This window comes from Asterias amurensis, chromosome 18 (assembly GCF_032118995.1).
Source record: "Asterias amurensis chromosome 18, ASM3211899v1".
NCBI classification, from domain to species: domain Eukaryota; kingdom Metazoa; phylum Echinodermata; class Asteroidea; order Forcipulatida; family Asteriidae; genus Asterias; species Asterias amurensis.
Window position 1 is genome coordinate 5,286,405 of NC_092665.1, and position 564,525 is coordinate 5,850,929.

General features: G+C 39.3%; 23 protein-coding genes, 8 long non-coding RNA genes and 6 pseudogenes across 35 annotated transcripts; 21 read left to right on the plus strand and 16 right to left on the minus strand.

The window, feature by feature from the left end:
- Positions 1-624: 624 nt before the first annotated feature.
- On the minus strand, positions 625-2,236 carry LOC139950942 (intestinal-type alkaline phosphatase 1-like). The gene is made up of 3 exons (XM_071949777.1): positions 2,219-2,236; positions 1,343-1,517; positions 625-782 (listed from the first exon to the last, which is right to left on the minus strand). The coding sequence occupies exons 1-3, from the start codon at positions 2,234-2,236 to the stop codon at positions 625-627; spliced, it is 351 nt and encodes a 116-aa protein (XP_071805878.1).
- A 2,586-nt stretch (positions 2,237-4,822) lies between these two features.
- LOC139950943 (uncharacterized) lies at positions 4,823-11,240 on the plus strand. The gene is made up of 3 exons (XM_071949778.1): positions 4,823-4,876; positions 8,589-9,125; positions 9,216-11,240. The coding sequence occupies exons 2-3, from the start codon at positions 8,589-8,591 to the stop codon at positions 9,777-9,779; spliced, it is 1,101 nt and encodes a 366-aa protein (XP_071805879.1). The 5' UTR covers positions 4,823-4,876; the 3' UTR covers positions 9,780-11,240.
- Positions 11,241-14,802: 3,562 nt separating this feature from the next.
- On the minus strand, positions 14,803-460,871 carry LOC139950945 (alkaline phosphatase-like; annotated as a pseudogene).
- Positions 26,186-27,175, plus strand: LOC139950890 (uncharacterized). The gene has a single exon (XM_071949735.1). It carries the CDS (start codon positions 26,186-26,188, stop codon positions 27,173-27,175), a length of 990 nt encoding a protein of 329 aa, XP_071805836.1.
- LOC139950891 (uncharacterized) lies at positions 46,876-63,218 on the plus strand. Its single transcript, XM_071949736.1, has 4 exons — positions 46,876-46,902; positions 52,404-52,758; positions 53,149-53,649; positions 62,452-63,218. Exons 1-4 carry the CDS (start codon positions 46,876-46,878, stop codon positions 63,216-63,218), a joined length of 1,650 nt encoding a protein of 549 aa, XP_071805837.1.
- On the plus strand, positions 88,873-99,388 carry LOC139950894 (uncharacterized). Its single transcript, XM_071949739.1, has 2 exons — positions 88,873-89,673; positions 98,576-99,388. The coding sequence occupies exons 1-2, from the start codon at positions 88,873-88,875 to the stop codon at positions 99,386-99,388; spliced, it is 1,614 nt and encodes a 537-aa protein (XP_071805840.1).
- LOC139950310 (uncharacterized) lies at positions 106,681-107,616 on the plus strand. Its single transcript, XR_011787642.1, has 3 exons — positions 106,681-106,833; positions 107,209-107,322; positions 107,438-107,616. It is a non-coding gene; the product is annotated as an uncharacterized lncRNA (long non-coding RNA).
- LOC139950896 (monocarboxylate transporter 12-like) lies at positions 114,971-116,597 on the plus strand. Its single transcript, XM_071949740.1, has 3 exons — positions 114,971-115,256; positions 115,452-115,763; positions 116,476-116,597. The coding sequence occupies exons 1-3, from the start codon at positions 114,971-114,973 to the stop codon at positions 116,595-116,597; spliced, it is 720 nt and encodes a 239-aa protein (XP_071805841.1).
- LOC139950294 (uncharacterized) lies at positions 120,693-122,262 on the plus strand (annotated as a pseudogene).
- On the minus strand, positions 124,689-127,104 carry LOC139950308 (uncharacterized). The gene is made up of 3 exons (XR_011787640.1): positions 127,062-127,104; positions 126,536-126,678; positions 124,689-125,614 (listed from the first exon to the last, which is right to left on the minus strand). It is a non-coding gene; the product is annotated as an uncharacterized lncRNA (long non-coding RNA).
- Positions 138,651-140,345, plus strand: LOC139950307 (uncharacterized). Its single transcript, XR_011787639.1, has 3 exons — positions 138,651-138,667; positions 139,392-139,504; positions 139,953-140,345. It is a non-coding gene; the product is annotated as an uncharacterized lncRNA (long non-coding RNA).
- Positions 140,992-142,749, minus strand: LOC139950309 (uncharacterized). Its single transcript, XR_011787641.1, has 2 exons — positions 142,243-142,749; positions 140,992-141,720 (listed from the first exon to the last, which is right to left on the minus strand). It is a non-coding gene; the product is annotated as an uncharacterized lncRNA (long non-coding RNA).
- On the minus strand, positions 151,306-154,243 carry LOC139950306 (uncharacterized). The gene is made up of 3 exons (XR_011787638.1): positions 153,645-154,243; positions 152,811-152,923; positions 151,306-152,353 (listed from the first exon to the last, which is right to left on the minus strand). It is a non-coding gene; the product is annotated as an uncharacterized lncRNA (long non-coding RNA).
- Positions 167,676-170,839, plus strand: LOC139951061 (uncharacterized). Its single transcript, XM_071949881.1, has one exon. The coding sequence runs from the start codon at positions 167,868-167,870 to the stop codon at positions 169,428-169,430; it is 1,563 nt and encodes a 520-aa protein (XP_071805982.1). The 5' UTR covers positions 167,676-167,867; the 3' UTR covers positions 169,431-170,839.
- Positions 171,894-177,953, minus strand: LOC139950973 (uncharacterized). 3 transcript variants are annotated; one of them, XR_011787716.1, is made up of 6 exons: positions 177,246-177,953; positions 176,797-176,874; positions 175,600-176,372; positions 174,760-174,796; positions 173,945-174,087; positions 171,894-173,023 (listed from the first exon to the last, which is right to left on the minus strand). XR_011787716.1 is itself a non-coding variant. In XM_071949802.1 (3 exons), the coding sequence occupies exons 1-3, from the start codon at positions 177,811-177,813 to the stop codon at positions 176,125-176,127; spliced, it is 894 nt and encodes a 297-aa protein (XP_071805903.1). In that variant the 5' UTR covers positions 177,814-177,953; the 3' UTR covers positions 174,850-176,124. The 3 variants fall into 3 exon arrangements, 1 of the variants encoding a protein (XP_071805903.1); XR_011787717.1 differs by having other exon boundaries at positions 175,319-176,372; XM_071949802.1 differs by lacking the exons at positions 171,894-173,023; positions 173,945-174,087; positions 174,760-174,796 and having other exon boundaries at positions 174,850-176,372.
- LOC139950972 (uncharacterized) lies at positions 178,144-181,233 on the minus strand. Its single transcript, XM_071949801.1, has 4 exons — positions 181,056-181,233; positions 180,329-180,410; positions 179,941-180,011; positions 178,144-179,286 (listed from the first exon to the last, which is right to left on the minus strand). The coding sequence occupies exons 1-4, from the start codon at positions 181,083-181,085 to the stop codon at positions 178,537-178,539; spliced, it is 933 nt and encodes a 310-aa protein (XP_071805902.1). The 5' UTR covers positions 181,086-181,233; the 3' UTR covers positions 178,144-178,536.
- On the plus strand, positions 184,626-186,762 carry LOC139950669 (tripartite motif-containing protein 2-like; annotated as a pseudogene).
- LOC139950897 (uncharacterized) lies at positions 226,953-233,563 on the plus strand. The gene is made up of 2 exons (XM_071949741.1): positions 226,953-227,160; positions 227,371-233,563. The coding sequence occupies exon 2, from the start codon at positions 227,483-227,485 to the stop codon at positions 233,561-233,563; it is 6,081 nt and encodes a 2,026-aa protein (XP_071805842.1). The 5' UTR covers positions 226,953-227,160; positions 227,371-227,482.
- Positions 234,679-237,793, plus strand: LOC139951094 (tripartite motif-containing 13-like). The gene has a single exon (XM_071949921.1). It carries the CDS (start codon positions 234,969-234,971, stop codon positions 236,412-236,414), a length of 1,446 nt encoding a protein of 481 aa, XP_071806022.1. The 5' UTR covers positions 234,679-234,968; the 3' UTR covers positions 236,415-237,793.
- On the minus strand, positions 238,767-244,803 carry LOC139950878 (uncharacterized). 3 transcript variants are annotated; one of them, XM_071949719.1, is made up of 6 exons: positions 244,091-244,803; positions 243,642-243,716; positions 242,445-243,217; positions 241,605-241,641; positions 240,790-240,932; positions 238,767-239,868 (listed from the first exon to the last, which is right to left on the minus strand). In XM_071949719.1, exons 1-3 carry the CDS (start codon positions 244,656-244,658, stop codon positions 242,970-242,972), a joined length of 891 nt encoding a protein of 296 aa, XP_071805820.1. In that variant the 5' UTR covers positions 244,659-244,803; the 3' UTR covers positions 238,767-239,868; positions 240,790-240,932; positions 241,605-241,641; positions 242,445-242,969. The 3 variants fall into 3 exon arrangements, with proteins under 3 accessions (XP_071805820.1, XP_071805818.1, XP_071805819.1); XM_071949717.1 differs by having other exon boundaries at positions 243,642-243,719; positions 244,091-244,798; XM_071949718.1 differs by having other exon boundaries at positions 242,164-243,217; positions 243,642-243,719; positions 244,091-244,798.
- Positions 244,987-248,078, minus strand: LOC139950876 (uncharacterized). The gene is made up of 4 exons (XM_071949716.1): positions 247,901-248,078; positions 247,174-247,255; positions 246,786-246,856; positions 244,987-246,131 (listed from the first exon to the last, which is right to left on the minus strand). Exons 1-4 carry the CDS (start codon positions 247,928-247,930, stop codon positions 245,382-245,384), a joined length of 933 nt encoding a protein of 310 aa, XP_071805817.1. The 5' UTR covers positions 247,931-248,078; the 3' UTR covers positions 244,987-245,381.
- Positions 251,471-253,607, plus strand: LOC139950670 (tripartite motif-containing protein 2-like; annotated as a pseudogene).
- On the plus strand, positions 289,743-291,812 carry LOC139950296 (tripartite motif-containing protein 2-like). Its single transcript, XM_071948915.1, has one exon. The coding sequence runs from the start codon at positions 289,782-289,784 to the stop codon at positions 291,105-291,107; it is 1,326 nt and encodes a 441-aa protein (XP_071805016.1). The 5' UTR covers positions 289,743-289,781; the 3' UTR covers positions 291,108-291,812.
- LOC139950800 (uncharacterized) lies at positions 293,661-295,742 on the minus strand. The gene is made up of 2 exons (XR_011787703.1): positions 295,679-295,742; positions 293,661-294,758 (listed from the first exon to the last, which is right to left on the minus strand). It is a non-coding gene; the product is annotated as an uncharacterized lncRNA (long non-coding RNA).
- Positions 335,476-336,288, plus strand: LOC139950956 (uncharacterized). Its single transcript, XM_071949788.1, has one exon. The coding sequence runs from the start codon at positions 335,476-335,478 to the stop codon at positions 336,286-336,288; it is 813 nt and encodes a 270-aa protein (XP_071805889.1).
- On the minus strand, positions 361,675-363,423 carry LOC139950898 (adiponectin-like). The gene is made up of 4 exons (XM_071949742.1): positions 363,361-363,423; positions 362,364-362,487; positions 362,185-362,276; positions 361,675-361,965 (listed from the first exon to the last, which is right to left on the minus strand). Exons 1-4 carry the CDS (start codon positions 363,421-363,423, stop codon positions 361,675-361,677), a joined length of 570 nt encoding a protein of 189 aa, XP_071805843.1.
- On the plus strand, positions 363,936-365,588 carry LOC139950304 (uncharacterized). The gene is made up of 3 exons (XR_011787636.1): positions 363,936-364,244; positions 364,972-365,084; positions 365,532-365,588. It is a non-coding gene; the product is annotated as an uncharacterized lncRNA (long non-coding RNA).
- LOC139950899 (alkaline phosphatase-like) lies at positions 373,963-391,226 on the plus strand (annotated as a pseudogene).
- LOC139950300 (uncharacterized) lies at positions 400,481-401,293 on the minus strand. The gene has a single exon (XM_071948920.1). It carries the CDS (start codon positions 401,291-401,293, stop codon positions 400,481-400,483), a length of 813 nt encoding a protein of 270 aa, XP_071805021.1.
- LOC139950299 (uncharacterized) lies at positions 410,057-410,869 on the minus strand. Its single transcript, XM_071948919.1, has one exon. It carries the CDS (start codon positions 410,867-410,869, stop codon positions 410,057-410,059), a length of 813 nt encoding a protein of 270 aa, XP_071805020.1.
- LOC139950305 (uncharacterized) lies at positions 422,785-425,784 on the plus strand. Its single transcript, XR_011787637.1, has 3 exons — positions 422,785-423,426; positions 424,149-424,261; positions 424,717-425,784. It is a non-coding gene; the product is annotated as an uncharacterized lncRNA (long non-coding RNA).
- On the minus strand, positions 442,567-443,559 carry LOC139950900 (uncharacterized). Its single transcript, XM_071949744.1, has one exon. It carries the CDS (start codon positions 443,557-443,559, stop codon positions 442,567-442,569), a length of 993 nt encoding a protein of 330 aa, XP_071805845.1.
- A 2,504-nt stretch (positions 460,872-463,375) lies between the features above and the next one.
- LOC139950298 (uncharacterized) lies at positions 463,376-470,420 on the plus strand. Its single transcript, XM_071948917.1, has 2 exons — positions 463,376-463,412; positions 468,811-470,420. The coding sequence occupies exon 2, from the start codon at positions 468,811-468,813 to the stop codon at positions 469,621-469,623; it is 813 nt and encodes a 270-aa protein (XP_071805018.1). The 5' UTR covers positions 463,376-463,412; the 3' UTR covers positions 469,624-470,420.
- A 5,796-nt stretch (positions 470,421-476,216) lies between these two features.
- On the minus strand, positions 476,217-480,147 carry LOC139950946 (alkaline phosphatase, germ cell type-like). Its single transcript, XM_071949779.1, has 4 exons — positions 480,063-480,147; positions 478,020-478,139; positions 476,483-476,683; positions 476,217-476,272 (listed from the first exon to the last, which is right to left on the minus strand). The coding sequence occupies exons 1-4, from the start codon at positions 480,145-480,147 to the stop codon at positions 476,217-476,219; spliced, it is 462 nt and encodes a 153-aa protein (XP_071805880.1).
- A 7,060-nt stretch (positions 480,148-487,207) lies between these two features.
- On the plus strand, positions 487,208-488,020 carry LOC139950301 (uncharacterized; annotated as a pseudogene).
- A 58,221-nt stretch (positions 488,021-546,241) lies between these two features.
- Positions 546,242-548,895, minus strand: LOC139950947 (intestinal-type alkaline phosphatase 1-like). The gene is made up of 4 exons (XM_071949781.1): positions 548,860-548,895; positions 547,495-547,669; positions 546,756-546,931; positions 546,242-546,361 (listed from the first exon to the last, which is right to left on the minus strand). Exons 1-4 carry the CDS (start codon positions 548,893-548,895, stop codon positions 546,242-546,244), a joined length of 507 nt encoding a protein of 168 aa, XP_071805882.1.
- Positions 548,896-558,036: 9,141 nt separating this feature from the next.
- LOC139951050 (uncharacterized) lies at positions 558,037-559,646 on the plus strand. Its single transcript, XM_071949868.1, has one exon. It carries the CDS (start codon positions 558,037-558,039, stop codon positions 558,847-558,849), a length of 813 nt encoding a protein of 270 aa, XP_071805969.1. The 3' UTR covers positions 558,850-559,646.
- Positions 559,647-564,525: the final 4,879 nt, after the last annotated feature.

Below are 564,525 nucleotides of genomic sequence, written 5' to 3' on the forward strand. Positions count from 1 at the left end.
CAGCAAGAGTTTATAGGTCAACCAACAACCAATGAGAACGGGTTGTTAGTAATATTACCATAATGAGCTCCGCCCTAAATTTTGGCAGTTACAAAACCATCAAGGCGCTACTTAGAAAGTACTCATGATGTACCATACGTGTACCATACAGATGGTACATGTAATGTACAAACATACAGTAGGTATGTGTGTGTACATACGCTGTACACGTATTATATGCACTGTGTTATGTATGGGGTGCGCTGGCGGAACTCAGCGACGGGGACTGGGATTTTGCAGGTCGCGGCTGGCTGTAGCGCCTTGATCAAGGCTAACGGACACCATGCATAAGGTGATACTGACAAGTTTGAAATAATGGCTTTCGCCAACCTTTCATTATGTAGCACGCTTGAAAAATTCTATAAATTGATTAACTGTTCTATATCGTTCTAATTTAACATCTATTATGTTCTATATCGAGTGCTTCCAGCTACCTGTCGGTCAGTTTGTGAGATACTTTGATTCAAAAACCATAACACCCATGACAGAGGGTGGCGAATAATCAAACGGTACATTCAGAATAGTGAACGCAAACACTGGTTTGTGTCAATGTTGCAGATTGTACCTGTGTATCCTGTCCGAGTGTTATGAGTTGCTGTGAGCGATGTCAATGCAACCGATGTCAGTTTCCTTCTGCGGTATATCAGAGTCACACACCCAGTCTCGATGGGGCGAATGTGCGTAAAGTGCGGCAGGGGTAGCGTGTGTCACACGGGCAGTGCTGACGAATCCCGTTGCCTTGCCTTTAGAAAGCACACAAAGCAACGAAAACCTAATTTATTAGCTATATTATATTCGATCGATACAATTTCAAGAACACAAGATTAAAATTATTACAAAACACATGACAACAAATCAATGAAAGTAAATCATAATTATTACACACATATTGACTGGCAATGAGGTAATTGTACGTCTACCCCCGAGGGACTTTGAGTGACCAGAAGAGGGACCTATTTCCCGAGGCTGAAGGCCAAGGGAAATAGGCACCTCTTCTGGTCACTAACATGCCCGAGGGGGGAATAGACGTACACTAGTACCGAATTGTGTCGGTCTTAAATGTGAAATAACAACAACACGTGGAAAAGAAAGGATGTTTTGTAGTTGCTGTTCACGGTTCAAGTCAAGAGAGGGCGCTGTAACCGGGCACTATTTTCAAAGAGCTAGTTCCCGCAAAACACATGCGCCGATCACTAGACTAAGCTCATCCCACGAGACCGTGTTCAGCCAACCAGAATACAGAAAAGGCAAGAGGTGTGTTATAAAACATTATATGAATATGTTGACGTTCTTTTAAACTTACCAGACTTTTGAGCAGATATCATAACAGACTCCACATTAGCATTGAGACTAGATTTACAATCTCCTTTAATAGCAGAATCGTCTAGCCCTATCACTGCTGTCTTGGTTTTAACACCACTAAAATAAGCAGTAGCCGTACCAGCCGAGTCCGGTACTTGCCTATCGGTATTGTAGGTCTAGGGGACAGGAAATAGTCACAGACTGATTTTATGCGCCGTATTTTTGACCAGGTGGGCGCACTCAATTTAGTGGGTGCGTTCGTTTAGCTTCCCTGGGTCGACCCCGATCTGCCCGGTACGTTCGAATAGCTTTGACGGGGCTCATCCGGGTCAGCCCCCATCCCCCCCAATGCCCTGCTTGTGGAATGGGTCACTTGGGGTGACCTGAGGTACATGCCATCACCACGAGAGGGTGAGTGTGTTCGTTCGATTAGCTCTTGTCAGGGGTTCACCCGAGTGAGCACCACGGGGTCGACCCAGGGAAGCTTATCAGGCACACTAGCCTTGCTAAAGGCAGTCGCGTTATTCGCTCCGAAAAGACGCCGCTGTAAACCCACCCGTATACCCTGTGCGTGGTGCGTGCGACTAGACCGCATGACCCACCCGTATACACACTGTCACATCGTACGACTACTGTGCACATAAGTCATCCGCACTCATACCACTAACCGCATGCGGAGGCCGTCAGGCCGACAGCCTTGTATGTCGGTATACTTTGTTTTGCTGTTATGGTTTTTCAGCATAATTGTATGAGGAGTTGTAATAAGATTTGTTTAAAAAAAATCTCCTCGAAAACCTAATAGTTACGAAAGCCCTCCAGAAAAAAACAACGATGTTTAAATCTGTGATAACGGCTTGATTCGTCATAGTGGATTCACCAACGCCTCCCCTCCCATCCCTACCCCCACCCCTCCCCGCGTAAATAGCGGATGGCGTATCAGCGTTATAAATCCTTAACGATTGAATGTGCATACAATCTAATTACATACACGTTTTGATGATTCCGTAATGATGGACTGTAAATTGTGATAACCAAATCAAAATATCTTGGCGTTTTTTTTTTAGCACTATTCGAAATAGTTGATCCTCAATGTACACGTTCTTAATAAATTGTAGGCCTCTCATTGACATGCTTGGAGTATTTATCAAATTACTGGGCCCTCGACTTCTTCAATGCTATTTATTTATTCAACAATCTTCTCCTGCATTTACAGATATTTGTTTGTTCATAACAATAAGTAAAACAATGAAAAAGGGGAGTGGTACGAGGTCTTAAGCGTTTGTCTAAAATCAACAGTATCTTAGGCCCCGTTCCCACTGGACCCCGCGTTAATTTGGCCGTAAACAAAAGACTAAGCCGAAGGCAGGCCGGGTCCTTCATCTACGACCACGACCCCGCCAGTTTGAAACGAATGTTCAAGACTATGACTTAGCACAATTTATTCTTACTAATATAGCAAAGCCATTTTCGGTTTACATGAATAGGCCCAAAAAAATTGGAATGGACTTGTAAGTTCAAACTTGTGTTAAATAAATCCTGATCAAAGTTTGTATAAATCTCTAATAATATGCATTTGCAACTTGTCTGTACTCTGAATGTAGCTGGGGGCAAATGTGTGTAAACACCTTTTGTAAATTGTCAAAGACCAGTGTTCACTCTTGCTGTATCTCAACTAAACATAAAATAACAAACCTGTGAGCTCAACTGGTCGTCGAAGTTGCGAGATAATAATGAAAGAAAAAACACCCTTGTAACACGAAGTTGTGTGCTTTCAGATGCTTGATTTCGAGACCCTCAAAATCTAATTCTGAGGTCTCGAAACCAAATTCGTGGAAAATTACTTCAGAGAAAGTCGTTTCTCACAGTCTTTCATACTGCCAACAGCTCCCCATTACTCGTTACCAAGTAAGGTTTTATGCTAATTTGAGTAATTAACCAATAGTGTACACTGCCTTTAAGCACATTTTGAGATTTTCAATATATGAACGAGTCTTTTATGTCAAAGAAGTTGCCCAATATGGGGACAGCATCTCCGGGGACAGATTTCAATAGAACACCGGCCCAAGGCGGAATCCTGAATTACGTGTTTTTTAAAACAATCAAAATGACTTAAATCTCATCCAAAAGTTCATTTCATTGTTTTTGATTTGTGTGGTTTGTATTGATTGTTTTTGCTCCATTGAATTTTCTTGTTTCCCAAAAGCATTTGTGCGTTTCGGTGGTAGTAGACTCTGAGAAAACAAAGAATACAATTGAAACTAAGTTTAAAAATACCCTTTAAAGGGAAAGGCAGGACACATTAATAGGTAACTTTCAACCACTTGTGAGTCTTTCCACTTGGTGTATCTCAACATATTCTTAAATTAACAAACCCGTGAACATTAATTTGAGCTCAATTGGTCGTCGAAATTGCGAGAGAATAATGGGAAAATCACCCCCGTCGCACAAGTTGTATGCTTTCAGATGCCTTCAGTTTGAGACCTTAATAACTCGGGAAAATACTTCTTTCTCAAAAACTACGTTTCTCCAGAGAGAGCCGTTTCTAACAATGTTTTATGCTATAAACATCTCTCCATTGCTCATTACCAAGTAAGTCTTTATGCTAGCAATTCTGTTGAGTAAATACCTATGGTGTCCAGTGCCTTTAATGTTGCTCTGTTGGTGGCGCACTCTACTATAAATACATTGTCATTGCATTTCGATTTCGGAAAAAAAAAAAACACTGAGTTAGTGTAGTAAACATATACTTCAAAAGAGTGGAAGCACGAAAGAGATCCATCTGAACAGTATATATATTGCGTACACAGTTCTTTCTTTAATACTAAACTTGCACTTTAACTCACAATCATCGGGGAAATACATCAATTGAGCGGAAATAGAAGGAAAACGGCCAGGAACTTCAGGAAGCAATCACACAGTGCAACCCAGTAGGGCGGATATACATGTAAAAATACCATACCATTAAACCGTGTACAAATTGATCTCCATTGGTAACATACAGCCTCATCCAAACCAGTGATAGAGTAAGTCACTGCTTTCAATCAGTGACTTTACCACATACACAATGTAGTGTAGAGTTTTACACCACTGGTATCCATTCAACATACAGTATCATTCAAACCAATGATAGAGTAAGTCACTGCCATAAATCAGTGACTTTAACACGGTATTGACCCACAATTGTAACATACAGCCTCGTCCAAACCAATGGTAGAGTAAGTCACTGCTTTCAATAAGTGACTTTAAACACTAACATGTAGTGTAGAGTTTTACACCAATGGCATCCATTCAACATACAGTCTCATTCAAACCAATGGTAGAGTAAGTCACTGCATTCAATCAGTGACTTTAACACGTATCTATGATTGGCTGCTCATCGATTGTCAATCAAACATCGAAGTAGACTGATGGGCACTACAATGGAAATACAGCAGTATTTAAACGCGCTGCACCAGCAGCAGTGCTCATAACAACTTTGCATCTTATCGGAAGAAGGAAACTGAGAAAGTTTGTACTGCAATAACACAACATCAAGGTAAGTGTTTCTCAATATACTGTCGGACCCGGACTATGGCTTCTAGATGCATTCAGTGTATTTTAGGGTAGCCTATTATTTCAAGAATGTTGCACTTTTGGCCCAAGAAGGGGCACCACTCTACCCAATAAAGCAGTAAAATTAACGGTGCTTTACCTGGCAGCTGGTGCCAGGTAAAATGCAGTAAATTTCACAGTAGCAGTTTTGTAAAATTGTGCCTTGAAGGAGTATTTTGCTAAACTCCACTTTGAAATTTACTGCACTTTTAATACCTAGCACCCTGGCTGCCAGGTATACAAAGCACCGTAATTTTGACGGATTATTTTTAACAGCGTATTCAGCTGAAGTTCTCATGAAGTGTTTGGGTCACTTGATCTCTGCCAACATTAGTGTACTGTGGTACTGTTTGGTGGTACAGACTGTAATGCCGTTGCATTTCCCTTTGAAACCACGATACATAGCGTTGTGTCGTTGGGGCTTTTATCACCATACTTGCAAGTGGTTTCCGTTTTGGAGCAGCAAGTTCCGCTGGTATTCTGTACATTGTCTTGTTCGAAAAGTGGGCAATAAAAGTTTACCAAGACAGTTTCAGTTGAATGTGCTTGATATTCTGCTCGTTTTAATGTGTGTGTACTATTCATCCAAAAGCTGTCAACAAAATTAACAACAAGTACTGATGAAATGGCATTGTGTGACATGACCACTTTGTTATTTTCTTTTATGTTGTGGGTAAAACAAAACAAGATTGAACATAATGCAACACTTTCACAATTATTATGGTGAGCGGTGTTTTGTACAGCCGACGTGGGGAGGGGCAACCGAGGTGAATCCGAGTTTGCGTGTTTGCCCCAAAAGTTTACACAAAACCTGGACCCCGTCACGGCGGAGCATGCAACATTAATTGTTTAATTTTACCATGATAATCGATTCCTCTTGTTTGGGGACAAATTATTACCATCCTCCATTATTGTTACGACAATAATGACACAGTTTAAAACTATGACATCATATTTTGTAAGCCAAAACATGGTGGCACACTGTCTTATGGTGCTGTCACTTGACGTTTTAGCCAGCGTATGTCAACGTAAGAAAATTTTAGCGAGTACGCTGGCGTACGTCGAATAATTATGGGTAAAGGCCCCGTCACACCTTGACGTTTAAGCCAGCGTATGCCGACGTATGACAATTTTGGCGGCTACGCTGGTGTACGTCAAATAAGTTATGGATAACTTTGTATAAGTTAAGAGCACGATGACACACGCTGATATACACGACGATGTAAGGCGTGTGGCTCATAAAGGCACTGTCACACATTGACGTTTTAGTCAGCGTATGCCGACGTATGCAAATTTTAGCGACTACGCTGGCGTAAGTCGAACAAGTTATGGGTAAGTTTTGTATAAGTTAAGAGCACGATGAAACACGCTGATATACACGTCGATGTAAGTCGTGTGGCTCATAAAGGCACTGTCAAACATTGACGTTTTAGTCAGCGTATGCCGACGTTTGCAAATTTCTCTAAAACGTTGGCATACGCTGAACTACCGATGGATTTTTCAATTTTGAGCGTATACGAAGCGTTTTCATAACGAGGTGGACGGATGCATACTGTAGAAGTAACTTACACAGAGCGTTTCCATAACGAATGCTTAGCGTTTGACGGCGTTCACAACTTATGTTCTACGATGGTCCAACTACTGCATAGAGCGCGGGGGCAGCGTATTGCCGACGATGTAATCCTCATGCGAACCCAAATTGTATATACCGATTCACATAACTCTGCCAATACATCATTACATGGTAGCTGTAAGTTTAGAAACAAGTTTAGTAAGTTCTGTGGTCATCCGGAACACGTTAAATACGTTCGACGTAAGTTCAAAGCATATTACTCATATAGGTTATAAGAAATACGTTTTTGGTTCTCTAGACATTATATCGACGTATGTCGATTTCTGATAACCTTACAAGTAACGTGTGGGAACGGGCGTCATCGATTTTATAACGCACCTACAACTTATGCGGAACTTATGAACCACACGCTGGCACACTTAGATTTTGTTGTGCGTGCACACAATTTCTCGACGACCTCGCCTTACTACGACGTACACGGCGTGTTTCAGCGTGCTCTTAACTTATACAAAACTTACCCATAACTTATTCGACTTACGCCAGCGTATTCGCCCAAATTTTGAATACGTCGGCATACGCTTGCTAAAACGTCTAGGTGTGACAGGGCCTTAACATTCAACAGTAGTAACGTGCTTTGAACCTACCTCGAACGTATTTGACGCTCTCCGGACGACCACATAACTTGATGAATGTGATTCTAACTTACAGCTACCGTATAATGGCGTATTGGCAGCGTTTTTGTGAATCGGATACTACAATGTCAAGTGCAGTTATTATTTCAATCGTCGAGAGGCACCCTCTTTGAAGGCAACTGCATGTGATCGCCGGCAATACGCTGCCGCGCGTTATGCAGTAGTTAGATTACCGTAGAACGTAAGCTGTGAACGCTGTTAACAGGCTAAACATTCGTTATTGAAACGTTCTACGTAAGTACGCTGACTAAAACGTCAAGGTGTGACAGTGCCGTAAGTTAAGATCACGGCTAAATACGCCGATATACGTCTTTGTATTATGCTTTAAACCGAAATTATTTGACGTGTTCCGGACGACCACTTTTGATGAAATTAAGTAGTGGCAGCGTATTGGGAAATCGGTATACACTAATTGGGTTCGAAGGAGAATACAGTGATGCCAAGTGCAGTTATTATTTCAAACGTCGAGGTACCATGCAATACGCTGCTGCGCGCTATGCAGTAGTTAGACTATTCGTAGATAGCGTATCTTTTTACACGAGGAGAAATCCTCACAATGTAGACAAGTTGAGGAATCTTTCTTGGATTATAAAATGAGCGAAGTGATACGGACAGGAGCTCAATGTATAGGGTGTTGGTTTAATCTCAAACAATCACTGTGTTGCACCATCTCTTGTTGATATAGAGGCATACGCGCCCCAGCCTGTATCTTCCCTGTAATTTTGTAATCTCTGTCAAGTCGAATCCGAGATCCAAAGCCGTCTATATGGAGATCATCACTCTGGGTTGTATTTTCTAACAATGTCTCGGTGAAGGATACCAGAGTCTATGTGTTTACGCATGTGATTAAACGAGCTCATCCATTTTGGGGCATAGGGAACGGCAATGGGCAATACCATTGTTGGGAGAAAGATTTTACCGGTCTGATTAAATTTCTTTCTCCTCACCACCCATATTTCCTCTTTTTCTCCTTTTAAAGTTGTGTATTATTGTCTGGCAGTTGTTTGGGTGTCATTGGGGAGCATTTCAACACGATATTCAGTATGTTAAAGATCAAACGAGCCAACGGCACCCTGCCGTAAGCTAAGTAGGTACTCAAGTGTGTAGCGGTAGCCACTTTATTGTGTGGAGCGATTATTTAGCTCAACACAACATAACACTTACGATCAATACGGCCAGGTACATATTTTAACACACACATGCTCATTCTAGCGAAACACAAATTGACTAAAACGTGGTTAATGTGGAAAGTAGCGATAAAGAACTTCCACAAACACATGGATAACGTGAATAAATTGGAGCTGACAAAAAACTGGTGGTCACCGCTAGAGCAGCGCCACTATGGCTGCATGTTTTTTATCGTATGTTTTATGTATCCAATTAAATTACAGATGAAGATTACCATAGCAACAGTGCCCCTTCTTCTTGGTATTTTGCAAGTTCCGTTCATGGTGGCTAAAACAGCAGTTTCACCTGATCCGGAGACGACGTGTAACTCCTGCTGCCAGGGCCCAGCCGGTATACCTGGAATTCCCGGGTCAAATGGGAACCATGGTCAAGGGCTTGTAGGGTCCCCTGGTGAGGTAGGTCAACCCGGGGCTAAAGGAGACATGGGGTCAGATGGACTAGCTGGTGAGCGAGGCGCTAATAAAGGGGATACTGGACTTAAGGGAGATCAAGGAGTCGGTCAACCAGGGAAACAAGGACCTCCAGGTCTGCCTGGGATGAATGGTCTGAATGGGGAGAGAGGAAAACCTGGACCAGCTGGACAGACCGGCGAAGCAGGTGAGCCCGGGGGAAATGGAGACATCGGGTCAGATGGACTGGTTGGTGCGCCAGGCGCTAAAGGGGATCATGGACTGAAGGGAGAGCAAGGACTCGGTCAACAGGGCAGAAAGGGACTTCGAGGTCTGCCTGGGATGAATGGTCTGAAGGGGGAGAGAGGTGAACCTGGACCAGCTGGACAGACCGGCGAAGCAGGTGAGCCCGGGGGAAATGGAGACATCGGGTCAGATGGACTGGTTGGTGCGCCAGGCGCTAAAGGGGATCATGGACTGAAGGGAGAGCAAGGAGTCGGTCAACAGGGCAGAAAGGGACTTCGAGGTCTGTCTGGGATAAATGGTCTGAAAGGGGAGAGAGGTGAACCTGGACCAGCTGGACAGACTGGTGAAGCAGGTGAATGTAGTACGCGACGGTCCGCCTTCACTGCAGTGAGGAACACCGCCTTCAGCCCTACATCCATATGGGATCCTCTGCCCTTTGAAGAGTTATTGTTTTTAGAGGAAGGGACTGATTTCAACTTGAATAACGGCGCGTTTACGTGTACTCTGCCTGGGGTATACGTATTGATGTTCTCAGTCCGGAAATTATCACATGGGTCTTCCCTATGGGTCAAGCTGATGAAGAACGGTAACGCCATTGTTGCAGGGGGTGTATACGCTGCAGGTACTCATCATGTGAGCAGCAGTGCAGTGATTCCCCTGCACTATGGAGATCAAGTTCACTTAGCTGTACGCGGTCAAGTAAATAGTTTCCCTGTCCATTACACGTCTTTCACTGGATTCCTGCTGTACGAAATCTAAATCAAACATAAAAACACACGGAAACGATTAAATGTTTTAGACAACGATTTAAATAAACTAATATGCAACTATATAGTTTTTACAAATATAATAATAATGAGTTAATCGTGGAAAATCGAACGTGTGTTTAGATGAATCGAATAAAATTACTTTATTATTAATTGTTTTATTATTTGCAGGACAATAAGTATGGAAAAGACGTTTTATTTGAACACTTGATTTGCAAACGTGTATTGTGACAATAACTTTCAACGTGTTTTTGTCACGTAAACAGTGCTATAAATATAAGTTCATCCCTTTTTTGAGTTTATTACATTCACGTTTAAATGTTTTAGACAACGATTTAAATACACTAATATGCAACTATATAGTTTTTACAAATATAATAATAATGAGTTAATCGTGGAAAATCGAACGTGGATTTAGATGAATCGAATAAAATTACTTTATTATTAATTGTTTTATTATTTGCAGGACAATAAGTATGGAAAAGACGTTTTATTGAACACTTGATTTTGCAAACGTGTATTGTGACAACAACTTTCAACGTGTTTTTGTCACGTAAACAGTGCTATAAATATCAGTTCATCCCTTTTTTGAGTTTTTTTTTTGCATTTTCTGTAAAGTTTGAAATTTCTGCAGCCTGTAATTCCGTCCGAGGGTGCAATGATGAGTCCTTGAAACCATGACGAGTCCATAAAATGCAAAATGAAACTACGCAACAAAAACTGACAGTTTATTAAACAGTATATACAAAACTTCAGATTCCTGATTTCTGATACAGACTCAGACTTATAATTCATTGTGGCCTCCGATTGTGCCGGCAATTTTATTTCAAACATTTTAAATTGGTTGAAAAAGCTGTACCCTGTTAAGGCAACAAAATACAAGTAATTCACCTAACAACTGGTACCAGTTGTAGATTCGTTAATGTACAATACTTATGATATTAAACTAACGACAACCTGTAATGAAAAAGAACTTGCGTTGTAAAGTTACCAGAAAACATTTATTTTGTGTCGCTTTTTGAACACGTTTCGATATGGAGAAATATTTAATTTTTCGTCGTGGTTTGAGCGTTTCTTTGTTTTCACATGAGAAAGCACTTTTTTTTAATGCAGATGAAACATTGAGTATTCGTTTTGAATCACTTTCGTATAAAACGTTTGATGATGTCACGACTAACATGTCAAAGAGGGGAAAATATATTACACTTACAGTGATTCGTTAAACCGTCACATCGGCATGAAACCAATACACCATCTTAGTGTGAATTTGGAAAATAAAAATTTCCTCACTTCGACCGTGACTTAATTATTCGGAATATCAGCTGATTACACAATGTCGCATTTTACCTTACACAGAAAGGTTTCGTTGACAGTAATATTGTGACCCACTCTGTGATTTTTGTTAGAACTATATTTGCATGGTATAGCCTGTTGGGGGTAAAAAATATTCTTATAAAATAGCACTATATGTAAGCTTTAATATGATGCATAATGTTAACATGTTTCCAAGAAGTAAACCAGACATTTTAATAAATAACCTGAGCACATGCAAATTTATTAAAAATGGGGTCGAGTTTAAAGGGTTAAAGTCACCTGGAAATAGAATTTATTTTTCTTCAAACATTAGAGTATATTTATGTTAATGAACAATAACATAATTTGTTGAGTTATTGTTTGTAACGATTTTACATGTTTAAAAAATAGATAAAGTTGTTGGGGGTGACTCCGCCTACCTCTTTTGTGAAGTCAATCGAGGCAGACTTTGCCTAGATCGTACATTGAACACACGTACGTGCAATTACATGCAAGTTCTATTTTTTACGTTTCGAAAAAAGGTTTATTTCTCGCATTTTTTCGGCAATGTCGACCACGTGTATTGCTGCTGGAGGCAGCAAAATAACTAAAAATGGGGTCAGTTTGCAAAGTGGTTCGGTCCGACGTCTTTTCCAGCGCTGTGCAGCAAACACTTTGAGCCGTCCTGCTTCAAATATCGCGCCTCGATTGACGTCACGAACAGCGCCCTCTCGGGTCGGGCCTACTTTTAAATCTGTTAATTATGGAAACTAAATTTATAGAACCTTAGTTTATTCATTTTCTACTCATCAAAACACATGTTTTAGTGAGTGACAAAAGCTTTATTTTGACAAAACACCACTATTAGGTGACTTTAAACACACTGGTATATTAGCAATAACGCTCTGAAAACAACAGTTTTGTGATCAAATTTTAGTCTTATTTGTATCCTTTTGCGCGAAAACATCACTTTACTTGTAATTCGTTTTTAACAAAAATGTGTACACTGGCTTATTTCAAACGGGAGTAATTTAGCAACGCGATACACCCAAAGCTTGGACATTAAACCAAATAACTGCTGCTGGTGTGTTCTTTCCAGCCCCTGCATTTGAATCAAATCTTGAAATTGTCAACATCTGATTCATTTCACAATTAAACAAATATTACGTTAAAGGTCGTCAAAATCACAGTGTTAATGTTTGCATTAACGCTAGAATACAAAGCATTAGTATATTACTAGATACTTGTATTTCTACAAAGCATGTTTTTGTTAAATTTAACTATAATCCAATTAGTGGACTAGACGTTAAGATATATTGCATAGTTTTAGAAATAGTGGTGTCACTTGAATGTTTTAAATACATTGAAGGAATGAACATTAACACCGTATCAATTTATTGTTTTGGTTTTTGTGTTTTGCGTATTTAATTGATATTGAACTAAAATTATTGGTAAATACAATTTGCAAGCTGAACTAATTTTCCTAACACTGTTTTACTCATTTTTGTCAAAATCTACAACACCTCAGAAAATAAAATTTAAGGGAAACTGTTTACCTTCAAACAGTGCAAGTTTACCGTAAATCAGTGAACATTGATTTTGCGTTCTTCTACAAAAATTACACAAACCCTAAAAACTTGTCAGTGGGAACTGAACACGGAATAAGTTTAAATAACGTAGGATTGGGTGGCCCAAGCATTTTGGCCGGGATTGTAGCCCCCGTTGTCGGAGGAACAAAACTCGGCTTATTTGACTGGCGACAGAACATGTTGTTTTATTTTTGCTTCCGAAAAACTGCAAACAAACGAAGTGAGCTGGCCCCTCCTGTCTTCCCCAGACTGGTATGGGCAGCGGTTAACGAATAGCCGGAGTGCTATGGATTTTTCCTCGGAGTATCTGATATCAATACGGTCTAAAGCAGATGGAATCAAAAGAGGATGCTTTCAGAATTAAGAAACGACCATGGTCACCGCTCACTGTAAAAGGATGAAACTATCTCCAAGGGACAGAAATCTCATGCCACTACAAGGGCCACGCGCAATTCTCCAGGACTAGGCGCCCGGATGGGTTGCCGGTGTCTCAGTGAAATCAGTGCTGCCGGAGATTCTTTCTTCTGTTTGAGACACTAACATGGGCTGAGTGAGGGTGATTTAACAGAGGGCGCTATCACAAGTAGTTTGTAACAAGTTTGCCGTATAAGGGGGAGGAAATTTTGGGAGAACATAATCTCCTGACACACCTGCCTCTAATGGGGAAAGAATTTTTGGGGACAGATTTCCATTAAAAACACCGGCCCAAGGCGGAATCCTGCCTTACGTGTTAAACAATCAAAATGACTTCAATCTCATCCAACAGTTGTAAATAGTAAATACATTTTGTTCGCAATGTGTTCATTTAATTTGTTTTGCTCCATTGAATATTCTTGTTTCCCAAAAGCATTTGTGCGGAAGTAGACTCTGAGAAAACAAAGGATACAATTGAAAATCAGTTTAAAATTACCCTTTAAGGGCACGTCTTTCCACTTGGTGTATCTCAACATATTCTTAAATTAACAAACCCGTGAACATTAATTTGAGCTCAATTGGTCGTCGAAGTTGCGAGAGAATAATGGGAAGACACCCCTTGTCGCACAAGTTGTGTGCTTTCAGATGCCTTGAATTTGAGACCTCAACAATTCCAGAAAGTACTTCTTCTCAAAAACTAGTTTTCTTCAGAGAGAGCCGTTACTCACAATTTTTGTTTATACTATTAACATCTCTCCATTGCTCATTACCAAGTAAGGTTTTTATGCTTACAATTATTTGTTGAATTTTGAAAGGTATTAGAAAATGCTTCAAAACAACAGAATTTAGCCATTAACTTATGGTTTGGTGAAACGTACCCCAGAAAAGGTGTCTTCAAATTAAAATCCTCAGTTTGTTGAAAAAAAATTGTTAAAGCTTGACTTTAGTAGTATAGTAAAACGTTCGTGTAAAAAGCAATACACAACTGGCCTTATGTTGCTTTATGTGCTTGCAAATTAGTCTGTTCTGACAAAATACATTAAAATTGACAATGTATTTTTTTTTTTTTTGACCTTGTTTGAGGTACCAATTTAATTTAACATTTAATAAATGTCTGTTCAATGATAAAAAGCGAAACTACCGTTGGAGTTTCGAGCCAAGGGGGCAATGATGTATCATAGAAACAATTAGGTGAATATTTTTGCTCGAATAAGATGAACATTTTATGTTTATTAAAACAAAACTAACTTCGGTGTGCTAGTGTAGTCAACACATTCACTTTGCTTACCAATCGGGCACTTCGAGCCGGATGGTGGCGCATTACTTCTTCCTTTTAATTTGTTTAAGTTTACACATTTTAGTGATTGGTAAATGTAAATGTAATCATTCGATAAATATGTTTTTTGGATTGACAAAAAGTGATCAGACAGAAACAAAATCACACTACAATTGCACGCACGTTAATCTCCCCAGCTGATGGCTCTGTGGTGACCTTATCATCGTGAGACATACACGGTCTATTGGAGGGAAATGGTTGATCATCCTCGGGAGCCCCATGTGATCTTGACGTCACGTTTGAAATAATATTTACAAACTGGGGGGGGGGTCGAACACACACACTAAGCCCACAATAACATCCGAGTATTATAAATAACGCCCTCTGTTGGTCTAACAATTGTGCAGCCTTAGTTTTAACCATGGCTTTAATCTCCTCTAATATTAGGAAAGGCGAGGGTGAAAGGTTTCCGATGATACCATAATGTACGTAGGGGGTACCGAACGACAAAACAGCGAGGAATACAAATCAGCGATACTTCGCGCTCTGTAGAAATAAAAAGGGACACAAATGACGTTTAAAAGTACGTTTACTTAACAAAATCATGTTTTTGTATAGCTTCATGACTAAAATTAAGTTATCTGAATATTGACCATGAAAATATAGATCATGAAGAAGTAGAACAAAAACAAACTGTTACAAAAAATAATCTCTCCACAACGACCCCTTCCACATGTAACCGTCTATTGCACGATGATGCATTGCGCGAAATTTTACTAATTTTCACAGAGCGGGTCACTGGTCTCTGGCTACCACGGCGAACAAGTATATGGACAAGGCAAGGAAACACCAGGGCTACGTTAATATAAAGATCACAGGTTCAAATGTCAAAGTAATTTGATTTTTGGGATTTGTTTTCATCAAACATTAAACTAAAATGTATCCAGTCAGTTTCTCATTTAGGCCTGGCGTTCTTTTCTTTTTTTGTATCTGTATGATTCAAAAGTGATATTACTGGAAAAAGTCGGTCCGATTTAAGCGGCTGTAAACAAAGTTAACAGATGCCATGTTTGTGGTTGTTTGTTTTACTGTTTGCAAACACGATTAAACTATAATATTGGCTGTCTTTGCTATAAACTGGACAAAATACATTCATTGAATTTCTTTTTCAATCTAAAAACTTCCGTACGAAAGAAAACAACAGAAAAGCCAAAATGGAATTTGGTCCAGTAGAGGGCGCCCCATTGTGACAGTTTAACCCGGAAGCATATCTGACCACATGGGCAATGTAGTGTTGTTCATGGACCCCGTGAAAAAGATGTGACATTGGTCCATTGGCGTAAATAGTGACGTCCTCTCCACCATGAGTCTCTGAATCAATTGGGACAAGCGCTGGATGGTGAAAATCGGCAGCCTCTGCACAAACAAATAATAAAACAATGTTTATCACAATACAAGTAAAATAATTGTTTACACAAGTTAATGATTAACTCTATGAAATTGCAAAGGGGCACTTTCCCTTGGCAAAATCGTGTTTGCAAAAACTTCCCTGTAACTTTGCCAAGTTATATGTTTAAGATTTAAAATATTTCAAAAAGTCTGCATACACTCGGATTTAATTTTACTGAGTGGTGTACCTGAGTGGTATAAACCAATACTCAAAGTAATCAATTGGAGCTTTACCTGTGTTGGTATCCGTCAGATTCCGTCTCGAACCAGTACTTTTGAAGCTGTTTAACTCCTCAATTCCTCCAGGGCCGTTTGCATATGAGAGTGTTGTAAATGGCAAACCGTCATTCATCAGACCTTGACGTTTATGCAAAACCATTTTGTTGTAATTAGAATTTAAATATGAATGGTTTGACGATGAATCACCACTCACTTATAGAAAACTGAGAAGCTTGCACAACTTGTCAACATTACTTACTGGTCAGAATTCAGTCTGCAATCGGGTAACTTAACGGAGTTTACTTTTTGTTTCAGTAAATAAGTAATAATAGTTAGAAACAGTCTCTCTTTAAATTAATTGTATACTATTTTGCATACAAATGATATTTTGAAAGATATAGCTTTTAATTGTTCAAAGACACTGGCACTATTGGTAATTGTCAAAGACAAAAAAATATCAAACGTCGAAGTTGCGAGATAATAATGAAAGAAAAAACACCCTTGTCACACGAAGTTGTGTGCTTTTAGATGCTTAGTTTCTATACATCAAACTCTAAGTCTGAGGTCTAGAAATCAAATTCGTGAAAAATTACTTCTTTCTCTAAAAATTACGTTACTTCAGAGGGAGCCGTTTCTCACAATGTTTTACACTATCAACAGCTCTCCATTACTCGTTACCAAGTAAGGTTTTATGCTAATAATTATTTTGAGTAATTACCAATAACAATAACATAACAAAACAATTAATATTTATAAGGCGCTATTCCATCAAGATCATAGCACACTAGAAAGAAATTAACTTGGAAAAAGGTGAGTCTTAAGTACTTTACGAAAAGCAGACAGAGTATTAGATTCCCTAATGGCAGTTGGGAGATTGTTCCAAATCATGGGCCCAGCTACACTGAAAGCCTTCTGACCTAAAACTTTGTTTGCTCGGGGAACATTCAAGCGAGTGATGTCAAGTCCGGACCGAAGAAATCGTGGAGGAGTGTAATGTGACAGTTAAGTGGTAATAATGAGGTGTAGTTTTATTAAAGCATAAAAACGAGAAGAGCAATCTTAAAATGGATTCGTTCTCTAATTGGTAGCCAATGAAGTTCCCTAAGTGATGGGGTAATAATATGTTCTCTCAAGGGTGTGGAACATACTAAACGACCTGCACTATTTTGTAGTCTTTGAACTCTGTCCAATTCATATGACGTTGCACCAAATAAAAGGAGATTGCCATAGTCAATACGAGAGAGGACTAAAGCTCTGGCAACATGATGGAGAGTATCCTTATCCAGGTAGCGTTTGATTCTCCTTAAGTTACGTAATTGAAAATGTATTGATTGGCAGAGGCTGGAAACTTGCTTGCTCATTGTCATATGCGAATCAAATTTTATTCCTAAGTTGCTGACAGAATCAGTAGGGTCAATCGATGTATCACCCATATGCAAAGATATCTTCGGCAGTTTCTTAAGGTTTTTGGGGAGTACCAAGCACAATGAACTCAGTTTTATTTCCATTGAGCTTAAGCATGTTAGAAGTCATAGTGTCCACTGCCTTTAAAGTTATATTTGTGGATGAAACTTACCTCCTCGGCCGAGTATTGGACTACCACGAACAGCTGCTCCTCCTATAGAGAGTACATGGCTATGGTCGGCAGTTACAATAAATAAAGTCTCCATTTCATTGGTCATTGACATCGCCTTGGCTACAGCCTTATCCATTGCAATGGTATCATGCAGGGCGTGGTAGGCTAACCCGTCATGATGCGCATGATCAATTCGGCCACATTCGTGTTTCAAATCAAGATAGTATGATATAAATTATTTGTATTTGAATTATTGAAATTTGATGAAAAATCTGGTAATAATAATAATAATAATAATAATAATAATAATAATAATAATAATAATAATAATAATAATACAGAACATTTATAGGGCGCTATACAAAGAACAGAGCGCCTAACATTAACAAAGGGAGGGCAACATAAGGTAGTGTGTCTTGTTCGTGAAGAATGTCCACGCTGTCACCATCTTGGTCATGTTCCCTGTTTCCATAATAGTAATGAATGCTAACATTCATTGCGCAAACATGGCACCAGCCTCAGTTTGGTTACAATGGAGTATAAAGTCAAGGTGGCCACACCGTAAATAGGGCCTATAATCACGCTGTCACCATCTCGGTCATGTTCCCTGTTTCCATAACAGTATTGAATGCTTATATTCATTGCGCAAACATGGCACCAGACTGATATTTCGTCCAGCCTAAGTTTGGTTACAATGAGTTTGAATGGAGTAAAATCAAGATGGCCACACCGTGATAAAGCAACATCATAGACGGAGTTTTTGTCAACCAAGATTCGCAAACTAGGAATACAAAGATAACAAACGATGGCCCTATAGTTTAAAAAAAATGGTTGTTTACAACCAAATTACAAGTTTGCAGAAAAGTCTACTTTGGTGACAAAATAAAGTAGGTCGGTTGCATGTTTGCTATATTATTCGGCCGTCCATGCCAACCTGCGTTGTCTTGTTATCAACAATGAATATACATACAATCTGTGACTGGACAATGGCATCAAAGAGACAATGTAAATACTCCATATAACGAGGTTTCAGATTGTCAATGATTTTCCAAGCCTCAAAAATAAGAGGTAGGGCCTATAACGACAACCTCTTGTGAAACAGCAGCAATGACACAAAGGGCTCATGTAGTCTTGTCCAGGGTCTTTTACGCAAGCACCGGCTCGCTACTATGAATTCAAGAACTGCATAGTTACTATACTGCACGGTATATAACATTACTTAATACTGTGGGGTCGAAGCATGTTTTTTCGAGGTTGTCGTACCTCATACAAGGCTAGGGCTCATGAAAGCAATTAACCAACACTCTACAAAAACCAGAAACCTGTATGTTGTAATAATAACTTACCCTCAACCATAAGGAAGAACCCGTCTTTGTCCTTCTGAAGTATCTCAATGGCCTTTTCTACCATCTCAGACAATGAGGGCTCACCCCCTACGTCATTCATTCGGTTACCTTCAAATTGCATATGACTGGGCTCAAACAAACCTGAAAGGTAAGCAAAGTTAATACCACTGTCAAATAAAAGTTTCTATATTAAATCGTCCTGGTTAGTTATAAAGTTCAAACTTAAGACGGACACGTAATATTATTGTGATATAATAATAATAAAAACTGAGTGCAAACAAAGTAATGTAATGCTGTACAACCAATAATTTTGGTTTGCTTGAATATAAAACGTGTTAAAGACACTGGGGACCTTTGGTAACTGTCAAAGACCAGTCGTCACTTGGTATATCTCAACATATGCATAAAATATTACAAACCTGGAGCGCGTTTTGGCGACCCTAACCAGAAACATATTTGAGCTTTGGCTATTGGTCGAGCGTGTTCGGTTGAACCGCTGTTCCGACCAAACCGTAACCGACTTGTTGATTAGGCTTGGTTTTAAGATGGCGGACTCTAAAAACTAACGGAAAACGTACTGAAATTCTTTTAAAAATGAAATACTTTGAAGCATAACAATTAAATAATGTTGATAAAATTACAAAGACTAAGTTCCATTCCTCGATAATAAAATGACGGCAATATATTTTGAGAGCATAAATTTTCAAGAGATGTACCTACGTCATGAACTTTTTCTGGTTACCGACCCGTTTTCGCGTAGCTCTCTGCATTTTTTTCTTCGGTCAGTGAATTTGACGTCAGCAACTTGTTTCTGGTCATGGTCGCCAAAACACTCCGCCCCTGTTAAAATTTGAGCTCAATTGGTCGTCGAACTTGCGAGATAATAATGAAAGAAAAAATACCCTTGTCACACGAAGTTGTGTGCTTGAATTCGAGATCAACGGCACCTAGCCTAAAGCCCAAGCCAAATAAGTGACACAACCTTCGATACCAAAATGAAACCCTCTACCAAACCAACATCCTAGACCTATTAACATGAACATTTAGCCCAAGATTTATGCGGCGCATAAAGGTTGTAGGCACAATCATGTTCCGAACGACAGACGATTGTTCGTACTTGTTCAAATTGGTACATAAAACAACAACTCACCTAAAAGGTTGTCAGTTTCAAGTGGATTGACGTCTTTAAATTGTTCCAAATTCCACACGTACTTGCTGTTTGTCTTGTCTTTACCTGCTTGCCATTCGTCTTAAACAAAACATAATATTGTAAAACAACTAGTGAAACAAATCCTTGCTTGATTGTTACAATTCGCAGTATATAGCAAGAGCATCATGTGACCGAAAGAAAATTAAATGCAGTGGAACTATAACAAACATCTATAAATTCAAGGTTTGATCAAGTGAAACTGTTTTGATGAGAGATGCTTCTACAAGAACACAACATTTTAAAAGAACATAAACAGACAAGAATAATTATAAGATGAATAGATTCATTACCATTAAAGACACTGGACTATATTGGTAATTGTCAAAGACCAGTCTTCTCACTTGGTGTATATCAACATTATGCATAAAATAACAAACCTATGAAAATTTGAGCTCAATTGGTCGGCGAAGTTGCGAGATAATAATGACAGAAAAAAACTCCCTTGTCACACGAAATTGTGCGCTTTCAGATGCTTAATTTGGGGCCCTCAAAATATAATTATGAGGTCTCGAAATCAAATTCGTGGAAAACTACTTCTTTCTCGAAAACTACGTTACTTCAGAGGGAGTCGTTTCTCACAGTCTTTCATACTGCCAACAGCTCCCCATTACTCGTTACCAAGTAAGGTTTTATGCTAATTTGAGTATTTAACCAATAGTGTACATTGCCTTTAAGCACATTTTGACGATTTTGAGATTTTCAATATATGAACGAGTCCTTTATGTCAAAGAAGTTGCCCAAGATGGGGGCAGAATCTCCGGGGACAGATTTCCATGAGACACCGGCCCAAGGCGGAATCCTGCCATACGTGTTTTTTAAAACAATCAAAATTACTTCAATCTCATCCAAAAGTTCATTTGATTGTTTTTGATTTTTGTGGTTTATATTGATTGTTTCTGCTCCATTGAATATTCTTGTTTCCCAAAAGCATTTGTGCGTTTCGGTTGTAGTAGACTCTGAGAAAACAAAGAATACAATTGAAACTCAGTTTAAAAATACCCTTTAAGGGCAAAGGCAGGACACATTAATAGGTAACTTTCAACCACTAGTGAGTCTTTTCACTTGGTGTATCTCAACATATTCTTAAATTAACAAACCCGTGAACAATAATTTGAGCTCAATTGGTCGTCGAAATTGCGAGAGAATAATGGGAAAATCACCCCGTCGCACAAGTTGTGTGCTTTCAGATGCCTTCAGTTTGAGACCTTTAACAACTCGAGAAAATACTTCTTTCTCAAAAACTAGGTTTCTTCAGAGAGAGCCGTTTCTCACAATGTTTTATACTATTAACATCTCTCCATTGCGCATTACCAAGTAAGTCTTTATGCTAGCAATTCTGTTGAGTAATTACCTATGGTGTCCAGTGCCTTTAATGTTGCTCTGTTGGTGGCGCACTCTACTATAAATACATTGTCATTGCATTTCGATTTCGGAAAAAAACACACTGAGTTAGTGTTAGTAAACATATACTTCAAAAGAGTGGAAGAACGAAAGAGATCCATCTGAACAGTATATATATTACGTACGCAGTTCTTTCTTTGATAATAAACTTGCACTTTAACTCACAATCATCAGGAAAATACATCAATTGAGCGGAAATAGAAGGAAACTGGCCAGGAACTTCAGGAAGCAATCACACTGTGCAACCCAGTAGGGCGGATATACATGTAAAATTACCGTACCATTAAAGCGTGTACAAATTGATCTCCATTGGTAACATCAGCCTCATCCAAACCAATGGTAGAGTAAGTCACTGCTTTCAATCAGTGACTTTAACACATACACAATGTAGTGTAGAGTTTTACACCATTGGTATCCATTCAACATACAGTATCATTCAAACCAATGATAGAGTAAGTCACTGTCATAAATCAGTGACTTTAACACGGTATTGACGCACAATTGTAACATACAGCCTCATCCAAACCAATGATAGAGTAAGTCACTGCTTTCAATCAGTGACTTTACCACATACACAATGTAGTGTAGAGTTTTACACCATTGGTATCCATTCAACATACAGTATCATTCAAACCAATGGTAGAGTAAGTCACTGTCATAAATCAGTGACTTTAACACGGCATTGATCCACAATTGTAACATACAGCCTCGTCCTAGCCAATGGTAGAGTAAGTCACTGCATTCAATCAGTGACTTTAACACGTATCTATGATTGGCTGCTCATCGAATGTCAATCAAACATCAAAGTAGACTGATGAGCACTTCAATGAAAATACAGCAGTATTTAAACGCGCTGCACCACCAGCAGTGCTCATAACAACTTTGCATATTATCGGAAGAGAGAAACTGAGAAAGCTTGCACTACAAGAACACAACATCAAGGTAAGTGTTTCTCGTTATACTGTCGGACCCGGACTTTGGCTTCTATAATAGATGCATGCGGTGTATTTTAGGGTAGCCTATTATTTCAAGAAGATTGCAGTTTTGGTCCAAGAAGGGGCACCACTCTACCCAATAAAGCAGTAACATTTACGGTGCTTTACCTGGCAGCTGGTGCCAGGTAAAATGCAGTAAATTTCACAGTAGCAGTTTTGTAAATTGTGCCTTGAGTTTGCTAAACTCCACTTTGAAATTTACTGCACTTTTAATACCTTGCAGCCCGGCTGCCAGGTATACAAAGCACCGTAATTTGGACGGATTAATTTTAACAGCGTATGCAGCTGAAGTTCTCATGTAGTGTTTGGGTCACTTGCTCTCTGCCAACATTAGTGTACTGTGGTACTGTTTGGTGGTACAGACTGTAATGCCGTTGCATTTCCCTTTGAAACCACGATATATTGTGTTGTGTCGTTGGGGCTTTTATCACCATACTTGCAAGTGGTTTCCGTTTTGGAGAAGCAAGTTCCGCTGGTATTCTGTACATTGTCTTGTTCAAATAGTGGGCAATAAAAGTTTACCTAGACAGTTTCAGTTGAATGTGCTTGATATTCTGCTCGTTTTAATGTGTGTGTACAATTCATTCAAAAGCTGTCAACAAAATTAACAACAAGTACTGATGAAATGGCATTGTGTGACATGACCACTTTGTTATTTTCTTTTATGTTGTGGGTAAAACAAAACAAGATTGAACATTATGCAACACTTTCACAATTATTATGGTGATCGGTGTTTTGTACAGCCGACGTGGGGAGGGGCAACCGAGGTGAAGCCGAGTTTGCCTGTTTGCCCCAAAAGTTTACACAAAACCTGGACCCCGTCACGGAGCATGCAACATTAATTGTTTTTTGTTTACCATGATTATCGATTCCTCTTGTTTGGGGACAAATTGTTACCATCCTCCATTAATGTTACGACAATAATGACACAGTTTAAAACTATGACAGCATAATTTTGTAAGCCAAAACATGGTGGCACACTGTCTTAAGGTGCTGTCACTTGACGTTTTAGCCACCGTATGTCAACGTATGACAATTTTAGCGAGTACGCTGGCGTACGTCGAATAATTATGGGTAAAGGCCCCGTTACACCTTGACGTTTAAGCCAGCGTATGCCGACGTATGACAATGTTAGCGACTACGCTGGTGTACGTCAAATAAGTTATGGATAACTTTGTATAAGTTAAGAGCACGATGAAACACGCTGATATACACGTCGATGTAAGGCGTGTGGCTCACAAAGGCACTGTCACACATTGACGTTTTAGTCAGCGTATGCCGACGTATGCAAATTTTAGCGACCTCGCTGGCGTAAGTCGAACAAGTTATGGGTAAGTTTTGTATAAGTTAAGAGCACGATGAAACACGCTGATATACACGTCGATGTAAGTCGTGTGGCTCATGAAGGCCCTGTCACACATTGACGTTTTAGTCAGCGTATGCCGACGTATGCAAATTTCTCTAAAACGTTGGCATACGCTGAACTATCGATAGATTTTTCAATTCAATTTTGAGCGTATACGAAGCGTATTCATAACGAGGTGGACGGATGCATACCGTAGAAGTAACTTACACAGAGCGTTTCCATAACGAATGCTTAGCGTGTTGACGGCGTTCACAACTTATATTCTACGATGGTCCAACTACTGCATAGAGCGCGGGGGCAGCGTATTGCCGACGATCACATACAGTAGCCTATAAAGAGGGTGCCTCTCGACGATTGAAATAATAACTGCACTTGACATCGTATTAATCCTCATGCGAACCCAAATTGTATATACCAATTCACATAACTCTGCCAATACACCATTACATGGTAGCTGTAAGTTTAGAAACAAGTTTAGTAAGTTATGTGGTCATCCGGAACACGTCAAATACGTTCGACGTAAGTTCAAAGCACATTACTCATATAGGTTATAAGAAATACGTTTTTGGTACGCTAGACATTATATCGACGTATGTCGACTTCTGATAACCTTACAAGTAACGTGTGTGAACGTGCGTCATCAATCGTATCTTATGAACCACACGCCGGCACACTTAGATTTTGTTGTGCATGCACACAATTTATCGACGACCTCGCCTTACTACGACGTACACGGCGTGTTTCAGCGTGCTCATAACTTATACAAAACTTACCCATAACTTATTCGACGTACGCCAGCGTATTCGCCCCAATTTTGTATACGTCGGCATACGCTTGCTAAAACGTCTAGGTGTGACAGGGCCTTAACATTCAATAGTAGTAACGTGCTTTGAACCTACCTCGAACGTATTTGACGTGCTCCGGACGACCACAGAACTTAATGAACGTGATTCTAACTTACAGCTACCGCAACTGGATGTGATCGCCGGCAATACGCTGCCGCGCGTTATGCAGTAGTTAGATTACCGTAGGACATAAGCTGCGAACGCTGTTAACAGGCTAAGCATTCGTTATGAAAACGTCCTATGTAAGTTACTAATACGGTCTGGATACGTCCAACTCGTTATGAATAGGCTTTGTATACGCTCAAAATTGAAAAGTCCATCGAAAGTTCAGCGGATGCCAACGTTTAAGAGAAATTGTCATACGTCGGCATACGCTGACTAAAACGTAGAGGTGTGACAGTGCCGTAGTCAAGGTGTGGCAGTGCCGTAAGTTAAGATCACGGCTAAATACGCCCATATACGTCTTTGTATTATGCTTTGAACCTATGTCGAAATTATTTGACGTGTTTCGGACGACCACTTTTGATGAAATTAAGTAGTGGCAGCGTATTGGGAAATCGGTATACACTAATTGGGTTCGAAGGAGAATACAGTGACGCCAAGTGCAGTTATTATTTCAAACGTCGAGGTACCATGCAATACGCTGCTGCGCGCTATGCAGTAGTTGGACTATTCGTAGATATCGTATCTTTTTACACGAGGAGAAATCCTCACAATGTAGACAAGTTGAGGAATCTTTCTTGGATTATAAAATGAGCGAAGTGAAACGGACAGTAGCTCAATGTATAGGGTGTTGGTTTTATCTCAAACAATCACTGTGTTGCACAACCTCTTGTTGATATAGAGGCATACGCGCCCCACCCTGTATCTTCCCTGTAATTTTGTAATCTCTGTCAAGTCGAATCCGAGATCCAAAGCCGTCTATATGGAGATCATTACTCTGGGTTGTATTGTCTAACAATGTCTCGGTGAAGGATACCAGAGTCTCTGTGTTTACGCATGTGATTAAACGAGCTCATCCATTTTGGGGCGTAGGGAACGGCAATGGACAATACCATTGTTGGGAGAAAGATTCTACCGGTCTGATTAAACTTCTTTCTCCTCACCACCCATATTTCCCCTGTTTCTACTTTTAAAGTTGTTTATAATTGTCTGACAGTTGTTTGGGTGTCATTGGGGAGCATTTCAACACGATATTCAATATGTTGAAGATCAAACGAGCCAACGGCACCCTGCCGTAAGCCAAGTAGGTACTCAAGTGTGTAGCGGTAGCCACTTTGTTGTGTGGAGCGATTATTTAGCTCAACACAACATAACACTCACGATCAATACGGCCAGGTACATAATTTAACACACACATGCTAGAGAAGCGCCTTCTATGTTTTTATCGTTTGTTTTATTTATTCTATTAAATTACAGATGAAGATTACCATATCAACAGTGACCTTTCTTCTTTGTATTTTGCAAATTCCGTTCATGGTGGCTAAAACAGCAGTTTCACCTAATCCGGAGATGACGTGTAACTCCTGCTGCCAGGGCCCAGCCGGTATACCGGGAATTCCCGGGTCAAATGGGAACCATGGTCAAGGGCTTGTAGGGTCCCCTGGTGTGGTAGGTCAACCTGGGGCTAAAGGAGACAAGGGGTCAGATGGACTAGTTGGTGAGCCAGGCGCTAAAGGGGATATTGGACTTACGGGAGATCAAGGAGTCGGTCAACCAGGGAAACAAGGACCTCAAGGTCTGCCTGGGATGAATGGTCTGAATGGGGAGAGAGGTGAACCTGGACCAGCTGGACAGACTGGTGAAGCAGGTGAGCCCGGGGGAAATGGAGACATCGGGTCAGATGGACTGGTTGGTGAGCCAGGCGCTAAAGGGGATCATGGACTGAAGGGAGAGCAAGGAGTCGGCCAACAGGGCAGAAAAGGACCTCGAGGTCTGCCTGGGATGAATGGTCTGAAGGGTGAGAGAGGTGAACCTGGACCAGCTAGACAGACTGGTGAAGCAGGTGAACGTAGTTTGCGACGGTCCGCCTTCACTGCAGTGAGGAATACCGTCTTGCATCTAAACAACTGGGATCCTTTGCCCTTTGAAGAGTTATTGTTTTCAGAGGAAGGGACTGATTTCAACTTGAATAACGGCACGTTTACGTGTAATGTGCCTGGGGTATACGTATTGATGTTCTCAGTCTTAAAATTATCAAGTGGGTCTGGCCTATGGGTCCAGCTGAGGAAGAACGGTAACACCATTGTTTCAGGGGGTGTAAACGATGCAGAATATCGTCATGTGAGCAGCAGTGCAGTGATTCCCTTGCACTATGGAGATCAAGTTCACTTAGCTGGAGACGGTCAAGTATATAGTAACTCTAAGCATTTCACGTCTTTCACTGGATTCCTGCTGTACGAAATCTAAATCAAACATACAAACACACGGAAACGTTTAAATGTTTTAGACAACGATTTAAATAAACTTATATGCAACTATATAGTTTTTACAAATATAATAATATTGAGTTAATCGTGGAAAATCGAACGTGTGTTAGATGAATCGAATAAAATTACTTTATTATTAATTGTTTTATTATTTGCAGGACAATAAGTATGGAAAAGACGGTTTTTTTTTTGAACACTTGATTTTGCAAACGTGTATTGTGACAAGAACTTTCAACGTGTTTTTGTCACATAAACAGTGCTATAAATACCAGTTCATCCCTTTTTTGAGTTTATTACATTTTCTGTAAAGTTTGAAATTTCTGCAGCCTGTAATTCCGTCCGATGGTGCAATGATGAGTCCTTGAAACCATGACGAGTCCATAAAATGCAAAATGAAACTACGCAACAAAAACTGACAGTTTATTAAACAGTACATACAAAACTTCAGATTCCTTGATACAGACTCAGACTTATAATTCATTGTGGCCTCCGATTGTGCCGGCAATTTTATTTCAAACATTTTAAATTGGTTGAAAAAGCTGTAACCTTTTAAGGCAACAAAATACAAATAATTCACCTAACAACTGGTACCAGTTGTCTTCTGCTGATATATTCGTTAATGTACAATACTTATGATATTAAAATAACGACAACTTGTGATCAAAAATAACTTGCGTTGTAAAGTTACCAGAAAACATTTGATTTGTTTTGTTTTTTTATAACACGTTTCGATATGGAGAAATATTTAATTTTTCGTCGTGGTTTGAGCGTTTCTTTGTTTTCACATGAGAAAGCACTTTTGTTTAATGCAGATGAAACATTGGGTATTCGTTTTGAATCACTTTTGTATAAAACGATTCGTTAAACCGTCACATCGGCATGAAACCAATACACCATCCTAGTGTGAATTTGGAAAATTAAAATTTCCTCACTTCGACCGTGACTTAATTATTCGGAATATTAGCTGATTACACAATGTCGCATTTTACCTTACACAGAAAGGTTTCGTTGACAGTAATATTGTGACCCACTTTGTGATTTTTGTTAGAACTATATTTGCATGGTATAGCCTGTTGGGGTAAAACATATTCTTGTAAAATAGCACTATATGTAAGCTTTAATATGATGCATAATGTTAACATGTTTCCAAGAAGTAACCAGACATTTTAATAAATAACCTGAGCACATGCAAATTTATTAAAAATGGGGTCGAGTTTAAAGGGTTAAAGTAACCTGGAAATAGAATATATTTTTCTTCAAACATTAGAGTATATTTATGCTAATGAACAATAACATAATTTGTTGGGTTATTGTTTGTAACGATTTACATGTTTAAAAATTAGATAAAGTTGTTGGGGGTGACTCCGCCTACCCCTTTAGTGACGTCAATCGAGGCAGACTTTGCCTCGATCGTACATTGAACACACGTACGTGCAATTACATGCAAGTTCTAGTTTTTACGTTTCGAAAAAAGGTTTATTTCTTGCATTTTTTCGGCAATGTCGACCACGTGTGTTGCTGCTGGAGGCAGCAAAAAAACAAAAAATTGGGTCAGTTTGGAAAGTGGTTCGGTCCGACGTCTTTTCCAGCACTGTGCAGCAAACACTTTGAGCCGTCCTGCTTCAAATATCGCGCCTCGATTGACGTCACGAACAGCGCCCTCTCGGGTCGGGCCTACTTTTAAATGTGTTAATTATGGAAACTAAATTTATAGAACCTTAGTTAAATATTTATTCATATTCTACTCATCAAAACACATACTTTAGTGAGTGACAAAAGCTTTATTTTGTGATCGAATTTTAGTCTTATTTGTATCCTTTTGCGCGAAAACATCACTTTACTTGTAATTCGTTTTTAACAAAAATGTATACACTGACTTATTTCAAACGGGAGTAACTTAGCAACGCGATACACCCAAAGCTTGGACATTAAACCAAATAACTGCTGCTGGTGTGTTCTTTCTAGCCCCTGCATTTGATTCAAATCTTCAAATTGTCAACATCTGATTCATTTCACAATTAAACAATTATTACGTTAAAGGTCGTCAAAACACAGTGTTAATGTTTGCATTAACGCTAGAATACAAAGCATAAGTATATTACTAGATACTTGTATTTCTACAAAGCATGTTTTTGTTAAATTTAACTATAATCCAATTAGTGTACTAGACGATAAGATATATTGCATAGTTTTAGAAATAGTCAGGTGTCACTTGAATGTTTTAAATACATTGAAAGAATGAACATTAACGCCGTATCAATTGATTGTTTTGGTTTTTGTGTTTTGCGTATTTAGTTGATATTTAACTAAAATGATTGGTAAATACAATTTGCAAGCTGAACTAATTTTCCTCACACTATTTACTCATTTTTGCCAAAACCTACAACACCTCAGCAAATAAAATTTAAGGGAAACTTTTTACCGCTTTACCTTCAAACAGTGCAAGTTTACCGTAAATCAGTGAACATTGATTTTGCGTCCTTCTACAAAAAGTACACAAACCCTAAAAACTTGTCAGTGGGAAGGATGAACAGGGAATGGGTTAAATAACGTAGGAATGGGTGGCCCAAGCATTTTGGCCGGGATTGTAGCCCCCGTTGTCGGAGGAACAAAACTCGGCTTATTTGACTGGCGACAGAACATGTTGTTTTCTGTTTGCTTCCGAAAAACTGCAAACAAACGAAGTGACCTGGCCCCTCCTGTCTTCCCCAGACTGGTATGGGCCGCGGTTAACGAATAGCCGGAGTGCTATGAATTTTTCCTCGGAGTATCTGATATCAATACGGTCTAAAGCAGATGGAATCAAAAGAGGGTGCTTTCAGAATTAAGAAACGACCATGGTCACCGCTCACTGTAAAAGGATGAAACTATCTCCAAGGGACAGAAATCTCATGCCACTACAAGGGCCACGCGCAATTCTCCAGGACTAGGCGCCCGGATGGGTTGCCGGTGTCTCAGTGAAATCAGTGCTGCCGGAGATTCTTTCCCCTGTTTGAGACACAAACATGGGCTGAGTGAGGGTGATTTAACAGAGGGCGCTACCACAAGTAGTTTGTAACAAGTTTGCCGTATAAGGGGGAGGGAATTTTGGGAGAACGTAATCTCCTGACACACCTGCCTATAATGGGGAAAGAATCTCCGGGGACAGATTTCCATTAAAAACACGGGCCCAAGGCGGAATCCTGCCTTACGTGTTAAACAATCAAAATGACTCCAATCTCATCCAAAAGTTGTAAATAGTAAATACATTTTGTTCGCAATGTGTTCATTTAATTTGTTTTGCTCCATTGAATATGCTTGTTTCCCAAAAGCATTTGTGCGGAAGTAGACTCTGAGAAAACAAAAAATACAATTGAAAATCAGTTTAAAACTACCCTTTAAGGGCAAAGGCAGGACACATTGGGATACTTTCAAGCAACGTCTTTCCACTTGGTGTATCTCAACATAATCTTAAATTAACAAACCCGTGAACATTAATTTGAGCTCAATTGTCCGTCGAAGTTGCGAGAGAATAATGGGAAGACACCCCTTGTCGCACAAGTTGTGTGCTTTCAGATGCCTTGAATTTGAGACCTCAACAATTCCAGAAAGTACTTCTTCTCAAAAACTAGTTTTCTTCAGAGAGAGCCGTTACTCACAATGTTTTATACTATTAACATCTCTCCATTGCTCATTACCAAGTAAGGTGTTTATGCTTACAATTATTTGTTGAATTTTAAAAGGTATTAGACAATGCTTCAAAACGACAAAATTTAGCCATTAACTTAAGGTTTGGTGTAACGTACCCCAGAAAAGGTGTCTTCAAATTAAAATCATCAGTTTGTTGAAAAAAAATTGTTAAAGCTTGACTTGAGTAGTATAGTAAAACGTTCGTGTTAAAAGCAATACACAACTGGCCTTATGTTGCTTTATGTGCTTGCAAATTAGTCTGTTCTGACAAAATACATTAAAATTGACAATGTATTATTTTTTTCTGACCTTGTTTGAGGTAACAATTTAATTTAAAATTTAATAAATGCATGTTCAATGATAAAAAGCGAAACTACCATTGGAGTTTTGAGCCAAGGGGGCAATGATGTGTCATAGAAACAATTAGGTGATTTTTTTTGCTCGAATAAGATGAAAATGTTATGTTTATTTAAACAAAACTAACTTCGGTGTGCTAGTGTAGTCAACACATTCACTTTGCTTACCAATCGCGCACTTCGAGTCGGATGGTGGCGCATTACTTCTTCCTTTTAATTTGTTTTAGTTTACAGATTTTAGTGATTGGTAACTGTAAATGTAATCATTCGATAAATATGTTATGGGGATTGATAAAAAGTGATCAGACAGAAACAAAATCACACTACAATTGCACGCACGTTAATCTTTGGCAGTGTCTAGCGGCCGTGGCATGACGCGGCCAACAAAAACATTCGGACGCGGCTGTGACTTCGTGTGCGCGCCCTCAAGCGGTGAAATTAGTGTTTGCATACGTCGTACATGTGTTGTTTCGTCTGCTAATGCAAACAAACAACATGCACGATTGGACTGAGTGATGTGAACGGCGTGAATTTTGAAGTTGGGGGGGAGGGGCTCAATATTTCTATATTTCTACCTCTCAAGTAGAATTTTAGTTTAAATCTATTTGTTGAAGTATAGTGTCATGTTTTATTTAGGGATTTCAACATTGAGAAGTGAACAATTAACACATTTCTTTTATAAACACCAAAATAAAACAACCTTTTTAAAATAAAATTATTTTGGTTGACCCAACCATGCCCAACTGGTGTGTAATGATAATCAAGCACTGTTATACTAGATGCTTTCTGAGTCCTGCAGGAAAGAATTCACAGGCTTACTACTCGGGTGAGTTTAACCCAAGACCTCCCGCATAATTATTAGAGCAGATCTACACCAGATGTCAAGAGACCAGTTCGATAATGATGTTTATTGACAATGGGTACAGCAAACAATTAAAAATAAATGTAATCCTACCTCAGTAATTACTTAGCCTGTGGATTTCCCCCCCTGCAGAAATAAGAAACCCCTGACAGTGCTTTCATCAGTGTTCTAATATTCTTGCAAAACCTAGTATTACATCTATTTTAACTAAACAATATTGTAGGTCCAATGGGTGGGTGGGGCGATTGGGTGGGAATTGATGTGGATTACTGTGGAGCACACCCCTGTCCCAGACTACCAATAATCACACAATCAACAATTAATTAAGACACAGGAGATAAGTTTAACTTTTGAGACGTGAGGTATATTTTCACCAGCTCTGCCTTTTATAGGCCAACATAATACAAGTTTATAGAGCATTGCCCATAGTTTAACCAATTAGGAGATAACAGTGCGAGGACACGCTCTTCACTGCGCATAATGACCGGGTTGGTGGCTGGTGCTGTTAACGGTCTTCGCACTGTTATTTCCATTAGTAAATACCTTTTTAACGAAATAAACAGCTTAAGTGTCAATACGTCACGCTATGCATACGATCAGTCAGTTCAAAAATTACATTGAAAACTTCGCGTGTGCAAAACCAAAAGCAAAAACATTTCACCTAACCTTATTGACTTAAATTCGTTATCACAATCGCGAGAGTGCAATACAGAAAAATATAGTGCATCTGCGTCCCATCAGCCTGGTTGGATATGGAACGCATATAAGGAAGTGGTATATTTATCTGTATTCTACTCACGCTTTTTTGATAACTTGAAACTATCATCCGTTAATACATCCCCTTGTGATCAGATTTTGACCAATCAGTACCTGGAAACTGTCCAAGGTATTTATTAATCAAACTAAAAGGCCAACTTAAAGACACCATTGGTAATTGGTGTATTTCAACATTTGATAAAATAACAAATCTGTGAAAATTTGAGCTTAATTGGTCTTCGAAGTTGCGAGATAACTATGAAAGAAAAAACACCCTTGTCACACAAAATTGTGTGCTTTCAGATGCTTGTTTTTGAGACCTCAAAATCTAGTTCTAAGGTCTCGAAATCACATTCGTGAAAAAGTTACATCTTTCTCAAAAACTGAGAGAGCTGTTTCTCACAATGTTTTATACTATCACTAGCCTTGCTCAAGGCAGTCGCATCATTCACTCCGAAAAAGACGCCGTTGTAAACCCACCCGTATACACTGTGCGTGGTGCGTTTAATCACACCACACGACCCACCCGTATACAGTATCACCCTCTCCTCATTACTCGTTACCAAGTAAGGTTTTATGCTAATAATTATTTTGAGCAATAACCAATAGTGTCCACTGCCTTTAAAGCCGGTTTATAGTCGTTGGAAATGTTGACATCGGAAATGTTGACGCATGATTCTAAAAAACACGGTTTATAGACATCATCACTCTGGCATATAAACTGTGTTTTTACAATCGCTGCGTCAAGATATTCATTGGGCGACCATCGCAAAACCGACTTCAAGGCCCTCATAACAATTCCTTTGCATCATTTTAGAGAGATTAGTAAAACAATGTCACAAAATTTATTAGCATGTACAACTAGTTTTTTACTCTGTGTGAAACTGTGCCCTAGTCATAGCTGGTTTCTGAGTAGTCGAAAACCTGACTTACAGTAGAACTTAAGAATGAACTTTCCAAATTCTGTATCTGAAGACGTAAGGACGCATCTAACCCATCCTAGGACGAGTAAGAGATAGCATAATCGTACTGCTTTGTGAAATCGGCTACTGGAGTTGTTCTGCTCCATCCATCATCATGTCATATAATACAGATGCTTATTTTTTTTTTGGGTGGCTGTTTCTCCTGGTCTTACCATAAAGATCTTACCGGTCATCCTCGTACTCCTCCAAACACCAAAGATGACAGTACACCGGGCATGGAGAGGTCATGTCTTCATAAAAGGGCCATGATATAGGCCTACGGCTGCACGTTTCATCTTCCATCCTTCCCTAGTTGAGGGGTGTTTTAATTCCTGAAGTTAAAGTATGAAAGTAATTTTCAGTTACCACCATGACAATTGTGTTTTATTTTTACCAGAGCAAATATTACCAGTGAAAGCCCAACCAGCCCTTCAATCTCAGCTCACCCATGGGAGGTAAAAGTAGACCTACATAGCTCACCCATCATGACCCTGTTACTGGGTCTATTCTACCTCCATGGTCCTACAGTTAACTAAAATGTTCTAAGAGTAAGACCACTAACCCCCCCCCCCCCCCCCCCACCACCCAAAAATAAATAAAAATAAAAAATGAAAATTACATTTTACACAATTTTGCCTAAGTTTATCATGTTTATTATTAAAAACCCAATCGTTATGTCACAACTGTCTGTTCGTGATTGCAATAAACAGATGACAGGAATCCCAGGATGATGATAATTTCGTACAAAACGAAACGAGCAACGCTAGGGTAGGTTTGGGTTGTGAGTTATTGTCAAAAACAAAACAAAAATTAAAAAAATTAAATGCAGGATAAAAACACGACCCGAATTAGCAATACAACACGAAAAGTGTGACATAATTATCACAGGTCGTCTTCTTCTTTATCTAAACATCACTTACACTTGAAGGTTTCACCTGTAGCAGCTTTAGCAGAAGTATGTAGTACAGTTTCTAGACCCATCGTAAGTATATGTAGCACTAGCATGTAGCATGCAGCAGACGACAAACCACACACCACACACACACAATATCAACAAAATGGCGTTCCGGCCACAAGCAAGTCACCTCCGCTTGTGGCTTACATCTGTGACGTCGCGGCCGCAGCCACGGCCGCAGCCAAAAGAAAAAAACATTCGGACACGACTTCAAAATGGCGCGCACTGCCAGCGGCCGCAGCCGCCGCCGAAGTCGAAACATTCGGACACGGCCTCACTTGCAACATGCTAAATTTCAAACTTCCGAGCGTTATTTCACAACGAACAGCATTCACGCGCACAAAGTTTACAACGTAACTTTTGCACTGTCTGTATACGGAGCGTGACAAAATCACATTTCACAATGCGCACTGTGTAATAAAAAGAGAGGAAGTAGGATATAAAACAGAGGTCGTAGCATATGTTTTTATCCCCCTAGTAGTTCGAGCTTCTGATTGGTGGATTAGCGCGTACTGGAAGATAATATAAGTTATCACACAAGCGCGAGTGGAATACGAAAAAATACAGCGCTTCTGCGTCTCATATTTCGGCCTCCGAGTTGGATATGGGACGCAGACGCTCTATATTTTTTCGTATTCCACTCTGTACGCACACACTATGAGCATGACGCTTAATTTGTAGCACAAAGATTGAATAACATTGGCTGAGCTTCTACGACACAGGCCCTGTTCTTTATATACCCATCCCCCACCTACTCCCTAGCAAAAGCCACTGAACAAATAGAACTGTGCACATTAAAATTATAAAAATAAATACTGAACTGTCGCAAATGCTTTCAACAGGAGATGTTCTCGAGATCGACGATGATCACAACCCGGATGGTGATGGTGAATTTGTCAATGAGGACGCTGCACAAATTGATGATGCTGCTGAGGGTGTCGACATGCGAGCAAGAATAGCACAACTCATTTCTGCACCAGTTGAGCGCCCACAGCAGCATCATCAACACGACTGTTTTTTGTTACACGGTTCTAGGCCAACAGAAAATGAAAATTAAGGCTCGTGCAAAATATATAGCTCTTTGGTATGAAAAAAAAACCTGTAGGCTACATCCAATAATGAATTCTGTCCAAACCGTGTAAGCCAAATGTAACATTTTTTATCATGAGAATTGTCTGAGTTTGTTCGTTCGTTTAGGAAAATTTTGACTGAAGGTTCTTACTTTTGGTAAGGTTGACTGGTATAGGGTTTAATGCGTAACGCAGTAAACCGATTTAACACCAGGAAATATGCATAATTATAGTCAGGTTGCACAGTCGGGGCTATAAGCGATTGGGATTGTCAGGGCGCATTCAGACGTGGTTCCATTGTTCTTTTCAACCAACCAAAGCAATGCATTTGGGGAAAGGGTGCTTGTCTTTCTGGGAACCGTCATTGAATATTCTGCCACCGAGGAGTTAAGATAGAATGTATAGTTTCGCAAAGTTCGGTACCTTCTTGGCAACTCGCTGGAAGTGGGAACCGCATTGAAGAAATCCAAGTGATACCTGATGAGGAGGGCGAAGATGGGCGGCTACAGAGAGTGGTGAAGCCGATGGCTTACTAGCCGGGCCAATCGGGTGAGTCGCTACATTTTCAGACCTAATGCTGGGGCAAGTACAGCCCCAACAGTAACGCTAGTAGGTAACACGAGTACCGTGAATACGGAAAGGTTTCAAACATCTAGTATGTATAAAGGGCCAATAATTGCGAACATCCCACAGATTAATAGTAAGGATATTTCATGGCCTTTACACGTAACTCGGGGTATAACGGGCCAACATTCTCAAAGCACGAGTACAGGTACACAAGGATAAGAAAGGGCGGACAATCATAATTTTTCTGGCAGCTTGCCGTTTAATATGAAAGTTAGTCAGAGCTTGTGTCAGTCAGGCCAATCAGGAATAAGTAAGCCTAGTAGTTTAGTGTACAACTTGGCAAACTCTAGTCAATATTCAGGGTATTCCATACATAACAGGAATAGGGCATGTAGTAGATTAGGAGGGACATCATCTTCAATAGAACTGGGTGGTGCCCAACTTTCAAATGCAGGGTGCAAAATAAGTACAGTAGGGAGCAGTAGCATGTTCGGGTCCATTGATTGCACAGCGGGCTCTTGAAGCATACCGATGGCGAATAACATGCAGCATATGAATTAACCATCAACTCCCTTTAATCCATTGATATCGGTTTGTAGCGAATTGGGCGAGGGCCTACTGCTAACCTTAAATTTTTTAAGATTATTCATAGCGAGTTTGTGGATTTTGTTGTGATCTTATAAAGAAGAGTGACCCTATAGTAGTACAAATAGCCTACCGCTAACCTTAAAAGTTTTAAGATTATTCATAGCGAGTTTGTGGATTTCGCTGTGATCTTATAAAGCAGAGTGACCCTATAGTAGTACAAATAGCGGTAAAGACACAATAATTCTTGCTGGCTGTAAACGAGGGGGGTTTTATAATATGGAAAGATAATAAACACAGGCGTCCAATTACTTCTATACATACATGGACCTCTGCATTTGTTGACTTATGTAGCAGTGTATTTGCGAGCTCATCTCCATAGAACACATAGAATTATTGAAATATTGTCAGATCGTACGCACAGAGAGCAGCAGCTCGTCCAATAAGGGGGGATGGCGCACTTTTAGAATGAGGCAGCAATTAACACCAGTTAGATCATGGGCATAATTGACGATGAATTATGGGCATTGCACGTCACAGCACCATGTGTTAATCAAGCTCTAGAACAAAGTGTACATAAAGAATAGAAGGGCAATACCAAGTTTCATTATGACCTTTCGGAATGATTGATCATTATTAGGCACTAAATGGCCAGCTTCCATAAATCAAGGGGTAGCCTATTGCATAATATTAAAATTAAAGACCTTTGCATCTTCTTCCATTGGTACATACGTATCGGGTATTTCATATGTTTAATGAATAGGGTATAGATGGCCTTAGCTTTCGATCCAAACCGGACCTAGTTCAGAGGCATAAAACAAGTACAAACAAATACATATCCATTCATAGAAAAAGAGAGGGGTAATGGATTAAATGAAGAAAGAAGCGGGAAAGAAAGAAGCGGGAAAATAACAGCCAATCAAAGTTTTTATTTCAGAACCAATTGGTGGCTATGAACCAATACGAGTTAAGTGGCGAGGACAAAGGAGGTTTCATATGAAAGAATGGATTACTGGACCATAAAAGTGGTAAATGCATTGTTCGTTAACAATGCAGGGAAACATGAACGGGTAGAATTAGAGAACAAGTTGCATCATGATGCAATTAACAATGGTCAATTAATAGAGAAAAGCAAGATCAAAGGTACGATGGTATTAAAAATGGGTATGAGGGACCTATGGAAAAAAGAAGGGGGTTACTTACATGAGATAGTTATAGTAACAAATATATAGGACAACTTAAAAAAAATAATTTATACTTGAGTTACAGAATAGAAACAACATTATAGTTCTCACGCAGAAGTGAAGTGGGGGTAACGGGAAGTTATTTAACACCAGTGTTTATGTTAAGTCCAAAGGGTTTGACTGTCTTGAGTTGGTGAATCCAGTGTGATTCTCTATGCTTGCAGTTATATTTCATATGTTCATAAGTTGCACAATTGGGAGGATCCCACGGGTAGTTTCATTGTTTCTAAGATGAAAGAGGATTGTAGACGCTTGGACCCTCGGCAAGATTAAAAATGTTCCATTACATTTCCAGTGCTGAGCAGTCTGGTTAGTATTTTACCGCCAGTCTGCAAAATATTGAATTATTCGGTTGGGTCCTGGGGCGAATTAGAATAAATCTGCTTTATACTTGTTATGTATAAAGAGTTACACGGTTCAATGGTTTGGCGGGAACATTTAATAGGACTGGGTGCGGTACCCAGGGTAAGGCTTATCTGGCTATGCTATCAATATACACGTGAAAGCTTTAATTTAGTCTTTTCTTAGTCGTTATATAGTTTAAGTATCATCGGTAACAGTAGCAGCTACCATAGCTTAGCAGGGAGGTCAGTACTAGCTTGAACCTGAAAGCGTTGATTTGCATAGATCAGTTGTACGTTTCCAATATCGGTTGGTTTTTCGTATCTGGCGGTCAACACAGCACTGATGTTCCATGGCAATGACACGTTGTGTCGTAAAAATGTCGGTACAAAATGTAACGAACAATGGAGGCGGGCTAAACCGTAAAGCTTACGTATATGAAAAACAAAGGCGCATGATTAAAAATTATCAGTTGATCCGGTTATTCAAGTTACAGGGTGTAATTATTGTCAGTGAAGACGAAAATTCGGTCGTTACAAAAAGTAACAAACATTATAATGTGGGACTAAACGTACAGAGTATGTACATGAGATGAGTAGACGCATGATTAAAAATGATCGAGTGATCCGGTTATTCAAGTTACAGGGTGTAATTATTGGCAGTGAAGATAACAATTCGAAAAGTGGTTACAAAAAGTAACAAACATTATAATGTTGGATTAAAATGTAACAGAGCATACACATGAAATGACAAGATGCATGATAAAAAATAGGTTCAATTATAGGGTGTAATTTTTACAGTGAAGACAAAAATGTTCGATGCAAACGTAGAAGAGTGTGAAGATGAAAAGAGAAGATGAATGATTAAAAAGGAATCAGTTGCTCCGGTTGCAGCATAGCTTGCAGACATCTTCATCCGGTTGCAGCATAGCTTGCAGACATACCATAATTGACTTATATGACCTTTATTAAAGTAGCATAGTTAATGTTTAAAGTATAATCAGCATATGAAGCTTTGCTGTTAAAAGCAGCATTCTTGGTTGCCCTTTTCGGTTATTCTGAGGGTGAGTGAGTTTACAACTCACGATGGCAAATTCCCGGGCGTTGCGTATTGGTGATATTTTCTTTAATCAGGAAGGGAATTTGCAAGTAGTTCTAAGATATTCAAAAACGGATCAAGTGGGTAAAGTTCAATCATTTCTATTGACAGGAATGCCAATACTTCTCTGTTTGTACATTGAGGGGGGACCCTATGTCAGCCAGACAAGTTAATCACATCTTAAAGTAGGGATTAAGGCCATCAGGTAAACCCCACACCCTTTTCAGTTCATAGTTGCAGGATATGTTTGGGGTTCGGGAGGAACGAATCAAAAGTATGGGGAGATGGAAGTCTGGAGCACTTGAATCCTACATTAGGCCAGACTTAATGTTTTCAATTGTCTAAAAGGGGGTAGCTTGTAGCAAGGTCATAAATAAGCAGTGTAGACAACCGCTTCTTTAATTAGCATGTTGCTGTTTAAGATAAATAATCGTTTACAAGATTGGTGAATGTTGAGTTGGTTGTTAACAAATTGTGTACAACATTTTCAACTACATACAAGACTTTGACAAGATAAAATATTGGTCCGAACAGATTACCCAGGCTCTTTTTCTTTGAATTTGTTTTTATACAGATGTTTATCGGGGACAGTATCATTCGCCACAGCAGCGGCACGGTGGTACAGTGACATGGAAAGGCGTGTCTGGGGCACGCCTGGACGACTGGGACTAGGCTCAGGAGATACGGCAAAAGGCGAGGTCCCGACGACAATAGTGTTACATCTAAGGACCAAAGATATCTTGAAGGAAAATTCGGGATAGATAAGACATAGGGTAAAAGGGAGCCTAAAGATGTTCATCAATCCGATGCAAGAACGTGGGTACCGGGACAGTATCATTCGCCACAGCAGCGGCACGGTGGAGGTACAGTGACATTGAAAGGCGTGTCTGGGGCACGCCCGGACGGCTGGGACTAGGCTCAGGAGATTCCTGGCAAAAGGCGAGGTCCCGACGACAATAGTGTTACATATAAGGACCAAAGATATCGTGAGGAAAATTCGGGACAGATCAGACATAGGGTAACAGGGAGCCTAAAGATGTTCATCAATCCGAAGCAAGAACGTGGGTACCGGGACAGTATCATTCGCCACAGCAGCGACACAGTGGTGGGACAGTAACATCGAAAGACGTGTCTGGGGCACGCCTGGACGGCTGGTACTAGGCTCAGGAGATACCTGGCAAAAGGCGAGGTCCCGACGACAATAGTGTTATATCTAGGGACCAAAGATATCTTGAAGGAAAATTCGGGACAGAGTAGACATAGGGTAAAGAGAGCCTAAAGGTAATTAGGAACATCCTACCCAACACACGGTTAATTTGGTCAGACATTTTGTTAAGGGTGAAGTATCAAGGTAAAGTTAATGGAGGGCAGAAAAACGCTGCACTTGGGATTTAAATATGTATGCAAAGAAGATACTTCGGGAGATGCAAAACGCACCTGTTATAAAACACCCCCATCTCATTAACCCTTCCCGGAAGGTGCGTACTGCAAGACATGATTCATTTGGTTCCATCAAAATTTATCAGACGGGTTGAGGTTCTCCACTTCACACTCGGAGAAAGTTTTGTTAAACAAAAAAAAAAAAAATAAAAAAAAAAGGGGGAGGGGTGTTTGGGCAAATTTTTATATCAAAATTTGCTTTGGCGGTAAGTTTAGGTTGTTCCTATAAACAAGAAGCTAATAGGCATTGTAGCCTGTGAGGAAGTGGTAAATTAATTTATGTAAATTGATATGGATAAATATGGTGGTAATAAAATGATGTGATTGTATATAAAGAAGTAGATTAATTTGGTACCTTCTTGGCAACTCGCTGGAAGTGGGAACCTCATTGACCCGGAGTTTTCTCCAGTCAATGAGTGCATTTATAATTATAATAATTGTAATTAGTCTGGTACCTTCTTTGGCAAATCGCCGAGAAGTGGGAACCTTTGCGGATTGGAAATTTACCGTTCGCAAAGTGAGGAATTGGGACCCTTTGCGAATTGGTCGCAAAGTGTATTATAATGGGAACTGGTATACTTCTTTATGAGTGGATATCACTGGATGGAATTAAATAAAGGGAAATCCCTTATATTATTATGAATTGGCATTTTACCACCGAATTCAGAGTACGGAATAAATTAACTCTTGGCAGAGTTCACTACAACAACAAATCCTTGTGTCTGTGTATATTTATCAGGTGGTAATGGCCGCTTTAAGGGTTTTATTGTCCTTGGTTTATATGATTGTAATGTGGTGGCTATGTTTTCCAGTCTTTAATAACTGTTTGGGGCTGCGTATTGGCGGTCGTACCAATAGATGTTTCAGTCATTGTCCAGTGATTATCCAACGTCCAATTCAACCGCCAAAAACTCACCCATGGCTGGCTTAAAGTCAGCGCCAAAATAATCTGCAGTAATTATGCAAAATGACACTCCCACAATATACCTGCATTGGTGCAAAATAATTCTCTTAAAAACGCCACAACCGGCAACTTTCCGCACAATAGTTAAACAATATTATTGTAATCATAAATAACATTTGTTATTACTTTACCGTGACATGACTTGGCTTGTTTCGATGCGGCACCATTATGAGAGTGTGGGCTTCGACGAGTGCAATTTGTTTGCACGAACATTGCACGATTACTAGTGAGTTACTCCTGCATTGCAGTTTAAAAAGTAGCAGTAAGGGCGTTTCATGTATATAAACCAGTGGGTGGATTAGTCTAGGACTAGTCTTATCTCGACTTAGGACGAGTTACTCGTCCTAACTTTGGACTACCCATACGTTTTCAATATCTCCTAGGACTAGTCCTAACTCTTTGTGAAATTGACCCCAGACCTGCTTTAAGTGGGGAGGTTTTTTAAACGGTGAAGATCTCCTGCAGTAGTTGTTTCAGTGTGTAGGTTCGAGGCGTAATAATTATTGTTACCTTTGACAAAGCTACACTAGGGAACTTATCCCATTCGAGGTCTGTTTCTTCCCCGTGATCTCCTTTCAGTTGCCTCTTGAGAATCCTCGCACCCGTCACGGTTGTTATACCCATCCCATCTCCGACGAACGTTCTTAGCTTTATTCGTGCTGAGTGTTTGCTCTCTGGTAATAGCTTTCTGCAAACTGTCGTAAGCCAGGTCCAACCTTGGAAATAAATTATCGGTTCTTGAACTTTAATTTCATATTTCAAATGGCCATTATCTATATCGGTACTTGTACTATATCATCAACTTCACATCTGTATTTTTTAATACCAATTAATCTACTGTGAAGTTTTACAAAAAATGGGACTCCTTCAAAGTATTGTGCCGAGGTTAACTCTGCATTTTACTAAAGTGGTAAACCATGTCGGTCAATTTTATACTTATTTTATACTTTTTCAGCATACGGTTTTTCAGCATAATTGTATGAGGAGTTGTAATAAGATTTGTTTAAACAAAAATCACCTCGAAAAACTAATATTTACGAAAGCCCTCTAGAAAAAAAAACGATGTTTAAATCTGTGATAACGGCTTGATTCGTCATAATGGATTCACCAACGCCTCCCCTCCCATCCCTACCCCACCCCTCCCCGCGTAAATAGCGGATGGCGTATCAGCGTTACAAATCCTTAACGATTGAATGTGCATATAATCTAATTACATACACGTTGTGATGATTCCGTAATGATGGACTGTAAATTGTGATAACCGAATCAAAATATCTTGGCGTTTTTTTTAGCACTATTCGAAATAGTTGATCCTCAATGATACACGTTCTTAATAAATTGTAGGCCTCTCATTGACATGCATGGAGTATTTATTAAAATACTGGGCCTTCGACTTCTTCAATGCTATTTATTTATTCAACAATCTTCTCCTGCGTTTACAGATATTTGTTTGTTCATAACAATAAGTAAAACAATTGAAAAGGGGAGTGTTACGAGGTCTTAAGCGTCTGTCTAAAATCAACAGTATCTTAGGCCCCGTTCCCACTGGACCCCGCGTTAATTTGGCCGTAAACAAAAGACTAAGCCGAAGGCAGGCCGGGTCCTTCATCTACGACCACGACCCCGCCGGTTTGAAACGAATGTCCAAGACTATGACTTAGCACAATTTATTCTTACTAATATAGCAAAGCCATTTTCGGTTTACATGAATAGGCCCAAAACAATTGGAATAGACTTGTAAGTTCACTCTTGCCGTATCTCAACTATGCATAAAATAACAAACCTGTGAAAATTAGAGCTCAATTGGTCGTCGAAGTTGCGAGATAATAATGAAAGAAAAAACACCCTTGTCACACGAATTTGTGTGCTTTCAGATGCTTGATTTCGAGACCCTCAAAATCTAATTCTGAGGTCTCGAAACCAAATTCGTGGAAAATTACTTCTTTCTCGAAAACTACGTCTCTTCAGAGGGAGTCGTTTCTCACAGTCTTTCATACTGCCAACAGCTCCCCATTACTTGTTACCAAGTAAGGTTTTATGCTAATTTGAGTAATTAACCAATAGTGTACACTGCCTTTAAGCACATTTTGACAATTTTGAGATTTTCAATATATGAACGAGTCCTTTATGTCAAAGAAGTTGCCCAAGATGGGGACAGAATCTCCGGGGACAGATTTCCATGAGACACCGGCCCAAGACGGAATCCTGCCATACGTGTTTTTTAAAACAATCAAAATTACTTCAATCTCATCCAAAAGTTCATTTGATTGTTTTTGATTTTTGTGGTTTATATTGATTGTTTCTGCTCCATTGAATATTCTTGTTTCCCAAAAGCATTTGTGCGTTTCGGTGGTATTAGTTTCTGAGAAAACAAAGAATACAATTGAAACTCAATTTAAAAATACCCTTTAAGGGCAAAGGCAGGACACATTAATAGGTAACTTTCAACCACTAGTGAGTCTTTTCACTTGGTGTATCCCAACATATTCTTAAATTAACAAACCCGTGAACAATAACTTGAGCTCAATTGGTCGTCGAAATTGCGAGAGAATAATGGGAAAATCACCCCCGTCGCACAAGTTGTGTGTTTTCAGATGCCTTCAGTTTGAGACCTTAACAACTCGAGAAAATACTTCTTTCTCAAAAACTAGGTTTCTTCAGAGAGAGCCGTTTCTAACAATGTTTTATACTATTGACATCTCTCCATTGCTCATTACCAAGTAAGTCTTTATGCTAGCAATTCTGTTGAGTAATTACCTATGGTGTCCAGTGCCTTTAATGTTGCTCTGTTGGTGGCGCACTCTACTATGAATACATTGTCATTGCATTTCGATTTCGGAAAAAAAAAACATACTGAGTTAGTGTTAGTAAACATATACTTCAAAAGAGTGGAAGAACGAAAGAGATCCATCTGAACAATATATATATTGCGTACGCAGTTCTTTCTTTGATAATAAACTTGCACTTTAACTCACAATCATCAGGGAAATACATCAATTGAGCGGAAATAGAAGGAAAACGGCCAGGAACTTCAGGAAGCAATCACACAGTGCAACCCAGTAGGGCGGATATACATGTAAAAACACCATACCATTAAAGCGTGTACAAATTGATCTCCATTGGTAACATACAGCCTCATCCAAACCAGTGATAGAGTAAGTCACTGCTTTCAATCAGTGACTTTACCACATACACAATGTAGTGTAGAGTGACTTTAACACGTATCTATGATTGGCTGCTCATCGATTGTCAATCAAACCCGAAGTAGACTAATGGCCACTTCAATGGAAATACAGCAGTATTTAAACGCGCTGCACCAGCAGCAGTGTTCATAACAACTTTGCATCTTATCGGAAGAGAGAAACTGAGAAAGTTTGTACTACAATAACACATCATCAAGGTAAGTGTTTCTCGTTATACTGTCGGACCCGGACTTTGGCTTCTAGATGCATGCGGTGTATTTTAGGGTAGCCTATGATTTCAAGAAGGTTGCAGTTTTGGTCCAAGAAGGGGCACCACTCTACCCAATAAAGTAGTAACATTTACGGTGCTTTACCTGGCAGCTGGTGCCAGGTAAAATGCAGTAAATTTCACAGTAGCAGTTTTGTAAATTGTGCCTTGAGTTTGCTAAACTCCACTTTGAAATTTACTGCTCTTTTAATACCTAGCACCCTGGCTGCCAGGTATACAAAGCACCGTAATTTTGACGGATTATTTTTAACAGCGTATTCAGCTGAAGTTCTCATGTAATGCTTGTGTCACTTGCTCTCTGCCAACATTAGTGTACTGTGGTACTGTTTGGTGGTACAGACTGTAATGCCGTTGCATTTCCCTTTGAAACCACGATATATTGCGTTGTGTCGTAGGGGCTTTTATCACAATACTTGCAAGTGGTTTCCGTTTTGGAGCAGCAAGTTCCGCTGGTATTCTGTACATTGTCTTGTTCAAATAGTGGGCAATAAAAGTTTACCTAGACAGTTTCAGTTGAATGTGCTTGATATTCTGCTCGTTTTAATGTGTGTGTACTATTCATCCAAAAGCTGTCAACAAAATTAACAACAAGTACTGATGAAATGGCATTGTGTGACATGACCACTTTGTTATTTTATTTTATGTTGTGGGTAAAACAAAACAAGATTGAACATAATGCAAACACTTTCACAATTATTATGGTGATCGGTGTTTTGTACAGCCGACGTGGGGGAAGGGGCAACCGAGGTGAAGCCGAGTTTGCCTGTTTGCCCCAAAAGTTTACACAAAACCTGGACCCCGTCACGGCGGAGCATGCAACATTAATTGTTTTATTTTACCATGATAATCGATTCCTCTTGTTTGGGGACAAATTGTTACCATCCTCCATTATTGTTACGACAGTAACGACACAGTTTAAAACTATGACAGCATATTTTGTAAGCCAAAACATGGTGGCACACTGTCTTATGGTGCTGTCACTTGACGTTTTAGCCAGCGTATGTCAACGTAAGAAATTTTTAGCGAGTACGCTGGCGTACGTCGAATAATTATGGGTAAAGGCCCCGTCACACCTTGACGTTTAAGCCAGCGTATGCCGACGTATGACAATTTTGGCGACTACGCTGGTGTACGTCAAATAAGTTATGGACAACTTTGTATAAGTTAAGAGCACGATGACACACGCTGATATACACGACGATGTAAGGCGTGTGGCTCATAAAGGCACTGTCACACATTGACGTTTTAGTCAGCGTTTGCCGACGTATGCAAATTTTAGCGACTACGCTGGCGTAAGTCGAACAAGTTATGGGTAAGTTTTGTATAAGTTAAGAGCACGATGAAACACGCTGATATACACGTCAATGTAAGTCGTGTGGCTCATAAAGGCACTGTCACACATTGACGTTTTAGTCAGCGTATGCCGACGTTTGCAAATTTCTCTAAAACGTTGGCATACGCTGAACTACCGATGGATTTTTCAATTTTGAGCGTATACGAAGCGTATTCATAACGAGGTGGACGGATGCATACTGTAGAAGTAACTTACACAGAGCGTTTTCATAACGAATGCTTAGCGTGTTGACGGCGTTCACAACTTATGTTCTACGATGGTCCAACTACTGCATAGAGCGCGGGGGCAGCGTATTGCCGACGATCACATACAGTAGCCTATAAAGAGGGTGCCTCTCGACGATTGAAATAATAACTGCACTTGACATCGTATTAATCCTCATGCGAACCCAAATTGTATATACCGATTCACATAACTCTGCCAATACACCATTACATGGTAGCTGTAAGTTTAGAAACAAGTTTAGTAAGTTCTGTGGTCATCCGGAACACGTTAAATACGTTCGACGTAAGTTCAAAGCACATTACTCATATAGGTTATAAGAAATACGTTTTTGGTACGCTAGACATTATATCGACGTATGTCGACTTCTGAGAACCTTACAAGTAACGTGTGTGAACGTGCGTCATCGATTGTATAACGCACCTACAACTTATGCGGAACTTATGAACCACACGCTGGCACACTTAAGCCCTTTTCACACTACAGGTATTTCCCGGGAAACTCCCGGGAAATGTTAGTCGATCTGTTCACACTACAAAAATCCCGGGAAATAACATTTTCCCGGGAAATAATTTACCCAGTTAAGGGGTAGGGTTAAAGGAGTTAACCCCGGGAAAAACCGTTTGTTCCCGGGAAAAGCAGCTAGTGAGAACGAAAGCGGGTTTAACTTACCCCACCTTTTGCTTCTACTGTGTTGAGACGTCATTAATCTCGAAAGGTCACAGACGTAAAAAATAGCGCGCCAAATAATTCGCGTGGTAACAATAGCCCTTTTTTGTTTTTTCCTTCTGAAAGTGTTTACGTTTAGGTACGAAAATAAAAGTGAATAACATCTGTAATTTACAAATAAATATATGAATTAAAAAAATTGACCACGTGAATGGAATAGGAATAGAATAAATAGTTGGCGTGAACAAGCTTCCTTCTAGTACACACGCCATGTGTGTATGGTATTTCTTGTGTTGTCCAGAGTCAGATTTGAGTTCATCGATCGACATTGCTGTCTACAACCTGACAGTAAATATTTTAGCATAATTTGTTGCTCAATTTCTTACGATGGGTAGAAGTGACCGATGGAGTGATGATGAAATTTTGAAACTAGTTGCATTTTGGGCCGACGATGCAGTCCAAAAACAGCTAGATGGGCATAGGCCTACAAGACACGGGAAAGTTTTCTCAAAATTTGCTGACTGCCTGCGTGGTGCTGGGTACGAACGGACCCCTGCCCATTGCAAAAAAAAAAACTGAAAACCTTGGGTAAAAAAAGACTTTAGGTCGGTAGGATACTAGTTTTGTTTTTCAAGGCCTAAATATTTTCTATTGCATAAGTGTTCTATTGCAAACATTTCTTTTAGAAGAAATATACATTTAAAAGTCGTTATGAAGCCATGAAAAAAATGCTGGCCAATATAGGGATAAAGCCTATTCAGTGTTCTTTCTTTGCACGATGGGAAAACAGCACTGTTGATGTTGGAAGGGAAGAATGCTTCTTTTGCTTTCTACTTCTATTGTCAGATTGCGCAAAATCGACCATGCGGTATTTTTTTCTATAAAATCTTTAGTTATCTTGGCCCTTACATCATGGACATTATTATGCAATCCTTCGAAAATGCCATTCAAAGAATTGCTAGGCCTTACCTCAGGGTTGATTCCCTTAACCCTGCCCCTGAGCAGGGTGAATTATTTCCTGGGAAAACATCATTTCCTGGGAAATTCCCAGGAGTATTTTTGAAGTGTGAACAGATCAACCAAAAGTTCCCGGGAATTTTCCGGGAAATAACTATAGTGTGAACAGGCAAAAATTGAGATGAACGCCAACACAAAACCTCGGGGTAAAACACGGACACAAAAGTCCATTCAATTACAGTTCTCAAAAGAAAGAAAACAACTGTCGCAGAGTAGAAAGCTCCCTTTCGCTTTTTCTAATAGCAACTTGCTCCCACCACCAGTGGCCGCTCTTCATGGTAGACCAGATTGACCTTTGACCAATACTTCAGCAAGTGCCATGAAACTCGTCAATCGCACGACAAATTCCATACGATTGTTATACCGCATGTCTTTAAAACACTGTCACAGCAATCGTCTTCTCCTGACAAGACGCCAGCGACGTCTTCCCCGAACTGCAATACTTCTTCTCCGCCGTAATCACACAATATATTGGTATAACAACACGCAAATACACAATTTATGTGCAGCCATTTTGGGTCGCATGTGGTAAGGATTTTGCAGCCAGCCACGTGGCATTATGGGAACGGACTTCCGTCCACAAAACATTGTAACTTCCGCATGGGCTGACCTGTTTACCACATTTCCTGGGGTTTGATCGTAAGTGTGAAACGACCTTGCATATTCCCGGAAATAGTACTCCCGGGAGTTACCAAATTGGGATAGTGAGAACGGTTGCTGGGGTGGCGGTGGGGTTAAAAACTCCCGGAATTTTCCCGGGAGTTTATTTCCCGGGAAATGGCTCTGTAGTGTGAAAAGGGCTTTAGATTTTGTTGTGCATGCACCCAATTTCTCGACGACCTCGCCTTACTACGACGTACACGGCGTGTTTCAGCGTGCTCATAACTTATACAAAACTTACCCATAACTTATTCGACGTACGCCAGCGTATTCGCCCCAATTTTGTATACGTCGGCATACGCTTGCTAAAATTGCTAAAACGTCTAGGTGTGACAGGGCCTTAACATTCAATAGTAGTAACGTGCTTTGAACCTACCTCGAACGTATTTGACGTGCTCCGGACGACCACAGAACTTAATGAACGTGATTCTAACTTACATCTACCGTATAATGGCGTAATGGCAGCGTTTATGTGAATCGGATACAAATTGGGTTCGCGGGAGGATACTACATTGTCAAGTGCAGTTATTATTTCAATCGCCGAGAGGCACCCTCTTTGTAGGCAACTGGATGTGATCGCCGGCAATACGCTGCCGCGCGTTATGCAGTAGTTAGATTACCGTAGGACATAAGCTGTGAACGCTGTTAACAGGCTAAGCATTCGTTATTGAAACGTTCTAAGTAAGTTACTAATACGGTCTGCATACGTCCAACTCGTTATGAATAGGCTTTGTATACGCTCAAAATTGAAAATTCATCGAAAGTTCAGCGGATGCCAACGTTTAAGAGAAATTGTCATACGTCGGCATACGCTGACTAAAACGTCAAGGTGTGACAGTGCCGTAAGTTAAGATCACGGCTAAGTACGCCGATATACGTCTTTGGATTATGCTTTGAACCTATGTCGAAATTATTTGACGTGTTCCGGACGACCACTTTTGATGAAATTAAGTAGTGGCAGCGTATTGGGAAATCGGTATACACTAATTGGGTTCGAAGGAGAATACAGTGATGCCAAGTGCAGTTATTATTTCAAACGTCGAGGTACCATGCAATACGCTGCTGCGCGCTATGCAGTAGTTAGACTATTCGTAGATATCGTATCTTTTTACACGAGGAGAAATCCTCACAATGTAGACAAGTTGAGGAATCTTTCTTGGATTATAAAAAGAGCGAAGTGATACGGACTAGAGCTCAATGTATAGGGTGTTGGTTTTATCTCAAACAGTCACTGTGTTGCACCCTCTCTTGTTGATATAGAGGCATACGCGCCCCACCCTGTATCTTCCATGTAATTTTGTAATCTCTGTCAAGTCGAATCCGAGATCCAAAGCCGTCTATATGGAAATCGTTACTCTGGGTTGTATTGTCTAACCATGTCTCAGTGAAGGATACCAGAGTCTCTGTGTTTACGCATGTGATTAAACGAGCTCATCCATTTGGGGCATAGGGAACGGCAATGGACGATACCATTAATGGGAGAAAGATTCTATCGGTCTGATAAAATTTATTTCTCCTCACCACCTATATTTCCTCTTTTTCTACTTTTAAAGTTGTTTATTATTGTCTGACAGTTGTTTGGGTGTCATTCGGGAGCATTTCAACACGATATTCAATATGTTAAAGATCAAACGAGCCAACGGCACCCTGCCGTAAGCTAAGTAGGTACTCAAGTGTGTAGCGGTAGCCACTTTGTTGTGTGGAGCGATTATTTAGCTGAACACTTACGATCAATACGGCCAGGTACATAATTTAACACACACATGCTCATTCCAGCGAAACACAAATTGACTAAAACGTGGTTAATGTGGAAAGTAGCGATAACAGGTTCATAATTAACTATGATTTTTTATTTTTTGCCTTTTTCGGTAATATATAGCAAATTTTCTTGAAGATGTTTTCAAAGTGTTGAAATTATGCTGTTTTTCTCTATAAAATAGTTTTGGGAGAACAAACTCAGTATCGGGTGCCCAAACTTAGCAAGAAAAAGGAGGGTTAGATTTGTTTATCATTTGCTGCTCAAAACCAACCAAAAAGTAGGAGGGGTAGAATTGTTTATCCCTTGAAACTCAAACACGGCAAAATGTGCGATATATTGTAACAAATAAGTGGAATTTATCTATTTTTAAAACGTTAGCATAGCAAAATTAGATTGATTCGTAAAATCTACAGCATGTTTTTCACGATTTGGAGGATATAATGGTAATACAAAAACGTATTGCTTCAAAATCCTGTTTCGAGAGCAATTCTCAGACCATAATGAATATTTTAAGATACTTGACAAATAACCAAAAATAAACAGGTTCACAATTAACTAAACAATTTTTAGTTTTGTACTGTTTTTGGTAACATATAGCAACTTTTCTTGAAGATGTTTTCAAAATGTTAAAACTTTACTGTTTTTCTCCATAAAATACCTTTAGGAGAACAAAGTCAATATTGGGTACACAAACTTAGCCAAAAAGAGGAGGGGATAGTTTTGTTTATCCTTTGGTGCTTAAATCAAGCTGAAAAGTGGAAGGGATAGATTTGTTTGTCCTTTGCTGCTCAAAACCAACCGAAAAAGAGGAAGGGATAGATTGTATTATCCCTTGAAACTAAAACACGACAACGAGTGTGATATAATGCAACAAATACGTGTGATTTATCCATTTTGAAAAAAGTTACCATAGCAAAATTAGATTGAGTCGTAAAATCTACAGCATATTTTTCACGATTTGGAGTAAAAATTGTAAATTTTAAAGCAATTTACAGACCATAATGACAATTTTAAGCTGTAAATTGGTAAAATAACCAAATCTAAAAAAATACAGTTAAATATGAACCTGTTCGATAAAGAACTTCCACAAACACATGGATAACGTGAATAAATTGGAGCTGACAATAAACTGGTGGTCACCGCTAGAGCAGCGCCTATATATATATAATATCCTATTAAATTACAGATAAAGATTACCATAGCAACAGTGACCCTTCTTCTTGGTATTTTGCAAGTTCCGTTCATGGTGGCTAAAACAGCAGTTTCACCTGATCCGGAGACGACGTGTAACTCCTGCTGCCAGGGCCCAGCCGGTATACCTGGCATTCCCGGGTCAAATGGGAACCATGGTCAAGGGCTTGTAGGGTCCCCTGGTGAGGTAGGTCAACCTGGGGCTAAAGGAGACAAGGGGTCAGATGGACTAGTTGGTGAGCCAGGCGCTAAAGGGGATACTGGACTTAAGGGAGATCAAGGAGTCGGTCAACCAGGGAAACAAGGACCTCTAGGTCTGCCTGGGATGAATGGTCTGAATGGGGAGAGAGGTGAACCTGGACCAGCTGGACAGACCGGCGAAGCAGGTGAGCCCAGGGGAAATGGAGACATCGGGTCAGATGGACTGGTTGGTGCGCCAGGCGCTAAAGGGGATCATGGACTGAAGGGAGAGCAAGGAGTCGGTCAACAGGGCAGAAAGGGACTTCGAGGTCTGTCTGGGATGAATGGTCTGAAGGGGGAGAGAGGTGAACCTGGACCAGCTGGACAGACCGGCGAAACAGGTGAGCCCGGGGGAAATGGAGACATCGGGTCAGATGGACTGGTTGGTGCGCCAGGCGCTAAAGGGGATCAAGGACTGAAGGGAGAGCAAGGAGTCGGTCAACAGGGCAGAAAGGGACTTCGAGGTCTGTCTGGGATGAATGGTCTGAAGGGGGAGAGAGGTGAACCTGGACCAGCTGGACAGACCGGCGAAGCAGGTGAGCCCGGGGGAAATGGAGACATCGGGTCAGATGGACTGGTTGGTGCGCCAGGCGCTAAAGGGGATCATGGACTGAAGGGAGAGCAAGGAGTCGGTCAACAGGGCAGAAAGGGACTTCGAGGTCTGTCTGGGATGAATGGTCTGAAGGGGGAGAGAGGTGAACCTGGACCAGCTGGACAGACTGGTGAAGCAGGTGAATGTAGTTCGCGACGGTCCGCCTTCACTGCAGTGAGGAATACCGGCTTCAACCCCACATCCAACTGGGATCCTTTGCCTTTTGACGAGTTATTGTTTTCAGAGGAAGGGACTGATTTCAACTTGAATAACGGCATGTTTACGTGTAATCTTCCTGGGGTATACGTATTGAAGTTCTCAGTCTTAAAAATTGCAAGTGGGTCTTACCTATGGGTCAGGCTGAAGAAGAACGGTAACACCATTGTTGCAGGGCATGTACACGCTGCAGGTAATCATCCAGTGAGCAGCAGTGCAGTGATTCCCCTGCACTACGGAGATCAAGTTCACTTAGCTGTACGCGGTCAAGTAAGTAGTGACCCTGACCATAACACGTCTTTTACTGGATTCCTGCTGTACGAAATCTAAATCAACCATAAAAACACACGGAAACGATTACGATAAACTAATATGCAACTATATAGTTTTTAAAAATATAATAATAATGAGTTAATTGTGGAAAATCGAACGTGTGTTTAGATGAATCGAATAAAATTACTTTATTATTAATTGTTTTATTATTTGCAGGACAATAAGTATGAAAAAGACGTTTTATTTGAACACTTGATTTTGCAAACGTGTATTGTGACAAAAACTTTCAACGTGTTTTTGTCACGTAAACAGTGCTATAAATATCAGTTCATCCCTTTTTGAGTTTATTACATTTTCGGGAAAGTTATATATTTCTGCCGCCAGTAATTCCGTCCGAGGGTGCAATGATGAGTCCTTGAAACCATGATGAGTCCATAAAATGCAAAATGAAACTACGAAACAAAAAAATTACAGTTTATTAAACAGTACATAAAAACAACTGTCACTTCAGATTCCTTGATACGGACTTAGACTAATAATTCATTGTGGCTGCCGATTGTGCCGGCAATTTTAATTCAAACGTTTTAAATTGGTGGAAAAAGCTGTACCCTGTTGAAGCAACAAAGAACAAATAATTCACAAAACAACTGGTAACGGTTATCTTCTGTTGATATCTTTGTTAATAACCAATACTTATTCTAGTAAACTAATGATAACTTGTGATCGAAAAGACACAGCGTTGTAAAGTTACCGGAAGACGTTTCCTTTGTGTCTTCTTTTCCCGAACACGTCTCGATATGGTGAAATATATAACACTTCCTCGTAGTTTTGCGTTTGTTTGTTTTAACATGAGAGAGCACTTTTTTGTAAATGCAGATGAAACATTGGGTTTCATTTTGAACCACCTTTGTATAAAACATGTGATGATGTCACAATATTATGTTAAAGAGGGGATGTACATGTCGGTACAGTGGTTGCTTTAACCGTCAAAATGAAATTGAAACCAATCTTGCTATAAAAAGGTATACTAACAAAATACACCATCTTAGTGTGAACTTGGAAAATATAATTTTCCTCGGAATACGAGCTAGTTACACAATATTGCATTTTATCTTGATCTCCCTTACTACAGAAAAGTGTCGTTGGCAGTAAAAATTAAAGACAGTGGACACTCTCGGTAATTTTCAAAGACTAGTCTTCTCACTTGGTGAATCTCAACATATATGCATAAAATAATAAACCTGTGAAAATTTGAGCTCAATCGGTCGTCGAAGTTGCGAGATAATAATGAAAGAAAAAACACCCTTGTCACTCGAAGTTGTGTGCTTTCAGATGCTTGATTTCGAGACCTCAGATTTTGAACCTGAGGTCTCGATATCAAACTCGTGGAAAATTACTTCTTTCTCGACAACTACGTCACTTCAGAGGGAGCCGCTTCTCACAATGTTTTATATAGGTTTTCTCGGTCAATTTCGGAAAATGAACAGCCTATTCTGTTTCGCACGAAATCGAATGCTACTAAAAAAGGGTCATTAAATTTCATTTTAAGACTAGTTAAATCTACTTTTACGTAATTCGATTTAAAAAAATAACCATTCAATTTAACAATTCATCGAAGCTGCATTCAAATTCGCAGGAGTGTTTTTAAGGCGTGTGTTTAGTCATTCAATTTCATTTTGAGGCAGTCAATTCTGATATTTGTGCAGTCTTAAAAACGCTTGGTTAACCTGTTGTTTCCTACGTTAAAGGCATGCGGTTAATTTGTTGGCACTTTTGGACATAATATGCCAAGATGTCTGGCACGCCAACAGATGGTTGGTGAATATTTACAAAAAACAACAACTTGAAAAACATTTAAGAAAAAAGAAAAGAAAAAAACATTCAAACACATTCAAATGACAGGTCTTGGACAGTTAACCATTGAAGGTCACCCGAAAAAATAAAGAAGAAAACAACCCTTATGGGGCCCAAGGTAAAGTCTATACTGGAAACATAAAATAAAGAAAAGGTTCGCTCGATTTAAAAGTGAAGGTACGAAACGGTTTGCCTTATACAGTTTATCTGTTTATTTGTATTTCTTTAGTCGTACTTATTTTAATCCTCGGTGAGCGAAATTGATTGCCTTTTTACGAAATTGAAAATGATTAAATCAGCAAAATCTCTAGTCAAACCAGCTTTGCTAAGTTGAATGATGATTGTGTGTCATGAAAAAGAATGGGCGTGCTAGGAACTTGAATGCCCCACAACGAAATTGAATGACCGAATTCTGAATTTGAAACGCATTAAAAACCGGAGAGGCAAAATAGCTTTAATTCGAACGCATGAAAATTAAATTGGCTGCTCATTTGCTGAATATGACAGAGAAAACCTATACTATCGACCTTCCCCATTACTCGTTACGAATTGAGGTCTTATGCTAATAATTATTTGGAGTAATTACCAATAGTGTCCACTGCCTTTAAACATTAACGTAAACAAGTCGTCAATAAAACTCATTATTGATGTTTGAATTAACATTAGAATACATAACTTATTAATTGATACATATATTAAATACAAAAAGTGTTTTCCTAAATAAACTAGTATCCATTGTATAAGAAGTTAAGATCGATGTCATAGTTTTAGAAATAGTCAGGTACCACTTGAATGTTTTAATTACACTGAAAAAATGAAAATTTACGCCGTATCAGTCGATCGTTTTGGTTTTTGTGTTTGGAGTTTTTACTGGATATTCATAAAAACCTTTGACAGTTTCGCTACTCCTATTGGTGGAGATCGCGTCACGTGGGTGTGTATAAACCTTTGTTTATGACCGGTAAAAAGTGTTAATTTATGGGCGTGACACGCGACCTTGCACCTGTTCTTATAAGACAGTTTCTTCATTCCTATTGGTCGAGAGCAAAAGCTGAAAAGTTGTGCTACATCACGCGATACGCGCGATGCGCACAGCATTCCCTTGTAAGGAGTTGTTTACCCGAGGGCGGCGAAGGGCTTTACCATTTCATAGCTGGAGGGGTGTTGTGTTGAAAGAAATCATTTAACAATTATAATGTTGGCATTTATTTTATTTTTTTGGTCAAAAAATGATGATGTTTTTGACCGCAAAGGTATTTATGAATGGCAACCAAAGTGCGTTGAATCGGTTTCTTTATAATTTACCTCTTCACAACACATTGATTCCCTTATAAAACTACAGTTATTGGTAAATACAATTTACGATCTGAAATAATTTTCCTGACACTGTTTTAACGCATTTTGTCGAAAGCTACAGCACCTCAGCAAGTAATAATTTCAGGGAAACTTTCTACCATTATTTCTTCAGACAGTGCAAATTTAATGTAAATCAGTGAACAGTGTGTTTGTGTCCTACAAAAAAAGTATCCGAACCCTTAACATTGAAATCATCAGACTCAAGTTGTTATGTCAAATAGTTCAGAGCACGTTTTTTGAAATGACACAATGGTATAATAATAATTGCTATACAACAGCTTGCCCCGCACAATTAAGTAATGTTAAGCATTATTTTCTTATAGTCATGAATTATATAAGTTGTACAAGCTCATCAGCCCTTCCCAGTGATGCTAGATGAGACCGGTTGGGTCGAGCAAATCGGTCCAAGTGCCTCATTCAAAAGCACATGGATTGACTGACTTACGCACTTTCGAATTGGACATAAACCCTGAACAATTAAACCCTTGTCACCTCTCCATGTACACAACCAACAATCTATAGGTGCGTTCGTTTGGCTTCCCTGGGTCGACCACGGTCTACCCCCGGTACGTTCGAATAGCTTTGACGCCATTCCTTTGGATCACCCGGGTCAGCCCCCAGTGCCCTGCTTGTGGAGTGGGTCACTTGGGGGTGACCCGATTAGCATGACTTCACCACGAGAGGGCGAGTGTGCTCGTTCTATTAGCTCTCGTCAGGGGCTCACCCGAGTGAGCACCGCGGGTAGACCCAGGACAGCTAATCGAACGTACCCTATGTAGTCTGAATATCTGCATCACACTTCGAGGCACGTGACCATAGACCGGCCTCCAAACCGGCGTGTTTTTTTCACTTTTTACCTAAAGATACGCGGTCAAATTATACACCAACATTACATGCAAGTTCATGCACATTGTATGTATAGCATACATACACCACACATGTGGGCACACAACATGCGGGCGGCCGAAAGTAAGCTTTCCATATCTGTGTTTTGATTGGTCGACCGAGATTACCTCAGACAAATCAAAACAAGCCCGAAGATGGTTGCATCCAATTAAAGACGTCTCTCCTTGGTAGACACCGTGAAACGAGACACCGGCTTGGCCGGCGCCGAGGAACTACGCTAGTTCATGCTGGATCGGAACATCTGGAGAGAAACCACTGGGCATGCTCGGGCATGCTCGAGCTTCTACATGGCGCTCGACTTGATGCTGATGTATCCAATGGAATCACTGGATCTGAATAGCAGGTACCTGTCTTTAAAGACAGGGTCCCAGTCTTCAATCTAAGGCTGCGTTTGTTTAGCTTCCCTGGGTCGACCCCGATCTGCCCCTGGTACAATTTCAATTTGAACGGCGCGTTTACGTGTAATGTGCCTGCTTGGGGTATACGTATTGATGTTTTCAGTCTTAAAACACCAAGTGGGCCTTACCTATACCGTGTGTCTCAAAAAAATCTATACACTTTTGAAATGGCTGCCGAATGAAAAGTATATGATTCTGGGGGAAAAGGTTTAGGTGTATGGATAGCTTATGGACTCAACTTCCACATGACACCATAGAGTCTGAAAATAATTCATGATTGTGTGAGCAATGCTCACGTTTGAAAATAAGGCTGCGCAGGAATTAGCCTTCCCTTTGTGAGAGAAGGCCTTTGTAGCTTACACAATTCAATCTAAGATTTCAGCTACTTCAGGTCAATGGGTAACCTGAAGAAGTAGCCAACATCTTTGACATTCCTGTTTTCAAAAAAAACGTACCATTGAACAATCTTTGTACATAATCCCCATCTGATTATTAAGAAAACCAATGAAATGTTAAAATCATCTTCCAATAACTGAAATGCGGGATGAAGGTTTTTATTCAAAGTCACAGATGTTAAAAAACAAACACAGTTTGTATTAAACATGGAAATTGCTACATGTACTATCACACCATCGCGACTCACATGAAGACACCACTGAGTCTACCGGGGAAAGTTACAATGCCACAAGAACAAAAAAATGCATTTCCTGTTCACTTATGAATATAAAATAAATGGTTTAACAAACCATAAACTTCATTCAGCAAACTTAAACTGATCGTATTTGAGCATGAATTTATTACGTCACCCTCAATTTTGTAAGCTCTCAAATTGGAAGGCTAATTCCTGCACAGCCTTATTTTAAACACTTCACAAAAGTGAGCAGTGCTCACCCAGCCATGATCTATTTTAGGAACTTTTGGTGTCATATGAAAGTTGAGACCATAAGCTATCCATAAAAAAACATTTTTCCCCCAGAATCGTTTTTTTTTTTTCATTCGGCAGCCATTTCAAAAGTGTATATTTTTTTTGAGACACCCGGTATGTCCTGCTTAAGAAGAACGGTAACATCATTGTTTCAGGGGGTATACAGGCTGCAGGTAATCATCAAGTGAGCAACAGTGCAGTGATTCCCCTGCTCTATGGAGATCAAGTTCACTTAGCTGTAGACGGTCAAGTATATAGTAACTCTTACCATTACAGTCTTTTACAGGAGTCCTGTTGTACCAAATCTAAATCAGGCATAACACGCACAGAAACGTTTTAATGTCTTAGACAACGTTGAATGTGTTTCAAAATAGAATAAACAATAGTTAGTTGTGTTTAGATGGGGCAGTTTGTTCAGATGAATATAATAAATCAACAGTTATTTTAATGCGTGTATGACAATTAGTTTGATAGCAGACGTTATATTTTAAAGCGTGATTTTCTAAACGTGTTTATTGTGACGAAAACTTTTAAAAACTGTAATGTTACGTTAACATTGCTATAAGTATCAGTTTATCCTTCTTTTTGAGTTGATCACATTTTCGGGAAAATTTGATACGTCTTCTTTCCAAGGTTGATTTCCAAGGGTGCATTATGAAGTACTTGATGACGACTCTAAACCTTTTAATTTTTCCCCCAAAAAAGTAAAAAAAAATGGATTACAAGAAAAAATATCAGGACAGTTTAACAAATAGTAAAGAAAAACAAAAGCAGGTCACCTTCCTTGATACAGACTGAGACTGCAAAGACATAATTCATGATGGCCGCCTGTTTCGCCGGCCATTTTGAATTCCACAAGGTTAAATTGTTGAATAGAGCTGTACCCTGTTTAAGCAACAAAAACAAAGCAAAAACTGGTAACAGTATTCTTCTGTTGATATATTGGTGTATGAACAATACTTATTATGTTAAACTTTTGATAACTTGTGATCAAAAGGATACAGCGTTGTCAAGTAACCGGAAGACATTTCTTTTGTGCCGTATTTTTCCCGAACACGTCTCGATATGGTGAAGTGTACCTTCCTCATAGTTTTGCGTTTGTTTGTTTTTACAGGAGAGAGCTTTTTTTTAATGCAGATGAAACATTGGGTATTCGTTTTGAACTACCTCTGTATAAAACATTTGATGGTGTCGCAATAACTTGTCAAAGAGGGGAAGGTACATTTCTGTACAGCGACATGGTTTACCTGTCAAAACGGCATGAAACCAATCTTGCTGTAAGAAGGTTACCAACAAAAATACACCATTTTATTGTGAACTTGGACAATATAATGTTCCTCTTTGATTGTGACTTAATCTTTCGGAATACGAGCTGTTTAGTATACATACACCACACACGTGGACACATAGCATGCGGGTGGCCGAAAGTAAGCTTTCCATATCTGTGTTTTGATTGGTCGACTGAGGTTACCTCAGACAAATCAAACCAAGCCAAGATACGGTAGCATTCACTGCATTTATCAAATTTAAGACGTCTCTCCTTCGTAGACACCCTTATTCGAGACACCGGCTTGGCCAGCGCTGAGGAACTACGCTCCTGCATGCTGGATCGGAACATCTGGAGAGAAATCACTGGGCAGGCTCGAGCTCCCACATGGCGCTCGACTTGATGTTGATTTATCCATTGATAGCATTGTATCCAATTGTATCTGAATAGCAGGTACCTGTCTTTGTCTTTGCGGATAAAGACATGGTCCCAGTCTGCAATCTATGGGGAGTTCGTTTAGCTTCCCTGGGTCGACCCCGGTCTGCCCCCGTTACGTTCTAATAGCTTTAACGTCATTCCAGGGGTTCACCCGGGTCAGCCCCCAGTGCCCTGCTTGTGGAGTCGATTAGCTCTTGTCACGGGCTCACCCGAGTGAGCACCGCGGGGTCGACTAATGGAAGCTTATCGAACGCACCCTATGTATACTGCAAACTGTAAGAAAATACACATAGAGGGCCACAGCGCCCTGTGTTGTAATGAAAATATATTTACAAAGCGCCCTCTATGTATAATTTATCAAAAATGTGTAATGTGAGGTGTTTGCAGATCCGGACATTGGTTGTGTGTGTGCTCAATTACAAAGCGCCCTCTTTTGCTTCAATTTACTACAAACGTACAGTGTACGGTGTTGTAACTCAGACTACAATCTGGGCCATTGCCCCCCCCCCCCTGCCCCCTTTCAATGATGGTTCTTACTGCCAGTCTTCTGCGTCACACTCAACATTGAGAGGGGTGGGGGCGAAGGCAGGGGAGACATTGTTTATTGTCAGTAGGAAGTAGACAGGGAATGGTTTCATAAAACTGCAAACAAACGAAATGACCTGGCCCCTCCTGTCTTCCCCAGACTGTTAGGGGCCGCAGTTAACGAAGAGCCGGAGTGTCATTGATGTTTTTTCAGGCATTTCTTCTAGTATAATAAGTATTAATTAACCAGTTTCCAGGTCCCGAGATGGCCTGTGTCACAAACGGACCATTTCGCTGCTCGGCTCAAATTACAACAGACCTATTATCGTTTGCACACGTAGAGGGGCAATCCAACGAATAATAAAAATAATAATAACATCGAAGTATCTTCCAACAAGGTACCCAATTGAGTATATACAAACTTTCATTATTTTTTTTTTTATTGAAATGATAAATTCTGAGAACCAATTATTTAGCACCTTATAAGGGTTTACAAGGTGCTACGGCGCATCAGCAGCCACAGCCAGGAACACCAAGGCGAGCCCTTTTTTTTCTTTTCGATAAGTGCACTGGGATATTTTACATGCGTTACACAACACATGTGGCCAACGACTTTACGTTCCATGCGAAAGGCGATGTTATAAGTGTCACGACTCGGGATTCGAACCCACACTCTACTGATCAGAAACACCAGAGTTTGACATCGGTGGTCAAAACCGTTCGGCAACGACACTTCTGTTTATAATATCAATTATAAACAGTTTGAACACTCCAAAGGCGTTCTCATTTAATTGCTTAAAAAAAAAAATTAAATTTGTTCATTTACCGATTTAGTTCAGCAAACTTACACTATTATTCAGTTGATCAACTAATGTGCAGTTTGATCTAATCTGATACCTTACGGGCGAATACATAATAAAAGGAGAGGATCAACTTACAAATGATCAACCCTACCAGCTACGAAAACACAATTGCTATAAATGTTGTTATTCTTACAATTTTTACAGATGAAGATTACGTTAGCAGTGGCCATTGTTTTGGCTTTTATGCAAGTTCAGTTCCTGGTGGCTACAGCAGCAGTTTCACCTGATTCGGGAATGACGTGTAACTCTTGCTGCCAGGGCCCAGCCGGTATACCGGGAATCCCTGGATCTAATGGGAACCATGGTCAAGGACTTGTAGGCCCCAGAGGTGATGCTGGCTCTCCTGGTGAGGTAGGTCAACCCGGGGTTAAAGGAGACAAGGGGTCAGATGGACTGGTTGGTGAGCCAGGCGCTAAAGGGGAACATGGACTGAAGGGAGAGCAAGGAGTCGGTCTACCAGGGAAACAAGGACCTCAAGGTCTGCCTGGGATGAATGGTTTGAAGGGGGAGAGAGGTGAACCTGGACCAGCTGGACAGACTGGTGAAGCAGGTCAATGTAGTACGCGACGGTCCGCCTTCACTGCAGTGAGGAATACCGGCTTCAGCCCTACATCCTCCTATGATCTTCTGCCCTTTGAAGAGTTATTGTTTTCAGAGGAAGGGACTGTTTTCAACTTGAATAACGGCACGTTTACGTGTAATGTGCCTGGGGTATACGTATTGGTGTTCTCAGTCATGAAATCATCAAGTGATTCTCGCCTCTATGTCTACCTGAGCAAGAACGGTAACATCATTGTTTCAGGGGGTATACAGGCTGCAGGTAATCATCAAGTGAGCAACAGTGCAGTGATTCCCCTGCACTACGGAGATCAAGTTTACTTAGCTGTATACGGTCAAGTATATGGTGCCTCTGACCATTACACGTCTTTTACTGGATTCCTGCTGTACGAAATCTAAATCAAACATAAAAGCAAACGAAAACGTGTTAATGTTTAAGACAACGCTTTAAATAAACTAATATGCAACTATATAGTTTTTAAAAAAATAATAATAACGAGTTAATCGTGGAAAATCGAACGTGTATTTAGATGAATCGAATAAAATTACTTTATTATTAATTGTTTTATTATTTGCAAGACAATAAATATGGAAAAGACGTTTTATTTGAACACTTGATTCTGCAATACGTGTATTGTGACAAAAACTTCCAACGTGTTTTTGTCACATAAACAGTGCTATAAATATCAGTTCATCCCTTTTTTTGAGTTTATTACATTTTCGGTAAAGTTTGAAATTTCTGCAGCCTGTAATTCCGTCCGAGGGTGCAATGATGAGTCCTTGAAACCATGATGAGTCCATAAAATGCAAAAATGAAACTACGCAACAAAAACTGACAGTTTATTAAACAGTACATACAAAACTTCAGATTCCTTGATACAGACTCAGACTTATAATTCATTGTGGCCTCCGATTGTGCCGGCAATTTTATTTCAAACATTTTAAATTGGTTGAAAAAGCTGTACCCTGTTAAGGCAACAAAATACAAATAATTCACCTAACAACTGGTACCAGTTGTCTTCTGTTGATATATTCGTAAATGTACAATACTTATGATATTAAACTAACGACAACTTGTGATCAAAAAGAACTAACGTTGTAAAGTTACCAGAAAACATTTATTTTGTGTCGCTTTTTGAACACGTTTCGATATAGAGAAAAATTTAATTTTTCGTCGTGGTTTGAGCGTTTCTTTGTTTTCACATGAGAAAGCACTTTTGTTTAATGCAGATGAAACATTGGGTATTCGTTTTGAATCACTTTCGTATAAAACGTTTGATGATGTCACGACTAACATGTTAAAGAGGGGAAAATATATTACACTTACAGCGATTCGTTAAACCGTCACATCGGCATGAAACCAATACACCATCTTAGTGTGAATATGGAAAATAAAAATGTCCTCACTTCGACCGTGACTTAATTATTCGGAATATTAGCTGATTACACAATGTCGCATTTTACCTTACACAGAAAGGTTTCGTTGACAGTAATATTGTGACCCACTCTGTGATTTTTGTTAGAACTATATTTTCATGGTATAGCCTGTTGGGGGTAAAAAATATTCTTATAAAATAGCACTATATGTAAGCTTTAATATGATGCATAATGTTAACATGTTTCCAAGAAGTAAACCAGACATTTTAATAAATAACCTGAGCACATGCAAATTTATTAAAAATGGGGTCGAGTTTAAAGGGTTAAAGTCACCTTGAAATAGAATTTATTTTTCTTCAAACATTAGAGTATATGTTAATGAACAATAACATAATTTGTTGAGTTTTTGTTTGTAACGATTTACATGTTAAAACAAATAGATAAAGTTGTTTGGGGTGACTCCGCCTACCCCTTTTGTGACGTCAATCGAGGCAGACTTTGCCTCGATCGTACATTGAACACACGTACGTGCAATTACATGCAAGTTCTAGTTTTTACGTTTCGAAAAAGGGTTTATTTCTTGCATTTTTTCGGCATTGTCGACCACGTGTATTGCTGCTGGAGGCAGCAAAATACCTAAAAATGGGGTCAGTTTGCAAAGTGGTTCGGTCCGACGTCTTTTCCAGCGCTGTGCAGCAAACACTTTGAGCCGTCCTGCTTCAAATATCGCGACTCGATTGACGTCACGAACAGCGCCCTCTCGGGTCGGGCCTACTTTTAAATTTGTTAATCATGGAAACTAAATTTATAGAACCTTAGTTAAATTTTATTCATATTCTACTCATCAAAACACATATTTTAGTGAGTGACAAAAGCTTTATTTTGACAAAATACCACTTCCAGGTGACTTTAAACACACTGGTATTTAGCAATAACGCTCTGAAAACAAGAGTTTTGTGATTAAATTTTAGTCTTATTTGTATCCTTTTGCGCGAAAACATCAGGACATTAAACCAAATAACTGCTGCTGGTGTGTTCTTTTCAGCCCCTGCATATGAATCAAATCTTCAAATTGTCAACATCTGATTCATTTCACAATTAAACAATTATTACGTTAAAGGTCGTCAAAAACACAGTGTTAATGTTTGCATTAACGCTAGAATACAAAGCATTAGTATATTACTAGATACTTGTATTTCTACAAAGCATGTTTTTGTTAAATTTAACTATAATCCATTTAGTGTACTAGAAGTTAAGATATACTGCATAGTTTTATAAATAGTCAGGTGTCACTTGAATGTTTTAAATACATTGAAAGAATGAACATTAACGCCGTATCAATTGATTGTTTTGGTTTTTGTGTTTTGCGTATTTAATTGATATTAAACTAAAATTATTGGTAAATACAATTTGCAAGCTGAACTAATTTTCCTAACACTGTTTTACTCATTTTTGTCAAAACCTACAACACCTCAGAAAGTAAAATTTAAGGGAAACTTTTTACCCTTTTACCTTCAAACAGTGCAAGTTTACCGTAAATCAGTGAACATTGATTTTGCGTCCTTCTACAAAAAGTACACAAACCCTAAAAACTTGTCAGTGGGAAGTGAACAGGGAATGGGTTTAAATAACGTAGGATTGGGTGGCCCAAGCATTTTGGCCGGGATTGTAGCCCCCGTTGTCGGAGGAACAAAACTCGGCTTATTTGACTGGCGACAGAACATGTTGTTTTATTTTTGCTTCCGAAAAACTGCAAACAAACGAAGTGACCTGGCCCCTCCTGTCTTCCCCAGGCTGGTATGGGCCACGGTTAACGAATAGCCGGAGTGCTATGGATTTTTCCTCGGAGTATCTGATATCAATACGGTCTAAAGCAGATGGAATCAAAAGAGGGTGCTTTCAGAATTAAGAAACGACCATGGTCACCGCTCACTGTAAAAGGATGAAACTATCTCCAAGGGACAGAAATCTCATGCCACTACAAGGGCCACGCGCAATTCTCCAGGACTAGGCGCCCGGATGGGTTGCCGGTGTCTCAGTGAAATCAGTGCTGCCGGAGATTCTTTCCCCTGTTTGAGACACTAACATGGGCTGAGTGAGGGTGATTTAACAGAGGGCGCTATCACAAGTAGTTTGTAACAAGTTTGCCGTATAAGGGGGAGGGAATTTTGGGAGAACATAATCTCCTGACACACCTGCCTATAATGGGGAAAGAATCTCCGGGGACAGATTTCCATTAAAAACACCGGCCCAAGGCAAAATCCTGCCTTACGTGTTAAACAATCAAAATGACTTCAATCTCATCCAAAAGTTGTAAATAGTAAATACATTTTGTTCGCAATGTGTTCATTAAATTTGTTTTGCTCCATTGAATATTCTTGTTTCCCGAAAGCATTTGTGCGGAAGTAGACTCTGAGAAAACAAAGGATACAATTGAAAATAAGTTTAAAATTACCCTTTAAGGGCAAAGGCAGGACACATTAGGAAACTTTCAAGCACTAGTCTTGTCTTTCCACTTGGTGTATCTCAACATATTCTTAAATTAACAAACCCGTGAACATTAACTTGAGCTCAACTGATCGTCGAAGTTGCGAGAGAATAATGGGAAGACACCCCTTGTCGCACAAGTTGTGTGCTTTCAGATGCCTTGAATTTGAGACCTCAACAATTCGAGAAAGTACTTCTTCTCAAAAACTAGTTTTCTTCAGAGAAAGCCGTTACTCACAATTTTTTTATACTATTAACATCTCTCCAATGCTCATTACCAAGTAAGGTTTTAATGCTTACAATTATTTGTTGAATTTTGAAAGGTATTAGAAAATGCTTCAAAACAACAGAATTTAGCCATTAACTTATGGTTTGGTGTAACGTACCCCAGAAAAGGTGTCTTCAAATTAAAATCATCAGTTTGTTGAAAAAAAGTTGTAAAAGCTTGACTTGAGTAGTATAGTAAAACGTTCGTGTAAAAAGCAATACACAACTGGCCTTATGTTGCTTTATGTGCTTGCAAATTAGTCTGTTCTGACAAAATACATTAAAATTGACAATGTATTTTCTTTTTTTTTTGACCTCGTTTGAGGTAACAATTTAATTTAAAATTTAATAAATGTCTGTTCAATGATAAAAAGCGAAACTGCCGTGGGAGTTTGGGGCCAAGGGGGCAATGATGTGTCATAGAAACAATTAGGTGAATATTTTTGCTCGAATAAGATGAAAATGTTATGTTTATTTAAACAAAACTAACTTCGGTGTGCTAGTGTAGTCAACACATTCACTTTGCTTACCAATCGGGCACTTCGAGCCGGATGGTGGCGCATTACTTCTTCCTTTTAATTTGTTTAAGTTTACATATTTTAGTGATTGGTAACCGTAAATGTAATCATTCGATAAATATGTTTTGGGGATTGATAAAAAGTGATCAGACAGAAACAAAATCACACTACAATAGAGGAATCCCGAAACGACGAGTTTAGCGTCGATCTGCGCACTTCCGGGTTTGAAAACGAGGCTCACTGTGTCACAACAACTCCACTGTGACGTTACACTTATGGTGTCTGCTACCGCTACAGACCGAAGTACAACTTTCGTGTGAGATTACACCCAAATACAAGAACGAAATACGATTTGAGCGTGTTGAGGTAGAAGCCAAGCACGGGTGAGTTTATTGGAGGAAAAACCAGGCTGAAAAATTGTTACAATTGCAGGCTATTTTGAGTGAAAATATGCTAACGATTTATGAATGAACGTAGCCGTGCTACACACACGGCGTGCATGTTAAAACGTGGTGCTTCAACCCTGGCCCTGTCTACCCCAAGTTTTGCGGAGGCAGTTTTGCCAAAAGTCTTAGTTGAAATACTTGATTTTCATTTGTTTGAAACTGGTACTTCTACCAAGTTAATAACCTCTGTGTGAGTTTCTTTAGTGTCAGAATTTGGGCCGAAAAATAATAACATTCACGTCCGGAAATTGGGCACAAGTTCGTTACAGTCTGGTATGTGGCACACTTGTAATAGAATAGCCCCAAATTCCACATTCGCATTTCGGAATGTCCTCAAATATGTATCATATTCAGCTAGAAGTTTGACAAAATAATTTCCTTAATTTTTTGAAGCATTTTTTAAAAGGTTCACTCTGCTCTTTGTAACGTCAAACTAACTACATGTATTAAAAACATCTTTAAACCATGTCATGAAATAGTGTTGTGAATCCCAAGCTAATAATACAGATTACTCTTAATAGAACTGATTCGAGGGATGGCTCTGTTTATGAATAAGTTGTAAAAATCAATTATACTTTTGTTTTGCAGGTGCTTTATCGTAGCGCACAAGTTGTGAACGCTGGCAACACGCTAAGCATTCGTTAAGGAAACGTATACTAAAATCCATCGAAATACCAGCGAAAGCTCAGTGTATGCAAACGTTTTAGAGAAATATCATACGTCGGCATACGCTGACTAAAACGTCAAGGTGTGAAAGGGCTGTAAGCAAAGAACAGGCTTCAACACGCTGATTTACGTCTTGTCAATGCTTTGAACCTATGTTCGAACGTATTTGACGTGTTCCGGACGACCATATAACTTACTGAAATGACATAATGGCAGTATTTATGGAAATCGGTATACACAAATTGGGTTCACATGAGAATACTGCGTGTCAAGTGCAGTTATTATTTCAATCGTCGAGAGGTACCCTCTATATATAGGCTACTACAAGTGGTCGTGTGCAATACGCTGCCGCGAGCTATGCAGTAGTTAGACTATTCGTAGATGTCGTATCTTTTCACACGAGGAGAAAAAACAACATGAGTTTAAACTTTTAAAACCAACTTCAAGAAAAGTCTTAAACCCCCCAAAACGAAAATATAGGTTTTCTCCGTCGAATTCGGCAACTAAGCAGTCAATTTCATTTTCATGCGTTCGAATTAAAGCTGTTTTGCCTCTCCAGTTGTTACTGCGTTTCAAATTCAGAATTCGGTCATTCAATTTCGTTTTCAGTCAAGTCAAATTCCTTTAGCACTCTGTTAAATTTAGCGTATCGTCATTCTATTTCGTGACACCCACGCCTCAAGAAGCGTCTGTGAGTTTGAATGCTGCTTTGATGAATTGTTAAATTGAATGATTATTTTGTTAAATCGATTGACGCAACATTACATTTGACTAATGTTAAAACGAAATCGAATGACCCGTTTTTTTAGCATTCGATTTCGCGCGAAATAGATTAGCTTGGTGGTTAAGTTGGCTGCTCATTTGCCGAAGTTGACCAAGAAAACCTATAGTAAGTTAAAAAAGAACCTAATCGTAAACTGTCTAATACCCAGTGGACTTCTTTGCAATGTGATAGTATATGATTTTTGATTTAGATGACTCTAAGTGGATGCTGGAAAGGATGACATACACTGAAAACTGAAAAGAAGATGCATGAAAAGCCGAAAAGAGAGGGGTGGATTGTTTTATCAATGGAGGGGATACAAATTTTGTTGTCCTTTGTTTCTGAATCTAACTATTGTCTTCTTGTGTGAAATTTGTCCGTGTTTGTACAAACACGACTAACAATGCGTTATACTGGCGCCAACCAACAACAGTTAGATTGGTTCGTAAACTGTGGAGAATACTTTTTAAGAATGGTAATCGAATAATCAGTTACTTTAAAATCCTTAAAAATCTATTTTGTTTGACTGGTAAAATAATTTCAAGCCATGAAGTATCATTGTTAAATCTATACTACACCTAGTAGGCCTATATACCTGGTTAAGTAGTGTCGGCCTACATTATTAGATAAAATAATGAACGGTTTGTGCTTTTAACAACAGAGAAATTATGTTCAAATAATCAATAACTCTTTATTACAAAAAAAAAAAAAAAAAAAAAACACTGACTCAAATACTTTCAAAATGACTTTGAAAGCTTATGTTGGTCCCTCTGAAAGTGCAATTTGATTGCAGATATATCCAGTACACTCAAAAGTTTGTTACGGATGCCTGACCTGTACCCGGGTACCTGCCCTGTATGGTATCCTTACAAAATCTACATGGAACCACAGCAGAACCTGACTATTTTTCACGTGAGAAGTTCGTCGTCTGCTAGGTTTTCTGTATTGTTTTAAATTTGATTTTTCAGGGACAAGGACTAAAAATTTGCCTGGTCTAGACTATTGGCAACACTCGACCATTACTTCGAACTTTATCACAAAAGCATGAAAGTCACCTCTACCATAGTCTTGGCCCAAGACTAGGCCCAAGACTATGGTGCTTGATTCTGGATAGTGCACTACGCGCGGTTGAATCGCCAAAGCGCGCCCGCCACGGTATGATTTAGTTACGTGCACGGCTTGAAATCTAGACCACACTCTGCAAGCTACCATAGACCTTATTTAAGATAGCAATTTTGAACAACTGCGCATGTGCGAGCAAAGGACTGTGGGAAAAATTTGGCACCTCGCTCAAAAAAGTAAACAACGTTCAACGTTCGTACACGATCGATCGGTTTGCAAAATGAATGTGGCAGGAGTGACCGAGAAAGAGCTGCTTGATAGAATAAATAGTTCTGGCATAGACGAATTAATGTAATAATTAGCTAAAGTGAATGTGCCAAGACACAGTAGTTAAAGACAAACTCCAAAGGCGACATTTTTTCGCGATAAAATTACTGTTTTTTTTTTAGGTTTGCCCGTCTACGTCTGTAGGGCCGGCGTCGGAAGACTGATATTGACAAGGTCAATGTCGAGAAGTTGCAACACGGATCAGTGACCTTCCCGCATCCATCAGTCACCCTCGAGGGATCGGAAATAACAAGCAAAACTTCCCACCAGTGACTCCGATTTGTGCTGAGAAATACTTCGACAAAAGCATGGAGGACCTCCATGACAAAAGTAAGACATTTTTGTATGTTACAAAACAGAGAAACATTGCCAAGGTCATGATGATCGAGGACTGTCCGCATGACTGTTTTACAAAAAATACAATCATTTCTTATTCCTGGTCTAGACTAGAGTCTAGATATAGCTCTATGGATAAAGCCCATCAATGGTTACATTGTCTTGATTCGATTGTGTCTGTAATTGTATGCCACTAATCAGCAATGACGTGGACGTAAATAGAATAGCTTTCAATCATACATGGTAGTTGTACATTTTTAAAACTTTATGTGGCAGATGTTGATATTATATTCAACATTAATATCAATATTCTGATAATGATACTGCCCATTAATTAGCTTATAGTCATATTTTTTCTTATTTCTCACACCATCAACTTTTTAGGTCTACTACTGGTATGGTTCAAAATTAAAGTGACCAAAAGTGACTAAGTAAGTGTGGTTTGTACTTTATTCACTACCTCCATGGTTATACCGTAGATCAACGACAAGGTTCTGGTGTAGGTCATAGAATACTTCTAGTTTCTAGAACTAAGAAGTAGTCCTAGCATAAACATTTTTTTATCAAGGGTTCAGTTTATACAAGTTTGATGTACACGTATTGTACGAACATGATTCTGTGCATAACATAATTACATACTTTGTGCTTTGTTTTGTGCATGTGTTACAAAAATGATACTTTCGTACACTGTACCATAAAGCATCAAGTTGTAAGCTTTATTGTTAGACCCTACTGGCACTGTAATAATGGTATGTTTGTTATGTCTATAATTTTATCATATGATATGAGACTATGAGTTTTTGTAGGTTTGTAATTCGAAAAGCAAGGACTAGGTCACATCAGCGAAACCCTTCTTAAGGTAGAAACTTGAAAAAAAATTTTGTTTTCAAATAAGTTTGATTTTGTATTCAATTAAAAAATAGATTCTGCATTGGGCATCCTCAAAAAATAAATCCTTTTGGTTTTACTTGGAAATTTTTACCATTTAACTTTATTATTTTTGGCAACTATCCCAATTAATAAATTTTGGTTATGATAGACAAATAAAAAAGCCATGTCGAGAGGACTATTTATACAGTAACTCGCTTTTATATTCTTTATAAATAACAGGCTATATTTTGTACATCTGTTTAAGTGGGTGAAAAGTCATATCAAACCTTGCCATCAAAGAAGAAATATTGTGAGCACTTAAATGTAATTCTCTGCAAACTCTGCATCTACAAAATCTGGATTTAAATTAAATGTCTCATGACTTCACAAAGCCACCATTAAAACAATTGATATTTATTAAGCTGCAACCAGCTTTGGCAAACATGTCATGCATGTCAGAGTCCTTGTTCACAAAAAGACTCTAGAAGAGGGGTCAGACTATTTGCTACACCCACAGGTTGGAATTGAATCTAAAGATGATAAAACTGCAGCTATGTATAAAACCGCAGCTATGTATAAAACCTGTGACAAATTCTAGTTTGTGAATGCTATATCATGCATGTTGTGAATTTAACTCCCGGGGTTGTAGTGAAAACAATTGTTCACAATCTAACCAACATCTGTAATTAGTTGACCCATTTTATGGTGAGAGTTTAAAGTCTATTTATTTTTTTTAAATAAAGCTTTTGTCACTAAAATATGTGTTTTTATGAGAGGAATGTGAATAAAAAATTAACTAAGGTTTAAAAATCTTAGTTTTGATTGTATTTACAAATTTACGAGTAGGCCCCGACCCGAGAGGGCGCTGTTCGTTACGTATTTCAAGGCGCGATATTTGGAGAGAAAATTTGTAGTCGGGCCCCCGTACATTACGTCTGGGAACATGGCACATCAAAACAAATTTAGACACGATTTTACACACATACGCAATTTGAAACTTGAACATGTTGAACGCCTAGTGGTTTTTACAAAAGCTATTGCTGCTATTTTTATTTAACTATGCGATTTTTTAGTGACCAAATGGGTTGTAAGATGTGGGTCTGCCTACGTATTATTATAGAAATACGGCCACGGAGCAGACTGCACGCACGCACTATGGCTGCTGTATAATGGTCCGACGGTCACATAGGACCTGCACGCACGGTGAATCGCATGCGGTACCAACAAAAAATCGTGTCACTTGGCAAAAGCTAAAAACATACCCTCAAAGTTCAAACTTACCCGAATTTTTTCACGTTTAGCAAATGCTCCTCTGAGTTCGTCACGTCTTTCAGATACCTTTTTCGACTTCCCACTAGCTAGAAAAATTGTTGGGACGGCGTCGTGTTTAAGAATGGCTCTTCTCGAAATGTCAAATGAGTTGTGTATCCAGGATTCGAAGCACGACGGCTCTAAGTGTTCGCTGCAGCGCTGAAAAAGACGTCGGACCGGACCATTTTGCCCTAGTTAATCTGACTTTCGCAGCCCACAACCGCCTATACTTGGGATCTGCAGGAAACAGATGAAGACTGACCCCATCTTTAGTTGTTTTGCTGCATGCAGCAGCAATACACCTGGTCGGCATAGCCGGAAAATGCCAGAAAAAAAACCTTTTTCGCAGCGTACAAACTCACGTCTTAGAATTACATGTACTTTTGCACGTGTGTTTATCTACGCATCGAGGGGGGTCTATGTTTGATCGAGGCAAACTCTTCCTTTTCCTACGTCACAAAAGGGGTAGGCGGAGTCAACCCCCCCCCAGTCACTTAATTAATTTTTTTAACACATAAATCGTGACAAACAATTACTCAAAAAATTGTTTTATTGTTAATAAACATATACTCTTATGTTTAAAAGAAAAAAAAATCCTATTTCCAGGTGCCTTTAAAGGTTTCATTGATAACTGTGGGTACACATAATTTAACTCTTGCTAAAAACAAATCCAAACCTGTCACACTTTTTGTCCCATATATTTGCATACAAACAATTTTTTATTTACAATTTCCATCCTATAATTTGTTTTTCCTCAAATATTTAAATTGGTAATAATTATCAACTTTATAACACACTTGGTATTTTCATGGCCCCTTAAAAACACTTACATTGCAGTTTACTTCACTCAATTATTATCTACCCTTGTTTGCCTCAGGTATTGTTCATGTTGACTGTACTGAGGCGGTTAACTACAACCCTCTAGATCTTTGCAATGCAACCCTTGGTATTATTTAAATCTTTGCATTATGAAGTATTATTGTATGATTTAAGTAACCAGAATAAATGAAGCTTTAAACTCTTCAAAACAGTGGAAATGGACGTTTGGACAGTGTTATTGTTTGTATTGTACACTTCTACTTTCTCTGAGAATTCTAGCCTACAACCGCAGGACGCCACGCACAGGCATATTTAGAAGCACTTGCGATACCTTTAGGTGTTTTCAAAGCCCAACAGCCGACAGAACGCTTGCGTCACAGTTCACTCTGCAATTAACATTTATCTCTTTGTCGCCAATTTACGTGTCATCAGTCAAAATTGGCCTCAAGAGCATGAAGACACACACACACAGTCACACACAGCCTTTAGTCAATTCAGAAGATGGTCAATGAGCTCTCCTGCAGCAAAAGAAGTAGGAGGTGGTTGGTCGAGTCCACATAACAACAGTACAGATCACATCTTTGAAGTGAACACAGAACTGGGAGTTTAACTGCTTCCAATATGAGTGCGGTCACGAAGCATGTTGATGCACAAGTAATTATCTGAAAGATAAAGCAGACAAAAACTAAGGGAATAAATGAGTGGTTACAAGTTCTTAAAAAGGCGTTTTAAAACAGGCAGGGTCGTGGTCGTTCAGCCCTTTGTTTCCTCTTTTCTGTAGCTTATTTGATGACCTGACATGTGTTGCATTTTAATGACTGAGACAGTTTTCGGATGCATTGTGTGGTGTATGCGTAGTTAGTCTTGGTGAAGATGTTTGTTGTTTTGCTTTAACACCCAGCGCGGCCAACTCACCAACATCGCCCGTAACGGTGAAACATAGCACCAAGACCAGCGCATATTATGCATCTAAACATATCCGAAAACAACCGGTTATAAACAGCTTCAGCTGGTCTTTATCACTCGTTAACTTTAAACACCCCCACCCAACGTGAAGCGCTCTCCACCACAACAGGAATGCAGTAGCGAAACTGACTGAGGTATTTATGAATGATCTTTTGCCTTGGAAATCATTACCAAACATTCTGCCCTGAAAGTCAGTCATGACTAATATGACTATGAGCTAATTAATGAGCAGTATCATTATCAGAATATTGATATTATATTCTGAATATTATAATATCAATATCTGTCATCTCTAAAAAATGTTAACAATATAGAATTGAATAGGCCTATGTTCCTTTCTAGGTTAGTTTCTACCACCAATCACACATAAATCTAGCCTAGAACCAGTAACTGGGGCGCTGTACTCCTTCTAAAACAATTAAGTCAAAAATTGTTTTAAAAGGAGTACAGCGCCCCAGTTACTGGGTCTAAATCTAGCCTATACAATGACCATACTCAAATTGCAGCCTACAGCTTGTTGGGCTTGACATGCTTGATGATTAAATCATGACCCGGTCATGATTAAATCATCAACAAGCTTTATTGATATTTTATTAAACTATATTGTGTTCATTCAAAGTCAAAAGAACATGCATGGACCTACCTAAGTATGTACGTACATGTTTTTGTACAGTCCGTGGTTCTTCCGTTAGGTCGCAAAGCACACACTGGTCCGATGGCATTATTGTAGTTTTTTATATTAATAATACACATTTGACATGGCTAAATAAAGCATGGAGGTACACCCATTCGTGGGTGAAACTGTCTTCCGCCACAGAAGCATGACCGTCCACCACAAACAGTGTCAATGTTTACAAACTTATTGTTTACAAAAAAACTTTGTGGAACACGTTATACGTGACGACCGTATAACTGGAGGTGCAAAATATTTCCCACAATCCTTTGCGGGACGTCGGATTTTTGCTATCTTCAATAAGGTCTATAGTCTTGGTAATCTCGCAGCGCTGCGTGCACTGTGGGCGTTGCCGTATTATGTAAATAAGGCCGTTGTCAAGGTTGTGTAATGCATATTCAATATGTGAACAACATGGCAGCGCCCAGCAGCATGAAATGAAGTCGGGCCACGGTGGGACGTACGGTACGAACGAGTGATAGTATGGTTTGCCAAGCCATACTAAACGAACGAAATGCAGGGATTTAAATTCTGAAGAATAGCTGACTACAGAATGTCTGAGAGAAAACTGACTAAGGAGGAATTAAGAAACAAAATGCTTGCATCTTCGTTACGTGTCGTGTTTTTTTTCATGGTTTTATACTTCCCCGAATGATTTGTCGTGGGCAGATCACATGAACCACAGACAGACGAACTACCCGCAGTGCATATTATTATACTCACATGGAGGTAGAAACCTCCATGATACTACCGTATAATTTTATAGTAGTTTTACTACAGCAAACACTATTCACTGTACATGTGCAATTTAATTGTCGTTCATGCATCGACTTTGCACATGTATTAAACTTTAGGGCTACTAATTGTGTCAGTATGTTATAATTAACAATGATGTATTGTGTCTAAAAACAATTGATACAGTTTAATTAAAATTATTTCTAAATAAAGGCCAACACAAATTACTTGTTCATAAAATTGATTTCTTTATTGCCAAACACAAATTCTTCACAGAACAGTGGCTATTAAAATGATCAGGTTTGAGAACAGGCTTTAACAAGAATACCCCACAATTAAAGCCTGAGCGACTATAGTGAAATTTGCTTCTCAACTATTCGTGCCTCAAATAGTCGCAACTTCAACACACTAGTCATTTTTCATGCCCCAAAATGCATTGCGGCGTATTATTTGCTGCAGGTGCAATAGAGTAAAACTCACGCTGAAAGGATTTAAGAATTGTGTCACTTTATGTCTAGGGCTGGGCGACTAGTGCGACACAGTGTCAAACTTGTCGCACAGTCGAGATTATTAAAATCACTAGTCGTGTTGCGACTACTTTTTTTATTCCTCATTGAATAATCGTGTACTACAAGAATAGTAACAACTTCCTGTTTGGTGAACTGTCTATTGTATCGCTCACGACTATTCATGGCAACATAATTTACTTACGAAACACAGTCAGTGACACCAGTGACAATCCTTCAATCCTCTAAGCACGAAATTTACCATATTGCCCCTGCGGCAAACAAGTCGTGACTAGTGTCGTAGTCATGACTTTTTGAGGTGTGACTAGTCGAGTAGTAACTTACACTAGTGGGCCAGGCTTACTGATGTCTGGTTGTGTTTCATAGGTAAATTATGTTGTCGTGAAAAGTCGTGACTGTGAGCGACACATTTTTTTCAGCAAGCCGGAATAGTCGCAACTATTTTAGTTGTTGTGGTGGCTCGATTTACGGAGTAGGTGAATAATTGCAGTCGCAACTCGACTAAGCAAAAACTAGTTGCGATTTCGACATCAATCGTAGTGCGTACCACTAGTCGCCAATCACAGGCTTTCCCACAGCAGCATTTAAAGTGCACAGGTATCGCAGCAGTTATACACAATACTGTTTGTACTATGTACTTGTGTGAGCGGCTGAGCCTACGACCACTCTTCTACATTGTAGGGTGCAATGCAGTTTTTATCTGATTCTCTGTGTCTTATAGATAGGCAGTTGAAAGACCATGTTGCTCATCTCGCCCAACTCTTCCACTTAGTTGTACATTTTCATCTTGGTGTTCAAAATAATGACAAACATCAACCCCAGTCCGAAAGCATCGGTTTCTAAGAGTATGCACACAGTTCCCTCAGGGTTGAAAAAGCTATGTAAACTCATCTTGAAAGTCAATATCTGTATTGGTATGGTATGATACATGTCGACAATAAATTGTGATACAGTGGTGGAACTTTGCAGCAAAATGTAGAGTACAGTTCTTCACATACGTCTTTCTTGATTGACAGTTAATATGATGTTCCATCTTTTCCTTTTCTCTTGAGACTTCCTCTGCAGCAAAATATCTCTTCCACAATTATATACGCTTGAATCTTGATTCTGTCACAGATTTGTCTCTCTTGAATCAAGAACTCCATTCCTTAATTGCAGAGCAGTCGACTACCCATTCATCTGACAAGACGAGGCCTAAAAAGTATCAGTACTCCAAGGTGGGCATGCAGCAGTTCTCTAAAAGCAGACATAGATTTACAATCTCCTTTAATAGCAGAATCGTCTAGCCCTATCACTGCTGTCTTGGTTTTAACACCACTAAAATAAGCAGTGGCCGTACCAGCCGAGTCCGGTACTTGCCTATCGGTGTTGTAGGTGTAGAGGATGAAAGAGTGCAGGAAATATTCTCAGACTAAAATGCTCTGTATGTTTGACCACGTGGGGCGCACTCAATATCAGCCACCCCCCCCCCCTCCCAGTGCCCTGCTTGTGGAGTGGGTCACTTGGGGTGATCTGAGGTGCATGCCAACACCACGAGAGGGTGAGTGTGTTCGATCGATTAGCTCTTGTCAGGGGTTCACCCGAGTGAGCACCACGGGGTCGACCCAGGGAAGCTTATCGGGCACACCCACTATTTGTATCACTTCTGGGCACTGTTTCCCCGGTCAGGTTCTTGCTTTTCAGAACCAGTGATTTCATTGGATAAACGTGCAGTGACGTAATCATTCTGTTTCCGTGTTTTGATTGGTCCGAGGTGATGTTTGGCATTTGTACTAGCGGTCATCTGCATATGAATCTAGGTGAAAGGTGAAGATGGACAAGGATTGACCTACGCTAGAGGCCACTCTCTGGCGTTATCATTCACGAGCCTCGAAGTGTGACGTCAGATGTTCAGGCTATAGGGATATACTAGCCTGAACATCTGACGTCACACTTCGAGGCTCGTGAATAATAACGCCAGAGAGTAACCTCTCGCCTCTAGGTCAATCCCCGTCACCAATCCCCGTCTATCCCCGTCTCCGATCCCCGTCAATCCCGTCCCACGATTCGTCCTGTACAGTTTTGATCAATGTTCTGCCACTTGTTGCGCCGTTAATGTTGCTTGAGAGACGGGTTGTAATGGCTCCTTTATTGTCCTTGGTTTATATGATTGTAATGTGGTGGCTATGTTTTCCAGTCTTTAATATAAACCCCGTGATACAAATATGTTTGATAGCGCCCTCATTCGGTCAAAAGTACGGCGCATTTCTGTTTGAATGTCAAAATCAAAGTACAGGGCTGCGTATTGGCGGTCGTGACCAATAGATGTTTCAGTCATTGTCCAGTGATTATCCAATGTCCAATTCAACCGCCAAAAACTCACCCATGGCTGGCTTAAAGTCAGCGCGAAAATAATCTGCAGTAATTATGCAAAATGACACTCCCACAATATACTTGCATTGGTGCAAAATAATTCTCTTAAAAACGCCACAACCGGCAACTTTCCGCACAATAGTTAAACAATATTATTGTAATCATAAATAACATTTGTTTTTACTTTACCGTGACATGACTTGGCTTGTTTCGATGCGGTACCATTATGAGAGTGTGGGCTTCGACGAGCGCAATTTGTTAGCATGAACATTGCACGATTACTAGTGAGTTACTCCTGCATTGCAGTTTAAAAAGTAGTTAGTAAGGGCGTTTCATGTATATAAACCAGTGGGTGGATTTCACAAGAGCTAGGACTAGTCTTATCTCGACTTAGGACGAGTGACTCGTCCTAACTTTGGACTACCCATACGTTTTTAATATCTCCTAGGACTAGTCCTAACTCTTTGTGAAATCGACCCCAGGCCTGCTTTAAGTGGGAGGTTTTTTAAACGGTGAAGATCTCCTGCAGTAGTTGTTTCAGTGTGTAGGTACGAGACGTAATAATTATTGTTACCTTTGACAAAGCTACACTAGGGAACTTATCCCATTCGAGGTCTGTTTCTTCCCCGTTATCTCCTTCCAGTTGCCCCTTGAGAATCCTCGCAGCCGTCACGGTTGTTATACCCATCCCATCTCCGACGAAAAACACCACATTCTTAGCTTTATTCGTGCTGAGTGTTTGCTCTCTGGTAATGACTTTCTGCAAACTGTCGTAAGCCAGGTCATTCCAGTACTTCGCACCTACAACGATTTTATACAAACACTTTAAACACTACTCGAAGACAATCAGAATAGTTTCGTCTTCTGAGAACTCGAAGATCATTAGTGCAATTTGTTTGGGTTTCGTGATTTAGCTTTTGCATATTTTGAAACTCCTTGTAAATAGGATAAATTGGTCAAGAGTACTCTTAAAAAATTATGATTGGCAAAGAAAAACTTTCATTTATTAAATAAAATATCCATTTATTGATTATGGGGTATTCATTTTCATTAATGACCTTTTGATCACTATACGGATATCTGTATTGGCCTATTAGTTATAAACCTTATTGTTATATTAAGACAGCGATACATGCATAGACATATACCGGGTATTTTGTTATGAGATTAAGGTGTGTTCTTTCTCGACCCTCATCTTCTGTGTTTTTCGATAAAAAATAATCGTCTGTAATATTTGTTGTGTTCGTACGTCGTTAAATTATCAATAAAAGACAATGGAACAGGGCACATTGCGTCAAAAACTCGGGTTCTATTCACGTGGTAACAACACGCAAAACAACAGAGCTCTCGTACAACCAGATCTCGCGTGAAACAATGTGATCACTAAGTCTGCATACATTATCATATTCAACTTTGATCCGTTGAAAAGTCAAATGGGGCTCTACTCTATTCAAGCGAGAACCACCATATGCCTACTTACTTTGTGGTAGCACCACATTGCATCCTGCAGTCAGCATTTAGATCCAAATCAACCATCTTAAATCCAACATGCTGAAATCAAAGTAACAAAATCAGAAGTAATGAAACAGTGTATACCGATCGTCACTGTTGTTATCCGACTGAGGTCATAGTCAGTTTGAATAACAGACTTCATTTCATTTCATTTCATTTATTAATTTCACAGGCAAAAATTCAAGCACAGACAATAAGAACAGTAAGAAAACAAAAACAAGAACATACAATACAATAACAAAAAAAGCAGCACCCATGAAGGATATTAAATCAGCTTGACACACCTGTCAGAATATTAAATTTCATTTACAGAATCAATTAAAACCCTTCTCGGCAGACTCAAACAAAAACGGGTGAATCACCTTTGTACCTTCTCTAGGGCACCAGACTGGACCTGCGTATTCAAGTATGGGTCTGCTAATTGAGCGATAAAGTAAAGTCAGAATGTAAGGGTTTCTAGTTTTAACTACTCTACCAATAAATCCGTTGAGTCTAGTGGCTTTGGAACTGACTTTATTAACATGTGTTTTCCAGCTTCAGTAAACTATAGAACAGCAATAACTTATCTTGTCATTCATTCTTTGGCTTTTGAACCTTGAAAATAAATTATCGGTTCTTGAACTTTAATTTCATATTTCAAATGGCCATTATCTATATCGGTACTTGTACTATATCATCAACTTCACATCAGTATTTTTTAATACCAATTAATCTACTCTGAAGTTTTACAAAAAATGGGACTCCTGTAAAGTATTGTGCCGAGGTTAACTCTGCATTTTACTAAAGTGGTATACTAGGTCGGTCAATTATATACTTTGTTTTGCTGTTACGGTTTTTCAGCATAATTGTATGAGGAGTTGTAATAAGATTTGTTAAAAAAAAAATCACCTCGAAAAACTAAGAGTTACGAAAGCCCTCCAGAAAAAACAACGATGTTTAAATCTGTGATAACGGCTTGATTCGTCATAATGGATTCACCAACGCCTCCCCACCCATCCCTACCCCACCCCTCCCCGCGTAAATAGCGGATGGCGTATCAGCGCTATACATCCTTAGCGATTGAATGTGCATACAATCTAATAACATACACACGTTTTGATGATTCCGTACTGATGGACTGTAAACTGTGATAACCGAATCAAAATATCTTGGCGTTTTTTGTTTTAGCACTATTCGAAATAGTTGATCCTCAATGTACACGTTCTTAATAAATTGTAGGCCTCTCATTGACATGCATGGAGTATTTATTAAAATACTGGGCCCTCGACTTCTTCAATGCTATTTATTTATTCAACAATCTTCTCCTGCGTTTACAGATATCTGTTTGTTCATAACAATAAGTAAAACAATGGAAAAGGGGAGTGGTACGAGGTCTTAAGCGTTTGTCTAAAATCAACAGTATCTTAGGCCTCGTTCTCACTGGACCCCGCGTTAGTTTGGCCGTAAACAAAAGACTAAGCCGAAGGCAGGCCGGGTCCTTCATCTACGACCACAACCCCGTCGGTTTGAAACGAATGTTCAAGACTATGACTTAGCACAATTTATTCTTACTAACCCATAGCAAAGCCATTTTCGGTTTACATGAATTGGCCCAAAACAATTGGAATTGACTTGTAAGTTCAAACTTGTGTTAAATAAATCCTGATCAAAGTTTGTATAAATCTCTCATAATATGCATTTGCAACTTGTCTGTACTCTGAATGTAGCTGGGGGCAAATGTGTGTAAACACCTTTTGTAATATTGTCAAAGACCAGTGTTCACTCTTGCTGTATCTCAACTATGCATAAAATAACAAACCTGTGAAAATTAGAGCTCAATTGGTCGTCGAAGTTGCGAGATAATAATGAGAGAAAAAAACACCGTTGTCACACTAAGTTGTGTGCTTTCAGATGCTTGATTTCGAGACCTCAAAATCTAATTCTGAGGTCTCCAAATCAAATTCGTGGAAAATTACTTCTTTCTCGAAAACTACGTCTCTTCAGAGGGAGTCGTTTCTCACAGTCTTTCATACTGCCAACAGCTCCCCATTACTCGTTACCAAGTAAGGTTTTATGCTAATTTGAGTAATTAACCAATAGTGTACACTGCCTTTAAGCACATTTTGACGATTTTGAGATTTTCAATATATGAACGAGTCCTTTATGTGAAAGAAGTTGCCCAAGATGGGGACAGAATCTCCGGGGACAGATTTCCATGAAACACCGGTCCAAGGCGGAATCCTGCCATAAGTGTTTTTTAAAACAATCAAAATGACTTCAATCTCATCCAAAAGTTCGTTTGATTGTTTTTGATTTTTTGTGGTTTGTATTGATTGTTTTGCTCCATTGAATATTCTTGTTTCCCAAAAGCTTTTGTGCGTTTCGGTGGTAGTAGACTCTGAGAAAACAAAGAATACAATTGAAAATCAGTTTAAAAATACTCATTAAGGGCAAAGGCAGGACACATTAATAGGTAACTTTCAACCACTAGTGAGTCTTTTCCACATGGTGTATCTCAACATATTCTTAAATTAACAAACCCGTGAACATTAATTTGAGCTCAATTGGTCGTCAAAATTTCGAGAGAATAATGGGAAAATCACCCCCGTCGCACAAGTTGTGTGCTTTCAGATGCCTTCAGTTTGAGACCTTAACAGCTCGAGAAAATACTTCTTTCTCAAAAACTGGGTTTCTTCAGAGAGAGCCGTTTCTAACAATGTTTTATACTATTAACATCTCTCCATTGCTCATTACCAAGTAAGTCTTTATGCTAGCAATTCTGTTGAGTAATTACCTATGGTGTCCAGTGCCTTTAATGTTGCTCTGTTGGTGGCGCACTCTACTATAAATACATTGTCATTGAATTTCGATTTCGGAAAAAAAAAAAAAAATGAGTTAGTGTTAGTAAACATATACTTCAAAAGAGTGGAAGCACGAAAGAGATCCATCTGAACAGTATATATTGCGTACACAGTTCTTTCTTTGATAATAAACTTGCACTTTAACTCACAATCATCAGGGAAATACATCAATTGAGCGGAAATAGAAGGAAAACGGCCAGGAACTTCAGGAAGCAATCACACAGTGCAACCCAGTAGGGCGGATATACATGTAAAAACACCATACCATTAAAGCGTGTACAAATTGATCTCCATTGGTAACATACAGCCTCATTCGAACCAATGGTAGAGTAAGTCACTGCTTTCAATCAGTGACTTTAAACACATACATGTAATGTAGAGTTTTACACCATTGGTATCCATTCAACATACAGTCTCATTCAAACTAATGATAGAGTAAGTCACTGTCATAAATCAGTGACTTTAACACGGTATTGATCCACAATTGCAGCGTACAGCCTCGTCCAAGCCAATGGTAGAGTAAGTCACTGCAATCAATCACTGACTTTAACACGTATCTACGATTGGCTGCTCATCGATTGTCAATCAAACCCGAAGTAGACTGATGAGCACTTCAATGGAAATGCAGCAGTACTTAAACGCGCTGCACCAGCAGCAGCAGTGTTCATCACAACTTTGCATCAGAAGAGAGGAACTGAGAAGGTTTGGACTACAAGAACACATCATCAAGGTAAGTGTTCCTCATTCTACTGCCGGACTCAAGCTTTCGTTTCCAGATACAAGTAGTGGGTTTAAGGTTAGCCTATTGCAATGCGGTTGCAGTTTTTGCTCCAAAAGGGACACCACTCGATACAGCTGATATTCTCATGCAGTGGTTAGGTCTCTTCTCTCCTAAAGCTCTGCCATCTTAGTGAACTGTGGTGGTACTATGATTGTACACAAACATTGCACCCAGTTGAATCTCCTTTGCCTGAAGTTTTTTTTTTCTCGCACTACTTGCAGGTGGTTTTAGACAAGGCATTAATACACTGGTTATCAGTGCAATGCATTGTTTAACAGTTTGAATAAGTTCGTTTCCACTGGATTGATTAACCGCGCTTGACTTTCTGCTCGTTTAAAACATATTGTTTAAAGATAACTTTGGTCAAAAAGGTATGGCAGTGCATTGTTTGACGTGACCATTGCATTATTTTATATACCTTTAAGGTAAACTATTTCAGATTGAACATTATACAAGATATGTACCTAGGATAAGATGTCGATGGTCTTTTGGGAACCCGAGGGGGCAACAACCGAGGCAAGACGAGTGTATCGCCTGCTCCAAAGGTTTTAAGATAATCTTTACACTTTATCCTTTAACCGTGGCGGGCCACGGTTAAAGGGACAGTTGTTCTGTTTAACCAGGGCAATTGAGTACTTTTTTTGAAGGCATTACATTGCCATGTTGCGAGATTACAACAAAACTGGCAAAATTCGACCCAATTTAAACGTAATAATGGCAAACATATAAACTAAAATGATGGTAAGCCTCAGCAAGACACACCGTAAAAACAAGTGTTTGGGTTCTGTAACAAATTTCGAACGCATCTAAGGGTTTAGGTTAAACACGTAACACTGTTTAGACCCATGAGTTGTGTTGTAAAACAGTGGGTTTCGCCCATTTTCTACATCAAACTTAAACACTGGTGCGATCAGCAATCGTTGATGTGCTGAACACCTTTTAAACGCTTCTTAAACACATTCTTAACATAAAGTAAACGGCTGTTGCGTCAAACTAAACGCACCATAGTAAAAACGAAACGCTTGACGCGTTTAGTTTGACGCATCAGCCGTTTATAAATGGGCAAAAACCATTGCTTTCAACACAACTCATTGGCTCCATACATTGTTACGTGTTAACCCTATACACCCTTTGACGCGTTCGAAAACTGTTACAGAACCTAAAAACTTGTTTTTGTTTACAGTGCAGTTGTTGTGCGTTTTACAAATGTCTTCACCCTTTAGGAAATGTGATTGTTTGTCTTTGTACCATTTTAATTGTTATGAACAGTTTTGTGATTGAGTCGGTCAGCTAATTAATCGCCTGCAGTTTGTTAGAAGCACCGTTATTGCCATGATGTATAGCTTTTTAGGCAAAACATCTCTGTTCATACCTCATGCAATGCAAATGCGAATATTTACAAATTTTGACGTCACAACATCGCAACGTTTAATTCCCATCAGTTGAAATGTGTTCAATCCCTGCAAAAACAGGGATGTGGCTTAAACATTCGTATCCCATTCGCGTTCGCAGGAAGTATGAACAGGTCTATATAATGCCGATAATTTATTGCATGCATAGCTGCGCTGAAATCATCACTTTCGAAAACAAGGTCATCTCAAAACTAAAGTCTTGTCAAGGAATTATTCAAAAGTATTATATCGACAACAGTGTCCCAGTTTTTGGGGGTCGAACAAGTCATCGGCCTGGTGCTAACTGGCTCACACTATGACAAATAAGGGTTACGGCAAGCAACGTCGAGCTGCGTATTGCAATTTTGAGTTTGCCGCCAATCAACGTGTTTTGCCGTCAATTGTCGCTGACGAACCCGCTAGCGACCGAAGACGGTCGAAATTATCAGTCGTGTCCGTTAAGATTTCGTTGGAGAACGCAAACTCTCATTTCCTTGACGCAGACGGCCGCAATTATCAGTCGCATGACATTTCCATGCCGTGCGATTCCGCCTATTGACCCAATTCACCTGACGTCATCATAAAAATAATCTTGGAGGCGCCCTTTTGGTGGTCAATGTCAACGTGTGTTGTTCGGAGAAGTGCGCTATTTGGGCGACTCTGCGTTTACACGTAAATCTATTGACCACCAACATGGTGAGCGTGGTGTATCAGTCGCCGCGTGTGACGCGCGTGCAAGGGGTCAATTGTCGTTTTGAGGTCGTCACAATTTCGTTGGTAGTCGTTGTCTGATGATTGGATGACCAGAATATTGTGAAGAGTGGGAACGCCAAACTCGACTGTTATACAACCCACACACAGACGGTTTGATGTCGGCAAACGAGTCACGTCGTCGTCGCCACAACTCACCTTCATCAGCCGCCGTTCCTTGCCGCCACCCAATCCGCTGCCAGCCGTGTGACCCTTTTCCTGTTGTCGCTGAAGGTCGTTCCCTTCCCCGTCAGCTAATTATGATTTTTCCATTTGGGCTTTTTGCCTTTACTTTGCCGCCAACGTCTTGGGATTTTCACGGTCGCCACTTTCCGTTTGGCTTTTGCCCCGCTACTATGTAAGCCAGCCTTATTAAAGGTTGGCTTACATAGTAGGGACGGACGCGACTAATTTTTGCAGCCGTCTGCGGTCTCTAGCGGATTCGTCAGCGACAATTGACGACAACACACGATGAATGGCGGCAAACTCGCAATTGCGATTCGCAGCTAAACGTAGCATGCCCCCCCCTAATCGTCAGAGTGTGAGCCAGCCTTAACAATGGAGCAAATATAAAAACAATTGTGGTTTGTTTTGAACTAAGTTAGCTTTACTCTCGGTTCTACCCTTACTCTGTACTCTCAGTAAAATGTTTTCTAGTTCTTTTTTGTGCGAAACATTTGTAAAAAAAAACCACTATTTTAAACATTGCTGGCAAAAAGGTAAATCGTGAACATTATGGATTGATAACTCAGTTGGAGAGCACCGAAACAATATGGGTCCAAGGTTCACATTCCACTTTTGACAAAATGTCTTTGCTCAAGTCAAAAACACTATAATTAACAATGAGATTCGGAATATATTTAGTAGAAACTACGTCAAGTCGATCAACTCAATAAGTGACCACGTACAGCTTTGAGTTGATCCGTGCTGAGAGTATGTGCAAAATCGGCTGGAAACTCAAGGGTGCTGTTTTAGCTACAGCCGCACATTTTTGTTCAAGTCAATATGTTGTCTGGGTGGTTCCAAGTGACACCACATGATCGCCGGCAACGTATTGTGTATCATTATGTATGGGTCGAAACTGTGATGTCTCAAATTAACCTTTCAATAGTAACAAATTTGTTTATAAAGCCAACCTCCATGTTTTTTCAGGCATTTATTATAGTATAATAAATATTAATTAACCAGTTTCCAGGTTCCGAGATGGCCTGTGTCACAAACGGACCATTTCGCTGCTCGGCTCAAATTACAACAGACCTATTATCGTTTGCACACGTAGAGGGGCAATCCAACGGCTGGAAACTCAAGGGTGCTGTTTTAGCTACAGCCGCACATTTTTGTTCAAGTCAATATGTTGTCTGGGTGGTTCCAAGTGACACCACATGATCGCCGGCAACTTATTGTGTATCATTATGTATGGGTCGAAACTGTGATGTCTCAAATTAACCTTTCAATAGTAACAAATTTGTTTATAAAGCCAACCTCCATGTTTTTTCAGGCATTTATTCTAGTATAATAAATATTAATTAACCAGTTTCCAGGTCCCGAGATGGCCTGTGTCACAAACGGACCATTTCGCTGCTCGGCTCAAATTACAACAGACCTATTATCGTTTGCACACGTAGAGGGGCAATCCAACGAATAATAAAAATAATAATAACATCGAAGTATCTTCCAACAAGGTACCAAATTGGCGCTGAGTAGATACAAACTTTCAGAGTTATTGAAATGATAAATTCTGAGAACCAATTATTTAGCACCTTATAACGGTTTACAAGGTGCTACGGCGCATCAGCAGCCACAGCCAGGAACACCGAGGCGAGCCTTTTTTTTTCTTTTCGATAAGTGTACTGGGATATTTTACATGCGTTACACAACACATGTGACCAACGGTGTTACGTTCCATGCGAAAGGCGAGGTTATAAGTGTCATGACTCGGGATTCGAACCCACACTCTGCTGATCAGAAACACCAGAGTTTGACATCGGTGGTCAAAACCGATCGGCAACGACACTTCTGTAAATAACATCAATTATAAACAGTTTTAACACTCCAAAGGTGTTCTCATTTAATTGCTTTAAAAAAACATATTACATTTTTTCATTTACCGATTTAGTTCAGCAAACTAACACTATTATTCAGTTAATCAACTAATGTACAGTTTTACCTTACGGGCGAATGCATAATAAAACGAGATGATCAACTGACAAATGATCAACCCTCCCAGCTTCGAAAACACAATTGGTATAAATGTTGTTATTTTTACAATTTTTACAGATGAAGATTACTATAGCAGTGGCCATTGTTTTGGCTTTTATGCAAGTTCAGCTCCTGGTGGCTACAGCAGCAGTTTCACCTGATCCGGGACTGGCGTGTAACTCCTGCTGCCAGGGCCCAGCCGGTATACCGGGAATCCCTGGATCTAATGGGAACCATGGTCAAGGACTTGTAGGCCCCAGAGGTGATGCTGGCTCTCCTGGTGAGGTAGGTCAACCCGGGGTTAAAGGAGACAAGGGGTCAGATGGACTGGTAGGTGAGCCAGGCGGTGAAGGGGATCGTGGCCAGAAGGGAGAGCAAGGAGTCGGTCAACCAGGGAAACAAGGACCTAAAGGTCTGCCTGGGATGATTGGTTTGAAGGGGGAGAGAGGTGAACCTGGACCAGCTGGACAGACTGGTGAAGCAGGTGAATGTTGTACGCGACGGTCTGCCTTCACTGCAGTGAGGAATGCCGCGTTTAGCCCTCCATCCGACTGGGATCCTCTGCCCTTTGAAGAGTTATTGTTTTCAGAGGAAGGGACTGATTTCAACTTGAAAAACGGCACGTTTACGTGTAATGTGCCTGGGGTATACGTATTGATGTTCTCAGTCTTAAAACCATCACATGGGTCTTACCTATGGGTCCAGCTAAGGAAGAACGGTAACACCATTGTTTCAGGGGGTTTACGCGATGCAGATTATCATCAGTTGAGCAGCAGTGCAGTGATTCCCCTGATCTATGGGGATCAAGTTCACTTAGCTGTGCGCGGTCCAGTATATACTGACTCTGACCATTACACGTCTTTCACTGGATTCCTGTTGTACGAAATCTAAATCAAACATGAAAACATACGAAAACTTTAAGTGTTTTACACAACGCTTTATAAAAAAACAGACAATTATTTAGTTTTTAGAAATAGAATAATTAATAACTAATCGTAGAAACGGGGCAGTTTGTTTAGATGAATAAAACAAGGATATGTTGGTTTTAATATAGGTTTTCTCGGTCAATTACGGCAAATGAGCAGCCAATTTAACCACCAAGCTTTTCTATTCCGCGCGAAATCGAATGCTACTGAAAAGGGTCATTCAATTTCGTGTCATGATTGTCAAATGTGATGTTGCGTCATTCGATTTAACAAAATGATCATTCCATTTACGATTCATCATAGCAGCATTCAAATTCGCAGACGCTTCTTGAGGCGTGTCACGAAAAAGAATGACGATACGCTAAATTGAACAGAGTGCTAAAGGAATTTGACTCTACTACGCTAAATTGAACAGAGTGCTAAAGGAATTTGACTCTACTCAAAACGAAAATAAATGGCCAAATCCTGAATATGGATACAAATAATTTCATTTTTATTTGAACACGTGATTTTGCAAACGTGTTGATTGTCACGAAAACGTTAGTGTACAATGTATTGCTGTTTTATGTCATGTTTACAGTGCTATAAATATCAGTTCAACTCAATTTTTCCCATCACATTTTGGGGAAGTTTGACATGTCTACTGTTCAATGTAATTACGAGTCCTTAGATACGACTCTACAACATTCATTTTCCAAAATATGTTAAATGAATCTAGGGAACAAAAACAAACAAAAGTTTAGTTAATAGCGAATGGGAACAACTGTAATTTCATATTCCTATAACAGACTGAGACTGATAGTTCATTATGGCCGCCGGCTAGGCCGGCAATTTTTATTCAACCATTTTAAGTTGGTGGAAAAGGCTGTACCCTATTGAAGCAACAAAATACAAATAATTAATCTAACAACTGGTAATATAGGTTTTTCTCGGTCAATTTCGGCAAATGAGCAGCAAATTTAACCACCAGAATATTACATTTCGCGCGAATCGAATGCTACTGAAAAGGGTCATTTGATTTTGTTTTATGATTAGTCAAATGTAATGTTGCGTCATTCAATTTAACAAAATAATCATCCAATTTAGCAATTCATCAAAGCAGCATTCAAATTCGCAGACGCTTCTTGAGGCGCGTGTGTCACGAAAAAGAGTGTTGATACGCTAAATTGAACAGAGTGCGTAAGAAATTTGGCTCGACTCAAAACGAAATTGAATGGCCGAATTCTGAATTTGAAACGCAGTAACAACTGGAGAGGTAAACATAATTAGTTCGAACGCATGAAAATGAAATTTACTGCTAATTGCCGAATTTGACTGAGAAAACCTACATTTGTCTTCTTTTGATATCTTTGGTTAATGTACAATACGTATGATATAAAACTAATAACAGCTTCGGATGAAAAGGATACAGCATTGTAAAGTTACCGGAAACATTTCTTTTGTAACGTATTTTCCAGAACACGTCTCGATATGGTGAAATATATAACTCTTCCTCGTAGTTCGCGTTTGTTTGTTAAAGTACGATTATTGGTTAATACAATTTACAATCTGAAATAATTTTCCTGACACTGTTTTACTCATTTTTGTCAAAAGCTACAGCACCTCTGCAAGTAATCATTTAAGGGAAACTTTCTCTCATTATATCTTCGAACAGTGCAAGTTTACTGTAAATCAGTGAAGGTTGTGTTCGTGTTCTTCTACAAAAATTACCCAAACCCTAAAATTTGACATCAGCGGACTTGAGTTGCTATGTCAAATTCTTCAGAGCATCCTTTTGGGAGTAGCACAATAGTATATTCATTAGGAAATTGCTATCAACAGCTTGACCCGCACAGTTAAAGTAACGTTAGGCACTATTTTCTTATAGTCTGGGTAAATCAAATCCAACATGCTCTTTTTTTTTTTTCTTTTTTGATGTTGGTTTATCCACTGATATCATTGTATCCAATGGAATCACTGGATCTGAATAGCAGGTTCCTGTCTTTATCCTTGCGGATAAAGACAGGGTCCAAGTCTGCAATATATCGGTGCGTTCGTTTTGCCTCCCTGGGTCGACCCCGGTTAGCCCCGGTACGTTCGCATAGCTTTAACGTAATTCCAGGGGTTCACCCGGGTCAGCCCCCAGTGCCCTGGGGCCAATTTCAAAGAGCTGCTTAAGCAAAAAATGTGCTTAAGCACGAAAATAGCTCGCTTATTTTACACATGTTACTGGCCAAAATTTCATGCCATATACATTGCTTATGACTAGTATTTAGCTGTTGTTTACTTAGCATAACAATTGCGTTGAGTCTTGGCCGGTAATCTGATTTTACTAAGCAATGAATTTTTTGCTTAAGCAAAATTTTGTGCTTAAGCAGCTCTATGAAATTGGGCCCTGCTTGTGAAATGGGTCAGTGGGTGGTGACCAGAGGTGCATGCCTTTATCACGAGAGGGCGAATGTGATCGTTCGACTAGCTCTTGGCAGGGGCTCACCCGAGTGAGCACCGCGGGGTAGACCCAGGTAAGCTAATCGGACGCACCAAATGTAGACAGCAAACTGTAGGAAAATATACGTAGAGGGCGCTGTGGCTCAGTGGTGTTATTAATTTGTATTAATTTACAAAGCGCCCTTTATGTATACATTTATCAAAAATGTACAATGTGAGGTGTGTACAGATCCGGACATTGGTTGTGTGTGTGTGCTCAATTACAAAGCGCCCTCTTTTGCTTCAATTTACTACAAACGTATAGTGTACGGTGTTGTAACTCAGACTACAATCCCGGCCATTGCCCCCCCCCCCCCCGCCCCCTTTCAATGATGGTTCCGACTGCCGGTCTTCTGCGTCACACTCAACATTGAGAGGGGTGGGGGACGAAGGCATCGGAGACAATGTTTATTGTCAGTGGGAAGTGGACAGGGAATGGTTTTATAAAACTGCAAACAAACGAAATGAACTGGCCCCTCCTGTCTTCTTCAGACTTGTAACGAAGAGCCGGAGTGTCATTGGTTTTTTTCTCGGAGACTCTGATAGTAATACGGTCTGAAGCAGATTGAACCAAAAGAGGGTGCTTTCAGAAGACACGACCATGGTCACCGCTCACTGTAAAAGGAGGAAACTATCTACAATGGACAAAAATCTCCTGCCACTACAAGGGCCACGCGTAATTCTCCAGGACTAGGCGCCCAGATGGGTTGCCGGGGTCTCAGTGAAATCAGTGCTGCCGGAGATTATTTCCCCTGTTTGAGACACTAACATGGGCTGAGTGAGGGTGATTTAACAGCAGGCGCTATCACAAGTAGTTTGTAACAAGTTTGCCGTATAAGGGGGAGGGAATTTTGGGAGAACATAATCTCCTGACACACCTGCCCAAAATGGGGACAGAATCTCAGGGAACAGATTTCCATGAAACACCGGCCCAAGGCGGAATCCTGAATTACGTGTTAATAAAGAGTACTTCATCAAAATGACTTCAATCTCATCAACAAATTGTAAGTAGTAAATAAATTCAAATCGCAATATGTTCATATGATTGTTTCTGCTCCATTGAACATTCTTGTTTCCTAAAAAGCATTGTGTGAGTGAGTTGTAGTAGACTCTGAAAAAAGGGATACAATTGGAAATCAGTTTAAAAAACCCTTGAGCTCTTGAGCTCAGTTACGGTCGTCGAAGTTGCAAGAGAATAATTGGAAAAACACCCCTTGTCGCACAAGTTGTGTGCTTTTAGATGCCTTGAGATTGAGACCTTAACAATTAGAAAAACTACTTCTTCTCAAAAACTAGGTTTATTCAGAGAAAGCCGTTTAACTAACATTGTTTATCTTATTAATATCTCTCCAATGCTCATACCCAAGTTAGTTTTTATGTTAACAATTAGTTTGAGTAATTACCAATGGTGTCCAGTGCCTTTAACGTTGCTCTGTTGGTGGCGCATTCAACTAAATACATTGTCATTGCATTTCGATTTCGGAAAAAAAAACACTGAGTTAGTGTTCGTAACCATACGTGAAAAGAGTGGTTAACGAAGCACGAAAGAGAACCATCTGAACAGTTTCTATATTGCGTACACAGTTATTTCTTTGATAATAAACTTGCACTTTAACTCACAATCATCAGGGAAATACATCAATTGAGCGGAAATAGAAGGAAACTGGCCAGGAACTTCAGGAAGCAATCACACAGTGCAACCCAGTAGGGCGGATATGCATGTAAAAACACCATACCATGAAAGCGTGTACAAATTGATCTCCATTGGTAACATACAGCCTCATCCAAACCAATGATAGAGTAAGTCACTGCCATAAATCAGTGACTTTACCACATACCCAATGTAGTGTAGAGTGTTACACCATTGGTATCCATTCAACATACAGTATCATTCAAACCAATGGTAGAGTAAGTCACTGTCATAAATCAGTGACTTTTACACGGTGTTCACCCACAATTGTAACATACAGCCTCGTCCAAACCAATGGTAGAGTAAGTCACTGCATTCAATCAGTGACTTTAACACGTATCTTTGATTGGCTGCTCATCGCTAGTCAATCAAACCCCGAAGTAGACTGATGAGCACTTAAATGGAAATACAGCAGTATTTAAACGCGCTGCACCAGCAGCAGTGTTCATAACAACTTTGCATCAGAAGAGAGGAACTGAGAAGGTTTGGACTACAAGAACACATCATCAAGGTAAGTGTTCCTCATTCTAAAGCCGGACTCAAGCTTTGGCTTCTAGATGCAAGTAGTGTGTTTTAGGTTAGTTTATTGCAATGTGGTTGCAGTTTTTGCTCCAAAAGGGACACCACTCGATACAGCTGATATTCTCATCTTAGTGAACTATGGTGATACTGTGATTGTACACAAACATGTGCACCCAGTTGCATCTCCCTTTGAAACCATGCCGTAATTGCCTCAAAGGTTTTGTTTCGCGCGTTTATACTTGCAGGTGGTTTTGGACGAGGCAATTTTGACGCTGGTTTTCAGTGCAATGCCTTGTTCAAAAATTTGACTTCAAGTTCTTTTCCACTGGATTGACATAAACGGCGCTTGACTTTCTGCTCGTTTAAAACATATTGTTTAAAGATAATTATGATCAAAAAGGTATGGCATTGCATTGTTTGACGTGACCATTGCATTATTTTATATACAGTAATTAGGTAAACTATTTCAGATTGAACATTATACAAGATATGTACCTAGAATAAGATGTCGATGGTCTTTTGGGAAACCGAGGGGGCAATAACCGAGGCAAGACGAGTGTATCGCCTGCTCCAAAAGTTTTAAGATAATCTTTACCCTTTATCCTCTAACCGTGGCAGGCCACGGTTAAACGGACAGTTGTTCTGTTTAACCAGGGCAATTGAGTACCTTTTTTTGAAGGCATTACATTGCTATGTTGCGAGATTACAACAAAACTGGCAAAATTCGACCCATTTTAAACGTAATAATGGCAAACATACAAACTTAAATGATGGTAAGCCTCAGCAAGACACACCGTAAAAACAACTGTTTGGGTTTTGTAACAAATTTATAACGCATCTAAGGGTTTAGGTTAAACACGTAACACTGTATAGGGCCCATGAGTTGTGTTGTAAAACATTGGGTTTCGCCCATTGTCTACATCAAACTTAAACACTGGTGTGATCAGCAATCGTTGATGTGCTGAACACCTTTTAAACGCTTCTTAAATACACATTCTTAACATAAAGTAAACGGCTGATGCGTCAAACTAAACGCATCATAGTAAAAACGAAACGCTTGACGAGTTTAGTTTGACGCATCAGCCGTTTATAAATGGGCAGACACCATAGCTTTCAACACAACTCATTGGCTCCATACACTGTTACGTGTGTACCCTATACACCCTTTGACGCGTTCGAAAACTGTTACAGAACCTAAAAACTTGTTTTTGTTTACAGCGCAGTTGTTGTGCGTTTTACAAAAATGTCTTCACCCTTTAGGAAATGTGATTGTTTGTCTTTGTACCATTTTAGTTGTTATGAACAGTTTTGTGATTGAGTCGGTCAGCTAATTAATCGCCTGCAATTTGTTAGAAGCACCGTTATTGCCATGATGTATAGCTTTTCAAGCAAAACATCTCTGCTCATACCTCCTGCAATGCGAATGCGAATATTTACAAATTTTGACGTCACAAAATCGCAACGTTTACTTCGCATCAGTTGAAATGTGTTAAATCCCTGCGAAAACAGGGATGTGGCTTAAACGGTCGTATCCCGTTCGCGTTCGCAGGAAGTACGAACAGGTCTATATAATGCCGATAATTGATTGCATGCATAGCTGCGCTGAAATCATCACTTTTGAAAACAAGGTCATCTTAAAACTAAAGTCTTGTCAACGAATCCTTCAAAAGTATTATATCGACAACAGTGTCCCAGTTTTTAAGGGTTACGGCAAGCAAAGTCGAGCTGCGTATTACAATTTTGAGTTTGCCGCCAATCAACGTGTTTTGCCGTCAATTGTCGCTGACGAACCCGCTAGCGACCGAAGACTGTCTAAATTATCAGACGTGTCCTTCGGCAAAGTTGTGACAGCCAAAACAATTATTGTGATTGCGTTCAGATTTCGTTCGAGAACGTATTCTCATTTCCTTGACGCAGACGGCCGCAATTATCAGTCGCGGGACATTTCCATGCCGTGCGATTCCGCCTATTGACCCAATTCATCTGACGTCATCATCAAAATAATCTTGGAGGCGCCATTTTGGTGGTCAATGTCAACGTGTGTTGTTCAGAGAAGTGCGCTATTTCGGCGACTCTGCGTTTACACGTAAATCTATTGGCCACCAAGATGGTGAGCGTGGCATCAGTCGCCGCGTGTGACGCACGTGCAAGTGGTCAATTGTCGTTTTGAGGTCGTCACAATTTCGTTGGTAGTCGTTGTCTGATGATTGGATGACCAGAATTTTGTGAAGAGTGGGAACGCCAAACTCGACTGTTTACAACCCACACAGACGTTTGATGTCGGCAAACGAGTCACGTCATCGTCGCCACAACCCACCTTCATTAGCTGCCGTTCCTTGCCGCCACCCAATCCGCTGCCAGCCGTGTGACCCTTTTCCTGTTGTCGCTGAAGGTCGTTCCCTCCCCGTCAGCTAATTATGATTTTTCCTTTTGGGCTTTTTGCCTTTACTTTGCCGCCAACGTCTTGGGATTTTCACGGTCGCCACTTTCCGTTTGGCTTAAACCCCGCTACTATGTAAGCCAGCCTTATTAAAGGTTGGCTTACACAGTAGGGACGGACGCGACTAATTTTTGCAGCCGTCTGCGGTCTCTAGCGGATTCGTCAGCGACAGTTGACGACAACACACAATGAATGGCGGCAAACTCGCAATTGCGATTCGCAGCTTAACGTAGCATGCCCCCTAATCGCCATAGTGTGAGCCAGCCTTTAACAAAGGAGCAAATATAAAAACAATTGTGGTTTGTTTTGAATTAAGTTAGCTTTACTCTCGGTTCTACCCTTACTCTGTACTCTCAGTTAAATGTTTTCTAGTTATATTTTGTGCGAAACATTTGTAAAAAAACCCTATTTTAAACATTGCTGGCAAAAAGGTAAATCGTGAACATTATGGATTGATAACTCAGTTGGAGAGCGCCGAAACAATATGGGTCCAAGGTTCACATTCCACTTTTGACAAAATGTCTTTGCTCAAATCAAAAACACTATAATTAAGAATGAGATTCGGAATATATTTAGTAGAAACTACGTTAAGTCGATCAACTCAATAAGTGACCACGTACAACTTTGAGTTGATCCGTGCTGAAGGAGACGCCATACTTGAACTTTGCCAAGTCACCAGTCTAATCATTCACCAAACGTCTTGAAAGGAAACGTTGATGTAGTCATGAGAGTATGTGCAAAATCGGCTGGAAACTCAAGAGTGCTGTTTTAGCTATAGTCGCACATTTTTGTTCAAGTCAATATGTTGTCTGGATGGTTCCAAGTGACACCACATGATCGCCGGCAACGTATTGTGTATCATTATGTATGGGTCGAAACTGTGATGTCTCAAATTAACCTTTCAATAGTAACAAATTTGTTTATAAAGCCAACCTCCATGTTTTTTCAGGCATTTCTTCTAGTATAATAAGTATTAATTAACCAGTTTCCAGGTCCCGAGATGGCCTGTGTCACAAACGGACCATTTCGCTGCTCGGCTCAAATTACAACAGACCTATTATCGTTTGCACACGTAGAGGGGCAATCCAACGAATAATAAAAATAATAATAACATCGAAGTATCTACCAACCAGGTACCCAATTGGCGCTGAGTATATACAAACTTTCAGAGTTATTGAAATGATAAATTCTGAGAACCAATTATTTAGCACCTTATAATGGTTTACAAGGTGCTACGGCGCATCAGCAGCCACAGCCAGGAACACCGAGGCGAACCCCTTCTCTTTTCGATAAGTGCACTGGGTTCTTTTACATGCGTTACACAACACATGTGACCAACGGCTTTACGTTCCATGCGAAAGGCGAGGTTATAGGTGTCATGACTCGGGATTCGAACCCACACTCTGCTGATCAGAAACACCAGAGTTTGACATCGGTGGTCAAAACCGATCGGCAACGACACTTCTGTTTGTAATAACAATTATAAACAGTTTTAACACTCCAAAGGCGTTCTCATTTAATTGCTTTAAAAAAACACATTATTTTTTTTCATTTACCGATTTAGTTCAGCAAACTTACACTATTATTCAGTTGATCAACTAATGTGCAGTTTGATCTAATCTGATACCTTACGGGCGAATACATAATAAAAGGAGAGGATCAACTGACAAATGATCAACCCTAACACCTACGAAAACACAATTGCTATAAATGTTGTTATTCTTACAATTTTCACAGATGAAGATTACGTTAGCAGTGGCCATTGTTTTGGCTTTTATGCAAGTTCAGTTCCTGGTGGCTACAGCAGCAGTTTCACCTGATTCGGGAATGACGTGTAACTCTTGCTGCCAGGGCCCAGCCGGTATACCGGGGATCCCTGGATCTAATGGGAACCATGGTCAAGGACTTGTAGGCCCCAGAGGTGATGATGGCTCTCCTGGTGAGGTAGGTCAACCCGGGGTTAAAGGAGACAAGGGGTCAGATGGACTGGTTGGTGAGCCAGGCGCTAAAGGGGAACATGGACTGAAGGGAGAGCAAGGAGTCGGTCAACCAGGGAAACAAGGACTTCAAGGTCTGCCTGGGATGAATGGTTTGAAGGGGGAGAGAGGTGAACCTGGACCAGCTGGACAGACCGGTGAAGCAGGTGAATGTAGTACGCGACGGTCCGCCTTCAATGCAGTGAGGAATACCGCCTTCAACGCTCCATCCGACTATGATCCTCTGCCCTTTGAAGAGTTATTGTTTTCAGAGGAAGGGACTGATTTCAACTTGAATAACGGCACGTTTACGTGTAATGTGCCTGGGGTATACGTATTGATGTTCTCAGTCCTGAAATCATCAAGTGAGTCCTACCTATTTGTCAAGCTGATGAAGAACGGTAACACCATTGTAAAAGGTCGTGTAAACGATGCAGGTTATCATCAAGTGAGCAGCAGTGCAGTGATTCCCCTGCACTATGAAGATCAAGTTCACTTAGCTGTACACGGTTACGTATATAGTAGCTCTAACCATTACACGTCTTTCACTGGATTCCTGCTGTACGAAATCTAAATCGAACATACAAACACACGGAAACGTTTAAATGTTTTAGACAACGATTTAAATAAACTAATATGCAACTTTGTAGTTTTTACAGATATAATAATAAGAGTTAATCGTGGAAAATCGAACGTGTGGTTAGATGAATCGAATAAAATTACTTTATTATTAATTGTTTTATTATTTGCAGGACAATAAGTATGGAAAATACGTTTTATTTGAACACTTGATTTTGCAAACGTGTATTGTGACAAAAACTTTCAACGTGTTTTTGTCACGTAAACAGTGCTATAAATATCAGTTCATCCCTTTTTTGAGTTTATTACATTTACGTTTAAATGTTTTAGACAACGATTTAAATAAACTAATACGCAACTATATAGTTTTAACAAATATAATAATAATGAGTTAATCGTGGAAAATCGAACGTGTGTTTAGATGAATCGAATAAAATTACTTTATTATTAATTGTTTTATTATTTGCAAGACAATAAGTATGGAAAATACGTTTTATTTGAACACTTGATTTTGCAAACGTGTATTGTGACAACAAAATTCAACGTGTTTTTGTCACGTAAAAAGTGCTATAAATATCAGTTCATCCCTTTTTTGAGTTTATTACATTTTCGGTAAAGTTTGAAATTTCTGCAGCCTGTAATTCCGTCCGAGGGTGCAATGATGAGTCCTTGAAACCATGATGAGTCCATAAAATGCAAAATGAAACTACGCAACAAAAACTGACAGTTTAATAAACAGTACATACAAAACTTCAGATTCCTTGATACAGACTCAGACTTATAATTCATTGTGGCCTCCGAATGTGCCGGCAATTTTATTTCAAACATTTTAAATTGGTTGAAAAAGCTGTACCCTGTTAAGGCAACAAAATACAAATAATTCACCAAACAACTGGTACCAGTTGTCTTCTGTTGATATATTCGTTAATGTACAATACTTATGATATTAAACTAACGACAACTTGTGATCAAAAAGAACTTGCGTTGTAAAGTTACCAGAAAACATTTATTTTGTGTCGCTTTTTGAACACGTTTCGATATGGAGAAATATTTATTTTTTCGTCGTGGTTTGAGCGTTTCTTTGTTTTCACATGAGAAAGCACTTTTGTTTAATGCAGATGAAACATTGGGTATTCAACAGAGGGGAAAATATATTTCACTTACAGCGATTCGTTAAACCGTCACATCGGCATAAAAAACCAATACACCATCTTAGTGTGAATTTGGAAATTAACAATTCCCTCACTTCGACCGTGACTTAATTATTCGGAATTATTATTAGCTAATTACACAATGTCGCATTTTATCTTATCTACCTTACACAGAAAAGTTTCGTTGACAGTAAAATTGTGACCCACTCTTTGATTTTTTTTAGAACTATATTTGCATGGTATACCTTAAAGTCACCTGGAATAAGAATTTATTTTTCTTTAAACATATAGAGTATAATATGTTAATGAACAATAACGTACTTTGTTGAGTTATTGTTTGTAACAATTTATAATTATGTTTACAAAATAGATAAAGTTGTTTGGGGTGACTCCGCCTACCCCTTTTGTGACGTCAATCGAGGCAGACTTTGCCTCAAACGTACATTGAACACAAGTACGTGCAATTACATGCAAGTCCTAGTTTGTACGTTTCGAAAAAAGGTTTAATTCTTGCATTTTTCCGGCAATGTCGACCACGTGTATTGCTGCTGGAGGCAGCAAAACAACTAAAAATGGGGTCAGTTTGCAAAGTGGTTCGGTCCGACGTCTTTTCCAGCGCTGTGCAGCAAACACTTTGAGCCGTCGTGCTTCAAATTACGCGCCTCGATTGACGTTACGAACAGCGCCCTCTCGGGTCGGGCCTACTATTAAATTTGTTAATGAAATGGAAACTAAATTTCTAGAACCTTAGTTAAATGTTTATTCATATTATACTCATCAAAGCACATACTTTAGTGACAAAAGCTTTATTTTGAAAAAACACCACTTCCAGGTGACTTTAAACACACTGGTATTTAGCAATAACGCTCTGAAAACAACAGTATTGTGATCAAATTTTAGTCTTATTTGTATCCTTTTGCGCGAAAACATCACTTTACTTGTAATTCGTTTTTAACAAAAATGTATACACTGGCTCATTTCAAACGGGAGTAACTTAGCAACGCGATACACCCAAAGCTTGGACATTAAACCAAATAACTGCTGCTGGTGTGTTCTTTCCAGCCCCTGCATATGAATCAAATCTTCAAATTGTCAACATCTGATTCATTTCACAATTAAACAAATATTACGTTAAAGGTCGTCAAAATCACAGTGTTAATGTTTGCATTAACGCTATAATACAAAGCATTAGTATATTACTAGATACTTGTATTTCTACAAAGCATGTTTTTGTTAAATTTAACTATAATCCAATTAGTGTACTAGACGTTAAGATATATTGCATAGTTTTAGAAATAGTCAGGTGTCACTTGAATGTTTTAAATACATTGAAGGAACATTAACACCGTATCAATTGATTGTTTTGGTTTTTGTGTTTTGCGTATTTAATTTATATTGAACTAAAATTATTGGTAATTACAATTTGCAAGCTGAACTAATTTTTCCTAACACTGTTTTACTCATTTTTGTCAAAACCTACAACACCTCAAAAAAATAAAATTTAAGGGAAACTTTTTACCGTTTTACCTTCAAACAGTGCAAGTTTACCGTAAATCAGTGAACATTGATTTTGCGTCCTTCTACAAAAAGTACACAAACCCTAAAAACTTGTCAGTGGGAAGTGAACAGGGAATAAGTTTAAATAACGTAGGAATGGGTGGCCCAAGCATTTTGGCCGGGATTGTAGCCCCCGTTGTCGGAGAAACAAAACTCGGCTTATTTGACTGGCGACAGAACATGTTGTTTTCTTTTTGCTTCCGAAAAACTGCAAACAAACGAAGTGACTTGGCCCCTCCTGTCTTCCCCAGACTGGTATGGGCCGCGGTTAACGAATAGCCGGAGTGCTATGGATTTTTCCTCGGAGTATCTGATATCAATACGGTCTAAAGCAGATGGTATCAAAAGAGGGTGCTTTCAGAATTAAGAAACGACCATGGTCACCGCTCACTGTAAAAGGATGAAACTATCTCCAAGGGACAGAAATATCATGCCACTACAAGGGCTACGCGCAATTCTCCAGGACTGGGCGCCCGGATGGGTTGCCGGTGTCTCAGTGAAATCAGTTCTGCTGGAGATTCTTTCCCCTGTTTGAGACAATAACACGGGCTGAGTGAAGGTGATTTATCAGAGGGCGCTATCACAAGTAGTTTGTAACAAGTTTGCCGTATAAGGGGAAGGGAATTTTGGGAGAACATAATCTCCTGACACACCTGCCTATAATGGGGAAAGAATCTTTCAGAAACAGATTTCCATTAAAAACACCGGCCCAAGGCGTAATCCTGCCTTACGCGTTAAACAGTCAAAATTACTTCAATCTCATCCAAAAGTTGTAAATAGTAAATACATTTTGTTCGCTGGCCTTATGTTGCTTTATGTGCTTGCAAATTAGTCTGTTTTGACAAAATACATTAATATTGACAATGTATTTTCTTTTCATTTGACCTCGTTTGAGGTAACAATTTAGTTTAAAATTTAATCAATGTCTGTTCAATGATAAAAAGCGAAACTGCCGTTGGAGTTTCGAGCCAAGGGGGCAATGATGTGTCATAGAAACAATAAGGTGAATTTTTTGGCTCGAATAAAATGAAAATTTTATGTTTATTTAAACAAAACTAACTTCAGTGTGCGAGTGTAGTCAACACATTCACTTTACGCATTACTTATTCCATTTAATTTGTTTCAGTTTACAGATTTTAGTGATTGGTAAATGTAAATGTAATCATTCGATAAATATGTTTTTTGGATTGACAAAAAATGATCAGACAGAAACAAAATCACACTACAATTGGACGCACGTTAATCTCCCCAGCTGATGGCTCTGTGGTGCCCGGAAGCTCAGTGGTGACCTTATCATTGTGAGACTTACACGGTCTATTGGAGGGAAATGGTTGATCACCCTCGGGAGCCCCATGTGATCTTGACGTCACATTTGAAATAATATTTACAAACTGGGGGGGGGGGGGGGGTCGAACACACACACTAAGCCCACAATAACATACAAATATTATAAATAACGCCCTCTGTTGGTCTAACAATTGTGCAGCCTTTGTGTTAACCATGGCTTTAATCTCCTCTAATATTAGGAAAGGCGAGGAATACAAATCAGCGATACTTCGCGCTATGTAAAAAATAAAAAGGGACACAAATGACGTTTAAAAGTACGTTTACTTAACAAAATCATGTTTTTGTACAGCTTCATGACTAAAACTAAGTTATCTGAATATTGACCATGAAAATATAGATCCTGAAGAAGTAGAACAAAAAAATTGTTACAAAAAAGAATCTCTCCACAACGACCCCTTCCACATGTAACCGCCCGTTGCACGCTAAAGCATTGCGCGAAATTTTACTCATTTTCACAGAGCGGGTCACTGGTCTCTGGCTACCACGGCGAACAAGTATATGGACAAGTCAAGGAAACACCAGGGCTACGTTAATATAAAGATCACAGGTTCAAATGTCAAAGTAATTTGATTTTTGGGATTTGTTTTCATCAAACATTAAACTAAAATGTATCCAGTCAGTTTCTCATTTAGGCCTGGCGTTCTTTTCTTGTTTTGTATCTGTATGATTCAAAAGTGATATTACTGGAAAAAAGTCGGTCTGATTTAAAGGGGGGGTACAGAATTGGTAAGAAAAAACCTCGTTAAAAATTCCTAAGATCACAGATTTACATAACACTTACACGGTTTAATGATGATGATAGTAGGAAACATCCCTTGAAATATTTCCGTCCAAAATTCCATATTTGATGAGAAAGAAAGAAAAGTAATTTAACGATCGGACTTTATCGCTCCGGTAGCGTTTTATTCATTTTTTTGACTCAATTTCGTACATACTGCCCTCACACGACAAATAAAAGCTATTTTTTCACTCAATTGGGCACACGTAAATAATTCGCGAACGGTCGGTTTCTATGGTTCGCAGCAATCGTCGTTCTGAATGATGATCGATCTCGCCGCTCCCATAACACTTTAAAAACTTTTTCGAGCGCGCCAAGTTAACCCACCGTTGCATACGAGGTTGTGTTGCGTACATACACGTAGTCTGGCTCCCACACCCCAAATCTCTGACCTATGTTTACATTAAAAGAGGTCAAGGAATATGTGGTCAGCAACTAGACTAACTTAAACTCGTGCACCCCATCCAGTACACACACGCACGGCCCATTGAATACTTTTGGTGCACACTCCATCCACACTCGGCGCGCCGCCGCCGGGGGACTACCGATGCAATCAACCAAAATTTGTCAGCAACAATGGATGATCGTACCAAAAACGGGCCGTCCGACACTCGCAGAGACGGCAAAAAAAAAAAAAAGGTCTAAAGCAAAATATAACAAGGACCATAAAAAGACGCTGTCTCTATTAAACACATCGACGAAGCTTCCAGTTTCCGTTATGCAGAGATGGCGTTGAACATCAGTAGAAATGAAAATGTCGTGTGCTAGTACTTAGTAGGTTGGCCACGTTTTTACTGGATAAATACGTCGTCGGCCAACAACATGCACCATCGAGGAGAAGAAGCAGCACCTCCAGTTCCAGCCCTATGAAGTGAGTATTTTGTATTTTAGAATCCAACAAACCCTTCACATCATCCACATCATATCGAGAAAAAAAGAAAAGATTCATTAAGAAAATCTTCACCGTCAAAACTCACTAGCACTCTGAAATCCCTGTGAATTCATGATTTTATTTTTATTTCACCTTTTGGATCCCACCTTTTTATTTATTATAATGTTATAAAAGTCAAGGAAACACCAGGGCTACGTTAATATAAAGATCACAGGTTCAAATGTCAAAGTAATTTGATTTTTGGGATTTGTTTTCATCAAACATTAAACTAAAATGTATCCAGTCAGTTTCTCATTTAGGCCTGGCGTTCTTTTCTTGTTTTGTATCTGTATGATTCAAAAGTGATATTACTGGAAAAAAGTCGGTCTGATTTAAAGGGGGGGTACAGAATTGGTAAGAAAAAACCTCGTAAAAAATTCCTAAGATCACAGATTTACATAACACTTACACGGTTTAATGATGATGATAGTAGGAAACATCCCTTGAAATATTTCCGTCCAAAATTCCATATTTGATGAGAAAGAAAGAAAAGTAATTTAACGATCGGACTTTATCGCTCCGGTAGCGTTTTATTCATTTTTTTGAATCAATTTCGTACAAACTGCCCTCACACGACAAATAAAAGCTATTTTTTCACTCAATTGGGCACACGTAAATAATTCGCGAACGGTCGGTTTCTATGGTTCGCAGCAATCGTCGTTCTGAATGATGATCGATCTCGCCGCTCCCATAACACTTTAAAAACTTTTTCGAGCGCGCCAAGTTAACCCACCGTTGCATACGAGGTTGTGTTGCGTACATACACGTAGTCTGGCTCCCACACCCCAAATCTCTGACCTATGTTTACATTAAAAGAGGTCAAGGAATATGTGGTCAGCAACTAGACTAACTTAAACTCGTGCACCCCATCCAGTACACACACGCACGGCCCATTGAATACTTTTGGTGCACACTCCATCCACACTCGGCGCGCCGCCGCCGGGGGACTACCGATGCAATCAACCAATATTTGTCAGCAACAATGGATGATCGTACCAAAAACGGGCCGTCCGACACTCGCAGAGAGTGCAAAAAAAAAAAAAGATCTAAAGCAAAATATAACAAGGACCATAAAAAGACGCTGTCTCTGCTAAACACATCGACGAAGCTTCCAGTTTCCGTTATGCAGAGATGGCGTTGAACATCAGTAGAAATGAAAATGTCGTGTGCTAGTACTTAGTAGGTTGGCCACGTTTTTACTGGATAAATACGTCGTCGGCCAACAACATGCACCATCGAGAAGAAGAAGCAGCACCTCCAGTTCCAGCCCTATGAAGTGAGTATTATTTTGTATTTTAGAATCCAACAAACCCTTCACATCATCCACATCATATCGAGAAAAAAAGAAAAGATTCATTAAGAAAATCTTCACCGTCAAAACTCACTAGCACTCTGAAATCCCTGTGAATTCATGATTTTATTTTTATTTCACCTTTTGGATCCCACCTTTTTATTTATTATAATGTTATAATTTAAGGGAACCTTGAAAAACAAAATCTAGACAATTAGACTGGCCTCTGTATCGAATGTGTTCAGTCACTCACTGACAATATTAATTAAAGCTTTCTTATTTATTTCCACATCTAGAGGCCTACCAATGGCTGTTTCAAGTTCAACACCTGTGGAGACAAAATCACTAGAGACTATCATGACAGTGACTCCATTTCCTCTGGATTGTAAGTTAATTTTACTTCTATGTTTTTGCATTGCTAATAATAAAATTAATCTTTTCAAACCTCCTTGCAAGACACTGGACACTGGTAATTGTCAAATACCAGTCTTCTCATTTGGTGTTTCTCAACATACAACAAACCTGTAAAAAGTTAAGCTCAATTTGTCGTCGAAATTGCAAGATAATAATGATGAAAAAAAAAACCCTTGTCAGACAAAGTTGTGTGCATTCGGATGTCGGATGCTTGATTTCGAGACCTCTAAATCAAATTCTTAGGTTTCTAAATCAAATTCGTGGAAAATTACCACTTTCTGGAAAACTACGTCACTTTAGAGTACGTTTCATGACATTTTTGTGTTCTTATTTTTTTCAAATTTAGCATCAGTGTCAACTACAAGGTTGATGGCCAGTTTATTTACCCCCAGGAATTTGAGGGTGATATAACCCTACAAGATGACGATTTGTGGAAGCCAGTGATGTCATGTAAAATAGGGTAAGTTTTTTGTCTTGTTTTTTAAACTAAAGTACCGGTATGCAATTACTTTTATTGTACATACGCAACTGGCATTATTCTATACACAGCTGACATTATTCCATGTATTTTTTAGAAAAAGCTGTGAAGGACTTCAAGTGGTTGCACATGCTGAACAAGTCCACGGAATAGCCGACGAGGATGAGGAAGAAGCTGCACAACTTGAAGATGAGGTTGCCTTCACATGGTCGGGTCTACACTGGATCTTTTTAGATCTCACAATGTTTTATACTATGCACCTCTCCCCATTACTCGTTACCAAGTAAGGTGTTATGCTAATAAATATTTTGAGTAACTACCAATAGTGTCCACTGCCTTTAAAGTGCAGTATTGATTGAAAGTTGCTAAATGTACATACTGGATGTAAAGAAAGGCAATGCCCATGTGTATTTCTGCAACAAATACATTCCTCATCTGTTGGCATTGGTCAGCAATGTGTACAAGTACGTACACCACTCTAGATCTTGAGCAGGCCGAGGTTGGGCTGGCTGCTGTGGTTGCTCGTGCAAAATGTCGAAGATGAGACCTGGGCTTCTCTCTGCAGCTTGCAGCAGCAACTGCCGAACTTCTTCGATTGACATATTTGCAATGCCCTCCTGCGTAATTAGAAATTGGCAATGTTTAATTATTTTGATTCCCTATCTATATTATCAGACTAACCTTACATTGATGACAGTATACTACAAAAAAATATGTTCTGGGTTTGTAGCTACTGAAATTGTGCAGGTTTATGAGCTGTATACATGCAGTTCGTGCTGTAGGGTTGTCACTACCTACAGCATCCATCTATGTACACCTGTGTACATGAATCCCAGTATGTTGAACAAACACTTGGATGTGGGTGGTTTGCAAGTAAAAGGGGTCCAAGTAGTCTGCAAGTCTACAAAATCATAAGTTTCAATAGAAATATACAATGTACATGTGGGTTTGTTTTACCTTCAAAATAAACTTGTGCATTCCAACTATCTGCGCTAGTTGTGTACCCACATTTCTTGCTAGCAGTCATGGCTGATGTGTTTTAACATTGGTATTTAATTATTTATTTGACAGATTTGACAATTGAATTGATTGTAATCAAGTCCAACAAGAGCTTTGGATTTTGTTGTTCTTAGGTGTGAACATTATTTAATGTAACTCTACAGTTTGATTGTCGAGGGATTTATCAACCATGGTAGAGCCAGAACGAAAGTTATGATGGGGGGGGGGGTGAATCCCAGAATTCTAGTGGTAAATTTGTTCTGTTTACATGTTTTTTTTTTATCATAGGCCTTTCTGTGTAGTAAATAATTGATGAGGAATTTAAAATGTCAATAAAAAGTTAGAATATTTTTGGCCAACTTATGTACCACTACTAGTGAATTAATTTTAAATTGATGTTTACCCTTAATCTTTGCTGCCTCTGTTCACGAAGAACAGTCACAGCCTGGGCTTGTGGCAGAGGTTGCAGTGCCACAACCCTTCTGCCTCTAGTGCCCCTGGCTGCCCTTCCTCTCCCCCCTCTTGATGATGCCTCTCACCTTGTGCTGCCTTGTCCCCTTACTGTGCCTAAGCTTGTCCCCTTGCTCGTCTGCCTTGCCCACTTCTGCCCTCCCTTCCTCTGGTTGTAGTATGTAGGTTAAAGACATGATCTTTTTAATTTAATGATTAAAAAGAAAATAATTCAGTTCAGTCTGAAAGCTTACTGTCTGTTTATAAATAATTTCATAAAAGTATGTATCATCTACAGTATCATCAGAGAAATAGTTTTGCGTATAAATAGCTTGAGATGATGTGAAGGCTTACCAAGATGCGACTGCAACAATTACAATATGTTTACAAAGCTGGACCTCGAACATAAATTTTTCGATTTCTTTTTGGTTGAGAGGTTTATTGGATCAGTGTAGAAAAGCAGAAGATTAAAATGAATAATGGTCACTTCAAACATGCACACACGCACGCACTTCACAAATAACGCGCACACATGAGCCCATCATGACTAGTGATAGTATAACTTATTTTTGGCAAATTATTTTGTCTTCTGAAATCTGAGTTTTTTTCTAGCCAAACTACACTCTATAGGGCCATTGTATCCTTGGATTTTTCATATTCATGGTGCTTGAGTAAGCATGGATAGATGTGAACGAATTGCATCTCGTTCTTCCTAAAGTCGGAAACTTAGATTTCACATAAACACAACACTGGGTTGGGGGAGAGGGCTATTTATGTCATCGATTCCTTACCTGACTTTGTCCTTCCAATTCAGGTGAGCACACTTCTTCATCGGCACGAACCACTTGTGAAGAATTCGAACTCATTTTAGTTTTGTACAATAATATACAATGTAAATACTACAACATTCATTCACAGGCGCGTGTACTGTGATGTGTAGCTGCGTTTGTTGCTAACTAAAAAAAAATCTTCTGTAAACTCATGCTATATAATTACTATCCTCCATTCTTTATTCGAGGAAATTTATATTACAATGGAACTAACCCCCTGTTATGCACTTACTACTAGAAACACACATTCTACCTCTACTCAAGACTCATGGTTGAGAAAGCCGATATGGATTTATAAAAATAAGTGTGTAAATACAAAAAATTACAAAAAAATAAATGAATCACGTGAGCCTACACGATAAGGATAAAACTGCCATTGCCACTGTCAAAAGACATTGTTGAGGCAATCTATAGGCTATGTACAGTATACCGAGTTAAAGAACCACTTGTCGTAACCCCCCTTTCAACCTTGATTTTGTCCCAAAGTTTTTTCCCTGTTTTTGTTGCTCGAAACAGAACAATTAGTCAAGAAAAAGAGACAGATTTTTTAGAATCGCAATAGTTTCCGTGTGGAGGGATGCGTCCGGGCTCGCCGGCTGCCGCATGGCCGCTAGCCTTGATCAAGGCTGTTGACGTACTGTTCCCCGGCCCGGTTCGCGGCACACGCATGCAGTACATTCACAAATGTACATTACCATACATTGTACAGCGAGAACAGTATAGCGTAGTCGTGAGAACGGTCGTGTCTTTGTATTTTCAACCTCATACACGTGGCTCAAACAACTACTTGGGAAGACCCATGTACCGTAAGTGTACCGTATACTGATGGTACATGTACATAGTACGTATGTGTACATACGCTGTACACACGTATATGCACTGGGTTATGTATGGGGGTGCGCTGGCGGAATTCAGTGATGGGGACTGGGATTTTGCAGATCGCGGCTGGCTGTAGCGCCTTGATCAAGGCTACATGGCCGCCCGACGGCTGTGTGTAGTCGCGGGTCGCCCGGGTTGCTTTGCGCCCGTCATGTGTGATGATCCCAGTATATTTTGTTGTCGTTGTTTACGTTTTCACATAATCCATGTACTTTACCTTATAAAATACAATCTAAGTGAGGAGCTCATACATAGAGCTCATGAGTGATGGCATTGGAGGTGCATAACTCCCTCCGACGAGAGGGTAGTTTTAGGCCAGTTACAGAAAATAAAGCAGCTATTAGGTCTATTATATCATGGATCGGTACCTCTATGATTATTTGGTCAATCGTGGAGGAAGATTCTAAAAATTTTAGAATCTTCCTCCACGATTGACCACGATTACCACGATTGAATGGTAAGGTTTACTCCTTGCTCATATTGAGCTATAGGCCTGACTGACTGGTTGCTCCTTTTTTTTTTTTTTTTTTTTTTTTTATTATTATCTAACTGTGAATGATTCCTCTTGTTTTATCTTATTAGACACGACACAAATGTATGAAAATAAACTTCATAATTATCATGTTGTTATAAATTATCTAACAGGTAGCGCTCCATGTTCATCGACAGTACTTTTTCATTTACGTTACAAGGATAATATTAATACAATTGTTTATGAGCCTGGCGTATTTTCCACGGTTGATGGAGTGTCGGCGCCATCAACTTGGCAGGTGAGTTGATACACTGTATATTGTTAAAGGCACTGACACTGTGGTAACTACTCAGAATAATTATTAGCATATAAATATAAAACTCTGCTTTGTAAGAGGCTGTCAATAAGTATAACAAGTGAGAAGTACCCTCAGTCTGAAAAACGTAGCTTGTGAAAAAGAGGTAATATTACTCACTAAAATAATAAAAGACTTCTGCCCAGACATGACAGAAGCCTTTTTAATTGTTCCTATCTGAAAGCACTTTTTTGTACAACAAAGGGTTTTTTTCTCCATCATTTTCTTTCAACTTCAATGACCAATTGAGTAAAAAAATCCACAGGTTTATTCATGTAGGGATACACCAAGTGAGAATACTGGTCTTTGACAATACCAATGTTCCAGTGCCTACACAAGCTAGTTTCCATTCTATATTTCTCTGTTCAGATCTATAACTCAAAACAGGTTTAAATTTCCTTTGCGAAGATTTCTAGTGCTATTTTCGGTACTCATGCTACTCCCGTGGGTCGCAACCACCTAAAACTACCACATGATTTTGAAAAAAAAAAAAAAAAAAATGGTATGACTATCATAGGCCTATCATGATTTTCGGAGATTCTTTCATCCAAGGAAAATCGTAGTTTTGTTGTACACTGATAAGGCAGGAAATAAACGTGTTTACCCGTTTGTAATTCAAGCATCCCAGATATACACGCTTTTTGTTGTTGTAGGAATACCTATCCAAACTTTAAAAAGTGCTCTAGAAAAAAAAAACCACGGCATAGTTTGTTAATGGCTGGCATCCATGCTACATGTATGGATCATGGGCTCGGGAAGACGATTAGGGTGGATGCCCAGCTTGATTTTGAATTTTAAGGTAATTTGGGGGTAAAAAGGTCAAAAAAGGTCAAAAATCAATATTTTCAAAATTTGTGTCCAATTTATTCACATTTGATAGATCTATCCATAAAATGTATTTTTAACTTTATGTTGATACTACAAACCTATGTAATTAACGTATAAACTTTGACCTTGTGCACAAATGTATAGCAAAACGAAGTGTAAAAGTGTGATTATCTTGAAAAGGGTACATTTTGAGTACACCAATTGGTTTTGCACTCCCCATCCTCATTGGTGCATATGTTGGTTTCAAACAACTTTTTTTGAAAGGTAAATATACCCAGGCAGTTTTTGAGAAGAAAAAAAATAATTCAAATACCACTTTCAATACTGGCTCCATTGTACGATTGAGAAACATAATGGAGAAATTGAGTGGCCCACCTTATCTGGTTTTACCTGCTACATCAGACAGTCCAAGGTCGGTCTATGGAATGTTCATCCACAGAGTCATAGTGTGGTATTAAGGGGCGGGGGCGGGCGGTGTGGGATATAGTGTCAAAGGTCCACCGGGATTTCATCCAATGGTGTACCCAATGGAACCGCTGGATCTGAATAGCTGGCCGGGCATTTGGGGCTGAGCCGGTGTACCGGGTGAGCTCCTGGAATGACGTTAAAGCTATTTGAACCTACCGGGGGTAGACCGGGGTCGACCCATGGCAGGGAAACGAATCGAGTGCATCCATTTACTTGTGTGGTGGGGTGGAGGGGAGGGGGGCGCTTTTGTTGGAGTTTTTTTCTTAACTGAATGCGTTCCCACTGGATCCACTTCGGAGTTCCGATTGCGCATGCCTGACCTCTGACCTTCGCGACTGTAGATGGAAGATAAACAAAGGCAGACCTCGCTCGCCATTTTTCCCCAGCATGCGTTGCTCGATCATAACCCCAGGGGTTATAGACCAGAGCATTTTGGTTAAAGGAACGAGGTACCAATATTTGAGTATAGGAACATTTAGTGGATAACCTGCTGCTGCCGGGAACCCCCCGCTGTGTGTGGCGCATGGACCCCTCAAAGAGGCAAAATAATGGGCTGAATCAAACATTGTAGGTACCACATGAAACCATGGAGCTATGAAACCAAGTGGAAATCATCATTAACATGATACTAAGTAAAACATATCAACCGCCTGCCAGACACACCCTCCACCAATGTGTAGTGTATAAACCTATGGGTTGAAATTGACCAGTGTCAAATCAGCTCAGATTTACGTGAAACTTTGTCTGACTATTCCACTATGGCTAAAATGAACACACACCAAAAATTAAGTCCATACTCCATATCGTTTCAGAGATACAGCCTCTTAAAATATGCTATCCCCCTTTTTTTGTTGGAGCTCGGCCCCCCCCCCCGGCCCGCCCCGCGCGTCGTCGTTGTATTTTTGTCAATCTTTAAAGTCACCTGGAAATATAGAGTATAAAATAACAAACCTGTGAACATTTGAGCTCAGTTGGTCGTCGAAGTTGCGAGATAATAATGGAAGAAAAAAACACCATTGTCACACGAAGCTGTGTACTTTCAGATGCTTGATTTCGAGACCTCAAAATATAATTCTGAGATCTCAAAATCAAATTCGTAGAAATTACTTCTTTCTCAAAAACTACGTTACTTCAGAGGGAGCCGTTTCTCACAAGGTGTTTATCTAATATCAACAGCTCCCAATTACTCGTTACCAAGTAAGGTTTTATGCTAACAACTATTTTGAGTTATTACCAATAGTGTCCACTGCCTTTAAATGCAAGTAAAGTCTTCATCTAACTGTTTTTAATACTTATAGGAATATTTGCTGCACCGTTGAGTTCCAGAATTGGCATGAGGGCTACTGTTATGATGAGCGGTGTTATGGTTGGCGGTTCCATGATTGCATCGTCCTTTGTCCCGTGTAGCCTTTAATCAAGACGCATGCGGCAGCGGCACCCCAAGATGTCACGCACGAAATAAAGACTAGCGCCTCGATCGCCGCTCGAGCCGGTCTTTTTTGAGTGCGTGATATCTGGCGTTGGTTACAGGCTATGTACCGTGCCGAAAAAAAGGTTATTACTATTTAATGACGGGTAATTAGTGTTGAAAGCGAGTCAATGCATATAACATTATTAATTATTGTTCCTCACATGTAAACGGGATTGATTTTCGCCAATAAACCCTGCAGCGAAACGCCCTTATTGAAGTTTGTTTAAATTCTTAGTTAGACCTATTGGCCCGAAGAATTTTCGTCGTTGTTTAGTCGTTATTGTCATTCGGCAGGGAAACATATCAAACTCGACTTATTGATGTAAGGCTCATTATTGAAATGTGTAATTGTCGACTAAAAAATCGGGCCGGAATCGCAAGGTATTGAAAAACTAAAAACACTTCTGCATGCCGTTGACGGCACGCATCAAAATGACAATGCTTTGACGTCATGTCTATAGGAGTTTGCTTTGACGAAATACCTCCAATACAAATTGGAGCTCCCAACTCATGACGTATTAAAAACATGAGTGATTACGTAACGGAGCTTTTCGCGAATCTTTCAGAAAAACGCTGGACAAGGGTATTTTTATACACAATTAAAACATGGTATAGTCATGAGACTCGATTTCCTTATTGATTGAAAACATTTTAAATTAAATTCAGCAAAGTTCACGACTTTACATTTTCGTTCAAGCAGGTCTTTAACTTACAATTGCCAAGTAAAGCTTGCAATTGATCAAGGTCCCCAAGCCATTTGTCTGCAGTATAAACCTGTTTGGTCGTGTCTTAAAAAAATTAAAAATAATCTTATTATTACATTTGTTTTATTTAAAGGGGTAGGTGTAAGTATTTCCAGCATTCTCACACGGGTTCAGATGGCAGAGAGTTTTCAGAGCAACTATGCAACAGCGAATGGTATTGCACAAGCCGGCTCCCCTCTTGGACTAATCGTAGTTGCTCCTCTGATGCAGTTGTTTCTTGATACATATGGATGGCGAGCAGTGTTCCTGTTGATGGGAGGAATTAGCTTACATCTTGTCGTACTCGGCGCCCTCTTACGACAACCATCACTTAAAAACAAGGAACATGCAGATTCGTATCACTCTGTCTCGTCACGCGAGCAAGGAATTGATGACGAACTTGATGAAAAGTCACAACAGAGTACAACTGTGAACAAAACATCAACGTCTGCAAACGGCTGGATAGGTTTTTCTGTTTGTTTCCAGTTGTCGTTTTGGCTACCAACAACGATCTATGTTTGTTTAAACTTGACCGACACTTTTTGGTGTATATACTTCGTAGATCACGTTGCGATGAAAGGTTTCACATTAACTGACGCTGTTGTATTTTCAACAGTTGCAGGTGTAGCGAAACTTGTGTCTAAGATCACCTTAGGGTTTCTCGTGGATAGAGATTTTGTGAAGTTGCGACCTGCATTGCTCATACTTTCGATAGGTTGTGCTATTTGCTTAGTCACTGATATGTGGTTGAAATCGTACTGGTTGGTTCTTGTAATTACCGCTATCTATGTGAGCTTCAATGGTTCCATTAGTTCATTGGTTGACGTCTACACCAGAGAGTTAATTGGAACCGAGTGTCTTGCATCTGCATTCAGCTGGATGGAATTGATGAATGGGATTCTAACCTTCTCCGGCGGATTCGTTCCAGGTATTTAGAAATAAATAACTGTTTTGATTTGACTTGATTTTGATTTGATTTATTGTTAATGACACTGGACACTATTGGTAGTTGTCAAAGACCAGTCTTCTCGCTTGGTGTATACCAACATATGCATAAAATAGCAAACCAGCTGTGTGAAAATTTGAGCTCAATTTGTCGTCGAAGTTGCGAGATAATAACGAAAGAAAAAACACCCTTGTCACACGATGTTTGCTTTCAGACTCTTGATTTCGAGACCTCAAATTCTAAACCTGAGGTCTCGAAAACAAATTCGCGGAAAATTACTTCTTTCTCGAAAACTACGTCACTTCAGAGGGAGCCGTTTCTCACAATGTTTTATGCTATCAACCTCTCCCCATTACTCGTTAGCATGTAAAGTTTTATGCTTATAATTATTTTTAGTTATTACCTGCCTTTACACGGTTTATTCTGTACTTCGGTTCGACCATTTTGACACAATTTACCAACAAACAGAAGAAATACCGAGAGCAGAAACACCACACTGAATAGTATAGACTATACTGGCAGTGCAGTGTAGTCTAGATTTCAAGCCGTCCAGTAAACTAAATTACACTGTGGCGGACGCGCTTTGGCGATTTACAACTGCGGGTAGTTACACTATCCAATATCAAGCACCATAGTCTTGGGCCAAGACTACATCATATCTGAAAACCAATCTCTTTGTCATTTCTTTCACTAGGTCTGATTTACGATATGACTGGAAACTATGACATGGCGTTTATCATCATGGGATGTCTTTATGTGCCACCGTTGGCGGCGCTCTTAGTAGAGCGCATTCGACGTACTAAAAGAGATGCATGAGATGCATGTTGTTGGGTCAAGTTTTTAGTAATGAATATTGATCTCAATGTTGGCCTTATATAAACTGCGCACAAAAAGTTAGGAAACTTTTTTCAATCATATATTTATCATTTATTACTCTGTTTGTATTATGTAATGAATAGGGTAGATGGCCTTAGCTTTCGATCCAATCCGGACCTTCTTCAGAGGCATAAAACAAGTACAAACAAATACGTATACATCCATTTATAGAAAAAGAGAGGGGGAAAGGGATTACGGAAATGATCCAGAATGAAGCGGGAAAATAACAGCCAATGAAAGTTTCTATTTCAGAGACAAATAAGTGGCTATGGACCAATAGTAGTGAAGTGGCTATGGACCAATAGTAGTGAAGTGGCGAGGACAAAGGATTTTTAGAATAAAAGGATGGGTTACTGGACCATAAAAGTGTGAAAGTATGTGTTCGACAACAATGCAGGGAGACATGAAAGGGTAGGATTAGAGAGCAAATTTATTACTCTGTTTGTATTACGTTATATATCAACATAAAGCTGATGTGTTCTTCTTTAAATGACACCACATTTGCAATGATGACATAATTATTGCTTACATTGGCTACATAATGATAATGATAAAGTCACAAATCAAATGTGCCAAAATTACCGTTATCTGTACTATAAACAGTCGATAGGTAGATCAATAATCAAACCGGTCACGCTTCAGAACCATGAATGGTTTACACAAAGATGTGCACCAGTGAGAACACCCCACACCTTTACCCCCATCTCTTGAAACAACTTGTTTTGGTATTCGCAAGACTCATTACTGAACTTCTTGTCTCAATATAAAGTGGATTAAGATCAGTAAGTTGCCTCGCTTGCTTGAACTACAAAAAAGTGTAAATCTTTGGATAATTTTGGCACATTTGATTGTGACTCTGTTTCTTTCTCACTCATGTGGCCATGTCCAGCAGCATGCCATCACTGCAAATGTGATATAATTTTAAAGAGGAACACTTCAGCTTTGCATTGATATATAATTTAATACAAATAGAGAAATAATGTATAAAAATACACTTGATTGAAAAAAGTTTCCTAACTTCTTGTGAGGGTTGTCCCCATAATGTGTACAAGAGCTTCCCCTCCCCCGAGGGCAAGCCCCATGTGAGTAGAATCTGCAATAGCCAGTGTGTATCTCATATACCTATAGCTACTTCGTGTTTATAACCCAGTAGAGATGTTTTTGCAATTACAATGCAGACCTTTTGTAGGACTCAAAACACAATGTTCACTGATTTGTTCTTCTTCTTCTCGTGTCTATATGCTGCTTATATGGCTATCCCTCCAGTTATAGTTGGCACACTGAAGGGCAGTGTCGGTGGCCTCAGCCAGGTCTTGTTATTAAACTTACATGGTTTGAAGATAATGATAGTAGAAAGCTTCCCTTAAAGTTGTACCTACTGTGATGATGTATAGTTTTTGAGAAACGAGTAAAACAATGTCACGAAAATGTTTATTTTATCTTGTACGACGTAATTACCAGTCATGGTACCGGAACTGTTACGTTGTACAGACTAACATTATTTTCGTGCATTGTTTTATTAATGTCTCACAAAAACAACAGCACCATAAGCAAATCATTTTTCTAGTGAAGCTTTGTACTGTCATTGTTCTCAAACCGTGTATAAAAATGAATAAAAATCTATATAGACATTGTGTTTCGAGTCCTACATAAAGTACCCAAACCTTTAAACTTTTCTACTATGACTTCAGAATCTCATGGCGGAATTACTTTCTTTCTATTTATCACACGATATGATCTGCAATGTTAGCATCTTTAAATCATGGTTTGAATTGAGCTATATACACATTAAATGCACTCGTCACACTGGTAATATTACTCAAAATAATTGTACGCATGAAACTTACAAACAATGGAGAGCTGTTGATAGTATAAAACAAAAAACCATCTCTGCCCTCACAGGTCCCCACTTGCCCGTTGGTGGAGAGAAGCAATAATAGTTAAGTGTCTTGCTCAGGGACACAAGTGTCACGACTGGGAATCGAATACACACTCTGCTGAACACAAAATCAGCAGAGCTTGAGTTCGGTGCTCTTAACCGCTCGGCCACGACACCCCCACAAACCAGCAAACAAACACTAGTGAAATGACATGCTGGGCGACAAAGTGCACATTATCAATGTAGCTCAGGCTCAAATGTGATAACAGTTTATTTAATAATTGTAACATTATTTTCAAGGTGAATTTGTTTTATGTAACTTTGATTGTGATGTCAGATTGTAGGTTTGGATTTTTAGCAGTTGTAGGCCTATATGGGCCAAATAACTGTAATTGCTTTGTTCTTCACATGAAATACATTGACGGGTTCCATCAGTTTGGCATCATGGTGTTTTTTGTATGGTTTAATTAACATGTACTGATTAACCCTAGCTATCACTTGGTCCAAGCAGCCAGGCTATCCAGGAACATGGTCAGATTCTTGTCAAGGAAGTACGTCATGCGTGCAGTGTATTTCTATGTTGCAGTGTGAGTGTGATGCATGGTGGGACTAAGCATTTTCGGGATAGACCAATGAGCGTGCTTGATACGTTTGGCCACCCCAGCCCCTTTGGTTAAAGACAGTGGACACTATTGGTAATTACTCAAAATAATTATTAGCATAAAACATACTTGGTAACGAGTAATGCGGAGCTGTTGGTAGTATAAAACATTGAGAGAAACGGCTCCCTCTCTGAAGTAACGTAGTTTTCGAGAAAGAAGTATTTTTCCACGAGACCTCAGATTTAGAATTTGAGGTATCGAAATCAAGCATCCGAAAGCACACAGCTAATTCGTGCGACAAGGGTTTATTTTTCTTTCATTATTGTCTCGCAACCGCTACGACCAATTTAGCTCAAATTTCCACAGGTTTGTTATTTTATGCATAATATGTTGAGATACACCAAAATGCGAAGACTGGTCTTTTACAATTACCACCAGTGACTTCAGGGTCTTTAAAGGCAAGCGCTGGGGACGAGTGAATGCCCTAATAGGTTGATAACGATCAGGACCAATGGACTCTCCCTGGTAGGACAAACTTCGTCAGCCCTATTACAAAACAATGTTTTGCCCGAGGTAACAACCCGCATACAACCGACCACGAGATCAATGTAAACGTACATATCGTTTGCCACTGGGAACGATGTTGTATTTATGCTGACGTGACCAAGGTCACGGATTGCTGATGTGCACAACATGATAGGGATTTTCCATTACATGTACTGTTGAGCGCAAAAACGGTAAAGGCGCTCATTTTCATCACGTTGCTCGGTGTGTTAATTTTGATAGCACAGTCTACGTAGTTGCTCGCGTAATGTGCAAACTGCAGCCTGGGGTTGCGCATTGCTGTCGGAATAGGTCACGAAGGGCTAACAAAAAAATGGTTCAAAGTGGATGCTTGTACCGCCATTGTATGAAATAGGGTTCGGCTGGATCTTAACAAAACAAAACTATTTCTGAAGTGATATTGCTAAAAACCTGTAATTGAAAGTTGTTTAGTCAGGAATCATCCGTGATAAACTGAAGACTGGGATGTCAATAACAACTCACTTGGCAGGTGTTACTTATATGTATATATACTTATGCACAACATAATAAACCTGTGAACACTTGGTCGTCGAAGTTGCGAGATAAAAATGGAAAACAAAACATTTGTCACACTGAGTTGTGTGCTTTCAGATGCTTGATTTCGGTACCTTAAAATCTAATTATGAGGTCTAGATATCAAATTCGAATGTTTGTGGAAATGTATTTAGTTTCTCGAAAACTACGTCACTTCAGAGGGAGCCGTTTCTCACAATGTTTTATACTATCAACAGCTCTCCATTGCTTGTTACCAAGTACATTTGTATGCTTACGATTATTTTAAGTAATTACCAATAATACGGTGCTCAATGCCTTAACCCGTGCTTTGAGTGGTCTGTGGCAATACACTGCGCAAATTAAATTCTAAAGCGCAAACTTGAACTTGTAAGAAATCAACTTTGCGCGCCAATTTTATAAGCGCGTTTTTAACAAATTCGAACACTGTAATACTATCTTACAATATTCGTGCAATTGCAAGTTGTACAACATGTCGTCCGTAGAATTTGCTCTTTCTTCCCACGTTGCCAGTCAACTGGAATGTGTAATTTGTATGGGAAAGTTGGTTGTGCCTAAACTTCTCATATGTGGGCATACATTTTGTCTGGGATGTCTGGACGAAATTCTGGACGACAACGAACCTAGAATCGTCTGTCCCTTGTGTCGTGATGTGACCATTGTTCCATCAGAAGGAGTAGATGGGCTGACTACGAATTTTGCTCTGCAGAGCCTTCTGGAGTCACTCAACCTGAATGCCGATGAAGTGGATGAACCAGAAGACGAGGAGAATGAGAGCACTCCGAAATCGGGCGAAGTAGAGGATGGTGAGTTGACAATGTGTGAGTTGCACAAAGAAAAAATGAAGTTTTACTGCTCCACTTGTGAGCTTCTGATATGCCGTGACTGCACTGTGGTCGACCACCCAAGACCAGACCACAAGTGTACCAATCTTGATGAGGCATACACTTGGAGGCAGCAGATCAATCAGAAGGAGTTACAGCTCGCCAAGGGGCTGATCAAGCTCACCAAGAAGTCGAGAGGGGTCCTTCTTGCCACAGTGGAGAATCTAAATCAACGCTGCGACCAGGTGATTAACGAGATAGAGGTGTGTCGCCAGGAGGGAATGAAGATGCTCAACAACAAAGATGCCCTTATCAAGGAGTATCAGTGCAGTCTTGAAGAGCACACTCAAGACCTACTTGACCTGACCCAACATGCTAAAGGTACCACCAAGATCGACGTTCTGGATCAATCCAAAAGTCTCGCGGAAACATTGTCATCTTATAGAGACAAACGACATGTGATGCTCGACACCCCGAGCAAGGTGCAGTACCCTATGTTTGTCGGGGCTGAGGAGGAAGTTCAAGGCTGGCCAAGACCGAGTGGTCCCAGAAAAGAAAAGGTAATGCTAAGCCAAAAAATAAGAAAAAATGTAGTCAAGAAAAAACAAGTGAAGCAGAAACTGACAGTACAAAAGGCCCAAATCTCGCTTCGATAGGTGGTATGAAAGGCGGGAACGTACCCCAAGCCACATACCCCCTCTACCGCTGATGTATATGCAACAAACATCGGTGCCTGGTGGAGTATCTGGTGAGCCACATAGAGGAGGAGGAGGAGGAGGAGGAGGAGGAAGAGGAGGAAGAGGAGGAAAGAGTCACAGAGGAGGTCAAGGTCACAGAGGTGGGAATCAAGGTCAGGGAGGTCAAGGACAAAAGAGAGGAGGAGGTAGAGGTGGTCGTGGGGGTCAAGGTTGTGAAAATCAAAGAGGGCGGGGAGGTCAAGCTGGGAATAAAGGTCGTGGCATTGGACACCAAAAGAATAAAATATTTTGAAAGTGAAAATGCCAAATGTACATAATGCATCGCAGATAGTTTATTGATTAAAGTCACCTGGAAGTGGTATTTTTTCAAAATAAAGCTTTTGTCACTAATATGTGTTTTGATGAGTGGAATGTGAATAAACAGTTAAATAAGGTTTAAAAAAATCAGTTCTTATGTTATTTACAAATTTAAGAGTAGACCCCGACCCGAGAGGGTGCTGTTCGTGACGTCAATCGAGGCAGATTTTGCCTGTAATGCGTAGAGTAAACACAATTGCAAAGTACATGTACGGACCAAGTCGTGAGTTTGTACGTTTCAATGCCGACCAGGTGTATTGCTGCTTAATGCAGAAAAACACTTTTTTAAATGTACCAACTCGCGACTTGGACGTACATGTATTTTGCACGTGTGTTTACTATACGCATTGCAGGCAAAGTCTGCCTCGATTGAGGTCACAAAAGGGGTAGGCGGAGTCAGCCCCCCGAACAACTTTATATATTTTTTAAACATATAAATTGTGAGAAACAATTACTAAAAAAATTGTTTTATTGTTTGTAAGCATATACTCTTGTGTTTGAAAGGAAAAAAAAAAAAAAATTCCAGGTGAGTTAAAAAAAAAATTTCATGTCGAGAATTAACGTTTAAGAAATTAGTTTTGTTGCGCATTTAATTTAAATTGCCAATTCCAATTAGTTTCGGAATTAAGGTGCTCAAAAGTGGCGTGAATATTTTTATGTTTTGTTAAAAGTTTTAATTTACAGCATGTACATTGTGTTTGCGAAGAATGCACATGTCATGAACATATCTTTTAAATATCTTCTTAGAAATAATTAACATTATTCATTATTGGACGTTTCATGCCGAGCTGTCAATCACCCTAGACTCAAGCTTCAGATTGTCTGGGGTATTTATAAATTGATATTTGTTTCTTTGGTTAATATTATTAAACAAGCAAAGTTGTCTTTGATTTTAAAAACATTTTTGGCACATATTTGCTGAAATTGTTTGATGCAGCTTTATTTTGTTCAGTATAAATAAGAATTTTAAGTTTGATATATAGTATAACTCTTTCCTTGCTATCTCTGTCCAACATGTAAAATAAGTTTAAGTTTGAAAAATAGTATAATAGATATTAAATTTGCATCGGTGATAAAGAATATTAATTTTGTGTTTTTACCCATATACACTGATGTGGGTTACCCGAGTTCTGTGAAAAAATCACAGGCATATGATAAAAGCAGTGTCATGGCAACTAGTTGGTATGACACTGCTTTAGAATTGCAATGGTCGTTGGTTCGAATCCCACCTGAGTAATATTTTTTTCACAGAACTCGGGTAAATACTGGGTATGCAGTGCTAAAACACACATCGGGGTATATGGGTTCCCCACCCCCCCCCCAAAAAAAAAAAAAAAAATAAATAAATAAATACCCCCCCCCAAAAAAAAAAAAAAGTATATATATATAAAAAAAACAATATATATGTACAAATAATATTAATAGTAATAATAATAATAATAATATTAATAATAATAATACTCCCCAGGGAGCTGAGAAACATTAAAAAGGGACTGTTATTGGTCCTATGACCAGGGCACTCAGTAAGCGCATTGATACGGTTATTGTGAAATGCGCTATATAAGAATTTGTTATTATTATAAAAGAGTAAAAATAAAATAAAATAAAATAACAAGATAAACTATTATATTCGTCCCATAAGTTTGAGTTACGAGTGTTACTGTATATACCAGCCAAATCAGTAAAATATTGCGTTAGTTAATGCATGTATTAAAGAAGCCTTCTAAAAAGTGTTATTGTATTAAAGAAGCCTTCAAAAAAAGTGTTATTAAATGAGTGTTGCAAGAAGAGTTCTTTTTAAAGCAAAATATATCGTCGCTCTTTACGAACCAACAAAACAGCCACTTCAGATGAAATATGGGTTACGAGAAAATCGGGTTTTACGAAATGGGAGTATTGAAACGCTAAATTTTAGAGGTTTATACTCACAATTTCTTGCAAAAATTTCCAGGATGGTTGCAAAGGGTTTACTTTTAACAGAACACGTGAATATTTTATCGGTACTTTAGTTTGAATTGAGATAATTAAAAGTAATTAACTCTTTCGGTTCGTAAAAGCATTTTTTACTGTGCACGCAATCTATTAGATTGAATTGTCAATCTTTCACAGATTGCCGTTGGGGTACAATCTGTCCGGATTGAAAATCAATCTTTATTTAGAGTGAAAATTTTCAATCTAAAACGATTGGAATTTCTAACTATTAGATTGAATATTTCAATAAATTTTCAATCGAATTTGGATTGAAAAAAATTCAATCTTGACTGAGATTGAACTATTTCAATCTAATAGTTTGAAATGTTCAATCATTAAATGATTGAAAATTCTCAGTCCAAATCAGTATTGGAAGTCAACATACACAAGTTGTACAATTTAACAAAAATTCCATGTCCACAGAACAGTACTCTTAATTCAATGCATTGTTGCTTTAATTCAATTCAATTCGATTCAGTACATTAAACTCAATAAATACATTTAATTCAAGTAACACAGTAAATTACAATTAAGTTTAGGCAGTCCCCAGCTATTAATTGCTTGAAATGGGTTAATGATCTTGATTAATTACTTATGCCCAATTTCATAAAGCTGCTTAGACAACGAATTGCTTAACAGTTTTCTGCGTAGCAAAATTGTACAGGGTACCAGTAAAAAATGGTACATGTGAGATGGTTTCTTTGCTGGAAACCACGATTTTGCTGTGCTAAGCTACTTTTCACTGACTTCACTTAATTCAATTTCAGTAAAAAAAACTCCCCTCAGTTTTGAACTGTTCTAAGTCCAATACTTTTATATTACCAAATAAATATTTCTCATGTTAAGCTCCAAAAAGATCATTTCGACAAACTCTTTTTGAGGAATAGTTTAAACAGGGAGTAGGGGATGAACAAAACAATTAAAAGCTCCCATGTTGATGCTCGCTCTGTACACAAATTGTAGTGAGCATTTTGTTGCAATAATTTAAACAAATAATAGATTAAAACAAAATGTTCATCGTTTACCTTTTTGAACCAACCTATGCCCCAAACCATTTTACTTTTATTCTCAATCCCATTGGCCACAACACAATAGTAAAATAATATTATTAAAAAGTTCAAAATTCTAAAAATTGAAGATTATTTTTCCAAAAAAAATCATGTTTTAATTATACACTCTCAGCAGTTCCAACAAACGTTAATAAGTCAATAATGCAGGGTTTTAACTTGTTTTATTGAGGTCTTGAGTACTTTAAGGAGGCTTATCACTACACCAAACATCATGGTAACACAGATGGAGATAACCTGGCCATATCTATGTCAATAGTTTTTTTCCTAACTGAATTAAAGACTGTCTGACAAAGTTCATATGCAGACAAACTGCAAGTACCTACTGGTTTGTTAAGAATGAGGTGCCACAAGGCACTCGATCTGCTGCTACTGCTGCACGATCCATATTTGGACTGGTTCTTGTTTACTGATCTATGCAGCAAGTATACCAGGGAACCGAGTCCACACAGATAGATCCTCTGGGAAATAAAAGAAACAAAGTGTACACACTATTAAAGGTTGCACAGAATGGTGACAAAAAATTAGCAGGTTTTGTGTGAAATCAATCTTTTTTGTTACTCAAAAAAGCGTTCTTATAAGCTGTAGGCAAATTGTACAGCTTAGTTATCACACAAGCCGGAGCGGAATACGGAAAATATAGCGCTTCTGCGTGAGTTGATATGGGACGCAGAAGCGCTAAATTTTCCGTATTTTCACGAGCGCGCGTGTGGTAATGTATTTATCTTCAAGCAAACTTGGCGCATGACATCGAACACACAATACGCAGGTAGTGATGGTAGCCGTGCAATATAGGTTTTTATCACCACTCCATTCTGCAAATCTGATTGGAGGATTAGCGCATACTTGAAGATAAAAGAACTTAATGTACATTCAAAAGTGGTGCTTTTGCATCAAATGCTGATCATCGTATTCATTGCTTGAAGTTTGCTTGAAAATAAATTTGATATCACAAGCGCGCTCATGGAATACAGAAAAAATATAGCGCTTCTGCGTCCTATCCAACTCGGCCTTCAGCCTCGTTGGATAAGGGACGCAGAAGCGCAATATTTTTCCATTTTCCACGAGTGCACGAGTGATAACTTAAAATGCATCAACTATACCTAAATCTAAATTTGATTAAGCCCCATTTCATATTTCCTGCGAATTCGACACAAATGTTGACGTCACAAATGCACAACAAATAATTTGCACCAGTTGAAATGTGTTCAACTCTTGCAAAACATTTCCAGCGAAAACAGGGATGTGCCGTCAAAATTCACTCCACATTCCCAATCGCAGGTTACGTCTTGTGTTGAAGTCGTAACTATTTGAGGCGCGACTAGTCAAATAGTAAAATTCACTAGTTGCCCGCAGGCTAATTACGCCGATACGTTACTTACTGTTTCCATCCTCGAAAGATGCTCTTGCACTAGTTGATATTCATTCTTCCCAATTTCAATTAGTGCATCTCAAACACCACTCCACTTAATAGTAATGAAATTGTCTTGCTCTTCTTTAACAGGAGTCCAGGTTCTAAGTTGATCTGTAGGACAAAATGTAACGCACTTGCAACTTTAAATTAAGATGAAAAGAGAGTATAAAGATTATGTTATTTATACTTCCAGAATAGTGTAATTAAGAAACGGATGCAACCTACCTACAACTAACACAGAAATGCATTGCATTTTAAAATAAATATGAAGGTACAAATAAGATTAACAGAAAATTCACTACAGAAACTTGATCAAAACCGAAACAACACTTTATATGAAACCTTATTTGGTGATTTAAATAACTGCTGGGTGTGGTAATAACATCCGGTGAGGGGCTTGGTCTTTCAACATCCTAGCCTGAGCCATTACTGATGACCACCCCCTCCCCATTCTATCATCTTGAAAACTATGTCAACACAAATGATTATCTTACCAACTCAGCTCTGGATAGTCTTGGAAACCTGTAATCTCTGAAAAATAAATTCATATAAAAACTTTTTAATAAGTAATAATTATGCTTAGCCTGAGTACTGTTTGAGATTCATCATGGATGAATCACATTGACTCTTTAGTCTTATATTATTATATATAGAGGTAAGGAGATAACAAGGTGGAAGGAAGTTTTTGAACAACATGTTAAGAGTTGACAAAGTATGCCCTACATGGTAACCATGGGCGCCGCCATCTTGAACTATTGTTTACTTTTTTTCCGCTTTCGGCATCTGATATGTCATGTTTGTACATTTTTGTTGTTTTAAAATAAATTCATTATTATTATTATGTGACTGACCTTGAACGAAATAAAACCATGCTAAATAAAACCAGGTAAGAAAAGGACAGCACATATTAAATAATGCCTACGATTTTTGAAAGGAAAACTAGGATAGGAGAAGCTCAACTTGACTAGCCCCATAAATCGGTCCAATCCACTCCGTATCCTTGATAGTGGATTGGACCGATTTATGGGGCTAAACTTGACATGACTTGACTTACGTGTGTACACTGCATCAACAACAAGGAACACACAGCTGTCGTAACGTACGTACTCAACACTAAACATTTTATAATACTACCACAGGGAAAGTCGTGTACTGTCGACAGCGGTGTTTATTACTGAGCTACTCTGTAGTGGTTTTTCTGCCAATAGCGTTATTTCTACCTCCATGGTTAAACTTAGAACAAAAAGTAACATTCGTAGGCCTGTACATGGTGGCAATATTTACAAAATCAAAATGTATAGGTTTACCTACAGGAGACCAGACAACTCGTCCGTCGGACAACTCGTCCGTTCGGACAACTCGACGGTTCAGACAACTCGACGGTTCGGACAACTCGACGGATGATTTATTCAACCGTCAGACAACTCGACTTGGGGTCAAGACAAGTCGACGGATGGCCGTGACGGGGCTCAGCACGGGGCGGGAGGGGTAAAAAGCGGCCTGGGGTGGGGATGTACTGACGACCGACTTGGCAATAATGCAAGGGCGTTCCCCAGGGGGAGGGGGTATATTATGGTGGGTGGGTTTATATCCGGGCAAAAGGATAATTGATTTTTTTTTTTTTTTTTTTACCATGACCCGCTGCATTTTCATTGCTTGTACCATAGAGCAATGATCGAGTTGTTATTGTTGTTGGTAATAAAGTAAATAAAAGTAAATCTTCTAATAATAGAGCTGTATAATGTTTTCAGTGGCGTAACTAGACATTTTCATTTGGTGGGGCAAGTGGGGGCAAAGATTAAATTTGGGGGGGGGGGCCAAAGAAGTGCAAGATTATTATTAAATATGTTAACTGATATATAGTTGATACACACCAATGCAGTTCTAAAACAGTCTATAGTCAGCATGTAACAAAAGATTGCGAAAACAACAAAATCTTAGAGAATATTTCATTTTGTATAAGATAAAACTTTTTGACTGTATAAAAGGATTAAATTACCAACTGTGGTCAACAAGTACCAATTTAGAGTTGTACACGGTATTCTCAACTAGGCTTTGTGGGTGTGTAAATACCCAAAACATAATAATATTAGGCCAAGTAAAAATAGAAAAATAGAAATGTTTAGCGTCCCCGCCCGCTTCCTTTTTACAGGACACCTCTTTTTTTTCTTAAGTTTTTTCATGCACATTTTTTTTTCTTTTGTTTTGAAAAAGGGATATTTTAAATGATCTCAGCCAAAAAACAAAAAATCTGAATGTCTTGTCTGAATGCCTTGACCAAACTGTTTCATTAATGTTTTGTGTATTTCAGCAGCAGAAACAAACCAGTTGATATTTGACATTCATGGCGACCACCTTGAAATAAAAAATAAAAAGCCCCTCCTCCTTCCTTATTTTTGAGAAACCCAGACACTAAACATGTTTCTTTTTTTACTCGGCCTTATTGTAACAAGTGTAAGCCAAAAATACGGGATCGAAATTGTGGGTGTTTAATAATCACATTTTAGTTACGAAACGGATATTTAAAAATAATAGGCCTACCTCTCAATTGCACCGCTTGCTTCAAAGGAGAAGAAATGGTCTAAGCAACTAATTCGCTGGCCATTTTTGTGCTGTAGTAAATTTCTCTGTAGTGCATCTGACCATGGAGGTAGAAATTTCTACCTCCATGATCTGACTTTGTGTTTACGGAGCTATTAGTATTGGTCTGCGTTCAGACCACCACGTATTTAACAGAACTTTGTCACATCCTGCACTCTCTGTAACCGCAAAACCACAACAAACATTTACCGCCAATACGATCGCGCGCGCGTTTCCACGCATTTTTCATGTTAAGTTTTCCGTTTTACGGCAGCATTTTATGCAGCCTTAAACTATATATATATAAGGCCTATAAGAATATACTTATCTCTGATTTCATATGGGGGGGGGGCAAGAGGGGGGGGCAAAGGTTCCGAGCGGGGGGGGGGGGGCGCCGGCCCCCCTGCCCCCCCCCCCCCCCCCCCCCCCCTCTGGTTACGCCACTGAATGTTTTACTTATTTAATGTTTTAATTGTGTTTTTTAAAATCTTTTATTTTGAATAAATTGAAGACAACTACTAGCTGACTACACATAGAGTCATACCATGGTCATCTCATAGTCTGTTTTTTACACAAAGTCTCGAGATAGTCACAAACAGATGTTTCACCAAGTATGGCTTCACGGGAACACCACACTTCTTGTGATAAATAATAATTGGTAAATAATAATGATCAACATTAACCGTCGACTTGTCTTGGCCATCCGTCGGGTTGTCTCAAAGTCGAGTTGTCCGAACCGTCGAGTTGTCCGAACGGTCGAGTTGTCTGAACCGTCGAGTTGTCCGAACGGACGAGTTGTCCGACGGACGAGTTGTCTGACATTCTACCTACACAAACAGTACTCACATTCCAAAACACGGTTTTGCCTCGTCGTCGAATCATGGTCGAACTCCAAACGTGACTGTATCTTGCTCACGGCGTACATCAACGGGTCTTTTACTTCAGTTAGTTACGCGGTAACGAAGCAGAAGCACTGCCATCTTTCTCCGTCCCCGGCCCTAGAATTCCGCGGAGATCGAGCCATTTTTACTGGTATTTGCTGCTCATAAAATGTGCGAATTCACTCACACACACACACACACACACACACACACAAAAATGGCGGCAGTTAAAAAAGAAATTGAGACCGAAATTCTTCGTCACGTGATTAGTGGTTTTGTTTTTTATTGGTCCGATTTCTCAATTGATTTGTTAATGCAGCCTTTTGATTGGTTCAAGTTTTCAATCGCATTATAGATTGAGACAAAATTGAGACGGCTTTCAATCTTTTTCACGATAGACTGTGCAAGTCTCGCGAGAAATTGAACTTCCGGGACCATTGTGGTCCCAACCTAATGGAGTTTTACGTTGGGGAGATTTTGTTCTGTCAATAATTTTAGTTTAACATAAGTTATGACTCTAAAAAGTGAATATGTTCTTGGGAATGTAAAAATAAGTGACTAAAAACAGAAAAGTAGAATCAATTCAACAAATTAACGAAGAAAACTAAAGAAAAAAACTTGACCTCCAGTTTCCGGTTTACTCTAAACAATTAAGAATGTTACCAAATTGACGTTCCCATTATCGCTGAACCCATGTGATGATCGCACCAATTGGACGTGATTCACAAACGGGGTTTGTTAGAAAAACCATCCAGGTCGATGTCGAACAGCGATCCTCGTCCCGATAAATGTATAATATTTACGTTAATTTAAACAACACAATTATTATGTACACGAATTAAAATAATAATTATACAAAACGTACGTTAAAAATAATAATCTTTAAGAATTTTTTAACAAATAACAATTTCAATACAATTTGGTTTTGTACAAAAATATACTTTTTTTTCGAATTAAGTTCTCGTTTTCGCTACGTGCGAGACTTGCACAGTCTATTGGGACTTGGATTTTGCGCAAGACGGGAATTTCAATCGTTTTCAATTGTTTTCAGTCTAAATTCAATCTATAAAACTCAATCGCTTCAAAGATTGGAATTTTCAATCGTTAGAACTAAGAGAGTGTACTGCGTGAAGGTTTTACGAACTGTGGTGCGCGTACTATTTTGTCACTTCGTAAAACTAGTGTAAAGAAAAGTATCATTCACATGGTAATGTTTCACGAACTGACGAAGCGGTAGTTTCGCCCCAATCTTTTATGAATCAGTTGAACTTTATTTGCAGCTCTGCTTTGTTGACGTCCCCAAATATCACAACGATGATTTAAAAAATCTATTAACCTAAACAACAAAATGAAAGTTGTTTGAAATGCGTACCGAATAATATGGACTTAGTAAAATTATTGGAGAAAATGTTGTTTCAAAATCAATGTTTGGTTTTCAAAACTGCCCCATACTAGATGGATCCTGTGGTGTATTTACGTGGAGAAATACTTAAGTGTCAGAGTAGCCTAGCACACAATAGCTGCCATTTTGAGAAGTGGTTTATTCACATAACCTTTGACCTGTATACAAACATGCATGCATACATGGACATGTATACATACATGGACTGTGCACTTTATTCATGAGCCGTTCATAAAGTAGTGCCACAGTGATACATTACACGTCCTCCTCACTAATTATGAAGTGATGTAAATGTTCAGCAGTTTACTTTTAATTATTCATAAAGTTCTGGAAAATACACATGTAGTTTGTTGCACTCCTTATATCAGGATAGTAAGAATTCTTGTTTTGTTTTGCATGGCATTTTTTTTTTTTTTTTTTAACATAACACTGAACTAGAACTATCAACTCTAATTTGGGGTAAATATTTTTAAAACAAACATGAGTAATAAATCAACTGTTTCACTCCACTTTGCTTTGTTTCTGTTCTTAAGACTAAAGGTTCAGTTTATCTGGAGGTTTGCGTTGACGTGATGGGTAGCGATGTTCACGCACTGGGGACCTAACTGGCACTAGAGTTTTAGGGTTTTGTGTCTCTTCATCATAAGAGGGTTGCGCGCCTGTTGATGGAGTTGTCGCTATCTCTGGTGCTAGTTCTTGTGGTTGATCAATGTCAGGGGTAACACCTGTATCAGAATCCAAAATCTGGTCGATATGTCTGCGCCAAATCATATCTGGCCCTACGCGCACTTCATACGACAGGGGACCGTTTCGAGAGTGCACAACACCAAGAATCCACTTTTCTCTGCCTCAATAATCGCGAACTGAGACTGTCTGTCCAACCTGATGCTCTCGTGTTGTACTAGCGGATCTATGTGCAGCTGTCTGGTCCGTTTGTTTGTCACTAACACGGCGGCGAATATCCGGTTTCAAAATATCCAAGCGAGATCTAAGCTGTCGCTTCATGAATAGCATAGCAGGCGAATGTCCTGTGGTACTGTGAGGTGCACTTCTGTAAGCAAGAAGAAAGTTAGCGAGTTTTGCTAATGTTGATCCTTTCTCCCCCGCCATAGATTTTAGAGCTTGCTTAAAAGTCTGTACAAATCGTTCAGCCAGCCCATTGGTTGCTGGATGGTACGGAGCAGATCGGATGTGTTTGATACCATTGCTCTTGAGGAAAATTTGGAATTCCTCAGACGTGAACTGGGGCCCATTATCGCTAACAAGCTGTTCGGGAACTCCATTGCGTGAGAAAATGTCACGAAGAAAATCAATGGTCTGAGTTGTGTTCGATGATTTGGTACACACAACCTCTGGCCATTTTGAGTGTGCATCCACGACCACTAGGTACATTTGTCCAAGGAACGGTCATGCATAATCAATATGGATGCGTTGCCATGGGGTCGTTGGCCATTCCCATGTATGGAGTGGTGCTGAAGTTGGATTACGCTGAACTCTTTGGCATCCAGAGCATCCTTTGGCAATTTGTTCAATATCATGATCAATCCCAGGCCACCAAGCATAGCCTCGTGCGAGTGTTTTCATTTTCACAACACCGAGGTGCCCTGAATGTAACTCATCAATGACATTCTTGCGAAGCTTGGACGGAATTACGACGCGTAGTCCCCACATAAGGCATCCCTCATGTACAGAGAGTTCATTTCTGCGTGTATGAAATGGTGCAAGGACGGAGTCGTGAGTGTGAGGCCACCCTTTCATGGTATACTCACGAGCCTGGGCGACTGTCAAATCATATGCTGTCTCCCGAGCTACTTGTGAAGATGTCACTGGCAAAATTTCGAGTTGTGAGACATAGAGAAGATTATCTGGGTCACTGTACTCATGAGTGACCGACCTCTGGCAATGGCCATCTCGACAGTCCATCGGCATTACAATGCTTCGCTGTATTTTTGTATTCAATGTCATAGTCATGACTCCCAAGAAATATCGCGTATCTCACCAATCGTGACGCGGAAGTCGCAGGAATGCTCTTTGCAGGGTTGAATATGGATGTGAGCGGTTGATGGTCTGTAACCAGCGTGAATTTCCTTCCATAGAAATAGTTATGGAATTGTTTAACACCCCATATCAGTGCTAAGGCTTCCTTATCAATCTGTGAATAGTTACGTTCTACCGAAGATAGTGTGCGTGATGCGTATGCGATTGGCCGCTCAGATCCATCTTGCATAACGTGAGACATCACAGCACCCAACCCATATGGTGAGGCATCACAAGCTAACTTCACCTGTAGATCTGGGTTGTAATGTGTCAAAACTTCCTTAGAAGTGATCAGAGTTTTGGCCTTGTTGAATGCATTTTCACAGTCTGTTGAGTGGGTGCAGTATAGTGGCCAAATTCGGTAGAAAGCGGTGGTAGTAATTGATGAGCCCAAGGAATGAGCGCATTTGGCTGACATTGGTTGGTTGTGGGGCATTGTTCACTGCGTTGACTTTGTCCTGAGTCTTATGTAGTCCCTCAGCATCAATCTCATGCCCACAGAAGACAACGCGTTTCTTGAAGAACTCACACTTTGACTTGTTGAGTTTTAATCCGCGGTCATCAAGAACATTGAGGACTCGCTCGAGGTTGTGAAGATGCTCTCTATCATCACGACCTGTCACAATCATGTCGTCAAGTATGCACTGCACACCTGGAATTCCTTGGAGGATTTGCTCCATAGTACGCTGCCATATGGCTGGGGCGGATGCTACTCCAAATGCAAGGCGATGCATCTGAAAAAGTCCCTTGTGTGTGTTGAGTGTCAACAATTTACTTGACTCATCCTCCATAACCATGTGTAGATATGCTTGAGCCAAATCAAGCTTGCTAAATCTTTGTCCACCTGCGAGTGTTGCAAATACATCTTCAATTTTAGGCAAGGGGTAATGGTCAATCTTTAAGTTCGCATTGACTGTAACCTTGAAATCACCGCAAATTCGAACTCCGCCGTTTTTCTTTGGAACTGGTACGATAGGCGTTGCCCATTGACTTGTGGCAACTGGAGTTATTATATGTTCACGTTCCAGTCTTTCTAGTTCCATCTCAACTTTAGGTCGCAGTGCATATGGCACTTGTCTTGCTTTGAGAAATACGGGGGACGAATTGTCTTTGAGCGTTAGTTTCCCTTTAATGCCTTGTAACTCACCAACTTTATCACTGAATAGCTTCTCATGTTTCTTGAGCAGCGAGTTGAGGTGAGTGTCTCTCATATCCATGGAGGAGGTTCTCATGGCTAAAATACTTGGCCAGTCCAATTTTACTGTAGCGAGCCAATCACGACCGAAGAGGGGAGGACCACCTCCTTCGACAACGTACAGTTTCTGTGTACAACTCTGTTCTTTGTACTGGACATGTACTGTCAGCAATCCTGCAGGGGAAACTCTTTCTCCTGTATATGTTTGCAACTTTACTTTTGATGGTTGCAGAGTTACTGTCGGTAAGAGTTTTCGATAGTCAGCCATTGAAATGATCGAAATGGCAGATCCTGTATCAACTTCCATGGTGATCGGGATATTGTTGACTTTCGGTGTGACCCATATCGCTGTGCTCATGTCACACCGAGAATTTACATTGTTGATATTGACTCTTCCGATAAAAATTTCATCATCCTCCTGTTCATCATTTGGAATGTTCTCCATGACTTTTGTTGACTGCGCCTTCCCCTGGTAAGTATGCTTACGTCTGTTTGGATTAGGTTTGAACGTTTTGTCGAAGGGGTCTGTGGTGGCTTTGAACGACATGCAGGCGCAATGTGGCCTGGTTTCCCACAGGAATGGCAAGTTGCGTCTTTAAATCGACACTGATCTGGGCTGTGATTTGACCTTCCACAGCGGTAGCATGAAGTTGAAGATTGGGAGCGTGATTTCACATTAAATTTGTGAACAGTAGAATCAGGTTTTAACTGCTGACGAAGCTCAACTGCATCCTTAGCAGCTGTTTCCATTGCAGTGGCCATTTCCAAGGCTTTGTTTAGTGTTAGTTTTGCCTCAGCGAGCAGTCGCTTCTGGATACTTCCTGCCCGTAACCCACACACAAATCGGTCACGGAGGGCATCATTCAAATAGTCACCAAAATTGCAATGTTCAGCAAACCGTCGGAGTTAAGCGAGGTAAGTACTGACACTCTCACCCTCAAGTTGTTCTCGCTTGTGGAAACGAAAACGTTCAGCGATGACAAGTGGCTTGGGTGACAAGTGTTGTGATAAAATTTCAACTAACTCCTTGTATGTCTTTGTGGATGGCTTGTTTGGCGTAGTTAAATTTTTCAAGAGCCCATACGTCTTTGGTCCAATAAGGCTGATAAGTGCAGGCACTTTCTTGGCTGCTGGGATTGAGTTCACATCAAAATATTGTTCAAGCCTTTCAATATATGTAGGCCAGTCTTCCTCTGTCCCATCAAAGGGATCAATTCTGCCAATCATTGATGAAGCCATGATCTAGAATGGTAGCTCAAGTTCACAGAATTACATGTAACAGCAATCGGCAATGCGTACGCCACACGAGTAGAGATGAACTGTCAGATTGAGTCTATGTGTACATGTACATACCCTCACTGGTGTTGTAAAACGGATCAATATTCACTCCAAATTTCCACATTTTATGCAGCTACCCTGGCGAATTTGTACATTAAATTTGTACTCTTAATATCACAATACTTAGATCTTTAACAAAGCAGGCTAATAATCCCATCCTCGTCGCCAGTTGTGGTGTATTTACGTGGAGAAATACTTAAGTGTCAGAGTAGCCTAGCACAGAATAGCTGCCATTTTGAGAAGTGGTTTATTCACATAACCTTTGACCTGGTATACATACATGGACTGTGCACTATATATATATTCATGAGCCGATCATAAAGTAGTGCCACAGTGATACATTACAGCTGTAACACGGCGGAAATACCCCGAATAAAATATGTACCTTTTCGGGGTTATACCCTTAGCCACTTTACTACATGAATAATTGTATACATCACCCGAAATCCCTTCAGAATATTGCGCTCAATAAGGCCTCTATGGTTTCTGATCCTCCAACCGGAGACGAGCCAGTTCACGTCCAGCTGCGGGCACGCCAGAAACGCGAATGATTTGAATCATGCGCCCTCTTTGTTCACAGTGGTGCAAATAGCCTGTGGAATTTTTATGTACTGTACATTTGGTTAATAGCGCCCTCTTGAGCCTCAAGTTGAGGGTATTCGTTAGAATTTTGCAAAACAAAACTACACAGCTCACTTGACGCGAACGCGTACGGTTCGATATCTGTATGCGTATTCGTATCCGCGACTCTGCGAAACCTCTCTAATAAGACGGACACAGATTGTACGTGATATTGTCATATAAAAAATATAAAAAAAAAAAAAAAAGTGAAAAAAAAGTAATGTAATGGGGTAAAACCGAATTAGGTTTGCTGGAATATAAAACTTAAAGTCACCTGGAAATAGAATTGTTTTTTCTTTCAAACATAAGAGTATATGCTTACGAACAATAAAACATTGTTTTTAGTAATTGTTTGTCACGATTTATATGTTTAAAAAATATATAAAGTTGTTTGGGGGGCTGACTCCGCCTACCCCTTTTATGACGTCATTCAAGGCAGACTTTGCCTGCAAAGCGTATAGTAAACACACGTGCAAAGTACATGTACGTCCAAGTCGTGAGTTGGTACATTTCAAAAAGTTTTTTTCTGCATTCAGCAGCAATACACCTGGTCGGCATTGCCGGAAAAAAACATTTTTTTTTTTTTAACGTAAAAACTCACGACTTGGTCCGTACATGTACTTTGCAATTGTGTTTACTCTACGCATTACAGGCAAAGTCTGCCTCGAGTGACGTCACGAACAGCGCCCTCTCGGGTCGGGGTCTACTCTTAAATTTGTAAATAACATAAGAACTGATTTTTTAAAACCTTAGTTAACTGTTTATTCACATTCAACTCATCAAAACACATATATTAGTGACAAAAGCTTTATTTTGAAAAAAATACCACTTCCAGGTGACTTTAACTCTCATTATACGGCAACTATGGTAGCCTACGTCTAATGTCACCACAGTTTGTAAATGACGACGTGCGGCATCTAGCCTAAAGCCCGTGCCAATAAGTGACACAACCCCACATCATGTACGTACATGTACATTTAGCTCAGTATAGATGAGGCGCAAGGGTTGTAGGCAAAATCATGTTCCAAACGACATACCTTGGTTGGCTGTGCCATACAGACGATTGATTGTACTTGTTCAAATTGGTACATGAAACAACAACTCACCTAAAAGGTTGTCAGTTTCAAGTGGATTGACGTCTTTAAATTGTTCCAAATTCCACACGTACTTGCTGTTTGTCTTGTCTTTACCTGCTTGCCATTCGTCTTAAACAAAACATTATTGTAAAACATTGAGTGAAATAAATCCTTTACTTGATTGTTAAGAGCTTCATGTGACCGAAAGAAAACTAAATGCTGTGGAACTATAACTATCTTGAAAACATCTATAAAGTAAAGGTTTGATCAAGTGCAACTATTTCGATGAGAGATACTTCTACAAGAAAACAAACTTTAAAGATGGACTATAACAGTACTCCTACATTAAAATCACTATCAGAACTTGTTTATGTTGTGTTCAGCTATCAATTCATTGTTGTGGTCATGTTTTTCTCCAAATAATTTTGCTACAATTTCACCGAAAAAATTTGACCTCGATTCTTCGATTTTGAAATTTCCCGCCCTGTACTGGTTCCCGGCTATTAAACCAACACTGAAATCCCAGCGGATTTGTAAACCAGCGGACGTCATGAACGCGGTCAAAAAATGGTGATGTCATACCCATGAAGCAACGAGAGTAAACAAAGATTACGCCATGTTACTCCGTGTGTTGTGTATGCGTTTTCATCATCCACACTATAGGCGTGCGTGTGTGCTACGAAGCTTTTTGTTTATAATGTATCAGCTATAAATACTGCCGACTATTTGGTTGTTTGTGGATGCACTAGAAGTTTCAAAGTTTGTGTAAGAAGCCTGGATCGATTCCGAAATTTAAACCTCTAAGCATCGATAGAATTCAGGGGGATCTTCTACCACCAGGCCCCAGCCAGTGCTGCTTGTGCATGCTACGACGTCGGTGGGGTCCCTCTGCTGTGGCCCTGGTCGCAAGTGGCCGTGGAACAGCAAAAGAATCAAGTGGCATTACAGAAAAGAGAGGGAGAAAAGCCTGGTAAGTACTTGTTAATAATTTTTAAAAATCTACTACTGAGAAACTATCTCCATTATTAATTCAGGCCCCAATACATGTACATGTAATTGTAATAAGAAAAATAGTAAACAATCTCTACCCTTTTCATGCAAGGAACGATCATCTTGTTGTCAAATGACACGATGTGCACGCTCTGAATCTGACCCGACTACCATAAAATAGCTACATAGTGTAGTGACTCTGTTGAGTGATGAATCCATGTAGCCACCCAAGTGCTTTAGGCATGTTTATGCCCTGGTTTACACTTTCTGGCATGTTCATGCTCAACCATGTGTGAACACTATATTAATCCATTTAAAAAGTTGATTGTTACAGTTAACAGTTTATTGGCCTCGCTGACATGTATTTATATTGTTCTATACTGGATTGCTGGACATTGTTTTTGCCAAAGCTGCCTAAGAATTGTTCGCTTTTTTTTTTTAAGGCACAGCTCAAAAATATGTTCAAACTCCCATCCATATAATTGCCCATCCATGGTCATTCAGAATTTTTCTCTCCTAATTTAGGAATTACCAATTCCAGAGAAGTTTAGTCTGAAGTTTTCCTATAGCTGTGTTTATTGGCTTGGCACGGTTAATTATGGAGTGTTTACTATATTTGCATTTGTAAAATAAGGCCAGTTCTTTTTCAGCACTAGTTTTTTTATTTATTTATTTATTTTTTGTTTTTATATTTTTTTGTACAGAAATAACTCGCAGCTCTACACTACTATGAGAATGCAGGACAAAGACAATGCAGTACGAAGACATGCTAGCCAGAACTAGAAATGGAGACCTAAGATTCTCAATAGCACTTTAGGTAAGTAGTAGGCCTATGCATGCAAATTTTCAGAGGATCAGATGATTTCTTCATTTTTAGTTTTTCAGCGGCCCCTTTGAAAACTGTTCACGGTGGAGGGGGGGGGGGGAGGGGATGGGGTGTTGAATCGCAAACCCCCCCACCCCGATCTGTACCTGAACAGTTTTGTACTAGGTGTAGATCTGGGGGAGGGGGGTGGTTGGAGGTCATGTTTTCTATCAGACATAAAGAAAACCTGCCCCCTTGGTTTTGTTGCATGTGGACTCCTTTTGTACTGGTTTTGCGTTAACTCCTGTAAGGTTCTTTTCAAAACTACGCAAACTCAAAGAGAGATTGTCAGTACATGGTGTTACGTCAAACCTTCCGAGATTGTATTTCTGCCTTGTAAATTTTCAAGAAATCCCACATAACGATTATTTGGTTTTGTTTTTTATTTTTCATTAAACAGATACGCATAGAATGCATGCACAATGCACTTGTTCATTGTCAGCAGGGTGACAAGACACAAAAACAACTCCATCCGCAGCTGATGTGTAACCCCCGTGTCATTGACATCAACCTTCACCAGCCGGAAAAGGATGCAACAGCTTTTTTTTTTGGGGGGGGGGGGGTGGGGGTTCAAAGGTAGTGGGTTCAACTTTGTTTGAAGAAAGAATGACCTGTGTCCAGTTTCATGGATCTGTTCATCACCAAATTCTGCGCTTATGATCACCGTTCTCTGCTTACGTCCAAACGCTAAATTTCTGAGCTTACTTTGTAAGCGTAGAATGCCTGGTATAAACCAACTATGCACCCATGACCGGCAAAAGCCAAAATTCGCTGTTAACCTGTGAAACGCGCTTGATGTAAGCACAGAATTCCCTGCCTTTGCAAGTGCCGATTCTTTGTTTACAGTATGCAGATCCATGAAACTGGGCCCTAGCCTGTACACATTGATTTTTTGGTGCTTTTTTTTTGGTAGGGGGGGGGGGGGTCCATGGTAGTAAAATCAACTTTGTTTAAAGAAAGAATGACCTATGCCCAATTTCATGGATCTGTTCACCACCAAAATGTGCGCTATGGTCACGGTTCTCTGCTTACGTCCAAAGGCTAAATTTCTGCGCTTAATACTTTGTAAGCGTAGAATGCCTGGTATAAACCAAGTATGCACCCATGACCTGCAAAAGCCAAAATTTGCTGGTAACCTGTGAAACACGCTTGACGTAAGTACAGAATTTCTTGCTTCCGCAAGTGTCGGTTCTTTGTTTACAGTAAGCAGATCCATGAAATTGGGCCCTAGCTTGTACACATTGATGTGGGTTTTTATTTTATTTTTTATATATATATTTTTTTTTGGGGGGGGGGTAACCAGGGTAGTACAATCAACTTTGTTTAAAAACAGAATGATGGTCTGTACACAATGATTTTATTATATTCTTTTAATGTACAACTTAATTTACAATTTACAAAGAGAACCACAGCTAACTAGGTACATAACATGGCTTAGGTTTTCTTTTTTGGGGGGTAGGGGCGTTGACAGGGTTGTATAGTTAACTTTTTTTGATGACGGAATGTTCAGATGATTTCGCTATCACTAGGCAACCTTTTTTCAATTTTGATATTTTAAACTCAAAAATAAACTATTGTCGTTTGCAAATACATACAGTTTTAGTGTTGTCGTTATTATGGAGGTGTACATGGCTTCTATTTTTTGTTTTGTTTTTATATTTCTGCTAACCAAGTTGAATTTTGTTACCATGTTAATCATAGTGTATTGTTGACAACAGGGGACAAGTTTATTGCACATAAGTGCTAAATTAATCAATTTGAACCACACACCTAATTTTATAAGCCATAGTAATTTACATTTTGTGTCTTTCAGAGGGGTGGGTGGTTCAAATTAAATTAATCAATTTGAACCACCCACCCATCTGAAAGAAACAAAATGAAATAATATACATGTACATTTATACGTAAACTATTATGGCTTATCAAATTATTTCTCACTCCCTCCGGATCATTATAACTTGGAAAATTGTTACGACTGAAGACAAATAAACCAAAGCAAAGCTGCCTAATCCGTTGGTGGATACGAAAATCCTTCCACTGTACTGTACACGAGGGTTTGGAAACGTCCTTCGTGTTGCTGCCATCAAACATGATGTCAGTGGCAGCGGTTGAACGGACAAGATAGTCCTAAGCTCACCACTTGCTGATAATCATCATTGCAGTGTTTTCTGTAAAACAAAACAAAAGAATTCATACAAAATTATTAACAACAGATTTGTGGTTTGCATGGTGAAGTGTTAATATTGCATGTGTGTACCTGAATTGCTTTAAAACTATACCCATGCCAGAAGGCAATCATAATCCAAAGTAGCAGTTACATACATGTACATGAGATATTTGTGTAGATGCACATGTGTCAACCACCATGCAGTTACTGGGTGGAGAAAAACAACATAGGTTATCTACAATATCAGTTTAAATTGATAATGTATGAATTTTTCCAACAAAGTATAAAACGCAAGACAAAAATTACCCCTCCCCTCACATTTCTATACTGCCTAAGTCAGTGCATGTGTTGTTCACATACATGTATTATAACGTGAATGGAGGTAAACAATAAACCTTGTCCATCATGTTCGTTCATGTTTTAATTTAGTCAAGGATAGCCTTCAACTATTTTTGGGAGCAGAAATAAACTGATCAAACGAAGCATCATTCAGTATAATTCATGAAACGTTTTGTGGCCTTACCAGTCTGTCTTTAGCCGTCGATCATCAGGGTTTGGCTCATCGTCTTCGGCCTGACGATCATCGTCCCCGGGCTGGTTAACTACATGTACTCATAACACGTCTTCGGCTTCTCTCTCGTCCGGTGAGCTCCCCTTATCGCTAGAGCCCTCCCTTTCCTCTGAAGTGCCTCCCTAAAATGCCTTTTCCTCATCTATACTGTGGTTTTCCCGAGACCCGCTGCCATCGGACAGTTTCACTGTTTTTTGTGTCAAAAAAATGCAGCCTATAGTGTCCGATGTTATTCCACATTCAATGTACATGTAAAATGCACGCACACGATCGACCTGACACACTGTGTACAGAGCTTCGGTACGTGGTGTGACGTCACACACTGTGTATGAATGGTTCGTGGGTCACCGGCTTTTGCCGAAACTGAGTTTTCTGGGTCGGAGTACGCCGCGCGAATTCGTGTTTTTTTTGCATGAAGGTAAAGGTTTTATTGAATACTACTAAAATATCAGTCCTTATTTTACATTTCTTGTACAAAAATAGTAATATTGGTTATATCAATAATCTGTTATAGTCCACCTTTAAATTGGAAACTTGACAAAAGAAAAAAGTATTATGTGCCGTGCGGTGTAGTATTTATGCAGTTCGTGAATTCATAGCGGGCCGGTGCTAGCGTATAGAGCCTTGGACAAGGCTAGGGCTCATGAAACCAATTAACCAACACTCTACAAAAACCAGAAACCTGTATGTTGTAATAATAACTTACCCTCAACCATAAGGAAGAACCCGTCTTTGTCCTTCTGAAGTATCTCAATGGCCTTTTCTACCATCTCAGACAATGAGGGCTCACCCCCTACGTCATTCATTAGGTTACCTTCAAATTGCATATGACTGGGCTCAAACAAACCTGAAAGGTAAGCAAACTTATTATAACTGTCAAACAAAAGTTTCAATATTAAATCGTCCTGGCTATAGTTATAAAGTTCAAACCTACGCCTTTTCACTTTTCCTTGAATAAATCAGATAGTCAAAGGTTTCCTCCGCCCCTATGACAGCTCCCTATTAAGACGGACACGTAATATTATTGTGATATAATTTAATAAAAACTGAGTGCAAACAAAGTAATGTAATGATGTACAACCAATAATTTTAGGTTTTTCTTGAATATAAAACGTGTTACCACCTGATAAATATACACAGACACAAGGATTTGTTGTTGTAGTTAACTCTGCCAAGAGTTAATTTATTCCGTACCCTGAATTCCGTGGTAAAACGCCAATTCATAATAGTATAAGGGATTTCCCTTTATTTAATTCCATCCAGTGATATCCACTCATAAAGAAGTATACCAGTTCCCATTATAAATACACTTTGCGGCCAATTCGCAAAGGGTCCCAATTCCTCACTTTGCGAACGGTAAATTTCCAATCCGCAAAGGTTCCCACTTCTCGGCGATTTGCCAAAGAAGGTACTAGACCAATTACAATTATTATAATTATAAATGCACTCATTGACTGGAGAAAACTCCGGGTCAATGAGGTTCCCACTTCCAGCGAGTTGCCAAGAAAGTACCTAGACCTTTGAAGCATAACAATTAAATAATGTTGATCAAATTACAAAGACTAAGTTCCATTCCTCGATAATAAAATGACGGCAATATATTTTGAGAACATACATTTCCAAGAGATGTACCTACGTAATGAACTGTTTCTGGTTACCGACCCGTTTTTCGGGTAGCTCTCTGAAATTTTGTCGGTCAGTGAATTTGACGTCAGCGACTTGTTTCTGGTCATGGTCGCCAAAACACGCTCCTGTTAAAATTTGAGCTCAATTGGTCGTCGAACTTGCGAGATAATAATGAAAAAAAAAAACACCCTTGTCACACGAAGTTGTGTGCTTTCAGATGCTTGAATTCGAGATCACCGGCACCTAGCCTAAAGCCCAAGCCAAATAAGTGACACAACCTTCGATACCAAAATGAAACCCTCTACTAAGCCAACATCCTAGACCTATTTAAATAAATGAACATTTAGCCCAAGATTTATGCGGCGCATAAAGGTTGTAGGCACAATCATGTTCCGAACGACAGACGATTGTTCGTACTTGTTCAAATTGGTACATAAAACAACAACTCACCTAAAAGGTTGTCAGTTTCAAGTGGATTGACGTCTTTAAATTGTTCCAAACTCCACACGTACTTGCTGTTTGTCTTGTCTTTACCTGGTTGCCATTCGTCTTAAACAAAACATAATATTGTAAAACAACTAGTGAAAGAAATCCTTGCTTGATTGTTTCAATTCGTAGTATATAGCAAGAGCTTCATGTGACCGAAATTAAATTAAATGCTGTGGAACTATAACAAACATCTTTAAAGTCAAGGTTTGATCAAGTGAAACTATTTTGATGAGAGATACTTCCACAAGAACACAACATTTTAAAAGAACATAAACAGACAAGAAAAATTATAAGATGAATAGATTCATTACCATTAAAGACACTGGACTATATTGGTAATTGTCAAAGACCAGTCTTCTCACTTGGTGTATATCAACATTATGCATAAAATAACAAACCTATGAAAATTTGAGCTCAATTGGTCGGCGAAGTTGCGAGATAATAATGACAGAAAAAAACTCCCTTGTCACACGAAATTGTGCGCTTTCAGATGCTTAATTTGGGGCCTTCAAAATCTAATTCTGAGGTCTCGAAATCAAATTCGTGGAAAACTACTTCTTTCTCGAAAACTACGTTACTTCAGAGGGAGCCGTTTCTCACAATGTTGTATACTATCAACCTCTCCCCATTACTCGTTACCAAGTAAGGTATGCTTATAATTATTTTGAGTAATAACCAATAGTGTCCACTGCATATAAATAAGTTCGTCTGGATTGTTGATGATCATGAAAAAAAAGATTCGTTTTTACAAATCCAAAATTATGTACGATGTTACTAAACATATAATTGACAAAGCTCCTAGCTTAGGAGTAAAACGTAACTACTAGTACTAAATTATATGTAAAGTATACATCATACATAATTTTGGATTTGTAAAAACGAATCTTTTATTTCAGATTCATTACCACTTTATATTCAAGTACATTCCTCCTATCTTCTATAACTACGCACCATGCTGTCTCTATGGTAATGTCAGCGCCTTGCGGCTCATGGACAGTTATCGATTCACCATTATCGACTTACCAATATTGATTTACCATTGTCGTTTCAATATTATCTTTTCCCATTATCGATTCTCCATTACTGATTCACAGTTATCTTTTTACGACTATCGGTTCACCAATTATTGATCCACAAATATTATCGAATCACCATTATCGATTCACCAACATCGAATAGTGGTTATTGATTTACAAATATCGACTCACCAATATCGACTAATAATTATCGATCAACCAATTTTGATTCACCATTATCAATTCAGCATTATTGATTTCAGTAGCTCGGTTTCTATGGAATCTGGATGGGATCAGAAGCTGTTAAAGCAAAAAGGTGCAATAGTCATCAATAATTGGGTTTAAGTTTGGTCAGGTTTACATACCGATGAGATTTCGTCCATCATTTCTAGATCCAGCTTTAGAAGAGTCTTCAGGATACTCTGGGTCGGCAGCTTCTCTCGGTAACATTTTCATCCTTCCCCCACCCATTATAACCTGGCATAGATTAATGAAGAATTAGTATAAAAATTACCGTACCATGAAGTTGGTGGTCGGCATGCAGCAATGACTAGCAGGTAGGGTATTCTAGGAAGCTGCTTCGGAAGTGCTGCTAGGAAGTTTGAAATAATGACATTTGCCAGCCTTTCATTATGTGAGCACGCTTTAAAAAAATGCTAAAAAATGATTAATTGTTTAAATTGATTAACTGTTTAAATTGATTAACTATCGAATGCTTCCAGCTACCTGTTTCATTGCCGGTCAGTTTGTGAGATACTCTGATTCAAAAACCAAAATAACCCATGATATTGGTGAGGGTATCGAATAATCAAACGGTACATTCAGAATAGTGAACGCAAACACTGGTTTGTGTCAATGTTGCAGATTGTACCTGTGTATCCTGTCCGAGTGTTATGAGTTGCTGAGCGATGTCAATGCAACCGATGTCAGTTTCCTTCTGCGGTATATCAGAGTCACACTCCCAGTCTCGATGGGGCGAATGTGCGTAAAGTGCGGCAGGGGTAGCGTGTGTCACACGGGCAGTGCTGAGGAATCCCGTTGCCTTGCCTTTAGAAAGCACACAAAGCAACGAAAACCTAATTTATTAGCTATATTATATTCGATCGATACAATTTCAAGAACACAAGATTAAAATTAATACAAAACACTTGACAACAAATCAATGAAAGTAAATCATACTTATTATACACACATTGACTGGCAATGAGGTAATTGTACGTCTACCCACGAGGGACTTTGAGTGACCAGAAGAGGGACCTATTTCCCGAGGCTGAAGGCCAAGGGAAATAGGCACCTCTTCTGGTCACTAAAAAGCCCGAGGGGGGAATAGACGTACACTAGTTACCGAATCAAGAGAGGGCGCTGTAACCGGGCACTATTTTCAAAGAGCTAGTTCCCGCAAAACACATGCGCCCGATCACTAGACTAAGCTTATCCCACGAGACCGTGTTTCAGCCAACTAGAATACAGAAAAGGCAAGAGGTGTGTTATAAAACATTATATGAATATGTTGACGTTCTTTTAAACTTACCAGACTTTTGAGCAGATATCATAACAGACTCCACATTAGCATTGAGACTAGATTTACAATCTCCTTTAATAGCAGAATCGTCTAGCCCTATCACTGCTGTCTTGGTTTTAACACCACTAAAATAAGCAGTAGCCGTACCAGCCGAGTCCGGTACTTGCCTATCGGTATTGTAGGTCTAGAGGATGAAAGAGTGCAGGAAATATTCTCAGACTAAATGCTCCGTATGTTTGACCACGTGGGGCGCACTCAAAAAAGTGGGTGCGTTCGTTTAGCTTCCCTGGGTCGACCCCGATCTGCCCCGGTACGTTCGAATAGCTTTGACGGGGCTCACCCGGGTCAGCCCCCCCCCCCCCCCCCCCCCCCAGTGCCCTGCTTGTGGAGTGGGTCACTTGGGGTGACCTGAGGTGCATGCCATCACCACGAGAGGGCGAGTGTGTTCGTTCGACTAGCTCTTGTCAGGGGTTCACCCGAGTGAGCACCACGGGGTCGACCCAGGGAAGCTTATCGGGCACACCCACTATTTGTATCATATCTGGACACTGATTTCATTGGATAAACGTGCAGTGACGTAAGCATTCTGTTTCCGTGTTTTGATTGGTCCGAGGTGATTTTTGGCATTTGTACTAGCGGTCACCTGCATATGAATCTAGGTGAAAGGTGAAGATGGACAAGGATTGACCTACGCTAGAGGACACTCTCTGGCGTTATCATTCACGAGCCTCGAAGTGTGACGTCAGATGTTCAGGCTATAGGGATATACTAGCCTGAACATCTGACGTCACACTTCGAGGCTCGTGAATAACGTCAAAGAGTAACCTCTCGCCTTTAAAGATGGACTATAACAGATTATTGATATAGCCAATATTACTATTTCTGTACAAGAAATGTAAAATAAGGACTGATATTTTAGTAGTATTCAATAAAACCTTTACCTTCATGCAAAAAAAACACAAATTCGCGCGGCGTACTCCGACCCAGAAAACTCAGTTTCGGCAAAAGCCGGTGACCCACGAACCATTCATACATGTGTGACGTCACACCACGTACCGAAGCTCTGTACACAGTGTGTCAGGTCGATCGTGTGCGTGCATTTTACATGTACACTGAATGTGGAATAACATCGGACACTATAGGCTGCATTTTTTTGACACAAAAAAACAGCGAAACTGTCCGATGGCAGCGGGTCTTGGGAAAACCACAGTATAGATGAGGAAAAGGCATTTCAGGGAGGCACTTCAGAGGAAAGTGAGGGCTCTAGCGATAAGGGGAGCTCACCGGACGAGAGAGAAGCCGAAGACGTGTTATGAGTACATGTAGTTAACCAGCCCGGGGACGATGATCGTCAGGCCGAAGACGATGAGCCAAACTCTGATGATCGACGGCTAAAGACAGACTGGTAAGGCCACAAAACGTTTCATGAATTATACTGAATGATGCTTCGTTTGATCAGTTTATTTCTGCTCCCAAAAATAGTTGAAGGCAAGGTTGTAGCTACCACGGTCGGAGCCGGTCGGCTATCACCGGCCCCAGCTTTTGCCGACCGGGATCCAACAAAAAATATCAAACTCCGACCGGCATAAATTTATGTAAAACTGTTTTAAATGCCATTGAAATAAGTGAAAAATAAAGAAAACAATCATGTACAACTCCTAATTAGATGTGTATTTTATTTCTGTAAAAACAATCAAAACAATTTTCTCTCCAAAACCGCGATCTTCTCCGTGATTGTTGCTTAAAAATAAGCCGCTTGAATGCTGCGAGTTCATTCTAAAAAAAGCACGCACAATCTCCGGCGTGTGTGTAGTATCCATGATGCACAAAACCACATGGTAATACTCACACGGTCACCCACTGGTTCATGCAGCATGCACAGCACATAACACACAGTCTTAACCAATATTCCGCACGCTGTGATTGGCCATTGATGGCTGTTAATAAATCCATATTCATGATCTTCTTGGCTAGCCTTCTTCACAAACACACGCTCACGAACGGAGAATTGGCGAAGAATTGGCGAACGTTGTGCATCACGCCTGCAGACTGTATGCACAATGCACAGCCTTGAAGGAATTCTAGTAACATGGACAACTTCTGCCAACAGAGGGCGTTGCGGGCCAAAGTTCATTGAATTATTTCTCAATGTGTGTTGTTGACCGATCGTTGATTCACGAAGATTTTGTTGCAAACGGAGATCAGAACATGTTCGAAACAAACAATTCTCAAACAACAAGTTCATTCAAATGGTTGTTGATAATTTAGGGCATAAATTAAGAGATAAAGTCGTCCAATTTTAGGGACTTCACAACCGTGTTTTTTTTTATATTTTTTTTTAGTTTCAATTTTTTTGTGGTACCATGCAGCAGGCTAGTGAAAAAACCTGCGGGCGATCAAGAATTTTGGTTGACTCGCCCGGCGGGCGGTTGAAAACAAAGTTATTCTGATGGGCAAACAGTGTTGGTGGAGTCGTCGAAGTTGCATTAAATTTTTATTTAGAATTTTATTTAGATGATTTTCCTGTCTATTAATACTGGTTGAAAAAAAAAATGAAATGACAAGAATCAATTTTTGAGTTTGTTGAATGCACTTCGTTGAGAAATTGTCAATGAATACAACTCAGTGAAACATGGCTTGTCTATTTTACTAATGTGCTCCTTTTTGAAATGGAAAAGTCTAGATTTTGCGGCAGTGATCGGACATGTGTCCCGTCATCCTGTGTTTCTGAACTTGTCTAGCTCCACTCTGCATTGCCTTCTGATGAGATGCGACTGCAAGCTTTTCAATTGATAAATTCAACACTCAAAAATTCTGCCTAGTAGTCTACCTACCCTATTTTGAGATGGGATTTAAATCGTAAACAGAATATTAATTTTATTTATTTTACCCTAACATTTTACTTTAAAATTTAATAAGTATTTATTTTCTATGGCTCCCTGGACATGTTTTTACCTTTGACAATGGCTATGTCACGGCACAAATAGGCAAGAGAGAGCCTGGGGAACCCATCAAAGCTTAAACAAAACCTAAAAATCTTCAGCTTCCAAAGACGCTGCCCCTGTTGATCCCACCGGGTTGTGAGGCGCTACGCTGCCCCTACATGTACACCCACCCTCTCGACCATGCTCTCGACAAAATTAGCCGGCATCCAATTTGCCCTAGCTACAACCTTGGTTGAAGGCTATCCTTGACTAAATTAAAACATGAACGAACATGATGGACAAGGTTTATTGTTTACCTCCATTCACGTTATAATACATGTATGTGAACAACACATGCACTGACTTAGCGGGCAGTAGAAATGTGAGAGGAGGGGTAATTTTTGTCTTGCGTTTTATACTTTGTTGGCAAAATTCATACATTATCAATTTAAACTGATATTGTAGATAACCTATGTTGTTGTTTTTCTCCACCAAGTAACTGCGTGGTGGTTGACACATGTGCATCTACACAAATATCTCATGTACATGTATGTAACTGCTACTTTGGATTATGATTGCCTTCTGGCATGGGTATAGTTTTAAAGCAATTCAGGTACACACATGCAATATTAACACTTCACCATGCAAACCACAAATCTGTTGTTAATAATTTTGTATGAATTCTTTTGTTAATAATTTTGTATGAATTCTTTTGTTTTGTTTTAAAGAAAACACTGCAATGATGATTATCAGCAAGTGGTGAGCTTAGGACTATCTTGTCCGTTCAACCGCTGCCACCGACATCATGTTTGATGGCAGCAACACGAAGGACGTTTCCAAACCCTTGTGTACAGTACAGTGGAAGGATTTTCGTATCCACCAACGGATTAGGCAGCTTTGCTTTGGTTTAGTCGTAACAATTTTCCAAGTTATAATGATCCGGAGGGAGTGAGAAATAATTTGATAAGCCATAATAATTTACGTATAAATGTACATGTATATTATTTCATTTTGTTTCTTTCAGATGGGTGGGTGGTTCAAATTGATTAATTTAATTTGAACCACCCACCCCTCTGAAAGACACAAAATGTAAATTACTATGGCTTATAAAATTAGGTGTGTGGTTCAAATTGATTAATTTAGCACTTATGTGCAATATACTTGTCCCCTGTTGTCAACAATACACTATGATTAACATGGTAACAACATTCAACTTGGTTAGCAGAAATATAAAAACAAAACAAAAAACAGAAGCCATGTACACCTCCATAATAACGACAACACTAAAACTGTATGTATTTGCAAACGACAATAGTTTATTTTTGAGTTTAAAATATCAAAATTGAAAAAAAGGTTGCCTAGTGATAGCGAAATCATCTGAACATTCCGTCATCAAAAAAAATTTAACTATACAACCCTGTCAACGCCCCTCCCCCCCAAAAAAAAGAAAACCTAAGCCATGTTATGTACCTAGTTAGCTGTGGTTCTCTTTGTAAATTGTAAATTAAGTTGTACATTAAAAGAATATAATAAAATCATTGTGTACAGACCATGTCATTCTGTTTTTAAACAAAGTTGATTGTACTACCCTGGTTACCCCCCCCCAAAAAAAAATATATATATATAAAAAATAAAATAAAAACCCACATCAATGTGTACAAGCTAGGGCCCAATTTCATGGATCTGCTTACTGTAAACAAAGAATCAACTCTTGCGGAAGCAGGAAATTCTGTGCTTACGTCAAGCGTGTTACACAGGTTACCAGCAAATTTTGGCTTTTGCGGGTCATGGGTGCATACTTGGTTTATACCAGGCATTCTACGCTTACAAAGTATTAAGCGCAGAAATTTAGCCTTTGGACGTAAGCAGAGAACCGTGACCATAGCGCACATTTTGGTGGTGAACAGATCCATGAAATTGGGCACAGGTCATTCTTTCTTTAAACAAGAACTACCATGGACCCCCCCCCCCACCAAAAAAAAGCACCACTTGAAAAAATCAATGTGTACAGGCTAGCTAGGGCCCAGTTTCATGGATCTGCATACTGTAAACAAAGAATCGGCACTTGCGAAAGCAGGGAATTCTGTGCTTACATCAAGCCCGTTTCACAGGTTACCAGCGAATTTTTGCTTTTGCCCGTCATGGGTGCATAGTTGGTTTATACCAGGCATTCTACGCTTACAAAGTAAGCTCAGAAATTTAGCGTTTGGACGTAAGCAGAGAACAGTGATCATAAGCGCAAAATTTGGTGATGAACAGATCCATGAAACTGGACACAGGTCATTCTTTCTTCAAACAAAGTTGAACCCACTACCTTTGAACCCCCACCCCCCCAAAAAAAAAGAAGCTGTTGCATCCTTTTCCAGCTGGTGAAGGTTGATATCAATGACACGGGGGTTACACATCAGCTGCGGATGGAGTTGTTTTCATGTCTTGTCACCCTGCTGACAATGAACAAGTGCATTGTGCATGCATTCTATGCGTATCTGTTTAATGAAAAATAAAAAACAAAACCAAATAATCGTTATGTGGGATTTCTTGAAAATTTACAAGGCAGAAATACAATCTCGGAAGGTTTGACGTAACACCATGTACTGACAATCTCTCTTTGAGTTGGCGTAATTTTGAAAAGAACCTTACAGGAGTTAACGCAAAACCAGTACAAAAGGAGTCCACATGCAACAAAACCAAGGGGCAGGTTTTCTTTATGTCTGATAGAAAACATGACCTCCAACCACCCCCCTCCCCCAGATCTACACCTAGTACAAAACTGTTCAGGTACAGATCGGGGTGGGGGGGGGTTCTTGCGATTCAACACCCCATCCCCTCCCCCCCCCCCCCCCCCCCTCCACTGGAACAGTTTTCAAAGGGGCAGCTGAAAAACTAAAAATGAAGAAATCATCTGATCCTCTGAAAATTTGCATGCATAGGCCTACTACTTACCTAAAGTGCTATTGAGAATCTTAGGTCTCCATTTCTAGTTCTGGCTAGCATGTCTCCGTACTGCATTGTCTTCGTCCTGCATTCTCATTGTAGTGTAGAGCTGCGAGTTATTTCTGTACAAAAAAATATAAAAACAAAAAATAAATAAATAAATAAAAAAACTAGTGCTGAAAAAGAACTGGCCTTATTTTACAAATGCAAATATAGTAAACACTCCATAATTAACCGTGCCAAGCCAATAAACACAGCTATAGAAAAACTTCAGACTAAACTTCTCTGGAATTGGTAATTCCTGAATTAGGAGAGAAAAATTCTGAATGACCATGGATGGGCAAGTATATGGATGGGAGTTTGAACATATTTTTGAGCTGTGCCTTAAAAAAAAAGCGAACACTTCTTAGGCAGCTTTGGCAAAAACAATGTCCAGCAATCCAGTATAGACCAATATAAATACATGTCAGCGAGGCCAATAAACTGTTAACTGTAACAATCAACTTTTTAAATGGATTAATATAGTGTTCACACATGGTTGAGCATGAACATGCCAGAAAGTGTAAACCAGGGCATAAACATGCCTAAAGCACTTGGGTGGCTACATGAATTCATCACTCAACAGAGTCAATACACTATGTAGCTATTTAATGGTAGTCGGGTCAGATTCAGAGCATGCACATCGTGTCATTTGACAACAAGATGATTGTTCCTTGCATGAAAAGGGTAGAGATTGTTTACTATTTTTCTTATTACAATTACATGTACATGTATTGGGCCTGAATTAATAATGGAGATAGTTTCTCAGTAGTAGATTTTTAAAAATTATTAACAAGTACTTACCAGGCTTTTCTCCCTCTCTTTTCTGTAATGCCACTTGAATCTTTTGCTGTTCCACGGCCACTTGCGACCAGGGCCACGGCAGAGGGACCCCGCCGACGTCGTAGCATGCACAAGCAGCACTGGCTGGGGCCTGGTGGTAGAAGATCCCCCTGAATTCTCTCGATGCTTAGAGGTTTAAATTTCGGAATCGATCCAGGCTTCTTACACAAACTTTGAAACTTCTAGTGCATCCACAAACAACCAATTAATAGTCGGCAGTATTTATAGCTGATACATTAGAAACAAAAAGCTTCGTAGCACACACGCACGCCTATAGTGTGGATGAAAACGCATACACAACACACGGAGTAACATGGCGTAATCTTTGTTTACTCTCGTTGCTTCATGGGTATGACATCACCATTTTTTGACCGCGTTCATGACGTCCGCTGGTTTACAAATCCGCTTGGATTTCAGTGTTGGTTTAATAGCCGGGAACCAGTACAGGGCGGGAAATTTCAAAATCGAAGAATCGAGGTCAAATTTTTTCGGTCAAATTGTAGCAAAATTATTTGGAGAAAAACATGACCACAACAATGAATTGATAGCTGAACACAACATAAACAAGTTATGATAGTGATTTTAATGTAGGAGTACCGTTATATTCCATCTTTAAACGCCTTGAACGAAGACTATTCTTCATGAAGCTTTTTCGCGCTCTATTGATAATATTTTAAAAAAGAAGTAAAAAAAAAAAACGTGGAGCAAAAATAATGATTTTTTGAAATAATAATTTGAATTTTTATTACTCAAGAATGGATGACGTCATCATGACCTAACTAACACATTATTCCACTCCTAATGCATATCTAACTATGTGCGAAGTTTCAAGTTCATACGAGTTTGGGAAGTGTGCTTTTGATCGAGGACAAGGGACGAAGAGAAGAAGAAGATGAAAATCTGGATTGTTTTATTGATTTGTTTGTACTAAAGTTTTGTTTAATCCGGCAGTTTTTTTTAGCAAGACCACTCCTAATTGCTTGGGCCTTATGCTTTAACCATTCTGTTTTCTTTGAATGTTTTGTATTGTAACATCCATGTCTGTGCATGGAGGTAGAAATAGATTAGTTTACGTAACGTCCTTTCCTACTAGAGAAAGTTTGAAAGGGCTTATGTTATTCCAGAGATTCTTTTTCTTCAAAATATTTAACTCAAAATAACTTGGATAGTTGTTTTAACAAATAATCAAAACAATTGATGATTATGCTAAGTTCAAGAAGTAATAGATATCGTAATACTGACGTGAATTCCGTGGGCCCAAAACGCCCTTCACCCGGGTGGAGTGGTCGATCGATGTAACGTCTCTATTCTTCTCGGTGTTTAACCAAAACATGACCAATGTTCGTCATTTTGTACTGTTGTTTTCTCACATAATTAAAAGTCCCATGAATCACTGAAGTAGGTGGCCATCTCAGCGAAACTTCGTCTTCAATTCCACATTGACCACTAAGCCATCAGAAGGGTAACATTTGAACAATTTGATGCTGAAGATTGAAATGAAATCGTTTTCGCAGCGTTCTGCATAGCTATATAGCTCTATGCATATCACGCTATGGCACAGAGTACAACAAACTTGGCAGCATGCCACCAAATAAATTATGCCTAATACACTACACGTGCACGCCACAAGTGTTACGCACAACCAGTGGGGAAATTTCGTAGTTCTTTATACAAGAAATTGTGAATTTTCGAACTCGATTTTGAACCAGAAGACGAGCTCAAAATGGGATCACGTCTGCAAGGCATTTACGGAGTTTTTAACGAACTTTCCGATGATGTGTCGATTGTAACAACCCATCATTTTGATCGAAAGTTATGATTTTTTGAAATAATAAATTTTGAAAATTCATAACTCAAGAATTGATGACGTCATCGTGACGTAACTCAAACTGTTTCTTCTCCTTATACATATCTAACTATGTGTGAAGTTTCAACTTTATATGTGCTTGGAAAGTGTGATTTTTTTAGCGGACAATCGCCGCTAATAAGCAGAATGGATGATCACTGGAGCGTGCTCTGCTGCACCGCTAATACACTACACGTTGTGTGTATGCCTACGTGCAATGTTTATGCACATACCAATGGGGATTTACGTTGTTCTTTAGACGTGAATTTTGAAATTTCCAACCTCTCTTTTGAGCCGGAAGACAACATCAAAATGGGGTCATGTCTGTGGGGCGTTTACGGAGTTTTCAATGACGATTCCGATGATGTTTCGATTGTAAGAATCCCTCATGTAGATCAAAAGTTATGATTTTTTGAATTAATAAACTTTGAATATTCATAACTCAAGAATTGATGACGTCATCATGACGTAAGTCACACGGTTTCTTCTCCTAATAAATCGCTAACTATGTGTGAAGTTTCAAGTTCATACGAGTTTGGAAAAGGCGCTTTTGTTAGCGGACAAGGGACGCTGAGAAGAAGAAGAAGAATTAAAACTAGACATAAAATTTTTGTTAATTACAAAAATACGGTGTTCGGTTGGGCGTTACGTGATGACGTAGTTCAAAAACATTGAACCAAAAACATAAAGATGACTTTTTCTACAACGTGTCGTTAATTTTTATAGTTAAACTTGTGTCACAGTTTTTAACGACTCCTTTTTTTCTTCACAAATGCAATATTTTTGTGTGAGATTGGCTTTAGGTTTTAATTTGCAATTTCCAATGGGGAAATTTCGTAGTTCTTTATACATGAAATTATGAATTTTCAAACTCGTTTTTGAACCAGAAGACGAGATCAAAATGGGATCATGTCTGCGAGGCATTTACGGAGTTTTTAACGGACTTTCCGATGATGTGTCGATTGTAACAACCCATCATGTAGATCAAAAGTTATGACTTTTTAAAATAATAAACTTTGAAAATTCATAACTCAAGAATTGATGACGTCATCGTGACGTAACTCAAACGGATTCTTCTCCTGATAAATATATAACTATGTGTGAAGTTAGAAGTTCATACAGGTTTGGGAAGTGTGCTTTTGTTAGAGGGCAAGGGACGGAGATGTATTTTTGAAGAAAAATATACAATTGCAAACTTTGACCTTCCGGTACGAACGGAAGGAGGGGTCATACGATTTTGACGTTAACTTGTTAAATGTAGTCCCAGTCTTGATCTATCAGATGCGTAATTATGAATATCATAACTGTAAAATTCGAAGACATATAGCGAAAAGCAAATGGTCACTTTTTGAACCTAAAAACCTTGTAATTCGACACCTGATGACGTCATCATGACGAAACTAAAACGGTTTCATCTACTAATGAATATCTAACTATGTGTGAAGTTTCAAGTTTATGTGAGCTTAGCAAGTATGTCTTTGTTAGCGGACAAAAACCACGGAGAAGAAGACGAAGTAAAAAAAAAAAAAAAAAAAAAAAAAAAAACGAACAAAAACAAGAGGTCTTCGGACTCGAGTCCGAACACCTAAGAAGAAGAAGTATGAAGAAAAAGAAAAAAAAAAAAGAACAAAAATAAGAGGTGTTCCGGGCTGTTGGCCCGAACACCTAAAAAACCGAGCAAAAATAAGAGGTGTTCGGGTTCAATACCCGAACACCTAAAAGAAACCATCTCTGCCCTCACAGGTCCCCATTTGCCCCTTGGTGGAGAGAAGCAATAATAGTTCAGTGTCTTGCTCAGGGACACCAGTGTCACGACTGGGAATCGAACACACACTCTGCTGAACACAAAATCAGCAGAGCTTAAATTCGGTGCTCTTAACCGCTCGGCCACCACACCCCCACAAACCAGCAAACAAACACTAGTGAAATGACATGCTGGGCGACAAAGTGCACATTATCAATGTAGCTCAGGCTCAAATGTGATAACAGTTTATTTAATAATTGTAACATTATTTTCAAGGTGAATTTGTTTTATGTAACTTTGATTGTGATGTCAGATTGTAGGTTTGGATTTTAGCAGTAGTAGGCCTGTATGGGTCAAATAACTGTAATTGCTTTGTTCTTCACATGAAATACATTGACGGGTTCCATCAGTTTGGCATCATGGTGTTTTTTGTATGGTATAATTAACATGTACTGATTAACCCTAGCTATCACTTGGTCCCAGCAGCCAGGCTATCCAGGAACATGGTCAGATTCTTGTCAAGGAAGTACGTCATGTGTGCAGTGTATTTCTATGTTGCAGTGTGAGTGTGATGCATGGTGGGACTAAGCATTTTCGGGATAGACCAATGAGCGTGCTTGATACGTTTGGCCACCCCAGCCCCTTTGGTTAAAGACAGTGGACACTATTGGTAATCACTCAAAATAATTATTAGCATAAAACATACTTGGTAACGAGTAATGCGGAGCTGTTGGTAGTATAAAACATTGAGAGAAACGGCTCCCTCTCTGAAGTAACGTAGTTTTCGAGAAAGAAGTATTTTTCCACGAGACCTCAGACTTAGAATTTGAGGTATCGAAATCAAGCATCCGAAAGCACACAGCTAATTCGTGCGACAAGGGTTTATTTTTCTTTCATTATTGTCTCGCAACCGCTACGACCAATTTAGCTCAAATTTCCAAAGGTTTGTTATTTTATGCATAATATGTTGAGATACACCAAAAATGCGAAGACTGGTCTTTTACAATTACCACCAGTGACTTCAGGGTATTTAAAGGCAAGCGCTGGGGACGAGTGAATGCCCTATTATGATGATAACGATCAGGACCAATGGACTCTGCCTGGTTCGCTCGTCCCCAGCGCCTTGCTTTAACCAAAGGCGCTGTGGGATGGGCAAACGTATCATCACTGTCATTGGTTTAATAATGCGCAGTCCCATCATGCATCACACTCACGCTGCACCATATTTCTATGCACTGTACGCATGACGTACTTCCTGAACAAGAATCTGTGCAAGCGATTAGCCCATCCCAGCAGTCCTGGATAGACTGGCCGCTGGGGCCGAGTGAATCTACCTGGTAGGGCAAACTTCGTCAGCCCTATTACAAAACAATGTTTTGCCCGGAGGTAACAACCCGCATACAACCGACCACGAGATCAATGTAAACGTACATATCATTTGCCACTGGGAACGATGTTGTATTTAAGCTGACGTGTTCGAGGTCACGGATTGCTGATGTGCACAACATGATAGGGATTTTCCATTACATGTACTGTTGAACGCAAAAACGGTGAAGGCGCTCATTTTCGTTACATTGCTCGGTGTGTTAATTTTGATAGCACAATCTACGTAATTGCTCGCGTAATGTGCAAATTGCAGCCTGGGGTTGCGCATTGCTGTCGGAATAGATCACGAAGGGCTAACACAAAATTGGGTATGTAAGTTCAATGGTTCAAAGTGGATGTTTGTACCTCCATGTATGAAATAGGGTTCGGCTGGATCTTAACAAAACAAAACTATTTCTGACGTGATATTGCTAAAAACCTGTAGTTGAAAGTTTTTTAGTCATGAATCATCCCTGATAAATTGAAGACTGGGTTGTCAATAACAACTCACTTGGCAGGTGTTATACTTATATGTATCTTTTTTATACTTATGCGCAAAATAATAAACCTGTGAACACTTGAACTCAATTGGTCGTCGAAGTTGCGAGATAAAAATGGAAAAAAAACACTTGTCACACTGAGTTGTGTGCTTTCAGATGCTTGATTTCGGGACCTCAAAATCTAATTATGAGGTCTAGATATCAAATTCGAATGTTTGTGGAAATGTGCTTAGTTTCTCGAAAACTACTGTAGAGATGGCAAAACTGATACACCTTCCAAGTGTAGAGAGGTGTGTGGATTATCAGTGTTAATTGCCCCCCCCCCCCCTTTTCATTTTGTAATAGAACTTTGACCCTACCTTTAGAATTAATGGATCAGTCCAAGATTGCCACATCAGCAGAGATACTCTAGACAGGATGTTGGTCTGGGCATTCTGATACCAGTGATGACCAGTAACAGACATTAAAGGAGTTTCTTCAAGATATATATCGTGACAGTGGTTTTTCATTATTTTTTACAGGTATGTTGATTTTATTTTCTTTATTAATTCCATTGTGCTTTTTAATAGAACTATCTAGATTATTGAACTTCATTATTTGATTTGTGTCATGAACATGAGACAATGTCACTTGAAGACAGTTGGGAGTTTTCACTCCAAGGTTACAAGATCAAGAAAGGATTTGTTTCAGACTTGGAAGACAGTTGAAATGTATTTTAGAGTTTCCGTTGTTAAGTCATAATGGACAGTGATAATGAATTGATTTAGATGAAGTGAAATTGCTTTCTTTAAATACTGCTTGGACTTTATTTAGTAGTTAAAGGTTACTTTTATTTGCTAAGGTATCACTTTTCTAAGTTTGCTTTCAAGTGTTAAAGTGTACTTTATTTGTAATATAGACATTCATTACTAGTTTCTGTTTGAAGTATTTGTTGGAAAGAACTGTAATGTTCTTTCAGATATATTTTAGTTTGGAAGTATTGTTAACCAGTACTTTGACCGAACTCCATGTATAGAGAATATTGGTAGCCAAAGACCATTGTTTATTGGAGGTTCAAGATCTTCCTATACTAGACCACACAGTGTGAGCCCAGTGGCTCTGAAGTTGTTTATTGGGTGGTGTTGCAGTAGGGCAGGAAGTGATATCAGTAGGCAAGAACACCTACTTTTCTTGTGCATACTTAAGTAGCTGTAGGCAAGAACACCTATTTTTCTTGTGCATACTTAAGTAGCTGTAGGCAAGAACACCTATTTTTCTTGTGAATATTTAATTAGCTATGCCTTGATCATTTACTGCAGGGACAAGATTGTAATGATTATAGGTTGAACACCTGTTGAAAGGAGTTATTGTGTATGCATTTAAAGGTGTTTGTTTTATGAAGTTTATTCTTTGAACCATTTTGAACCAGATTTAGAGATCAGTATATTTAATTTAGTTATTTGTTAGAAGTAAGTTTGAGTTTATTGCATTACATCTTCAGTAAAGTAAGTAAGTACATAGTTTAAAAATTGACAAGTACTTAATGTTTTGATAATGGTTTATGTAACGTGATTCTGATACCAGTGATGACCAGTAACAGACATTAAAGGAGTTTCTTCAAGATATATATATCGTGACAGTGGTTTATTGTTCTTTACAGTGGTCATCAACCCGATTTTAATGTGCTCCGTTTAGATTGCCAGTTTGGGTAATTTGGCGGGTGCAACACTACGTCACTTCAGAGGGAGCCGTTTCTCACAATGTTTTATACTATCAACAGCTCTCCATTGCTAGCTTGTTACCAATACCAAGTACATTTGTATGCTTACAATTATTTTGAGTAATTACCAATGGTGCCCAATGCCTTAACCCGTGCTTTGAGTGGTCTGTATACCCTGCAAGATATGTTAACAAAAATTTTACCACACAGGCGAAGTAGGATTCTACTCTACTGATTGACCTCTGTGCTTTCTGCTCTACTCCATATAGTACTGTACAAAAACCATGGTTGTACAAAACCAATGATTGCTAAAACCAACGATTGCTAAAACCAACGGAGGGCTAGATAGGGCGCCCTCTGCCTTGTTAATCATGGATCATTGCAGAATAGCATGAGTTTTTATGACGAAAGTGTCAGAGAATGCTACTCAATGCTAAAGCATAGGGACAGAATCCTACACAATGTTAAAGCAATAGGGCCAGAATCTACACAGTGCTAAAGCATAGGGGAAGAATCCTAGTTCCTACACAATGCTGAAACATAGGGGAAGAATCCTACACAGTGCTGAAGCATAGGGCCAGAATCCTACTCAATGCTAAAGCATAGGGCCAGAATCCTACTCAATAAGCATAGGAACAGAATCCTACACAGTGCTAAAGCATAGGGCCAGAATCCTACACAGAGCTAAAGCATAGGGCCAGAATCCCACTCAATTTGCTAAAGCATAGGGCCATAATCCTACTCAATGCTAATGCATAGCGCCAGAATCCTACTCAATGCTAAAGCATTGGGCCAGAATCCTACTCAATGCTTAAAGGAACACGTTGCCTTGAATCAGTCGAGTTGGTCTTTGAAAAGCGTTTGTAACCGTTTTTTATAAAATGCATATGGGTATAAAGATGTTGTAAAAGTAGAATACAATGATCCACACAAACATGCCTCGAAATAGCGTGGTTTTCCTTTTACCTCGTCGACTAACACGTCGGCCATTTATGGGGGTCAAAATTTTGACTCCCATAAATGGCCGACCGTGTTAGTTCTCACAGTAGAAGGAAAACCACGCAATTTCAAGGCAAACTTGTGTGGATCATTGTATTCTACTTTTAAAACATCTTTCCAACTATATGCATTATATACAAAACGGTTACAAACGCTTTTGTTTTGACCAACTCGTCCGATCCAAGGCAACGTGTTCCTTTAAGCATAGGGACAGAATCCTACACAGTGCTAAAGCATAGGGACAGAATCCTACACAGTGCTAAAAAGCATAGGGACGGAATCCTACACAGTGCGAAAACATAGGGCCAGAATCCTACTCAATGCTTAAGCATAGGGCCAGAATCCTACTCAATGCTAAAGCATAGGGCCAGAATCCTACATAGTGCTTAAGCATAGGGCCAGAATCCTACACAATGCTTAAGCATAGGGCCAGAATCCTACTCAATGCTAAAGCATAGGGCCAGAATCCTACACAGTGCTAAAGCATAGGGACAGAATCCTACACAGTGCTGAAGCATAGGGCCAGAATAAAGCATTAAAGAGGAAGAACCTTAATCAATGCAATGCAAATTAAAGTTGACAAAATTAATTCAATTTAATATAAAACAGGTTTATTGAAAAAATCCATCGCAATTACAAAACTGAGTTCCACATATTAATGTCAAATAATCACATAAAAAACAAATTTAAAGGTTGCGTTTAACCATAGAGCTATACATATTGAATAATAATATTAATAATAATAATAATCTAAATTTATATAGCGCTAACTTGCTCTGTGTTTTGAAGCCACCCTGGGCACAGACATGTTTGATGTGTTGCATGACTTTGACACGATTCTAATTCACATTGACGCTTTTTTTTTTTTATTTGGCGTATGCGCTTTCGTACGCAACTGCCCATTAGCGTCCGTCTGCGCTACGAAAACTTAAAATAGTATACATGCCTTTTAAACATGACGCAAATGACGCTCGCAGTTTGGACGCTCATCAGCAGATTGTGCGTTTACTTTTGCTGCATCTTATGGTTCGATGACACATAGAAAATAACAAATGCACTATCATGCAAATAGCCGTACAATTGCCGTACAAAATATCAAGCTTTTTTGTATTCGTTTGTACATGAACATTTGATGCGCCCACATGGCTTCAAAACTTAACTGCATGTATAATGGGGTGTTAGCGCTCTAGTCACATCAATATATATAGCTCTATGCATTTAACAGAAATCTGTCATAATAATAGAAAGTGCTTCCAACTTTGAAATTGAACTTGAACCTTTTTCTTGTGAGAAAATTGTCTGACCAAGGTCCTATTATGGGTGAGCATTCATTGCTCACTCAAAGTTATGTATCCCAAAAACCGTTTTTGTGTGAAAATGTATTGAACATTTTAAACAACAGTTTGTGAGAAGTAATTTGTTTGCCAAGCAAGTGTGTTTACCAACATTTTGTTGCAATTCCATGGTAGCTAAAGATTGACAGCCACTGTTGAACAATGGCAAAAGACCATCACTTGCTACAAACTTAAATCTCCTGCCATGTTTAATTCACATGTTCACCGCAGGGTTACAGGGCACATCTCTTGAATGTCACATAATGCAGGTTTCTGTCACTAATTACTTTCTACTAGAGAGGCATAACAAGATTTTGAGATGTTAATAACACAATGATACTATGAAAAGCATTGTATGGAAAAGAGATTTAAAAAGCATTCATAAATACCTCAGACAGTTTCTCTACTCCTATTGGTGGAGAGCGCGTCACATGGGGGTGTTTAAATGGTTGATAATGACCAGTGTTTATAACTGGCTGGCCTCTGCACAAGATTATCACGCAAAATGCAATTCATAGCTATTAGAAACAGCGCGTAATCTAATTCTAAGTGCGCGCACGTAATCTATTTCTAAGCTTGCGCGCGTACACAAAGGTTTTGAAAAAAATATTTAAAAACTCAAATTTTAAACGGTCAAAGTGTCTGTAATTGTATTTTTGTAATGTTTTCTAACAAAAGGGCATTTATGATTCGGAATAAAAAAGTAGTGACTCTTTCTTAAATGTCCGTTTAAACCTTGCAGGGTCATTGCCATGCGCTCAAGACCCTCGCCCGAGCCGATCACACGTAACAACCTGTCGCTACCCTTTTATTCCCTTATTAAAGGCACTGAACACTATTGGTAATTAACTTGGTAACAGGTAACGCTGAGCTGTTGATAGTATAAAACATTGTGAGAAATGGCTCCCTCTGAAATAACGTACTTTGTGAGACGAACAAAAATTTCTCACTCAAATATTTATTGAATTCAAGCAACTTCAACAACCGATTGAGTTCAAATTTTCACAGGTTTGTTTTTGTGTGCATTATGTTGACATACACCAAGTGAGAAGACTGGTTACCAAAGGTGTCCAGTGCCTTTAAAAGTTACATTGAATGTTTTTGCATGCTTTATTATTATTATTTTCAACCATGACATTTGATCATTGATATCAACATCCAAATAATATAAAAATGGTCTAGTAAGTAGCTACATGTAGGAAACTGTTTCATGTAACATACATTATAGTATAATGGACTATCATTATTTAAAGGCAGTGGAGACTATTGGTAATTGTCAAAGACTAGCCTTCACAGTTGGTGTATCTCAACATATGCATAAAATAACAAACCTTTTTTTCTCAAAAACTAAGGCACATCAGAGGAAGCCATTTCTCACAATGTTTTATACTATCAACCTCTCCCCATTACTCGCCACCAAGAAAGGTTTTATGCTAATAATTGTTTTGAGTAATTATCCAATAGTGTCCACTGCCTTTAAATAATAATAATAATAGTAATAATAAGACTTAAAATGCGCACATATCCACCCTGCTGGGTGTTCAAGGCGCATAAAATGATTGAGTTTTTTAAACGCGTTTTACATAAGTACAAAATAAACATTTTTTAACATTAACTGCAACTTGAACATACTGTATTTTGTAGTATTCATGTCAAAAGTAACATTTTGACATGGGTATGTGATTTTTGTTTATACTTTTGCTGTTTTCCCCAAATATGAAATGAGGTTTCTGTCCCACAATATTTAAAAGCTGTAGAGACTATGCAGTATGCATGAGAACTTTTACTGACAACTGGTCTGATACTCTTGTGTACCACCAGGGGGACTGTAGCCTTCATTGCTTCATAGATCCGCATTCAAAATGACTGGATTTTTGACCAGCCTGCAAATATCCCCTTCCAGGCGCTTCGAATCACGGCTATACCAAACTAGTGTCTAAGCCACGAAGGCCTTGACAAAAGGCTAGTGGGGCGGAGGAGTAGTTGCATTATTTCATGGTAGTCCAGTACTGCTTGAAGGTTGATTTCTACATTTATACCTGCAGTTGGATATAATAAAGGAAAAATATGGGTGAATGAATGAATGAGTGGATAGATAGACGGATGAGTGCATGTAACTCAGAAATAAAATATCAATATTTTTGTTATTTATTAATTTAACTATTTATTTGCTTATCTAATTTCTGGTTTATTGATTATTTGTTTATCAATTGATTGGTTGTTTTGATTGCTTTATTCATATTTAATCATCCTTTTATTGATGTAAAGGTATTTATGTTAGAAAAGGAGTTAGTTTGATTAACTTTTCGTTGCTTGCGTTGTTATTTTATCAATTTGTTGACCTATTTTTTGTTTATCCATCCATATTTTGATTTATTTGTTGCTATATTTCTTGTTACATGTACCTTTCCAACTATTTATTCATTTACTTATTGTTACTTTTTGTTTACATTTTTTAATTAACAATTTGGTTATTTATTTATTTATTTGCTTGTCTAATTTCTGGTGTTTTTTTTGGTTTTGTTGTTTCAAGTTGTGCTTTTGTGTATACAGATTATTTATATTTACTTTTAATTGTTTTTATTTTTCCAAAGAGAGTATATAATATAGTGAGTTTGCCTCCCTATGTGAGTGGATTAACAGGAGTTCGAGCTACAGAGTGTTTAATTATACTTTTGTTGATCCTGCCCCCAATTTCCTGAAGCGTTTATAAACCATGATTTCTGAGTACACACTTTTATGGTTTGTAAACCATGATTTCTGAGTGCACATTTTTTATGGTTTGTAAACCAAGATTTGTGAGTACACGTTTTTATGGTTTATAAACCATGATTTGTGAGTGCCAAATTTATGGTTTTTAACCATGATTTGTAAGTGCGCATTTTTTAAGGTTTATAAACCATGGTTTGTGAGTGCACACTTTCATGGTTTGTAAACCATGATTTCTGAGTGCACATTTTTTATGGTTTGTAAACCATGATTTGTGAGTGCACGTTTTTATGGTTTATAAACCATGATTTGTGAGTGCACACTTTTATGGTTTGTAAACCATGATTTGTGAGTGCAAATTTTTTATGGTTTGTAAACCATGATTTGTAAGTGCAAATTTTTTTTATGGTTTACAAACAACGTTTTTGAGATGTTTTTTAAGAAATCTCGATTTTCATGGTTTATAAACCATGTTTTTTAAGAAGTCTCGATTTTAATGGTTTACAAACCATGATCACAAACCATGATTTTATGGTTCATTTGTTATGGTTTATAAACCATGATTTGTAAACCAAGATTTTTATTCTTAAATTTTCATGGTTTATAAACCATATTTTTTAGATGTCTCAATTTTCATGGTTTATAAACCATGATCACAAACCATGATTTTATGGTTCATTTGTTATGGTTTATAAACCATGATTTGTAAACCAAGATTTTTATTCTTCAATTTTCATGGTTTATAAACCATATTTTTTAGATGTCTCAATTTTCATGGTTTATAAACCATGATTTGTAAACCATGAATTTGATGCTTCATTTTTTATGGTTTATAAACCATGTTTTTAAGATGCGTAAATTTTCTTGGTTTATGAACCACGATTTGTAAATGTTTTTTGTATGTTCATGGTTTGTAAATCACAAACTTATACAAACAAACAATGTAAACCATAACAGGATTTGGCAACAGTTTCTATGGTTTACATCTAATTGCTGTAAACCATGGTAAAAACATGCCTTAAAAGTGTCAAACAATTAATGGACAAACGGCGCCCCATAACTAACACGGTCGGCCATTTTTGGGAGTCAAATTTTTAGTGTTAGTTCGCACAGTAAAAGGAAAATCACGCAAATTCGAAGCAAACTTGTGTGGATCATTGTATTCTACTTTTAAAACATCTTTCCAACCATATGCATTTTATAAAAAACGGTTACAAACGCTTTTAATAGACCAACTCGTCCGATCCAAGGCAACGTGTTCCTTTAAGTAAGTTAAGTATCTGATATAAAATAATTGACGTTGATCATTTAACAATTTGAGAGTGACCAGTTAAGACCACCGTGCACAAAATCAACTTCTTACCGAGAAAAGATGTCCATCAATGTTTCGGATCGGCATCATAAATCACCAAATCCGCGTCAAAACTAGCTGTAGACGACGCTTGCTTGCGACGACGGCGGACGAGAGCATGCAGTGTACATCAGTCATCATGTTCATGTACACTGCATGCGTGTATGTGTATAGACCTTATCGCAAATACCAATGCGCAAGCGCAGACTGTTGAATGAGGTGCATTGTGGGATATATATGAATCAAATTTTGCTACCAGCTAGACCACAATGCATCTAATTCCAAGCTTTACGCGCGCGCCCCAGTATTTGCGAAAAGGTCTATGGTAAGGTGTATGTTGGTACTCAGTTATTTTTGCATTGGCTTAACACAGCAACGTGAAGAGTACCAGTTATATAGTGAGTAGAGTAGAGTAGAATCCTACTCGTACATGTACCATCGGAAATCTGTTCACATATCTTGCACCAATTGGTGGTCTGTGGCAATACACTGCGCAAATTAAATTCGATAGCGCAAACTTGAACTTGTAAGAAATCAACATTGCGCGCCAATTTTATAAGCGCGTTTTTAACAAAATTCAAACACTGTAATACAATCTTACAATATTCGTGCAACAGCAAGTGGTACAACATCGAACATGTCGTCCGTAGAATTTGCTCTTTCTTCCCACTTTGCCAGTCAACTGGAATGTGTAATTTGTATGGGAAAGTTGGTTGTGCTTAAACTTCTCACATGTGGGCATACATTTTGTCTGGGATGTCTGGACGAAATCCTGGACGACAACGAACCTAGAATCGTCTGTCCCTTGTGTCGTGATGTGACCATTGTTCCATCAGAAGGAGTAGATGGGCTGACTACGAATTTTGCTCTGCAGAGCCTTCTGGAGTCACTCAACCTGAATGCCGATGAAGTGGATGAACCAGAAGACGAGGAGAATGAGAGCACTCCGAAATCGGGCGAAGTAGAGGATGGTGAGTTGACAATGTGTGAGTTGCACAAGGAAAAAATGAAGTTTTACTGCTCCACTTGTGAGCTTCTGATATGCCGTGACTGCACTGTGGTCGACCACCCAAGACCAGACCACAAGTGTACCAATCTTGACGAGGCATACACTTGGAGGCAGCAGATCAATCAGAAGGAGTTACAGCTCGCCAAGGGGCTGATCAAGCTCACCAAGAAGTCGAGAGGGGTCCTTCTTGCCACAGTGGAGAATCTAAATCAACGCTGCGACCAGGTGATTAACGAGATAGAGGTGTGTCGCCAGGAGGGAATGAAGATGCTCAACAACAAAGATGCCCTTATCAAGGAGTATCAGTGCAGTCTTGAAGAGCACACTCAAGACCTACTTGACCTGACCCAACATGCTAAAGGTACCACCAAGATCGACGTTCTGGATCAATCCAAAAGTCTCGTGGAAACATTGTCATCTTATAGAGACAAACGACATGTGATGCTCGACACCCCGAGCAAGGTGCAGTACCCTATGTTTGTCGGGGCTGAGGAGGAAGTTCAAGGCTGGCCAAGACCGAGTGGTCCCAGAAAAGGTAATGCTAAGCCAAATAATAAGAAAAAATGTAGTCAAGAAAAAACAAGTGAATCAGAAACTGACAGTACAAAAGGCCCAAATCTCGCTTTGGGAGGTGGTATGAAAGGCGGGAACGTACCCCAAGCCACATACCCCCCTCTACCGCTGATGTATATGCAACAAACATCGGTGCCTAGTGGAGTATCTGGTGAGCCACATAGAGGAGGAGGAGGAGGAAGAGGAGGAAAGAGTCACAGAGGAGGTCAAGGTCACAGAGGTGGGAATCAAGGTCAGGGAGGTCAAGGACAAAAGAGAGGAGGAGGTAGAGGTGGTCGTGGGGGTCAAGGTTGTGAAAATCAAAGAGGGGGAAAGAGTCACAGAGGAGGTCAAGGTCACGGAGGTGGGAATCAAGGTCAGGGAGGTCAAGGACAAAAGAGAGGAGGAGGTAGAGGTGGTCGTGGGGGTCAAGGTTGTGAAAATCAAAGAGGGGGAAAGAGTCACAGAGGAGGTCAAGGTCACAGAGGTGGGAATCAAGGTCAGGGAGGTCAAGGACAAAAGAGAGGAGGAGGTAGAGGTGGTCGTGGGGGTCAAGGTTGTGAAAATCAAAGAGGGCGGGGAGGTCAAGCTGGGAATAAAGGTCGTGGCATTGGACACCAAAAGAATAAAATATTTTGAAAGTGAAAATGCCAAATGTACATAATGCATCGCAGATAGTTTATTGATTAAAGTCACCTGGAAGTGGTATTTTTTCAAAATAAAGCTTTTGTCACTAATATGTGTTTTGATGAGTGGAATGTGAATAAACAGTTAACTAAGGTTTAAAAAAATCAGTTCTTATGTTATTTACAAATTTAAGAGTAGACCCCGACCCGAGAGGGTGCTGTTCGTGACGTCAATCGAGGCAGACTTTGCCTGTAATGCGTAGAGTAAACACAATTGCAAAGTACATGTACGGACCAAGTCGTGAGTTTGTACGTTTCAATGCCGACCAGGTGTATTGCTGCTTAATGCAGAAAAACACTTTTTTAAATGTACCAACTCGCGACTTGGACGTACATGTATTTTGCACGTGTGTTTACTATACGCATTGCAGGCAAAGTCTGCCTCGATTGAGGTCACAAAAGGGGTAGGCGGAGTCAGCCCCCCGAACAACTTTATATATTTTTTAAACATATAAATTGTGAGAAACAACTACTAAAAAAATTGTTTTATTGTTTGTAAGCATATACTCTTGTGTTTGAAAGGAAAAAAAAAAAAAATTTCCAGGTGAGTTAAAAAAAAAATTTCATGTCGAGAATTAACGTTTAAGAAATTAGTTTTGTTGCGCATTTAATTTAAATTGCCAATTCCAATTAGTTTCGGAATTAAGGTGCTCAAAAGTGGCGTGAATATTTTTATGTTTTGTTAAAAGTTTTAATTTACAGCATGTACATTGTGTTTGCGAAGAATGCACATGTCATGAAAATATCTTTTAAATATCTTCTTAGAAATAATTAACATTATTCATTATTGGACGTTTCATGCCAAGCTGTCAATCACCCTAGACTCAAGCTTCAGATTGTCTGGGGTATTTATAAATTGATATTTGTTTCTTTGGTTAATATTATTAAACAAGCAAAGTTGTCTTTGATTTTAAAAACATTTTTGGCACATATTTGCTGAAATTGTTTGATGCAGCTTTATTTTTTTCAGTATAAATAAGAATTTTAAGTTTGATATATAGTATAACTCTTTCCTTGCTATCTCTGTCCAACATGTAAAATAAGTTTAAGTTTGAAAAATAGTATAATAGATATTAAATTTGCATCGGTGATAAAGAATATTAATTTTGTGTTTTTACCCATATACACTGATGTGGGTTACCCGAGTTCTGTGAAAAAATCACAGGCATATGACAAAAGCAGTGTCATGGCAACTAGTTGGTATGACACTGCTTTAGAATTGCAATGGTCGTTGGTTCGAATCCCACCTGAGTAATATTTTTTTCACAGAACTCGGGTAAATACTGGGTATGCAGTGCTAAAACACACATCGGGGTATATGGGTTCCCCACCCCCCCCAAAAAAAAAATAAATAAATACCCCCCCCCCCCAAAAAAAAAAAAAAGTATATATATAAATAAAAACAACAATATATATGTACAAATAATATTAATAGTAATAATAATAATAATAATATTAATAATAATAATACTCCCCAGGGAGCTGAGAAACATTAAAAAGGGACTGTTATTGGTCCTATGACCAGGGCACTCAGTAAGCGCATTGATACGGTTATTGTGAAATGCGCTATATAACAATTTGTTATTATTATTATTATTATAAAAGAGTAAAAATAAAATAAAATAAAATAACAAGATAAACTATTATATTCGTCCCATAAGTTTGAGTTACAAGTGTTACTGTATATACCAGCCAAATCAGTAAAATGTTGCGTTAGTTAATGCATGTATTAAAGAAACCTTCAAAAAAGTGTTATTGTATTAAAGAAGCCTTCAAAAAAAGTGTTATTAAATGAGTGTTGCAAGAAGAGTTCTTTTTAAAGCAAAATATATCGTCGCTCTTTACGAACCAACAAAACAGCCACTTCAGATGAAATATGGGTTACGAGAAAATCGGGTTTTACGAAATGGGAGTATTGAAACGCTAAATTTTAGAGGTTTATACTCACAATTTCTTGCAAAAATTTCCAGGATGGTTGCAAAGGGTTTACTTTTAACAGAACATGTGAATATTTTATCGGTACTTTAGTTTGAATTGAGATAATTAAAAGTAATTAACTCTTTCGGTTCGTAAAAGCATTTTTTACTGTGCACGCAATCTATTAGATTGAATTGTCAATCTTTCACAGATTGCCGTTGGGGTACAATCTGTCCGGATTGAAAATCAATCTTTATTTAGAGTGAAAATTTTCAATCTAAAACGATTGGAATTTCAAACTATTAGATTGAATATTTCAATAAATTTTCAATCGAATTTGGATTGAAAAAAATTCAATCTTGACTGAGATTGAACTATTTCAATCTAATAGTTTGAAATGTTCAATCATTAAAAGATTGAAAATTCTCAGTCCAAATCAGTATTGGAAGTCAACATACACAAGTTGTACAATTTAACAAAAATTCCATGTCCACAGAACAGTATTCTTAATTCAATGCATTGTTGCTTTAATTCAATTCAATTCGATTCAGTACATTAAACTCAATAAATACATTCAATTCAAGTAACACAGTAAATTACAATTAAGTTTAGGCAGTCCCCAGCTATTAATTGCTTGAAATGGGTTAATGATCTTGATTAATTACTTAGGCCCAATTTCATAAAGCTGCTTAGACAACGAATTGCTTAACAGTTTTCTGCGTAGCAAAATTGTACAGGGTACCAGTAAAAAATGGTACATGTGAGATGGTTTCTTTGCTGGAAACCACGATTTTGCTGTGCTAAGCTACTTTTCACTGACTTCACTTAATTCAATTTCAGTAAAAAAAACTCCCCTCAGTTTTGAACTGTTCTAAGTCCAATACTTTTATATTACCAAATAAATATTTCTCATGTTAAGCTCCAAAAAGATCATTTCGACAAACTCTTTTTGAGGAATAGTTTAAACAGGGAGCAGGGGATGAGCAAAACAATTAAAAGCTCCCATGTTGATGCTCGCTCTGTACACAAATTGTAGTGAGCATTTTGTTGCAATAATTTAAACAAATAATAGATTAAAACAAAATGTTCATCGTTTACCTTTTTGAACCAACCTATGCCCCAAACCATTTTACTTTTATTCTCAATCCCATTGGCCACAACACAATAGTAAAATAATATTATTAAAAAGTTCAAAATTCTAAAAATTTAAGATTATTTTTCCAAAAAAAATCATGTTTTAATTATACACTCTCAGCAGTTCCAACAAACGTTAATGAGTCAATAATGCAGGGTTTTAACTTGTTTTATTGAGGTCTTGAGTACTTTAAGGAGGCTTATCACTACACCAAACATCATGGTAACACAGAAGGAGATAACCTGGCCATATCTATGTCAATAGTTTTTTTCCTAACTGAATTAAAGACTGTCTGACAAAGTTCATACGCAGACAAACTGCAAGTACCTACTGGTTTGTTAAGAATGAGGTGCCACAAGGCACTCGATCTGCTGCTACTGCTGCACGATCCATATTTGGACTGGTTCTTGTTTACTGATCTATGCAGCAAGTTTCTTGTTTACTGATCTATGCAGCAAGTATACCAGGGAACCGAGTCCACACAGATAGATCCTCTGGGAAATAAAAGAAACAAAGTGTACACGCTATTAAAGGTTGCACAGAATGGTGACAAAAAATTAGCAGGTTTTGTGTGAAATCAATCTTTTTTGTTACTCAAAAAAGCGTTCTCATAAGCTGTAGGCAAATTGTACAGCTTAGTTATCACACAAGCCGGAGCGGAATACGGAAAATATAGCGCTTCTGCGTGAGTTGATATGGGACGCAGAAGCGCTAAATTTTCCGTATTTTCACGAGCGCGCGTGTGATAATGTATTTATCTTCAAGCAAACTTGGCGCATGACATCGAACACACAATACGCAGGTAGTGATGGTAGCCGTGCAATATAGGTTTTTATCACCACTCCATTCTGCAAATCTGATTGGAGGATTAGCGCGTACTTGAAGATAAAAGAACTTAATGTACATTCAAAAGTGGTGCTTTTGCATCAAATGCTGATCATCGTATGCATTGCTTGAAGTTTGCTTGAAAATAAATTTGATATCACAAGCGCGCTCATGGAATACAGAAAAAATATAGCGCTTCTGCGTCCTATCCAACTCGGCCTTCAGCCTCGTTGGATAAGGGACGCAGAAGCGCTATATTTTTCCATTTTCCACGAGTGCACGAGTGATAACTTAAAATGCATCAACTATACCTAAATCTAAATTTGATTAAGCCCCATTTCATACTTCCTGCGAATTCGACACAAATGTTGACGTCACAAATGCACAACAAATAATTTGCACCAGTTGAAATGTGTTCAACTCTTGCAAAACATTTCCAGCGAAAACAGGGATGTGCCGTCAAAATTCACTCCACATTCCCAATCGCAGGTTACGTCTTGTGTTGAAGTCGTAACTATTTGAGGCGCGACTAGTCAAATAGTAAAATTCACTAGTTGCCCGCAGGCTAATTACGCCGCTACGTTACTTACTGTTTCCATCCTCGAAAGATGCTCTTGCACTAGTTGATATTCATTCTTCCCAATTTCAATTAGTGCATCTCAAACACCACTCCACTTAATAGTAATGAAATTGTCTTGCTCTTCTTTAACAGGAGTCCAGGTTCTAAGTTGATCTGTAGGACAAAATGTAACGCACTTGCAACTTTAAATTAAGATGAAAAGAGAGTATAAAGATTATGTTATTTATACTTCCAGAATAGTGTAATTAAGAAACGGATGCAACCTACCTACAACTAACACAGAAATGCATTGCATTTTAAAATAAATATGAAGGTACAAATAAGATTAACAGAAAATTCACTACAGAAACTTGATCAAAACCGAAACAACACTTTATATGAAACCTTATTTGGTGATTTAAATAACTGCTGGGTGTGGTAAAAACATCCGGTGAGGGGCTTGGTCTTTCAACATCCCAGCCTGAGCCATTACTGATGACCACCCCCCCCCCCCATTCTATCATCTTGAAAACTATGTCAACACAAATGATTACAGGGGTCGAAATTAAGTGTATTTCCATGGTAGTCAGCAGGGCTAGTAACCAATAATTTTTAGTAGCCCCGATGAGATTTTGGTAGCCCGAAAGACACGTTATGTCTCGCGTCATGGCTCAAACTTTGCAATACACCATAGCACAGTTCTTTGTTGTTTGTCATGATGATTTTTGCATTGTTTTTCCACTAACCCGTCGGGCTATCAAACTGGAAAAATCAGTAGCCCGGCTGTAAATCTGGTAGTCCCGGGCTAGCGGGCTAGTGGCAATTTCGACCCCTGGATTATCTTACCAACTAAGCTCTGGATAGTCTTGGAAACCTGTAATCTCTGAAAAATAAATTCAAATAATAACTTTTTATCAAGTAATAATTATGCTCAGCCTGAGTACTGTTTGAGATTCATCATGGATGGATCACATTGACTCTTTAGTCTTATATTATTATATATAGAGGTAAGGAGATAACAGGGTGGAAGGAAGTTTTTGAATAACATGTTGAGAGTTGACAAAGTATGCCCTACATGGTAACCATGGGCGCCGCCATCTTGAACTATTGTTTACTTTTTCCGCTTTCGGCATCTGTCATGTTAGTACATTTTTGTTGTTTTAAAATAAATTCATTATTATTATTTTGTGACTGACCTTGAACGAAATAAAACCATGCTAAATAAAACCAAGTAAGAAAAGGACAGCACATATTAAATAATGCCTACGATTTTTGAAAGGAAAACTAGGATAGGACTTGGAGAAGCTCAACTTGACTAGCCCCATAAATCGGTCCAATCCACTCCGTATCCTTTATAGTGGATTGGACCGATTTATGGGGCTAAATTTGACATGACTTGACTTACGTGTGTTATTTGTGTACACTGCATCAACAACAAGGAACACACAGCTGTCGTAACGTACGTACTCAACACTAAACATTTTATAATAATACCACAGGGAAAGTCGTGTATTGTCGACAGCGGTGTTTATTACTGAGCTACTCTGTAGTGGTTTTTCTGCCAATAGCGTTATTTTTACCTCCATGGTTAAACTTAGAACAAAAAGTAACATTCGTAGGCCTGTACATGGTGGCAATATTTACAGAATCAAAATGTATAGGTTTACCTACACAAACAGTACTCACATTCCAAAACACGGTTTTGCCTCGTCGTCGAATCATGGTCGAACTCCAAAAGTGACTGTATCTTGCTCACGGCGTACATCAACGGGTCTTTTACTTCAGTTAGTTACGCGGTAACGAAGCAGAAGCACTGCCATCTTTCTCCGTCCCCGGCCCTAGAATTCCGCGGAGATCAAGCCATTTTTACTGGTATTTGCTGCTCATAAAATGTGCGAATTCACTCACACACACACACCAATACATGTGTACACTGCAGATTGAGGACATACTTTTCATACTATCCAATGGAGGACATTGCCAAAAGTCGAATGGTACCTATCGATGTGAGGACATAACACATGAATCCTTGTTCTTGCGGTTCACTAATGTCAATGTGTATACTGGCCTTCTAGGAAATGTTGTTGGGGGTGGTACATGTATTTTCTTGTTCTTGGGGGGGGGGGGCAGGCCAAAGGTCTAGACTAATAATTTGGCTGTGCCTACAGAGTCACTCTAGGTTATGACTGTACTTTGGTGGTGCATGAGACCTTAAATTTGTTGAAGTGTCATCGTGTTTCTACAAAAGTCCTTAATGTTTCTCCAAGTTCTGGTCTGCAATGCCACAGGACAGGACGATTCAATGTCACGTTTCCCTGGAATCTTCTTCAGCAAAAAGAATCTCTGCAAGCCCTCGGTGACGTCTTTCTTTTCCTGGGCAGTCCAGGGGCGTCGCTTGAATTGTCGACGCTTGACTTGTCGATCTTTTGGAGCTGGATCCGTTTGGGTTGGTGGCCTTCCTACAACACACAGGAAAGAAGAGGTAAATTAGTCAACATAATCAAATGGGGCGTATACATAACCTAAATATGTTCATGTTACCGATGTGACATTTACTCCTCGAGTAAATCAATACGCAACTGAGCACAAAAGAATGCGATAAAGGTACCTGCAGAAAATGCCTGACAAGAAGCAGCCATCTTGTTTCATGCTACCGTACAAAATGAGTTGCCGAGATGGGCTAATCACTCGGCTGTGCCTACAGAGTGACTTTAGGTTATGACTGTACTTTGATGGTGCATGACACCTTAAATTTGTTGACAGCAAACGGAGTCTGGCATCTTATCGCATTTGGGTCTAGGGGGGTCGGTCAACAGGGAATAGGACCAGCATATGCAAGAGACCTACAAGAGATATAGGCAGTCACAAATATTGCAAACTTACTGTCATCAACACTGTCCTCCAAAGCTGGGTCACACGAGTCACCTGAATCACTGCTGTCGTCATCGCTGCTGAAGCCTTCTGCAATAAAAAGAAATAAAACTTCTACAGTTAGCTTTGATTGCTTTCTGGCACACAAATAAAAATGTGGGCCAATCCGTTGGGTTGGGTGTGTGGGGTTTGGGGTGTACAGTGAATGATGTTCAAAATGGGGGGGGGGGGGCAGTTAGGTGATGACAGCCACAGGCCGAGTTATCATGCCCCAAAAACAAAGAGCAATTGTAACATTTAGGTATGCTTGCTTTTTGGCGCACACACCTAAACATGTTGGCCAATCCATTGGGGGGGGGGGATGGGGGGGAGGTTGTACAGTGAATGAATGTTATGGGGGGGGGGGAGTTACCACAGTTTGAATTAATTTGGAAAGACAAGTTAAAAACGGGTTTGTTTACCTCCAGTAACATGCAACTCCTCCAAAGATTTGCCATGTTGCGAAACCAAGTTGCCTCTCTCCAAGCTGAGGAAAAGTCTAGACAGTTTGGTAACCCTCTGGACAGTGTCTGGCAACCGGTAGTACTCACGATGGACCCGCAAATCATGACCCATGAAGTCTGCAAGTGTTTCAAGCTGATGTTCATTCAAGGCCAGAATTTGTGAAACAGTCGCTACATGTTTACGAAGCTTTGTAGACCGCATGCTATCAGCATTCTCAAGGCCCGCCTGATTTGCATATGCTCGTAGACAGTCGCTTCCTCGTATATGACCTGAGCCTCCGTAACAACTTCGTGCGAATAAGAATATATTGTCTTGTGCCACTCCAGCTGCATTTATATTTGCGACCAGAGCCTTCAACCACGCCATCACATCAGTACCAAGAAGCACAGGAACAGTTCTGCCCCTCTTACCAACTATTTCAATGACTTTGAACATTTTACAGAGGTGCCGTTCAAGATCAGTCATCACGCAATCACCATTCACAATGGCTGCACTACTTCGCTTCTGAAAATCTTTAAGTTTCATTTTGGATATTTCCCCCTGTCGTCTGCGGTTGAAGATAATGAGATGGCACAGTGTGACTTCATTCAATTTCTTCCAAGCTGGTGTAATTTCATGGCCCTTAGCAGAGTGTAGGAGCTGCACTTCCCGGTTGCCAGTTTTTCATGAAGGAACGATGAGATTTTCACCACATCTGTATTTGTGGGGAGATCAGCAGGTTTGTTGCGCTTTCCTTGATACAGTGTTCTGTGGGCGTGCGTTGACACAAGTTCTGGCCACTATATTTCACATAACTGCCTAAACTGTTCGGCCTGTCCCGCTTTTTGCCTAAGATTAAACTCTAAAGCACTTGCTTGAAGTATGAGTGCACATCTCTTGATGGAATGTCCAATCTTGAGTGCTAGAGATGGAACGTGATACATCTGTTTTCCTTCACTGAAGCCGGCGACATCATGAACAGCCTTGAAGATATCATTCAGATGGCGGGGATGCACGAATACTTCCAGTGATGCATTTGGTTGGTGGGTGTTTTGTCTCAGTTGTATAACAAGACGACCAAGTTCTCGTAGTTTGTTCCGAATGTAGCCATGTTGGGTAACATCGTGGCCAAGTCTAAGGTATTCATGTTTGGCAACTTCCAGAATCAAAGAATCATTCTTGACAATCAGACCAACATTGTCTCTCCTCATAGAACTAAGAACCTTGTTCAACTGGAAAGATACACCAGCAGGGGGTGGTTTTAACAAATCACCCGTTAGCTACTCGCCCCCTAACACGACCTCTCCTACTGCTACCATCAGTCTGTGCAGGGAGCGCAGGCTTAAGTGGGCACTGATGACGCCAAAGATCAAGACGCACGTAATAGCCATAACAATGTATGCATGGTCCATATGCGTGTGGAGATGCCTCATGATTTGGTCTGTATACTATAATAAGGACACCCTTTCCCTCTCTAAGGACTTGGCAATTGTGTCTGTGATTACCAATATTGCGGATGTATAACAGAAGTTTCTTGCGGGCACTAACGTCGGTCTCCGATGCTATCTCTACAACTTCCCTCTCCTCTTTGTGACGCGACTGAAGATGATGGGGTAACTTGGCCTGAGGCTCATCACAGTACAAGCAATAGTGTTTTTTGTCCCATTTCCTTTGTCTACCGACATTATCGGTCTGCATGACTGTTACGGCACACTTCTCACTCGAATCATTTGTTTCACATCCTACAGCTTCATTGCTTTGGTGAAGCTCGCCAGTTTCTAACATAGCTTGTGGGTCATCGTCATCGCAGGCACTGGTGTTGGGGTTGACACAACTTGAAGGATCAGACTGAAAAATAGCTTGTGGGTCATCGTCATCCCAGGAACTGGTGTTGGGGTTGACAGACCTTGAAGGATCAGACTGAAAAATAGCTTGTGGGTCATCGTCATCCCTGCAATTGGTGTTGGGGTTGACACACCTTGAAGTATCAGACTGAAAACCTGATGTTTGATGGGCCAGCTAGCAAGGAAAAGATAAATGACATAATTAACACCACTGAGATATGATTAGGATTATGACACGAATTAAATATATACGGTTGAGTGGATCAGCGTGCCCTTAAATTGATAGGCAAATAATACATAAGCACTAAGCTAGTCAGAACTTAAAGGAACACGTTGCCTTGGATCGGTCGAGTTGGTCTATGAACAGCGTTTGAAACCGTTTCTTATGAAATGCATATGGTTAGAAAGATGTTTTACAAGTAGAATATAATGATCCACACAAGTATCACTCCAAATTGCACGGTTTTCATATTACGTCGCGAACGAACACGGTCGGCCATTTATGGGAGTCCAAGTTTTAACTCCCATAAATGGCCGACCGTGTTTGTCGACGAGGTAAAACGAATACCACGCAATTTTGAGCCATATTTGTGTTGATCATTGTACTCAATGTGGCACGGATTGGTTATTATCTAGCTTTTACTATAAAGCGAGCCGCTTGCCGTAAACAGCAAGTGTTTTTGCACTCAGAGAGGACATTTGTTTGCCTCAACACGTCAACCTTGGAAAAACGTCTCAATTGTACAGAACATAAAATATTATGAAGACACATAGCATGTTATTAAATTAATATCGATGGAATTCATACATGATATCATCATTTACTCACCTGGTGCTCAAATAAGGAGCGTGTGATGCCATCATCAGTGTAACGCACACAGTACTTGATTAGTGACTTCCCTGAAAAATGAAAGGCAAACGGTTGATTAATTTTCATTTCATTTGGGGGGTGGGGGGGTGGGGGAAACATACAACTTTGTGCCATCTTTAAAACGTGCTCTCGCCGTGTCATGACATGTGTTTATAACAAATCCGTAATTCTCGTTAACGAGAATTTATATAGTTTTACCGTTGTCTCAAAAAGTTAAGCATTTCATGGACTCATATTTCAAGAGAAGTCTTTCACCATTACCTTCTGTAAACCCTGTAAATTATTTGTAAATCTGTGAACTGTTCCTTTTTTTTATGTACCGAAAGGGTGCAATGGCTTTAAATACCTTTGGTTATGGAGGTGATTACAGCTGGATACCATGACGAGTTTGGAGGCCACAGTGCCATGACGCTGTCCCCTTCTTCATACTAGAAAGAAGACATAAAAATGATGTCACATATACGTTATTCATCGAACAAAAGTCGATCGGTTTAGTGGAACATGTCATAAGGGTCGCACTAAATACCGACAACTCACGACCCCTCACGACAACAATGTTTCAGTGCACTTTCACAGAACATTTTAACATAAGTCAAACATTCAATATATGCACAAGAGTCATATGCACCCAAATCACTTTAAAACTGTGGAAACAATTGTATTTGTAACTGTAGAAAAGGTGTTTGTGACCCCGAATTTAGTAACGAACGGCAATATCCGCCATGTTGTCTTTCAACGCACTTGGACGATTCTATGATACCGCAGGGGTGATACAATATGCAACATGAGTATTTACTCATGTGAAAAATATCTTTCATGGAGTTTAAAACTATATTATGTTTTAGTTTCCCCTTTTAACTCCGAATTCCAGAGTGGCGGCTTAGTTACTAACAAGAAAGAAACAATCATAAACATAAATTGGTCATGTCCTCAATCATTTAACTATGTGTTTGTTGACAAGTGTAAGGAATTGTTAACTGGTCAAACGACTGTATATAGTATAGTGATGTAGTCAGTACAGTAAGGATTTATTTAGGCCTACATGGAAATTTATTTACACTCAGATCACTCACCATTTCTTGTCTTCTCTCGAGAGCTGCCATGGGTCGAATGGTTGACTCTAGGGTCCTGGTGGATGCAATGCACTCAATGTTTATGATGCGTCCCCATGACAGCTGCAACCGGCCACGCTACCCGACTCAAATCGAATAAGCTAACCGTCATGCATAAATGAGTTCAGATTTAGAAATGGCCGCCTCTACTACCTACAAGAAGGAAACTTCATATCAACAGAGGGCGATGTAACCATCCAAGAGTGCTAACCCCACCGCTCCGGCAACAGAATTGTGTTAACTCACACATACTCCTCTCGTAAATGACGTAAACCGAGGATTAGACCCAAAAGCTTAGATATTGTTGGCATGTGGCCTAAATAAGGATTGAGGAACGAGGAGACTTCTGAGCTGTTACAACTGTTTAATCAGCCATGTTGAATAACACCGCCCTCTGTTGGCGGGTGGATATGTGACAGATATTATCTCAGTGGCGTCCAAACTGGCTGTAATGCTGCATTTATCACAATTTTTCAAAGCGAGGACGTCCTCGCTGTGCTAAAAGTCCTCGATTTGCGAGTGTGTATTCACACCGAAGAGCTCGGTTTGCAGCGATGACAAGTACACACAAATCGGCTATTATTTTGTAAAGAGATACACCGCACACGTGGACATTTGTGCCGACTACCTGTTTGGTGAACCAGTTGTGTTTCTTAAATTAATATTGCCCTTGCGGCATAGCTGCACAAATCTTGAGAACCCGTACTTTATCTCGACAAGTGTCATAGTTAGGTTTGAAGTGCGGCTAGTCGAGTAGTAAATTTCACTAGTCACACCCATTCGCAACATAATTAAAAATTTGTCCCGACTACCTGTTTGGTGAACCAGTTGTGTTGCTTACTACTATTCGCAACATAATTTATATCGCCCTTGCGGCATAGCGGCACAAATCTTGAGAATCCATACTTAATCACGACAAGTGTCGTAGTTAGGTTTGAAGTGCGACTAGTCGAGTAGTAAATTTCACTAGTCACACCCATTCGCAACATAATTAATATTGCCCTCGCGGCACATAGCGGTACAAATCTTGAGAATCCGTATTTTATCTCGACAAGTGTCGTAGTTAGGTTTGAGGTGCGACTAGTCGAGTCATGATGCGAACTTGCTTAATGAAAAAGATTCAGTGCTCTGCAGAAGAATTGAATTTTGCGCTTACGTCAAGCGAAATAGACTGCTTATAGCAGGGATTTCTTTTGTTTGTGTGCTTTCCAAGCTTGCATATTTCACAGCTTAGCAGGGATATTTTTGCTTGTGCGCGGGGAAGCTTTTCATATGTAATCTTTGCTTTGAACTAATTGCACGGATATTTCAGCGCCTGAACAGTAAGAATGGTGGTTGTATAATAAATGGGCAGAGTTTGGTTGAAGCAGACAGAGCCATAAAACTGGGCCGTGTTCTATAGGGGAAATTGTAGCTTGACATTTTATGACAGTTTTGTGCTTTGCGACGTACACATACAAATACAGAGTCAGATACAGACATTACCGTGCACAAATCGTGCAATTGAAACGTCTCATAAGAGCGCCCCCTATCGGCAGGAGTAGGAAAATAAAGGAGTATCCTACAATAATATGTGTTTTTAAACACGTAAAATAATATCAAATGGAAGCTTTAGGATGTTTAGCTTAATTCCTATCATAAAACATATTAAAATTCTTTATTAATTAACCACCAGTGACCCTCATTTGCATATTAATTAGGAAATCTTTGCAGCATCATATCTCAAGAACTTCACGGCCGACATTTCAACTGTTTGTTCTTAAACACTGCTTGGGGGTTGGAGATTAATTTGAAAAAACTGTGACCTCAAGTTGACCTCTACTTCCGCTTCAACCGGAAGTGTCACCATATCTCAAGAACTATACAGCAGATTTTCAAAATATTTTCAGTTATAAACGTCTTCGGCATAAAATATTAACTTTAAAAAACCGTGACCTCAAGTTGACCCCTACTTCCATGTCAACCGGAAGTGGGACCATATCTCAAGAACTATATACAACAGATTATCAATTTTTGTTCAGTTATAGACTCCTTGGGCATTCACGATTAGTTTGAAACAACTTTGACCCCATGTTGACCTTTACTTCCGGGTCAACCGGAAGTGAGCCCATATCTAAAAAAGTAAAAAGCTAATGTTCAAACTTCAGTTATAGACTCTAAGGCAATAGATATTAGCTTTGGAAAACTGTGACCCCAAGTTGACCTCTACTTCTGGGTCAACCGGAAGTGGGACTATATATCAAAATCTACACAACCGATTTTATAGTCTCCTTGGCATTGCAGATTAATCTTTGGTAGCTGTGGGCCCATGTTGACCTTTACTTACGTGTCAACCGGGAAGTAAGACTTTATAACAAGAGCTACACAACTTTTTTGAAACCTTTTTTCAGTTATATATTCCTTGGGCAATGAAGCACATAATCCAAGCAAAACAGCACGGAACAGCTTCGTGTTTGTTCACAAACACTTAATGTCTAGTTTACGTTTGATTCTTGTCACTTTTTGGTAATCTGACGTCATGACTCAAAATCAACCATAATATGACGTCAGAAAGACGTTGTGTGCCTGCTGGGATTGTTGTTATCTTTCTTGTCCTTTTCCCTAAATATATGCTTGTATGTAGTACTCTAGTCTTAGTTTGCATAGGCCTAACCCCTCGAATTTTAAATTATAGGAGCGACTCTTGTTTTGTCTTTAAGTTTATATGGTTTATTGTCAGTTTCTCAATGAACTGAAAGAATTAAAAAAACATGTACCTGAATCCCAATACAGTTTCTCGTCCGAGTTTTTGTTTAGAAATGTGTCATTGTCATAATATTAATAGGGCATTTGATTGACAAAAATGTACAGTATCATTAATTTGCTTTGTTTGCATTTCAATCAGAAACTTTTTCATACTTATCAATGGGCGTGGTCCATTTGATTGGGAAACTTCAGCAAAAATACGATAGCAATATATCAATTAATAATCTCCTTATTATTATTTCTAATCTCAATTTACAAAAATTAGCAAATTAGACGACGCTCTCCTGACCTCTTTGTTAAGTTCCCCAGCAGAAGCTTTAGGAGGAAAATCTACCACAAGTACAACTTTAACTGATAGACTCAAACTCGACCAAGTGCACATTAATTTACCCGTTCGAAGGAATTGCGCCGCCATTGTTCGGCCGCGTGTTTATGCACGCAGCATAGCGCAATGTCCTATCCAGTCAGTATAATAGAGAACAATGGCTGGTACTCAGTTATTTTTGCATTGGCTTAACACAGCGACGTGAAGAGTACCAGTTATATAGTGAGTAGAGTAGAGTAGAATCCTACTCGTACATGTACCATAGGAAATCTGTTCACATATCTTGCACCAATTGGTGGTCTGTGGCAATACACTGCGCAAATTAAATTCGATAGCGCAAACTTGAACTTGTAAGAAATCAACATTGCGCGCCAATTTTATAAGCGCGTTTTTAACAAAATTCAAACACTGTAATACTATCTTACAATATTCGTGCAATTGCAAGTTGTACAACATCGAACATGTCGTCCGTAGAATTTGCTCTTTCTTCCCACTTTGCCAGTCAACTGGAATGTGTAATTTGTATGGGAAAGTTGGTTGTGCCTAACTTCTCACATGTGGGCATACATTTTGTCTGGGATGTCTGGACGAAATCCTGGACGACAACGAACCTAGAATCGTCTGTCCCTTGTGTCGTGATGTGACCATTGTTCCATCAGAAGGAGTAGATGGGCTGACTACGAATTTTGCTCTGCAGAGCCTTCTGGAGTCACTCAACCTGAATGCCGATGAAGTGGATGAACCAGAAGACGAGGAGAATGAGAGCACTCCGAAATCGGGCGAAGTAGAGGATGGTGAGTTGACAATGTGTGAGTTGCACAAGGAAAAAATGAAGTTTTACTGCTCCACTTGTGAGCTTCTGATATGCCGTGACTGCACTGTGGTCGACCACCCAAGACCAGACCACAAGTGTACCAATCTTGACGAGGCATACACTTGGAGGCAGCAGATCAATCAGAAGGAGTTACAGCTCGCCAAGGGGCTGATCAAGCTCACCAAGAAGTCGAGAGGGGTCCTTCTTGCCACAGTGGAGAATCTAAATCAACGCTGCGACCAGGTGATTAACGAGATAGAGGTGTGTCGCCAGGAGGGAATGAAGATGCTCAACAACAAAGATGCCCTTATCAAGGAGTATCAGTGCAGTCTTGAAGAGCACACTCAAGACCTACTTGACCTGACCCAACATGCTAAAGGTACCACCAAGATCGACGTTCTGGATCAATCCAAAAGTCTCGTGGAAACATTGTCATCTTATAGAGACAAACGACATGTGATGCTCGACACCCCGAGCAAGGTGCAGTACCCTATGTTTGTCGGGGCTGAGGAGGAAGTTCAAGGCTGGCCAAGACCGAGTGGTCCCAGAAAAGGTAATGCTAAGCCAAAAAATAAGAAAAAATGTAGTCAAGAAAAAACAAGTGAAGCAGAAACTGGCAGTACAAAAGGCCCAAATCTCGTATCGGGAGGTGGTATGAAAGGCGGGAACGTACCCCAAGCCACATACCCCCCTCTACCGCTGATGTATATGCAACAAACATCGGTGCCTGGTGGAGTATCTGGTGAGCCACATAGAGGAGGAGGAGGAGGAGGAGGAGGAGGAGGAGGAGGAGGAAGAGGAGGAAGAGGAGGAAAGAGTCACAGAGGAGGTCAAGGTCACAGAGGTGGGAATCAAGGTCAGGGAGGTCAAGGACAAAAGAGAGGAGGAGGTAGAGGTGGTCGTGGGGGTCAAGCAACGTGTTAGCTAGCGAGCCGTGCACGCCGTGTTGGCACGGTCAGTTGGGCTGAAAACACGGGCAAAAATTTGATGCACGGCTTGGGTGAAGCCGTGCTGTTAAATGATTTTAGTGAAAATTACTGAACTTCTTTTATTATTTTGTTGTTGTTGAACAGTTTAAAAACAGCAGTGAGTAAGATTAGATTTGGCTTTACCAGATTTCCTACTTTTTGAATCAAAATTTCAACGACGCAACCATAAAACAATCACTCGAAGTTGCCTCGAAAACCCTGACCACATTGCGACTATACAAAACACAACGCACAAAACACACATTACACAACGCACGTGCAAATTACACGTCATCGACCGTCATCAGCAGGCAGCATGAACTCAATGCACGCGTGGTATGATAGAGGCGAATTCACACGCGTTTTCGTTTCAATTATTTTAGGTACCAATCTCATCTCCACGATCCTACAAACCATCGCGCTCTGGATTTTTCTACTATGACGTCAGAATCAGTAACTGTGTGACACGCGGTGCAGTGCACCTTTTACCGCATACATTCTGCAGTTGCTTTGTAGATTGGTTCCGCAGTTTTTCCCAACTCGACGGCGGCAAACATGACGATCTTTTTTCCTTCTAGAAATTCAAGGGCACATCGTTTGTTCGTTGTAGAGTTTGTTTGAAACATCGAGACTTTTTTGGATTTCAATGTTTACATCTCATGGGTGTTAATGCAGTTGACAAAACAATGTTTATTTTCCGCTCAAAAGGATCAAAAACTGGTTCATATTTCTTTTCAAATCTCAAGTCAGTTTTGCTGTAGACCTCCTAAATTTATTTTTCAATGCATGGTACGTTTTTTTGCCCAGTGGAACTACTTAAATGGCACTGTCTTTCGTAACTATTTGTTCTTTATTCTCCACAGACTGGAAGACTTAAACGTTATGAAACCTTAACACATACTAAGGAAAATATTAGTTACCATGATCAGTCAGTTTAAATTAAGCAAACAATTATGGTACATGTAAATCACTCTTGGCATATTGATGGTTGCAAATACTTGTGTGAATCGTTATTTTACATTAACTAATTGATTTGTTTAAAATAAATACAAAAACTATTATCAGCTTCTTGACCTTAGGCCTATAGTTCTGAAATCGAATGGACAAGAATGGAAACAAAACTAACATTAGTAAATGATAACTCTTAATTTCTTCTTCAATACCTCTTCATTTTTTTTTTAGTCTTTAAGCAAAACTTTGTATCAAGAGTAACACATGGCAAAAAATATGTTGTTGACAGCAAACTTGTACTGCATTATTTGATCTCTTTTGAATCATTTCATGCTAAATGGGTCCAAACACAGCTCCATGGTCCAAGTAACTGCTTTGAACTGGCCTAATATTGACCCAGAAACATTTCATAAGCCCTTTTCACACTACAGGTATTTCCCGGGAAATTCCCGGGAAATGTTAGTCGATCTGTTCACACTACAAAAAAATTCCCGGGAAATAACATTTTCCCGGGAAATAATTAACCCAGTTAAGGGGTAGGGTTAAAGGCGTTAACCCCGGGGAAAAACGTTTTTCCCGGGAAAAGTAGCTAGTGAGAACGAAAGCGGGTCTAACTTACCCCACCTTTTGCTTCCACTGTGTTGAAACGTCATTAATCTCGAAAGGTCACAGACGTCAAAAATAGCGCGCCAAATAATTCGCGTGGTAACAATAGCCCTTTTTTGTTTTCTCCTTCTGAAAGTGTTTACGTTTAGGTACGAAAATAAAAGTGAAACACATCTGTAATTTACAAATAAATATATGAATTAAAAAAATTGACCACGTGAATGGAATAGGAATAGAATAACTAGAGATTGAGAGTTTGTGAACAAACTCAAGGTGTTCGGTTTCCGGGAGTAAAAGCCTGGATTAAATAACAAATATTACACCTTGCTTTGTTCTCAAGATTTGTAATAAATGATTCAAATTACAAAAACTGTCAAAACTACATGATTACGTCATCTAGTAAAAGTGTATGTTTGGTGACGTCATCGGTAATATTTGTTTTAAACCAGACCTTTGCCAGACTTGTATGGTGTGATGGTAAAGCATCAAAGGATGTTTATTTCGACCTAAAAGACAATAAACCACGCCCTTTCAAATCATTTCACAGTCACTTCCCGTTTAAACAGGTCAATAGGTCAACGAAAGTTCACCAACATATCAATTTCTGTCAAGTACGTAAAGCCCTTTCATATGATGTACAGATTGTCAAAATAGCTTATGTAGTTTAGGAAATATGAACTTAGGAAATATTGACTGACGACTGAAGAAAAGACTGTAAGGGGCATGTATGTTTAACCGCCTTGAACGAAGACTATTCTTCATGAAGCTTTTTCGCGCTCTATTGATAATGTTTTAAAAAAGAAGTAAAAAAAAAAAACGTGGATCAAAAATAATGATTTTTTTTAAATAATAATTTGAATTTTTATTACTCAAGAATGGATGACGTCATCATGACCTAACTAACACATTATTCCACTCCTAATGCATATCTAACTATGTGCGAAGTTTCAAGTTCATACGAGTTTGGGAAGTGTGCTTTTGTTCGAGGACAAGGGACGAAGAGAAGAAGAAGATGAAAATCTGGATTGTTTTATTGATTTGTTTGTACTAAAGTTTTGTTTAATCCGGCAGTTTATTTTAGCAAGACCACTCCTAATTGCTTGGGCCTTATGCTTTAACCATTCTGTTTTCTTTGAATGTTTTGTATGGTAACATCCATTTCTGTGCATGGAGGTAGAAATAGATTAGTTTACGTAACGTCCTTTCCTACTAGAGAAAGTTTGAAAGGGCTTATGTTATTTCAGAGATTTTTTTTCTTCAAAATATTTAACTCAAAATAACTTGGATAGTTGTTTTAACAAATAATCAAAACCATTGATGATTATGCTAAGTTCAAGAAGTAATAGATATCGTAATACTGACGTGAATTCCGTGGGCCCAAAACGCCCTTCACCCGGGGGGAGTGGTCGATCGATGTAACGTCTCTATTCTTCTAGGTGTTTAACCAAAACATGACCAATGTTCGTCATTTTGTACTGTTGTTTTCTCACATAATTAAAAGTCCCATGAATCACTGAAGTAGGTGGCCATCTCAGCGAAACTCCGTCTTTAATTCCACATTGACCACTAAGCCATCAGAAGGGTAACATTTGAACAATTTGACGCTGAAGATTGAAACGAAATCGTTTTCGCAGCGTTCTGCATAGCTATAGCTCTATGCATATCACGCTATGGCACAGAGTACAACAAACTTGGCAGCATGCCACCAAATAAATTATGCCTAATACACTACACGTGTACGCCACAAGTGTTACGCACAACCAATGGGGAAATTTCGTAGTTCTTTATACAAGAAATTGTGAACTTTCAAACTCGATTTTGAACCAGAAGACGAGCTCAAAATGGGATCACGTCTTCGAGGCATTTACGGAGTTTTTAACCCATCATGTAGATCAAAAGTTATGATTTTTTGAAATAATAAACTTTGAAAATTCATAACTCAAGAATTGATGACATAACTCATCGTGACATAACTCAAACGGTTTCTTCTCCTATACATATCTAACTATGTGTGAAGTTTCAACTTTATATGTGCTTGGGAAGTGTGATTTTTTTAGCGGACAATCGCCGCTAATAAGCAGAATGGGAGATCACTGGAGCGTGCTCTGCTGCACCGCTAATACACTACACGTTGTGTGTATGCCTACGTGCAATGTTTATGCACATACCAATGGGGATTTACGTTGTTCTTTAGACGTGAATTTTAAAATTTTCAACCTCTCTTTTGAGCCGGAAGACAACATCAAAATGGGGTCATGTCTGTGGGGCGTTTACGGAGTTTTCAATGACGATTCCGATGATGTTTCGATTGTAAAAATCCCTCATGTAGATCAAAAGTTATGATTTTTTGAATTAATAAACTTTGAATATTCATAACTCAAGAATTGATGACGTCATCATGACGTATCTCACGGTTTCTTCTCCTAATAAATATCTAACTGTGAGTGAAGTTTCAAGTTCATACGATGTTTGGAAAGATGTTTTTGTAGGGGGACAAGGGACGTACAGAAGAAGAAGAAGAAGAAGAAGAAGAAGAAGAAGAAGAAGAAGAAGTATCAATAAAAAAACTAGAAATTGAGAGTTTGTGTACAAACTCAGAGTGTTCGGGTGAATGGTCAAATGAGGTCACGTTTTGTACAACATTTGTAGAACATTACAAGAGGTTTCATGTAGTGAAAGAATCTTGTACGTAGCGTTTGTGGTTCTCAAGATATGAATTTTTCAATTATTTACCGTTTATTTAACTTAATGACGTCATCGATGATGTCATCATTCCAAAAAAAGTTTTGGTTTCGTCTGCACACTAAGGTTTATGTTCATGGTAAGTTTCAAGTTCATACAAGCGTTAGTTTTGTTCAACAAGTTCATAGTAGTTTAACATTTTGTTCAAAATCGCACGAAGAAAGATGAGGCGAATCCCAGCGTAGTGGAATTTGAATTACGCGCGCCTTCAACGGAGTCTGCATGTGTATACACAACCCGTAATGCCCACAGCCACGCAGTGCTGTTTTGTCGTAGAGCATGGATACAATGTAGGCCTACATGAACTACACGCACACACACCCACACACCCACAATACAATAGTAGCATTCACATACATGAATGGCGATACTATCTGGTTTCTACGCGTAATGAATGGAGGTCAACACAAACGCGCGCTTTTACGACCAGAAGGCAAAATTCAACTGGCATTATGTTTGTGCAAAAGTTTGAGCAGGATAACTGATCTTCAAACTGATATTCAAATTTTGCGAATATGATATATAGTTCTTGAGATATGAACTTTTGAAATTTTGAACTTCCTGTTTCAACCGGAAGTAAAAGTCACATGAGGTCACGTTGTGCACGACTTTTGTAGCTAATTACAAGACCTTTTATATGCACCAAATATCTTGTGTGTGGCATTTGTAGTTCTCAAGATATGAACTCTCCGATTTGTATCGTTTTTTTGAACGTAATGACGTCATCATTCCAAAAATGTTGCTGTTTCGTCTACTCATTAAGATCAATATATATGGTAAGTTTCAGGTTCATACAAGCTTTAGTTTTTGCGAAAATCGCGCGAGAACGTTCGAGGAGAAGAACACGCAGAAAAAAAAAAAAACTAGAAATTGAGAGTTTGTGTACAAACTCAGGGTGTTCGGGTGAATGGTCAAATGAGGTCACGTTGTGTACAACATTTGTAGAACATTACAAGAGGTTTCATGTAGTGAAAGAATCTTGTACGTAGCGTTTGTGGTTCTCAAGATATGAATTTTTCAATTTTTTACCGTTTATTTAACGTAATGACGTCATCAATGACGTCATCATTCCAAAAAAGTCGCGGGTTCATCTACTCATGAAGGTTCATGTTTATGATAAGTTTCAAGTTCATAGTAGTTTAACATTTTGTTCAAAATCGCACGAAGAAAGATGAGGCGAATCCCAGCGTAGTGGAATTTGAATTACGCGCGCCTTCAACGGAGTCTGCATGTGTATACACAACCCGTAATGCCCACAGCCACGCAGTGCTGTTTTGTCGTAGAGCATGGATACAATGTAGGCCTACATGAACTACACGCACACACACCCACACACCCACAATACAATAGTAGCATTCACATACATGAATGGCGATACTATCTGGTTTCTACGCGTAATGAATGGAGGTCAACACAAACGCGCGCTTTTACGACCAGAAGGCAAAATTCAACTGGCATTATGTTTGTGCAAAAGTTTGAGCAGGATAACTGATCTTCAAACTGATATTCAAATTTTGCAAATATGATATATAGTTCTTGAGATATGAACTTTTGAAATTTTGAACTTCCGGTTTCAACCGGAAGTAAAAGTCACATGAGGTCACGTTGTGCACGACTTTTGTAGCTAATTACAAGACCTTTTATATGCACCAAATATCTTGTGTGTGGCATTTGTAGTTCTCAAGATATGAACTCTCCAATATTTAGCGTTTTTTTGAACGTAATGACGTCATCAATGACGTCATCATTCCAAAAATGTTGCTGTTTCGTCTACTCATTAAGATCAATATATATGGTAAGTTTCAGGTTCATACAAGCTTTAGTTTTTGCGAAAATCGCGCGAGAACGTTCGAGGAGAAGAACACGCAGAAAAAAAAAAAAAAAAAAAAAAAAAAAAACAGAACAATAACAATAGTTGTTCGGCTGGTGGCCGAACACCTAAAAAAAAACTAGAAATTGAGAGTTTGTGTACAAACTCAGGGTGTTCGGGTGAATGGTCAAATGAAGTCACGTTGTGTACAACATTTGTAGAACATTACAAGAGGTTTCATGTTGTGAAAGAATCTTGTATGTAGCATTTGAGGTTCTCAAGATATGAATTTTCTAGTGTTTAACGTGTGTCTGAGCATAATGACGTCATCAATGACGTCATCATTCCAAAAAAGTTGCGGGTTCATCTACTCATGAAGGTTCATGTTTATGATAAGTTTCAAGTTCATAGTAGTTTAACATTAATTGTTCAAAATCGCACGAAGAAAGATGAGGCGAATCCCAGCGTAGTGGAATTCGAATTACGCGCGCCTTCAACGGAGTCTGCATGTGTATACACAACCCGTAATGCCCACAGCCACGCAGTGCTGTTTTGTCGTAGAGCATGGATACAATGTAGGCCTACACGAACTACACGCACACACACCCACACACCCACAATACAATAGTAGCATTCACATACATGAATGGCGATACTATCTGGTTTCTACGCGTAATGAATTGAGGTCAACACAAACGCGCGCTTTTACGACCAGAAGGCAAAATTTAACTGGCATTATGTTTGTGCAAAAGTTTGAGCAGGATAACTGATCTTCAAACTGATATTCAAATTTTGCGAATATGATATATAGTTCTTGAGATATGAACTTTTGAAATTTTGAACTTCCGGTTTCAACCGGAAGTAAAAGTCACATGAGGTCACGTTGTGCACGACTTTTGTAGCTAATTACAAGACCTTTTATATGCACCAAATATCTTGTGTGTGGCATTTGTAGTTCTCAAGATATGAACTCTCCAATTTTTAGCGTTTTTTTGAACGTAATGACGTCATCAATGACGTCATCATTCCAAAAATGTTGCTGTTTCGTCTACTCATTAAGATCAATATATATGGTAAGTTTCAGGTTCATACAAGCTTTAGTTTTTGCGAAAATCGCGCGAGAACGTTCGAGGAGAAGAACACGCAGAAAAAAAAAAAAAAAAAAACTAGAAATTGAGAGTTTGTGTACAAACTCAGGGTGTTCGGGTGAATGGTCAAATGAGTTCACGTTGTGTACAACATTTGTAGAACATTACAAGAGGTTTCATGTAGTGAAAGAATCTTGTACGTAGCGTTTGTGGTTCTCAAGATATGAATTTTTCAATTATTTACCGTTTATTTAACGTAATGACGTCATCGATGACGTCATCATTCCAAAAAAGTTGCGGGTTCATCTACTCATGAAGGTTCATGTTTATGATAAGTTTCAAGTCCATAGTAGTTTAACATTTTGTTCAAAATCGCACGAAGAAAGATGAGGCGAATCCCAGCGTAGTGGAATTTGAATTACGCGCGCCTTCAACGGAGTCTGCATGTGTATACACAACCCGTAATGCCCACAGCCACGCAGTGCTGTTTTGTCGTAGAGCATGGATACAATGTAGGCCTACATGAACTACACGCACACACACCCACACACCCACAATACAATAGTAGCATTCACATACATGAATGGCGATACTATCTGGTTTCTACGCGTAATGAATGGAGGTCAACACAAACGCGCGCTTTTACGACCAGAAGGCAAAATTCAACTGGCATTATGTTTGTGCAAAAGTTTGAGCAGGATAACTGATCTTCAAACTGATATTCAAATTTTGCGAATATGATATATAGTTCTTGAGATATGAACTTTTGAAATTTTGAACTTCCGATTTCAACCGGAAGTAAAAGTCACATGAGGTCACGTTGTGCACGACTTTTGTAGCTAATTACAAGACCTTTTATATGCACCAAATATCTTGTGTGTGGCATTTGTAGTTCTCAAGATATGAACTCTCCAATTTTTAGCGTTTTTTTGAACGTAATGACGTCATCAATGACGTCATCATTCCAAAAATGTTGCTGTTTCGTCTACTCATTAAGATCAATATATATGGTAAGTTTCAGGTTCATACAAGCTTTAGTTTTTGCGAAAATCGCGCGAGAACGTTCGAGGAGAAGAACACGCAGAAAAAACTAGAAATTGAGAGTTTGTGTACAAACTCAGGGTGTTCGGGTGAATGGTCAAATGAGGTCACGTTGTGTACAACATTTGTAGAACATTACAAGAGGTTTCATGTAGTGAAAGAATCTTGTACGTAGCGTTTGTGGTTCTCAAGATATGAATTTTTCAATTATTTACCGTTTATTTAACGTAATGACGTCATCGATGACGTCATCATTCCAAAAAAGTTGCGGGTTCATCTACTCATGAAGGTTCATGTTTATGATAAGTTTCAAGTTCATAGTAGTTTAACATTTTGTTCAAAATCGCACGAAGAAAGATGAGGCGAATCCCAGCGTAGTGGAATTTGAATTACGCGCGCCTTCAACGGAGTCTGCATGTGTATACACAACCCGTAATGCCCACAGCCACGCAGTGCTGTTTTGTCGTAAAGCATGGATACAATGTAGGCCTACATGAACTACACGCACACACACCCACACACCCACAATACAATAGTAGCATTCACATACATGAATGGCGATACTATCTGGTTTCTACGCGTAATGAATGGAGGTCAACACAAACGCGCGCTTTTACGACCAGAAGGCAAAATTCAACTGGCATTATGTTTGTGCAAAAGTTTGAGCAGGATAACTGATCTTCAAACTGATATTCAAATTTTGCGAACATGATATATAGTTCTTGAGATATGAACTTTTGAAATTTTGAACTTCCGGTTTCAACCGGAAGTAAAAGTCACATGAGGTCACGTTGTGCACGACTTTTGTAGCTAATTACAAGACCTTTTATATGCACCAAATATCTTGTGTGTGGCATTTGTAGTTCTCAAGATATGAACTCTCCAATTTTTAGCGTTTTTTTGAACGTAATGACGTCATCAATGACGTCATCATTCCAAAAATGTTGCTGTTTCGTCTACTCATTAAGATCAATATATATGGTAAGTTTCAGGTTCATACAAGCTTTAGTTTTTGCGAAAATCGCGCGAGAACGTTCGAGGAGAAGAACACGCAGAAAAAAAACAAAAAAAACTAGAAATTGAGAGTTTGTGTACAAACTCAGGGTGTTCGGGTGAATGGTCAAATGAGGTCACGTTGTGTACAACATTTGTAGAACATTACAAGAGGTTTCATGTAGTGAAAGAATCTTGTACGTAGCGTTTGTGGTTCTCAAGATATGAATTTTTCAATTATTTACCGTTTATTTAACTTAATGACGTCATCGATGATGTCATCATTCCAAAAAAAGTTTTGGTTTCGTCTGCACACTAAGGTTTATGTTCATGGTAAGTTTCAAGTTCATACAAGCGTTAGTTTTGTTCAACAAGTTCATAGTAGTTTAACATTTTGTTCAAAATCGCACGAAGAAAGATGAGGCGAATCCCAGCGTAGTGGAATTTGAATTACGCGCGCCTTCAACGGAGTCTGCATGTGTATACACAACCCGTAATGCCCACAGCCACGCAGTGCTGTTTTGTCGTAGAGCATGGATACAATGTAGGCATACATGAACTACACGCACACACACCCACACACCCACAATACAATAGTAGCATTCACATACATGAATGGCGATACTATCTGGTTTCTACGCGTAATGAATGGAGGTCAACACAAACGCGCGCTTTTACGACCAGAAGGCAAAATTCATCTGGCATTATGTTTGTGCAAAAGTTTGAGCAGGATAACTGATCTTCAAACTGATATTCAAATTTTGCGAATATGATATATTATAGTTCTTGAGATATGAACTTTTGAAATTTTGAACTTCCTGTTTCAACCGGAAGTAAAAGTCACATGAGGTCACGTTGTGCACGACTTTTGTAGCTTATTACAAGACCTTTTATATGCACCAAATATCTTGTGTGTGGCATTTGTAGTTCTCAAGATATGAACTCTCCAATTTTTAGCGTTTTTTTGAACGTAATGACGTCATCAATGACGTCATCATTCCAAAAATGTTGCTGTTTCGTCTACTCATTAAGATCAATATATATGGTAAGTTTCAGGTTCATACAAGCTTTAGTTTTTGCGAAAATCGCGCGAGAACGTTCGAGGAGAAGAACACGCAGAAAACTAGAAATTGAGAGTTTGTGTACAAACTCAGGGTGTTCGGGTGAATGGTCAAATGAGGTCACGTTGTGTACAACATTTGTAGAACATTACAAGAGGTTTCATGTAGTGAAAGAATCTTGTACGTAGCGTTTGTGGTTCTCAAGATATGAATTTTTCAATTATTTACCGTTTATTTAACGTAATGACGTCATCAATGACGTCATCATTCCAAAAAAGTTGCGGGTTCATCTACTCATGAAGGTTCATGTTTATGATAAGTTTCAAGTTCATAGTAGTTTAACATTTTGTTCAAAATCGCACGAAGAAAGATGAGGCGAATCCCAGCGTAGTGGAATTTGAATTACGCGCGCCTTCAACGGAGTCTGCATGTGTATACACAACCCGTAATGCCCACAGCCACGCAGTGCTGTTTTGTCGTAGAGCATGGATACAATGTAGGCCTACATGAACTACACGCACACACACCCACACACCCACAATACAATAGTAGCATTCACATACATGAATGGCGATACTATCTGGTTTCTACGCGTAATGAATGGAGGTCAACACAAACGCGCGCTTTTACGACCAGAAGGCAAAATTCAACTGGCATTATGTTTGTGCAAAAGTTTGAGCAGGATAACTGATCTTCAAACTGATATTCAAATTTTGCGAATATGATATATAGTTCTTGAGATATAAACTTTTGAAATTTTGAACTTCCTGTTTCAACCGGAAGTAAAAGTCACATGAGGTCACGTTGTGCACGACTTTTGTAGCTAATTACAAGACCTTTTATATGCACCAAATATCTTGTGTGTGGCATTTGTAGTTCTCAAGATATGAACTCTCCAATTTTTAGCGTTTTTTTGAACGTAATGACGTCATCAATGACGTCATCATTCCAAAAATGTTGCTGTTTCGTCTACTCATTAAGATCAATATATATGGTAAGTTTCAGGTTCATACAAGCTTTAGTTTTTGCGAAAATCGCGCGAGAACGTTCGAGGAGAAGAACACGCAGAAAAAAAAAAAAAAACTAGAAATTGAGAGTTTGTGTACAAACTCAGGGTGTTCGGGTGAATGGTCAAATGAGGTCACGTTGTGTACAACATTTGTAGGACATTACAAGAGGTTTCATGTAGTGAAAGAATCTTGTACGTAGCGTTTGTGGTTCTCAAGATATGAATTTTTCAATTATTTACCGTTTATTTAACGTAATGACGTCATCAATGACGTCATCATTCCAAAAAAGTTGCGGGTTCATCTACTCATGAAGGTTCATGTTTATGATAAGTTTCAAGTTCATAGTAGTTTAACATTTTGTTCAAAATCGCACGAAGAAAGATGAGGCGAATCCCAGCGTAGTGGAATTTGAATTACGCGCGCCTTCAACGGAGTCTGCATGTGTATACACAACCCGTAATGCCCACAGCCACGCAGTGCTGTTTTGTCGTAGAGCATGGATACAATGTAGGCCTACATGAACTACACGCACACACACCCACACACCCACAATACAATAGTAGCATTCACATACATGAATGGCGATACTATCTGGTTTCTACGCGTAATGAATGGAGGTCAACACAAACGCGCGCTTTTACGACCAGAAGGCAAAATTCAACTGGCATTATGTTTGTGCAAAAGTTTGAGCAGGATAACTGATCTTCAAACTGATATTCAAATTTTGCGAATATGATATATAGTTCTTGAGATATAAACTTTTGAAATTTTGAACTTCCTGTTTCAACCGGAAGTAAAAGTCACATGAGGTCACGTTGTGCACGACTTTTGTAGCTAATTACAAGACCTTTTATATGCACCAAATATCTTGTGTGTGGCATTTGTAGTTCTCAAGATATGAACTCTCCAATTTTTAGCGTTTTTTTGAACGTAATGACGTCATCAATGACGTCATCATTCCAAAAATGTTGCTGTTTCGTCTACTCATTAAGATCAATATATATGGTAAGTTTCAGGTTCATACAAGCTTTAGTTTTTGCGAAAATCGCGCGAGAACGTTCGAGGAGAAGAACACGCAGAAAAAAAAAAAAAACTAGAAATTGAGAGTTTGTGTACAAACTCAGGGTGTTCGGGTGAATGGTCAAATGAGGTCACGTTGTGTACAACATTTGTAGAACATTACAAGAGGTTTCATGTAGTGAAAGAATCTTGTACGTAGCGTTTGTGGTTCTCAAGATATGAATTTTTCAATTATTTACCGTTTATTTAACGTAATGACGTCATCAATGACGTCATCATTCCAAAAAAGTTGCGGGTTCATCTACTCATGAAGGTTCATGTTTATGATAAGTTTCAAGTTCATAGTAGTTTAACATTTTGTTCAAAATCGCACGAAGAAAGATGAGGCGAATCCCAGCGTAGTGGAATTTGAATTACGCGCGCCTTCAACGGAGTCTGCATGTGTATACACAACCCGTAATGCCCACAGCCACGCAGTGCTGTTTTGTCGTAGAGCATGGATACAATGTAGGCCTACATGAACTACACGCACACACACCCACACACCCACAATACAATAGTAGCATTCACATACATGAATGGCTATACTATCTGGTTTCTACGCGTAATGAATGGAGGTCAACACAAACGCGCGCTTTTACGACCAGAAGGCAAAATTCAACTGGCATTATGTTTGTGCAAAAGTTTGAGCAGGATGACTGATCTTCAAACTGATATTCAAATTTTGCGAATATGATATATAGTTCTTGAGATATGAACTTTTGAAATTTTGAACTTCCGGTTTCAACCGGAAGTAAAAGTCACATGAGGTCACGTTGTGCACGACTTTTGTAGCTAATTACAAGACCTTTTATATGCACCAAATATCTTGTGTGTGGCATTTGTAGTTCTCAAGATATGAACTCTCCAATTTTTAGCGGTTTTTTGAACGTAATGACGTCATCAATGACGTCATCATTCCAAAAATGTTGCTGTTTCGTCTACTCATTAAGATCAATATATATGGTAAGTTTCAGGTTCATACAAGCTTTAGTTTTTGCGAAAATCGCGCGAGAACGTTCGAGGAGAAGAACACGCAGAAAAAAAAAAAAAAAAAAAAAAAACAGAACAATAACAATAGTTGTTCGGCTTGTGGCCGAACACCTAAAAAAAAAAAAAAACAGAACAATAACAATAGTTGTTCGGCTGGTGGCCGAACACCTAAAAAAAAAACTAGAAATTGAGAGTTTGTGTACAAACTCAGGGTGTTCGGGTGAATGGTCAAATGAGGTCACGTTGTGTACAACATTTGTAGAACATTACAAGAGGTTTCATGTAGTGAAAGAATCTTGTACGTAGCGTTTGTGGTTCTCAAGATATGAATTTTTCAATTATTTACCGTTTATTTAACGTAATGACGTCATCGATGATGTCATCATTCCCAAAAAAGTTTTGGTTTCGTCTGCACACTAAGGTTTATGTTCATGGTAAGTTTCAAGTTCATACAAGCGTTAGTTTTGTTCAACAAGTTCATAGTAGTTTAACATTTTGTTCAAAATCGCACGAAGAAAGATGAGGCGAATCCCAGCGTAGTGGAATTTGAATTACGCGCGCCTTCAACGGAGTCTGCATGTGTATACACAACCCGTAATGCCCACAGCCACGCGGTGCTGTTTTGTCGTAGAGCATGGATACAATGTAGGCCTACATGAACTACACGCACACACACCCACACACCCACAATACAATAGTAGCATTCACATACATGAATGGCGATACTATCTGGTTTCTACGCGTAATGAATGGAGGTCAACACAAACGCGCGCTTTTACGACCAGAAGGCAAAATTCAACTGGCATTATGTTTGTGCAAAAGTTTGAGCAGGATAACTGATCTTCAAACTGATATTCAAATTTTGCGAATATGATATATAGTCCTTGAGATATGAACTTTTGAAATTTTGAACTTCCGGTTTCAACCGGAAGTAAAAGTCACATGAGGTCACGTTGTGCACGACTTTTGTAGCTAATTACAAGACCTTTTATATGCACCAAATATCTTGTGTGTGGCATTTGTAGTTCTCAAGATATGAACTCTCCAATTTTTAGCGTTTTTTTGAACGTAATGACGTCATCAATGACGTCATCATTCCAAAAATGTTGCTGTTTCGTCTACTCATTAAGATCAATATACATGGTAAGTTTCAGGTTCATACAAGCTTTAGTTTTTGCGAAAATCGCGCGAGAACGTTCGAGGAGAAGAACACGCAGAAAAAAAAAAAAAAAAAAAAACTAGAAATTGAGAGTTTGTGTACAAACTCAGGGTGTTCGGGTGAATGGTCAAATGAGGTCACGTTGTGTACAACATTTGTAGAACATTACAAGAGGTTTCATGTAGTGAAAGAATCTTGTACGTAGCGTTTGTGGTTCTCAAGATATGAATTTTTCAATTATTTACCGTTTATTTAACTTAATGACGTCATCGATGATGTCATCATTCCAAAACAAGTTTTTGTTTCGTCTGCACACTAAGGTTTATGTTCATGGTAAGTTTCAAGTTCATACAAGCGTTAGTTTTGTTCAACAAGTTCATAGTAGTTTAACATTTTGTTCAAAATCGCACGAAGAAAGATGAGGCGAATCCCAGCGTAGTGGAATTTGAATTACGCGCGCCTTCAACGGAGTCTGCATGTGTATACACAACCCGTAATGCCCACAGCCACGCAGTGCTGTTTTGTCGTAGAGCATGGATACAATGTAGGCCTACATGAACTACACGCACACACACCCACACACCCACAATACAATAGTAGCATTCACATACATGAATGGCGATACTATCTGGTTTCTACGCGTAATGAATGGAGGTCAACACAAACGCGCGCTTTTACGACCAGAAGGCAAAATTCAACTGGCATTATGTTTGTGCAAAAGTTTGAGCAGGATAACTGATCTTCAAACTGATATTCAAATTTTGCGAATATGATATATAGTTCTTGAGATATGAACTTTTGAAATTTTGAACTTCCTGTTTCAACCGGAAGTAAAAGTCACATGAGGTCACGTTGTGCACGACTTTTGTAGCTAATTACAAGACCTTTTATATGCACCAAATATCTTGTGTGTGGCATTTGTAGTTCTCAAGATATGAACTCTCCAATTTTTAGCGTTTTTTTGAACGTAATGACGTCATCAATGACGTCATCATTCCAAAAATGTTGCTGTTTCGTCTACTCATTAAGATCAATATATATGGTAAGTTTCAGGTTCATACAAGCTTTAGTTTTTGCGAAAATCGCGCGAGAACGTTCGAGGAAAAGAACACGCAGAAAAAAAAAAAAAAAAAAAAAACTAGAAATTGAGAGTTTGTGTACAAACTCAGGGTGTTCGGGTGAATGGTCAAATGAGGTCACGTTGTGTACAACATTTGTAGAACATTACTAGAGGTTTCATGTAGTGAAAGAATCTTGTACGTAGCGTTTGTGGTTCTCAAGATATGAATTTTTCAATTATTTACCGTTTATTTAACGTAATGACGTCATCAATGACGTCATCATTCCAAAAAAGTTGCGGGTTCATCTACTCATGAAGGTTCATGTTTATGATAATTTTCAAGTTCATAGTAGTTTAACATTTTGTTCAAAATCGCACGAAGAAAGATGAGGCGAATCCCAGCGTAGTGGAATTTGAATTACGCGCGCCTTCAACGGAGTCTGCATGTGTATACACAACCCGTAATGCCCACAGCCACGCAGTGCTGTTTTGTCGTAGAGCATGGATACAATGTAGGCCTACATGAACTACACGCACACACACCCACACACCCACAATACAATAGTAGCATTCACATACATGAATGGCGATACTATCTGGTTTCTACGCGTAATGAATGGAGGTCAACACAAACGCGCGCTTTTACGACCAGAAGGCAAAATTCAACTGGCATTATGTTTGTGCAAAAGTTTGAGCAGGATAACTGATCTTCAAACTGATATTCAAATTTTGCGAATATGATATATAGTTCTTGAGATATGAACTTTTGAAATTTTGAACTTCCTGTTTCAACCGGAAGTAAAAGTCACATGAGGTCATGTTGTGCACGACTTTTGTAGCTAATTACAAGACCTTTTATATGCACCAAATATCTTGTGTGTGGCATTTGTAGTTCTCAAGATATGAACTCTCCAATTTTTAGCGTTTTTTTGAACGTAATGACGTCATCAATGACGTCATCATTCCAAAAATGTTGCTGTTTCGTCTACTCATTAAGATCAATATATATGGTAAGTTTCAGGTTCATACAAGCTTTAGTTTTTGCGAAAATCGCGCGAGAACGTTCGAGGAGAAGAACACGCAGAAAAAAAAAAAAAAAAAAAAAAAAAAAAAAAAAAAAAAAAAACAGAACAATAACAATAGTTGTTCGGCTGGTGGCCGAACACCTAAAAAAACAGAACAATAACAATAGTTGTTCGGCTGGTGGCCGAACACCTAAAAAACAGAACAATAACAATAGTTGTTCGGCTTGTGGCCGAACACCTAAAAAAAAAAAAAAAAAAACAGAACAATAACAATAGTTGTTCGGCTGGTGGCCGAACACCTAAAAAAAAAAAAAAACAGAACAATAACAATAGTTGTTCGGCTGGTGGCCGAACACCTAAAAAAAACGAACAAAAATAAGAGGTGTTCCGGGCTGTTGGCCCGAACACCTAAATAGTTGGCGTGAACAAGCTTCCTTCTCGTACACACGCCATGTGTGTATGGTATTTCGTATTTTTACATGTACTTGGCCGTTGGTGGACTTGTGTTGTCCAGAGTCAGATTTGAGTTCATCGGTCGACATTGCTGTCTACAACCTGACAGTAAATATTTTAGCTCAATTTGTTGCTCAATTTCTTACGATGGGTAGAAGTGACCGATGGAGTGATGATGACATTTTGAAACTAGTTGCATTTTGGGCCGACGATGCAGTCCAAAAACAGCTAGATGGGCATAGGCCTACAAGACACGGGAAAGTTTTCTCAAAATTGGCTGACTGCCTGCGTGGTGCTGGGTATGAACGGACCCCTGCCCATTGCAAAAAAACTGAAAACCTTGGGTAAAAAAGACTTTAGGTCGGTAGGATACTAGTTTTGTTTTTCAAGGCCTAAATATTTTCTATTGCATAAGTGTTCTCTTGCAAACATTTCTTTTTAGAAGAAACATACATTTAAAAGTCGTTATGAAGCCATGAAAAAAATGCTGGCCAATATAGGGTTAAAGCCTATTCAGTGTTCTTTTTTTGCACGATGGGAAAACAGCACTGTTGATGTTGGAAGGGAAGATTGCTTCGTCTGCTTTCTACTGCTATTGTCAGATTGTGCAAAATCGACCATGCGGTGTTTTTTTCTATAAAACCTTTAATTATCTTGGCCCTAACATCATGGACGTTATTATGCAATCCTTCGAAAATGCCATTCAGAAAATGTCTAGGCCTTACCCCAGGGTTGATTCCCTTAACCCTGCCCCTGAGCAGGGTGAATTTTTTCCTGGGAAAACATCATTTTCCGGGAAATTCCCGGGAGTATTTTTGTAGTGTGAACAGATCAACCAAAAGTTCCCGGGAATTTCCCGGGAAATAACTATAGTGTGAACAGGCAAAAATTGAGATGAACGCCAATACAAAACCTCTGGGTAAAACACGGACACAAAAGTCCATTCAATTACAGTTCTCAAAAGAAAGAAAAAAACTGTCGCAGAGTAGAAAGCTCCCTTTCGCTTTTTCTAATAGCAACTTGCTCCCACCACCAGTGGCCGCTCTTCATGGTAGACCAGATTGACCTTTGACCAATACTTCAGCAAGTGCCATGAAACCCGTCAATCGCACGACAAATTCCATCCGATTGTTATACCGCATGTCTTTAAAACACTGTCACAGCAATCGTCTTCTCCTGACAAGACGTCAGCGACGTCTTCCCCGAACTGCAAGGCTTCTTCTCCGCCGTAATCACACAATATATTATAATATATATAACAACACGCAAATACACAATTTATGTGCAGCCATTTTGGGTCGCATGTGGCAAGGTTTTTGCAGCCGGCCGCGTGGCATTATGGGAACGGACTTCCGTCCACAAACATTGTAACTTCCGCATGGGCTGACCTGTTTACCACATTTCCTGGGGTTTGATCATAAGTGTGAAACGACCGTGCATATTCCTGGGAAATAGTACTCCCGGGAGTTACCAAATTGGGATAGTGAGAACGGTTGCTGGGGTGGCGGTGGGGTTAAAAACTCCCGGGATTTTCCCGGGAGTTTATTTCCCGGGAAATGGCTCTGTAGTGTGAAAAGGGCTATAGAGTTAAATAGCAGACGTCGATCACCTTTACAATATCTGTGCTTTAAAGGCTCTCATTTTCAAGTTCAAAACAATACACAAATTAAATCAAAATAGTTTACTTATCACAGAAATAGGTACCAGAAATGCATCAAACCACCAGAGAGCACATACAGTAGCCAGAGCTTCCAGGGCCCTTAAGAGGGGGGGGGGGGGGGGGGGGTGAGACAGACTTGGCGGTGCGCGCTCGTATTGTGGGCTACGCACACGTTTCTATTTTTCTAGTGATTTTAGGTTGCACTCCCACTTTTTCAGTTTGCACTCCCACTTTCCAAATTCCTGGCTAAGACACTGCACCAAAAGAATAAAATATTTTGAAAGTGAAAATGCCAAATGTACATAATGCATCGCAGATAGTTTATTGATTAAAGTCACCTGGAAGTGGTATTTTTTCAAAATAAAGCTTTTGTCACTAATATGTGTTTTGATGAGTGGAATGTGAATAAACAAACAGTTAACTAAGGTTTAAAAAAAATCAGTTCTTATGTTATTTACAAATTTAAGAGTAGACCTCGACCCGAGAGGGTGCTGTTCGCGACGTCAATCGAGGCAGACTTTGCCTGTAATGCGTAGAGTAAACACAATTGCAAAGTACATGTACGGACCAAGTCGTGAGTTTGTACGTTTCAATGCCGACCAGGTGTATTGCTGCTTAATGCAGAAAAACACTTTTTTAAATGTACCAACTCGCGACTTGGACGTACATGTATTTTGCACGTGTGTTTACTATACGCATTGCAGGCAAAGTCTGCCTCGATTGAGGTCACAAAAGGGGTAGGCGGAGTCAGCCCCCCGAACAACTTTATATATTTTTTAAACATATAAATTGTGAGAAACAATTACTAAAAAAATTGTTTTATTGTTCGTAAGCATATACTCTTGTGTTTGAAAGGAACAAAAAAAAAAAATTCCAGGTGAGTTAAAAAAAAAATTTCATGTCGAGAATTAACGTTTAAGAAATTAGTTTTGTTGCGCATTTAATTTAAATTGCCAATTCCAATTAGTTTCGGAATTAAGGTGCTCAAAAGTGGCGTGGAAACCCCCTTCAAGTGCGAGTGATTCGCGCCGTTGAATATTTTTATGTTTTGTTAAAAGTTTTAATTTACAGCATGTACATTGTGTTTGCGAAGAATGCACATGTCATGAACGTATCTTTTAAATATCTTCTTAGAAATAATTAACATTATTCATTATTGGGCGTTTCATGCCAAGCTGTCAATCACCCTAGACTCAAGCTTCAGATTGTCTGGGGTATTTATCAATTGATATTTGTTTCTTTGGTTAATATTATTAAACAAGCAAAGTTGTCTTTGATTTTAAAAACATTTTTGGCACATATTTGCTGAAATTGTTTGATGCAGCTTTAATTATTTCAGTATAAATAAGAATTTTAAGTTTGATATAATATAACTCTTTTCTTAATAAAGTAACTCTTTCCTTGCTGTATCTGTCTTTGCATTAAAAGTATTAAAAAAGAATAGTTTTCTTTCATAATTTTCTGAGTTTGTTTTATGCAACATGTAAAATAAGTTTAAGTTTGAAAAATAGTATAATAGATATTAAAATACACCGATTTGGGTTACCCGAGTTCTGTGAAAAAATCACAGGCATATGATAAAAGAGTGTCATGGCAACTAGTTGGTATGACACTGCTTTAGAATTGCAATGGTCGTTTGTTCGAATCCCACCTGAGTACAACTGTGAACAAAACATCAACGTCTGCAAACGGCTGGATAGGTTTTTCTGTTTGTTTCCAGTTGTCGTTTTGGCTACCAACAACGATCTATGTTTGTTTAAACTTGACCGACACTTTTTGGTGTATATACTTCGTAGATCACGTTGCGATGAAAGGTTTCACATTAACTGACGCTGTTGTATTTTCAACAGTTGCAGGTGTAGCGAAACTTGTGTCTAAGATCATCTTGGGGTTTCTCGTGGATAGAGATTTTGTGAAGTTGCGACCTGCATTGCTCATACTTTCGATAGGTTGTGCTATTTGCTTAGTCACTGATATGTGGTTGAAATCGTACTGGTTGGTTCTTGTAATTACCGCTATCTATGTGAGCTTCAATGGTTCCATTAGTTCATTGGTTGACGTCTACACCAGAGAGTTAATTGGAACCGAGTGTCTTGCATCTGTATTCTAACCTTCTCCGGCGGATTCGTTCCAGGTATTTAGAAATAAATAACTGTTTTGATTTGACTTGATTTTGATTTGATTTATTGTTAATGACACTGGACACTATTGGTAATTGTCAAAGACCAGTCTTCTCACTTGGTGTTTATCAACATAATATGCATAAAATAGCAAACCAGCTGTGAAAATTTGAGCTCAATTTGTCGTCGAAGTTGCGAGATAATAACGAAAGAAAAAACAGCCTTGTCACACGTAGTTTGCTTTCAGATTCTTGATTTCGAGACCTCAAATTCTAAACCTGAGGTCTCGAAAACAAATTCGCGGAAAATTACCTCTTTCTCGAAAACTACGTCACTTCAGAGGGAGCCGTTTCTCACAATGTTTTATGCTATCAACCTCTCCCCATTACTCGTTAGCAAGTAAAGTTTTATGCTTATAATTATTTTTAGTTATTACCAATAGTGTCTACTGCCTTTACACGTTTTTTTCTGTACTTCGGTTCGACCATTTTGACACAATACTAACAAACAGAAGAAATACCGAGAGCAGAAACACCACAATGGATAATATAGACTATACTGGCAGTGCAGTGTAGTCTAGATTTCAAGCCGTCCAGTAAACTAAATCATACTGTGGCGGACGCGCTTTGGCGATTTACAACTGCGGGTAGTTACACAGCCCGGCTCGTGAACGGCAACTTCACTTTACCTGTGAGAATATCCTGTGCCGATACGCGCAATACAACAGACTCCTCAGCTTGTTGGACAAATGAGCAAATCTGACAAGGAGGGCTCAAGCAGGCTGGGGCGTTACGGCTAGCAAAGTCAGACGGAATGTTGGCAGAGCCAGCGAGGTGGCGTACAGTCGCTTGGTACCGGCTGACAGTAGAGAGGAATGTGGAGACGCGGGGACTCGAGGAAAACTCACCGCGGCATAACTTCTCGTAAGCCTGTACACAAGGTTTGCTGTCGGTGAGGATGGCAGCATTGCGAGTCGACTGGATGAGATAAGGGCTGAAGTGCTTGGTCGATGCAGCAATGGAAAGGGCTTCAACTTCACAGGGCAGCCACGTGGGTTGGCGGCCGCGGAGTTTGGCGCTGAAGAAACCAGCGAGGCACAGCTTGTTTTGGCGGGTAACGTACAGAGTGGCGCCAATGCCATGGTTCTTAACTGCACCGTCAGTAACAATCCATAACTGGTCAGTAGGGCGAGGAAGCGTGATTGTGCGAGACGCCGACAGAGCTGACTGTGCATTCTTGAAAGCAGAACGAGATTCGTCGGACCACACAATAGAATCGGAGGACTGGCGTCCTGCTATGACGGTATCCAATGGGGAAAGGATTGAGGCACAGTTTGGGAGCACCCGCGCGAGTACTTTGTAGGCACCGATGAAGGAACGCAGTGCGGATACTCTCTCCGGGATTGCGCATGTTGATAGGGTGGCGATACGGTGAGGGCTGGCATGAAGGGTGCCTGATGACCAGATCCATCTGAGGATAGTGGTGGTGGTCGGACAAATCACTGTCTTTTTAGCAGACAATCGTAGGCCATTGGTATGAAGGATATGAAGCACACGCCTCCAGTTGGTGAGAAGACTGTCTAGTGTGTTTCCGCCACAATAGAGGTCATCAGCAATTTTGGCGACAACACCGTCCTTGAGAAGATCACCGAGTACGCGGCACATGAGCTCTTCAAGGGCTGTCTCGGAGCCTGGCATGCCCATGGCTGATCTGGTGTAGACACGGATGCCGCGGAAGGGAGTTGCGACTCCGCAATACTTCATGGAGGCTTTTGAAAGGGGGATCTGATAGAAGGCATTGGTGAGGTCTGTGGCAATGATGTACTTCCACTGTGCAATCAGGCGTAAGGTGGAATTGACGTCAGGCATGAGAGACGGCTGTGGCTTACTATAACGGCCAACGTCAGCAAAGGCCGTGACCAATCGAAAACCGCCATTGGACTTCTTGACGAGGAATGAAGGGTTGAGGTATTCCACAGAGATGCCGATGTCCTCGGGGCGAGCAAAGACACCTTTTTTTCAAGCTCGTCGAACTTCTGCTGTAGCTCCAACAATTTATCACGTGCATACTGGGGCAGGCGGCCTTTGCGCTGTGGAGGTTGCACGGGACCCATGTTGACGACGGCCTCGAAGGGGCCGGAGGCACCATTGTACCCTTTGTATTCGGTATCAAAGACTTCATCAAATTCAGCCATAAGAGATGAGAACAGTGCTCTGGTGTCGTCAGGCAAATTGTGGTCGGGGTCCAAGCTGGCGGAGTGTGAATGGAGTTGAGCGATGGCAGGGCGGGCCTTCGGAGTGACGTGAGAGGGTACACTTTGTTGTACTACATCGGGTGACGGGGAAGGGGTGAAGACGGGGCAAACTTGGCAGAAGTGCTCATTGCGGTTGAGAACTTGCGGTTCTGTTGACGAGTTGAGGATGCGGATTCTTCCAGCGACGGAAGTGAAGATGTCGGGGGGAGGCCACAGCCGCGATGACTGATCGGGTCTTGCCCTGGCTGTGTCCGTGCGAGGCTCAAGAGCAAAAAGTTCATCATTTGATATGTCTTTTGGTAGGGTTAGCTCAATGAACTCCCCCGGCCAAACCGTGGTGGAAGAGGTGGGTGCACGCAAAACGTGTGCACGTCGTACGGCATTGCTTGTCGAGGGCCCCTTGGGCGAGCCATATGTTATTTCGGATCCATCGCCAAGGGTGATGAGACGTTTGGCAGGGCGGATTGCGATATCATTCACAGACATGAATGGCGTGCCGGCAAGGATGTCAACATCAAGGTTATCAACAACCAAGCCCTCGAACATGAAGGTATGGTTGTCGCGAGTGAGTCTGAGTCGAGTTTCACCAGTGATGGTGAGTGGTGAAGAACCATCAGCCTGGTGAGCAGATTGGGAGCTCTCGGTAATATGGGCACCCAGGCGCTTTGCTGTGGATGCACGAATCATATTGCCCGTGGCGCCGCTATCAATGGTGACACGGGTGGTATGATGGCCATAAAACATGTCCATGTAGGGGGATTGGTTGATCTGCACTCGGAATGACGCAGGGGCCTCAACATGGGGAGATGGGATTGAGGTGCATGAATCCCCATCATGATCCGACTCAATATCAGTGGGCTGGTCATCAAATATGTCCGCAACTTGTCGGGCTCTCACGATGTACTTACGGTCATGTTCTGGTAAGTATGTGCATTCGCTGAGGAAGTGGCGGGTGTCACTGCGACCGACTTGCTTGCAGAGAGGGCATGTCTTCTGGGGACGTGCAGGACGGGGCTTTGAGTTGGGGGGGGAACCGGCCGCTGGGGGCAGAGGTAAAAGAAGCAGTACGAGGTGTGTTCAGTGGGCGAGTGGTGAAGGCTCGCATGGCCTTAGCATCGTCACTGTTATGCACTTCATCTAGCAGTGAGTCCAAGGCCTGGGAAATTTCCGGTTTGATTGAAGCTAGGGTGCGTGACCGTAATTCCGTCCCGTACCGTTGTTTGACAAATTTTGGTAAGTTGGTGTGGATAAGGCGGAGCCAAGTGAGGACAACAAAATTCTCAAGGGAAGGGGAGAGCTCCTCATCTTCAGTGACTTCTTCCCCATGGTGGGAGATTCCTCCATTGCACTGGAGCAAATTATCCTCAACAAATGCCATGAGGCGCTGGTATAAGTCCTCTGGGCGTTCATCCGGTTGGAGGTGGATGTCAGCAAAATCGAGTAAGTGTGCGCCAGTAGACTGGAAGCCATAATGGAGGCGAATCACTTGCCAGATATTACAGATTGATGTGGACGATTTGATAATGGTGTTACGTGAGATAACAGGGCAATAATTTGCAATCTGGCCCAGCATAAGCTCAAGCATGTTGACTTTCTGTTGAGCTGTTTTACGTTGGGGCAAGGGGATGTCATCGGCATCATCAGTGAATCCACGGAGGGGAGAAGTTTTGGCCTTTTTCTCCCACTGTGAGCCATCGAGTAGAAACGGAGCAAAATTCTGGTCGAGGGAGAGAGTGTAGTGCAAATTCTGACGCCAATTTTCGAAAGAGTTCACAGTTTCAATTTTATTCAAGCACCACTGTTTTGGTGCCCGATGTGTGGTAGCCATAGTAAGTAAGGCGGTGAGAATAATGGCTAAAAGGCAAAGCAAAATGTATGGTACGATTAGTCAAATGTATCTTGACTGCACTGCCGCTCACCTGTATAGTGAACTGAAAGACCACGTTGTGACGAACCGGAGATCCGTTGCGTTGGAACGGCGTCGAGAAAACTGCACTTTCTTTCACCTTTATGGAAGCGAGGGACGTTTCAGAACGCTGCCACCACGCCAAGGTAAGAGGAGGATGCAACACCACAAAGTAGCCACAGCAGAATACCAATTAGAATGCTTATCCAAGGACTTTTATTACAGACGGAGAAGATCGCAACAACAAAGATGGCGATGTAAACAAAGACAAACCCCTCGCAAGAGGGCGCTATAACAACTACTGGCGCAAAATCAAGCACCATAGTCTTGGGCCAAGACTACATCATATCTGAAAACCAATCTCTTTGTCATTTCTTTCACTAGGTCTGATTTACGATATGACTGGAAACTATGACATGGCGTTTATCATAATGGGATGTCTTTATGTGCCACCGTTGGCGGCGCTCTTAGTAGAGCGCATTCGACCTAAAAGAGATGCATGAGATGCATGTTGTTGGGTCAAGTTTTTAGTAATGAATATTGATCTCAATGTTGGCCTTATATAAACTGCTCACAAAAAGTTAGGAAACTTTTTTCAATCATATATTTATCATTTATTACTCTGTTTGTATTATGTAATGAATAGGGTAGATGGCATTAGCTTTCGATCCAATCCGGACCTTCTTCAGAGGCATAAAACAAGTACAAACAAATACGTAACCATCCATTTATAGAAAAAGAGAGGGGGAAAGGGATTACGGAAATGATCCAGAATGAAGCGGGAAAATAACAGCCAATGAAAGTTTCTATTTCAGAGACAAATAAGTGGCTATGGACCAATAGTAGTGAAGTGGCGAGGACAAAGGATTTTTAGAATAAAAGGATGGGTTACTGGACCATAAAAGTGTGAAAGTATGTGTTCGACAACAATGCAGGGAGACATGAAAGGGTAGGATTAGAGAGCAAATTTATTACTCTGTTTGTATTACGTTATATATCAACATAAAGCTGATGTGTTCTTCTTTAAATGACACCACATTTGCAATGATGACATAATTATTGCTTACATTGGCTACATAATGATAATGATAAAGTCACAAATCAAATGTGCCAAAATTACCGTTATCTGTACTATTAACAGTCGATAGGTAGATCAATAATCAAACCGGTCACGCTTCAGAACCATGAATGGTTTACACAAAGATGTGCACCAGTGAGAACACCCCACACCTTTACCCCCATCTCTTGAAACAACTTGTTTTGGTATTCGTAAGACTCATTACTGAACTTCTTGTCTCAATATAAAGTGTATTAAGATCAGTAAGTTGCCTCGCTTGCTTGAACTACAAAAAAGTGTAAATCTTTGGATAATTTTGGCACATTTGATTGTGACTCTGTTTCTTTCTCACTCATGTGGCCATGTTCAGCAGCATGTCATCACTGCAAATGTGATATAATTTTAAAGAGGAACACTTCAGCTTTGCATTGATATATAATTTAATACAAATAGAGAAGTAATGTATAAAAATACACTTGATTGAAAAAAGTTTCCTAACTTCTTGTGAGCAGTTTACTTATAGCATGAGGGTTGCCCCCATAATGTGTACAAGAGCTTCCCCTCCCCCGAGGGCAAGCCCCATGTGAGTAGAATCTGCAATAGCCAGTGTGTATCTCAAATCCCTATAGCTACTTCGTGTTTATAACCCAGTAGAGATGTTTTTGCAATTACAATGCAGACCTTTTGTAGGACTCAAAACACAATGTTCACTGATTTGTTCTTCTTCTTCTCGTGTCTATATGCTGCTTATATGGCTATCCCTCCAGTTATAGTTGGCACACTGAAGGGCAGTGTCGGTGGCCTCAGCCAGGTCTTGTTATTAAACTTACATGGTTTGAAGATAATGATAGTAGAAAGCTTCCCTTAAAGTTGTACCTACTGTGATGATGTATAGTTTTTGAGAAACGAGTAAAACGATGTCACGAAAATGTTTATTTTAGCTTGTACGACGTTATTACCAGTTATGGTACCGGAACTGTTACGTTGTACAGACTAACATTATTTTCGTGCATTGTTTTTTTAATGTCTCACAAAAACAACAGCACCATAAGCAAATCATTTTTCTAGTGAAGCTTTGTACTGTCATTGTTCTCAAACCGTGTATAACAATGAATAAAAATCTATATAGACATTGTGTTTCGAGTCCTACATAAAGTACCCAAACCTTTAAACTGTTCTACTATGACTTCAGAATCTCATGGCGGAAATACTTTCTTTCTATTTATCACACGATATGATCTGCAATGTTAGCATCTTTAAATCATGGTTTGAATTGAGCTATATACACATTAAATGCACTCGTCACACTGGTAATATTACTCAAAATAATTGTACGCATGAAACTTACAAACAATGGAGAGCTGTTGATAGTATAAAACAAAAAAACCATCTCTGCCCTCACAGGTCCCCATTTGCCCGTTGGTGGAAAGAAGCAATAATAGTTAAGTGTCTTGCTCAGGGACACAGGTGTCACGACTGGGAATCGAATACACACTCTGCTGAACACAAAATCAGCAGAGCTTGAGTTCGGTGCTCTTAACCGCTCGGCCACGACACCCCCACAAACCAGCAACCAAACACTAGTGAAATGACATGCTGGGCGACAAAGTGCACATTATCAATGTAGCTCAGGCTCAAATGTGATAACAGTTTATTTAATAATTGTAACATTATTTTCAAGGTGAATTTGTTTTGTGTAACTTTGATTGTGATGTCAGACTGTAGGTTTGGATTTTAGCAGTAGTCGGCCTATATGGGTCAAATAACTGTAATTGCTTTGTTCTTCACATGAAATACATTGACGGGTTCCATCAGTTTGGCATCATAGTGTTTTTTGTATGGTTTAATTAACATGTACTGATTAACCCTAGCTATCACTTGGTCCCAGCAGCCAGGCTATCCAGGAACATGGTCAGATTCTTGTCAAGGAAGTACGTCATGTGTGCAGTGTATTTCTATGTTGCAGTGTGAGTGTGATGCATGGTGGGACTAAGCATTTTCGGGATAGACCAATGAGCGTGCTTGATACGTTTGGCCATCCCAGCCCCTTTGGTTAAAGACAGTGGACACTATTGGTAATCACTCAAAATAATTATTAGCATAAAACATACTTGGTAACGAGTAATGCGGAGCTGTTGGTAGTATAACACATTGAGAGAAACGGCTCCCTCTCTGAAGTAACGTAGTTTTCGAGAAAGAAGTATTTTTCCACGAGACCTCAGACTTAGAATTTGAGGTATCGAAATCAAGCATCCGAAAGCACACAGCTAATTCGTGCGACAAGGGTTTATTTTTCTTTCATTATTGTCTCGCAACCGCTACGACCAATTTAGCTCAAATTTCCAAAGGTTTGTTATTTTATGCATAATATGTTGAGATACACCAAAAATGCGAAGACTGGTCTTTTACAATTACCACCAGTGACTTCAGGGTCTTTAAAGGCAAGCGCTGGGGACGAGTGAATGCCCTATTATGTTGATAACGATCAGGACCAATGGACTCTGCCTGGTTCGCTCGTCCCCAGCGCCTTGCTTTAACCAAAGGCGCTGTGGGATGGGCAAACGTATCATCACTGTCATTGGTTTAATAATGCGCAGTCCCATCATGCATCACACTCACGCTGCACCATATTTCTATGCACTGTACGCATGACGTACTTCCTGAACAAGAATCTGTGCAAGCGATTAGCCCATCCCAGCAGTCCTGGATAGACTGGCCGCTGGGGCCGAGTGAATCTACCTGGTAGGGCAAACTTCGTCAGCCCTATTACAAAACTATGTTTTGCCCGGAGGTAACAACCCGCATACAACCGACCACGAGATCAATGTAAACGTACATATCATTTGCCACTGGGAACGATGTTGTATTTAAGCTGACGTGTTCGAGGTCACGGATTGCTGATGTGCACAACATGATAGGGATTTTCCATTACATGTACTGTTGAACGCAAAAACGGTGAAGGCGCTCATTTTCGTTACATTGCTCGGTGTGTTAATTTTGATAGCACAATCTACGTAATTGCTCGCGTAATGTGCAAATTGCAGCCTGGGGTTGCGCATTGCTGTCGGAATAGATCACGAAGGGCTAACACAAAATTGGGTATGTAAGTTCAATGGTTCAAAGTGGATGTTTGTACCTCCATGTATGAAATAGGGTTCGGCTGGATCTTAACAAAACAAAACTATTTCTGACGTGATATTGCTAAAAACCTGTAGTTGAAAGTTTTTTAGTCATGAATCATCCCTGATAAATTGAAGACTGGGTTGTCAATAACAACTCACTTGGCAGGTGTTATACTTATATGTATCTTTTTTATACTTATGCGCAAAATAATAAACCTGTGAACACTTGAACTCAATTGGTCGTCGAAGTTGCGAGATAAAAATGGAAAAAAACACTTGTCACACTGAGTTGTGTGCTTTCAGATGCTTGATTTCGGGACCTCAAAATCTAATTATGAGGTCTAGATATCAAATTCGAATGTTTGTGGAAATGTGCTTAGTTTCTCGAAAACTACTGTAGAGATGGCAAAACTGATACACCTTCCAAGTGTAGAGAGGTGTGTGGATTATCAGTGTTAATTGCCCCCCCCCCCCCCCTTTTCATTTTGTAATAGAACTTTGACCCTACCTTTAGAATTAATGGATCAGTCCAAGATTGCCACATCAGCAGAGATACTCTAGACAGGATGTTGGTCTGGGCATTCTGATACCAGTGATGACCAGTAACAGACATTAAAGGAGTTTCTTCAAGACATATATCGTGACAGTGGTTTTTCATTATTTTTTACAGGTATGTTGATTTTATTTTCTTTATTAATTCCATTGTGCTTTTTAATAGAACTATCTAGATTATTGAACTTCATTATTTGATTTGTGTTATGAACTTGATCAAGACAATGTCACTTGAAGACAGTTGGGAGTTTTCACTCCAAGGTTACAAGATCAAGAAAGGATTTGTTTCAGACTTGGAAGACAGTTGAAATGTATTTTAGAGTTTCCGTTGTTAAGTCATAATGGACAGTGATAATGATTTGATTTAGATGAAGTGAAATTGCTTTCTTTAAATACTGCTTGGACTTTATTTAGTAGTTAAAGGTTACTTTTATTTGCTAAGGTATCACTTTTCTAAGTTTGCTTTCAAGTGTTAAAGTGTACTTTATTTGTAATATAGACATTCATTACTAGTTTCTGTTTGAAGTATTTGTTGGAAAGAACTGTAATGTTCTTTCAGATATATTTTAGTTTGGAAGTATTGTTAACCAGTACTTTGACCGAACTCCATGTATAGAGAATATTGGTAGCCAAAGACCATTGGTTATTGGAGGTTCAAGATCTTCCTATACTAGACCACACAGTGTGAGCCCAGTGGCTCTGAAGTTGTTTATTGGGTGGTGTTGCAGTAGGGCAGGAAGTGAGATCAGTAGGCAAGAACACCTACTTTTCTTGTGCATACTTAAGTAGCTGTAGGCAAGAACACCTATTTTTCTTGTGCATATTTAATTAGCTATGCCTTGATCATTTACTGCAGGGACAAGATTGTAATGATTGTAGGTTGAACACCTGTTGAAAGGAGTTATTGTGTATGCATTTAAAGGTGTTTGTTTTATGAAGTTTATTCTTTGAACCATTTTGAACCAGATTTAGAGATCAGTATATTTAATTTAGTTATTTGTTAGAAGTAAGTTTGAGTTTATTGCATTACATCTTCAGTAAAGTAAGTAAGTACATAGTTTAAAGATTGACAAGTACTTAATGTTTTGATAATGGTTGATGTAACGTGATTCTGATACCAGTGATGACCAGTAACAGACATTAAAGGAGTTTCTTCAAGATATATATCGTGACAGTGGTTTTTCATTGTTCTTTACAGTGGTCATCAACCCGATTTTAATGTGCTCCGTTTAGATTGCCAGTTTGGGTAATTTGGCGGGTGCAACACTACGTCACTTCAGAGGGAGCCATTTCTCACAATGTTTTATACTATCAACAGCTCTCCATTGCTAGCTTGTTACCAATACCAAGTACATTTGTATGCTTACAATTATTTTGAGTAATTACCAATGGTGCCCAATGCCTTAACCCGTGCTTTGAGTGGTCTGTATACCCTGCAAGATATGTTAACAAAAATTTTACCACACAGGCGAAGTAGGATTCTACTCTACTGATTGACCTCTGTGCTTTCTGCTCTACTCCATATAGTACTGTACAAAAACCATGGTTGTACAAAACCAATGATTGCTAAAACCAACGATTGCTAAAACCAACGGAGGGCTAGATAGGGCGCCCTCTGCCTTGTTAATCATGGATCATTGTAGAATAGCATGAGTTTTTATGACGAAAGTGTCAGAGAATGCTACTCAATGCTAAAGCATAGGGACAGAATCCTACACAATGTTAAAGCAATAGGGCCAGAATCTACACAGTGCTAAAGCATAGGGGAAGAATCCTAGTTCCTACACAATGCTGAAACATAGGGGAAGAATCCTACACAGTGCTGAAGCATAGGGCCAGAATCCTACTCAAAATTTTGACTCCCATAAATGGCCGACCGTGTTAGTTCTCACAGTAGAAGGAAAACCACGCAATTTCAAGGCAAACTTGTGTGGATCATTGTATTCTACTTTTAAAACATCTTTTCAACTATATGCATTATATACAAAACGGTTACAAACGCTTTTGTTTTGACCAACTCGTCCGATCCAAGGCAACGTGTTCCTTTAAGCATAGGGACAGAATCCTACACAGTGCTAAAGCATAGGGACGGAATCCTACACAGTGCGAAAACATAGGGCCAGAATCCTACTCAATGCTTAAGCATAGGGCCAGAATCCTACTCAATGCTAAAGCATAGGGCCAGAATCCTACACAGTGCTTAAGCATAGGGCCAGAATCCTACACAATGCTTAAGCATAGGGCCAGAATCCTACTCAATGCTAAAGCATAGGGCCAGAATCCTACTCAATGCTAAAGAATAGGGCCAGAATCTTACACAGTGCTAAAGCATAGGGACAGAATCCTACACAGTGCTGAAGCATAGGGCCAGAATAAAGCATTAAAGAGGAAGAACCTTAATCAATGCAATGCAAATTAAAGTCGACAAAATTAATTCAATTTAATATAAAACAGGTTTATTGAAAAAATCCATCGCAATTACAAAACTGAGTTCCACATATTAATGTCAAATAATCACATAAAAAACAAATTTAAAGGTTGCGTTTAACCATAGAGCTATACATATTGAATAATAACATTAATAATAATAATAATCTAAATTTATATAGCGCTAACTTGCTCTGTGTTTTGAAGCCACCCTGGGCACAGACATGTCTGATGTGTTGCATGACTATGACACGATTTTAATTCACATTGACGCTTTTTTTTTTTTTTTTGGCGTGTGCGCTTTCGTACGCAACTGCCCATTAGCGTCTGTCTGCGCTACGAAAACTTAAAATAGTATACATGCCTTTTAAACATTACGCAAATGACGCTCCCAGTTTGGACGCTCATCAGCAGATTGTGCGTTTACTTTTGCTGCATCTTATGGTTCGATGACACATAGAAAATAACAAATGCACTATCATGCAAATAGCCGTACAATTGCCGTACAAAATATCAAGCTTTTTTGTATTCGTTTGTACATGAACATTTGATGCGCCCACATGGCTTCAAAACTTAACTGCATGTATAATGGGGTGTTAGCGCTCTAGTCACATCAATATATATAGCTCTATGCATTTAACAGAAATCTGTCATAATAATAGAAAGTGCTTCCAACTTTGAAATTGTTTTGAACTTGAACCTTTTTCTTGTGAGAAAATTGTCTGACCAAGGTCCTATTATGGGTGAGCATTCATTGCTCACTCAAAGTTATGTATCCCAAAAACCATTTTTGTGTGAAAATGTATTGAACATTTTAAACAACAGTTTGTGAGAAGTAATTTGTTTGCCAAGCAAGTGTGTTTACCAACATTTTGTTGCAATTCCATGGTAGCTAAAGATTGACAGCCACTGTTGAACAATGGCAAAAGACCATCACTTGCTACAAACTTAAATCTCCTGCCATGTTTAATTCACATGTTCACCGCAGGGTTACAGGGCACATCTCTTGAATGTCACATAATGCAGGTTTCTGTCACTAATTACTTTCTACTAGAGAGGCATAACAAGATTTTGAGATGTTAATAACACAATGATACTATGAAAAGCATTGTATGGAAAAGAGATTTAAAAAGCATTCATAAATACCTCAGACAGTTTCTCTACTCCTATTGGTGGAGAGCGCGTCACATGGGGGTGTTTAAATGGTTGATAATGACCAGTGTTTATAACTGGCTGGCCTCTGCACAAGATTATCACGCAAAATGCAATTCATAGCTATTAGAAACAGCGCGTAATCTACTTCTAAGTGCGCGCACGTAATCTATTTCTAAGCTTGCGCGCGTAAACACAACCCACGCACAACAGACTCTCCACAAAGGTTTTGAAAAAAATATTTCAAAACTCAAATTTTAAACGGTCAAAGTGTCTGTAATTGTATTTTTGTAATGTTTTCTAACAAAAGGGCATTTATGATTCGGAATAAAAAAGTAGTGACTCTTTCTTAAATGTCCGTTTAAACCTTGCAGGGTCATTGCCATGCGCTCAAGACCCTCGCCCGAGCCGATCACACGTAACAACCTGTCGCTACCCTTTTATTCCCTTATTAAGAGTCAGTTCAGGTAAATAATTGACATAGTTGCTCACGGTCAAAAAATGAATTTTTTTTATACTTTGTTGGTGGAAGGGCCTTGGGGTGCAAGTTAACAAAATTGCATTTTCAATTCTATATATAGCCCGTTGCCATGGTTTAGCTCATATTTACAACTCCACCCCACCAAAATGCAACATTATTTCAAAAAACCTTTTATATCACTACAAAGTATCATCCTTGGCCTTCCTTGAGAAAAAAAATTATTGCTTTAAATGTCACCCTTGTGCTATTTTTGCATCATGCATTACAGTATGTTTTTAGAACTTGCAAAATCGACATTTTTACCCTATTTTTGGACCCCAAAATGTCAACTTGCCAGGGGTCTCAGAAAATTTTCCTTTCGGCTGTGATTAGGGCCAACATTGGTCTTTCCATATCTGGTGTCAAAAACTTGGGCAATTGTATCCTGTTGTGACAGTACTGCCTCAAAACTAGACTTTTTTCCCTAAAACGTGAAAAATGCCTTTTTAAGGGTCTTTTCACATAATATCGACATACGTGTCCACGTTAAAAAAAAAGGAATATTTTTCTTATACTTTGTGGATAGTAGGGACTTGGGGTCCAAATAAACAACATTTACATTTCAAATCATAATATAACACGTTGCCATGGTAACAGTTCATTTGTGTTTAGGCCACTTTAGGCCGATATTGGGGTATGAAAAACTGTTTTTTTTAGTTAATATTTACAACTCCACCCCACCAAAAAACAAAAATATTTCATAAAACCTTTTACATCACTACAAAGTATCATCCTTTGCTTAACTTGAGAAAAAAAAAATATTGCTAAAAATTTCACCCTTGTGCTATTTTTAGAACGTGCATTAGAGTATGTTTTTAGAACTTGCAAAATCAACATTTTTACCATATTTTTTGCCCTCAAAATTTCATTTTTTCAGGGGTCTCAGAATATTTTCCTTTCGGTTTTGATCAGGGCAAAAATTTGTCTTTTTATTTCTGGTAAGAAAAACTCGGGCAATTGTATCCTGATGTAACAGAACTGTCTCAAAAGTAGACCCTTTTCCCCGAAAACATAGAGAAATGCATTTTGAAATATTTGCTTCATTTTGAATTTCTAACATTAAGAAGTTAGTAATAATTCCATCAATCTGGCAGCTTTTCATAAGCACTCTGTAGGCTTAGTGCATTACCAAACATTGATCAGGACCTGTTGATGACCTAAATCTTATAATTTGCCCCGCCCCGGCCTCACCCCGGCCCCGGCCTAATCATATTTCTTGACATTGCATAAAATAAAAAAAAGGTTTTGTGAACAGCATCTCTTTTTTGAAAGTCACATTTTTTAATCCCCCTTGCACATCAAGAAAGTTTGTACTGTCTTAATGTTTTGGTGGTTCTCAGAATATTTCCCTTTTTGTTGTGATTGGGCTATCATTATGGTTTGCATGTCTGCTGGGGAGAAACACTTTGGTTTATTGTATCCTGTGACACTTCTACCTCAAACATGGTAATTTTTCCAAAAACAATAAAAATGCATTTTGAAGTTATCTCTTAGTTTGAATTGATAAAAAACAAAAACGAGCATGCTTGTTAAATAAGTATGGCACTGTTTCCATGCTCTTTAAGTAACAAATAAAAAGTGTATAACCATGCTTTGCCACTGAGAGTTCTTGTTTTGTCATGACTACTTTACCTAGTTGTACAGGTATGATTCACATTGCAAGAAGAGAAGTAGTGCGATGAGCATTCTTTACTATTCTTGTCTATACATGGCCTTATAACAGTCTTCTTGGTCCCCTGCCCGGTACCAAACTAAACATTTTCATCCCTATCAGAACAAAGAGGCTCTAAAAGTGAGCAAGTACTGTATCCAAAGTATCTAAATGGCCATTCACCTGCTTTGGCCTTCTGTAAGCAGTTCCCCCATCTATGGTGGGGTTCCTTTCAATTGTACTGTTGCAAACAACAAAAGAGTTGGTTTATTTAACGTGATAAACAATTCAGCAGGTAATGTTTGACAATGTTTTTTGTTGATCGTTCTCAGAGACATATATAATAATTATGAATTAGTAAGATAGTGAATGGAAAAAATAATCAAACTAGCCTGAATAGACTTTTGTCACTGCAAATGCATCTTATTTATTAATGTTGAGCAGGTGCAAGTATTTACAACTTCTTTCAATGTTGTTTCATTAAAGGAACACGTTGCCTTGGATCGGTCGAGTTGGTCTTTGAAAAGCGTTTGTAAACGTTTATTACAAAATGCATATGATTAGAAAGATATTTTAAAAGTAGAATATAATGATCCATACAAGTATCACTCAAAAACATCTTTCTAACCATGCATTTTATAACAAACGGTTACAAACGCATTTCAAAGACCAACTTGACCGATCCCAGGCAACGTGTTCCTTTTAAATGATCTCTTACGCTCATCTTGCAAATCGTTAGTATCATTGTTTTTAATAAGATCTTGGCAAACTTTTCCAACACTTTTAAGCGGGCTTTTTAATTTCCCACATTTGTGTTGGGCATGATTGGATGCTCCAAACCATCTGCCTCAAGCACAGAAACTGCATTGTTTATGATCTCTATCTCTATGAAAAGTTTTACATTTTGTAGCAGGCAGGGACCAAGGAGAGTAGGCCCTGTATTAAAGACAACTTGTAAAGAATGCTCATCGCACTCTACTTGCAATGGGAATCATACCATGTACAATAGGTAAAGTAGCCAAATCAAGAACTCTCAGTGGCAAAGCATTGGTTATGGTTTGGTTGGATACCATTATGTTTAAATAAAAACGTTGTATTCATTACTCAAAGGGCATGGAAACAGTGCCAGATTTTTTAACAAGCATGCATTGTTTTTGGAAAAATTACTATACTTAAGGCATGATCAGTCACAACAGGATACAATAAACACAGTGTTTCTACCCAGAAGACATGAAAACACCAATAACAACCGAAAGGGAACACTTTCAAAAAAAGAGGCGCTATTCACAAAACATTGTTTTATGCAATGTCAAGAAATATATGATTGGGGCTGGGCCGGGCAAATTGTAAAATTAAGGTCATCAACAGTTCCTGATCAATGTTGGGTAATCCACTAGTGCTTAGGAAAAGCAGCGAGATTGATAGAATTATTACTTTTTAATGTTAGAAATTCAATATGAAGAAAAAACAATTCAAAATGCATTTTTCTGTTTGGGGAAAAAAGTCTATTTTTGAGACAGTACTGTTAACATCAGGATACACTTGCCCAAGTTTTTCTTACCACAAATGAAAAAGACAAATTTTGGCCCTGATCAAAACCGAAAGAAAAATATTCTGAGACCTCTGAAAAAAATGAAATTTTGAGGGCAAAAAATATGGTAAAAATGTTGATTTTGCAAGTTCTAAAAACATACTCTAATGCACGTTCTAAAAATAGCACAAGGGTGAAATTTATAGCAGTATTTTTTTGTCTCAAGTAAAGCCAAGGATGATACTTTGTAGTGATGTAAAAGGTTTTATGAAATATTTTTGTTTTTTGGTGGTGTGGAGTTGTAAATATTAACTAAAAAAACAGTTTGTCACACCCCAAGATCGGCCTAAAGTGGCCTAAACACAAATGAACTGTTACCATGGCAACGTGTTATATTATGATTTGAAATGTAAATGTTGTTTATTTGGACCCCAAGTCCCTACCATCCACAAAGTATAAGAAAAATATTCCCTTTTTTTTTACCATGGACACGTATTTCGATATTATGTGAAAAGACCCTTAAAAAGGCATTTTTCACGTTTTGGGGAAAAAAGTAGAGTTTTGAGGCAGTACTGTCACAACAGGATACAATTGCCCAAGTTTTTGACACCAGATATGGAAAGACCCATGTTGGCCCTAATCACAGCCGAAAGGAAAATTTTCTGAGACCCCTGGCAAGTTGACATTTTGGGGTCCAAAAATAGGGTAAAAATGTCGATTTTGCAAGTTCTAAAAACATACTGTAATGCATGATGCAAAAATAGCACAAGGGTGATATTTAAAGCAATAATTTTTTTTCTCAAGGAAGGCCAAGGATGATACTTTGTAGTGATATAAAAGGTTTTTTGAAATAATGTTGCATTTTGGTGGGGTGGAGTTGTAAATATGAGCTAAAAACCAGTTTTTTAGACCCCAAAATCGGCCTAAAATGGCCAAAAAACAAAATGAGCCGTAACCATGGCAACGGGCTATATATAGAATTGAAAATGCAATTTTGTTTACTTGCACCCCAAGGCCCTTCCACCAACAAAGTATAAAAAAAATTCATTTTTTGACCGTGAGCAACTATGTCAACTATTTACCTGAACTGACTCTTAAAGGCACTGAACACTATTGGTAATTAACTTCGTAACAGGTAACGCTGAGCTGTTGATAGTATAAAACATTGTGAGAAATGGCTCCCTCTGAAATAACGTACTCTGTGAGACGAACAAAAATTTCTCACTCAAATATTTATTGAATTCAAGCAACTTCAACAACCGATTGAGTTCAAATTTTCACAGGTTTGTTTTTGTGTGCATTATGTTGACATACACCAAGTGAGAAGACTGGTTACCAAAGGTGTCCAGTGCCTTTAAAAGTTACATTGAATGTTTTTGCATGCTTTATTATTATTATTTTCAACCATGACATTTGATCATTGATATCAACATCCAAATAATATAAAAATGGTCTAGTAAGTAGCTAGGAAACTGTTTCATGTAACATACATTATAGTATAATGGACTATCATTATTTAAAGGCAGTGGAGACTATTGGTAATTGTCAAAGACTAGCCTTCACAGTTGGTGTATCTCAACATATGCATAAAATAACAAACCTTTTTTTCTCAAAAACTAAGGCACATCAGAGGAAGCCATTTCTCACAATGTTTTATACTATCAACCTCTCCCCATTACTCGCCACCAAGAAAGGTTTTATGCTAATAATTGTTTTGAGTAATTATCCAATAGTGTCCACTGCCTTTAAATAATAATAATAATAGTAATAATAAGACTTAAAATGCGCACATATCCACCCTGCTGGGTGTTCAAGGCGCATAAAATGATTGAGTTTTTTAAACGCGTTTTACATAAGTACAAAATAAACATTTTTTAACATTAACTGCAACTTGAACATACTGTATTTTGTAGTATTCATGTCAAAAGTAACATTTTGACATGGGTATGTGATTTTTGTTTATACTTTTGCTGTTTTCCCCAAATATGAAATGAGGTTTCTGTCCCACAATATTTAAAAGCTGTAGAGACTATGCAGTATGCATGAGAACTTTTACTGACAACTGGTCTGATACTCTTGTGTACCATCAGGGGGACTGTAGCCTTCATTGCTTCATAGATCCGCATTCAAAATGACTGGAAGGTTTGACCAGCCTGCAAATATCCCCTTCCAGGCGCTTCGAATCACGGCTCTACCAAACTAGTGTCTAAGCCACGAAGGCCTTGACAAAAGGCTAGTGGGGCGGAGGAGTAGTTGCATTATTTCATGGTAGTCCAGTACTGCTTGAAGGTTGATTTCTACATTTATACCTGCAGTTGGATATAATAAAGGAAAAATATGGGTGAATGAATGAATGAGTGGATAGATAGACGGATGAGTGCATGTAACTCAGAAATAAAATATCAATATTTTTGTTATTTATTAATTTAACTATTTATTTGCTTATCTAATTTCTGGTTTATTGATTATTTGTTTATCAATTGATTGGTTGTTTTGATTGCTTTATTCATATTTAATCATCCTTTTATTGATGTAAAGGTATTTATGTTAGAAAAGGAGTTAGTTTGATTAACTTTTCGTTGCTTGCGTTGTTATTTTATCAATTTGTTGACCTATTTTTTGTTTATCCATCCATATTTTGATTTATTTGTTGCTATATTTCTTGTTACATGTACCTTTCCAACTATTTATTCATTTACTTATTGTTACTTTTTGTTTACATTTTTTAATTAACAATTTGGTTATTTATTTATTTATTTGCTTGTCTAATTTCTGGTGTTTGTTTTTGGTTTTGTTGTTTCAAGTTGTGCTTTTGTGTATACAGATTATTTATATTTACTTTTAATTGTTTTTATTTTTCCAAAGAGAGTATATAATATAGTGAGTTTGCCTCCCTATGTGAGTGGATTAACAGGAGTTCGAGCTACAGAGTGTTTAATTATACTTTTGTTGATCCTGCCCCCAATTTCCTGAAGCGTTTATAAACCATGATTTCTGAGTACACACTTTTATGGTTTGTAAACCATGATTTCTGAGTGCACATTTTTTATGGTTTGTAAACCAAGATTTGTGAGTACACGTTTTTATGGTTTATAAACCATGATTTGTGAGTGCCAAATTTATGGTTTTTAACCATGACTTGCGAGTGCGCATTTTTTAAGGTTTATAAACCATGGTTTGTGAGTGCACACTTTCATGGTTTGTAAACCATGATTTCTGAGTGCACAATTTTTATGGTTTGTAAACCATGATTTGTGAGTGCACGTTTTTATGGTTTATAAACCATGATTTGTGAGTGCACACTTTTATGGTTTGTAAACCATGATTTGTGAGTGCAAATTTTTTATGGTTTGTAAACCATGATTTGTAAGTGCAAATTTTTTTTATGGTTTACAAACAACGTTTTTGAGATGTTTTTTAAGAAATCTCGATTTTCATGGTTTATAAACCATGTTTTTTAAGAAGTCTCGATTTTAATGGTTTACAAACCATGATCACAAACCATGATTTTATGGTTCATTTGTTATGGTTTATAAACCATGATTTGTAAACCAAGATTTTTATTCTTAAATTTTCATGGTTTATAAACCATATTTTTTAGATGTCTCAATTTTCATGGTTTATAAACCATGATCACAAACCATGATTTTATGGTTCATTTGTTATGGTTTATAAACCATGATTTGTAAACCAAGATTTTTATTCTTCAATTTTCATGGTTTATAAACCATATTTTTTAGATGTCTCAATTTTCATGGTTTATAAACCATGATTTGTAAACCATGAATTTGATGCTTCATTTTTTATGGTTTATAAACCATGTTTTTAAGATGCGTAAATTTTCTTGGTTTATGAACCACGATTTGTAAATGTTTTTTGTATGTTCATGGTTTGTAAATCACAAACTTATACAAACAAACAATGTAAACCATAACAGGATTTGGCAACAGTTTCTATGGTTTACATCTAATTGCTGTAAACCATGGTAAAAACATGCTGTCAGAAAGTCTCCGCATCAGGACAGTTTTTGTTATAGCGCCCTCTCTTGAATCAAAATCTCCAATGTTTCCATGATCATACCAATCGCCATTTTACAAGTCCGAATCCAAACTAATCACGTAAATTCCTCAAATAACTCCTAAGTATCCAGGTTAATCCAATCATCGAATCACTTGTATTAATCACCAAAGTCCCGTGCGTGCATCTTAATCGTGAGTACTGTTTTAATTATTGCAAAGGGTGATTTTAAGGGAAGTTGGTTTTCCATGTAATTCACGTTTAGATTTGTTTACATCCACATTGTTGCAATGCATATAAATGTACATGTAGGCCCATATCATAGCGTATAATGTATAACGATGATTACTGTTACCAGCCCAATATGTATAATTGATTGGGGTTAATTTCTGCTTTCTCTATAGAACCACGGGTATATGATCACCAATAAAACACTACAAAAAGTACAAGCAAAGTTCAAGTACACCTTCTTTTCATGGTCCTTCGAGCCCGTATTTGAACCAGCGACCTACGGCTATGGCTACGAATGAAATGGAAACCGAGAACATTAACCCGACAACCCCTCTCGATGATACCCATGCAGTTACCATTGGCGGTGTTACTATTCCAGTTGCAACTCCAGCTACCAGTACACATCCAGTCCCAGTTACTGTCACCATCGTCGAGACCTCACCTTCCTCTACCGGGGTTTTCAGCACAGCCACAGCTGCAGCAGTTGGACTACAGACAAGTGCTGTTACCGTCCAATCCCGTTCTCGGTCCTCTCGTGACAGACGTATGCCGGCCCACTTTCAGGACTTTGTTATTGACCACCATCATTCAACTTCCGGCAGAACAGATGAACATAGCGTTGTAACCACACAAACATCTCGTTCACGGAGGAGTTCTCACTCATCGAACTCACTCTACAGCGGACAGTCCCGTCACAGTAAATCTTCCTTCAAGTCAACACTGAGTGACTCCCAATCAGCGAAACTCAAACAGCAACGCAAACAGGCTGAACTGGAAGAGATGAAACGCCAGATTGAGGAAGATCAATCAGCAGATGAAGAGTTACAAAGGCTAGACGATGAGGCCTATGCCGCACGGATACGCGCTGACGAAGAAGCTCTTGCGGCTCGTAGACGTGCCGAAGAAATTGAGCGCAATGCTTTTCGTCAGCGCGAGTCTCTGAACACACGACTATCAAGACAAAGAAGATTGCGAGAAGTGGAACAACAGCTAAATGAAGCACGACTGATCACAGCCATGGTCAACAGTGATCCAGAACCAGAGATAGAGAAACAGCATCAAACTGTGACCCCATCTTCCATCAACCAAACAACATTGTCTGACTCACCAACCCAGGGTCAAACAATCACAGTCAGTGCTGAGAATACTCACATAGCCAACTTGAGTGATGTTCCTACATACAGCAATACTGCAGTTCATAAGCACAAGGCTGAAGTACACGTAGTTGATGTCACCACTCCGTCTGTTTGTTCTCCATCTAAAGGAACACCACCGTCCATGCAGCCGGCAGTTACCAATCCGTACCCTATGACTGCACCAACACAGTCGGTTGGTTGGGCACCACCTTTTCCAAACCCCTTCGCACAACCGTTCCCGTACCCGGCTCCTTCACATCCAATGGGGCCAGCTCCAGCACAAATGATGATGCCGAACTCCACGGAGCTGCTGATTGCCTCTTCATATGGCATACCAAGGCCAGTACTACCTACCTTCAGCAGTGGAAAGGAGAAAGACTTTGCCCTCCTAAAAATGGCACTCGATAACCTGATCGACGTTCATCCCCACTTAACCGAGTCGTACAAGTACCAAGTTTTGCTGGGTAAACTCAGCGGGAACATCAAGAGGTTAGCCGAAGCTTTCATCCATGAAGCCAAGCCATACACCGCAGCTCTGCAAGCCTTGAAAGAAAGGTACGGTCAACCACGGCAGTTGATACAGAGTGAAATCAACTCCATCCTGAGTATGCCCCCTGTGAAGTACAACGACAATGACGCCTTTGAGAACTTTTCCCTCTCTGTGCATTCATTGGTAGGGATGCTTAAATCTCTGGAGGGAGAGAATGGCTATGAACTAAAGTGCGGTTCTCATGTCGACCGACTCCTAAGCAAACTTCCATCAAGCTACAGAGATAGATTTGTGGAGCACTGCATTAGTAGAGACATAATTAAGGTAGACTCCAACAACACCTATACCCTACTCCACTTTGCAAACTGGTTGCAAACGAAGTCCCGAGCGAGGCGAATTGTCAGTCAGGCTACTGCTATCCAGAAGAGTGACAACCCTTCTACCGATAAGAAGGATAAACACTTTCAGAAGAGGAATGCTCCTGCAACGGCAGTATTCGTCACAAACGAAACACCAACGATGCCCCCATCGACGAACACCACTTACTCTGGACAGAAGGGCCCACACAAACCCAAAGCCTACTGTCCCAAGTGTAACGAGACAACACACTACCTCAACAGCTGTACAGAGTTTAAACAGTTGACAACCGAACAGATCATCAACTGGATCAAGGAAAAGAATAGGTGCTGGAGGTGTGGGCGTTCCCACAAGCCAGAAAACTGCACCCTGAAGAAACCTTGTAACACCTGCAAAGAACAGCACCTGACTGCCCTCCATGCTGCCATCCAGAGCGGAGCTAATAAGGTTTACGTCACAGAAGCAGTAACGCAATCCCTCTTCATCGACCAACCCTCCCGACCACATCATATTATGCTAAAGGTGGTAAAAGTTCTGCTTCACGGACCAGGAGGGATGATGGAGACCTATGCCATCCTTGACGACGGTTCAATGAGAACCATGATCCTGATGCCAGCTGTTCAAGCGTTGAAGCTTTCTGGGGTAGAAGACAACATACTCCTGGCTACAGTGCGCAGTGAGCCATTCCTATGTGCAGGAAAATCAGTTAACCTGCAAGTGTCACCCAGGGACAACTCTGACGTCAGATATCCTATCAATGGTGCCTTTGCTGCCAACAACTTGTGCCTCTCTGAGTACTCGTATCCTATTGAAGCCCTCAAGAAACGATGGTCACACCTTCGTCAGATACCCTTGCCTCCGATCAATAAGGCTTGCCCACTAATCCTGATTGGTTCAGACTATGCCGATCTCATTCACCCGATACAACCAGTTCGATTTGGCCCCAGAGGAGCACCATTAGCTGTATGCACAAAACTTGGTTGGTCTCTACAGGGTCCAGCCAATCTCCTTCAAAGCCAATCAGAAGAGCAACAGTGCTTATTCACGACAACCCTTCAGCCAACCACGGATCTGCTTAAAAATGTTGAACGACTCTGGCAAGCAGACATCCTACCCTACTCTGAAAAGCAAGTCACTCGCTCGAAGCAAGATAAGCAAGCCATAGCGACACTTGAAGAAAAAACCATCAGAATAGAGATTGACGGAGTTCAGCGCTACGCCACTCCTCTACTTCGCACCAAAGATGACAACAAATTCAGAGCTACTAAGGAAGCCGTCATGCAAAACCTGAAGCGGAACGAAAGACGCCTCCAAAAACACCCAGATAAAGCAGAAATTCACAACAAGCTTATCCAAACCCTTGTCGACACAGGCTTTGTGAAAATCATCAGCAACGAAGAAGCTCTGAAAACTGAAGAGTCCTGGTATATTCCGCACCACGTAGTTGAGCACAATGGAAAACACCGCTTGGTATTCAACTGCTCTTACGAGTACGAAGGCAAGATCCTCAACAATCACCTACTACCAGGGCCAACACAAGGTGCTTCACTGCTTGGCGTATTCCTGCGATTCCGCCAACACCCTGTTGCCATATCTGGGGATATTCAGGCAATGTTCCATCAAGTGAGACTACTCCCTGAAGACAAACCTCTCCTTCGATTTGTATGGCGTAAGATGAACCGAGACGTTGAGCCAGATATCTACGAATGGCAAGTTTTACCATTTGGCACCACGTGCAGCCCATGCTGTGCCACATTTGCACTACGCAAACACGTCAGCGACGACAAGGATGTCTGCAGTGCAGTTGACCAGGCATTCTACGTCGACAATTGCCTTGACAGTAAACCTACCATATCCGAAGCAAAGGAGCTCGTTATGAAGATGCGAAAGCTACTCTCAACTGGTGGTTTCAACATCAGACAATGGGCCAGCAACATCCCTTCAGTAGTTGATGAACTTCCATCTAATGCCAGATCTGAAGGCTACGAGCTCTGGTTAGCCTTTGGTCAGAACGACTTGTCCGAAGGCACCCTTGGACTTCGATGGCAATGTTCCACAGACGAACTCAGTTATAAACACAGATCAACTGAGTACTCGACGCTCAACCTACGAACTATCTACAAGATTCTTGCTAGCCAGTATGATCCAATTGGCTACATTTCTCCCTTCACAGCACGTGCTAAGGTGCTAGTGCAAGACCTTTGGAAGACAAAACAAGACTGGGACGACCCTCTTGAACCAGGAAAGATCCGTGATCAGTGGCTCACTTGGGAGGAGGAGCTCTCCGACCTTCCTCTGGTTAAACTGCCGAGATGTTACACCCCGACTGATGTCAACACAGTGACTTCCAATAGAGAACTACATGTTTTCTGTGACGCATCTGAACGAGTATACGGATCAGTTGCCTACCTCCGCACTGAAGACGACAAGGGGGACGTCAGCGTCAGTTTTCTCATGTCTCGATCCAGAGTGGCACCGAAAAGACAACTATCGATGCCACGACTCGAGTTATCAGCAGCTCTCACCGGTGCACAACTAGCCGATCTCCTTCGTAAGGAACTTACCCTAGAGATCAACAATGTCACCCTATGGAGCGATTCGACCACGGTCCTGCAGTGGTTGAAGTCAGAATCATGCCGATATAAGGTCTTCGTTGGTACACGTGTCACCGAAATACAGACCCTTACAGATGTGCAGGACTGGCGCTATGTGGACACCCAGAACAACCCTGCCGATGACATTACCAGGGGTAAGTCACTCAAAGAACTGAGTGAAGAATCCCGATGGAAGACAGGCCCACTCTATCTTCGTCAACCTCCTTCTAAGTGGCCGAAAAGTCCAATCACTGACCCTACAGAGGACACCACAGAGCTGAAGAAAGCAACCTTCTGTGGTAAGACTGCCATTGTAGAAAACCCATTGCAGCCCGATCTCCATCAGTACAACAGCTGGGACGCTCTGGTAGAGGCTTTCAAACTATCCCTTCACGGGGTGGCCAAACCTGGAGATGACACAGCACAGTTGCGGGAGGACATCGAGAATCTTCTGTACCAAAAATGTCAACTCGAAAGCTTCCCTGAAGAGCTGTCTGCCTTAAAGGCCAAACGAGGAATACCGTCCGGGAGCAAGCTCTCACAGTTGGACCCAGCCTACGACGAAACCGCAAAGCTCATCAGAGTTGGAGGACGACTACGTAGGGCAGAAATCCTCTCCGATGCTGTTAAATACCCAATCGTCCTTGATCCTCATCACCACATCACCAAGCTGATAATACGTGACTTTGACGAGAAGCTTCTTCACTATGGTCCAGAACGTATTCTAGCTGAAGTAAGACGCAAGTTTTGGATACTCCGGGGAAGGGAGGCAATTCGTCGTCATCAGCATCAATGCTTTGAATGCCGCAAATGGCGCGCAAAACCCGAAGTACCAAAGATGGGTGATCTTCCTCCGTCCCGTCTCCGTCTATTTAAGCCAGCCTTCTACTCTACCGGTGTTGACTGTTTCGGTCCGATGCATGTCAAGATTGGTCGCCGCTCCGAGAAAAGGTGGGGGGTGATCTTCAAATGTATGACGACCAGAGCTATTCATATAGATCTCTTAGAAGGCCTGGACACCGATGCCTTCTTGATGTCCTTTCGGCGCTTCATTTCCAGACGAGGGAAGCCCTATGAGTTGCTATCTGATTGCGGAACCAATTTCAAGGGAGCTGAAACTGAATTACAGGAAGCATTCCACGCCATGAAACCTGACCTTGCCGCACAACTAGGCAACCAGAAAGTGAGATTCAAGTTTAATCCACCCAGTGCACCTCACTTCGGCGGAGTGTGGGAGCGAGAGATCAAGAGCATTAAAGACGGTCTCAAGGTTGTAATCAAGGACCAATCAGTCACCGAAGCTGTACTCCGCACCGTCCTGATAGAAATTGAAGGCATCCTCAATTCCAAGCCATTGGGCTACATCTCATCTGATGTTGCAGACATCAATCCCATAACTCCGAATATCCTACTGATGGGACGCCATGACCAGTCACTTCCACAAGTAGTATACCCTGTCGACGAGCTGATAGGACGACGCCGATGGCGCCACAGCCAAGTACTAGCGGACCAGTTCTGGTCACATTTCCTGAAATACTACCTGCCAAGCCTCCAACTTCGCCCAAAATGGCAAAGGGACTGCCGTAACCTCACCTGTGGCGATGTTGTCATGATTGCCGACCCTCAGCAGCCTAGAGCTCATTGGCTAGTTGGTAGAGTCATCGAGACACTTCCTGGAGTTGATGATCGCATCCGAGCAGCCAGAGTTAAAGTTGCTGATCACGAATACACCAGACCCGTTGCGCGTCTGATACGCCTACCTGAGATCACCGATAGTGAAGACCCTTAGAGATGGACACCTATCGTGGACTTTGAAGACTTTCTCTGTTTGATAAAATTTAGAGCCTAAATTTGGGGTGGCTGTCAGAAAGTCTCCGCATCAGGACAGTTTTTGTTATAGCGCCCTCTCTTGAATCAAAATCTCCAATGTTTCCATGATCATACCAATCGCCATTTTACAAGTCCGAATCCAAACTAATCACGTAAATTCCTCAAATAACTCCTAAGTATCCAGGTTAATCCAATCATCGAATCACTTGTATTAATCACCAAAGTCCCGTGCGTGCATCTTAATCGTGAGTACTGTTTTAATTATTGCAAAGGGTGATTTTAAGGGAAGTTGGTTTTCCATGTAATTCACGTTTAGATTTGTTTACATCCACATTGTTGCAATGCATATAAATGTACATGTAGGCCCATATCATAGCGTATAATGTATAACGATGATTACTGTTACCAGCCCAATATGTATAATTGATTGGGGTTAATTTCTGCTTTCTCTATAGAACCACGGGTATATGATCACCAATAAAACACTACAAAAAGTACAAGCAAAGTTCAAGTACACCTTCTTTTCACATGCCTTAAAAGTGTCAAACAATTAATGGACAAACGGCGCCCCATAACTAACACGGTCGGCCATTTTTGGGAGTCAAATTTTTAGTGTTAGTTCGCACAGTAAAAGGAAAATCACGCAAATTCGAAGCAAACTTGTGTGGATCATTGTATTCTACTTTTAAAACATCTTTCCAACCATATGCATTTTATAAAAAACGGTTACAAACGCTTTTAATAGACCAACTCGTCCGATCCAAGGCAACGTGTTCCTTTAAGTAAGTTAAGTATCTGATATAAAATAATTGACGTTGATCATTTAACAATTTGAGAGTGACCAGTTAAGACCACCGTGCACAAAATCAACTTCTTACCGAGAAAAGATGTCCATCAATGTTTCGGATCGGCATCATAAATCACCAAATCCGCGTCAAAACTAGCTGTAGACGACGCTTGCTTGCGACGACGGCGGACGAGAGCATGCAGTGTACATCAATGATGTCATGATGTCATCATGTTCATGTACACTGCATGCGTGTATGTGTATGGTAAGGTGTATGTTGGTACTCAGTTATTTTTGCATTGGCTTAACACAGCGACGTGAAGAGTACCAGTTATATAGTGAGTAGAGTAGAGTAGAATCCTACTCGTACATGTACCATCGGAAATCTGTTCACATATCTTGCACCAATTGGTGGTCTGTGGCAATACACTGCGCAAATTAAATTCGATAGCGCAAACTTGAACTTGTAAGAAATCAACATTGCGCGCCAATTTTATAAGCGCGTTTTTAACAAAATTCAAACACTGTAATACAATCTTACAATATTCGTGCAACAGCAAGTGGTACAACATCGAACATGTCGTCCGTAGAATTTGCTCTTTCTTCCCACTTTGCCAGTCAACTGGAATGTGTAATTTGTATGGGAAAGTTGGTTGTGCCTAAACTTCTCACATGTGGGCATACATTTTGTCTGGGATGTCTGGACGAAATCCTGGACGACAACGAACCTAGAATCGTCTGTCCCTTGTGTCGTGATGTGACCATTGTTCCATCAGAAGGAGTAGATGGGCTGACTACGAATTTTGCTCTGCAGAGCCTTCTGGAGTCACTCAACCTGAATGCCGATGAAGTGGATGAACCAGAAGACGAGGAGAATGAGAGCACTCCGAAATCGGGCGAAGTAGAGGATGGTGAGTTGACAATGTGTGAGTTGCACAAGGAAAAAATGAAGTTTTACTGCTCCACTTGTGAGCTTCTGATATGCCGTGACTGCACTGTGGTCGACCACCCAAGACCAGGCCACAAGTGTACCAATCTTGACGAGGCATACACTTGGAGGCAGCAGATCAATCAGAAGGAGTTACAGCTCGCCAAGGGGCTGATCAAGCTCACCAAGAAGTCGAGAGGGGTCCTTCTTGCCACAGTGGAGAATCTAAATCAACGCTGCGACCAGGTGATTAACGAGATAGAGGTGTGTCGCCAGGAGGGAATGAAGATGCTCAACAACAAAGATGCCCTTATCAAGGAGTATCAGTGCAGTCTTGAAGAGCACACTCAAGACCTACTTGACCTGACCCAACATGCTAAAGGTACCACCAAGATCGACGTTCTGGATCAATCCAAAAGTCTCGTGGAAACATTGTCATCTTATAGAGACAAACGACATGTGATGCTCGACACCCCGAGCAAGGTGCAGTACCCTATGTTTGTCGGGGCTGAGGAGGAAGTTCAAGGCTGGCCAAGACCGAGTGGTCCCAGAAAAGGTAATGCTAAGCCAAATAATAAGAAAAAATGTAGTCAAGAAAAAACAAGTGAATCAGAAACTGACAGTACAAAAGGCCCAAATCTCGCTTTGGGAGGTGGTATGAAAGGCGGGAACGTACCCCAAGCCACATACCCCCCTCTACCGCTGATGTATATGCAACAAACATCGGTGCCTGGTGGAGTATCTGGTGAGCCACATAGAGGAGGAGGAGGAGGAGGAGGAAGAGGAGGAAAGAGTCACAGAGGAGGTCAAGGTCACAGAGGTGGGAATCAAGGTCAGGGAGGTCAAGGACAAAAGAGAGGAGGAGGTAGAGGTGGTCGTGGGGGTCAAGGTTGTGAAAATCAAAGAGGGGGAAAGAGTCACAGAGGAGGTCAAGGTCACAGAGGTGGGAATCAAGGTCAGGGAGGTCAAGGACAAAAGAGAGGAGGAGGTAGAGGTGGTCGTGGGGGTCAAGGTTGTGAAAATCAAAGAGGGCGGGGAGGTCAAGCTGGGAATAAAGGTCGTGGCATTGGACACCAAAAGAATAAAATATTTTGAAAGTGAAAATGCCAAATGTACATAATGCATCGCAGATAGTTTATTGATTAAAGTCACCTGGAAGTGGTATTTTTTCAAAATAAAGCTTTTGTCACTAATATGTGTTTTGATGAGTGGAATGTGAATAAACAGTTAACTAAGGTTTAAAAAAATCAGTTCTTATGTTATTTACAAATTTAAGAGTAGACCCCGACCCGAGAGGGTGCTGTTCGTGACGTCAATTGAGGCAGACTTTGCCTGTAATGCGTAGAGTAAACACAATTGCAAAGTACATGTACGGACCAAGTCGTGAGTTTGTACGTTTCAATGCCGACCAGGTGTATTGCTGCTTAATGCAGAAAAACACTTTTTTAAATGTACCAACTCGCGACTTGGACGTACATGTATTTTGCACGTGTGTTTACTATACGCATTGCAGGCAAAGTCTGCCTCGATTGAGGTCACAAAAGGGGTAGGCGGAGTCAGCCCCCCGAACAACTTTATATATTTTTTAAACATATAAATTGTGAGAAACAACTACTAAAAAAATTGTTTTATTGTTTGTAAGCATATACTCTTGTGTTTGAAAGGAAAACAAAAAAAAAATTCCAGGTGAGTTAAAAAAAAAATTTCATGTCGAGAATTAACGTTTAAGAAATTAGTTTTGTTGCGCATTTAATTTAAATTGCCAATTCCAATTAGTTTCGGAATTAAGGTGCTCAAAAGTGGCGTGAATATTTTTATGTTTTGTTAAAAGTTTTAATTTACAGCATGTACATTGTGTTTGCGAAGAATGCACATGTCATGAACATATCTTTTAAATATCTTCTTAGAAATAATTAACATTATTCATTATTGGACGTTTCATGCCAAGCTGTCAATCACCCTAGACTCAAGCTTCAGATTGTCTGGGGTATTTATAAATTGATATTTGTTTCTTTGGTTAATATTATTAAACAAGCAAAGTTGTCTTTGATTTTAAAAACATTTTTGGCACATATTTGCTGAAATTGTTTGATGCAGCTTTATTTTTTTCAGTATAAATAAGAATTTTAAGTTTGATATATAGTATAACTCTTTCCTTGCTATCTCTGTCCAACATGTAAAATAAGTTTAAGTTTGAAAAATAGTATAATAGATATTAAATTTGCATCGGTGATAAAGAATATTAATTTTGTGTTTTTACCCATATACACTGATGTGGGTTACCCGAGTTCTGTGAAAAAATCACAGGCATATGACAAAAGCAGTGTCATGGCAACTAGTTGGTATGACACTGCTTTAGAATTGCAATGGTCGTTGGTTCGAATCCCACCTGAGTAATATTTTTTTCACAGAACTCGGGTAAATACTGGGTATGCAGTGCTAAAACACACATCGGGGTATATGGGTTCCCCACCCCCCCCCCCCCCCAAAAAAAAAAAGGAATAAATACCCCCCCCCCAAAAAAAAAAGTATATATATAAATAAAAACAACAATATATATGTACAAATAATATTAATAGTAATAATAATAATAATAATATTAATAATAATAATACTCCCCAGGGAGCTGAAAAACATTAAAAAGGGACTGTTATTGGTCCTATGACCAGGGCACTCAGTAAGCGCATTGATACGGTTATTGTGAAATGCGCTATATAACAATTTGTTATTATTATTATTATTATAAAAGAGTAAAAATAAAATAAAATAAAATAACAAGATAAACTATTATATTCGTCCCATAAGTTTGAGTTACAAGTGTTACTGTATATACCAGCCAAATCAGTAAAATGTTGCGTTAGTTAATGCATGTATTAAAGAAACCTTCAAAAAAGTGTTATTGTATTAAAGAAGCCTTCAAAAAAAGTGTTATTAAATGAGTGTTGCAAGAAGAGTTCTTTTTAAAGCAAAATATATCGTCGCTCTTTACGAACCAACAAAACAGCCACTTCAGATGAAATATGGGTTACGAGAAAATCGGGTTTTACGAAATGGGAGTATTGAAACGCTAAATTTTAGAGGTTTATACTCACAATTTCTTGCAAAAATTTCCAGGATGGTTGCAAAGGGTTTACTTTTAACAGAACACGTGAATATTTTATCGGTACTTTAGTTTGAATTGAGATAATTAAAAGTAATTAACTCTTTCGGTTCGTAAAAGCATTTGGAAAACGATTGGAATTTCAAACTATTAGATTGAATATTTCAATAAATTTTCAATCGAATTTGGATTGAAAAAAATTCAATCTTGACTGAGATTGAACTATTTCAATCTAATAGTTTGAAATGTTCAATCATTAAAAGATTGAAAATTCTCAGTCCAAATCAGTATTGGAAGTCAACATACACAAGTTGTACAATTTAACAAAAATTCCATGTCCACAGAACAGTATTCTTAATTCAATGCATTGTTGCTTTAATTCAATTCAATTCGATTCAGTACATTAAACTCAATAAATACATTCAATTCAAGTAACACAGTAAATTACAATTAAGTTTAGGCAGTCCCCAGCTATTAATTGCTTGAAATGGGTTAATGATCTTGATTAATTACTTAGGCCCAATTTCATAAAGCTGCTTAGACAACGAATTGCTTAACAGTTTTCTGCGTAGCAAAATTGTACAGGGTACCAGTAAAAAATGGTACATGTGAGATGGTTTCTTTGCTGGAAACCACGATTTTGCTGTGCTAAGCTACTTTTCACTGACTTCACTTAATTCAATTTCAGTAAAAAAAACTCCCCTCAGTTTTGAACTGTTCTAAGTCCAATACTTTTATATTACCAAATAAATATTTCTCATGTTAAGCTCCAAAAAGATCATTTCGACAAACTCTTTTTGAGGAATAGTTTAAACAGGGAGCAGGGGATGAGCAAAACAATTAAAAGCTCCCATGTTGATGCTCGCTCTGTACACAAATTGTAGTGAGCATTTTGTTGCAATAATTTAAACAAATAATAGATTAAAACAAAATGTTCATCGTTTACCTTTTTGAACCAACCTATGCCCCAAACCATTTTACTTTTATTCTCAATCCCATTGGCCACAACACAATAGTAAAATAATATTATTAAAAAGTTCAAAATTCTAAAAATTTAAGATTATTTTTCCAAAAAAAATCATGTTTTAATTATACACTCTCAGCAGTTCCAACAAACGTTAATGAGTCAATAATGCAGGGTTTTAACTTGTTTTATTGAGGTCTTGAGTACTTTAAGGAGGCTTATCACTACACCAAACATCATGGTAACACAGAAGGAGATAACCTGGCCATATCTATGTCAATAGTTTTTTTCCTAACTGAATTAAAGACTGTCTGACAAAGTTCATACGCAGACAAACTGCAAGTACCTACTGGTTTGTTAAGAATGAGGTGCCACAAGGCACTCGATCTGCTGCTACTGCTGCACGATCCATATTTGGACTGGTTCTTGTTTACTGATCTATGCAGCAAGTATACCAGGGAACCGAGTCCACACAGATAGATCCTCTGGGAAATAAAAGAAACAAAGTGTACACGCTATTAAAGGTTGCACAGAATGGTGACAAAAAATTAGCAGGTTTTGTGTGAAATCAATCTTTTTTGTTACTCAAAAAAGCGTTCTCATAAGCTGTAGGCAAATTGTACAGCTTAGTTATCACACAAGCCGGAGCGGAATACGGAAAATATAGCGCTTCTGCGTGAGTTGATATGGGACGCAGAAGCGCTAAATTTTCCGTATTTTCATGAGCGCGCGTGTGATAATGTATTTATCTTCAAGCAAACTTGGCGCATGACATCGAACACACAATACGCAGGTAGTGATGGTAGCCGTGCAATATAGGTTTTTATCACCACTCCATTCTGCAAATCTGATTGGAGGATTAGCGCGTACTTGAAGATAAAAGAACTTAATGTACATTCAAAAGTGGTGCTTTTGCATCAAATGCTGATCATCGTATGCATTGCTTGAAGTTTGCTTGAAAATAAATTTGATATCACAAGCGCGCTCATGGAATACAGAACAAATATAGCGCTTCTGCGTCCTATCCAACTCGGCCTTCAGCCTCGTTGGATAAGGGACGCAGAAGCGCTATATTTTTCCATTTTCCACGAGTGCACGAGTGATAACTTAAAATGCATCAACTATACCTAAATCTAAATTTGATTAAGCCCCATTTCATACTTCCTGCGAATTCGACACAAATGTTGACGTCACAAATGCACAACAAATAATTTGCACCAGTTGAAATGTGTTCAACTCTTGCAAAACATTTCCAGCGAAAACAGGGATGTGCCGTCAAAATTCACTCCACATTCCCAATCGCAGGTTACGTCTTGTGTTGAAGTCGTAACTATTTGAGGCGCGACTAGTCAAATAGTAAAATTCACTAGTTGCCCGCAGGCTAATTACGCCGCTACGTTACTTACTGTTTCCATCCTCGAAAGATGCTCTTGCACTAGTTGATATTCATTCTTCCCAATTTCAATTAGTGCATCTCAAACACCACTCCACTTAATAGTAATGAAATTGTCTTGCTCTTCTTTAACAGGAGTCCAGGTTCTAAGTTGATCTGTAGGACAAAATGTAACGCACTTGCAACTTTAAATTAAGATGAAAAGAGAGTATAAAGATTATGTTATTTATACTTCCAGAATAGTGTAATTAAGAAACGGATGCAACCTACCTACAACTAACACAGAAATGCATTGCATTTTAAAATAAATATGAAGGTACAAATAAGATTAACAGAAAATTCACTACAGAAACTTGATCAAAACCGAAACAACACTTTATATGAAACCTTATTTGGTGATTTAAATAACTGCTGGGTGTGGTAAAAACATCCGGTGAGGGGCTTGGTCTTTCAACATCCCAGCCTGAGCCATTACTGATGACCACCCCCCCCCCCCATTCTATCATCTTGAAAACTATGTCAACACAAATGATTACAGGGGTCGAAATTAAGTGTATTTCCATGGTAGTCAGCAGGGCTAGTAACCAATAATTTTTAGTAGCCCCGATGAGATTTTGGTAGCCCGAAAGACACGTTATGTCTCGCGTCATGGCTCAAACTTTGCAATACACCATAGCACAGTTCTTTGTTGTTTGTCATGATGATTTTTGCATTGTTTTTCCACTAACCCGTCGGGCTATCAAACTGGAAAAATCAGTAGCCCGGCTGTAAATCTGGTAGTCCCGGGCTAGCGGGCTAGTGGCAATTTCGACCCCTGGATTATCTTACCAACTAAGCTCTGGATAGTCTTGGAAACCTGTAATCTCTGAAAAATAAATTCAAATAATAACTTTTTATTAAGTAATAATTATGCTCAGCCTGAGTACTGTTTGAGATTCATCATGGATGGATCACATTGACTCTTTAGTCTTATATTATTATATATAGAGGTAAGGAGATAACAGGGTGGAAGGAAGTTTTTGAATAACATGTTGAGAGTTGACAAAGTATGCCCTACATGGTAACCATGGGCGCCGCCATCTTGAACTATTGTTTACTTTTTCCGCTTTCGGCATCTGTCATGTTAGTACATTTTTGTTGTTTTAAAATAAATTCATTATTATTATTTTGTGACTGACCTTGAACGAAATAAAACCATGCTAAATAAAACCAAGTAAGAAAAGGACAGCACATATTAAATAATGCCTACGATTTTTGAAAGGAAAACTAGGATAGGACTTGGAGAAGCTCAACTTGACTAGCCCCATAAATCGGTCCAATCCACTCCGTATCCTTTATAGTGGATTGGACCGATTTATGGGGCTAAATTTGACATGACTTGACTTACGTGTGTTATTTGTGTACACTGCATCAACAACAAGGAACACACAGCTGTCGTAACGTACGTACTCAACACTAAACATTTTATAATAATACCACAGGGAAAGTCGTGTATTGTCGACAGCGGTGTTTATTACTGAGCTACTCTGTAGTGGTTTTTCTGCCAATAGCGTTATTTTTACCTCCATGGTTAAACTTAGAACAAAAAGTAACATTCGTAGGCCTGTACATGGTGGCAATATTTACAGAATCAAAATGTATAGGTTTACCTACACAAACAGTACTCACATTCCAAAACACGGTTTTGCCTCGTCGTCGAATCATGGTCGAACTCCAAAAGTGACTGTATCTTGCTCACGGCGTACATCAACGGGTCTTTTACTTCAGTTAGTTACGCGGTAACGAAGCAGAAGCACTGCCATCTTTCTCCGTCCCCGGCCCTAGAATTCCGCGGAGATCAAGCCATTTTTACTGGTATTTGCTGCTCATAAAATGTGCGAATTCACTCACACACACACACCAATACATGTGTACACTGCAGATTGAGGACATACTTTTCATACTATCCAATGGAGGACATTGCCAAAAGTCGAATGGTACCTATCGATGTGAGGACATAACACATGAATCCTTGTTCTTGCGGTTCACTAATGTCAATGTGTATACTGGCCTTCTAGGAAATGTTGTTGGGGGTGGTACATGTATTTTCTTGTTCTTGGGGGGGGGGGGCAGGCCAAAGGTCTAGACTAATAATTTGGCTGTGCCTACAGAGTCACTCTAGGTTATGACTGTACTTTGGTGGTGCATGAGACCTTAAATTTGTTGAAGTGTCATCGTGTTTCTACAAAAGTCCTTAATGTTTCTCCAAGTTCTGGTCTGCAATGCCACAGGACAGGACGATTCAATGTCACGTTTCCCTGGAATCTTCTTCAGCAAAAAGAATCTCTGCAAGCCCTCGGTGACGTCTTTCTTTTCCTGGGCAGTCCAGGGGCGTCGCTTGAATTGTCGACGCTTGACTTGTCGATCTTTTGGAGCTGGATCCGTTTGGGTTGGTGGCCTTCCTACAACACACAGGAAAGAAGAGGTAAATTAGTCAACATAATCAAATGGGGCGTATACATAACCTAAATATGTTCATGTTACCGATGTGACATTTACTCCTCGAGTAAATCAATACGCAACTGAGCACAAAAGAATGCGATAAAGGTACCTGCAGAAAATGCCTGACAAGAAGCAGCCATCTTGTTTCATGCTACCGTACAAAATGAGTTGCCGAGATGGGCTAATCACTCGGCTGTGCCTACAGAGTGACTTTAGGTTATGACTGTACTTTGATGGTGCATGACACCTTAAATTTGTTGACAGCAAACGGAGTCTGGCATCTTATCGCATTTGGGTCTAGGGGGGTCGGTCAACAGGGAATAGGACCAGCATATGCAAGAGACCTACAAGAGATATAGGCAGTCACAAATATTGCAAACTTACTGTCATCAACACTGTCCTCCAAAGCTGGGTCACACGAGTCACCTGAATCACTGCTGTCGTCATCGCTGCTGAAGCCTTCTGCAATAAAAAGAAATAAAACTTCTACAGTTAGCTTTGATTGCTTTCTGGCACACAAATAAAAATGTGGGCCAATCCGTTGGGTTGGGTGTGTGGGGTTTGGGGTGTACAGTGAATGATGTTCAAAATGGGGGGGGGGGGGCAGTTAGGTGATGACAGCCACAGGCCGAGTTATCATGCCCCAAAAACAAAGAGCAATTGTAACATTTAGGTATGCTTGCTTTTTGGCGCACACACCTAAACATGTTGGCCAATCCATTGGGGGGGGGGGATGGGGGGGAGGTTGTACAGTGAATGAATGTTATGGGGGGGGGGGAGTTACCACAGTTTGAATTAATTTGGAAAGACAAGTTAAAAACGGGTTTGTTTACCTCCAGTAACATGCAACTCCTCCAAAGATTTGCCATGTTGCGAAACCAAGTTGCCTCTCTCCAAGCTGAGGAAAAGTCTAGACAGTTTGGTAACCCTCTGGACAGTGTCTGGCAACCGGTAGTACTCACGATGGACCCGCAAATCATGACCCATGAAGTCTGCAAGTGTTTCAAGCTGATGTTCATTCAAGGCCAGAATTTGTGAAACAGTCGCTACATGTTTACGAAGCTTTGTAGACCGCATGCTATCAGCATTCTCAAGGCCCGCCTGATTTGCATATGCTCGTAGACAGTCGCTTCCTCGTATATGACCTGAGCCTCCGTAACAACTTCGTGCGAATAAGAATATATTGTCTTGTGCCACTCCAGCTGCATTTATATTTGCGACCAGAGCCTTCAACCACGCCATCACATCAGTACCAAGAAGCACAGGAACAGTTCTGCCCCTCTTACCAACTATTTCAATGACTTTGAACATTTTACAGAGGTGCCGTTCAAGATCAGTCATCACGCAATCACCATTCACAATGGCTGCACTACTTCGCTTCTGAAAATCTTTAAGTTTCATTTTGGATATTTCCCCCTGTCGTCTGCGGTTGAAGATAATGAGATGGCACAGTGTGACTTCATTCAATTTCTTCCAAGCTGGTGTAATTTCATGGCCCTTAGCAGAGTGTAGGAGCTGCACTTCCCGGTTGCCAGTTTTTCATGAAGGAACGATGAGATTTTCACCACATCTGTATTTGTGGGGAGATCAGCAGGTTTGTTGCGCTTTCCTTGATACAGTGTTCTGTGGGCGTGCGTTGACACAAGTTCTGGCCACTATATTTCACATAACTGCCTAAACTGTTCGGCCTGTCCCGCTTTTTGCCTAAGATTAAACTCTAAAGCACTTGCTTGAAGTATGAGTGCACATCTCTTGATGGAATGTCCAATCTTGAGTGCTAGAGATGGAACGTGATACATCTGTTTTCCTTCACTGAAGCCGGCGACATCATGAACAGCCTTGAAGATATCATTCAGATGGCGGGGATGCACGAATACTTCCAGTGATGCATTTGGTTGGTGGGTGTTTTGTCTCAGTTGTATAACAAGACGACCAAGTTCTCGTAGTTTGTTCCGAATGTAGCCATGTTGGGTAACATCGTGGCCAAGTCTAAGGTATTCATGTTTGGCAACTTCCAGAATCAAAGAATCATTCTTGACAATCAGACCAACATTGTCTCTCCTCATAGAACTAAGAACCTTGTTCAACTGGAAAGATACACCAGCAGGGGGTGGTTTTAACAAATCACCCGTTAGCTACTCGCCCCCTAACACGACCTCTCCTACTGCTACCATCAGTCTGTGCAGGGAGCGCAGGCTTAAGTGGGCACTGATGACGCCAAAGATCAAGACGCACGTAATAGCCATAACAATGTATGCATGGTCCATATGCGTGTGGAGATGCCTCATGATTTGGTCTGTATACTATAATAAGGACACCCTTTCCCTCTCTAAGGACTTGGCAATTGTGTCTGTGATTACCAATATTGCGGATGTATAACAGAAGTTTCTTGCGGGCACTAACGTCGGTCTCCGATGCTATCTCTACAACTTCCCTCTCCTCTTTGTGACGCGACTGAAGATGATGGGGTAACTTGGCCTGAGGCTCATCACAGTACAAGCAATAGTGTTTTTTGTCCCATTTCCTTTGTCTACCGACATTATCGGTCTGCATGACTGTTACGGCACACTTCTCACTCGAATCATTTGTTTCACATCCTACAGCTTCATTGCTTTGGTGAAGCTCGCCAGTTTCTAACATAGCTTGTGGGTCATCGTCATCGCAGGCACTGGTGTTGGGGTTGACACAACTTGAAGGATCAGACTGAAAAATAGCTTGTGGGTCATCGTCATCCCAGGAACTGGTGTTGGGGTTGACAGACCTTGAAGGATCAGACTGAAAAATAGCTTGTGGGTCATCGTCATCCCTGCAATTGGTGTTGGGGTTGACACACCTTGAAGTATCAGACTGAAAACCTGATGTTTGATGGGCCAGCTAGCAAGGAAAAGATAAATGACATAATTAACACCACTGAGATATGATTAGGATTATGACACGAATTAAATATATACGGTTGAGTGGATCAGCGTGCCCTTAAATTGATAGGCAAATAATACATAAGCACTAAGCTAGTCAGAACTTAAAGGAACACGTTGCCTTGGATCGGTCGAGTTGGTCTATGAACAGCGTTTGAAACCGTTTCTTATGAAATGCATATGGTTAGAAAGATGTTTTACAAGTAGAATATAATGATCCACACAAGTATCACTCCAAATTGCACGGTTTTCATATTACGTCGCGAACGAACACGGTCGGCCATTTATGGGAGTCCAAGTTTTAACTCCCATAAATGGCCGACCGTGTTTGTCGACGAGGTAAAACGAATACCACGCAATTTTGAGCCATATTTGTGTTGATCATTGTACTCAATGTGGCACGGATTGGTTATTATCTAGCTTTTACTATAAAGCGAGCCGCTTGCCGTAAACAGCAAGTGTTTTTGCACTCAGAGAGGACATTTGTTTGCCTCAACACGTCAACCTTGGAAAAACGTCTCAATTGTACAGAACATAAAATATTATGAAGACACATAGCATGTTATTAAATTAATATCGATGGAATTCATACATGATATCATCATTTACTCACCTGGTGCTCAAATAAGGAGCGTGTGATGCCATCATCAGTGTAACGCACACAGTACTTGATTAGTGACTTCCCTGAAAAATGAAAGGCAAACGGTTGATTAATTTTCATTTCATTTGGGGGGTGGGGGGGTGGGGGAAACATACAACTTTGTGCCATCTTTAAAACGTGCTCTCGCCGTGTCATGACATGTGTTTATAACAAATCCGTAATTCTCGTTAACGAGAATTTATATAGTTTTACCGTTGTCTCAAAAAGTTAAGCATTTCATGGACTCATATTTCAAGAGAAGTCTTTCACCATTACCTTCTGTAAACCCTGTAAATTATTTGTAAATCTGTGAACTGTTCCTTTTTTTTATGTACCGAAAGGGTGCAATGGCTTTAAATACCTTTGGTTATGGAGGTGATTACAGCTGGATACCATGACGAGTTTGGAGGCCACAGTGCCATGACGCTGTCCCCTTCTTCATACTAGAAAGAAGACATAAAAATGATGTCACATATACGTTATTCATCGAACAAAAGTCGATCGGTTTAGTGGAACATGTCATAAGGGTCGCACTAAATACCGACAACTCACGACCCCTCACGACAACAATGTTTCAGTGCACTTTCACAGAACATTTTAACATAAGTCAAACATTCAATATATGCACAAGAGTCATATGCACCCAAATCACTTTAAAACTGTGGAAACAATTGTATTTGTAACTGTAGAAAAGGTGTTTGTGACCCCGAATTTAGTAACGAACGGCAATATCCGCCATGTTGTCTTTCAACGCACTTGGACGATTCTATGATACCGCAGGGGTGATACAATATGCAACATGAGTATTTACTCATGTGAAAAATATCTTTCATGGAGTTTAAAACTATATTATGTTTTAGTTTCCCCTTTTAACTCCGAATTCCAGAGTGGCGGCTTAGTTACTAACAAGAAAGAAACAATCATAAACATAAATTGGTCATGTCCTCAATCATTTAACTATGTGTTTGTTGACAAGTGTAAGGAATTGTTAACTGGTCAAACGACTGTATATAGTATAGTGATGTAGTCAGTACAGTAAGGATTTATTTAGGCCTACATGGAAATTTATTTACACTCAGATCACTCACCATTTCTTGTCTTCTCTCGAGAGCTGCCATGGGTCGAATGGTTGACTCTAGGGTCCTGGTGGATGCAATGCACTCAATGTTTATGATGCGTCCCCATGACAGCTGCAACCGGCCACGCTACCCGACTCAAATCGAATAAGCTAACCGTCATGCATAAATGAGTTCAGATTTAGAAATGGCCGCCTCTACTACCTACAAGAAGGAAACTTCATATCAACAGAGGGCGATGTAACCATCCAAGAGTGCTAACCCCACCGCTCCGGCAACAGAATTGTGTTAACTCACACATACTCCTCTCGTAAATGACGTAAACCGAGGATTAGACCCAAAAGCTTAGATATTGTTGGCATGTGGCCTAAATAAGGATTGAGGAACGAGGAGACTTCTGAGCTGTTACAACTGTTTAATCAGCCATGTTGAATAACACCGCCCTCTGTTGGCGGGTGGATATGTGACAGATATTATCTCAGTGGCGTCCAAACTGGCTGTAATGCTGCATTTATCACAATTTTTCAAAGCGAGGACGTCCTCGCTGTGCTAAAAGTCCTCGATTTGCGAGTGTGTATTCACACCGAAGAGCTCGGTTTGCAGCGATGACAAGTACACACAAATCGGCTATTATTTTGTAAAGAGATACACCGCACACGTGGACATTTGTGCCGACTACCTGTTTGGTGAACCAGTTGTGTTTCTTAAATTAATATTGCCCTTGCGGCATAGCTGCACAAATCTTGAGAACCCGTACTTTATCTCGACAAGTGTCATAGTTAGGTTTGAAGTGCGGCTAGTCGAGTAGTAAATTTCACTAGTCACACCCATTCGCAACATAATTAAAAATTTGTCCCGACTACCTGTTTGGTGAACCAGTTGTGTTGCTTACTACTATTCGCAACATAATTTATATCGCCCTTGCGGCATAGCGGCACAAATCTTGAGAATCCATACTTAATCACGACAAGTGTCGTAGTTAGGTTTGAAGTGCGACTAGTCGAGTAGTAAATTTCACTAGTCACACCCATTCGCAACATAATTAATATTGCCCTCGCGGCACATAGCGGTACAAATCTTGAGAATCCGTATTTTATCTCGACAAGTGTCGTAGTTAGGTTTGAGGTGCGACTAGTCGAGTCATGATGCGAACTTGCTTAATGAAAAAGATTCAGTGCTCTGCAGAAGAATTGAATTTTGCGCTTACGTCAAGCGAAATAGACTGCTTATAGCAGGGATTTCTTTTGTTTGTGTGCTTTCCAAGCTTGCATATTTCACAGCTTAGCAGGGATATTTTTGCTTGTGCGCGGGGAAGCTTTTCATATGTAATCTTTGCTTTGAACTAATTGCACGGATATTTCAGCGCCTGAACAGTAAGAATGGTGGTTGTATAATAAATGGGCAGAGTTTGGTTGAAGCAGACAGAGCCATAAAACTGGGCCGTGTTCTATAGGGGAAATTGTAGCTTGACATTTTATGACAGTTTTGTGCTTTGCGACGTACACATACAAATACAGAGTCAGATACAGACATTACCGTGCACAAATCGTGCAATTGAAACGTCTCATAAGAGCGCCCCCTATCGGCAGGAGTAGGAAAATAAAGGAGTATCCTACAATAATATGTGTTTTTAAACACGTAAAATAATATCAAATGGAAGCTTTAGGATGTTTAGCTTAATTCCTATCATAAAACATATTAAAATTCTTTATTAATTAACCACCAGTGACCCTCATTTGCATATTAATTAGGAAATCTTTGCAGCATCATATCTCAAGAACTTCACGGCCGACATTTCAACTGTTTGTTCTTAAACACTGCTTGGGGGTTGGAGATTAATTTGAAAAAACTGTGACCTCAAGTTGACCTCTACTTCCGCTTCAACCGGAAGTGTCACCATATCTCAAGAACTATACAGCAGATTTTCAAAATATTTTCAGTTATAAACGTCTTCGGCATAAAATATTAACTTTAAAAAACCGTGACCTCAAGTTGACCCCTACTTCCATGTCAACCGGAAGTGGGACCATATCTCAAGAACTATATACAACAGATTATCAATTTTTGTTCAGTTATAGACTCCTTGGGCATTCACGATTAGTTTGAAACAACTTTGACCCCATGTTGACCTTTACTTCCGGGTCAACCGGAAGTGAGCCCATATCTAAAAAAGTAAAAAGCTAATGTTCAAACTTCAGTTATAGACTCTAAGGCAATAGATATTAGCTTTGGAAAACTGTGACCCCAAGTTGACCTCTACTTCTGGGTCAACCGGAAGTGGGACTATATATCAAAATCTACACAACCGATTTTATAGTCTCCTTGGCATTGCAGATTAATCTTTGGTAGCTGTGGGCCCATGTTGACCTTTACTTACGTGTCAACCGGGAAGTAAGACTTTATAACAAGAGCTACACAACTTTTTTGAAACCTTTTTTCAGTTATATATTCCTTGGGCAATGAAGCACATAATCCAAGCAAAACAGCACGGAACAGCTTCGTGTTTGTTCACAAACACTTAATGTCTAGTTTACGTTTGATTCTTGTCACTTTTTGGTAATCTGACGTCATGACTCAAAATCAACCATAATATGACGTCAGAAAGACGTTGTGTGCCTGCTGGGATTGTTGTTATCTTTCTTGTCCTTTTCCCTAAATATATGCTTGTATGTAGTACTCTAGTCTTAGTTTGCATAGGCCTAACCCCTCGAATTTTAAATTATAGGAGCGACTCTTGTTTTGTCTTTAAGTTTATATGGTTTATTGTCAGTTTCTCAATGAACTGAAAGAATTAAAAAAACATGTACCTGAATCCCAATACAGTTTCTCGTCCGAGTTTTTGTTTAGAAATGTGTCATTGTCATAATATTAATAGGGCATTTGATTGACAAAAATGTACAGTATCATTAATTTGCTTTGTTTGCATTTCAATCAGAAACTTTTTCATACTTATCAATGGGCGTGGTCCATTTGATTGGGAAACTTCAGCAAAAATACGATAGCAATATATCAATTAATAATCTCCTTATTATTATTTCTAATCTCAATTTACAAAAATTAGCAAATTAGACGACGCTCTCCTGACCTCTTTGTTAAGTTCCCCAGCAGAAGCTTTAGGAGGAAAATCTACCACAAGTACAACTTTAACTGATAGACTCAAACTCGACCAAGTGCACATTAATTTACCCGTTCGAAGGAATTGCGCCGCCATTGTTCGGCCGCGTGTTTATGCACGCAGCATAGCGCAATGTCCTATCCAGTCAGTATAATAGAGAACAATGGCTGGTACTCAGTTATTTTTGCATTGGCTTAACACAGCGACGTGAAGAGTACCAGTTATATAGTGAGTAGAGTAGAGTAGAATCCTACTCGTACATGTACCATAGGAAATCTGTTCACATATCTTGCACCAATTGGTGGTCTGTGGCAATACACTGCGCAAATTAAATTCGATAGCGCAAACTTGAACTTGTAAGAAATCAACATTGCGCGCCAATTTTATAAGCGCGTTTTTAACAAAATTCAAACACTGTAATACTATCTTACAATATTCGTGCAATTGCAAGTTGTACAACATCGAACATGTCGTCCGTAGAATTTGCTCTTTCTTCCCACTTTGCCAGTCAACTGGAATGTGTAATTTGTATGGGAAAGTTGGTTGTGCCTAACTTCTCACATGTGGGCATACATTTTGTCTGGGATGTCTGGACGAAATCCTGGACGACAACGAACCTAGAATCGTCTGTCCCTTGTGTCGTGATGTGACCATTGTTCCATCAGAAGGAGTAGATGGGCTGACTACGAATTTTGCTCTGCAGAGCCTTCTGGAGTCACTCAACCTGAATGCCGATGAAGTGGATGAACCAGAAGACGAGGAGAATGAGAGCACTCCGAAATCGGGCGAAGTAGAGGATGGTGAGTTGACAATGTGTGAGTTGCACAAGGAAAAAATGAAGTTTTACTGCTCCACTTGTGAGCTTCTGATATGCCGTGACTGCACTGTGGTCGACCACCCAAGACCAGACCACAAGTGTACCAATCTTGACGAGGCATACACTTGGAGGCAGCAGATCAATCAGAAGGAGTTACAGCTCGCCAAGGGGCTGATCAAGCTCACCAAGAAGTCGAGAGGGGTCCTTCTTGCCACAGTGGAGAATCTAAATCAACGCTGCGACCAGGTGATTAACGAGATAGAGGTGTGTCGCCAGGAGGGAATGAAGATGCTCAACAACAAAGATGCCCTTATCAAGGAGTATCAGTGCAGTCTTGAAGAGCACACTCAAGACCTACTTGACCTGACCCAACATGCTAAAGGTACCACCAAGATCGACGTTCTGGATCAATCCAAAAGTCTCGTGGAAACATTGTCATCTTATAGAGACAAACGACATGTGATGCTCGACACCCCGAGCAAGGTGCAGTACCCTATGTTTGTCGGGGCTGAGGAGGAAGTTCAAGGCTGGCCAAGACCGAGTGGTCCCAGAAAAGGTAATGCTAAGCCAAAAAATAAGAAAAAATGTAGTCAAGAAAAAACAAGTGAAGCAGAAACTGGCAGTACAAAAGGCCCAAATCTCGTATCGGGAGGTGGTATGAAAGGCGGGAACGTACCCCAAGCCACATACCCCCCTCTACCGCTGATGTATATGCAACAAACATCGGTGCCTGGTGGAGTATCTGGTGAGCCACATAGAGGAGGAGGAGGAGGAGGAGGAGGAGGAGGAGGAGGAGGAAGAGGAGGAAGAGGAGGAAAGAGTCACAGAGGAGGTCAAGGTCACAGAGGTGGGAATCAAGGTCAGGGAGGTCAAGGACAAAAGAGAGGAGGAGGTAGAGGTGGTCGTGGGGGTCAAGCAACGTGTTAGCTAGCGAGCCGTGCACGCCGTGTTGGCACGGTCAGTTGGGCTGAAAACACGGGCAAAAATTTGATGCACGGCTTGGGTGAAGCCGTGCTGTTAAATGATTTTAGTGAAAATTACTGAACTTCTTTTATTATTTTGTTGTTGTTGAACAGTTTAAAAACAGCAGTGAGTAAGATTAGATTTGGCTTTACCAGATTTCCTACTTTTTGAATCAAAATTTCAACGACGCAACCATAAAACAATCACTCGAAGTTGCCTCGAAAACCCTGACCACATTGCGACTATACAAAACACAACGCACAAAACACACATTACACAACGCACGTGCAAATTACACGTCATCGACCGTCATCAGCAGGCAGCATGAACTCAATGCACGCGTGGTATGATAGAGGCGAATTCACACGCGTTTTCGTTTCAATTATTTTAGGTACCAATCTCATCTCCACGATCCTACAAACCATCGCGCTCTGGATTTTTCTACTATGACGTCAGAATCAGTAACTGTGTGACACGCGGTGCAGTGCACCTTTTACCGCATACATTCTGCAGTTGCTTTGTAGATTGGTTCCGCAGTTTTTCCCAACTCGACGGCGGCAAACATGACGATCTTTTTTCCTTCTAGAAATTCAAGGGCACATCGTTTGTTCGTTGTAGAGTTTGTTTGAAACATCGAGACTTTTTTGGATTTCAATGTTTACATCTCATGGGTGTTAATGCAGTTGACAAAACAATGTTTATTTTCCGCTCAAAAGGATCAAAAACTGGTTCATATTTCTTTTCAAATCTCAAGTCAGTTTTGCTGTAGACCTCCTAAATTTATTTTTCAATGCATGGTACGTTTTTTTGCCCAGTGGAACTACTTAAATGGCACTGTCTTTCGTAACTATTTGTTCTTTATTCTCCACAGACTGGAAGACTTAAACGTTATGAAACCTTAACACATACTAAGGAAAATATTAGTTACCATGATCAGTCAGTTTAAATTAAGCAAACAATTATGGTACATGTAAATCACTCTTGGCATATTGATGGTTGCAAATACTTGTGTGAATCGTTATTTTACATTAACTAATTGATTTGTTTAAAATAAATACAAAAACTATTATCAGCTTCTTGACCTTAGGCCTATAGTTCTGAAATCGAATGGACAAGAATGGAAACAAAACTAACATTAGTAAATGATAACTCTTAATTTCTTCTTCAATACCTCTTCATTTTTTTTTTAGTCTTTAAGCAAAACTTTGTATCAAGAGTAACACATGGCAAAAAATATGTTGTTGACAGCAAACTTGTACTGCATTATTTGATCTCTTTTGAATCATTTCATGCTAAATGGGTCCAAACACAGCTCCATGGTCCAAGTAACTGCTTTGAACTGGCCTAATATTGACCCAGAAACATTTCATAAGCCCTTTTCACACTACAGGTATTTCCCGGGAAATTCCCGGGAAATGTTAGTCGATCTGTTCACACTACAAAAAAATTCCCGGGAAATAACATTTTCCCGGGAAATAATTAACCCAGTTAAGGGGTAGGGTTAAAGGCGTTAACCCCGGGGAAAAACGTTTTTCCCGGGAAAAGTAGCTAGTGAGAACGAAAGCGGGTCTAACTTACCCCACCTTTTGCTTCCACTGTGTTGAAACGTCATTAATCTCGAAAGGTCACAGACGTCAAAAATAGCGCGCCAAATAATTCGCGTGGTAACAATAGCCCTTTTTTGTTTTCTCCTTCTGAAAGTGTTTACGTTTAGGTACGAAAATAAAAGTGAAACACATCTGTAATTTACAAATAAATATATGAATTAAAAAAATTGACCACGTGAATGGAATAGGAATAGAATAACTAGAGATTGAGAGTTTGTGAACAAACTCAAGGTGTTCGGTTTCCGGGAGTAAAAGCCTGGATTAAATAACAAATATTACACCTTGCTTTGTTCTCAAGATTTGTAATAAATGATTCAAATTACAAAAACTGTCAAAACTACATGATTACGTCATCTAGTAAAAGTGTATGTTTGGTGACGTCATCGGTAATATTTGTTTTAAACCAGACCTTTGCCAGACTTGTATGGTGTGATGGTAAAGCATCAAAGGATGTTTATTTCGACCTAAAAGACAATAAACCACGCCCTTTCAAATCATTTCACAGTCACTTCCCGTTTAAACAGGTCAATAGGTCAACGAAAGTTCACCAACATATCAATTTCTGTCAAGTACGTAAAGCCCTTTCATATGATGTACAGATTGTCAAAATAGCTTATGTAGTTTAGGAAATATGAACTTAGGAAATATTGACTGACGACTGAAGAAAAGACTGTAAGGGGCATGTATGTTTAACCGCCTTGAACGAAGACTATTCTTCATGAAGCTTTTTCGCGCTCTATTGATAATGTTTTAAAAAAGAAGTAAAAAAAAAAAACGTGGATCAAAAATAATGATTTTTTTTAAATAATAATTTGAATTTTTATTACTCAAGAATGGATGACGTCATCATGACCTAACTAACACATTATTCCACTCCTAATGCATATCTAACTATGTGCGAAGTTTCAAGTTCATACGAGTTTGGGAAGTGTGCTTTTGTTCGAGGACAAGGGACGAAGAGAAGAAGAAGATGAAAATCTGGATTGTTTTATTGATTTGTTTGTACTAAAGTTTTGTTTAATCCGGCAGTTTATTTTAGCAAGACCACTCCTAATTGCTTGGGCCTTATGCTTTAACCATTCTGTTTTCTTTGAATGTTTTGTATGGTAACATCCATTTCTGTGCATGGAGGTAGAAATAGATTAGTTTACGTAACGTCCTTTCCTACTAGAGAAAGTTTGAAAGGGCTTATGTTATTTCAGAGATTTTTTTTCTTCAAAATATTTAACTCAAAATAACTTGGATAGTTGTTTTAACAAATAATCAAAACCATTGATGATTATGCTAAGTTCAAGAAGTAATAGATATCGTAATACTGACGTGAATTCCGTGGGCCCAAAACGCCCTTCACCCGGGGGGAGTGGTCGATCGATGTAACGTCTCTATTCTTCTAGGTGTTTAACCAAAACATGACCAATGTTCGTCATTTTGTACTGTTGTTTTCTCACATAATTAAAAGTCCCATGAATCACTGAAGTAGGTGGCCATCTCAGCGAAACTCCGTCTTTAATTCCACATTGACCACTAAGCCATCAGAAGGGTAACATTTGAACAATTTGACGCTGAAGATTGAAACGAAATCGTTTTCGCAGCGTTCTGCATAGCTATAGCTCTATGCATATCACGCTATGGCACAGAGTACAACAAACTTGGCAGCATGCCACCAAATAAATTATGCCTAATACACTACACGTGTACGCCACAAGTGTTACGCACAACCAATGGGGAAATTTCGTAGTTCTTTATACAAGAAATTGTGAACTTTCAAACTCGATTTTGAACCAGAAGACGAGCTCAAAATGGGATCACGTCTTCGAGGCATTTACGGAGTTTTTAACCCATCATGTAGATCAAAAGTTATGATTTTTTGAAATAATAAACTTTGAAAATTCATAACTCAAGAATTGATGACATAACTCATCGTGACATAACTCAAACGGTTTCTTCTCCTATACATATCTAACTATGTGTGAAGTTTCAACTTTATATGTGCTTGGGAAGTGTGATTTTTTTAGCGGACAATCGCCGCTAATAAGCAGAATGGGAGATCACTGGAGCGTGCTCTGCTGCACCGCTAATACACTACACGTTGTGTGTATGCCTACGTGCAATGTTTATGCACATACCAATGGGGATTTACGTTGTTCTTTAGACGTGAATTTTAAAATTTTCAACCTCTCTTTTGAGCCGGAAGACAACATCAAAATGGGGTCATGTCTGTGGGGCGTTTACGGAGTTTTCAATGACGATTCCGATGATGTTTCGATTGTAAAAATCCCTCATGTAGATCAAAAGTTATGATTTTTTGAATTAATAAACTTTGAATATTCATAACTCAAGAATTGATGACGTCATCATGACGTATCTCACGGTTTCTTCTCCTAATAAATATCTAACTGTGAGTGAAGTTTCAAGTTCATACGATGTTTGGAAAGATGTTTTTGTAGGGGGACAAGGGACGTACAGAAGAAGAAGAAGAAGAAGAAGAAGAAGAAGAAGAAGAAGAAGAAGTATCAATAAAAAAACTAGAAATTGAGAGTTTGTGTACAAACTCAGAGTGTTCGGGTGAATGGTCAAATGAGGTCACGTTTTGTACAACATTTGTAGAACATTACAAGAGGTTTCATGTAGTGAAAGAATCTTGTACGTAGCGTTTGTGGTTCTCAAGATATGAATTTTTCAATTATTTACCGTTTATTTAACTTAATGACGTCATCGATGATGTCATCATTCCAAAAAAAGTTTTGGTTTCGTCTGCACACTAAGGTTTATGTTCATGGTAAGTTTCAAGTTCATACAAGCGTTAGTTTTGTTCAACAAGTTCATAGTAGTTTAACATTTTGTTCAAAATCGCACGAAGAAAGATGAGGCGAATCCCAGCGTAGTGGAATTTGAATTACGCGCGCCTTCAACGGAGTCTGCATGTGTATACACAACCCGTAATGCCCACAGCCACGCAGTGCTGTTTTGTCGTAGAGCATGGATACAATGTAGGCCTACATGAACTACACGCACACACACCCACACACCCACAATACAATAGTAGCATTCACATACATGAATGGCGATACTATCTGGTTTCTACGCGTAATGAATGGAGGTCAACACAAACGCGCGCTTTTACGACCAGAAGGCAAAATTCAACTGGCATTATGTTTGTGCAAAAGTTTGAGCAGGATAACTGATCTTCAAACTGATATTCAAATTTTGCGAATATGATATATAGTTCTTGAGATATGAACTTTTGAAATTTTGAACTTCCTGTTTCAACCGGAAGTAAAAGTCACATGAGGTCACGTTGTGCACGACTTTTGTAGCTAATTACAAGACCTTTTATATGCACCAAATATCTTGTGTGTGGCATTTGTAGTTCTCAAGATATGAACTCTCCGATTTGTATCGTTTTTTTGAACGTAATGACGTCATCATTCCAAAAATGTTGCTGTTTCGTCTACTCATTAAGATCAATATATATGGTAAGTTTCAGGTTCATACAAGCTTTAGTTTTTGCGAAAATCGCGCGAGAACGTTCGAGGAGAAGAACACGCAGAAAAAAAAAAAAACTAGAAATTGAGAGTTTGTGTACAAACTCAGGGTGTTCGGGTGAATGGTCAAATGAGGTCACGTTGTGTACAACATTTGTAGAACATTACAAGAGGTTTCATGTAGTGAAAGAATCTTGTACGTAGCGTTTGTGGTTCTCAAGATATGAATTTTTCAATTTTTTACCGTTTATTTAACGTAATGACGTCATCAATGACGTCATCATTCCAAAAAAGTCGCGGGTTCATCTACTCATGAAGGTTCATGTTTATGATAAGTTTCAAGTTCATAGTAGTTTAACATTTTGTTCAAAATCGCACGAAGAAAGATGAGGCGAATCCCAGCGTAGTGGAATTTGAATTACGCGCGCCTTCAACGGAGTCTGCATGTGTATACACAACCCGTAATGCCCACAGCCACGCAGTGCTGTTTTGTCGTAGAGCATGGATACAATGTAGGCCTACATGAACTACACGCACACACACCCACACACCCACAATACAATAGTAGCATTCACATACATGAATGGCGATACTATCTGGTTTCTACGCGTAATGAATGGAGGTCAACACAAACGCGCGCTTTTACGACCAGAAGGCAAAATTCAACTGGCATTATGTTTGTGCAAAAGTTTGAGCAGGATAACTGATCTTCAAACTGATATTCAAATTTTGCAAATATGATATATAGTTCTTGAGATATGAACTTTTGAAATTTTGAACTTCCGGTTTCAACCGGAAGTAAAAGTCACATGAGGTCACGTTGTGCACGACTTTTGTAGCTAATTACAAGACCTTTTATATGCACCAAATATCTTGTGTGTGGCATTTGTAGTTCTCAAGATATGAACTCTCCAATATTTAGCGTTTTTTTGAACGTAATGACGTCATCAATGACGTCATCATTCCAAAAATGTTGCTGTTTCGTCTACTCATTAAGATCAATATATATGGTAAGTTTCAGGTTCATACAAGCTTTAGTTTTTGCGAAAATCGCGCGAGAACGTTCGAGGAGAAGAACACGCAGAAAAAAAAAAAAAAAAAAAAAAAAAAAAACAGAACAATAACAATAGTTGTTCGGCTGGTGGCCGAACACCTAAAAAAAAACTAGAAATTGAGAGTTTGTGTACAAACTCAGGGTGTTCGGGTGAATGGTCAAATGAAGTCACGTTGTGTACAACATTTGTAGAACATTACAAGAGGTTTCATGTTGTGAAAGAATCTTGTATGTAGCATTTGAGGTTCTCAAGATATGAATTTTCTAGTGTTTAACGTGTGTCTGAGCATAATGACGTCATCAATGACGTCATCATTCCAAAAAAGTTGCGGGTTCATCTACTCATGAAGGTTCATGTTTATGATAAGTTTCAAGTTCATAGTAGTTTAACATTAATTGTTCAAAATCGCACGAAGAAAGATGAGGCGAATCCCAGCGTAGTGGAATTCGAATTACGCGCGCCTTCAACGGAGTCTGCATGTGTATACACAACCCGTAATGCCCACAGCCACGCAGTGCTGTTTTGTCGTAGAGCATGGATACAATGTAGGCCTACACGAACTACACGCACACACACCCACACACCCACAATACAATAGTAGCATTCACATACATGAATGGCGATACTATCTGGTTTCTACGCGTAATGAATTGAGGTCAACACAAACGCGCGCTTTTACGACCAGAAGGCAAAATTTAACTGGCATTATGTTTGTGCAAAAGTTTGAGCAGGATAACTGATCTTCAAACTGATATTCAAATTTTGCGAATATGATATATAGTTCTTGAGATATGAACTTTTGAAATTTTGAACTTCCGGTTTCAACCGGAAGTAAAAGTCACATGAGGTCACGTTGTGCACGACTTTTGTAGCTAATTACAAGACCTTTTATATGCACCAAATATCTTGTGTGTGGCATTTGTAGTTCTCAAGATATGAACTCTCCAATTTTTAGCGTTTTTTTGAACGTAATGACGTCATCAATGACGTCATCATTCCAAAAATGTTGCTGTTTCGTCTACTCATTAAGATCAATATATATGGTAAGTTTCAGGTTCATACAAGCTTTAGTTTTTGCGAAAATCGCGCGAGAACGTTCGAGGAGAAGAACACGCAGAAAAAAAAAAAAAAAAAAACTAGAAATTGAGAGTTTGTGTACAAACTCAGGGTGTTCGGGTGAATGGTCAAATGAGTTCACGTTGTGTACAACATTTGTAGAACATTACAAGAGGTTTCATGTAGTGAAAGAATCTTGTACGTAGCGTTTGTGGTTCTCAAGATATGAATTTTTCAATTATTTACCGTTTATTTAACGTAATGACGTCATCGATGACGTCATCATTCCAAAAAAGTTGCGGGTTCATCTACTCATGAAGGTTCATGTTTATGATAAGTTTCAAGTCCATAGTAGTTTAACATTTTGTTCAAAATCGCACGAAGAAAGATGAGGCGAATCCCAGCGTAGTGGAATTTGAATTACGCGCGCCTTCAACGGAGTCTGCATGTGTATACACAACCCGTAATGCCCACAGCCACGCAGTGCTGTTTTGTCGTAGAGCATGGATACAATGTAGGCCTACATGAACTACACGCACACACACCCACACACCCACAATACAATAGTAGCATTCACATACATGAATGGCGATACTATCTGGTTTCTACGCGTAATGAATGGAGGTCAACACAAACGCGCGCTTTTACGACCAGAAGGCAAAATTCAACTGGCATTATGTTTGTGCAAAAGTTTGAGCAGGATAACTGATCTTCAAACTGATATTCAAATTTTGCGAATATGATATATAGTTCTTGAGATATGAACTTTTGAAATTTTGAACTTCCGATTTCAACCGGAAGTAAAAGTCACATGAGGTCACGTTGTGCACGACTTTTGTAGCTAATTACAAGACCTTTTATATGCACCAAATATCTTGTGTGTGGCATTTGTAGTTCTCAAGATATGAACTCTCCAATTTTTAGCGTTTTTTTGAACGTAATGACGTCATCAATGACGTCATCATTCCAAAAATGTTGCTGTTTCGTCTACTCATTAAGATCAATATATATGGTAAGTTTCAGGTTCATACAAGCTTTAGTTTTTGCGAAAATCGCGCGAGAACGTTCGAGGAGAAGAACACGCAGAAAAAACTAGAAATTGAGAGTTTGTGTACAAACTCAGGGTGTTCGGGTGAATGGTCAAATGAGGTCACGTTGTGTACAACATTTGTAGAACATTACAAGAGGTTTCATGTAGTGAAAGAATCTTGTACGTAGCGTTTGTGGTTCTCAAGATATGAATTTTTCAATTATTTACCGTTTATTTAACGTAATGACGTCATCGATGACGTCATCATTCCAAAAAAGTTGCGGGTTCATCTACTCATGAAGGTTCATGTTTATGATAAGTTTCAAGTTCATAGTAGTTTAACATTTTGTTCAAAATCGCACGAAGAAAGATGAGGCGAATCCCAGCGTAGTGGAATTTGAATTACGCGCGCCTTCAACGGAGTCTGCATGTGTATACACAACCCGTAATGCCCACAGCCACGCAGTGCTGTTTTGTCGTAAAGCATGGATACAATGTAGGCCTACATGAACTACACGCACACACACCCACACACCCACAATACAATAGTAGCATTCACATACATGAATGGCGATACTATCTGGTTTCTACGCGTAATGAATGGAGGTCAACACAAACGCGCGCTTTTACGACCAGAAGGCAAAATTCAACTGGCATTATGTTTGTGCAAAAGTTTGAGCAGGATAACTGATCTTCAAACTGATATTCAAATTTTGCGAACATGATATATAGTTCTTGAGATATGAACTTTTGAAATTTTGAACTTCCGGTTTCAACCGGAAGTAAAAGTCACATGAGGTCACGTTGTGCACGACTTTTGTAGCTAATTACAAGACCTTTTATATGCACCAAATATCTTGTGTGTGGCATTTGTAGTTCTCAAGATATGAACTCTCCAATTTTTAGCGTTTTTTTGAACGTAATGACGTCATCAATGACGTCATCATTCCAAAAATGTTGCTGTTTCGTCTACTCATTAAGATCAATATATATGGTAAGTTTCAGGTTCATACAAGCTTTAGTTTTTGCGAAAATCGCGCGAGAACGTTCGAGGAGAAGAACACGCAGAAAAAAAACAAAAAAAACTAGAAATTGAGAGTTTGTGTACAAACTCAGGGTGTTCGGGTGAATGGTCAAATGAGGTCACGTTGTGTACAACATTTGTAGAACATTACAAGAGGTTTCATGTAGTGAAAGAATCTTGTACGTAGCGTTTGTGGTTCTCAAGATATGAATTTTTCAATTATTTACCGTTTATTTAACTTAATGACGTCATCGATGATGTCATCATTCCAAAAAAAGTTTTGGTTTCGTCTGCACACTAAGGTTTATGTTCATGGTAAGTTTCAAGTTCATACAAGCGTTAGTTTTGTTCAACAAGTTCATAGTAGTTTAACATTTTGTTCAAAATCGCACGAAGAAAGATGAGGCGAATCCCAGCGTAGTGGAATTTGAATTACGCGCGCCTTCAACGGAGTCTGCATGTGTATACACAACCCGTAATGCCCACAGCCACGCAGTGCTGTTTTGTCGTAGAGCATGGATACAATGTAGGCATACATGAACTACACGCACACACACCCACACACCCACAATACAATAGTAGCATTCACATACATGAATGGCGATACTATCTGGTTTCTACGCGTAATGAATGGAGGTCAACACAAACGCGCGCTTTTACGACCAGAAGGCAAAATTCATCTGGCATTATGTTTGTGCAAAAGTTTGAGCAGGATAACTGATCTTCAAACTGATATTCAAATTTTGCGAATATGATATATTATAGTTCTTGAGATATGAACTTTTGAAATTTTGAACTTCCTGTTTCAACCGGAAGTAAAAGTCACATGAGGTCACGTTGTGCACGACTTTTGTAGCTTATTACAAGACCTTTTATATGCACCAAATATCTTGTGTGTGGCATTTGTAGTTCTCAAGATATGAACTCTCCAATTTTTAGCGTTTTTTTGAACGTAATGACGTCATCAATGACGTCATCATTCCAAAAATGTTGCTGTTTCGTCTACTCATTAAGATCAATATATATGGTAAGTTTCAGGTTCATACAAGCTTTAGTTTTTGCGAAAATCGCGCGAGAACGTTCGAGGAGAAGAACACGCAGAAAACTAGAAATTGAGAGTTTGTGTACAAACTCAGGGTGTTCGGGTGAATGGTCAAATGAGGTCACGTTGTGTACAACATTTGTAGAACATTACAAGAGGTTTCATGTAGTGAAAGAATCTTGTACGTAGCGTTTGTGGTTCTCAAGATATGAATTTTTCAATTATTTACCGTTTATTTAACGTAATGACGTCATCAATGACGTCATCATTCCAAAAAAGTTGCGGGTTCATCTACTCATGAAGGTTCATGTTTATGATAAGTTTCAAGTTCATAGTAGTTTAACATTTTGTTCAAAATCGCACGAAGAAAGATGAGGCGAATCCCAGCGTAGTGGAATTTGAATTACGCGCGCCTTCAACGGAGTCTGCATGTGTATACACAACCCGTAATGCCCACAGCCACGCAGTGCTGTTTTGTCGTAGAGCATGGATACAATGTAGGCCTACATGAACTACACGCACACACACCCACACACCCACAATACAATAGTAGCATTCACATACATGAATGGCGATACTATCTGGTTTCTACGCGTAATGAATGGAGGTCAACACAAACGCGCGCTTTTACGACCAGAAGGCAAAATTCAACTGGCATTATGTTTGTGCAAAAGTTTGAGCAGGATAACTGATCTTCAAACTGATATTCAAATTTTGCGAATATGATATATAGTTCTTGAGATATAAACTTTTGAAATTTTGAACTTCCTGTTTCAACCGGAAGTAAAAGTCACATGAGGTCACGTTGTGCACGACTTTTGTAGCTAATTACAAGACCTTTTATATGCACCAAATATCTTGTGTGTGGCATTTGTAGTTCTCAAGATATGAACTCTCCAATTTTTAGCGTTTTTTTGAACGTAATGACGTCATCAATGACGTCATCATTCCAAAAATGTTGCTGTTTCGTCTACTCATTAAGATCAATATATATGGTAAGTTTCAGGTTCATACAAGCTTTAGTTTTTGCGAAAATCGCGCGAGAACGTTCGAGGAGAAGAACACGCAGAAAAAAAAAAAAAAACTAGAAATTGAGAGTTTGTGTACAAACTCAGGGTGTTCGGGTGAATGGTCAAATGAGGTCACGTTGTGTACAACATTTGTAGGACATTACAAGAGGTTTCATGTAGTGAAAGAATCTTGTACGTAGCGTTTGTGGTTCTCAAGATATGAATTTTTCAATTATTTACCGTTTATTTAACGTAATGACGTCATCAATGACGTCATCATTCCAAAAAAGTTGCGGGTTCATCTACTCATGAAGGTTCATGTTTATGATAAGTTTCAAGTTCATAGTAGTTTAACATTTTGTTCAAAATCGCACGAAGAAAGATGAGGCGAATCCCAGCGTAGTGGAATTTGAATTACGCGCGCCTTCAACGGAGTCTGCATGTGTATACACAACCCGTAATGCCCACAGCCACGCAGTGCTGTTTTGTCGTAGAGCATGGATACAATGTAGGCCTACATGAACTACACGCACACACACCCACACACCCACAATACAATAGTAGCATTCACATACATGAATGGCGATACTATCTGGTTTCTACGCGTAATGAATGGAGGTCAACACAAACGCGCGCTTTTACGACCAGAAGGCAAAATTCAACTGGCATTATGTTTGTGCAAAAGTTTGAGCAGGATAACTGATCTTCAAACTGATATTCAAATTTTGCGAATATGATATATAGTTCTTGAGATATAAACTTTTGAAATTTTGAACTTCCTGTTTCAACCGGAAGTAAAAGTCACATGAGGTCACGTTGTGCACGACTTTTGTAGCTAATTACAAGACCTTTTATATGCACCAAATATCTTGTGTGTGGCATTTGTAGTTCTCAAGATATGAACTCTCCAATTTTTAGCGTTTTTTTGAACGTAATGACGTCATCAATGACGTCATCATTCCAAAAATGTTGCTGTTTCGTCTACTCATTAAGATCAATATATATGGTAAGTTTCAGGTTCATACAAGCTTTAGTTTTTGCGAAAATCGCGCGAGAACGTTCGAGGAGAAGAACACGCAGAAAAAAAAAAAAAACTAGAAATTGAGAGTTTGTGTACAAACTCAGGGTGTTCGGGTGAATGGTCAAATGAGGTCACGTTGTGTACAACATTTGTAGAACATTACAAGAGGTTTCATGTAGTGAAAGAATCTTGTACGTAGCGTTTGTGGTTCTCAAGATATGAATTTTTCAATTATTTACCGTTTATTTAACGTAATGACGTCATCAATGACGTCATCATTCCAAAAAAGTTGCGGGTTCATCTACTCATGAAGGTTCATGTTTATGATAAGTTTCAAGTTCATAGTAGTTTAACATTTTGTTCAAAATCGCACGAAGAAAGATGAGGCGAATCCCAGCGTAGTGGAATTTGAATTACGCGCGCCTTCAACGGAGTCTGCATGTGTATACACAACCCGTAATGCCCACAGCCACGCAGTGCTGTTTTGTCGTAGAGCATGGATACAATGTAGGCCTACATGAACTACACGCACACACACCCACACACCCACAATACAATAGTAGCATTCACATACATGAATGGCTATACTATCTGGTTTCTACGCGTAATGAATGGAGGTCAACACAAACGCGCGCTTTTACGACCAGAAGGCAAAATTCAACTGGCATTATGTTTGTGCAAAAGTTTGAGCAGGATGACTGATCTTCAAACTGATATTCAAATTTTGCGAATATGATATATAGTTCTTGAGATATGAACTTTTGAAATTTTGAACTTCCGGTTTCAACCGGAAGTAAAAGTCACATGAGGTCACGTTGTGCACGACTTTTGTAGCTAATTACAAGACCTTTTATATGCACCAAATATCTTGTGTGTGGCATTTGTAGTTCTCAAGATATGAACTCTCCAATTTTTAGCGGTTTTTTGAACGTAATGACGTCATCAATGACGTCATCATTCCAAAAATGTTGCTGTTTCGTCTACTCATTAAGATCAATATATATGGTAAGTTTCAGGTTCATACAAGCTTTAGTTTTTGCGAAAATCGCGCGAGAACGTTCGAGGAGAAGAACACGCAGAAAAAAAAAAAAAAAAAAAAAAAACAGAACAATAACAATAGTTGTTCGGCTTGTGGCCGAACACCTAAAAAAAAAAAAAAACAGAACAATAACAATAGTTGTTCGGCTGGTGGCCGAACACCTAAAAAAAAAACTAGAAATTGAGAGTTTGTGTACAAACTCAGGGTGTTCGGGTGAATGGTCAAATGAGGTCACGTTGTGTACAACATTTGTAGAACATTACAAGAGGTTTCATGTAGTGAAAGAATCTTGTACGTAGCGTTTGTGGTTCTCAAGATATGAATTTTTCAATTATTTACCGTTTATTTAACGTAATGACGTCATCGATGATGTCATCATTCCCAAAAAAGTTTTGGTTTCGTCTGCACACTAAGGTTTATGTTCATGGTAAGTTTCAAGTTCATACAAGCGTTAGTTTTGTTCAACAAGTTCATAGTAGTTTAACATTTTGTTCAAAATCGCACGAAGAAAGATGAGGCGAATCCCAGCGTAGTGGAATTTGAATTACGCGCGCCTTCAACGGAGTCTGCATGTGTATACACAACCCGTAATGCCCACAGCCACGCGGTGCTGTTTTGTCGTAGAGCATGGATACAATGTAGGCCTACATGAACTACACGCACACACACCCACACACCCACAATACAATAGTAGCATTCACATACATGAATGGCGATACTATCTGGTTTCTACGCGTAATGAATGGAGGTCAACACAAACGCGCGCTTTTACGACCAGAAGGCAAAATTCAACTGGCATTATGTTTGTGCAAAAGTTTGAGCAGGATAACTGATCTTCAAACTGATATTCAAATTTTGCGAATATGATATATAGTCCTTGAGATATGAACTTTTGAAATTTTGAACTTCCGGTTTCAACCGGAAGTAAAAGTCACATGAGGTCACGTTGTGCACGACTTTTGTAGCTAATTACAAGACCTTTTATATGCACCAAATATCTTGTGTGTGGCATTTGTAGTTCTCAAGATATGAACTCTCCAATTTTTAGCGTTTTTTTGAACGTAATGACGTCATCAATGACGTCATCATTCCAAAAATGTTGCTGTTTCGTCTACTCATTAAGATCAATATACATGGTAAGTTTCAGGTTCATACAAGCTTTAGTTTTTGCGAAAATCGCGCGAGAACGTTCGAGGAGAAGAACACGCAGAAAAAAAAAAAAAAAAAAAAACTAGAAATTGAGAGTTTGTGTACAAACTCAGGGTGTTCGGGTGAATGGTCAAATGAGGTCACGTTGTGTACAACATTTGTAGAACATTACAAGAGGTTTCATGTAGTGAAAGAATCTTGTACGTAGCGTTTGTGGTTCTCAAGATATGAATTTTTCAATTATTTACCGTTTATTTAACTTAATGACGTCATCGATGATGTCATCATTCCAAAACAAGTTTTTGTTTCGTCTGCACACTAAGGTTTATGTTCATGGTAAGTTTCAAGTTCATACAAGCGTTAGTTTTGTTCAACAAGTTCATAGTAGTTTAACATTTTGTTCAAAATCGCACGAAGAAAGATGAGGCGAATCCCAGCGTAGTGGAATTTGAATTACGCGCGCCTTCAACGGAGTCTGCATGTGTATACACAACCCGTAATGCCCACAGCCACGCAGTGCTGTTTTGTCGTAGAGCATGGATACAATGTAGGCCTACATGAACTACACGCACACACACCCACACACCCACAATACAATAGTAGCATTCACATACATGAATGGCGATACTATCTGGTTTCTACGCGTAATGAATGGAGGTCAACACAAACGCGCGCTTTTACGACCAGAAGGCAAAATTCAACTGGCATTATGTTTGTGCAAAAGTTTGAGCAGGATAACTGATCTTCAAACTGATATTCAAATTTTGCGAATATGATATATAGTTCTTGAGATATGAACTTTTGAAATTTTGAACTTCCTGTTTCAACCGGAAGTAAAAGTCACATGAGGTCACGTTGTGCACGACTTTTGTAGCTAATTACAAGACCTTTTATATGCACCAAATATCTTGTGTGTGGCATTTGTAGTTCTCAAGATATGAACTCTCCAATTTTTAGCGTTTTTTTGAACGTAATGACGTCATCAATGACGTCATCATTCCAAAAATGTTGCTGTTTCGTCTACTCATTAAGATCAATATATATGGTAAGTTTCAGGTTCATACAAGCTTTAGTTTTTGCGAAAATCGCGCGAGAACGTTCGAGGAAAAGAACACGCAGAAAAAAAAAAAAAAAAAAAAAACTAGAAATTGAGAGTTTGTGTACAAACTCAGGGTGTTCGGGTGAATGGTCAAATGAGGTCACGTTGTGTACAACATTTGTAGAACATTACTAGAGGTTTCATGTAGTGAAAGAATCTTGTACGTAGCGTTTGTGGTTCTCAAGATATGAATTTTTCAATTATTTACCGTTTATTTAACGTAATGACGTCATCAATGACGTCATCATTCCAAAAAAGTTGCGGGTTCATCTACTCATGAAGGTTCATGTTTATGATAATTTTCAAGTTCATAGTAGTTTAACATTTTGTTCAAAATCGCACGAAGAAAGATGAGGCGAATCCCAGCGTAGTGGAATTTGAATTACGCGCGCCTTCAACGGAGTCTGCATGTGTATACACAACCCGTAATGCCCACAGCCACGCAGTGCTGTTTTGTCGTAGAGCATGGATACAATGTAGGCCTACATGAACTACACGCACACACACCCACACACCCACAATACAATAGTAGCATTCACATACATGAATGGCGATACTATCTGGTTTCTACGCGTAATGAATGGAGGTCAACACAAACGCGCGCTTTTACGACCAGAAGGCAAAATTCAACTGGCATTATGTTTGTGCAAAAGTTTGAGCAGGATAACTGATCTTCAAACTGATATTCAAATTTTGCGAATATGATATATAGTTCTTGAGATATGAACTTTTGAAATTTTGAACTTCCTGTTTCAACCGGAAGTAAAAGTCACATGAGGTCATGTTGTGCACGACTTTTGTAGCTAATTACAAGACCTTTTATATGCACCAAATATCTTGTGTGTGGCATTTGTAGTTCTCAAGATATGAACTCTCCAATTTTTAGCGTTTTTTTGAACGTAATGACGTCATCAATGACGTCATCATTCCAAAAATGTTGCTGTTTCGTCTACTCATTAAGATCAATATATATGGTAAGTTTCAGGTTCATACAAGCTTTAGTTTTTGCGAAAATCGCGCGAGAACGTTCGAGGAGAAGAACACGCAGAAAAAAAAAAAAAAAAAAAAAAAAAAAAAAAAAAAAAAAAAACAGAACAATAACAATAGTTGTTCGGCTGGTGGCCGAACACCTAAAAAAACAGAACAATAACAATAGTTGTTCGGCTGGTGGCCGAACACCTAAAAAACAGAACAATAACAATAGTTGTTCGGCTTGTGGCCGAACACCTAAAAAAAAAAAAAAAAAAACAGAACAATAACAATAGTTGTTCGGCTGGTGGCCGAACACCTAAAAAAAAAAAAAAACAGAACAATAACAATAGTTGTTCGGCTGGTGGCCGAACACCTAAAAAAAACGAACAAAAATAAGAGGTGTTCCGGGCTGTTGGCCCGAACACCTAAATAGTTGGCGTGAACAAGCTTCCTTCTCGTACACACGCCATGTGTGTATGGTATTTCGTATTTTTACATGTACTTGGCCGTTGGTGGACTTGTGTTGTCCAGAGTCAGATTTGAGTTCATCGGTCGACATTGCTGTCTACAACCTGACAGTAAATATTTTAGCTCAATTTGTTGCTCAATTTCTTACGATGGGTAGAAGTGACCGATGGAGTGATGATGACATTTTGAAACTAGTTGCATTTTGGGCCGACGATGCAGTCCAAAAACAGCTAGATGGGCATAGGCCTACAAGACACGGGAAAGTTTTCTCAAAATTGGCTGACTGCCTGCGTGGTGCTGGGTATGAACGGACCCCTGCCCATTGCAAAAAAACTGAAAACCTTGGGTAAAAAAGACTTTAGGTCGGTAGGATACTAGTTTTGTTTTTCAAGGCCTAAATATTTTCTATTGCATAAGTGTTCTCTTGCAAACATTTCTTTTTAGAAGAAACATACATTTAAAAGTCGTTATGAAGCCATGAAAAAAATGCTGGCCAATATAGGGTTAAAGCCTATTCAGTGTTCTTTTTTTGCACGATGGGAAAACAGCACTGTTGATGTTGGAAGGGAAGATTGCTTCGTCTGCTTTCTACTGCTATTGTCAGATTGTGCAAAATCGACCATGCGGTGTTTTTTTCTATAAAACCTTTAATTATCTTGGCCCTAACATCATGGACGTTATTATGCAATCCTTCGAAAATGCCATTCAGAAAATGTCTAGGCCTTACCCCAGGGTTGATTCCCTTAACCCTGCCCCTGAGCAGGGTGAATTTTTTCCTGGGAAAACATCATTTTCCGGGAAATTCCCGGGAGTATTTTTGTAGTGTGAACAGATCAACCAAAAGTTCCCGGGAATTTCCCGGGAAATAACTATAGTGTGAACAGGCAAAAATTGAGATGAACGCCAATACAAAACCTCTGGGTAAAACACGGACACAAAAGTCCATTCAATTACAGTTCTCAAAAGAAAGAAAAAAACTGTCGCAGAGTAGAAAGCTCCCTTTCGCTTTTTCTAATAGCAACTTGCTCCCACCACCAGTGGCCGCTCTTCATGGTAGACCAGATTGACCTTTGACCAATACTTCAGCAAGTGCCATGAAACCCGTCAATCGCACGACAAATTCCATCCGATTGTTATACCGCATGTCTTTAAAACACTGTCACAGCAATCGTCTTCTCCTGACAAGACGTCAGCGACGTCTTCCCCGAACTGCAAGGCTTCTTCTCCGCCGTAATCACACAATATATTATAATATATATAACAACACGCAAATACACAATTTATGTGCAGCCATTTTGGGTCGCATGTGGCAAGGTTTTTGCAGCCGGCCGCGTGGCATTATGGGAACGGACTTCCGTCCACAAACATTGTAACTTCCGCATGGGCTGACCTGTTTACCACATTTCCTGGGGTTTGATCATAAGTGTGAAACGACCGTGCATATTCCTGGGAAATAGTACTCCCGGGAGTTACCAAATTGGGATAGTGAGAACGGTTGCTGGGGTGGCGGTGGGGTTAAAAACTCCCGGGATTTTCCCGGGAGTTTATTTCCCGGGAAATGGCTCTGTAGTGTGAAAAGGGCTATAGAGTTAAATAGCAGACGTCGATCACCTTTACAATATCTGTGCTTTAAAGGCTCTCATTTTCAAGTTCAAAACAATACACAAATTAAATCAAAATAGTTTACTTATCACAGAAATAGGTACCAGAAATGCATCAAACCACCAGAGAGCACATACAGTAGCCAGAGCTTCCAGGGCCCTTAAGAGGGGGGGGGGGGGGGGGGGGTGAGACAGACTTGGCGGTGCGCGCTCGTATTGTGGGCTACGCACACGTTTCTATTTTTCTAGTGATTTTAGGTTGCACTCCCACTTTTTCAGTTTGCACTCCCACTTTCCAAATTCCTGGCTAAGACACTGCACCAAAAGAATAAAATATTTTGAAAGTGAAAATGCCAAATGTACATAATGCATCGCAGATAGTTTATTGATTAAAGTCACCTGGAAGTGGTATTTTTTCAAAATAAAGCTTTTGTCACTAATATGTGTTTTGATGAGTGGAATGTGAATAAACAAACAGTTAACTAAGGTTTAAAAAAAATCAGTTCTTATGTTATTTACAAATTTAAGAGTAGACCTCGACCCGAGAGGGTGCTGTTCGCGACGTCAATCGAGGCAGACTTTGCCTGTAATGCGTAGAGTAAACACAATTGCAAAGTACATGTACGGACCAAGTCGTGAGTTTGTACGTTTCAATGCCGACCAGGTGTATTGCTGCTTAATGCAGAAAAACACTTTTTTAAATGTACCAACTCGCGACTTGGACGTACATGTATTTTGCACGTGTGTTTACTATACGCATTGCAGGCAAAGTCTGCCTCGATTGAGGTCACAAAAGGGGTAGGCGGAGTCAGCCCCCCGAACAACTTTATATATTTTTTAAACATATAAATTGTGAGAAACAATTACTAAAAAAATTGTTTTATTGTTCGTAAGCATATACTCTTGTGTTTGAAAGGAACAAAAAAAAAAAATTCCAGGTGAGTTAAAAAAAAAATTTCATGTCGAGAATTAACGTTTAAGAAATTAGTTTTGTTGCGCATTTAATTTAAATTGCCAATTCCAATTAGTTTCGGAATTAAGGTGCTCAAAAGTGGCGTGGAAACCCCCTTCAAGTGCGAGTGATTCGCGCCGTTGAATATTTTTATGTTTTGTTAAAAGTTTTAATTTACAGCATGTACATTGTGTTTGCGAAGAATGCACATGTCATGAACGTATCTTTTAAATATCTTCTTAGAAATAATTAACATTATTCATTATTGGGCGTTTCATGCCAAGCTGTCAATCACCCTAGACTCAAGCTTCAGATTGTCTGGGGTATTTATCAATTGATATTTGTTTCTTTGGTTAATATTATTAAACAAGCAAAGTTGTCTTTGATTTTAAAAACATTTTTGGCACATATTTGCTGAAATTGTTTGATGCAGCTTTAATTATTTCAGTATAAATAAGAATTTTAAGTTTGATATAATATAACTCTTTTCTTAATAAAGTAACTCTTTCCTTGCTGTATCTGTCTTTGCATTAAAAGTATTAAAAAAGAATAGTTTTCTTTCATAATTTTCTGAGTTTGTTTTATGCAACATGTAAAATAAGTTTAAGTTTGAAAAATAGTATAATAGATATTAAAATACACCGATTTGGGTTACCCGAGTTCTGTGAAAAAATCACAGGCATATGATAAAAGAGTGTCATGGCAACTAGTTGGTATGACACTGCTTTAGAATTGCAATGGTCGTTTGTTCGAATCCCACCTGAGTACAACTGTGAACAAAACATCAACGTCTGCAAACGGCTGGATAGGTTTTTCTGTTTGTTTCCAGTTGTCGTTTTGGCTACCAACAACGATCTATGTTTGTTTAAACTTGACCGACACTTTTTGGTGTATATACTTCGTAGATCACGTTGCGATGAAAGGTTTCACATTAACTGACGCTGTTGTATTTTCAACAGTTGCAGGTGTAGCGAAACTTGTGTCTAAGATCATCTTGGGGTTTCTCGTGGATAGAGATTTTGTGAAGTTGCGACCTGCATTGCTCATACTTTCGATAGGTTGTGCTATTTGCTTAGTCACTGATATGTGGTTGAAATCGTACTGGTTGGTTCTTGTAATTACCGCTATCTATGTGAGCTTCAATGGTTCCATTAGTTCATTGGTTGACGTCTACACCAGAGAGTTAATTGGAACCGAGTGTCTTGCATCTGTATTCTAACCTTCTCCGGCGGATTCGTTCCAGGTATTTAGAAATAAATAACTGTTTTGATTTGACTTGATTTTGATTTGATTTATTGTTAATGACACTGGACACTATTGGTAATTGTCAAAGACCAGTCTTCTCACTTGGTGTTTATCAACATAATATGCATAAAATAGCAAACCAGCTGTGAAAATTTGAGCTCAATTTGTCGTCGAAGTTGCGAGATAATAACGAAAGAAAAAACAGCCTTGTCACACGTAGTTTGCTTTCAGATTCTTGATTTCGAGACCTCAAATTCTAAACCTGAGGTCTCGAAAACAAATTCGCGGAAAATTACCTCTTTCTCGAAAACTACGTCACTTCAGAGGGAGCCGTTTCTCACAATGTTTTATGCTATCAACCTCTCCCCATTACTCGTTAGCAAGTAAAGTTTTATGCTTATAATTATTTTTAGTTATTACCAATAGTGTCTACTGCCTTTACACGTTTTTTTCTGTACTTCGGTTCGACCATTTTGACACAATACTAACAAACAGAAGAAATACCGAGAGCAGAAACACCACAATGGATAATATAGACTATACTGGCAGTGCAGTGTAGTCTAGATTTCAAGCCGTCCAGTAAACTAAATCATACTGTGGCGGACGCGCTTTGGCGATTTACAACTGCGGGTAGTTACACTATCCAATATCAAGCACCATAGTCTTGGGCCAAGACTACATCATATCTGAAAACCAATCTCTTTGTCATTTCTTTCTCTAGGTCTGATTTACGATATGACTGGAAACTATGACATGGCGTTTATCATAATGGGATGTCTTTATGTGCCACCGTTGGCGGCGCTCTTAGTAGAGCGCATTCGACCTAAAAGAGATGCATGAGATGCATGTTGTTGGGTCAAGTTTTTAGTAATGAATATTGATCTCAATGTTGGCCTTATATAAACTGCTCACAAAAAGTTAGGAAACTTTTTTCAATCATATATTTATCATTTATTACTCTGTTTGTATTATGTAATGAATAGGGTAGATGGCCTTAGCTTTCGATCCAATCCGGACCTTCTTCAGAGGCATAAAACAATTACAAACAAATACGTAAACATCCATTTATAGAAAAAGAGAGGGGGAAAGGGATTACGGAATTTGATCCAGAATGAAGCGGGAAAATAACAGCCAATGAAAGTTTCTATTTCAGAGACAAATAAGTGGCTATGGACCAATAGTAGTGAAGTGGTGAGGACAAAGGATTTTTAGAATAAAAGGATGGGTTACTGGACCATACAAGTGTGAAAGTATGTGTTCGACAACAATGCAGGGAGACATGAAAGGGTAGGATTAGAGAGCAAATTTATTACTCTGTTTGTATTACGTTATATATCAACATAAAGCTGATTTGTTCTTCTTTAAAATGACACCACATTTGCAATGATGACATAATTATTGCTTACATTGGCTACATAATGATAATGATAAAGTCACAAATCAAGTGTGCCAAAATTACCGTTATCTGTACTATAAACAGTCGATAGGTAGATCAATAATCAAACCGGTCACGCTTCAGAACCATGAATGGTTTACACAAAGATGTGCACCAGTGAGAACACCCCACACCTTTACCCTCCATCTCTTGAAACACCGTGTTTTGGTATTCGCAAGACTCATTACTGAATTTCTTGTCTCAATATAAAGTGGATTAAGATCAGTAAGTTGCCTCGCTTGCTTGAACTACAAAAAAGTGTAAATCTTTGGATAATTTTGGCACATTTGATTGTGACTCTGTTTCTTTGTCACTCATGTGGCCATGTTCAGCAGCATGTCATCACTGCAAATGTGATATAATTTTAAAGAGGAACACTTCAGCTTTGCATTGATATATAATTTAATACAAATAGAGAAATAATGTATAAAAATACACTTGATTGAAAAAAAGTTTTCTAACTTCTTGTGAGCAGTTTACTTATAGCATGAGGGTTGTCCCCATAATGTGTACAAGAGCTTCCCCTCCCCGAGGGCAAGCCCCATGTGAGTAGAATCTGCAATAGCCAGTGTGTATCTCATATACCTATAGCTACTTCGTGTTTATAACCCAGTAGAGATGTTTTTGCAATTACAATGCAGACCTTTTGTAGGACTCAAAGCACAATATTCACTGACTTGTTCTTCTTCTTCTCGTGTCTATATGCTGCTTATATTGCTATTCCTCCAGTTATAGTTGGCACACTGAAGGGCAGTGTCGGTGGCCTCAGCCAGGTCTTGTTATTAAACTTACATGGTTTGAAGATAATGATAGTAGAAAGCTTCCCTTAAAGTTGTACCTACTGTGATGATGTATAGTTTTTGAGAAACGAGTAAAACAATGTCACGAAAATGTTTATTTTATCTTGTACGACGTAATTACCAGTTATGGTACCGGAACTGTTACGTTGTACAGACTAACATTATTTTCGTGCATTGTTTTATTAATGTCTCACAAAAACAACAGCACCATAAGCAAATCATTTTTCTAGTGAAGCTTTGTACTGTCATTGTTCTCAAACCGTGTATAACAATGAATAAAAATCTATATAGACATTGTGTTTCGAGTCCTACATAAAGTACCCAAACCTTTAAACTTTTCTACTATGACTTCAGAATCTCATGGCGGAAATACTTTCTTTCTATTTATCACACGATATGATCTGCAATGTTAGCATCTTTAAATCATGGTTTGAATTGAGCTATATACACATTAAATGCACTCGTCACACTGGTAATATTACTCAAAATAATTGTACGCATGAAACTTACAAAAAATGGAGAGCTGTTGATAGTATAAAACAAAAAAACATCTCTGCCCTCACAGGTCCCCACTTGCCCGTTGGTGGAGAGAAGCAATAATAGTTAAGTGTCTTGCTCAGGGACACAAGTGTCACGACTGGGAATCGAACACACACTCTGCTGAATACAAAATCAGCAGAGCTTGAATTCGGTGCTCTTAACCGCTCGGCCACGACACCCCCACAAACCAGCAAACAAACACTAGTGAAATGACATGCTGGGCGACAAAGTGCACATTATCAATGTAGCTCAGGCTCAAATGTGATAACAGTTTATTTAATAATTGTAACATTATTTTCAAGGTGAATTTGTTTTATGTAACTTTGATTGTGATGTCAGACTGTAGGTTTGGATTTTAGCAGTAGTCGGCCTATATGGGTCAAATAACTGTAATTGCTTTGTTCTTCACATGAAATACATTGACGGGTTCCATCAGTTTGGCATCATGGTGTTTTTTGTATGGTTTAATTAACATGTACTGATTAACCCTAGCTATCACTTGGTCCCAGCAGCCAGGCTAACCAGGAACATGGTCAGATTCTTGCCAAGGAAGTACGTCATGTGTGCAGTGTATTTCTATGTTGCAGTGTGAGTGTGATGCATGGTGGGACTAAGCATTTTCGGGGTAGACCAATGAGCGTGCTTGATACGTTTGGCCACCCCAGCCCCTTTGGTTAAAGACAGTGGACACTATTGGTAATCACTCAAAATAATTATTAGCATAAAACATACTTGGTAACCAGTAATGCGGAGCTGTTGGTAGTATAAAACATTGAGAGAAACGGCTCCCTCTCTGAAGTAACGTAGTTTTCGAGAAAGAAGTATTTTTCCACGAGACCTCAGACTTAGAATTTGAGGTATCGAAATCAAGCATCCGAAAGCACACAGCTAATTCGTGCAACAAGGGTTTATTTTTCTTTCATTATTGTCTCGCAACCGCTACGACCAATTTAGCTCAAATTTCCAAAGGTTTGTTATTTTATGCATAATATGTTGAGATACACCAAAAATGCGAAGACTGGTCTTTTACAATTACCACCAGTGACTTCAGGGTCTTTAAAGGCAAGCGCTGGGGACGAGTGAATGCCCTATTATGTTGATAACGATCAGGACCAATGGACTCTGCCTGGTTCGCTCGTCCCCAGCGCCTTGCTTTAACCAAAGGCGCTGTGGGATGGGCAAACGTATCATCACTGTCATTGGTTTAATAATGCGCAGTCCCATCATGCATCACACTCACGCTGCACCATATTTCTATGCACTGTACGCATGACGTACTTCCTGAACAAGATTCTGTGCAAGCGATTAGCCCATCCCAGCAGTCCTGGATAGACTGGCCGCTGGGGCCGAGTGAATCTACCTGGTAGGGCAAACTTCGTCAGCCCTATTACAAAACAATGTTTTGCCCGGAGGTAACAACCCGCATACAACCGACCACGAGATCAATGTAAACGTACATATCATTTGCCACTGGGAACGATGTTGTATTTAAGCTGACGTGTTCGAGGTCACGGATTGCTGATGTGCACAACATGATAGGGATTTTCCATTACATGTACTGTTGAACGCAAAAACGGTGAAGGCGCTCATTTTCGTTACATTGCTCGGTGTGTTAATTTTGATAGCACAATCTACGTAATTGCTCGCGTAATGTGCAAATTGCAGCCTGGGGTTGCGCATTGCTGTCGGAATAGATCACGAAGGGCTAACACAAAATTGGGTATGTAAGTTCAATGGTTCAAAGTGGATGTTTGTACCTCCATGTATGAAATAGGGTTCGGCTGGATCTTAACAAAACAAAACTATTTCTGACGTGATATTGCTAAAAACCTGTAGTTGAAAGTTTTTTAGTCATGAATCATCCCTGATAAATTGAAGACTGGGTTGTCAATAACAACTCACTTGGCAGGTGTTATACTTATATGTATCTTTTTTATACTTATGCGCAAAATAATAAACCTGTGAACATTTGAACTCAATTGGTCGTCGAAGTTGCGAGATAAAAACGGAAAAAAACACTTGTCACACTGAGTTGTGTGCTTTCAGATGCTTGATTTCGGGACTTCAAAATCTAATTTATGAGGTCTAGATATCAAATTCGAATGTTTGTGGAAATTAATGTGCTTAGTTTTTTTTGAAAACTACTGTAGAGATGGCAAAACTGATACACCTTCCAAGTGTAGAGAGGTGTGTGGATTATCAGTGTTAATTGCCCCCCCCCCTTTTATTTTGTAATAGAACTTTGACCCTACCTTTAGAATTAATGGATCAGTCCAAGATTGCCACATCAGCAGAGATACTCTAGACAGGATGTTGGTCTGGGCATTCTGATACCAGTGATGACCAGTAACAGACATTAAAGGAGTTTCTTCAAGATATATATCGTGACAGTGGTTTTTCATTATTTTTTACAGGTATGTTGATTTTATTTTCTTTATTAATTCCATTGTGCTTTTTAATAGAACTATCTAGATTATTGAACTTCATTATTTGATTTGTGTTATGAACTTGATCAAGACAATGTCACTTGAAGACAGTTGGGAGTTTTCACTCCAAGGTTACAAGATCAAGAAAGGATTTGTTTCAGACTTGGAAGACAGTTGAAATGTATTTTAGAGTTTCCGTTGTTAAGTCATAATGGACAGTGATAATGATTTGATTTAGATGAAGTGAAATTGCTTTCTTTAAATACTGCTTGGACTTTATTTAGTAGTTAAAGGTTACTTTTATTTGCTAAGGTATCACTTTTCTAAGTTTGCTTTCAAGTGTTAAAGTGTACTTTATTTGTAATATAGACATTCATTACTAGTTTCTGTTTGAAGTATTTGTTGGAAAGAACTGTAATGTTCTTTCAGATTTTAGTTTGGAAGTATTGTTAACCAGTACTTTGACCGAACTCCATGTATAGAAAATATTGGTAGCCAAAGACCATTGGTTATTGGAGGTTCAAGATCTTCCTATACTAGACACAGTGTGAGCCCAGTGGCTCTGAAGTTGTTTATTGGGTGGTGTTGCAGTAGGGCAGGAAGTGAGATCAGTAGGCAAGAACACCTACTTTTCTTGTGCATACTTAAGTAGCTGTAGGCAAGAACACCTATTTTTCTTGTGCATACTTAAGTAGCTGTAGGCAAGAACACCTATTTTTCTTGTGAATATTTAATTAGCTATGCCTTGATCATTTACTGCAGGGACAAGATTGTAATGATTGTAGGTTGAACACCTGTTGAAAGGAGTTATTGTGTATGCACTTAAAGGTGTTTGTTTTATGAAGTTTATTCTTTGAACCATTTTGAACCAGATTTAGAGATCAGTATATTTAATTTAGTTATTTGTTGGAAGTAAGTTTGAGTTTATTGCATTACATCTTCAGTAAAGTAAGTAAGTACATAGTTTAAAGATTGACAAGTACTTAATGTTTTGATAATGGTTGATGTAACGTGATTCTGATACCAGTGATGACCAGTAACAGACATTAAAGGAGTTTCTTCAAGATATATATCGTGACAGTGGTTTTTCATTGTTCTTTACAGTGGTCATCAACCCGATAAAAGCATTTGTAACCGTTTTTATATAAAATGCATATGGCTGGAAAGATGTTTTAAAAGTAGAATACAATGATCGACACAAGTTAGCCTCGAAATTGCACGGTTTTCCATTTACCTCGTCGACTATTACACGGTCGGCCATTTATGGGAGTTAAATGTGACTCCCATAAATGGCTGACCATGTTAGTTCGCAAAGTTAAAGAAAAAACACGCAATTTCGAGGCTAGCTTGCGAGATAGTTATGTGTTATAGAGGGGCTCTGATGGCAAATTCAGTTTGTGATCCACGCATTTTTCACTAGATAGTCCCTATGGGAATGTAAAAAGAAAAAAAAACATTTTGTGTGGATATTCATTAAAATTGCACTGTATTTTTACTTTTGAAATCTAAAGACAATTGGAACTTTATTTAAAGTTAACTTTAAAAACGTTTGTTTTCAAAGGGTTGGTATACATTTGGCAATAAAATTACCTGGTAAGAAACATTTTGAGAAACAGTTCACTTTGAAGTAATGTGGTTTTGGAAAAACATTTTGAAGCTGATGAGTGTTTCTGCCAGAAACGTTTCTCAGATTTGGTATTCAAATTGCAAACTATAAATTCTTCCCACATGAAATTTCACAGGTTATTTTTTATGGTACGATGTATCTACAACTAGATTTGAACAAGCAGTGAGTTTCAGTAACAATGGTATGGAACCTACTGTATGTGTATATAATATAATATATACATGTAGATAAATACAATAAAACTAACCCTCTGTATAATATAATATTATATACATGTAGATAAATACAATAAAACTAACCCTCTGTGAATATTTCACTTCAAAAGATGTTTGTGTTTTTGAGATTTCACCGGGAAAAAAAACGGGACGATTATTTCCACACAGGAAGAATATTTCTTAGATCTAAATTTTGGGGAATAAAAAGTGAGCTATTTTTTCTATAACCGGAGAACTTCAAAGTTAAACGTTTCTCAAAATACATTACACTACCTAAAGCTGCTGAACTTCTGACACTACAGTTGTTTTTTATTGCCTTGAATTTGTAGAGTCATTGCCAAACGTGTACAGACCATTTAACTGTAAATCTCCAACTTTTCCATTTTTATTATACCACGCATTTTGAGTTATATATAACCATGCTTTAAAGTTTTGCTGTCTTTTCTATGAAATGATTTGCATTCAATTAAAAATGTTAAGAGAGCCAAAAGCACTTTTGGTATGCATGTGTCTTGATTTTTTGTGATAAATTTACATTTATTTAAAGCATTTAATAACGTTTTTATAACGTTGGGTTTTTCCTGTTGAAGACGTTATATAAATACGTCACAATCACGTTCAGAAATAACTTTATCAAAACGTGAAGTTTTAACGTTTTCACAACGTTATTATATCACGTCATGACGCGACGTTATCTAGACGTTGACAAAACTCCACACTTATCCGTCCGTACAACGTTAAATAAAAACGTTCTCCAAACATTCAAATAACGTCGTAGCGACGTTCAGGGCACGTTATTATGTTTGCTGGGACGTCACTTCAGAGGGAGCCGTTTCTCACAATGTTTTATACTATCAACAGCTCTCCATTGCTAGCTTGTTACCAATACCAAGTACATTTGTATGCTTACAATTATTTTGAGTAATTACCAATGGTGCCCAATGCCTTAACCCGTGCTTTGAGTGGTCTGTATACCCTGCAAGATATGTTAACAAAAATTTTACCACACAGGCGAAGTAGGATTCTACTCTACTGATTGACCTCTGTGCTTTCTGCTCTACTCCATATAGTACTGTACAAAAACCATGGTTGTACAAAACCAATGATTGCTAAAACCAACGATTGCTAAAACCAACGGAGGGCTAGATAGGGCGCCCTCTGCCTTGTTAATCATGGATCATTGCAGAATAGCATGAGTTTTTATGACGAAAGTGTCAGAGAATGCTACTCAATGCTAAAGCATAGGGACAGAATCCTACACAATGTTAAAGCAATAGGGCCAGAATCTACACAGTGCTAAAGCATAGGGGAAGAATCCTAGTTCCTACACAATGCTGAAACATAGGGGAAGAATCCTACACAGTGCTGAAGCATAGGGCCAGAATCCTACTCAAAATTTTGACTCCCATAAATGGCCGACCGTGTTAGTTCTCACAGTAGAAGGAAAACCACGCAATTTCAAGGCAAACTTGTGTGGATCATTGTATTCTACTTTTAAAACATCTTTTCAACTATATGCATTATATACAAAACGGTTACAAACGCTTTTGTTTTGACCAACTCGTCCGATCCAAGGCAACGTGTTCCTTTAAGCATAGGGACAGAATCCTACACAGTGCTAAAGCATAGGGACGGAATCCTACACAGTGCGAAAACATGGGGCCAGAATCCTACTCAATGCTTAAGCATAGGGCAAGAATCCTACTCAATGCTAAAGCATAGGGCCAGAATCCTACACAGTGCTTAAGCATAGGGCCAGAATCCTACACAATGCTTAAGCATAGGGCCAGAATCCTACTCAATGCTAAAGCATAGGGCCAGAATCCTACTCAATGCTAAAGCATAGGGCCAGAATCTTACACAGTGCTAAAGCATAGGGACAGAATCCTACACAGTGCTGAAGCATAGGGCCAGAATAAAGCATTAAAGAGGAAGAACCTTAATCAATGCAATGCAAATTAAAGTCGACAAAATTAATTCAATTTAATATAAAACAGGTTTATTGAAAAAATCCATCGCAATTACAAAACTGAGTTCCACATATTAATGTCAAATAATCACATAAAAAACAAATTTAAAGGTTGCGTTTAACCATAGAGCTATACATATTGAATAATAATATTAATAATAATAATAATCTAAATTTATATAGCGCTAACTTGCTCTGTGTTTTGAAGCCACCCTGGGCACAGACATGTCTGATGTGTTGCATGACTATGACACGATTTTAATTCACATTGACGCTTTTTTTTTTTTTTTTTGGCGTGTGCGCTTTCGTACGCAACTGCCCATTAGCGTCTGTCTGCGCTACGAAAACTTAAAATAGTATACATGCCTTTTAAACATTACGCAAATGACGCTCGCAGTTTGGACGCTCATCAGCAGATTGTGCGTTTACTTTTGCTGCATCTTATGGTTCGATGACACATAGAAAATAACAAATGCACTATCATGCAAATAGCCGTACAATTGCCGTACAAAATATCAAGCTTTTTTGTATTCGTTTGTACATGAACATTTGATGCGCCCACATGGCTTCAAAACTTAACTGCATGTATAATGGGGTGTTAGCGCTCTAGTCACATCAATATATATAGCTCTATGCATTTAACAGAAATCTGTCATAATAATAGAAAGTGCTTCCAACTTTGAAATTGTTTTGAACTTGAACCTTTTTCTTGTGAGAAAATTGTCTGACCAAGGTCCTATTATGGGTGAGCATTCATTGCTCACTCAAAGTTATGTATCCCAAAAACCGTTTTTGTGTGAAAACGTATTGAACATTTTAAACAACAGTTTGTGAGAAGTAATTTGTTTGCCAAGCAAGTGTGTTTACCAACATTTTGTTGCAATTCCATGGTAGCTAAAGATTGACAGCCACTGTTGAACAATGGCAAAAGACCATCACTTGCTACAAACTTAAATCTCCTGCCATGTTTAATTCACATGTTCACCGCAGGGTTACAGGGCACATCTCTTGAATGTCACATAATGCAGGTTTCTGTCACTAATTACTTTCTACTAGAGAGGCATAACAAGATTTTGAGATGTTAATAACACAATGATACTATGAAAAGCATTGTATGGAAAAGAGATTTAAAAAGCATTCATAAATACCTCAGACAGTTTCTCTACTCCTATTGGTGGAGAGCGCGTCACATGGGGGTGTTTAAATGGTTGATAATGACCAGTGTTTATAACTGGCTGGCCTCTGCACAAGATTATCACGCAAAATGCAATTCATAGCTATTAGAAACAGCGCGTAATCTACTTCTAAGTGCGCGCACATAATCTATTTCTAAGCTTGCGCGCGTACACACAACCCACGCACAACAGACTCTCCACAAAGGTTTTGAAAAAAATATTTCAAAACTCAAATTTTAAACGGTCAAAGTGTCTGTAATTGTATTTTTGTAATGTTTTCTAACAAAAGGGCATTTATGATTCGGAATAAAAAAGTAGTGACTCTTTCTTAAATGTCCGTTTAAACCTTGCAGGGTCATTGCCATGCGCTCAAGACCCTCGCCCGAGCCGATCACACGTAACAACCTGTCGCTACCCTTTTATTCCCTTATTAAAGGCACTGAACACTATTGGTAATTAACTTGGTAACAGGTAACGCTGAGCTGTTGATAGTATAAAACATTGTGAGAAATGGCTCCCTCTGAAATAACGTACTTTGTGAGACGAACAAAAATTTCTCACTCAAATATTTATTGAATTCAAGCAACTTCAACAACCGATTGAGTTCAAATTTTCACAGGTTTGTTTTTGTGTGCATTATGTTGACATACACCAAGTGAGAAGACTGGTTACCAAAGGTGTCCAGTGCCTTTAAAAGTTACATTGAATGTTTTTGCATGCTTTATTATTATTATTTTCAACCATGACATTTGGTCATTGATATCAACATCCAAATAATATAAAAATGGTCTAGTAAGTAGCTAGGAAACTGTTTCATGTAACATACATTATAGTATAATGGACTATCATTATTTAAAGGCAGTGGAGACTATTGGTAATTGTCAAAGACTAGCCTTCACAGTTGGTGTATCTCAACATATGCATAAAATAACAAACCTTTTTTTCTCAAAAACTAAGGCACATCAGAGGAAGCCATTTCTCACAATGTTTTATACTATCAACCTCTCCCCATTACTCGCCACCAAGAAAGGTTTTATGCTAATAATTGTTTTGAGTAATTATCCAATAGTGTCCACTGCCTTTAAATAATAATAATAATAGTAATAATAAGACTTAAAATGCGCACATATCCACCCTGCTGGGTGTTCAAGGCGCATAATATGATTGAGTTTTTTAAACGCGTTTTACATAAGTACAAAATAAACATTTTTTAACATTAACTGCAACTTGAACATACTGTATTTTGTAGTATTCATGTCAAAAGTAACATTTTGACATGGGTATGTGATTTTTGTTTATACTTTTGCTGTTTTCCCCAAATATGAAATGAGGTTTCTGTCCCACAATATTTAAAAGCTGTAGAGACTATGCAGTATGCATGAGAACTTTTACTGACAACTGGTCTGATACTCTTGTGTACCACCAGGGGGACTGTAGCCTTCATTGCTTCATAGATCCGCATTCAAAATGACTGGAAGGTTTGACCAGCCTGCAAATATCCCCTTCCAGGCGCTTCGAATCACGGCTATACCAAACTAGTGTCTAAGCCACGAAGGCCTTGACAAAAGGCTAGTGGGCGGAGGAGTAGTTGCATTATTTCATGGTAGTCCAGTACTGCTTGAAGGTTGATTTCTACATTTATACCTGCAGTTGGATATAATAAAGGAAAAATATGGGTGAATGAATGAATGAGTGGATAGATAGACGGATGAGTGCATGTAACTCAGAAATAAAATATCAATATTTTTGTTATTTATTAATTTAACTATTTATTTGCTTATCTAATTTCTGGTTTATTGATTATTTGTTTATCAATTGATTTGTTGTTTTGATTGCTTTATTCATAATTAATCATCCTTTTATTGATGTAAAGGTATTTATGTTAGAAAAGGAGTTAGTTTGATTAACTTTTCGTTGCTTGCGTTGTTATTTTATCAATTTGTCTGTTTATTTATTGACCTATTTTTTGTTTATCCATCCATATTTTGATTTATTTGTTGCTATATTTCTTGTTACATGTACCTTTCCAACTATTTATTCATTTACTTATTGTTACTTTTTGTTTACATTTTTTAATTAACAATTTGGTTATTTATTTATTTATTTGCTTGTCTAATTTCTGGTGTTTGTTTTTGGTTTTGTTGTTTCAAGTTGTGCTTTTGTGTATACAGATTATTTATATTTACTTTTAATTGTTTTTATTTTTCCAAAGAGAGTATATAATATAGTGAGTTTGCCTCCCTATGTGAGTGGATTAACAGGAGTTCGAGCTACAGAGTGTTTAATTATACTTTTGTTGATCCTGCCCCCAATTTCCTGAAGCGTTTATAAACCATGATTTCTGAGTACACACTTTTATGGTTTGTAAACCATGATTTCTGAGTGCACATTTTTTATGGTTTGTAAACCAAGATTTGTGAGTACACGTTTTTATGGTTTATAAACCATGATTTGTGAGTGCCAAATTTATGGTTTTTAACCATGACTTGCGAGTGCGCATTTTTTAAGGTTTATAAACCATGGTTTGTGAGTGCACACTTTCATGGTTTGTAAACCATGATTTCTGAGTGCACATTTTTTATGGTTTGTAAACCATGATTTGTGAGTGCACGTTTTTATGGTTTATAAACCATGATTTGTGAGTGCACACTTTTATGGTTTGTAAACCATGATTTGTGAGTGCAAATTTTTTATGGTTTGTAAACCATGATTTGTAAGTGCAAATTTTGTTTATGGTTTACAAACAACGTTTTTGAGATGTTTTTTAAGAAATCTCGATTTTCATGGTTTATAAACCATGTTTTTTAAGAAGTCTCGATTTTAATGGTTTACAAACCATGATCACAAACCATGATTTTATGGTTCATTTGTTATGGTTTATAAACCATGATTTGTAAACCAAGATTTTTATTCTTCAATTTTCATGGTTTATAAACCATATTTTTTAGATGTCTCAATTTTCATGGTTTATAAACCATGATCACAAACCATGATTTTATGGTTCATTTGTTATGGTTTATAAACCATGATTTGTAAACCAAGATTTTTATTCTTCAATTTTCATGGTTTATAAACCATATTTTTTAGATGTCTCAATTTTCATGGTTTATAAACCATGATTTGTAAACCATGAATTTGATGCTTCATTTTTTATGGTTTTTAAACCATGTTTTTAAGATGCGTAAATTTTCTTGGTTTATGAACCACGATTTGTAAATGTTTTGTGTATGTTCATGGTTTGTAAATCACAAACTTAAACACTTTACTGGTATGTAAACCATAACAGGATTTGGCAACAGTTTCTATGGTTTACATCTAATTGCTGTAAACCATGGTAAAAACATGCCTTAAAAGTGTCAAACAATTAATGGACAAACGGCGCCCCATAACTAACACGGTCGGCCATTTTTGGGAGTCAAATTTTTAGTGTTAGTTCGCACAGTAAAAGGAAAATCACGCAAATTCGAAGCAAACTTGTGTGGATCATTGTATTCTACTTTTAAAACATCTTTCCAACCATATGCATTTTATAAAAAACGGTTACAAACGCTTTTAATAGACCAACTCGTCCGATCCAAGGCAACGTGTTCCTTTAAGTTAAGTATCTGATATAAAATAATTGACGTTGATTATTTAACAATTTGAGAGTGACCAGTTAAGACCACCGTGCACAAAATCAACTTCTTACCGAGAAAAGATGTCCATCAATGTTTCGGATCGGCATCATAAATCACCAAATCCGCGTCAAAACTAGCTGTAGACGACGCTTGCTTGCGACGACGGCGGACGAGAGCATGCAGTGTACATCATGTTCATGTACACTGCATGCGTGTATGTGTATGGTAAGGTGTATGCTGGTACCATTTATCCTTATTATACTGACTGGATAGGACATCGCGTCCAAACGCAGGCCGCGCGCGTATTTTTTAAAACGGGTGAAGACCGTTCGTCACACGAAGAGCGTTGTACACTTTTAAACGGAGTTGCTGCAAACAGGGAGAAGTTTTCGTCCTTTTAATTGTCATTTTGGGGATTTAAAATTTTGGAATCGGATCAGCAAACTAAAAATGCTTATGGTGAAGGTGTGCGCGGCTGTTAATCGCCGGAGGAGGGAAAACTGGGTCGGCAAATGGATTGTCTTTCCATAAAAGTAAGTAGGCCTTTGCATTTTGTGTAATGATTCATATTATTATAATATCTAACGTTACAAATATTAGGCAGGAAATTTAAACTATCATTCATAGAAATAATTATTAAAGGCCAAGTATTTGTTATTTTATCGAGCAATTTTTGTTTTCACTCCGTTACCGATGGTTTTCTGGAATCGACGAGGACGGGAAGCTCGGATTCCGACAATGTGTTCGGCTGACATAATGATATAGCATCAATAATTCAAAGGTTCCGAAAGCGACAAGTATACGAATTCGATAGCATTTAAGACGGTACAGTAATAGAAGTTCGTTGAGAGGATCAGTCGTCCCAGAAATGGCCAGCTTCGTTATTTGTGACCGAAATAAAAGTATTTATTTCTGGCTGAACAGTAAAAAGGTTATGGAAGTTTTGCCACGCGTTGGGATTGTTTTTCAATAAAAGGGTTAAATTCGTTAAAGCCATTGGACCCTTTCGGTAAACAGTATTGTCCAAGGCCCACACTTCGTGTATCACAACTTCTATATCAAATAACAAACCTGTGAAAATTTGGGCTTAATCGGTCATCGGAGTCGGGAGAAAATAACGGGAAAACCCACCCTTGTATCCGCGCGTTTCGCCGTGTCATGACATGTGTTTAAAATAAATCCGTAATTCTCGTTAACGAGAATTGATATTGTTTTACTGTTTTCTCAAAAAGTAAAGCATTTCATGGAATAATATTTCAAGAGAAGTATTTCACCACTACCTTCTGTAAACCCTGTAAGTTATTTGTAAATCCGTGAACTTTTTTTTTTCCTGTACCGAAAGGGTCCAATGGCTTTAATGGAGGCAACTCTCAATTATCACATTGTTGTTATCTTTCTTGTCCTTTTCCCTAAATATTAGCGAGTATGTAGTACTCTAGTCTTAGTTTGCATAGGCCTAACCCCTCGAATTTTAAATTATAGGAGCGACTCTTGTTTTGTCTTTAAGTTTATATGGTTTATTGTCAGTTTCTCAATGAACTGAAAGAATTAAAAAAACATGTACCTGAATCCCAATACAGTTTCTCGTCCGAGTTTTTGTTTAGAAATGTGTCATTGTCATAATATTAATAGGGCATTTGATTGACAAAAATGTACAGTATCATTAATTTGCTTTGTTTGCATTTCAATCAGAAACTTTTTCATACTTATCAATGGGCGTGGTCCATTTGACTGGGAAACTTCAGCAAAAATACGATAGCAATATATCAATTAATAATCTCCTTATTATTATTTCTATTCTCAATTTACAAAAATTTGCAAATTAGACGACGCTCTCCTGACCTCTTTGTTAAGTTCCTCAGCAGAAGCTTTAGGAGGAAAATCTACCACAAGTACAACTTTAACTGATAGACTCAAACTCGACCAAGTGCACATTAATTTACCCGTTTGAAGGAATTGCGCCGCCATTGTTCGGCCGCGTGTTTATGCACGCAGCATAGCGCAATGTCCTATCCAGTCAGTATAATAGAGAACAATGGCTGGTACTCAGTTATTTTTGCATTGGCTTAACACAGCGACGTGAAGAGTACCAGTTATATAGTGAGTAGAGTAGAGTAGAATCCTACTCGTACATGTACCATAGGAAATCTGTTCACATATCTTGCACCAATTGGTGGTCTGTGGCAATACACTGCGCAAATTAAATTCGATAGCGCAAACTTGAACTTGTAAGAAATCAACATTGCGCGCCAATTTTATAAGCGCGTTTTTAACAAAATTCAAACACTGTTATACTATCTTACAATATTCGTGCAATTGCAAGTTGTACAACATCGAACATGTCGTCCGTAGAATTTGCTCTTTCTTCCCACTTTGCCAGTCAACTGGAATGTGTAATTTGTATGGGAAAGTTGGTTGTGCCTAAACTTCTCACATGTGGGCATACATTTTGTCTGGGATGTCTGGACGAAATCCTGGACGACAACGAACCTAGAATCGTCTGTCCCTTGTGTCGTGATGTGACCATTGTTCCATCAGAAGGAGTAGATGGGCTGACTACGAATTTTGCTCTGCAGAGCCTTCTGGAGTCACTCAACCTGAATGCCGATGAAGTGGATGAACCAGAAGACGAGGAGAATGAGAGCACTCCGAAATCGGGCGAAGTAGAGGATGGTGAGTTGACAATGTGTGAGTTGCACAAGGAAAAAATGAAGTTTTACTGCTCCACTTGTGAGCTTCTGATATGCCGTGACTGCACTGTGGTCGACCACCCAAGACCAGACCACAAGTGTACCAATCTTGACGAGGCATACACTTGGAGGCAGCAGATCAATCAGAAGGAGTTACAGCTCGCCAAGGGGCTGATCAAGCTCACCAAGAAGTCGAGAGGGGTCCTTTTTGCCACAGTGGAGAATCTAAATCAACGCTGCGACCAGGTGATTAACGAGATAGAGGTGTGTCGCCAGGAGGGAATGAAGATGCTCAACAACAAAGATGCCCTTATCAAGGAGTATCAGTGCAGTCTTGAAGAGCACACTCAAGACCTACTTGACCTGACCCAACATGCTAAAGGTACCACCAAGATCGACGTTCTGGATCAATCCAAAAGTCTCGTGGAAACATTGTCATCTTATAGAGACAAACGACATGTGATGCTCGACACCCCGAGCAAGGTGCAGTACCCTATGTTTGTCGGGGCTGAGGAGGAAGTTCAAGGCTGGCTAAGACCGAGTGGTCCCAGAAAAGGTAATGCTAAGCCAAAAAATAAGAAAAAATGTAGTCAAGAAAAAACAAGTGAAGCAGAAACTGACAGTACAAAAGGCCCAAATCTCGCTTCGATAGGTGGTATGAAAGGCGGGAACGTACCCCAAGCCACATACCCCCCTCTACCGCTGATGTATATGCAACAAACATCGGTGCCTGGTGGAGTATCTGGTGAGCCACATAGAGGAGGAGGAGGAGGAGGAGGAGGAAGAGGAGGAAAGAGTCACAGAGGAGGTCAAGGTCACAGAGGTGGGAATCAAGGTCAGGGAGGTCAAGGACAAAAGAGAGGAGGAGGTAGAGGTGGTCGTGGGGGTCAAGGTGGTGAAAATCAAAGAGGGCGGGGAGGTCAAGCTGGGAATAAAGGTCGTGGCATTGGACACCAAAAGAATAAAATATTTTGAAAGTGAAAATGCCAAATGTACATAATGCATCGCAGATAGTTTATTGATTAAAGTCACCTGGAAGTGGTATTTTTTCAAAATAAAGCTTTTGTCACTAATATGTGTTTTGATGAGTGGAATGTGAATAAACAGTTAACTAAGGTTTAAAAAAATCAGTTCTTATGTTATTTACAAATTTAAGAGTAGACCCCGACCCGAGAGGGTGCTGTTCGTGACGTCAATCGAGGCAGACTTTGCCTGTAATGCGTAGAGTAAACACAATTGCAAAGTACATGTACGGACCAAGTCGTGAGTTTGTACGTTTCAATGCCGACCAGGTGTATTGCTGCTTAATGCAGAAAAACACTTTTTTAAATGTACCAACTCGCGACTTGGACGTACATGTATTTTGCACGTGTGTTTACTATACGCATTGCAGGCAAAGTCTGCCTCGATTGAGGTCACAAAAGGGGTAGGCGGAGTCAGCCCCCCGAACAACTTTATATATTTTTTAAACATATAAATTGTGAGAAACAATTACTGAAAAAATTGTTTTATTGTTTGTAAGCATATACTCTTGTGTTTGAAAGGAAAACAAAAAAAAAATTCCAGGTGAGTTAAAAAAAAAATTTCATGTCGAGAATTAACGTTTAAGAAATTAGTTTTGTTGCGCATTTAATTTAAATTGCCAATTCCAATTAGTTTCGGAATTAAGGTGCTCAAAAGTGGCGTGGAATCCCCCTTCAAGTGCGAGTGATTCACGCCATTGAATATTTTTATGTTTTGATAAAAGTTTTAATTTACAGCATGTACATTGTGTTTGCGAAGAATGCACATGTCATGAACGTATCTTTAAATATCTTCTTAGAAATAATTAACATTATTCATTATTGGGCGTTTCATGCCAAGTTGTCAATCACCCTAGACTCAAGCTTCAGATTGTCTGGGGTATTTATAAATTGATATTTGTTTCTTTGGTTAATATTATTAAACAAGCAAAGTTGTCTTTGATTTTAAAAACATTTTTGGCACATATTTGCTGAAATTGTTTGATGCAACTTTATTTTTTTCAGTATAAATAAGAATTTTAAGTTTGATATATAGTATAACTCTTTCCTTGCTATCTCTGTCCAACATGTAAAATAAGTTTAAGTTTGAAAAATAGTATAATAGATATTAAATTTGCATCGGGGATAAAGAATATTAATTTTGTGTTTTTACCCATATACACTGATGTGGGTTACCCGAGTTCTGTGAAAAAATCACAGGCATATGATAAAAGCAGTGTCATGGCAACTAGTTGGTATGACACTGCTTTAGAATTGCAATGGTCGTTGGTTCGAATCCCACCTGAGTAATATTTTTTTCACAGAACTCGGGTAAATACTGGGTATGCAGTGCTAAAACACACATCGGGGTATATGGGTTCCCCCACCCCCCCCCCCCCCAAAAAAAAAAAAAAAAAATACCCCCCCCCCCAAAAAAAAAAAATGTATATATATATATAAAAAAAACAATATATATGTACATATAATAATAATAATAATAATAATAATAATAATAATATTAATAATAATAATACTCCCCAGGGAGCTGAGAAACATTAAAAAGGGACTGTTATTGGTCCTATGACCAGGGCACTCAGTAAGCGCATTGATACGGTTATTGTGAAATGCGCTATATAACAATTTGTTATTATTTATTATTATTATTATAAAAGAGTAAAAATAAAATAAAATAAAATAACAAGATAAACTATTATATTCGTCCCATAAGTTTGAGTTACGAGTGTTACTGTATATACCAGCCAAATCAGTAAAATATTGCGTTAGTTAATGCATGTATTAAAGAAGCCTTCAAAAAAGTGTTATTGTATTAAAGAAGCCTTCAAAAAAAGTGTTATTAAATGAGTGTTGTAAGAAGAGTTCTTTTTAAAGCAAAATATATCGTCGCTCTTTACGAACCAACAAAACAGCCACTTCAGATGAAATATGGGTTACGAGAAAATCGGGTTTTACGAAATGGGAGTATTGAAACGCTAAATTTTAGAGGTTTATACTCACAATTTCTTGCAAAAATTTCCAGGATGGTTGCAAAGGGTTTACTTTTAACAGAACACGTGAATATTTTATCGGTACTTTAGTTTGAATTGAGATAATTAAAAGTAATTAACTCTTTCGGTTCGTAAAAGCATTTTTTACTGTGCACGCAATCTATTAGATTGAATTGTCAATCTTTCACAGATTGCCGTTGGGGTACAATCTGTCCGGATTGAAAATCAATCTTTATTTAGAGTGAAAATTTTCAATCTAAAAACGATTGGAATTTCAAACTATTAGATTGAATATTTCAATAAATTTTCAATCGAATTTGGATTGAAAAAAATTCAATCTTGACTGAGATTGAACTATTTCAATCTAAAAGTTTGAAATGTTCAATCATTAAAAGATTGAAAATAGTTCGCAATTTTCAATCATTATAATATATTGAAAATTCTCAGTCCAAATCAGTATTGGATGTCAACATACACAAGTTGTACAATTTAACAAAAATTCCATGTCCACAGAACAGTACTCTTAATCCAATGCATTGTTGCTTTAATTCAATTCAATTCGATTCAGTACATTAAACTCAATAAATACATTCAATTCAAGTAACACAGTAAATTACAATTAAGTTTAGGCAGTCCCCAGCTATTAATTGCTTGAAATGGGTTAATGATCTTGATTAATTACTTAGGCCCAATTTCATAAAGCTGCTTAGACAACGAATTGCTTAACAGTTTTCTGCGTAGCAAAATTGTACAGGGTACCAGTAAAAAATGGTACATGTGAGATGGTTTCTTTGCTGAAAACCACGATTTTGCTGTGCTAAGCTACTTTTCACTGTTTTCACTTAATTCAATTTCAGTAAAAAAACTCCCCTCAGTTTTGAACTGTTTTTTAAGTCCAATACTTTTATATTACCAACTAAATATTTCTCATGTTAAGCTCCAAAAAGATCATTTCGACAAACTCTTTTTGAGGAATAGTTTAAACAGGGAGCAGGGGATGAACAAAACAATTAAAAGCTCCCATGTTGATGCTCGCTCTGTACACAAATTGTAGTGAGCATTTTGTTGCAATAATTTAAACAAACAATAGATCAAAACATAATGTTCATCGTTTACCTTTTTGAACCAACCTATGCCCCAAAACATTTTACTTTTATTCTCAATCCCACTGGCCACAACACAATAGTAAAATAATATTATTAAAAAGTTCACAATTCTAAAAATTGAAGATTATTTTTCCAAAAAAAATCATGTTTTAATTATACACTCTCAGCAGTTCCAACAAACGTTAATGAGTCAATAATGCAGGGTTTTAACTTGTTTTATTGAGGTCTTGAGTACTTTAAGGAGGCTTATCACTACACCAAACATCATGGTAACACAGATGGTGATAACCTGGCCATATCTATGTCAATAGTTTTTTTCCTAACTGAATTAAAGACTGTCTGACAAAGTTCATATGCAGACAAACTGCAAGTACCTACTGGTTTGTTAAGAATGAGGTGCCACAAGGCACTCGATCTGCTGCTACTGCTGCACGATCCATATTTGGACTGGTTCTTGTTTACTGATCTATGCAGCAAGTATACCAGGGAACCGAGTCCACACAGATAGATCCTCTTGGAAATTAAAGAAACAAAGTGTACACACTATTAAAGGTTGCACAGAATGGTGACAAAAAATTAGCAGGTTTTGTGTGAAATCAATCTTTTTTGTTACTCAAAAAAGCGTTCTTATAAGCTGTAGGCAAATTGTACAGCTTAGTTATCACACAAGCCGGAGCGGAATACGGAAAATATAGCGCTTCGGCGTGAGTTGATATGGGACGCAGAAGCGCTAAATTTTCCGTATTTTCACGAGCGCGCGTGTGATAATGTATTTATCTTCAAGCAAACTTGGCGCATGACATCGAACACACAATACGCAGGTAGTGATGGTAGCCGTGCAATTTAGGTTTTTATCACCACTCCATTCTGCAAATCTGATTGGAGGATTAGCGCATACTTGAAGATAAAAGAACTTAATGTACATTCAAAAGTGGTGCTTTTGCATCAAATGCTGATCATCGTATGCATTGCTTGAAGTTTGCTTGAAAATAAATTTGATATCACAAGCGCGCTCATGGAATACAGAAACAATATAGCGCTTCTGCGTCCTATCCAACTCGGCCTTCAGCCTCGTTGGATAAGGGACGCAGAAGCGCTATATTTTTCCATTTTCCACGAGTGCACGAGTGATAACTTAAAATGCATCAACTATACCTAAATCTAAATTTGATTAAGCCCCATTTCATACTTCCTGAAAATTCGACACAAATGTCGACGTCACAATGCACAACAAATAATTTGCACCAGTTGAAATGTGTTCAACTCTTGCAAAACATTTCCAGCGAAAACAGGGATGTGCCGTCAAAATTCACTCCACATTCCCAATCGCAGGTTACGTCTTGTGTTGAAGTCGTAACTATTGAGGCGCGACTAGTCAAATAGTAAAATTCACTAGTTGCCCGCAGGCTAATTACGCCGCTACGTTTACTTACTGTTTCCATCCTCGAAAGATGCTCTTGCACTACTTGATATTCATTCTTCCCAATTTCAATTAGTGCATCTCAAACACCACTCCACCTAATAGTAATGAAATTGTCTTGCTCTTCTTTAACAGGAGTCCAGGTTCTAAGTTGATCTGTAGGACAAAATGTAACGCACTTGCAACTTTAAATTAAGATGAAAAGAGAGTATAAAGATTATGTTATTTATACTTCCAGAATAGTGTAATTAAGAAACGGATGCAACCTACCTACAACTAACACAGAAATGCATTGCATTTTAAAATAAATATGAAGGTACAAATAAGATTAACAGAAAATTCACTACAGAAACTTTATCAAACCGAAACAACACTTTATATGAAACCTTATTTGGTGATTTAAATAACTGCTGGGTGTGGTAATAACATCCGGTGAGGGGCTTGGTCTTTCAACATCCTAGCCTGAGCCATTACTGATGACCACCCCCCCCCCCCCCCCCATTCTATCATCTTGAAAACTATGTCAACACAAATGATTTCATTATCTTACCAACTCAGCTCTGGATAGTCTTGGAAACCTGTAATCTCTGAAAAATAAATTCAAATAATAACTTTTATTAAGTAATAATTATGCTCAGCCTGAGTACTGTTTGAGATTCATCATGGATGGATCACATTGACTCTTTAGTCTTATATTATTATATATAGAGGTAAGGAGATAACAAGGTGGAAGGAAGTTTTTGAATAACATGTTGAGAGTTGACAAAGTATGCCCTACATGGTAACCATGGGCGCCGCCATCTTGAACTATTGTTTACTTTTTCCGCTTTCGCATCTGTCATGTTAGTACATTTTTGTTGTTTTAAAATAAATTCATTATTATTATTTTGTGACTGACCTTGAACGAAATAAAACCATGCTAAATAAAACCAAGTAAGAAAAGGACAGCACATATTAAATAATGCCTACGATTTTTGAAAGGAAAACTAGGATAGGAGAAGCTCAACTTGACTAGCCCCATAAATCGGTCCAATCCACTCCGTATCCTTGATAGTGGATTGGACCGATTTATGGGGCTAAACTTGACATGACTTGACTTACGTGTGTACACTGCATCAACATCAAGGAACACACAGCTGTCGTAACGTACGTACTCAACACTAAACATTTTATAATACTACTACAGAGAAAGTCGTGTATTGTCGACAGCGGTGTTTATTACTGAGCTACTCTGTAGTGGTTTTTCTGCCAATAGCGTTATTTCTACCTCCATGGTTAAACTTAGAACAAAAAGTAACATTCGTAGGCCTGTACATGGTGGCAATATTTACAAAATCAAAATGTATAGGTTTACCTACAGGAGACCAGACAACTCGTCCGTCGGACAACTCGTCCGTTCGGACAACTCGACGGTTCAGACAACTCGACGGTTCGGACAACTCGACGGATGATTTATTCAACCGTCAGACAACTCGACTTGGGGTCAAGACAAGTCGACGGATGGCCGTGACGGGGCTCAGCACGGGGCGGGAGGGGTAAAAAGCGGCCTGGGGTGGGGATGTACTGACGACCGACTTGGCAATAATGCAAGGGCGTTCCCCAGGGGGAGGGGGTATATTATGGTGGGTGGGTTTATATCCGGGCAAAAGGATAATTGATTTTTTTTTTTTTTTTTTTTTTTTACCATGACCCGCTGCATTTTCATTGCTTGTACCATAGAGCAATGATCGAGTTGTTATTGTTGTTGGTAATAAAGTAAATAAAAGTAAATCTTCTAATAATAGAGCTGTATAATGTTTTCAGTGGCGTAACTAGACATTTTCATTTGGTGGGGCAAGTGGGGGCAAAGATTAAATTTGGGGGGGGCCAAAGAAGTGCAAGATTATTATTAAATATGTTAACTGATATATAGTTGATACACACCAATGCAGTTCTAAAACAGTCTATAGTCAGCATGTAACAAAAGATTGCGAAAACAACAAAATCTTAGAGAACATTTCATTTTGTATAAGATAAAACTTTTTGACTGTATAAAAGGATTAAATTACCAACTGTGGTCAACAAGTACCAATTTAGAGTTGTACACGGTATTCTCAACTAGGCTTTGTGGGTGTGTAAATACCCAAAACATAATAATATTAGGCCAAGTAAAAATAGAAAAATAGAAATGTTTAGCGTCCCCGCCCGCTTCCTTTTTACAGGACACCTCTTTTTTTTCTTAAGTTTTTTCATGCACATTTTTTTTTCTTTTGTTTTGAAAAAGGGATATTTTAAATGATCTCAGCCAAAAAACAAAAAATCTGAATGTCTTGTCTGAATGCCTTGACCAAACTGTTTCATTAATGTTTTGTGTATTTCAGCAGCAGAAAAAAACCAGTTGATATTTGACATTCATGGCGACCACCTTGAAATAAAAAATAAAAAGCCCCTCCTCCTTCCTTATTTTTGAGAAACCCAGACACTAAACATGTTTCTTTTTTTACTCGGCCTTATTGTAACAAGTGTAAGCCAAAAATACGGGATCGAAATTGTGGGTGTTTAATAATCACATTTTAGTTACGAAACGGATATTTAAAAATAATAGGCCTACCTCTCAATTGCACCGCTTGCTTCAAAGGAGAAGAAATGGTCTAAGCAACTAATTCGCTGGCCATTTTTGTGCTGTAGTAAATTTCTCTGTAGTGCATCTGACCATGGAGGTAGAAATTTCTACCTCCATGATCTGACTTTGTGTTTACGGAGCTATTGGTCTGCGTTCAGACCACCACGTATTTAACAGAACTTTGTCACATCCTGCACTCTCTGTAACCGCAAAACCACAACAAACTTTTACCGCCAATACGATCGCGCGCGCGTTTCCACGCATTTTTCATGTTAAGTTTTCCGTTTTACGGCAGCATTTTATGCAGCCTTAAACTATATATATATAAGGCCTATAAGAATATACTTATCTCTGATTTCATATGGGGGGGGGGGCAAGAGGGGGGGGGGGCAAGGGTTCCGAGCGGGGGGGGGGGGGGGCGCCGGCCCCCCTGCCCCCCCCCCCTCTGGTTACGCCACTGAATGTTTTACTTATTTAATGTTTTAATTGTGTTTTTTAAAATCTTTTATTTTGAATAAATTGAAGACAACTACTAGCTGGCTACACATAGAGTCATACCATGGTCATCTCATAGTCTGTTTTTTACACAAAGTCTCGAGATAGTCACAAACAGATGTTTCACCAAGTATGGCTTCACGGGAACACCACACTTCTTGTGATAAATAATAATTGGTAAATAATAATGATCAACATTAACCGTCGACTTGTCTTGGCCATCCGTCGGGTTGTCTCAAAGTCGAGTTGTCCGAACCGTCGAGTTGTCCGAACGGTCGAGTTGTCTGAACCGTCGAGTTGTCCGAACGGACGAGTTGTCCGACGGACGAGTTGTCTGACATTCTACCTACACAAACAGTACTCACATTCCAAAACACGGTTTTGCCTCGTCGTCGAATCATGGTCGAACTCCAAACGTGACTGTATCTTGCTCACGGCGTACATCAACGGGTCTTTTACTTCAGTTAGTTACGCGGTAACGAAGCAGAAGCACTGCCATCTTTCTCCGTCCCCGGCCCTAGAATTCCGCGGAGATCGAGCCATTTTTACTGGTATTTGCTGCTCATAAAATGTGCGAATTCACTCACACACACACACACACACACACACACACACAAAAATGGCGGCAGTTAAAAAAGAAATTGAGACCGAAATTCTTCGTCACGTGATTAGTGGTTTTGTTTTTTATTGGTCCGATTTCTCAATTGATTTGTTAATGCAGCCTTTTGATTGGTTCAAGTTTTCAATCGCATTATAGATTGAGACAAAATTGAGACGGCTTTCAATCTTTTTCACGATAGACTGTGCAAGTCTCGCGAGAAATTGAACTTCCGGGACCATTGTGGTCCCAACCTAATGGAGTTTTACGTTGGGGAGATTTTGTTCTTTCAATTATTTTAGTTTAACATAAGTTATGACTCTAAAAAGTGAATATGTTCTTGGGAATGTAAAAATAAGTGACTAAAAACAGAAAAGTAGAATCAATTCAACAAATTAACGAAGAAAACTAAAGAAAAAAACTTGACCTCCAGTTTCCGGTTTACTCTAATCAATTAAGAATATTACCAAATTGACGTTCCCATTATCGCTGAACCTATGTGATGATCGCACCAATTGGACGTGATTCACAAACGGGGTTTGTTAGAAAAACCATCCAGGTCGATGTCGAACAGCGATCCTCGTCCCGATAAAATAAATGTATAATATTTACGTTAATTTAAACAACACAATTATTATGTACACGAATTAAAATAATAATTATACAAAAAGTACGTTAAAAATAATAATCTTTAAGAATTTTTTAACAAATAACAATTTCAATACAATTTGGTTTTGTACAAAAATATACTTTTTTTCGAATTAAGTTCTCGTTTTCGCTACGTGCGAGACTTGCACAGTCTATTGGGACTTGGATTTTGCGCAAGACGGGAATTTCAATCGTTTTCAATTGTTTTCAGTCTAAATTCAATCTATAAAACTCAATCGCTTCAAAGATTGGAATTTTCAATCGTTAGAACTAAGAGAGTGTACTGCGTGAAGGTTTTACGAACTGTGGTGCGCGTACTATTTTGTCACTTCGTAAAACTAGTGTAAAGAAAAGTATCATTCACATGGTAATGTTTCACGAACTGACGAAGCGGTAGTTTCGCCCCAATCGTTTATGAATCAGTTGAACTTTATTTGCAGCTCTGCTTTGTTGACGTCCCCAAATATCACAACGATGATTTAAAAAACCTATTAACCTAAACAACAAAATGAAAGTTGTTTGAAATGCGTACCGAATAATATGGACTTAGTAAAATTATTGGAGAAAATGTTGTTTCAAAATCAATGTTTGGTTTTCAAAACTGCCCCATACTAGATGGATCCTGTGGTGTATTTACGTGGAGAAATACTTAAGTGTCAGAGTAGCCTAGCACACAATAGCTGCCATTTTGAGAAGTGGTTTATTCACATAACCTTTGACCTGTATACATACATGCATGCATACATGGACATGTATACATACATGGACTGTGCACTTTATTCATGAGCCGTTCATAAAGTAGTGCCACAGTGATACATTACACGTCCTCCTCACTAATTATGAAGTGATGTAAATGTTCAGCAGTTTACTTTTAATTATTCATAAAGTTCTGGAAAATACACATGTAGTTTGTTGCACTCCTTATATCAGGATAGTAAGAATTCTTGTTTTGTTTTGCATGGCATTTTTTTTTGGGGGGTAAATATTTTTAAAACAAACATGAGTAATAAATCAACTGTTTCACTCCACTTTGCTTTGTTTCTGTTCTTAAGACTAAAGGTTCAGTTTATCTGGAGGTTTGCGTTGACGTGATGGGTAGCGATGTTCACGCACTGGGGACCTAACTGGCACTAGAGTTTTAGGGTTTTGTGTCTCTTCATCATAAGAGGGTTGCGCGCCTGTTGATGGAGTTGTCGCTATCTCTGGTGCTAGTTCTTGTGGTTGATCAATGTCAGGGGTAACACCTGTATCAGAATCCAAAATCTGGTCGATATGTCTGCGCCAAATCATATCTGGCCCTACGCGCACTTCATACGACAGGGGACCGTTTCGAGAGTGCACAACACCAAGAATCCACTTTTCTCTGCCTCGATAATCGCGAACTGAGACTGTCTGTCCAACCTGAAGCTCTCGTGTTGTACTAGCGGATCTATGTGCAGCTGTCTGGTCCGTTTGTTTGTCACTAACACGGCGGCGAATATCCGGTTTCAAAATATCCAAGCGAGATCTAAGCTGTCGCTTCATGAATAGCATAGCAGGCGATTGTCCTGTTGTACTGTGAGGTGCACTTCTGTAAGCAAGAAGAAAGTTAGCGAGTTTTGCTGATGTTGATCCTTTCTCCCCCGCCATAGATTTTAGAGCTTGCTTAAAAGTCTGTACAAATCGTTCAGCCAGCCCATTGGTTGCTGGATGGTACGGAGCAGATCGGATGTGTTTGATACCATTGCTCTTGAGGAAAATTTGGAATTCCTCAGACGTGAACTGGGGCCCATTATCGCTAACAAGCTGTTCGGGAACTCCATTGCGTGAGAAAATGTCACGAAGAAAATCAATGGTCTGAGTTGTGTTCGATGATTTGGTACACACAACCTCTGGCCATTTTGAGTGTGCATCCACGACCACTAGGTACATTTGTCCAAGGAACGGTCCGGCATAATCAATATGGATGCGTTGCCATGGGGTCGTTGGCCATTCCCATATATGGAGTGGTGCTGAAGTTGGATTACGCTGAGCTCTTTGGCATCCAGAGCATCCTTTGGCAATTTGTTCAATATCATGATCAATCCCAGGCCACCAAGCATAGCCTCGTGCGAGTGTTTTCATTTTCACAACACCGAGGTGCCCTGAATGTAACTCATCAAGGACTTTCTTGCGAAGCTTGGACGGAATTACGACGCGTAGTCCCCACATAAGGCATCCCTCATGTACAGAGAGTTCATTTCTGCGTGTATGAAATGGTGCAAGGACGGAGTCGTGAGTGTGAGGCCACCCTTTCATGGTATACTCACGAGCCTGGGCGACTGTCAAATCATATGCTGTCTCCCGAGCTACTTGTGAAGATATCACTGGCAAAATTTCGAGTTGTGAGACATAGAGAAGATTATCTGGGTCACTGTACTCATGAGTGACCTCTGGCAATGGCAATCTCGACAGTCCATCGGCATTACAATGCTTCGCTGTATTTTTGTATTCAATGTCATAGTCATGACTCCCAAGAAATATCGCGTATCTCACCAATCGTGACGCGGAAGTCGCAGGAATGCTCTTTGCAGGGTTGAATATGGATGTGAGCGGTTGATGGTCTGTAACCAGCGTGAATTTCCTTCCATAGAGATAGTTATGGAATTTCTTAACACCCCATATCAGTGCTAAGGCTTCCTTATCAATCTGTGAATAGTTACGTTCTGCCGAAGATAGTGTGCGTGATGCGTATGCGACTTGCCGCTCAGATCCATCTTGCATAACGTGAGACATCACAGCACCCAACCCATATGGTGAGGCATCACAAGCTAACTTCACCTGTAGATCTGGGTTGTAATGTGTCAAAACTTCCTTAGAAGTGATCAGAGTTTTGGCCTTGTTGAATGCATTTTCACAGTCTGCAGTCCAAACCCATGGTTAATTCTTCTCAAGCAGTCTGTTGAGTGGGTGCAGTATAGTGGCCAAATTCGGTAGAAAGCGGTGGTAGTAATTGATGAGCCCAAGGAATGAGCGCATTTGGCTGACATTGGTTGGTTGTGGGGCATTGTTCACTGCGTTGACTTTGTCCTGAGTCTTATGTAGTCCCTCAGCATCAATCTCGTGCCCACAGAAGACAACGCGTTTCTTGAAGAACTCACACTTTGACTTGTTGAGTTTTAATCCGCGGTCATCAAGAACATTGAGGACTCGCTCGAGGTTGTGAAGATGCTCTCTATCATCACGACCTGTCACAATCATCACGTCAAGTATGCACTGCACACCTGGAATTCCTTGGAGGATTTGCTCCATAGTACGCTGCCATATGGCTGGGGCGGATGCTACTCCAAATGCAAGGCGATGCATCTGAAAAAGTCCCTTGTGTGTGTTGAGTGTCAACAATTTACTTGACTCATCCTCCATAACCATGTGTAGATATGCTTGAGTCAAATCAAGCTTGCTAAATCTTTGTCCACCTGCGAGTGTTGCAAATACATCTTCAATTTTAGGCAAGGGGTAATGGTCAATCTTTAAGTTCGCATTGACTGTAACCTTGAAATCACCGCAAATTCGAACTCCGCCGTTTTTCTTTGGAACTGGTACGATAGGCGTTGCCCATTGACTTGTGGCAACTGGAGTTATTATATGTTCACGTTCCAGTCTTTCTAGTTCCATCTCAACTTTAGGTCGCAGTGCATATGGCACTTGTCTTGCTTTGAGAAATACGGGGGACGAATTGTCTTTGAGCGTTAGTTTCCCTTTAATGCCTTGTAACTCACCAACTTTATCACTGAATAGCTTCTCATGTTTCTTGAGCAGCGAGTTGAGGTGAGTGTCTCTCATATCCATGGAGGAGGTTCTCATGGCTAAAATACTTGGCCAGTCCAATGTTACTGTAGCGAGCCAATCACGACCGAAGAGGGGAGGACCACCTCCTTCGACAACGTACAGTTTCTGTGTACAACTCTGTTCTTTGTACTGGACATGTACTGTCAGCAATCCTGCAGGGGAAACTCTTTCTCCTGTTTATGTTTGCAACTTTACTTTTGATGGTTGCAGAGTTACTGTCGGTAAGAGTTTTCGATAGTCAGCCATTGAAATGATCGAAATGGCAGATCCTGTATCAACTTCCATGGTGATCGGGATATTGTTGACTTTCGGTGTGACCCATATCGCTGTGCTCATGTCACACCGAGAATTTACATTGTTGATATTGACTCTTCCGATAAAAATTTCATCATCCTCCTGTTCATCATTTGGAATGTTCTCCATGACTTTTGTTGACTGCGCCTTCCCCTGGTAAGTATGCTTACGTCTGTTTGGATTAGGTTTGAACGTTTTGTTCGAAGGGGTCTGTGGTGGCTTTGAACGACATGCAGGCGCAATGTGGCCTGGTTTCCCACAGGAATGGCAAGTTGCGTCTTTAAATCGACACTGATCTGGGCTGTGATTTGACCTTCCACAGCGGTAGCATGAAGTTGAAGATTGGGAGCGTGATTTCACATTAAATTTGTGAACAGTAGAATCAGGTTTTAACTGCTGACGAAGCTCAACTGCATCCTTAGCAGCTGTTTCCATTGCAGTGGCCATTTCCAAGGCTTTGTTTAGTGTTAGTTTTGCCTCAGCGAGCAGTCGCTTCTGGATACTTCCTGCCCGTAACCCACACACAAATCGGTCACGGAGGGCATCATTCAAATAGTCACCAAAATTGCAATGTTCAGCAAACCGTCGGAGTTAAGCGAGGTAAGTACTGACACTCTCACCCTCAAGTTGTTCTCGCTTGTGGAAACGAAAACGTTCAGCGATGACAAGTGGCTTGGGTGACAAGTGTTGTGATAAAATTTCAACTAACTCCTTGTATGTCTTTGTGGATGGCTTGTTTGGCGTAGTTAAATTTTTCAAGAGCCCATACGTCTTTGGTCCAATAAGGCTGATAAGTGCAGGCACTTTCTTGGCTGCTGGGATTGAGTTCACATCAAAATATTGTTCAAGCCTTTCAATATATGTAGGCCAGTCTTCCTCTGTCCCATCAAAGGGATCAATTCTGCCAATCATTGATGAAGCCATGATCTAGAATGGTAGCTCAAGTTCACAGAATTACATGTAACAGCAATCGGCAATGCGTACGCCACACGAGTAGAGATGAACTGTCAGATTCAGTCTATGTGTATATGTACATACCCTCACTGGTGTTGTAAAACGGATCAATATTCACTCCAAATTTCCACATTTTATGCAGCTACCCTGGCGAATTTGTACATTAAATTTGTACTCTTAATATCACAATACTTAGATCTTTAACATAGCAGGCTAATAATCCCATCCTCGTCGCCAGTTGTGGTGTATTTACGTGGAGAAATACTTAAGTGTCAGAGTAGTCTAGCACAGAATAGCTGCCATTTTGAGAAGTGGTTTATTCACATAACCTTTGACCTGGTATACATACATGGACTGTGCACTATATATATATTCATGAGCCGATCATAAAGTAGTGCCACAGTGATACATTACAGCTGTAACACGGCGGAAATACCCCGAATAAAACATGTACCTTTTCGGGGTTATACCCTTAGCCACTTTACTACATGAATAATTGTATACATCACCCGAAATCCCTTCAGAATATTGCGCTCAATAAGGCCTCTATGGTTTCTGATCCTCCAACCGGAGACGAGCCAGTTCACGTCCAGCTGCGGGCACGCCAGAAACGCGAATGATTTGAATCATGCGCCCTCTTTGTTCACAGTGGTGCAAATAGGCTGTGGAGTTTTTATGTACTGTACATTTGGTTAATAGCGCCCTCTTGAGCCTCAAGTTGAGGGTATTCGTTAGAATTTTGCAAAACAAAACTACACAGCTCACTTGACTCGAACGCGTACGGTTCGATATCTGTATGCGTATTCGTATCCGCGACTCTGCGAAACCTCTCTAATAAGACGGACACAGATTGTACGAAATATTGTGATATAAAAAATATAAAAAATAAAAAAAAGTGAAAAAAAAGTAATGTAATGGGGTAAAACCGAATTAGGTTTGCTGGAATATAAAACTTAAAGTCACCTGGAAATAGAATTGTTTTTCTTTCAAACATAAGAGTATATGCTTACGAACAATAAAACATTGCTTTTAGTAATTGTTTGTCACGATTTATATGTTTAAAAAATATATAAAGTTGTTTGGGGGGCTGACTCCGCCTACCCCTTTTGTGACGTCATTCAAGGCAGACTTTGCCTGCAAAGCGTATAGTAAACACACGTGCAAAGTACATGTACGTCCAAGTCATGAGTTGGTACATTTCAAAAAGTTTTTTTTCTGCATTCAGCAGCAATCACCTGGTCGGCATTGCCGGAAAAAAACATTTTTTTTTTTTTTTAACGTAAAAACTCACGACTTGGTCCGTACATGTACTTTGCAATTGTGTTTACTCTACGCATTACAGGCAAAGTTTGCCTCGAGTGACGTCACGAACAGCGCCCTCTCGGGTCGGGGTCTACTCTTAAATTTGTAAATAACATAAGAACTGATTTTTTAAAACCTTAGTTAACTGTTTATTCACATTCAACTCATCAAAACACATATATTAGTGACAAAAGCTTTATTTTGAAAAAATACCACTTCCAGGTGACTTTAACTCTCAATATACGGCAACTATGGTAGCCTACGTCTAAACGTCTAATGTCACCACAGTTTGTAAGTGACGACGTGCGGCATCTAGCCTAAAGCCCGTGCCAATAAGTGACACAACCCCACATCATGTACGTACATGTACATTTAGCTCAGTATAGATGAGGCGCAAGGGTTGTAGGCAAAATCATGTTCCAAACGACATACCTTGGTTGGCTTGTGCCATACAGACGATTGATTGTACTTGTTCAAATTGGTACATGAAACAACAACTCACCTAAAAGGTTGTCAGTTTCAAGTGGATTGACGTCTTTAAATTGTTCCAAATTCCACACGTACTTGCTGTTTGTCTTGTCTTTACCTGCTTGCCATTCGTCTTAAACAAAACATTATTGTAAAACATTGAGTGAAATAAATCCTTTACTTGATTGTTAAGAGCTTCATGTGACCGAAAGAAAACTAAATGCTGTGGAACTATAACTATCTTGAAAACATCTATAAAGTCAAGGTTTGATCAAGTGCAACTATTTCGATGAGAGATACTTCTACAAGAAAACAAACTTTAAACAGAACAAAAAAATAAAAAAAAAAAATAAAAAAAATAAGACGAATAGATTCATTACCATTAAATAAGTTCATCTGGATTGCGGAAGTATATTAAATTAAAGATTCGTTGTTACAAATCCAAAATTATGTATGATGTTACTTACATATAATTTACAAAGCTCCTGGCTTAGGAGTGAAACGTAACTAATAGTACTAAATTATATGTAAAGTATACATCATACATAATTTTGGATTTGTAAAAACGCACCATGCTGTCTCTGTGGTAATGTCAGCGCCTTGTGGCTCATGGACAGTTATCGATTCACCATTATCGACTTACCAATATTGATTTACCATGGTCGTTTCAACATTATCTTTTCCCATTATCGACTCTCCATTTCTGATACACAGTTATATTTTTACGACTATCGGTTCACCGTTATTGATTCACAAATATTATCGAATCACCATTCTCGATTCACCAACATCGAGTAGTCGTTATTGGTTTACAAATATCGACTCACCAATATCGACTAATTATTTTCGATCAAATTATTGATTCACCATTATCAATTCAGCATTTTTGATTTCAGTAGCTCGGTTTCTATGGAATCTGGATGGGATCAGAAGCTGTTAAAGCAAAATGGTGCAATAGTCATCAATAATTGGGTTTAAGTTTTATCAGGTTTACAAACCAATGAGATTTCGTCCATCATTTCTAAATCCAGCTTTAGAAGAGTCTTTAGGATACTCTGGGTCGGCAGCTTCTCTCGGTAACATTTCCATCCTTCCCCCACCCATTATAACCTGGCATAGATTCATGAAGAATTAGTATAAAAATGACCGTACCATGAAGTTGGTGGTCGGCATGCAGCAATGACTAGCAGGAAGGGTATTCTAGGAAGCTGCTTCTTAAATAGACGGACACCTAGCCTTGACTCAAGGCTGTTGGCGTAGTGTGCCCCGGCCCGGCGCGATTCGGCAGTCTGCACGCTGTGCATACACGAACAATGTACATGTATACAGTACATTGTATGTACAGTACATTGTACAGTGAGAACTGTATAGCGAAGTCGTGAGTACGGTCGTGTCTTTCTACTTTCAACCTCGCACACGTGGCTCAAACAACAGCCTTGATGGGTCTGTAACAGCTTTATCGGAATTCCGATAAAAGGGCGTGCATGATCTGGGCATGTCATTCTAAACATTGGCCAATCACAAGCGCGATTGAGAATGACGTATTACTGCTAGCAATCATGCCACGTCCATGTGTGTATGTTTGTGTGTGTAACGCTGTACGCTAGCTAGCTGTATGGACATGAGCGTGGTGTCACTATGGTGTATAATGGGTCTGAATGCGCTGCCGGACGGTACTCGGGCTACCGATGTGAGCCGGACAAGCCTCGCTCGGTCGGTACGGTGTCAAAAAACTTCAAAGTGAGGAGGGGTTCCTTGGCCCCGTTGTCTTGTGTTTCATTATAACACGAGGACTAGCATCAGTACAATGTAGCTGGTAGATTTGTCCCTGAATGGGAAGCTGCTTTACTATAAGTGTAACGTTGTAGTGTAGTAGTATGGCAAGAGTTAGTTTATGAAATTGATCTTTACTTATAGTTGTTGTTCAGCCACACGCCATCTTCTACCGTCTGGTATGTTTTTGACCAACACATAATTTATTTTCGATCCCCAACTTTGATTTACTGCGAGAAACGTAACGCATAGTATGTGTAGACAAAATAAACAGCTGGGTTTCTTATCTCATCTGGTCTGAAATGGGGAAAACAGAATCTTATTAAATGTTAGTGCTTCAAGGGGATGGGGTATGCCCAACATAATTCTAACCAAGTAGCCATTGCCGGAAACCCATGACACCTTGATACTTTTTGAACTTTTCTCAAACACACTTCACACACTGTATGGTCCCATTTTCTTCCTTCGTATTTTTAAATCCATGATTGGTGCATTAAACTTGGTTGTTTTATCTTGTTGAAAGCTTCTGCAGTTGTGCCACGATGTAGGCTACTGTTGCAAATTATACACCATTGATTTACACAACTTTGTTTTAGGGTAGGGATTTCTTCCTCTCGCCCGCCGCCATTGCATTTTTTTGCACAGCAGCCACGGCTTGTTGTTTACGTCGGAGCACGTGCGTGTGCTTGCAGAACGTTGTGATTGACATCGCAGCAAGAGTTTATAGGTCAACCAACAACCAATGAGAACGGGTTGTTAGTAAATATTACCATAATGAGCTCCGCCCTAAATTTTGGCAGTTACAAAACCATCAAGGCGCTACTTAGAAGTACTCATGATGTACCATACGTGTACCATACAGATGGTACATGTAATGTACAAACATACAGTAGGTATGTGTGTGTACATACGCTGTACACGTATTATATGCACTGTGTTATGTATGGGGTGCGCTGGCGGAACTCAGCGACGGGGACTGGGATTTTGCAGGTCGCGGCTGGCTGTAGCGCCTTGATCAAGGCTAACGGACACCATGCATAAGGTGATACTGACAAGTTTGAAATAATGGCTTTCGCCAACCTTTCATTATGTAGCACGCTTGAAAAATTCTATAAATTGATTAACTGTTCTATATCGTTCTAATTTAACATCTATTATGTTCTATATCGAGTGCTTCCAGCTACCTGTTTCAGTGCCGGTCAGTTTGTGAGATACTTTGATTCAAAAACCATAACACCCATGACAGAGGGTGGCGAATAATCAAACGGTACATTCAGAATAGTGAACGCAAACACTGGTTTGTGTCAATGTTGCAGATTGTACCTGTGTATCCTGTCCGAGTGTTATGAGTTGCTGTGAGCGATGTCAATGCAACCGATGTCAGTTTCCTTCTGCGGTATATCAGAGTCACACACCCAGTCTCGATGGGGCGAATGTGCGTAAAGTGCGGCAGGGGTAGCGTGTGTCACACGGGCAGTGCTGACGAATCCCGTTGCCTTGCCTTTAGAAAGCACACAAAGCAACGAAAACCTAATTTATTAGCTATATTATATTCGATCGATACAATTTCAAGAACACAAGATTAAAATTATTACAAAACACATGACAACAAATCAATGAAAGTAAATCATAATTATTATACACATATTGACTGGCAATGAGGTAATTGTACGTCTACCCCCGAGGGACTTTGAGTGACCAGAAGAGGGACCTATTTCCCGAGGCTGAAGGCCAATGGAAATAGGCACCTCTTCTGGTCACTAACATGCCCGAGGGGGGAATAGACGTACACTAGTACCGAATTGTGTCGGTCTTAAATGTGAAATAAGAACAACACGTGGAAAAGAAAGGATGTTTTGTAGTTGCTGTTCACGGTTCAAGTCAAGAGAGGGCGCTGTAACCGGGCACTATTTTCAAAGAGCTAGTTCCCGCAAAACACATGCGCCGATCACTAGACTAAGCTCATCCCACGAGACCGTGTTCAGCCAACCAGAATACAGAAAAGGCAAGAGGTGTGTTATAAAACATTATATGAATATGTTGACGTTCTTTAAAACTTACCAGACTTTTGAGCAGATATCATAACAGACTCCACATTAGCATTGAGACTAGATTTACAATCTCCTTTAATAGCAGAATCGTCTAGCCCTATCACTGCTGTCTTGGTTTTAACACCACTAAAATAAGCAGTAGCCGTACCAGCCGAGTCCGGTACTTGCCTGTCGGTATTGTACGTCTAGAGGATGAAAGAGTGCAGGAAATATTCTCAGACTAAATGCTCCGTATGTTTGACCACGTGGGGCGCACTCAATATAGTGGGTGCGTTCGTTTAGCTTCCCTGGGTCGACCCCGATCTGCCCCGGTACGTTCGAATAGCTTTGACGGGGCTCATCCGGGTCAGCCCCCATCCCCCCCCCCAATGCCCTGCTTGTGGAGTGGGTCACTTGGGGTGACCTGAGGTACATGCCATCACCACGAGAGGGTGAGTGTGTTCGTTCGATTAGCTCTTGTCAGGGGTTCACCCGAGTGAGCACCACGGGGTCGACCCAGGGAAGCTTATCAGGCACACTAGCCTTGCTAAAGGCAGTCGCGTTATTCGCTCCGAAAAGACGCCGCTGTAAACCCACCCGTATACCCTGTGCGTGGTGCGTGCGATTAGACCGCATGACCCACCCGTATACACACTGTCACATCGTACGACTACTGTGCACATAAGTCATCCGCACTCATACCACTAACCGCATGCGGAGGCCGTCAGGCCGACAGCCTTGTATGTCGGTATACTTTGTTTTGCTGTTATGGTTTTTCAGCATAATTGTATGAGGAGTTGTAATAAGATTTGTTTAAAAAAAATCTCCTCGAAAACCTAATAGTTACGAAAGCCCTCCTGAAAAAAACAACGATGTTTAAATCTGTGATAACGGCTTGATTCGTCATAATGGATTCACCAACGCCTCCCCTCCCATCCCTACCCCCACTCCTCCCCGCGTAAATAGCGGATGGCGTATCAGCGTTACAAATCCTTAACGATTGAATGTGCATACAATCTAATTACATACACGTTTTGATGATTCCGTAATGATGAACTGTAAATTGTGATAACCGAATCAAAATATCTTGGCGTTTTTTTTTAGCACTATTCGAAATAGTTGATCCTCAATGTACACGTTCTTAATAAATTGTAGGCCTCTCATTGACATGCATGGAGTATTTATTAAATTACTGGGCCCTCGACTTCTTCAATGCTATTTATTTATTCAACAATCTTCTCCTGCATTTACAGATATTTGTTTGTTCATAACAATAAGTAAAACAATGAAAAAGGGGAGTGGTACGAGGTCTTAAGCGTTTGTCTAAAATCAACAGTATCTTAGGCCCCGTTCCCACTGGACCCCGCGTTAATTTGGCCGTAAACAAAAGACTAAGCCGAAGGCAGGCCGGGTCCTTCATCTACGACCACGACCCCGCCAGTTTGAAACGAATGTTCAAGACTATGACTTAGCACAATTTATTCTTACTAATATAGCAAAGCCATTTTTGGTTTACATGAATAGGCCCAAAACAATTGGAATGGACTTGTAAGTTCAAACTTGTGTTAAATAAATCCTGATCAAAGTTTGTATAAATCTCTCATAATATGCATTTGCAACTTGTCTGTACTCTGAATGTAGCTGGGGGCAAATGTGTGTAAACACCGTTTGTAATGTTGTCAAAGACCAGTGTTCACTCTTGCCGTATCTCAACTATGCATAAAATAACAAACCTGTGAAAATTAGAGCTCAATTGGTCGTCGAAGTTGCGAGATAATAATGAAAGAAAAAATACCCTTGTAACACGAAGTTGTGTGCTTTCAGATGCTTGATTTCGAGACCCTCAAAATCTACTTCTGAGGTCTCGAAACCAAATTCGTTGAAAATTACTTCTTTTTCGAAAACTACGTCTCTTCAGAGAAAGTCGTTTCTCACAGTCTTTCATACTGCCAACAGCTCCCCTTTACTCGTTACCAAGTAAGGTTTTATGCTAATTTGAGTAATTAACCAATAGTGTACACTGCCTTTAAGCACATTTTGACGATTTTGAGATTTTCAATATATGAACGAGTCCTTTATGTCAAAGAAGTTGCCCAAGATGGGGACAGAATCTCCGGGGACAGATTTCCATGAGACACCGGCCCAAGGCGGAATCCTGCCATACGTGTTTTTTAAAACAATCAAAATTACTTCAATCTCATCCAAAAGTTCATTTGATTGTTTTTGATTTTTGTGGTTTGTATTGATTGTTTTTGCTCCATTGAATATTCTTGTTTCCCAAAAGCATTTGTGCGTTTCGGTGGTAGTATACTCTGAGAAAACAAAGAATACAATTGAAAATCAGTTTTGAAATACCCTTTAAGGGCAAAGGCAGGACACATTAATAGGTAACTCTCAACCACTAGTGAGTCTTTCCACTTGGTGTATCTCAACATATTCTTAAATTAACAAACCCTTGAACATTAATTTGAGCTCAATTGGTCGTCGAAATTGCGAGAGAATAATGGGAAAATCACCCCCGTCGCACAAGTTGTGTGCTTTCAGATGCCTTCAGTTTGAGACCTTAACAACTCGAGACCTTAAATACTTCTTTCTCAAAAACTAGGTTTCTTCAGAGAGAGCCGTTTCTAACAATGTTTTATACTATTAACATTGCTCATTATCAAGTAAGTCTTTATGCTAGCAATTATGTTGAGTAATTACCTATGGTGTCCAGTGCCTTTAATGTTGCTCTGTTGGTGGCGCACTCTACTATAAATACATTGTCATTGCATTTCGATTTCGGAAAAAAGAACCCACTGAGTTAGTGTTAGTAAACATATACTTCAAAAGAGTGGAAGCACGAAAGAGATCCATCTGAACAGTATAAATATTGCGTACACAGTTCTTTCTTTGATAATAAACTTGCACTTTAACTCACAATCATTAGGGAAATACATCAATTGAGCGGAAATAGAAGGAAAACGGCCAGGAACTTCAGGAAGCAATCACACAGTGCAACCCAGTAGGGCGGATATACATGTAAAAACACCATACCATTAAAGCGTGTACAAATTGATCTCCGTTGGTAACATACAGCCTCATCCAAACCAGTGATAGAGTAAGTCACTGCTTTCAATTAGTGACTTTACCACAAACACAATGTAGTGTAGAGTTTTACACCATTGGTATCCATTCAACATACAGCCTCATCCAAACCAGTGATAGAGTAAGTCACTGCTTTCAATCAGTGACTTTAAACACATACATGTAGTGTAGAGTTTTACACCATTGGTATCCATTCAACATACAGTATCATTCAAACCAATGGTAGAGTAAGTCACTGCCATAAATCAGTGACTTTAACACGGTATTGATCCACAATTGTAACATACAGCCTCGTCCAAACCAATGGTAGAGTTAGTCACTGCTTTCAGTCAGTGACTTTTACACGTATCTATGATTGGCTGCTCATCGATTGTCAATCAAATATCAAAGTAGACTGATGAGCTCTTCAATGAAAATACAGCAGTATTTAAACGCGCTGCACCAGCAGCAGTGCTCATAACAACTTTGCATCTTATCGGAAGAGAGAAACTGAGAAAGTTTGTACTACAATAACACAACATCAAGGTAAGTGTTTCTCTTTATACTGTCGGACCCGGACTTTGGCTTCTAGATGCATGCGGTGTATTTTAGGGTAGCCTATTATTTCAAGAAGATTGCAGTTTTGGTCAAAGAAGGGGCACCACTCTACCCAATAAAGCAGTAACATTTACGGTGCTTTACCTGGCAGCTGGTGCCAGGTAAAATGCAGTAAATTTCACAGTAGCATTTTTGTAAATTGTGCCTTGAGGGGGTAGTTTGCTAAACTTCACTTTGAAATTTACTGCACTTTTAATACCTAGCACCCTGGCTGCCAGGTATACAAAGCACCGTAATTTTGACGGATTATTTTTAACAGCGTATTCAGCTGAAGTTCTCATGTAGTGTTTGTGTCACTTGCTCTCTGCCAACATTAGTGTACTGTGGTACTGTTTGGTGGTACAGACTGTAATGCCGTTGCATTTCCCGTTTTGGAGCAGCAAGTTCCGCTGGTATTCTGTACATTGTCTTGTTCAAATAGTGGGCAATAAAAGTTTACCTAGACAGTTTCAGTTGAATGTGCATGATATTCTGCTCGTTTTAATGTGTGTGTACTCTTCATTCAAAAGCTGTCAACAAAAAAAACAACAAGTACTGATGAAATGGCATTGTGTGACATGAACACTTTGTTATTTTGTTTTACAAAAACAAAACAAGATTGAACATAATGCAACACTTTCACAATTATTATGGTGATCGGTGTTTTGTACAGCCGACGTGGGGAAGGGCAACCGAGGTGAAGCCGAGTTTGGCTGTTTTCTCCAAAAGTTTACCCAAAACCTGGACCCCGTCACGGCGGAGCATGCAACATTAATTGTTTTATTTTACCATGATATCGATTCCTCTTGTTTGGGGACAAATTGTTACGATCCTCCATTATTGATACGACAATAGTGACACAGTTTAAAACTATGACAGCATATTTTGTAAGCCAAAACATGGTGGCACACTGTTTAAGGTGTTGTCACTTGACGTTTTAGCCATCGTATGTCAACGTATGAAAATTTTAGCGAGTACGCTGGCGTACGTCGATTAATTATGGGTGAAGGCCCCGTCACACCTTGACGTTTAAGCCAGCGTATAGCGACGTATGACAATGTTGGCGACTACCCTGGTGTACGTCAAATAAGTTATGGATAACTTTGTATAAGTTAAGAGCATGATGAAACACGCTGATATACACGTCGATGTAAGTCGTGTGGCTCATGAAGGCCCTGTCACACCTTGACGTTTTAGTCAGCGTATGCCGACGTTTGCAAATTTCTCTAAAACGTTGGCATACGCTGAACTATCGATGGATTTTTCAATTTTGAGTGTATACGAAGCGTATTCATAAGGAGGTGGACGGATGCATACCGTAGAAGTAACTTACACAGAGCGTTTTCATAACGAATGCTTAGCGTGTTGACGGCGTTAACAACTTATGTTCTACGATGGTCCAACTATTGCATAGAGCGCGGGGGCAGCGTTTTGCCGACGATCACATACAGTAGCCTATAAAGAGGGTGCCTCTCAACGATTGAAATAATAACTGCACTTGACATCGTATTAATCCTCATGCGAATCCAAATTGTATATACCGATTCACATAACTCTGCCAATACACCATTACATGGTAGCTGTAAGTTTAGAAACAAGTTTAGTAACTAGTTATGTGGTCATCCGGAACACGTCAAATACGTTCGACGTAAGTTACTAATACGGTCTGCATACGTCCAACTCGTTATCAATAGGCTTTGTATACGCTCAAACTTGAAAAGTCCATCAAAAGTTCAGCGGATGCCAACGTTTAAGAGAAATTGTCATACGTCGGCATACGCTGACTAAAACGTCAAGGTGTGACAGGGCCGTAAGTTAAGATCACGCCTAAATACGCCGATAAACGTCTTTGTATTATGCTTTGGACCTATGTCGAAATTATTTGACGTGTTCCGCACTACCACTTTTGATGAAATTAAGTAATGGCAGCGTTTTTGGGAAATCGGTATACACAAATTGGGTTCGAAGGAGAATACAGTGATGCCAAGTGCAGTTATTATTTCAAACGTCGAGGTACCATGCAATACGCTGCCTCGCCGCGCGCTATGCAGTAGTTAGACTATTCGTAGATATCGTATCTTTTTACACGAGGAGAAATCCTCACAATGTAGACAAGTTGAGGAATCTTTCTTGGATTATAAAATGAGCGAAGTGATACGGACAGGAGCTCAATGTATAGGGTGTTGGTTTTATCTCAAACAATCACTGTGTTGCACCATCTCTTGTTGATATAGAGGCATACGCGCCTCATCCTGTCTCTTCCCTGTAATTTTGTAATCTCTGTCAAGTCGAATCCGAGATCCAAAGCGGCTGAGATCACTACTCTGGGTTGTATTGTCTAACCATGTCTCAGTGAAGGATACCACAGTCTCTGTGTTTACGCATGTGATTAAACGAGCTCATCCATTTGGGGGCATAGGGAACGGCAATGGACAATACCATTGTTGGGAGAAAGATTCTACCGGTCTGATTAAATTTCTTTCCCCTCACCACCCATATTTCCTCTTTTTCTCCTTTTAAAGTTGTTTATAATTGTCTGACAGTTGTTTGGGTGTCATTGGTTGAAGATCAAACGAGCCAACGGCACCCTGCCGTAAGCTAAGTAGGTACTCAAGTGTGTAGCGGTAGCCACTTTGTTGTGTGGAGCGATTATTTAGCTCAACACAACATAACACTTACGATCAATACGGCCAGGTACATAATTTAACACACGCATACTCATTCCAGCGAAACACAAATTGACTAAAACGTGGTTAATGTGGAAAGTAGCGATAAACAACTTCCACAAACACATGGATAACGTGAATAAATAGGAGCTGACAAAAAACTGGTGGTCACCGGTAGAGTAGCGCCTGCTATGGCTGCATGTTTTTTATCGTTTGTTTTATGTATCCTATTAAATTACAGATGAAGATTACCATAGCAACAGTGACCGTTTTTCTTGGTATTTTGCAAGTTCCGTTCATGGTGGCTAAAACAGCAGTTTCACCTGATCCGGAGACGACGTGTAATTCCTGCTGCCGGGGCCCAGCCGGTATACCGGGAATTCCCGGGTCAAATGGGAACCATGGTCAAGGGCTTGTAGGGTCCCCTGGTGAGGTAGGTCAACCCGGGGCTAAAGGAGACATGGGGTCAGATGGACTAGTTGGTGAGCCAGGCGCTAAAGGGGATACTGGACTTAAGGGAGATCAAGGAGTCGGTCAACCAGGGAAACAAGGACCTCTAGGTCTGTCTGGGATGAATGGTCTGAATGGGGAGAGAAGTGAACCTGGACCAGCTGGACAGACCGGCGAAGCAGGTGAGCCCGGGGGAAATGGAGACATCGGGTCAGATGGACTGGTTGGTGCGCCAGGCGCTAAAGGGGATCATGGACTGAAGGGAGAGCAAGGAGTCGGTCAACAGGGCAGAAAGGGACCTCGAGGTCTGTCTGGGATGAATGGTCTGAAGGGGGAGAGAGGTGAACCTGGACCAGCTGGACAGACCGGCGAAGCAGGTGAGCCCGGGGGAAATGGAGACATCGGGTCAGATGGACTGGTTGGTGCGCCAGGCGCTAAAGGGGATCATGGACTGAAGGGAGAGCAAGGAGTCGGTCAACAGGGCAGAAAGGGACTTCGAGGTCTGTCTGGGATGAATGGTCTGAAGGGGGAGAGAGGTGAACCTGGACCAGCTGGACAGACTGGTGAAGCAGGTGAATGTAGTTCGCGACGGTCCGCCTTCACTGCAGTGAAGAATACCGCCTTCATCTCTCCATCCTTATTGGATACTCTGCCCTTTGAAGAGTTACTGTTTTCAGAGGAAGGGACTGATTTTAACTTGAATAGCGGCACGTTTACGTGTAATGTGCCTGGGGTATACGTATTGATGTTCTCAGTCTTAAAATTTTCAAGTAGATCTGACCTATTTGTCAATCTGATGAAGAACGGTAACCTCATTGTTGCAGGGGGTGTACACGCTGCAGGTTTATACCATCATCTGAGCAACAGTGCAGTGATTCCCCTGCACCGTGGAGATCAAGTTCACTTAGCTGTAAACGGTCCAGTATATGGTGACTCTCCTTTCACGTCTTTTACTGGATTCCTGCTGTACGAAATCTAAATCTAACATACAAACACACGGAAACGTTTAAATGTTTTAGACAACGATTTAAATAAACTAATATGCAACTATATAGTTTTTACAAATAGAATAATAATGAGTTAATCGTGGAAGATCGAACATGTGTTTAGATGAATCGAATAAAATTACTTTATTATTAATTGTTTTATTATTTGCAGGACAATAATTATGGAAAAGACGTTTTATTTGAACACTTGATTTTGCAAACGTGTATTGTGACAAGAACTTTCAACGTGTTTTTGTCACGTAAACAGTGCTATAAATATCAGTTCATCCCTTTTTTGAGTTTATTACATTTTCTGTAAAGTTTGAAATTTCTGCAGTCTGTAATTCCGTCCGAGGGTGCAATGATGAGTCCTTGAAACCATGATGAGTCCATAAAATGCAAAATGAAACTACGCAAGAAAAACTGACAGTTTATTAAACAGTCAATACAAAACTTCAGATTTCTTGATACAGACTAAGACTTATAATTCATTATGGCCTCCGATTGTGCCGGCAATTTTATTTCAAACATTTTAAATTGGTTGAAAAAGCTGTACCCTGTTAAGGCAACAAAATACAAATAATTCACCTAACAACTGGCTGGTCTTCTGTTGATATATTCGTTAATGTACAATACTTATGATATTAAACTAACGACAACCTGTGATCAAAAAGAACTTGCGTTGTAAAGTTACCAGAAAACATTTATTTTGTGTCGCTTTTGGAACACGTTTCGATATGGAGAAATATTTAATTTTTCGTCGTGGTTTGAGCGTTTCTTTAGTTTCACATGAGAAATCACTTTTGTTTAATGCAGATGAAACAGGGTATTCGTTTTGAATCACTTTCGTATAAAACGTTTGATGATGTCACGACTAACATGTCAAAGAGGGGAAAATATATTACACTTACAGCGATTCGTTAAACCGTCACATCGGCATGAAACCAATACACCATCTTAGTGTGAAATTGGAAAATATAAATTTCCTCACTTCGACCGTGACTTAATTATTCGGAATATCAGCTGATTACACAATGTCGCATTTTACCTTACACAGAAAGGTTTCGTTGACAGTAATATTGTGACACACTTTGTGATTTTTGTTAGAACTATATTTGCATGGTATAGCCTGTTGGGGGTAAAAAATATTCTTATAAAATAGCACTATATGTAAGCTTTAATATGATGCATAATGTTAACATGTTTCCAAGAAGTAAACCAGACATTTTAATAAATAACCTGAGCACATGCAAATTTATTAAAAATGGGGTCGAGTTTAAAGGGTTAAAGTCATCTGGAAATAGAATTTATTTTTCTTCAAACATTAGAGTATATGTTAATGAACAATAACATAATTTGTTGAGTTATTGTTTGTAACGATTTACATGTTAAAAAAACAGTGAAGTTGTTTGGGGTGACTCCGCCTACCCCTTTTGTGACGTCAATCGAGGCAGACCTAGCCTCGATCGTACATTGAACACACGTACGTGCAATTACATGCAAGTTCTAGTTTTTACGTTTCGAAAAAAAGGTTTATTTCTTGCATTTTTTCGGCAATGTCGACCACGTGTATTGCTGCTGGAAGCAGCAAAATAACTAAAAATGGGGTCAGTTTGCAAAGTGGTTCGGTCCGACGTCTTTTCCAGCGCTGTGCAGCGAACACTTTGAGCCGTCCTGCTTCAAATATCGCGCCTCGATTGAAGTCACGAACAGCGCCCTCTCGGGTCGGGACTACTTTTAAATTTGTTAATTATGGAAACTAAATTTATAGAACCTTAGTTAAATGTTTATTCATTTTCTACTCATCCAAACACATATTTTAGTGAGTGACAAAAGCTTTATTTTGACAAAATACCACACCCAGGTGACTTTAAACACACTGGTATTTAGCAATAACGCTCTGAAAACAACAGTTTTGTGATCAAATTGTAGTCTTATTTGTATCCTTTTGCGCGAAAACATCACTTTACTTGTAATTCGTTTTTAACAAAAATGTATACACTGGCTTGTTTCAAACGGGAGTAACTTAGCAACGCGATACACCCAAAGCTTGGACATTAAACCAAATAACTGCTGCTGGTGTGTTCTTTCCAGCCCCTGCATTTGAATCAAATCTTCAAATTGTCAACATCTGATTCATTTCACAATTAAACAATTATTACGTTAAAGGTCGTCAAAAACACAGTGTTAATGTTTGCATTAACGCTAGAATACAAAGCATTAGTATATTACTAGATACTTGTATTTCTACAAAGCATGTTTTTGTTCAATTTAACTATAATCCATTTAGTGTACTAGAAGTTAAGATATATTGCATAGTTTTATAAATAGTCAGGTGTCACTTGAATGTTTTAAATACATTGACGGAATGAAGATTAACGCTGTATCAATTGATTGTTTGGGTTTTTGTGTTTCGAGTGTTTAATTGATATTGAACTAAAATTATTGGTAAATACAATTTGCAAGCTGAAATAATTTTCCTGTTTAACTCATTTTTGTCAAAACCTACAACACCTCAGCAAATAAAATTCAAGGGAAACTTTTCACCGTTTTACCTTCAAACAGTGCAAGTTTACCTAAATCAGTGAACATTGATTTTGCGTCCTTCTACAAAAAGTACCCATACCCTAAAATTTGTCAGTGGGAAGTGAACAGGGAATGGGTTTGTAGGCCCCGTTGTCGGAAGAACAAAACTCGGGCTTATTTGACTGGCGACAGAACATGTTGTTTTCTTTTTGCTTCAAAATAACTGCAAACAAACGAAGTGACCTGGCCCCGCTTGCCTTCCCCAGGCTGGTAGGGGCCGCGGTTAGCGAAGAGCACGAGTGCTATTGATTTTTCCTCGGAGATTCTGATCGGGGAACTTAACAAGGGTGCTTTCAGAAGAAACGACAATGGTCACCGCTCACTGTAAGAAGAGGAAACTCCAAGGGACATAAATCTCCTGCCACTATACAAGGGCCACGCGCAAATTTCAGGACTAGGCGCCCGGATGGGTTGCCGGCGTCCCACGGAAATCAGTGCTGCCGACGATTCTTTCCCCTGTTTGAAAAACTAACACGGGCTGAGTTAGGGTGATTTAACAGAGGGCGCTATCACAAGTAGTTTGAAACAAGTTTGCCGTATAAGGGGGGAGGGAATTTTGGGAGAACACAATCTCCTGACACACCTGCCCAAAATGGGGACAGAATCTCAGGACACAGATTTCCATGAAACACCGGCCCAAGGCGGAATCCTGCGTTACGTGTTAAACAAGAGTCCTTAATCAAAATCAATTCAATCTCATCAACAATTGTTAATTAATAGTAAATAAATTCAAATCGCAATGTGTTCACTTGAATGTTTTTGCTCCATTGAACATTCTTGTTTCCAAAAAAACATTTGTGCGTTTCAGTGGTAGTAGACTCTGAGAAAACAAAGGATACATTAGGACACTTTGAGGCACTAGTGAGTCTTTCCACTTGGTATATCTCAACAAACCCGTGAACAATTGATCTCAATTGGTCGTCGAAGTTGCGAGAGAATAATGGTGAAAATACCCCTTGTCGCACTAGTTGTGTGCTTTCAAATGCTTTGAATTCGAGACCTCAACAATTCGAGAAATTGCTTTTTCTCAAAAACTAGGTTCCTCATAGAGAGCCGTTACTTACAATGTTTTATATTATTGCTCATTACCAAGTAAGGTTTTTATGCTAACAATTATTTTGAGTAATTACCAATGGTGTCCATTGCCTTTAATGTCGCTCTGTTGGTGTCACAATCTACTAAATACATTGTCACTTCCTCGTAGTTTTGCGTTTGTTTGTTTTAACATGAGAGAGCATTTTTTTGTAAATGCAGATGAAACGTTGGGTTTCATTTTGAACCACCTTTGTATAAAACATGTGATGATGTCACAATATTATGTCAAAGAGGGGATGTACATTTCGGTACAGCGATTGATTTAACCGTCAAAATGAAAATGAAACCAATCTTGCTATAAAAAGGTATACAAACAAAATTAATACACCATCTTAGTGTTCAATTCAATTTAATTCAATATTTGTTTATTTTTATATAAAAATACAAGACCAAAAAAAAGGTCATAGACTAATTGCATTTAGTTAACAATAAAACTACATCAAGAACATATGTACAAGTTTACATGATAGAACAATAGTATTAAAATTATTACTTGAGTTAAACAGACAAACAGGAATTGGGAAAACAGCAATAGACATAAGGGGGGATTTGTGGACACAACATAAAAACAAAACAAGGGAGTTTAAAACAAAGGAGATTTGGACACAACATGAGCACAAAGGAAATGAAACGGAACTGTTATCATAAACTGATTGAGTTAAGCATCTGGAGAATTGAGTGGACTGGCGAGTTTTTATCTGAAGGTGTTCCAATTGCCTGGTGTTTCTTAAAGTATGCTCTGAAAAATAATTAGATTTACGTTCTGGGGGGGAGGAGGTGGCGATGATTATCAGAAGTGAGCAGAGATTTGGCAAATTTAAGAACTAGGTGTTTACGCCTTTCATTCAATGATTCAAGTCTAAAAAAAAATTCAAGTGATCAAGATAAGACAAAATATTCGGAACTATAGTGTGAACTTGGAAAATATAATTTTCACTTTTGGAGTACGAGCTAGTTACACAATATTGCATTTTATATTGATCTCCCTTACTACAGAAAAGTGCCGTTGGCAGTAAAATTAAAGACAGTGGACACTATCGGTAACTTTCAAAGACTAGTCTTCTCACTTGGTGAATCTCAACATACAAAATGCATAAAATAACAAACCTGTGAAAATTTGAGCTCCATCGGTCGTCGAAGTTGCGAGATAATAATGAAAGAAAAAACACCCTTGTCACTCGAAGTTGTGTGCTTTCAGATGCTTGATTTCGAGACCTCAAATTTTAAACTTGAGGTCTCGATATCAAATTCGTTGAAATTACTTCTTTCTCGACAACTACGTCACTTCAGAGGGAGCCGTTTCTCACAATGTCTTATACTATTGACCTCTCCCCATTACTCGTTCCGAATTGAGGTTTTATGCTAATAATTATTTTGAGTAATTACCAATAGTGTCCACTGCCTTTAAACGTTTAACGTTACAGGTCGTCAAAAACACATTATTGATGTTTTAATTAACACTATAATGCATAAAATATTAATTGATACATATATTTCTACAAAAGATTTTTATATAAATAAACGAGTATCCATTGTATGAGAAGTTAAAGCCATTGGACCCTTTTGGTAAACAGTGTTGTCCAAGGCCCACAACTTCTATATCAAATAACAAACCTGTGAAAATTAAGGCTCAATCGGTCATCGGAGTCGGGAGAAAACAACGGAAAAACCCACCCTTGTTTCCGCGCGTTTCGCCGTGTCATGACATGTGTTTAAAACAAATCCGTAATTCTCGTTAACGAGAATTTATATTGTTTTGCTGTTTTCTCAAAAAGTAAAGCATTTCATGAAATAATATTTCAAGAGAAGTCTTTCACCATTGCCTTCTGTAAACCCTGTAAGTTATTTGTAAATCTGTGAACTTTTTTGTTTGTGAACCGAAAGGGTCCAATGGCTTTAAGATCGATGTCATAGTTTTATAAATAGTCAGGTGCCACTTCAATGTTTTAAATACATTGAAGAAATGAACATTGACGTCGTATCAGTTGATTGTTTTGGTTTTTGTGTTTTGAGTATTTACTGGATATTAAACTACAGTTTTTGGTAAATACAATTTACAATCTGAAATAATTTTCCTGACACTGTTTTAACTCATTTTGTCGAAAGCTACAGCACCTCTGCAAGTAATAATGTTAGGGAAACTTTCTACCGTTATTTCTTCGGACAGTGCAAGTTTATTGTGAATCAGTGAACAGTGTGTTTGTGTCCTTCAAAAAAAGTATCCGAACCCTTAAATTTGAAATCATCAGACTCAAGTTGTTATGTCAAATAGTTCAGAGCACGTTTTTTGAAATGACACAATGGTATAATAATAATTGCTATACAACAGCTTGCCCCGCACAGTTAAGTATTGTTAAGCATTATTTTCTTAAAGTCATGAATTAGATAAGTTGTACGAGCTCATCATACCTTCCCTGTGATGCTAGATGAGAACAATGGGGTCGAGCGAATCGGTCCAAGTGCCTCATTCAAAAGCAAATGGATTGACTGACTTTACGCACTTTCGAATTGGACATAAACCCTGAACAATTAAACCCTTGTCACCTCTACATGTACACAACCAACAACATTTGGGTGCGTTCGTTTGGCTTCCCTGGGTCGATCCCGGTCTACCCACGGTACGTTCGAATCGCCATTCCTTGGGCTCACCCGGGTCAGCCCCCAGTGCCCTGCTTGTGGAGTGTGCTCGTTCTATTAGCTCTCGTCAGGGGATCACCCGAGTGAGCACCGCGGCTAGACCCAGGGCAGCCAGTCGAACGTACCCTATGTAGCCTGAATACCTGCATCACACTTCGAGGTTCACACGTGAAAAACACCATAGACCGGCCTCCAAACTGGCGTGTTTTTTCACTTTTTACCTAAAGATACGCGGTCAAATTCTACACCAACATTACATGCAAGTTCATGCACATTGTATGTATAGTATATACACCACGTACGTGGAAACACAACGTGCAGACGGCCGAAACTAGAGTAAGCTTTCTATATCTGTGTTTTGATTGGTCGACCGAGATTACCTCAGGCAAATCAAAACAAGCCCGAAGATGGTAGCATCCACTGCATTTATCCAATTTAAGACGTATTTCCTTATTAGACACCCTGAATCGAGACACCGGCTTGGCCAGCGCCGAGGAACTACGCTAATGCTTGCTGGATCGGAACATCTGGAGAGAAACCACTGGGCATGCTCGGGCATGCTCGAGCTTCCACATGGCGCTCGACTTGATGCTGATGTATCCAATGGAATCACTGGATCTGAATAGCAGGTACCTGTCTTTAAAGACAGGGTCCCAGACGTCAATCTTAGGCTGCGTTTGTTTAGCTTCACTGGGTCGACCTCGACCCCATGTACGTTCGAATAGCTTTCATTCCAGGGGTTCACCCGTTCAGTTTGAACGGCGCGTTCACGTGTAATGTGCCTGCTTGGGGTATACGTATTGATGTTTTCAGTCTTAAAACACCAAGTGGGCCTTACCTATACCGTGTGTCTCAAAAAAATTATACACTTTTGAAATGGCTGCCGAATGAAAAGTATGTGATTCTGGGGGAAAAGGTTTAGGTGTATGGATAGCTTATGGTCTCAACTTTCACATGACACCATAAAGTCCGAAAATAATTCATGGCTGGGTGAGCAATGTTCACGTTTGTGAAGGGTTGAAAATAAGGCTGCGCAGGAATTAGCCTTCCCTTTGTGAGAGAAGTCCTTTTTAGCTTACACAATTCAATCAAAGATTTCAGCTACTTCAGGTTAATGGGTAACCTGAAGAATAAGTAGCCAACATCTTTGACATTCCTGTTTTCAAAAAACGTACCATTGAACAATCTTTGTACATAATCCCCATCTGATTATTAAGAAAACCAATGAAATGTTCAACTCATCTTACAATAACTGAAATGCGGAATGAAGGTTTTTATTCAAAGTCACAGAATGATGTTAAAAAACAAACACAGTTTGTAACATGGAAATTGCTACATGTACTATCACACCATCGCGACTCACATGAAGACACCACTGAGTCTACCGGGGAAAGTTACAATGCTACAAGAACAAAAATGCATTTCCTGTTCACTTATGAACATAAAATAAATGGTTTAACAAACCATAAACTTCACTCAGCAAACCAAAACTGATCGTATTTGAGCATGAATTTATTACATCACCCTCAATTTTGTAAGCTCTCAAATTGGAAGGCTAATTCCTGCGCAGTCTTATTTTAAACACTTCACAAAAGTGAGCAGTGCTCACCCAGCCATGAATTATTTTACGAATCTTTGGTGTCATATGAAAGTTGAGACCATAAGCTATCCATAAACAAAAACATTTTTCCCCCAGAATCGTTTGTTTTTTATTCGGCAGCCATTTCAAAAGTGTATAGTTTTTGTTGAGACACCCGGTACGTCCTGCTTAAGAAGAACGGTAACATCATTGTTTCAGGGGGTATACAGGCTGCAGGTACTCATCAAGCGAGCAACAGTGCAGTGATTCCCCTGCACTATGGAGATCAAGTTCACTTAGCTGTAGACGGTCAAGTATATAGTAACTCTCACCATTACAGTCTTTTACAGGAGTCCTGTTGTACCAAATCTAAATCAAGCATAACACGCACGGAAACGTTTTAATGTCTTAGACAACGTTTAATGTGTTTCAAAATAGAATAAACAATAGTTAGTTGTGTTTAGATGGGGCAGTTTGTTCAGATGAATATAACAAATCAACAGTTATTTTAATGCATGTATGACAATTGGTTTGATAGCAGACGTTATATTTTAAAGCGTGATTTTCTAAACGTGTTTATTGTGACGAAAACTTTTAAAAACTGTAATGTTACGTTTACATTGCTATAAGTATCAGTTTATCCTTCTTTTTGAGTTGATCACATTTTTGGGAAAATTTAATACGTCTTCTTTCCAAGGTTGGTTTCCAAGGGTGCATTATGAAGTATTTGATGACGACTCTAAATCATTTTGTTTTTCCCCCAAAAAAGTTTTAAAAAATGGATTACAAGAAAATAAATCAGGACAGTTTAACAAACAGTAAAGAAAAACAAAAGCAGGTCACCTTCCGTGATACAGACTTAAAGACTGCAAAGACATAATTCGTGATGGCCGCCTGTTTCGCCGGCCATTTTGAATTCCCACAATGTTAAATTGGTGAATAGAGCTGTACCCTGTTTAAGCAACAAAAACAAAGCAAAAACTGGTATTTCTGTTGATATATTGGTGTATGAACAATACTTATTATGTTAAACTTTTGATAACTTGTGATCAAAAGGATACAGCGTTGTCAAGTAACCGGAAGACATTTCTTTTGTGCCGTATTTTTCCCGAACACGTCTCGATATGGTGAAGTGTACAATTCTTCCTCGTAGTTTTGCGTTTGTTTGTTTTTACAGGAGAGAGCTTTTTTTTTAATGCAGATGAAACATTGGGTATTCGTTTTGAATTACCTCTGTATAAAACATTTGATGCTGCAGAATAACATGTCAAAGAGTGGAAGGTACATTTCTCTACAGCGACATGGTTTACCTGTCAAAACGGCATGAAACCAATCTTGCTGTAAGAAGGTTACCAACAAAAATACACCATTTTATTGTAAACTTGGACAATATAATTTTCCTCTTTGATTGTGACTTAATCTTTCGGAATACGAGCTGTTTAGTATACATACACCACACACGTGGACACATAGCATGCGGGTGGCCGAGAGTAAGCTTTCCATATCTGTGTTTTGATTGGTCGACTGAGGTTACCTCAGACAAATCAAACCAAGCCAAGATACGGTAGCATTCACTGCATTTATCAAACTTAAGACGTCTCTCCTTCGTAGACACCCTTAATCGAGACACCGGCTTGGCCAGCGCTGAGGAACTACGCTCCTGCATGCTGGATCGGAACATCTAGAGAGAAATCACTGGGCAGGCTCGAGCTCCCACATGGCGCTCGACTTGATGTTGATTTATCCAATGATAGCATTGTATCCAATTGTATCTGAATAGCAGGTACCTGTCTTTATCTTTGCGGATAAAGACATGGTCCCAGTCTGCAATCTATGGGGAGTTCGTTTAGCTTCCCTGGGTCGACCCCGGTCTGCCCCCGTTACGTTCTAATAGCTTTAACGTCATTCCAGGGGTTCACCCGGGTCAGCCCCCAGTGCCCTGCTTGTGGAGTGGGTCACTTGGGGTGACCCGAGGTGCATGCCGTCACCACGAGAGGGCGAGTGTGATCGTTCGATTAGCTCTTGTCAGAGGCTCACCCGAGTGAGCACCGCGGGGTCGACTAATGGAAGCTTATCGAACGCACCCTATGTATACGGCAAACTGTAAGAAAATACACATAGAGGGCCACAGCGCCCTGTGTTGTAATGAAAATATATTTACAAAGCGCCCTCTATGTATAATTTATCAAAAATGTGTAATGTGAGGTGTGTGCAGATCCGGACATTGGTTGTGTGTGTGCTCAATTACAAAGCGCCCTCTTTTGCTGCAATTTACTACAAACGTACAGTGTACGGTGTTGTAACTCAGACTACAATCCGGGCCATTGCCCCCCCCCCCCGCCCCCTTTCAATGATGGTTCTTACTGCCAGTATTCTGCGTCACACTCAACATTGAGAGGGGTGGGGGGCGAAGGCAGGGGAGACAATGTTTATTGTCAGTAGGAAGTAGACAGGGAATGGTTTCATAAAACTGCAAACAAACGAAATGACCTGGCCCCTCCTGTCTTCCCCAGACTGGTAGGGGCCGCAGTTAACGAAGAGCCGGAGTGTCATTGATTTTCTCGGAGACTCTGATAGTAATATGGTCTAAAGCAGATTGAATCAAAAGAGGGTGCTTTCAGAATTAAGAAACGACTATGGTCACCGCTCACTGTAAGAGGAGGAAACCCGCTCCAAGGGACAGAAATCTCCTGCCACTACAAGTACCACGCGCAATTCTCCAGGACTAGGCGCCCGGATGGGTTGCCGGGGTCTCAGTGAAATCAGTGCTACTGGAGATTCTTTCCCATGTTTGGGAATAACATGGGCTGAGTCAGGGTGATTTAACAGAGGGCGCTACCACAAGTAGTTTGTAACAAGTTTGCCGTATAGGGGGGGGGGATTTTGGGAGGACATAATCTCCTGACACACACCTGCCCAAAATGGGGACAGAATCTCCGGGGACAGATTTCCATGAAACATCGGCCCAAGGCGGAATCCTGCCTTACGTGTTAAACAAGAGTCCTTTAATAATCAAAATGACTTCAGTCTCATCAACAAATTGTAAATAGTAAATCATTTCAAATCGCAATGTGTTCATATGATTGTTTCTGCTCCATTGAACATTATTGTTTCCTTAAAAGCATTGTGCGAGTGAGTTGTAGTAGACTCTGAAAAAAGGGATACAATAGGAAACCAGTTTAAAATTACCCTTGAGTTCATGAGCTCAATTACGGTCGTCGAAGTTGCAAGAGAATACTTGGAAAAACACCCCTTGTCGCACAAGTTGTGTGCTTTCAGATGCCTTGAGATTAAGACCTTAACAATTCGAAAAACTACTTCTTCTCAAAACCTAGGTTTATTCAGAGAAAGCCGTTTAACTAACATTGTTTATCTTATTAATATCTCTCCAATGCTCATACCCAAGTTAGTTTTTATGCTAACAATTATTTTGAGTAATTACCATTGGTGTCCAGTGCCTTTAACGTTGCTCTGTTGGTGGCGCATTCAACTAAATACATTGTCATTGCATTTCGATTTCGGAAAAAAAACACTGAGTTAGTGTTCGTAACCATACGTGAAAAGAGTGGTTAACCAAGCACGAAAGAGAACCATCTGAACAGTTTATATATTGCGTACACAGTTTTTCTTTGATAATAAACTTGCACTTTAATTCACAATCATCAGGGAAATACATCAATTGAGCGGAAATAGAAGAAAAACGGCCAGGAACTTCAGGAAGCAATCACACAGTGCAACCCAGTAGGGCGGATATACATGTAAAAACAACATACCATTAAAGTATGCACGAATTGAGCCCCATTGGTAACATACAGCTTCATTCAAACCGGTGATAGAGTAAGTCACTGTTTTCAATCAGTGACTTTAACACATACACAATGTAGTGTAGAGTTCAAACCAGTGCTAGAGTAAGTCACTGCTTTCAATCAGTGACTTTAACACATACACAATGTAGTGTAGAGTTTGGTATCTATTTATACACAGTCTCATTCAAACCAATGCTAGAGTAAGTCACTGTCATAAATCAGTGACTTTAACACGGTATTGATCCACAATTGCAACATACAGCCTCGTCCAAACCAATGGTAGAGTAAGTCACTGCTGTCAATCAGTGACTTTAACACGTATCTATGATTGGCTGCTCATCGATTGTCAATCAAAACCCAGAAGTAGACTGATGAGCACTTCAAGGAAAACGCGGCAGTATTTAAACGCGCTGCACCAGCAGCAGTGTTCATAACAACTTTGCATCATAAGAGTGGAACTGAGAAGGTTTGGACTACAAGAACACATCATCAAGGTAAGTGTTCCTCATTCTACTGCCGGACTCAAGCTTTGGCTTCTAGATGCAAGTAGTGGGTTTAAGGTTAGCCTATTGCAATGTGCTGGCAGTTTTTGCTCCAAAAGGGACACCACTCGATACAGCTGATATTATCATGCAGTGGTTAGGTCTCTTCTCTCCTAAAGCTCTGCTATCTTAGTGAACTGTGGTGGTACTGTGATTGTACACAAAAATGTGCACCCAGTTCAGCTCCCTTTGAAACCATGCCGTAATTTCCTAAAGTTTTTTTTTCGCGCTACTTGCAGAAGTCTCCAAGAATGTTTTGTGCAAAACTGTTGTTATATTTTTTTCCGCCATTGTCAATACTTTGACCGCGCGCGACGTTCTGCTCGTTTACAACATTGTGTAAAGAATGGTAACAACAAATGATGAGATTGCATTGTTGATTTTACATTGCATTATTTTATAAAAAAATGTTGTTGTTTTTTTGTTGTTTTTTTTATTATGGGCGGGGGATATTTCAGACTGAACATTGTACAATATGAGTACCCTATAAGGTGTTGATTGTCTTGTTACAGCAAGGGGCAACCGAAGCAAGGCGGGTGTGCCGTTTGCTCCAAATGTTTACAAAACTCTTTAACCGCCACTATTTTTTGCGACAGTTGTTCTGTATTACCAGGGTAATTGTCTTGTTTTGAGGCATTCTGTTGCACATCTTGCAAGAATGTTACAACATAATTGGCAAAATTGACACAATTCAAACGTTAACAAACAATGACAAACAGATAAACTAAATTGATGGTGCGCATCAGCAAGACACACCGTACAAAACAAGTGTTTGTGTTCTGTAACAACTTTCGAACGCATCTAAGGGTTTAGGTTAAACACGTAACACTGTATAGGGCCCATGAGTTGTGTTGTAAAACATTGGGTTTCGCCCATTTTCTACATCAAACTTAATCACTGGTGCGATCAGCAATCGTTGTTGTGCTTAAACGCTTCTTTAACACATTCTTAACATAAAGTAAACGGCTGATGCGTCAAACTAAACGCATCATAGTAAAAACAAAACGCTTGACGCGTTTAGTTTGACGCATCAGCCGTTTATAAATGGGCAGAAACCATTGCTTTCAACACAACTCATTGGCCCCAGACACTGTTACGTGTTAACCCTATACACTCTTCGACGCGTTCGAAACCTGTTACAGAACCTAAAAACTTGTTTTTGTTTACAGTGCAGTTGTTGTGCGTTTTACAAATGTCTTCACCCTTTAGGAAATGTGATTGTTTGTCTTTGTACCATTTTTTTTTTTATTTTTTATGAACAGTTTTGTGATTGAGTCGGTCAGCTAATTAATCGCCTGCAATTTGTTAGAAGCACCGTTATTGCCATGATGTATAGCTTTTTAAGCGAACAATCTCTGTTCATACCTCCTGCAAATGCGAATGCGAATATTTACAAATTTTGACGTCACAAAATCGCAACGTGTAATTCGCATCAGTTGAAATGTGTTCAATCCCTGCAAAAACAGCGATGTGGCTTAAACATTCGTATCCCATTCGCGTTCGCAGGAAGTACGAACAGGTCTATATAATGCCGATAATTTATTGCATGCATAGCTGCGCTGAAATCATCACTTGTGAAAACAAGGTCATCTCAAAACTAAAGTCTTGTCAACGAATTATTCAAAAGTATTATATCGACAACAGTGTCCCAGTTTTTGGGGGTCGAACAAGTCATCGGCCTGGTGCTAACTGGCCCACACTATGACAAATAAGGGTTACAGCAAGCAAAGTCGAGCTGCGTATTGCAATTTTGAGTTTGCCGCCAATCAACGTGTTTTGCCGTCAATTGTCGATGACGAACCCGCTAGCGACCGAAGACGGTCGACATTATCAGTCGTGTCCGTCGGCAAAGTTGTGAAAAAAAAAAAATCATTGTGATTGCGTTCAGATTTCGTTGGAGAACGTAACCCTCATTTCCTTGACGCAGATGGCCGCAATTATCAGTCGCATGACATTTCCATGCCGTGCGATTCCGCCTATTGAGTATTGACCCAATTCACCTGACGTCATCATCAAAATAATCTTGGAGGGGCCCTTTTGGTGGTCAATGTCAACGTGTGTTGTTCAGAGAAGTGCGTTATTTAGGCGACTCTGCGTTTACACGTAAATCTATTGGCCACCAACATGGTGAGCGTGGCATCAGTCGCCGCGTGTGACGCGCGTGCAAGGGGTCAACTGTCGTTTTGAGGTCGTCACAATTTCGTTGGTAGTCGTTGTCTGATGATTGGATGACCAGAATATTGTGAAGAGTGGGAACGCCAAACTCGACTGTTATACAACCCACACACAGACGGTTTGATGTCGGCAAACGAGTCACGTCATCGTCGCCACAACCCACCTTCATCAGCCGCCGTTCCTTGCCGCCACCCAATCCGCTGCCAGCCGTGTGACCCTTTTCCTGTTGTCGCTGAAGGTCGTTCCCTCCCCGTCAGCTAATTATGATTTTTCCCTTTGGGCTTTTTGCCTTTACTTTGCCGCCAACGTCTTGGGATTTTCACGGTCGCCACTTTCCGTTTGGCTTTTGCCCCGCTACTATGTAAGCCAGCCTTATTAAAGGTTGGCTTACACAGTAGGGACGGACGCGACTAATTTTGCAGCCGTCTGCGGTCTCTAGCGGATTCGTCAGCGACAATTGACGACAACACACGATGAATGGCGGCAAACTCGCAGTTGCGATTCGCAGCTAAACATAGCATGCCGTACCCTCTTATCGTCATAGTGTGAGCCAGCCTTAACAAAGGAGCAAATATAAAAACAATTGTGGTTTGTTTTGAATTACTCTGTACTCTCAGTAAAATGTTTTCTAGTTCTATTTTGTGCGAAACATTAGTAAAAAAAAACTATTTTAAACATTGCTGGCAAAAAGGTAAATCGTGAACAATATGGATGTGGAAACAATATGGGTCCAAGGTTCACATTCCACTTTTGACAAAGTTTGTTTTTAAAGTCAGTTTTTTTTGTCTGAGTGGCTCCAAGTGACACCACATGATCGCCGAGTAACGTATTAGGTATCATATTTATGGATCGAAACTGTGATGTCTCAAATTGGTCTTTCAAAAGTAACAACATTTAATTCATTTATAAAGTCAACCTCCATGGTTCTTGGGTTGCTCTAGTCAACGTCAGTCTCCTGATGATGACTAGAGCAACCCAAGAACTGACTCCGCGGTAGTACAGTTAATTACGATGCTATACGCTAAAATAATAGTCCCAGCCTATTTCTATTTCATCCGCCCAGGTAATAGTTAATAAGCAGTACAGTTTTTTTAAGAACTGGGAAGTCTCCCGAGCACCCGAACAATCTACTCCGCGGTAGTAGCATTAAGCAAGACAGTTATCTAAGAACAAACTCTACCTGCCAAATAGATACACTTTATATCAATAAACTCAAAACACTTCCTCTCAATCTTGTCAAATAAAGCTTAGGACTTCAACTCTGACTTCAACTCCGACAAAAATGTGAATAAATTTGGCCCACCGTGAAATAGCCAAAGGTTAAACTGTCCTCCGGTACAAAAATGTCTTGCTCCACTCTTCTTCTAACACTTTATGTAGGCACGTGTCATAGACTCTCCTGCCTTCCTTTTTGTCCGTCTCAGAACTTCCATTAACGCTTCTCACTCCATGAGGGTATAGTCCCTTTAAACTTCTAGGAGAGGGTTAGATTCCCACCTCAACATCATGGCCATCTATAAAATGACTATTAAAACAAATACAATAATGCCTGATGCTCTCCTTTATTTTGATAAATACACATGCACTTCTCAAATCATTTCTTTGTCTGATTTCTTCTTCTCAAAAAAATGGTGAACTACAAATTCAGAGTATTTAAATTACAAAGCTATTCAAATCCAATTCTCCGTTAATACAGCATGAAATACACATTTCCAAGAACAATTTAGTTTCAAGAATTCTGCTCAATTAGAATCATTATTCTCAAAAACAATAAGCAAATTTTCAATTTGCGATTTTCTCCTTGTTTTCAATCTTAAACTGCCGATCTCTGCCACCTCAGTTCTCTGCCAATCAAATGCTTAAAATAACAGCCTGAATAATCTGTTTCTGATTTAGCATTAAAATTGCAGTAAAGCAACATCCTCAAAGGTTATAATTGTAGCGCGACACTGTTGAGATATAGGCACTTCCAAATACCCATTCAAATTCTCTCTATCTTTCTCTCACTCAAACTTTCATGTTCCTTCTTCCATAAGAAACCTATGTGAGACTACTGTCACTCCCTAAAATCTTGCATACCACAACTTCATGGAAAATAGCTCAATCCTTCAATGCACAACAATACATAATTATTCACACAAACCTGTGTGACCAGACAAGTACAAAGGCAAGTGAAGGCACCGACCTCCGCACTTCTATTCATAAACCAAATTGCAAAATTAGCATAATAACAAGAGTTCACAGTCTTTGGGGAGAAAAATACATATTCAATAGTGGATCTACCCCTGTAAACTTAAACATACAAATTCATTAGTATATCTGCTCCTGCAAAACAAACACCATACATTAGAATGGGGGTAATTCTGACAACTAATTAAAGCTAACTTTGTTTGTAAGTCCAGTTCTTTTGAAAAAAAAAGTGATTTCAAAATAAACTTAACAACCACTTCATTTACCGATTTAGCTCTTAAAACTTAGAATTTAATTCGGTTAGTCAAATAATGTACCGTTTTATCAAATCTAATACCTTACGGGCGTAAACATTAAAAAGTTCGGACCAACTGACACATGACCAACCCTCCCAGCTACAAAAACATCATTGCTATAAATGTTGTAATTGTTTGTTTTCCGTATGTCTTTTATTTAACTTACAGATGAAAATTACGATAGCAGTGGCCATTGTTTTGGCTTTTATGCAAGTTCGGTTATTGGTGGCTACAGCTGCAGTTTCACCTGATCCGGGAATGACGTGTAACTCTTGCTGCCAGGGCCCAGCCGGTATACCGGGAATCCCTGGATCTAATGGGAACCATGGTCAAGGACTTGTAGGCCCCAGAGGTGATGCTGGCTCTCCTGGTGAGGTAGGTCAACCCGGGGTTAAAGGAGACAAGGGGTCAGATGGACTGGGTGGTGAGCCAGGCGCTAAAGGTGATCATGGACTGAAGGGAGATCAAGGATTCGGTCAACCAGGGAAACAAGGACCTCAAGGTCTGCCTGGGATGAATGGTCTGAAGGGGGAGAGCGGTGAACCTGGACCAGCTGGACAGACTGGTGAAGCAGGTGAATGTAGTACGCGACGGTCTGCCTTCACTGCAGTGAGGAATACCTACTTCCTCCCTCCATCCGCCTATGATCCTCTGCCCTTTGAAGAGTTATTGTTTTCAGAGGAAGGGACTGATTTCAACTTGAATAACGGCACGTTTACGTGTAATGTGCCTGGGGTATACGTATTGATGTTCTCAGTCAATAAACCATCAAGTGAGTCTAACCTATATGTCAACCTGATGAAGAACGGTAACACCATTGTTACAGGGTATGTGAACGATGCAGGTTATCATCAAGTGAGCAGCAGTGCAGTGAATCCCCTGCACTATGGAGATCAAGTTCACTTAGCTGTACACGGTCCAGTATATAGTAACTCTAACCATTACACGTCTTTCACTGGATTCCTGCTGTACGAAATCTAAATCAAACATACAAACACACGGAAACGTTTAAATGTTTTAGACAACGATTTAAATAAACTAATATGCAACTATATAGTTTTTACAAATATAATAATAATGAGTTAATCGTGGAAAATCGAACGTGTGTTTAGATGAATCGAATAAAATTACTTTATTATTAATTGTTTTATTATTTGCAGGACAATAAGTATGGAAAAGACGTTTTATTTGAACACTTGATTTTGCAAACGTGTATTGTGACAAGAACTTTCAACGTGTTTTTGTCACATAAACAGTGCTATAAATATCAGTTCATCCCTTTTTTGAGTTTATTACATTTTCGGTAAAGTTTGAAATTTCTGCAGCCTGTAATTCCGTCCGAGGGTGCAATGATGAGTCCTTGAAACCATGATGAGTCCATAAAATGCAAAATGAAACTACGCAAGAAAAACTGACAGTTTATTAAACAGTAAATACAAAACTTCAGATTCCTTGATACAGACTCAGACTTATAATTCATTGTGGCCTCCGATTGTGCCGGCAATTTTATTTCAAACATTTTAAATTGGTTGAAAAAGCTGTACCCTGTTAAGGCAACAAAATACAAATAATTCACCTAACAACTGGTAACAGTTGTCTTCGGTTGATATGTTCGTTAATGTACAATAGTTATGATATTAAACTAACGACAACTTGTGATCAAAAAGAACTTGCGTTGTAAAGTTACCAGAAAACATTTATTTTGTGTCGCTTTTTGAACACGTTTCGATATGGAGAAATATTTAATTTTTCGTCGTGGTTTGAGCGTTTCTTTGTTTTCACATGAGAAAGCACTTTTGTTTAATGCAGATGAAACATTGGGTATTCGTTTTGAATTACTTTCGTATAAAACGTTTGATAACATGTCAAAGAGGGGAAAATATATTACACTTACAGCGATTCGTTAAACCGTCACATCGGCATGAAACCAATACACCATCTTAGTGTGAATTTGGAAAATAAAAATTTCCTCACTTCGACCGTGACTTAATTATTCGGAATATTAGCTGATTACACAATGTCGTATTTTACCTTACACAGAAAGGTTTCGTTGACAGTAATATTGTGACCCACTCTGTGATTTTTGTTAGAACTATATTTGCATGGTATAGCCTGTTGGGGGTAAAAAATATTCTTATAAAATAGCACTATATATAAGCTTTAATATGATGCATAATGTTAACATATTTCCAAGAAGTAAATCAGACATTTTAATAAATAACCTGAGCACATGCAAATTTATTAAAAATGGGGTCGAGTTTAAAGGGTTAAAGTCACCTGAAAATATAATTTGTTTTTCTTCAACCATTAGAGTATATGTTAATGAACAATAACATAATTTGTTGAGTTATTGTTTGTAACGATTTACATGTTAAAAAAATAGATAAATTTGTTTGGGGTGACTCCGCCTACCCCTTTTGTGACGTCATCGAGGCAGACTTTGCCTCGATCGTACATTGAACACACGTACGTGCAATTACATGCAAGTTCTAGTTTTTACGTTTCGAAAAAAGGTTTATTTCTTGCAATGTCGACCACGTGTATTGCTGCTGGAGGCAGCAAAATAACTAAAAATGGGGTCAGTTTGCAAAGTGGTTCGGTCCGACGTCTTTTCCAGCGCTGTGCAGCAAACACTTTGAGCCGTCCTGCTTCAAATATCGCGCCTCGATTGAAGTCACGAACAGCGCCCTCTCGGGTCGGGCCTACTTTTAAATTTGTTAATTATGAAAACTAAAATTATAGAACCTTAGTTCTATAAACGCTAGAATACAAAGCATTAGTATATTACTAGATACTTGTATTTCTACAAAGCACGTTTTTGTTAAATTTAACTATAATCCATTAAGTGTACTAGACGTTAAGATATATTGCATAGTTTTAGAAATAGTGGTATCACTTGAATGTTTTAAATACATTGAAGGAATGAACATTAAAGCCGATATCAATTGATTGTTTTGGTTTTTGTGTTTTGCGTATTTAATTGATATTGAACTAAAATTATTGGTAAATACAATTTGCAAGCTGAACTAATTTTCCTAACACTGTTTTACTAATTTTTGTCAAAATCTACAACACCTCAGAAAATAAAATTTAAGGGAAACTTTTTACCGTTTTACCTTCAAACATTGCAAGTTAACCGTAAATCAGGGAACATTGACTTTGCGTCCTTCTACAAAAAGTACACAAACCCTAGAACTTGTCAGTGGGAAGTGAACAGGGAATGGGTTTAAATAACGTAGGAATGGGTGGCCCAAGCATTTTGGCCGGGATTGTAGCACCCGTTGTCGAAGGAACAAAACTCGGCTTATTTGACTGGCGACAGAACATGTTGTTTTCTTTTTGCTTCCGAAAAACTGCAAACAAACGAAATGACCTGGCCCCTGTTGCCTTCCCCCAGGCTGGTAGGGGCCGCGGTTAACGAAGAGCCGGAGTGCTATTGATTTTTCCTCGGAGATTCTGATATCAATACGGTTTGAAGCAGATTGAATCAAGAGAGGGTGCTTTCAGAATTAAGAAACGACCGTGGTCACCGCTCACTGTAAGAAGAGGAAACTATCTCCAAAGGACCAAAATCCCCTGCCACTACAAGGGCCAAGCGCAAATCCCAGGACTAGACGCCCGGATGGGTTGCCAGGGTCCCACGGAAATCAGTGCTGCCGGAGATTCTTTCCCATGTTTGGGAATAACATGGGCTGAGTGAGGGTGATTTAACAGAGGGCGCTATCACAAGTAGTTTGTAACAAGTTTGCAGTATAAGGGGGTAGGGAATTTTTTGAGAACAAAATCTCCTGACACACCGAAGAGCTTTCAGAATTAAGAAACGACCATGGTCACAGCTCACTGTAAAAGGATGAAACTATCTCCAAGGGACAGAAATATCATGCCACTACAAGGGCCACGCGCAATTCTCCAGGACTAGGCGCCCGGATGGGTTGCCGGTGTCTCAGTGAAATCAGTGCTGCCGGAGATTCTTTCCCCTGTTTGAGACACTAACATGGGCTGAGTGAGGGTGATTTAACAGAAGGCGCTATCACAAAAGTAGTTTGTACAAATTTTGCCGTATAAGGGGGAGGGAATTTTGGGAGAACATAATCTCCTGACACACCTGCCTATAATGGGGAAAGAATCTCCGGGGACAGATTTCCATTAAAAACACGGGCCCAAGGCGGAATCCTGCCTTACGTGTTAAACAATCAAAATGACTTCAATCTCATCCAAAAGTTGTAAAATAGTAAATACATTTTGTTCGCAATGTGTTCATTCGATTTTCTTTTTTACTCCATTGTACATTCTTGGTTCCCAAAAAGCATTTGTGCGTTTAAGTGGTAGTAGACTCTGGGAAAACAAAGGATACAACTGAAAATCATTTTAAAATTACCCTTTAAGGACAAAGGCTGGACACATTAGGAAACTTTCAAGCACTATAGTGAGTCTTTCCACTTGGTGTATCTCAACATATTCTGAACTTAACAGACCCGTGAACATTAATTTGAGCTCAATTGGTCGTCGAAGTTGCGAGAGAATAGTGGGAAGACACCCCTTGTCGCACAAGTTGTGTTCTTTAAGATGCCTTGAATTTGAGACCTCAACAATTCAAGAAAGTACTTCTTCTCAAAAACTAGTTTTCTTCAGAGAGAGCCGTTACTCACAATTTTTTTTATACTTTAACATCTCTCCATTGCTCATTACCAAGTAAGGTTTTTATGCTTACAATTATTTGTTGAATTTTGAAAGGTATTAGAAAATGCTTCAAAACAACAGAATTTAGCCATTAACTTATGGTTTGGCGTAACGTACCCCAGAAAAGGTGTCTTCAAATTAGAATCCTCAGTTTGTTGAAAAAAAGTTGTTAAAGCTTGACTTGAGTAGTATAGTAAAACGTTCGTGTAAAAAGCAATACACAACTGGCCTTACAAAATACATTAAAATTGACAATGTATTTTTTTGTTATTTGACCTCGTTTGAGGTAACAATTTAATTTAAAATTTAATCAATGTCTGTTCAATGATAAAAAGCGAAATTGCCGTGGGAGTTTCGAGCCAAGGGGGCAATGATGTGTCATAGAAACAATTAGGTGAATATTTTTGCTCGAATAAGATGAAAGTGTTATGTTTATTTAAACAAAACTAACTTCGGTGTGCTAGTGTAGTCAACACATTCACTTTGCTAACCAATCGGGCACTTCGAGCCGGATGGTGGCGCATTACTTCTTCCTTTTAATTTGTTTAAGTTTACAGATTTTAGTGATTGGTAACTGTTAATGTAATCATGTGATCAATATGTTTTTTGGATTGACAAAAAGTGATCAGACAGAAACAAAATCACACTACAATTGCACGCACGTTAATTTCCCCCAGCTGATGGCTCTGTGGTGCCCGGAAGCTCAGTGGTGACCTTATCATCATGAGACTTACACGGTCTATTGGAGGGAAATGGTTGATCACCCTGGGGAGCCCCATGTGATTTGACGTAACATTTGAAATAATATTCACAAACTGGGGGGGGGGGGGGGCGGGGGTCGAACACACACACTAAACCCTCAATAACATCCGAGTATTATAAATAACGCCCTCTGTTGGTGTAACAATTGTGCAGCCTTAGTTTTACCATGGCTTTAATCTCCTATAATTAAGAAAGGCGAGGGTCAAAGTTGTCCGATGATACCATAATGTACGAACGACAAAACTGCATATCAGGAACACAAATCAGCGATACTTCGCGCTATGTAGAACTAAAAGGGACACAGATGACGTTTAAAAGTACGTTTACTTAACAACATCATGTTTTCGTATAGCTTCATGGCTAAAATTAAGTTATCTGAATATTGACCATGAAAATATAGATCCTAAAGAAGTAGAAAGAAAAAAAATTGTTACAAAAAAAATCTCTCCACATCGACCCCTTCCACATGTAACCGTCCATTGCACGCTAATGCATTGCGCGAAATGTTACTCATTTTCACAGAGCGGGTAACTGGTCTCTGGCTACCACGGCGAATAAGTATATGGACAAGGCAAGGAAACACCAGGGCTACGTTAATATAAAGATCACAGGTTCATAAATGTCCAAGTAATTTGATTTTGTGATTTGTTTTCATCAAACATTAAACTAAAATGTATCCAGTCAGTTTCTCATTTAGGCCTGGCGTTCTTTTCTTTCTTTGTATCTGTATGATTCAAAAGTGATATTATTGGAAAAAGTCGGTCTGATTTAAACGGCTGTAAAAAAGGTTAACAGATGTCACGTTTTTGTATTGGTTGTTTGTTTTACTGTTTGCAAACACTTTTAAACTGTAATATTGGCTGTCTTTGCTATAAACTGGACAAAATACATTCATTGAATTTCTTTTTCAATCTATAAACTTCCGTACGAAAGAAAACGACAGTAAAGCCAAAATGGAATTTGGTCCAGTAGAGGGCGCCCCATTGTGGCAGTTTAACCCGGAAGCATATCTGACCACGTGGGCAATGTAGTGCTGTTCATGGACCCCGTGAAAAAGATGCGACATTGGTCCGTTGGCGTAAATAGTGACGTCATCTCCACTATGAGTCTCTGCATCAATTGGGACAAGCGCTGGATGGTGAAAATCGGCAGCCTCTGCACAAACAAAATAATAAAACGATGTTTATCACAATACAAGTAAAATAAGTGTTTACACAAGTTAATGAGAACCCTAGGGAACCCAAGAAAAACTGCCAGTGAAAAACAATTATTTGAAGGTACAAATCAAGTAGTTAGGGTGTCAATGTTATTTTTTTATTTTGTTTTCCAATTTGACCTCATTTGACCATAGTTACGGAATGTGACACATATGTCACATTGGGTGATTGAGCACACACATTTTGAAAAACCTTAGCTGTATGTTACAAGGTTACTATTTACAAACAGTTTGCAATAAATGTTACTCATATGTTATCACACGCGCGCTCGCGGAAATATGAAAAAATGTAGCGCAATTGCGTCCCATGTCGAACTCGACCTTTGGCCTCGTTGGATAAGGGACGCAGACGCGCTAGATTTTGTTCATATTTCCATGAGAGCGCGTGTGTTATAACGCATTTATCTTCAAGCACACTTGGCGTGTGACATAGAACACACAATACGCAGGTAGTGATATGGGCGCGTGCATAGACCGTATTGAATAACCGCTTCTCCGCTATTCGAAAGTCGCGCACATCAATGAAGCGACGCAGCATGCAACATTCCTGGTTTTGTTTCTACGCCACTTGCGCGCACACGTCATGTTGTAGGTCAGATATATGTACGGTGACGTCATATTCAATACGGTCTTCATCACCATTCCATTCTGCAAATCTGATTAGAGGATAAGCGCGTACTTGAATATAACAATTATAAGGTATCACACAAACGCGATTTACGCAAAAGTACATTATCGCAATACGCAGAGTTTGAAAAGCGCAATATCGTAATACTCATGGTGTGATATGGTATGTTTGACATTTATAGGTCCAAAATCGCCTAATTTGGAATAAGTCTTGCGTTACACTTGAGAGCGTACAAGTTAGAACGCACTCAATCGCAAAACTCATTGCACGGTTGGTTACTGATTTGCCACACAGACGCTATTTTAGGCATGTATTTCATGCCCAATGTAGCCCAATGTGACACCGGTGTACATAATTAGCAAATCACCCATATCTATAAAAATAAACGTTATTTTGCTGTAATCTTTTTTCTACATAATCTCTCCTATATACTGATCATTATTATATACACTAATTATTTCATTGTAACATAATTTCTGGAGAAAAAATCTTCAAAATGTCAAGTATATCGTGCAAGTAGGTATGGCTTCTTCGTCAACCTTCAAGAGGTCATGACCTGGTCAAAAATGTATATATCCGTCAAAAAAGGGGGCTATTATGTGACACAGAGTTCACTTTGGGCTTTGGTGGGTTTTTTATTGATAAGGGTTTTTTAATTTTTCAATTTTTTAAGGGTTTTTTAAAAAATGTGACACCGGTGTCACATGGGGCTCCTCAGGGTTAACTCTATGAAATGGCAAAGGGGCACTTTCCCTTGGCAAAATCGTGGTTGCATAAACTTCCCTGTAACTTTGCCAAGTTATATGTTTAAGATTTAAAAGATTTCAAAAAGTCTGCATGTACTCGGATTTAATTTTACTGAGTGGTGTACCTGAGTGGTACAAACCAATACTCAAAGTAATCAATTGAAGCTTTACCTGTGTTGGTATCCGTCAGATTCCGTCTCGAACCAGTACTTTTGAAGCTGTTTAACTCCTCAATTCCTCCAGGGCCGTTTGCATATGAGAGTTGTAAATGTCAAACTGTCATTCATCAGACCTTGACATTTATGCAAAACATTTTGTTGTAATTATAATTTAAATTTGAATGGTTTGACGATGAATAACCACTCACTTATAGAAAACTGAGAAGCTTGTACAACTTGTTAACATTACTTACTGGACAGAATTCAGTCTGCAATCGGGTAACTTAACGGAGTTTACTTTTTGTTTCAGTAAATAAGTAATAAAAGTTAGAAACAGTCTCTCTTTAAATTAATTGTATACTATTTTGCATACAAATGATATTTTGAAAGATATAGCTTTTAATTGTCCAAAGCCTTATCCATTACAATGGTATCATGCAGGGCATGGTCAATTCGGCCACCTTCGTGTTTCAAATTAAGATAGTATGATATAAATTATTTGTATTTGAATTATTGAAATTTGATGAACAATTTGGTAATAATAATAATAATAATAATAATAATAATAATAATAATAATAATAATAATAATAATAATAATAATAATAATAATAATAATAATAATAATAATAATAATAATAATAATAATAATAATAATAATAATAATAATAATAATAATAATAATAATAATAATAATAATAATAATAATAATAATAATAATAATAATAATAATAATAATAATAATAATAATAATAATAATAATAATAATAATAATAATAATAATAATAATAATAATAATAATAATAATAATAATAATAATAATAATAATAATAATAATAATAATAATAATAATAATAATAATTAACTGTTCCCACCAAACCGTAACCGACTTGTTGGCTCGGTTAGGCTTGGTTTTAAGATGGCGGACTCTAAAAACTAACGGAAAAAGTACTGGAATTCTTTTAAAAATGAAATACTTTGAAGCATAACAATCAAAGGCACCTGGAAATAGGATTGTTTTTCTTTTAAACATAAGAGTATGTCTTTATTAACAATAAAACAATTTTTTGAGTAATTGTTTGTTACAATTTATATGTTAAAAAAAAATAATTAAGTGCTTGGGGGGGTTGACTCCGCCTAACCCTTTTGTGACGTAGGAAAAGGAAGATTTTGCCTCGATGCGTAGATAAACACACGTGCAAAAGTACATGTAATTCTAAGACGTGAGTTTGTACGCTGCGAAAACGTTTTTTTTTTCTGGCATTTTTCCGGCAATGCCGACCATTGCTGCTGGATGCAGCAAAACAACTAAAGATGGGGTCAGTCTTCATCTATTTCCTGCAGATCCCAAGTATAGGCGGTCGTGGGCTGCAAATATCAGATTAACTAGAGCAAAGTGGTCCGGTCCGACGTCTTTTTCAGCGCTATGCAGCGAACACTTCGAGCCGTCGTGCCGGGATACACCACTCATTTGACATGACGAGAAGAGCCATTCTTAAACACGACGCCGTCCCAACCATTTTCCAGCTAGTGGGAAATCGAAGAAGGTATCTGAAAGACGTAATGTACGGGGGCCTGACAACAAATTTTCTCTTCAAATATCGCGCCTTGAATTACGTCACGAACAGCGCCCTCTCGGGTCGGGTCCTACTCGTAAATTTGTAAATACAATCAAAACTAATATTTTTAAACCTTAGTTAACTTTTTATTCACATTCCTCTCGTAAAAACACATATTTTAGTGACAAAAGCTTTATTTAAAAAAAAATACCACTTCCAGGTGACTTTAAATATTGTTGATAAAATTACAAAGACTAAGTTCCTTTCCTCGATAATAAAATGACGGCAATATATTTTGAGAGCATAAATTTCCAAGAGATGTACCTACGTTATGAACTGTTTCTGGTTACCGACCCGTTTTCGCGTAGCTCTCTGAAAAATTTTCGGTCAGTGAATTTGACGTCAGCAACTTGCTTCTGGTCATGGTCGCCAAAACACGCTCCTGTTAAAATTTGAGCTCAATTGGTCGTCGAACTTGCGAGATAATAATGAAGAAAAAAACACCTTTGTCACACGAAGTTGTGTGCTTTCAGATGCTTGAATTCGAGATCAACGGCACCTAGCCTAAAGCCCAAGCCAAATAAGTGACACAACCTTCGATACCAAAATGAAACCCTTTACTAAGCCAACATCCTAGGCCTATTTACATGAACATTTAGCCCAAGATTTATGCGGCGCAAAGGTTGTAGGCACAGTCACGTTCCGAACGACAGACGATTGTTCGTACTTGTTCAAATTGGTACATAAAACAACTACTCACCTAAAAGGTTTTCAGTTTCAAGTGGATTGACGTCTTTAAACTGTTCCAAATTCCACACGTACTTGCTGTTTGTCTTGTCTTTACCTGCTTGCCATTCGTCTTAAACAAAACATATTACTGTTAAACAACTATGTGAAACAAATCCTTGCTTGATTGTTTCAATTCGTAGTATATAGCAAAAGCTTCATGTGACCGAAAGAAAATTAAATGTTGTGGAACTATAAAAACATCTATAAAGTCAAGGTTTGATCAAGTGAAACTATTTTGATGAGAGATACTTCTACAAGAACGCAACATTTTAAAAGAACATAAACGGACAAGAATAATTATAAGATGAATAGATTACCATTAAAGACACTGGACTATATTGGTAATTGTCAAAGACCAGTCTTCTCACTTGGTGTATATCAACATTATGCATAAAAATAACAAACCTATGCAAATTTGAGCTCAATTAGTCGGCGAAGTTGCGAGATAATAATGACAGAAAAAAACTCCCTTGTCACACGAAATTGTGCGCTTTCAGATGCTTAATTTGGGGCCTTCAAAATCTAATTATGAGGTCTCGAAATCAAATTCGTGGAAAACTACTTCTTTCTCGAAAACTACGTTACTTCAGAGGGAGCCGTTTCTCACAATGTTGTATACTATCAACCTCTCCCACTTACTCATTACCAAGTAAGGAATGCTAATAATTATTTTGAGTCATAACCAATAGTGTCCACTGCCTATAAATAAGTTCGTCTGGATTGTTGAAGATCATGATCGTTTTTACAAATCCAAAATTATGTATGATGTTATTTACATATAATTGACGAAGCTCCTAGCTTAGGAGTGAAACGTAACTACTAGTACTAAATTATATGTAAGGTATACATCATACATAATTTTGGATTTGTAAAAACGAATCTTTTATTTCAGATTCATTACCACTTTATATTCAAGTACATTCCTCCTATCTTCTATAACTACGCACCATGCTGTCTCTATGGTAATGTCAGCGCCTTGTGGCTCCTGGACAGTTATCGATTCACCATTATCGACTTACCAATGTTTATTTACCATTGTCGTTTCAATATTATCTTTTCCCATTATCGATTCTCCATTACTGATTCACAGTTATCTTTTTACGACTATCGGTTCACCATTGTTGATCCACAAATATTATCGAATCACCATTATCGATTCACCAACATCGAATAGTGGTTATTGATTTACAAATATCGACTCACCAATATCGACTAATAATTATCGATCAACCAATTTTGATTCACCATTATCAATTCAGCATTATTGATTTCAGTAGCTCGGTTTCTATGGAATCTGGATGGGATCAGAAGCTGTTAAAGCAAAATGGTGCAATAGTCATCAATAATTGGGTTTAAGTTTGGTCAGGTTTACATACCGATGAGATTTCGTCCATCATTTCTAGATCCAGCTTTAGAAGAGTCTTCAGGATAATCTGGGTCGGCAGCTTCTCTCGGTAACATTTTCATCCTTCCCCCACCCATTATAACTGGCATAGATTAATGAAGAACTAGTACGTGGCATGGTACGGTAATTTTTATACTAATTCTTCATTAATCTATGCCAGTTATAATGGGTGGGGGAAGGATGAAAATGTTACCGAGAGAAGCTGCCGACCCAGAGTATCCTGAAGACTCTTCTAAAGCTGGATCTAGAAATGATGGACGAAATCTCATCGGTATGTAAACCTGACCAAACTTAAACCCAATTATTGATGACTATTGCACCATTTTGCTTTAACAGCTTCTGATCCCATCCAGATTCCATAGAAACCGAGCTACTGAAATCAATAATGCTGAATTGATAATGGTGAATCAAAATTGGTTGATCGATAATTATTAGTCGATATTGGTGAGTCGATATTTGTAAATCAATAACCACTATTCGATGTTGGTGAATCGATAATGGTGATTCGATAATATTTGTGGATCAATAATTGGTGAACCGATAGTCGTAAAAAGATAACTGTGAATCAGTAATGGAGAATCGATAATGGGAAAAGATAATATTGAAACCACAATGGTAAATCAATATTGGTAAGTCGATAATGGTGAATCGATTACTGTCCATGAGCCGCAAGGCGCTGACATTACCATAGAGACAGCATGGTGCGTAGTTATAGAAGATAGGAGGAATGTACTTGAATATAAAGTGGTAATGAATCTGAAATAAAAGATTCGTTTTTACAAATCCAAAATTATGTATGATGTATACTTTACATATAATTTAGTACTAGTAGTTACGTTTTACTCCTAAGCTAGGAGCTTTGTCAATTATATGTTTAGTAACATCGTACATATTTTTGGATTTGTAAAAACGAATCTTTTTTTTCATGATCATCAACAATCCAGACGAACTTATTTATATGCAGTGGACACTATTGGTTATTACTCAAAATAATTATTAGCATACCTTACTTGGTAACGAGTAATGGGGAGAGGTTGATAGTATACAACATTGTGAGAAACGGCTCCCTCTGAAGCAACGTAGTTTTCGAGAAAGAAGTAGTTTTCCACGAATTTGATTTCGAGACCTCATAATTAGATTTTGATGAGCATCTGAAAGCGCACAATTTCGTGTGACAAGGGAGTTTTTTTCTGTCATTATTATCTCGCAACTTCGCCGACCAATTGAGCTCAAATTTTCATAGGTTTGTTATTTTATGCATAATGTTGATATACACCAAGTGAGAAGACTGGTCTTTGACAATTACCAATATAGTCCAGTGTCTTTAATGGTAATGAATCTATTCATCTTATAATTATTCTTGTCTGTTTATGTTCTTTTAAAATGTTGTGTTCTTGTAGAAGTATCTCTCATCAAAATAGTTTCACTTGATCAAACCTTGACTTTAAAGATGTTTTTATAGTTCCACAGCATTTAATTTTCTTTCGGTCACATGAAGCTCTTGCTATATACTACGAATTGAAACAATCAAGCAAGGATTTGTTTCACTAGTTGTTTTACAATATTATGTATTGTTTAAGACGAATGGCAAGCAGGTAAAGACAAGACAAACAGCAAGTACGTGTGGAATTTGGAACAATTTAAAGACGTCAATCCACTTGAAACTGACAACCTTTTAGGTGAGTTGTTGTTTTATGTACCAATTTGAACAAGTACGAACAATCGTCTGTCGTTCGGAACATGATTGTGCCTACAACCTTTATGCGCCGCATAAGTCTTGGGCTAAATGTTCATGTAAATAGGTCTAGGATATTGGTTTGGTAGAGGGTTTCATTTTGGTATCGAAGGTTGTGTCACTTATTTGTCTTGGGCTTTAGGCTAGGTGCCGTTGATCCAGAATTCAAGCATCTGAAAGCACACAACTTCGTGTGACAAGGGTATTTTTTCTTTCATTATTATCTCGCAAGTTCGACGACCAATTGAGCTCAAATTTTAACAGGGGCGTGTTTTGGCGACCATGACCAGAAACAAGTTGCTGACGTCAAATTCACTGACCGAAAAAAATTCAGAGAGCTACGCGAAAACGGGTCGGTAACCAGAAAAAGTTCATGACGTAGGTACATCTCTTGGAAATTTATGTTCTCAAAATATATTGCCGTCATTTTATTATCGAGGAATGGAACTTAGTCTTTGTAATTTTATCAACATTATTTAATTGTTATGCTTCAAAGTATTTCATTTTTAAAAGAATTTCAGTACGTTTTCCGTTAGTTTTTAGAGTCCGCCATCTTAAAACCAAGCCTAATCGAGCCAACAAGTCGGTTACGGTTTGGTCGGAACAGCGGTTCAACCGAACACGCTCGACCAATAGCCAAAGCTCAAACATGTTTCTGGTTAGGGTCGCCAAAACGCGCTCCAGGTTTGTAATATTTTATGCATATGTTGAGATGTACCAAGTGAAGACTGGTCTTTGACAGTTACCAAAGGTCCCCAGTGTCTTTAACACGTTTTATATTCAAGCAGACCAAAATTATTGGTTGTACAACATTACATTACTTTGTTTGCACTCAGTTTTTATTATTATTATATCACAATAATATTACGTGTCCGTCTTAAGTTTGAACTTTATATCTAACCAGGACGATTTAATATAGAAACTTTTATTTGACAGTGGTATTAACTTTGCTTACCTTTCAGGTTTGTTTGAGCCCAGTCACATGCAATTTGAAGGTAGCCGAATGAATGACGTAGGGGGTGAGCCCTCATTGTCTGAGATGGTAGAAAAGGCTATTGAGATACTTCAGAAGGACAAAGACGGGTTCTTCCTTATGGTTGAGGGTAAGTTATTATTGCAACATACAGGTTTCTGGTTTTTGTAGAGTGTTGGTTAATTGGTTTCATGAGCCCTAGCCTTGTCCAAGGCTCTATACGCTAGCACAGACCCGCTCTGAATTCACGAACTGCATAGATACTATACCGCACGGTATACATAACAGTACTTGATACCGAGTCTAGTTGCAGCCTCGTTGTATGAGGTACAACAACCTCGAAAAACCATGCTTCGACCCCACGGTATTAAGTAATGTTATATACCGTGCAGTATGCAGTTCTTGAATTCATAGTAGCGAGCCGGTGCTTGCGTAAAAGACCTTGGACAAGACTACATGAGCCCTTTGTGTCATTGCTGCTGTTTCACAAGAGGTTATCGTTATTGGCCCTACCTCTTATTTTTGAGGCTTAGAAAATCATTGACAATCTGAAACCTCGTTATATGGAGTATTTACATTGTCCGGCATCTTTGATGCCATTGTCCAGTCACAGATTGTATGTATTTTCATTGTTGATAACAAGACCACGCAGGTTGGCATGGACGGCCAAATATTATAGCAAACATGCAACCAACCTACTAGATTTTGTCACCAAAGTAGACTTTTCTGCAAACTTGTAATTTGGTTGTAAACAAACATTTTTAAAAACTAGGGCCATTCCTAGTTTTCGAATCTTGGTTTACAAAAACTCCGTCTATGATGTTGCTTTATCACGGTGTGGCCATCTTGATTTTACTCCATTCAAACTCATTGTAACAAAACTGAGGCTGAACAAAATAATAGTCTGGTGCCATGTTTGCGCAATGAATGTTAGCATTCATTACTGTTATGGAAACAGGGAACATGACCGAGATGGTGACAGCGTGATTATAAACCTTTATCACGGTGTGGCCATCTTGACTTTATACTCCATTGTAACCAAACTGAGGCTGGTGCCATGTTTGCACAATGAATGTTAGCATTCATTACTTTATGGAAATAGGGAACATGACCAAGATGGTGACAGCGTTAACATTCTTCACGAACAAGACACACTACCTTATGTTGCCCTCCCTTTGTTAATGTTAGGCGCTCTGTTCTTTGTATAGCGCCTATAAATGTTCTGTATTATTATTATTATTATTATTATTATTATTATTATTATTACCAGATTTTTCATCAAATTTCAATAATTCAAATACAAATAATTTATATCATACTATCTTGATTTGAAACACGAATGTGGCCGAATTGACCATGCGCATCATGACGGGTTAGCCTACCACGCCCTGCATGATACCATTGCAATGGATAAGGCTGTAGCCAAGGCGATGTCAATGACCAATGAAATGGAGACTTTATTTATTGTAACTGCCGACCATAGCCATGTACTCTCTATAGGAGCAGCAGCTGTTCGTGGTAGTCCAATACTCGGCAGAGGAGGTAAGTTTCATCCACAATTATAACTTTAAAGGCAGTGGACACTATGACTTCTAACATGCTTAAGCTCAATGAAAATAAAACTGAGTTCATTGTGCTTGGTACTCCCCAAAACCTTAAGAAACTGCCGAAGATACCTTTGCATATGGGTGATACATCGATTGACTCTACTGATTCTGTCAGCAACTTAGGAATAAAGTTTGATTATCATATGACAATGAGCAAGCAAGTTTCCAGCCTCTGCCAATCAATACATTTTCAATTTCGTAACTTAAGGAGAATCAAACGGTACCTGGATAAGGATACTCTCCATCATGTTGTCAGAGCTTTAGTCCTCTCTCGTATTGACTATGGCAATCTCCTTTTATTTGGTGCAACGTCATATGAATTGGACAGAGTTGAAAGACTACACAATAGTGCAGCTCGTTTAGTATGTTCCACACCCTTGAGAGAACATATTATTACCCCATCACTTAGGGAACTTCATTGGCTACAAATTAGAGAACGAATCCATTTTAAGATTGCCTTTCTCGTTTTTATGCTTTAACAAAACTACACCTCATTATCACCACTTAACTGTCACATTACACTCCTCCACGATTTCTTCGGTCCACACTTGACATCACTCGCTTAAATGTTCCCCGAGCAAACAAAGTTTTAGGTCAGAAGGCTTTCAGTGTGGCTGGGCCCATGATTTGGAACAATCTCCCAACTGCCATTAGGGAATTTAATACTCTGTCTGCTTTTCGTAAAGTCCTTAAGACTCACATTTTTCCAAGTTAATTTCTTTCTAGTGCGCTATGATCTTGATGGAATAGCGCCTTATAAATATTAATTGTTATGTTATGTTAATGTTATTGGTAATTACTCAAAATAATTATTAGCATAAAACCTTACTTGGTAACGAGTAATGGAGAGCTGTTGATAGTGTAAAACATTGTGAGAAACGGCTCCCTCTGAAGTAACGTAGTTTTCGAGAAAGAAGTAATTTTTCACGAATTTGATTTCGAGACCTCAGACTTAGAGTTTGATGTATCGAAATCAAGCATCTAAAAGCACACAACTTCGTGTGACAAGGGTGTTTTTCTTTCATTATTATCTCGCAACTTCGACGTTTGATATTTTATTGTCTTTGACAATTACCAATAGTGCCATTGTCTTTGAACAATTAAAAGCTATATCTTTCAAAATATCATTTGTGTGCAAAATAGTATACGATGAATTTAAAGAGAGACTGTTTCTAACTATTATTATTTATTTACTTCCCTTTTTTCAAAGGGCTATATCTCTCGACAAATCCAATTGTTTGTAGACTGCAGCTTATTATGTTTTGAAACAAAAAGTAAACTCCGTTAAGTTACCCGAATGCAGACTGAATTCTGACCAGTAAGTAATGTTAACAAGTTGTGCAAGCTTCTCAGTTTTCTATAAGTGAATGGTGATTCATCGTCAAACCATTCATATTTAAATTATAATTACAACAAAATGGTTTTGCATAAACGTCAAGGTCTGATGAATGACGGTTTGCCATTTACAACACTCTCATATGCGAACGGCCCTGGAGGAATTGAGGAGTTAAACAGCTTCAAAAGTACTGGTTCGAGACGGAATCTGACGGATACCAACACAGGTAAAGCTTCAATTGATTACTTTGAGTATTGGTTTGTACCACTCAGGTACACCACTCAGTAAAATTAAATCCGAGTACATGCAGACTTTTTGAAATCTTTTAAATCTTAAACATATAACTTGGCAAAGTTACAGGGAAGTTTTTGCAAACACGATTTTGACAAGGGAAAGTGCCCCTTTGCCATTTCATAAAGTTAATCATTAACTTGTGTAAACATTTATTTTACTTGTATTGTGATAAACATTGTTTTATTGTTTGTTTGTGCAGAGGCTGCCGATTTTCACCATCCAGCGCTTGTCCCAATTGATTCAGAGACCCATGGTGGAGAGGACGTCACTATTTACGCCAATGGACCAATGTCGCATCTTTTTCACGGGGTCCATGAACAGCACTACATTGCCCACGTGGTCAGATATGCTTCCGGGTTAAACTGCCACAATGGGGCGCCCTCTACAGGACCAAATTCCATTTTGGCTTTACTGTTGTTTTCTTTCGTACAAAAGTTTATAGATTGAAAAAGAAATTCAATGAATGTATTTTGTCCAGTTTATAGCAAAGACAGCCAATATTATAGTTTAACAGTGTTTGCTAACAGTAAAACAAACAACCAAAAACACGACATCTGTTAACCTTTTTTTACAGCCGCTTAAATCAGACCGACTTTTTCCAGTAATATCACTTTTGAATCATACAGGTAAAAACACAAAAAAAAAACGCCAGGCCTACATGAGAAACTGACTGGATACATTTTAGTTTAATGTTTGATGAAAACAAATCCCAAAAATCAAATTACTTTGACATTTGAACCTGTGATCTTTATATTAACGTAGCCCTGGTGTTTCCTCGCCTTGTCCATATACTTTTTCGCCGTGGTAGCCAGAGACCAGTGACCCGCTCTGTGAAAATGAGTAAAATTTCGCCGACGCTTTAGCGTGCAATGGACGGTTACGTTATGTGGAAGGGGTCGTTGTGGAGAGATTCTTTTTTGTAACAATTTGTTTTTGTTCTACTTCTTCAGGATCTATATTTTAATAGTCAATATTCAGATAACTTAATTTTAGTCATGAAGCTATACAAAAACATGATTTTGTTAAGTAAACGTACTTTTAAACGTCATTTGTGTCCCTTTTTATTTCTACATAGCGCGAAGTATCGCTGATTTTTATTCCTTGCTGTTTTGACGTTCGGTACACCCCTGCGTACATTATGGTATAATCGGAAACCTTTGACCCTCGCCTTTCCTAATATTAGAGGAGATTAAAGCCATGGTTAAAACTAAGGCTGCACAACTGTTATACCAACAGAGGGCGTTATTAATAATACTCGGATGTTATTGTGGGCTTAGTGTGTCTGTTCGACCCCCCCCCCCCCAGTTTGTAAATATTATTTCAAATGTGACGTCAACATCACATGGGGCTCCCAGGGTGATCAACCATTTCCCTCTAATAGACCGTGTAAGTCTCACGATGATAAGGTCACCACTGAGCTTTCGGGCACCACAGAGCCATCAGCTGGGGAGATTAACGTGCGTGCAATTGTAGTGTGATTTTGTTTCTGTCTGATCACTTTTTGTCAATCCAAAAAATATATTTATCGAATGATTACATTTACATTTACCAATCACTAAAATCTGTAAACTTAAACAAATTAAAAGGAAGAAGTAATGCGCCACCATCTGACTCGAAGTGCCCGATTGGTAAGCAAAGTGAATGTGTTGACTACACTAGCACACCGAAGTTAGTTTTGTTTAAATAAACATAACATCTTCATCTTATTCGAGCAAAAATATTCACCTAATTGTTTCTATAACACATCATTGCCCCCTTGGCTCGAAATTCCAATGGTAGTTTCGCTTTTTATCATTGAACAGACATTTATTAAATTTTAAATTAAATTGTTACCTTAAACAAGGTCAAACAAAAAAAATACATTGTCAATTTTAATGTATTTTGTCAGAACAGACTAATTTGCAAGCACATAAAGCAACATAAGGCCAGTTGTGTATTGCTTTTTACACGAACGTTTTACTATACTACTCAAGTCAAGCTTTAACAAATTTTTTTCAACAAACTGAGGATTCTAATTTGAAGACACCTTTTCTGGGGTACGTTACGCCAAACCATAAGTTAATGGCTAAATTCTGTTGTTTTGAAGCATTTTCTAATACCTTTCAAAATTCAACAAATAATTGTAAGCATAAAAACCTTACTTGGTAATGAGCAATGGAGAGATGTTAAAGTATAAAAAAAATTGTGAGTAACGGCTCTCTCTGAAGAAAACTAGTTTTTGAGAAGAAGTACTTTCTTGAATTGTTGAGGTCTCAAATTCAAGGCATCTTAAAGAACACAACTTGTGCGACAAGGGGTGTCTTCCCACTATTCTCTCGCAACTTCGACGACCAATTGAGCTCAAATTAATGTTCACGGGTCTGTTAAGTTCAGAATATGTTGAGATACACCAAGTGGAAAGACTCACTATAGTGCTTGAAAGTTTCCTAATGTGTCCAGCCTTTGTCCTTAAAGGGTAATTTTAAAATGATTTTCAGTTGTATCCTTTGTTTTCCCAGAGTCTACTACCACTTAAACGCACAAATGCTTTTTGGGAACCAAGAATGTACAATGGAGTAAAAAAGAAAATCGAATGAACACATTGCGAACAAAATGTATTTACTATTTTACAACTTTTGGATGAGATTGAAGTAATTTTGATTGTTTAACACGTAACGCACGATTCCGCCTTGGGCCGGTGTTTTTAATGGAAATCTATCCCCGGAGATTCTGTCCCCATTGTGGGCAGGTATGTCAGAAGATTATGTTCTCCCAAAATTTCCTCCCCTTATACGGCAAACTTGTTACAAACTGTTAAATCACCCTCACTCAGCCCATGTTAGTTTCTCAAACAGGGGAAATAATCTCCGGCAGCACTGATTTCACTGAGACACCGGCAACCCATCCGGGCGCCTAGTCCTGTAGAATTGCGGGTGGCCCTTGTAGTGGCAGGAGATTTCTGTCCCTTGGAGATAGTTATACTCTTCTTACAGTGAGCGGTGACCATTGTCGTTTCTTAATTCTGAAAGCACCCTCTTTTGATTCAATCTGCTTCAGACCGTTTGATATCAGAATATCCGAGGACAAATCAATTGCACTCCAGCTATTCGTTAACCGCGGCCCATACCAGCCTGGGGAAGGCAGGAGTAGCCATCCAGGTCACTTCGTTTGTTTGCAGTTTTCGGAAGCAAAAATAAAACAACATGTTCGGTCGCCAGTCAAATAAGACGAGTTGTGTTCCTCCGACAACGGGGCCTACAATCACCAGTCCTACAATCCCGGCCAAAATGCTTGGGCCACCCATTCTTACGTTAAATAAAACCATTCCCTGTCCACTTCCCACTGACAATAAACATTTTCTCCCCTGCCCCTGCTATCTCCAAAGAGATATGGCCGGGATTGTAGTCTGTGTATCAACACCGCACACTGTACGTTTGTAGTAAATAGAAGCAAAAGAGGGCGCTTTGTAATTCTCGTCCCCTGGTTTCCAAGAAAACGGTGTTCGCGAGCACACACACAACCAACGTTCGGATCTGTACACACCTCACTTTGTACGTTTTTGATAAATTTGTACAATAGAGGGCACTTTGTAAACGTATTCCCAATTAAATAACACCACAGAGCCACAGCGCCCTCTACGTATATTTTCTTACAGTTTGCCGTCTACATAGGGATTAGACTGGGCCCCTGTCTGTTATCCGCAAGGATAATGACAGGTCCCCGCCGCTCGATCCAGCGATTCAACTGGATACAATCATTGGATACGTGCAGTGACATGAGCTTTCCATGCCCCTACAGTACATGCAGCACTGCCGCCTGTCTTCAAGTATCTCTATGTGAAATGAGGGAGGTCAAAGGTCAAACTACACGCCGGTTTTGGTGCCGGTCTCTGGCGTTTTATTCACGAGCCTCGAAGAATGACGTCAGACGTTCGGGCCACATAGGGATTAGCTTCCCTTGGTCGACCCCGCGGTGTTCACTCGGGTGAGCCCCTGACAAGAGCTAATCGAACGATCACACTCGCCCTCTCGTGGTGACGGCATGCACCTCAGGTACCCCCAAGTGACCCACTCCACAAGCAGGGCACTGGGGGCTGACCCGGGTGAACCCTGGAATGACATTAAAACTATTCGAACGTACCGGGGGCAGACCGGGGTCGACCAAGAGGGAAGCTAAACGAACGAACCCATAAATTGCAGACGACCCTGTCTTTATCCGCAAGGATTAAGACAGGTACCTGCTGTTCAGATCCAGTGATTCCATTGGATTCAATGATATCATTGAATAAACCAACATCAAGTCGAGCACCATGTGGAAGCTCGAGCCTGCCCAGTGATTTTTCTCCAGATGTTCCGATCCAGCATGCAGGAGCGTGTGTGGTGTTTGTATAATATTAGCCTTGCTCAAGGCAGTCGAATTATTCACTCCGAAAAAAAAAAAAAACGCCGCTGTATAAAAAACCACCAGTATTCACTGTGCGTAACATCGCACGACACGATGCCCCGTACACTATCCGCATGGGGAGGCCGTCAGGCACAACACATTAAACCCGGAAGTTACAGACCCGACAAGGCTGCCGGCCTGACGGCCTCCGCATGCGGTTAGTGGTACGAGTGCGGATGACTTATGTGCACAGTGGTCGTACGATGTGACAGTGTGTATACGGGTGGGTCATGCGGTGTGATCGCACGCACCACGCACCGGGATACGGGTGGGTTTACAGCGGCGTCTTTTCGGAGCGAATAATGCGACTGCCTTGAGCAAGGCTAGTATAATATACATACAACGTGCATGACATTCCATGTAATATTGGTGAAGAATTTGACCGCGTATCTTTAAGTGAAATAAACATGTGTTCAGGCTACCGTGGGTGCGTTCAACTAGCTTCCCCGGGTCGACCCCGATGTGCTCATCCAGGTGGCGTATTTTTTTCCAGGACGAATGTGGGCAGATACTTACCACACGTTCGTCCTCGAAAATAAATACGCATCATCACGTGACCCTTCTCGTGGTGACGTCAGTGCATATCGGGTCAGCCCCAAGTGTCCCACTTTTCCAGGACGAACGTCTGCCCACGTTCGTCCTGGAAAAAAATACGAATCTTAGATGAGCAAACCGGGGTCGACCCAGGGAAACTAATCGAACGCATCCATAGTTTGTTGGTTGTGTACAGGGAAAGGTGACTGGGGTTTATTTGATCAGGGTTTAGGTGCAATGCGAAGGTGCTTAAAGCCATTGGACACTTTCAGTAAACAGTATTGTCCAAAGCCCACACTTCGTGAATCACAACTGCTATATAAAATAACAAACCTGTGAAAATTTAGGTTCAATCGGTCATCGGAGTCGGGATAAAATAACGGTAAAACCCACTCTTGTTTCCGCACGTTTCGCCGTGTTATGAAATGTTTTTAAAATGCATCCGTAATTCTTATATCGAGAATTGATATTGGTTAAATGTTTTCTCAAAAAGTAAAGCATTTCGTGAAATAATATTTCAAGAGAAGTCTTTCATCATTACTTTCTGTAAACCTTGTAAGTTATTTGTAAATCTGTGAGCCTTTGTTTTGTTTTCTGTAAGTTTTAAGTCTGGCTTTAAGTCTGGCTTTAAGTCCTTCTTTGGCTGGCTCATATAGTAGCGGCAAAGACCAAACGGAAAGTGACGAACGTGAAAATCCCAAGACGTTGGCGGCAAAAGGGATTACCAAAATTGGCTGACGGTTGGGAACGACCTTCGGCGACAACAGGAAAGAGGTCAGACGGCTGGTAGCGGATTGGGATGCAGCAAGGAACGGTGGCTGACGGTAGGTTGCGGCGACGATGACGTGACTCATTTGCCGAGATCAAGACCTCTGCGTACGGGTAGTATAAAAAAGTCGAGTTTGGCGTTCCCACTCTTCGAAGTAATCTGGTCATCTACTCATCAGACAATGACTACCAACGAAATGGACCCTTGTCATGAAATATGCTAATTACATTCACGCATGCGTCCAGGCCCTGTTCGTTGGCAAACACCATACAGTTGTGCACTAAGCAGACGCGCAATCGCGTCTGCGTCACGCACCCATTAGCCGTGTACAAAACAGCGCGAAGTTCCCTCATTAATTGTTGCCAACCAAAACGTTAGTGCGTACGCGCTATGTGCAATTTACATATTGCATGTGAAGGGTATATTGTGTCGACCCCAACACGACAATGGACCCTTCCCATGAAATATGCTAATTACATTCACGCATGCGTACAGACCCTGTTTGTTGGCAAGCGCCATAGATTTGTGCACTAAGCAGACGCGCAATCGCGTCTGCGTCACGCACCCATTTTGCCAACCAAAACGTTAGTGCGCACGCGCTATGTGCAATTTACGTATTTCATGGGAAGGGTCTATTATGGTCATCTAGCATCACTGGGAAGGGCTGATGAGCTTGTACAACTTATATCATTCATGAGGGTCACTACTGGTCTATAAAAAGAGAGCAAGTTGAATTTGAGATTATTACTAAAAGAAAATTATGCTGAACTTTACTTAATTGTGCGGGGCAAACGGTTGTTTATACCATTGTGCCATTTAAAAAAGCGTGCTCTGAACTATTTGACATAGCAAGTTAAGTCTCAGGGTTTTAAACTTAAGGGTTCGGATATTTTTTGTAGAATGACACAAACACAATGTTCGCTGTTTTTCATTAAACTTGCACTGGTTGAAGATATAACGTTAAGTTTCCCTTAAATTATTACTTGCAGAGGTGCTGTAGCTTTTGACAAAAAGAGTAAAACAGTGTCAGGAAAAAAATCAGATTGTAAATTGTATTAACCAATAATTGTAGTTTAATATCCATTAAATACTCAAAACACAAAAACCAAAACAATCAACTGATACGGCGTCAATGTTCATTCCTTCAATGTTTTTAAAACATTCAAGTGACATCTGACCGTTTATAAAACTATGACATAGATCTTAACTTCTGGTACAATGGATACTAGTTTATTTAGATAACAATCCTTTGTATAAATATATGTATCAATTTATATGTTATGTATGCTAATGTTAATTCAAACATTAATATTGTGTTTTTGACGGCCTGTAACGTTAATGTTTAAAGGCAGTGGACACTATTGGTAATTACTCAAAATAATTATCAGCATAAAACCTCAATTGGTAATGAGTAATGGGGAGAGGTCGATAGTATAAACCATTGTGAGAAACGGCTCCCTCTGAAGTGGCGTAGTTGTCGAGAAAGAAGTCATTTTCCACGAATTTGATTTCGAGACCTCAAGTTTAGAATTGGAAGTCTCGAAATCAAGCATCTGAAAGCACACAGCCTCGAGTGAAAAGGGTGTCTTTTCTGTTATTATTATCTCGCAACTTCGACGACCGGTTAAGCTAAAATTTTCACAGGTTTGCTATTTTATGCAGATATGTGGAGATTCACCAAGTAAGCAGACTAGTCTTTGAAAATTACCAATAGTGTCCACTGTCTTTATTTTTACTGTCAGCGACACTTTTCTGTAGTAAGGGGGATCAAGATGAAATTCAATATTGTGTAAGTAGCTCGTATTCCGAAAGTTATTCAGTTAAGTTACGATCAAAATGATGGTGTGTTTTGTTGGTATACCTTTTTGTAGCAAGATTGGTTTGGTCAAAACGAACACCGAAACGTTTCATCTGCATTATAAAAAAAAAAAAAAACGTCTCTCATGTAAAAAACAAACAAACGCAACACTACGAGGAAGAGTAATATACTTCACTATATCGAGACGTGTTCGGGAAAATACGGCACAATACAAATATCTTCCGGTAACTTGGCAACGCTGTATCCTTTTGATCACAAGTTATCATTAGTTGAAATTCATAAGTATAAACCAATATATCAACAGAAGACAACTGTAACCGGTTGTTAGGTGAGATATTTCTATGTTGTTGCTTCAACAGGGTGCAGCTATAGTCACCAATTTAATATTTGGAAATACAAAATGACCGGCGAAACAGGCGGCCATCATGAATTATGTTTTTGCTGTCTCGGTCTGTATCAAGGAAGGTGAATTGCTTTGCTTTTCTTTACTTCTTACTAAACTATCCAGTTTGTTTGTGTTTAATTTTTATTAATTTCATTTTTTTTTTTTTTTTGGGGGGGGAACATAAATGATTAAAAGTCGTTATCAAGTACTTATTAAAGCACCCTTGTAAACTGACATTGAAAAGTAGATTTAACCAATTTCCCCAAAAGTAAAACAAAAAAAGGGATACACTGATATTTAAAGCACTGTTAACGTGACAAAACAAAACATGTTTTCGTCACAATAAACACGTTTGCAAAATCATGCTTTAAAACAAAACGTCTTTTATCAAATTAATTGTCATATATGCATTAAAACATCATCTAAACAAACTGCCCGATTTTAACACAATTAACTAGTGATTATTATATTTTGGAACACTATATAATCGCCGTTTTCATAAAGCGTTGTCTAAAACATTAAAACGTTTCCGTGTGTTTTTTATGTTTGATTTAGATTTCGTGCAGAAGGAATCCAGTGAAAGACGTGTAATGATCAGAGTCACTATATACTGGACCGTAAACAGCTAAGTGAACTTGATCTCCGTAGTGCAGGGGAATCACTGCACTGTTGCTCACTTGATGAGTACCTGCAGCGTTTACATGCCCTGTAACAATGATGTTACCGTTCTTCATCAGCTTTACTGTTAGGTAATACTGACCTGATGGTTTCAGGACTGAGAACATCAATACGTAAACCCCAGGCACATTACACGTAAACGTGCCGTTATTCAAGTTGAAATCAGTCCCTTCCTCTGAAAACAGTAACTCTTCAAAGGGCAGAGGATCATAGGCGGAAGGAGGGTTGAAGTCGGCATACCTCACTGCAGTGAAGGCGGACCGTCGCGTACTACACTCACCTGCTTCACCGGTCTGTCCAGCTGGTCCAGGTTCACCTCTCTCCCCCTTCAAACCATTCATCCCAAGCAGACCTTGAGGTCCTTGTTTCCCTGGTAGACCGACTCCTTGATCTCCCATCAGTCCATGTTCCCCTTTAGCGCCTGGCTCACCAACCAGTCCATCTGACCCCTTGTCTCCTTTAACCCCGGGTTGACCTACCTCACCAGGAGAGCCAGCATCACCTCTGGGGCCTACAAGTCCCTGACCATGGTTCCCATTAGATCCAGGGATTCCCGGTATACCGGCTGGGCCCTGGCAGCAAGAGTTACACGTCATTCCCGAATCAGGTGAAACTGCTGCTGTAGCCACCAGGAACTGAACTTGCATACAAGCCAAAACAATGGCCACTGCTAACGTAATCTTCATCTGTAAAAATTGTAAGAATAACAACATTTATAGCAATTGTGTTTTCGTAGCTGGTAGGGTTGATCATTTGTCAGTTGATCCTCTCATTTTATTATGTATTCGCCCGTAAGGTATCAGATTAGATCAAATTGCACATTAGTTGATCAACTGAATAATAGTGTAAGTTTGCTGAACTAAATCGGTAAATAAACAAATGTAATGTGTTTTTTTAAAGCAATTAAATGAGAACGCCTTTGGAGTGTTCAAACTGTTATAATTGATATTATAAACAGAAGTGTCTTTGTCGAACGGTTTTGACCACCGATGTCAAACTCTGGTGTTTCTGATCAGTAGAGTGTGGGTTCGAATCCCGAGTCGTGACACTTATAACCTCGCCTTTCGCATGGAACGTAAAGCCGTTGGTCACATGTGTTGTGTAACGCATGTAAAATATCCCAGTGCACATATCGAAAAGAAAAAAAAGGCTCGCCTTGGTGTTCCTGGCTGTGGCTGCTGATGCGCCGTAGCACCTTGTAAACCCTTATAAGGTGCTAAATAATTGGTTCTCAGAATTTATCATTTCAATAACTCTGAAAGTTTGTATATACTCAGCGCCAATTGAGTACCTTGTTGGAAGATACTTCGATGTTATTATTATTTTTATTATTCGTTGGATTGCCCCTCTACGTGTGCAAACGATAATAGGTATGTTGTAATTTGAGCCGAGCAGCGAAATGGTCTGTTTGTGACACAGGCCATCCCTGGACCTGGAAACTGGTTAATTAATACTTATTATACTAGAAGAAATGCCTGAAAAAACATGGAGGTTGGCTTTATAAACAAATGTGTTACTATTGAAAGGTTAATTTGAGACATCACAGTTTCGACCCATACATAATGATACACAATACGTTGCCGGCGATCATGTGGTGTCACTTGGAACCATCCAGACAACATATTGTCTTAAACAAAAATGTGCGGCTGTAGCTAAAACAGCACTCTTGAGTTTCCAGCCGAATTTGCACATACTCTCAGCACGGATCAACTCAAAGCTGTACGTGGTCACTTATTGAGTTGATCGACTTGACGTAGTTTCTACTAAATATATTCCGAATCTCATTCTTAAAGATGGACTATATTAAACGGTACTCCTACATTAAAATCACTCTCAGAACTTGTTTATGTTGTGTTCAGCTATCAATTCATTGTTGTGGTCATGGTTTTCTCCAAATAATTTTGCTACAATTTGACCGAAAAAATTTGACATCGATTCTTCGATTTTGAAATTTCCCGCCCTGTACTGGTTTCCGGCTATTAAACCAACACTGAAATCCAAGCGGATTTGTAAACCAGCGGACGTCATGAACGCGGTCAAAACATGGTGATGTCATACCCATGAAGCAACGAGAGTAAACAAAGATTACGCCATGTTACTCCGTGTGTTGTGTATGCGTTTTCATCCACACTATAGGCGTGCGTGTGTGCTACGAAGCCTTTTGTTTCTAATGTATCAGCTATAAATACTGCCGACTATTTGGTTGTTTGTGGATGCACTAGAAGTTTCAAAGTTTGTGTAAGAAGCCTGGATCGATTCCGAAATTTAAACCTCTAAGCATCGAGAGAATTCAGTGGGATCTTCTACCACCAGGCCCCAGCCAGTGCTGCTTGTGCATGCTACGACGTCGGCGGTGTCCCTCTGCCGTGGCCCTGGTCGCAAGTGGCCGTGGAACAGCAAAAGAATCAAGTGGCATTACAGAAAAGAGAGGGAGAAAAGCCTGGTAAGTACTTGTTAATAATTGTTAAAAATCTACTACTGAGAAACTATCTCCATTATTAATTCAGGCCCAATACATGTACATGTAATTGTAATAAGAAAAATAGTAAACAATCTCTACCCTTTTCATGCAAGGAACAATCATCTTGTTGTCAAATGACACGATGTGCATGCTCTGAATCTGACCCGACTACCATAAAATAGCTACATAGTGTATTATTGACTCTGTTGAGTGATGAATCCATGCAGCCACCCAAGTGCTTTAGGCATGTTTATGCCCTGGTTTACACTTTCTGGCATGTTCATGCTCAACCATGTGTGAACACTATATTAATCCATTTAAAAAGTTGATTGTTACAGTTAACAGTTTATTGGCCTCGCTGACATGTATTTATATTGGTCTATACTGGATTGCTGGACATTGTTTTTGCCAAAGCTGCCTAAGAATTGTTCGTTTTTTTTTTTTAAGGCACAGCTCAAAAATATGTTCAAACTCCCATCCATATAATTGCCCATCCATGGTCATTCAGAATTGTTCTCTCCTAATTCAGGAATTACCAATTCCAGAGAAGTTTAGTCTGAAGTTTTCCTATAGCTGTGTTTATTGGCTTGGCACGGTTAATTATGGAGTGTTTACTATATTTGCATTTGTAAAATAAGGCCAGTTCTTTTTCAGCACTAGTTTTTTCATTTATTTTATTATTTTTATTTTTTTTTATTTTTTTTTACAGAAATAACTCGCAGCTCTACACTACAATGAGAATGCAGGACGAAGACAATGCAGTACGGAGACATGCTAGCCAGAACTAGAAATGGAGACCTAAGATTCTCAATAGCACTTTAGGTAAGCAGTAGGCCTATGCATGCAAATTTTCAGAGTATCAGATGATTTCTTCATTTTTAGTTTTTCAGCTGCCCCTTTGAAAACTGTTCACGGTGGAGGGGGGGGGGGGGTGGGGTGTTGAATCGCAAGAACCCCCCCCCCACCCCGATCTGTACCTGAACAGTTTTGTACTAGGTGTAGATGTGGGGGAGGGGGTGGTTGGAGGTCATGTTTTCTATCAGACATAAAGAAAACCTGCCCTCTTGGTTTTGTTGCATGTGGACTCCTTTTGTACTGGTTTTGCGTTAACTCCTGTAAGGTTCTTTTCAAAACTACGCCAACTCAAAGAGAGATTGTCAGTACATGGTGTTACGTCAAACCTTCCGAGATTGTATTTCTGGCTTGTAAATTTTCAAGAAATCCCACATAACGATTATTTGGTTTTGTTTTTTATTTTTCATTAAACAGATACGCATAGAATGCATGCACAATGCACTTGTTCATTGTCAGCAGGGTGACAAGACATGAAAACGACTCCATCCGCAGCTGATGTGTAACCCCCGTGTCATTGACATCAACCTTCACCTGCCGGAAAAGGATGCAACAGCTTTTTTTTTTTTTTTTTTTTTTTTTTTTGGGGGGGGGGGGGTGGGGGTTCAAAGGTAGTGGGTTCAACTTTGTTTGAAGAAAGAATTCTGCACTTATGATCACCGTTCTCTGCTTACGTCCAAACGCTAAATTTCTGAGCTTACTTTGTAAGCGTAGAATGCCTGGTATAAACCAACTATGCACCCATGACCGGCAAAAGCCAAATATCGCTGGTAACCTGTGAAACGCGCTTGATGTAAGCACAGAATTCCCTGCTTTCGCAAGTGCCGATTCTTTGTTTACAGTATGCAGATCCATGAAACTGGGCCCTAGCTAGCCTGTACACATTGATTTTTTGGTGCTTTTTTTTGGTAGGGGGGGGGTCCATGGTAGTAGAATCAACTTTGTTTAAAGAAAGAATGACCTGTGCCCAATTTCATGGATCTGTTCACCACCCAAATATGCGCTATGGTCACGGTTCTCTGCGTACGTCCAAAGGCTAAATTTCTGCGCTTAATACTTTGTAAGCGTATAATGCCTGGTATAAACCAAGTATGCACCCATGACCCGCAAAAGCCAAAATTTGCTGGTAACCTGTGAAACACGCTTGACGTAAGCACAGAATGTCCTGCTTCCGCAAGCGTCGATTCTTTGTTTACAGTAAGCAGATCCATGAAATTGGGCCCTAGCTTGTACACATTGATGTGGGTTTTTACTTTATTTTTTATATATATATATATATATATATATTTTTTTTTTTTTTTTGGGGGGGGGGGGTAACCAGGGTAAAACAATCAACTTTGTTTAAAAACAGAATGACATGGTCTGTACACAATGATTTTATTATATTCTTTTAATGTACAACTTAATTTACAATTTACAAAGAGAACCACAGCTAACTAGGTACATAACATGGCTTACGTTTTCTTTTTTTTGGGGGGAGGGGCGTTGACAGGGTTGTATAGTTAACTTTTTTTGATGACGGAATGTTCAGATGATTTCGCTATCACTAGGTAACCTTTTTTCAATTTTGATATTTTAAACTCAATCATAAACTATTGTCGTTTGAAAAAACATACAGTTTTAGTGTTGTCGTTATTATGGAGGTGTACATGGCTTCTGTTTTTCGTTTTGTTTTTATATTTCTGCTAACCAAGTTGAATGTTGTTACCATGTTAATCATAGTGTATTGTTGACAACAGGGGACAAGTTTATTGCACATAAGTGCTAAATTAATCAATTTGAACCACACACCTAATTTTATAAGCCATAGTAGTTTACATTTTGTGTCTTTCAGAGGGGTGGGTGGTTCAAATTAAATTAATCAAATTGAACCACCCACCCATCTTAAGGAAACAAAATGAAATAATATACATGTACATTTATACGTAAATTATTATGGCTTATCAAATTATTTCTCACTCCCTCCGGATCATTATAACTTGGAAAATTGTTACAACTGAAGACAAATAAACCAAAGCAAAGCTGCCTAATCCGTTGGTGGATACGAAAATCCTTCCACTGTACTGTACACGAGGGTTTGGAAACGTCCTTCGTGTTGCTGCCATCAAACATGATGTCAGTGGCAGCGGTTGAACGGACAAGATAGTCCTAAGCTCACCACTTGCTGATAATCATCATTGCAGTGTTTTCTGTAAAACAAAACAAAATAATTCATACAAAATTATTAACAAAAGAATTCATACAAAATTATTAACAACAGATTTGTGGTTTGCATGGTGAAGTGTTAATATTGCATGTGTGTACCTGAAAAACTATACCCATGCCAGAAGGCAATCATAATCCAAAGTAGCAGTTACATACATGTACATGCATATTTGTGTAGATGCACATGTGTCAACCACCACGCAGTTACTTGGTGGAGAAAAACAACAACATAGGTTATCTACATTACCAGTTTAAATTTATAATGTATGAATTTTCCCAACAAAGTATAAAACGCAAGACAAAAATTACCCCTCCCCTCCCCTCACATTTCTACTGCCTAAGTCAGTGCATGTGTTGTTCACATACATGTATTATAACGTGAATGGAGTTAAACAATAAACCTTGTCCATCATGTTCGTTCATGTTTTAATTTAGTCAAGGATAGCCTTCAACTATTTTTGGGAGCAGAAATAAACTGCTCAAACGAAGCATCATTCAGTATAATTCATGAAACGTTTTGTGGCCTTACCAGTCCGTGTTTAGCCGTCGATCATCAGGGTTTGGCTCATCGTCTTCGGCCTGACGATCATCGTCCCCGGGCTGGTTAACTACATGTAATCATAACACGTCTTCGGCTTCTCTCTCGTCCGGTGAGCTCCCCTTATCGCTAGAGCCCTCACTTTCCTCTGAAGTGCCTCCCTGAAATGCCTTTTCCTCATCTATACTGTGGTTTTCCCAAGACCCGCTGCCATCGGACAGTTTCGCTGTTGTTTTGTGTAAAAAATCAGCTTATAGTGTCCGATGTTATTCCACATTCAATGTACATGTAAAATGCACGCACACGATCGACCTGACACACTGTGTACAAGGCGTGGTGTACGTGGTGTGACGTCACACACTGTGTATGAATGGTTCGTGGGTCACCGGCTTTTGCCGAAACTGAGTTTTCTGGGTCGGAGTACGCCGCGCGAGTTTGTGTTTTTTTTGCATGAAGGTTAAGGTTTTATTGAATACTATTAAAATATCAGTCTTTATTTTACATTTCTTGTACAAAAATAGTAATATTGCCTGTATCAATAATCTGTTATAGTCCATCTTTAATTATAGTGTTTTTGTCTTGAGCAAAGACATTTTGTCAAAAATGGAATGTGAACCTTGGACCCATATTGTTTCGGCGCTCTCCTACTGAGTTATCAATCCATAATGTTCACGATTTACCTTTTTGCCAGCAATGTTTAAAATAGTTTTTTTTTTTTACACATTTTTCGCACAAAATAGAATTTGAAAACATTTTACTGAGAGTCGTAGTAAGGGTAGAACCGAGAGTAAAGCTAACTTAATTCAAAACAAACCACAATTGTTTTTATATTTGCTCCTTTGTTAAGGCTGGCTCACACTATGACGATTAGGGGGCATGCTACGTTTAGCTGCGAATCACAATTGCGAGTTTGCCGCCATTCATCGTGTGTTGTCGTCAATTGTCGCTGACGAATCCGCTAGAGACCGCAGACGGCTGCAAACATTAGTCGCGTCCGTCCTTACTATGTAAGCCAACCTTTATTAAGGCTGGCTTACATAGTAGTGGGGCATAAGCCAAACGGAAAGTGGCGACCGTGAAAATCCCAAGACGTTGGCGGCAAAGTAAAGGCAAAAAGCCCAAATGGAAAAATCATAATTAGCTGACGGGGAAGGAACGACCTACAGCGACATTAGGAAAAGGGTCACACGGCTGGCAGCGGATTGGGTGGCGGCAAGGAACGGCGGCTGATGAAGGTGGGTTGTGGCGACGATGACGTGACTCGTTTGCCGACATCAAACCGTCTGTGTGTGGGTTGTATAACAGTCGAGTTTGACGTTCCCACTCTTCACAAAATTCTGGTCATCCAATCATCAGACAACGACTACCAACGAAATTGTGACGACCTCAAAACGACAATTGACCCCTTGCACGCGCGTCACACGCGGCGACTGATACCACGCTCACCATGTTGGTTGCCAATAGATTTACGTGTAAACGCAGAGTCGCCGAAATAGCGCACTTCTCTAAACAACACACGTTGACATTGACCACCAAAATGGCGCCTCCAAGATTATTTTGATGATGACGTGAGGTGAATTGGGTCAATAGGCGGAATCGCACGGCATGGAAATGTCATGCGACTGATAACTGCGGCCGTCTGCGTCAATGAAATGAGGGTTTGCGTTCTCCAACGAAATCTGAACACAATCACAATTATTTTTTTGGCTGTCACAACTTTGCCGACGGACACGACTGATAATTTCGACCGTCTTCGGTCGCTAGCGGGTTCGTCAGCGAAAATTGACGGCAAAACACGTTGATTGGCGGCAAACTCAAAATTGCAATACGCAGCTCGACGTTGCTTGCCGTAACCCTTGTTTGTCATAGTGTGAGCAAGTTACTACCAGGCCGATGACTTGTTCGACCCCCAAAAACTGGGACACTGTTGTCGAGATAATACTTTTGAAGAATTCGTTGACGAGACTTTAGTTTTGAGATGACCTCGTTTTCAAAAGTGATGATTTCAGCGCAGCTATGCATGCAATAAATTATCGGCATTTGTATATCACAAAATGCTTTAAGCTATGTTCGTACTTCCTGCGAACGCGAATTGGATACGAATGTTTAAGCTACATCCCTGTTTTTGCAGGGATTGAACACATTTCAACTGATGCGAAGTAAAAGTTGCGATTTTGTTACGTCAAAATTTGTAAATATTCGCATTCGCATTTGCAGGAGGTATGAACAGGGATTTTTTGCTTAAAAAGCTATACATCATGGCAATAACGGTGCTTCTAACAAATTGCAGGCGACTCAATCACAAAACTGTTCATAAAAAACAAAACAAAAAAAATGGTACAAAGACAAACAATCACATTTCCTAAAGGGTGAAGACATTTGTAAAACGCACAACAACTGCACTGTAAACAAAAACAAGTTTTAAGGTTCTGTAACAGTTTTCGAACGCGTCAAAGGGTGTATATGGTAAACACGTAACAGTGTATGGGGCCAATGAGTTGTGTTGAAAGCAATGGTTTTTGCCCATTTATAAACGGCTGATGCGTCAAACTAAACTCGTCAAGCATTGTTTTTAGTATGATGCGTTTAGTTTGACGCCTCAGCTGTTTACTTTGTGTTAAGAATGTGTATTTAAGAAGCGTTTAAAAGGTGTTCAGCGCACATCAACGATTGATGATCACACCAGTTTTTAAGTTTGATGTAGAAAATGGACGAAACCCAATGTTTTACAACACAACTCATGGGCCCTATACAGTGTTACGTGTTTATTCTAAACCCTTTGATGCGTTCGAAATTTGTTACAGAACCCAAACACTTGTTTTTACGGTGTGTCTTACTGAGGCGTACCATCATTTTAGTTTATATGTTTGCCATTATTACGTTTAAATTGGGTCGAATTTTGCCAATTTTGTTGTAATCTCGTAAAATGGCAATATAATGCCTTAAAAAAGAGAACTCAATTGCCCTGGTTAAACAGAACAACTGTCCCTTTAACCGTGGCCCACCACGGTTAAAGGATAAAGTGTAAAGATTATCTTAAAACCTTTGGAGCAGGCGATACACTCGTCTTGCCTCGGTTGTTGCCCCTTCGGGTTCCCAAAAGACCATCGACATCTTATTCTAGGTACATATCTTGTATAATGTTCAATCTGAAATAGTTTACCTAATTTCTATATATAAAATAATGCAATGGTCACGTCAAACAATGCAATGCCATACCTTTTTGACCATAATTATCTTTAAACAATATGTTTTAAACGAGCCGAAAGTCAAGCGCGGTTAATCAATCCAGTGGAAAAGAACTTATTCAAACTGTTAAACATCGCATTGCATTGATATCAGTGTGTTAATGCTTTGTCCAAAACCATCTGCAAGTAGTGCGAGAAAACAAAACTTCAGGCAAAGGAGATTCAACTGGGTGCACATGTTTGTGTACAATCATAGTACCACCACAGTTCACTAAGATGGCAGAGCTTTAGAAGAGAAGAGACCTAACCACTGCATGAGAATATCAGCTGTATCGAGTGGTGTCCCTTTTGGAGCAAAAACTGCAACCGCATTGCAATAGGCTAACCTTAAACCCACTACTTGTATCTGGAAACGAAAGCTTGAGTCCGGCAGTAGAATGAGGAACACTTACCTTGATGATGTGTTCTTGTAGTCCAAACCTTCTCAGTTCCTCTCTTATGATGCAAAGTTGTTATGAACACTGCTGCTGGTGCAGCGCGTTTAAATACTGCTGTATTTTCATTGAAGTGCTCATCAGTCTACTTCGGGTTTGATTGACAATCGATGAGCCGCCAATCATAGATACGTGTTAAAGTCAGTGATTGATTGCAGTGACTTACTCTACCATTGGCTTGGACGAGGCTGTACGCTGCAATTGTGGATCAATACCGTGTTAAAGTCACTGATTTATGACAGTGACTTACTCTATCATTAGTTTGAATGAGACTGTATGTTGAATGGATACCAATGGTGTAAAACTCTACACTACATTGTGTATGTGTTAAAGTCACTGATTGAAAGAAGTGACTTACTCTATCACTGGTTTGAATGAGGCTGTATGATACCAATGGAGCTCAATTTGTACACGCTTTAATGGTATGGTGTTTTTACATGTATATCCGCCCTACTGGGTTGCACTGTGTGATTGCTTCCTGAAGTTCCTGGCCGTTTTCCTTCTATTTCCGCTCAATTGATGTATTTCCCTGATGATTGTGAGTTAAAGTGCAAGTTTATTATCAAAGAAAGAACTGTGTACGCAATATATATACTGTTCAGATGGATCTCTTTCGTGCTTCCACTCTTTTGAAGTATATGTTTACTAACACTAACTCAGTGTGTTTTTTCGAAATCGAAATGCAATGACAATGTATTTATAGTAGAGTGCGCCACCAACAGAGCAACATTAAAGGCACTGGACACCATAGGTAATTACTCAACAAAATTTCTAGCATAAAGACTTACTTGGTAATGAGCAATTGAGAGATGTTAATAGTATAAAACATTGTTAGAAACGGCTCTCTCTGAAGAAACCCAGTTTTTGAGAAAGAAGTATTTTCTCGAGTTGTTAAGGTCTCAAACTGAAGGCATCTGAAAGCACACAACTTGTGCGACGGGGGTGACTTTCCCATTATTCTCTCGCAATTTCGACGACCAATTGAGCTCAAATTAATGTTCACGGGTTTGTTAATTTAAGAATAGGTTGAGATACACCAAGTGGAAAGACTCACAAGTGGTTGAAAAATACCTATTAATGTGTCCTGCCTTTGCCCTTAGAGGGTATTTTTAAACTGATTTTCAATTGTATTCTTTGTTTTCTCAGAGTCTACTACCACCGAAACGCACAAATGCTTTTGGGAAACAAGAATATTCAATGGAGCAAAAACAATCAATACAAACCACAAAAATCAAAAACAATCAAATGAACTTTTGGATGAGATTGAAGTCATTTTGATTGTTTTAAAAAACACGTATGGAAGGATTCCGCCTTGGGCCGGTGTTTCATGGAAATCTGTCCCCGGAGATTCTGTCCCCATTTTGGGCAACTTCTTTGACATCAAGGACTCGTTCATATATTGAAAATCTCAAAATCGTCAAAATGTGCTTAAAGGCAGTGTACACTATTGGTTAATTACTCAAATTAGCATAAAACGAGTAATGGGGAGCTGTTGGCAGTATGACAGACTGTGAGAAACGACTTTCTCTGAAGTAATTTTCCACGAATTTGGTTTCGAGACCTGAAAATTAGATTTTGAGGGTCTCGAAATCAAGCATCTGAAAGCACACAACTTCGTGTTACAAGAGTGTTTTTCTTTCATTATTATCTCGCAACTTCGACTACCAATTGAGCTCTAATTTTCACAGGTTTGTTATTTTATGCATAGTTGAGATACGGCAAGAGTGAACACTGGTCTTTGACAATATTACAAAAGGTGTTTACACACATTTGCCCCCAGCTACATTCAGTTGCAAGTTGCAAATGCATATTGTGAGAGATTTATACAAACTTTGATCAGGATTTATTTAACACAAGTTTGAACTTACAAGTCCATTCCAATTGTTTTGGGCCTATTCATGTAAACCAAAAATGGCTTTGCTATATTAGTAAGAATAAATTGTGCTAAGTCATAGTCTTGAACATTCGTTTCAAACCGGCGGGGTCGTGGTCGTAGATGAAGGACCCGGCCTGCCTTCGGCTTAGTCTTTTGTTTACGGCCAAACTAACGCGGGGTCCAGTGGGAACGGGGCCTAAGATACTGTTGATTTTATACAAACGCTTAAGACCTCGTACCACTCCCCTTTTCTATTGTTTTATTGTTATGAACAAACAAATATCTGTAAACGCAGGAGAAGATTGTTGAATAAATAAATAGCATTGAAGAAGTCGAGGGCACAGTAATTTAATAAATACTCCATGCATGTCAATGAGAGGCCTACTAAGAACGTGTACATTGAGGATCAACTATTTCGAATAGTGCTAAAAAAAACGCCAATATATTTTGATTCGGTTATCACAATTTACAGTCCATCATTACGGAATCATCAAAACGTGTATGTAATTAGATTGTATGCACATTCAATCGTTAAGGATTTGTAGCGATGATACGCCATCCGCTATTTACGCGGGGAGGGGTCGGTGTAGGGATGGGAGGGGAGGCGTTGGTGAATCCATTATGACGAATCAAGCCGTTATCACGATTTAAATATCGTTTTTTTTTTTTTTTTTTTTTTTTTTTTTTTCTGGAGGGCTTTCGTAACTATTACTTTTTCGAGGTGATTTTTTTTTAACTAATCTTATTACAACTCCTCATACAATTATGCTGAAAAACCGTTACAGCAAAACAAAGTATAAAATTTACCGACATAGTACACCACTTTAGTAAAATGCAGAGTTAACCTCGGCACAATACTTTGAAGGAGTCACATTTTTTGTAAAACTTCAGAGTAGATTAATTGGTATTAAAAAATACAGATGTGAAGTTGATGATATAGTTAATGGCCATTTGAAATATGAAATTAAAGTTCAAGAACCGATAATTTATTTCCAAGGTTCAAAAGCCAAAGAATGAATGAAATGATAAGTTATTGCTGTTCTATAGTTATGAAGTCTGTAATTCAAACTGACTATGACCTCAGTCGGATACAAACAGTGACGATCGGTAAACACTGTTTCATTACTTCTGATTTTGTTACTTTGATTTCAACATGTTGGATTTAAGATGGTTAATTTGGATACATATGCTGACTGCAGGAGGCAATGTGCTACCACAAAATAAGTAGGCATATAGTGGTTCTCGCTTGAATAGAGTAGAGCCCCATTTGACTTTTCAACGGATCAAAGTTGAATATGATAATGTATGGAGACTAAGTGATCACATTGTTTCACGTGAGATCTGGTTGTACGAGAGCTCTGTTGTTTTGCGTGTTGTTATCACGTGAATAGAACCCGAGTTTCTGACGCAATGTGCCCTGTTCCATTGTCTTTTATTGATAGTTTAACGACGTACGAACACAACAAATATTACAGACGATTATTTTTTTATCGAAAAACACAGAAGATGAGGGTCGAGAAAGAACACACCTTAATCTCATAACAAAATACCCGGTATATGTCTATGCATGTATCGCTGTCTTAATATAACAATAAGGTTTATAACTAATAGGCCAATATAGATATCCGTATAGTGATCAAAAGGTCAATAATGAAAATGAATACCCCCATAATCAATAAATGGATATTTTATTTAATAATTGAAAGTTTTTCTTTGCCAATCATTAATTTTTAAGAGTACTCTTGACCAATTTATCCTACTTACAAGGAGTTTCAAAATATGCAAAAGCTAAATCACGAAACCCAAACAAATTGCACTAATGATCTTCGAGTTCTAAGAAGACGAAACTATTCTGATTGTCTTTGAGTAGTGTTTAAAGTGTTTGTATACAATCATTGTAGGTGCGAAGTACTGGAATGACCTGGCTTACGACAGTTTGCAGAAAGCTATTACCAGAGAGCAAACACTCAACACAAATAAAGCTAAGAACGTGGTGTTTTTCGTCGGAGTTGGGATGGGTTTAACAACCGTGACGGCTGCGAGAATTCTCAAGGGGCAACTGGAAAGAGATCACGGGGAAGAAACAGACCTCGAATGAGATAAGTTCCATAGTGTAGCTTTGTCAAAGGTAACAATAATTATTACGTCTCGAACCTACACACTGAAACAACTACTGCAGGAGATCTTCACCGTTTAAAAAACCTCCCCACTTAAAGCAGGTCTGGGGTCGATTTCACAAAGAGTTAGGACTAGTCCTAGGAGATATTAAAAACGTATGGGTAGTCCAAAGTTAGGACGAGTAACTCGTCCTAAGTCGAGAGAAGACTAATCCTAGCTCTTGTGAAATCCACCCACTGGTTTATATACATGAAACGCCCTTACTACTACTTTTTAAACTGCAATGCAGGAGTAACTCACTAGTAATCGTGGAATGTTCATGCAAACAAATTGCACTCGTCGAAGCCCACACTCTCATAATGGTGCCGCATCGAAACAAGCCAGGTCATGTCACGGTAAAGTAATAACAAAATGTTATTTATGACTACAATAATATTGTTTAACTATTGTGCGGAAAGTTGCCGGTTGTGGCGTTTTTAAGAGAATTATTTTGCACCAATGCAGGTATATTGTGGGAATGTCATTTTGCATAATTACTGCAGATTATTTTGGCGCTGACTTTAAGCCAGCCATGGGTGAGTTTTTGGCGGTTGAATTGGACATTGGATAATCACTGGACAATGACTGAAACATCTATTGGTACGACCTCCAATACGCAGCCCTGTACTTTGATTTGGACATTCAAACAGAAATGCGCCGTACTTTTGACCGAATCAGGGCGCTATCAAACATATTTGTATCACGGGGTTTATTCATTCATCCCCAACCAGTTATTAAAGACTGGAAAACACAGCCACCACATTACAATCATATAAACCAAGGACAATAAAACCTTTAAAGGAGCCATTACAACCCGTCTCTAAAGCAACATTAACGGCGCAACAAGTGGACGAATCGTGGGACGGGATTGACGGGGATTGGTGACGGGGATTGACCTTAGAGGCGAGAGGTTAATCTTTGGCGTTATTCACGAGCCTCGAAGTGTGACGTCAGATGTTCAGGCTAGTATATCCCTATAGCCTGAACATCTGACGTCACACTTCGAGGCTCGTGAATGATAACGCCAGAGAGTGGCCTCTAGCGTAGGTCAATCCTTGTCCATCTTCACCTTTCACCTAGATTCATATGCAGATGACCGCTAGTACAAATGCCAAAAATCACCTCGGACCAATCAAAACAAGGAAACAGAATGCTTACGTCACTGCACGTTTATCCAATGAAATCAGTGCCCAGATATGATACAAATAGTGGGTGTGCCCGATAAGCTTCCCTGGGTCGACCCCGTGGTGCTCACTCGGGTGAACCCCTGACAAGAGCTAATCGAACGGCTATTCGAACGTACCGGGGCAGATCGGGGTCGACCCAGGGAAGCTAACGAACGCACCCACTATATTGAGTGCGCCCCACGTGGTCAAACATACGGAGCATTTAGTCTGAGAATATTTCCTGCACTCTTTCATCCTCTAGACGTACAATACCGATAGGCAAGTACCGGACTCGGCTGGTACGGCTACTGCTTATTTTAGTGGTGTTAAAACCAAGACAGCAGTGATAGGCCTAGACGATTCTGCTATTAAAGGAGATTGTAAATCTAGTCTCAATGCTAATGTGGAGTCTGTTATGATATCTGCTCAAAAGTCTGGTAAGTTTAAAAGAACGTCAACATATTCATATAATGTTTTATAACACACCTCTTGCCTTTTCTGTATTCTGGTTGGCTGAACACGGTCTCGTGGGATGAGCTTAGTCTAGTGATCGGGCGCATGTGTCTTGCGGGAACTAGTTCTTTGAAAATAGTGCCCGGTCACCTAGATTCATATGCAGGTGACCGCTAGTACAAATGCCAAACATCACCTCGGACCAATCAAAACACGGAAACAGAATGCTTACGTCACTGCACGTTTATCCAATGAAATCACTGGTTCTTAAAAGCAAGAACCTGACCGGGGAAATAGTGCCCAGAAGTGATACAAATAGTGCCCGGTTACAGCGCCCTCTCTTGACTTGAACCGTGAACAGCAACTACAAAACTTCCTTTCTTTTCCACGTGTTGTTCTTATTTCACATTTAAGACCGAGCTGTATAATAATACACAATATTGACTGGCACAATTCGGTACTAGTGTACGTCTATTCCCCCCTCGGGCCTGTTAGTGACCAGAAGAGGTGCCTATTTTCCTTGGCCTTCAGCCTCGGGAAATAGGTCCCTCTTCTGGTCACTCAAAGTCCCTCGGGGGTAGACGTACAATTACCTCATTGCCAGTCAATATGTGTATAATAATTATGATTTACTTTCATTGATTTGTTGTCAAGTGTTTTGTATTAATTTTAATCTTGTGTTCTTGAAATTGTATCGATCGAATATAATAGCTAATAAATGCTAGTTATTTACTTAGGTTTTCGTTGCTTTGTGTGCTTTCTAAAGGCAAGGCAACGGGATTCGTCAGCACTGCCCGTGTGACACACGCTACCCCTGCCACACTTTACGCACATTCGCCCCATCGAGACTGGGAGTGTGACTCTGATATACCGCAGAAGGAAACTGACATCGGTTGCATTGACATCGCTCAGCAGCTCATAACACTCGGACAGGATACACAGGTACAATCTGCAACACTGACACAAACCAGTGTTTGCGTTCACTATTCTGAATGTACCATTTGATTATTCGATACCCTCACCAATATCATGGGTTATTTTGGTTTTTGAATCAGAGTATCTAACAAACTGACCGGCAATGAAACAGGTAGCTGGAAGCATTCGATAGTTAATCAATTTAAACAGTTAATCAATTTAAACAGTTAATCATTTTTTAGCATTTTTTTAAAGCGTGCTCACATAATGAAAGGCTGGCAAATGTCATTATTTCAAACTTCCTAGCAGCACTTCCGAAGCAGCTTCCTAGAATACCCTACCTGCTAGTCATTGCTGCATGCCGACCACCAACTTCATGGTACGGTCATTTTTATACTAATTCTTCATTAATCTATGCCAGGTTATAATGGGTGGGGGAAGGATGAAAATGTTACCGAGAGAAGCTGCCGACCCAGAGTATCCTGAAGACTCTTCTAAAGCTGGATCTAGAAATGATGGACGAAATCTCATCGGTATGTAAACCTGACCAAACTTAAACCCAATTATTGATGACTATTGCACCATTTTGCTTTAACAGCTTCTGATCCCATCCAGATTCCATAGAAACCGAGCTACTGAAATCAATAATGCTGAAATGATAATGGTGAATCAAAATTGGTTGATCGATAATTATTAGTCGATATTGGTGAGTCGATATTTGTAATTCAATAACCACTATTCGATGTTGGTGAATCGATAATGGTGATTCGATAATATTTGTGGATCAATAATTGGTGAACCGATAGTCGTAAAAAGATAACTGTGAATCAGTAATGGAGAATCGATAATGGGAAAAGATAATATTGAAACGACAATGGTAAATCAATATTGGTAAGTCGATAATGGTGAATCGATAACTGTCCATGAGCCGCAAGGCGCTGACATTACCATAGAGACAGCATGGTGCGTAGTTATAGAAGATAGGAGGAATGTACTTGAATATAAAGTGGTAATGAATCTAAAATAAAAGATTCGTTTTTACAAATCCAAAATTATGTATGATGTATACTTTACATATAATTTATGTTATGAGACCCTACGTAATGCATGTGCACACGCTGTCAATCATTTTATTTGTGTAAGTCCGTTGACCTACTGTGGGCGGCGCTTATCTGTTATGAAGGATCTAGAATAATCTAGTGTAGTACTTTCTAGAAAACCACACACAAATCCTTTAAATACGGGCTGTGAGAAATTTTCGAGAGGACACATTACGCAAGACTGGTGGAAGCTACGACTTCTGTGATTGTGATACAACTCGTTGAAGGAGCTTGTGATAGAGTTCGCGTTTGACCGAGTGCAGTTAAAGAGCGTATTTAGATTCCGGAAAGGACATTTTTGAACTAAGTCTACAGTTCGGTATTTTGGGGCCTTTTCCCCATATTTTGTGGTGGGTGTCAGATTGTGTACCCGTTGTTGTTTCATCTTCTTCTGGACATTTTATCGGAGTGAGTTTACCCCGTGATAGCTCATAGTCACATCGGCAAAGAACTTATTTATCGCCCCTGGAGCTGATCGTTTAAAGCCAGTGTTTGTGTTCCTCACCGTATCTTCTGTTGCTGTCGACGTATTAGCCCGTAAGATACTTATTTTGTATAAGAACCATTTGTTAATGTACATTTGATTTAATCAATCATTGTATATTTGTTAAACCGAATCGGTAACTGAAGTGGTTGATAGTTTTATCATTAAATCGCTTTGTTTCTGTGTTCTTATACATCAGTGTCACCTTGTTTGATTTCTTTGTTGCATCTGAGGAAATTCAGGCTTTTTGAGTGATTTATATTCACGGATAGTTTGGAGTTTTTTGGATCGTAACATTTAGTACTAGTAGTTACGTTTTACTCCTAAGCTAGGAGCTTTGTCAATTATAGTAACATCATACATAATTTGGGATTTGTAAAAACGAATCTTTTTTTTCATGATCATCAACAATCCAGACGAACTTATTTATATGCAGTGGACACTATTGGTTATTACTCAAAATAATTATTAGCATACCTTACTTGGTAACGAGTAATGGGGAGAGGTTGATAGTATACAACATTGTGAGAAACGGCTCCCTATGAAGTAACGTAGTTTTCGAGAAAGAAGTAGTTTTCCACGAATTTGATTTCGAGACCTCATAATTAGATTTTGAAGGCCCCAAATTAAGCATCTGAAAGCGCACATATTCGTGTGACAAGGGAGTTTTTTTCTGTCATTATTATCTCGCAACTTCGCCGACCAATTGAGCTCAAATTTGCATAGGTTTGTTATTTTATGCACAATGTTGATATACACCAAGTGAGAAGACTGGTCTTTGACAATTACCAATATAGTCCAGTGTCTTTAATGGTAATGAATCTATTCATCTTATAATTATTCTTGTCTGTTTATGTTCTTTTAAAATGTTGTGTTCTTGTAGAAGCATCTCTCATCAAAACAGTTTCACTTGATCAAACCTTGACTTTATAGATGTTTGTTATAGTTCCACAGCATTTAATTTTCTTTCGGTCACATGATGCTCTTGCTATATACTACGAATTGTAACAATCAAGCAAGGATTTGTTTCACTAGTTGTTTTACAATATTATGTTTTGTTTAAGACGAATGGCAAGCAGGTAAAGACAAGACAAACAGCAAGTACGTGTGGAATTTGGAACAATTTAAAGACGTCAATCCACTTGAAACTGACAACCTTTTAGGTGAGTTGTTGTTTTATGTACCAATTTGAACAAGTACGAACAATCGTCTGTCGTTCGGAACATGATTGTGCCTACAACCTTTATGCGCCGCATAAATCTTGGGCTAAATGTTCATGTTAATAGGTCTAGGATGTTGGTTTGGTAGAGGGTTTCATTTTGGTATCGAAGGTTGTGTCACTTATTTGGCTTGGGCTTTAGGCTAGATGCCGTTGATCTCGAATTCAAGCACACAACTTCGTGTGACAAGGGTATTTTTTCTTTCATTATTATCTCGCAAGTTCGACGACCAATTGAGCTCAAATTTTAACAGGGGCGGAGTGTTTTGGCGACCATGACCAGAAACAAGTTGCTGACGTCAAATTCACTGACCGAAGAAAAAAATGCAGAGAGCTACGCGAAAACGGGTCGGTAACCAGAAAAAGTTCATGACGTAGGTACATCGCTTGAAAATTTATGCTCTCAAAATATATTGCCGTCATTTTATTATCGAGGAATGGAACTTAGTCTTTGTAATTTTATCAACATTATTTAATTGTTATGCTTCAAAGTATTTCATTTTTAAAAGAATTTCAGTACGTTTTCCGTTAGTTTTTAGAGTCCGCCATCTTAAAACCAAGCCTAATCGAGCCAACAAGTCGGTTACGGTTTGGTCGGAACAGCGGTTCAACCGAACACGCTCGACCAATAGCCAAAGCTCAAATATGTTTCTGGTTAGGGTCGCCAAAACGCGCTCCAGGTTTGTAATATTTTATGCATATGTTGAGATATACCAAGTGACGACTGGTCTTTGACAGTTACCAAAGGTCCCCAGTGTCTTTAACACGTTTTATATTCAAGCAAACCAAAATTATTGGTTGTACAGCATTACATTACTTTGTTTGCACTCAGTTTTTATTATTATTATATCACAACAATATTACGTGTCCGTCTTAAGTTTGAACTTTATAACTAACCAGGACGATTTAATATAGAAACTTTTATTTGACAGTGGTATTAACTTTGCTTACCTTTCAGGTTTGTTTGAGCCCAGTCACATGCAATTTGAAGGTAACCGAATGAATGACGTAGGGGGTGAGCCCTCATTGTCTGAGATGGTAGAAAAGGCCATCGAGATACTTCAGAAGGACAAAGACGGGTTCTTCCTTATGGTTGAGGGTAAGTTATTATTACAACATACAGGTTTCTGGTTTTTGTAGAGTGTTGGTTAATTGGTTTCATGAGCCCTAGCCTTGTATGAGGTACGACAACCTCGAAAAATATATACTATACCGCACGGTACATAACAGTACTTGATACCGAGTCTAGTTGCAGCCTCGTTGTATGAGGTACAACAACCTCGAAAAACCATGCTTCGACCCCACGGTATTAAGTAATGTTATATACCGTGCAGTATAGTAACTATTCAGTTCTTGAATTCATAGTAGCGAGCCGGTGCTTGCGTAAAAGACCTTGAACAAGACTACATGAGCCCTTTGTGTCATTGCTGCTGTTTCACAAGAGGTTATCGTTATAGGCCCTACCTCTTTTATTTGAGGCTTAGAAAATCATTGACAATCTGAAACCTCGTTATATGGAGTATTTACATTGTCCGCATCTTTGATGCCATTGTCCAGTCACAGATTGTATGTATTTTCATTGTTGATAACAAGACCACGCAGGTTGGCATGGACGGCCAAATAATATAGCAAACATGCAACCAACCTACTAGATTTTGTCACCAAAGTAGACTTTTCTGCAAACTTGTAATTTGGTTGTAAACAAACATTTTTAAAAACTAGGGCCATCGTTTGTTATCTATGTATTCCTAGTTTTCGAATCTTGGTTGACAAAAACTCCGTCTATGATGTTGCTTTATCACGGTGTGGCCATCTTGATTTTACTCCATTCAAACTCATTGTAACAAAACTGAGGCTGGACAAAATAATAGTCTGGTGCCATGTTTGCGCAATGAATGTTAGCATTCATTACTGTTTCGGAAACAGGGAACATGACCGAGATGGTGACAGCGTGATTATAAACCTTTATCACGGTGTGGCCATCTTGACTTTATACTCCATTGTAACCAAACTGAGGCTGGTGCCATGTTTGCGCAATGAATGTTAGCATTCATTACTATTATGGAAACAGGGAACATGACCAAGATGGTGACAGCGTGAACATTCTTCACGAACAAGACACACTACCAGATTTATCATAAGATGTCAATAATTTAAACACAAATAAATCATACTATCTTGAATTGATACACCAAGGTGGCCGAATTGACCATGCGCATCATGACGGGTTAGCCTACCACGCCCTGCATGATACCATTGCAATGGATAAGGCTGTAGCCAAGGCGATGTCAATGACCAATGAAATGGAGACTTTATTTATTGTAACTGCCGACCATAGCCATGTACTATCTATAGGAGGAGCAGCTGATCGTGGTAGTCCAATACTCGGCAGAGGAGGTAAGTTTCTTCCACAAATATAACTTTAAAGGCAGTGGACACTATGACTTCTAACAAGCTTAAGCTCAATGAAAATAAAACTGATACATCGATTGACCCTACTATGGTGGCCCTGAAGGGACATCGCACATCGCAAATATCTTTGCAAATATTTGCGATGTCGCAAATATCTTTGCAAACATCTTTGCAAATATTTGCGATGTCGCAGATATCTTTGCAAATATTTGCGATGTCGCAAATATCTTTGCAGATAATTGCGATGTCGCAAATATCTTTGCAAATATCTTTGCGAATATTTGCGATGTCGCAAATGCCATTGCAAATATCTTTGCAAATATTTGCGATGTCGCAAATATCATTGCAAATATTTTTGCAGATATTTGCGATGTCGCAAATATCATTGCAAATATCTTTGCAGATATTTGCGATGTCGCACATTTTATCGCATACCTTGTCGCATACTTTGTCGCATAGTTTGCATATTTGTGGCGAGAAATTTTTCAAGAGCCTAAAGGGTTGTTTAGGTTCCAGCCTTCATTCCATTAACATGTACACACGGGTGGATAGTCGGATACAGTCCGCGCATGTTTTTTTTTGTATGCCATTACAACTTGCACTAGCCTTTAGTCAAGGCGCACGCGGCACACCGGATAGCACGCACAGCCCCAAAAATTTAACACTCGAAAAAAAGAACATAACCGCGAGCGGCGAAGCGCCTTTACCATAGTACAACTTGCTGTGTACATAGAGCGTTTACGAATCGAAGGCTCAGGCTTGACGCTTCAGGCTTGGGATTTTCAGGCGTGGTGGATCATGGGGGAAATAATAATGCACGAGGACAAACGTACGTCGTCTGCTTTTTGTGTGTGAGGCATTTATTTATTGATTGTAAAATAAAAATTAAAAAAATAACACCACCACAAAACACATAATCATACCTTTTGTATTGTAACAAACGCATATTCGCTTTCTGATGGTTTAATTATTGTAACAGTACCTCAATAACTTGTAATACTTAAAGCAGCCCACTTCTTAGCTTCACTTGATTGAAAAATGACTTATTTTAGTGACAGCCAACAAATGATGGTTGTTTTCATCAACAACAAAACGGACCAAAAATGTTCTGAAAACGTCGCTTTATGAAACTGGAATTGAAATTGCATTGAAACTGAAAGCAGGGAAATTTCGAAAGGTAAGTTGTTAAAAACTAGAACATTCTTTTAGAATAAAAACAACATACTCTGACTATCAAGTAAAAACTGCATACAAGCTATACTGCACTACAATGACAACTTTATTTTATCATAAATTGAGTTACCTTTAAACAAAAGAAGTATCAATTTACAGCAATTGATTTTTTAAATAACTTTTTTTAAGATTACAAAGACGGTGCTAATAAATAATTGTTTGTGTTCTCCCATTAGGCTGGGAAAATGTTAGGTTACTTAACAATTTTGAAGTTCATTGCAACTATGATGATCTCCACTTTAAAGTAAAGAAACATGATTATTTCGTCAACTGTTAGGTTAGTATTTCGGAATTGTCAAGCTTTTTCTTACTGTATTTTTCAGCTGTAGAATAGTTGCTAGCAAAAATTAGCAAATAAGGACAGGCCAGTTTGCTTTATGTTACTTTACATTTAGAATTGAGCTTTATATCTTTGTCGACACTGGTGAAGTTTCTTCTGCTGAATCACAGGTGATATTTCCTCTACCGATGACTAAGTCTAAGCGACTAGTGTGACAAGTGTCGAAGTGGAGACTATTGATTGCCTTGTCGAGTTACAAATACCATTTTTCAACTACTCAGATAGTGGACGTGCTACCATGACTACTACAAAAACAGTCACGACTACTGCTTGGTGAACCAACAGGAGACTTTCTAGGACGATAGGTGGCAGCAGACTTATCGGGCAAAGCCATTGTTCTCAGAATTATGCGCAAGCTCATAACTACATAAACAATAGAAGTTTGCCCGGTAAGTCTGCTGCCACCTAGCGTTGGGAAGTCTCCAATTGTGTCGCACTTGACTATTCCCAACAACTTCAATCCTTTTAGCACATTAATTTTACTTGATTGGGCCTGCGGCAAACAACTTGCCGCAATGTATCTTAGGAGTTTAAAATAGTCGCAACGAGTTTCAAAATCGTGACTGCAATGTTTTTGATGAGTAGTAAACTTCACTTGTTGCCCAGCAGGCCTACTGATGACATCTTATATTGTTCTGAAATGAACTAACAGGTCTTTCGCTTTGATGCGGAACTGGTAATAGCACATGTTACGCTTCTCACATTGACGCTTTTCTGCAGATCCTTGTAACTGAATTTAGAAGAAGATACAACCGTATGAGTATGATCAAATAGTCAATGCTTGAGTAGGATCAAATAATCAATGCTCGAGTATGATCAAATAATAAATACTTGAGTATGATCAAATAATCAATGTTTGAGTATGATCAAATAATCAATGCTTGAGTATGATCAAATAATCAATGCTTGAGTATGATCAAATAAGCAATGCTTGAGTATGATCAAATAATCAATGCTTGAGTATGATCAAATAATCAATGCTTGAGTATGATCAATGAATCAATGCTTGAGTATGATCAATGAATCAATGCTCGAGTATGATCAATGAATCAATGCTTGAGTACATGTATGACCAAATAATCAATGCAGCCCTCAACATTTTAAATTGCAAAATTATAGCATTAATCAAACCATTCGGGTGATCATTGTACAATGTATTTAAACAAAAAATTTTTTTAGCTCTTGGGATTTAATGTTGGTTTAGAGAGTTTTCTTTTTTACCCCCCCCCCCCTATGTATAAAAAACAAAGGTTAACATTCAAGGGGGGATTGACTTGGAAGTCTCTCGAACTCCAGATCACCACTGATTATCGGGAACATCTCAAAAGGATGTTGGGTTAGCCTTGCTAAGCCTTGCTACGGCAGTCAAATTGTCACTCCGAAAAAACGCCACTGTAAAAACCCACCCGTATACATTGTACACTGCGTAAACTTAACCACATCGCACGACATGACGCCCCCGTACACGGCCTCTGCATGCGGTAATAGTGGTACGAGTGCGGATGACTTGTGCACAGTAGTCGTACGACGAGTGTTCAGCAATGTGACGGTGTATACGGGTGGGTCGTGCGGTGTGATTACACACTACGCACAGTGTTAACGGGTGGGTTTAGACCGTCGTCTTTTTCGGAGTAAATAATGCCACAGCCTTGATATTTATAGTATTCATTTTGGTTTTTACCCATATACACCGATGTGGTGTTAGCACTATATACTCCACACTTACCAGAGTAAAAACCAAACTGAATATTCGTAACCCAGTGCAATTTTAATATCATTTGCAGTTCCAGCTGCTAAAATTTAGGATTCAAACTGCCTCAGCTACTGGGCAAACTCGGTGGTCTAGTTTAGCATGAAATTGCTCTAGAATTGCAAAGGTTGTGGATTTGAATCCCACCCGAGTAATTTGCCTGTGATTTTTGTTTTCACAGAACTCGGGTAAGTACTGAGTTTACAGTGCTTATATAACACACATCGGTGTATAATATGGGTAAAAACCAATTATGTGATTCATACCGTACGTACCTGACAGATATGGGCGGTGTTCAAGTATCCTTTTGCCCCTATTAGTATTAGACTTGAACCTCGGCCTGGTGGTTTTCCTCACACCAAAGTCACTCTTCCAACTCTACATTGTACTTGTAGGCCTACATGATAAAATAAAACAATGAAAGTTGATACAAGTAAGAATGTTGATGAATGCCAGTCCTCTTCTACAGAAAAATGTTAGAATCCTTATTCCACAAGCAAAGGGTGTTCTTCTATCTAGCAAAGTCCCCCCCCCCCCACCCCAACACCCAACCCATATAGCCCCTGCTTGATAAGTTGGTGCAGGTGTGCATGTATCATCATTCATTCATTCATGGCTAATATGCAAATTTATGTAATCATGTAACCTTTTTTAAGTTGCCAAGAAATGTGTTTCCCTTCAGAAAACTCAAATTAATTACTAAATACCTGGTACATCAGTCAGAAGTAAACAATATGAAATATTATTATTTATAAAGTAGACCTACATTACAACAAAACATTTCTTGAAAAAAGGGAACAACGTGAAATATTATTCATAAGTAACAACAGGGTTCAATGTAATGTTTATTTAAAAAAAATCGAATCAGCTTAAACGAAACCGCAATATTTATAACTAATACATGTATCACTATCCAGCTCTCGGCCTGGGGATTATATTTAAATATTTATAAACAACTTTCGTTTTTAATCAGCAGACAAGGAATTTGATGTCTGCCAACGAAAAATAAAACCATAAACAAGTTAAGAAGACAAGCCCTACTTTCACAAATATTATCCTGTCAAAAAATTCCCGAATGTAGCTTGGCTTCATCAGTAAATGTTGAGAATAAAACCAAAAGACAATTTTAACGAATTAGATGCAGCACTAAGTTACCGGCCACACGTACTTGTATCCGTCATTTTTAACGCGAAGTAAATTACCATAAAAAATTACATTTTATATCAAAGCTTACCTTAATATCATTGATGCAAATTGTTCGCGTTCTCATGGGTGGTATATCAGGTGAAGACTGTTGTTATTGATAGTAAAACGCCCTCAAAAGAGACAGATTTGTCAATTTTATAGAACGGTAACCAAGGATTTTAATGGCTGCCGCAAGAAAAAGTTTTATCATCACAAATCTGACGTCATGAAGCCCTTTAGGCTCTTGACAAATTTCTCGCCACAAATATCCAAACTATGCGACAAAGTATGCGACAAGGTATGCGATAAAATGTGCGACATCGCAAATATTTGCAAAGATATTTCCAATGATATTTGCGACATCGCAAATATTTGCAAAGACATTTGCAAAGATATTTGCGACATCGCAAATATTTGCAAAGATATTTGCGACATCGCAAATATTTGCAAAGATATTTGCGACATCGCAAATATTTGCAAAGATATTTGCGATGTGCGATGTCCCTTCAGGGCCACCATACCCTACTGATTCTGTCAGCAACTTATAAATAAAATTTGATTCTCATAATATTACATTGAGCAAGTAAGTTTCTAGCCTCTGCCAATCAATAAATTTTCAATTACGTAACTTAAGGAGAATCAAACGGTACCTGGATAAGGATACTCTCCATCATGTTGTCAGAGCTTTAGTCCTCTCTCGTATTGACTATGGCAATCTCCTTTTATTTGGTGCAACGTCATATGAATTGGACAGAGTTCAAAGACTACAAACTAGTGCAGCTCGTTTAGTATGTTCCACACCCTTGAGAGAACATATTATTACCCCATCACTTAGGGAACTTCATTGGCTACCAATTAGAGAACAAATCCATTTTAAGATTGCTCTTCTCGTTTTTATGCTTTAACAAAACTACACCTCATTATTATCACTTAACTGTCACATTACACTCCTCCACGATTTCTTCGATCAATTGCTTGAATGTTCCCCGAGCAAACAAAGTTTTAGGTCAGAAGGCTTTCAGTGTGGCTGGGCCCATGATTTGGAACAATCTCCCAACTGCCATTAGGGAATCTAATACTCTGTCTGCTTTTCGTAAAGTCCTTAAGACTCACCTTTTTCCAAGTTAGTTTCTTTCTAGTGCGCTATGATCTTGATGGAATTGCGCCTTATAAATATTAATTGTTATGTTATGCTATTGTTATTGGTAATTACTCAAAATAATTATTAGCATAAAACCTTACTTGGTAGCCAGTAATGGAGAGCTGTTGATAGTGTAAAACATTGTGAGAAACGGCTCCCTCTGAAGTAACGTAGTTTTCGAGAAAGAAATAATTTTTCCTGAATTTGATTTCTAGACCTCAGACTTAGAGTTTGATGTATATAAACCAAGCATCTAAAAGCACACAACTTCGTGTGACAAGGGTGTTTTTCTTTCATTATTATCTCGCAACTTCGACGTTTGATATTTTTATGTCTTTGGCAATTACCAATAGTGCCAGTGTCTTTGAACAATTAAAAGCTATATCTTTCAAAATATCATTTGTATGCAAAATAGTATACAATGAATTTAAAGAGAGACTGTTTCTAACTATTATTATTTATTTACTTCCCCTTTTTTTCAAAGGGCGATATCTCTCGATAAATCCAACTGTTTGTACAGACTGCAGCTTTATTATTTTTTGAAACAAAAAGTAAACTCCGTTAAGTTACCCGAATGCAGACTGAATTCTGACCAGTAAGTAATGTTAACAAGTTGTGCAAGCTTCTCAGTTTTCTATAAGTGAATGGTGATTCATCGTCAAACCTTTCATATTTAAATTCTAATTACAACAAAATGGTTTTGCATATTAATGTCAAGGTCTGATGAATGACGGTTTGCCATTTACAACACTCTCATATGCAAACGGCCCTGGAGGAATTGAGGAGTTAGACAGCTTCAAAAGTACTGGTTCGAGACGGAATCTGACGGATACCAACACAGGTAAAGCTTCAATTGATTACTTTGAGTATTGGTTTATACCACTCAGGTACACCACTCAGTAAAATTAAATCCGAGTATATGCAGACTTTTTGAAATATTTTAAATCTTAAACATATAACTTGGCAAAGTTACAGGGAAGTTTTTGCAACCACGATTTTGCCAAGGGAAAGTGCCCCTTTGCCATTTCATAAAGTTAATCATTAACTTGTGTAAACAATTATTTTACTTGTATTGTGATAAACATTGTTTTATTATTTGTTTGTGCAGAGGCTGCCGATTTCCACCATCCAGCGCTTGTCCCAATTGATGCAGAGACTCATGGTGGAGAAGACGTCACTATTTACGCCAATGGACCAATGTCGCATCTTTTTCACGGGGTCCATGAACAGCACTACATTGCCCACGTGGTCAGATATGCTTCCGGGTTAAACTGCCACAATGGGGCGCCCTCTTCTGGACCAAATTCCATTTTGGCTTTAATGTTGTTTTCTTTCGTACGGAAGTTTATAGATTGAAAAAGAAATTTAATGAATGTATTTTGTCCAGTTGTAGCAAAGACAGCCAAGATTATAGTGTTTGCAAACAGTAAAACAAACAACCCAAAACATCTTTTAACTTTTTTTTTACAACCGCTTTTAAAAATCAGACCGACTTTTTTCAGTAATACCACTTTTGAATCATACAGATAAAAAAAGAAAAGAACGCCAGGCCTAAATGAGAAACTGGCTGGATACATTTTAGTTTAATGTTTGATGGAAACAAATCACTATAACAAATTACTTGGACATTTATGAACCTGCGATCTTTATATTAACGTAGCCCTGGTGTTTCCTTGCCTTGTCCATATACTTGTTCGCCGTGGTAGCCAGAGACCAGTCACCCGCTCTGTGAAAATGAGTAAAATTTCGCGCAATGCATTAGCGCGCAATGAACGGTTACATGTGGAAGGGGTCGTTGTGGAGAGATTCTTTTTTTGTAACAATTTGTTTTCTTTCTACTTCTTTAGAATCTATATTTTCATGGTCAATATTCAGATAACTTAATTTTAGCCATGAAGCTATACAAAAACATGATTTTGTTAAGTAAACGTACTTTTAAACGTCATCTGTGTCCCTTTTATTTCTACATAGCGCGAAGTATCGCTGATTTGTATTCCTTGCAGTTTTGTCGTTCGTACATTATGGTATAATCAGAAACCTTTGACCCTCGCCTTTCCTAATTATAGGAGATTAAAGCCGTGGTTAAAACTAAGGCTGCAAAATTGTTAGACCAACAGAGGGCGTTACTTATAATACTCAGATGTTATTGTGGGCTTAGTGTGTGTGTTCCCCCCCCCCCCCCAGTTTGTAAATATGACTTCACATGTGACGTTAAGATCACATGGGGCTCCCAGGGTGATCAACCATTTCCCTCCAATAGACCGTGTAAGTCTCACGATGATAAGGTCACCACTGAGCTTCCGGGCACCACAGGGCTATCAGCTGGGGAGATGAACGTGCGTGCAATTGTAGTGTGATTTTGTTTCTGTCTGACCACTTTTTATCAATCCCCAATACATATTTATCGCATGATTACATTTACAGTTACCAATCACTAAAATCTGTAATCTGTAAAAAAATTAAAAGGAAGAAGTAATGCGCCACCATCCGGCTCGAAGTGCCCGATTGGTAAGCAAAGTGAATGTGTTGACTACACTAGCACACCGAAGTTAGTTTTGTTTTAATAAACATAAAATTTTCATCTTACTCGAGCAAAAAAATTAACCTAATTGTTTCTATGACACATCATTGCCCCCTTGGCTCGAAACTCCAACGGTAGTTTCGCTTTTTATCATTGAACAGACATTTATTAAATTTAAATTAAATTGTTACCTCAAACGAGGTCAAATTAAAAGAAAATACATTGTCAATATTAATGTATTTTGTCAGAACAGACCAATTTGCAAGCACATCAAACAACACAAGGCCAGTTGTGTATTGCTTTTTACACGAACGTTTTATTATACTACTCAAGTCAAGCTTTAACAACTTTTTTTCAACAAATTGAGGATTTTAATTTGAAGACACCTTTTCTGGGGTACGTTACACCAAACCATAAGTTAATGGCTAAATTCTGTTGTTTTGAAGCATTTTCTAATACCTTTCAAAATTCAACAAATAATTGAAAGCATAAAAACCTTACTTGGTAATGAGCAATGGAGAGATGTTAATAGTATAAAACATTGTGAGTAACGGCTCTCTCTGAAGAAAACTAGTTTTTGAGAAGAAGTACTTTCTGGAATTGTTGAGGTCTCAAATTCAAGGCATCTGAAAGCACACAACTTGTGCGACAAGGGGTGTCTTCCCATTATTCTCTCGCAACTTCGACGACCAATTGAGCTCAAATTAATGTTCACGGGTTTCTTAATTTAAGAATATGTTGAGAAACACCAAGTGGAAAGACTCACTAGTGCTTGAAAGTATCCTAATGTGTCCTGCCTTTGCCCTTTTTAAACTGATTTTCAATTGTATCCTTTGATTCTCAGAGTCTACTACCACCGAAACGCACAAATGCTTTTTGGGAAACAAGAATGGTTAATGGAGCAAAAAAAAAAAAAAAAAATCAAATGAACACATCGCGAACAAAATGTAATTACTATTTACAACTTTTGGATGAGATTGAAGTCATTTTGATTGTTTAACACGTAAGGCAGGATTCCGCCTTGGGCCGGTGTTTTTAATGGAAATCTGTCTCCGGTGATTCTGTCCCCATTTTGGGCAAGTGTGTCAGGAGATTCTGTTCTCCCAAAATTCCCTGCCCGCCTTACACGGCAAACTTGTTACAAACTACTTGTGATAGCGCCCTCTGTTAAATCACCCTCACTCAGCCCATGTTAGTGTCTCAAACAGGGGAAAGAATCTCCGGCAGTACTGATTTCACTGAGACACCGGCAACCCATCCGGGCGCCTAGTCCTGGAGAATTGCGCGTGGCCCTTGTAGTGGCATGAGATTTCTGTCCCTTGGAGATAGTTTCATCCTTTTACAGTGAGCGGTGACCATGGTCGTTTCTTAATTCTGAAAGCACCCTCTCTTGATTCAATCTGCTTCAGACCGTATTGATATTAGAATCTCCGAGGAAAACCAATAGCACTCCGGCTCTTCGTTAACTGCGGCCATTACCAGCCTGGGAAAGGCAAGAGGGGCCAGGTCATTTCGTTTGTTTGCAGTTTTTTTTTGAAGCAAAAATAAAACAATATGTTCGGTCGCCAGTCAAATAAGGCGAGTTGTGTTCCTCCGACAACGGGCCCTACAACCCCGGCCGAAATGCTCGGGCCACCCATTCTTAAGTTATATAAAATCATTCTCTGTCCATTTCCCACTGACAATAACCATTGTCTCCCTCGTCCCTACCCCTCTCAATGTTGAAAGTAACGCAGAAGACCGGCATTGGATACAATGGTATCATTGGATAAATGCAGTGACCAAATGCTACCGTATCTGGGTTTGTTTTGATTTGTCTGAGGTAACCTCAGTCGACCAATCAAAACACAGATATGGAAAGCTTACTTTCGGCCACCCGCATGCTATGTGTCCACGTGTGTGGTGTATGTATACTAAACAGCTCGTATTCCGAAAGATTAAGTCACAATCAAAGAGGAAAATTATATTGTCCAAGTTTACAATAAAATGGTGTATTTTTGTTGGTAACCTTCTTACAGCAAGATTGGTTTCATGCCGTTTTGACAGGTAAACCAATCGCTGTACAGAAATGTACCTTCCCGTCTTTGACATGTTATTGTGACATCATCAAATGTTTTATACAGAGATAGTTCAAAACGAATACCCAATGTTTCATCTGCATTAAAAAAAAGCTCTCTCCTGTAAAAACAAACAAACGCAAAACTACGAGGAAGAGTTGTACACTTCACCATATCGACACGTGTTCGGGAAAAATACGGCACAAAAGAAATGTCTTCCGGTTACTTGACAACGCTGTATCCTTTTGATCACAAGTTATCAAAAGTTTAACATAATAAGCATTGTTCATACACAAATATATCAACAGAAGAATACTGTTACCAGTTTTTGTTTTGTTTTTGTGGCTTAAACAGGGTACAGCTCTATTCACCAATTTAACATTGTGGGAATTCAAAATGGCCGGCGAAACAGGCGGCCATCATGAATTATGTCTTTGCAGTCTCAGTCTGTATCAAGGAAGGTGACCTGCTGTTGTTTTTCTTTAGTATTTGTTAAACTGTCCTGATATTTTTTCTTGTAATTCATTTTTTTTTTTACTTTTTTGGGGGAAAAACAAAAAGATTTAGAGTCGTCATCAAGTACTTAATAATGCGCCCTTGGAAATCAACCTTGGAAGGAAGACGTATTAAATTTTCCCGAAAATGTGATCAACTCAAAAAGAAGGAAAACTGATACTTACAGCACTGCTAACGTAACATTACAGTTTTTAAACAAGTTTTCGTCACAATAAACACGTTTATAAAATCACGCTTTAAAATATAACGTCTGCTATCAAACTAATTGTCATTATACATGCATAATAACTGTTAATTTATTATATTCATCTAAACAAACTGCCTCATCTAAACACAACTAACTATTGGTTATTCTATATTGAAACACATTAAACGTTGTCTAAGACATTAAAACGTTTCCGTGCGAGTTATGCTTGATTTAGATTTGGTACAACAGGACTCCTGTAAAAGACTGTAATGGTCAGAGTTACTATTTACTTGACCGTCTACAGCTAAGTGAACTTGATCTCCATAGTGCAGGGGAATCACTGCACTGTTGCTCACTTGATGATTACATGCAGCCTGTATACCCCCTGAAACAATGATGTTACCGTTCTTCTTAAAGCCATTGGACCCTTTCGGTACAGAAAAAAAAAAAAAAAGTTCACAGATTTACAAATAATTTACAGGGTTTACAGAAGGTAATGGTGAAAGACTTCTCTTGAAATATTAGCCCATGAAATGCTTTACTTTTTGAGAAAACGGTAAAACAATATAAATTCTCGTTAACGAGAATTACGGAGTTGTTATAAACACATGTCATGACACGGCGAAACGCGCGAAAACAGGAGTGGGTTTTCCCGTTATTTTCTCCCGACTCCGATGTCCGATTGAGGCTAAATTTCCACAGGATTGTTATTTTATATATAAGTTGTGATACACGAAGTGTGGGACTTGGACAATACTGTTTACCGAAAGTGTATAATGGCTTTAAGCAGGACATACCGGGTGTCTCAAAAAAAAACTATACACTTTTGAAATGGCTGCCGAATAAAAAAAAAAAAACGATTCTGGGGAAAAAGGGTTTTTGTTTATGGATAGCTTGTGGTCTCAACTTTCATATGACACCAAAAGTTCCTAAAATACTTCATGGCTGGGTGAGCACTGCTCACTTTTGTGAAGTGTTTAAAATAAGACTGCGCGGGAAATAGCCTTCCAATTTGAGAGCTTACAAAATTGAGGGTGATGTAATAAATTCATGCTCAAATACGATCAGTTTTGGTTTGCTGAGTGAAGTTTATGGTTTATTAAACCATTTTTTTTAAATATTCATAAGTGAACAGGAAATGCATTTTTGTTCTTGTGGCATTGTAACTTTCCCCGGTAGACTCGGTGGTGTCTTCATGTGAGTCGCGATGGTGTGATAGTATATGTAGCAATTTCCATGTTACAAACTGTGTTTGTTTTTTAACATCTGTGACTTTGAATAAAAACCTTCATCCCGCATTTCAGTTATTGTAAGATGAGTTGAACATTTCATTGGTTTTCTTAATAATCAGATGGGGATTATGTACAAAGATTGTTCAATGGTACGTTTTTTTGAAAACAGGAATGTCAAAGATGTTGGCTACTCATTCTTCAGATTACCCATTGACCTGAAGTAGCCGAAATCTTTGATTGAATTGTGTAAGCTACAAAGGACTTCTCTCACAAAGGAAAGGCTAATTCCTGCGCAGCCTTATTTTCAACCCTTCACAAACGTGAGCATTGCTCACACAATCATGAATTATTTTCAGAATTTATGGTGTCATGTGAAAGTTGAGACCATATGCTATCCATACACCTAAACCTTTTCCCCCAGAATCATATACTTTTCATTCGGCAGCCATTTCAAAAGTGTATAGATTTTTTTGAGACACACGGTATAGGTAAGGCCCACTTGGTGTTTTAAGACTGAAAACATCAATACGTATACCCCAAGCAGGCACATTACACGTAAACGCGCCGTTCAAATTGAAATTGTACCAGGGGCAGATCGGGGTCGACCCAGGGAAGCTAAACAAACGCAGCCTAAGATTGAAGACTGGGATCCTGTCTTTAAAGACAGGTACCTGCTATTCAGATCCAGTGATTCCATTGGAAACATCAGCATCAAGTCGAGCGCCATGTGGAAGCTCGAGCATGCCCGAGCATGCCCAGTGGTTTCTCTCCAGATGTTCCGATCCAGCATGCATTAGCGTAGTTCCTCGGCGCCGGCCAAGCCGGTGTCTCGTTTCAGGGTGTCTACCAAGGAGAGACGTCTTAAATTGGATGCAACCATCTTCGGGCTTGTTTTGATTTGTCTGAGTTAATCTCGGTCGACCAATCAAAAGACAGATATGGAAAGCTTACTTTCGGCCGCCCGCATGCTGTGTGTCCACGTGTGTGGTGTATGTATACTATACATACAATGTGCATGAACTTGCATGTATTGTTGGTGTATAATTTGACCGCGTACCTTTAGCTAAAAAGTGAAAAACACGCCGGTTTGGAGGCTGGTCTATGGTTGTTGTTCACGTGCCTCGAAGTGTGATGCAGGTATTCAGGCTACATAAGGTACGTTCGATTAGCTGCCCTGGGTCTACCCGCGGTGCTCACTCGGGTGAGCCCCTGACGAGAGCTAATAGAACGAGCACACTCGCCCTCTCGTGGTGAAGTCATGCTAATCGGGTCACCCCCAAGTGACCCACTTCACAAGCAGGGCACTGGGGGCTGACCCGGGTGATCCAAAGGAATGGCGTCAAAGCTATTCGAACGTACCGGGGGTAGACCGTGGTCGACCCAGGGAACCCAAACGAACGCACCTATATATTGTTGGTTGTGTACATGGAGAGGTGACAAGGGTTTAATTGTTCAGGGTTTATGTCCAATTCGAAAGTGCGTAAGTCAGTCAATCCATGTGCTTTTGAATGAGGCACTTGGACCGATTTGCTCGACCCAACCGGTCTCATCTAGCATCACTGGGAAGGGCTGATGAGCTTGTACAACTTATATAATTCATGACTATAAGAAAATAATGCTGAACATTACTTAATTGTGCGGGGCATGCTGTTGTATAGCAATTATTATTATACCATTGTGCCATTTCAAAAAACGTGCTCTGAACTATTTGACATAACAACTTGAGTCTGATGATTTCAAATTTAAGGGTTCGGATACTTTTTTTGTAGAAGGACACAAACACACTGTTCACTGATTTACATTAAATTTGCACTGTCTGAAGAAATAATGGTAGAAAGTTTCCCTAAAATTATTACTTGCAGAGGTGCTGTACCTTTCGACAAAATGCGTTAAAACAGTGTCAGGAAAATTATTTCAGATCGTAAATTGTATTTACCAATAACTGTAGTTTTATAAGGGAATCAATGTGTTGTGAAGAGGTAAATTATAAAGAAACTGATTCAACACACTTTGGTTGCCATTCATAAATACCTTTTCGGTCAAAAACATCATCATTTTTTGACAAAAAAAATAAAATAAATGCCAACATTATAATTGTTAAATGATTTCTTTCAACACAACACCCCTCCAGCTATGAAATGGTAAAGCCCTTCGCCGCCCTCGGGTAAACAACTCCTTATAAGGGAATGCTGTGCGCATCGCGCGTATCGCGTGATGTAGCACAACTTTTCAGCTTTTGCTCTCGACCAATAGGAATGAAGAAACTGTCTTATAAGAACAGGTGCAAGGTCGCGTGTCACGCCCATAAATTAACACTTTTTACCGGTCATAAACAAAGGTTTATACACACCCACGTGACGCGCTCTCCATCAATAGGAGTAGCGAAACTGTCAAAGGTTTTTATGAATATCCAGTAAAAACTCCAAACACAAAAACCAAAACGATCGACTGATACGGCGTAAATTTTCATTTTTTCAGTGTAATTAAAACATTCAAGTGGTACCTGACTATTTCTAAAACTATGACATCGATCTTAACTTCTTATACAATGGATACTAGTTTATTTAGGAAAAAACTTTTTGTATAAATATATGTATCAATTAATAAGTTATGTATTCTAATGTTAATTCAAACATCAATAATGTGTTTTATTGACGATGTGTTACGTTAATGTTTAAAGGCAGTGGACACAATTGGTAATTAATCCAAATAATTATTAGCATAAGACCTCAATTCGTAACGAGTAATGGGGAAGGTCGATAGTAAAGGTTTTCTCTGTCATATTCAGCAAATGAGCAGCCAATTTAATTTTCATGCGTTCGAATTAAAGCTATTTTGCCTCTCCGGTTTTTAATGCGTTTCAAATTCAGAATTCGGTCATTCAATTTCGTTGTGGGGCATTCAAGTTCCTAGCACGCCCATTCTTTTTCATGACACACAATCATCATTCAATTTAGCAAAGCTGGTTTGACTAGAGATTTTGCTGATTTAATCATTTTCAATTTCGTAAAAAGGCAATCAATTTCGCTCACCGAGGATTAAAATAAGTACGACTAAAGAAATACAAATAAACAGATAAACTGTATAAGGCAAACCGTTTCGTACCTTCACTTTTAAATCGAGCGAACCTTTTCTTTATTTTATGTTTCCAGTATAGACTTTATCTTGGGCCCCATAAGGGTTGTTTTCTTCTTTATTTTTTCGGGTGACCTTCAATGGTTAACTGTCCAAGACCTGTCATTTGAATGTGTTTGAATGTTTTTTGTTCTCTTTTTTTTTCTTAAATGTTTTTCCAGTTGTTGTTTTTTGTAAATATTCACCAACCATCTGTTGGCGTGCCAGACATCTTGGCATATTATGTCCAAAAGTGCCAACAAATTAACCGCATGCCTTTAACGTTAGTATAAGGAAACAACAAGTTAACCAAGCGTTTTTAAGACTGCACAAATATCAGAATTGACTGCCTCAAAATGAAATTGAATGACTAAACACACGCCTCAAAAACACTCCTGCGAATTTGAATGCAGCTTCGATGAATTGTTAAATTGAATGATTGTTTTCCGAAATTTACCGAGAAAACCTATACAAAACATTGTGAGAAACGGCTCCCTCTGAAGTGACGTAGTTGTCGAGAAAGAAGTAATTTTCCACGAATTTGATATCGAGACCTCAAGTTCAAAATCTGAGGCCTCGAAATCAAGCATCTGGAAGCACACAACTTCGAGTGACAAGGGTGTTTTTTCTTTCATTATTATCTCGCAACTTTGTGACGACCGATTGAGCTCAAATTTTCACAGGTTTATTTTATGCATATTTATGTTGAGATTCACCAAGTGAGAAGACTAGTCTTTGAAAATTACCGAGAGTGTCCACTGTCTTAAACTTTTACTGCCAACGACACTTTTCGGTAGTAAGGGAGATCAAGATAAAATGCAATATTGTGTAACTAGCTCGTATTCCGAAAGTGAGGAAAATTATATTTTCCAAGTTCACACTAAGATGGTGTATTTTGTTAGTATACCTTTTTTATAGCAAGATTGGTTTCAATTTCATTTTGACGGTTAAAGCAATCACTGTACCGACATGTACATCCCCTCTTTGACATAATATTGTGACATCATCACATGTTTTATACAAAGGTGGTTCAAAATGAAACCCAATGTTTCATCTGCATTAAAAAGAAAGTGCTCTCTCATGTTAAAACAAACAAACGCAAAACTACGAGGAAGTGTTATATATTTCACCATATCGAGACGTGTTCGGGAAAAGAAGACACAAAGGAAACGTCTTCCGGTAACTTTACAACGCTGTGTACTTTCGATCACAAGTTATCATTAGTTTACCATAATAAGTATTGGTTATTAACAAAGGTATCAACAGAAGATAATCGTTACCAGTTGTTTTGTGAATTATTCGTTCTTTATTGCTTCAACAGGGTAAAGCTTTTTCCACCAATTTAAAATGTTTGAATTAAAATTGTCGGCACAATCGGCAGCCACAATGAATTATTGGTCTAAGTCTGTATCAAGGAATCTGAAGTTACAGTTGTTTTTAAGTACTGTTTAATAAACTGTAAGCTTTTTGTTGCGTAGTTTCATTTTGCATTTTATGGAAAATGAAAGGTGTAGAGTCGTTTCAAGGACTCATCATTGCACCCTCGGACGGAATTACAGGCTGCAGAAATTTCAAACTTTACCGAAAATGTAATAAACTCAAAAAAGGGATGAACTGATATTTATAGCACTGTTTACGTGACAAAAACACGTTGAAAGTTGTTGTCACAATACACGTTTGCAAAATCAAGTGTTCAAACGAAACGCCTTTCCATACTTATTGTCCTGCAAATAAAAAAACAATTAATAATAAAGTAATTTTATTCGATTCATCTACGATTAACTCATTATTATTCTATTTGTAAAAACTATATAGTTGCATATTAGTTTTTTTAAATCGTTGTCTAAAACATTTAAACGTTTCCGTGTGTTTGTATGTTAGATTTAGATTTCGTACAGCAGGAATCCAGTGAAAGACGTGAAATGGTCAGAGTTACTATGTACTTGACCGTATACAGCTAAGTGAACTTGATCTCCATAGTGCAGGGGAATCACTGCACTGCTGCTCACTTGATGATTACCTGCATCGCTTACATACCCTGTTACAATGGTGTTACCGTTCTTCATCAGCTTGACATCTAGGTAAGACCTACTTGATGATTTATGGACTGAGAACATCAATACGTATACCCCAGGCACATTACACGTAAACGTGCCGTTATTCAAGTTGAAATCAGTCCCTTCCTCTGAAAACAGTAACTCTTCAAAGGGCAGAGGATCATAGGAGGATGGAGGGTTGAAGTAGGTATTCCTCACTGCAGTGAAGGCGGACCGTCGCGTACTACATTCACCTGCTTCACCGGATTGTCCAGCTGGTCCAGGTTCACCTCTCCCCCCCTTCAAACCATTCATCCCAGGCAGACCTTGAGGTCCTTGTTTCCCTGGTTGACCGACTCCTTGCTCTCCCTTCAGTCCATGTTCCCCTTTAGCGCCTGGCTCACCAACCAGTCCATCTGACCCCTTGTCTCCTTTAACCCCGGGTTGACCTACCTCACCAGGAGAGCCATCATCACCTCTGGGGCCTACAAGTCCTTGACCATGGTTCCCATTAGATCCAGGGATCCCCGGTATACCGGCTGGGCCCTGGCAGCAAGAGTTACACGTCATTCCCGAATCAGGTGAAACTGCTGCTGTAGCCACCAGGAACTGAACTTGCATAAAAGCCAAAACAATGGCCACTGCTAACGTAATCTTCATCTGTGAAAATTGTAAGAATAACAACATTTATAGCAATTGTGTTTTCGTAGGTGTTAGGGTTGATCATTTGTCAGTTGATCCTCTCCTTTTATTATGTATTCGCCCGTAAGGTATCAGATTAGATCAAACTGCACATTAGTTGATCAACTGAATAATCGTGTAAGTTTGCTGAACTAAATCGGTAAATGAAAAAAAAAAATAATGTGTTTTTTTAAAGCAATTAAATGAGAACGCCTTTGGAGTGTTAAAACTGTTTATAATTGTTATTATAAACAGAAGTGTCGTTGCCGATCGGTTTTGACCACCGATGTCAAACTCTGGTGTTTCTGATCAGCAGAGTGTGGGTTCGAATCCCGAGTCATGACACTTATAACCTCGCCTTTCGCATGGAACGTAAAGCCGTTGGTCACATGTGTTGTGTAACGCATGTTAAATATCCCAGTTCACTTATCGAAAAGAAAAAAAAAGGGCTCGCCTCTGTGTTCCTGGCTGTGGCTGCTGATGCGCCGTAGCACCTTGTAAACCCTTATAAGGTGCTAAATAATTGGTTCTCAGAATTTATCATTTCAATAACTCTGAAAGTTTGTATATACTCAGCGCAAATTGGGTATATTGTTGGTAGATACTTCGATGTTATTATTATTTTTATTATTCGTTGGATTGCCCCTCTACGTGTGCAAACGATAATAGGTCTGTTGTAATTTGAGCCGAGCAGCGAAATGGTCCGTTTGTGACACAGGCCATCTCGGGACCTGGAAACTGGTTAATTAATACTTATTATACTAGAAGAAATGCCTGAAAAAAACATGGAGGTTGGCTTTATAAACAAATTTGTTACTATTGAAAGGTTAATTTGAGACATCACAGTTTCGACCCATACATAATGATACACAATACGTTGCCGGCGATCATGTGGTGTCACTTGGAACCATCCAGACAACATATTGACTTCAACAAAAATATGCGGCTGTAGCTAAAACAGCACTCTTGAGTTTCCGGCCGATTTTGCACATACTCTCATGACTACATCAACGTACCCTTTCAAGACGTTTGGTGATTAGGCTGGTGACTTGGCAAAGTTCAAGAATGGCGTCTCGTTCAGCACGGATCAACTCAAAGCTGTACGTGGTCACTTATTGAGTTGATCGACTTAACGTAGTTTCTACTAAATATATTCCGAATCTCATTCTTAATTATAGTGTTTTTGACTTGAGCAAAGACATTTTGTCAAAGATGGAATGTGAACCTTGGACCCATATTGTTTCGGCGCTCTCCAACTGAGTTATCAATCCATAATGTTCACGATTTACCTTTTAGCCAGCAATGTTTAAAATAGTTTTTTTTTTCCCAAATGTTTCGCACAAAATAGAACTAGAAAACATTTTACTGAGAGTACAGAGTAAGGGTAGAACCGAGAGTAAAGCTAACTTATTTCAAAACAAACCACAATTGTTTTTATATTTGCTCCTTTGTTAAGGCTGGCTCACACTATGACGATTAGGGGGCATGCTACGTTTAGCTGCGAATCGCAATTGCGAGTTTGCCGCCATTCATCGTATGTTGTCGTCAATTGTCGCTGACGAATCCGCTAGAGACCGCAGACGGCTGCAAAAATTACTCGCGTCCGTCCCCACTATGTAAGCCAACCTTTAATAAAGCTGGCTTACATAGTAGCGGGACAAAAGCCAAACGGAAAGTGGCGACCGTGAAAATCCCAAAACGTTGGCGGCAAAGTAAAGGCAAAAAGCCCAAAGGGAAAAATCATAATTAGCTGACGGGGAGGAAACGACCTTCAGCGACAACAGGAAAAGGGTCACACGGCTGGCAGCGGATTGGGTGGCGGCAAGGAACGGCAGCTGATGAAGGTGGGTTGTGGCGACGATGACGTGACTCGTTTGCCGACATCAAACGTCTGTGTGGGTTGTAAACAGTCGAGTTTGGCGTTCCCACTCTTCACAAAATTCTGGTCATCCAATCATCAGACAACGACTACCAACGAAATTGTGACGACCTCAAAACGACAATTGACCACTTGCACGCGCGTCACACGCGGCGACTGATGCCACGCTCACCATCTTGGTGGCCAATAGATTTACGTGTAAACGCAGAGTCGCCGAAATAGCGCACTTCTCCGAACAACACACGTTGATATTGACCACCAAAATGGCGCCTCCAAGATTATTTTGATGATGACGTCAGATGAATTGGGTCAATAGGCGGAATCGCACGGCATGGAAATGTCATGCGACTGATAATTGCGGCCGTCTGCGTCAAGGAAATGAGAATACGTTCTCGAACGAAATCTGAACGCAATCACAATAATTGTTTTGGCTGTCATCACTTTGCCGAAGGACACGTCTGATAATTTAGACAGTCTTCGGTCGCTAGCGGGTTCGTCAGCGACAATTGACGGCAAAACACGTTGATTGGCGGCAAACTCAAAATTGTAATACGCAGCTCGACTTTGCTTGCCGTAACCCTTAAAAACTGGGACACTGTTGTCGATATAATACTTTTGAAGAATTCGTTGACAAGACTTTAGTTTTAAGATGACCTTGTTTTCAAAAGTGATGATTTCAGCGCAGCTATGCATGCAATCAATTATCGGCATTATATAGACCTGTTCGTACTTCCTGCGAACGCGAACGGGATACGAATGTTTAAGCCACATCGCTGTTTTTGCAGGGATTGAACACATTTCAACTGATGCGAAGTAAACGTTGCGATTTTGTGACGTCAAAATTTGTAAATATTCGCATTCGCATTGCAGGAGGTGTGAGCAGAGATGTTTTGCTTGAAAAGCTATACATCATGGCAATAACGGTGCTTCTAACAAATTGCAGACGATTAATTAGCTGACCGACTCAATCACAAAACTGTTCATAACAACTAAAATGGTACAAAGACAAACAATCACATTTCCTAAAGGGTGAAGACATTTTTGTAAAACGCACAACAACTGCGCTGTAAACAAAACAAGTTTTTAGGTTCTGTAACAGTTTTCGAACGCGTCGAAAGGTGTATAGGGTTAACACGTAACAGTGTATGGGGCCAATGAGTTGTGTTGAAAGCAATGGTTTTTGCCAATTTATAAACGGCTGATGCGTCAAACTAAACTCGTCAAGCGTTTCGTTTTTACTATGATGCGTTTAGTTTGACGCATCAGCCGTTTACTTTATGTTAAGAATGTGTATTTAAGAAGCGTTTAAAAGGTGTTCAGCGCACATCAACGATTGCTGATCACACCAGTGTTTAAGTTTGATGTAGAAAATGGGCGAAACCCAATGTTTTACAACACAACTCATGGGCCCTATACAGTGTTACGTGTTTAACCTAAACCCTTAGATGCGTTCGAAATTTGTTACAGAACCCAAACACTTGTTTTGTATGGTGTGTCTTGCTGATGCGTACCATCAATTTAGTTTATCTGTTCGTCATTGTTTGTTAACGTTTATATTGTGTCAATTTTGCCAATTCTGTTGTTACATTCTTGCAAGATGTGCAACAGAATGCCTCAAAACAAGACAATTACCCTGGTAATACAGAACAACTGTCGCATAAATAGTGGCGGTTAAAGAGTTTTGTAAACATTTGGAGCAAACGGCACACCCGCCTTGCTTCGGTTGCCCCTTGCTGTAAAAGACAATCAACACCTTATAGGGTATTTATATTGTACAATGTTCAGTCTGAAATATCCCCCGCCCTTAAGAAAAAAAAAAAAAAAAAAAAAAAAATACATTTTTTATAAAATAATGCAAAGAATGTAAAATCAACAATGCAATCTCATCATTTGTTGTTACCATTCTTTACACAATGTTGTAAACGAGCAGAACGTCGCGCGCGGTTAAAGTATTGACAATGGTGGAAAAATATAACAACAGTTTTGCACAAGACATTGTTGCAGACCTCTGCAAGTAGCGCGAGAAAAACTTTAGGAAATTACGGCATGGTTTCAAAGGGAGATGCAACTGGGTGCACATGTTTGTGTACAATCACAGTACCACCACAGTTCACTAAGATAGCAGAGCTTTAGAAGAGAAGAGACCTAACCACTGCATGAGAACATCAGCTGTATCGAGTGGTGTCCCTTTGGGAGCAAAAACTGCAACCATATTGCAATAGGCTAACCTTAAACCCACTACTTGCATCTAGAAGCCAAAGCTTAAGTCCGGCATAGAATGAGAAACACTTACCTTGATGATGTGTTCTTGTAGTCCAAACCTTCTCAGCTCCTCTCTTCTGATGCAAAGTTGTGATGAACACTGCTGCTGGTGCAGCGCGTTTAAATACTGCTGCCTTTTCCTTGAAGTGCTCATCAGTCTACATCTGGGTTTTGATAGACAATCGATGAGCAACCAATCAGAGATACGTGTTAAAGTTACTGATTGAAAGCAGTGACTTACTCTATCATTGGTTTGGACGAGGCTGTATGTTGCAATTGTGGATCAATACCGTGTTAAAGTCACTGATTTATGACAGTGACTTACTATACCACTGGTTTGAATGAGACTGTGTATAAATAGATACCAAACTATACACTACATTGTGTATGTGTTAAAGTCACTGATTGAAAGCAGTGACTTACTCTATCACTGGCTTGAATGAGGCTGTATGTTACCAATGGAGCTCAATTCGTGCATTCTTCAATGGTATGATGTTTTTACATGTATATCCGCCCTGCTGGGTTGCACTGTGTGATTGCTTCCTGAAGTTCCTGGCCGTTTTCCTTCTATTTCCGCTCAATTGATGTATTTCCCTGATGCTTGTGAGTTAAAGTGCAAGTTTATTATCAAAGAAACAACTGTGTACGCAATATAGATACTGTTCAGATGGTTCTCTTTTGTGCTTCGTTAACCACTCTTTTCACGTATGGTTACGAACACTAACTCAGTGTTGTTGTTTTTTCTTTTCCGAAATCGAAATGCAATGACAATGTATTTAGTTGAGTGCGCCACCAACAGAGCAACGTTAAAGGCACTGGACACCATTATTTTGTAATTACTCAAAATAATTGTTAGCATAAAAACTAACTTGGGTATAAGCATTGGAGAGATATTAATACGATAAAACAATGTTAGTTAACCGGCTCTCTCTGAATAAACCTAGTTTTTGAGAAGAAGTAGTTTTTCGAATTGTTAAGGTCTCAAACTGAATGCATCTGAAAGCACACAACTTGTGCGACGGGGGTGATTTTCCCATTATTCTCTCGCAATTTCGACGACCAATTGAGCTCAAATTAATGTTCACGGGTTTGTTAATTTAAGAATATGTTGAGATACACCAAGTGGAAAGACGTGACTAGTGCTTGAAAGTTTCCTAATGTGTCCTGCCTTTGCCCTTAAAGGGTAATTTTAAACTGATTTTCAATTGTATCCTTTGTTTTCTCAGAGTCTACTACCACTGAAACGCACAAATGCTTTTTGGGAAACAAGAATGTTCAATGGCGCAAAAACAATCAAATGAACACATTGCGATTTGTATTTATTTACTATTAATTAACAATTGTTGAAGTGATTTTGATTAAGGACTCTTGTTTAACACGTAAGGCAGGATTCCGCCTTGGGCCGGTGTTTCATGGAAATCTGTCCCCGGAGATTCTGTCCCCATTTTGGGCAGGTGTGTCAGGAGATTATGTTCTCCCAAACTTCCCAGCCCCCTTATACGGCAAACTTGTTACAAACTAATTGTGATAGCGCCCTCTGTTAAATCACCCTCACTCAGCCCATGTTAGTTTCTCAAACAGGGGAAAGATTCTTCGGCAGCAACTGATGCCACTGAGACGCCGGCAACCCATCCGGGCGCCTAGTCCTGGAGAACTGCGCGTGGCCCTTGAATTGCGAGTGGCAGGAGATTTTGTCCCTTGGAGATGGTTTCCTCTTCTTACAGTGAGCGGTGACCATGGTCGTTTCTTAATTCTGAAAGCACCCTCTCTTGATTCAATCTGCTTCAGACCGTATTGATATCAGAATCTCCGAGGAAAAATCAATAGCACTCCGGGTCTTCGTTATAACTGCGGCCCCTACCAGCCTGGGAAACCTAGGAGGGGCCAGGTCATTTAGTTTGTTTGCAGTTTTTCGGAAGCAACAAGAAAACAACATGTTCGGTCGCCAGTCAAATAAGACGAGTTGTGTTCCTCCGACAACAAGGCCTACAATCCCGGCCGAAATGCTTGGTCCATCCATTCCTACGCAATAAAAAAACATTCCCTGTCCACTTGCCACTGACAATAAACATCGTCTCCCCTGCCCCGTCGCCCCCATCCCAATGTTGAATCGTACGCAGAAGACCGGCATTTGGATCCAACATTGAAAGTGGGGCAGGGGGGCCCAAAGAGATATGGCCGGGATTATAGTATTGGTTCCAACACCGCACACTGTACGTTTGTAGTTGAAAACGGTGGTCGCGAGCACACACACAACCAAAGTTTGGATCTGTACACACCTCACAGTGTACATTTTTGATAAATTTATACATAGAGGGCGCTTTGTAAGTACAATCTCAATTACATAACACCACAGAGCCAAAGCACCCTTTACGCACCCTACTACATAGGGTGCGTTCGATTAGCTTCCCTTGGTCGACCCCGCGGTGCTCACTCGGGTTAGCCCCTGACAAGAGCTAATCGAACGATCACCCTCAGTGGTCAAATTATGCAACAAAAATAATGTGTTTTTTTCCACAGGTTTGTTATCTTATGCATGTTGGGATACATCAAGTGAAAATACTGGTCTTCGACAATAATTACCAAATCAAGTGGAAATACTGGTCTTCGACAATAATTACCAAATTTGCCTAGTTTAAAAATAAACCATGGATGGTATATCTACATGGTTAGACCATGGAGGAAGAAATAGGAGCCAGACTGGTTTATCACAACCTGTACACCATTGTGTGAAGCGATAGTAGAAGAAAGGCAGGTTGTGTTGTCCCCATTTATTTACCACAACTATTTTCATTCCACATACCACCACCAGTGGCAAGGTCCCTTGCCGCCATCACTAAAGTTCGTGCATGCGCGAGTGTGTTTTTCCGGCAAAAACACGCCCATTTTATGATAATTGCCCACGTTCGTCCTAGGAAAAAAAAATACGCGTGCTGGCCAAGCCAGTGTCTCGATTCAGTGTGTCTTCTGTAGAAGGACACAAAAACAATGTTAACTGATTTACATTAAACTTGCACTGTTAAAAGTCATTACGGTAGAAAGTTTCCCTTAAATTGTTACTTGCAGAGGTGCTGTAGCTTCTGACAAGATGAGTAAAACGGTGTCAAGAAAAGTATTTCAGGTTTTAAATTGTATTTACCAATTATTATAGTTTAATATCCATTAAATACTCAAAACACAAAAACCAAAACGATCGACTGATACGGCGTCAATGTTTATTCTATCAATGTATTTAAAACAATCAAGTGACACCTGATTTTTTCTAGATCTTTAACTTCATAACTTCAAGTACACTAAATGGATAATAGTTTTTTTTTAGGATAAAATGCTTTGTAGAAATATATGTTTCAATTAATATGTTGTTGATATAACGTTAATGCAACAGTTAACAGTGTGTTTGTGACGACCTTTCACGTAAATGTTTAATTTTTTTGTCAACGAAACTTTTCTGTAGTAAGGGAGATCAAAGTAAAATGCAATAGAGTGTAACAAGCTGGTATTCCGAAAGATTAAGTCACAATCAAAGTGTGGAAAATCATATTTTCGAAATTCACACTAAGACTTTTATTTATTGATTGTGTCTTTTTACAGCAAGATTGGTTTCATGCCGTTTTGACGGTTAAACCAATCGCTGTACCGAAATGTACATCCCCTCTTTAACAAGTTATTGTGACATCATCAAACGTTTTATACAAAGGTTGTTCAAAACGAATACCCAATGTTTCATCTGCATTATAAAATGACAAGCGCTCTCTCATGTAAAAACAAACAAACGCAAAACTACGAGGAAGACTGATATAGTATTTCTTCATATCGAGACGTGTTCGGGTCAATACGGCACAAAAGAAATGTTTTCCGATAATTTTCAACGCTGTATCCTTTTGATAACAAACTTGCATTAGTTTCATATCATAAGTATTGTTCATTAACCAAGATATCCACAGAAGACAGCCAGCTGCTAGGTGAATTAATTGTATTTTGTTGCTTCAACAGCGTGCAGCTTTATTTACCAATTAAACACTTTTAAATTCAAAATGGCCTGCGAAACAGGTGGCCATCATGATTTAGGTTTTTTGCTGTCTCGGTCCGTATCAAGGACGGTGAACTGCTTTGCTTGTCTTTACTACTTATTAAACTATCAAATTTTTTTAATTTTATTTTTTATAGTAATTTCAATTTGTTTACTTTTTGTTCGGATAAAGAAATCGTCATCAGGTACTTATTAATGCACCCTCGGAAATCTACAATGAAAAGTAGACATAACCAATTTCCCCGAAAATGTGGTAAACTAAAACCAAAAGGATAATCTGATATTTAATACACGTTAACTTGGAAAAAAAAACAAAAAAAAAAAACATTTAAATGTTTTCGTCACATTTAACACGTATGCTAAATCACGCTTTTTAAAATATATTGTGTTCTATCGAACTAAATGTCCTCCGTGCATTAAAACAACAGTTAATTTATTATATTCATCTTTAACAAACTGCCCCATCTAAACAAAATTAACTGGTGATTATTGAAACACTATATTATTGCCCTTTTTTTTATAAAGCGTTGTCTGAAACTTAAAAACGTTTCCGTGTGTTGTTATGTTTGATTTATATTTCATACAACAGGAATCCAGTAAAAGACGTGTAATGGTAAACGTTACTATGTACGGGACCGTTTACAGCTAAGTGAACTTGATCTCCATAGTGCAGGGGAATCACTGCACTGCTGCTCACTTGATGATAACCTGCATCGTCTACACCCCCCATTACAATGGTGTTACCGTTCTTCATCAGCTTGACATATAGGTAAGGCCTACTTGATGATTTATGGACTGAGAACATCAATACGTATACCCCAGGCACATTACACGTAAACGTGCCGTTATTCAAGTTGAAATCAGTCCCTTCCTCTGAAAACAATAACTCTTCAAAGGGCAGAGGATCATAGGAGAATGGAGGGTTAAAGCTGGTGTTCCTCACTGCATTGAAGGCGGACCGTCGCGTACTACATTCACCTGCTTCACCAGTCTGTCCAGCTGGTCCAGGTTCACCTCTCTCCCCCTTCAAACCATTCATCCCAGGCAGACCTTGAGGTCCTTGTTTCCCTGGTTGACCGACTCCTTGCTCTCCCTTCAGTCCATGTTCCCCTTTAGCGCCTGGCTCACCAACCAGTCCATCTGACCCCTTGTCTCCTTTAACCCCGGGTTGACCTACCTCACCAGGAGAGCCAGCATCACCTCTGGGGCCTACAAGTCCTTGACCATGGTTCCCATTAGATCCAGGGATTCCCGGTATACCGGCTGGGCCCTGGCAGCAAGAGTTACACGTCATTCCCGAATCAGGTGAAACAGCTGCTGTAGCCACCAGGAACTGAACTTGCATAAAAGCCAAAACAATGGCCACTCCTAACGTAATCTTCATCTGTAAAAATTGTAAGAATAACAACATTTATAGCAATTGTGTTTTCGTAGCTGGTAGGGTTGATCATTTGTCAGTTGATCCTTTCCTTTTATTATGTATTCGCCCGTAAGGTAAAACTGTACATGAGTTGATTAACTGAATAATAGTGTAAGTTTGCTGAACTAAATCGGTATTAAATGAAAAAATGTAATATTTTTTTTAAAGCAATTAAGTGAGAACGCCTTTGGAGTGTTAAAACTGTTTATAATTGATGTTATTTACAGAAGTGTCGTTGCCGATCGGTTTTGACCACCGATGTCAAACTCTGGTGTTTCTGATCAGCAGAGTGTGTGTTCGAATCCCGAGTCATGACACTTATAACCTCGCCTTTCGCATGGAACGTAACGCCGTTGGTCACATGTGTTGTGTAACGCATGTAAAATATCCCAGTACACTTATCCAAAAGAAAAAAAAGGCTCGCCTAGGTGTTCCTGGCTGTGGCTGCTGATGCGCCGTAGCACCTTGTAAACCCTCATAAGGTGCTAAATAATTGGTTCTCAGAATTTATCATTTCAACTAAGTTTGTATATACTCAGCGCCAATAGGGTACCTTGTTGGAAGATACTTCGATGTTATTATTATTATTTTTATTATTCGTTGGATTGCCCCTCTACGTGTGCAGACGATAATAGGTCTGTTGTAACTTGAGCCGAGCAGCGAAATCGTCCGTTTGTGACACAGGCCATCTCGGGACCTGGAAACTGGTTAATTAATATTTATTATACTAGAATAAATGCCTGAAAAAAACATGGAGGTTGGCTTCATAAACAAATTTGTTACTATTGAAAGGTTAATTTGAGACATCACAGTTTCGACCCATACATAATGATACACAATACGTTGCCGGCGATCATGTGGTGTCACTTGGAACCACCCAGACAACATATTGACTTGAACAAAAATGTGCGGCTGTAGCTAAAACAGCACTCTTGAGTTTCCAGCCGACTTTGCACATACTCTCAGCACGGATCAACTAAAAGCTGTACGTGTTCACTTATTGAGTTGATCGACTTGACGTAGTTTCTACTAAATATATTCCGAATCTCATTGTTAATTATAGTGGTTTTGACTTGAGCAAAGACATTTTGTCAAAAGTGGAATGTGAACCTTGGACCCATATTGTTTCGGCGCTCTCCAACTGAGTTATCAATCCATAATGTTCACGATTTACCTTTTTGCCAGCAATGTTTAAAATAGTGGGTTTTTTTTACAAATGTTTCGCACAAAAAAGAACTAGAAAACTTTTTACTGAGAGTACAGAGTAAGGGTAGAACCGAGAGTAAAGCTAACTTAGTTCAAAACAAACCACAATTGTTTTTATATTTGCTCCATTGTTCCGTTTAGCTGCTAATCGCAACTGCGAGTTTGCCGCCATTCATCGTGTGTTGTCGTCAATTGTCGCTGACGAATCCGCTAGAGACCGCAGACGGCTGCAAAAATTAGTCGCGTCCGTCCCTACTATGTAAGCCAACCTTTAATAAGGCTGGCTTACATAGTAGCGGGGCAAAAGCCAAACGGAAAGTGGCGACCGTGAAAATCCCAAGACGTTGGCGGCAAAGTAAAGGCAAAAATCATAATTAGCTGACGGGGAGGGAACGACCTTCAGCGACAACAGGAAAAGGGTCACACGGCTGGCAGCGGATTGGGTGGCGGCAAGGAACGGCGGCTGATGAAGGTGGGTTGTGGCGACGACGACGTGACTCGTTTGCCGACATCAAACCGTCTGTGTGTGGGTTGTATAACAGTCGAGTTTGGCGTTCCCACTCTTCACAATATTCTGGTCATCCAATCATCAGACAACGACTACCAACGAAATTGTGACGACCTCAAAACGACAATTGACCCCTTGCACGCGCGTCACACGCGGCGACTGAGACCACGCTCACCATGTTGGTGGTCAATAGATTTACGTGTAAACGCACGGTCGCCCAAATAGCGCACTTCTCCGAACAACACACGTTGACATTGACCACCAAAAGGGCGCCTCCAAGATTATTTTTATGATGACGTCAGGTGAATTGGGTCAATAGGCGGAATGTCTGCGTCAAGGAAATGAGGGTTTGCGTTCTCCAACGAAATCTGAACGGACACGACTGATAATTTCGACCGTCTTCGGTCGCTAGCGGGTTCGTCAGCGACAATTGACGGCAAAACACGTTGATTGGCGGCAAACTCAAAATTGCAATACGCAGCTCGACGTTGCTTGCCGTAACCCTTATTTGTCATAGTGTGAGCCAGTTAGCACCAGGCCGATGACTTGTTCGACCCCCAAAAACTGGGACACTGTTGTCGATATAATACTTTTGAATAATTCGTTGACAAGACTTTAGTTTTGAGATGACCTTGTTTTGGAAAGTGATGATTTTAGCGCAGCTATGCATGCAATAAATTATCGGCATTATTTAGACCTGTTCGTACTTCCTGCGAACGCGAATGGGATACGAATGTTTAAGCCACATCGCTGTTTTTGCAGGGATTGAACACATTTCAACTGATGCGAATTAAACGTTGCGATTTTGTGACGGCAAAATTTGTAAACATTCGCATTCGCATTGCAGGAGGTATGAACAGAGATTTTTCGCTTAAAAAGCTATACATCATGGCAATAACGGTGCTTCTAACAAACTGTAGGCGATTAATTAGCTGACCGACTCAATCACAAAACTGTTCATAACAATTAAAATGGTACAAAGACAAACAATCACATTTCCTAAAGGGTGAAGACATTTGTAAAACGCACAACAACTGCACTGTAAACAAAAACAAGTTTTTAGGTTCTGTAACAGTTTTCGAACGCGTCGAAGGGTGTAAAGGGTAAACACGTAACAGTGTATGGAGCCAATGAGTTGTGTTGAAAGCAATGGTTTCTGCCCATTTATAAACGGCTGATGCGTCAAACTAAACTCGTCAAGCGTTTCGTTTTTACTATGGTGCGTTTAGTTTGACGCATTAGCCGTTTACTTTATGTTAAGAATGTGTTTATAAGAAGCGTTTAAAAGGTGTTCAGCACACCAACGATTGCTGATCGCACCAGTGTTTAAGTTTGATGTAGACAATGGGCGAAACCCAATGTTTTACAACACAACTCATGGGCCCTATACAGTGTTACGTGTTTAACCTAAACCCTTAGATGCGTTCGAAAGTTGTAACAGAACCCAAACACTTGTTTTTACGGTGTGTCTTGCTGAGGCTCACCATAATTTTAGTTTGTATGTTTGCCATTAGTACGTTTAAATTGGGTCGAATTTTGGCAATTTTGTTGTAATCTCGCAAAATGGCAATATAATGCCTTAAAAAAGAGTACTCTATTGCCCTGGTTAAACAGAACAACTGTCCCTTTAACCGTGGCCCGCCACGGGTAGAGAATAAAGGGTAAAGATTATCTTAAAACCTTTGGAGCAGGCGATACACTAGTCTTGCCTCGGTTATTGCCCCCTCGGGTTCCCAAAAGACCATCGACATCTTATTATAGGTACATATCTTGTATAATGTTCAATCTGAAATAGTTTACCTAATTACTATATATAAAATAATGCAATGGTCACGTCAAACAATGCAGTGCCATACCTTTTTGACCATAATTATCTTTAAACAATATGTTTTAAACGAGCAGAAAGTCAAGCGCCGTTTATGTCAATCCAGTGGAAAAGAACTTGAAGTCAAATTTTTGAACAAGGCATTGCACTGAAAACCTGCGTAAAAATTGCCTCGTCCAAAACCACCTGCAAATATAAACGCGCGAAACAGAACCTTTGAGGCAATTACGGTATGGTTTCAAAGGGAGATGCAACTGGGTGCACATGTTTGTGTACAATCACAGTATCACCACAGTTCACTAAGATGAGAATATCAGCTGTATCGAGTGGTGTCCCTTTTGGAGCAAAAACTGCAACCACATTGCAATAGGCTAACCTTAAACCCACTACTTGCATCTAGAAGCCAAAGCTTGAGTCCGGCAGTAGAATGAGGAACACTTACCTTGATGATGTGTTCTTGTAGTCCAAACCTTCTCAGTTCCTCTCTAATGATGCAAAGTTGTTATGAACACTGCTGCTGGTGCAGCGCGTTTAAATACTGCTGTATTTTCATTGAAGTGCTCATCAGTCTACTTCGGGTTTGATTGACAATCGATGAGCAGCCAATCATAGATACGTGTTAAAGTCACTGATTGATTGCAGTCACTTACTCTACCATTGGTTTGGACGAGGCTGTATGTTACAATAGTGGATCAATACCGTGTTAAAGTCACTGATTTATGACAGTGACTTACTCTACCATTGGTTTGAATGATACTGTATGTTGAATGGATACCAATGGTGTAAAACTCTACACTACATTGTGTATGTGGTAAAGTCACTGATTTATGACAGTGACTTACTCTATCATTGGTTTGAATGATACTGTATGTTGAATGGATACCAATGGTGTAAAACTCTACACTACATTGTGTATGTGGTAAAGTCACTGATTTATGACAGTGACTTACTCTATCATTGGTTTGAATGATACTGTATGTTGAATGGATACCAATGGTGTAAAACTCTACACTACATTGTGTATGTGGTAAAGTCACTGATTGAAAGCAGTGACTTACTCTATCACTGGTTTGGATGAGGCTGTATGTTACCAATGGAGATCAATTTGTACACGCTTTAATGGTATGGTGTTTTTACATGTATCCGCCCTACTGGGTTGCACTGTGTGATTGCTTCCTGAAGTTCCTGGCCGTTTTCCTTCTATTTCCGCTCAATTGATGTATTTCCCTGATGATTGTGAGTTAAAGTGCAAGTTTATTATCAAAGAAAGAACTGTGTACGCAATAAATATACTGTTCAGATGGATCTCTTTCGTGCTTCCACTCTTTTGAAGTATATGTTTACTAACACTAACTCAGTGTTTTTTTCCGAAATCGAAATGCAATGACAATGTATTTATAGTAGAGTGCGCCACCAACAGAGCAACATTGAAGGCAATGGACACCATAGGTAATTACTCAACATAATTGCTAGCATAAAGACTTACTTGGTAATGAGCAATGGAGAGATGTTAGTTGTACAAAACATTGTTAGAAACGGCTCTCTCTGAAGAAACCTAGTTTTTTAGAAAGAAGTATTTTCTAGAGTTGTTAAGGTCTCAAACTGAAGGCATCTGAAAGCACACAACTTGTGCGACGGGGGTGATTTTCCCATTATTCTCTCGCAATTTTGACGACCAATTGAGCTCAAATTAATGTTCACGGGTTTGTTAATTTAAGAATATGTTGAGATACACCAAGTGAAAAGACTCACTAGTAGTTGAAAGTTACCTATTAATGTGTCCTGCCTTTGCCTTTAAAGGGTATTTTTAAACTGATTTTCAATTGTATTCTTTGTTTTCTCAGAGTCTACTACCACCGAAACGCACAAATGCTTTTGGGAAACAAGAATATTCAATGGAGCAAAAAAAATCAATACAAACCACAAAAATAAAAAACAATCAAATGAACTTTTGGATGAGATTGAAGTCATTTTGTGTGTTTTAAAAAACACTTATGGCAGGATTCCGCCTTGGGCCGGTGTTTCATGGAAATCTGTCCCCGGAGATTCCGTCCCCATCTTGGGCAACTTCTTTGACATAAAGGACTCGTTCATATATTGAAAATCTCAAAATTGTCAAAATGTGCTTAAAGGCAGTGTACACTATTAGTTAATTACTCAAATTAGCATAAAACCTTACTTGGTAACGAGTAATGGGGAGCTGTTGGCAGTATGAAAGACTATGAGAAACGACTTTCTCTGAAGAGACGTAGTTTTCGAAAAAGAAGTAATTTTCCACGAATTTGGTTTCGAGACCTCAGAATTAGATTTTGAGGGTCTCGAAATCAAGCATCTAAAAGCACACAACTTCGTGTTACAAGGGTGTTTTTCCTTTCATTATTATCTCGCAACTTCGACGACCAATCGACCTGTAATTTTCACAGGTTTGTTATTGTCGGAGTCTGGCAACTTTCATTTATCAAAGCCCCGTTATTGCGGCAAGCCACTTTGCTCCGCTTCGTTGGTACTTACAATGCCTTAATGTAGTACGTCTTTTAAAATTTGTTCTAAAATTAGTTTGTCTTCAAATTTCACATTGATAGTAACGTGGGATTTACAAGTTATCATTTAATATTTAATTAGGTCGTCATTGGGTATTTTAACTCCCTGATGAGTCTACAAATGTAGTTTTCTTTTGCGCCCGGAGTGATTTCTTTCTGCACTAGGGCTAACGTTGCCTATACGTTTGACCAGTGCAAGTTGCATTGAAGGGTCGCCATTGTTTGAAGATTATACGAGACTTTGAGGCAATCAAAATACGGCGTTAAAAGTTTCCACCGCTTTCGCGGTGGAATTGAAGAACATAATATATCTGGGAGTGGTTATCCAACCCAATTTCGTTTGTGGACTCTGGAGAGTGAATATTTATTTTACATGTCATTGAATAAATCTGTTATTTGTGGCTATAAACATTTCTCATTATTTGTAAGTGGATGAGTTTCACTGTGCACCTGTAGGGCTATCTATTCACCATGCGTGACTGTATGAGTATGTGTATTTATTACAGCCCAGATTGTGGCGTGGGACGCCTTATAGCCATGGTCGGTTAGGAGAGCTAGTGCCTATATCCCAGGTGTCTGGTAAGTCCAGAATTATTAATTGATCATATTAGTATTATTTTTAACTACAACAAAAGTGAGTTAGATTATTGTAAAACAAACTAAATGTATTGTCTCTGTACCTTTGTTGTAGGGGATTTAATTGGGTTTGATTAAAATATCATAAGACAATCAACGACCATCAGTTGGACTGTATAGACTCCATTTTCTTTCCCGAGTGAACTGTTACTGCATCTGAACGGAGGAGTAATCCTCACCCCGGTGTTGTGGCTACATACACACATCAACCCCCAGGCTACACCCCAGTAGACCCTGACAGCTTGGCGTCGTAGACAGGATTTCCAGGAATCAATTCATTCTACTGCTGATTGTTAAATTTAATTAATCCCGAGCACCACAACAACTTTCTCTAATTTGTATATTTACGGGATATTCACTGAATATTGGCACCCCACATTTGATTTTGTCACAGTATATTTAATTGTGCCAAAGAACGACCTTTTTCTATGTTGTAACATGTCGGGTGACTGTTTCTATTTCACCAATTTATAGTGCGTGTTATTGTTTTGACTGCGACTTTGGGCACATGTGGTCTATAGGTATGCATGGGTTAGGCTTCCACCAGGGGTTGTTATTGCTTTAAAGGAGACGTGTGTGTAGTAGTTCTTTGGTGTAGTTTGATTATATTTTTGTGAAACTTGCATTTCTGTTTATGTACTTTTAAGCTGCTAGTTGGTCTAATTGAGTAGTGCAATGGCACCGCCCTAAGTCAGCTGATACTTTAGCAGAAACACTGGCTGCTTTTCAGGGGTTCAAATTCGCACGGGCCCAAAAGCTCAAACTTTCAAAATTTAATGGAACTTCACCAGTGAAGCCAGGTGATTGCACACTCAATGAATGGCTAGAAGAGCATGAATTTTATTGTAGGCAGCTTGAATTATCAGAGCAGGATCAGATTAGTGCAGCCCTTGATCACTTAGGTGGGGTAGCTAAAGATGAAATTTCATGTTGTCCTTCTGAGTAGATTGAAACAATGCCACAAATAATTGCTGTGCTTGTGCGTATGTTTGGCCCGCCGGCATATGTTGCGGCGTTAACTAGTGAGTTTCACGCACGTTCACAACGTGAAGGTGAAACCTTGGCCGAGTTTAGTAGGGCTATTATGCTGATCCATGACAGTATGGAAAGGACTGCCGATGAACCAGAAAGAGCAGCGCTTAGAGTAATGCGAGATAAAGCACTCAAAGAACGACTCATACAAGGCTCTCTTGATTCAGGGGTGCGCAGAGAATTGCGCAGAATGCATATTAAAAAGCCTGACTTGTCTTTCTATAAATTCAGGGAACATGTACTGGAATTGTTTCCGGAGGGAGAGGAAAAACCCTCACACAAGAATAAACGTAGAAGGGCAATGGTACGTGAAGATGAACCCAAAGTTCATCGTGAGCGGGATGGAGCCGCCAATGTGACAGATGTTTTGTCTGACTTGTTGACCACAAATAAGTTGATGGTTGAAAAGCTAGATGCGTTATCTAAGGATCAGACAACGACTAGTAGTCAGTTGTTAGAGTTAACAAAAGTGTTGACGGAACAGCTAGACAAGGCAATAGTCACAAGGAGTAGTAGGCCAAGAATTACATGTAATTTCTGTAAGAAAGGGGGCCACATTGAGAAAACTTGTTGGGAAAAACATGGTCGCTACAAGTCCGATGGGACAAATTTAAATGCTCAGGAAAACGAGTCCCTTCTGCCACAGTAGGCATAATGGTGGAGGGTTACACTGTGCCTGAACAAAAAATTCCAAAGTTGGTTAGGTTCGATGATGATTGTACAGCAGTTAGACAGGGGACGGAGTCTGTAGGTGTTGATCTTACGGTAAATGAAGAGCAGTTACGAAATAAGTTAATTGCACATAGTCCCACTGCCGATATTGTAATAGGGGGAGTGAAAGTCAGTTGTATTTTAGATACTGGCGCAGAAACCGCGTTGATAAGCTGTGAATTCTATAAGGAACATTTGGCCGACAAGGTAAACAGTTTGGGGACAGTGGGGACATTCATTAGGCTAGTTGGCGCTAATGATTTAGAGATACCTGTAGCAGGATATTTAGAGACTCCAATTGAAATTTTTGGGTCTACAGTAACAGCCAGTTTTTTAGTGCGGTCAGAGTCGTCTCCAGAGACATCCTCTCGGAGGAGAATGCAGTATCCTATACTCCTTGGATGTAACGTTTTGCGAGCAATTGCCTCTTTGGGTGTGGTTCCAATTGAGTCATGTACAGATGAGTGGAATGTTGCTCTACAGTGGTTTAAGTTTAAGAACAGGCAGGATGAGTGTTTACATGGGTCGAGTCCACCAACACCAGGGGTTGTTGGTGATGTTTGTTTGGTCCAAGAAGAGACCATTCCTCCGTTTTCGGCCAGATATGTTAGTGTATCATGTAACTTAAATGAACCCGACCAGCATAATCAATGTGTCTTGATTCGGAATCTAGCAGGTTCATGTTCTGTGCAGGTATTAGAAGGGGTACAGAAAGTTCGGAACTCATTACTCAACATCTTGTTGTGTAATTTGGGGGATTCCCCTGTTACGATGCTAAAGTCTCAAAGTATTGCAAGTGCTATTACAGCCATAGAAGTGGAAGAAGTTCACATCCAACCACATGACACACATGATGGGTTACAAGTGTCACTTGGTTTAGTGGTTTGTAATGAAAGTGAGACGATAGATGGTGACAGTACCGGCTTGTACGGATACACCCAACCAATTGCGGGAGTTATTTATCTTTCCTGATGGGGTTGAGTACACACTTCCTCCTGGAATAAGCTTAAGGGGGCTTGACCCAGAGCATGCTATCTTAGTAGCCGAAATGATCAACAAGTACGAGTCAGCTTTTTCCATGGGACCACTGGAATGAGAAATTCATTTAACCAGTGACCAACCAGTCCGTTTGCCCTATAGACGAATTCCATCGCATTGTATGTCTGAGGTACACAAGTTGTTGCAAGGATTATTGGAGAAAGGGATAATTCATAGATCGAGCAGTCCATATGCTAGCCCTACTGTCCTTGTACGGAAAAAAGATGGGTCTATTAGGCTATGCATCGATTATAGGAAACTTAATGCACTTACACAAAAGGATGCGTTCCCACTACCTCGAATCGAGGAAACCTTAGATACATTAGGGGGATCGCAGTTCTTTTCCTCAATGGATATGGCTCATGGCTACTTTCAGTTGGTTATGCACCCTGACTCGGTTGACAAGACAGCATTTCGGGTTCCTTGGGGGCTTTTCTCCTTTGCAACAGCCCTAGTTTCAGAGAACAGTTGAGATGTTTTTTGGAGACATGAACATGTCCAAGTTGATACTATACCTTGACGATATCCTTGTGTTCTCTAATACTTTCCAAGAGCACATAGAGAGGTTGGGTGTTGTCTTCGAACGACTTATTAAGCATGGATTGAAGTTGAAGGGTGGGAAATGTTGTTTCTTTCAACGAGAAGTAAATCACCTTGGACATGTTGTGAATGAAAGTGGCGTTTCTGTTGATCCGGACAAGGTACAAAAGGTGAAGGACTGGCCGGTACCAAAAAGCATAGTTGAGTTGAGGTCATTTCTTGGGCTTTCATCTTACTATAGGCGTTTTATTCCGGGATTTGCTTCGATTGCAGGGCCGCTGCACGCACTAACAGCCAAGATGGAAAAAAAAAACAGGGAACCCTCTCGGGTTCCTGTGGCCTAATGATGCTGATGAGGCATTTTGTAAGCTCAAAAACCTGCTGTGTACGGCTCCGGTTTTAGCATATCCAAATTTTAGTAAAAATTTCATTGTTGAGGTAGACGCTTCATTGAAGGGGCTCGGTGCGTGCCTTTTGCAAGCTGATGACTCTGGTGACCCACATCCCATCGCGTATGCTAGCCGTGGTCTTCGAGGTGCAGAGAAGAATTATTCAGATTTATCAAGCTTCAAGCTTGAACTACTAGCCCTCAAATGGGCCGTCTCTGATAAGTTTAGGGACTATTTACTTGGTTCTCGTTTCACTGTGTATACTGATAATAACCCTCTTGCCCATCTCCACAACGCTAAACTAGGGGCCACAGAGCAGCGCTGGGTAGCGCAATTGTCACCATTCAACATGGAAATAAGGTTCCGCTCGGGCAGAACAAACGAGTGCGCAGACGCACTCAGTCGACGTCCCGAAGAGGTTGCTGAGGTTCTTGGAATAGTTACTAGTTGTACTGAAATTCCATGTGAGGTGAGGGTTGCTGAAGTGACACACATTCAAGAGGATTCATTTGCTGAGATTGAAGATGTTCCTCTGCCTTCATCCGTCTTACCGTCTTTTTCGCATGGTGAATTGGGAGTTTTGCAGTGGGAGGATTCACAATTGGGTAAAATTTGGAAGCGTTGGGAGTCCAAGTGGCAGCCTGGAATGGCTGAAACGAGTACCGTTCCCGGTATTGGTGGTTGGGTTAGGGAATGGTCCAGAATTGTAGATCGGAGAGGTGTATTATACAGGCAAATAGATGACAAAATCCATTGCGCTGTATATCAAATGTTGACTCCTACTAAGCTGCAAAGGCTCATGTTAGAAGCTGCACATGATAACTGGGGACATCAGGGTACAAACCGAACCTTAGCTTTGTTACGTTCACGTTTTTTTGGCCAGGGACGTCAACTCGAGTACGTGACTATGTGCACCGTTGTTTCAAGTGCACTGTTTCAAAGACTCCAAGTCCAGTAGTCAGGCCACCAATGAGACACCTTCTGTCTTTTACACCAATGGAGTGTCTAGCTATTGATTTTCTTAGATCGAGGACGAGGTGGATACGAAGATGTGCTTGTTATGACAGATTCATACACAAAATATGCTGCCGCTGTCCCATGTAAAAATCAGACCGCACCGGTCGTAGCTAGGGTACTGAGGGACCACTGGTTTTCTCATTACGGCATCCCTAAGCGGATCCACTCCGATCAAGGGCGGAACTTTGAGGGTAACCTAGTGAAGGAAATATGCCAACTTTACGGTATAAAGAAAACTCGAACAAGCCCATATCACCCTCAGGGTAACGCTCAGACGGAGCGGTTCAACAAGACGCTATGTTTCCTAGTTAAGTCAATTGATGCTAGGGATAGAAGGAAATGGCCAGAGGCAGTGGGCCAGATAAATAAAAACTAGCATTTGCTTCTACTAGTCTTTTACTTAAATCCTTATAAATAAAAGTAAGCCTTAAAGATGGACTATAACGGTACTCCTACATTAAAATCACTATCAGAACTTGTTTATGTTGTGTTCAGCTATCAATTCATTGTTGTGGTCATGTTTTTCTCCAAATAATTTTGCTACAATTTGACCGAAAAAATTTGACCTCGATTCTTCGATTTTGAAATTTCCCGCCCTGGACTGGTTCCCGGCTATTAAACCAACACTGAAATCCAAGCGGATTTGTAAACCAGCGGACGTCATGAACGCGGTCAAAAAATGGTGATGTCATACCCATGAAGCAACGAGAGTAAACAAAGATTACGCCATGTTACTCCGTGTGTTGTGTATGCGTTTTCATCCACACTATAGGCGTGCGTGTGTGCTACGAAGCTTTTTGTTTCTAATGTATCAGCTATAAATACTGCCGACTATTTGGTAGTTTGTGGATGCACTAGAAGTTTCAAAGTTTGTGTAAGAAGCCTGGATCGATTCCGAAATTTAAACCTCTAAGCATCGATAGAATTCAGGGGGATCTTCTACCACCAGGCCCCAGCCAGTGCTGCTTGTGCATGTTACGACGTCGGCGGGGTCCCTCTGCCGTGGCCCTGGTCGCAAGTGGCCGTGGAACAGCAAAAGAATCAAGTGGCATTACAGAAAAGAGAGAGAGAAAAGCCTGGTAAGTACTTGTTAATAATTTTTAAAAATCTACTACTGAGAAACTATCTCCATTATTAATCCAGGCCCAATACATGTACATGTAATTGTAATCAGAAAAATAGTAAACAATCTCTACCCTTTTCATGCAAGGAACAATCATCTTGTTGTCAAATGACACGATGTGCATGCTCTGAATCTGACCCGACTACCATAAAATAGCTACATAGTGTATTGACTCTGTTGAGTGATGAATTCATGTAGCCACCCAAGTGCTTTAGGCATGTTTATGCCCTGGTTTACACTTTCTGGCATGTTCATGCTCAACCATGTGTGAACACTATATTAATCCATTTAAAAAGTTGATTGTTACAGTTAACAGTTTATTGGCCTCGCTGACATGTATTTATATTGGTCTATACTGGATTGCTGGACATTGTTTTTGCCAAAGCTGCCTAAGAATTGTTTGCTTTTTTTTTTAAGGCACAGCTCAAAAATATGTTCAAACTCCCATCCATATAATTGCCCATCCGTGGTCATTCAGAATTTTTCTCTCCTAATTCAGGAATTACCAATTCCAGAGAAGTTTAGTCTGAAGTTTTCCTATAGCTGTGTTTATTGGCTTGGCACGGTTAATTATGGAGTGTTTACTATATTTGCATTTGTAAAATAAGGCCAGTTCTTTTTCAGCACTAGTTTATTTGTTTATTTATTTATTTTTTGTTTTTATATTTTTGTGTACAGAAATAACTCGCAGCTCTACACTACAATGAGAATGCAGGACAAAGACAATGCAGTACGAAGACATGCTAGCCAGAACTAGAACTGGAGACCTAAGATTCTCAATAGCACTTTAGGTAAGTAGTAGGCCTATGCATGCAAATTTTCAGAGGATCAGATGATTTCTTCATTTTTAGTTTTTCAGCTGCCCCTTTGAAAACTGTTCACGGTGAAGGGGGGGGGGGGGGAGGGGATGGGGTGTTGAATCGCAAACCCCCCCCCCCCACCCCGATCTGTACCTGAACAGTTTTGTACTAGGTGTAGATCTGGGGGAGGGGGGTGGTTGGAGGTCATGTTTTCTATCAGACATAAAGAAAACCTGCCCCCTTGGTTTTGTTGCATGTGGACTCCTTTTGTACTGGTTTTGCGTTAACTCCTGTAAGGTTCTTTTCAAAACTACGCAAACTCAAAGAGAGATTGTCAGTACATGGTGTTACGTCAAACCTTCCGAGATTGTATTTCTGCCATGTAAATTTTCAAGAAATCCCACATAACGATTATTTGGTTTTGTTGTTTATTTTTCATTAAACAGATATGCATAGAATGCATGCACAATGCACTTGTTCATTGTCAGCAGGGTGACAAGACACGAAAACAACTCCATCCGCAGCTGATGTGTAACCCCCGTGTCATTGACATCAACCTTCACCAGCCGGAAAAGGATGCAACAGCTTTTTTTTTTTTTTTTTTTTTGGGGGGGGGGTGGGGGTTCAAAGGTAGTGGGTTCAACTTTGTTTGAAGAAAGAATGACCTGTGTCCAGTTTCATGGATCTGTTCATCACCAAATTCTGCACTTATGATCACCGTTCTCTGCTTACGTCCAAACGCTAAATTTCTGAGCTTACTTTGTAAGCGTAGAATGCCTGGTATTCTAAACCAACTATGCACCCATAAACGGCAAAAGCCAAAATTCGCTGGTAACCTGTGACACGCGCTTGATGTAAGCACAGAATTTCCTGCTTCCGCAAGTGCCGATTCTTTGTTTACAGTATGCAGATCCATGAAACTGGGCCCTAGCTAGCCTGTACACATTGATTTTTTGGTGCTTTTTTTTGGTAGGGGGGGGGGGTCCATGGTAGTAAAATCAACTTTGTTTAAAGAAAGAATGACCTATGCCCAATTTCATGGATCTGTTCACCACCAAAATGTGCGCTATGGTCACGGTTCTCTGCTTACGTCCAAAGGCTAAATTTCTGCGCTTAATACTTTGTAAGCGTAGAATGCCTGGTATAAACCAAGTATGCACCCATGACCCGCAAAAGCCAAAATTTGCTGGTAACCTGTGAAACACGCTTGACGTAAGCACAGAATTTCCTGCTTCCGCAAGTGTCGATTCTTTGTTTACAGTAAGCAGATCCATGAAATTGGGCCCTAGCTTGTACACATTGATGTGGGTTTTTATTTTATTTTTTATATATATATATTTTTTTTTTGGGGGGGGGTAACCAGGGTAGTACAATCAACTTTGTTTAAAAACAGAATGACATGGTCTGTACACAATGATTTTATTATATTCTTTTAATGTACAACTTAATTTACAATTTACAAAGAGAACCACAGCTAACTAGGTACATAACATGGCTTAGGTTTTCTTTTTTTTGGGGGGGGGAGGGGCGTTGACAGGGTTGTATAGTTAACTTTTTTTGATGACGGAATGTTCAGATGATTTCGCTATCACTAGGCAACCTTTTTGATATTTTAAACTCAAAAATAAACTATTGTCGTTTGCAAATACATACAGTTTTAGTGTTGTCGTTATTATGGAGGTGTACATGGCTTCTATTTTTTGTTTTGTTTTTATATTTCTGCTAACCAAGTTGAATGTTGTTACCATGTTAATCATAGTGTATTGTTGACAACAGGGGACAAGTTTATTGCACATAAGTGCTAAATTAATCAATTTGAACCACACACCTAATTTTATAAGCCATAGTAATTTACATTTTGTGTCTTTCAGAGGGGTGGGTGGTTCAAATTAAATTAATCAATTTGAACCACCCACCCATCTGAAAGAAACAAAATGAAATAATATACATGTACATTTATACGTAAATTATTATGGCTTATCAAATTATTTCTCACTCCCTCCGGATCATTATAACTTGGAAAATTGTTACGACTGAAGACAAATAAACCAAAGCAAAGCTGCCTAATCCGTTGGTGGATACGAAAATCCTTCCACTGTACTGTACACGAGGGTTTGGAAACGTCCTTCGTGTTGCTGCCATCAAACATGATGTCAGTGGCAGCGGTTGAACGGACAAGATAGTCCTAAGCTCACCACTTGCTGATAATCATCATTGCAGTGTTTTCTGTAAAACAAAACAAAAGAATTCATACAAAATTATTAACAAAAGAATTCATACAAAATTATTAACAACAGATTTGTGGTTTGCATGGTGAAGTGTTAATATTGCATGTGTGTACCTGAACTGCTTTAAAACTATACCCATGCCAGAAGGCAATCATAATCCAAAGTAGCAGTTACATACATGTACATGAGATATTTGTGTAGATGCACATGTGTCAACCACCATGCAGTTACTTGGTGGAGAAAAACAACAACATAGGTTATCTACAATATCAGTTTAAATTGATAATGTATGAATTTTGCCAACAAAGTATAAAACGCAAGACAAAAATTACCCCTCCCCTCACATTTCTATACTGCCCAAGTCAGTGCATGTGTTGTTCACATACATGTATTATAACGTGAATGGAGGTAAACAATAAACCTTGTCCATCATGTTCGTTCATGTTTTAATTTAGTCAAGGATAGCCTTCAACTATTTTTGGGAGCAGAAATAAACTGATCAAACGAAGCATCATTCAGTATAATTCATGAAACGTTTTGTGGCCTTACCAGTCTGTCTTTAGCCGTCGATCATCAGGGTTTGGCTCATCGTCTTCGGCCTGACGATCATCGTCCCCGGGCTGGTTAACTACATAACACGTACTCATAACACGTCTTCGGCTTCTCTCTCGTCCGGTGAGCTCCCCTTATCGCTAGAGCCCTCACTTTCCTCTGAAGTGCCTCCCTAAAATGCCTTTTCCTCATCTATACTGTGGTTTTCCCGAGACCCGCTGCCATCGGACAGTTTCACTGTTTTTTTGTGTCAAAAAAAATGCAGCCTATAGTGTCCGATGTTATTCCACATTCAATGTACATGTAAAATGCACGCACACGATCGACCTGACACACTGTGTACAGAGCTTCGGTACGTGGTGTGACGTCACACACTGTGTATGAATGGTTCTGGGGTCACCGGCTTTTGCCGAAACTGAGTTTTCTGGGTCGGAGTACGCCGCGCGAATTCGTGTTTTTTTTGCATGAAGGTAAAGGTTTTATTGAATACTACTAAAATATCAGTCCTTATTTTACATTTCTTGTACAAAAATAGTAATATTGGCTATATCAATAATCTGTTATAGTCCACCTTTAATATTGCTAGTAATTGGTCGAACTAGTAGGTAAAATCAATTCTTGAGGAACTCTTCTTATTGAGATGTAAATAAAACCGAAATTTTACTATTACCAGATAGTTTCACAAGATACTGGGCCGTGTAAAGGCCAGCATTAACAAAATGTCGACAAGTTTAAGATCAGGCATGAGAATTTGCTAAAATCTCTATAAATAACCTTTTACTGGAAAAACACCATTTACTTGAACGGATTAGTAAATGGTCAGAGAAAAGCACAATAGCGGGGTATTCAGGAGTATAACAATAGAGGCATGTACTCGCTGATCAATAGCGATTAACTGAAATGCAGGCAGGGCAGTTTCCACTTAGTCAAGTTTTTGATGGCGGCAGTGGCTATATGAGGAAACAGCTAGCCTCTCCACGCCAGCGCTCCAGAGATTGGTTCTTTTAGAGCAATTAAAGTACACAACAAATTTATAAGTAACATTTATCGTTGGATCATTAGACCAAGGGAAAAATAACCCTTTAATACTGACGCGATACCAAGCCATATACGCAACACTGTTGTTTAAGTAAAATCTCAAGCTCCTCATGCAGTAGCTTGTAAAAATACAAGTTACTGCTACAGTATGTTAGTAAAATTTCGTTTTTATTTATATGTCTATAAGTGAAAGGTAATCCAGCGAGCAAAATGTTCATGCCTGATCTTTTACTTTTCAGTCTTCTTGCTAATGCTGAACCTTTAACTTGATAAGTAATTGCTAGTTTTTATTTATCCGGCCCATTGCCTCACCTTGTGTACGTATATAACTCGACGCCTCATAGTGTAACCGGAGTTAGTCCCTATGCTCTCTTATTCGGGCGGGAAGCTACTGTGAATTTGGATCATCTGATTGGGAACGCTAGTCAGGAATTTTCAGAGGGTTTTGTACAACAGCAAGCTATATTGTTGGAACGAATGTCCAGGGTTGTCAGAGATCGCCTTGAGAAAGCTGCTAGCTATAATAAACTACGGCATGACAAGAAGTGCAGGGGCGAACCATTCGCTGTGGGTAGTCGAGTGTTGGTAAATAAATGTGCTTTTACCGGGAGGCACAAATTGAGTGATGTATTTTATCATGAGTCATATGTGGTGGTCGAACGTAATGTAGATAAGGATTTGTATGCAGTAAGGCCTGTATCTGGAGGTACTGAAAGATGGCTGAATCGGACACTGCTCACTCTTGATCCCAGGTGTAGTTTTAGTGAAGTGAGTGACCCTCCAGTTCTTCTTCCAGAGGTTGACTCCCCGTCCGAGACAGAGTCCTCGCGTAGGGATGACTCATCCGACATTCTTTATTCGTCTGATGATGACGAGGTTGTGTTAATTCCACAAAACCTCTTCCTCCCACAGGTCATCAAACAGAAGGAGACAGAGAAGACATCACGACCAGCCAAAAATGCTAAGACGCTAACAAGTGGGCCAGCTAGAACTGACCAAGGTTCAGACGATAGTCTTTCAGTACAGCACTCCCTCCGTAGGTCCAAGCGGATAGCAAAGAAGCGAGATGGCTGGCACAGTGCCATTACTTAAGGGCAGCGTTTGTAAAATTGACAATGTGTTGGCTATTATACCTGTGTTTAAATTGATGGTAGCTTGTGTCACAACACTCATGTGTGGTGATACCTGACCTGGGTCGCAAGATCCACCTCATACACATAGTCATACCTTAGAATAGTCCAACCATTTTTGTAGGCTCCGTTTGTGTTTCATTTTGATATGTGACGAAAAGGGAAACAAACAGTTTGTTATAATATTACATAATATACTATGAGGGTAGCTTGTGTCACTACAGTTTTATGTGGTGATACTTGACTTGAGTCGAACGATTCACCTCTGCATGTATATTGCCTGTATATTTTAAGTTTATTACTTTATTGTTATTTATTGTTGCGGATTAATCTTGTAATTTGTTATTGGTTGTGTTACTAAATATTCTTATTATTGTGTCAACTTTTGTTGACTGCAGGCATTGGAAGTTACAATGGCTGATCGTCTTCGTGTGTTTATATATGGGCATTCATTTCCGGCACGTTTGCTAAGACGGTCTAGGGAGACTGGTTCGTCTATGGCAGAGCTATTGGGTCTCGCTCCGGACTGGCTATGTGATGTATTTGTCGAGGGCCATCCTGGTTTGACCTATGGGCGTATTTTTGATAGTACTGACCATTATATTCGTAAGATTGCCGCCGAACCGATTGATATATTAATTATAGACATGGGTACTAATGATCTGTGTGATCCGTCAGGTACACCTGACACAGTGGTGCAACAAACAACTCGATTTCTCGATTTGATACTTGGCTTAGCATTGCCACCCCGCCATGTAGTAGTTGTAGTCCACACTTGACATCACTCGCTTGAATGTTCCCCGAGCAAACAAAGTTTTAGGTCAGAAGGCTTTCAGTGTGGCTGGGCCCATGATTTGGAACAATCTCCCAACTGCCATTAGGGAATCTAATACTCTGTCTGCTTTTCGTAAAGTCCTTAAGACTCACCTTTTTCCAAGTTAATTTCTTTCCAAGTTAATTTCTTTCTAGTGCGCTATGATCTTGATGGAATAGCGCCTTATAAATATTAATTGTTATGTTATGTTTATGTTATTGGTAATTTTACTCAAAATAATTATTAGCATAAAACCTTACTTGGTAACGAGTAATGGAGAGCTGTTGCTAGTGTAAAACATTGTGAGAAACGGCTCCCTCTGAAGTAACGTAGTTTTCGAGAAAGAAGTAATTTATCACGAATTTGATTTCGAAACCACAGACTTAGAGTTTGATGTATCGAAACTAAGCATCTAAAAGCACACAACTTCCTGTGACAAGGGTGTGTTTTCTTTCATTATTATCTCGCAACTTCGACGTTTGATATTTTATTGTCTGTGACAATTACCAATAGTGCTAGTGTCTTTGAACAATTAAAAGCTATATCTTTCAAAATATCATTTGTATGCAAAAGAGTATACAATTAATTAAAAGAGAGACAGTCTCTAACTATTATTACTTATTTACTACCCTTTTTTCAAAGGGCTATATCTCTCGATAAATCCAATTGTTTGTAGACTGCAGCTTTATTATGTTTTGAAACAAAAAGTAAACTCCGTTAAGTTACCCGAGTGCAGACTGAATTCTGACCAGTAAGTAACGTTAACAAGTTGTGCAAGCTTCTCAGTTTTCTATAAATGAGTGGTGATTCATCGTCAAACCATTCATATTTAAATTATAATTACAACAAAATGGTTTTGCATAAACGTCAAGGTCTGATGAATGACGGTTTGCCATTTACAACACTCTCATATGCAAACGGCCCTGGAGGAATTGAGGAGTTAAACAGCTTCAAAAGTACTGGTTCGAGACGGAATCTGACGGATACCAACACAGGTAAAGCTCCAATTGATTACTTTGAGTATTGGTTTATACCACTCAGGTACACCACTCAGTAAAATTAAATCCGAGTATATGCAGACTTTTTGAAATATTTTAAATCTTAAACATATAACTTGGCAAAGTTACAGGGAAGTTTTTGCAAACACGGTTTTGCCAAGGGAAAGTGCCCCTTTGCCATTTCATAGAGTTAATCATTAACTTGTGTAAACAATTATTTTACTTGTATTGTGATAAACATTGTTTTATTATTTGTTTGTGCAGAGGCTGCCGATTTTCACCATCCAGCGCTTGTCCCAATTGATTCAGAGACTCATGGTGGAGAAGACGTCACTATTTACGCCAATGGACCAATGTCGCATCTTTTTCACGGGGTCCATGAACAGCACTACATTGCCCACGTGGTCAGATATGCTTCCGGGTTAAACTGCCACAATAGACTGTGCAAGTCTCGCACGTAGCGAAAACGAGAACTTAATTCGAAAAAAGGTATATTTTTGTACAAAACCAAATTGTATTGAAATTGTTATTTGTTAAAAAATTCTTAAAGATTATTATTTTTAACGTACTTTTTGTAGAATTATTATTTTAATTCGTGTACATAATAATTGTTTTGTTTAAATTAACGTTAAAATTATACATTTATCGGGACGAGGATCGCTGTTCGACATCGACCTGAATGGTTTTTCCAATAAACCCCGTTTGCGAATCACGTCCAATTGGTGCGATCATCACATAGGTTCAGCGATAATGGGAACGTCAATTGGGTAATATTCTTAATTGTTTAGAGTAAACCGGAAACTGGAGGTCAAGTTTTTTTCTTTAGTTTTCTTCGTTAATTTGTTAAATTGATTTTACTTTTCTGTTTTTAATCACTTATTTTTACATTCCCAAGAACATATTCACTTTTTAGAGTCATAACTTATGTTAAACTAAAATTATTGACAGAACAAAATCTCCCCAACGTAAAACTCCATTAGGTTGGGACCACAATGGTCCCGGAAGTTCAATTTATCGCGAGACTTGCACAGTCTATGGGGCGCCCTCTAATGGACCAAATTCCATGTTGGCTTTACTATTGTTTTCTTTCGTACGGAAGTTTATAGATTGAAAAAGAAATTCAATGAATGTATTTTGTCGAGTTTGCAAAGACAGCCAAGATTATAGTTTAATCGTGTTTGCAAACAGTAAAACAAACAACCCAAAACATGACATCTTTTAACTGTTTTTTTACAACCGCTTAAATCAGACCGACTTTTTTCAGCAATATAACTTTTGAACCATATAGATAAAAACAAAATAATAAAAACCCGCCAGGCCTAAATGAGAAACATGCTGGATACATTTTAGTTTAATGTTTGATGAAAACAAATCACGAAAACAAATTACTTGGACATTTATGAACCTGCGATCTTTATATTAACGTAGCCCTGGTGTTTCCTTGCCTTGTCCATATACTTGTTCGCCGTGGTAGCCAGAAACCAGTCACCCGCTCTGTGAAAATGAGTAAAATTTCGCGCAATGCATTAGCGTGCAAGGGACGGTTACATGTGGAAGGGGTCATTGTTGAGAGATTCTTTTTTTGTAACAATATTTTTTGTTCCCCTTCTAGGATCTATATTTTCATGGTCAATATTCAGATAACTTAATTTTAGTCATGAAGCTATAAAAAAACATGATTTTGTTAAGTAAACGTACTTTTGTTTCATTTGTGCCCCTTTTATTTCTACATAGCGCGAAGTATCGCTGATTTGTATTCCTCGCAGTTTTGTCGTTCGGTACACCCCTACGTACATTATGGTATAATCGGAAACCTTTGACCCTCGCCTTTCCTAATATTAGAGGAGATTAAAGCCATGGGTAAAACTAAGGCTGCACAATTGTTAGACCAACAGAGGGCGTTATTTATAATACTCGGATGTTATTGTGGGCTTAGTAATAATAATAATAATAATAAGACTAGTAATGCGCACATATCCACCCTGCTGGGTGTTCAAGGCGCAGTGTGTGTGTTCGCCCCCCCCCCCCCCCCAGTTTGTAAATATTATTTCAAATGTGACGTCAAGATCACATGGGGCTCCCCAGGGTGATCAACCATTTCCCTCCATTAGACCGTGTAAGTCTCACGATGATAAGGTCACCACTGAGCTTCCGGGCACCACAGAGCCATCAGCTGAGGAGATTAACGTGCGTGCAACTGTAGTGTGATTTTGTTTCTGTCTGATCACTTTTTGTCAATCCAAAAAAACATAATTATCGAATGATTACATTTACATTTACCAATCTCTAAAATCTGTAAACTTAAACAAATTAAAAGGAAGAAGTAATGCGCCACCATCCGGCTCGAAGTGCCCGATTGGTAAGCAAAGTGAATGTGTTGACTACACTAGCACACCGAAGTTAGTTTTGTTTAAATAATCATAACATTTTCATCTTATATGTGCAAAAATATTCACCTAATTGTTTCTATGACATATCATTGCCCCCTTGGCTCGAAACTCCAACGGTAGTTTCGCTTTTATTCATTGAAAAGACAATTTTATTAAATTTTAAATTAAATTGTTACCTCAAACAAGGTAAAAAAATTTAAAAACTTTGTCAATTTTAATGGTTTTTGTCAGAACAGACTAATTTGCACATAAAGCAACATAAGGCCAGTTGTGTATTGCTTTTTACACGAACGTTTTACTTTACTACTCAAGTCAAGCTTTAACAACTTTTTTTTCAACAAACTGATGATTTTAATTTGAAGACACCTTTTTGGGGGTACGTTACACCAAACCATAAGTTAATGGCTAAATTCTGTTGTTTTGAAGCATTTTCTAATACCTTTCAAAATTCAACAAATAATTGAAAGCATAAAAACCTTACTTGGTAATGAGCAATGGAGAGATGTTAATAGTATAAAACATTGTGAGTAACGGCTCTCTCTGAAGAAAACTAGTTTTTGAGAAGAAGTACTTTCTGGAATTGTTGAGGTCTCAAATTCAAGGCATCTGAAAGCACACAACTTGTGCGACAAGGGGTGTCTTCCCATTATTCTCTCGCAACTTCGACGACCAATTGAGCTCAAATTAATGTTCACGGGTTTGTTAATTTAAGAATATGTTGAGAAACACCAAGTGGAAAGACTAACTAGTGCTTGAAAGTATCCTAATGTGTCCTGCCTTTGCCCTTAAACTGATTTTCAATTGTATCCTTTGATTCTCAGAGTCTACTACCACCGAAACGCACAAATGCTTTTTGGGAAACAAGAATGGTTAATGGAGCAAAAAAAAAAAAAAAAAAAATCAAATGAACACATTGCGAACAAAATGTATTTACTATTTACAACTTTTGGATGAGATTGAAGTCATTTTGATTGTTTAACACGTAAGGCAGGATTCCGCCTTGGGCCGGTGTTTTTAATGAAAATCTGTCTCCGGTGATTCTGTCCCCATTTTGGGCAAGTGTGTCAGGAGATTCTGTTCTCCCAAAATTCCCTGCCCGCCTTACACGGCAAACTTGTTACAAACTACTTGTGATAGCGCCCTCTGTTAAATCACCCTCACTCAGCCCATGTTAGTGTCTCAAACAGGGGAAATAATCTCCGGCAGTACTGATTTCACTGAGACACCGGCAACCCATCCGGGCGCCTAGTCCTGGAGAATTGCGCGTGGCCCTTGTAGTGGCATGAGATTTCTGTCCCTTGGAGATAGTTTCATCCTTTTACAGTGAGCGGTGACCATGGTCGTTTCTTAATTCTGAAAGCACCCTCTCTTGATTCAATCTGCTTCAGACCGTATTGATATTAGAATCTCCGAGGAAAACCAATAGCACTCCGGCTCTTCGTTAACTGCGGCCATTACCAGCCTGGGAAAGGCAAGAGGGGCCAGGTCATTTCGTTTGTTTGCAGTTTTTTTTTGAAGCAAAAATAAAACAATATGTTCGGTCGCCAGTCAAATAAGGCGAGTTGTGTTCCTCCGACAACGGGCCCTACAACCCCGGCCGAAATGCTCGGGCCACCCATTCTTAAGTTATATAAAATCATTCTCTGTCCATTTCCCACTGACAATAACCATTGTCTCCCTCGTCCCTACCCCTCTCAATGTTGAAAGTAACGCAGAAGACCGGCATTGGATACAATGGTATCATTGGATAAATGCAGTGACCAAATGCTACCGTATCTGGGTTTGTTTTGATTTGTCTGAGGTAACCTCAGTCGACCAATCAAAACACAGATATGGAAAGCTTACTTTCGGCCACCCGCATGCTATGTGTCCACGTGTGTGGTGTATGTATACTAAACAGCTCGTATTCCGAAAGATTAAGTCACAATCAAAGAGGAAAATTATATTGTCCAAGTTTACAATAAAATGGTGTATTTTTGTTGGTAACCTTCTTACAGCAAGATTGGTTTCATGCCGTTTTGACAGGTAAACCAATCGCTGTACAGAAATGTACCTTCCCGTCTTTGACATGTTATTGTGACATCATCAAATGTTTTATACAGAGATAGTTCAAAACGAATACCCAATGTTTCATCTGCATTAAAAAAAAGCTCTCTCCTGTAAAAACAAACAAACGCAAAACTACGAGGAAGAGTTGTACACTTCACCATATCGACACGTGTTCGGGAAAAATACGGCACAAAAGAAATGTCTTCCGGTTACTTGACAACGCTGTATCCTTTTGATCACAAGTTATCAAAAGTTTAACATAATAAGCATTGTTCATACACAAATATATCAACAGAAGAATACTGTTACCAGTTTTTGTTTTGTTTTTGTGGCTTAAACAGGGTACAGCTCTATTCACCAATTTAACATTGTGGGAATTCAAAATGGCCGGCGAAACAGGCGGCCATCATGAATTATGTCTTTGCAGTCTCAGTCTGTATCAAGGAAGGTGACCTGCTGTTGTTTTTCTTTAGTATTTGTTAAACTGTCCTGATATTTTTTCTTGTAATTCATTTTTTTTTTTACTTTTTTGGGGGAAAAACAAAAAGATTTAGAGTCGTCATCAAGTACTTAATAATGCGCCCTTGGAAATCAACCTTGGAAGGAAGACGTATTAAATTTTCCCGAAAATGTGATCAACTCAAAAAGAAGGAAAACTGATACTTACAGCACTGCTAACGTAACATTACAAATTTTAAACAAGTTTTCGTCACAATAAACACGTTTATAAAATCACGCTTTAAAATATAACGTCTGCTATCAAACTAATTGTCATTATACATGCATAATAACTGTTAATTTATTATATTCATCTAAACAAACTGCCTCATCTAAACACAACTAACTATTGGTTATTCTATATTGAAACACATTAAACGTTGTCTAAGACATTAAAACGTTTCCGTGCGAGTTATGCTTGATTTAGATTTGGTACAAAAGGACTCCTGTAAAAGACTGTAATGGTCAGAGTTACTATTTACTTGACCGTCTACAGCTAAGTGAACTTGATCTCCATAGTGCAGGGGAATCACTGCACTGTTGCTCACTTGATGATTACATGCAGCCTGTATACCCCCTGAAACAATGATGTTACCGTTCTTCTTAAAGCCATTGGACCCTTTCGGTACAGAAAAAAAAAAAAAAGTTCACAGATTTACAAATAATTTACAGGGTTTACAGAAGGTAATGGTGAAAGACTTCTCTTGAAATATTAGCCCATGAAATGCTTTACTTTTTGAGAAAACGGTAAAACAATATAAATTCTCGTTAACGAGAATTACGGAGTTGTTATAAACACATGTCATGACACGGCGAAACGCGCGAAAACAGGAGTGGGTTTTCCCGTTATTTTCTCCCGACTCCGATGTCCGATTGAGGCTAAATTTCCACAGGATTGTTATTTTATATATAAGTTGTGATACACGAAGTGTGGGACTTGGACAATACTGTTTACCGAAAGTGTATAATGGCTTTAAGCAGGACATACCGGGTGTCTCAAAAAAAAATATACACTTTTGAAATGGCTGCCGAATAAAAAAAAAAAAACGATTCTGGGGAAAAAGGGTTTTTGTTTATGGATAGCTTGTGGTCTCAACTTTCATATGACACCAAAAGTTCCTAAAATAATTCATGGCTGGGTGAGCACTGCTCACTTTTGTGAAGTGTTTAAAATAAGACTGCGCGGGAATTAGCCTTCCAATTTGAGAGCTTACAAAATTGAGGGTGATGTAATAAATTCATGCTCAAATACGATCAGTTTTGGTTTGCTGAGTGAAGTTTATGGTTTGTTAAACCATTTTTTTATGGGTTCATAAGTGAACAGGAAATGCATTTTTGTTCTAACTTGTGGCATTGTAACTTTCCCCGGTAGACTCGGTGGTGCCTTCATGTGAGTCGCGATGGTGTGATAGTATATGTAGCAATTTCCATGTTACAAACTGTGTTTGTTTTTTTAACATCTGTGACTTTGAATAAAAACCTTCATCCCGCATTTCAGTTATTGTAAGATGAGTTGAACATTTCATTGGTTTTCTTAATAATCAGATGGGGATTATGTACAAAGATTGTTCAATGGTACGTTTTTTTGAAAACAGGAATGTCAAAGATGTTGGCTACTTCTTCAGGTTACCCATTGACCTGAAGTAGCCGAAATCTTTGATTGAATTGTGTAAGCTACAAAGGACTTCTCTCACAAAGGGAAGGCTAATTCCTGCGCAGCCTTGTTTTCAACCCTTCACAAACGTGAGCATTGCTCACACAATCATGAATTATTTTCAGACTTTATGGTGTCATGTGAAAGTTGAGACAATAAGCTATCCATACACCTAAACCTTTTCCCCCAGAATCATATACTTTTCATTCGGCAGCCATTTCAAAAGTGTATAGATTTTTTTGAGACACACGGTATAGGTAAGGCCCACTTGGTGTTTTAAGACTGAAAACATCAATACGTATACCCCAAGCAGGCACATTACACGTAAACGCGCCGTTCAAATTGAACTTGACCCGGATGAACCCCTGGAATGAAAGCTGTTCGAACGTACCAGGGGCAGATCGGGGTCGACCCAGGGAAGCTAAACAAACGCAGCCTAAGATTGAAGACTGGGATCCTGTCTTTAAAGACAGGTACCTGCTATTCAGATCCAGTGATTCCATTGGATACATCAGCATCAAGTCGAGCGCCATGTGGAAGCTCGAGCATGCCCGAGCATGCCCAGTGGTTTCTCTCCAGATGTTCCGATCCAACATGCATTAGCGTAGTTCCTCGGCGCCGGCCAAGCCGGTGTCTCGTTTCAGGGTGTCTACCAAGGAGAGACGTCTTAAATTGGATGCAACCATCTTCGGGCTTGTTTTGATTTGTCTGAGTTAATCTCGGTCGACCAATCAAAAGACAGATATGGAAAGCTTACTTTCGGCCGCCCGCATGCTGTGTGTCCACGTGTGTGGTGTATGTATACTATACATACAATGTGCATGAACTTGCATGTAATGTTGGTGTATAATTTGACCGCGTACCTTTAGCTAAAAAGTGAAAAACACGCCGGTTTGGAGGCTGGTCTATGGTTGTTGTTCACGTGCCTCGAAGTGTGATGCAGGTATTCAGGCTACATAAGGTACGTTCGATTAGCTGCCCTGGGTCTACCCGCGGTGCTCACTCGGGTGAGCCCCTGACGAGAGCTAATAGAACGAGCACACTCGCCCTCTCGTGGTGAAGTCATGCTAATTGGGTCACCCCCAAGTGACCCACTCCACAAGCAGGGCACTGGGGGCTGACCCGGGTGATCCAAAGGAATGGCGTCAAAGCTATTCGAACGTACCGGGGGTAGACCGTGGTCGACCCAGGGAAGCCAAACGAACGCACCTATAGATTGTTGGTTGTGTACATGGAGAGGTGACAAGGGTTTAATTGTTCAGGGTTTATGTCCAATTCGAAAGTGCGTAAGTCAGTCAATCCATGTGCTTTTGAATGAGGCACTTGGACCGATTTGCTCGACCCCATTGGTCTCATCTAGCATCACTGGGAAGGGCTGATGAGCTTGTACAACTTATATAATTCATGACTATAAGAAAATAATGCTGAACATTATTTAATTGTGCGGGGCAAGCTGTTGTATAGCAATTATTATTATACCATTGTGCCATTTCAAAAAACGTGCTCTGAACTATTTGACATAACAACTTGAGTCTGATGATTTCAAATTTAAGGGTTCGGATACTTTTTTTGTAGGACACAAACACACTGTTCACTGATTTACATTAAATTTGCACTGTCTGAAGAAATAATGGTAGAAAGTTTCCCTAAAATTATTACTTGCAGAGGTGCTGTAGCTTTCGACAAAATGCGTTAAAACAGTGTCAGGAAAATTATTTCAGATAGTAAATTGTATTTACCAATAACTGTAGTTTTATAAGGGAATCAATGTGTTGTGAAGAGGTAAATTATAAAGAAACCGATTCAACACACTTTGGTTCCCATTCATAAATACCTTTTCGGTCAAAAACATCATCATTTTTTGATAAAAAAAAATAAATAAATGCCAACATTATAATTGTTAAATGATTTCTTTCAACACATCACCCCTCCAGCTATGAAATGGTAAAGCCCTTCGCCGCCCTCGGGTAAACAACTCCTTATAAGGGAATGCTGTGCGCATCGCGCGTATCGCGTGATGTAGCACAACTTTTCAGCTTTTGCTCTCGACCAATAGGAATGAAGAAACTGTGTTATAAGAACAAGTGCAAGGTCGCGTGTCACGCCCATAAATTAACACTTTTTACCGGTCATAAACAAAGGTTTATACACACCCACGTGACGCGCTCTCAACCAATAGGAGTAGCGAAACTGTCAAAGGTTTTTATGAATATCCAGTAAAAACTCCAAACACAAAAACCAAAACGATCGACTGATACGGCGTAAATTTTCATTTTTTCAGTGTAATTAAAACATTCAAGTGGTACCTGACTATTTCTAAAACTATGACATCGATCTTAACTTCTTATACAATGGATACTAGTTTATTTAGGAAAAAAAAAATTGTGGAAATATATGTATCAATTAATAAGTTATGTATTCTAATGTTAATTCAAACATCAATAATGTGTTTTATTGACGACGTGTTACGTTAATGTTTAAAGGCAGTGGACACTATTGGTAATTACTCCAAATAATTATTAGCATAAGACCTCAATTCGTAACGAGTAATGGGGAAGGTCGATAGTATAGGTTTTCTCTGTCATATTCAGCAAATGAGCAGCCAATTTAATTTCCATGCGTTCGAATTAAAGCTACTTTGCCTCTCCGGTTTTTAATGCGTTTCAAATTCAGAATTCGGTCATTCAATTTCGTTGTGGGGCATTCAAGTTCCTAGCACGCCCGTTCTTTTTCATGACACACAATCATCATTCAATTTAGCAAAGCTGGTTTGACTAGAGATTTTGCTGATTTAATCATTTTCAATTTCGTAAAAAGGCAATCAATTTCGCTCACCGAGGATTAAAATAAGTACGACTAAAGAAATACAAATAAACAGATAAACTGTATAAGGCAAACCGTTTCGTACCTCCACTTTTAAATCGAGCGAACCTTTTCTTTATTTTATGTTTCCAGTATAGACTTTATCTTGGGCCCCATAAGGGTTGTTTTCTTCTTTATTTTTTCGGGTGACCTTCAATGGTTAACTGTCCAAGACCTGTCATTTGAATGTGTTTGAATGTTTTTTTTTCTCTTTTTTTTCTTAAATGTTTTTCCAGTTGTTGTTTTTTGTAAATATTCACCAACCATCTGTTGGCGTGCCAGACATCTTGGCATATTATGTCCAAAAGTGCCAACAAATTAACGGCATGCCTTTAACGTTAGTATAAGGAAACAACAAGTTAACCAAGCGTTTTTAAGACTGCACAAATATCAGAATTGACTGCCTCAAAATGAAATTGAATGACTAAACACACGCCTCAAAAACACTCCTGCGAATTTGAATGCAGCTTCGATGAATTGTTAAATTGAATGATTGTTTTGTTAAATCGAATGCCGTAAAAAGTAGATTTGACTAGTTTAAAATGAAATCGAATGACCCTTTTTTAGAAGCATTCGATTTCGTGCGAAATAGAATAGGCTGGTGGTTAAATTGGCTGCTCATTTTCCGAAATTTACCGAGAAAACCTATATAAAACATTGTGAGAAACGGCTCCCTCTGAAGTGACGTAGTTGTCGAGAAAGAAGTAATTTTCCACGAATTTGATATCGAGACCTCAAGTTCAAAATCTGAGGCCTCGAAATCAAGCATCTGGAAGCACACAACTTCGAGTGACAAGGGTGTTTTTTTCTTTCATTATTATCTCGCAACTTCGACGACCGATTGAGCTCAAATTTTCACAGGTTTGTTATTTTATGCATATTTATGTTGAGATTCACCAAGTGAGAAGACTAGTCTTTGAAAATTACCGAGAGTGTCCACTGTCTTAAACTTTTACTGCCAACGACACTTTTCGGTAGTAAGGGAGATCAAGATAAAATGCAATATTGTGTAACTAGCTCGTATTCCGAAAGTGAGGAAAATTATATTTTCCAAGTTCACACTAAGATGGTGTATTTTGTTAGTATACCTTTTTTATAGCAAGATTGGTTTCAATTTCATTTTGACGGTTAAAGCAATCACTGTACCGACATGTACATCGCCTCTTTGACATAATATTGTGACATCATCACATGTTTTATACAAAGGTGGTTCAAAATGAAACCCAATATTTCATCTGCATTAAAAAGAAAGTGCTCTCTCATGTTAAAACAAACAAACGCAAAACTACGAGGAAGTGTTATATATTTCACCATATCGAGACGTGTTCGGGAAAAGAAGACACAAAGGAAACGTCTTCCGGTAACTTTACAACGCTGTGTACTTTCGATCACAAGTTATCATTAGTTTACCATAATAAGTATTGGTTATTAACAAAGATATCAACAGAAGATAATCGTTACCAGTTGTTTTGTGAATTATTTGTTCTTTATTGCTTCAACAGGGTAAAGCTTTTTCCACCAATTTAAAATGTTTGAATTAAAATTGTCGGCACAATCGGCAGCCACAATGAATTATTGGTCTAAGTCTGTATCAAGGAATCTGAAGTTACAGTTGTTTTTAAGTACTGTTTAATAAACTGTAAGCTTTTTGTTGCGTAGTTTCATTTTGCATTTTATGGAAAATGAAAGCTGTAGAGTCGTTTCAAGGACTCATCATTGCACCCTCGGACGGAATTACAGGCTGCAGAAATTTCAAACTTTCCCAAAAAACTCAAAAAAGGGATGAACGAATATTTATAGCACTGTTTACGTGACAAAAACACGTTGAAAGTTTTTGTCACAATACACGTTTGCAAAATCAAGTGTTCAAATGAAACGCCTTTTCCATATTTATTGTCCTGCAAATAAAAAAACAATTAATAATAAAGTAATTTTATTCGATTCATCTAAACACACGTTCGATTTTCCACAATTAACTCATTATTATTATTAACATATGTTTAAAAACTATATAGTTGCATATTATTTTGTTAAAATCGTTGTCTAAAACATTTAAACGTTTCCGTGTGTTTGTATGTTTGATTTAGATTTCGTACAGCAGGAATCCAGTGAAAGACGTGTAATGGTTAGAGTTACTATCTACTGGACCGCTTACAACTAAGTGAACTTGATCTCCATAGTGCAGGGGAATCACTGCACTGCTGCTCACTTGATGATTACCTGCATCGCGTACACGCCCTGTAACAATTTTGTTACCGTTCTTCCTCAGGTAGACATATAGGTTAGACTCACTTGATGATTTATAGGCTGAGAACATCAATACGTATACCCCAGGCACATTACACGTAAACGTGCCGTTATTCAAGTTGAAATCAGTCCCTTCCTCTGAAAACAATAACTCTTCAAAGGGCAGAGGAGCATAGACGGATGGAGGGTTGAAGGCGGTATTCCTCACTGCAGTGAAGGCGGACCGTCGCGAAATACATTCACCTGCTTCACCAGTCTGTCCAGCTGGTCCAGGTCCACCTCTCTCTCCCTTCAGACCATTCATCCCAGACAGACCTCGATATCCCTTTCTGCCCTGTTGACCGACTCCTTGCTCTCCCTTCATACCATGATCCCCTTTAGCGCCTGGCGCACCAACCAGTCCATCTGACCCGATGTCTCCATTTCCCCCGGGCTCACCTGCTTCGCCGGTCTGTCCAGCTGGTCCAGGTTCACCTCTCTCCCCATTCAGACCATTCATCCCAGGCAGACCTAGAGGTCCTTGTTTCCCTGGTTGACCGACTCCTTGCTCTCCCTTAAGTCCAGTATCCCCTTTAGCGCCTGGCTCACCAACTAGTCCATCTGACCCCTTGTCTCCTTTAGCCCCAGGTTGACCTACCTCACCAGGGGACCCTACAAGCCCTTGTCCATGGTTCCCATTTGACCCGGGAATTCCCGGTATACCGGCTGGGCCCTGGCAGCAGGAGTTACACGTCATCTCCGGATCAGGTGAAACTGCTGTTTTAGCCACCATGAACGGAACTTGCAAAATACCAAGAAGAAGGGGCACTGTTGATATGGTAATCTTCATCTGTAATTTAATAGAATAAATAAAACAAACGATGAAAACATGCAGACATAGTAGCGCTGCTCTAGCGGTGACCACAAGTTTTGGGTCAGCTCCAATTTATTCACATTTTCCATGTGTTTGTGGAAGTTCTTTATCACCACTTTCTACATTAACCACGTTTTAGTCAATTTGTGTTTCGCTGGGCTGAGCATGTGTGTGTTAAATTATGTACCTGGCCGTATTGATCGTAATTGTTCTCTTGTGTTGAGCTAAATAATCGCTCCACACAACAAAGTGGCTACCGCTACACACTTGAGTACCTAGCTTACGGCAGGGTGCCGTTGGCTCGTTTGATCTTTAACATACTGAACATCGTGTTGAAATGCTCCCCAATGACACCCAAACAACTGTCAGACAACAGTAAACAACTTTAAAAGAAGAACAAGAGGAAATATGGGTGGTGAGGAGAAATAAATTTAATCAGACCGATAGAATCTTTCTCCCATTAATGGTATCGTCCATTGCCGTTCCCTATGCCCCAAATGGATGAGCTCGATTAATCACATGCGTAAACACAGAGACTCTGGTATCCTTCACTGAGACATGGTTAGACAATACAACCCAGAGTAATGATTTCCATATAGACGGCTTTGGATCTCGGATTCGACTTGACAGAGATTACAAAATTACATGGAAGATACAGGGTGGGGCGCGTATGCCTCTATATTAACAAGAGATGGTGCAACATAGTGATTGTTTGAGATAAAACCAACACCCTATACATTGAGCTCCTGTCCGTATCACTTCGCTCATTTTATAATCCAAGAAAGATTCCTCAACTTGTCTACATTGTGAGGATTTCTCCTCGTGTAAAAAGATACGATATCTACGAATAGTCTAACTACTGCATAGCGCGCAGCAGCGTGTTGCATGGTACCTCGACGTTTGAAATAATAACTGCACTTGGCATCACTGTATTCTCCTTCGAACCCAATTAGTGTATACCGATTTCCCAATACGCTGCCACTAATTAATTTCATCAAAAGTGGTCGTCCGGAACACGTCAAATAATTTCGACATAGGTTCAAAGCATAATCCAAAGACGTATATCGGCGTATTTAGCCGTGATCTTAACTTACGGCACTGTCACACCTTTACGTTTTAGTCAGCGTATGCCGACGTATGACAATTTCTCTTAAACGTTGGCATCCGCTGAACTTTCGATGGACTTTTCAATTTTGAGCGTATACAAAGCCTATTCATAACGAGTTGGACGTATGCAGACCGTAGTAGTAACTTACATAGGACGTTTCCATAGCGAATGCTTAGCGTGTTGCCAGCGTTCACAACTTATGTCCTACGGTAATCTAACTACTGCATAACGCGCGGCAGCGTATTGCCGGCGATCACATCCAGTTGCCTACAAAGAGGGTGCCTCTCGGCGATTGAAGTAATAACTGCACTTGACAATGTAGTATCCTCCCGCGAACCCAATTTGTATCCGATTCACATAAACGCTGTAAATACGCCATTATACGGTAGCTGTAAGTTAGAATCACGTTCATTAAGTTATGTGGTCGTCCGGAGCACGTCAAATACGTTCGAGGTAGGTTCAAAGCACGTTACTACTATTACCTGTTAAGGCCCTGTCACACCTTGACGTTTTAGCAAGCGTATGCCGACGTATACAAAATTGGGGCGAATACGCTGGCGTACGTCGAATAAGTTATGGGTAAGTTTTGTATAAGTTATGAGCACGCTGAAACACGCCGTGTACGTCGTAGTAAGGCGAGGTCGTCGAGAAATTGTGTGCATGCACAACAAAATCTAAGTGTGCCAGCGTGTGGTTCATAAGTTCTGCATAAGTTGTAGGTGCGTTATACAATCGATGACGCACGTTCACACACGTTACTTGTAAGGTTATCAGAAGTCGACATACGTCGATATAATGTCTAGCGTACCAAAAACGTATTTCTGATAACCTATATGAGTAATGTGCTTTGAACTTACGTCGAACGTATTTGACGTGTTCCGGATGACCACAGAACTTACTAAACTTGTTTCTAAACTTACAGCTACCATTGACAGAGCAATGTGAATGGGTACATAACATTTGGGTTCGCATGAGGATTAATACGATCAAGTGCAGTTATTATTTCAATCGTCGAGAGGCACCCTCTTTATAGGCTACTATATGTGATCGTCGGCAATACGCTGCCCCCGCGCTCTATGCAGTAGTTGGACCATCGTAGAACATAAGTTGTGAACGCCGTCAACACGCTAAGCATTCGTTATGGAAACGCTCTGTGTAAGTTACTTCTACGGTATGCATCCGTCCACCTCCTTATGAATACGCTTCGTATACGCTCAAAATTGAAAAATCCATCGATAGTTCAGCGTATGCCAACGTTTTAGAGAAATTTACAAACGTCGACATACGCTGACTAAAACGTCAAGGTGTGACAGGGCCATCATGAGCCACACGACTTACATCGACCGGTATATCAGCGTGTTTCATCGTGCTCTTAACTTATACAAAGTTATCCATAACTTATTTGACGTACACCAGCGTAGTCGCCAACATTGTCATACGTCGCTATACGCTGGCTTAAACGTCAAGGTGTGACGGGGCCTTTACCCATATTTATTCGACGTACGCCAGCGTACTCGCTAAAATTTCATACGTTGACATACGCTGGCTAAAACGTCAAGTGACAGCACCTTAAGACAGTGTGCCACCATGTTTTGGCTAACAAAATATGCTGTCATAGTTTTAAACTGTGTCATTATTGTCGTAACAATAATGGAGGATGGTAACAATTTGTCCCCAAACAAGAGGACTCGATTATCATGGTAAAATAAAACAATTAATGTTGCATGCTCCGCCGTGACGGGGTCCAGGTTTTGTGTAAACTTTTGGGGCAAACAGGCAAACTCGGCTTCACCTCGGTTGCCCCTCCCCACGTCGGCTGTACAAACCACCGATCACCATAATAATTGTGAAAGTGTTGCATTATGTTCAATCTTGTTTTGTTTTACCCACAACATAAAAGAAAATAACAAAGTCACACAATGCCATTTAATCAGTACTTGTTGTTAATTTTGTTGACAGCTTTTGGATGAAGAGTACACACACATTAAAACGAGCAGAATATCAAGCACATTCAACTGAAACTGTCTAGGTAAACTTTTATTGCCCACTATTTGAACAAGACAATGTACAGAATACCAGCGGAACTTGCTGCTTCAAAACGGAAACCACTTGCAAGTATGGTGATAAAAGCCCCAACGACACAACGCTATTATGTCGTGGTTTCAAAGGGAAATGCAACGGCATAACAATCTGTACCACCAAACAGTACCACAGTACACTAATGTTGGCAGAGAGCAAGTGACCCAAACACTACATGAGAACTTCAGCTGAATACGCTATAAAAAATAATCCGTCAAAATTACGGTGCTTTGTATACCTGGCAGCCAGGGTGCTAGGTATTAAAAGTGCAGTAAATTTCAAAGTGGAGTTTAGCAAACTACCCCTGTTAATAGTATAAAACATTGTTAGATACGGCTCTCTCTGAAGAAACCTAGTTTTTGAGAAAGAAGTATTTTCTCGAGTTGTTAAAGGTCTCAAACTGAAGGCATCTGAAAGCACACAACTTGTGCGACGGGGGTGATTTTCCCATTATTCTCTCGCAATTTCGACGACCAATTGAGCTCAAATTATTGTTCACGGGTTTGTTAATTTAAGAATATGTTGAGATACACCAAGTGAAAAGACTCACTAGTGGTTGAAAGTTACCTATTAATGTGTCCTGCCTTTGCCCTTAAAGGTTATTTTTAAACTGAGTTTCAATTGTATTCTTTGTTTTCTCAGAGTCTACTACCACCGAAACGCACAAATGCTTTTGGGAAACAAGAATATTCAATGGAGCAGAAACAATCAATATAAACCACAAATATCAAAAACAATCAAATGAACTTTTGGATGAGATTGAAGTAATTTTGATTGTTTTAAAAAACACGTATGGCAGGATTCCGCCTTGGGCCGGTGTCTCATGGAAATCTGTCCCCGGAGATTCTGTCCCCATCTTGGGCAACTTCTTTGACATAAAGGACTCGTTCATATATTGAAAATCTCAAAGTTGAAAGACTGTGAGAAACGACTCCCTCTGAAGAGACGTAGTTTTCGAGAAAGAAGTAATTTTCCACGAATTTGGTTTCGAGACCTCAGAATTAGATTTTGAGGGTCTCGAAATCATTCATCTGAAAGCACACAACTTCGTGTGACAAGGGTGTTTTTTCTTTCATTATTATCTCGCAACTTCGACGACCAATTGAGCTCTAATTTTCACAGGTTTGTTATTTTATGCGTAGTTGAGATACGGCAAGAGTGAACTTACAAGTCCATTCCAATTGTTTTGGGCCTATTCATGTAAACCGAAAATGGCTTTGCTATATTAGTAAGAATAAATTGTGCTAAGTCATAGTCTTGAACATTCGTTTCAAACCGGCGGGGTCGTGGTCGTAGATGAAGGACCCGGCCTGCCTTCGGCTTAGTCTTTTGTTTACGGCCAAATTAACGCGGGGTCCAGTGGGAACGGGGCTTAAGATACTGTTGATTTTAGACAAACGCTTAAGACCTCGTACCACTCCCCTTTTCCATTGTTTTACTTATTGTTATGAACAAACAAATATATGTAAATGTAGGAGAAGATCTGTGCATGTCAATGAGAGGCCTACAATTTATTAAGAACGTTTACATTGAGGATCAACTATTTCGAATAGTGCTAAAACAAAAAACGCCAAGATATTTTGATTCGGTTATCACAGTTTACAGTCCATCATTACGGAATCATCAAAACGTGTATGTAATTAGATTGTATGCACATTCAATCGTTAAGGATGTATAACGCTGATACGCCATCCGCTATTTACGCGGGGAGGGGTGGGGTAGGGATGGGAGGGGAGGCGTTGGTGAATCCATTATGACGAATCAAGCCGTTATCACAGATTCAAACATCGTTGTTTTTTTGGGAGGGCTTTCGTAACTATTAGTTTTTCGAGGTGATTTTTTGTTTAAACAAATCTTATTACAACTCCTCATACAATTATGCTGAAAAACCTTTACAGCAAAACAAAGTGTAAAATTGACCGACATAGTATACCACTTTAGTAAAATGCAGAGTTAACCTCGGCACAATACTTTGAAGGAGTCCCATTGTTGGTAAAACTTCACAGTAGATTAATTGGTATTAAAAAATACAGATGTGAAGTTGATGATATAGTACAAGTACCGATATAGATAATGGCAATTTGAATTATGAAATTAAAGTTCAAGAACCGATAATTTATTTCCAAGGTTCAAAAGCAAAAGAATGCTGTTCTATAGTTTACTGAAGCTGGAAAACACGTGTTATAAAGTCAGTTCCAAAGCCACTAGACTCAACGGATTTATTGGTAGAGTAGTTAAAACTAGAAACCCTTACATTCTGACTTTACTTTATCGATCAATTAGCAGACCCATACTTGAATACGCAGCTCCAGTCTGGTGCCCTGTTCTTTCGACTCAGCAAAAAAAAACGCTAGAGAAGGTACAGAGGCGATTCACTCGTTTTTGTTTGGGTGTGCCGAGAAGGGTTTTAATTGATTCTGTAAACGAAATTGAATATTCTGACAGGTGTGTCAAGCTGATTTAAAATCCTTCAGGGATGCTGCTTTTTTTGTTATTGTATTGTATGTTCTTGTTTTTGTTTTCTTACTGTTCTTATTGTCTGTGCTTGATTTTTTGCCTGTGAAATTAATAAATGAAATGAAATGAAATGAAGTCTGTAATTCAAACTGACTATGACCTCAGTCGGATACAAACAGTGACGATCGGTATACACTGTTTCATTACCTCTGATTTTGTTACTTTGATTTCAACATGTTGGATTTAAGATGGTTAATTTGGATCTATATGCTGACTGCAGGAGGCAATGTGCTACCACAAAGTAAGTAGGCATATAATGGTTCTCGCTTGAGTAGAGCCCCATTTGACTTTTCAACGGATCAAAGTTGAATATGATAGTGTATGCAGACTTAGTGATCACGTTGTTTCACGCGAGATCTGGTTGTACGAGAGCTCTGTTGTTTTGCGTGTTGTTATCACGTGAATAGAACCCGAGTTTTTGACGCAATGTGCCCTTTTCCATTGTCTTTTATTGATAGTTTAACGACGTACGAACACAACAAATATTACAGCCGATTATTTTTTATCGAAAAACACAGAAGATGAGGGTCGAGAAAGAACACACCTTAAAGGAACACGTTGCCTTGGATCGGTCGAGTTGGTCTTTGAAAAGCGTTTGTAACCGTTTTTTTTAAATGCATATGGGTAGAAAGATGTTGTAAAAGTAGAATACAATGATCCACACAAGCATGCCTCGAAATTGCGTGGTTTTCCTTTTACCTTGTCGACTAACACGTCGGCCATTTATGGGGGTCAAAATTTTGACTCCCATAAATGGCCGACCATGTTAGTTCGCACAGTAGAAGAAAAAACACGCAATTTCGAGGCAAACTTGTGTGGATCATTGTATTCTACTTTTAAAACATCTTTCCAACCATATGCATTTTATAAAAAAAACGGTTACAAACGCGATATCCGTATAGTGATCAAAAGGTCAGTAATGAAAATGAATACCCCCATAATCAATAAATGGATATTTTATTTAATAAATGAAAGTTTTTCTTTGCCAATCATTATTTTTTAAGAGTACTCTTGACCAATTTATCCTATTTACAAGGAGTTTCAAAATATGCAAAAGCTAAATCACGAAACCCAAACAAATTGCACTAATGATCTTCGAGTTCTAAGAAGACGAAACTATTCTGATTGTCTTCGAGTAGTGTTTAAAGTGTTTGTATAAAATCGTTGTAGGTGCGAAGTACTGGAATGACCTGGCTAACGACAGTTTGCAGAAAGCTATTACCAGAGAGCAAACACTCAACACAAATAAAGCTAAGAACGTGGTGTTTTTCGTCGGAGATGGGATGGGTATAACAACCGTGACGGCTGCGAGGATTCTCAAGGGTCAACTGGAAGGAGATCACGGGGAAGGATAAGTTCCCTAGTGTAGCTTTGTCAAAGGTAACAATAAATAGTACGTCTCGAACCTTCACACTGAAACAACTACTGCAGGAGATCTTCACCGTTTAAAAAACCTCCCCACTTAAAGCAGGTCTGGGGTCGATTTCACAAAAATTAGGGCTAGTCCTATATAGGAGATATTAAAAACGTATGGGTAGTCCAAAGTTAGGACGAGTAACTCGTCCTTAGTCGAGATAAGACTTGTCCTAACTCTTGTGAAATCCACCCCCTGATTGGGCGTTTCATGTATATACATATACATGAAACGCCCTTTTTTTCTACTACTACTTTTTAAACTGCAATGCAGGAGTAACTCACTAGTAATCGTGGAATGTTCATGCAAACAAATTGCACTCGTCAAAGCCCACACTCTCATAATGGTACCGCATCGAAACAAGCCAAGTCATGTCACGGTAAAGTAATAACAAATGTTATTTATGATTACAATAATATTGTTTAACTATTGTGCGGAAAGTTGCCGGTTGTGGTGTTTTTAAGAGAAATATTTTGCACCAATGCAGGTATATTGTGGGAGTGTCATTTTGCATAATTACTGCAGATTATTTTGGCGCTGACTTTAAGCCAGCCATGGGTGAGTTTTTGGCGGTTGAATTGGACATTGGATAATCACTGGACAATGACTGAAACATCTATTGGTACGACCGCCAATACGCAGCCCTGTACTTTGATTTGGACATTCAAACAGAAATGCGCCGTACTTTTGACCGAATGAGGGCGCTATCAAACATTGTATCACGGGGTTTATTCATTCATCCCAAACAGTTATTAAAGACTAGAAAACATAGCCACCACATTACAATCATATAAACCAAGGACAATAAAACCATTAAAGGAGCCATTACAATTCGTCTCTCAAGCAACATTAACGGCGCAACAAGTGGCAGAACGTTGATCAAAACTGTACAGGACGAATCGTGGGACGGGATTGACGGGGATTGGTGACGGGGATTGACGGGGATTGGTGACGGGTATTGACGGGGATTGGTGACGGGAATTGACGGGGATTGGTGACGGGGATTGACGGGGATTGGTGACGGGGATTGACCTAGAGGCTAGAGGTTACTCTCTGGCGTTATTATTCACGAGCCTCGAAGTGTGACGTCAGATGTTCAGGCTAGTATATCCCTATAGCCTGAACATCTGACGTCACACTTCGAGGCTCGTGAATGATAACGCCAGAGAGTGGCCTCTAGCGTAGGTCAATCCTTGACCATCTTCACCTTTCACCTAGATTCATATGCAGGTGATCGCTAGTACAAATGCCAAACATCACCTCGGACCAATCAAAACACGGAAACAGAATGCTTACGTCACTGCACGTTTATCCAATGAAATCACTGGTTCTTAAAAGCAAGAACCTGACCGGGGAAATAGTGCCCAGAAGTGATACAAATAGTGCCCGGTTACAGCGCCCTCTCTTGACTTGAACCGTGAACAGCAACTACAAAACTTCCTTTCTTTTCCACGTGTTGTTCTTATTTCACATTTAAGACCGACACAATTCGGTAACTAGTGTACGTCTATTCCCCTCGGGCCTGTTAGTGACCAGAAGAGGGGCCTATTTCCCTTGGCTTTCAGCCTCGGGAAATAGGTCCCTCTTCTGGTCACTCAAAGTCCCTCGGGGGTAGACGTACAATTACCTCATTGCCAGTCAATATGTGTATAATTATTATGATTTACTTTCATTGATTTGTTGTCAAGTGTTTTGTAATAATTTTATTATTGTGTTCTTGAAATTGTATCGATCGAATATAATAGCTAATAAATGCTAGTTATTTACTTATATTTTCGTTGCTTTGTGTGCTTTCTTCAGCACTGCCCGTGTGACACACGCTACCCCTGCCGCACTTTACGCACATTCGCCCCATCGAGACTGGGAGTGTGACTCTGATATACCGCAGAAGGAAACTGACATCGGTTGCATTGACATCGCTCAGCAACTCATAACACTCGGACAAGATACACAGGTGCAATCTGCAACATTGACACAAACCAGTGTTTGCGTTCACTATTCTGAATGTACCGCTTGATTATTCGCCACCCTCATCAATATCATGGGTTATTTTGGTTTTTGAATCAAAATATCTCACAAACTGACCGGCAATGAAACAGGTAGCTGGAATCATTCGATATAGAACATAATATATGTTAAATTAGTAAGCACTTACGTGTTACTAGTTCGTTCTTAGCGAGTTGCGTCATATTCACGAAGCACTCGTAACTTCAATCGAGTGCGTAAGTCCTTACTAATGCTACGTGGGGTGTTTTCGGCTTCGTAGCGTTTTCTTAAGCCCTTTTTCAACATTCCTGGCCAACATTTTCGGGCGAATTGAGCTTTATGTCAATTACAACAACTTTTAATATGTTCTACAATCCTTGCGACATATTCTCAAACTTTCCCAATTTTTTTGAGAATTTACTGACCTATTTTTTCCCACTTTTTAGTAAATTTTTCGTGATTTTGTTATTTAATTTTATCATTAAATAATTATTTATGTTTATTTATTAAGTTAATAGTAATAATAGTGGACATTTATAATGCGTGGGTATCCATCTAAATATGCTCATGGCGCAGTGACACAATAAACGGGAAAAAGTTATGAAGTCCTCCTTAGATGAGGCTTGAGGGAAGTTGTGAACAAAGCTAGGAGAAAGTTTAACATGATCCGGCAAGTCGTTCCATAATGAAGGAGCAGCAGAAGTAATTGATCTTTCACCCCATGATGTTATGGCCAGGGGTTTCCTTAAAGATGTTTGTTATTAGATCGCGTATAGACTGGCGGTTGGAAGTATATATGGGGGTTGGAGTCCTTCTGAGAGATATGGTGATAAAGTGCCTTTTGATATAAGCGATAGACATACACAAGGATTTTGAAGATGATTCTATCCTTAATGGGTAGCCAATGTAGATCTTGTAGGATAGGTGTGATGTGACTCTAGTGTTGGACCGGGTTACAATTCTGAGGGAAATTTTTTGAAGACGAGACAAGCGGTAAATTGATTATTATGCAGTCCATAGAGGAGATAGTTTCTCATGTCAAGTCGGGAGGTTACAAAGGTGCGAACGAGTTGCTTTGTAGTATTTGCTTCATTTACTTTAATTACTTCGTTTATTTGTTTATTTTATATTTTTAGTTTAGGGGTAACCAACTACATATTGTACTCTCATTGTATGTTTGCGTCGTGTGAAAGCTTGCGAAATCTCTGAATGTCATCCCATTGGTGATGAACCACTTTGGTAGTTCTGAGGACTTTTTCAACACAGTTGATACTCCACGATTTGCCCAGGTGTCGGCCTTTCTCTTTAGCGTTACAACATCTGAAATCATCAACATCGGAAATCATCATCACCGGCGACTTTAATACTTTTCTTATTTTAACTCTCCCCAACCCGCCTAGCAATGTTATCAAAGAATTAGACTGTATGTTCTATAACTTTATATGGAAAGGGAATGACCGTGTGTCCAGGAACCAGATGATTCAAGGCTATAGTCATGGAGGAGTTAAAATGATTGACATGCATTCGTATATAAAAGCCTTAAGGTCACCTGGATCCGCAGATTTCTAAGTTCAAATAACTTGGGTTGGGTCACTCTTTTTTTGAAGATTTCGAACACTCATGATCCTCGAGGGAGCACTCGAGGGAGGCCACCAGGCATTGCTGATCTATTTAAAAGGGGCCGAAAATCAAAACCATTTTTGGATTGATGTTCTTAATGCTTGGTGCAGCTTTGTTAAGTGTCATGTACAATCAAACATTCCTTCCGTAATGAACTGAATGGAGAAACCACAGAAATTGCTCGCCCTTTTTTACCATTTAATTTTGAGACTTTGTTGATGGATATAAAGGGCTCCACCCGTCTGTACAGTGTTTTCACCTCCAGCAAAAAAAGTTGTGCACAAGTTTATTGTTAAATGGGAAGAAAAAATTGGCGTGATTTTTCCGATTCCTCAATGGCACATTTTCTGTGGTTTACCCTTTATCTGTACATGTGACACCAAGTTAAGTTGGTTCCAGTTTAGATTGGTGCATAGAATTCTGGGTGTAAACTCCTTTCTTTCTAAAATTGGTCGGAAGAATTTTAATCTGTGTACTTTTTGTAAAAGGGAAGAAGAGACACTAGTCCACTTGTTTTGTAATTGCAAGGTGTCTCTGTATTTTTGGCGTCAGATAAAACACTGGTTGACTAATACACTGAACATTGACATTAATTTTGACAACACGACTAAGCTGTTTGGTTTTCATATTTATCGGATGAAGATGAACGACAGAAAGCCCTCATTTGTTCTTATCAAAAAGGAAATAAATCATTATTTTGTAATGGAAAAAATGATCTTTGTTAAGAATAACAACTTAGATAAGTTCAATACCAAATGTGAGCCTTTTGTATTGCTATGTACCAACTAAATGCCTTGCATAATCATCAAACTTCCTGTTTTTGCATTTTGCCATTTCTCTCTTAGTATCGTTCTATAAGTAGTTGGTTTTACCAGTAGTTTGTGTAGCTTTGTACATTGAAGAAACTTGAATAAATTTCCCCCTCCAGGGGGAAAAAAAAAAAAAAAAAAAAAAAATTAAATTAAATTGTTAAAATTTGAGCTCAATTGGTCGTCGAACTTGCGAGATAATAATGAAAGAAAAAAACACCCTTGTCACACGAAGATGTGTGCTTTCAGATGCTTGAATTCGAGATCAACGGCACCTAGCCTAAAGCCCAAGCCAAATAAGTGACACAACCTTCGATACCAAGATGAAACCCTCTACTAAGCCCACATCCTTGACCTATTTACATGAACATTTAGCCCAAGATTTATGCGGCGCAAAGGTTGTAGGCACAATCATGTTCCGAACGACAGACGATTGTTCGTACTTGTACAATTGGTACATAAAACAACAACTCACCTAAAAGGTTGTCAGTTTCAAGTGGATTGACGTCTTTAAATTGTTCCAAATTCCACACGTACTTGCTGTTTGTCTTGTCTTTACCTGCTTGCCATTCGTCTTAAACAAAACATAATATTGTAAAACAACTAGTGAAACAAATCCTTGCTTGATTGTTTCAATTCGTAGTATATAGCAAGAGCTTCATGTGACCGAAAGAAAATTAAATGCTGTGGAACTATAACAAACATCTAAAAAGTCAAGGTTTGATCAAGTGAAACTGTTTTGATGAGAGATGCTTCTACAAAACACAACATTTTAAAAGAACATAAACAGACAAGAATAATTATAAGATGAATAGATTCATTACCATTAAAGACACTGGACTATATTGGTAATTGTCAAAGACCAGTCTTCTCACTTGGTGTATATCAACATTATGCATAAAATAACAAACCTATGAAAATTTGAGCTCAATTGGTCGGCGAAGTTGCGAGATAATAATGACAGAAAAAAACTCCCTTGTCACACGAAATTGTGCGCTTTCAGATGCTCATCAAAATCTAATTATGAGGTCTCGAAATCAAATTCGTGGAAAACTACTTCTTTCTCGAAAACTACGTTGCTTCAGAGGGAGCCGTTTCTCACAATGTTGTATACTATCAACCTCTCCCCATTACTCGTTACCAAGTAAGGTATGCTAATAATTATTTTGAGTAATAACCAATAGTGTCCACTGCATATAAATAAGTTCGTCTGGATTGTTGATGATCATGAAAAAAAAGATTCGTTTTTACAAATCCAAAAATATGTACGACGTTACTAAACATATAATTGACAAAGCTCCTAGCTTAGGAGTAAAACGTAACTACTAGTACTAAATTATATGTAAAGTATACATCATACATAATTTTGGATTTGTAAAAACGAATCTTTTATTTCAGATTCATTACCACTTTATATTCAAGTACATTCCTCCTATCTTCTATAACTACGCACCATGCTGTCTCTATGGTAATGTCAGCGCCTTGTGGCTCATGGACAGTTATCGATTCACCATTATCGACTTACCAATATTGATTTACCATTGTCGTTTCAATATTATCTTTTCCCATTATCGATTCTCCATTACTGATTCACAGTTATCTTTTTACGACTATCGGTTCACCAATTATTGATCCACAAATATTATCGAATCACCATTATCGATTCACCAACATCGAATAGTGGTTATTGATTTACAAATATCGACTCACCAATATCGACTAATAATTATCGATCAACCAATTTTGATTCACCATTATCAATTCAGCATTATTGATTTCAGTAGCTCGGTTTCTATGGAATCTGGATGGGATCAGAAGCTGTTAAAGCAAAATGGTGCAATAGTCATCAATAATTGGGTTTAAATTTGGTCAGGTTTACATACCGATGAGATTTCGTCCATCATTTCTAGATCCAGCTTTAGAAGAGTCTTCAGGATACTCTGGGTCGGCAGCTTCTCTCGGTAACATTTTCATCCTTTCCCCACCCATTATAACCTGGCATAGATTAATGAAGAATTAGTATAAAAATTACCGTACCATGAAGTTGGTGGTCGGCAAGCAGCAATGACTAGCAGGTAGGGTATTCTAGGAAGCTGCTTCGGAAGTGCTGCTAGTAAGTTTGAAATAATCACATTTGCCAGCCTTTCATTATGTGAGCACGCTTTAAAAAAAATGCTAAAAAATGATTAACTGTTTAAATTGATTAACTGTTTAAATTGATTAACTATCGAATGCTTCCAGCTACCTGTTTCATTGCCGGTCAGTTTGTGAGATACTCTGATTCAAAAACCAAAATAACCCATGATATTGGTAAAGGTATCGAATAATCAAAAGGTACATTCAGAATAGTGAACGCAAACACAGGTTTGTGTCAATGTTGCAGATTGTACCTGTTTATCCTGTCCGAGTGTTATGAGTTGCTGAGCGATGTCACTGCAACCAATGTCAGTTTCCTTCTGCGGTATATCAGAGTCACACTCCCAGTCTCGATGGGGCGAATGTGCGTAAAGTGCGGCAGGGGTAGCGTGTGTCACACGGGCAGTGCTGACGAATGCCGTTGCCTTGCCTTTAGAAAGCACACAAAGCAACGAAAACCTAATTTATTAGCTATTATATTCGATCGATACAATTTCAAGAACACAAGATTAAAATTAATACAAAACACTTGACAACAAATCAATGAAAGTAAATCATACTTATTATACACACATTGACTGGCAATGAGGTAATTGTACGTCTACCCCCGAGAGACTTTGAGTGACCAGAAGAGGGACCTATTTCCCGAGGCTGAAGGCCAAGGGAAATAGGTCCCTCTTCTGGTCACTAACAGGCCCGAGGGGGGAATAGACGTACACTAGTTACCGAATTGTGTCGGTCTTAAAATGTGAAATAAGAACAACACGTGGAAAAGAAAGGAAGTTTTGTAGTTGCTGTTCACGGTTCAAGTCAAGAGAGGGCGCTGTAACAGGGCACTATTTTCAAAGAGCTAGTTCCCGCAAAACACATGCGCCCGATCACTAGACTAAGCTTATCCCACGAGACCGTGTTTCAGCCAACGAGAATACAGAAAAAGGCAAGAGGTGTGTTATAAAACATTATATGAATATGTTGACGTTCTTTTTAACTTACCAGACTTTTGAGCAGATATCATAACAGACTCCACATTAGCATTGAGACTAGATTTACAATCTCCTTTAATAGCAGAATCGTCTAGCCCTATCACTGCTGTCTTGGTTTTAACACCACTAAAATAAGCAGTAGCCGTACCAGCCGAGTCCGGTACTTGCCTGTCGGTATTGTACGTCTAGAGGATGAAAGAGTGCAGGAAATATTCTCAGACTAAATGCTCCGTATGTTTGACCACGTGGGGCGCACTCAATATAGTGGGTGCGTTCGTTTAGCTTCCCTGGGTCGACCCCGATCTGCCCCGGTACTTTAGAATAGCTTTGACGGGGCTCACCCGTGTTAGCGCCGCCTCCCCCCCCCCCCCCTGCTTGTGGAGTGGGTCACTTGGGGTGACCTGAGGTGCATGCCATCACCACGAGAGGGCGAGTGTGTTCGTTCGATTAGCTCTTGTCAGGGGTTCACCCGAGTGAGCACCACGGGGTCGACCCAGGGAAGCTTATCGGGCACACCCACTATTTGTATCATATTTGGACACTGATTTCATTAGATAAACGTGCAGTGACGTAAGCATTCTGTTTCCGTGTTTTGATTGGTCCGAGGTGATTTTTGGCGTTTGTACTAGCGGTCATCTGCATATGAATCTAGGTGAAAGGTGAAGATGGACAAGGATTGACCTACGCTAGAGGCCACTCTCTCGCGTTATCATTCACGAGCCTCGAAGTGTGACGTCAGATGTTCAGGCTATAGGGATATACTAGCCTGAACATCTGACGTCACACTGCGAGGCTCGTGAATAACGCAAAAGAGTAACCTCTCGCCTCTAAGGTCAATCCCCGTCACCAATCCCCGTCAATCCCGTCCCACGATTCGTCCACTTGTTGCGCCGTTAATGTTGCTTTAGAGACGGGTTGCAATGGCTCCTTTAAAGGTTTTATTGTCCTTGGTTTATATGATTGTAATGTGGTGGCTATGTTTTCCAGTCTTTAATAACTGTTTGGGGATGAATGAATAAACCCCGTGATACAAATATGTTTGATAGCGCCCTCATTCGGTCAAAAGTACGGCGCATTTCTGTTTGAATGTCCAAATCAAAGTACAGGGCTGCGTATTGGAGGTCGTACCAATAGATGTTTCAGTCATTGTCCAGTGATTATCCAACGTCCAATTCAACCGCCAAAAACTCACCCATGGCTGGCTTAAAGTCAGCGCGAAAATAATCTGCAGTAATTATGCAAAATTACATTCCCACAATATACCTGCATTGGTGCAAAATAATTCTCTTAAAAACCCACAACCGGCAACTTTCCGCACAATAGTTAAACAATATTATTGTAATCATAAATAACATTTGTTATTACTTTACCGTGACATGACTTGGCTTGTTTCGATGCGGTACCATTATGAGAGTGTGGGCTTCGACGAGTGCAATTTGTTTGCATGATCACTGCACGATTACTAGTGATGAGTTACTCCTGCATTGCAGTTTAAAAAGTAGTAGTAAGGGCGTTTCATGTATATAAACCAGTGGGTGGATTAGTCTAGGACTAGTCTTATCTCGACTTAGGACGAGTTACTCGTCCTAACTTTGGACTACCCATACGTTTTTAATATCTCCTAGGACTAGTCCTAACTCTTTGTGAAATCGACCCCAGGCCTGCTTTAAGTGGGAGGTTTTTTAAACGGTGAAGATCTCCTGCAGTAGTTGTTTCAGTGTGTATGTTCGAGACGTAATAATTATTGTTACCTTTGACAAAGCTACACTAGGGAACTTATCCCATTCGAGGTCTGTTTCTTCCCCGTGATCTCCTTTATAACGGTTGTTATACCCATCCCATCTCCGACGAAAAACACTACGTTCTTAGCTTTATTCGTATTGAGTGTTTGCTCTCTGGTAATAGCTTTCTGCAAACTGTCACTAGCCAGGTCATTCCAGTACTTCGCACCATACAACGATTAATTTATACAAACACTACAAACACTACTCGAAGACAATCAGATAATGTCGTCTGCTCAGAACTGAAAGATCATTGGTGGAATTTTATGGGTTTCGTGATTGAGCTTTTGCAGATGTTGAAGCTCCTTGTAAATAGGATAAATTGATCAAGAGTGCACTTAAAAAATAATTATTGACATAAAACAACTTTAATTTACTAAATAAAATATCCATTTTTTTATTATGGGGGGTATTCATTTTCATTTAATTAATCACTATGCAGATATCTAATTGGCATATAGTTCTAAACAGTATTGTTATATTAATTGCAACACCGAAATACATATACCGGGCATTTTGTTATGAGATTAAGGTGTGTTCTTTCTCGACCCTCATCTTCTGTGTTTTTCGATAAAAAATAATCGGCTGTAATATTTGTTGTGTTCGTACGTCGTTAAACTATCAATAAAAGACAATGGAACAGGGCACAATGCGTCCAAATTTCGGGTTCTATTCACGTGATAACAACACGCAAAATAACAGAGCTCTCGTACAACCAGATCTCGCGTGAAACAATGTGATCACTAAGTCTGCATACATTATCATATTCAACTTTGATCCTTTGAAAAGTCAAATGGAGCTCTACTCTTTTCAAGCGAGAACCACTATATGCCTACTTACTTTGTGGTAGCACATTGCCTCCTGCAGTCAGCATATAGATCCAAATTAACCATGTTAATGTTGAAATCAAAGTAACAAAATCAGAAGTAATGAAACTGAGGTCATAGTCAGTTTGAATTACAGACTTCATAACTATAGAACAGCAATAACTTATCATGTCATTCATTCTTTGGCTTTTGAACCTTGGAAACAAATTATCGGTTCTTAAACTTTAATTTCATATTTCAAATGGCCATTATCTATATCGGTACTTGTACTATATCATCAACTTCACATCTGTAATTTTTAATACCAATTAATCTACTGTGAAGTTTTACAAAAAATGGGACTCCTTCAAAGTATTGTGCCGAGGTTAACTCTGTATTTTACTAAAGTGGTAAACTATGTCGGTCAATTTTATACTTTGTGTTACTGTAACGGTTTTTCAGCATAATTGTATGAGGAGTTGTAATAAGATTTGTTTAAAAAAAAATCACATCGAAAAACTAATAGTTACGAAAGCCCTCCAGAAAAAAAAAGATGTTTAAATCTGTGACAACGGCTTGATTCGTCATAATGGGTTCACCAACGCCTCCCCTCCCATCCCTACCCCCACCCCTCCCCGCGTAACGATTGAATGTGCATAGATAATAATGAGAGAAAAAACACCCTTGTCACACGAAGTTGTGTGCTTTCAGATGCTTGATTTCGACACTTCAAAATCTAATTCTGAGGTCTCGAAATCAAATTCGTGGAAAATTACTTCTTTCTCGAAAACTACGTCTCTTCAGAGGGAGTCGTTTCTCACAGTCTTTCATACTGTCAACAGCTCCCCATTACTTGTTACCAAGTAAGGTTTTATGCTAATTTGAGTAATTAACCAATAGTGTACACTGCATTTAAGCACATTTTGACAATTTTGAGATTTCCAAAATATGAACGAGTCCTTTATGTCAAAGAAGTTGCCCAAGATGGGGACAGAATCTCCGGGGACAGATTTCCATGAGACACCGGCCCAAGGCGGAATCCTGCCATACGTGTTTTTTAAAACAATCAAAATTACTTCAATCTCATCCAAAAGTTAATTTGATTGTTTTTGATTTTTGTGGTTTGTATTGATTGTTTCTGCTCCATTGAATATTCTTGTTTCCCAAAAACATTTGTGCGTTTCGGTGGTAGTAGACTCTGAGAAAACAAAGAATACAATTGAAACTCAGTTTAAAAATACCCTTTAAGGGCAAAGGCAGGACACATTAATAGGTAACTTTCAACCACTAGTGAGTCTTTTCACTTGGTGTATCTCAACATATTCTTAAATTAACAAACCCGTGAACAATAATTTGAGCTCAATTAGTCGTCGAAATTGCGAGAGAATAATGGGAAAATCACCCCCGTCGCACAAGTTGTGTGCTTTCAGATGCCTTCAGTTTGAGACCTTTAACAACTCGAGAAAATACTTCTTTCTCAAAAACTAGGTTTCTTCAGAGAGAGCCGTTTCTAACAATGTTTTATACTATTAACATCTCTCCATTGCTCATTACCAAGTAAGTCTTTATGCTAGCAATTCTGTTGAGTAATTACCTATGGTGTCCAGTGCTTTTAATGTTGCTCTGTTGGTGGCGCACTCTACTATAAATACATTGTCATTGCATTTCGATTTCGGAAAAAAACACACTGAGTTAGTGTTAGTAAACATATACTTCAAAAGAGTGGAAGAACGAAAGAGATCCATCTGAACAGTATATATATATTGCGTGCGCAGTTCTTTCTTTGATAATAAACTTGCACTTTAACTCACAATCATCAGAGAAATACATCAATTGAGCGGAAATAGAAGGAAACTGGCCAGGAACTTCAGGAAGCAATCACACAGTGCAACCCAGTAGGGCGGATATACATGTAAAAATACCATACCATTGAAGCATGTACAAATTGAGCTCCATTGGTAACATACAGCCTCATCCAAACCAATGATAGAGTAAGTCACTGCTTTCAATCAGTGACTTTACCACATACACAATGTAGTGTAGAGTTTTACACCATTGGTATCCATTCAACATACAGTCTCATTCGAACCAATGATAGAGTAAGTTACTGCCATAAATCAGTGACTTTAACACGGTGTTCACCCACAATTGCAACATACAGCCTCGTCCAAACCAATGGTAGAGTAAGTCACTGCTTTCAATCAGTGACTTTACTACAATCACAATGTAGTGTAGAGTTTTTCACCATTGGCATCCACTCAACATACAGTATCATTCAAACCAATGATAGAGTAAGTCACTGCCATAAATCAGTGACTTTAACACGGTATTGACCCACAATTGTAACATACAGCCTCGTCCAAACCAATGGTAGAGTAAGTCACTGCATTCAATCAGTGACTTTAACACGTATCTTTGATTGGCTACTCATCGATTGTCAATCAAACCCCGAAGTAGACTGATGAGCACTTCAATGAAAATACAGCAGTATTTAAACGCGCTCCCAGCAGCAGGGTTCATAACAACTTCGTATCTTATCGGAAGAGAGGAACTGAGAAAGCTTGTACTACAAGAACACATCGTCATCAAGGTAAGTTTTTCTCGTTATACTGTCAGACCCGGACTTTGGCTTTTAGATGCATGCGGTGCGATGAGGGTACCTCAATGGAACGCGGTTGCAGGTTTTGACCAAAAGGACCACCACTCGATACAGCTGATATTCTTATATGCAGTGGTTAGGTCTCTTCTCTCCTCAAGCTCTGCCATCTTAGTGAACTGTGGTGATACTGTGATTGTACACAGACATATGAACCCAGTTGCATCTCCCTTTGAAACCTTGCCGTAAAGCATTGCCTCAAAGGGGTTTTCCCCTCACTACTTGCAGGTGGTTTTGGACGAGGCATTTTTTTTTTACACTTATCAGTGCAATGTCTTGTTCAAAATTTGACTTCAAGTTCTTTTCCACTGGATTGACATAAACCGCGCTTGACGTTCTGCTCGTTAAAAACATATTGTAGAACGGTAAACAATATATGAGATTGCATCGTTCGACGTGACCATTGCATTATTTTTAAGAAGTGTTACCTTAATAAAGATACTGATAGTCTTTAGGGAATCCGAGGGGGCAAAGGTCAACCGAGGCAAGGGGAAGCTGTCGCTTGCGGCAAAGGTTCACAAATTCTTTAATCGCCACGATTCATGCGACAGTTGTTCTGTATTACCATAGTGATAGGTTACTCTTGTTTTGAGGCATTCTGTAGTCATATTGCAAGAATGTTACAACACTATAGGCAACATTTACACTCAGTTAAAACATTTAAAAATATGTCAAAAATGTAAACTAAAATGATGATACGTTTTTAGCAGGACTGTTGTTGTGCGTTCACACGAGTCATTTACATTTTAGGAAATGTGCTAAGTCTTTGTAACCATTTCGTTTTAAACGGTTTTGTAGTTGTGATTGAGTCGGTCGGCTAATACATCGCCTGCAGTTTGTTAGAAGCACCGTTATTGTCATGATTTAAGGGCAATTACATTAAATGCTCCATGCTTTCTGTGAGATTTCGGAGCTGCTTTTTGCATTAGTTCTTTACCTTGTTCAAAACTTAGAATTTGCCATACTTTGTTTTCGAAACCATTGTATTTTCGCTGGGTTTCGCATTCGTTTTCAATTGCGTGAAACGGCATTTCAAAAACATTAACATTTTTTTTTACTTTACGGGAGTTGTAAAATTGCTCACAAATGCCAATAATTTATTGCCTGCATAGCTGCGCTGAAACCACAACTTTTTAAAACGAGTTCAGCTCAAAATTAAAGTCTTGTCAACGAATTATTCATAAGTATTATCTCGACCACCGTATTCCAGTTTGTTTGGGTCTAAACAATCATCGGCCTTGTGCTAACTGGCTCACACTATGACGAATATAATAGGGGTACGGCAAGCAACATTGAGCTGCGAATTGCAGTTTTTGAACTTGCCGCCAATCATCGTGTGTTGCCGTCACTTATTTCTGACGAACCCGCTAGCGACCGCAGACGGCCGAAATTATCAGTCGCGACCGTCAGCAAATTTGTGACGGCAAAGAAATTCATTGTGATTGAGTTCAGATTTCGTTGGAGAACGCAACCCTCATTTCCTTGACGAAGACGATCGCATTTATCAGTCGCATGACGTTTCCATGCCGCGAAATTCCGCGTCTAGTCGTTTTGAGTTTGTCACAATTTCGATCGTAGTCTGTCTGATGAGAGGATGGCCAGACTATTGAACTTAGTGATCACGCCAAACTCGACTATTTATACGACCCACACACAGAGGTTTGATTTCGGCAAATGAGTCGGCTGGCTTACATAGTAGCGACAGACGCGACTATTTTTGTGCAGCCGTCTGCGGTCGCTAGCAAATTCGTCAGCGACAACTGACGGCAACACACGATGAATGGCGGCAAACTGAAAATTACGATTCGCACCTTTTTAGCTTGCGTACCCCCTATTCGTTTTCCAGTTCAACTTTATTCTAAAATTGTTAGGTGTTCGGGCAAACAGCCCGGAACACCTCTTATTTTTGTTCGTTTTTTTTTTTTTCTTTTTAGGTGCTCGGGCCAACAGCCCGAAACACCTCTTATTTTTGTTCGTTTTTTTTTTTTTCTTTATACTTCTTATTCTTCTTCTTCTTCTTAAGCGTCCCTTGTCCGCTAACAAAGGCGCCTTTTCAAAACTCGTATGAACTTGAAACTTCACACATAGTTAGCGATTTATTAGGAGAAGAAACCGTGTGAGTTACGTCATGATGACGTCATCAATTCTTGAGTTATGAATTTTCCAAAGTTTATTAATTCAAAAAATCATAACTTTTGATCTACATGAGGGATTCTTACAATCGAAACATCATCTAAAACGTCATTGAAAACTCCGTAAACGCCCCACAGACATGACCCCATTTTGATGTTGCCTTCCGGCTCAAAAGAGAGGTTGAAAATTTCAAAATTCACGTCTAAAGAACAACGTAAATCCCCATTGGTATGTGCATAAACATTGCACGTAGGCATACACACAACGTGTAGTGTATTAGCGGTGCAGCAGAGCACGCTCCAGTGATCATCCATTCTGCTTATTAGCGGCGATTTTCCGCTAAAAAAACCACACTTTCCAAGCACATATAAAGTTGAAACTTCACACAAAGTTAGATATGTATAAGGAGAAGAAACCGTTTGAGTTATGTCACGATGACGTCATCAATTCTTGAGTTATGAATTTTCAAAGTTTATTATTTCAAAAAATCATAACTTTTGATCTACATGATGGGTTGTTACAATCGACACATCATCGGAAAGTTCGTTAAAAACTCCGTAAATGCCTCGCAGACGTGATCCCATTTTGAGCTCGTCTTCTGGTTCAAAATCGAGTTTGAAAGTTCACAATTTCTTGTATAAAGAACTACGAAATTTCCCCATTGGTTGTGCGTAACACTTGTGGCGTACACGTGTAGTGTATTAGGCATAATTTATTTGGTGGCATGCTGCCAAGTTTGTTGTACTCTGTGCCATAGCGTGATATGCATAGAGCTATATAGCTATGCAGAACGCTGCGAAAACGATTTCATTTCAATCTTCAGCGTCAAATTGTTCAAATGTTACCCTTCTGATGGCTTAGTGGTCAATGTGATATTGAAGACGAAGTTTCGCTGAGATGGCCACCTACTTCAGTGATTCATGGGACTTTTAATTATGTGAGAAAACAACAGTAAAAAATGACGAACATTGGTCATGTTTTGGTTAAACACCGAGAAAAATAGAGCCGTTACATCGATCGACCACTCCCCCCGGGTGAAGGGCGTTTTGGGCCCACGGAATTCACGTCAGTATTACGATATCTATTACTTCTTGAACTTAGCATAATCATCAATTGTTTTGATTATTTGTTAAAACAACTATCCAAGTTATTTTGAGTTAAATATTTTGAAGAAAAAAAATCTCTGAAATAACATAAGCCCTTTCAAACTTTCTCTAGTAGGAAAGGACGTTACGTAAACTAATCTATTTCTACCTCCATGCACAGACATGGATGTTACAATACAAAACATTCAAAGAAAACAGAATGGTTAAAGCATAAGGCCCATGCAATTCGGAGTGGTCTTGCTAAAATAAACTGCCGGATTAAACAAAACTTTAGTACAAACAAATCAATAAAACAATCCAGATTTTCATCTTCTTCTTCTCTTCGTCCCTTGTCCTCGAACAAAAGCACACTTCCCAAACTCGTATGAACTTGAAACTTCGCACATAGTTAGATATGCATTAGGAGTGGAATAATGTGTTAGTTAGGTCATGATGACGTCATCCATTATTGAGTAATAAAAATTCAAATTGTTATTTCAAAAAATCATTATTTTTGATCCACGTTTTTTTTTTACTTCTTTTTTAAAGTATTATCAATAGAGCGCGAAAAAGCTTCATGAAGAATAGTCTTCGTTCAAGACGGTTAAAACATACATGCCCGTTACAGTCTTTTCTTCAGTCGTCAGTCAATATTTCCTAAGTTCATATTTCCTAAACTACATAAGCTATTTTGACAATCTGTAAATCATATGAAAGGGCTTTACGTACTTGACGGAAATGGATATGTTGGTGAACTTTCGTTGACCTTTTGGCCTGTTTAAACGGGAAGTGACTGTGAAATGATTTGGAAGGGCGTGGTTTATTGTCTTTTAGGTCGAAATAAACATCCTTTGATACTTTACCATCACACCATACAAGTCTGGCAAAGGTCTGGTTTAAAACAAATATTACCGATGACGTCACCAAACGTACACTTTTACTAGATGACGTAATCACGTGGTTTTGACAGTTTTTGTAATTTGAATCATTTATTACAAATCTTGAGAACAAAGCAAGGTGTAATATTTCTTTTTTAATCCAGGCTTTTACTCCCGGAAACCGAACACCTTGAGTTTGTTCACAAACTCTCAATCTCTAGTTGTTTTTTTTAACATTTGTAAAACAATATTTGAAACATTGCTGAAACATTGCTGAAACATTGTATGAGCAAAACTTACGGAAACTCAAGAGTGCTGTTTTAGCTGCAGCCGCACATTTTTTTTTAAAGTCAGTTCTATTGTCTGAGTGGCTCCAAGTGACACCACATGATCGTCGCGTAACGTTTTGTGTATCATTATGTATGGGTCGGAACTGTGATGTCTAAAATTAACCTTTCAATACTACCAACTTGTTATTCGTTTGTAAAGTCAACCTCCATAATTTTTTTTTTTATTTCAGGCAGCAAAACCTAGCAAATAAAATGGTTTGTATTGCCAAATGTTGTGTAAAATGGCGAGCGCATTTTAAACTATTCTTTTTAAAGTTTATCTTTAAGTAGAATAAGTATTAATCAACCAATTTCCAGGTCCTGAGATGGACTGTTTCAAAACGGCCCATTTCGCTGCTCAAACTACAACATACCTGTCATCATTCGCACACATAGAGGAGCAATCCGATTATTGAAGTGATGAACTCTGAGAACCAATTATGAAGCACCTTATCAGGGTTTGCAAGGTGCTACGGCACATACAGCAGCCACAGCCAATAACACCGGGGCGAACCCCTTCTCTGTTAGATAAGTGCACTGTGATCGTTTACATGCGTTACACAACATATGAGACCAACGGTTTTTCGTTCTATCCGAAGAACGAAGCAAAAATACCACAACAAATTGGACAACGACTCAAAGCTAAACTTCTTAATAGTCTAATATATTGGAAAAGGTGATTTCAAAATACAACTAACAACCACTTCAATAACCGATTTAGTTCAACAAACTTACAATGATTCAGTTAATCAATTAATGTACAGTTTGATTCAATATGATACCTTACGGGCGAATTCATAATAAAAAGGGAGGATCAACTGACAAATGATAAACCCTACCAGCTAAGAAAACAAAATTGCTATAAATGTTGTAATTGGTTGTTTTCCGTCTATGTTTCAACTTACAGATGAAGATTACTATAGCAGTGGCCATTGTTTTCGTTTTTATGCAAGTTCAGTTTTTGGTGGCTACAGCAGCAGTTTCACCTGATCCGGGACTGACGTGTAACTCCTGCTGCCAGGGCCCAGCCGGTATTCCAGGAATCCCTGGATCTAATGGGAACCATGGTCAAGGCATTGTAGGTCAGAGAGGTGATGCTGGCTCTCCTGGTGAGGTAGGTCAACCCGGGGTTAAAGGAGACAAGGGGTCAGATGGACTGGTTGGTGGGCCAGGCGCTAAAGGGGAACATGGACTGAAGGGAGAGCAAGGAGTCGGTCTACCAGGGAAACAAGGACCTCAAGGTCTGCCTGGGATGAATGGTTTGAAGGGGGAGAGAGGTGAACCTGGACAAGCTGGACAGACTGGTGAAACAGGTGAATGTAGTATGCGACGGTCCGCTTTCACTGCAGTGAGGAATACCAGCTTCAACCCTCCATCCAACTATGATCCTCTGCCCTTTGAAGAGTTATTGTTTTCAGAGGAAGGGACTGATTTCAAGTTGAATAACGGCACGTTTACGTGTAACGTGCCTGGGGTATACGTATTGATGTTCTCAGTCCGGAAATCAAATAGTGGGCCTTACCTATATGTCCAGCTGAGGAAGAACGGTAACATCATTGTAATAGGGGGTGTACACGCTGCAGGTCATCAGCAAGTGAGCAACAGTGCATTGATTCCCCTGCACTATGGAGATCAAGTTCACTTAGCTGTACGCGGTCATGTATATAGTAACTCTCATCATTACACGTCTTTTACTGGATTCCTGTTGTACGAAATCTAAATCAAACATAAAAACACACGAAACGTTTTAATGTTTTAGACAACGCTTTATAAAAAGGGCGATTATATAGTGTTCCAAAATATAATAATCACTAGTTAATTGTGTTAAGATGGGGCAGTTTGTTTAGATGATGTTTTAATGCATGTAGGACAATTAATTTGATAAAATACGTTATGTTTTAAAACGTGATTTTGCAAACGTGTTTATTGTGACGAAAACATTTTTTTCACGTGTAATAACAGTGCTCTAAATATCAGTTTACCATTCTTTTCTTGTTTTTATAGTTATAACACTTTTGGGAAAATTGGTTATGTTCAATGTCAATTTCCAAGGGTGCTTTAATAAGTACTTGATGACTACTTTTAATCATTTCTTTTCCCGAAAAAAAGTTAAACATTGAAATTACTAAAAATAAAACACAAAAAACTGGATAGTTTAGTAAGTAGTAAAGAAAAGCAAAGCAATTCACCTTCCTTGATACAGACCGAGACAGCAAAAAACATAATTCATGATGGCCACCTGTTTCGCCGGTCATTTTGTATTTCCAAATATTAAATTGGTGACTACAGCTGCACCCTGTTGAAGCAACAACATAATAAAAACCGGTAACAGTTGTCTTCTATTGATACATTTGTTAATACTTATGAATTTAAACTAATGATAACTTGTGATCAAAAGGATACAGCGTTGTCAAGTTACCGGAAGATATTTGTATTGTGCCGTATTTCCCCGAACACGTCTCGATATAGTGAAGTATATAACTCGTCCTCGTAGTGTTGCGTTTGTTTGTTTTTACATGAGAGAGCACTTGTTTTTTATAATGCAGATGAAATGTTTCGGTATTCGTTTTGACCAAACCAATCTTGCTATAAAAAGGTGTACTAACAAAACACACCATCATTTTGATCGTAACTTAATCTTTCGGAATACGAACTAGTTACACAATATTGCATTTCATCTTGATCCCCCTTACTACAGAAAAGTGTCGCTGACAGTAAAACTAAAGACAGTGGACACTATTGTTAATTTTCAAAGACTAGTCTTCTTACTTGGTGAATCTCCACATATCTGCCTAAAATAACAAACCTGTGAAAATTTGAGCTCAACCAGGCGTCGAAGTTGCGAGATAATAATAACAGAAAAGACACCCTTTTCACTCGAGGTTGTGTGCTTTCACATGCTTGATTTCGAGACCTCAAATTCTAGACTTGAGGTCTCGAAATCTAATTCGTGGAAAATTGCTTCTTTCTCGACAACTACGTCACTTCAGAGGGAGCCGTTTCTCACAATGTTTTATACTATCGACCTCTCCCCATTACTCGTTACCAATTGAGGTTTTATGCTGATAATTATTTTGAGTAATTACCAATAGTGTCCACTGCCTTAAACATTAACATTACAGGCCGTCAAAAACACAATATTGATTTTTGAATTAACATTAGCATACATAACATATTAATTGATACATATATTTATACAAAGGATTGTTATCTAAATAAACTAGTATCCATTGTACCAGAAGTTAAGATCTATGTCATAGTTTTATAAACGGTCAGATGTCACTTGAATGTTTTAAAAACATTGAAGGAATGAACATTGACGCCGTATCAGTTGATTGTTTTGGTTTTTGTGTTTTGAGTATTTTAATATATGTTAAACTGCAATTCTTGGTTAATACAATTTACAGTCTGATTGTTTTCCTGACACTGTTTTGCTCTTTTTGTCAAAAGCTACAGCACCTCTGCAAGTAATAATGTAAGGGAAACTTAACGTTATATCTTCAACCAGTGCAAGTTTAATGAAAAACAGTGAACATTGTGTTTGTGTCATTCTACAAAAAATATCCGAACCCTTAAGTTTGAAACCATCAGACTTAAGTTGCTATGTCAAATAGTTCAGAGCACGCTTTTTTAAATGGCACAATAGTATAAACAACCGTTTGCCCCGCACAATTAAGTAAAGTTCAGCATAATTTTCTTATAGTCTAATAATCTCGAATTCAACTTGCTCTCTTTTTATAGACCAGTAGTGACCCTCATGAATTATATAAGTTGTACAAGCTCATCAGCCCTTCCCAGTGATGCTAGATGAGACCGGTGGGGTCGAGCAGTGTCGGTCCCAGTGCCTCATTCAAAAGCACATGGATTGACTGACCTACGCACCTGCGCATTGGACAAATAAACCCCTCTCCCTGCACACAACACAAACTATATGGATGCGTTCGTTTAGGTTCCCTGGGTCGACACCGGTGTGCTCATCCAACTGGCGTATTTTATTTTTTCCAGGACGAACGTAGACAGATAATTACCCCCACGTTCGTCCTGGAAAAGCGGGGCACTTGGGGCTTTAACGATGTGCACTGACGTCACCACGAGAAAGGTCACGTGATGATGAGTATTTTTTCTCAGATAGAACGTGGGTAAATATCTGCACACGTTCGTCCTAGAAATAAAACAGGCGACTTTTCCCAGGACAAATGTGGGGTAATTATCTGCCCACGTTCGTCCTTGAAAACAATAAAATACGCCACCCGGATGAGCACACCGGGGTCGACCCGGGGAAGCTAATCGAACGCACCGATAGTTGCCTGAACATCTGACGTCACTCTTCGAGGCTCGTGACTAGTGAACTTTAGATTTAAGTGCACGCGGGCTTCGTTCACGTTGTAACGTTAGCCTTTATTCAAGGCGCTTCGCTGCGTCGCTACTCTCGCTCTTCTCTTTTCTTGAGTGGCATGAGTGACATCTAGGTGCCGCGTGCGCCTTTATAAAGGCTATACGTTCACGTCCAGCACGGCTGTGGTATTTCCGAACGTACGTCAAAACCACAGTTTGGGGGTCCTCAACTCGTGCAGACAACATTGGTGATGACTTGACGCATGCGCAAAGCCTCAGCAAGATGTAGTCACGTGTCAGTCGACGTCTTGGATGCGAAATCAAAAGCTGAATGTTGTCTGCACGTTGTGTCGTATGAGGCGGGAATTGTCAACTTGTTATATAACGATGTTATTCACATAACATAAATCATGTTATCCACTATTTTACTTGTATTTAAAAGTAATACATTTTACAACAAAAAAATATATGTGTATAACTGAACGAACGCTTTCGTTGCCCTATAAAATGAAAGTTGTCCAATATGTATATCAAAATAACTGCATGAGCAAAATTAACAACCATCATTGTTTGTAAAAAAAAAAAAAAAAAATGAAATGGCGTGTAGAATTACATATAAAAGCTTCGTGCAGCAATGAGTGGGTAGATGGCCTTTTATAATTAGCTTTCGATCCAAACTGGACCTTCTTGCGAGGCGGAAAAAAATACATTTCCTATTTTAGACAATGAGGGGAATGGATTAAGGGAAGGATCCATAAAAACGGGAACATTATAGCCAGTTAAAGTTTCTATTAATTTGAAAAACCACTGGGCCCAATTTCATAGAGCTGCTAGGCACAACAATTTGTTTAGCATTACATATCTGCCTTGATAAAAACAGGCTTACCAGCCACAGTTGCATATTGCTTGTTACGTAGTCAGCTGTTGCTTGCCTATACTGAAAACCACGTGGACATTTTGTTGGTAGGCCTAATACTCTTTTATCAAGGAAGTCTTTTTTTTGCCAAGTGAAAGTTTTGTGCCGATCAGCTCTATGAAATTTGGCCCAGGTGACTTTAGCCTAAGATCGTGGATGTATAAAGGGGCAGGCACTATGCTACGAACCCCAATAGGAGTATGAGTACAAATGATGGTCGTATGAAAGAATGGATTACTGGACCACAAAAGTGGGGTGTAATGCATTGTATGTATAGCAATGCAGGGAAACGTGAAAGGGTTGGATTAGAGAGCAATTTGCATGATGCAACTATAATGGACAAATTAAAGAAAAACAAGATCAAAGGTAGGGTGTTTTCAAAACATGTATGGGGGGGGGGGGCTTTGGAGAAAACGGGTTACCACATACCAATGCAAATGGAGACAATTTTGTAGCCAGAGCCTATATATATTAAAACGTATTATTTTACACTTTATTTCAAAAAATAAATATACAAAATAAATTCTTTAGCTGAAGCAAAATGGAGGGTAATGGTAAGCTATTCAACACCAGTGTTTATGTTTGGTTCAAAGGGTTGGACTGTCTTGAGTTGGTGAATCCGGTGTGATTCTCTATGCTTGAGGTGTGTGTCATCACCCTTGCAAAGCTTATGTATAATTGTGTGGTTGAAAATTTATTATTTGTAAATATAAGTCAAAATTAATAATCGATGAATAATGAACTATGTGTTGTATAATGAATTATATGTAAATAATTGCGTTTAATAAATGTTTTACATTTGGCGCCCCATAGAGCCGCGACCCCAAAACTATGGTTATGACGTCACTTGTAAAAGGTCCCTAATAACACCAGAGACCGACCTCCAAACCGGCGCGTACTTTCATCTTTGACCTATATTCATTTCACATAAAGATACGCGGGCAAATTCTACACCAACATTACATGCAAGTTCATGCACATTGTATGTATAGTATACATACACCACACATGTGGACACATACCATGCGGGCGGCCAAAAGTAAGCTTTCCATATCTGTGTTTTGATTGGTCGACCGAGGTTACCTCAGACCAAATAAAACAAGCCCAGATACGGTAGCATTCACTGAATTTATCCAATTTAAGACGTCTCTCCTTCGTAGACACCCTGAATCGAGAAACCGGCTTGGCCAGCGCTGAGGAACTACGCTCCTGCATGCTGGATTGGAACATCTGGAGATAAATCACTGGGCAGGCTCGAGCTCCCACATGGCGCTCGACTTGATGTTGATTTATTCAATTACATCTTTGTATCCATTGAAATCACTGGATCTAATTAGCAGGTACCTGTCTTCATCAACGCGGATAAAGACAGGGTCCCAGTCTGCAATCTATGGGTGCGTTCGTTTAGATTCCCTATGTCGACCCCGGTCTGCCCCGGTACGTTCGAATAGCTTTAACGATTGTAAACGTCCAATAAGTTCTTGTCAGGGGCTCACCAGAGTGAGCACCGCGGGGTCGACCAAGGGAAGCTAATCGAACGCACCCTATGTAGACGGCAAACTGTAAGAAAATATACGTAGAGGGCAATTTGGCTCTGTGGTGTTATTTATTGGGAATATTTACAAGGCGCCCTCTATGTATAAATTTATAAAAAAATGTACAATGTGAGGTGTGTACAGATCCAAACGTTGGTTGTGTGTGTGCTCGCGAACACCATTTTCTTGGAAACCAGGGGGATAAGAATTACAAAGCCCCCTTTGGCTTCTATTTACTACAAACGTAGTGTGCGGTGTTGTAACCGAGGCTACAATCCCCGCCTTATCTCTTTGGGCCCCTGCCCCCTTTCAATGTTGGTTCCGATTGCCGGTCCTCTGGGTTACATTCAACATTGAGATGGGGACGGACGGGGGCAGGGGAGACGATGCTTATTGTCAGTGGGAAGTGGACAGGGAATGGTTTTATATAACGTAGGAATTGGCATTTTGGCATTTTGGCTGGGACTGTAGGCCCCGTTGCCGGAGGAACAAAACTCGTCTTATTTGACTGGCGACCGAACATGTTTTCTTAATGCTTCCGAAAAACTGCATTCGGGTAACTTAACGGAGTTTACTTTTTGTTTCAAAACATAATAAAGCTGCAGTCTATACAAACAGTTAGATTTATCGAGAGATATCGCCCTTTGAAAACAGGGGAAGTAAATAAATAATAATAGAAACAGTCTCTCTTTAAGTTCATTGTATACTATTTTGCATACAAATGATATTTTGAAAGATATAGCTTTTAATTGTTCAAAGACACTGGCACTGTTGGTAATTGTCAAAGACAAACAAATATCAAACGTCGAAGTTGCGAGATAATAATGAGAGAAAAACACCCTTGTCACACGAAGTTGTGTGCTTTTAGATGCTTAGTTTCTATACATCAAACTCTAAGTCTGAGGTCTAGAAATCAAATTCGTGAAAAATTACTTCTCGAAAACTACGTTACTTCAGAGGGAGCCGTTTCCCACAATGTTTTACACTATCAACAGCTCTCCATTACTCATTACCAAGTCAGGTTTTATGCTAATAATTATTTTGAGTAATTACCAATAACAATAACTGTACGTAACATATTAATTAAAATTTTAAGTCTTAAGGACTTTACGAAAAGCAGACAGAGTATTAGATTCCCTAATGGCAGTTGGGAGATTGTTCCAAATCATGGGCCCAGCCACACTGACAGCCTTCTGACCTAAAACTTTGTTTGCTCGGGGAACATTCAAGCGAGTGATGTAAAGTGTGGACCGAAGAAATCGTGGAGGATTGTAATGTGACAGTAAAGTGGTAATAATGAGGTGTAGATTTGTTAAAGCATAAAAACGAGAAGAGCAATCTTAAAATGGATTCGTTCTCTAATTGGTAGCCAATGAAGTTCCCTAAGTGATGGGGTAATAATATGTTCTCTCAAGGGTGTGGAACATACTAAACGAGCTGCACTATTTTGTAGTCTTTGAACTCTGTCCAATTCATATGACGTTGCACCAAATAAAAGGAGATTGACATAGTCAATACGAGAGAGGACTAAAGCTCTGACAACATGATGGAGAGTATCCTTATCCAGGTACCGTTTGATTCTCCTTAAGTTACGTAATTGAAAATTTATTGATTGGCAGATGCTGGAAACTTGCTTGATCATTGTCATATTATGATAATCAAATTTTATTTATAAGTTGCTGACAAAATCAGTAGGGTCAATCGATGTATCAGTTTTATTTTCATTGAGCTTAAGCTTGTTAGAAGTCATAGTGTCCACTGCCTTTAAAGTTATATTTGTGGATGACACTTACCTCCTCTGCCGAGTATTGGACTACCACGATCAGCTGCTCCTCCTATAGAGAGTACATGGCTATGGTCGGCAGTTACAATAAATAAAGTCTCCATTTCGTAGGTCATTGACATCGCCTTGGCTACAGCCTTATCCATTGCAATGGTATCATGCAGGGCGTTGTAGGCTAACCCGTCATGATGCGCATGGTCAATTCGGCCACCTTCGTGTTTCAAATCAAGATAGATTGAAATTTGATGACAAATCTGGTAGTGTGTCTTTTTCGTGAAGAATGTTCACGCTGTCACCATCTTGGTCATGTTCCCTGTTTACATAACAGTAATGAACTCTAATATTCTTTGCGCAAACATGGCACCAGCCTCAGTTTGGTTACAATGGGGTATAAAGTCAAGATGGCCACACCGTGATAAAGGTCTAAATCACGCTGTCACCATCTTGGTCATGTTCCCTGTTTCTATAACAGTAATGAATGCTAACATTCATTGTGCAAACATGGCACCAGCCTCAGTTTGGTTACAATGGAGTATTAAGTCAAGATGGCCACACCGTGATAAAGGTTTATAATCACGCTGTCACCATATCGGCCATGTTCCCTGTCTCCATAACAGTAATGAATGCTAACATTCATTGCGCAAACATGGCACCAGACTATTATTTCGTCCAGCCTCAGTTTTGTTACAATGAGTTTGAATGGAGTAAAATCAAGGTGGCCACACCGTGATAAAGCAACATCATAGACGAAGTTTTTGTCAACCAAGATTTTAAAACTAGGAAAAGACATGAATACAAAGATAACAAACGTTGGCCCTAGTTTTTAAGAATGTTCGTTTGCAACCAATTGGGATGTATTCTTTTTGTTTACAAGTTTGCAGCAATGTCTACTTTGGTGACAAAATCTAGTAGGTCGGTTGATGTTTTGCTATTATTCGGTCGTCCATGCCAACCTGCGTGGTCTTGTTATCAACAATGAAAATACATACAATCTGTGACTGGACAATGGCATCAAAGATGCCGGACAATGTAAATACTCCATATAACGAGGTTTCAGATTGTCAATGATTTTCTTAGCCACATAAGTAAGAGGTAGGGCCTAACGACAAGCTTTTGCGAAGCAGCAGCAATGACACAAAGGGCTCATGTAGTCTTGTCCAAGGCTCTTTACGCAAGCACCGGCCCGCTCTGAATTCACGAACTGCATAGATACTATACTGCACGGTATATAACAGTACTTAATACCGTGGGGTCGAAGCATGGTTTTTCGAGGTTGTTGTACCTCATACAACGAGGCTGCAACTAGACTCGTTGTAACCTCGTTGATACATCGAAAAGCCATGCTTCGACCCCACGGTATAAAGTACTATTATGTATACCGTGCGGTATAGTATCTATGCAGTTCGTGAATTCAGAGCGGGTCGGTACTTGCGTATAGAGGCTTGGACAAGGCTAGGGCTCATGAAACCAATTAACCAACACTCTACTAAAACCAGAAACCTGTATGTTGTAATAATAACTTAATACCCTCAACCATAAGGAAGAACCCGTCTTCGCCTTCTGAAGTATCTCAATGGCCTTTTCTACCATCTCAGACAATGAGGGCTCACCCCCTACGTCATTCATTCGGTTACCTTCAAATTGCATGTGACTTGGCTCAAACAAACCTGAAAGGTAAGCAAAGTTAATACAACTGTCAAGTAAAAGTTTCTATATTAAATCGTCCTGGTTGGTTATAAAGTTCAAACTGACGCCTTTTCACTTGTTCCGTGTATATAAATAAATTAGATAGTCAAAGGTTTCTTCCGTTGTTGACAGCTCCCTATTAGAGAGGTTCCAAAGAGTCACCGATACTCTTACGTGAACGGATACGTCATAATACGTCATCACTTTTTGAGGTCCATGGGGATGTGACGTATAACCGTTGTACACAAGTTAGAATAGTCGCTCAAAACGGGAATCTGTCGCCATACACTTAAGTAAGAACGATTATATTTTGTTTATGTTTTTGGAGCGGATTGTTATTTTTTAATGCACCAGGTTTTCACCATGTCTTTTAGAGGTATCATACATGGATGTAGTTGGACATTGTTACCATGCTTCAAAAAAAGAGAAATGGACTAAAAAGTTAGGCGACGGATGTCAGTTTAGCCTGTGGAGTTTTTTATGTACTGTACATTTGGTTAATAGCGCCCTCTTGAGCCTCAAGTAGAGGGTGTTCGTTAGAATTTTGCACAACAAAACTACACAGCTCACTTGACGCGAACGCGTACGGTTCGATATCTGTATGCGTATTCGTATCCGCGACTCTGCGAAACCTCTCTAATAAGACGGACACAGACTGTACGTAATATTGTGATATAAAAAATAAAAATAAAATAAAGTGTAAACAAAAAAAAGTAATGTAATGGGGTAAAACCAAATCAGGTTTGCTGGAATATAAAACTTAACTCTCATTATACGGCAATTATGGTAGCCTACGTCTATGTCAGCGCAGTTTGTAAATGACGACGTGCGGCATCTAGCCTAAAGCCCGTGCCAATAAGTGACACAACCCCACATCATGTACGTACATGTACATTTAGCTCAGTATAGATGCGGCGCAAGGGTTGTAGGCAAAATCATGTTCCAAACGACATACCTTGGTTACATTGGCTGTGCCATACAGACGATAGATTGTACTTGTTCAAATTGGTACATGAAGCAACAACTCACCTAAAAGATTGTCAGTTTCAAGTGGATTGACGTCTTTAAATTGTTCCAAATTCCACACGAACTTGCTGTTTCCACACAAACATAATACTGTAAAACATTTAGTGAAATAAATCCTTTACTTGATTGTTAAGAGCTTCATGTGACCGAAAGAACAGAAAAGAAGAAAAGAAAATAAGACGAATAGATTCATTACCGTTAAATAAGTTCATCTGGATTGCGGAAGAATACTAAATTAAAAATTCGTTTTTACAAATCCAAAATTATGTATGATATACTTACAAATAATTTACAAAGCTCCTAGCTTAGGAGTGAAACGTAACTAATAGTACTAAATTATATGTAAGGTATACATCATACATAATTTTGGATTTGTAAAAACGAATCTTTTATTTCAGATTCATTACCACTTTATATTCAAGTACATTCCTCCTATCTTCTATAACTACGCACCATGCTGTCTCTATGGTAATGTCAGCGCCTTGTGGCTCCTGGACAGTTATCGATTCACCATTATCGACTTACCAATATTGATTTACCATTGTCGTTTCAATATTATCTTTTCCCATTATCGATTCTCCATTACTGATTCACAGTTATCTTTTTACGACTATCGGTTCACCATTATTGATCCACAATATTGAATCACCATTATCGATTCACCAACATCGAATAGTGGTTATTGATTTACAAATATCGACTCACCAATATCGACTAATAATTATCGATCAACCAATTTTGATTCACCATTATCAATTCAGCATTATTGATTTCAGTAGCTCGGTTTCTATGGAATCTGGATGGGATCAGAAGCTGTTAAAGCAAAATGGTGCAATAGTCATCAATAATTGGGTTTAAGTTTGATCAGGTTTACATACCGATGAGATTTCGTCCATCATTTCTAGATCCAGCTTTAGAAGAGTCTTCAGGATACTCTGGGTCGGCAGCTTCTCTCGGTAACATTTTCATCCTTCCCCCACCCATTATAACCTGGCATAGATTAATGAAGAATTAGTATAAAAATGACCGTACCATGAAGTTGGTGGTCGGCATGCAGCAATGACTAGCAGGAAGGGTATTCTAGGAAGCTGCTTCGGTAGTGCTGCTAGGAAGTTTGAAATAATGACATTTGCCAGCCTTTCATTATGTGAGCACGCTTTAAAAAAAAAATGCTAAAAAATGGTTAACTGTTTAAATTGATTAACTGTTTCAATTGATCAACTATCGAATGCTTCCAGCTACCTGTTTCATTGCCGGTCAGTTTGTGAGATACTTTGATTCAAAAACCAAAATAACCCATGATATTGATGAGGGTGGCGAATAATCAAACGGTACATTCAAAAAAGTGAACGCAAACACTGGTTTGTGTCAATGTTGCAGATTGTACCTGTGTATCCTGTCCGAGTGTTATGAGTTGCTGAGCGATGTCAATGCAACCGATGTCAGTTTCCTTCTGCGGTATATCAGAGTCACACTCCCAGTCTCAATGGGGCGAATGTGCGTAAAGTGCGGCAGGGGTAGCGTGTGTCACACGGGCAGTGCTGACGAATCCCGTTGCCTTGCCTTTAGAAAGTACACAAAGCAACGAAAACCTAATTTATTAGCTATTATATTCGATCGATACAATTTCAAAAACACAAGATTAAAATTAATACAAAACACTTGACAACAAATCAATGAAAGTAAATCATATTTATTATACACACATTGACTGGCAATGAGGTAATTGTACGTCTACCCCCGAGGGACTTTGAGTGACCAGAAGAGGGACCTATTTCCCGAGGCTGAAGGCCAAGGGAAATAGGTCCCTCTTCTGGTCACTAACAGGCCCGAGGGGGGAATAGACGTACACTAGTTACAGAATTGTGTCGGTCTTAAAATGTGAAATAAGAACAACACGTGGAAAAGAAAGGAAGTTTTGTAGTTGCTGTTCACGGTTCAAGTCAAGAGAGGGCGCTGTAACCGGGCACTATTTTCAAAGAGCTAGTTCCCGCAAAACACATGCGCCCGATCACTAGACTAAGCTTATCCCACGAGACCGTGTTTCAGCCAACCAGAATACAGAAAAAGGCAAGAGGTGTGTTATAAAACATTATATGAATATGTTGACGTTCTTTTAAACTTACCAGACTTTTGAGCAGATATCATAACAGACTCCACATTAGCATTGAGACTAGATTTACAATCTCCTTTAATAGCAGAATCGTCTAGCCCTATCACTGCTGTCTTGGTTTTAACACCACTAAAATAAGCAGTAGCCGTACCAGCCGAGTCTTCTAAAGCTCTGCCATGTTAGTGAACTGTGGTGGTACTGTAACTGTACACAAACATGTGGACCAAGTTGCTTCTCCCTTTGAAACCATGCCGTAATTGCCTAAAGTTTTGTTTTTCTTCTCGCACTACTTGCAGGTGGTTTTGGACAAGGCATTAATACACTGGTTATCAGTGCAATGCATTGTTTAAAAGTTTGACTGAGTTCGTTTCAACTGGATTGACATTAACTGCGCTTGGCATTGCATTGTTTGACGTGACCATTGCATTATTTTATATTTAGTAATTAGGTAAACTATTTCAGATTGAACATTGTACAAGATATGTTCCTAGAATAAGATGTCGAAGGTCTTTTGGGAACCCGAAGGGGCAACAACCGAGGCAAGACGAGTGTATCCCCTGCTCCAAAGGTTTTAGGATAATCTTTACCCTTTATCCTTTAACCGTGGCAGGCCACTGTTAAAGGGACAGTTGTTCTGTTTAACCAGGGCAATTGAGTACTCTTTTTTAAGGCATTATAGAGCCATTTTACGAGATTACAACAAAATTGGCAAAATTCGACCCAATTTAAACGTGATAATGGCAAACATACAAACTAAAATTATGGTAAGCCTCAGCAAGACACACCGTAAAAAAACGCATCTAAGGGTTTAGGTTAAACACGTAACACTGTATATGGCCAATGAGTTGTGTTGTAAAACATTAGGTTTCGCCCATTTTCTACATCAAACTTAAACACTTGTGTGATCAGCAATCGTTTAAACGCTTCTTAAACACACATTCTTAACATAAAGTAAACGGCTGATGCGTCAAACTAAACGCACCATAGTAAAAACGAAACGCTTGACGTGTTTAGTTTGACGCATCAGCCGTTTATAAATGGGCAAAAACCGTTGCTTTCAACACAACTCATTGGCCCCATACACTGTTACGTGTTAACCATATACACCCTTTGACGCGTTCGAAAACTGTTACAGAACCTTAAAACTTGTTTTTGTTTACAGTGCAGTTGTTGTGCGTTTTACAAATGTCTTCACCCTTTAGGAAATGTGATTGTTTGCTTTGTACCAGTTTTTTTTCATGAACAGTTTTGTGATTGAGTCGGTCAGCTAATTAATCGCCTACAGTTTGTTAGAAGCACCGTTATTGCCATGATGTATAGCTTTTTAAGTGAACAATCGCTGTTCATACCTCCTGCAATGCGAATGCGAATAGTTACAAAATTTTGACGTCACAAAATCGCAACGTTTAGTTCGCATCAGTTTAAATGTGTTCAATCCCTGCAAAAACAGGGATGTGGCTTAGACATTCGTATCCCATTCGCGTTCGCAGGAAGTACGAACAGGTCTATATAATGCTGATAATTTATTGCATGCATAGCTGCGCTGAAATCATCACTTTTGAAAACGAGGTCATCTCAAAACTAAAGTCTTGTCAATGATTTCTTCAAAAGTATTATCTCGACAACAGTGCCCCTGTTTTTGGGGGTCGAACAAGTCATCGGCCTGGTGCTAACTGGCTCACACTATGACAAATAAGGGTTACGGCAAGCAACGTCGAGTTGCGTATTGCAATTTTGAGTTTGCCACCAATCAACGTGTTTTGCCGTCAATTGTCGCTGACGAACCCGCTAGCGACCGAAGACGGTCGAAATTATCAGTCGTGTCTGTCGGCAAAGTTGTGACAGCCAAAAACAATCATTGTGATTGCGTTCAGATTTCGTTGGAGAACGTAACCCTCATTTCCTTGACGCAGACGGCCGCAATTATCAGTCGCATGACATTTCACCTTACGTCATCATCAAAATAATCTTGGAGGCGCCATTTTGGTGGTCAATGTCAACGTGTTTTGTTCAGAAAAGTGCGCTATTTCGGCGACTCTGCGTTTACACGTAAATCTATTGACCACCAACATGGTGAGCGTGGTATCAGTCGCCGCGTGTGACGCGCGTGCAAGGGGTCAATTGTCGTTTTGAGGTCGTCACAATTTCGTTGGTAGTCGTTGTCTGATGATTGGATGACAAGAATATTGTGAAGAGTGGGAACGCCAAACTTGACTGTTATACAACCCACACACAGACGGTTTGATGTTGGCAAACGAGTCACGTCATCGTCGCCACAACCCACCTTCATCAGCCGCCGTTCCTTGCCGCCACCCAATCCGCTGCCAGCCGTGTGACCCTTTTCCTGTTGTCGCTGAAGGTCGTTCCCTCCCCGTCAGCTAATTATGATTTTTGCCTTTGGGCTTTTTGCCTTTACTTTGCCGCCAACGTCTTGGGATTTTCACGGTCGCCACTTTCCGTTTGGCCTTTGCCCCGCCACTATGTAAGCCAGCCTTATTAAAGGTTGGCTTACACAGTAGGGACGGACGCGACTAATTTTTGCAGCCGTCTGCGGTCTCTAGCGGATTCGTCAGCGACAATTGACGACAACACACGATGAATGGCTGCAAACTCGCAATTGCGATTCGCAGCTAAACGTAGCATGCCCCCTAATCGTCACAGTGTGAGCCAGCCTTAACAAAGGAGCAAATATAAACACAATTGTGGTTTGTTTTGAATTAAGTTAGCTTTACTCTCGGTTCTACCCTTACTCTGTACTCTCAGTAAAATGTTTTCTAGTTCTGTTTTGTGCGAAACATTTGTAAAATAAAAAACTATTTTAAACATATCTGGCAGAAAGGTAAATCGTGAACATTATGGATTAAAAACTAAGTTGGATAGCGCCGAAACAATATGGGTCCAAGGTTCACATTCCACTTTTGACAAAATGTCTTTGCTCAAGTCAAAAACAATATAACTAAGAATGAGATTCGGAATATATTTAGTAGAAACTACGTCAAGTCGATCAACTCAATAAGTGACCACGTACAGTATTGAGTTGATCCGTGCTGAGAGTATGTGCAAAATCGACTGGAAACTCAAGAGTGCTGTTTTAGCTACAGCCGCACATTTTTGTTCAAGTCAATATGTTGTCTGGATGGTTCCAAGTGACACCACATGATCGCCGGCAACGTATTGTGTATCATTATGTTTGGGTCGAAACTGTAATGTCTCAAATTAACCTTTCAATAGTAACAAATGTGTTTATAAAGCCAACCTCCATGTTTTTTCCAGGCATTTCTTCTAGTATAATAAGTATTAATTAACCAGTTTCCAGGTCCCGAGATGGCCTGTGTCACAAACGGACCATTTCGGTGCTCGGCTCAAATTACAACAGACCTATAATCGTTTGCACACTGTCACATAACCACGGGATGTGGCTCCAACCAACAAATGTAAGAAAGACGAACAAGCCATGCACTCATAAAATAAATGAACAGTGAAAGAAGCACTTCTAATTTACTATATACATCAGTATTTAATTATGAAATTCCTCATCGAACGCTATCAATCAACATGTCCAATATTCTTTGGCTCTAATTACAATTCCTTGATTCAAATAAAATCTCCTCCAAAATTAAACCAAAATAATTTATCTATCCTTACTTCACCTAAATCAAAACTTCAAACCTCAAAACGTTCTGAACTTCACTTCACTTACTATCTTCAATGAAAATCAATAAAGAAAAACAATACTCTGTTCTCAAACTCCACAAACTTCTTTAAATGTCAATATAATAACTTGGGCTAGTAGAACCCTCCACTTAACTTCAAATCTAAATTACGTCTTAGAAAAACTTCTTATTCCAACTTCTGCTCACAACTGGAGTGTAAAACAACTCCCTTAATCTCAAATAACAATTATTTCTTTCCAACTTCTTTTCACAACTGGAGAATAAAACAACTCCCTTAATCTCAAATAGCAAAATTTCTTTCCAACTTCTTTTTCACAACTGGAGAATAAAACAACTCCCTTAATCTCAAATAGCAAAATTTATTTCCAACTTCTTTTTCACAACTGGAGAATAAAACAACTCCCTTAATCTCAAATAGCAAAACTTCTTTCCAACTTCTTTTCACAACTGGAGAATAAAAACAACTCCCTTAATCTCAATAGCAAAACTTCTTCCCAAAATGTATGGCTATGGAAGAAGAAAATTATTCTCCTAAATGTTAAATGTATAATGTCAGCAAATACAAAATTGCAATCCAACCTGGCTTTTACTGACTATCTACAAAAAGTGTCTTTACTCTCATGGAAGACAAAAATTACTTAATAAATTGCTCCCATCTTCCGATGATAAATATATATATATATATACAAGCATAGAGTTTTTACATACAGAACCAGTGTTCCAAAATTATCGGGCTAGCTGTTCTTTCGACGGAATCCGTTCAGAGGATAAAAAGCTTGAAGCTATACCCAGTCTTCATTCTTGACAAAATTCCACATCAGTTCAAATGGTTAGCTCAATCATGGTTCATCCAGTGTAGGGTGGTAGGAAGATGGAGTATCCAGATTAATGTCTGTCGCAAACTGTTTAACCCGGAACCAGTGCCATCTACAAAATCAATACCAACCATACCGATACCATAATGATAATTGAACAGTTCTGTCTGGAAATGCTTATAATCAAATAGTTTCTACACTTGGTTTGCACTATAATCATAAACTATCAAACTGTACATTTTCGTACTAAACTTAGAATGAATTTCAAAGCAATATTTGTTCACAAACAATTCACAACTTACGGTTAGGAGTTCCCTTTAAACTTAAACGGTGTCTGCCTGTTATAGCTTTCTGTTGAAACAGCAAAATCTTCAATTTGTCGCAATGATACAATTTATCAAACAAAATTCTGCATGAAGGTCCTGCAATATGTCTGACCTCCCTGATAGCAGATCTTGGAATGACCAACCACACCCTAATCTAAGGCTGCAAGGAATTCTTACGCTCACCCAACCATGGCACCCACTCTACAGAACAATAGTCACCTCTCAATGCACACACATACACCCTACATCAGCCCACTCATGTCTTCCCAAATAAGGACTTGTTCACTCAACTGTAGTTCACTGACTGCATCACAGAACTAAATGAATATTCATTGTATCTCTAAACTCTTGACCAATAAAATAAATGAGGGAAATATAAAAAATACACATGGGTAATTTACAGTACTAGATCACTTGTGACACACACGTAGAGGGGCAATCCAACGAATAATAAAAATAATAAGAACATCGAAGTATCTACCAACAAGGTACCCAATTGGCGCTGAGTATATACAAACTTTCAGAGTTATTGAAATGATAAATTCTGAGAACCAATTATTTAGCACCTTATAAGGGTTTACAAGGTGCTACGGCGCATAAAGCAGCCACAGCCAGGAACAACGAGGCGAGCCCTTTTTTTTTTCTTTTCGATAAGTGCACTGGGATCGTTTACATGCGTCACACAACACATGTGACCAACGGCTTTACGTTCCATGCGGAAGGCGAGGTTATAAGTGTCACGACTCGGGATTCGAACCCACACTCTGCTGATCAGAAACACCAGAGTTTGACATCGGTGGTCAAAACCGATCGGCAACGACACTTCTGTTTATAATATCAATTATAAACAGTTTTAACACTCCAAAGGAGTTCTCATTTAATTGCTTTAAAAAAAAATACATTTTTTCATTTACCGATTTAGTTCAGCAAACTTACACTATTATTCAGTTGATCAACTAATGTGCAGTTTGATCTAATCTGATACCTTACGGGCGAACACATAATAAAAGGAGAGGATCAACTGTCAAATGATCAACCCTACAAGCTACGAAAACACAATTGCTATGAATGTTGTTATTTTTACAATTTTTACAGATGAAGATTACGTTAGCAGTGGCCATTGTTTTGGCATTTATGCAAGTTCAGTTCCTGGTGGCTACAGCAGCAGTTTCACCTGATCCGGAGATGACGTGTAACTCTTGCTGCCAGGGCCCAGCCGGTATACCGGGAATCCCTGGATCTAATGGGAACCATGGTCAAGGACTTGTAGGCCCCAGAGGTGATGCTGGCTCTCCTGGTGAGGTAGGTCAACCCGGGGTTAAAGGAGACAAGGGGTCAGATGGACTTGTTGGTGAGCCGGGCGCTAAAGGGGAACATGGACTGAAGGGAGAGCAAGGAGCCGGTCAACCAGGGAAACAAGGACCTCAAGGTCTGCCTGGGATGAATGGTCTGAAGGGGGAGAGAGGTGAACCTTGACCAGCTGGACAGACCGGTGAAGCAGGTGAATGTAGTACGCGACGGTCCGCCTTTACTGCAGTGAGGAATACCAACTTCAACCCTCCATCCGCCTATGATCCTCTGCCCTTTGAAGAGTTACTGTTTTCAGAGGAAGGGACTGATTTCAACTTGAATAACGGCACGTTTACGTGTAATGTGCCTGGGGTATACGTATTGATGTTCTCAGTCTCAAAAGTATCAAGTGGGCCTTCCCTATATGTCCAGCTGAGGAAGAACGGTAACATCATTGTTACAGGGTCTGTATACGCTGCAGGTTACCATCAAGTGAGCAACAGTGCAGTGATTCCCCTGCACCGTGGAGATCAAGTTCACTTAGCTGTAAACGGTCCCGTACATAGTAACGTTTACCATTACACGTCTTTTACTGGATTCCTGTTGTATGAAATATAAATCAAACATAACAACACACGGAAACGTTTTTAAGTTTCAGACAACGCTTTATAAAAAAAGGGCAATAATGTAGTGTTTCAATTATCACCAGTTAATTTTGTTTAGATGGGGCAGTTTGTTTAAGATGAATATAATAAATTAACTGTTGTTTTAATGCACGGAGGACATTTAGTTCGATAGAACACAATATATTTTAAAAAGCGTGATTTAGCATACGTGTTAAATGTGACGAAAACATTTAAATGTTTTTTTTTTTTTTTTTTTTTTTTTAAGTTAACGTGTATTAAATATCAGATTATCTTTTTGGTTTTAGTTTACCACATTTTCGGGGAAATTGGTTATGTCTACTTTTCATTGTCGTTTTCCGAGGGTGCATTAATAAGTACCTGATGACGATTTCTTTTCCCGAAAAAAAAGTAAACAAATTGAAATTACTATAAAAAATAAAATAAAAAAAAAATTGATAGTTTAACAAGTAGTAAAGACAAGCAAAGCAGTTCACCGTCCATGATACGGACCGAGACAGCAAAAAACCTAAATCATGATGGCCACCTGTTTCGCAGGCCATTTTGAATTTAAAAGTGTTTAATTGGTAAATAAAGCTGCACGCTGTTGAAGCAACAAAATACAATTAATTCACCTAGCAGCTGGCTGTCTTCTGTGGATATCTTGGTTAATGAACAATACTTATGATATGAAACTAATGCAAGTTTGTTATCAAAAGGATACAGCGTTGAAAATTACCGGAAAACATTTCTTTTGTGCCGTATTGACCCGAACACGTCTCGATATGAAGAAATACTATATCAGTCTTCCTCGTAGTTTTGCGTTTGTTTGTTTTTACATGAGAGAGCGCTTGTCTTTTTATAATGCAGATGAAACATTGGGTATTCGTTTTGAACAACCTTTGTATAAAACGTTTGATGATGTCACAATAACTTGTTAAAGAGGGGATGTACATTTCGGTACAGCGATTGGTTTAACCGTCAAAACGGCATGAAACCAATCTTGCTGTAAAAAGACACAATCAATAAATAAAAAGTCTTAGTGTGAATTTCGAAAATATGATTTTCCTCACTTTGATTGAGATTGTACTTACAAAGCGCCCTCTATGTATAAATTTATCAAAAATGTACACTGTGAGGTGTGTACAGATCCAAACGTTGGTTGTGTGTTTGCTCACGACCACCGTTTTCAACTACAAACGTACAGTGTGCGGTGTTGGATTCAATACTATAATCCCGGCCATATCTCTTTGGGCCCCCCTGCCCCACTTTCAATGTTGGATCCAAATGCCGGTCTTCGGCGTACGATTCAACATTGGGATGGGGGCGACGGGGCAGGGGAGACGATGTTTATTGTCAGTGGCAAGTGGACAGGGAATGGTTTTATATTGCATAGGAATGGGTGGACCAAGCATTTCGGCCGGGATTGTAGGCCTTGTTGTCGGAGGAACACAACTCGTCTTATTTGACTGGCGACCGAACATGTTGTTTTCTTGTTGCTTCCGAAAAACTGCAAACAAACGAAATGACCTGGCCCCTCCTAGGTTTCCCAGGCTGGTAGGGGCCGCAGTTAACGAAGACCCGGAGTGCTATTGATTTTTCCTCGGAGATTCTGATATCAATACGGTCTGAAGCAGATTGAATCAAGAGAGGGTGCTTTCATAATTAAGAAACGACCATGGTCACCGCTCACTGTAAGAAGAGGAAACCATCTCCAAGGGACAAAATCTCCTGCCACTCGCAATTCAAGGGCCACGCGCAGTTGTCCAGGACTAGGCGCCCGGATGGGTTGCCGGCGTCTCAGTGAAATCTGTGCTGCCGAAGATTCTTTCCCCTGTAGGCCATGGGCCGAAGGGCAAAAAGTCCTCTAGAAATAGGAAAATGCTGCAGCCCCAGGGGTGAAGGGGAGATCTATACATCAAAATGTAGGGAATGGTGTCCTCTTTAAGAAAAAACAATGTTCTCAAAAAAATACTGGTTCGCAAGCGAGAAATCCAAGATGGCGGCTAAAACTCAAGATGGCGGCTATTTATTTGTAGAAATGTGTAAGAAACACCCTAAAATGAACAGCCTTTATACAAAAAGTTGTCCTGTTGCATAGAAATTATGATTTGGAAGGATTTCACAAAACATGAAAAGTTCCCGTTTACAAAATGGGTGCCATTTTTTTGTTAAATAGCGCATTTTTAGCAAAAAGTCATTAATTTACTATAAATACAGTCATTACATGCACAACTTTTGCATGCTGTGAAGAAACTTTGTTGAGCCGAGTATAAAGTCATTAGTTTTCCCTAACTGGCATACATGAACTAGTTTTATATGCTTTGAAAAACCAGAAATGGGGGGGGGGGGTGGATAATGTGCCCCCTTTAGTCTGGGTTAGCCACGCCCACCAAAAATTTCAAACATCACAATTACAAATGTACACGTCTCCTGCAATATTATGAAGGGGTAAATATTTTGTGAATTGCAAAATTATTTTTTACAGTATGTACAGGTAAATGTAGATCATGGAAGTTACTCCAGTGTCTGTGCCCCCCCCCCCTTCCCTGACAGAGACTTTTTTAGAAGGAACCGCTGGCATAAATATGGAACATTTTAATAATATGGCGTTTTTTCACTTTAATGATTTAGCTATTATAAGGGAAGGTCGAATAGAAGTCATGGCTGACAAGAAAGAAAACCTGAACTAGCGCCCTGACTAGCCCAGCACAATTTTAAAGGGCAAGTTTATTCTCTAAGCCATCTACGTGTTTGGAAAAGAAGAGTGAAATCATAATTTGAATTATACATGTAGGAATGACAGTGAAGCCACATAGACAGTTCTATTTGTAATTTTCACAAGACACAGGTGCGTCAAACAACTTTGTTAGTGTATGTAAAGGCCTAAAGACAAATATAAAAAGTAAAACCGGTACATACTCCGGTGTTTCAGATATCTGTAATAGTTAAGACGCAATCATTGTAAAACAAAGAGCACTTTTATGGAACAGGCTATTCTAAAACAATTGGAGGCTTATTTTTGTTGTAAACAAACATTTGGACTGGAGAGAGGGAAGGGCGTTGGATAATTGGTCGGGGGGGGGGAGAAAGGTGTGGTGAGGAACAGCATGCATCTTCCATGAAGTTTCCCATATGTAAGGTTTGCCTAGAAGCATTCCAAGTGAGATGCTGTAGTTTCTCATAACGTGTGAAATGTCATATCTGTGTTAAATCATAATTATTATTACGTACAATTTAATGCCGGCATGTTATATGTTTGTGCAAGGCATTAGTTATTACACAACGCCTCATTTATATGACTTGGAAGGGGCAGATGGTTGAGTTTAATGGAGGGGGTGGGGGTTGAGGGGGGGGGAAGACACAGGTTTGCTCAAACAGTCTCCAGTCAATTAACGTTGTGTAGACTTGTGTGCAGGAAATTTGAAAGTTTTCCATTCTTCCGTATGTGTTGGACTCTAAGTGAAAGGTGATGGACATTCGTGTTTATATGTTGGGTTAATGTCTCACCCCTTTCACTTGAGTCTTGTTTCTCTATGTGTTTATTCAGCCAAGTATTGCTAGTATCTTGAGCCAGTCTTTTTCTATAGGGTCTGGCAATCTAGATCGTATAATTTGTTCATGTCAACCGTGGGCCAGAAGTGGTGGGGCTGGGAAGAGTTTTTTGAGATTCATAAGCATTTCCTTCCAAGAGGTGCCAGTGTTTAAGGAGAGACCGTTTTAGAGTGCAATGATGGATCTGTGCAAAGTATGACAGGATGAAGACGAGTGGGGGATTAGATATAGTCTGTTGTTTTAAATAAGGTGAGGCAGCCAACATTGAGTTCCGGTGGTCTTCGTTTACTTTAAGTGTGAAGCGGGTTAATTCTCCGTATTGTAGCCAGTTCTGACAGTTTGGTCTTGAAGAAATTAGCCTTCTCCTCAAAGTCTTTTGAGTGTGTACATATAACGTTTGTATCTTGTCGGTTCACCCTTAATAACGCTGCCAAATACTGATTTAGGGTGTGCTGAATCTCGAGCAAGATATTGGAATGTGTCTGCTTCTTGTGTAGCTACTCGACTATCCAGTTTCCCTTCTTTTTGAAAACGTTCTCCTTTGTAAAGGACGAGGTTTAAAAAGGTAGTTTGTTGTTCAGATATCTTCAAGATGAATATCAATGTTGGATGCAAGTGGTTGAGCGTCCTAATGAAATCCTCCGCCCTGCTTCGGTTGCCATTGCAAATGATTAGAACATCATCTCTATTATCTCATATAGGACACTATTTCGGGGTTGTTCGGGAGAATTGTTTCTTTTTCTTCTTCAGCAGTGGGGGTTGAGAAACTTGAATATTTCCTTGGATATTATCCATTCTTTTAACAGATTAGTTACGGCCTGGTAGACCGCACCTGTGATTTCACTTGTTAAATCGTCGTCAACCAACTTATAGTGCGGCCCAGATAGTTGCCTAGTCCCCTCGTGTATTTAGTCTGATTTATTGATAATGCAAATACCCCTGGCTTTGTCAAATGGTTTTATGGAAATTGTTGTTTTGTTTGACTTTGACGTCTGCTTTAGTCAATTTGTCACACATTTTAATTTTTGCTTTGGACATCTCCTCCAGTGTACCTTCAATGTACGATTCTAGGTATGTGTTAAAGATGACTTGAATTGAAGATTCCGTATTGATGACGAAGGGTTATATTAGGCTCTGCCTTTGTTTCCCCGCCATTAAAACGCTTAGTCTCAGTCATTTTTCTGAATAGCAGTTTCGAATGGCGTAGGATGGTAGACCGTTTGGGAATGAAGTTCAAACCACGCAAAAATACGATTAGCTCAATATCTGTAAAATGTGTGTCTGACAGATTTTCTACAAATTGCTGACTTTTTGCTTTTTGCTTAAGAATATCTAACCTCTCCATTCTCTTGTTGGTTTTGAAATATAAATGTTTCTGGAGAGGATAGATATAACATCTTCCTTCAACTGAAACCCATAACCAATTTGCCTCCAGTAAAACGTTGGGAGACCTATATGTAATAAACACATGATGTATGTACGTCTTACCCGTACAAATGTTTCTTTTCTAGGTCAATTCCATGGCAGCTTTCTTCTCTAAACCATCTAACTTTTTCCATGTACTTACACATTCAATAACTTTATCCCAAGAAGTCTTTAAATGCAATAACAGGTTCAAATTCTTCTTTTGTAACACGACAAACACCCACTGCATTAATTCCCTCCATGCATGCACTGTCTGACATCTGTGTTGTTACACAAACAAACTAACAATCTCACACTCGTTCCCATGGGTAGTGAGTTTATGTGTACTAAAGTCCCATAGCACCATTTTCGTGATATTTGGGAACAAGGTTGTAACTCCAATAATTTTGCCTCCAAAGGGGGCTTAGAAAATCGCCTTTTTTGAGGAACCAAACCAAACTTTGAACTTGAACATTGTAAATTATTTATTATGAATACCTTCTCTATGATATTATGAACTCAAACCTTCTTCACCCCTGACCCTGCAGCATTTTGACAGAATAAATGGCTTGGGCCCATGGCCTACTGTTTGGGAAACTTACATGGGTTGAGTGAGGGTGATTTAATTGAGGGCGCTATCACAAGTAGTTTGTAACAAGTTTGCCGTATAAGTGGTGGGAATTTTGGGAGAACATAATCTCTTGACACACCTGCCCAAAATGGGGACAGAATCTCAGGGAACAGATTTCCATGAAACACCGGCCCAAGGCGGAATCCTGCGTTACGTGTTAAACAATCAAATGATGACTTCATTCTCATCCAAAAGTTGTTAATAGTAAATACGTTTTGTTCGCAATGTGTTCATTTGAATTTTTTTTTTGCTCCATTGAACATTGTTGTTTCCCGAAAAGCATTTGGGCGTTTCAGTGGTAGTAGACTCTGAGAATCAAAGGATACAATTGAAAATCAGTTTAAAATTACACATTAGGACACTTTCAAGCACTAGTCACGTCTTTCACTTGGTGTATCTCAACATATTCTTAAATTAACAAACCCGTGAACATTAATTTGAGCTCAATTGGTCGTCGAAATTGCGAGAGAATAAAGGGAAAATCACCCCGTCGCACAAGTTGTGTGCTTTCAGGTGACTTCAGTTTGAGACCTTAAAGTCACCTGGAAATATAATTTTCTTTCTTTCAAACATAAGAGTATATGCTTACGAACAATAAAACATTTTTTTTAGTAATTGTTTGTCACGATTTATATGTTTAAAAAATATACAGGGTGTCTCAAAAAAAGGTAATCCTACTTTAAAGGGTTTGTATGGACGGACTATAATGATTACCAGCAGAAAGCATGGCATCATCTTAAAGCTGAAACCTTGTGCTTTCTAATGATACATTTGGTTACATTCAAGGGTCACGCATCAGCGAGCACCATTGTCTTGAAAATGTGGTGCAAAAATGCAGTTGGTTCACTTTTGAACCCATGTCATTTTGGCCTTCAGACAAAGTGTAAACCTCGGGTTGTCACAAACGGTTCAGCTAATAACAGCAGAATGGTAAAGAAAAGGTATGAAACCAGAAGTTTGCTGGGATCTCTCTCACACCGCTCAAGAAGCCACTCACAGAAAGTATGTCTTCTTGCAAGATCAGGAAGCAGAAGTTCATGACGGATGTGAAGATGTGGAACAGATGGAAGTGAAGGTCCAGATGAGTGATCCGATTAAAAGTGGTGTGGCTCAGTCCAACACCATTCCGTCTTGCACTTGTCTCCCGTGGGTGGTCAATCAGTTGCTGTCGTAGGATAGCGATGTTTTCCTGAGATCTCGCTGTCCTTGGCCATCCTGAACTTCCTTTGTTGCGATTGAGGCTGGTTCCTGATGTGCTTCATACTTTCTCACATTGGCCCAGATTGTGTCTTTGCTGGTGGTTCTCGATCTGGGAATGCTTCTCCAAATGCATCCTGTGTAGCCTGCAAAAAGTTCTGGTTTCGTACCATTTCTTGACCACAAATATTCTCTGTTCTGCCGTTAGCTGAACCATTGTGACAATCTGAGGTTTACACACTGTCTGAAGGCCAGAATGACAAGGGTTTAAAAGTGAACCAACTGCATTTTTGCACCACGTTTTCAAGACAATGGTGCTCGCTGATGCGTGACCCTTGAATGTAACCAAATGTATCATTGGAAAGCACAAGGTTTCAGCTTTAAGATGATGCCATGGTTTCTGCTGGTAAACATTATAGTCTGGCCATAAAAACCCTTTAAAATAGGATTACCTTTTTTTTGAGACACCCTGTATAAAGTTGTTTGGGGGCTGACTCCGCCTACCCCTTTTGTGACGTCAATCGAGGCAGACTTTGCCTGCAATGCGTATAGTAAACACACGTGCAAAATACATGTACGTCCAAGTCGTGAGTTGGTACATTTCAAAAAGTGTTTTTCTGCATTCAGCAGCAATACACCTGGTCGGCATTGCCGGAATTTTTTTTTATTTTTTTTTTTTTTTAAACTTACAAACTCACGACTTGGTCCGTACATGTACTTTGCAATTGTGTTTACTCGATTGACGTCACGAACAGCGCCCTTTCGGGTCGGGGTCTACTCTTAAATTTGTAAATAACATAATAACTGATTTTTTTTTAAACCTTAGTTAACTGTGTATTCACATTCCACTCATCAAAACACATATATTTGTGACAAAAGCTTTATTTTGAAAAAATACCACTTCCAGGTGACTTTAACAACTCGAGAAAATCTTTTTTTTCTCAAAAACTAGGTTTCTTCAGAGAGCCGTTTCTCACAATGTTTTATACTATTAACATCTATCCATTGCTCATTACCAAGTAAGTCTTTATGCTAGCAATTCTGTTGAGTAATTATCAATGGTGTCCAGTGCCTTTAATGTTGCTCTGTTGGTAGCGCACTCTACTATAAATACGTTGTCATTGCATTTCGAATTCGGAAAAAAAAAAAAAAAAAAAAACTGAGTTAGTGTTCGTAAACATTACGTCAAAAGAGTGGCAGCACGAAAGAGATCCACCTGAACAGTATTTATATTGCGTACACAGTTCTTTCTTTGAGAATAAACCTGAACTTTAACTCACAATCATCAGGGAAACACATCAATTGAGCGGAAATAGAAGGAAAACGGCCAGGAACTTCAGGAAGCAATCACACAATGCAACCCAGTAGGGCGGATATACATGTAAAAACACCATACCATTAAAGCGTGTACAAATTGAGCTCCATTGGTAACATACAGCCTCATTCAAACCAATGGTAGAGTAAGTCACTGCTTTCAATCAGTGACTTTACCACATACACAATGTAGTGTAGAGTTTTACACCATTGGCATCCATTCAACATACAGTATCATTCAAACCAATGATAGAGTAAGTCACTGCCATAAATCAGTGACTTTAACACGGTATTGATCCACAATTGCAACATACAGCCTCGTCCAAACCAATGGTAGAGTAAGTGACTGCAATAAATCAGTGACTTTAAGACGTATCTATGATTGGCTGCTCATCGATTGTCAATCAAACCCGAAGTAGACTGATGGGCACTTCAATGGAAATACAGCAGTATTTAAACGCGCTGCACCAGCAGCAGTGTTCATAACAACTTTGCATCAGAAGAGAGGAACTGAGAAGGTTTGGACTACAAGAACACATCATCAAGGTAGGTGTTCCTCATTCTACTGCCGGACTTAAGCTTTGGCTTCTAGATGCAAGTAGTGGGTTTAAGGTTAGCCAATTGCAATGTGCTTGCAGTTTTTGTTCCAAAAGGGACACCACTCGATACAGCTGATATTCTCATGCAGTGGTTAGGTCTCTTCTCTCCTAAAGCGCTGCAATCTTAGTGAACTGTGGTGGTACTGTGATTGTACACAAATATGTGCACCCAGTTGCATCTCCCTTTGAAACCATGCCGTAATTGCCTCATTTTTTTTGTTTCTCGCACTACTTGCAGGTGGTTTTGGACAAGGCATTAATACACTGGTTAGCAGTGCAAGGCATTGTTTAAAATTTTGACTGAGTTCGTTTCCACTGGATTGACATTAACTGTGCTTGACGTTCTGCTCGTTTAAAACATATTGTTTAAAGATAACTATGGTAAAAAAGGATGGCGTTGCATTGTTTGACGTGACCATTGCACTATTTTATATAGAGTAATTAGGTAAACTATTTCAGATTGAACATTATACAAGATATGTACCTAGAATAAGATGTCGATGGTCTTTTGGGAACCCGAAGGGCAACAACCGAGGCAAGACGAGTGTATCGCCTGCTCCAAAGGTTTTAAGATAATGTTTACACTTTATCCTTTAACCGTGGCGGGCCACGGTTAAAGGGACAGTTGTTCTGTATAACCAGGGCAATTGAGTACTCTTTTTTAAAGCATTATATTGCCATTTTACGAGATTACAACAAAATTGGCAAAATTCGACCCAACTTAAACGTAATAATGGCAAACATATAAACTAAAATGATGGTACGCCTCAGCAAGACACACCGTAAAAAGCAAGTGTTTGGGTTCTGTAACAAATTTCGAACGCATCAAAGGGTTTAGGTTAAACACGTAACACTGTATAGGGCCCATGAGTTGTGTTGTAAAACATTGGGTTTCGTCCATTTTCTACATCAAACTTAAACACTGGTGCGATCAGCAATCGTTGATATGCTGAACACCTTTTAAACGCTTCTTATAAACACATTATTAACATAAAGTAAACGGCTGATGCGTCAAACTAAACGCACCATAGTAAAAACGAAACGCTTGACGCGTTTAGTTTGACGCATCAGCCGTTTATAAATGGGCAAAAACCATTGCTTTCAACACAACTCATTGGCTCCATACACTGTTACGTGTTTACCCTATACACCCTTTGACGCGTTCGAAACCTGTTACAGAACCTAAAAAGTTGTTTTTGTTTACAGTGCAGTTGTTGTGCGCTTTACAAATGTCTTCATCACCCTTTAGGAAATGTGAATGTTTGTCTTTGTACCAGTTTTTTTGTTATAATGAACAGTTTTGTGATTGAGTCGGTCAGCTAATTAATCGCCTGCAATTTGTTAGAAGCACCGTTATTGCCATGATGTATAGCTTTTTAAGCAAAAAATCTCTGTTCATACCTCCTGCAATGCGAATGCGAATATTTGCAAATTTTGACGTCACAAAATCGCAACGTTTAATTCGCATCAGTTGAAATGTGTTCAATTCCTGCAAAAACAGGGATGTGGCTTAAACATTCGTATCCCATTCGCGTTCGCAGGAGGTACGAACAGGTCTATATAATGCCGATAATTGATTGCATGCATAGCTGCGCTGAAATCATCACTTTTGAAAACAAGGTCATCTCAAAACTAAAGTATTGTCATACGAATTCTTCAAAAGTATTATCTCGACAACAGTGTCCCAGTTTTTGGGGGTCGAACAAGTCATCGGCCTGGGGCTAACTGGCTCACAATATGACAAAACAGGGTTACGACAAGCAACGTCGAGCTGCGTATTGCAATTTTGAGTTTGCCGCCAATCAACGTGTTTTGCCGTCAATTGTCGCTGACGAACCCGCTAGCGACCGAAGACGGTCGAAATTATCAGTTGTGTCCGTTCAGATTTCGTGTGAGAACGCAAACCCTCATTTCCTTGACACAGACGGCCGCAATTATCAGTCGCATGACATTTCCATGCCGTGCGATTCCGCCTATTGACCCAATTCACCTGACGTCATCATCAAAATAATCTTGGAGGCGCCATTTTGGTGGTCAATGTCAACGTGTGTTGTTTAGAGAAGTGCGCTATTTGGGCGACTCTGCGTTTACACGTAAATCTATTGGCAACCAACATGGTGAGCGCGGCATTAGTCGCCGCGTGTGACGCGCGTGCAAGTGGTCAATTGTCGTTTTGAGGTCGTCACAATTTCGTTGGTAGTCGTTGTCTGATGATTGGATGATAAGAATATTGTGAAGAGTGGGAACGACAAACTCGACTGTTATACAACCCACACACAGACGGTTTGATGTCGGCAAACGAGTCACGTCATCGTCGCCACAACCCACCTTCATCAGCCGCCGTTCCTTGCCGCCACCCAATCCGCTGCCAGCCGTGTGACCCTTTTCTTGTTGTCGCTGAAGGTCGTTCCCTCCCCGTCAGCTAACAATGATTTTTCACTTTGGGCTTTTTGCCTTTACTTTGCCGCCAACGTCTTGGGATTTTCACTCTCGCCACTTTCCGTTTGGCTTTTGCCCCGCTACTATGTAAGCCAGCCTTATTAAAAGTTGGCTTACATAGTAGGGACGGACGCGACTAATTTTTGCAGCCGTCTGCGGTCTCTAGCGGATTCGTCAGCGACAATTGACGACAACACACGATGAATGGCGGCAAACTCGCAATTGCGATTCGCAGCTAAACGTAGCATGCCCCCTAATCGTCATAGTGTGAGCCAGCCTTAACAAAGGAGCAAATATAAAAACAATTGTGGTTTGTTTTGAATTAAGTTAGCTTTACTCTCGGTTCTACCCTTACTCTGTACTCACAGTAAAATGTTTTCTAGTTCTATTTTGTGCGAAACTATTTTAAACATTGCTGGCAAAAAGGTAAATCGTGAACATTATGGATTAATAACTCAGTTGGAGAGCGCCGAAACAATATGGGTCCAAGGTTCACATTTCACTTTTGACAAAATGTCTTTGCTCAAGTCAAAATCACTTTCTTTAAGAATGAGATTCGGAATATATTTAGTAGAAACTACGTCAAGTCGATCAACTCAATAAGTGACCACGTACAGCTTTGAGTTGATCCGTGCTGAACGATACGCCAAACTTGAACTTTACCAAGTCACCAGCCTAGACACCAAACGTCTTGAAAGGGTACGTTGATGTAGTCATGAGAGTATGTGCAAAATCGGCTGGAAACTCAAGAGTGCTGTTTTAGCTACAGCCACACATTTTTGTTCAAGTCAATATGTTGTCTGGATGGTTCCAAGTCACACCACATGATCGCCGGCAACGTATTGTGTATCATTATGTATGGGTCGAAACTGTGATGTCTCAAATTAACCTTTCAAAAGTAACACATTTGTTTATAAAGCCAACCTCCATGTTTTTTCAGGCATTTCTTCTAGTATAATAAGTATTAATTAACCAGTTTCCAGGTCCCGAGATGGCCTGTGTCACAAACGGACCATTTCGCTGCTCGGCTCAAATTACAACATACCTTTTATCGTTTGCACATGTAGAGGGGCAATCCAACGAATAATAAAAAAAAATAATAACATCGAAGTATCTTCCAACAAGGTACCCAATTGGCGCTGAGTATATACAAACTTTCAGAGTTATTCAAATGATAAATTCTGAGAACCAATTATTTAGCACCTTATAAGGGTTTACAAGGTGCTACGGCGCATCAGCAGCCACAGCCAGGAACACCGAGGCGAGCCCTTTTTTTTCTTTTCGATAGGTGCACTGGGATATTTAACATGCGTTACACAACACATGTGACCAACGGCTTTACGTTCCATGCGAAAGGCGAGGTTATAAGTGTCACGACTCGGGAATCGAACCCACACTCTGCTGATCAGAAACACCAGAGTTTGACATCGGTGGTCAAAACCGATCGGCAACGACACTTCTGTTTATAATATCACTTATAAACAGTTTTAACACTCCAAAGACGTTCTCATTAATTGTAAAAAAAAAAAAAAAACATTACATTTTTTCATTTACCGATTTAGTTCAACAAACTTACACTATTATTCAGTTGATCAACTAATGTGCAGTTTGATCTAATCTGATACCTTACGGGCGAATACATAATAAAAGGAGAGGATCAACTAAAAATGATCAACCCTACCAGCTACGAAAACACAATTGCTATAAATGTTGTTTTTCTTACAATTTTTACAGATGAAGATTACGTTAGCAGTGGCCATTGTTTTGGCTTTTATGCAAGTTCAGTTCTTGTTGGATACAGCTGCAGTTTCACCTGATTCGGGAATGACGTGTAACTCCTGCTGTCAGGGCCCAGCCGGTATACCAGGAATCCCTGGATCTAATGGGAACCATGGTCAAGGACTTGTAGGCCCCAGAGGTGATGCTGGCTCTCCTGGTGAGGTAGGTCAACCCGGGGTTAAAGGAGACAAGGGGTCAGATGGACTGGTTGGTGCGCCAGGCGCTAAAGGGGATCATGGACTGAAGGGAGAGCAAGGAGTCGGTCAACAGGGCAGAAAGGGACTTCGAGGTCTGTCTGGGATGAATGGTCTGAAGGGGGAGAGAGGTGAACCTGGACCAGCTGGACAGACCGGTGAAGCAGGTGAATGTAGTACGCGACGGTCCGCCTTCACTGCAGTGAGGAATACTGGCTTCAACCCTCCATCCCCATGGGATCGTCTGCCCTTTGAAGAGTTATTGTTTTCAGAGGAAGGGACTGATTTCAACTTGAATAACGGCACGTTTACGTGTAGTGTGCCTGGGGTATACGTATTGATGTTCTCAGTCTTAAAAGTATCAAGTGGGTCTTACCTATGGATCAGGCTGCAGAAGAACGGTAACACCATTGTTACAGGGGGTGTAGACGATGCAGATTATCATAAAGTGAGCAACAGTGCAGTGATTCCCCTGCACTATGGAGATCAAGTTTACTTAGCTGTAAACGGTCAAGTATATAGTGACTCTGATCATTACACGTCTTTTACTGGATTCCTGTTGTACGAAATCTAAATCAAACATAAAAACACACGGAAACGTTTTAATGTTTTAGACAACGATTTAAATAAACTAATATGCAACTATATAGTTTGTAAACATATATTAATAATAATAATGAGTTAATTGGGGAAAATCGAACGTGTGTTTAGATGAATCGATTAAAATTACTTTATTATTAATTGTTTTTTTAATTTGCAGGACAATAAGTATGGAAAAGGCGTTTCATTTGAACACTTGATTTTGCAAACGTGTATTGTGACAAAAACTTTCAACGTGTTTTTGTCACGTAAACAGTGCTATAAATATTCGTTCATCCCTTTTTTGATTTTTTTGGGAAAGTTTGAAATTTCTGCCGCCTGTAATTCCGTCTGAGGGTGCAATGATGAGTCCCTGACACGACTCTACAGCTTTCATTTTCCATAAAATGCAAAATGAAACTACGCAAAAAAAAACTGACAGTTTATGAAACAGTACATAAAAACAACTGTAACTTCAGATTCCTTGATACAGACTTAGACCAATAATTCATTGTGGCTGCCGATTGTGCCGACAATTTTAATTCAAACATTTTAAATTGGTGGAAAAAGCTTTACCCTGTTGAAGCAATAAAGAACAAATAATTCACAAAACAACTGGTAACGATTATCTTCTGTTGATATCTTTGTTAATAACCAATACTTATTATGGTAAACTAATGATAACTTGTGATCGAAAGTACAAAGCGTTGTAAAGTTACCGGAAGACGTTTCCTTTGTGTCTTCTTTTCCCGAACACGTCTCGATATGGTGAAATATATAACACTTCCTCGTAGTTTTGCGTTTGTTTGTTTTAACATGAGAGAGCACTTTTTTGTAAATGCAGATGAAACATTGGGTTTCATTTTGAACCACCTTTGTATAAAACATGTGATGATGTCACAATAATATGTCAAAGAGGGGATGTACATGTCGGTACAGTGATTGCTTTAACCGTCAGAATGAAAATGAAACCACTCTTGCTATAAAAAGGTATACTAACAAAATACACCATCTTAGTGTGAACTTGGAAAATATAATTTTCCTCACTTTCGGAATACGAGCTAGTTACACAATATTGCATTTTATCTTGATCTCCCTTACTACCGAAAAGTGTCGTTGGCAGTAAAAGTTTAAGACAGTGGACACTCTCGGTAATTTTCAAAGACTAGTCTTCTCACTTGGTGAATCCCAACATAAATATGCATAAAATAACAAACCTGTGAAAATTTGAGCTCAATCGGTCGTCGAAGTTGCGAGATAATAATGAAAGAAAAAACACCCTTGTCACTCGAAGTTGTGTGCTTCCAGATGCTTGATTTCGAGGCCTCAGATTTTGAGGTCTCGATATCAAATTCGTGGAAAATTACTTCTTTCTCGACAACTACGTCACTTCAGAAGGAGCCGTTTCTCACAATGTTTTATATAGGTTTTATCGGTAAATTTCGGAAAATGAGCAGCCAATTTAACCACCAGCCTATTCTATTTCGCACGAAATCGAATGCTTCAAAAAAAGGGTCATTCGATTTCATTTTAAACTAGCCAAATCTACTTTTTACGTCATTCGATTTAACAAAACAATCATTCAATTTAACGATTCATCGAAGCTGCATTCAAATTCGCAGGAGTGTTTTTGAGGCGTGTGTTTAGTCATTCAATTTCATTTTGAGGCAGTCAATTCTGATATTTGTGCAGTCTTAAAAACGCTTGGTTAACTTGTTGTTTCCTTATACTAACGTTAAAGGCATGCGGTTAATTTGTTGGCACTTTTGGACATAATATGCCAAGATGTCTGGCACGCCAACAGATGGTTGGTGAATATTTACAAAAAACAACAACTGGAAAAACATTTAAGAAAAAAAAAAGAGAAAAACAAACATTCAAACACATTCAAATGACAGGTCTTGGACAGTTAACCATTGAAGGTCACCCGAAAAAATAAAGAAGAAAACAACCCTTATGGGGCCCAAGATAAAGTCTATACTGGAAACATAAAATAAAGAAAAGGTTCGCTCGATTTAAAAGTGAAGGTACGAAACGGTTTGCCTTATACAGTTTATCTGTTTATTTGTATTTCTTTAGTCGTACTTATTTTAATCCTCGGTGAGCGAAATTGATTGCCTTTTTACGAAATTGAAAATGATTAAATCAGCAAAATCTCTAGTCAAACCAGCTTTGCTAAATTGAATGATGATTGTGTGTCATGAAAAAGAATGGGCGTGCTAGGAACTTGAATGCCCCACAACGAAATTGAATGACCGAATTCTGAATTTGAAACGCATTAAAAACCGGAGAGGCAAAATAGCTTTAATTCGAACGCATGGAAATTAAATTGGCTGCTCATTTGCTGAATATGACAGAGAAAACCTATACTATCGACCTTCCCCATTACTCGTTACGAATTGAGGTCTTATGCTAATAATTATTTGGAGTAATTACCAATAGTGTCCACTGCCTTTAAACATTAACGTAACACGTCGTCAATAAAACACATTATTGATGTTTGAATTAACATTAGAATACATAACTTATTAATTGATACATATATTTCTACAAAAATTGTTTTCCTAAATAAACTAGTATCCATTGTATAAGAAGTTAAGATCGATGTCATAGTTTTAGAAATAGTCAGGTACCACTTGAATGTTTTAATTACACTGAAAAAATGAAAATTTACGCCGTATCAGTCGATCGTTTTGGTTTTTGTGTTTGGAGTTTTTACTGGATATTCATAAAAACCTTCGACAGTTTCGCTACTCATATTGGTGGAGAGCGCGTCACGTGGGTGTGTATAAACCTTTGTTTATGACCGGTAAAAAGTGTTAATTTATGGGCGTGACACGCGACCTTGCACCTGTTCTTATAAGACAGTTTCTTCATTCCTATTGGTCGAGAGCAAAAGCTGAAAAGTTGTGCTACATCACGCGATACGCGCGATGCGCACAGCATTCCCTTATAAGGAGTTGTTTACCCGAGGGCGGCGAAGGGCTTTACCATTTCATAGCTGGAGGGGTGTTGTGTTGAAAGAAATCATTTAACAATTATAATGTTGGCATTTATTTAGTTTGTTTTATCAAAAAATGATGATGTTTTTGACCGAAAAGGTATTTATGAATGGGAACCAAAGTGTGTTGAATCGGTTTCTTTATAATTTACCTCTTCACAACACATTGATTCCCTTATAAAACTACAGTTATTGGTAAATACAATTTACTATCTGAAATAATTTTCCTGACACTGTTTTAACGCATTTTGTCGAAAGCTACAGCACCTCTGCAAGTAATAATTTTAGGGAAACTTTCTACCATTATTTCTTCAGACAGTGCAAATTTAATGTAAATCAGTGAACAGTGTGTTTGTGTCCTTCTACAAAAAAAGTATCCGAACCCTTAAATTTGAAATCATCAGACTCAAGTTGTTATGTCAAATAGTTCAGAGCACGTTTTTTGAAATGACACAATGGTATAATAATAATTGCTATACAACAGCTTGCCCCGCACAATTAAGTAATGTTAAGCATTATTTTCTTATAGTCATGAATTATATAAGTTGTACAAGTTCATCAGCCCTTCCCAGTGATGCTAGATGAGACCGGTGGGGTCGAGCAAATCGGTCCAAGTGCCTCATTCAAAAGCACATGGATTGACTGACTTACGCACTTTCGAATTGGACATAAACCCTGAACAATTAAACCCTTGTCACCTCTCCATGTACACAACCAACAATAACAGTATTGGAAACATTTCAACAAAATTGGAAATGGGTGTTTCCAGTTTTTAAATTTGAATTTCTTCAAAACGGTTTAACTATGCTCATATTTTCGGTTTTATTCATGTTAAAAACCATGCATTTTACTCAAATATCTCACAGTCAAAAAGTTTAACAGAAATTGTTAACTTCCTTTAAAAGTGTGCATTGTTTTTTCATAAATAACTGTGTATAACACAATTGACCATACAAATACAAGAAACAGCAAGTCCAAAATACTGATCACACAACTATTTTGCTTCAAATGTAAACACAAATTGTTTATTATTTTCATAAATAAAAACGTTTTTCATGTACAAATTACACTTGTTCTTAACTTACAACTATATGCTATAAAAATATCCAGTTGACACAAACAATGCTTCATAGAAGCCTTTTCCACAAATAAAATACAACAATACTGCAAATCAACAGAAAAATGACAACAAACCCAAATAAAATCCTGTTACAGTGATTCACATAAACAATTTTCACAAGATCGTTTTTTTTTGTGGGTAAAAGTTGCCATTTTAAACACCTTGGCCTCTTAACATTGAAATGTGTGATATTTATCCATCACTTCAGTCCTGGAGTATGAAGGGAGCGTTTTTCCCCTAAAAAAAAAACCAATACTCAGCTATGTTGCTGTAGGGGACATAAATTGGCGTCCCTTACTCAACCAACCCGTGTGTTACACTATACATCAGAAAGCAATGGTAGGGGACATAAATTGGCGTCCCTTACTCAACCAACCCCTATGTTACACTATACATCAGAACGCAATGGTAGGGGACATAAATTGGCGTCCCTTACTCAACCAACCCCTATGTTACACTATACATCAGAGAGGAAAGGTAGGGGACATAAATTGGCGTCCCTTACTCAACCAACCCCTCTGTTACACTATACATCAGAAGGCAATGGTAGGGGACTAAATTGGCGTCCCTTACTCAACCAACCCCTATGTTACACTATACATCAGAAGGCAATGGTAGGGGACATAAATTGGCGTCCCTTACTCAACCAACCCCAATGTTACACTATACATCAGAGAGGAAAGGTAGGGGACATAAATTGGCGTCCCTTACTCAACCAACCCCTATGTTACACTATACATTAGAAGACAATGGTAGGGGACATAAATTGGCGTCCCTTACTCAACCAACCCCAATGTTACACTATACATCAGAGAGGAAAGGTAGGGGAAATAAATTGGCGTCCCTTACTCAACCAACCCCTATGTTACACTATACATTAGAAGACAATGGTAGGGGACATAAATTGGCGTCCCTTACTCAACCAACCCCAATGTTACACTATACATCAGAGAGGAAAGGTAGGGGACATAAATTGGCGTCCCTTACTCAACCAACCCCAATGTTACACTAAACATCAGAGAGGAAAGGTAGGGGACATAAATTGGCGTCCCTTACTCAACCAACCCCTATGTTACACTATACATCAGAAGGCAATGGTAGGGGACATAAATTGGCGTCCCTTACTCAACCTACCCCAATATTACACTATACATCAGAGAGGAAAGGTAGGGGACATAAATTGGCGTCCCTTACTCAACCAACCCGTGTGTTACACTATACATCAGAAGGCAATGGTAGGGGACATAAATTGGCGTCCCTTACTCAACCAACCCCTCTGTTACACTATACATCAGAAGGCAATGGTAGGGGACATAAATTGGCGTCCCTTACTCAACCAACCCCTATGTTACACTATACATCAGAAGGCATGGGTAGGGGACATAAATTGGCGTCCCTTACTCAACCAACCCCATATTACACTATACATCAGAAGGCAATGGTAGGGGACATAAATTGGCGTCCCTTACTCAACCAACCCCATATTACACTATACATCAGAAGGCAATGGTAGGGGACATAAATTGGCGTCCCTTACTCAACCAACCCCACTGTTACACTATACATCAGAACGCAATGGTAGGGGACATAAATTGGCGTCCCTTACTCAACCAACCCCTATGTTACACTATACATCAGAACGCAATGGTAGGGGACATAAATTGGCGTCCCTTACTCAACCAACCCCTATGTTACACTATACATCAGAAGGCAATGGTAGGGGACATAAATTGGCGTCCCTTACTCAACCAACCCGTGTGGTAAACTATACATCAGAAGGCAATGGTAGGGGACATAAATTGGCGTCCCTTACTCAACCAACCTCTATGTTACACTATACATCAGAAGGCAATGGTAGGGGACATAAATTGGCGTCCCTTACTCAACCAACCCCTATGTTACACTATACATCAGAAGGCAATGGTAGGGGACATAAATTGGCGTCCCTTACTCAACCAACCCGTTTGTTACACTATACATCAGAACGCAATGGTAGGGGACATAAATTGGCGTCCCTTACTCAACCAACCCCTATGTTACACTATACATCAGAAGGCAATGGTAGGGGACATAAATTGGCGTCCCTTACTCAACCAACCCGTGTGGTACACTATACATCAGAAGGCAATGGTAGGGGACATAAATTGGCGTCCCTTACTCAACCAACCCCTATGTTACACTATACATCAGAGAGGAAAGGTAGGGGACATAAATTGGCGTCCCTTACCCAACCAACCCCATGATACACTATACATCAGAAAGCAAAGATAGGGGACATAAATTGGCATCCCCTAAGGGGCTTGTCTATGCTGCAATTTTCCAAGGTCATCATACAGGCAAACTGGCATCCCTTACTCAACCTACCGGTATGCTAAACTTTACTTTAAAGCAACAAAGGTCAACAAAGGTCACAAATTGTATCTCTGTCTGAAAAGGAACTGGAAAAATTACTTGTCTAAAAGTGGTTATTTATATCAAATTTATCTGCGTTTCAGCTCTTAAAGTGCCTTTCCTACTTTTAAAACATAAATCCATTCTATAATTTATCTATATTTTTGGAGTTGAACAGTGAACTGACTACAGTGGGATTCAAACCAACAACCTTCGGATTTATGTGCCAGTGCTCTACCAACTGAGCTATCTTGGCGTTCTCCCAATTTTTTAAGTATGTTTGTACGGGGTGCCAGTCAAAAGCCATACAACTGTTTACTGCCGTGTAGCTAGGGATCACACAGCCAGGGGATCACTTTATTAAGATGCGACTTTTTGTTTCAGATATCAATAAAAAGCAATCAATATATTTTTCTGTATATGATTTAGCATTCCTGCCAGTACCGGTGTTCCTTGTTCTCCACTCGTAAAGCGATGATCTTTCCTCCAATGCACCTGAACAGTTGATTCATTCTTCTCCCTTAAAGTGGCAATGTCCGCTCTGCCCTTGCTTTCTTCCAGATGAACTGCAACAAGGTCAATACTGCAATCTTAAGCCTGCTGGTTGCTACTGAGACCTCTTGCTTCCCATGGTCACCAATACATACCTAAATTTAGAAACGCATTAGGAAATAATGTTGAGTTAAAGATTGTGATGCTTTTCAAGTAAATAATTGAGGGAAGCTTTTTTGGTAATAGCAGTGGTTTTTAGGTTAGTATTTTTCTGTACTTTGTAACTTACTTCATAGTTTCAGATTCTGATTATGGACGATGATAACCTGGTGTTAATAATTTTTTCCTTTTCCTTCACTTTATTTAGTAATTGATTCAGTTTGACTGTTGCTGGCCTTTTTTCTGCCATTGTAGATTAGGTATAACAGTTTTACAATTCTTTCACCAAACTTCTCTAAAAAAACAATTATACAATACTCACAGGTAGACAATTCACAGCAAAAGCAACTTTATCCTTGATCATTTTGCATTTGGTTGTCTCCTTGGACAGGCTCCACTGCTGTTTCTCTGGGACATGCCAATCCTTTCAGCTGCTGAAGTGGCCAAGAACTAACCTCTTGTGAAACCTTGGTTTTATACAACGAATAAGAAGTAACAACTATCAGACAGTATAGTTAAAAGAAACTTACTCAAGTACACACTTTATATCAAAACTCTATAAGAATTAAAAACTTTTGCCACTGTATGTACTTTGCATCAATACTGTACTTGAGGTAATAGTGAGAAAGCAAATCCATCAGAGACGGTTGTACTCGATGTAATAGTGAATATTTGTAAGCCAATTAGAGACCCTCCCTCCCCCCCGCTCCGTTGTGATGCTGTTTCATATCTGCTTAGCATGGATGGTCCAAGCATTCAACATTCAGCTCTGCCCTGTGCTGCTGTTGTATAACAGGGCAAACCCATGTCTATAGTCTAAGGACAGCAACCTACACACACATCATCTTAACTGCTAAAAAAACAATTGTTGTATGATAGTTTATCAGTTTGAACAAAACAGGAAAGGAGATAACTTTGTGCAATTGTACTTGTTTCTTCTTTAGTTTGTGCGAACTTTGACATGGGTATAAGACAGCAAGTTTCAAACCTTTAAGTAGCGCAGTCCCTTGGAGTAGTCTTTAACTGAGTTGGTGACTTTGTGCTTTAGCTGTGGCTCCTGGTAAGGTCACCCACATCCACCTCAGACAACTTAAACCACTGAGGTGGCTGTGGCTTCAAAACTCCCCATAAGTCACTGTGAATAAAAGAAAACCAATTTTGTACTTGAAATGAAGTAAAATTTCCACAGCTTTTGTTTGATTGAATAGGGACTCAGTACAGATTGAATCAGACAGCATGCCATTAATTTATTGTTACTCAAGTGCGCATGCGAGTATTCATGCACATGGTTAGTACGCATGTGACAGTCTACTTGTCATGTGCTTTACGATTGCGGAACTAGAGAATATTGTTGGCAGTAAAGATGTCTTCTCCACACAAAAATTTTATATATGTATAAGGTATAGTAAAAAATATATAACACGGTTTGGGGGTGACCAGTCTTTATTAGCTCCCCTTGGTACTGAAAGTTGACAAAGAGGAATCTGACTGGCATAATACAAAACTTCTGTAAACTTTTAGCAATTAAACTTTAAGCAAACTAGGACTCAAACCAAGCACCTCTGGACTAAACATGGGTAACCAGCACTAACAAGGGGTGAATGACTTTTTAAAAAGTGCATTTTTAGAAGCTCTTTCAGAGTGTATCTTTTTGGTGCTGCTGCATAATACTGTACTCCAAATTAAGTATAAAGTGTCAGGATTGACTGTCGACCCGGTTAGCAGCATTAGTAATATTTAAAGCACAGTCGGTTTAACAGTAACAGCATGATCTAAAAATGGGGGGAACATTATTGTTTACCGCCTCATCCCATCTCACAAGGAATAATTTATTTGAATAAGGAAAACGTTACATTTAAAACCTCTATCTGTGTAACCATGGAGGTAGAAATTAAAAACTAACCTCCTAAGTTGTAACCTCCTCAAAGGTGTCAATCCCGATGAGGAGAGCAAACAAAAGCTAGCAGATGTGTTTTTGTTCTCACAAAAACAATGTAAAGATGGCAGGAGTAGAAAACGCCTTCAAGCTTATCATTGCAGCTGCTGAGGGTGATCAGCAGACAAGTCAATGTTATGTTATGTGTCCAATACATGAAGTCCAATTTCCCTCCTGGCACTGCTGTGCGTCTACTACTAGAACACCTTTATGTATGAAAAGTGAAGATTGAAAAATATTACTTACATGCTTGTAAATTTAAGTTATGTTTGTAAACAAAACCAAAGACATACCATCACAAATATAACATAAATTGCATTTTTTAATCTACTTGGCATACAGCAGCTTGCCATGCTTAGGCCACATAAAAAAAATTGTTGATCATCCCGCCCGAGCGATCAAAACTCCCCGACCCCAATTTTGTTTTTTTCACCATAAAAAAACCCAGCCTTTTTTCAAAATGTACAGGTTTCAAAAGATGTTTTACGAAAGTTTTTATTCATGTTGGCAAAGTAAGAACAATTCTTCAAATATTTACTTGGGCTACACAGTGTTTAGTTGTTTGAAAAATGTTACAAAAAATGTCATCTAGGAGTTAAATTTGTTTGACAAAACTATTGAAAACATCAAAAACACACAAACCCTGTTTTATAGTGATTGTGATGATTTCTTTATTCTTGATTTCATATTTGGCATGTTAACAAAACTTAATTAGAATTTTTTTCTTCAACCTCCCTTCCTCCCCCCTCCCCCATCCTCAAGAAAAAAGTGACTACATGTATCAACAATTTTTTTTGTATGTGGCCTTAGGTGAAAAAAAAGAGTGGACACACTCAGCTGGGATGGGATTTAAACCAAAAACCCTGAACCTTTTTCTTCAAGTAGCACTTGGCAAACTGACTAAGGCATGTGGCTGTTTCTAATTTCTAAGTTGTAACACCTGTATTGAGAAGTGTAAATACATGGTACACTTTGATAATTCTTACAGCCACATAACAAAACATGGTGTGCATGTAAAAAGACCCCATAATTATATAATTAGTGAACTCCCTTACCTGTCATCAGGTGGACATGCAATTTTGACAAAATTGCACGAAGCTTTATCACTCTTAGTGAATTAATGTGGGACATCCATTTTTGCCTGATCCATACCATCGAATATGATGACAGACAGGTCCTACTGCTGTCTCCTTGCTCCTGTATGGTACTCCCCCTACGCTCCTTCCTAAAAAAAATATATATATAACATATATCTTTGACTTGCCCAATTTTGCATGTAAAAACCATTCACTTTGTGAAGGAATATTAATGACACTGGACTCTAATTAGTATTAATCAAAGACCAGTCTTCTCACTTGGTGTATGTTTTTGAACAGATGCCTAATAAAATAACAAACCTGTGTAAATTTGAGCTCAATTGGTCGCCGAAGTTGCGAGACAATGAAAGAAAAAACACCCTTGTTACACGAAGTTGTGTGTATTCAGAAACTTGATTTCGAGACGTCAAATAATATAAATCTGAGGTCTTGAAATCAAATTCATGGAAGACTACTTCTTTCTCTAAAATTACGTTACTTCAGAGGGAGCCGTTTCTCACAATGATTTATACTATCAACCTCTCCCCATTACTCGTCACCAAGTGAGGTTTTTCTGCTAATAATTATTTTGAGTAATTACCAACAGAGTCTACTGCCTTTAAATGGGGTCAAAAAACCTATATCATTATCATATTGAGGTTTGTGTTGACTATTAAAGTAAAACATAGTGTCTCTGATAATTTCATCATGGCAGAAAAATTAAAAACAATGTTCTAACTCCACTGCAAGATTGTGATTTCCCATCTCATTAGTTTGTTTGACCTCAACCTCTGTACTTAATTAGTAGTATTGTAGGGTCATTTTTTATCGTCCCTCATCATGTTTTCGAACCCCAGCTTCGATTCTCCTTACATGCCTTAATACCATGTGAGACTGTGAAAGCTCCACTGGTGACAGAAACTTTGCAGTTTACTCACGGGAGTCACGGTCTGTATTTTTTTCAGGCTTAATCATCCTAAGAATAATGTTTTTTGTCATAGGTTTAACTATGCTCACACAGTAAAATGATGAATTTTTGGTATAAATTACTAGTGCATTATTATGCCAACAATCAAATACTAGGTCCTGAATATTCAATATTAAAATAAACTAACTAACTCTCTCAACGTAAAACCAAAACTTTTAAGAATCAACACACAATTAATGGTTGATTTCAAAAAAGATCATTCAGTTTTAGATTGTGAACAATTTTCCTGTTTATCTACTACACTACAGTAGGCCGTCAGGCCGTAGTATACAAATATTGACTGCGGTGAGTGGCATAGTAAAACTAGTCACTCGAGGTGATCCCCGGAGCAGCCGATGAGGGAAGATAGGCTGCTCCGGGGATCACCGAGAGCAGTCAAAGCAGACAAAGCAGTAAATAATTGTTTGTTTTATAACACCCCTTGCTTTGATTATATCTGTATATCTTAATAAAAATTAATTCACACAACACCTTTATTCATGTGATCCACTATCGCCAACGTTGTGTTGCGTACAGAACAGTACTGTTGAACAATTCTTTCTTTGAATCTGCTGAGTCTATAAAATCTCGTAATTCATCTTCAGTAAGTAAAACAAATCGCGGACGGGCCTCATTGTCCTCCATTTTCCTGGTAGAATCGTCAAAAAACTTTACATACGTCGCGCACAATCAATCGTCAAACAAGAACTGTAAAATCTTACGTTGAAACACCAAGTTTTGACAAAATAAGAGAGTACCAGACTAGTGCTGTTACGTTCGTTCTCTAAATCGTATTTAAAATGCACATTATGTTGTACATTAGGTTGTCAAGCAGCTCGTTTAAATCAATGGTAGTCAAATGTAGTCTGGGTACCAGGGTATCCATGCACTAGTACATCGGTTGCTAGGCTGTCGTTGAATAGTCCATTGAGTAGTTACTTTGGTCGGTGAACATGTACAAGAGTACGTAAAAATACACAACATGATGTGACACGCTCTCGGCCAATCAACAGATAGAATCAAAGGAAGGGGTGTTATAATAATTATTATTACAATTATTATAATTAATTATTAAAAAGTAAATAAAGTAGGCCTATCTTATATAGTTCTACCAAACGAAAAAGTGAAATGCAAGGAACACTGACTCTGCTCTGTCCAACCATGGAGGAATTCCTCCATCCTTGGTCCCACACTAAACACTATTATTAGTATTACAGGCATGACAGGCGGCCTGTACGTACTACTACTAGTGTACCTACCTCCCACCAGCCACACTGGTCATGCTGGGTCAGGCTGCGCCATGGCGCTGTCGCCGTCAATGTCAGCCTCGAGAAATATCTGCATGCATCGCATTCGCATGTTAATATACAATATGAAATCCAACTCCGTTGCTAATTAGTCCACCACCGGCACGTGGCGTAGGGCTCGATCACAAACACAAAACCAGCAGGATAGCCCGGGGCAACCAGCAATAAGCTGGTGATTTTTGCGCCGATGATCACAACATTTCTTCCTCCACCGATTTTAAACTATAACTTTATAAGTACGTCGCAAGCATCGCATATAAACGCACAACCGTTAACCACGCACAGCCGTTAACCACGCACTGAACATACATGTACATGATGTACATACTTATACACAGTACATGTTTATTGTACATTATTATGGACCGACTAGAGAAACGCCATCACGTGGTCAAGTGATTTTCATCACGTGGTCAAGTGATTTTCAACTATTGAACCTATAAGTATATAACAATTAACTATAAGCTGATCCAAACAAAATTAATGTGGCCATTGACATGGTGTTCGATCAATTCTTCTTCAATTTGCCTGTAAATAAACAATTTTTAATAAAATAATAACTATTATGAAAATTGAATATCATGATAATACCAAAATATAATTATATTAATACACTATAATAATACTATTTAAAATGGTATTCATTACAACTAGTACTAGACTTGTTTCCCTAGCCTATCTTATTTTATTTTTAACTAGTAAATGACAGAGTAGCAGTTGAAACTCGTATTTTTTTTTCTATTTTCGTTGATACAACAAGGAAATCTGATTTGGATGACTGCGCAGGCAGCTTAAAAAAAAAAAAAAAAAAAAAAAAAAAAAAAAAAAAAAACATATTAAGTACTACATGTACATAACAAATCAACAGTGGTGCTTTTCTATGCATTCTAAAGGAGTCTTGATTCCATGTGGAAAAAAAAACTGTCCAGAAATCTCATGTTTGAATCTGCCGGCCGCACTCGCGTGCTCATCAACGTTTACCTGTCCCTTAAAACTCAGAAAATAATCGGAAGCATGCAAAACTCATTTCCATTGTTCTGTTATAATTAAATTAAAAACATGTAGGGCCTATTGTTATCGATTGAGGCCTAGGCTACCGTTTTTGTAGTTCCCAATTTTCTCACCGTTTGAGTGGTCATACCTTTTAAAGCCTTGGACCCTTTTTTCGGTACAGACAAAATAAAAAAGTTCACAGATTTACAAATAATTTACAGGGTTTACAGAAGGTAATGGTGAAAGACTTCTCTTGAAATATTAGTACATGAAATGCTTTACTTTTTGAGAAAACGGTAAAACAATATAAATTCTCGTTAACGAGAATTACGGATTTGTTATAAACACATGTCATGACACGGCGAAACGCGCGAAAACAGGAGTGGGTTTTCCCGTTATTTTCTCCCGACTCCGACGTCCGATTGAGCCTAAATTTCCACAGGATTGTTATTTTATATATAAGTTGTGATACACGAAGTGTGGGACTTGGACAATACTGTTTACCGAAAGTGTATAATGGCTTTAATATTATTATCAACAGAATTCGGGTAAGATTTCAAAAATTGACGAACAGAACTCGCTAAAGTGCTTATTACAGGAACAATTATCAGTCGGTATGGTCGGACACACCCAATTAAAAATCAGGAAAGGTCAGCGCCCCAATTGGAATCTATCTGGTAGAATTCGATGTACTCTACTAGAGCTCTACGTTTCAGGCACAATAAGTTGAGTGCCAACCACACTGTTGCGTCGCTATCGAAGGTAAGCTCATCCCATTTTCACATCCCAGATGCTCTTTGTTGATAGGTTGCTGGATCATAATTTTGTAAGCACCATAATAGGTTTTGAATTGTATTTATATATACAAAAAATATTGGATTAATAAAGTTTGAATTGGGGGGGGGTCAGTTTTCGGCATTGAAAGTGGTATCTATCTGCGCGTGTGGACTGTCACTTACTACATTTATAATTATAGTAACACTGGTCATTCTTCAGATGTGGATGGCTGGATGTCAGCACCAACCATGGAGCTAAATCTGTAAAACTTCATTGTGAACTGTGTATGTATTAATGGACAAAATTGCCGCGCGTATTTTGTCTAAGAATGTTGTATATTAGAAGCTGTGTGATAAGCAAAGATCGTAGACGCTGATAAGAGATTTCCAGCATGTGCGCGATGCTTGGCATCATAACGCATGGCAAAAATGGCCAATGTGTGTGGGTGTGTGTGTGTGCTACATATACATGTCTTGGTGTTTTAATACCCGTGGTTGTTGTTGCATGGAGCTCCTACAGAGCTAGTCTTGGCCCAAGACGATGGTGCTTGATTCTGGATAGTATACCACGCGCGGTTGAATCGCCAAAGCGCGCCCGCCACGGTATGATTTAGTTACGTGGACGGCTCGAAATCTAGACTACACTCTGCAAGCTACCATCGTCTTGGCAATCCTGCAGTGCTGCGTGCACTGTGGGCGTTGCCGTATTATGTAAATAAGGCCGTTGTCAAGGTTGTGTAATGCATATTCAATATGTGAACAACATGGCAGCGCCCAACAGCATGAAATGAAGTCGGGCCACGGTCGGACGTTCGGGACGAACGAGTGATATAGTATGGTTTGCCTAGCCATAAAGAACGCAATGCAGGGATTTAAATTCTACATCCCCTTTTCCCAGAAAACCAAATAATAATTATTGTCGTTATTCTGAAGAATAGCTGACTACAGAATGTCTAAGAGAAAACTGACTAAGGTAGCCTTGCTCAAGGCAGTCGAATTATTCACTCCGAAAATAGACCGCCGCTGTATAAAAACCCACCCGTATTCACTGTGCGTAAAACCCACCCGTATTCACTGTGCGTAACATCGCACGACACAATGCCCCCGTACACTATCCGCATGCGGAGGCCGTCAGGCCGACAGCCTTGTAGGATCTGTGTTGAAGCCACTGACCTCATTACTATAATAAGCGAAGAGTTCCCACGGTCAGCTCATTACCATAATGCCCGCGAAAGACGAGACATGTTTACCTCACACACCACCACCACGGACGCATGATAGGGTCCAAAGGTCGTGATAAGGGAAGTGCGTGATTGGACGTCAAAATGAATAATTCATTTGCCTCACATCCTGTGTTGTCTGATAGGTCTGACGAACGATATACATATTCATGAGCTGCATACTAGCATATCCTCGAGCCCCCCCAATTTCGTCCACTATTGGAATTTTTTCAATACAACACATTAAAACGGGAAGATACAGATCCGACAAGGCTGTCGGCCTGACGGCCTCCGCATGCGGTTAGTGGTGTACGAGTGCGATGACTTGTGTGACTGTGAACAGTATTCGTGCGATGTGACAGTGTGTATACGGGTTGGTCATTCGGTGTGATCGCACACACCATGCACAGGGTATACGGCGGGTGGGTTTACAGCTGCGTCTTTTCGGAGCGAATAATGCGACTGCCTTGAGCAAGGCTATGACTAAGGAGGAATTAAGAAACAAAATGCTTGCATCTTCGTTACGTGTCGTGTTTGTTTTATGGTTTTATACTTCCCGAATGATTTGTCGTGGGCAGATGACATGAACCACAGACAGACGAACTACCCGCAGTGCATATATTATACCATGGAGGTACCTCCATGATTATACTCACATGGAGGTAGAAACCTCCATGATACTACCGTATATAGTAGTTTTACTACAGCAAACACTATTCACTGTACATGTACAATTTAATTGTCGTTCAGGCATCGACTCATATGACTTTGCACATGTATTAAACTTTAGGGCTACTAATTGTGTCACAATCACATGAATACCTAATAGTATGTTATAATTAACAATGATGTATTATGTCTAAAAACAATTGATACAGTTTAATTAAAATTATTTCTAAATAAAGGCCAACACAAATTACTTGTTCATAAAATTGATTTCTTTATTGCCAAACACAAATTTTTCACAGAACAGTGGCTATTAAAATGATCAGGTTTGTGAACAGGCTATCGTAACAACGATACCCCACAATTAAAGCCTGAGCGACTAGTGAAATTTGCTTCTCAACTATTCGTGCCTCAAATAGTCGCAACTTCAACACACTAGTCATTTTTCATGCCCCAAAATGCATTGCGACGTATTATTTGCTGCAGGTGCAATAGAGTAAAACTCACGCTGAAAGGATTTAAGGATTGTGTCACTTTATGTCTAGGGCTGGGTGACTAGTGCGACACAGTGTCAAACTTGTCGCACAGTCGAGATTATTAAAATCACTAGTCGTGTTGCGACTACTTTTTTTAATTCCTAATTGAATAATTGTGTACTACAAAAATAGTAACAACTTCCTGTATGGTGAACTGTCTATTGTATCGCTCACGACTATTCATGGCAACATAATTTCTTTATGAAACACAGTCAGTGACACCAGTGACAATCCTTCAATCCTCTAAGCACGAAATTTACCATATTGCCCCTGCGGCAAACAAGTCGTGACTAGTGTCAAAGTCATGACTTTTTGAGGTGTGACTAGTCGAGTAGTAACTTACACTAGTGGCCCAGGCTTACTGATGTCTGGTTGTGTTTCATAGGTAAATTATGTTGTCATGAAAAGTCGTGACTGTGAGGGACACAATTTTTTCAGCAAGCAGGAATAGTCGCAACTATTTTAGTTGTTGTGGTGGCTCGATTTACGGAGTAGGTGAATAATGGCAGTCGCAACTCGACTAAGCAATAACTAGTTGCGATTTCGACATCAATCGTAGTGCGTACCACTAGTCGCCAATCACAGGCTTTCCCACAGCAGCATTTAAAGTACACAGGTATCACAGCAGTTATACACAATACTGTTTGTACTATGTACTTGTGTGAGCGGCTGAGCCTACGACCACTCTTCTACATTGTGGGGTGCAATGCAGTTTTTATCTGATTCTCTGTGTCTTAGATAGGCAGTTGAAAGACCATGTTGCTCATCTCGCCCAACTCTTCCACTTAGTTGTACATTTTCATCTTGGTGTTCAAAATAATGACAAACATCAACCCCAGTCCAAAAGCATCGGTTGCTAAGAGTATGCACACAGTTCCCACAGTGTTGAAAAAGCTATGTAAACTCGTCTTGAAAGTCAATCTCTGTATTGGTATGGTATGATACATGTCGACAATAAATTGTGATACAGTGGTGGAACTTTGCAGCAAAATGTAGAGTACAGTTCTTCACATACGTCTTTCTTGATTGACAGTTAATATGATGTTCCATCTTTTCCTTTTCTCTTGAGACTTCCTCTGCAAAACAGCAAAATATCTCTTCCACAATTATATACGCTTGAATCTTGATTCTGTCACAGATTTGTCTCTCTTGAATCAAGAACTCCATTCCTTAATTGCAGAGCAGTCGACTACCCATTCATCTGACAAGACGAGGCCTAAAAAGTATCAGTACTCCCAAGGTGGGCATGCAGCAGTTCTCTAAAAGCAGACTCCTCTCCTGGAAATGTGCCCTATCAGAAGAATGAAACAAATACAAATCATAGAATAAGTTCAGTGATTATATTGGGTCTCATTGTGCTAAACTTGTTCTGCATCAAGCTTAATGTAAAATGTATATCTGTTTTGATTATTAATATTAAACCGTTGACCAGCGAGGGTTACGATCATCAATCAACCCAACTATAGCAATTACAAACAAGTGTTAAATGCTTGTGCACAGAAGAAAAATGTAAGTTAAAAAAAAAATGTCAGCCAATGAGCCATTTTCAAATCGAGGGATATGTATCTGTGTGCATTGAAGTGTTGGTGACTCGAGTCAGACAAATCCAATCTCACATAAAGCTGGGCTATGTTCGTTCCAAACCGAAACAAAACCAAGGAGTAGGCTCATACTTCCTTCGAATGCGAATGCGAAGTGGATTTTGGTGAGGCAATACTTTTACGAGCTGCCCTTCCATAAGTGAGACACAAGAAAATTGTGCTTCGCATGATGAAATAGCACTGCTATTATTAGCAGGAAGGAGGTCTACCTACATGAATAACAACAAGTTTTGAAGTATTCAAACATGACAAACAATGACTACTTACAAATGTATGACTTTACGTTTTCTAATTCTATACAGATTCGATCAATATAAACAAGATTATCTCCACTCACCACTTTGTGACACTGACAGTTACATAATGACTTGGGATCCATGACTTGCTCAGTTGCAAACGTTGGTCGTATGTGGTATCATGCTCTAGTTCCCTATAGTTTATTCACACCCGGACATCCTACCTCCATGGTCCAACTGCTGCCTGCATGCAGCAGACGAAGCACACGAGAACTGGCGGAGTTTATCGCAAAACCAGACCGTCCGCAGAGAGGGCACTAGCTGGTATATTGTGACATAGTCGTTCATTAATTGCCATCTAGATAGCAGATCAATATAGCTTCGGCTCACTTGTTCATCTTTAGCATTCATAATCGTGAATATTTCCTATTTTCTTACGATTTTTCCTCCACGACAAACACGGAACTGCCAATGCCGTGTAATCATAACATGAATGACCCCGGGGTCAACTAATACATTATGTTAATTTATTACAACGATCGCACGCTGATTGGTTCTACAGAAAGCTGTAGAAGAAAACAATGAAAAAGTTAACACAGCGCTGCAGGATTGCCAAGACGATGGTAGCTTGCAGAGTGTCTGAAGGTACTACTTTATATACACACAGCGCATTAATATACTGTGACCTCAATACGTCACTAGGTCAATCCAGGTACTCGCTCTCCAGTAAACAGTAATCTTGTATATGGTATGAATCAGTCACGTCAATAATAAATCAGTACATTACTCCAGAATATATGTCTACCGATATAGTATTATTACATGGTGGCAGCAAAGGATCAGGCAAGTGTCTCATCAAGTTTTAGCAATAACTGTGTACAGAATTTGATCCGATTGGACAGAACAAATCCAACGAACGGCACTGCTGGACGGACACATTCCGCCATTTTGACACGTGAGTTACAGTACATGTAAATCAACGCTACGTACCATACGTGTATCACGTACCGGGTAGACCGCATAAAACGCAAAAACAACTACACGCATATTGTGATACGAACATTCTAACTATTTTCACGCAATGGCTGATACAATACCTCATCCAAAGATGGACTGGAGCCATCCAGATCGCCCTCAGGCTTATAAAGAGTTTAAGCAGACATCAAATATGTGGTTCCAGGTCAAGAACATTGTACCTGATAAGCAGCACAACTACATAATTTTGTGGGCAGGTCGCGAGGGGCTCAGGATTTTTAACACCTGGGGCCTCACTGATGAACAGCTACAAGATCCCACAAACATATGGGATAAGTTTTCGAAGCATGTACAGCCTCATGAGAAATTTAGAATACACCGGCTTGAATTTCAGCGGTACAAACAGATTGATTCAGAGTCTGTTGATGACTTTTATACACGTTGCAAGGCAAAGGCCATGAAATGTCAGTTCAAGGAAAATTCTGCACTCGAGGAACGCATCATTGAGGTACTGATTTCCGGTATCAAATACACGCAGACGCAGAAGAAATTGCTAGGCAAGGACGACAAGCTGTCTTTGCAGGATGCTCTCGACATATGCCGTACACATGAAGCTAGTGTGAACCACATGGCTCAACTCGGCAACATCGGACACGATGCCAAGGTGGATATGGTAAAACTTCGCGGTCAATGTAAAAACTGCGGGGGCAGTCATCCATACAAGCCGAGAGATGGGTGCCCAGCATACGGTACTACATGCAGAAAATGTGGTAAAACTGGACATTGGCAACAGGTATGCCTCAGCTCTGCTGGCAAAGGACAAAGCCAACAACAGCGACGCAAACCACGACCCAGATCGGATAATCGACCTCGCGGATCATACAGGAGAAGCAACTCTCCGAAACCGAATAACCGTCAAAGTGAGGTTCACTATGTCCAGCAACAGGACATGGATGATGCATCCAATGACTTTGAGAACATGAGTTTTGAGACAGTCACAATCACGCAACAGATCGACGGTATAAACAATACCAACAACAAGCGCGTAGACAATCGCGATCAAGTGTTCACAACGCTCAACATCAAGCTCAAACAACGGCCAGGCAATCACACGCTCACAGCAAAAGTTGACACGGGTGCACAGGGAAATATCATCCCCCTCCGATTATTTCGACGCATGTTCCCCACATTGTTGGACGCAGAAGGATTTCCAAAACTTGGCGCTACAACCCCGGTAAAGGGAATTCTCACAGCTTACAATGGCACACAAATACCGCAGCATGGCAGTATAACAATTCCATGCAAATTCAACAGTGGTGAGTGGATAGACGCAGAGTTCTTCATTGCTGACGCAACAGGACCTGCAATTATTGGACTGCCAAGTTCACGCGCACTCAAACTCCTCACGATGAATTGTGCCATACGTACACCCGCAACGCCAACGCCAACGCCTAAAGTCGCAAACTTGGGGCCCATACGCAACAAGAAGGACCTCAAAGCCCAATATCCGGATCGATTTACCGGTATTGGCAAGTTTCCTGGTCAATTTCACATTACGCTGCACGAGGACGCGCAACCTTCCGTACAACCGCCTCGCAAATACCCCATCCAGCTCAAGGATGAAATGAAAGCCGAACTTGACAGGATGACAGCGTTAAATGTAATAGCCAAGGTGATAGAGCCCACAGACTGGGTGTCGTCCCTTGCATTTAGCAGGAAAGCCAACGGCCAACTTCGGATCTGCGTCGATCCAAAAGACCTGAATCGAGCCTCCAAACGCACGTATCACAAAACGCCAACGCTCGAGGAGATTACCCACAAGTTCAGTGGTGCACGGGTCTTCAGCAAACTTGACGCACGTCACGGGTACTGGTCCATCGAGTTGGATTCAGAGTCCAGTTACCTGACCACGTTCAATTCGCCTTTCGGACGCTATCGCTTCAAACGACTACCATTTGGACTCAAGGTTTCGCAAGATATTTTCCAAGAGAAAATGGACATGATATTGGAGCAATGCCCTGGTACCATCGGCATAGCTGACGACGTTGCAGTGTTTGGGCACGATATGGAGGAACACAACAAAAACCTTCATAACCTCATGCACATAGCTCGCAAATACGGTCTGATCTTCAACTTGGACAAGTGTGATATTCCCAGCATCAAGTTTTTTGGGTGCTACTACGATGCTCAGGGCGTACACCCTGACCCCGCGAAAGTAAGTGACATTCACTCGCTACCATCGCCAACCAACGTCAACGAACTGCAACAATTTCTCGGTTTGGTCCAGTACATGGCACCATTCATACCAAACCTCGCAGATCATACTGACACCATACGCGCACTCATACGCAAAGATAGCGATTGGCAATGGTCAGCATCGCACCAGACAGCGTTTGACAAAGTGAAATCCATGATCAGCACCGAATGTACACTAACGTACTTTAACACTCGCAAACCAACAGTCATTCAAGTTGACGCCTCGTTAAAAGGGCTCGGTGCAGCTCTTCTACAGGACAACAAACCTGTCGCATTCGCGAGCAAGGCTCTCACCGACGCCGAGAAACGCTACGCAAACATCGAACGAGAATTGCTAGCTGTAGTGTTTGGTTGCACTCGCTTCCATACTTACATATATGGATCAAAGTTCACCGTCGAGTCGGACCACAAACCGCTAGAGAACATACAACACAAAAGCATGGCTAACACTCCGCCACGACTGCAGAGAATGATGCTACGCCTGCAACCGTACGACTACAACATAGTCTACCGCCCTGGACGCGAAATGGTACTCGCAGACGCACTATCGAGGCTTGGCCCAACGCGCGGTCCACGGATTGATCTCGATACGACCATATATGCCGTACAGTTCTCTACAGACAAGCTTGCAGAAATGCAACGCCAGACACAAAGTGACAAAACACTACGCCTCCTCAGTGAAACTATCGTCACTGGGTGGCCGGATGACCCAAAACAACTACCCAAGTGCATCCGCCACTACTGGTCCAACCGCGATGAACTATCGGTTGATAACGGTCTCGTCATCAAGGGCGAACGAATCGTCATCCCTGAGACAATGCAAAGCGAAGCATTGCAAAAGATTCACGCGGGACACCAAGGCATCAACAAATGCCAGCTCAGGGCCAAAACATGCATCTTCTGGCCTGGCATCAATAAAGACATTGAACAATTGGTAAGCGCATGCAGCACATGCCAACGACACCAAAAAAGCCAACCCGCGGAACCACTTATTCCTCACGACATTCCACAGCGACCGTGGCAAACCGTAGGGACAGACATGTTCCACTACAACAACGCCAAATACTTGATTATAGCGGACTACTACTCAAAGTACCCATTTATCAGGAAAATCAGTGGACAGTGCACAAGTGCCACAGTCATACGCCTCACGAAACAGATTTTCAGTGAACTAGGCATCCCCACGAAAGTAATCAGCGACAACGGCCCACACTACGACAGCCACGAATATCGCAAATTCGCTCGTGACTGGGGATTTGACCACGTGACATCAAGCCCCAGATATCCGCAAAGCAATGGTTTTATTGAAAGAGCCATCCAAACTGTCAAAGCTACATTGACAAAAGCCCAACAGTCCGACATGGACATAGATCTCGCTCTACTTTGCCTACGCACTACTCCGTTGGACAATGTTATTCCCTCACCAGCGGAACTACTACATGGACGCAAACTAAGAAGCAACCTTCCTATCAAAATTCGCAACACGATACCCCAAAAGGACGCAATCCATCAACGCCTCGTCGCTCGTCAGACTAGTCAGAAAGATAACCATGACAAGTATGGTGTACTTGCCCTACCCCCTCTCAGTGTAGGCCAGCATGTTAGCGTACAAGATCAACAGTCTGGCAATTGGTTACCTGCTGTCGTGAAAGACAAATGTACAGAGCCCCGATCGTACATGATCGAAACACCAATCGGACATTCACTACGACGTAACAGGAGACAATTACGCCCACGGGACACAGAGAAGAAACAAGTCCGTTTCACCGACACACCACCAATTGAGCTTCCTCAACTAACACCTACTCCCAAACTGCAGGAAAACAAACTTTCCCATGGACAAAACAACTCGGAGAAACCAGACAGTAACTCTGATCAAACTTATCACACACGCACTGGTCGTGCTGTGACAAAGCCAAAACGGCTTATCGAATCCTAAAGAAGGAAAATCAGAACAGTGACGTTTCAAAAAGACATTGAAAAACTCAGTTATTACTATTGATGTTACCACTGCTATTTTGTTGACAAAATTTGTTTACAAACAAAGTTACTGCTGTTGATGTATATCATTTTAACAAAGTTACTGCTGTTGATGTTTATCACTTTTAATTGTTGTTGAACAAGTTGTTACAAACCGTTTTTATTGCATGTTGTAAACAACTGGAGTCCACTTAAACCCCCAAACAACTCAAAAGTATGTTTACTGTTCTTGCATATAATATGTGACTAAATTTATATCATTGGATCTCGCACATTGAAGTATTTTGTACCAGTGTTCCCAATTTTTATTGATTCCAATATGCCTAAATAGTCCTTCATTTAGCAAGCCATTTTAGTATATGAATTCCTCGAAAAAGGGAGGATGTGAAGGTACTACTTTATATACACACAGCGCATTAATATACTGTGACCTCAATACGTCACTAGGTCAATCCAGGTACTCGCTCTCCAGTAAACAGTAATCTTGTATATGGTATGAATCAGTCACGTCAATAATAAATCAGTACATTACTCCAGAATATATGTCTACCGATATAGTATTACTACAGAGTGTAGTCTAGATTTCGAGCCGTCCACGTAACTAAATCATACCGTGGCGGGCGCGCTCAATTTGGCGATTCAACCGCGCGTGGTATACTATCCAGAATCAAGCACCATCGTCTTGGGCCAAGACTAGCTCTGTAGGAGCTCCATGCAACAACAACCACGGGTATTAAAACACCAAGACATGTATATGTAGCACACACACACACCCACACACATTGGCCATTTTTGCCATGCGTTATGATGCCACGCATCGCGCACATGCTGGAAATCTCTTATCAGCGTCTACGATCTTTGCTTATCACACAGCTTGTTATACAACATTCTTAGACAAAATACGCGCGGCAATTTTGTCCATACATACACAGTTCACAATGAAGTTTTACAGACTTAGCTCCATGGTTGGTGCTGACATCCAGCCATCCACATCTGAAGAATGACCAGTGTTACTATAATTATAAATGTAGTAAGTGACAGTCCACACGCGCAGATAGATACCACTTTCAATGCCGAAAACTGACCCCCCCCCCCCCCCCCAATTCAAACTTTATTAATCCAATATTTTTTGTATATATAAATACAATTCAAAACCTATTATGGTGCTTACAAAATTATGATCCAGCAACCTATCAACAAAGAGCATCTGGGATGTGAAAATGGGATGAGCTTACCTTCGATAGCGACGCAACAGTGTGGTTGGCACTCAACTTATTGTGCCTGAAACGTAGAGCTCTAGTAGAGTACATCGAATTCTACCAGATAGATTCCAATTGGGGCGCTGACCTTTCCTGATTTTTAATTGAGTGTGTCCGACCATACCGACTGATAATTGTTCCTGTAATAAGCACTTTAGCGAGTTCTGTTCGCCATTATACACTTTCGGTAAACAGTATTGTCCAAGTCCCACACTTCGTGTATCACAACTTATATATAAAATAACAATCCTGTGGAAATTTAGGGTCAATCGGACATCGGAGTCGGGAGAAAATAACGGGAAAACCCACTCCTGTTTTCGCGCGTTTCGCCGTGTCATGACATGTGTTTATAACAAATCCGTAATTCTCGTTAACGAGAATTTATATTGTTTTACCGTTTTCTCAAAAAGTAAAGCATTTCATGGACTAATATTTCAAGAGAAGTCTTTCACCATTACCTTCTGTAAACCCTGAAAATTATTTGTAAATCTGTGAACTTTTTTTTTTGTCTGTACCGAAAAAAGGGTCCAATGGCTTTAAAAGGTATGACCACTCAAACGGTGAGAAAATTGGGAACTACAAAAACGGTAGCCTAGGCCTCAATCGATAACAATAGGCCCTACATGTTTTTAATTTAATTATAACAGAACAATGGAAATGAGTTTTGCATGCTTCCGATTATTTTCTGAGTTTTAAGGGACAGGTAAACGTTGATGAGCACGCGAGTGCGGCCGGCAGATTCAAACATGAGATTTCTGGACAGTTTTTTTTTTCACATGGAATCAAGACTCCTTTAGAATGCATAGAAAAGCACCACTGTTGATTTGTTATGTACATGTAGTACTTATTATGTTTTTTTTTTTTTTTTTTTTTTTTTTTTTTTTTTTTTTTTTTTTTTTAAGCTGCCTGCGCAGTCATCCAAATCAGATTTCCTTGTTGTATCAACGAAAATAGAAAAAAACATACGAGTTTCAACTGCTACTCTGTCATTTACTAGTTAAAAATTAAATAAGATAGGCTAGGGAAACAAGTCTAGTACTAGTTGTAATGAATACCATTTTAAATAGTATTATTATAGTGTATTAATATAATTATATTTTGGTATTATCATGATATTCAATTTTCATAATAGTTATTATTTTATTAAAAATTGTTTATTTACAGGCAAATTGAAGAAGAATTGATTGAACACCATGTCAATGGCCACATTAATTTTGTTTGGATCAGCTTATAGTTAATTGTTATATACTTATAGGTTCAATAGTTGAAAATCACTTGACCACGTGATGAAAATCACTTGACCACGTGATGGCGTTTCTCGAGTCGGTCCATAATAATGTACAATAAACATGTACTGTGTATAAGTATGTACATCATGTACATGTATGTTCAGTGCGTGGTTAACGGCTGTGCGTGGTTAACGGTTGTGCGTTTTTATAACACCCCTTGCAAGTATTCTGCCTGCTCATTGGTTTAGAGCGCGTCACATGACATGTCTTAGTTTTGCCAGACGACGGCCGTGTGATAGAGCGTCGGTTTGCCATGCGCTAGTCCAACAGACTAGCACATGGCGTGCAGTACCCAGACGTCCGTTGCGTATACTGGGATGATAAATTAATAGTCTGTAACCATTTCGGATTGCGCGACACTACATGCAACACAGTAAGTAAAAGTGTTTGCAATCTGTATTCGCGTCGTCCGTGGATTGTAGCATTCAGGTCTGTAACTTAATAATAACAGTACAGTATTTAGAAATGTTTGGGGTGTTATAAAACAAATATTGACTGCTTTTACTCGTGCAATGGTTAAAAACTATGACTCCCTCGGTGATCCCCGGAGTGTTCTATTTTCCCTCGGCTTCGCCTCGGGAAAATAGAACGCTCCGGGGATCACCTCGGGAGTCATAGTTTTAACCATAGCACTCGAAGCAGTCAATATTTGTATAATATGCGATGCATGCGACGTACTTATAAAGTTATAGTTTAAAATCGGTGGAGGAAGAAATGTTGTGATCATCGGCGCCAAAATCACACGCTTATTGCTGGTTGCCCCGGGCTATCCTGCTGGTTTTGTGTTTGTGATCGAGCCCTACGCCACGTGCCGGTGGTGGACTAATTAGCAACGGAGTTGGATTTCATCTTGTATATTAACATGCGAATGCGATGCATGCAGATATTTCTCGAGGCTGACATTGACGGCGACAGCGCCATGGCGCAGCCTGACCCAGCATGACCAGTGTGGCTGGTGGGAGGTAGGTACACTAGTACTAGTACGTACAGGCCGCCTGTCATGCCTGTAATACTAATAATAGTGTTTAGTGTGGGACCAAGGATGGAGGAATTCCTCCATGGTTGGACAGAGCAGAGTCAGTGTTCCTTGCATTTCACTTTTTCGTTTCGTAATTACTCAAAATAATTATTAGCAGAAAAACCTCACTTGGTGACGAGTAATGGGGAGAGGTTGATAGTATAAATCATTGTGAGAAACGGCTCCCTCTGAAGTAACGTAATTTTAGAGAAATAAGTAGTCTTCCATGAATTTGATTTCAAGACCTCAGATTTATATTATTTGACGTCTCGAAATCAAGTTTCTGAATACACACAACTTCGTGTAACAAGGGTGTTTTTTCTTTCATTGTCTCGCAACTTCGGCGACCAATTGAGCTCAAATTTACACAGGTTTGTTATTTTATTAGGCATCTGTTCAAAAACATACACCAAGTGAGAAGACTGGTCTTTGATTAATACTAATTAGTGTCCAGTGTCATTAATATTCCTTCACAAAGTGAATGGTTTTTACATGCAAAATTGGGCAAGTCAAAGATATATGTTATATATATTTTCTTTTAGGAAGGAGCGTAGGGGGAGTACCATACAGGAGCAAGGAGACAGCAGTAGGACCTGTCTGTCATCATATTCGATGGTATGGATCAGGCAAAAATGGATGTCCCACATTAATTCACTAAGAGTGATAAAGCTTCGTGCAATTTTGTCAAAATTGCATGTCCACCTGATGACAGGTAAGGGAGTTCACTAATTATATAATTATGGGTTCTTTTTACATGCACACCATGTTTTGTTATGTGGCTGTAAGAATTATCAAAGTGTACCATGTATTAACACTTCTCAATACAGGTGTTACAACTTAGAAATTAGAAACAGCCACATGCCTTAGTCAGTTTGCCAAGTGCTACTTGAAGAAAAAGGTTCAGGGTTTTTGGTTTAAATCCCATCCCAGCTGAGTGTGTCCACTCCTTTTTTTCACCTAAGGCCACATACAAAAAAAATTGTTGATACATGTAGTCACTTTTTTCTTGAGGATGGGGGAGGGGGGAGGAAGGGAGGTGGAAGAAAAAAATTCTAATTAAGTTTTGTTAACATGCCAAATATGAAATCAAGAATAAAGAAATCATCACAATCACTATAAAACAGGGTTTGTGTGTTTTTGATGTTTTCAATAGTTTTGTCAAACAAATTTAACTCCTAGATGACATTTTTTGTAATATTTTTCAAACAACTAAACACTGTGTAGCCCAAGTAAATATTTGAAGAATTGTTCTTACTTTGCCAACATGAATAACAACTTTCGTAAAACATCTTTTGAAACCTGTACATTTTGAAAAAAGGCTGGGTTTTTTTATGGTGAAAAAAACAAAATTGGGGTCGGGGAGTTTTGATCGCTCGGGCGGGATGATCAACAATTTTTTTTATGTGGCCTAAGCATGGCAAGCTGCTGTATGCCAAGTAGATTAAAAAATGCAATTTATGTTATATTTGTGATGGTATGTCTTTGGTTTTGTTTACAAACATAACTTAAATTTACAAGCCTGTAAGTAATATTTTTCAATCTTCACTTTTCATACATAAAGGTGTTCTAGTAGTAGACGCACAGCAGTGCCAGGAGGGAAATTGGACTTCATGTATTGGACACATAACATAACATTGACTTGTCTGCTGATCACCCTCAGCAGCTGCAATGATAAGCTTGAAGGCGTTTTCTACTCCTGCCATCTTTACATTGTTTTTGTGAGAACAAAAACACATCTGCTAGCTTTTGTTTGCTCTCCTCATCGGGATTGACACCTTTGAGGAGGTTACAACTTAGGAGGTTAGTTTTTAATTTCTACCTCCATGGTTACACAGATAGAGGTTTTAAATGTAACGTTTTCCTTATTCAAATAAATTATTCCTTGTGAGATGGGATGAGGCGGTAAACAATAATGTTCCCCCATTTTTAGATCATGCTGTTACTGTTAAACCGACTGTGCTTTAAATATTACTAATGCTGCTAACCGGGTCGACAGTCAATCCTGACACTTTATACTTAATTTGGAGTACAGTATTATGCAGCAGCACCAAAAAGATACACTCTGAAAGAGCTTCTAAAAATGCACTTTTTAAAAAGTCATTCACCCCTTGTTAGTGCTGGTTACCCATGTTTAGTCCAGAGGTGCTTGGTTTGAGTCCTAGTTTGCTTAAAGTTTAATTGCTAAAAGTTTACAGAAGTTTCGTATTATGCCAGTCAGATTCCCCTTTGTCAACTTTCAGTACCAAGGGGAGCTAATAAAGACTGGTCACCCCCAAACCGTGTTATATATATTTTTTACTATACCTTATACATATATAAAATTTTTGTGTGGAGAAGACATCTTTACTGCCAACAATATTCTCTAGTTCCGCAATCGTAAAGCACATGACAAGTAGACTGTCACATGCGTACTAACCATGTGCATGAATACTCGCATGCGCACTTGAGTAACAATAAATTAATGGCATGCTGTCTGAATCAATCTGTACTGAGTCCCTATTCAATCAAACAAAAGCTGTGGAAATTTTACTTCATTTCAAGTACAAAATTGGTTTTCTTTTATTCACAGTGACTTATGGGGAGTTTTGAAGCCACAGCCACCTCAGTGGTTTAAGTTGTCTGAGGTGGATGTGGGTGACCTTACCAGGAGCCACAGCTAAAGCACAAAGTCACCAACTCAGTTAAAGACTACTCCAAGGGACTGCGCTACTTAAAGGTTTGAAACTTGCTGTCTTATACCCATGTCAAAGTTCGCACAAACTAAAGAAGAAACAAGTACAATTGCACAAAGTTATCTCCTTTCCTGTTTTGTTCAAACTGATAAACTATCATACAGCAATTGTTTTTTTAGCAGTTAAGATGATGTGTGTGTAGGTTGCTGTCCTTAGACTATAGACATGGGTTTGCCCTGTTATACAACAGCAGCACAGGGCAGAGCTGAATGTTGAATGCTTGGACCATCCATGCTAAGCAGATATGAAACAGCATCACAACGGAGCGGGGGGAGGGAGGGTCTCTAATTGGCTTACAAATATTCACTATTACATCGAGTACAACCGTCTCTGATGGATTTGCTTTCTCACTATTACCTCAAGTACAGTATTGATGCAAAGTACATACAGTGGCAAAAGTTTTCAATTCTTATAGAGTTTTGATATAAAGTGTGTACTTGAGTAAGTTTCTTTTAACTATACTGTCTGATAGTTGTTACTTCTTATTCGTTGTATAAAACCAAGGTTTCACAAGAGGTTAGTTCTTGGCCACTTCAGCAGCTGAAAGGATTGGCATGTCCCAGAGAAACAGCAGTGGAGCCTGTCCAAGGAGACAACCAAATGCAAAATGATCAAGGATAAAGTTGCTTTTGCTGTGAATTGTCTACCTGTGAGTATTGTATAATTGTTTTTATAGAGAAGTTTGGTGAAAGAATTGTAAAACTGTTATACCTAATCTACAATGGCAGAAAAAGGCCAGCAACAGTCAAACTGAATCAATTATTAAATAAAGTAAAGGAAAAGGAAAAAATTATTAACACCAGGTTATCATCGTCCATAAATAAATCTGAAACTATGAAGTAAGTTACAAAGTACAGAAAAATACTAACCTAAAAACCACTGCTATTACCAAAAAAGCTTCCCTCAATTATTTACTTGAAAAGCATCACAATCTTTAACTCAACATTATTTCCTAATGCGTTTCTAAATTTAGGTATGTATTGGTGACCATGGGAAGCAAGAGGTCTCAGTAGCAACCAGCAGGCTTAAGATTGCAGTATTGACCTTGTTGCAGTTCATCTGGAAGAAAGCAAGGGCAGAGCGGACATTGCCACTATAATGGAGAAGAATGAATCAACTGTTCAGGTGCATTGGAGGAAAGATCATCGCTTTACGAGTGGAGAACAAGGAACACCGGTACTGGCAGGAATGCTAAATCATATACAGAAAAATAAATTGATTGCTTTTTATTAATATCTGAAACAAAAAGTCGCATCTTAATAAAGTGATCCCCTGGCTGTGTGATCCCTAGCTACACGGCAGTTAACAGTTGTATGGCTTTTGACTGGCACCCCGTACAAACATACTTAAAAAATTGGGAGAACGCCAAGATATCTCAGTTGGTAGAGCACTGGCACATAAATCCGAAGGTTGTTGGTTTGAATCCCACTGTAGTCAGTTCACTGTTCAACTCCAAAAATATGGATAAGGTATAGAATGGATTTATGTTTTAAAAGTAGGAAAGGCACTTTAAGAGCTGAAACGCAGATAAATTTGATATAAATAACCACTTTTAGACAAGTAATTTTTCCAGTTCCTTTTCAGACAGAGATACAATTTGTGACCTTTGTTGACCTTTGCTTTAAAGTAAAGTTTAGCATACAGGTAGGTTGAGTAAGGGATGCCAGTTTGCCTGTATGATGACCTTGGAAAATTGCAGCATAGACAAGCCCCTTAGGGGATGCCAATTTATGTCCCCTACCTTTGCTTTCTGATGTATAGTGTATCATGGGGTTGGTTGAGTAAAGGACGCCAATTTATGTCCCCTACCATTGCGTTCTGATGTATAGTGTAACATAGGGGTTGGTTGAGTAAGGGACGCCAATTTATGTCCCCTACCATTGCCTTCTGATGTATAGTGTAAAATTGGGGTTGGTTGAGTAAGGGACGCCAATTTATGTCCCCTACCTTTCCTCTCTGATGTATAGTGTAACACACGAGTTGGTTGAGTAAGGGACGCCAATTTATGTCCCCTACCATTGCCTTCTGATGTATAGTGTAACATAGGGGTTGGTTGAGTAAGGGACGCCAATTTATGTCCCCTACCATTGCCTTCTGATGTATAGTGTAATATGGGGTTGGTTGAGTAAGGGACGCCAATTTATGTCCCCTACCATTGCCTTCTGATGTATAGTGTAACAGTGGGGTTGGTTGAGTAAGGGACGCCAATTTATGTCCCCTACCAATGCCTTCTGATGTATAGTGTAACACGGGTTGGTTGAGTAAGGGACGCCAATTTATGTCCCCTACCATTGCCTTCTGATGAATAGTGTAACACACGGGTTGGTTGAGTAAGGGACGCCAATTTATGTCCCCTACCATTGCCTTCTGATGTACAGTGTAACATAGGGGTTGGTTGAGTAAGGGACGCAAATTTATGTCCCCTACAATTGCCTTCTGATGTATAGTGTAACATAGGGGTTGGTTGAGTAAGGGACGCCAATTTATGTCCCCTACCATTGCCTTCTGATGTATAGTGTAACATAGGGGTTGGTTGAGTAAGGGACGCCAATTTATGTCCCCTACCATTGCCTTCTGATGTATAGTGTAATATGGGGTTGGTTGAGTAAGGGACGCCATTTTATGTCCCCTACCATTGCCTTCTGATGTATAGTGTAACAGTGGGGTTGGTTAAGTAAGGGACGCCAATTTATGTCCCCTACCATTGCCTTCTGATGTATAGTGTAACATAGGGGTTGGTTGAGTAAGGGACGCCAATTTATGTCCCCTACCATTGCCTTATGATGTATAGTGTAACATTGGGGTTGGTTGAGTAAGGGACGCCAATTTATGTCCCCTACCATTGCCTTCTGATGTATAGTGTAACATAGGGGTTGGTTGAGTAAGGGACGCCAATTTATGTCCCCTACCTTTCCTCTCTGATGTATAGTGTAACATTGGGGTTGGTTGAGTAAGGGACGCCAATTTATGTCCCCTACCATTGTCTTCTAATGTATAGTGTAACATAGGGGTTGGTTGAGTAAGGGACGCCAATTTATGTCCCCTACCATTGCCTTATGATGTATAGTGTAACATAGGGGTTGGTTGAGTAAGGGACGCCAATTTATGTCCCCTACCTTTCCTCTCTGATGTATAGTGTAACATTGGGGTTGGTTGAGTAAGGGACGCCAATTTATGTCCCCTACCATTGTCTTCTAATGTATAGTGTAACATAGGGGTTGGTTGAGTAAGGGACGCCAATTTATGTCCCCTACCATTGCCTTCTGATGTATAGTGTAACACACGGGTTGGTTGAGTAAGGGACGCCAATTTATGTCCCCTACCTTTCCTCTCTGATGTATAGTGTAACATAGGGGTTGGTTGAGTAAGGGACGCCAATTTATGTCCCCTACCATTGCCTTCTGATGTATAGTGTAACATAGAGGTTGGTTGAGTAAGGGACGCCAATTTATGTCCCCTACCATTGCCTTCTGATGTATAGTGTAACAGAGGGGTTGGTTGAGTAAGGGACGCCAATTTATGTCCCCTACCATTGCCTTCTGATGTATAGTGTAACACACGGGTTGGTTGAGTAAGGGACGCCAATTTATGTCCCCTACCATTGCCTTCTGATGTATAGTGTAACATAGGGGTTGGTTGAGTAAGGGACGCCAATTTATGTCCCCTACAATTGCCTTCTGATGTATAGTGTAACACACGGGTTGGTTGAGTAAGGGACGCCAATTTATGTCCCCTACCATTGCCTTCTGATGTATAGTGTAACATAGGGGTTGGTTGAGTAAAGGACGCCAATTTATGTCCCCTACCATTGCGTTCTGATGTATAGTGTAACATAGGGGTTGGTTGAGTAAGGGACGCCAATTTATGTCCCCTACCATTGCCTTCTGATGTATAGTGTAACATAGGGGTTGGTTGAGTAAGGGACGCCAATTTATGTCCCCTACCATTGCCTTCTGATGTATAGTGTAACATAGGGGTTGGTTGAGTAAGGGACGCCAATTTATGTCCCCTACCATTGCCTTCTGATGTATAGTGTAACATAGGGGTTGGTTGAGTAAGGGACGCCAATTTATGTCCCCTACCATTGCGTTCTGATGTATAGTGTAACATAGGGGTTGGTTGAGTAAGGGACACCAATTTATGTCCCCTACCATTGCCTTCTGATGTATAGTGTAACATAGGGGTTGGTTGAGTAAGGGACGCCAATTTATGTCCCCTACCATTGCCTTCTGATGTATAGTGTAACATTGGGGTTGGTTGAGTAAGGGACGCCAATTTATGTCCCCTACCATTGCCTTCTGATGTATAGTGTAACATAGGGGTTGGTTGAGTAAGGGACGCCAATTTATGTCCCCTACCATTGCCTTCTGATGTATAGTGTAACATTGGGGTTGGTTGAGTAAGGGACGCCAATTTATGTCCCCTACCATTGCCTTCTGATGTATAGTGTAACATAGGGGTTGGTTGAGTAAGGGACGCCAATTTATGTCCCCTACCGTTGCTTTCAGATGTTAGGGTATAGTGTATTCATACAGGTCGGTTGAGTATTAAGGGGAGGCTATTTTGTCTTCTTTGCCATGTATGCCTTGACTATAATGATGTTTAGTTCAACCTGTTCTGAGTAAACTTGTATATACATAGGTGTTCAATAAAAAATTGAGTCATGTAATGACATTGCCTCATTTTGTCAAATAAAGATATTTACTGATTAAATTTAAGAACAATTGTTGAGATTTGTTTATTTTGTGTTTTTCTCAAAGAAGTTCATCATCATCTCAAAAATAAATAGGAATCGCCACTTTTCTGACAAAAAATTGCATCTTGAGATAGGAACTAATACAAAGAGCTAGATTTGGATTTTATACACGAACAAAACAATTCGTATAACTTGTTCTATTATTTAAGAGGAAAAAAATTAAATATAACCATTTCCAATAATGCGAAAATGTTTCCAATACTGTTAGTAACAAAGGGCGTAAGAAAGGGATTTGTGAGCACATCAAAGTTAACTGGGTTTTGGCTGAAAACTCTTTCAGAGCCCTTGGTATAGACTTTAACACTAATCTTGCTAGTATGGTGAATTTGAACTACACCAAGGTCATTTCTGCTATTAAAAGTTTAATTGAGCAGTGGTCTAAACGTAACCTAACGGTGCTGGGGAGAGTTACTGTAACAAAGTCGCTCCTTTTATCTAAGCTTACTTTACTTATTTTAACTCTCCCCAACCCGCCTAGCAATGTTATCAAAGAATTAGACTGTATGTTCTATAACTTTATATGGAAAGGGAATGACCGTGTGTCCAGGAACCAGATGATTCAAGGCTATAGTCATGGAGGAGTTAAAATTATTGACATGCATTCGTATATAAAAGCCTTAAGGTCACCTGGATCCGCAGATTTCTAAGTTCAAATAACTTCGGTTGGGTCACTCTTTTTTTGAATATTTCGAACATTCATGATCCTCGAGGGAGCACTCGAGGGAGGCCACCAGGCATTGCTGATCTATTTAAAAGGGGCCAAAAATCAAAACCATTTTTGGATTGATGTTCTTAATGCTTGGTGCAGCTTTGTTAAGTGTCATGTACAATCAAACATTCCTTCCGTAATGTACTGAATGGAGAAACCACAGAAATTGCTCGCCCTTTTTTACCATTTAATTTTGAGACTTTGTTGATGGATATAAAGGGCTCCACCCGTCTGTTCAGTGTTTTCACCTCCAGCAAAAAAAGTTGTGCACAAGTTTATTGTTAAATGGGAAGAAAAAATTGGCGTGATTTTTCCGATTCCTAAATGGCACGTTTTTTTGTGGTTTACCCTTTAACTGTACATGTGACACCAAGATACATGTTGGTTCCAGTTTAGATTGGTGCATAGAATTCTGGGTGTAAATTCTTTTCTTTCTAAAATTGGTCGGAAGAATTTTAATCTGTGTACTTTTTGTAAAAGGGAAGAAGAGACACTAGTCCACTTGTTTTGTAATTGCAAGGTGTCTCTGTATTTTTGGCGTCAGATAAAACACTGGTTGACTAATACACTGAACATTGACATTAATTTTGACAACACGACTAAGCTGTTTGGTTTTCATATTTATCGGATGAAGATGAACGACAGAAATCCCTCATTTGTTCTTATCAAAAAAGGAAATAAATCATTATTTTGTAATGGAAAAAATGATCTTTGTTAAGAATAACAACTTAGATAAGTTCAATACCAAATGGGAGCCTTTTGTATTGCTATGTACCAACTAAATGCCTTGCATAATCATCAAACTTCCTGTTTTTGCAATTTGTCATTTCTCTCTTAGTATCGTTCTATAAGTAGTTGGTTTTACCAGTAGTTTGTGTAGCTTTGTACATTGAAACTTGAATAAATTTCCCCCTCCAGGGGAAAAAAAAATAAAATAAAAAAATAAAGTTCCATTCCTCGATAATAAAATGACGGCAATATATTTTGAGAACATAAATCTCCAAGAGATGTACCTACGTCATGAACTGTTTCTGGTTACCGACCCGTTTTCGCGTAGCTCTCTGAAATTTGTCGGTCAGTAAATTTGACGTCAGCAACTTGTTTCTGGTCATGGTCGCCAAAACACGCTCCTGGTAAAATTTGAGCTCAATTGGTCGTCGAACTTGCGAGATAATAATGAAAGAAAAAACACCCTTGTCACACGAAGTTGTGCTTGAATTCGAGATCAACGGCACCTAGCCTAAAGCCCAAGCCAAATAAGTGACACAACCTTCGATACCAAAATGAAACCCTCTACTAAGCCCACATCCTGGACCTATTTACATGAACATTTAGCCCAAGATTTATGCGGCGCAAAGGTTGTAGGCACAATCATGTTCTGAACGACAGACGATTGTTCGTACTTGTACAATTGGTACATAAAACAACAATTCACCTAAAAGGTTGTCAGTTTCAAGTGGATTGACGTATTTAAATTGTTCCAAATTCCACACGTACTTGCTGTTTGTCTTGTCTTTACCTGCTTGCCATTCGTCTTAAACAAAACATAATATTGCAAAACAACTAATGAAACAAATCCTTGCTTGATTGTTTCAATTCGTAGTAAATAGCAAGAGCTTCATGTGACCTAAAGAAAATTAAATGCTGTGGAACTATAAAAAACATCTATAAAGTCAAATTTTGATCAAGTGAAACTATTTTGATGAGAGATACTTCTACAAGAACACACAATTTTAAAAGAACATAAACATACAAGAACATTAGGGGTGAATAGATTAATGACCATTAAAGACACTGGACTATATTGGTAATTGTCAAAGACCAGTCTTCTCACTTGGTGTATATCAACATTATGCAATTGGTCGGCGAAGTTGCGAGATATAATAATGACAGAAAAAAATTCCCTTGTCACACGAAATTGTGCGCTTTCAGATGCTTAATTTGGGACCTTCAAACTCTAATTATGAGGTCTCGAAATCAAATTCGTGGAAAACTACTTCTTTCTCGAAAACTACGTTACTTCAGAGGGAGCCGCTTCTCACAATGTTGTATACTATCAACCTCTCCCCATTACTCGTTACCAAGTAAGGTATGCTAATAATTATTTTGAGTAATAACCAATAGTGTCCACTGCATATTAATAAGTTCGTCTGGATTGTTGATGATCATGAAAAAAAAAGATTCGTTTTTACAAATCCAAAATTATGTATGATGTTACTAAACATATAATTGACAAAGCTCCTAGCTTAGGAGTAAAACGTAACTACTAGTACTAAATTATATGTAAAGTATACATCATACATAAGTTTGGATTTGTAAAAAAGAATCTTTTATTTCAGATTCATTACCACTTTATATTCAAGTACATTCCTCCTATCTTCTATAACTACGCACCATGCTGTCCCTATGGTAATGTCAGCGCCTTGCGGCTCATGGACAGTTATCGATTCACCATTATCGACTTACCAATATTGATTTACCATTGTCGTTTCAATATTATCTTTTCCCATTATCGATTCTCCATTACTGATTCACAGTTATCTTTTTACGACTATCGGTTCACCATTATTGATCCACAAATATTATCGAGTCACCATTATCACTTGCACTGATGGCACCGTTCAGATAAGACGTGCACCAACGGAGCTCCGCATTTACACTCATTTACACACATCCATACGTTTTTCGAGACACAATAACTTTCGTGTTGTCGGAATGGAGAGAGTCGAAGGGGAAAACTGTCTCGAAAGAATTGAAGACCTGCTAATCGACAAGTTCCACTGGGTCGACGCACCAAGAATAGAGCGAGCTCATTGGGACGGTCAAGACAGAACCGGTAAGCCAGCCCATATTCTGGTTAAAATGCTGTCATACAGGGACAAAATTACGGTACTAAAATCCCATCGTTCTACATTGGAGGGCCTACCCCTGTTCGTAGTTGACGACCTCACGGCGAGGGATAGAGCAGAGAGATACAAATGGAAAACGGAGGTGAAGAAACTGTACGACCGCGGAACAAAGTTGCGTTTCTTTGCGGGTTTTTGGCGTAACTCTACGGGAGCTCAACACAAGTTTGACTAAAAAAAAACATCGTTTTTTCACGAACAATAATTTAATTGTGGAGCCATATCCAGACCTACATTTCCAATAATAAGGTATCTTGATGTGTTGACCTTTTTCAGAGGTGTATGGTCCTTAAATAAGTTATAAGTTATATATTCATTTGCTGTTCACGTTTGGTTTATAATAAAATCTCCTTTTGCTTTGGTTTTTCTCATAATCTGGTTAGGGTAGTTTGTTTTCCCTCGTTTTTCTACCTATCTGCCTGGTTTGCGTTAAACGTGGGTTTCAATCCTTATTGCTACCCAATGTTCTTGTTTTTTTTTATTTGCGGAGTTCCCAGGGGTATTTTCAATGGCTAAATTCCATTTAGCTTTGGTTTTTGGACGGGTTCATCAGTTACGTCATGGGTCCTTTTTGGTCCATGGGGGTGGGGTTGGGTTTGGGTTAGTGGTTTGGGGGGAGGGTTTTTTGTCCAACCTTGTTTTTGTTTTTTTCTGCCAGTGGCCCTTTTTTGCTGGTTTTTTTTTTTTTTGGGGGGGGGGTTTGGTAATGTAAAAACCCTGGAGGAGGAAATATTCAGTACTAGTAAAACCTCTTTTCTGTACAGTCAAAGGTTTCGTGTATACGATATGTAGAGAATGTTAAGGCTATTGTGTTGGTTACATGGAATGTTAGCTTTCTTTCTATTATTGAGTTGCCTCTACTATTTCAAAGGATTGTAGATGATTAACGGTCAAAGTACTTATATAAAGCAACGCCAGCTCCTATCCATAGCCTCTATGAATTGCCGCGGTTTGGCTGAACACAAAAAAAGGAGGGATGTTCTGCATTTTTTGAAATCCAAGAAACATTCCATTTATTGTTTGCAGGACGTCCATTGGGACAAAAATATTGAGAGTAGAGTAAGAGCTGAATGGGGGCTGGAATGCTATTTTAGTTCTTTTAAAAGCAATGCTAGAGGTGTGGCTATTTTGTTTAACAATAATTTCGAGTTTAATGTCCATAGGTCTTGCAACGATCCTAATGGTAATTTTTTGGCTTTGCATATTGAAGTGAGTGACATGAACATCACCTTGATTAATATTTATGGTCCTAATAAGGATGAGCCTTTTTTCTACGATGGTATTAGCAATACTATTAATAATTTTGATAACCCCCACACGGTTATTTGTGGGGACTGGAACTTGGTTTTGAACGATAATATTGATTGTATTAACTACGTAAATATCAATAACCCGTTAGCAAAGAAAAGAGTTCTCAGTCTTTGTGGTGAGCACGATCTTACTGACCCCTGGCGTATTCAGAATCCTACTACTGCTAGTTACACTTGGAGGCGGCATGATTCAGTGAAGCAGTCTAGATTAGACTTTTTTCTCATCTCTTCAGAGATGAACTCTAAAGTCACCGGTTGCGATATTAAGCCAGGGTATCGTACAGATCACTCCTTAATAGACATTCAGTTTGACTTCAATCAAATGGATAGAGGGCCAGGTTACTGGAAATTTAACAATTCCCTTCTTTCTGATACGGTGTACGTTGATCAAATTAAAATTGCTATTAAAAAGGTTGTAGAAACTTATGCAGCCTTTCCCTATCTGCATTCCAACTTGGTTCAAAATCTTTCTTATCAAATTTCTCAGGGGGACTTAACAGTCACTGAAGAGCTTAAGTCAAAACAAACTGAGCTTATTGATCTGCGTAAAAAGAAAATGGAGGGTGTTCTTATTCGATCTAAGACCCTCTGGATAGAAGAGGGTGAAAAACCATCACGGTATTTTTTGAACATGGAAAAACGCAAGATGATTAATAAAACTATCAGTTCTGTTGTCAGAGATGACAACACTTATGCTAGGTCCTCCTGTGAAATCCTAAATGAGTCTAGGCTTTTCTACAAAAAACTTTATTCCGAGGCTGAAAACTTGAACGACAGCAATTTGAGCTCTGTTTTTAATGGAGTTCCAGTTCTCTCGGATAAACTGCGGGAGAGTCTGGAAGGTCCTTTGTCATACCATGAACTCCTAAATGCCCTAAAGGGGAGCAAAAATGACAAATCTCCAGGTTCGGATGGTTTCAGCTTCGAATTTTATAAGTTTTTCTTTTCTGATATTGCATGGTACCTGTTGCGTTCTTTAAATTATGCATACTCCTCAGGGAGTCTTTCAACTACGCAACAGTATGGTAATGTTACGATGTTGCCTAAGGGGGACAAGCCACGCCAATTTCTTAAAAATTGGAGACCTATTTCATTTTGAATACCTCATATAAACTAGCCTCTTCTTGCATTTCTGATAGACTTAAAAAAGCTCTTCCTTTCATTATTCATGAAGAACAAAAGGGTTTTCTTAGTGGCCGGTATATTGGAGAAAACATTAGGCTGATGTACGACTTGCTTAATTTTACAGAAAACAATAATATTCCCGGTATGTTTTTGTTAATTGATTTTGAAAAAGCCTTTGATTCAGTTTCACACAGTTTCATTTTGAAGGTTCTTGAACAATTTAATTTTGGCCCTTCCATTCAGAAATGGTTCAGTGTTTTTTATAGCGGGGCAAAAGCTTCCGTTCTTGTGAATGGTTTTCTTTCCGAATCTTTTAAGATTGAAAGAGGTTGTAGACAGGGTGACGGTTTGAGCCCCTACCTATTCCTTTTATGTGCAGAAGTGTTCGGAATGTTGATCCGAAAAGACAAAGTGCTTAAAGGCATAATGGCTAGCGGTTGTGAATTCAGACTTTCCCAGTATGCTGATGATACAGTTCTTTTTTTAGACGGCTCAGAAGGCTCCTTTGAAAAGTCCTTTGAAATACTTGCGGCCTTTGCTAGAATGTCTGGCTTAAAAGTCAATATTGACAAAACTAATGCGGTTTGGATTGGTAGTAACAAAGGGCGTAAGAAAGGGATTTGTGAGCACATCAAAGTTAACTGGGTTTTGGCTGAAAACTCTTTCAGAGCCCTTGGTATAGACTTTAACACTAATCTTGCTAGTATGGTGAATTTGAACTACACCAAGGTCATTTCTGCTATTAAAAGTTTAATTGAGCAGTGGTCTAAACGTAACCTAACGGTGCTGGGGAGAGTTACTGTAACAAAGTCGCTCCTTTTATCTAAGCTTACTTTTCTTATTTTAACTCTCCCCAACCCGCCTAGCAATGTTATCAAAGAATTAGACTGTATGTTCTATAACTTTATATGGAAAGGGAATGACCGTGTGTCCAGGAACCAGATGATTCAAGGCTATAGTCATGGAGGAGTTAAAATGATTGACATGCATTCGTATATAAAAGCCTTAAGGTCACCTGGATCCGCAGATTTCTAAGTTCAAATAACTTGGGTTGGGTCACTCTTTTTTTGAAGATTTCGAACACTCATTGCTGATCTATTTAAAAGGGGCCGAAAATCAAAACCATTTTTGGATTGATGTTCTTAATGCTTGGTGCAGCTTTGTTAAGTGTCATGTACAATCAAACATTCCTTCCGTAATGAACTGAATGGAGAAACCACAGAAATTGCTCGCCCTTTTTTACCATTTAATTTTGAGACTTTGTTGATGGATATAAAGGGCTCCACCCGTCTGTACAGTGTTTTCACCTCCAGCAAAAAAAGTTGTGCACAAGTTTATTGTTAAATGGGAAGAAAAAATTGGCGTGATTTTTCCGATTCCTCAATGGCACATTTTCTGTGGTTTACCCTTTAACTGTACATGTGACACCAAGTTAAGTTGGTTCCAGTTTAGATTGGTGCATAGAATTCTGGGTGTAAACTCCTTTCTTTCTAAAAATTGGTCGGAAGAATTTTAATCTGTGTACTTTTTGTAAAAGGGAAGAAGAGACACTAGTCCACTTGTTTTGTAATTGCAAGGTGTCTCTGTATTTTTGGCGTCAGATAAAAAAAATGGTTGACTAATACACTGAACATTGACATTAATTTTGACAACACGACTAAGCTGTTTGGTTTTCATATTTATCGGATGAAGATGAACGACAGAAAGCCCTCATTTGTTCTTATCAAAAAGGAAATAAATCATTATTTTGTAATGGAAAAAATGATCTTTGTTAAGAATAACAACTTAGATAAGTTCAATACCAAATGTGAGCCTTTTGTATTGCTATGTACCAACTAAATGCCTTGCATAATCATCAAACTTCCTGTTTTTGCATTTTGCCATTTCTCTCTTAGTATCGTTCTATAAGTAGTTGGTTTTACCAGTAGTTTGTGTAGCTTTGTACATTGAAGAAACTTGAATAAATTTCCCCCTCCAGGGGGAAAAAAAAAAAAAAAAAAAAAAAATTAATTAAATTGTTAAAATTTGAGCTCAATTGGTCGTCGAACTTGCGAGATAATAATGAAAGAAAAAAACACCCTTGTCACACGAAGATGTGTGCTTTCAGATGCTTGAATTCGAGATCAACGGCACCTAGCCTAAAGCCCAAGCCAAATAAGTGACACAACCTTCGATACCAAGATGAAACCCTCTACTAAGCCCACATCCTTGACCTATTTACATGAACATTTAGCCCAAGATTTATGCGGCGCAAAGGTTGTAGGCACAATCATGTTCCGAACGACAGACGATTGTTCGTACTTGTACAATTGGTACATAAAACAACAACTCACCTAAAAGGTTGTCAGTTTCAAGTGGATTGACGTCTTTAAATTGTTCCAAATTCCACACGTACTTGCTGTTTGTCTTGTCTTTACCTGCTTGCCATTCGTCTTAAACAAAACATAATATTGTAAAACAACTAGTGAAACAAATCCTTGCTTGATTGTTTCAATTCGTAGTATATAGCAAGAGCTTCATGTGACCGAAAGAAAATTAAATGCTGTGGAACTATAAAAACATCTATAAAGTCAAGGTTTGATCAAGTGCAACTATTTTGATGAGAGATACTTCAACAAGAACACAACATTTTAAAAGAACATAAACAGACAAGAATAATTATAAGATGAATAGATTCATTACCATTAAAGACACTGGACTATATTGGTAATTGTCAAAGACCAGTCTTCTCACTTGGTGTATATCAACATTATGCATAAAATAACAAACCTATGAAAATTTGAGCTCAATTGGTCGGCGCAGTTGCGAGATAATAATGACAGAAAAAAACTCCCTTGTCACACGAAATTGTGCGCTTTCAGATGCTCATCAAAATCTAATTATGAGGTCTCGAAATCAAATTCGTGGAAAACTACTTCTTTCTCGAAAACTACGTTGCTTCAGAGGGAGCCGTTTCTCACAATGTTGTATACTATCAACCTCTCCCCATTACTCGTTACCAAGTAAGGTATGCTAATAATTATTTTGAGTAATAACCAATAGTGTCCACTGCATATAAATAAGTTCGTCTGGATTGTTGATGATCATGAAAAAAAAGATTCGTTTTTACAAATCCAAAAATATGTACGACGTTACTAAACATATAATTGACAAAGCTCCTAGCTTAGGAGTAAAACGTAACTACTAGTACTAAATTATATGTAAAGTATACATCATACATAATTTTGGATTTGTAAAAACGAATCTTTTATTTCAGATTCATTACCACTTTATATTCAAGTACATTCCTCCTATCTTCTATAACTACGCACCATGCTGTCTCTATGGTAATGTCAGCGCCTTGTGGCTCATGGACAGTTATCGATTCACCATTATCGACTTACCAATATTGATTTACCATTGTCGTTTCAATATTATCTTTTCCCATTATCGATTCTCCATTACTGATTCACAGTTATCTTTTTACGACTATCGGTTCACCAATTATTGATCCACAAATATTATCGAATCACCATTATCGATTCACCAACATCGAATAGTGGTTATTGATTTACAAATATCGACTCACCAATATCGACTAATAATTATCGATCAACCAATTTTGATTCACCATTATCAATTCAGCATTATTGATTTCAGTAGCTCGGTTTCTATGGAATCTGGATGGGATCAGAAGCTGTTAAAGCAAAATGGTGCAATAGTCATCAATAATTGGGTTTAAATTTGGTCAGGTTTACATACCGATGAGATTTCGTCCATCATTTCTAGATCCAGCTTTAGAAGAGTCTTCAGGATACTCTGGGTCGGCAGCTTCTCTCGGTAACATTTTCATCCTTTCCCCACCCATTATAACCTGGCATAGATTAATGAAGAATTAGTATAAAAATTACCGTACCATGAAGTTGGTGGTCGGCAAGCAGCAATGACTAGCAGGTAGGGTATTCTAGGAAGCTGATCGGAAGTGCTGCTAGTAAGTTTGAAATAATCACATTTGCCAGCCTTTCATTATGTGAGCACGCTTTAAAAAAAATGCTAAAAAATGATTAACTGTTTAAATTGATTAACTGTTTAAATTGATTAACTATCGAATGCTTCCAGCTACCTGTTTCATTGCCGGTCAGTTTGTGAGATACTCTGATTCAAAAACCAAAATAACCCATGATATTGGTAAAGGTATCGAATAATCAAAAGGTACATTCAGAATAGTGAACGCAAACACAGGTTTGTGTCAATGTTGCAGATTGTACCTGTTTATCCTGTCCGAGTGTTATGAGTTGCTGAGCGATGTCACTGCAACCAATGTCAGTTTCCTTCTGCGGTATATCAGAGTCACACTCCCAGTCTCGATGGGGCGAATGTGCGTAAAGTGCGGCAGGGGTAGCGTGTGTCACACGGGCAGTGCTGACGAATGCCGTTGCCTTGCCTTTAGAAAGCACACAAAGCAACGAAAACCTAATTTATTAGCTATTATATTCGATCGATACAATTTCAAGAACACAAGATTAAAATTAATACAAAACACTTGACAACAAATCAATGAAAGTAAATCATACTTATTATACACACATTGACTGGCAATGAGGTAATTGTACGTCTACCCCCGAGAGACTTTGAGTGACCAGAAGAGGGACCTATTTCCCGAGGCTGAAGGCCAAGGGAAATAGGTCCCTCTTCTGGTCACTAACAGGCCCGAGGGGGGAATAGACGTACACTAGTTACCGAATTGTGTCGGTCTTAAAATGTGAAATAAGAACAACACGTGGAAAAGAAAGGAAGTTTTGTAGTTGCTGTTCACGGTTCAAGTCAAGAGAGGGCGCTGTAACAGGGCACTATTTTCAAAGAGCTAGTTCCCGCAAAACACATGCGCCCGATCACTAGACTAAGCTTATCCCACGAGACCGTGTTTCAGCCAACGAGAATACAGAAAAAGGCAAGAGGTGTGTTATAAAACATTATATGAATATGTTGACGTTCTTTTTAACTTACCAGACTTTTGAGCAGATATCATAACAGACTCCACATTAGCATTGAGACTAGATTTACAATCTCCTTTAATAGCAGAATCGTCTAGCCCTATCACTGCTGTCTTGGTTTTAACACCACTAAAATAAGCAGTAGCCGTACCAGCCGAGTCCGGTACTTGCCTGTCGGTATTGTACGTCTAGAGGATGAAAGAGTGCAGGAAATATTCTCAGACTAAATGCTCCGTATGTTTGACCACGTGGGGCGCACTCAATATAGTGGGTGCGTTCGTTTAGCTTCCCTGGGTCGACCCCGATCTGCCCCGGTACTTTAGAATAGCTTTGACGGGGCTCACCCGTGTTAGCGCCGCCTCCCCCCCCCCCCCCCCCCCTGCTTGTGGAGTGGGTCACTTGGGGTGACCTGAGGTGCATGCCATCACCACGAGAGGGCGAGTGTGTTCGTTCGATTAGCTCTTGTCAGGGGTTCACCCGAGTGAGCACCACGGGGTCGACCCAGGGAAGCTTATCGGGCACACCCACTATTTGTATCATATTTGGACACTGATTTCATTAGATAAACGTGCAGTGACGTAAGCATTCTGTTTCCGTGTTTTGATTGGTCCGAGGTGATTTTTGGCGTTTGTACTAGCGGTCATCTGCATATGAATCTAGGTGAAAGGTGAAGATGGACAAGGATTGACCTACGCTAGAGGCCACTCTCTAGCGTTATCATTCACGAGCCTCGAAGTGTGACGTCAGATGTTCAGGCTATAGGGATATACTAGCCTGAACATCTGACGTCACACTGCGAGGCTCGTGAATAACGCAAAAGAGTAACCTCTCGCCTCTAAGGTCAATCCCCGTCACCAATCCCCGTCAATCCCGTCCCACGATTCGTCCACTTGTTGCGCCGTTAATGTTGCTTTAGAGACGGGTTGTAATGGCTCCTTTAAAGGTTTTATTGTCCTTGGTTTATATGATTGTAATGTGGTGGCTATGTTTTCCAGTCTTTAATAACTGTTTGGGGATGAATGAATAAACCCCGTGATACAAATATGTTTGATAGCGCCCTCATTCGGTCAAAAGTACGGCGCATTTCTGTTTGAATGTCCAAATCAAAGTACAGGGCTGCGTATTGGAGGTCGTACCAATAGATGTTTCAGTCATTGTCCAGTGATTATCCAACGTCCAATTCAACCGCCAAAAACTCACCCATGGCTGGCTTAAAGTCAGCGCGAAAATAATCTGCAGTAATTATGCAAAATTACATTCCCACAATATACCTGCATTGGTGCAAAATAATTCTCTTAAAAACCCACAACCGGCAACTTTCCGCACAATAGTTAAACAATATTATTGTAATCATAAATAACATTTGTTATTACTTTACCGTGACATGACTTGGCTTGTTTCGATGCGGTACCATTATGAGAGTGTGGGCTTCGACGAGTGCAATTTGTTTGCATGATCACTGCACGATTACTAGTGATGAGTTACTCCTGCATTGCAGTTTAAAAAGTAGTAGTAAGGGCGTTTCATGTATATAAACCAGTGGGTGGATTAGTCTAGGACTAGTCTTATCTCGACTTAGGACGAGTTACTCGTCCTAACTTTGGACTACCCATACGTTTTTAATATCTCCTAGGACTAGTCCTAACTCTTTGTGAAATCGACCCCAGGCCTGCTTTAAGTGGGAGGTTTTTTAAACGGTGAAGATCTCCTGCAGTAGTTGTTTCAGTGTGTATGTTCGAGACGTAATAATTATTGTTACCTTTGACAAAGCTACACTAGGGAACTTATCCCATTCGAGGTCTGTTTCTTCCCCGTGATCTCCTTTATAACGGTTGTTATACCCATCCCATCTCCGACGAAAAACACTACGTTCTTAGCTTTATTCGTATTGAGTGTTTGCTCTCTGGTAATAGCTTTCTGCAAACTGTCACTAGCCAGGTCATTCCAGTACTTCGCACCATACAACGATTAATTTATACAAACACTACAAACACTACTCGAAGACAATCAGATAGTGTCGTCTGCTCAGAACTGAAAGATCATTGGTGGAATTTTATGGGTTTCGTGATTGAGCTTTTGCAGATGTTGAAGCTCCTTGTAAATAGGATAAATTGATCAAGAGTGCACTTAAAAAATAATTATTGACATAAAACAACTTTAATTTACTAAATAAAATATCCATTTTTTTATTATGGGGGGTATTCATTTTCATTTAATTAATCACTATGCAGATATCTAATTGGCATATAGTTCTAAACAGTATTGTTATATTAATTGCAACACCGAAATACATATACCGGGTATTTTGTTATGAGATTAAGGTGTGTTCTTTCTCGACCCTCATCTTCTGTGTTTTTCGATAAAAAATAATCGGCTGTAATATTTGTTGTGTTCGTACGTCGTTAAACTATCAATAAAAGACAATGGAACAGGGCACAATGCGTCAAAAACACGGGTTCTATTCACGTGATAACAACACGCAAAACAACAGAGCTCTCGTACAACCAGATCTCGCGTGAAACAATGTGATCACTAAGTCTGCATACATTATCATATTCAACTTTGATCCGTGAAAAGTCAAATGGAGCTCTACTCTTTTCAAGCGAGAACCACTATATGCCTACTTACTTTGTGGTAGCACATTGCCTCCTGCAGTCAGCATATAGATCCAAATTAACCATGTTAATGTTGAAATCAAAGTAACAAAATCAGAAGTAATGAAACTGAGGTCATAGTCAGTTTGAATTACAGACTTCATAACTATAGAACAGCAATAACTTATCATGTCATTCATTCTTTGGCTTTTGAACCTTGGAAACAAATTATCGGTTCTTAAACTTTAATTTCATATTTCAAATGGCCATTATCTATATCGGTACTTGTACTATATCATCAACTTCACATCTGTAATTTTTAATACCAATTAATCTACTGTGAAGTTTTACAAAAAATGGGACTCCTTCAAAGTATTGTGCCGAGGTTAACTCTGCATTTTACTAAAGTGGTAAACTATGTCGGTCAATTTTATACTTTGTGTTACTGTAACGGTTTTTCAGCATAATTGTATGAGGAGTTGTAATAAGATTTGTTTAAAAAAAAATCACATCGAAAAACTAATAGTTACGAAAGCCCTCCAGAAAAAAAAAGATGTTTAAATCTGTGACAACGGCTTGATTCGTCATAATGGGTTCACCAACGCCTCCCCTCCCATCCCTACCCCCACCCCTCCCCGCGTAACGATTGAATGTGCATAGATAATAATGAGAGAAAAAACACCCTTGTCACACGAAGTTGTGTGCTTTCAGATGCTTGATTTCGACACTTCAAAATCTAATTCTGAGGTCTCGAAATCAAATTCGTGGAAAATTACTTCTTTCTCGAAAACTACGTCTCTTCAGAGGGAGTCGTTTCTCACAGTCTTTCATACTGTCAACAGCTCCCCATTACTTGTTACCAAGTAAGGTTTTATGCTAATTTGAGTAATTAACCAATAGTGTACACTGCCTTTAAGCACATTTTGACAATTTTGAGATTTCCAAAATATGAACGAGTCCTTTATGTCAAAGAAGTTGCCCAAGATGGGGACAGAATCTCCGGGGACAGATTTCCATGAGACACCGGCCCAAGGCGGAATCCTGCCATACGTGTTTTTTAAAACAATCAAAATTACTTCAATCTCATCCAAAAGTTAATTTGATTGTTTTTGATTTTTGTGGTTTGTATTGATTGTTTCTGCTCCATTGAATATTCTTGTTTCCCAAAAACATTTGTGCGTTTCGGTGGTAGTAGACTCTGAGAAAACAAAGAATACAATTGAAACTCAGTTTAAAAATACCCTTTAAGGGCAAAGGCAGGACACATTAATAGGTAACTTTCAACCACTAGTGAGTCTTTTCACTTGGTGTATCTCAACATATTCTTAAATTAACAAACCCGTGAACAATAATTTGAGCTCAATTAGTCGTCGAAATTGCGAGAGAATAATGGGAAAATCACCCCCGTCGCACAAGTTGTGTGCTTTCAGATGCCTTCAGTTTGAGACCTTTAACAACTCGAGAAAATACTTCTTTCTCAAAAACTAGGTTTCTTCAGAGAGAGCCGTTTCTAACAATGTTTTATACTATTAACATCTCTCCATTGCTCATTACCAAGTAAGTCTTTATGCTAGCAATTCTGTTGAGTAATTACCTATGGTGTCCAGTGCTTTTAATGTTGCTCTGTTGGTGGCGCACTCTACTATAAATACATTGTCATTGCATTTCGATTTCGGAAAAAAACACACTGAGTTAGTGTTAGTAAACATATACTTCAAAAGAGTGGAAGAACGAAAGAGATCCATCTGAACAGTATATATATATTGCGTGCGCAGTTCTTTCTTTGATAATAAACTTGCACTTTAACTCACAATCATCAGAGAAATACATCAATTGAGCGGAAATAGAAGGAAACTGGCCAGGAACTTCAGGAAGCAATCACACAGTGCAACCCAGTAGGGCGGATATACATGTAAAAATACCATACCATTGAAGCATGTACAAATTGAGCTCCATTGGTAACATACAGCCTCATCCAAACCAATGATAGAGTAAGTCACTGCTTTCAATCAGTGACTTTACCACATACACAATGTAGTGTAGAGTTTTACACCATTGGTATCCATTCAACATACAGTCTCATTCGAACCAATGATAGAGTAAGTTACTGCCATAAATCAGTGACTTTAACACGGTGTTCACCCACAATTGCAACATACAGCCTCGTCCAAACCAATGGTAGAGTAAGTCACTGCTTTCAATCAGTGACTTTACTACAATCACAATGTAGTGTAGAGTTTTTCACCATTGGCATCCACTCAACATACAGTATCATTCAAACCAATGATAGAGTAAGTCACTGCCATAAATCAGTGACTTTAACACGGTATTGACCCACAATTGTAACATACAGCCTCGTCCAAACCAATGGTAGAGTAAGTCACTGCATTCAATCAGTGACTTTAACACGTATCTTTGATTGGCTACTCATCGATTGTCAATCAAACCCCGAAGTAGACTGATGAGCACTTCAATGAAAATACAGCAGTATTTAAACGCGCTCCCAGCAGCAGGGTTCATAACAACTTCGTATCTTATCGGAAGAGAGAAACTGAGAAAGCTTGTACTACAAGAACACATCGTCATCAAGGTAAGTTTTTCTCGTTATACTGTCAGACCCGGACTTTGGCTTTTAGATGCATGCGGTGCGATGAGGGTACCTCAATGGAACGCGGTTGCAGGTTTTGACCAAAAGGACCACCACTCGATACAGCTGATATTCTCATATGCAGTGGTTAGGTCTCTTCTCTCCTCAAGCTCTGCCATCTTAGTGAACTGTGGTGATACTGTGATTGTACACAGACATATGAACCCAGTTGCATCTCCCTTTGAAACCTTGCCGTAAAGCATTGCCTCAAAGGGGTTTTCCCCTCACTACTTGCAGGTGGTTTTGGACGAGGCATTTTTTTTTTACACTTATCAGTGCAATGTCTTGTTCAAAATTTGACTTCAAGTTCTTTTCCACTGGATTGACATAAACCGCGCTTGACGTTCTGCTCGTTAAAAACATATTGTAGAACGGTAAACAATATATGAGATTGCATCGTTCGACGTGACCATTGCATTATTTTTAAGAAGTGTTACCTTAATAAAGATACTGATAGTCTTTAGGGAATCCGAGGGGGCAAAGGTCAACCGAGGCAAGGGGAAGCTGTCGCTTGCGGCAAAGGTTCACAAATTCTTTAATCGCCACGATTCATGCGACAGTTGTTCTGTATTACCATAGTGATAGGTTACTCTTGTTTTGAGGCATTCTGTAGTCATATTGCAAGAATGTTACAACACTATAGGCAACATTTACACTCAGTTAAAACATTTAAAAATATGTCAAAAATGTAAACTAAAATGATGGTACGTTTTTAGCAGGACTGTTGTTGTGCGTTCACACGAGTCATTTACATTTTAGGAAATGTGCTAAGTCTTTGTAACCATTTCGTTTTAAACGGTTCTGTAGTTGTGATTGAGTCGGTCGGCTAATACATCGCCTGCAGTTTGTTAGAAGCACCGTTATTGTCATGATTTAAGGGCAATTACATTAAATGCTCCATGCTTTCTGTGAGATTTCGGAGCTACTTTTTGCATTAGTTCTTTACCTTGTTCAAAACTTAGAATTTGCCATACTTTGTTTTCGAAACCATTGTATTTTCGCTGGGTTTCGCATTCGTTTTCAATTGCGTGAAACGGCATTTCAAAAACATTAACATTTTTTTTTACTTTACGGGAGTTGTAAAATTGCTCACAAATGCCAATAATTTATTGCCTGCATAGCTGCGCTGAAACCACAACTTTTTAAAACGAGTTCAGCTCAAAATTAAAGTCTTGTCAACGAATTATTCATAAGTATTATCTCGACCACCGTATTCCAGTTTGTTTGGGTCTAAACAATCATCGGCCTTGTGCTAACTGGCTCACACTATGACGAATATAATAGGGGTACGGCAAGCAACATTGAGCTGCGAATTGCAGTTTTTGAACTTGCCGCCAATCATCGTGTGTTGCCGTCACTTATTTCTGACGAACCCGCTAGCGACCGCAGACGGCCGAAATTATCAGTCGCGACCGTCAGCAAATTTGTGACGGCAAAGAAATTCATTGTGATTGAGTTCAGATTTCGTTGGAGAACGCAACCCTCATTTCCTTGACGAAGACGATCGCATTTATCAGTCGCATGACGTTTCCATGCCGCGAAATTCCGCGTCTAGTCGTTTTGAGTTTGTCACAATTTCGATCGTAGTCTGTCTGATGAGAGGATGGCCAGACTATTGAACTTAGTGATCACGCCAAACTCGACTATTTATACGACCCACACACAGAGGTTTGATTTCGGCAAATGAGTCGGCTGGCTTACATAGTAGCGACAGACGCGACTATTTTTGTGCAGCCGTCTGCGGTCGCTAGCAAATTCGTCAGCGACAACTGACGGCAACACACGATGAATGGCGGCAAACTGAAAATTACGATTCGCACCTTTTTAGCTTGCGTACCCCCTATTCGTTTTCCAGTTCAACTTTATTCTAAAATTGTTAGGTGTTCGGGCAAACAGCCCGGAACACCTCTTATTTTTGTTCGTTTTTTTTTTTTTCTTTTTAGGTGCTCGGGCCAACAGCCCGAAACACCTCTTATTTTTGTTCGTTTTTTTTTTTTTTTTCTTTATACTTCTTCTTCTTCTTCTTCTTCTTAAGCGTCCCTTGTCCGCTAACAAAGGCGCCTTTTCAAAACTCGTATGAACTTGAAACTTCACACATAGTTAGCGATTTATTAGGAGAAGAAACCGTGTGAGTTACGTCATGATGACGTCATCAATTCTTGAGTTATGAATTTTCCAAAGTTTATTAATTCAAAAAATCATAACTTTTGATCTACATGAGGGATTCTTACAATCGAAACATCATCTGAAACGTCATTGAAAACTCCGTAAACGCCCCACAGACATGACCCCATTTTGATGTTGCCTTCCGGCTCAAAAGAGAGGTTGAAAATTTCAAAATTCACGTCTAAAGAACAACGTAAATCCCCATTGGTATGTGCATAAACATTGCACGTAGGCATACACACAACGTGTAGTGTATTAGCGGTGCAGCAGAGCACGCTCCAGTGATCATCCATTCTGCTTATTAGCGGCGATTGTCCGCTAAAAAAACCACACTTTCCAAGCACATATAAAGTTGAAACTTCACACAAAGTTAGATATGTATAAGGAAAAGAAACCGTTTGAGTTATGTCACGATGACGTCATCAATTCTTGAGTTATGAATTTTCAAAGTTTATTATTTCAAAAAATCATAACTTTTGATCTACATGATGGGTTGTTACAATCGACACATCATCGGAAAGTTCGTTAAAAACTCCGTAAATGCCTCGCAGACGTGATCCCATTTTGAGCTCGTCTTCTGGTTCAAAATCGAGTTTGAAAAGTCACAATTTCTTGTATAAAGAACTACGAAATTTCCCCATTGGTTGTGCGTAACACTTGTGGCGTACACGTGTAGTGTATTAGGCATAATTTATTTGGTGGCATGCTGCCAAGTTTGTTGTACTCTGTGCCATAGTGTGATATGCATAGAGCTATATAGCTATGCAGAACGCTGCGAAAACGATTTCATTTCAATCTTCAGCGTCAAATTGTTCAAATGTTACCCTTCTGATGGCTTAGTGGTCAATGTGATATTGAAGACGAAGTTTCGCTGAGATGGCCACCTACTTCAGTGATTCATGGGACTTTTAATTATGTGAGAAAACAACAGTACAAAATGACGAACATTGGTCATGTTTTGGTTAAACACCGAGAAAAATAGAGACGTTACATCGATCGACCACTCCCCCCGGGTGAAGGGCGTTTTGGGCCCACGGAATTCACGTCAGTATTACGATATCTATTACTTCTTGAACTTAGCATAATCATCAATTGTTTTGATTATTTGTTAAAACAACTATCCAAGTTATTTTGAGTTAAATATTTTGAAGAAAAAAAATCTCTGAAATAACATAAGCCCTTTCAAACTTTCTCTAGTAGGAAAGGACGTTACGTAAACTAATCTATTTCTACCTCCATGCACAGACATGGATGTTACAATACAAAACATTCAAAGAAAACAGAATGGTTAAAGCATAAGGCCCATGCAATTAGGAGTGGTCTTGCTAAAATAAACTGCCGGATTAAACAAAACTTTAGTACAAACAAATCAATAAAACAATCCAGATTTTCATCTTCTTCTTCTCTTCGTCCCTTGTCCTCGAACAAAAGCACACTTCCCAAACTCGTATGAACTTGAAACTTCGCACATAGTTAGATATGCATTAGGAGTGGAATAATGTGTTAGTTAGGTCATGATGACGTCATCCATTATTGAGTAATAAAAATTCAAATTGTTATTTCAAAAAATCATTATTTTTGATCCACGTTTTTTTTTTACTTCTTTTTTAAAATATTATCAATAGAGCGCGAAAAAGCTTCATGAAGAATAGTCTTCGTTCAAGACGGTTAAAACATACATGCCCGTTACAGTCTTTTCTTCAGTCGTCAGTCAATATTTCCTAAGTTCATATTTCCTAAACTACATAAGCTATTTTGACAATCTGTAAATCATATGAAAGGGCTTTACGTACTTGACGGAAATGGATATGTTGGTGAACTTTCGTTGACCTTTTGGCCTGTTTAAACGGGAAGTGACTGTGAAATGATTTGGAAGGGCGTGGTTTATTGTCTTTTAGGTCGAAATAAACATCCTTTGGCAAAGGTCTGGTTTAAAACAAATATTACCGATGACGTCACCAAACGTACACTTTTACTAGATGACGTAATCACGTGGTTTTGACAGTTTTTGTAATTTGAATCATTTATTACAAATCTTGAGAACAAAGCAAGGTGTAATATTTCTTTTTTAATCCAGGCTTTTACTCCCGGAAACCGAACACCTTGAGTTTGTTCACAAACTCTCAATCTCTAGTTGTTTTTTTTAACATTTGTAAAACAATATTTGAAACATTGCTGAAACATTGCTGAAACATTGTATGAGCAAAACTTACGGAAACTCAAGAGTGCTGTTTTAGCTGCAGCCGCACATTTTTTTTTAAAGTCAGTTCTATTGTCTGAGTGGCTCCAAGTGACACCACATGATCGTCGCGTAACGTTTTGTGTATCATTATGTATGGGTCGGAACTGTGATGTCTAAAATTAACCTTTCAATACTACCAACTTGTTATTCGTTTGTAAAGTCAACCTCCATAATTTTGTTTTTATTTCAGGCAGCAAAACCTAGCAAATAAAATGGTTTGTATTGCCAAATGTTGTGTAAAATGGCGAGCGCATTTTAAACTATTCTTTTTAAAGTTTATCTTTAAGTAGAATAAGTATTAATCAACCAATTTCCAGGTCCTGAGATGGACTGTTTCAAAACGGCCCATTTCGCTGCTCAAACTACAACATACCTGCCATCATTCGCACACATAGAGGAGCAATCCGATTATTGAAGTGATGAACTCTGAGAACCAATTATGAAGCACCTTATCAGGGTTTGCAAGGTGCTACGGCACATACAGCAGCCACAGCCAATAACACCGGGGCGAACCCCTTCTCTGTTAGATAAGTGCACTGTGATCGTTTACATGCGTTACACAACATATGAGACCAACGGTTTTTCGTTCTATCCGAAGAACGAAGCAAAAATACCACAACAAATTGGACAACGACTCAAAGCTAAACTTCTTAATAGTCTAATATATTGGAAAAGGTGATTTCAAAATACAACTAACAACCACTTCAATAACCGATTTAGTTCAACAAACTTACAATGATTCAGTTAATCAATTAATGTACAGTTTGATTCAATATGATACCTTACGGGCGAATTCATAATAAAAAGGGAGGATCAACTGACAAATGATAAACCCTACCAGCTAAGAAAACAAAATTGCTATAAATGTTGTAATTGGTTGTTTTCCGTCTATGTTTCAACTTACAGATGAAGATTACTATAGCAGTGGCCATTGTTTTCGTTTTTATGCAAGTTCAGTTTTTGGTGGCTACAGCAGCAGTTTCACCTGATCCGGGACTGACGTGTAACTCCTGCTGCCAGGGCCCAGCCGGTATTCCAGGAATCCCTGGATCTAATGGGAACCATGGTCAAGGGCTTGTAGGTCAGAGAGGTGATGCTGGCTCTCCTGGTGAGGTAGGTCAACCCGGGGTTAAAGGAGACAAGGGGTCAGATGGACTGGTTGGTGGGCCAGGCGCTAAAGGGGAACATGGACTGAAGGGAGAGCAAGGAGTCGGTCTACCAGGGAAACAAGGACCTCAAGGTCTGCCTGGGATGAATGGTTTGAAGGGGGAGAGAGGTGAACCTGGACAAGCTGGACAGACTGGTGAAACAGGTGAATGTAGTATGCGACGGTCCGCTTTCACTGCAGTGAGGAATACCAGCTTCAACCCTCCATCCAACTATGATCCTCTGCCCTTTGAAGAGTTATTGTTTTCAGAGGAAGGGACTGATTTCAAGTTGAATAACGGCACGTTTACGTGTAACGTGCCTGGGGTATACGTATTGATGTTCTCAGTCCGGAAATCAAATAGTGGGCCTTACCTATATGTCCAGCTGAGGAAGAACGGTAACATCATTGTAATAGGGGGTGTACACGCTGCAGGTCATCAGCAAGTGAGCAACAGTGCATTGATTCCCCTGCACTATGGAGATCAAGTTCACTTAGCTGTACGCGGTCATGTATATAGTAACTCTCATCATTACACGTCTTTTACTGGATTCCTGTTGTACGAAATCTAAATCAAACATAAAAACACACGAAACGTTTTAATGTTTTAGACAACGCTTTATAAAAAGGGCGATTATATAGTGTTCCAAAATATAATAATCACTAGTTAATTGTGTTAAGATGGGGCAGTTTGTTTAGATGATGTTTTAATGCATGTAGGACAATTAATTTGATAAAATACGTTATGTTTTAAAACGTGATTTTGCAAACGTGTTTATTGTGACGAAAACATTTTTTTCACGTGTAATAACAGTGCTCTAAATATCAGTTTACCATTCTTTTCTTGTTTTTATAGTTATAACACTTTTGGGAAAATTGGTTATGTTCAATGTCAATTTCCAAGGGTGCTTTAATAAGTACTTGATGACTACTTTTAATCATTTCTTTTCCCGAAAAAAAGTTAAACATTGAAATTACTAAAAATAAAACACAAAAAACTGGATAGTTTAGTAAGTAGTAAAGAAAAGCAAAGCAATTCACCTTCCTTGATACAGACCGAGACAGCAAAAAACATAATTCATGATGGCCACCTGTTTCGCCGGTCATTTTGTATTTCCAAATATTAAATTGGTGACTACAGCTGCACCCTGTTGAAGCAACAACATAATAAAAACCGGTAACAGTTGTCTTCTATTGATACATTTGTTAATACTTATGAATTTAAACTAATGATAACTTGTGATCAAAAGGATACAGCGTTGTCAAGTTACCGGAAGATATTTGTATTGTGCCGTATTTCCCCGAACACGTCTCGATATAGTGAAGTATATAACTCGTCCTCGTAGTGTTGCGTTTGTTTGTTTTTACATGAGAGAGCACTTGTTTTTTATAATGCAGATGAAATGTTTCGGTATTCGTTTTGACCAAACCAATCTTGCTATAAAAAGGTGTACTAACAAAACACACCATCATTTTGATCGTAACTTAATCTTTCGGAATACGAACTAGTTACACAATATTGCATTTCATCTTGATCCCCCTTACTACAGAAAAGTGTCGCTGACAGTAAAACTAAAGACAGTGGACACTATTGTTAATTTTCAAAGACTAGTCTTCTTACTTGGTGAATCTCCACATATCTGCCTAAAATAACAAACCTGTGAAAATTTGAGCTCAACCGGGCGTCGAAGTTGCGAGATAATAATAACAGAAAAGACACCCTTTTCACTCGAGGTTGTGTGCTTTCACATGCTTGATTTCGAGACCTCAAATTCTAGACTTGAGGTCTCGAAATCTAATTCGTGGAAAATTGCTTCTTTCTCGACAACTACGTCACTTCAGAGGGAGCCGTTTCTCACAATGTTTTATACTATCGACCTCTCCCCATTACTCGTTACCAATTGAGGTTTTATGCTGATAATTATTTTGAGTAATTACCAATAGTGTCCACTGCCTTAAACATTAACATTACAGGCCGTCAAAAACACAATATTGATTTTTGAATTAACATTAGCATACATAACATATTAATTGATACATATATTTATACAAAGGATTGTTATCTAAATAAACTAGTATCCATTGTACCAGAAGTTAAGATCTATGTCATAGTTTTATAAACGGTCAGATGTCACTTGAATGTTTTAAAAACATTGAAGGAATGAACATTGACGCCGTATCAGTTGATTGTTTTGGTTTTTGTGTTTTGAGTATTTTAATATATGTTAAACTACAATTCTTGGTTAATACAATTTACAGTCTGATTTTTTTCCTGACACTGTTTTGCTCTTTTTGTCAAAAGCTACAGCACCTCTGCAAGTAATAATGTAAGGGAAACTTAACGTTATATCTTCAACCAGTGCAAGTTTAATGAAAAACAGTGAACATTGTGTTTGTGTCATTCTACAAAAAATATCCGAACCCTTAAGTTTGAAACCATCAGACTTAAGTTGCTATGTTGCTATGCTATGTTTTTTAAATGGCACAATGGTATAAACAACCGTTTGCCCCGCACAATTAAGTAAAATTCAGCATAATTTTCTTATAGTCTAATAATCTCGAATTCAACTTGCTCTCTTTTTATAGACCAGTAGTGACCCTCATGAATTATATAAGTTGTACAAGCTCATCAGCCCTTCCCAGTGATGCTAGATGAGACCGGTGGGGTCGAGCAGTGTCGGTCCCAGTGCCTCATTCAAAAGCACATGGATTGACAGAACTACGCACCTGCGCATTGGACAAATAAACCCCTCTCCCTGTTCACAACACAAACTATATGGATGCGTCCGTTTAGGTTCCCTGGGTCGACCCCGGTGTGCTCATCCAACTGGCGTATTTTATTTTTTCCAGGACGAACGTGGACAGATAATTACCCCCACGTTCGTTCTGGAAAAGCGGGGCACTTGGGGCTGTAACGAGGTGCACTGACGTCACCACGAGAAGGGTCACGTGATGATGCGTATTTTTTCTCAGATAGAACGTGGGTAAATATCTGCACACGTTCGTCCTGGAAAAAAAAACAGGCGACTTTTCCTAGGACAAATGTGGGGAGATTATCTGTCCACGTTCGTCCTTGAAAAAAATAAAATACGCCACCCGCATGAGCACACCGGGGTCGACCCGGGGAAACTAATCGAACGCACCAATAGTTGCCTGGACATCTGACGTCATTGTTCGAGGCTCGTGACTAGGGACCTTTAGATTTAAGTGAACGCGGGCTTCGTTCACGTTGTAACGTTAGTCTTTATTCAAGGCGCTTCGCTGCGTCGCTACTCTCGCTCTTCTCTTTTCTTGAGTGGCATGAGTGACATCTAGGTGCCGCGTGCGCCTTTATAAAGGCTATACGTTCACGTCCAGCACGGCTGTGGTATTTCCGAACGTACGTCAAAACCACAGTTTGGGGGTCCTCAACTCGTGCAGACAACATTGGTGATGACTTGACGCATGCGCAAAGCCACAGCAAGATGTAGTCACGTGTCAGTCGACGTCTTGGATGCGAAATCAAAAGCTGAATGTTGTCTGCACGTTGTGTCGTATGAGGCGGGAATTGTAAACTTGTTATATAACGATGTTATTCACATAACATAAATCATGTTATCCACTATTTTACTTGTATTTAAAAGTAATACATTTTACAACAAAAAAATATATGTGTATAACTGAACGAACGCTTTCGTTGCCCTATAAAATGAAAGTTGTCCAATATGTATATCAAAATAACTGCATGAGCAAAATTAACAACCATCATTGTTTGTAAAAAAAAAAAAAAGAAAAAAAAAAAAAAAATGAAATGGCGTGTAGAATTACATATAAAAGCTTCGTGCAGCAATGAGTGGGTAGATGGCCTTTTATAATTAGCTTTCGATCCAAACTGGACCTTCTTGCGAGGCGGAAAAAATACATTTCCTATTATAGACAATGGGGGGAATGGATTAAGGGAAGGATCCATAAAAACGGGAATATTATAGCCAGTCAAAGTTTCTATTAATTTGAAAACCCACTGGGCCCAATTTCATAGAGCTGCTAGGCACAACAATTTGTTTAGCATTACATTTCTGCCTTGATAAAAACAGGCTTACCAGCCACAGTTGCCTATTGCTTGTACGTAGTCAGCTGTTGCTTGCTCTTCCTGAAAACCACGTGGACATTTTGTTGGTAGGCCTAATACTCTTTTACCAAGGAAGACTTTTTTTGCCAAGTGAAAGTTTTTTTGCTGAGCAGTTCTATGAAATTTGGCCCAGGTGACTTTAACCTAAGATCGTGGATGTATATAGGGGCAGGCACTATGCTACGAACCCCAATAGGAGTATGAGTACAAATGATGGTCGTATGAAAGAATGGATTACTGGACCACAAAAGTGGGGTGTAATGCATTGTATGTATAGCAATGCAGAGAAAACGTGAAAGGGTTGGATTAGAGAGCAAACTGCATGATGCAACTATAATGGACAAGTTAAAGAAAAACAAGATCAAAGGTAGGGTGTTTTCAAAACATGTATGGGGGGGGCTGTTAATGTGTAGAAAACGGGTTACCACATACCACTGCAAATGGAGACAGTTTTTGTAGCCAGGGCCTATATATATTAAATATAAATTCTTTAGCTGAAGTAAAATGGAGGGTAATGGTAAGCTATTCAAAACCAGTGATTATGATTCTTTATGCTTGCGGTGTGTGTCATCACCCTTGCAAAGCTTATGTATAATTGTGTGGTTTAAAATTTGTTATTTGTAAATATAAGTCAAAAGTAATAATCGATGAATAATGAACTATGTGCTGTATAATGAATTATATGTAAATAATTGCGTTTAATAAATGTTTTACATTTGGCGCCCCATAGAGCCGCGACCCCAAAACTATGGTTATGACGTCACTTGGAAAAGGTCCCTAATAACACCAGAGACCGACCTCCAAACCGGCGCGTACTTCATCTTTGACCTACATTCATTTCACATAAAGTTACGCGGTCAAATTATACACCAACATTACATGCAAGTTCATGCACATTGTATGTATAGTATAAATACACCACACATGTGGACACATAGCATGCGGGCGGCCGAAAGTAAGCTTTCCATATCTGTGTTTTGATTGGTCGACCGAGGTTACCTCAGACCAAATAAAACAAGCCCAGATACGGTAGCATTCACTGAATTTATCCAATTTAAGACGTCTCTCCTTCGTAGACAACCTGAATCGAGACACCGGCTTGGCCAGCGCTGAGGAACTACGCTCCTGCATGCTGGATTGGAACATCTGGAGATAAATCACTCGGCAGGCTCGACGAGCTCCCACATGGCGCTCGACTTGATGTTGATTTATTCAATTACATCTTTGTATCCAATGAAATCACTGGATCTAAATAGCAGGTAACTGTCTTCATCAATGCGGATGAAGACAGGGTCCCAGTCTGCAATCTATGGGTGCGTTCGTTTAGCTTCCCTATGTCGACCCCGGTCTGCCCCGGTACGTTCGAATAGCTTTATCGATTGTGATCGTCCAATAAGCTCTTGTCAGGGGCTCGCCAGAGTGAGCACCGCGGGGTCGACCAAGGGAAGCTAATCGAACGCACCCTATGTAGACGGCAAACTGTAAGAAAATATATACGTAAAGGGCAATTTGGCTCTGTGGTGTTATTTAAATGGGAATATTTACAAAGCGCCCTCTATGTATAAGTTATAAAAAAAAATGTACAATGTGAGGTGTGTACAGATCCAAACGTTGGTTGTGTGTGTTGCTCGCGAACACCATTTACTTGGAAACCAGGGGGATAAGAATTACAAAGCCCCCTTTGGCTTCTATTTACTACAAACGTACAGTGTGCGGTGTTGTAACCGAGGCTACAATCCCGGCCATATCTCTTTGGGCCCTGCCCCCTTTCAATGTTGGTTCCGATTGCCGGTCCTCTGGGTTACATTCAACATTGAGATGGGGACGGACGGGGGCAGGGGAGACGATGTTTATTGTCAGTGGGAAGTGGACAGGGAATGGTTTTATATAACGTGGGAATTGGCATTTTGGCTGGGATTGTAGGCCCCGTTGCCGGAGGAACAAAACTCGTCTTATTTGACTGGCGACCGATCATGTTGTTTTCTTTTTGCTTCCGAAAAACTGAAAACAAACAAAACGACCTGGCCCCTCCTGTCTTCCCCGGGCTGGTAGGGGGCCGCAGTTAACGAAGAGCAGAAGTGCCATTGATTTTTCCTCGGAGATTCTGATATCAATACGGTCTGAAGCAGATTGAACCAAA

Excerpts from the sequence above, each read along its gene's own strand:
- LOC139950946 (XM_071949779.1), bottom strand. The coding sequence starts at position 480,147 with ATGTTACCGAGAGAAGCTGCCGACCCAGAGTATCCTGAAGACTCTTCT. Across the intron at positions 478,140-480,062 it reads TGATGGACGAAATCTCATCG|GTTTGTTTGAGCCAAGTCAC; the intron begins GTATGTAAACCT and ends CTTACCTTTCAG. Across the intron at positions 476,684-478,019 it reads ACTTCAGAAGGCGAAGACGG|GTGGCCGAATTGACCATGCG; the intron begins GTTCTTCCTTAT and ends TGAAACACGAAG.
- LOC139950894 (XM_071949739.1), top strand. The coding sequence starts at position 88,873 with ATGAAGATTACTATAGCAGTGGCCATTGTTTTGGCTTTTATGCAAGTT. Across the intron at positions 89,674-98,575 it reads CTTTCACTGGATTCCTGTTG|ATGAAGATTACGTTAGCAGT; the intron begins TACGAAATCTAA and ends CAATTTTCACAG.
- LOC139950947 (XM_071949781.1), bottom strand. The coding sequence starts at position 548,895 with ATGGTACCGCATCGAAACAAGCCAAGTCATGTCACG. Across the intron at positions 546,932-547,494 it reads GATATCTGCTCAAAAGTCTG|GCAAGGCAACGGCATTCGTC; the intron begins GTAAGTTAAAAA and ends TGCTTTCTAAAG. Across the intron at positions 546,362-546,755 it reads CACTCGGACAGGATAAACAG|GTTATAATGGGTGGGGAAAG; the intron begins GTACAATCTGCA and ends AATCTATGCCAG.
- LOC139950943 (XM_071949778.1), top strand. The coding sequence starts at position 8,589 with ATGAAGATTACCATAGCAACAGTGCCCCTTCTTCTTGGTATTTTGCAA. Across the intron at positions 9,126-9,215 it reads GTCTGCCTGGGATGAATGGT|CTGGTTGGTGCGCCAGGCGC; the intron begins CTGAAGGGGGAG and ends GGGTCAGATGGA.
- LOC139950299 (XM_071948919.1), bottom strand. The coding sequence starts at position 410,869 with ATGAAGATTACGTTAGGAGTGGCCATTGTTTTGGCTTTTATGCAAGTT.
- LOC139950897 (XM_071949741.1), top strand. The coding sequence starts at position 227,483 with ATGGCTACGAATGAAATGGAAACCGAGAACATTAACCCGACAACCCCT.
- LOC139950972 (XM_071949801.1), bottom strand. The coding sequence starts at position 181,085 with ATGGCAGCTCTCGAGAGAAGACAAGAAATG. Across the intron at positions 180,012-180,328 it reads AATCACCTCCATAACCAAAG|GGAAGTCACTAATCAAGTAC; the intron begins GTATTTAAAGCC and ends TTCATTTTTCAG. Across the intron at positions 179,287-179,940 it reads GCTCCTTATTTGAGCACCAG|CTGGCCCATCAAACATCAGG; the intron begins GTGAGTAAATGA and ends TTTCCTTGCTAG.
- LOC139951050 (XM_071949868.1), top strand. The coding sequence starts at position 558,037 with ATGAAGATTACTATAGCAGTGGCCATTGTTTTCGTTTTTATGCAAGTT.
- LOC139950956 (XM_071949788.1), top strand. The coding sequence starts at position 335,476 with ATGAAAATTACGATAGCAGTGGCCATTGTTTTGGCTTTTATGCAAGTT.
- LOC139950890 (XM_071949735.1), top strand. The coding sequence starts at position 26,186 with ATGAAGATTACCATATCAACAGTGACCTTTCTTCTTTGTATTTTGCAA.
- LOC139950891 (XM_071949736.1), top strand. The coding sequence starts at position 46,876 with ATGAAACACGCTGATATACACGTCAAT. Across the intron at positions 46,903-52,403 it reads ACGCTGATATACACGTCAAT|ATAAAGATTACCATAGCAAC; the intron begins GTAAGTCGTGTG and ends ATTAAATTACAG. Across the intron at positions 53,650-62,451 it reads AGGGCATGTACACGCTGCAG|TTCAGTTCCTGGTGGCTACA; the intron begins GTAATCATCCAG and ends CTTTTATGCAAG.
- LOC139950296 (XM_071948915.1), top strand. The coding sequence starts at position 289,782 with ATGTCGTCCGTAGAATTTGCTCTTTCTTCCCACTTTGCCAGTCAACTG.
- LOC139950942 (XM_071949777.1), bottom strand. Across the intron at positions 783-1,342 it reads GATATCTGCTCAAAAGTCTG|GCAAGGCAACGGGATTCGTC; the intron begins GTAAGTTTAAAA and ends TGCTTTCTAAAG.
- LOC139950300 (XM_071948920.1), bottom strand. The coding sequence starts at position 401,293 with ATGAAGATTACGTTAGCAGTGGCCATTGTTTTGGCTTTTATGCAAGTT.
- LOC139951061 (XM_071949881.1), top strand. The coding sequence starts at position 167,868 with ATGTCGTCCGTAGAATTTGCTCTTTCTTCCCACTTTGCCAGTCAACTG.
- LOC139951094 (XM_071949921.1), top strand. The coding sequence starts at position 234,969 with ATGTCGTCCGTAGAATTTGCTCTTTCTTCCCACTTTGCCAGTCAACTG.
- LOC139950898 (XM_071949742.1), bottom strand. The coding sequence starts at position 363,423 with ATGTTGTCTGGATGGTTCCAAGTGACACCACATGATCGCCGGCAACGT. Across the intron at positions 362,488-363,360 it reads AACGTATTGTGTATCATTAT|ATGAAGATTACGTTAGCAGT; the intron begins GTATGGGTCGAA and ends CAATTTTTACAG. Across the intron at positions 361,966-362,184 it reads GACTGATGGGAGATCAAGGA|GATTTCAACTTGAATAACGG; the intron begins GTCGGTCTACCA and ends GAGGAAGGGACT.
- LOC139950876 (XM_071949716.1), bottom strand. The coding sequence starts at position 247,930 with ATGGCAGCTCTCGAGAGAAGACAAGAAATG. Across the intron at positions 246,857-247,173 it reads AATCACCTCCATAACCAAAG|GGAAGTCACTAATCAAGTAC; the intron begins GTATTTAAAGCC and ends TTCATTTTTCAG. Across the intron at positions 246,132-246,785 it reads GCTCCTTATTTGAGCACCAG|CTGGCCCATCAAACATCAGG; the intron begins GTGAGTAAATGA and ends TTTCCTTGCTAG.
- LOC139950896 (XM_071949740.1), top strand. The coding sequence starts at position 114,971 with ATGGCAGAGAGTTTTCAGAGCAACTATGCAACAGCGAATGGTATTGCA. Across the intron at positions 115,257-115,451 it reads TGATGAAAAGTCACAACAGA|TTGCAGGTGTAGCGAAACTT; the intron begins GTACAACTGTGA and ends TATTTTCAACAG. Across the intron at positions 115,764-116,475 it reads CTCCGGCGGATTCGTTCCAG|GTCTGATTTACGATATGACT; the intron begins GTATTTAGAAAT and ends TTCTTTCACTAG.
- LOC139950900 (XM_071949744.1), bottom strand. The coding sequence starts at position 443,559 with ATGAAGATTACCATATCAACAGTGCCCCTTCTTCTTGGTATTTTGCAA.
- LOC139950973 (XM_071949802.1), bottom strand. The coding sequence starts at position 177,813 with ATGAAACTTAAAGATTTTCAGAAGCGAAGTAGTGCAGCCATTGTGAAT. Across the intron at positions 176,875-177,245 it reads GGAGTTGCATGTTACTGGAG|AAGGCTTCAGCAGCGATGAC; the intron begins GTAAACAAACCC and ends TTTTTATTGCAG. Across the intron at positions 176,373-176,796 it reads GGAGGACAGTGTTGATGACA|GAAGGCCACCAACCCAAACG; the intron begins GTAAGTTTGCAA and ends TGTGTGTTGTAG.
- LOC139950298 (XM_071948917.1), top strand. The coding sequence starts at position 468,811 with ATGAAGATTACTATAGCAGTGGCCATTGTTTTCGTTTTTATGCAAGTT.
- LOC139950878 (XM_071949717.1), bottom strand. The coding sequence starts at position 244,658 with ATGAAACTTAAAGATTTTCAGAAGCGAAGTAGTGCAGCCATTGTGAAT. Across the intron at positions 243,720-244,090 it reads GGAGTTGCATGTTACTGGAG|AAGGCTTCAGCAGCGATGAC; the intron begins GTAAACAAACCC and ends TTTTTATTGCAG. Across the intron at positions 243,218-243,641 it reads GGAGGACAGTGTTGATGACA|GAAGGCCACCAACCCAAACG; the intron begins GTAAGTTTGCAA and ends TGTGTGTTGTAG.